Here is a 576,716-nt window from a genome sequence, read left to right on the forward strand (position 1 = left end):
CTTCAGACTTCTTTCCACCATAGTCGATGACGTGCTCCCCGAATCACAGTGCGGCTTTCGCAGAGACCGCTGCACTGCAGACATGATCTTCGTCTTGCGCCAGCTACAAGAAAAATGTAGAGAACAACATCGGAACCTCTACATCGCCTTCATAGATCTAGCTAAAGCTTTCGATACAATCTCCAGGGAGCTCCTATGGGGTGTGCTGGGACGCATTGGTTGCCCCCCAAAATTTGTTGCGGTGTTAAAGGCCTTTCACCATGGTATGCAAGGCCGGGTGGTGTGTGGAAGTGAAAAGTCCGCCCTTTCCCAGTGGCTGTGGGGGTCAAACAGGGATGTGTCCTTGCACCCATCCTGTTCAACATCTACCTTGCTGTCATGATGAAACATGTTTACAACAATACCGACCCAATATGAGACGGTATCTCGATCAATTACCGTCTCGATGGCAGCCTTTTTAACCTAAGAAGATTGAAAGCCAGAACGAAGATCAGTAACACGTCTGTGCTGGACTTGCAGTATGCCGATGCTGCTGCAATGCCGAGTCACACGCCACCAGGACTGCAGCTGTCCCTTGACTAACCGAAGGATGGCTAACCGAAGGGCAAACGATCCTGATCATGAAGGATCCCTCAAAGTCCCATCCAACTAGTGCCCAATAACCTGTCTCTCCACAACATTGAAGCTCATGGCGGGCGTCATTGCGGCTAAGATAAGTGGACACATGGATCAATACATGAGCGAAGCACAGAAGGGCATTGGTAGAGATACCAGAGGAGCCAAACATCAGCTCCTGGTTGACAGAACAGTCGCACAAGACTGCAGGTCCCGACGTACCAACCTGTGCACAGCCTGGATTGATTATAAGAAAGCTTATGACTCAATGCCACATAAATGGATCACTGAATGCTTGGAGTTGTATAAGGTGAACACGACCCTAAGAGCCTTCATTGCGAACTCGATGAGGATGTGGAAAACCACACTTGAAGCCAATGGCAAGCTACTTATCCAAGTGTCCATCAAATGTGGCATATACCAAGAAGATGCACTCTCCCCACTGCTGTTCTGCATAGGAGTGAACCCCCTAAGCCAAGTAATTACCAAGACAGGCTATGGATACCGCCTCAGAAATGGAGCTACGATCAATCCCCTCCACTACATGGATGAGATAAAGCTGTATGCTAAGAGCGAAAGGGACATAATTATAATAATAATAATAATGCTCTTGCGAAGCGGGGGCCCAGTCTCATTCGGCCGGGTCATCGCAGTGCGTAGAGCCGATCAGCTTCACCAGGGTCCGCCAATGACCACCGTCATGGGCCAGGTCCGCTGCATCCTCCAGGGTGAGGCCATGGTGTTTGAGATCCTCTCTGATGACATCGAGCCATCTGGTGTGGGGTCTGCCGCGTGGCCTTTTCCAGCCGGCTGTCGCTGGATCAAATGAGAAGATGGCACGAGTTGGGTGTTCCGGGGGTAATCGGAGGAGATGACCAAGCCAACAGATGTGCCTCTGAGCGGCCAGTCGGGATGCAGGGGGCTGAAGGGTATGTTTTCGGAGGTCTGAGTTGGAAACATGGAGGTGCCAGCTGATGTTCAAAATGGTTCTTAGTGACCTGCTGTCAAAGCCGTCGATCCTCTTGGCCTGGGTCTTGTTTAATGGCCAGGATTCTGCACCATACAGGAGGATGGGAAGAACTGCTGCGTTATAAATGCGCATCTTGGTCTTTTGGGACACTGAGTGCTGGCGCCACAGGGGCCGCCACAGTGACTGCATTGCCGCGGCCGCGAGGGCGCGTCTGCGGTCAATCTCTGGCTTGAGATCGCCGCTGCTGGTAATAGTGGAGCCCAGGTAAATGATGGAGTTGACAAATTGCACTTCGTCTCTGCCAAAGATCAGGGGGGAGGGGTTGGGTCCGTCACCGATATACATAAGTTTGGTTTTCTGCCAGCTTACTTGGAGGCCCAGCTTTGCTGCTTCTGTTTGGTATATGGAGAGGGCACTGCTGAGGTGTTGGAGGGAGTTGCTGAACAGGGTGGTGTCATCAGCGTATTCAAGGTCGGTCAGGTGGAAGTTGCCGAGCGACACGCCTGAGACTTGCTCCCGTACTCGGATCATAAGGTGGTCAATGACACCTTATGATCAGTTAAATAGATCAGGAGCGGCCACGCAGCCCTGTCTGACCCCGCTGTTAATGGGGAACCACTCTGAGTCCTTCCCATTCACATGAACACAGCTCTCTGAGTTGTTGTAGAGTCGCTGGAACAATGTGGTTATTTTGGGTGGCACTCCAAGGTATTTCAGAATGTTCCAAAGGGAGAGGTGGTCGACTGTATCAAAGGCAGCTTTGAGATCTATGAAGGCTATAAAAAGATGTTGGTCCTTCCGAAACTCTCTAACCTTCTCAACAATGAGTCTAACTGCTGAGATGTGATCTATGGTGGACCGGTTGGGCATGAAGCCAGCTTGTTGGGGGCAGCGATGGCTTCGAATGGCGGGAAGGGCGCGGGTGAGAAGGATCCGGGTGAACAGTTTTGCGGGTATGGAGAGCAGTGAGACGCCTCTGTAGTTGTTGCAGAGTTGCTTGTCGCCTTTCCGCTTCCAGAATGGCAGGATGATGCCTCGGGTCCAGTCTGTGGGGGGCTGTTCTGCCACCCAGACATGGTTAATGATCTGGGTGAGCCACTGGGCCATGGAGTCACCACCTTCTTTGAGCAGCTCTGCGGTGATGGCACAGATTCCAGGGGCCCTGTGATTTTTTTAGTGATTTTATTGCTGCTCTGACCTCGTCGATTGTGACTGGGTCAGTTTTGCAGTTGGGGTTGGGGGTGGTAGAGTTGGCAGCAGTGACAAGACGGGGGTCGGTGGGAACTGGAGGGCGATGGAGGAGGTTGCTGAAGTGCTCTTTCCAGAGTTCAAGGCAGTCTATTTCAGTGGTGATGCGATTTCCACTGGCATCCTTCATGAGGGCGGTCTTGATGTGTGGTCCGATGCGGGCTTGGCGCAGCATTTGAAAGACCTGCCTAAGGTCGTTGCGCTGTGCTGCTGATTCCATGCGTTCGGCCTCTTCTCCCCAGTATCGCTCCCTGTCAGTTGCAATTGCCGCATTTCGTGCTGCATTGAGCCTTCGGTACTCTGTGATATCACCGCGCAGGCGAGCAGCACGGCGGCGGTCAATGATGTCGAGGGTCGGTTGTGAGATCCATGGTTGTTTGGGAAGAGATCTTGATCTTCCCAGTACATCCTGGGCAGACTGGTTGACCTTTAATTTGAAAGTCTCCCAGTCTGCGATGTCATCAACGGCCAGAGCGGTGAAGGCGTTGGTGATGGAGCGGCGATATGCGGAGGCAGTGGTGGGGTCGCAGAGTCTGGAAGACATTAAGCGTGGCTGTGGCCTGATAGACGGGTCTGGTCGTATTTTAAGTCTTAGCTGGGCAACCAACAGGCGGTGGTCAGTGTTGCCCAACTGTGCACCTCTTAAGACCCTGCAGTTGGTGACGGAGGATCGCCAGCGGCGGGAGATGATGATATGGTCTATCGCCTTCCGGGTTCTTCCATCAGGGCTATACCAGGTCCAGTGATGCATCTGCTTGCGGGGGAACCATGTGTCGGCGATACAGAGGTTATTTGAATGGCAGAGGAGAAGCAGACGTTTGCCGTTATCATTTGTGGTGTTATCGACAAAGGTGGTGCCAATGGGTTGTGTGGGGGTTTGTTGAGATGGTCCTTCTCTGGAGGAAGAAGAGAAGGTTGCATTGGGGTTGCAAAGGGACATAGACTCCCTGATCCACACAACCAGGATCTACAGCAGCGACATCAGGATGTCATTCGGGCTTGAGATATGTAAGTGGCTACGGCCAAATACCTCCAGCGAGTGAGGCAAGTCCTAAGAAGCCAGCTCAGTGGCAAGAATAAGACCCGGGCAATAAACAGCTATGCCCTGCCAGTGATCAGATACCCTGCAGTAATAATAAGGTGGCCAAAGGAAGACATTTAGACCATGGACCTTAAGACGCGAAAGCTCCTAATCATGCATGGAGAGTTCCATCCCAAATCCAGCACCCAGAGACTGTACGCAAGCCGAAAGGAAGGAGGCCGGGGACTAGTGAGTGTGAGAGCCACTGTCCAGGATGAAACATCCAAGCTCCATGAATACATCAAGGAGAAGGATCCAACAGATGACGTACTCAGATAATGTCTCAGACAATGGGGAACAGAGGATGAGGCGCTGGAAGAGGGACCATCATGGGAGGACAAGCCCCTACACGGGATGTACCACCGGACCATGACTGAATCGCTGATCTCAAGAAGTCCTATCAGTGGCTAAGGAAGGACAGCAGAGAGGCACTCATCCTGGCTGCAGGCCCTGAGCACAAGGGCCATCGAGGCCCAGATATACCATACCAGACAAGACCCAAGGTGTAGGTTGTGCAAAGAGGTACCTGAGATGATCCAACACATAACTGCAGGGTGTAAAATGCTGGCAGGGAAAGCCTACATGGAACGCCATAACCAGGTGGTGGAGAATGACCGAGCGAAGATCCTGTGGGACTTACAGATCCAGACTGACAAGATGGTAATGGCGAACCACCCAGATATCGTGATCATAGATAAAGGGCAGAGGAAAGCCGTTGTAGTGGATGTAGCGGTCCCAAGTGATGGAAACATCAGAAAGAAGGAACACGAGAAACTCGAGAAATACCAAGGGCTCAGAGAGGAGCTGGAGAGAGCCTGGTTGTCGGTTGTCGGCGCACTTGGGGCAGTGACCCCCAAACTGGATGAGTGGTTGCAACAGATCCCGGGAACAACATCGGACATCTCAGTCCAGAAATGTGCAGTGCTGGGAACAGCAAGGATACCGCGCAGAACCCTCAAACTTCCTGGCCTCTGGCAGTGGACCCGAGCTGAATGAGGGACGGACACCAACCAAGGGATGAGACGAGGATTTGTTTTTTTTATTATTTTTTTTTATACCTCCTTGTGGGTCCTGGTCTTTTGTGGCAAGGAGGCTTGTGTGATGATCCGGAGAGTTACTCTCTGGAGCTTGCTCCAGCTAGGGTCTCCCTTGGCGGGCCTGTCTTCCGGGGAGGTTCCAGACTAACAAGGTCCCAACGGTGTGTCAGTACGCCGCTAAGATGGCAGCCCCATCATCCGACTATCCTGCAGAGGGCCAACAACACACTCAGGAGAAATGTATTGTTACGAAACCGACCAGAAGAAACCGGATTGCCCAAACCAAGACAAAATATAGGAACGTCCCCGACCAACGAGTATGGATTAACCTACGCCTGAAGACGCGCATTGCTACATGGAACATCTGAACGCTTCTTCGGGCTCGAGCTCCTTCACTGCTGTCCTTGGAGCTCTCCCGCTACAAAATCACCACGGCAATCACTTATCAGCTGAATCCCAATTAACGATCATCTCCTGTCTGCACGGTTCCTCCACCAACATGGAAAGATGACAGTCATCTTCACTTCCGCCCCCACAGATGTTACCGATGATACAGTGAAGGACACCTTCTTCGACCAACTCCATCAGGTAGTTAGCCAAACCCCACCCCATGACATCGTCATCATCCTCACTGACGCCAATGCAACCTTCTCTTCCTCCTCCAGAGAAGGACCATCTCACCAAACCCCCACACAACCCATTGGCACCACCTTTGTCAACAACATCACAAATGATAACGGCAAACGTCTGCTTCTCCTCTGCCATTGAAATAACCTCTGTATCACTGACACATGGTTCTCCCGCAAGCAGATCCATCACTGGACCTGGTATAGTCCTGATGGAAGAACCCGGAAGGCGATAGACCACATCATCATCTCGCGCCGCTGGCAAATCTGTGTCACCAACTGCAGGGTCTTCAGAGGAGCACAGTTGGGCAACACTGACCACCGCCTGTTGGTTGCCCAGCTACGACTTAAAATACGAGCAGACCCATCTATCAGGCCACAACCACGCTTAATGTCTTCCAGACTCTGTGACCCCACTACTGCCTCTGCATATCGCCACTTCATCACCAATGCCCTCACCGCCCTGGCCGATGATGACATCGCAGACTGGGAGACTTTCAAACTAAAGGTCAGCCAGTCTGCCCAGGATGTATTGGGAAGATCAAGAACTCTTCACAAGCAACCGTGGATATCAAAGCTGACCCTCAACATCATTGACCGCCGACATGCTGCCCGCCTGCGCGGTGATATCACAGAGTACCGGAGGCTGAATGCAGCACGAAATGCGGCAATTGCAACTGACAGGGAGAGATACTGGAGAGAAGAGGCTGAATGCATGAAATCAGCAGCAGAGCGCAACGGCCTTAGACAGGTCTTTCAAATGCTCCGCCAAGCCCGCATCGGACCACGCATGAAGGATGCCAGTGGAAATCGCATCACCACTGAAATACACTGCCTTGAACGCTGGAAAGAGCACTGCGGCAACCTCCTTCATCATCCTCCAGTTCCCATTGACCCCTGTCTTGTTACTGCTGCCAACTCCACCACCCGCAACACCAACTGCAAAACTGAACCAGTCACAATTGACGAGGTCAGAGCAGCAATAAAATCACAAAAAAATCACAAGGCCCCTGGAATCTGTGCCATCACTGCAGAGCTGCTCAAAGAAGGAGGTGACTCCATGGCCCAGTGGCTCACCCACATCGTTAACCATGTGTGGGTGGCAGAACAGCCCCCCACAGACTAGACCCGAGGCATCATCATGCCATTCTGGAAGCGGAAAGGCAACAAGCAACTCTGCAACAACTTCAGAGGCAAAACTGTTCACCCGGATCCTTCTCCCCCGCGCCCTTCCCGCCATTCGAAGCCATCGCTGCCCCCAACAAGCTGGCTTCATGCCCAACCGGTCAACTATAGATCACATCTCTACAGTTAGACTCATTTTTGAGAAGGTCAGAGAGTTTTGGAAGGAACAACATCTCTTTATAGCCTTCATAGATCTCAAAGCTGCCTTTGTTGTTGACCACCTCTCCCTTTGGAACATTCTGAAATACCTTGGAGTGCCACCCAAAATAACCACATTGTTCCAGCGACTCTACAACAACTCAGAGAGCTTTGTTCGTGTGAATGGGAAGGACTCAGAGTGGTTCCCTATTAACAGCGGGGTCAGCGGGGTGTATATATGTTGCCATCAATTCATTCTCTAACGTTTATCAAGGGTCAGGTCGTGGGGGCACCAGCTTTAGCAGAGAACTCCAACTTTTCCTGGGGAACCTGTAGTGTCTCCAACATGTCCTCACCCGTCCCAATGCCCAGAATACCTCACCAGACCAGACTTTCCTCAAAGCTGTAGGCTTCCGTGACTTCACTAAACTCCTGCCATGCCCAAGTTTTTGCCTCAGTGACTGCTAATGCTGTGCTCCGGTACCCGTGAACTGCCTTAGGGGTCCCACAGGCTAAAAATGCCTGATAGGACTCCTTTTTAAGCTGAACAGCATCCCTTTCGTACTTGTGTCCACCAGCGAGTTTAGGGGTTGCCACCATAACAGGCAGACAACCTCACGGCCACAACGAGGACCAGCTGCATCAACGATAGAGGTGCAGAGCATGGTCCACTTGGACTGAATTGACAACCCCCCGCCCCCCACCCCAAACACACACACCCCACCCGGGATGTGGCAAAACTGAGGTCAGAGGTGGGAGTTGAAATTCTTTCTCAGAGTGTAATCTGCCAGACACTTCCAGCAAACCCTCACAATACGTTTGGGTCTGCCGGCATCTTTCCCCACATCGGAGCCAACTCACCACCGCGTGGTGATCAGTTGACAGCTCCGCCCCTCTCGTCACACAAGTGTCCAAAAGATGTGATTGCAAATTCGATGATAGGACCACAAAGTCAATCATCGAACTCTGGCCAAGAGTGTCCTGGTGCCAAGTCCACATATGGACACCCTTTTGTTTGAAAATGGTGTTCGTTATGAGCAATCTGTGACGAGCACATAAGTCCTACCGCAAAACACTGCTCAAGTTCTGATTGGAGGGGGTACCATTCCTCACTATCACGTCTTTCTAGGTCTGACTGTCAATGCCCACATGAGCATTGCAGTCCTCCAGGAGAACCAGGGAGTCCCCAGCGGGAGCTCTCTCCAGTCCACCTTCCAAGGACTCCAAAAAGGCTGAGCTGCTGTTTAGTCCATAGGCACAAACAATATATAAATGTTTTCCACATTGTCATTATGGGATGTCGAATTTTGAGGTGGGAGAAGTAATTTCATTTTGTAATGAGGCTGTAACAACTAAATGTGAAATGAAGCACTGTGAACCCTTTCCGGGTGCACTTTAAATTAAAAGGAAAATGTTGAGCCACCGCTAGCTATGCTACGTTAGCATTCAATTTTGCAGCATACCCTAATTTATGTACAATCTAAAAATATGTGCTTTGGCATTTGCAAAATTATCATGAACATTGCAGAAATGTACTTTCATTTAGGACATACAGTACATGTCGAGGAACTTCTGTCATGTGGTTGTTACTTTCACAGGTTCCACACAATTGAGTCTTACCCCCCCCCCCCCCCCCCGCTCTTTAAAAAAAAAAAAAAAGATAGTTTCTTTGTTTCAATGGGCTGCTAATATTGACCCTATGCTCAATCTCACATGGTCTACGCTCAAAGATTAAACCTTAAGGCAGGGTTGTCCAATACGTCAATCGCGATCGACCCGGAGCCAGCGGACTGGTCCCAAGTCAAGCGCCAACGTTGGAAGGAGGAAATAGGGGCGGAAAAAACTTTGTGTGTCTGTGTTTCGATTCCGTACATGGTCGGTGACGTTCCGGCTGTCGTTCATCTCAGCGTGCGTGCGTGCTTGCGTATGTGCACGTATGCGTGGTTGTCCGTGCATGTGTGCGTACATGGTTGCACGTGCGCGATCAGGTCCGTCCGGAGAGGTTAGTCGCTTCAAAAATCGATCTTCGGTCAAATACTTGCAAGCTGACCCAAGTAGTAAGTAACCTCTGCAGCTCGTGTGTATGTGTGTGTGTGATGTGGCTCTTTGCAGTAACACAGTAAGAAAAATTGTCTCTTTGTCTCTGACTGGTTGGCCACAGGTATCAGGACCAACTGATTTTCCGGTTTTCTTTGTTTGTAGTGCCTTTCCAACTTTGCTCCATGCTTCTTTGCTCATGTTAATTCAATATTAAAGATGCCATATGCACCGTAAAAAGGCAATGAAAGTCTTATTTTGCTACTCTCTACACACTAGTCTTAGACAAAGAACATTACAACAACCTCTCGCAAGACTTTTGAAAGCCTCCACGTGAAATTAAGTCCCAAAACGCACCACACCGTATTCATTTCAAGGGGCTAGACCGTAAGAGTCTATGAATGATATCAATGCAATAAATAATCATGTGCATGTGTCAATCGTCTTGGGAAACAAGATCAAGCATTTGTGCAGGGATGCAAACAAAGCAAAGCGCTCAGCAGCCGGTCGCTCAACACCCATTTTATCAAAGGTTCAGTGTTAATGGAGAGATTCTTTGATGATAACAGCCAAGCAGTCAAACTTTTTGACAGGGATCATCATGCTTTTTTTATTTTTTTGGAGGCAATGTAATTGACAACCCTTGCATAATTTCCTTTGTTTTTGTACACCTTCTCCACAGCACACTTATTTATAGATCTCCTTGGATTTTAGCATAATAATTCACATAATTTTCAGTATGTTGAGGCCTTTGCTTGGCTACATCACAAGGAAATCCATGTATTTTCATGTACCTTGCATAAATGCAATGCATGTGTCATCATTTGAATTTGGATTCTCAACCCTTCTTAAAATCGGAGGTAATTCGCTGATTAGCTCAGCGTTTAGCACTGAGCACATGAGCAATGTACCCAGAAAGGAACCATGGTAGCGCATGAGGAAGTCCGGAATTTGGTATTTTAGAACAGTGCAGGACACGGATGCGGGTAGGTGTGACAGTAGAGTTAAAGGTGGAGGTGGGACTTCATCAGGAGTCAGCTCTAAGCCCCTTCCTAATTAAAATAGTAATGAATAGAGTGACAGAGGAGGTCAGACTGACATCCTCATGGACCATGAGGTTCGCAGATGACACTTGTGATCTGCAATAAAAGCAGGGAGCACAGTTTGAAGTAACGTGTTGATGAACACTTTATGAAGTCATTTTGATTCCATAATCAGAACATTGAAATGACATACAGTATTATGCAACTGCTATCCTTAATATGCACATAAATCCATAAGTTATGATCACCTGAAGCTAAAAACAACATGCACATTTTTTATTTGTTTCAGTTGGCTGAGCTCGTTTGTTTTTAACAAAAAAAAAAGGCACTTAATGTTTCTGCCGCAGTACTCTGACCACTTACATAATGCAAACAAAATAATTTTCATATGCAAAATGACATTTTGGACCGAGCGGAGACAGCCGCTGTCACCACCATGCTTTCTCCACTCATCTTTTGTCCAATTGGTTAGGTCACTGCTTAGTTCAGTGTTCAGTCACCGAAGTTTGGGTTCAAGATCAATAGCCTCAATCAAATAATTTTAGGAGACGCAAGATTCGAGTCGCCGCTCGAATCAGTATGTATGAGTGGAAGCACTTGAAAAACTTTCATCCCTTGATTGTGTCCTATATTCTACAAATTTTATTTGCAAAAACACCTTTTTTGTTTCTTATTTTGATCGACATACAGAATAAAGATACTCTGCTTCTGAAGCTGGCCATGCCAATTTTACACAAACTCGGTGAACAATTGATGCAGTCCCCGGAGAAATCCACAGTTCACCGTATGGATTTTGGGAAAGCCATGAAGTATCAATTATTGTATTATAGTAGTGTATATTCAGAAGACATGAATATCCAACTGTTTAAACAAATATGGTTTGAATGCATACAATACAATGCCAAGCAGGAACATTACTAATTCCCTTCAAACACAGACTCAAATATATGTACCGGTAATTATTTTCTGAAATATGCTGAGATGCTGGTGGCGTTCGGCTGGAAGGGGTGTGGAATACAACTCACTGGCAAACATACATTATGAAAAGTGCAAGCTCTGTCATTTTCTGCAGATAAACGTGTTCTGATGAGTGCTGGAGACAATAGAGGCACATAAATCTCCTTGTCATGCTGAGGCTTGGCTTTTAAATACACCCTTCTCCTCCCCTCACACTGGCACACAAACACGCACAGACACTTATGCGCGCACATATGCACGTACGCACGCATTTGCTAATGCACACACCTTTAGCGTGACTGAAGTAAAAATTGGAGAGCGACACCCGTCAGGTGTGTAGGTTGAATAACATGCACATTCACAAAGCATTGTGCAAAAAAAAACAAAACAAACAAAAAGCAGTAGACACTCAAAAATAGACACAAGACACCATCATATTTGAAACACATCATGCTCAAACCCTTCCTAACCCTGCCGCAATCTTTGGAATGAGCATTTGTCAGGGAGCTAGAATTAATCTACATACAACTAAGATGTTACTTTTTTTTTCTTTTTTTCTGTGGTATGTCCCGCAAAACAATTCAGTCCTGCTGCAGTCATCACAAGTTTATTTTAAAAGCTGAGACTTAATTAAACCCAAACAATGCAGTAGGTGTGCTGCAGGTGCAAGAGGAAGGGGAGGGGAGATCGTGGGTTTCGCGCTTCATTTGCTACATGTCATAATGTCTGCCTTCATGTTGTTTGATTCCTACTTTACTCGATTTTTAAATTTGAATATTCACGTAATAATTTTCAGAAATGTTGAGCTTATTTCATATTTACTTCGCAAAATGGCTACCAATGCTTGCATAGGCATGACAAAATGGGTTCTCATTAATTAGGGCACCTGGTAGCTGATGCATAGTTATTAATTTCTACAGATGGACAAAATTGTTGGTACTCCTCTGTTAATGAAATTAATATATGAATAATCATAAAATAACACAGTTTATGTGTGTAACTGTGGTAGTTGGACTCTCCTTTCCAACTCTGAGACTGGATACTGCTCTGAATTATATTGTTTGCAAAGGCTCATCTTCTGCTGAGCTTCCTTTACAAACAATCTGGGACGCTATCCATCGATTAAACCTGACATGTTGACGCATATGCTTTGATGCAGAAATCGAGAACTCGAATCTGACCCTGACTTGATGCTAACTGGGGCTATTTGTTGAGTTTTTAACTGTTGTTGACTGTGGGTTCCACAGTGAAGCTTGTGATTAATGCATCTGCATCTCATTCAATTTTGATCTAGTCACAAATTCCCATATTTTACCAATTTTGGTTTTGTTTTTTGTTTCCGGGATTTGCATGGAGGCGTAACTGCCCGCCTCTCATTATCATATTGTCTCTAAATATTCTCACGACTGTATTTTTTTCTACGCTTCCTGACGAAATCTGAGACTCTCAGGAGCCTAAATCGATTCGTATTGTGTTGTGATAAACTGCAGAAAGGACAACTTGGTGTTGGGTCTTCTTCCACCTTGTAGAGAAATAAAAGTACCTGTGTCCAAGGAGGGACATCAAGAAAATGGACAGATCCCCTCCTCAACACTGTCCACAGTTTCTCTTCTGAGAACTCTCACCTGCACACATTGATATGAAAGAGGCTGATGTGTGGTATTAAAGAAGAGCATTTCACGTGTTTGAGGATATGTCCAAAAGAAAACATAACAAAAGAACAAAGTCACATTTATCTTCCAAAACATCCCCTCCAAGCAATTCCAAACTCTGCATGACGATACAGCAGTTCACAATCAATATTTATCAAGAGAAAAAGTTTATATAAGTCATATAGTACTCACAAAGATGTTCATGTAGAGGCAGGAGCAGGTCTGTTTTTGGAAGCTAACGGTTGCATTATACATATATAACAGGGCGACCTGCCTCCAGTCAGGTCTCTGTGACGGATTCCCATCACGCAGGCGCAACTAGTTGCTGATTACACTCTCTTTGTCCCTATTAAGCTTGGTACTCACATCTCTCATTATGCACTGGAGAAGATGTCTGGAGAAGGCACCTCTTGCCTCACAGCTAAGGAACTCGGATCGCAACACCTCATCTGCAACAATGTACCCTGGCTGACTTTTTATCTCCTGCTGCTATGCTCTCCCATAGCCCTTGACAGTTGAGGTGAAACACAGTATTTTTAATATATGGTCATAGTGTGGAGGGCAACTGTTTTATTTTACAGCAAATAGTCCCAGTGCTTCGGTCTCACAATGCAGAGGTGCAGAGCTGAGTCCTTCCCGTGTGGAGTTTGCATGCTCTCGCCTTATCCCTGTGGGTGTTCTCTGGGTACTGCGGTTTCCTCCCACATTACAAAAACACGCATGGCAGTTTAATGGAACACTCTAAATTGTCCCTCCGTGTGAGCGCGAATGGTTGTTCGTCAATGTGTGCCCTGCGATTGGCTGGCAACCAATTCAGGGTGTACCCCACCTATTGCCTGAAGACATCTGCGATCGGCTCCAGAACACCCTTGCAACCCTTTTTTTTCAGAAAATGGATGGATGTATCCGCTGCCCTTGTCATAAAAATCGCTTTTATTTTGTAGTCCATTGTTGTAGAATTCTCTTTTTTTAGTTTGTAGTCAATTCTTTTACTGCAGCAATTGCTTTTTTACATTTAGTTTCTCACCAAATAGCTGGAAGCGTCCAATCACTCTCTGTGGACGGATTGTTTGAGGGGTCTTGCCCCACCCCCCACTCATTGCATACTATTTTGTGTGGTTTATAGCATGCACTTAATCTGATTAGTGATTAATTAGTGAAGTTTGACGAGCGTTGTACTGAAGCGTTACACCTTATTGGCTACTAACCTTCCTTCTTCAGAAGAAACAGGGGTGCAAGACAGAAAATGTCAAGCGTTTGGAAACATATCATGCAAACAGCAATGTGCTTCCTGCAAAGGACAACTGGCTTACAACTGCGCATCTACGCTAAAGCAAATATCATTGGCTAATTTTAAACAGTCGACAACACTATTTAGAACAAATTTTAAGCCCACAACAGTTGAGAGGGAGGATGCAAACAACCGCCGGTGTTATTGAATCGCTTTATTGAATGAGCAGTAATATCACAAACCCATTCTTTCTTGGCCGCCCTCTTTACTCACATAGTGGCTAACGTGGGCGAGTTAACCACTAACAGCTGATAAACTGTGAGCAAATGAGGATCACACTCACTTTTATGTCACTCAACAGGCCAGGCCCGCCTTTTAAACGTACACACAATTAAGGTCATAGAGACAACTGAACGTTTGGTGAGCCCCAAACTGACAAAAATACAAAGCCGTACTGTCCCCTCGTGCACATATATGTTGATGTTTTTTTTTTTCATTAAGCTTTAAAAATAAATAGAATCAATATTTGGTCACTGTTTTGCAGATTTCGTCTGAGGTGGTGTATAACTTAACGTCCATGATCACCAAGGGGTTAATGTACAGTAGTTTGATAGGTGGACACGAGGAATGGGATGTTACTCAGTTTTACTGAGATCCATATGGTAAGGTCTGCATGAGAGAATCTGCCCTTATGGACCGTGTTTTTTTCATTTTATGTATTTATTTTTTTTATTTTTCTACCAGGCTGTTTGTGTGCCTGATTTGCATTCAACTTCTCATAATTTTAATTATCTGGCTTCAAGGTACCGCACAGAGATATGGTAAAACGTAAAACCAACAGCACAAATAGTGTATATGAGAAACGAAAGTTTTTTTTGTCTTCATTGTGCATTTATTTTCACGCTGCTGCAGAGTGGGGTGCAGGCAGGACCAGTTGACACAGGCCACAATATGTTTTGCATCCCTGATTTCGCGACACCCATCACAAACTTACATGCAAAATTCAGCTGGTCAGTGGGTTTTTTTAATGTTGTAAAGATGGTAATGTTGTAATTTGACATATACAATAAACAGTAAAACAAATCGGTAATATAGACGGGAGAAAGCATCAAGCAGTAAAACTAAGATCAAATCTGAGTAGTGCTGAGTCAAATGCCAACGGATACAAGTGAGTTTTGAGGTGGGTTTTAAAGATGGGCAGCGAGGGGGCTTGAATGTTCAGTGGGAGGTCATTCCAGAGAGAGGGACCAGCAACGGAAAAGGCTCGATCCCCTCTGAGCCTCCGTTTAGTTCTTGGTACTTCTAATCATGTCTGGTCTGCAGACCTGAGGCGCGGGGCAGGTGTGTAGGGGCGGAGGAGGTCAGAGAGGTAAGGTGGTGCGAGGTCATTTAAAGATTTGAAAACAAATAATATAATCTTGAAAAGAACTCTAAAATGTATAGAGAGCCAGTGAAGGGATGCCAGAGTAGGAGTTATGTGCTCCCTCTTACGAGTACCAGTCAATAGGCGAGCAGCAGCATTCTGCACCAGCTGGAGACGCTAAATGGAGGATTGGCAGACTCCAAAGTAAAGTGCATTGCAGTAATCGAGCCGGGATGTGACGAAGGCATGAATTACTGTCTCACGATGCTCATGAGAAAGGAGAGGGTTTACTTTAGCAAGCTGCCAAAGATGAAAAAAGCTGGATTTAACAATGACAACAAGTTTATTTCAACAAATATTATGACACAGAGTATAACAGCACAGTATAGTATCATAACGTATGTTATTCTATGATAGATTAAGTTGTGCGTGAATGGACATAATAACCTGCCAGTGAAGCTTCATTTTGTGCTTCTGATACTGTATTCATTGATTAAGACTAGCAGCAATCTTGAGACTCAAGTCGTTAGCTTTCGGCTAACTTTGGAATTGACCGCTATCGTAAACAGCCCATGAGTGAGGAGCAATGCATTATGACATCGGCAGAAGCAGCCTGATGTCAAACAGAAATCACAACTGTCCACCGAGTATTTTTGCTCAGCTTCAGTCTGTTTGAACAGTGGACCCTTTTTTTAAATGTACATCTATTACATCTATGGATATAGGCATTAAAAAGGAATTGGGCACTCGGACTTGCTGTGCAAATCCAGCTTTACTGACACAGCACTCGCTTCACTCACTGACAGGAAAGTCGGTAAGGTGGGTTCCTTTTGGGAATTGTTAATGCTTTATTTGCTGCGTCACTGACTTGGTCTCATTAGTTTCATCATTTTCTGTCCCTCCTGCCATAAATGCTCCTCATGTCAGTCAACCACCTCCTTCCCTGCTCATCTGTTTGAAGTTAGTTTCAATGCATTTTGTTTCACTTGAATTTCTGCTCGTGTGTCATTCTTTGTAACGAGGTCCCAGTACTGCAGTGATTTTGTTCCGCTGCTTGAACCTTGTCACTTTTCTTTTGTTTTCCTTTTGAAGAAGAATAAACCCAACGTCTCTCTGTAGTTCTGTTTTAATATTCCTGGTTGCAAATATTGCAAGATTCTCGTGGTCTTTTCACAATGAGGAATTGTAATGTTAGTGATTCAGGTCTGATCATTTGAAGGAGGCCAAGGATTACCCAAACCGCATAGCAAGTTTTTGTTTCCTGCTGGCTTTTTGCAAGGCTGAAAATCAAATAAATGAATCAAATGTTATGAATGGAAATGTGGCTTATTACAAATACCGCTTTAAAAGCAGAAAGTAGTCATACAGAGAATGCATCTATAGATCAATTACAGATCTAGTGAGATAACTGGAAAATGACCCTCCAAATTGTAATAGAAGTAAAATGGGTGGTGGTCAAAGAAGGCCCATCCCATGACTGTGAATACCTCGGAGTTGCAGCCTCTTACTGTTTAGAGCAGTGTTGATACAAGTAATATTTTATAATAACTGCAAAGCTGCAAATTGATTTATGATTGCCGAGTTTTAGGACTGTTTGCCAATGGTGCAAAAAAAAAAAAAAAATCCGCTGTCGTGACAAAGTTGCAATCAATGGCTGTCTGATCCAGATTTGATAAACGGTAAACTGTAGCCTTGTCCTCCTTATGGCCTGAAGCAGGTATCTTAGTGCTGCTTCAGCAACGCGCTGATTTGCATTCATGGCAGAGAGGATTGTGCAATGTCTCCTGTTCCTGTCCATGCAGCTGGATCCAAAGGTCCATGCTCAAGGGTGCCCAAATGAGATTTACTCATTCCTTGATTATACTGTGTCAATTAAATGCTGACATTATGGTACAAATGCAACGTGCAAAATTAGAAGCCAGTAAAAGCCAATAAAATTGTCTTTGGTGGATAAATCAGTAAGCTACAGCAGCAACATGAGCAGGTAACCTTTTGCAGATCATTAGAATATTTGCTATCCCATAAGCTTTTCTGTGGCCTCCCGAATGATTTGCTAATTTTCAATTCCAAGAGAAATTACAGTACATTGGCTGCTGACCTATTGCCTGTAATGTTGCTTATTAGAAATCAGGCGTTTGTTTTTTCTTTTATTCCTACCTTGCATTTCATTAATCCCAACACACATTGGCGCAACCATTTCATCTCTCAAACTATCTCAGCTCAACCAGTCAAGGCAAATGACTGCCTCACAAGGCAAATGGCTGCCTCACAACAAGATATCTTAAGGTAAACCAGCATAACATTTGCCTTGTGTTAATCTGGGCAACTAGGATGCCTCAAATGCACGACACAAAATGTGGCATGTCAAAATGTATGCTTGTTTGTTTTTTTCCGCATAGTGTGACATGCCTTACATGGCCCCACAATTTGGTCCGAGACCCTGACCAATAGTGTCATGGCGCGAAACAGCACTCCTTTACCAGCGCACCGTATTTTCACGACTATGAGGCGCCATTAAAAGTCTTACATTTTCTCCAAAATGGACAGGACTCCTCATGATGCGGAACGTCTTGTGTATGCGCTGAGTTCCAAAACCTGACTGACAGCTGACACGCTGTTTATATAGAGAAAAGGCGGAAGTGACTGTGGACAGGAATGCGGCAAAGAAGTCGGCCAATCAGTGAAGGGTGGGCGTGTATATACACATATATGGAGAGAGAGAGAGAGAAAAGGCAGACGTGAGTGAGTACAGGCATGCGGCGAAGAAGTCCGCCAATGAGTGAAGGGTAGTCGTGTAAGTGGACGCTAAAGGGACGCCCAATGCAGCACCTGTATAGAGTGTGGCTATGTGCATTGTTGCAAAACAACTTCGGTTTTGGTTTCTAAGAACCCCCGAAAATAAATTCTACACAGAGACATGCCTACGAAGCTCAGTTCAAACTTCAAGCCATCGGTTATGCTTTTGGCATGCGTGCCCATCTCACAGCAGCGGTAAAAAACCAAGTCAAGCAAATGAACTCTGAGCTTGCCATTATTCCCGGAGGCTTGACTAAAGAACTCCAAACGGTGAACATCGGCATCAACCAGGCGTTCAAAGTAAAGTTGCGAACGGCATGGGAACAGTGGATGATCGATGGCAAACACAACTTTACAAAGAGTGAGAGGCAGCGCTGGCCGAGTTACGCCACAATTTGCGAATGGATTGTGGCTGCTTGGACGAACGTGTCTGCTTGCACTGTTGTTCGAGTTTTTGGCAAAGCCGGCACATTTCTATGGAGCCACATGGCAATGAGAGTGACTCTGACAACGAGAGGGAACACAGCGTTTTTGATGGATTACCGGTACTTGCACAATTGTTCGATTCTTATACAGAGGATTGATGGATTTCTGGGTGATGATTGATCGAAAGACGTGAGTACATTGTACGATGGCTAAATAAAATACAACGGAACTCCGTTTTGCTTCCGTTGCCTTTTTAAAAACGTGTTTTTAGCTTGTATCTGTATGTCTTGCCATGCTACCGTATGCTTCAAGCTAACGTGTTTTAGTGTGCGCGCATGCATGCCGTATGTTTAAGCTGGCGTATGTTTTACCACGTTAAAAAGGCACCCAATAATACAGTGCGTTTTATATTTGTGTATAATACAGAAATAGCACCCACTAATGAGACTGCGCCCAACCATACGGTGCGCCGAATGGTCGTGAAAACACGCTATTTAGGCTCCCTTTTCTGCTCAAAATATCAGGTGCGCACTCCCCGCCGCGTCATTCACCGGGAGCATAGCGACAGTCATGAACAACAAAAAAAGTGAGCTCACCATTAATTATCACGATCGGAGATATCCTGGATTGTTTATTACCAAGTCCAAGTGGGTATATTTTGTCGGGTTTTTGTGAAGTCAAATTAAGGAAATATTACGCTTGAGGCGTCTTTTTTTTAAACACTCCAAAACTCCTCATTGTTTAAATAACATTTATCTCATTCCTTGTCAGCTATTTTAACTTATAGATGGATAGCCATGAACCAATTGTATCACAGCATTCACTTTTTAAAATGCTCGTTAGCTTTGTTATGCGGCGAAACAGCAGGCCAGATAAAAAAAAGAATAAAAAGGCAATTCAGCCAGGATTCAGGAAGGAGTTTTCCCAGTTTTCTTCATTTTCAGGAGTGACAGTTGACCAGTTTTGAGCAGCCTACGTGTAGCACTGCTCTCCAAGGTGTCCGCCCCCCAGTGACTTCCTCATTCCTCTTTTAAAGGGAGTTGACTTGAGCTTCAGGCCAATCAGGTCCAAGCAAAGAGTGAGCCTTCCCAGGTGGTTACAATCACATCATCTGAAATAATTAGCATTCTACATAGTGCATTCAGTACAACAATTTTGGATGGAAAGAAATGTGCACCTTTCTTCCATCTAAAATCCACAGAAAAACAGAAATGTTAACATATGTCTTTCATCATCATGACATGCTTATTAAAATGATTAGACCCTCAGCAAGCTGTGTCGTGGGCTGAAACGATCAATTGAATCAAGTGTTTGGAGTAGTGAGAGATCTAAAACAAGCAATGTATGGCTTTTGAGGAACCGAAGTTCCCTATCCCCGCCCCAAGGTGTCAGAGAGACAACGTCAAGATTCCAAAAGTGTTACCACGATTCCCTGCTCGTCACATCAGCGGACAAAAAGCCAAATTCACATATTGAGTTGCAGGCATCAAAATACAATTACATTGATACTGAAATCTAGGACTGGCCAGTTTGTCCCTCTTGAGTGGATATTTAAGTTGTTAGTGTACTGTGCACTGGATGACTGGTTATCACATCCGCCTTACAGTTCAGAGTTCACACTTCTTCGTGCGTGGAGGGTGCATGCTCTTTCTGTGCCTGCGTGGGTTTTCTCCGAGGACACGATTTTCCTCCCACATTCCAAAAACAACCACCGCATGATAATTGAGGATTCATACGTAGGTGTGAAAGTGGATGTGAATTGTTGCGTCCCTATTTGAGGCCTGCAAATGGCTGGCGAATTACCAATTCAGGGTGTACCCTTGCGTCCTGGCAAAGTAAGCCGTAAGAGGCGCCAGCACATTTCTTACCCGAAAGAAAATGAGCAGTACTGAGAATGGATGGTTTTATTCAGGGTTTTGATTTTGGTTTTAAAGGCACTCTGTATTTCTGTGTTTTTAGCCCACAAATTTGGTGGCACTATCATCTTTAGTAGGATCAAAATTGTTTCATTTAAGGCACATACAGATATGAGGTTTGTTTTCTTGGAACGCATAACATTGTATTTGCAAAAGCACAAAGAAATCCTGTGATATTGAACAAAAGTGTGCTATTGCTCTACGGTTTGACATTTTGCGGTCAGGACCTTAGAAATCAATTGCAGTCATAGCCTTTCAAATTTTAATTGGAGACCTGTGTCCTAGAAAATACTTCACATGACCGTTTTGTAACATTTGTTTGGGAAGACTCATTGACGTTGAGCGCTGTACATATGCATTTTTACTGCAATGTATCTGTCAAACCTTTTTTCACAGCATCCAGATCACACTTCAAGTGATGAATAACAGGAGTAGCCAGCTGACCCACCCCTTTTCTTCATCACTCGCGAGGCAAAGTAGAGTTCAGAAAAACTCCTAATGCGCCCTCTGACAGGTGCCTCCACCTCAGCTAATGGTGACAGAGGAACTTCCCACACAATCAGCCACTGCATCAGTCTCCCTAGGAGAGTGCCAAGATGGCTGCCTGGGTGGTGGGTTGGGCTTGTTGCAGAGCGTGCAAGGGATTCAGAGAGAATGTGAGTGAAGGAACCTGGAGGCGGCGCAGAAAGCCACTTGACATTTGCCTGGCAAAGCGTGCCAAGGTGTGTGAAACGTGACGTTTACACAGCACTGCTGTCAATTAAGGGGATGACCCCCCCACCACCTTACATCACCACACCATGACAGCTTGTGGTCTTACTGGAAAAAAAAAAAATAAACACCCTTTGTACGCTATCACCATATAAGATGTGATATTATAACAGATTCAAATATATCTTGTGAATTTGTTTTGTATTAAAAATCGATTAACTTTTTTATCTCAATAAACAGTCTCAAATGAATGAGTTCTGGAACTTTGTTCCCTTTTGTCCGACCCAGAAGGACTAAATTATAAGGCAGTATGCATCTGGGGTGTGTTACTTCTGATACATGCTTTATTTTGTATTCTTTCAACGACAGTGACCGTCAACACAAGAATTGAGTTTCTTCAAGTAACAATGTTTCTGCAGCATTACCCGCAGTGCATTGAATCTGCCAGTCTAATTCCTAATTTGATTGTTTCCCCAAAAAGTTGGTGAACTATGAAAGAAATAGGCCATGATTAATAAGACATGTTTTTTTTTCCCAGACACACCAAAATTTGAACACTTCATGCAAAATGACTGATTAAAGCCAGAGGAAAAGAACTTAAAGGTGCAAAATTTGGATTTAATGATCAATGCGCCTGTAAAATAAATCAAATACGGAAAGTAATTTTCAAAATGGTGACGTAGAATGTTTTTGCCATTCGTTAAAAAATAATAATAATAATAATTCACCATCTTAAGTTAAAGGCTGATTCATGTTTCCTACAAGAAACTCATTTAACACACACAAAATGACATTTTCTTAAGAGTAAATACAATCCAATGTTTTCATCAACTTATAATATCAAAGAAGAGTCTCAATATCAAAGAGGAGTATCATTAATGTGTCCGCGTAGCTCATAATTCTCTATTGAATTATGGGTGCACCTTCAATGAATGCCTATTTTGTCATTTTTGCACTGGACTATAAGGCGCAATCTACAATGCATCCACTAGATATAGCATCAGGTAGGTCTTTGTCCGTCTCCGTGCCTTCTCTTCTTCCGTTCACTCGAGAGGTGTTCATGACCTCTCGGAAAAATGCAAATTAACGATTCCTAACAAATTTGTTGAGACTGTGAAAACAATATATAAAGTGTGTGTTAAAAAATAAAACAAAACAAAAAAACACCACATCCCTCCTTTTTTCAGAGCTGCAACAAAAACTTATTTATTAACGCAGTGACACAGTTCACTGACACCAACAGCAAGTAATAACATTATAAGAATGTCTCCAGCAAGGAGCCATTTGGGGTCGACATATTACCGTAATGACCATACACAAGCCGGACTGTATTTTAAGGCGCGCCGTGAGCTGTTAATTAAGAAAATTTAAGACTTTTCATGTGTCTTATAGTGCGGAAAATACAGTACTCACATAACATAACAATGAAAATACAATTCATTCTCTTATAGTCAGTGAATTAACACTCCATCTTACATTAAACAACAAGATGGCGCTTCCGTACATCTCTTTTGGATGACCTTGATCAGGCATGTCCAGCTCCGGGCCTGGGGGGCCACCGTCCTGCCTGTTTTCCAGCTGTCTCGGCGGCAGCACACCTGATTCAGATGATCAGCTCATCAACCAGCTCTGAAGCAGCATTAGAACAATCCTGATTATTTCAATCAGGTGTGTTGCTCCTGGGGGAGCTGGAAAACAGGAAGGACATTGGCCCTTGAGGACCGACTTTGGACACCACTGACCTAGATAGATGATCCAGAAAGCATGGACATCTTTCCTGGAGATGAATGACTCTCCATAAATCTCAACATCATGAGTATGGGAAACTGGAAAAAAAACAGTAAGGTGGCATGGTGGTCGACTGGTTAGCACATCCAGCTCATTGAGCAGATGTGCAGGGTTCATTCCGGCTTCAGCCTTCCTGTATGGAGTTTACATGTTCCCCTCATGCCTGCGTGGGCTTCCTCCGGGTACTCCGGTTTCCTCCCACATTCCAATGCTACACAGCCACCTAACCTCATGGAATCAATTATGAAATTTAAAAAAAAAAAAGACAAGTAATCTCTGGCACAGACACTTCCATAAAACTTTGTGGAAAAAAGTGAAGTATTACATCACCTAGGATAAAATGTTTAAAATGAGATTAGCAGACACAAACATTTTTAAACGATCTATACAGTATATACAAGGCAATGCCAACAACTACAGGCATGAATCATTGGCCTGTCACCCAATGTACAGTATCTGGACACCAGTTGCATGCTTGTACCATTAGACGGTGATACCCCATCCCACCTTATTCTGAAATTATTATTTATATTAAGTATGGTATGGTTAGGAGCCTGGTTGACAAGTGGTTACCGCATCAACCTCACAATGCAGAGGTACTGCGTTCGATTCCAGCTCCTGCCTTCCTGTGGCGTTTGCATGTTCTCACCGTGCCTGTGTGGGTTTTTTTTTTTTTTCCAGGTACTATGGTTTTCTCCCACATTCCAAAAATGTGCATGGCAGACTGATTGAACACTCAAAATTGTCCCAAGGCATGAGTGTGAGCGTGGATGGTTGTTCATCTATGTGTGCCCTGCGATTGGCTGGCAACTGGTTCAGGGTGTCCCCCACCTACTGCCCGCAGACAGCTGGGATCGGCTCCAGCTTGTCCCGCAACTTTGTTTTTGATTTTTTTTTTCTTGTAGTTTGGATTCTATCTTTTGGATTCTATTCTATCTGACTTGCATAATCTTACAAAGTGCTGTCTACACAATTCCCGATACATTGCATTAATGTTTTGTTTTGTTTGCAGTCGTTTTTGTAGCTCAAGTAATTAAAAAAAAATGATTAAAGCTAACATGATGTCCATAAACCATGTCACATGGATTTAAACACTGACAGAGCAGTGCGGTGAAAACAAAGGAAGTCCTGACTGTCTTCTACGGCATTGCTCTGGAATGGTCACCAGCCAATAGCAAAGGTGATAAGAAACAGACAATTTACACTCTCACCCAGGGAAAATTTAGTTTTACATGAAACTAACATGGATGTTTCTGAAATGTCTAATGAAACTCCTAGTATGTGGAAAAAGGGAAAACACACACACACACACACACACACACACACACACACACAAGCATAAGGAAGACATTCAAACTTCACACAGGGTGCCGTGTGAGCATGCAATATGACCTTGTTCTGTGAGGTAGATATTTTAACCACTGCATCATTGTGGTGCAATACCCTTTGCTCTATATTCAATTTAATTTAATTACACACACACACACACACACACACACACTTGGCACCAGGACACCCTAGGCCGTAGTTCGATGATCGACCTTGTGGTCGTGTCATCGGATTTGCGGCCGCATGTTCTGGACACTCGGGTGAAGAGAGGGGCGGAGCTGTCAACTGATCACCACCTGGTGGTGAGTAGGCTCCGATGGTGGGGGAAGATGCCGGTCCGTCCTGGCAGACCCAAACGTATTGTGAGGGTTTGTTGGGAGCGTCTGGCGGAATCCCCTGTCAGAAGGAGTTTCAACTCCCACCTCCGACAGAGCTTTTCCCATGTTCCGGGGGAGACGGGGGACATTGAGTCCGAGTGGACCATGTTCCGTGCCTCTATTGTTGAGGCGGCCAATCTGAGTTGTGGCCGTAAGGTGGTTGGTGCCTGTCGTGGCGGCAACCCTCGTACTCGCTGGTGGACACCAGCAGTAAGGGATGCCGTCAAGCTGAAGAAGGAGTCTTATCGAGCCTTTATGGCCTGTGGGACCCCAGAGGCAGCTGACGGGTACCGACTGGCCAAGCGGAACGCAGCTTCGGTGGTCGCCGAGGCAAAAACCCGAGCATGGGAAGAGTTCGGTGAGGCCATGGAAGCCGACTTCCGGACGGCTTCGAGGAAATTCTGGTCCACCATCCGACGTCTCAGGAGGGGGAAGCAGTGCACCACTAACACTGTGTACAGTGGGGATGGGGCGCTGCTGACTTCGACTCGGGACGTTGTGAACCGGTGGGCAGAGTACTTCGAAGACCTCCTCAACTCCACCAACATGCCTTCCTTGGAGGAAGCAGAGCCTGGGGACTCTGAGGTGGGCTCTCCTATCTCTGTGGTTGAGGTCACCGATGTGGTTAAAAAGCTCCTCGGTGGCAAGGCCCCAGGGGTGGATGAGATCCGCCCAGAGTTCCTCAAGGTTCTGGATGTTGTGGGGCTGTCCTGGTTGACACGCCTCTGCAACATCGCGTGGTCAACGGGGAGAGTGCCTCTGGATTGGCAGACCGGGGTGGTAGTCCCTCTTTTTAAAAAGGGGGACCGGAGGGTGTGTTCCAACTACAGAGGGATCACACTCCTCAGCCTCCCTGGTAAGGTCTATTCAGGGGTGCTGGAGAGGAGGGTCCGTCAGGAAGTCGAGCCTCAGATTGAGGAGGAGCAGTGTGGTTTTCGTCCCGGCCGTGGAACAGTGGACCAGCTCTACACCCTTAGCAGGGTTCTCGAGGGTATGTGGGAATTCGCCCAACCAGTCTACATGTGTTTTGTGGACTTGGAGAAGGCGTTTGACTGTGTCCCTCGGGGAGTTCTGTGGGGGGTGCTTCGTGGGTATGGAGTACCGAACCCCCTGATACGGGCTGTTCGGTCACTATACCACCGATGTCAGAGTTTGGTTCGCATTGCCGGCAGTAAGTCGGAATCGTTTCCAGTGAGGGTAGGACTCCGCCAAGGCTGCCCTTTGTCACCGATTCTGTTCATAACCTTCATGGACAGAATCTCTAGGCGCAGCCGAAGCGTTGAGGGGGTCCGTTTTGGTGGCCTCAGTATTGCATCCCTGCTTTTTGCAGATGATGTGGTGCTGTTGGCTCCTTCAAACAGGGCTCTCCAACTCTCACTGGAGCGTTTCGCAGCCGAGTGTGAAGCGGTTGGGATGAAAATCAGCACCTCCAAATCTGAAACCATGGTCCTCAGTCGGAAAAGGGTGGAGTGCCCCCCCCGGGTCGGGGGGGAGATCTTGCCCCAAGTGGAGGAGTTTAAGTATCTTGGGGTCTTGTTCACGAGTGAGGGCAGGAGGGAGCGAGAGATCGACAGGCGGATCGGTGCAGCGTCTGCTGTGATGCGGACGTTGTATCGGTCTGTCGTGGTGAAGAAGGAGCTGAGCCAAAGGGCGAAGCTCTCAATTTACCGGTCGATCTACGTTCCAACCCTCATCTATGGTCACGAGCTATGGGTCGTGACCGAAAGAACGAGATCCCGGATACAAGCGGCCGAAATGAGTTTTCTCCGCAGGGTGTCCGGGCTCTCCCTTAGAGATAAGGTGAGAAGCTCGGTCATCCGGGAGGGGCTCAGAGTCGAGCCGCTTCTCCTCCACATCGAGAGGAGCCAGATGAGGTGGCTTGGGCATCTGATTCGGATGCCTCCTGAGCGCCTCCCTGGTGAGGTGTTCCGGGCATGTCCCACTGGGAGGAGACCCCGAGGAAGACCCAGGACACGCTGGAGAGACTATGTCACCCAGCTGGCCTGGGAACGTCTCGGGATCCCCCGGGGAGAGCTGGAAGAAGTAGCTAGGGAGAGGGACGTCTGGGCTTCCCTGCTAAAGCTGTTGCCCCCGCGACCCGGCCCCGGATAAGCGGTAGAAGATGGATGGATGGATGGATGGACACACACACACACACACACACACACAGAATCCACTCTTGGTCAGAATCAGTGTTAGCCTTTGCATTACATGGTAGTGAATAATGTGCCTGCAAGGCTCTGATGACTGCTGGCAGCAAAACCAGAAAGTTTGTTTTCACTCGTCTTCAGCTGTCATCTCACATTTATAAATCAATCTGAGAAGCCAGCCGGCATGTAGCCCGTTGCTGTTTCATAACAGGCTCAATGTTTTTAGTCAGGCTGCCTCTCCCTCCCTTAAAACAACCCCTCATTGACTCTCTGCCTTCCTTGCTCCACTCTTCCTCTTTCCTGCTCCCCTCCTCATTTTCCCTTGATAACTCTTCGTTCTGCTCCTGCGCCACGTAACAAATTCTCTGCTCCACGATGATGTGAGAGAACCTGCTATGTATTATGTAGACTAGATGCTGAAATTAGTTTACATTTTAGGGCCATTGGAATGAGAAGAAACACAATGCTTGGGTCATGATGTCAGTCATCTGTCTGAATAAGAAGCAATACCCAGCACAGTGCAAGAGATGCTTCAATGGTGCCCAGGAGTCAACTTTCAAATTCTAGCAAGGTTTGTGGTGCAGCAGACAAAGCAGTGCATGTCTCCCTGAGGATAAAACATCTGAGCGTGTGTGTTTGGTAATGGACTGTGTGTCGTCTGAGGTAAAAACGGAAACCTGCTACAAAACTCAGGCCTTGATGTTAGCCAACAATGCTCTTGAACCAAATTGTCTAACATTCAAACGTGCATCTTTACCAACATAGTTTAACTTTTGTTCTACAGTGCAGTGTAGAAGCTATTGCATATGTAGGCCCAAGTTCCACCCACGTATTCATGATGCTCCATTCACAAATCGCCATTGCGTTTGTGACATCCGAAAATCGTCATGACCGAAAGAACGACATCTCGGATACAAGATGCCGAAATGAGTTTTCTCCTCGGGCTCTCCCTTAGAGATAGGGTGAGAAGCTCGGTCAATTGGGAGGGGCTCAGAGTCGAGCCACTTCTCTTCCTCATCGAGAGGAGCCAGATGTTGGTAGGTCGGACATCTGATTCAGATGCCTCCTGAACGCCTCCCTGGTGAGATGTTCTGGGCATGTCCCACCTGGAGGAGACCCTGAGGATGACCCAGGACACACTGAAGAGACTATGTCACCCAGCTGGCCTGGGAACACCTTGGGATCCCCCGGGGAGAGCTGGAAGAAGTAGCTAGGGAGAGGCAAGTCTGGGCTTCCCTGCTAAAGCTGCTGCCCCTGCGACCCGGCCCCGGATAAGCGGTAGAAGATGGATGGATGGACATCCGAAAATCATTTCATTTGTGTAAAAAAAAAAATATATATATATATATATATATATATACAGTATATATATATATATATTTATCAATGACATCAAAATGCAATTTTTCCAGATCGTTAGCAGGACGGTTATGGGGGAAGCCTATCAAGACTCCAGTTTTTAAACAATCAGCCAACTGAACAGTTTGGCACCGGTTCCTGGTACCCATCCCTAGCATCAACCCAGGAATGATTCATATTGTTGTTTCTATTTTTTTTATTTATGTTATTTTGTATATTTATTTATTTATTTATTTTAAACTTTTCATTACTGTAGCTATTGTGGAGGAGGTCTCTTACTGCGTTTCATTTCTTCATCAAGGCCACTGTGCAGCATCACAGGAAAGCTGTGATGTGAACAAATTATTATCGTATCGTGGATTATCTGGCCAATTCATGTATTTCATCGTATGTATCTGGTTTTTCAATACACACACACTGATGATGTGGAGACCTCGAAACGCCAAGTATTACATTTCCAGTGTGTCAATGTTGTCATGCTAAAATGGAACAGCAGCTGATGTTTGTTATTCAAGGATACTTGAAGTTGATATTTTGGTAGAATTTTAAAGAATGTTTTTCAACCTTCCAGAAATTGCATCACTGTGTAAAATTAATTCCCATGTCTCACTCTGAAATGCGAAAGTGTTTTCCTCCAAATTACTTCAATAGCATGTTTGCCTTCTTGACTCTGCATTTGATTAAGTTCTCAATCAATTTTCAGAGTCACTTAGGCAACATGAAGTTCTGTTTGAATGAAAAAGGCATTATTCTCATTAAATGAATCTAATTTCAAGCCATTAAATTGACTTTATTTTCATTCATTTTTCCTCCTGTTCTCATTTATGCCTCATCACCACATGCTTGGAGAGAATGCAGGAGGTTGATAAGAAAGAGTTCACATCAGTGTAAAAGTAGTCGCCGCACACATTCAGGAGGCCGAAGAAAGCTGCAAAAGTTTGTACGAGAGATCATGTAGGACAGGGGTGGCCAACCAGTCAGAGACGAAGAGCCAATTTTTTTCTGTGTTACTGCAAAGAGCCGCATTATACACTTCCTCGCTCACGCCCCCCCCCCCCACACACACACACTTTTTGGGCCAAAGTTCGACTTTTGAACCGACCTATTTCCCACAAAAGACCCAATACTGCAAGTGCAAACACACACGCAGACACACACACACACACACGTTCGCACGCACGCACTCACGCGGGTGCCCACCAGTGCACTCACGCACATATGCACGCACACTACGATGAGCAACAGTCGAAACGGGCCGAAAATGAACAAAAGCTAAAGATAAGATACAAACAAACAAATATTTTTTTTCCCCACCCATTTCCTCCTCCCACCCCATGTGGTCGACTTGAGACCAGTTCACTGGCTCCCGGTCGATTCTGATCGACACATTAGGCACCGCTGCTTTAAAATCAGAGGTAATTCGCTGACTAGCTTCGCGCTTAGCGCCGTTGTTTGGGCATGAGCGGTTATGCAGTCATCTGATTGGTTGCCCTCTATGTCAATCAAGTAACAGGATTGATGATAGGCTCATGGAGTATGTTCTATGTACTTAGCGCCTTGTTTGAATGGCATCGCCACAGCGAGGCGTTTTTTACGCTTGCCGTGTGAAAGCCCGGGAGCCGCATTCAACCAGCCAAAGAGCCGTATGCGGTACGCGAGCCGCAGGTTGGCCACCCCAGATGTAGGAGTATGAATATAGACCTACTTTTTGTTATCCAATTCGAATAAATGCATGTACTTTTAAAATGGTCACCCTTCAATTTAAACAAATTTGTTTAAATTGAAGGTTTATTTGTAAACCTTTTTGTTGTTGTTGTTTTTTTTGTTTTTTGTTTATTGTTTGTTTTCCTTCAATATAAGAATGTGGATCTGCTATTTGTATATCGATTAGTTATCTTGACTTATCTGTGACTCAGCTTGGGCGAAAAGTATCTCGTTTTTATCAGAATCCGGCTAATTTTGTAATATTTTGTAAGACTTGAAGAAAAGACTTGAAAAGAACCTCTAAGTCCTTTCACTGTTATATATCAGAAAGCACACATATCAGCAGCATGTCACATGAAACACTGAATTTGTTTTAATGGATTTTGTTCGTTTTGCCACTCTCCCAAAAGAATGACCAGCCTAAATAATGGTGATATAACACAACATGAGACGTGGAGCAAATTACAGCATAAGCTATATAAATTAAGATCAAGATAAAAACAGTTCAACTGATGCTCCTTATTTACTCACATTGAAGACTCACCTGTTTCCAGTTAACCTGTTCACCTGTAGAGAGTTCCAAATGGGTGTTTTTTGAGCGTTGCTCAACATTCCCTGGATTTTCTTGCCTTTATCCCAGTATTTTTGGAGCACATTCATCATCATCCTATTTAACATGAAATATTTCATCTTTGTAGTGTATTCACATGAATATACAGTAGTTGGAAAATATTTGTTAATCATATTCTGTTTTTATTTGTTTTCCACAATGTATCAACTTCTTTGGAACTGGGGTTTGTGCTTGTGCAATGTCAAGGCAATTCAGACAGATGGTCGTGATGTCAGACACCACAGACTTGTAGGGGCTTGGCCAACCAGCAGAGATGAATGATGACTGCAGGACCTGCAGTACAGAATCTAATGAATTGGAAGACGATCGTTGGGCATGTGCCTCTGACCTGATACTGGGGCCTCAAGCTGCTGAAGAGCTGGTGCAGGATCGGATCCCGCAGTTGCATCAACATGATCGGCATGCTGCCATAGAAACAAGGGTGGTGAGTGTGAAGGCACTAGATAAGACGATGTCGGAAGAACAGGTTAACTGACTTGCAAGAGGGGTTTAAAAAGACTGTTACAGTAACATGAGATAGGGACAGACTTGGAACAACTTGATGAAGATGATGGGGCAGGGTCAAGAGAGCATCAACAACCTTTACTTGTCCCCCTTCATTGGCAATGTTGCAGTTGTCCCGTATAAATGGCCAAAAAGACACCTTGGTAACATCTTCTTCTCGCGTATGAGGGCAGCTTTGCGGTGTTAAATGCCCAGACGCTGCAGCCATTGGACAGTAGGTTCATTAGGTGCTGTGAGGTTCAAGTTGCCATCTGGTGGTCGATGAATGGGACAGTCATAGAGGAGATTTTCTGAAGTTTGGAGTTCTGGTCCACAGTCGCAGAATGGTGATTCGACGAGACCACATCAGAACATGTTGTCGTTGAAATGGCCTACCCTTTCTTAGGCGGTTGAGTCGTACCCAGACTTTCCGGGGTAGCGTTGAGCCAGGTGAGGGTTCGGTGTTGGGTTGGATCATGAACTGGTTGGGTCTTGCAGTTTTATCCCAGCTACTTCTCCACGCTTCCAGGATGTTAAAGTTGGAATCATGAGGTTCTGCAGCATGATGAGGAAAAGGGTGGCGAGATTTCATCATCATCATCATCATCATCATCATCATCATCATCAATCTTCTTTGAATGGGTACTTCGGCACCACACTGGTGTTGCGTATTCAGCTCTGCTGTAAGCGCAAGAGCACTTGTACGGAGTGTGTGAGTGCTTGCACCCCAGGACGTGCCAGCTAGGCATCTCAGCAGATTGTTTTGAGCTGTTACTTTGGCACGAAGAGCATCTATGTGCTGTTTATATGTGAGCTGTCGTCGAGCTACACTCCTAGGTACGTGGGGGATGGGTTATGTGGGAGTGGAGTCCCATGCAGGTAGACAGTGTGTTGGCGCTTGGATTCCATGTTGTTTAGATGGAAAGGTCTTTGCCAAGCTCAATTTAAGTCTCCACGTTCTCAGGTATTCCGCTATCAATGCCATATCAGCAGTTAGTGATTGTTCCACCGTGCGCCAGCTTTTGTGGGAGTAGCATCGTGCAAGATCGTCAGCATATCCATATTGATGAGACTTGGTTTTGGGCAAATCGCTGATATAGATGTTCAAGAGCATAGGCGAGAGGTATGATCCCTGTGGTACTCCATTTCTCAAGCGGCGGGGTCGGCTGCGTTGTCCGTCGCTGGTCTTGAGCACAAAGCTTCGGTTTGCCAGAATATTGCTCAGGAAGCAAACCATTTGATTGTCCGGAATCATCTGGAGAAGCTTCGGTGTCAGGAATTGATTCCATTCAGTGTCATATGCCGCAGTTAGGTCCACCAAGATAACTCCAGCCTTGTTTCCCTTCTCAAAGCTATCTTCAATAGTACTGGTCAGCTTGATTATTTGCTGGGTGGTAGAGTGTCCATGTCGGAAGCCAGCTTGTTCTTTAGGCATCTGGGGGTCAACCACTGAGTCAAGTCTGGGCAGGAGAAGTCGTTCCAAGATCTTATACGGAACACATAGCAGTAAGATACCATCAGGTCTGCTGATGTTGGGTTCTGCTAGGTGACAGATATTGTTATCAGCTAAGCGCCTGAATTTAGGCCAGTTGGCTTTTCGAAAGTTCCATCTCTTCACAGCTTTGCTTGGTGTTGGCCTGATTGGATTAGCCGGGAGTATGAGTGATGGTCTATGCTGTGACTTGGGAAACGGACTGAGGATCAACCACTCTGGAATACGTCCATTAATGTTGGCAAAAGCCAAGTCCGGGTTAGTTGTTGTGTTCCATCTTCTGGAGTGGAAGCTGTCCGGTTGTTTTGGATCGTAGTGCAGTTGTAAGCCAGCGGCCGAGGCCCAGCTTTCAAGTGTTTCACCATCTGGATTAGTGGTTTGGTAGCCCCATGTGGTGCTATAGGAATTGAAATCTCCATTATATATGCAAGGAGAGGAAAAGGCAGGGATAGAATTGCCTTGCAGTTTTGTGCTTGGTGGTTTGTACACATTGACTACGTGGTGCCTTCAATTCAATTTCCGTTGCCGTCCGTTCCACTTCACCGTCACTTTGTGATGAGTTGATCGGGTTCCAGGTGGCAGAGTTCTTCACAAAAGTGGCTATTCCATGTTTGCTGCTGTTGGTTCAAGCAGCCAGGTTGTAACCAGAGATCTTGAGTTTGGAATGATCCAGTGAGTGGGTTTCTTGCAGCAGGATTGCTGTTGCATTGTGCTTTTCCATAAGGTGTTCTATGATTGCACATTTTGCTTTAGTAAGGCCTTCCACATTTAGCTGCATTATTGTCACTCCGACCCATGCGACAGATGGATTTGCATGCCCTGACAGGGGCACGTGCTCTGCGCCGGTTCTTCTCACAGCTCTCCGGGGCCTTTTACCACCCCGGAGGGGGTTGCTGTCTCTGATTGTTGACATTCGCTCTACAGATTTGTAGATTACCAGGGCTCACCACGTGGAGGTTGTCAACGTGAACCCCACCTTGGTAACGGCCACACTGGATCAAGACATAGGCAATTACCGAAATTGATAAGAACTGAGGAGGCTAGGAAGACAGTTAAAAGGAAGAGGGAGGGCAGAGCAAGGGGGCTTCCAAGCTGATGAGTCGCTTGGTCGACAGGATGATGGTAAGCAGGGCAACGGCAGTCAGAGCAAGACGCTGTGCTAACGGCGCCGTCTCTCCGCCAATGATCTGTTCTAAACTCAAACTAACAAACAAAAGATAATCAAGACATTGATTTGACATTGACAGAACCCCAATCATGACATTGGATATGTTATCAAAGTTTGGATTGTCACAAAAGTTTGATGGAAAAAGTGTACAGTATACAGATAAACCCAAGGTTATGGAAACTTCACCTTCACAAAATCAATTATTTAATTAGGCAGTAAACAAGCTGAGGCTTAAGTTCCCTTTCAGCACTCTGTTCCGCTTCACCCTCTTGGGCGTTGGCCCAATGGCCTTTCACGGTCCAGAAAGGACAAGTTTGGGGTCTTCCCCTTTTCTAAAGTCAAATAATTATCAATATAATTGTCATGTGGTCATCCCATTTCCTCCCGATCATCACCGGTACTTTAACCTGAACCTATGGTACATCCAATCCATGTGGTTTGACCTGCTCTGCCAAATATTGTTTGAGACCCAGAATATTGATCCCATTAATGAACAGTTAAGCAGGAGCTCCAGGCTTTCTGCTGTGCACACACGCTGCTGTGCACAAGTTGGAATCTTTCATAATAACTTTAGTACCCGCACTTTTACTCTTGGGTAATCAATGTGATTATTATTTACACAGTGCTCAGGCCCCAGAGGATGCTGAAACCTGGACAAATTTTCACATAAAACACAATCAGTCCAGCTCACATGGGAATGGTCAGGCACTTTCAGACACACATACACACCACAAAGGTATCCTGTTAATGTCTCTGTCGACTTCGGAGGTAATTACAAGTGCCACGGAGGAAAATGGGGACAAATCCACAATGATGCTGCAGGCAGTGCTGTCACAGGCCTGCAGAGAAAACCAATACATATCTTTCTCTTTTTATTTTATTTTATTTTATTTTTTGCCCTTCAATTAAGGAACAGGTCCAAAGCTTTGACAGAGGGGAAGGATGATTCAGATGTAGTTTGCAACATCATTATGACTGTGCCTGTACAGTTCCTACTGACAATGACATTTTTTGACATGCAGAATTCTGATTTACATGACCAAACAAGGGACAGCAGGCCAACACTGGAGGTGAAGGACAGGATAAAATATTTTTTTCATACGTTTTGGATTTGAAATATCAGGGTTTTGTGTTTTATGTATGCATGCATGCATATGATTTCTCCAAGTTGAGAAAATGCCCTCAGTGCCCGCAGGGTTCAGGAATGCGAGGGTGGAGGTGATTGATGTTCCTGTTTCTGCCACACATCACTCCTGCTTCCCTTGCAGCAATGCCAGCCAGTGTGGCTGACAGAACCAGATCCACTGCTCACTGTGCATTGTCCGCATTCATTCATTCCCCCTCCATCTTTATCTTTGATTCACATCTGTCCCCACCCCCAAAGCAGCCATGTGTGTGTGTATGTATGTATGTCTGTGTAAGTAAATATATAGAGAGATAGCTAGATAGACTATCTTCTCTCTCTCTCTCTCTCTCTCTCTCTCTCTCTCTCTCTCTCTCTCTCTCTCTCTCTCTCTCTCTCTCTCTCTCTCTCTCTCTCTCTCAGTGTACGCTCAGTATACGCTCAGTGGCAGGGTCCTAACAACAGAGCTGACCCACCAAGACTGGAAACTGAAAGGTACTGGAAAAGGCATATGGGATAAGGAGGTTGCACATAACAGCAGTGCACAATGGCTGGTGACCCTGAGAGAGGAGCACAGCAACCTCCCTGAACAGAACCCAGCTGCCATAACAGTGGCAGACATACAGGAAAGAGTCTCAGATATGAAAAACTGGACACCTGGATGTGGTCCACACCTACTGGCTAAAGAAACTCACAGCACTCCATGAGCGCCTAGCAGCACAAATGAACCAGCTGCTGAGGGATGGGACTCACCCAGGATGGCTAACCGAAGGCCGAACGATCCTGATCATGAAGGATCCCTCAAAGGGTGCGGTCCCATCCAACTATCGGCGAATAACCCGTCTCTCCACAACATGGAAGCTCATGTCAGGCATCATTGCGGCTAAGATAAGTGGACACATGGAACAATACATGAGCGAAGCACAGAAGGGCATTGGTAGAGATACCACAGGAGCCAAACATCAGCTCCTGGTTGACAGAACAGTCGCACAAGACTGCAGGTCCTGACGTACCAACCTGTGCACAGCCTGGATTGATTACAAGAAAGCCTATGACTCGATGCCACATACATGATCACTGAATGTTTGGAGTTGTATAAGGTGAACAGGACCCTAAGAGCCTTTGTTGCGAACTCGATGAGGATGTGGAAAACCACACTTGAAGCCAATGGCAAGCCACTTACCCAAGAGTCCATCAAATGTGGCATACACCAAGGTGATGGACTCTCCCCACTGCTGTTCTGCATAGGACTGAACCCCCTAAGCCAAGTAATCACCAAGACAGGCTATGGATACCGCCTCAGAAATGGAGCTACAATCAGTCACCTCCTCTACATGGATGACATAAAGCTGTATGCTAAGAGCGAAAGGGACATAGACTCCCTGATCCACACGACCAGGATCTACAGCAGCGACATCGGGATGTCATTCGGGCTTGAGAAATGTAGTCGGATGGTGACTAAGAGAGGAAAGGTAGTCCGCACTGAAGGGCTCTCACTCCTTGAAGGAACAATAGCAGACATTGAGGACAGTTACAAGTACTTCGGTATACCACAAGCCAATGGCAACCTCGAACTGGCAACAAGGAAAGTGGCTACGGCCAAATACCTCCAGCGAGTGAGGCAAGTCCTAAGAAGCTAGCTCAATGTCAAGAATAAGACCCGGGCAATAAACAGCTATGCCCTGCCAGTGATCAGATACCATGCAGGAATAATAAGGTGGCCAGAGGAAGAGATTCAGACCACGGACGTTAGGACCCGAAAGCTCCTAACCATGCATGGAGGGTTCCATCCCAAATCCAGCACCCTGAGACTGTACGCAAGCCGAAAGGAAGGAGGCCGGGGACTAGTGAGTGTGAGAGCCACTGTCCAGGATGAAACATCCAAGCTCCATGAATACATCAAGGAGAAGGCTCCAACGGATGACTTACTCAGAGAATGTCTCAGACGATGGGGAACAGTAGATGAGCCGCTGGAAGAGGGACCATCATGGGAGGACAAGCCCCTACACGGGATGTACCACCGGACCATAACTGAAGTGGCCGATCTCAAGAAGTAATATCAGTGGCTAGAGAGGGCTGCCCTGAAGGACAGCACAGAGGCACTCATCCTGGCTGCTCAGGAGCAGGCCCTGAGCACCAGAGCCATTGAGGCCCAGATATACCACACCAGACAAGACCCAAGGTGTAGTTTGTGCAAAGAGGCACCTGAGACGATCCAACACATAACTGCAGGGTGTAAGATGCTGGCAGGGAAAGCCTACTTGGAACGCCATAATCAGGTGGCTGGCATAGTCTACCGAAACATCTGTGCGGAGTATGGACTGGAAACCCCAAGGTCAAAATGGGAAACACCTCCGAAGGTGGTGGAGAATGACAGAGCGAAGATCAATTTTTTTATCTGTAGTGTGTGTGCATGATATCTGATTCAGCCTCATATCTTAGTAGATTTGGTTCTAATTCTGCTTTTTGTGTCATCATGTTTGCCTTTTTTTCAGCAAATGAGAGAAAAAAAGTCATACAATAGTCTTCTCGCTGTACCAAAACAACAAATAATTTTCTGCCGTCAAGGTGTGACATTTCTGAATATAATTTTTCTTTTAAACAACACAAAATGTTCAGTGGCATCCATACGGCAGCTACTGTATCTGTGTCGAATTGATATCAACTGCTCATCCACACATGCAGTACAAACTGCCAGGAGGCTGCGACATTTCATACCGAGGTTTGCAATTGGCGACATTTTGTTTGCGTAGTTACTCTGTGGCCCACACAGCTTGTCATCAAATCCCAGGGTGCTGTTTATTTAGCCAAACCTGCCGTGCAACATGGTGTCGGAAATCACATCACGCCCCGTGTCCTTGTCCCAAAGGTTCACGGTTTCCTCAGGTTTGGATCAGTACATACCTGCTTGAATCAGCAGCCCCAGGTATGCCCCGAGCTCCAGTGTGGTCAGTGCACTCCAGCTTGTGATAGCTCTGCATCCTTGTAAATTTGTCATTTGGACAATCTGCTCAATGATGTCGCTGGGGAAAAACAGGTTGAACACGGTGTAGGGGATGCCGATCCTGGCAGTCGTGTGCATGCTGTTGGCCCCAGAGTGGGAATTGGCCAGGGGATATCATGTCTGGCCACCACGTGTGTTGGCGACCACACATTTTTTTGCATTTTCAGACCGCAAGCTGTTGACCTTTTATCCGCCATGCTCCTCCTGATCATACTCTTCATCATTGTCCTCCAATGCCTCCTCGTCCTCTTTTTTGTCCTCTCCTTCCTCCTGAGATACCCCATCATTTTTGTCGTCTCCTGACAGGTAATTCTCATGAGAGCATTGCTCGAATGTCTCTGACGACGAGTCTTTAAAGTACCCCTCTCTTTCATCCAAAATGGATCGTTGTGCAGCCTCCGCTTAAATTTCCCTTGCCAGCACTGTGCTGGTCATAAACTTAGCTGAAAAGGTCATGATACAATACGAGATAATAGTTGGGGAAAAATTCAAATACCACACTTCAAATTCAAACAAGTGCGAGTTATATTTATCTTTGATGTAACCTATCAAAGACATCAAAATTCCCCCGAAATGTAAGTGCTTTGACACAACGGTTTTCGCTTAATATTCTATCATGACCACAAACAAGCTAAGAGAACTAGCTTGTTGTAACCCATGCAGGAGAACATTAAAATTCCAACCAGGAAGGCCAGAGCCGTCATCGAACCCACGACCTCTGCACTGTAAGTTCAACGTGCTAACCACTGGATCACAGGCCGCCTACAGCGGAAATTAAAATGACAAAAAAAATAAGACAAATTACCGAAATGTTCCAACACATACAACACATGTGACACAGAAGCTATGGTGCGGCGTACGAACGTGTAAGAATTACAGGCTAAGCAAGTATGGAACATCCGGCAAACTTACCTGCTTGCATCGATTTGGGTGGGCGAGTGTGGCTTTACGTCTCGCTGACACTACTTGCATTGAGAATGCATCTCAATGCAACGCTGCACATTTGCTCAACCCAGTGAGCATTTTGTGTGTGCTGCTCAGCTTTACCTTTTTTTGTTTCATAGTAGTCTTGCTTGTGAAGTCACAATTGTTTTGTGGTTGAAAAGAAGTATCGTTAAATTGCTGTTTATGGCGACAATTTTTTGCCATGACAGGCAATGTTTTTGTTGTTGTTGTTGTTGACCGTCGTCAGTCTTGTCAAATCCAAATAATTTCCAGGCTAAAGAGAGACTCCTCTATTTCTCAGGGTTCTGCAATTTTAAACAAAGTCATCTTTGCGCTCGGGTCACGATTCACGGGTCTAAATCCGGGTCTAAAAAACGTATCACTTCCTCCTTCTTTGTGTCCAAACAGTCGACCAGTTTGTGTGTTTATTTGAGACCGTACTCGATTAAGTGAAATTGCACATTCTGAAAGGAACAATGAATGATAATACAAAGACCTTGGAGGCCATTGTGCATAAAAATTATATTTTCCAAAAAAAATTCAGGAATGACTGCCACGATTCTCTCCATTGTGTCTTTGCATTATTCAATTTTTGAATGGAGCAAGCTATATTTAGATTTTGACACACATAATCACTAGGCATTTAGCAAATATCATCTGGGTAGCATGATGGCTCTTTAGAGTGATGCACTTGTTTACTTCGCATCACTTGTGGTAGTGAAGTGGCGGAGAGGGGAGAGGCAACCCCCCGCAGAGCCGACACCTGACTAATTCCAAGCAGCCATTCAAATGACAGTCTCCTTTGGTTCTCGTGGTGATAACCACCTGCTGAGCATGCTCACGGAGGAACATGTTTATGCAAATTCGGAAAGACTTTTGAAAAAGGACAGTTGGTGCAAAAGCACGTATATTTAGAAGCATTTATTGGTGGAGAAAAGATGATTTAATCGTAAGTGAACAAGATGCAGCTGTGAACTACCGCATATTATTTTTTGGTTTATTTTATCTTTCACTTCCAAAATTGCATGTCGGTGCATTAGAAAGCCTACGATTTAGTTTCACTACCAAAGAAAGACACTTCATCTTTTCTCGAACACCCTGCTACACTACTTGGAGGGTGAGAATGGGAGTCCTTTTCAGCCCTGGAGTTCCACGGTTCAGACCAGCCCAGATTTGTTCAGCAGGGGCGCCAGCTCTCCTCAATCTCTGACAAGGCACCTACTCCAGACCCACACCTGGCCCCTGACTCCTTACCTGATAAGAGCAGCTGTTTTGGCTGCTTCTGCCACCCTCCACTGCTTTGACAGTTTTTCTTGACATTGTTCATGATTACCTACTTTTTTCATGGTGAATTCATGGAGTCAGGATTTGGGGTGTCACACAAGAGAAAGACATTCACCGGGAAGCTGTAGCTTTCAGGTGCCTGTGTCAAACACAAGGCCCGGGGCCCAGATGCGGCTTGTAATATCATTTTATGTGACCTGCAAAGGCAATTTATGCATGTCAATTTGATGTTACTTGCAAATTGTTTTCATTTTTGACAACACTGAGAAACGAGTAATAACCTATTTTCGCACTATAAAGCGGAGTAGAAGGCGCACTGCAATGAATGGCCTATTTTACAGCTATTTTTATGTACTGTATCTAGCGCAGTGCATTATAAGGAGCATACTACAGGAGTGGCCGCGGCTGTGTTATGCATCCACTAGATGGAGCTACGCTAAAGGGAATAATATAAGATAAGATAAGATATCCTTTATTCGTCCCACACTGGGGAAATTTACAGCCTCCAGCAGCAAGAATGTATGTAGAAAGAAGAAAGAGAAAAAAACAACAAACATCTTTCAATTAAATGCAATATGAACACAAAATGGATAAATCGCAGTACTATTTACAATTTTCCTTCTCATCATTTAATTATTATTATTATTATAATTGTTATTTTTTATTCATCAGCCTGACAGCAATACAACTTTATTTATATGGAGTTTTCACAAGCAATGCAGCTGTAACAAAGCACTTTACAGAACATTTAAAATACTGTGTCCAAGAAATCAGAATATCGATCCATATGTAGCTCCTTCAGGATGGTGCATGAAGCACGACACAAAGTCCATAAAAATACAGGGTTTATTCCTTGGCAACCCTTGAGAACTGGTCACAAACATGGAATTGAAATATGTAAATGAGAACACAAAACATAAAAAACAATAAATGACTGATAAAGGTTCTGAAGACAATAAATTCAACAAACCTCATGTGCTCACATCCACAATAGGTTAAATATCCTTAGAAGTCTTGCTTGTCTCTTTCTCCATTCATTTAGTCAGTCGTTAATTATGCTTTTTCTATTATCTTTGTTTGTGGGTTTCATAATGGCTCTGCAGAGCTCACAAAGTAGTTGTCTCAAACGAGTGTGTGTTGGCAAATGCATATGTGAATGGGTATCGTGCAGAATCCTTTGACATTACAATTGGGTGCTGTTCATGACTGCCAAAAGATGGCATACAAACACGAAAAGGGAAGCAACTCACCTTAAATAAGGCGCACCAGATTATAAAGCGCACTGTCGGCTTTTGGTAACAAATTAGAATTACTTTTCTTGTGGAGAGAAAATAAACAACTTGCCTTCATCTCCAAGTTACATCATTAACCCTTAGATGCATATGTGGGTCAAAAATGACCCGGTGAGGTTTTTTTCTTGAAATATCTTCGGACTGAAAATTTATTATAATTTCATATTCCAGGTATTCCTCAAAAAACATGTTTTTTATATAATGTCATTCACAATTTTAACTTACATTTTATACATTTTAAGAAATTTCAGTTTTTGTATTGCTACCCAAAGTTTCCATAAATGGGTCAAAAGTGACCCGTGTACATTTACTATGGAGTCCAATGGGAACCACTGATTCGAATCGACTTTGGCTGTCAGCAATACATTGACTGCGGACTGGGCAGACTATACTATCAGAAATGAACCCCTCAGGAAAATTATTTTACACTGTAAGAGCTGATACGTCTAAGTATTATCTTCATATAAAATTGTTTGTGTGTCGTTCATGACTATGATTTATCTACAAATTGGCCTTCTGCCTGGAAACAGATCATATGGCAGTCTTTCGCTATGTATGGTACCTGTTCCTGGTCAACTGCAGACAGCAATTCATCCCCAGTGATTGTGTCACTGTCGATGAACAGCTTGTGCCATTCAGGGGAAGGTGCAAGTTTCTACAGTACATGCCAAGCAAGCTTGCCAAGTATGGCCTAAAGATCTTCTGGGTTTGTGATGCAGGCATCCCCTATGCAATAGATGGTATAGTTTACACGGGGAGACAACCAGGGGAAGACGTTCAGAAGAATCTGGGAGAAAATATTGTCCAGCAGCTGTGTGGTAGATTTAGAAACACCGGTCGCAACATCACCATGGATAACTTTTTCACCAGTGTGCCACTAGCGCAGCATCTCCTGGAGAAGGAGCTCACTATTGTGGGGACTCTATGTCAGAACAAGCCAGACATCCCTACTCTGATGAAGCTTTCCAAGTCCAGGGAGGTTTACAGCATAGAGTTTGGATTCAATGACAGCCTTACCATGGTCAGCTATGTCAGAAAGAAAGGAAAATCTGTTGTGCTCCTGAGCACGATGCATCACGACAAAGCAGTGGATGAACATAGTAAAACGAAAAAAAAAGAAGTGATCAAATTTTACAACGAGACAAATGGAGGTGTAGACACCATTGACCAGATGGTTGGCAACTACCCGTGCAAGCGACAAACAGAGGTGGCCCATGGTGCAATGGTACAACATAATTGAGATCGGTACCCTAAATGCCTACACCTTTTTCATGGCTCAGCACCCAGATTTCAAGAGTGGCATCACCAATGCACGACGGCTGTTCCTCAAAGAGCTGTCAAAGGAGCTTATCACACCACACATAAGGTGTCGACTGGAAAGCTGCAACCAACTGCAAATCCCGATTATTGGAGCAATGAAAAGGTGCGGGGTGACAAAAGCCACCACTAAGACACAGGAAAGAAATACACAGGGCCATCCAAAGTGAAAAAGGTGTCAGATCTGCCCAATTAACAAAGATCGCAAAGTCAGCAATAGGTGTGGGAAATGCAATGTACCTGTGTGCAATGATCACTGCCAGAAAGGCAAAACAGGCAATGCATACAGACAGACAGACAGACAGACACACACACAAAATGGATGTTCACATTTTTCTATTGCTATTCTGGGTAATTTTTATTTTTCAAAAATGTTAAAAAATTAAAAATAAAGATATTTCAAACATGAAATCATTCCTGTATGGTCCTAAATATATTACAAAATTTTATACAAGTGATTATTCTTAACCAAAATGACAAAAATGTCATTAAAAAAAGCATTTATTGTATTATGGGTCATTTTTCACCCACCTATGGAAGAGTGTAGGGGCCAGTCACTCATGCATCTAAGGGTTAACTGCATCTCTGCACTATGGAGTTTTCTACAGAATTAGGAGTGTTTTTGTTATGGTCACTACACAACATGTCACTAGAGAAGTGGGACCCCCAGCACGCGTTGCAGTTGCAATTAACACTTGTGTTAATTTACACAAACAGGGAAAGGTTGCAATATAATTATTGTGGTGGTGTTTCTCCTCGGATATTACATTATTCGTACTTGTGGTATTACGTTTTGGTGACTTTTGATGACGCCCATAAGCCTGGTCGACACAGCCCAATTTTAGCGCTGATTCCCCAAGTTGGACAATTGTAAGGATGATCTCATTATTGTAATGGATCCAAAAATAATCTTATCACATACTCCTGCCATGTGTTGTGTACTCAGAATGAGCGCACGGAAGGACATTTTGGCCGCTGACATCTTAAATCGAGGTTAATCAACATGTTGGATTGTTTTGGCCCACCTCTCACCGTGTGCAGTGTGCCCCAAGGACAAACGAGACAGAACCTGTTGACAGTGACGTGTATTCAATCAGAAAGTAGATGGACAAGGCAGCGAGGATGCAGGAGGGGATTCCAAGAGCAAAACAGTCATCACGCAAAAGAAAGTCCCCGCTCACATTATGTCCACTCCATTGACCAGTGCCTTTCCTGTTTTTTTTTTTTAATATCGCCTTTTTCTGTTAAATACAAACCACAAACTATCACATTTAAATTTACAATTACCATTTTTTCATAAATAGCCAATTATTCAGTCAATTAATTGATTTAATTAATCACACCGTCACAAAAAAAAACAAACTAAAATGTATATTCATTTAGTATTCAAAAAATGGAAATGGCTTCATCCCTCCGTGAGCCGTCACCTTACCATGGTGGAGGGGTTTGTGTGTCCCAATGGTCCTAGGAGCTAGATTGTCTGGGGCTTTATGCCCCTGGCAGGGTCACCCATGGCAAATAGGTCAAAGGGGAGAGAACCAGACATAGCACGATTCGAAAGATCCCTTATGATGAGCAAATCAAATGGACTTAAGTTTCCCTTGCCCGGATGCGGGTCACTGGGGCCTCCCTCTGGAGCCAGGGCTGGAGGTGTTGCTCGTTGGCCAGCGCCTGGTGGCCACCTACAACCGTGGGACCCGGCCACGCTCAGCCCGAAGAGACAACGTGGGTCCCCTTTGTCATGAACTCACCACCCATGGAGGGGAGGAAGGGGTCGGGTACATTGTGAACTGGGCGGCAGCCAAAGGTGGGGACCCTGGCGGTCCGATCCTCGGCTACAGAAGCTAGCTCTAGGGACATGGAATGTCACCACTCTTGCAGGGAAGGAGCCCAATCTGGTGTGCGAGGTAGAGAAGTTCTGACTGGATATAGTCGGACTCGCCTCCACACACAGCCTCGGTTCTGGTACCAGTTCTCTCAAGAGGGGTTGGACTCTCTTCCACTGTGGAGTTGCCCATGGTGAGAGGTGCAGTTATGGGCATACTCATTGCCCCCCGGCTCAGTGCCTGAACATTAGGGTTCACACCGGTAGACGAGATGGTTACCTCCCTCTGCCTTCGGCTGGGAGGGACGGGTCCTGACTGTTGTTTCTGCATACGCATCCAACAGCAGCTCAGCGTACCCACTCTTTTTGGAGTCCTTGGAAGGTGTACTGGAGAGTACTCCTGCTGGGGACTTCCTTGTTCTGCTGGGGGACTTCATTGCTCACGTGGGCAATGACAGTGAGACCTGGAAGGGCGTGATTGGGAGGAACCCCGCCCCCCCCCCCCCCCCGGTCAGAACTCGGGTGGTGTTTTATTGTTGAACTTCTGTGCTCGTCACGGATTGTCCATAACGAACACCTTGTTCAAACATAAGGGTGTCCATATGTGCACTTGGCACCGGGACACCCTTGGCCGCAGTTCGAGGATTGACTTTGTGGTTGTGTCATCGGATTTTGCGGCCGCATGTTTTGGACACTCGGGTGAATAGAGGGGCACAGCTGTCAATTGATCACCACCTGGTGGTGAGTCCGCTCCGATGGTGCGTGAAGAGTGGAGGATCATGTTCAGTGGGGACGGCGCGATGCTGACCTCGACTCAAGACATTTTAAGTTGTTGGGCAGAGTACTTCGAAGACCTCCTCAACTCCACCAACATGCCTTCCTTGGAGGAAGCAGAGTGTGGGGACTCTGAGGTGGGCTCTCCTATCTCTGTGGTTGAAGTCACAGATGCAGTTATGCAAGGCCCCAGGGGTGGATGAGAACCGCCCGGAGTTCTTCAAGGCTCTGGATGTTGGGCACTGTCCTGGTTGACACGCCTCTGCAACATCATGTGGTCATCATGGAGAGTGCCTCTGGATTGGCAGACTGGGGTGGTGGTCCATCTTTTCCAACTACAGAGGGATCACACTCCTCAGCCTCCCTAGTAAGGTCTATTCAGGGGTGCTGGAGAGGAGGGTCCCTCAGGAAGTTGAGCCTCAGATTGAAGAGAAGCAGTGTGGTTTTCGTCTCCGCCGTGGAACAGTGGACCAGCTTGACACCCTGAGCAGGGTCCTCGAGGGTATGTGGGAATTCTACCAACCAGTCTACATGTGTTTTGTGGACTTGAAAAAGGCGTTTGACCATGTCCCTTGGGGAGTTCTGTGTGGGGTGCTTCGTGGGTATGGCATACCGAACCCCTTGATATAAGGGCTATTCGGTCCCTATACCACCTATGTCAGAGTTTGGTTTGCATTGCCGGCAGTAAGTCAGAATAGTTTCCAGTGAGGGTAGGACTCCGGCAAGGCCGCCCTTTGTCTACGATTTTGTTCATAACCTTTATGGACAGAATTTCTAGGCGCAGCTGAAGCGCTGAGTGGGTCCGTTGTGGTGGCCTCGGTATTGCATCCCTGCTTTTTGCAGATGATGTGGTACTGTTGGCTCCTTCAAGCAGGGCTCTCCAACTCTGGAGCTTTTCGCAGCCGAGTGTGAAGAGGTTGGGATGAAAATAAGCACCTTCAAATCTGAAACAATGGTCCTCAATCGGATAAGGGTGGAGTGACCTCTCCAGGTCGGGGAGGAGATCTTGCCCCAAGTGGAGGAGTTTAAATATCTGGGGGTCTTGTTCACGAGTGAAGGCAGGAGGGAGCGAGAGATCGACAGGCGGATCAGTGCAGCGTCTGCTGTGATGCAGACTTTGTATCGGTCTGTCATGGTAAAGAACGAGCTGAGCCAAAGGGTGAAGCTCTCAATTTAGTGGTCAATCTACGTTCCAACCCTCATCTATGGTCATGAGCTATGGGCCGTGACCGACAGAACGAGTTCCGGATACAAGCGGCCGAAATGAGTTTTCTCCGCAGGTTGTCCGGGCTCTCCCTTAGAGATGAGGTGAGAAGCTCGGTCATCCGGGAATCTTAGAGTCGAGCCGCTTCTCCTCCACATCGAGAGGAGCCAGATGAGGTGGCTCGGGCATCTGATTAGGATGCCTCCTGAACGCCTCCCTGGTGAGGTGTTCCGGGCATGTCCCACCGGGCGGAGAGCCTGGGGACGACCCAGGGCATGCTGGAGAGACTATGTCACCCAGCTGGCCTGGGAAGGCCTTGGCATCCTCTGGGGAGAGCTGGAAGAAGTGGTTGGGGAGAGGGAAGTCTGGGATTTCCTGCTAAAGCTGCTGCCCCCGTGACCCGACCTCGGATAAGCGGTAGAAGATGGATGGATGGATGTAAATGGCTTCAAATTGACAGTGCAGAAAATGCATCCAAAATACGATTCAGTTTCTATGTTGGTTTGTAACATGCCAGATAATTGTGAGATGTGTTATTTGTCTAAGTAAAAGCACTCCTCACATTTACATAAAGCCTTATATTCCAATTCGAATTAAAACTAATTACCAAATGGCATGAAAATATTCATCACAGGGCACATTTCATTTGAGATTCAAGGAGGGCAGATTCCTGCTGCCAATTCTGATGGTGTATGAGGATGTAAGAAATAAGTAAGTAAGTCTAATTTAAAAAGAAAAAGTGCAAGTCAATGAACTCATTCACACCAGCCAATTCTACACCTCTTTTTTTTTTAGGTCTAGAATTGTCAAAGTTTTGGAAAAATTAAAAAAAAAAGTATCCGGGGATGAACGTGTGTAGTGTGAAAAGACATATAAATATGTCTTTGGGAGTGAATGAGTTAAGACGTGTGCTTCAAGTAACATTTTGGTTTTCAACTCGACTGGATGCAATGGTTGACCAAATCCACGTTTTGGTTCATATCTATTTTGTGCTCATGGTTTTTGGTTTGGCTATTCATTCACTCAAAAAGCCCCCAAAACAAAACAATTAAACTTGTTTTGTTGGGTCAAAAGTGAAAGTATAAAGTGGCTATATTAGTAATTATTAATGTATCGTTATTGAAATTGTGTTTTTTAATTAGTGCCATAGAATACAGTGATCTCTCACTTTTTTCGTGGTCTGTTTATCGTGGCTTCAGTGCATCGCGGATTTTTTCAAACGTTTATTAAAAAAAAAATCATATACATGTAGTATATGATTACTACATATAATATAATATACTACATTACATATTAGTAAACAGCATCAAGTCAAATTGTTAATTAATTCAAAATTTACTTCCACGTGCATGTATATCTTTACATTTGGCCTTATAAATATTATGTACATGTACCTATATGGAGGAGGGGGGTCGCAACTTCACGGATTTTTGTTTATCGCGGATGGTTTTGGTCCCCATTAACCCTGATAAACGAGGGATAACTGCACAGTGAAAGGCATAACACATATATATATATATATATTTTTGGATGCCAAAAGCTACAATAATCCGTCGTATCCACCTGTTGCCTTTTATAAAACAGTCATGGCTCCCTGCAAACATGTCAGTACTTTTTGTATTTTTATTTGGTGTTTTTTCTAAAGAGTTGCATTGCCTGCACAAATGTTTATAAACACTCATTTAATCATTACACTCTGAAATAAAAGCTCCAGTTATTCGGGAAGTCATACACAAAGCGCATTGCCTGAGAAGTTTCATAATTCACCCAGTAGGGGTAATTATTGTGTGTTTTACTATTGTGTACCTGATGACAATCATAAGTGAATAAGTGCAGCTCATGCATACATTCATTTCATCTTGTCATCCATGGTAAATTAGAGAATTCTCATCTTTTTGGCTCTGACTGTCACCACAATAGATTTGAAATGAAATTTACGAGATGTGCTTCAACTACAAATTTTAAGCTTTAATTTTAGTGTAAGTACATACTGTACATCCACATCAAGTCAACATAATAGCATGTGCATATCTAAAACAAAATATATCTACGATATAGTGGCGATTAACATCAAACCACCATGTTTCCCGATCTGTCATCCTGTGTTGGTCATTATTTTGTTTATGTTCCTTTGGACGGGTTGTAACAGGGAAAGTAAATTCCTTGTGCCTTGTACATTGTTGCCTAATCAATCTAAGTTTGATATGCCTCATGCTTTTTAAGGGGGCCAGCTACCTGCATGCGAACATCGCATATCCTCAGCTTCAAGAAAGATTCCGTGAAACACCTCAGTCACAAACAGCAATTTCCAGTGAGTCATTCCTTTTGTGTACCAGGCTCTTGCAATGAAGATATTAAGTTTGTTTACAACCAAGTTATTATTGGTTTTCTTTTGAGCCTGTTTGAGTAAATATTATTGATATTTTGATGGGAAATAGTCGGGAAAATCTGGCCACAGAGTGATTTTGAATTGTAGTGATTTGAACGATTATGGACTTTTTGTTTTTTCCAGCACAATTGTGTTTTTGATAAATTGATTATTTTGAAGTGTTTATCAGTGAGAGAAGTGAGAAACGCTTAAATCGTTCACTGCCAGCCCTCCCAGTTTGACGATAATGGTAAACATATACTGTACAGTAGCTGCCTGTCAACAGCAGTGATTGAGTTGAAATCGGTGAGTGTATGGTTATTATTTTGACAGTTGCTAGGCAGCCAATTATCCATGCATCCATCCATTTTCCGATGCGCTTTATACTCACATGGCTCACGGCGGTGCTGGAGCTTTTCCCAGCTGTCTTCGAGCAGTAGGCGGGGGACAGCCTGAACCGGTTGCCAGCCAATAGATCAGTTTCTTGTGAAGTTTACATACATTAAGTTTGGCCATGCGCGCATCTTGGAGGCAGAAAACACACGCTTGTGAGTCGTAATAGTCTTGTGCCGTGAGTTGTCAGAATGGAACGAGCACACACAGATCTAGTCTTTTATAGAATTCCTGCTGGTCAACACCCTTGTCAGAAAAAAACAGCGAAAGTTATGGTTACAAGTTTGACAACGCGAGTATTGGACTAAGGAGGCAATTAAGAATGCAACAGTGACATCATTAAAATGCGCGCGCATCTTGGAGGCAATGTTTGCAAACATTTAAACTCATCTATCGCAGGGCGGACAGAAAAAACAACCATTCGTGCTCGCTTACACCTCAGGACAATGTCTAGAGTGTTCAATCAGCTTGCCATGCATGTTTTTGGAATGTGGGAGGAATGCAGGACCCGGAGAAAACCCACACAGGCATGGGGAAAACACGCAAACTCCACACAGGGAGGCCGGAGCCGGGATCGAACCCACGACCTCTGCACTGAGAGGTCGACTCGCTAACCACTGGATCACTGGGCCACCGGCAGCCAATTAGATAGCGGTAAATTATTCCAGCACTTAAAGTCGTCTTTTGGATCGTTATCTTTCCAGATCTGCCAGCTACTCAGTTCGCCCTCAGGGGCTAACTGTGGTCCGTGGGCATCGTGTTGGTGACTCCTTGTCTGTAAAAAACATACAAGGTTGAGCAATAATTGTGCAAAATAAAACATTTCAGCAAAATGAATGGAGTAATTTTTTATATTATCTATGCAGGATAAAAGCTCCTGCTCAAGACACAGAGCAAATGACCTGAGAGAGCTGTTGCCATGACAACCCTACAAAAGAATTCAAAGAGCTGAATGGGGAGTATATTTAACAGGAACAGAAAAAGCAATCTAAAATATACACAGAGATTTTTTGTTTCTTTTCCAACGTGGGTTTCCTTGAAAAGTGAAACTACAAAATCTGTGTCCTCACCTTTTCAAATACCCAAAAAGGCATTTAAAATGACGAACATATACAGCACGACAACTTTTCCACAGCACAACATGCACATATGTCAAATGTTATTTTTTGTGAATTGAATTATTGGAAAAGAAAATCCTTGTATGAACTGACCTGCGATTGGCTGTCAACCAATTTGGGGTGTCCTCCGCCTACTGCCCGGAGACAGCTGGGATAGAGACAGCTCCAGCTCCCCCGCGACCCTAGTGAGGATAGAGCGGTTCGGAAGATGAATGAATTAATGAATGTATGAATTGAAAAACCTAGGAGTGGGAAACAATAGTCAACATAGTTGATTTGGCATTAGCTACCACCAAAAGAGAATACTCGTGGAATTAAAACCTCTGTGTGTTTGACTTGTTTTCTGTCTATGTATGTGTATACAGTTTATGTCATGAAACCCTCACTGTGGATGTGATGATATAGTGTTGTCACGAAACCAAAATTTTAGCTCGTGACCATATGTGAGGGTGGGAAAATCGAGAGCTTCCGCCTTTGGCTGCCGCAGACTTTGTATCCAACCCCTTTGGCCCCTCCTATAGGTAATGAGCCACTGGGAAGGAGGACCCATGTTGCCTCTTCCAGCTGAGCCCGGCCCGGGCCCCATGATTGTAGTCCTGGCCAAGAGGCGCACGCCAGCGAGCCCCACCTACAGACCTGGCAATGAGAGGGGGCCCAGTGACGCATGTCAGGGCAACGGAAAACACCATCTAATGTTTTTGTAAGAGTCCGTGTCATCAAGTGTTGACTTACCCACTGAAACGTACAAGTTTCGACAGGCACCTTTTGTAAAAATGGATCGGAGGTACAAGCAGGCGGAGACATGAGAACACATGGGGCAAATTGTGATCATTTGCATCTCGTGAATTGATGCTCAAGGCATGCCTGAATCCATGTGAATTACAAACACATGGCCAATCCACCTAAAGCATTGAGATTCCTTACTCCAGTTGTTTGACGAGTTGACAGCATCAACGCTGGGCAATGCCTTCTGCTGATTGGTGTGGCTTCATGTGATGATTAACTACACGGCATAATGTGCGTTTGCCTTGCATTCCAGTCTTTTTGTTGTTGTTACATTTTTCTCTCCCGCTCCGTAAACCCTTAGTGCCAAATACACTTTTCAGTTTCTTTAAATGAGGAGAAGATGAAAATACAAAATGCAAATACCGCTCAGGTTCCACTTCTTCTTTATGCACTGCACACATCTGCTGTACGCTGGGTGGGTAAAAGCAGTGCGCAATTGCTCACGAGCGCAGCTTTGAGGGAATATTGCTCGTGAACCTGAACAAAAGTCTCTTCCTAGGTTATGTTGACACCATACCAAGTCCTGATTTGAAAATCTTGGACACAAACGTAGCACGCCTTCTGAGTGACGTTAAAAATGAAAAGTTAACTCATAAAAACATGGCCTTAATTAAAATGTTGGGTGAAAATTGAGTGAGCAAGATCATGACCAGGTGTGTCTTCACATCTGAACAATGTGCAAAAAGCACATTGTCGAAGCAATCATTTCAAAATGTGAAAAAGCATTTTCAAGATTTAGAAGCATGATTAAACCATTCTGAAGCTCAATGTACTATTGTTGAGACTCATTCACAGCCCACTGAGATCCGACTCATGGAGCCTGAAGCTCAGCTCACCAACTCTTTTCCCTTGACGCTTTCAATTGATACAGGACCTCACTGTGAGCACACAAATTGTCCAAGAGCAGGAAGAAGATTTTTAAAGCGCCACATTTGTAATTTGTCAACTAAAAGAACACAAAGAACAATTATCAGCTCATCCAACTGAAGCCCAGTGGCTTGACAACTGCTTGCTTGGCCCCGCACGCGATGAAATTGCTTAAGTGACTCAAAAGTTCATGAGCTGAAGGGAAAAAAAAAAAACAGACGTTTCATTTGAAATATTATCCATCCATCCATCCATTTTCTAATCCGCTTACCCATGCGGGCGTGCTGGAGCTTATCCCAGCTGTCTTCGGGCAGTAGGCGGGAGACACCCTGAACTAATTGACATCCAATGGTAGGGCACACATAGAACTATTCACACTCACAACTACACTTTGTGACAATTTAGAACAGGGATCACCAACCTTTTTGAAACTAAGAGCTCCTTCTTGGCTACTGATGAATGCGGAGGGCTACCAGTTTGAATGCATGCACTTGTGGAAAAAAAATTTGATCGAACTACCTTTATATGTTATAATTATATTAAGTTCTGAGAACACTCAATGACACTAGCGTTTTCTCAGATAAATATCAATTGGCCACATGATTTATAATAAATATTTGCCAGTTTTCACATTTTGAAATGATTGCTTCGACAATTTTCCCGGAGAGTCACAGTGTCTGGTCATTGGTGAGCTACTTTGGGAATAGGCCCACGGGCTACTCATGTAGTCCTTGAGGGCTCCCTGGTGCCTGTGGGCACCACACTGGTGACCCCTGATTTAGAGTGGTCCATTAATCTGCCATGCATGTTTTTTGGAATGTGGGAGAAAACCGGAGTACCCGGAGAAAACCCACGCAGGCACGAGCAGAACATGCAAACTCCACACAGTCAGCACGGAACCGGAATCTAACCCTGCGCCTCTGTACGAGGAGGCGGCTATGCTAACCAGTTGAGCACCATGCTGCCCCATTTGAATTATTAATTGATTGTAATTAAAGTAAAACTCATGTCTGTCATGTCTACCAACATTTGTTCAGTCACTGAGGGGATGATGAGTCATCCTAAACTAAATTTAACCTGCAGGCCATGTCCACTAAAGAGTCGTGTATTATTACATACTGTGTATATACAGGTACATATCCAAAATTTGAGCTACAACAAGACGGCCCCAATAACATTTCTGGGTACCTCAAAGACCTTCACTTTCAATTGAAAAGATCCCCCCAGGTTATAACAAATGTCAAGATGTACCTCATCAAATGGACGTCCACTTGAGATGTGCGTGACTGGATTGAACGCCAACCAGCTCACAGCACAAATGACTTTCGGGCGCTGTGCCAAGCATTGTCCCGCGAATTTGATGTTCCAACATCAGCGATGAGCATTTTGGCTGCCTGGACTATTAAAGAGCGTTGCAATGAACAGCCAAACCTCTATTCCAGGCGTGTCCAACCCTTTTTGACCGAGGATCCACTTTTCAAGCAACCGACTCCCGCGATTAACCCGTACAGTGAATGAAGCTGACCTCAGCAGAATCCCCAACACGCCCCGAAGAACATTTGTGGGAGGCTGGCTCTTAGCTATCACTTCCATTGGCTTTTGTTTAAGGTCGGAGTCTCCACTGTTAACATTATTTCAAACTCAAATTGCAAATTGCGAAACTCCATGCCTGGATTCCTCCCATCCAAAAAAAAACAAACATGGCAAAACAAAATGTCAATCTACGTCTCCCGGACAGATACTTAAAAGTAGTATCTTAGTCCCCAACCTGCTTTGCAAAATGCTAAACCAAATGAAAACAACTGCAAATAGACTTTGGTCTGTGCTCCACACAGAGTATGCATTGCTCGCACCCACGCTGAGAAGTGACATGCTGCACAGAATTGGTTCACCCATAGATAGCTTCAATCTGAGAATGCTTCCCCGACCTGCATGCCCACTCAGTGCTCCCTTTGTTCTCCTAGAAAGGATTAAATTCCTAGTTAGGACCAGAAATCCTATCCTTCAATTATGTTGGATAGACATAACTCTCAGAGGGATGTCTCTAAATAGGCTCACTTTTACTGTCTTTATGAGAGACATCATTTGGACTTCCCCCTTCCTTTATTTTTTTCTCCTCTGTCCCAATATGTTTTTGTATTGCTATTTTCTTCCAGCACCCGATACACGCCGACGTAGACTGAAGAGAGAAGGGGAACACACATCCAATTGTTCATTCGAAGCAAAAGTGGTGGGTTGCAGCAACTTTATGCTCTGGAAATTGCCGATATCATGTCTTGAGGGTCCGCCTGGAGAATCAACAAGGAGAAGACGTGTGCTTTGACCAGCAAAAGGAAGAAATGTACATTTTAATTGACAAAAAAATTAATAATATTAATAAATTAAATAGATTATTACACTGTCATCACTACAGTACTAGACCTATGTAAAATACCGGTACCAAAACGGTACCACTAAAAAACGGAATCTGTTAAAAACTCTAAAATAACAGAAGACAGCTAAAGACCTTCAAATTTGTTTTACTTGTTCTAATTTTAAAAATTCATGAGAGGATACACCTTGCGCCGTAATTACGTAACGACCCTTTTAAATGTGTCCAAAGGTGAGATGGATCAACCCTAATATACATGCCCATAGACAGTATTTTCACCTTCCGATAAAAATGTTGCAGGTGGCAAAAGTCAGTATCGTTTTTGTTCTGGCCGGGGCCAAGGCAGAATGACAGACGATCGTGAATTTAACATTGAAGAAATATATATCGCACCGACTGCAGAGTCCAACCCAGTTCAGTCCCAACTTTGTTCATATCAGGCCCTTTGTTGAACGTGGAAAACTAATGACATGTTTTACCCCACAGAATCAACATCCGATGATGCAGGACGTCCCTCTCTTAAGGAAGAGTGCAAATGTGCTCCCCCTGAGCCCTCATCACCCTTTTCGGCCGAAACCAACTCGGGCTGAGACACTGGATCTCTTGTTGAAAGTCAGTCAACATCACTATCCCCCATACATCACATTGTGCCACTTGATGCTTCCTTAGAAGACAACAGGGCATCATCAATGTGTCGACATTTCCCTGTGGATTCTTCATGCTTCTCCCTGAGTGACATTCCAAAGACTCTAATAAACAACGCCAAGTGTTGGCTTCCACCAATAACTGCCTATTGTCGTGCAATTGCGGTTTCATACAAACCCTAACAGTACGAACTTGCCATGACGACCCCAGCCGACACAGACAAATCTGGACTCGATTTGATTCCTTGATACTCTCGTCAAGCAGGTTCACCTGACCGCTAGACACACCTAGCAATTACAGGACACTTCTGTAGCCTTACAGGGCCTCCAAACTCAAATCCAGCCTCTTCGGCTAGCAGTGGTGGCCTTGTTTAACCAGCAGATGGCGTTGGCGAAACAACAGGCAGAGGTTTTGCTACGGTTACAGGCCTTGACATCAGCACTCACCAACCGACCGCAAGACCCGCCTGCTTCCGATGGTTCGGCCGCAATAACCCCAGTGTACAAGCCCCTGTTGACCCTGTAATACCCAATCCGGTTTCTCCTGAGACCTGTCTTTCTGACCCACGGAAATTTGATGACAACTGTGAGACCTGCGCCACGTTCATCATGCAGTGTGAACCTAGTGTGTTCACAACTGACTCTGCCCGCGGAGAGTTGCTCGAACAACCAGTCACTACGTGTTACCTTCCGGAATGGCCTCAACGACGCTGTCAAGGACCATCTGGCCACCCGGGAGGAGCCTGCCTCCCTTGACGAACTGATCAACCTCTCAAGCCCTATCGATGAAAGGCTCCCAGAGAGAAGGCGTGAGCGAGTACTGAGTAGTTCTCTGGTCACTCCTCAGTCACCAAGAACTCACATGACAGACACTCCTCCCCTCTCCACTACCCCTCGGACATACCCCACTACATCTCAGGCCACCGTAGCGGTGGAACCCATGCAGCTCAGATGCACATGTCTCATCCCAACTGAATGAGAAGCACGGTTCCAAGGTGGCCTCTGCCTCTACTGTACCCAGAAGGGACATCTTATCAGAGGCTGCCCCACCAGGCCAAGATGGTTAGACTCACTTGGACCCCGGGAGATCCTGGTGAGCTGCATATCTTGTTCCTGTCATCCTGCCCCACCAGATCAGCTGGTTTAGTGTCACTCTGGCCTGGGCTGACCAGCGACTCATGGTAGGGTGTCTCCTTGATTCGGGGGCTGATGAGTGTTTCCTGGACTCAGAATTTTCTGCTCAGGGTTCTATCCCAGGAGAGACACTAGAGAGGCCCCTGAAGGCTTTCGAGCTGAATAAACATCACCTAGCTAGCATCTCTCAGCGCACCCACCCAATTTAGCTCACCATAGCAGGTAACTACAGGGAGACAGGTCCATTTTTTATCATCCAATCTAATCCCTGTAGTTTTAGGATGCCACTGGTTCATCCAGCATGAACTACACATTGCTTGGTCCTCGACCACTATTCTGGAATGTAGCCATTCCTGTCATACCAAGTGCCTACGGGCCGCGAATAGTCCCTCAATCCACCAGGCCCCCAGTGTCCCTCCTCCTGAGCTCTCATTTGTGCCCCCGAGTACCATGATCTCGGGGAGGTTTTCAGGGCTCAGTCTCTCACCCTGCACCAGCCTTATGACTGTGCTATCGACCTCAGTCACAGGGCTGCCCTCCCTGGCATTCGTCTGTATAGTCTTTCTATCCCAGAGAGGGCTGCTCTGGAGAAGTATATTTCGGAGTCATTGGCAGCAAGGCTCATCCTCACAGGTGCCAGTTGCCTACTTTTTTGTGAAGAAGAAGGATGGTGGCCTCCGACCATGCATTGACGATCACCAACTCAACTACATAACTATCAAGAACAAGTACCCCTTACCTCTTATGAACTCCACTCTCGAGCCCCTCACTCAGGCTATTGTTTTCACCAAGCTGAATCTCAGGAACGCCTACCATCTCGTCTGTATCCGGAATGGGGATGAGTCTAAAACAGCGTTTAAGACTCCTCGTGGTCATCATGAGTACCTGGTAATGCTGTTCGGCCTCACAAACACACTAGCGGTATTCCAGACACTCATGAATGACATCCTCCGCGATATGCTTGATTGGTTTGTTATGGTATACCTTGATAACATTCTCAGCTTATCCAGGTCTCTAGAGGAGCATGTGCAACACGTGCGGAAGGTTCTAAAGCTTTGTAACCGGCTCTTTGTCAAGGCTGAGAAGTGCCGGTTCCATTCTGATTCTATTAAGTACCTTGGTTTCATCCTGGAAGGGGGTAGGACTTGGGCAGATCCTGGTAAGATCCAGACGGTAGTGGACTGTCCAGTTCCCACATTTCGGAAGACACTCCAGAGATTCAGAGGGTTTTCTAACTTCTGCAGGAGGTTTATCCATAACCACAGCAGCGTAGCTCAAACCCTCACCAGATTAACCTCTCAGTCCCAACCGTTTGTTTGGTCCCCTACAGCTCGCTCCACCTTCTGTTTGCTCAAGAAGAGATTCACCAGTGCCCCTGTTCTTCTCCATCCTGACCCCAAAAGACAGTTCATTGTGGAAGTGGATGCTCACTAGGCCCCTGCCGGTCTGCTACAGCCCCTTTCTACATCCGGTCGGCCCTCGTCCTATGTGGTGCACTTTGTGTCCGGACTTCCTCCTTCTCAGGGTAACACTGTGATCCGAATGGTGGTTGACCATTTCAGAAAGGGAGTAAGAGTATGAGATTCACCACTGGTACTCTTGGTACCAGCAACCCATCTTCTCTGCATGAGGTGACAGTTACTTCAGTGCAAAGCCACCTGGACCGCTGTCGCCGTGTCTGGGAGATCGGCCGAACCAACCTCCTCCGTACAATGGAACGTTCAAGTCGAGGTGCTAACCATCGTCGCCGTCCGGCACGGTGTACCAACCTGGGCAGAAAGTCTGTCTGTCCTCCAAGGATATTCCGCTTCAGTCATGTGCCAATAAATTCAATCCCCGTTTTTTTGGACCCTTTGGGATCCAAAAGGTGCTCGGCCCTGCAGCAGGACGTCTGAAGCTCCCTCCCTCCATGAAGATGCACCCTGTTTTTCACGTGTCGCGGGTTGAACTCAGCCCCGTCTCCTCCTGAGATTGTAGCTGGGCACCCGCAGCGGAAGGTCTGTCGACTGAGGAACGTCCGGCGCCGTGGGCGCAGATTCCAGTATCTGGTTGACTGAGAGGGCTACGGCGTGGAGGATCGGACCTGGGTCTCCCCCGCCTCATTCCGGACCCTGACCTGGTCACTGAGTTTTATCGCTCGCATCTCGGCAGACTTGGCAAGTTGCCTGGTGGCTCCCGTAGGGTAGCGGGTACTGTTAGGAAGGAGCCAGCCAGGCGCCCTCCTCAGCCAGGGTGCTCTGCACCTCACACCTGATACTCGTCAGCTCATCACCCACCTGTTGCCAATCTGCTCATTTGGAGTGGTATAAGTTAGCTCCCAAACCATTCCTCAGTGCAAGTTTGTGCCGTCACCACCTGTAGTAAGCTCTGTTGGCATCACTTGCAATTTTTTTGTTTCCTGTGTGGACATTTCCCTGTGGACACCTTGTGCTTCTCCCTGAGTGACATTGCAAAGACTCGAATAAACAACAGCAAGTGTTGGCTTCACCTGACCTGCCTGTTGTTGTGCAATTGGGGTCACATACAAACCCTAACAGGGTCGTTCAGTTCGAGCCATACTCACTGCCAGAAGCATATTGAACACTATGTGTACAACTACATTTGTGAAGGGCAAATGATCAAATCAATACATATTTTTGCGTTATTATAATATTGTCTTGGGCCCGGTGGTCCTTTTGCAAGTGTGCGTAAAAGAGGGTCCTTGACAATGGGCCTCTAATGGAGGCGTAACGTCTGTCCGGAGCGGCCCAGTGTTCTGTGTAAGTGTAATACAGTTAAGTCCCCTTTCCCCTTGTAGCACAAAAAAACCAAACAAACGTAATTCTGCTAAATCCCTTTCCCTCGAAGGATCTTGGCCAGACATAAAAGAGGGTCGGGCATGCACCTCTAATACAGGTGTAATGGTGTCCCGGAGGGTCCTGGTGGTCTGAGGTGGACAGGGGGGCGTAAAAGCGGGCCCGGAACCCTAACGCAGGCGTAAAGTTTGCTTGGTGGTCTTGGGGTGGCTGGGCTTGGCCAAGGGCTTCTAACGCGGGCAAAAAGGTTACCAACAAGGTAAGGTAACACAACATGCATCATTTCCAAAATTGTAATATGCGTAACTTAGGTCCTTCGAAAAAAAACACCCCTAAGGGTTAAACAAACACATGACGGAAGTCCGACAGAGCACAAAAGCAACGCATTCTTGCCGTACATATGCTTCACAAGCATTTGCTCTGGAGCAAATTTAACCCAGTTGCGTTCACACGTGCAAATTTACATCAGTGCTGCTTCGCAAACGAGCATTTGCTCCGGAGCAAATTTTTAAACCACCTCCCTGAGGTGGATCAAATTTGATCAGGTGTAAGCCTTTTTCCGGGGCTATGCCGGAGCTAATTTGCACATGTGAACGCTCTACTGGGGAAGCCCCGGCGTAGCACCAGACCAAATATTGCCGTGTGAACATCCCTATTATCTTTCCAACCCGGTCACAATGAATCACACGTATCACCTTACTTTGTTGATACAAATGATAAATGGGGTTTGAATGTGTATACAAATGCAACAAAATCATTCCAGAAATTCCATTCCAATTGGATACATTGTGTTAATTTTTTCAAGCCCATCTCATTCTTCAAAGAAGCTGAGGGCAAAATGAACGAACCCCTGTTGTGGGTAAAAGACGGACTAGACACCCTTATATTATGCTTGAAAAGCATGCAGAACTAAGCACAAAAGCAACAACCACAAAAATCATGAGCCTGCACATTTGATTAAGATGTTGAAACCACAATATCAAGATTCTGTTCTATCAAACCAGAAAACAGTCTTGTCTTATGAGAAAAAGACAAAAGGTAACAGGGCTGATGAACCCAAAATGTTAACACACCAAATGTTGCATTTTGCCTTTGCTCCCAGAGACCAGTAGTGCTTTACCACTCCATAAAACCTCCCATGGTTCCTTGCCTGTAGATACACATCTCAATATTACACACACACACACTGTAGGTCAAGCATATGGTGACCTGTCTAGGCAATAGGATGAAATTACAGTTCTTGCACAGCCCTTGGCCCTGTGCCTGGTCAAAGCAATTGTCCCTGACATTGTGCATCAGTGCACATTTGTCAGCATCTATACCCACGAGATTGTCTGAGACAAAGAGTCTGAGGAAACTGGGTGAGCCTCACCTGCGTTGAATAACAACTAACAGTGTGATTTTATCCGAGTTTGCTTTTCCCAGCAAGGGGACAAAAGGGAAGCGTGGTAAGTAATCTGAGAAGAGAGCTGTCATTGTATGGAGGAGCCTGCACACTTTGCTGATGATGTATCCTTCTGTCTGACAGCAGATGATTTGACTAAAGTGAGAAGCGTATTCCAAATTCTGAATTGTTATACGCAGCTTAATATTTTGCAGTCAGGGTGACTTTTTAGACGGTGATTTCCCCCCCTCAGATAGTCATATTTAAATTTAGAGAAATATATGTGTGGATTCATAAATGGTGCATATTCAATATAATATGATTGTGAAAAGCCAAATCAAGTGTTAGTTGTAAATGGGTTATTAACCACTGTGATAATTATAAAGAAGAATGAGAATGCCTTTGTCGGGTGACACGATGATCGACTGATAAGCATGCCGGCCTCACAGTGTGGAGGTGCCTCGGTTAGATTCCTTCCTGTGTGGAGTTTGCATTTTCTCTACGTGCCTGCATGGGTTTTCTTCAGGCACTCCGGTTTCTTTCCACATTCCAAATACGCTAACCACCCACCCGGGGCCACCGTTATGTGTGTGTGTATATATATATATATATATATATATATATACTGTATATAAAACACACGCACACTCTCTCTATCTCTCTCTCTCACTCATACACACACACACACACACACATACTGTATAAGGGAATGTAAAACGGACAATAAGGTGAAATATAAAGTGTCCATTCCTCATTTTCTGTGGACTGACAAGAGCTGTAACTCTGCTCAACAGCTTTTTTTCCCCTCAATCAGTTAGCATTTAAAATCAGCGCCAGTCTTGTTCCACTTCTTTAGCTATGCCCAAAAATGCCGATTAGACAACATTTCAAAAGAGCAACCTTTCAAAAAGCTAAAAAAATATGGGTGGGCTTGGAATCCCTGTGAATAAGTAACGGAAGCTGACTTATGGTAAAAAAAATTGTTTCTAATGTGAATGGAATGCGTATGTACACACATTGCTATCCTTTTTTTTTTAATTTTGTTTGACCCTCTGGATTGCATTGTACTTAAAAACACAATATGCCCATCGGGCGCACCACATGGAAACCTTCCAAGGACAATAAACTTCATTCAGCAATTTGTTCGAACAAAACGCTGGAAGTTTTTGATAATAAGATGAATGGGGAGTAAGATTGTCTTGTTTGTAAATGCTTCGTTAAAAAAAAAAAAAAAAAAGACTCTTTCGAGTCAGAGACTGAATGGAGTTCAGAGTGACCTTCTTTTGAGTCCTTGCTGAGGATGCTGGAGGGTGCTCCTTGTGAGGTCTCCGTCGTTTTGCTGGGGAACTTCAATGCTCACGTGGGCAAGACAGTGTGACCTGGAAGTACGTAATTGTGAGGAAGAGCCCCCTCAATCAGAAATTGAGCAGTGTTCTATTGTTGGACTGATGTGTTCATCATGGGTTGTTCCTGTTCAAACATAAGATTAAGATTAAGATTAAGAAAACCTTTATTAGTCTCGCAATGGAGAAATTCCAGATTCACAGCAGCAAAGTTATGAAAGGAAGAAGTAGAACAACAAAAAAATAGGAGCTGCTGGAAAGGCAGCCACTCTCGCGGCGCCATTTTGAAGTCAAAAATAACAAAAATAACACAAGACAACACATAGGACAGAGACAGTCGTGCAATCTTCACCACTTTTCTGCATACACTTTGTTGTCTGAAGCAGTTATAGATGAAAGAGGAGAGGATCAAAGTGTCCTTTCACCAGTGGATCAGAGACATCATGCTGAAAAATGTGCACACGTCTGCTACAAGCAAAGTTTTGAAAGCAAACACGAAGCTGTAGCGTCCATTGACGAAAAGAGATTAGTTCACTTCTCCTGTCCCACATAATCCGCTTCAAACTCCAAGCCGCGACTCCCAGCTCCAAATCCGCATCGGCACTCCGCGCCAACGCTCCTTTCTTCTCATCGTCGGCTCCTCAAGACCTCCATCCATCCATTGGATGGATTTACTTTGTAGTTGTGTCTTTGAACTTATGGCCGTAGGTCTGAGATATTTGGTTCAAGACAGGGAGGGACCTGTTAAATGATCACCACCTGGTGGTGTGTTGGCTCTGATTGCGGAGGTGGGCGGGGGCCCCGGCCCGACCTAGTAGACCAAAGCATATTGTAATGGGCTGCTCGGAATGTCTAGTGAGTCCCCTGTGAGAAGGGGTTTCAACTTCATCCACATCCCAGGGTCGACATGGGACATTGAGTCCCACTAGACCATGTTTCTGCCTCCATTTTCGAGGTGGTCGGTGCTTATCGTCGTGGAAATCCCCAAACGCATCAGTGGACATTCTTGGCCAGAGGTAAAAGATGCCCTCAAGCTGAAGAAGTTATTGCCCTTTTGTCCCGTGTCCTGCAGTCAGGAGACCAAGTTGTGTCCAGATTTAGTGGTTGAAGAGGCAAAACATGGGATGAGTTCACTGTGTGTAGTGGAGATGGGACGCTGTTGACCTCAACTGTAAAACATTTGGGATAATATTTAGAAAAACTGAATTCCATCAACACGCCTTCCTCTGAGGAAACAGTTCCTGAGGATTCAGTGGGGACTTCTATTATGTCTGGGCTTGAAGTCACTGAAATAGTTAAAATGGTCCTTGATAGCTAGGCGCCGGGGATGGATGAGATCTGCCCAGAGTTCCTGAAGGCTCTGGATGTTATGGGACTGTCTTGGTTGACACGTCTCATCTCATCGACATTCGAAACAGTGCTCTGGATTGGCAGACCGTGGTGTTGGTCCCCCTTTTAACAAAGAGGGACAAGAAGGTTTGTTCCAACAACAGGAGGATCACACTTCTCAGCCTCACAGATAATGTCTAGTCAGGGCTGCTGGCGAGAGGGTCCATTGGGAAGTCGGATCTCAGATTCAGATAACGCAATGTGATTTTCATCCTGGATGTGGAACAGAAGACTTGCTCTACATCCTCGGCAGGGTCCTCGAGGGGGATTGTGACTGCTTTTACCATTCATGTTGACAACCATTTGGTTGAAAATAACAAATAACGTGTTACTTTTGGTCTCTCACAACATGCAACATGTCTACTCAAGAAGAAGAAGCAGACAATGAGCATTTGAACTACAGTACTTGGATTGGATATTACTCTTGGCCACTGTCATGATTCCGTTTGACCAACAGGTGGCACTGCAGGGTTCTCACTGCAGCTGCACACCTGTTGCTCATTATGTAATTAGTGATTTAAAATGACTCCCAGCCCGACCACTTATGGTCAGGTCAAGGTGCTGTTGCTCTTTGCTGCTGTCATGTTTGTCATCTTTCGGTCATGTTTCTGTCATTGATAGTTTTGAGCTTCAGTCATGGTTTTTGTTTGATACTTTGGACTTTCTTTGTTTAGGATTTAGGTTTCTGTTTTATCAATACACTTCTTGAAATAAACCCCGCTCCTCCCCCTTGCCTGCTTTTTTGGGGTCCACCACCACCACCACGCTATGTGACAGAATGACCCGACCACCTGGACCCCGCAGGTATAAAGTACTGGTTCCAATTCCACCAGTTGCCTGGCGGAGCACGTCTGCGGCCGAAACCCTTTTCCCCGTCAGGCAGCGCTGGTGATGCGGCTGTCCCATGTTCCCACTTCAGGCAGTGTGGGTGGTGCAGCCGAGCCCCGTCCGCGTCCACATTGAGGCGAGGCTCGTCACGTGTCTGTTCGAGCTGTGCCACGTCCACGCCCACATCAGGCCGAGCCCTTGTTCACGCCCGGCTGTCCCATGTTCCCCGTTACGTCGAGCTCCGACCACGTCAGGCCAAGCCCAGTCAAAGGGTTGCCGCCACTTCTGGTTCCTGTTCTCCGGTTAGGCGAAGGTCGCCGTCAGTTTTGTTCCTGTTCCCTGGCGAGGTGAAGGTCACGGTCGCTTTTGTTCCTGTTCTCCGGCGAGGCGAAGGTCGCCGTCGCTTTTAGTTCCCCTTCCTTGGCGAGGCAAGCCTTTGGACAACATTGGGACGTCTGGGATCAGTCCCTTGAGGGAGGGTTACTGTCATTATTCTTTTTGACCAACAGGCGGCACTGTATGCTTCTCACTGCAGCTGCACAGATGTTGGTCATTATGTAATTAGTGCTTTAAAAGCACTCCCAGCCCAACCACTCATAGTCAGGTCAATGTGTTGTTGCTCTTTGCTGCTGTCATGTTTGTTTGTTTGTTTGTCATGTTTAGGTCATGTTTCTGTTATTGATAGTTTTGAGCTTCAGTCATGGTTTTTGTTTGATACTTCTATAAATACTGTTGACTTGACTTGACTTGACTTTGAGTTTTAAGATAAGATAAGATAAGATATCCTTTATTCGTCCCACAATGGGGAAACTTACAGCCTCCAGCAGCAAGAATGTATGTAGAAAGAAGAAAGGACAAAGAGAAAAAAAAAACAATAACAACAAACATCTTTCAATTAAATACAATCTGAACACAAATGGATAAAAATTATTATTATTATTATGATTGTTATTTTTTATTCATCAGCCTGACAGCAGTCGGTAGGAACGAGCGTCGGTATCTCTCCTTCTTGCAGCGCGGGTGTAACAGTCTCTGGCTGAAGGAGCTACCAAGTGCTGTCAGGGTGGGCTGGAGGGGGTGGGAGGGACTGGCCATCATAGCTTTTAGCTTAGTTAGCATCATTCTGTTGCCCACCTCCTCCAGAGTGTCAAGGGAGCAACCCAGGACAGAACTGGCCTTCCTGAACAGTCGCTCCAGTCTCTTTCTGTCCCGGGCCGAGATGCTGCCTGACCAGCAGACAATGCCATAATGGATGGCCGAGGCCACCACCGAGTTATAGAACGTCTTAAGGAGTGACCCCTGAACCCCAAAAGACCTCAGTTTCCTTAGTAGGAAGAGTCGGCTCTGTCCTTTCCTAATCAGGGTGTCTGTGTTTGTAGACCAGTCCAGTTTGTCGTTGAGAAGAACACCAAGGTACTTGTAGGAGGTCACCCTCTCTATGTCCATACCCTGGATGTTCATCGGTGCTGGTGAGGACTTTTTCCTGCAGAAATCCACAACCAACTCCTTAGTTTTCCTAGGGTTGATCTGGAGGAGATTCTGCTGGCACCAGTCCACAAAGTCCTTTGTCAGTCCCCTGTACTCCCGATCGTCCCCTTCTGTAATGAGGCCAACAATCGCAGAGTCATCAGAGAACTTCTGAAGGTGGCAGTTTGGAGTGTCGTGTCTGAAGTCCGAGGTGTAGAGGATGAACAGGAATGGAGCCAGAACAGTCCCCTGCGGCGCTCCAGTGCTGCAGAGAAGCCGGTCCGACTCACAGCTCTGCAATCTCACGTACTGCGGCCGATTTGTGAGGTAGTCTATGATCCATGCTGTGAGATGGTGGTCCACTCCGGCGTTCTGCAGTTTGCCTCCCAGCAAATTGGGCTGGATGGTGTTGAAGGCACTGGAGAAATCAAAGAACATGATTCTCACAGTGCTCCCAGCCTTCTCCAAGTGTGACAGCACTGAGTGGAGGAGGTAGATAATGGCGTCTTCCACGCCGATGCCAGGCTGATAGACAAACTGCAGCGGGTCCAGTGACGGGCTCACCAGCGGTCGAAGGTGGGCGAGGATGAGTCTCTCCAGCGTCTTCATCAGGTGAGACGTCAGCGCCACCGGTCTGTAGCTGTTCAGCTCCTTAGGGTGGGGGGTCTTGGGCACTGGGACCAGGCACGAAGTTTTCCACAGCTGTGGAGCTCTGCCCAGCTTCAGGCTCAGGTTGAAGATGTGCTGGACAATGTTACACAGCTGGTCAGAGCAGGTCCTGAGGAGCCGGGAACTGATCTTGTCCGGACCTGCTGCCTTCCTCACATTCATCTTCCTCAGTTGGTTCCTTACCTGCTCTGTTGTGACGGACAGGCAGGAACCAGGTGACATACTGGGTTGATGAGAGCTGGTCAAAAGAGGTTTTCTGTGTTTTATCAATACACATCTTGAAATAAACCCCGCTCCTCCCTCTTGCCTGCTTTTTTGGGGTCCACCACCACCACGTTATGTGACAGCCACAATGCAGAGATGGATTATTCTGGTTATGGCAAGTCCTTTAAATTTTTTTCACGTTTGAGGATGGCTGGCAGTCACCAATTCAATAGATTGCCAAATAAAATTTTGGGCAGCCACCCTCCATGTCAATGCGCGGATTGATAGTGCACTACATTTACCATTTTAATCACATAGGATTTCCCATCTGTTGGACTATGATGTTTTGGGTTTTTTGTTTTTTTTTTGGAGGTGGGGGGGGGGGCACTGGCCGACCGGTGAAATTTCCCAACTGAAGCAATGACGTAAGTGCAGTTAAAATAACATTCGACTGACGAAATAACGATTGATAGACTGATGATTACACTTTGGGCTTGAAAAAATGACAGCCTGACGATGACAGACAAGAACCCCGGCCCCTGATGGATCTCGAATGACGGACCGGAAGATTTTGTGAAACGCCCACCTCTGCATGCATGCAGTAGCAACACACTTATAACATTGTAAGGCATCATACACCCCACAGAGGAAAACAATAAACAGACTAGGCTCTCGTGGGGATTCAGAGTTAAACGCTGAGTCACAACTTAAAGAGACGGAGCATGCCTGATTCACTGATGCTAAGCAGGGATAATGCATGTTATCAACTAGTGACAGGCCAATTGCTGAAGCCACCTTTCAACACGGCTGTTACCTGCAATCTGCATTCATGAAGCGAGGCCATGAGCATTGTTGCTCTTAGCATCAAGTCAAAGAGAGTGACTATTTCCAGAGGTAGCTATTGTTCACTTCTATTTAGAGGGTGGTTGAGGCAGTAAACAGGGGTGATAAACTGTTAAGTGGCAAAGCTTTGTGAAGGGGGTGGGGGGCTGGATTCAGAGTAAGAAGGTGAACGTGTGCCAGGAGACATTGTACTTTGTCTCCTGCTTGACAGAGAACCACAAGCACCACTCAGCTCAAAGTCTTTGGAGGAAATGAAGCCAGCTCACACGGAAATTGTTTAGATCCGAGCACAGTGAATTTGTTGAAAGCTGATAGGAGGTAGTTTGTAAGGGATAATCAAACAGTTGCAATTGGTTTTCACTCTGATGACATGGACAGCATTGCACAGGTATAAAAAGCTAAATTTGTGTCAAAATGAATTACAAGAATACCATTTTAAAGGCTTATATCAGGGGTACCAACACTTTTTGGACCAAAGATCGACTTTTTGATCAACCAACCTTGCACGATCGACCTGTTCCCGCGATTGCGCACGAACATGCACACGCACGTCATGATGAGGAATAGCCTGACACGAAGACATGCGACGCACTTTTGCAGCCTGTTAACTATCGTAGCTCACACGTACTGTTTTAAGGTGCTTCCTTCGCCCCTACAGATTCCTATTCTTTGCCCGTGCCCTCGGTGAATTGTACATGAAACAAACTCTGCATGAGAATAATGATAACGATAAAAGATATAGCGCAACAGCTCTGATGACCAGCTGCAATTGCAGACTGCTGAGCGCTAACAACTTCCGGTGACTCAGGTCACGCGCCACCCTAGGTTAAAGATTTACCTGCTTTATTTTAATTTTTAAATCATTTTTGTGAAATCGAGACTGATAAGGTGATTAGGGTGCAGCATACATTAACACAAAATAAATTACTAACATGCACAAAGACACAAAAATGGTTGTTTTGTTTTTTTTCTCCTCTACACTCCTCTCGATTGACTTGGGACCAGTCCACGAACTACCGGTCGATCGCGATCAATTTAATGGGAACCCCTGGCTTATATGATTGTTGTCTTCCAAGATGAAACAGCCATGTATTATAGTAAATTAGAAATAATTCTCCACTGAGATGCTCTATATTCATGCCATATTGTGCTGAAAGCTTAAACCATCAGTGCGGCATCACATCGGTGCGGCAGCATGCCCTGTGAATGAACACCATGAAATGGTTGGTATGCATCTTAGCTTGTTGTGACAACCGTGACAGCTCGTGGCAAAATGGGACAAAACACACACAATGTGGCAGAAAGTGACAAAACCTTAAAAGAAGCGGAGATGCAAGGAAAATACAAATGCTTCTCCTCCCCATAAGGACTACCTCCACATTGTTTTCCACCCTATAAAATAGGTTTGGTGCACCGTGACTGCCATGGCATTTTTCCCCCCAAAATAACATAAACAAGCTACAGTAAAACCTGTGTCAATTGACCGGCAGCTGAGATTGTTTATTCTTGGTAAAAACTTACCAAACTGTTTTCATAATGTCTTCACTTTTATTTTTAAAGACACTGATTATCTTGATTTTAAAGGTTCTGTTTATCTTAATGGTTAAGTGATTTAAGTTCTCATTCAAGTGATGATGTGGATGGTTGTCGGTCTATACTTGCCTTGAGATGGGTGTCCAGTCTCAGGTGTTGTTTGCCTTTCACCCAAAGTTGGCTGGGATAGTTCCAAGCTACCTGTGACCTTGCAGAGGAAAAGCAGCATAGAAAAGGGATGGAAGGTTTAGATGCCTTGTGAACTTCTATCAAGTATCTGTATTCTCATATCAATCTCTCGCAGCAAGGTCAAACTGCATCCTGAACGGATTGTTCTGCACAGTGTTTGATTGTTCCAGTCTGAGAGGGCTTTGTGTCATAAGCCTTCACGAATATTGTCACTATTTTATTCTTTATAGTTTTACATATTTTTTGTCTTTTTGATATCACCCCATGTTAAAAAAAAATTGTAGGTTTCTTTTTTAATCGCTCAAGGCAATAATTTTTCCATTGCACTGTATTCAATCTCAGATCCTGAGGCAATTACAGTTCAATCTATAATTAAAAATCTTCCCCTGGCATTCACAAAAAAATAAGCTGCTGTCGATGGCATTTTGATGTCTGCAGGGCTAACCTTTAGCAACTTCACCCAGAGGGGTGAATTATGAAAGGCATAGATTGTCCTTGACATGTCTTTATTCACACACTCTATGGGGAAGTGCACCTCATTTTAAATGCTACCAAGTTGCACAAAAAGTGTAAAAGTAGCTCTTATAATTGTAGTTTTGGGAAGATATAAGACCCTTTCAACAAACAGGCAATTGTTTCTCTTTGTTATCCCGTAGTAATGATAAACATAGCTACTCCAGTATTTCACTGAGGAAGCAAAGTACAGTACAGTGCACAGCAAACTTCACTGCGCCCTGAACTAGTCCCCAATCACTCGCGGGTCACACATAGAGACAAACAACCATCCACACCCCACATCCAAACCATAACTGAGTGTGAACCAACCCCACGCTGCCTCTTCACTGTTAAGAAGTAACACCAAACCAACAAGTACCAAACCAACTTTCATTGAGGCGGAGAGGACAATGGGTTCCTCCATTAAGAAAGAGACAACTTCCAAAATAGCATAATGTTGAGGAGGGGATCTGTCCATTTCCTTCTGGCCCTCCTTGGACACAGGTTCTTGTATTTCTCTATGAGACATCCTTTTATTTGTTCCGCAATGGGGAAATTTACAGTCAGAGTTCAGAAAGGAAAACACTGGGTAGGGAGAGGGAAAAAAAAACACGCTAGAACTAATTTAAGTCCAGGATAAAAAAAAAAGACCCTAGCACATAAATAAGCATATGATAGTTACAACAAGTCACAAGACATAACATGCAATGAGGGGGATGATGAATGGGAAGGTGGGGATGGGGAGGGGGGTGACCGCGATGCGGCCCGTCCGACCAGCTGCATGGTCCACCAAGTGCTCTGCAGATCATTCCACGCTGCGGGGGGAAAGAATAGGAACGATGAATACGGCAATGTGTTTGCGGGTGTGATTCTCTGGTTGTGTATGTATACATATACACATATATACATAGTGGCGAGCGGGGGGGGGGGGGGGGGGGCAGGAGCAGAGAAAAAAAGTGTCCGACTTCGTCGAGAGCCAAGCAGAAAGCTTGGCTCTAAGGCGGAATAAAGACCCAACACCATGCCATCTTTTTTTCAGTTTATCCCATCGCAATACGAATCGCTTCAGGCTCCTCAGAGTTTCAGATTTTGTCAGGAAGCCATAGAAAAAATCCAGTCACGAGAAGATATAGAGACACCGCGGGGACGGGTGCCCTCTAGCAACTCCGTGTAGAGGAGCTGCTTCGGGAGACGGTCGTCGCTCATCCGCTGCACGTGACCGGCCCACCGCAGTTGGGCCAAGGTGATCATGGCCTCGATACTCGTGAGGCCAGCCCGGGTGAGGATCTCATTATTAGTCAATCTCTCCTCCCAGGAAACGTTGAGGAGAGATCGGAGTCGTCCTTGGTGGAACCTCTCGAGCCTCTTGATGCTGCTCCGATAGAGGGTCCAACATTCGGCGCCATAGAGAAGGGTCGAGAGGACAACAGACTTATACACCATGATCTTCGTGTTGGTGGAAATGGCGTGATTCCTGAAGATCCGACGACCGAGGCGTCCAAAGGCTGTGTGGGCTGCCTGGATACGGTGAGTGAGGTCCTCCGTGAGGCCGGCGTCCTACTGGATAATGCTACCCAGGTAAGGGAACTCCGAGACCTGCTCGATGGGTTCGTCGTCTATGGTGATTTGGCGTGGATGATGGTTCAGGTGGAGGTTCTTTGTCTTTTTGGTGTTGACGGAGAGGCCAAAGGTCCTGTACGCCGTGGCGAAGCCGTCCGCGATGAGCTGGAGGCCCCCGGAGGAGTTGGAGACCGCAGCATTGTCATCAGCGTACTGGAGTTCGCTGACGGTCGTGACCATGGTCCCCCGCTTGCTCCTCAAACGGCTGAGGTTGAAGAGCGACCCTTCAGTTTGATAGCGTAAACTGATTCCGTGCTCCTGGACAGGGGTGACGTGGTGGATGAGCGCAGCGATGTAGAGGCAGAACAACGTCGGCGCCACCGTGCAGCCCTGTTTGACACCGGTACGAACCGGGAATGGGGGAGTCATTTCGCCCTGAGTCAGGACGCAACCCTTCATGCCGTCGTGAAACATCCGGATGAGGGATATGAATTTGGGGGGGCAGCCTTGATGTTCCAGCACTTTCCAGAGTGCTGTTCGGGGCACAGAATCAAACGCTTTGGCCAGATCATAAAAGATGGCGTGGAACTCCCTCCGCTGCTCCCGGCACTTCTCCAGGAGCTGCCTGGCGCAGAACACCATGTCCGCGGTTCCCCTGCCTGGACGGAAGCCTGCCTGGGACTCCGGAAGAACCCGCTCAGCGAGACAGGTGAGTCGGTCGGCCAGTATACGACAGATGAGTTTTCCAGCAGTTGACAGCAGGGAAATTCCACGATAGTTTCCAGAGTAGAGTTTGTCACCCTTCTTGAATATCGTGACGATGACGGAGTCCTTCAGTTCTCCAGGCACCGTCTCCTCGACCCAGCAGTGAATGATGAAGGTGTGGAGGCGGGTGAGGACATGTGCACCGCCAGCTTGTAAAAGTTCTACGGGGATGTCGTCAACTCCAGCAGCTTTGTTCTTCTTCATCCTCCTCAGACAGGATCGAGGAAGCAGTCTGCTGCGCATGTCGGACGGTTCAGGAGCTCCATGAAATGCTCCTTCCATCGCTGGTGAGTATCCTCCTTTTCCTGCAGTATTGTGCCGTCCTTTGCCTTCACAGCCATTGGAAGACTGTGAGCCGGACCGGTGATCTTCCTTGTTGCTTCGAAGAAGGATCTGGTATCGTGACGGTCAGCGAAACTCTGCATTTGGTGGGCAAAGTTGACCCACCATTGATTTTGGATCCTCCGGATCTCTCTCTGTGCTTCACTCTTGGCCGCCCGGTAGACTTGTTCAAGTCTCTTAGAGGAAACACAGTTCTGCCATGCAACGCGAGCCTCTCTCTTTCTTGAAATCAGTGGCTCAATTTCTTCCAGGTTTTCGGCAAACCAATCGGGATTTCTCCTCTTCTGGATACCGAGGACCTCTTCCGCGGATTTGGTGAGCGCAGTTTTCAAGTGCTCCCAGTCTGAGTGGACAGTGGCAGGAAGGGTCAGAGGTTGAGTGTCCAGTTTGTCCGCGAGGAACGTCTGGTACTGTTCAAGGACTTTGGGATTCCTCAGCAGCTCAACATTGAAACGTATCCTCTTGCGGATCTTCTTCCGTCTTTTCACAGGTGCGATCTTCAGGCTAAGTCTTGAGGCTACCAGCCTGTGATCGGACCATCCGTCATCCATGGAGCGGATTGCCCTCGTGACCATGACGTCCGCTCGGTCGCAGATGCGGGTAAGGACGTAATCGATCAGGTGCCAGTGGCCGGATCTTGGATGTTGCCAGGTGGTCTTGTGCTTGTTGGCCATCCGAAACAGTGTGTTGATTATTACCATCTCCGTCTCTGCGCAGAGACCAAGGAGTAGTTCTCCATTTTCGTTGCAGTTGCCAACGCCTTCCTTCCCCAGAATCCCTCCCCAAAGCTGATGGTCCCGGCCCACCCGCGCGTTGAAATCCCCCAGAACCAAGAGCTTATCCCGGGGGTTGACGCGGAGGATCAGGCCACGCAGCGCGGCATAGAAGGACTCCTTCGCCTCCTCAGAGGCGTCCAGGGTAGGTGCATAGGCGCTGATGATCACAAGGGATTGGGATTGACACAGAGGTAGAGTGATGGACATGAGTCATTTAGGGACATTTAGAGTGTAAAAAGTAGAAATAAATCTTGTTCCAATGTGTGCCGCTAACAGTGTGTTTGTTGTGTCCATTACTTCCATGGGTCAAATGCAGAGGTCAAAATCTGTGTGCACGTGAGTGCATGACAAAAAAAGTTGATTTTTCTTTTGTGGAAAAGTTACTATTTTTTTGTCTCCTTGAATTCAGCACACAGTTCGATTTCCCCGCCCAACCCCCCCAAAAATAAATAATAAAAATAAAAATAAATAAATGTGAATGAAATGTACACTTACCTTCATCGATTAGTTTCACTGACCTCTCTTGGTTCCACATCTGTGATTCTGGCAAGAATCCACCTCTCTTCTCTCCGAGGGATTTATCTACAATCTTGTTTCACTTTCAGCATTGAGAGTCTTTGTGGGACTAAGCACACCTTTTCATAAATGACCCGAAATATCTTTTTTCCAACCTCTACTTGCTCACGTCTTAAATAATCTGTGTGTAGTAGGTGGGGGCTTTTAAAATAACATCAGCTCTGCACTGAATCAACTCCTTATGCGGCGCGGTGACTTTGACCTTTTTCGCACTCAATGCGCCATGAAATGAATTGAAGCACCTTCATTTCCTCATCGTCTTTCTTGCATTAAGATGACGCATTCCTTCTATTCTCGAGTGATCTATCATGCATTTGCCCTTTTGGTTTGATATGTGGGCGGCCCGGTAGTCCAGTGGTTAACACGTCGGCTTCACAGTGCAGAGGTACCGGGTTCGATTCCAGCTCCGGCCTCCCTGTGTGGAGTTTGCATGTTCTCCCCGGGCCTGCGTGGGTTTTCTCCGGGTGCTCCGGTTTCCTCCCACATTCCAAAAATATGCATGGCAGGCTGATTGAACACTCTAAATTGTCCATAGGTGTGAGTGTGAGTGCGAATGGTTGTTCGTCTCTGTGTGCCCTGCGATTGGCTGGCAACCGATTCAGGGTGTCCCCCGCCTACTGCCCGGAGACAGCTGGGATAGGCTCCAGCACCCCTCGCGACCCTAGTGAGGATCAAGCGGTTAGGAAGATGAATGAATGAATGAATGAATGTTCAAACAACTTTTCGCCTTCTGTCACTTTCAATGTGTCCCACATTGCTTTTGAGCCAGTGTTCACTTCAGTGTACCCTTCTCAGCTTACGTGAAACTGCTAAGGCTGATGGCGCCACCCTGATGACATATATTGATCGTGTCCGCAAGCCAAGACCATGGAAATGTCTTGATGACAAAGTGAGAGTTCATCAAAGCTGCAACACAAGATCAGATCAGTTCTTATCAATGAAGCCGCTTTTTCCCAATTATAGAAGAGCGGAGAAGCAAGAAAAGCTTGCAATCCTTGACTTTTAATGGGGAAATAATAAGCTGCATAAACTGCACAATCAGCAGAATGTCGCTGCTATAGAGTTACTGGTGCTAATCACTAGCACTTGATGTCGAGATTTGGGTAAGAAAACCCTCCTGATAAATTATACATTTTAAAAGCGGTTTCATACTCTCTGTAAAGCTGCTAGGCCATCATAAAAAAGTCTGTTCTGACAAAGCACCTTTTCAGATTTGAGACATAAAATCATGCAAAGCTCAGAACACACAAAAAGATAATCAACCAGATGTTAAGCCTGATACCCTCATGATGACCAAAGCCAGCAAATATTTATATATGTGTGTTCAGAGTGAAGATGTTTATACACGGCGCACAATATCGCCAATATTCATGACTAGTTGCGCACTGATTGGTCAGGGACTATGTCGCATCATATTATTAAATGGACTCTCATGCACTCAACTCCTGCTGTATAAACTAACAATAAATACTGCAGGTTTCCAAATTGATCAAACAGGACAGTATTTGAAGTGGATCACTTTCTCTGAGGCGCACCATATTAGCAGACTCTCTTGCACTAAAATTGTGTTGCTGAAATTCTGTACGTTTTGCGCATTGTGAGTTTTTCTAAAACACTGTATTCATTAAAAATCAATAAATAAAAATACAAATAAATACAGCCATATCAGCAGTCATATCCCTTTTCTGAGGAATTTTTACTTGCCCAGATGGAAACTTTGGATTATGAGACGACGTCAAAAAGAGCTTTGTGAACTGTGGACTTGTGATTCTGAATTCAACATTGAGATGTGACATTTTTGAAATGTTATTAGTTACTGTGAAGCCCTGGGAAACTGTTATATCTGACTGACAGCAGAACTCCTTTGAATTTGGGATGAACACTGATTATGATGATATTAAAAATAACCATAGTTGCTGATTCCCTGAATTTGTGACCGGGCAGCATGGAATCGCTTCCCACTCAGTGACGGTGTTTATGTGGGTGTGAATGGTTGTTTATCTCTAATGTGCCCTGTGGCTGACTGGACCAGTTCAGGGTGTAGTTTGTCTTAGATGAACCAGGAACCAACCTGGCTAGGCCGACCCCTGATGGACACAGAGCGGCCTTTCATAATAAACACTACTTCACACAAAACATAACACACTAAAATCTTATAATACATTAAATGTAATAATTATATTAAAACTTGAAGGGTGAACATTTATGAGCATGCTGGATGCACAAAGGCATCATACCATGTCCAAAACTGTGAATGAACATCTGTCATCTTCACGCACATGCAAAAGAGGAAACAATCTTAACAAGTTAAGCAAGCGCGAACACCGCAATGCTTCAAGGACTGTTCAAGGTGAATGCAAAAGTGCAAAAGTTGTACTAAAGGGTTGATGCATCGCAATTATGCGGAAAGACACCCGGGTGCTCGAACAGCCTGTACAGATGCAAAAAAAAGCACACAAGCTTAACAAGCTAAACAGGAACAAACACCACAACGCTTCCAGGACTGCTCAAGGTGAATACAAAAGTTGGACTAAAGGGTTGGTGGAAAGGCAATTATGTGGAAAGGCATCCTGGTACTCGACAAGCGTGCACATTAAGGCAGGGAGCTCCTCCTGACCATGAAATGAAATACTGTAGGTTCACAACCTACAAGGTTTCCTGTACCCACACAACAAATGCATGCACCTTATTTCACTCAACTACTTATAAAAGGAGATACGAAAAAGCACAATTTCAGGTGATCACTAATCTGATGAACACCCCTATGCTCTACAACGTATAAATATGCCGACCGGTACATGTCGCTTCAAGTCCCTTCAACCGAGTCCTCCATTAAGCGCCTTCAGCTGGTCCAGAATGCCACTGCTCGCCTCTTGACTGGTACTCGTAAGAGGGAGCACATAACTCCTACTCTGGCATCCTTTCACTGGCTCCCCATACATTTTAGAGTTATTTTCAAGATCCTCGTATTTCTTTTCAAATCTCTGAATAATCTCACGCCACCTTATCTCTCTGAGCTCATCTTACACCTGCGCGCCGCCTCAGGTCTGCGGACCAGACATTATTAGAAGTACCAAGAACTAAACTGAGGCCTTTTCTGTTGCTGGTCCCTCTCTCTGGAATGACCACCCACTGAACATTCGGCAAGCCTCCTCGCTGCCCATCTTCAAATCCCTCCTCAAAACTCACTTGTATTCTTTGGCATTCAACTCAACATGACTTAGATTTGTTCTTGTTTTTTTACTGTTTGGTGCTTTCTACCGTCTTTATTACCGATTTGTTGCTTTACTGTTGTATATGTTAGTTGCTCCATGTACAGCACTTTGTATGCAGCGATGGCTGTTTGAAAGTGCTCTATAAATACAGTTGACTTGACTTGACTTGACTAGTCAGTAAAATACAGTGTTGCTCCAGTGCCATTTTTTTAGTCCTCAATCCCGATTCCAAAACCCAACTTTGCAATATCGGCCGATGCTGATACTGTACTGTTATCACCCTGTTTGTTTTTTCCTTGTAATTTTAAAGCACTAGCATACTCACTTGGATGTAAAAAATTTCATAGTTCATAGTTAAGATAAGATATCCTTTATTTGTTCCGCAATGGGGAAATTACAATCAGAATTCAGAAAAAAAACACGCTTGAACTATCCTCTTCTGAGGATAATTTAAGTCCAGGATAAAAAAAAGACCCTAAATCACCCTTAAATCATCATTGCTGAATTATCTGCAGTAACACAGTCAACCGAAAACGTGTCAAATAGACAGCCCATTTCCAAAACTCTTCATGCTGGTGAGAGTGAAAGAAAGGGTAGATATTCACATGGATGTGCATTTGTATTAAAGAAAGGTTTGGACATCTAAAATATTATATTCTGTGATTTTAATAGACCCCCACTGTGTGACGTTGCATTTATATGCTGAGTACCAGTCTGAGAGCAGGCAATTGAGTGAGCGAGATAACAGAGGCAAAATAGTCACAAAGGTCCGTCATGTGTATATAACAATGGTTACACCTGTGCTGTTTATGGTTGCTCCAATCGGTCAGCTAGCGATATGAAATATTATTTTGTGATGCCTGAAGTGATTCTAATGCGTTGGGGGATGGGTGGAACGAAGCTGTGTGAAAGACAATGAGCAAAATGTCGATTAAATCTTTGACGTGACCACTTTTCACCATCACAACAGGATATGGTTTGATCACTTTATATCAAGTGCCGTTCTTTTTTTCTTTTCTTTTTCATGTTCAGCGGGTCATGAGATTAACCTTTGATTGTAAATTCGAGGCAGACGTGATGCTTCTAAGTTTGCAAACCCATTCAAGTTTTAGAACTCATTGCCGTTCAGCATTAATCTGCTAATTATGTGGCAATACAAAGTTTATATACATTGATGGAATCTCACCCCCTCCGTGAGTCGTCACCTTACCGTGGTGGAGGGGTTTGTGTGTCCCAATGATCCTAGAAGCTAAGTTGTCTGGGGCTTTATGCCCCTGGCAGGGTCACCCATGGCAAACAGGTTCTAGGTGAGGGGCCAGACAAAGCACGGCTCAAAAGACCCCAATGACGACAAAAATAAATGGATCTAGGTTTCCCTTGCCCGGACGCGGGTCACCGGGGCCCCCCTCTGGAGCCAGGCCTGGAGGTGGGGCTCGTTGGCAGGCGCCTGGTGGCCGGGCTTACACCCATGGGGCCCGGCCGGGCACAGCCCGAAGAGGCAACGTGGGTCCCCCTTCCCATGGGCTCACCACCCATGAGAGGGGCCAAAGGGGTCGGGTGCAATGCGAGCTGGGCGGCAGCCAAAGGCGGGGACCCTGGCGGTCCGATCCTCGGCTGCAGAAGCTAGCTCTTGGGACATGGAATGTCACCTCTCTGGCAGGGAAGGAGCCCGAGCTGGTGTGTGAGGCAGAGAATTTCCGACTGGATATAGTCGGACTTGCCTCCACACACAGCCTGGGTTCTGGTACCAGTTCTCTCGAGAGGGGTTGGACTCTCTTCCACTCTGGAGTTGCTCACGGTGAGAGGCGCAGAGCAGGTGTGGGCATACTCATTGCCCCCCGGCTCAGTGCCTGTACATTGGGGTTCACACCGGTAGACGAGAGGGTTGCCTCCCTCCGCCTTCGGGTGGGTGGACGGGTCCTGACTGTTGTTTGTGCATATGCACCAAACAGCAGCTCAGCATACCCACCCTTTTTGGAGTCCTTGGAGGGTGTGCTGGAGAGTACTCCTGCTGGGGACTCCATTGTTCTGCTGGGGGACTTCAATGCTCACGTGGGCAATGACAGTGATACCTGGAGGGGCGTGATTGGGAGGAACGGCCCCCCCGATCAAAACCCGAGTGGTGTTTTGTTATTGGACTTCTGTGCTCGCCACGGATTGGCCATAACGAACACCTTGTTCAAACATAAGGGTGTCCATATGTGCACTTGGCACCAGGACACCCTAGGCCGCAGTTCGATGATCGACTTTGTAGTTGTATCATCGGATTTGCGGCCGCATGTTCTGGACACTCGGGTGAAGAGAGGGGCGGAGCTGTCAACTGATCACCACCTGGTGGTGAGTAGGCTCCGATGGTGGGGGAAGATGCCGGTTCGTCCTGGCAGACCCAAACGTATAGTGAGGGTTTGTTGGGAGCGTCTGGCGGAATCCCCTGTCAGAAGGAGTTTCAACTCCCACCTCCGACAGAGCTTTTCCCATGTTCCGGGGGAGACGGGGGACATTGAGTCCGAGTGGACCATGTTCCGTGCCTCTATTGTTGAGGCGGCCAATCTGAGTTGTGGCCGTAAGGTGGTTGGTGCCTGTCGTGGCGGCAATCCTCGTACTCGTTGGTGGACACCAGCAGTAAGGGATGCCGTCAAGCTGAAGAAGGAGTCCTATCGAGCCTTTATGGCCTGTGGGACCCCAGAGGCAGCTGACGGGTATCGACTGGCCAAGCGGACCGCGGCTTCGGTGGTCGCCGAGGCAAAAACCCGAGCGTGGGAAGAGTTCGGTGAGGCCATGGAAGCCGACTTCCGGACGGCTTCGAGGAAATTCTGGTCCACCATCCGACGTCTCAGGAGGGGGAAGCAGTGCACCACTAACACTGTGTACAGTGGGGATGGGGCGCTGCTGACTTCGACTCGGGACGTTGTGAACCGGTGGGCAGAGTACTTCGAAGACCTCCTCAACTCCACCAACACGCCTTCCTTTGAGGAAGCAGAGCCTGGGGACTCTGAGGTGGGCTCTCCTATCTCTGTGGTTGAAGTCACCGATGTGGTTAAAAAGCTCCTCGGTGGCAAGGCCCCAGGGGTGGATGAGATCCGCCCGGAGTTCCTCAAGGCTCTGGATGTTGTGGGGCTGTCCTGGTTGACACGCCTCTACAACATCGCGTGGTCAACAGGGAGAGTGCCTCTGGATTGGCAGACCGGGGTGGTAGTCCCTCTTTTTAAAAAGGGGGACCGGAGGGTGTGTTCCAACTACAGAGGGATCACACTCCTCAGCCTCCCTGGTAAGGTCTATTCAGGGGTGCTGGAGAGGAGGGTCCGTCAGGAAGTCGAGCCTCAGATTGAGGAGGAGCAGTGTGGTTTTCGTCCCGGCCGTGGAACAGTGGACCAGCTCTACACCCTTAGCAGGGTCCTTGAGGGTATGTGGGAATTCGCCCAACCAGTCTACATGTGTTTTGTGGACTTGGAGAAGGCGTTTGACCGTGTCCCTCGGGGAGTTCTGTGGGGGGTGCTTCGTGGGTATGGCGTACCGAACCCCCTGATACGGGCTGTTCGGTCACTATACCACCGATGTCAGAGTTTGGTTCGCATTGCCGGCAGTAAGTCGGAACCGTTTCCAGTGGGGGTAGGACTCCGCCAAGGCTGCCCTTTGTCGCCGATTCTGTTCATAATCTTTATGGACAGAATTTCTAGGCGCAGCCGAAGCGTTGAGGGAGTCTGTTTTGGGGGCCTCAGTATTACATCCCTGCTTTTTGCAGATGATGTGGTGCTGTTGGCTCCTTCAAACGGGGCTCTACAACTCTCACTGGAGCGTTTCGCAGCCGAGTGTGAAGCGGTTGGGATGAAAATCAGCACCTCCAAATCTGAAACCATGGTCCTCAGTCGGAAAAGGGTGGATTGCCCCCTCCGGGTCGGGGAGGAGATATTACCCCAAGTGGAGGAGTTTAAGTATCTTGGGGTCTTGTTCACGAGTGAGGGCAGGAGGGAGCGAGAGATCGACAGGCGGATCGGTGCAGCGTCTGCTGTGATGCGGACGTTGTATCGGTCTGTCGTGGTAAAGAAGGAGCTGAGCCAAAGGGCGAAGCTCTCAATTTACCGGTCGATCTACGTCCCAACCCTCATCTATGGCCACGAGCTATGGGTCGTGACCGAAAGAACGAGATCCCGGATACAAGCGGCCGAAATGAGTTTTCTCCGCAGGGTGTCCGGGCTCTCCCTTAGAGATAAGGTGAGGAGCTCGGTCATCCGGGAGGGGCTCAGAGTCGAGCCGCTTCTCCTCCACATCGAGAGGAGCCAGATGAGGTGGCTTGGGCATCTGATTCGGATGCCTCCTGAGCGCCTCCCTGGTGAGGTGTTCCGGGCATGTCCCACCGGGAGGAGACCCCGAGGAAGACCCAGGACACGCTGGAGAGACTACGTCACCCAGCTGGCTTGGGAACGCCTCGGAATCCCCCGGGGAGAGCTGGAAGAAGTAGCTAGGGAGAGGGAAGTCTGGGCTTCCCTGCTAAAGCTGTTGCCCCCGCGACCCGGCCCCGGATAAGCGGTAGATGATGGATGGATGGATGGATGGATGGATGGATGGATGGAATCTCACAGAACATTTTCGTTGGTCTTGCACACATTTTCACACACTCACAACGCTTAATACTTAACTTACTTACGCTTAATAGAGTTGAGGATGGGCGATGTGTTGCATACATTATGTTAGCAGTTAGTAGCCTAAGCGCTAGCGCGAAAAGAGAACGAGGGGGTTGGCCCGCCGTGAAGCACGGACCAGGCTGGAAATACACCGCCGGTTCGTGAAAATGAACGTATCTTCCATAAATTCCTGATGGCCACCCCACCCTTGATTGTGGATAAAATTATCTCAGAGTTTTTGGTCTTCAGCACGTGGTCACACAGCAGTGAGTGTGACACAGCAGAGACACAATGTGCTGCATTCTATTCTAGTATTGCTCAATGTTTGTTTGTTTGTTTTGTCAGTACTGGCAGATACTGATACCAGCATTTTAATGCCATATCGGCATCCAATACTAGCTTCGATATCTGTGCAACACTATTAAAAAGGATCCACAAGTATCATGCAAGCACACACATACATTATATATTTGAAAAATAGTATGTCGGTGTAAAGTGCGCACGCCAAGAGTCAGCACAACCATCATTGAGAGTGTAAATAAAATAAAAGGTAGTCTTAATAAAAACACCTGATTTAACCAGAGGATTTTGGAGTACATGACTAGTACATGCACACCATTAACAATTCAAACCTGTAAAACCATACACATACTAGCTATGCATACCAATCAGTCCCTATCTCCCAGCGAATGTTGGAGTCATCTGTTAGTTTCCGCAGTGACACATTACATCACCAGAGTCGATGGCAAAATGACCCAAAAAAAAAACAGATTGCAATTACCTACCAATTATCTTTGCTCCTTTTCAACCTGTTGATGATTTTTTATTTTTTTTATTTTTGGGAATTGGAAGCTCTGGTTCTTGGAATTTAGGTGGTGTGTGTTTTCTGATGAGTACACTTATGTTTCCATTTCATAGAATTGATCTTTACAGAATGTTTTTAAATGTTGCTCGTAATAATGGCAATTACTGGACGAGAAAATAAAAGCCTCCCCTTCTGACGGCTCTTTGCAACTGCTTTTTCAAATGCTATTTTTGGGAAGGGCATATAGCCAAAGAAAAAAATGCTAAGGCACGAAGAAAAATGGGAGTAGTTACTTCTTAATTTAGTGCAAGTTTCATCACAGGAATTCATAGTATTATGCACATAGAAGATGGCATTCTATTAGCCACAAAGATTCTATTCACAACATGATGCTATCTTTGCCAAATACAAGAAAAATAATTGTTATTGTTAATCCAATGCAATCTAAATCAGTTGGTACCTCTCTAAACTGCAAATGAAGGAAGGCATTTGGCCACATTTACATGAACTATGTGTATTTCGTACTGTATCTGTGGCTGTTATTAAATGTCCTTCAAATGTTTCTCTTGATTGGACTTCTATTTTGTGAGACTCCAATGTGGTCAGAGTGTGGTGTCCTGCGTTGATCATTTTTTAGATGATGTGACTTCAGCTGTGACACTCCTTTAAATTCAGAATGCCTAAAAGCAATCCGAGGGGTGGGCCACTGTAATCTTTTAGTGAACTGATGCTGAACTCGTTTATCAGTGAGGGAGGCAGGCACGCTTGCCTATGAGAGATGATGGGGAAGAAAACAGAAATGAATCTTTCACTGTGGAATAGTCGTGCACTTTTAACATTAAAAAAATTGTATATATATATATATATATATATATATATATATATATATATATATTATCGTGCTTAAAGGGTAACTGCTAATTTCTTAGCATCTGTGTCAGACCAGCAGAATAATTTGAGCCACGACAGACATGCTTGTTACACATTATTCCTAAAAGCCTCACTTGGATGTTGAGTTTGAAAGAGAGGGTCGTGGATGTCTGTGGTAACCTGAATAATTACACTCAAAGGTCTCCCAGAGTGATTAATTATATGTGCATAAAGAGATTCCTTATTGTTGAGACAACCCCCCCCCCCCCCCGCCCCATCCCCCAAAAGACAATAGCTGTTTCGGAGAGAAAGACAAGCAAAACACAAAGAGGCCCTTCTCAAATCTTTCTTGACAGATTTGGGCTGTAGGCAAAGACTTGCCGACTAATATCTTTTACTTGCTGGTCAGCTTGTGCTTGGGGATTTCAAGTGAATCAGTGTTTCACTGTGGGCATAATTAACTGGGAGGCTTGACAATATGTTGCATCACAGCACTGTTTTCGGATTACAATTTCTTATACCCATTGCTAGACATCATTTCTTCACTTTCATTTATCCTCATGTGGCAGACTGACCCCTGCGCCAGTTCTGAGAAGATACGACACACGTGTGAGGTGACAGAAAGGCCATTCCCTCATTGGCAATTTCTGCTTGGACTTGTCACAAGTCAGTGTTATGTCGGATGAAGAATATGAGAAAGAAACCATGAGAATTTTATCTCGTTTGAACAAGAATGACTTTGGGGATACAAATGCATGGTCTGTTGAATTAAATTACCTGAAATGCAATCACTTCCCAAAGTACACAACCCTGTAATCAGGAACTGCACACCACAACAATAACCAAATGTCACCGGCATCTTGCAAAGCACGGATTTATAATGATTTGTTCTTGTTCTGTTATTGCCCTACCAAGGATCAGTGCAAGAAGGCTATCATTTTTTATTTTTTATTTTTTTACACATTTAGTGTCTTTGCAGAGCTGATTAAGGGGCTCTTCGTGCTCAGCGTGTTGCAATCATGAGCCACTGTCTGGGTTAAAGTAGTACAGCCTTTAAATATGTTCGTCCTCTTGTACTCGCCTGAAGGTATATCATTTTGGAGTGTGCTTAACAAGTGAATACAATGTTTTTGACACCCTTGTGCTACTTGTCCTCTTCATCAGGGCAGGGTTTCTTCTTTTCTTTTTTTAAAGAAGCTCCAAAAGTGGCGAAAATTGCCTTCTTTGATAAAGATGTCATTCCAACTTCAGAGATGTCATTATTGTCCTCAAAGGAAGAAATTACGTCAAGAGAGGGTCTCTCTCTCTCTCTTTCTCTCTCTCGACCAAGTTACTATTCTCGCATGCATAAAGTAGCTGTGCAAGATCTTTGATTCGGGCCAAGTTGAAATTGCGTATATATATATATATATATATATATATATAAATGCAGTTATTACAATGTGTATGGTCCTTTGTGCCAGTAAAGAGCTATGGGGGATCCAAGTATACATTTGAACTCTGACAGGTTTTATGGTGAAGTAAGCTTGAGTCTGCTCTGACTGACCCTGACTTCATTTAGAAAAAAAAAAAAACAAAGACAAAAAAAAAAACAATCAAAAATGATTGTGGTTAATCATCATTAAAATATGGCAGTATGGTCCTTGATTGGTGAGCACGTCCACCTCACAGTGCAGAGGTGCAGGGTTCAATTCTGATTCCGGCATTTTCTTTGTGGAGTTTGCACGTTCCATCCGTGGCTGCGTGGGTTTTCTCCAGATACTCCGGTTTCCTCCCACATTCCAAAAACATGCAAGGCAGGTTGTGTGGTCACTATAAATTGTCTATGGGCGTGATTGTGAGCACCAAGGGTTGTTTGTCTATGTGTGCCCAGCGATTGGTTTTCAACGACTTCAGGGTGTCCCCCACTAACAGCCGGCTCCACACGCCCCATCACCCTTTTGAGGATAAAGTGAATTAGAAAATGTATTAATCATTAAAACTATGTCGTTTACTGTATTCCTTTTCTATAAATCTTGTTAATTGGACTACTGTTCAATGGGATGATCTTTTATTTCAATTATCCTTTGTATTTTCATTAAATAAAAGGAAAACTGCACAAAAAAAACACTAATTGCAAATTGACCTTTTCTCGGGATTAACAACTCTCATCTGAGCATGTTTTTTTTTTTTTTGGGGGGGGGGGGTCCTCTTCATCTCAGGACTCACCCAGACTTTGTAAATGTACAGTTGACCTTTGAGTAGTAAGATGTCGGTTACTTAAATTCTCTGGAATTGATCTTATCAGTCTCTTTGCTGTTAGTCTCAGTCAACCAACAAAATTAAGAGGCATTTGGCTTCCCAGATCATAAAAAGTGGTGCACAGAGCAGTGGAGCCCTATTCCTCTCCCCACCATCTCCACATAACGTGAAAATAATCTCAAATATTGCACAGGGAGGTATGAGTAGCAGTAAACTGGGAAAAAGTAAGGGTGTTTTTGTGGAGAGGCACAACCGGCGATTAATTGAGACATGACATGTATCAGATTGGAGGCCACTGTTTGATGAAATCCGAAAGATTTGATAGTGTTGGCTTCGCCCACCCACACGCCCGTTGGCGCTGGATTTTACACCACTGTAGATGAATGGCTTTCCACTCATCCATACTCCGTGGCTTTGTGATGCAGGCTATGATTCAGAAACAGAGCCTGGGGAGTGTTGGGGAAAAGAAAATATCCAGGAAAATGCGCAATTGGAATTATAGTGTCAAGTGGGGTTGAATTGCTTGGAAGGACTCAGGATAAGAGAAATTATGGATTGAACCCCCCCCCCCCCCCCCAAAAAAAAAAAAAATCATATAAATTTGGCTGGTTCTTTACTTGTCTGGTGTGATCATGGATATCGTCAGCAACTATTCACTGCAAAAGCTTGACAGCGTTATCGTTTTTGTATTTCATTTTCTCCTGCCATTCGGGGACTTTTAAAAGAGCATTCTGAGATAAATGTTGACGTCCCTGAAATGTCACTGCCTCCCTCATGTTAAGTAACGGGAAAAGCAATGTATGGTGTGAAAATCTGGCATTGAGTTCCTTTACGTATAGGCTTACGTCCTTTGATTCCCCTGGCAAGCCAATGCAAAAGGAAGACCCTTAATTCCTATCATGTAGTCTGAGGGACAGTAGGAGAGGGAAGAGTGCTGGATAGAAATTAAAGAGTGTGAGTAATTAAAAAAGTCAGAGCACGAATGAAAGGACCTTGAAAACGGTAGAGCTGAAAGACCCTCCACCATTTAATTAATAAGTAAAGTCCATAACAAGTGAAACCTGAGTGGAAGACAAGCTCCATGAAAATGTCATTAGCCAAGTATCATCTGGCCGCAGTTGAATTTAATGGAGGAGAAGACAGAAACACATTGACAAGTTCCGTTCAAAGATATAACTAAACGTGGTTTCACAGTTTAGATCTCCTGTGATGTGGATCAATATGTAATTACCTCCGGGAGGCCTTCGCTTGCGATCTCTTAACTCTCTCTTTAACCCCGTTTCATTTCCAGTAGAACGGCTAAGCAGTGATAGAGACAACCGGTTTCCAAATCAGGCAACAGCATTTGTATTTATTCAAGTGGAATCAATTTGAAAGTGTCAAAATTCATGACATTCTTGTAAGATCGATTACAGGTGCATAAAAGCGTCCGCTTGCTGGTGAGGTCAAAGTGTTGCGTCGAGCTTGCCTATCATAGCTGTAAAATATGTTGTTTGTCATGGCTGGTAAACAGGAACAATGAACGCATCCCATTTGACCGTGTGCCCAACTGCCTGATAAGAATCAATCGGTCTAACTTTCACACACAGGAAACTATGTGTGTGTTTTTATGTGTGTGTTTGCATTTGGATGGATACACCACGTACGTGTTGAGTAACCATTCAAAATACAAATATGATATGCGCTCACTCTTACATAAAACACAAGTGCTGGAGAAAAAGCTCTGGAGGGAAAGTGGGCAAAACACCACATTTCAATTAAGACTACTTCAAACACACCGCGCAGCTGTACATGGGTTACCAATGTCGCTCTCCTTTTTTTTTTTCTTTTCCACCAAGCATTTCGTGTGAGAAAATGATCAAACCGGCTCGTGAAACACAGACCACGACTTGGTGTCCAGAACAAACAGCTGCTCTTGTCCGATTGCGTCCTCTCGCTGGTGACTGGAGGCATACTTTGTAGCGTGTCCAATATGACGCCGTCCCCAGTCGAATGAGTGTACTATAATTAATATCCATCAAAGAAAACGTCATTGTCCTCGACATGAGCCGCCATATGTGTTTCGTTGGATAAGACATTTGAGGAAATGCGGCAATGTAGCCTGGAAAATCAAGTGCATCGTTACCGTTTTTCCTGATTAAAAATGGAATGACGGGGGCAATTTTCATTCCCCATCTTTACAATGGGGTGTGCTGATTATGTGTCTGTTCCATTTTTACACAGGTATGAAAATAGAACTGTACAATCAACAACTGTTACATCATTCTGTGTGTATTGATGGTTTTCATTTTTGAGTCGCTCGTACATTTATTTTTTGTTCCCCTTTGGCCTATTTTCAGAGCTAAGTTTCACCGCACACGTTCTGTCAATCAGGTTAAATGGGCACTGTAGCTTTCCATCAGGTTCCAATCGACGTGTTTTAACATTAAAGAAGACATCCATTCCCTGCAAAATTGATGGTGGAGTCAAAAGTCACTGCAAGATGCGGTAGTTGCTGTACGAAACAAATGGAAACATGCCTATAAATAGTAATAAAAAAAATAAAGTTAAATATAATTTGATGAATTCCTAGAAGATGAGGAAATGAATATACTGTATATATATATACAGTATATATATATATATATATATATATATATATATATACAGAGAGAGAGAGAGAGAGAGAGAGAGAGAGAGTCCAAGAGTACAACGGGGGCTGCTAAAATTATCCACGTTGGTGCACACAAAGACATACACAAGCTCAAAGTCTGTGTGGACCTCATGGGGACAATTTCAGCCAAGCAGCCCTTTGGGCCCATCCCACTGCATCCAAATCCTCTGAATGATCCAGTGCCCAGACATTCAACCACTGCCGGCCGCTTTCGTCTCTTTTCAGCCCTTTATGAGGCTTTCCCACACAATTGGTGCACTGAAAAAAAAAAAAAACGAAAATGGAAAAGAAATTGTGTTTAATGCACCATCTGAGTTTGATGATGTGATTTATTTTTACCTACTGTGTGCAAAACAGTCTTTCCTTTTGCTTCTATTCGTTAATCCTTGAAAATGTTTAATTGTGCATGTCATCGTCTTTGAGCGGTCGCTGGTGTTCGGCTTTGATAAAATAAAGTCTGAGGCCGCAAGGGTGCTGACACATTCCCATAAAAAAAAAAGACGTCTCTGTCAGATTTAAGATTGCGACTGAAATATCAAAGAGAGACGCTAACTAGATTGATTTGTACACGCTCCCATTTCTATTTTTTGAATATTCTTTAATTATCTTGACTGTTTAAATAGAGGGCAAATGGTTCCTCCAGTGGCTTGCAAATCCATTATTGCCTGCCTAATTGGCTTGGCAAGCCTCGCCCCCTCTTCCCCTTGCTTGTTCGCTCAAAGATTAAAATCCGGTGATTCTTTAATTTGCAAATGGCAGACAGTGCAATCTAAGTAATGAGCCTTAACAAAAAGTATGTACAGTTGGCGGAATTTGCCGGAAATGTGAGCGTTTCAGGATACTTCTCTGCGTGTTTAGTCATCTGACATGCATGAGATATTGCATGGCGGCTGCCGGCTGTTTTGGAGAAAGCAACCTGTCAGCTTGCATAGATCCACCTTGCGAGCTCACATCCAACCTGTTGTTGTTTTTGCCCAGGAGTGTTTCCATGAAAAGGCAGCTGGTGGCGCTCACTTTAGATTCCGTGGACACTCTTCAGACAAGCGCACATGAACCAGAAGTAGAGCAGCCATTGCACTTTGCGAATGGATTGTGCTGATGAGCTCTCTCAGGATGCCCGCAGTGCAATCCAGCCAGACTTTCTTGCCGCTTCCTCCTGAACCTGTAGGATAATGTGCACTCGCGCAGTTATTCTTATCGAACACCGCTACCATTTATGCAATTAGTCGGCGCGTCCTTTTATAATGATCATCTTTCACGTAATGACGAAAATAGCCCTGAAAGCACAGCTTTCATTGACTCAGCTGATGCTTGGCAGAGAGAAACATTGATAGATAGGTGAGTAAAAGTTCTTGCATCGTGCTCTGAGGTGCACTGATAACCTTAAGAGCCTTCATGCTCAGCATCTGCAGTGTAAATGAGTGCACTTGACTCGGCCACGGTTGGTCGCTTTTGTTCTTCCGTGCGAGGAGCTCCATAAGTCAATCCCATCCACTCTGCGATACAGCCAGGATGCACTTATCGCATTATCAGCAGCTTGTTTCATCTAAGCCCCCACCCCCCATCCGTTAGGTTTGCGCGTCCCACATTTAACGCACAAGCCAAGCCATCGGAAAAACAAAAGGGAAGGGCCTGTCACCCTTCTTCCGCCATCAATCATTCGCTGCCCGGGAGACCGCACGTTCGCTCTGTTGCAGAGACCAGCTGCGAAACTCTGCATCAACCTGTGCTGTGATGGATGTTTTTGCAGGCATCAGCGGCTACAATCAAGTCACCGAAACAGAAGCTGACTAACGGGAATGAATTGTAAAATATCACATTATTTCTGATGGAGACAAAAGATTCACTGATGTGACTTTTGCCCCGGCGGTGCAGTGGAGCATGACACCAGCATGTCTGTATCACAGCCAAAAGTTCTGTGTCCACATCTTGGTGTGGGCACATTTCTGTGTTGAGTTGGAATGTCACCCTGTGCTTGAATTCATATGGATTTTCTCAGAGTACTCCGGTTCATTCGCACAAAACAAAAGCATGCACGCTCAGTTAATTGAAGTCTTGACCACAGGTATAATTTGTGATTTGAAATGGTTGTTTCTATTTTTGCCACGTGTGTGATTCACCAGCTACCAGATAATGCTGTATGATCCCACATCTTAAACAAGTCAGATGGGGTACGCTCAAGCTCATGTGACCTTCGGCAAAGATAGATGGACGGACATTTGCCACAATCTACATCAAACACCATCTTGGATACCTTTCAAAATTCATTGGAACTCTTGCTTACACAGTGTCATGTTGACTGGTAATATGCTGAAAAGTGCAGAAAGGTTAATTTCAAGGTCATCTTCGGGCAGGAAAAAATAGGGATATCGCTTTACATTGGGATTGTGCATTTCAGGTCTTTTGCTGAGACCATACCATATATCATTACACGACCGTGATCTGATGCATTAAAGATATTTGGCTGTGGCTCTCCTGAGAAACTGAAATCAGAAAAGGCTGACAACACATGAAGTATATTTATTATTTTATACCGTAGCTTCACGACACGAAGGAGGCATTGGAAGCCGAGATTTTCTGTCAGGCTGTACAGCTCGCCATCTTTACAAAGAACGCTATTAGTGTCTGTTATTTTCTTCCAACGACTGGACATTAAAAAAAATTAGCACGCTTTGCTGACAGCTCTTGAGGCTAACGAGCCCGAGATGAATCCGACCATGAAGGGGTGGGTTGTGAAACAATGACATGACGCCACTGATGTCGTCACGCAGGCTGACTCCCTTTTCAGTGGGAGGATGGTCACGTGAAACTAGTTAGCAGTATGGCTAAGTCGTGTATCACACCAAACGTATGTTGACTTTCAGTATAACTTATTATTACAGTCAGTGTTTACTTTTGTATCTGTAATTTGCCCTATTTGCTTAATAGAAACAATGTAATTGCCTTGGAAGTGTCAACAAGTGTAAATTAAAAGGATATAAAAGCCTTTCATAATGTCAATGTTGCATAATCATTTAGCTTAAAAGATGATTAAAATATGCTTTAAATTATGTTAATGAGAGTCAATGTTATGGATTACATTATTATTATTATTATTAGTAGTAGTAGTAGTAGTAGTATTATGTCACCCCCACTCAAAAAAAAGTCAAAAGAAAAAAAACTAACTCCAAACTGCTACAGTACAATTTAGTAACTTCTTGAAACTTATTGAAACTAAACAACATCCAACTTACCAGAGATGCTAATGCAGATATATGTCTGTGTATGCTGCGTTGTTCACTCATACATGACTACTGTCCTCTGAAATTGCGCCCCCTCCCAAAATCCAGATTGAAAACAAGCCACTCTGCAAAGCAGTTCTTGTTGAAATATTTTTTTCTTGAAAAGTAGGCCGAGAAAGTGAATTTTAAATCATGCTCTGATATCAGATCAAGCTTCAGCCGCACGTCGAGCTGAACCAATCAGACGCAATAGGAGCTGAACCGAACACAGGACGGATAAACTCAAAATCTACAATCCGATTTACTAAAATAAGAACCAGCAGGTTTTTGGTTTGTGTGTCGTTAATGGGAGGTGTATTATTATTTTTAAGTTCTGCTGATAAATGGAATTGAACGGTGTTTGATCAGCCTGTTATTTTGAAATATTATGAGAGAGAAGTATGTTGACATTCATTTTATTAATACTCTACTTTAGTTAACTTATTCCATCTATTTATTTCTTCATGCCTAATGTGCTGGAGAACTATTCTATTCTAAGCATCGCTTTCTTCAGCTAAATAGATTAAATAAAGTATTGACAATGTTTTGTTTCCCCAAAACAACCATTCTTACGCAGTCTTCTGATTTGAGCTCCATTGTTGTCTAAACGTCCGTTCCACTATCACGTGGTGAAATACTCATGCCACAGTCACAATGTGAATGTGAGTGCCGCGTGTGTTTCTTTTCATCTCTGCCACCCACATTCACAGGGAGACAATGAGCAGATATTTATGAGCAAGCACTCAGGCATTCTGTAAATGTTACACATTATTCGAGTTCATATTTATTTGCGCATGCTAAACAGCTGTCAAAATGAAATACAGCTCACGTGCATGTGTGTGAAAATGTGCACAGCGAGGGCTAAACCAATTTATGGCTTGATTACTGGAGTGACACCAGTGTGGCACAACAGACCACTTCCAGTTTGCCCACCCATCCATCCTCACTTGTCTCATTAGCTTTCATGCATTTCGAGGCCCATTCATTGTTTATGGAGAGTAATTTTTGTGTGATCCAAGTATTTCCAATTTGTCACCATATCTTGTTGACATTATGCTATCACACTCTCAGTGCTTTCTAGTTCCATGTTCATTTGCACGCCTCCTAGCCTAGGTTGGTTGTGGACCTGCTGGAATCGGGCAGAAATGGCTTGCCGTGCCAGATGGCCAAATGGGACCTTCTTAGATCATTGTTATTCTATGCTTGTCCTGCATACAAATTTGGGGAAAAAAATCAGTTCAAATAAAGACACACTTATTTGGAATTGGATTCATGACATTCTTTACAGCGACCACCAATTAAAATACAGTATGCAGCCCATCTTTCTCATCTCCATCCATCCATCCATCCATCATCTACCGCTTATCCGGGGCCGGGTCGCGGGGGCAACAGCTTTAGCAGGGAAGGTGACGACTCACGGAGGGGTCTTTCTCATCTCATGTGTTGAAAAAAAACAAACAAAAAAACCCAATAACAACAACAACATTGTGCCAAACGTGGGAACATTTTAACTTTGAATCCAGATGCCCAAATGTCTCAATGGTTTGTCATTTGAAAATCCGATTGAGTTTTTTACCCTATCTCTAAGGGAGAGCCATACCCTGTGTAGGAAATTGCGGAAATGTTCTTGTTCAGTGCTGGTCAAATTTGGCAAATTTGTCTATGGGAGTATGTAACATTCCTACGCATTTATTTGTAAATGAGGACCAATGCAGCAGCACATCTATACTACACATAGTGACAATGGTGCAATGCCTCACTCCCCGAAGGTGCCGGATGGTGGACCAGAATTTCCATGAAGCCATCTGGAAGACGTTCTCCAGAACCTACCCGAACTCCTCCCAATGCCCGCGGTTTTCCCTCAGCTGCGTTACGCTTGGCATGCCAGTTCTCATCACCTGCCTCCAGAGTCCCACTGTCTAAAAAGGCCTGTTAGGACTCCGTAATTATAATAATAATGATTATTATTATCCATGCATTCTTTGTATGAGTTATCTTCAGTACAGTTGCGGGGTGTGCTGGAGCCTATCAAAGTGAATTTTGGGCAAGAGTCAGAATGCATCCGAAACAGGTCGATAGCTATTTGCAGGGCACAACGAGTGTCAGACCGTCAGTCCGTCACTAATGGCCATTGCCCATTTCAGTAATGGGCAGATGACCGACAGAAACTTTGAAACACTGACGGAACTAAGCGCAGACAGTGATGATTCTTTTTACATGAACCCAAAACGTAAGGACGACTTTTGGCAAATAATGTTTTGCAGCACATGTTGGTGAGTTGGCGCATTAGCCCCATCCACACGACAGAAATGCCTGCATGACTGTGTTGTCTGGCAGTAGTCGGATGGTTTTCGAAATGAGATGTTGTCTGTCACGAACTCTCTACTTCTGCGGTGTTGAGGGCCAGCATCAAGGACTGGAAGCCTGAGCTTCTTCCCCTCGGAGCACAGGGAGGCATGGGTTGACGTGTACAACACCCCCTTCCTTCCTTTCTTGCTCCACTGCCTTGACGGTAATATTCAGCACAGCTGGTGACATCCTCAGGCCAATATCCAGAAGCTGGTCTTCCTTAAGGGGAACATGTCCCCATTGGAGTACCCCACCTACAAGGGGGCAGTTTGGGGAGGAGAAGCAATAATCGTATTTCAAGTAATATACTATATAAGTAAGTAATATAAGTAGTGATATTATGTAATAGATGTGATGCAACTACTTTCAGACAAATCTTTTTCAGACAAACTACATGAATAACTACAGTGCCATCACATTTATAGAAATAAAACATCATGTGGGGTTAAATGATAATTTAGTTACATTTAGCGTGAAACTTCATTGGCATTAATGACTTAACCCCAGACCTAATTATCATACGATGCTTTATGCAGTCGATTTATGATAATAGCGTTGCCGTTTGCATGAACCTATTAGCTTTTATTAAGTCATGCTGCTGCAAATCTTTAAACACACGCACGTAGATATACAATGCTTGCGTGCCGAGTGATACTGGGGCAAGAACCCTGCCGCATCAAGTTCTTTGTTGCGGTATTCCAGAGAGAATTCGGGTCTGCCCGTTGCCACGGGATTGTCCACTCCTAATACGATTACAGTGCCAAAGACTTTAAGATAAATGCACACATCTGCATGGCTAATTTCTGAGAGGTGGCATACAGTAAGCCGCATCCGCTTATTGCCACATGCTAAAAAAAGGCCAGAAGAGTTGACTTATTTCCACACAATACCGACTAAGTGGGAAATCTTTTGGACATGGTGGGCCACCATATGCTTGCTTTAATTTGATTTTCCTCTACGGTTCTTGTTAAGTGCGTTAGCATTTCTTGGACTGCACCGAAAAGGGTAACACCACGGGACAAATAAGCTGCACTTTGGTCGTGCTTCTCAGCATTGCAAGTGAGATTTGATGCAAAAATGGATTCAGCATAATCCTTCAGAAAATGTGTTTCTTTCAAAGCATATCTCTTGTAAGTGTGTGGTAATCCGAGCATTTGGTGTCATCCTTGTTAAGAGAAGAGGAACACAAATGGTTATTTTCTCGACCCAGCGCTGGCTCACTTCTTTGATGTCAAATTGGACGTTAGTGTAGTGGAGCCTAGCGAATGCTCTCCGAGGGTATTGGTGAACCTCACGAGCCTGGCAACCCAGGCTTGTAGCCTATTTGCTGAGTTTGCAACAGATGTAGATGGTGCTATGTGGGTTGGAACCCAGGGATGGCTGAATTGTATGGGACACCAGTGTTATGTTTACTCATCAAAGTTCATGTTCGGCTATGCAGATGGATGATGGAAAATAAAATAAATACACTCCTGTGAGCAAATCATGTTGCGAGAAAGTATGCAGTTGCATAGATCGATATCTGATCTGAATCTGATTCCTCCCACATTTGCAAGAGGCCTTATTGTGAAGAATGTCCAACTTTGCACATTGTGCCACTTGAGAGCAAAAAAAATTAACTGTGGCACTTGAAACGTGTCGTGTAAATCCAGCCTTTGTGGGCAATCAATCGTAAAATAAGGATTTTAGCTATCACACCCACTTGCAAAAGAGGAATAAAAATTGAATAACAATGTGAATTATTGATGACATTATGATGAGTATTTACTGTACCTCAGGTTTTATTTGACGATGGACTGTCCCCAGACTAAAACTGTTCCAGTGTAATTAAAATTATTTAATCATGTATTTTGAATGATTTTAAAGAATAATAAAGATAGATCTAGTTATTCTTATTTTAAATTCATAATGTAATGTGGACACAACTGAAGTTATGTTTCACGAGTTGAAAAAAAAAACTCTTCACTATCTTCATTATGTTTGCATGCAACTGATTCTATGATCCAACAACCATTTTGTGCTTTCCCACCCATTATTTTTTTTTCTTAATATTAAAATGTATTTTTCGATCTATAAAAGGCATTGTGCTTGTATATGTTTAATATTCTTTCTGGGGGTTTATTAATTCTGAAGTTCAAATCAACCCCAGCCCCTGCAATTAGAGACAATAACATCTTAATAAAAATAATAATAATAATAAACCTGAAATACAAGAGTTTGAACTCAGTGAAGTTGGCTCGGGGCGTTACTGGAATGCACGCACACTTGACACCATACTGAAAAGGCCTCAAGTGAGTTTTGCACCCCAACCTCTTTGCTGTGAATTGTTACTGGGCCACCCTCTTCCGTTCTTTCCTGAACCAAATAATTTACAGAATTACTGTCTGCAAAATGAGGCATGCATGGCCTATAAAATATGGACACGCAGCTGGGAAAGAAATTAAGAAGCAAACACTGCGTTAAAGCGAGCTAATTTTAACACCAAAAGACATGCGGACTTTTTTTTTTCTTCATCACTGTACCGCCCCCTATGGGCCGTCTTTGAGACGCCCCCTTCCATAACTTTCTCCCTCCCTTCCACAGTATCTCGCCTCCTCCTCCGATGTACCCCCTTATAGACGATTGCATTAAATCGCTTCTCATTCCCTTGCAATGGCAGCCGTGCGAAGTGGAGGATTTATGCCTTTGGTGCAGCCGCACGACGGTAATTGTTCCATGAAGCGTTTGGCGCTTTAGATGTTGATGAGCACCACCAGTTTGCTCCAACCAAACAAACCAACCAACCGACCAACCAACCACCATCAAGATCCACTAGTTGCAACGTTTTGCCGAAGAGCTTGATGTGTTCCCGCCGCTGGAGGAAGAGGATTTGCGCATTCTTACACGGCCACATGCACTGAATTAGACGCCTTATGCTTGGCGTGCGAGGGGACAAGTGCACACCAAGACACGGGCTGGTGCACGCCGCAGCACCAGTGGCAGCGGACGCGGAGGAAGGGAAGAGAAGAGGGAGGGGGGAGATTCGTGCTTATCCCTGCGTGCACATGAATGAAAGTCACGGCGCTGGTCTCCTCGAACGTGGGATTACTGTGTATTCCCCGAAGCCCCTATCTTCCTTCATCCCCCCACCCCCAAGCGACATCCTTTTTTTGTTTATTTTGTTTTGTCTCCCAACTTTAGCTGTGGCTTTCTTTGAAATGACACCGCCAAATTCATTTGCTGGAAGAAGACTGGAGCCAATATTGGCGCGCCAGCTGACTCGTCAATGAGACTGTGTTATGGAGCTCAACGCAGAGGAGACTTGAATCTTAAAGGATTCTCCTGCAGCCGACACCGGGGTGGACCAAAATCCATGTTTGGACCAACACCGGAGCCCGAAGAAGGGCTTTGGGCGTGATGTATTTTTCATTTTCATTTTTGTTGGTGTTGCGGGATGCGTTGGCGTTTACAGGCATCGGCACGGTAAGCGGATCATCATTAACACGACCAGACATAGGCTGTATAAAAAAAGCCTGCGCTATCCATGGTTCTGAAATGTTTTTGACGTCAGTGAAGTTCATTTTTGTATTGATGTAGGTGTGTGCCATATAAAAAAACAAAACGAGTCTCTGTGCTTTGCCCACGGCAGTTTTACGCATTGCAAATCATACAAATGTTCGCGCATACGCGCGCAGAATGCACAAGGACGTCAAGATGCATTGCATATAAAGTCCTCGTCGACGGGTAGCACATAAAAACCAAGTGCATGTTGCTGGTGTGTTATAGACGGAGCAGATTTGGGCATGTTTGCTGCGTCGGTGCGTAAGCTTTCGTGGTCTCTTAAGGAGGGGTAGTAAGTGTGTGTGTGTGTGTGTGTGTGTGTGTGCGTGCGTTTGAGCGCGGGCGTATTTGCGTGCGCGCGTGTGTGTGTGCGTGTGGCGAAGGCGAAAAAGAGAGGGAAACTATCTAGGCTTCTTAAAGAAAATGCCAGATATATAACATGACTGGAAAATGTACTCCCTTAATAAAATGCAGTGGGATCAAGTGATTTGCCTTTTAATTGACCAATACCAAAGGGCTGGTGACGGTTACTTATCCTCTTTTTGTCGCTAATCACCTCTGGCTATCTGGTCATGGGAGCACTTTTTTTTATGTTGGAGCCCCCAATCCCCCTGATGCCTGGTATGTGGTCTGAGTGATAAATATTTTGGCGATGGGATGGGTGGGCTGCGGTGTTTGTTTGAAAAATCAAATAATATAATGTATTTTTATAGTCAAAAATATCCATGTCTGGATGGATAGATCATCAAACAAGTACTCGTCCGATCCAAAAAAGATCGTTTGGATTCACTTCATTCGAACATGTACATCGGTTGCACATGATTAAAATGTGGTAAATGAGTAATTTTCCCATGTCCCCCCCCCCAAAAAAAACAAATTTTGTAATTTGAACATATTTTAATCATGTACCACCAAAAAAATATAACTTTTTTTTCTCTGACATTTTAGCCTACGTGTTATTGTGTCCTCCTCTCTGCTTGTTTTTGAGAAATGCACAATGTAACACATTTTGACGTTCGATTTTTATATAATGTCTGTGTGTTGAAATTGTGTATCTGTTCTGTGCTTTTTTTTCTGGTACCGTGAAAAAAAAGGAAACAATTAGCTGCCGTTTGTAGGCCTGCTGAGGTTTGCTTATTCAAATGCTGGTCATCGACATGTCTTTTGGCCAACTTGTGCTTTTTAAGCGTGGCAGTCGTACCTGTGTAAAACAGCACCCGTCCTTTCTCTTTCCCTCCCCAGATGACACATCATACTGACACCGCACTTGAGTGAGCTGGGGCACCTTCTCCCAGGAAACATGCATTTCTGGGCCCTGAATATGATCCTTGTGATTGCATCATCTCTGAGGCTGGGCGAGATGTATGACAATTACGGGGAAATCTGCCGCAACCTGTGCACATGCGAGGAGAAGGAAAGCATCCTCACCGTCAGCTGCGAGAACCGCGGAATCATCAGAGTGACGGAGATCAGCCCGGTTCAGTTCTCCACGTACCACCTCCTGCTGACGGGAAACCTGCTGAAAAAACTGTCGGCCAATGATTTCATCAATTACACCGGAGTGACCATCCTGCACTTGGGGAACAATGACATCTCAGAGATAGAAACAGGTGCCTTCAACGGACTCCAGGGATTAAAGAGGTTGCACCTGAATAACAACAAAATTGACATTTTGAGAGATGATACGTTTGCAGGACTGGAGAGTTTGGAATACCTCCAAATCGATTACAATTACATCAGCAACATTGAGCCCAACACCTTGAGCAAACTGCACCAACTGACGGTGATGATTCTGAATGACAACCTGCTGGCTTTCCTGCCCCCCAACATCTTTCGCAATGTCCCCCTTACGCATCTGGACCTGCGAGGGAACCTGTTAAAAATGTTTCCGTACGTTGGCCTCCTAGAGCACATGGACAAGGTTGTGGAATTACAGCTGGAAGAGAATCCTTGGAACTGCTCATGCGAGCTCATTGCTTTGAAGGCCTGGCTGGAGAGTATCGCCTACACGGCGCTGGTGGGAGAAGTGGTGTGCGAGACACCCTTCAGGCTCCATGGGAGGGACCTGGATGAGGTGTCCAAGCAGGAACTATGCCCGAGGAGGCCACAAGAGGACACGGTAAGGCCCGCGCCCCCCAGCAGCACCAACGGATATTACCATACCACGCCCGCCGCTGTCACGGCCTCGGCCACCTCGTCTGCTGTCTTTCGGTCCTCTTCCAGACCAACCAAGGGCAGTCGTCAATTTAACCGTACTAGGTTAAAGCCCACTTCTCGACTCCCAGGCGGTAGCCCTTACAACTATGGCCCCATCATCGCGTTTCAGACCAAATCGCCTGTGCCTTTGGACTGCCCCACGGCCTGCACGTGCAACCTGCAGATATCTGAAATTGGACTGAATGTAAATTGCCAAGAGAGAAAGATCGAAAGTATCTCTGACCTAAAACCCAAGCCATACAATCCGAAAAAAATGTATCTCACTGGAAATTATATCCCCGTGGTACGAAGATCAGATTTTGTCGACGCCATTGGATTGGATTTGCTTCACCTGGGAAACAACAGGATAACTGTGATCCATGACAGGGCTTTTGGGGATTTAACAAATCTGCGTAGGCTGTATTTAAATGGTAATCTCATGGACAGGCTGACGGGGGAAATGTTTTTTGGGTTGCAGAACTTGCAATATCTTTATTTAGAGTACAATAAAATCAAGGAGGTTGATGCGGGCACATTTCGTTACCTGACCAATCTCCAGCTGCTGTTTCTCAATAACAATCTCCTGAAAACATTACCTGTGGGCGTTTTTTCCAGCCTCTCCCTGTCTCGACTTAATCTGCGCAACAACCGGTTCCAAAACCTGCCTGTAAGTGGTGTTTTGGATCAGCTGAAGCTACTGGTGCAGATAGATCTCTTTGAAAACCCCTGGGACTGCTCCTGTGATATCGTGGGTATGAAAATATGGCTTGAGCAGCTCAGTGCAGGCACAGTGGTCAATGAGATCATGTGCGAGACACCCAAACGGCACACAAAAATGGACCTTCGCTCCATCTCGTCGGAGCAGCTGTGCCCCGACCACTCTGACGCGTATGTCTCACCAACCCCCCAGACTGAGGAGCCGTTAGACGACCGGGTCATCCCCACGGATACCCCACACAGGTTCAACTCCTCCAACAGCACTGTCCCCTTGTCCGTCCTCATCCTGAGCCTCTTGCTTGTCTTCATAATGTCAGTTTTTGTGGCCGCGGGTCTCTTTGTTGTGGTGATGAAGAAGCGCAAAAAATCCCAGAGTGACCGCACGAGCACCAACAACTCTGATGTCAGCTCCTTCAACTTGCAGTACAGCCTCTACAGCAACCGCTCAGGCACCAAAGCGAAGCCACCGGCCGGTCACGTCTATGAATACATCCCACATCCGATGGGTCACATGTGCAAAAACCCTATCTACAGATCAAGGGAAGGAAATGCGGTGGAGGATTACCGTGACCTTCACGAGCTCAAGGTGACCTACAGAAGTGCCCCAGATGAGGAGAGGAATCGCAGCATGTTGAGGAGCCCCGCGTACAGCGTTAGCACTATTGAACCAATGGACAACCCCTCCCCGGTCCAGGATGCGGACCATTTCTTTCGGGGCATCCTCGAGTCTGATAAGCAGTCCCCTCATCAGTCCATCTCATCCCTCCCAGTGGGTGCGAGTTTAGAGTACAAGTACACCAGCCCAGTGTCATATACCTACAACCCTAATTTTGATGTCAGGCGTCAGTTCTTGCACCCGGACAGGATCAGAGAAACGGTGCTCTATGGCACCTCACCCAGTACTGTTTATGTGGAACCCAACAGAAACGAATACTTGGAGCTAAAAGCAAAACTGCAATCTGAGCCCGATTACCTCGAAGTTCTCGAGAAACAGACCACCTTCAGCCAGTTCTGAGCCACAGTCATTCATTCCATGGAGCATTTTGTCCCATTTTACCCCATAGGGAAACTTTCTTGGGTGCCTTGGCACAAAGACGAGCAGGGGGAAACTGGATTAGTCCTGCGGGGTGTGCCAACAATGTTCTTACAGGTTCAACTTGGACACTATCAGAATGGGGGATGAACACAATTGCTAACTAACGATGCAATTTTTATTTTTATATAGCAATGATCACAAATTTGAAGTGTATAGATAAGTTCCGCTTCAAATTCAAGAATATAACCGTGCTTATGGTATATTGTCAAAAAAGAGAAAAAAAATGTTGATACAATCACCCCTGGACAAAACAACAATAACAGAAAACAAAACACATTGTACAGCAGATGATAAAACTGTGTAGGATTATTTCCTGCTGTAGTCTGTAAATACCGTAAGTATTTATTGATATAATCTGCCATGTCTTTTCAATATCAAACTTTTGATTCTACATCGACATTACCTGTGTCATCATACATCACCATTTTCAGGAGCAAGAAAAAAAAAAGGCTTTTGTTTCGTAGTTTCATTTCTTGTAGCTTGGCATTGTAAAGTGGCTTTCTAGTTTTGAGGGGAGTGGCACACCCCAAATACAAAAAAATACAGACTGTGCCAATTGCTGAGGAAGAAAAACAAAACATAGTATGTTTGTATGCGTTTAGCACTTTTGAGGAATTAGAAGGCAAGTTCACGAGCTCTCATATAAAAGATTATTATATTAAAAATGAATTGGGGTATCAATTCTTAATATATTGATTTATTGAAACAAAACATCCTCAATGATATTTGAAGTTTTGATTTTGTTGTGTAATGTTGCTATTTTAATCTATGTAACACCTATTTTTATACAAGCTTTGGCAGAATCTCTATCCCCGATCGAGTCTTATGTTTTGGATTGCTTTGCACTTCTTGCACTATATTGACCAAACTATGTTGTTGTCATCAAATAAACATGATGTCGGTTCTCATGACATGTGCAGGTTGTTGGTGATAGTATGACGAACTGGGGGTTGGGCAAGGGTTCACTAGGTTGCCAAAGGGTGACACGTACTTTGAGAGTAACAATTTGTACCAGCCCCAGGTACACAAAACGGTCCCAAAAAATTCCTAAGGACAAAACACAACCACAAAGGTGATAAAAAAAATAAATCCTACTTTGAGGAAATTATTTTTTGCGACAGCCAAGTGTACTGCCACACTAAAGTCCCACACTGGAATATTACTGTTAATGTAAATACTGTACTGCCATTGTCATGGGAGGAACTGGAGTGAGACTCAATATACTGTTCATGATCAAATAATCCAATGAACAAATGTAAAAGGCAGTGATCTGGACTAACCTTTATTTATTTATTTTTACTCAGAGCAGCGTGGCCCCTAATCTGAATTTTTAGCGGTGCAAGGAGAAGATTAAGTAGATATTCATCACACTCTTTTTCCCTATATTACTGATCAACGGGTTGGTTGAAGTCTGGAGTAAAACTTTCATATGACTTTGATGTCAAGCTTGATACTCAAGACCATGGCAAGTTTATTGGCGCAGATGTTAAAGCTTTTTTACAATTTTTTTTTTGCTTGTTTTTATTCTTTTAGTTAAATCCCAATAACAATAAACTGCGTCTGGATTGAGAATTGGCTGCTTTTACAGTGTACATGATTTGAATTCAATGCTTTTGGAAACAAACTACCTCAGTAGTTGACCCACTTAAATATACTCTGGAAGGTTTAGCGAAATGCAGCATACGAATGTGACAAGCTGAAATAATTGGAAACCTTTGGGCTATTTCTTTGAATGTCAGTTTATCTCTGTTTCAATGTGGTCACCTTTGTGTCGCAAATTACTCGCCATCGTTTCATGAAAAAGCCGAAGAGAGCAGAAGGCACCATTTGGGAGATGAGGAGTCCTGGAACTGAGTGCATCTGTGGACATGTCACAGACGTGTAAGCAGGGGCTGTGAATCATAGCCAGGATGTGTGTGTGTGTGCGCGCGTGTGTGTGCGCAATCGTGTACGTATGTGTTTTTGCGTCTCTCTATGCGTATTTTAGCCTTTGAAATAATTGTAGTTGACAGATTCTGATATGGAAGCATTGTTGTCTATGGACAATTTCTTTTTTCTAACATGCCAATCCTTACAAAACTAATGGATGCCGTTCTAAATATTGCAAAGGTGAAAAACTTTTTAGATTTGACAATTCTAAAACCGGGAGAGGATGAAATGTAAAAAGGAAGGAACTTTTGACCTAATCTGCAAGTATGCGCCTGCCTGAAAGTTTATGCTTTATCAATGTTATGAACAAGTGACCTTTCCACAGTTGTTGGGACAATGCAAGTAGTGTGTGAGTATCTTTTTGTGTGTGTGTGTGTGTGTGTGTGTTTGGAGTCGTGCCAGTTAAAATAATGCTTTTAATCAGTCAATGGGCTTTTTAGGTCTTAACATATATGGCGGCACAAAAGCGGGTTATATGATTCCCTTCCATTAATCTCTCAAAAGCTTTGAGTGTGTTTCGACATTCTGTTGTGCTGCTCTCCAATGTAGTGAGTGATTAGAATGGTTTAAGAATAACTACAAAAGAGTAAGACTTTTTTTAATACGAAAAACACTTAATCCCCTTGAAGAAAACATTGCCTGCAGTGAAATATGTGAAAGTCTTACCTCGTGCAAAATAAGAGCTCAGCAATGCAAAGCATGTCTTATGTGCCAATGACGAAAAAGTTAGTTCTTTAAAACAACACCGGAACATCAGAAAACACTTGTTGTGACTCTTGAAGTCACAACAAGTGTTTTGTGTGTGATGTGTGTGATGGAACAACCTTTTTTTTTTTTTTTTACATTATGATGCTTTACTTTTTGGAACCATTTCACACGAGCCGTATTGGCTTGGACGCTTGAACTCGCCAGTCATGTTACAACATTGTGAAAATTCCAGCCTAATTATAACTCAATATTTTTTGGCATGTGCTTGTGTTTATGGTAAACAAATCAGCTTGAAGCTGCACACAGATACAGGGCTAAATTTCCTGCCTCAGATGCATCTGAGTGGTTTGACCTGCTTGGTCCCCATGTTGTAGTGCATCATGCTAGTAGGTTACGTTGTGTGTGTGCGTGTGTGCGTGTGTGTGATGTGCCTAACAAGTGCACATCAAAGTTTCTTTTGCTAACCCACAAGGAATTTGCAGAGTAAGTGTTGATTCAGAACAATTCTGATACCGTGGAGAGCAAATCTTCAATCTGCGGCTTGAAAGTTGGTTTTCTGCGGGCATTAAATAATGACCTAAAATGACACACTGTAAAGCAAATTAACGTTCTGATGAAGTAAGAATTCTTTTAGAAAATTATCTGTGGAACATTGTGGTCATAAAATAACCAAGATAAATATTCTCTTCGTCCCTCTTGGGCATATTTAATAATAAAAGTAATAATGTATTGAATTTTCATTGCTTGTAAAGTGCAAAACGTTTCACCAAACTTTGGGTTTTTACATGGGTTAACATTTAAAGAGTAAATCAACCACTTGTCCTGGATATTTTAAACATACTGCTTTTATAACAAATGTAATTCAACCACAATGGTAATGCAACCATACATGTTTTTGGAACCACACGTTCTAAAAACATGCATGGCAGGTTAATGGAAATTTTGTCGCTAGGTGTGAGTGTGAGCGTGAATGGTTGTTTGTCTTCGTGTGTCCTGTGATCAGCTGGCAACCAGTTCGGGGTTGTCCCCCGCCAATGCCCGAAGACAGCTAGGATAGGCTTCCCCATGCCCGCGGCCCTCATGAAGATAAGCAGCTCAGATAATGGATGGATAATTCAACCACAGAGACAATTCATTTATGATGCAATAACGTGGCATCATCTTTAGTAGACGTCCCCGTTGCGGAACACCATTTTAATTGGACGTCTCCATGAAATGAAGAGACAGAAAAGCGTCACTTCTTTTCCCCAAAATAATTGCATCACCTCCTGCATTATTCCTCTGTTGATGTACTGCTCCCTCAGTGCAATATGGGCTTCATTTGTCATTGAACCATACAAGAATTTTTTTTTTTCACAGAAACAAACCTACAGTGAATGCTTGGATGTTGAATGTTTTTTATTATCCCAAGGAAATTTCGAACACATTCAAAATTGATTATATTAAAAAGAAACTTGATTTTTTATTGAACACATCTTTTACATTTTTGTTTAAATGATCATGAATGTTTTCTGAAGAGGTTCCTCTGACAACTGTAGTTTTTTTTTTTTTTTAATTTGCTGAACCTGCGCTGCTCAACTTTGAAGCGCCCGAGTTTGCTGCCTCGGGCTTTGCAATAGTCAAAATGTATTAGGGGTTAACCACTGCAAATATTTCTTTTATGTATTTGAAGAGGACATGAATGAATAGTTTATCACCTAATTACCAGTAACCTGATGGATTCCTCACACCCCAGGCACTTTTGAACCTTGCCCAATCTGGGAGACTCAACTTAAACCAGTTTGAGGTTGCTGGCTCAGGTTCTGCAATCACAAAGAGCATGACGTCTATGAACAGAACCTCTCCCTTATCATCGTAAATTATATTGGTTTGTGGCCACATGAACAAGTTCTTTTCACACAAGTGCACCATTGATATAATGTGAGCTTCCGCCCAAACAAGTCTGGAGCCTGGCTTGTGGCCCACACATGGCAGCTCATCATAGGTCACGATGACGAACTAACTTGTTCAGGTCTCGAAGAGTTTTCCCTTCTTGAGTCAGGGGCATATAGTCATTGTAGAGAAGTGATTATTTCTTCCTTTTCTCAGACCTCTCTTTACTTTTTGCACGATAAGCTTCCCTTGCAGCTAGATCATTGTTAGTGCGTGCCCTGTCTCATGCCGATTTTGATTTTTCTTCAGTTGAGAGAGGCGTCTAAAATGTAGAAATTGTCACTTCAAATGTTTCAAAGTGTGTAATATCTGGACATTCAAAACTAGCAAACATTGTACAAGTTTGATGGATCATCATAGAGCTTTGAATAGCGGTAAACTTATGGCCCACTGCTCTTATCTGACTAACTGGTTACACCACCTCACTTTGGCAACTAACCCTAAATTAAACTGGTTTCTTTTGAATGTCAAATGATCAAACTCAGAAAGAGTGTCTCATGACTAAACTGAAAATATGTGAGCTGTGTTTTTTGTTACCTGAGCAACTGTGATGTCACTTTCAGTCTAACAGAATGTGCTAAAATGGCCACCCCCGGGCTGGAAAAATAAACGGATGGATTTTAATTTGAAATTCATTCACCCCAAACCCACTATTAATCAGAATGCCGTGTTCAGAATAGTGGGGGCAAAAAGAACACATTTTTGCAAAGAACATTTTTGGGGTTTACGTCATCGTTAAACGAGGAGTTTTATCATCAAATATATTTTTCTCATTTTCTTTTGTACCGCCTGACATTGAAAGTGTAAAAGCTTACATCTGAATGTTTTTTTTTTAAATTCAGTATTTTACTGAGTGCTACAGTACACACCTTTTAGCTTAGTCCTGATACGGTCACTTGCTGATACGGCATCCTATTTACAACTATTGTTTCTTTAGTTCAAAAAGTGTTTATGGTTGTGCTACCTTGACATTTATAACATCAAATATTCTGGAAAAAAAGTTTGGATTTCATTATTTGAACTGCTTTGAAACTATTCATGTAAAAAACAAACAAATTAAATCAAATTAAAATGATGCTAGGGTGTTTTATTTTCACTATCATGATCAAAATAATATTTGAACAGTTTCTAAGTTTGCTCACAGTTGCACCACCTGACATCTTAGGGCCTTTGAAGCCCAAACATTGGTGAATGTAATCACTTGACTTTACCAAAACATGAATGAAAATAAATAGGTTGTGTAGAATAAAAATTTTTGGGACCGATACAGAAAAATCTGCATGCCGTTGACCCATTTGCACCACCATTTATTCTATTTTCTTTAACTTCCAGTCAAGATTTTGGTACATTTCATCTGTGGCATATGGCAGATCCCCCCCCCCCCCCTCCACCACCAACACCACCATAAAAAATCACCCTTATCCTACTTATCTGAATTGAGTTACATATGAGAATCTATATATATATATATATATATATATATATATATATATATATATATATATATATGTAGATATACTGTCTATCTGAGGTTACTTGAACCATTTGGTGTGCATTCAGTCTTAAAAACATGACCATTGTTAATTTACCTCAATGAGATATTAAAGGGCGCTTGTAAAGTCTCCTGGCATCTCAGCCATACTGTATGTATGCATGATAATTAAGTTAATGCCGGCCTCAATGGACACACAGGGGAGGTGGACACATTCCATATGCTTCAGTGTCTGCCCACCAAACGCTTGCCATCCTGATCTGAGCAATTGAGTCCAATGCGATGCGGTTAATTGAGAGGGCAGGGATGGCATCTGACAGGCTCCGATGGCTCTCATGATTGCTTTAATCAAAGTGGTTAATGGAAATCCTTCAGGCATGCAGAAATGTGCAAATGTTCATCAGCACTCAACTGACTTGGAAAGGCGGTGACGGCAGCGCCACACCGCGATTCACAAGTCACAGTGCTAAACGTGCAAAGCGGCTACTTTTAATGTTTTATTTTTAAGTCAAACACACAGCAGTCGACAAGCTATTTGCACTGGCGTTCTTGGCGTTGTTGCTTTTACTCTGTATTGTGGTATGGGAATGACTTATTTTGCAAACAACAGAACAGTTTAAGTCCATGTGAGACTTTTCCCTCACAGTATTCAGGAGGATTTTGTATTAAATGTATTCCAATGTCCTCTCCGTGAGCCGTCACCTTACCGTGGTGGAGGGGTTTGTGTTTCCCAATGATGAAGTTGTCTGGGGCTTTATGCCCCTGGCAGGGTCACCCATGGCAAACAGGTCCCAGGTGAGGGACCAGACAAAGCACGGCACACAAAGCCCCTTATGAAAAATAAAATCGATGGTACTCAGTTTCCCTTGCCCGGACGCGGGTCACCGGGGCCCCCCTCTGGAGCCAGGCCTGGAGGTGGGGCTCGTTGGCGAGTTCCTGGTGGCCGGGCCTACACCCATGGGGCCCGGCCGGGCTCAGCCCGAAGAGGCAACGTGGGTCCCCCTTCTCATGGTCTCACCACCCGTGGGAGGGTTGAAAGGGGTCGGGTGCAATGTGAGCTGGGCGGCAGCCAAAGGCGGGGACCCTGGCGGTCCGATCCTCGGCTGCAGAAGCTAGCTCTTGGGACATGGAATGTCACCTCTCTGGCAGGGAATGAGCCCGAGCTGGTGTGTGAGGCAGAATAAGTTCCGACTGGATATAGTCGGACTTGCCTCCACACACAGCCTGGGTTCTGGTACCAGTCCTCTTGAGAGGTGTTGGACTCTCTTCCACTATGGAGTTGCTCACAGTAAGAGGCGCAGAACAGGTCTGGGCATGCTCATTGCCCCCCGGCTCAGTGCCTGTACATTGGGGTTCACACCGGTAGACGAGAGGGTTGCCTCCCTCCGCCTGCGGGTGGGGGGACGGGTCCTGACTGTTGTTTGTGCATATGCACCAAACAGCAGCTCAGCATACCAACCCTTTTTAGAGTCCTTGGAGGGTGTGCTGGAGAGTACATCTGCTGGGGACTCCCTTGTTCTACTGGGGGACTTCAATGCTCACGTGGGCAATGACAGTGAGAGCTGGAGAGGCGTGATTGGGAGGAACGCCCCCCGGACAGAACTCGACTGGTGTTTTGTTATTGGACTTCTGTGCTCGTCACGGACTGTCCATAATGACCACCTTGTTCAAACATAAGGGTGTCCATATGTGCACTTGGCACCAGGACACCCTACGCCGCAGTTCGATGATCGACCTTGTGGTTGTATCATCGGATTTGCGGCCGCATGTTTTGGACACTCGGGTGAAGAGAGGGGCGGAGCTGTCAACTGATCACCACCTGGTGGTGTGTAGGCTCCGATGGTCGGGGAAGATGCCGGTCCGTCCTGGCAGACCCAAACGTATTGTGAGGGTTTGTTGGGAGCGTCTGGCGGAATCCCCTGTCAGAAGGAGTTTCAACTCCCACCTCCGACAGAGCTTTTCCCATGTTCCGGGGGAGACGGGGAACATTGAGTCCGAGTGGACCATGTTCCGTGCCTCTATTGTTGAGTCGGCCAATCTGAGTTGTGGCCGTAAGGTGGTCGTGGTGGCAACCCTCACACTCGCTGGAACGAGATCCCGTATACAAGCGGCCGAAATTAGTGTCCGGGCTCTCCCTAAGAGATAAGGTGAGAAGCTAGGTTATCCGTGAGGGGGTCAGAGTCGAGCCGCTTCTCCTCCACATCGAGAGGAGCCAGATGAGGTGGCTTGGGCATCTGATTCGGATGTCTCCTGAACACCTCTCTGGTGAGGTGTTCTGGGCATGTCCCACCGGGAGGACACCCCGAGGAAGACCCAGGGCACGCTGGAGAGACTACGTCACCCAGCTGGCCTGGGGAGAGTTGGAAGACGTAGCTAGGGAGAGGGAAGTCTGGGCTTCCCTGCTAAAGCTGTTGCCCCCGCGACCCGGCCCCGGATAAGCGATAGAAGACGGATGGATGGATGGATGGATGGATGGTATTACAATGTCTTACATTGGAATACATAGATATACATGTCTATATATCTAAATAGATAGGTAGGTAGGTAGGTAGGTAGGTAGGTAGGTAGGTAGGTAGGTAGGTAGGTAGGTAGGTAGGTAGGTAGGTAGGTAGGTAGATAGATAGATAGATAGATAGATAGATAGATAGATAGATAGATAGATAGATAGATAGATAGATAGATAGATAGATAGATAGATAGATAGATAGATAGATAGATATGTGTAGAGAGAGAGAGAGAGGCCAAATTATATTATGTCTCATATTGCGGGACCAAAATGTTGTCTTTTCATTCCAAGTGTCATTTGTCAATGGGTTGTCCAATCCTGAACATACAACAGTATCCAGACAGTTCCCCTTGTAAATTTGAAATTCAATTCAAAATTACAGTTTCACAGACTCCCAATCTCACCACTCCAGTTATTTGTCATCTGAGCCTATTGCATGTGTTGGTTGTCTCCTCAAACAATCTGTCCAATTTGATCCCTCACGTCCACAGAACATATTTAAATGTTAGCCCTCAAATCTTGAAAGAAAGCCTCATTTCTACCGCTTCTCACATCATTAGACATCTAAATGTTTGTTTCTTCTGACAACGCTTTCAGTATGACACAGAACAAGACAAAGGAGCATCTCGCCCCAATTGGCCGATGCGGTATGTCATTTCTGCATCAAATGCAAAATATTATACAATGATTGATGGGGACCACTTTTAATTCAACGCTGGTTCAATATGCTCTCAATATGTCTGTTAGATACATTTATGTGTCACGTCACCCGCTCCTTTTTTTTTTTCCTATATACTTCTTGTCAAGCCGGAGCAAAAAGCAGTTCCACACATTTCCATGGTGATGACTTGCTCACGAGCGGCTGCGCGAGAGACTCACGCTGCTCAAGTAGAATGTTGAATTCAATGTGTTGCTTATTATTCGCTTCGCAGGATGATTCCATTTTTGTCAGAAAGGAGATGCGCTTGCTTGTTGAAGCCGGCATACAATTAGTTGCTTTGTTGTTATTGGCAGAACGGGCGGGCCTCTGTCGAGGATTGTGATGGCTTTGCGGATGCCTCATTAAGACCTGTAGGTGGGCGGCTTGCAAGGTGGGTGGGGCCGATGCCACTCAGGCTTTAACAGCCCTTCGATTTACTGTATGATTCCTATCATTCTCTCTCTCTCTCTCTCTCTCTCTCTCTCTCTCTCTCTCTGTGTTGCTCTGTGTGACCGTGCGTGACACCTCACCTGCCCCCATTTTGTTTCTCTTGACGTTCCTTTCCAAGTGTGGCAACAGTTGTGTATCAGGAATTAGAGTCCACGCTGGGGTGAAGACTCGCTGAATAAAACAGCATCAGGCAGGAAACGTGCTATTAGTCACAGGAACGTGAGACGGGAACGTGCTGACAAACTTGGGATGGCGAAAAAACAGACAAATCCAAAAGAGTTACTTGTTTTCAGCTCATGAAGTGCAGTGAGATGTGTGCGGTGCTGCTGCTGCTGGACGACAACTATATATCCATTAGCACAGGAATAAACTTGTATAAAAGTGAGCCGGAAGACAGCAAAGAGGGCCTGATGTGAATTCAACAACAACAACTGTTTACCACTGAATACACAGACAAATTAATTTATCTTATATTTACATCAGGTTCCCGCATTATTTTTTCTTTTTTTTAACTGCACTCTCTTGTCTCTTTCCACTCCTCCTACAGGAGCTGTTATGATTTCATTTTGCTGCGGCATGTTATCAATCAGAGCAATCAACCGATCCCCCTAACAAATTTAGCCATTAAGAACAAATACACGAGGAGTAATATTAAAATTCAAAGGCAAACTGGAACGCAAGACGGTATGCAATTGTTCTAATTTGCCACGCACAGTGAGATAACAGAAGGAATTAGCGGCAAATGAAACCTCAAGAGATTCCGGACTCATCTAACTGTCAAGACGTGATTATAGACTCCACGTGTGGGACGTCGTGGGAGTAGACGCTTATTGAATTATGCCAAAATTAACCCATTAGAGGGGTGGAATTAATCTAACCAACTGGAATGTGACATGTGACCATGCTTTCATTTTTATCACAGGTTATTCGAGGGGACATGATTATTGTTATCATTAGGATGGTTTAGATTTACGATGGGAAATTCAACACATTCCTTTTTTATGATTGTTTCACTTGGTTCAAAAATCACAATCCAATGTCATAGACAGTCGCTCCATAGATGAAAACCAATCCCATGAAAAATGAATGTACATATTGGTGGTCTAACAGAGTTGCGTCATTGCACTTGATGTCGGAAAACATAGCAAAACATATTTGTAATTTGATATTATCTGCCACTGAATCTACAGTTTCAAGATACACTTGGAAGGATTGCAAAACCTTTCGTAGAGGACAATGAGCCAAACATTAATTAAATGTAATGTGACAGTAAAAACCACAATGATAGTTCTGATGAATGTCAGTTAATTATTTGCTTTTTGTGCAGTTTTTTCTTTTGCACTACTGTACATCTCAATGATCATAATTAACCACCGCAACATATCTTTTTGTTCCACATTACCTTCGCTCCTCGTTTTAATACAATCACTCTTGTGACTCTTCTTGTTACTACCCACGCTTCAGAGTCTGATGTTCCCCTATTAACATCCCGTTCAACACAATGACATTTTGACTCCGATATTGAGTGCATATTAAATACGCACTTGGCTTTTCTTTGACAAAAGCAAACAGACAGTGATGACACAAATATCCTGTTTTTTTTTACAATCCCCTTAACAACTATTGTATGCAATCAGCATTACTGTCACTTGCCTGCACCTGTGGCATGAAAGTGACGATGTGGTTTGTCGGTTAAATAAATCATTATCCCTTCAAAATGCCGCCTTGCAGCTGCTATTTGCTCCACTCATCTTAGCACGCTCCCTTATCCCACTTAACGCTTCCACCGCCCTTAACTGAAGCGATTGTATTTTCTTTTCAGTCAGCTGGAAGAAATCAATTATTCATATCAAGATAAAGTAATTGCATGCCACTCTGCCTTAAACATTCATTTGTGTTAAAAAAACTCGCTAGAAACTTTTAAATTAAAACTTGATTTAAAATCAGGATAATGCTGAAGTGTGATGGAAATTGGGGTCCCGGGAGGTTCCGGCTTAATTTGGAAATTCAAATAATCAATTTGTGCCTTTCAGATGACTTATGTTGTGATAATTAAGAAAGGGGTTCTATAATACACAAACTATTTTCAAAGTTATTTTTATAGCTATCAGGTTGTTTTGCAGACACAGCACATCAAGGAAACTCATTATTGCTTTTCGAGGAGAAAATGGTGGTGATGAAAAGCCTTTTCATTTGATGCAACAAAAGAGAAGCTGAGTCTCGAGACTGCGTTGGCGAGAGCGCCTCAACAAGAGTACTGCCAAGAAAAAGTAATGTTTCCTTGAATAGTCATCTTCTTTGTGACCTTTGCAAACTTAGTTAGCATGCCGTTGTTCCAATCGAAGATGTTTTTGTTCACAAAGGATCTGTTGACCTCTTTGCTCCATGAAATTCGCCATTGATCTCGAGTATTGCGAAAAACATTTTTTTTCTTCTTCTTTAATACATCTCGCCCTTTAAGTTGCCGAATGAAATAAATCGGTGGCATTCTGGGTATTCGGGTTGTTAGTTCAAATTTCACAATGTGGAGAAAGCCACACAGAATATAGCCAGTGAAAATAACATATAAGGCCCTACTTTCTTTCGCTTTGCAGCGCAAGTTTAGTGCAAAGCGCAGTCTAACCGGGTGGAGTTTTCTTTATTTTTGGTATTTTGCTCAACTTTGCACAGGTAGAATTGGTTATAATGGGGCCTTTGCACTGCTGTGGGACCGAACAAAACCTTTCCCGGTAGCATCCCTCATTTGGATAGAAATCAGGGCAGCGCGAATGCAGTACGCCTGAGGACGCCATACTTTACATTATTAAACCAGAAATAGGCTTGCTTGTATCTGTACGTCACATCGGCAGGGATCAGCAAGGCGTGGGAAATTGGAGACCGCTTTACACCTCCACAACCTTGCGTCTGTGTGACTCCCCCGTATCTTCCTCTAGTGAGGGGTGTTATTTTTAAGACATTAGTGATGACAATGTGTTTAATGAATTGATTTTGACAATGATTTGGAGGGATTGTCCCACACTGGTGTCATTTAGGAATGGAATCCAGTAATATCCACTTCACACGTCCACGAGCACCAACGTCTGCGCCTCAATCAAATACATCAAAATTGTGCTAAACCACCTGCTCTGTAAACTAGACCTCTTTTTATCCAGTCGAAACTTTAGTCTACTTTTTCTCACTAAACTGCGATAGACGCTGGGTGCTGGCGGAAGTAACTCCCAGTGAGGCGCAGCGCTTCTGCCAAATTCAAAAAAACGCGGAACGACACTATTATTCTGGCACAAAAAATGTCGATGCACCTATTTTTATGCAGAGCACAGACTACTTTCGATGACCAAATTGCTGCATGAGTTGGGGGCGAGGCAACTCGGTGCACAGAGTTGCCTCGACAGGTGCAACACAAGCCCAAACACGCAAGGCTAGACTAGTGCTGCCATGAAAATGAAGTTACACTCAGCGCACGGGTGGAAGTTTACCAACATATGGCCCATGATGTTGTTTCTCTTTTGTAGCTGTAGCAGCTTCCACTTTTCCAGTGTATCTTTGGGATGTCCATTCAATCAAAAAAGCATTTGTGAGATCACAATCAACTGAAGTGCGATGACAGAACCTGGCACACAGTCTCTATCCTGTTTTAGTGGGGTGAGCTCAGGCTTCAAGGTTCTCCCACAAATCATCCAGTCATACCTTGAAGGACATTGTTTTGTTCGTTGAGGCACAGTTGTGCTGGAACCGAAAAGCATCTATCTCTAACTGTTCCCATGAAGATTTGTCCAAAATGCCGTTAGGTAAAATGATTACGATTCAGAACGGAAAACTGCAGTTTGAATAACTCAATTCAGAGATGAGTCCCAAGACTTTTTGTCTGTGTTGCAGACATTAGCGCAAACATATGTGCCACAAAGGGCTCTTTTTTAATATGCAATCCTGACTGATGAGTGACCCTGTCACCCTTTTTAACAACAGCAAGCTAACAGTCCTGCACTCAACTTCTTTGCCTGTGGACAAACTCCTGGCAAAAGGAGGGTGGCTATATTGATCCTTTTGTTGCTTAAGGCTAATTATCCAGTCCGCTGCAAGTTCCCGTTATTGATGTTCTGCTCCTCTTCCCTGCTCATCACACTGATGGCGTATGCTTTAAAACTCGTTTGATTGAACTATAAGGTGGGAATCAGAGGCATGAATGTTCCAAGTAGTTAATTAAATAAGCCTAATTTCTACAAATATAGTAAACATGGTCAATGTGCTCGACGTGATCTGTCCATAATAAACCTACTGCCATATAAAATGGCTGCTTGAGTGACAGCGAGGTGTTCTGTGAATCTTTACACCAGCACAAAGAACAGAACCTCACCTCGGTTTTTGAGACAGTTCATCACTTCTATTGTTAACAGTAGCCCCAATACAATGGAAATTACTGGTATTACACGGCCTGGTTGTTATTAAAACACGAGTACTACCGGAAAACGCTTGGCAGGGTGTTAAAACTGACAGACTTCTTCTCATGTCGCCTCGCCTCTGGCTTGAGTGATTGATTTACTTTTTCCTGCAAGCTATGATAAGCGGCTAACTCATTAAACCAGCTGCCACATCATGCTAAAGAGCATATTGCACACACTATACTCCCCACTCTGTGCCACTACTTAAATGTTCATATACGGTCCCCAAGTATTGGAAGGGCAAAGTTAAATTCCTTTATTTTTGTTGTAGGCCTGTACTGATTTGGGTTTTTGATCAAATGTTGACTATCGCATTAATGTTCAGAATTCCAGCTTTTATTTCATGGCATTTACATCTAGATGCATTGAACAATTCACAGAATAAATAAAATATAAGTGAATATTTAATATTTGTTGGCATAACCCTTACTCTACATCCCATCCATCCATCCATACCTTTTCTAATCCAATTACCTTCAGGAGGGTCTCTGGCGTGCTGGAGCCCATCCCAGCTGTTTATCAGGCAGTAAGCGGGGTACATCCTGAACTGGTTGCTCGCCAATTGCAGGACTGTTACATTGTTTGAAATGCTTTTCCAAGACTCTACTGCAGCCTCGTCCAGTTCTTTTTTTTTTCTTTACATTCAGTCTCCGCCATCAGGAGGTATGTAGGCTCTAATGCAGGGGTAGGTAACTCTGGAACCTCGAGAGCCATATCTTACCTGTTAACGATCCCTCCCGACTCCAACATCAATAGAAGACTAAGGAAAATCTACAGCAGACGAAATCCAATCAGAAGAAGGAAGCATATGCGCATAGGAGAAAAGGACCACTCCGAAAATGAAACAGATGGGACAAAGCAAGAAGAGAACCAATCGGAGGATGACTAAAGTGTTGAACGGAAGCCAGTCACCCATTTCAATCATACGCCCGGGAAGAAAGCAGATGAGAAAGATTTGATGGTGAATGTGCGAGATAATATCCATCGCTGGTAGACAGCGATGGCAGGATATATGGGTCATATCACGCTCCATGATGAAGGAGAAAAAATACTTGAAAAATGTTAAGAATGTGGAAGGGTCATTCATGCGTGGGAAGAACACAATATTTTTTTTAGAGACATCCACAGAGTGTACATCCCAAGATGTTATCCGAGGTAAATAATGCTGCCTTTGCTAATGTTGTGAGCGTGTTCAGAGTCATAGGTGACCTCACCAGGGGAAAGTGTAACAGAGCAAAAGTTAGGTTAGCATGAACCACTTTCCTTCAAATCAACCAAAGTGAATAACTTTGCTTTTTGTGGTTGTGTTATCAACATTCTTGCAACAAGGACCGGGCACTGCACTTTATTTAGATTAATGTTCAAACATGGTTACATTAGAATTAATCAGGGGCAATTATGGATGTTTTAATGACTTTAGTTGAGAACTAATGGCTAAGTTTTAAGGTAGCACAACATTGTCATTTCAAAATGTTTCATTGAAACAACGTTTAATGAAGACGCATTTGTGTTAAATGTGTTTCTTGTATGTTAAAACAGTTTCAAATCGGTGTTATACTTTTCTGTGTAAAGGTTTTTGTGTAAGCTGAAGGAAAACATTAGCTATATTAATTATTAATTGAGTTAACTAAAATTGCTTTGTTTTCATTGACTAAAACTAAAACACAATCAAATGACTAAATTATGACAAAAAGGTTAATTAATTTTAGTCTAAATGTCAAAGTCAAGATGGCGCCCGAGTAGGCAGCCGTCGGCAAGTGCTCTCATGAGCCTAGCTTTTTTTGTTTGTTTGTTTGTTTTTGGTTTGTTTTGTCACTTTGTGTATGTTGTTTCATCGTGTGGACGTTGCTGAATAGTTCCGGGGCGCTTGTGTCTTGCGCCTGTTATGGGCAGCATTTTTCACAGCCCCACTTTGTTCAGCGGAAAGATCGGTGCTGTTGAACGGTCTGCAGCTGGATGGATGTAAGGCTTGAGGAGCCGACGTTGAGAAGAAAGGAGCGTTAGCGCGGAGCGCCGATGCGAATGTGGAACTGGGAGTCGCGGCTTGGAATTGAAGTGGATTTACATGGGACAGGAGATGTGAGCCAATCTCTTTTTTGTCAATGGACGCTACAGCTCCGTGTTTGCGTTCAAAACATAGCTTGTAGCAGACATGTGCACATTTTCAGCATGACATCTCTGATCCACTCGTGAAAGGACACTTTGATCCTCTCCTCTAACTGCTTCAGACAACAAAGTGTATGCAGAAAAGTGGTGAAGATTGCACGACTGTCTGTGTCCTATATGTTGTGTTGTGTTATTTTTGTTATTTTGACTTCAAAATGGCGCCACGTGCGTGGCTGCCTTTCCAGCAGCTCCTATATTTTGTTGTTCTACTTCTTCCTTTCATAACTTTGCTGCTGTGAATCGGGAATTTCTCCATTCCGAGACTAATAAATGTTTTCTTGTCTTATCTTAAAGACAATAACTAAAAAATACAAAAAAAATATTGTAAAAATTAACGTTGCCAATGACAAGTGCGTACAGTAGTCCAACTTGGAGGAGACAAATGCATGGACAAGCCTCTCAACAGCAGGATGAAAGAAAGATGACCAGTGTTTGATGATACTGCGGTGGTGAAAGAACAACGTTTTTCATATATGATTGAAATGCTTATCGAAGCTAAGACGGGGGCCAAACCTGACTTCCTAATTAGTTACTGAAATAGAGAGGTAAATTTTAAGGCTGAGAAAGGAGAAGAAATGAAGGAGTAACCAAGCTAGTGAGGCTTTGCCTATGTGAAAGAAAGGCTTCCGTTTTGTAGCAGTTTAGGGGTAAAAAATTTTTAATCATCAAATCCCTTATCTCCTCCAGGCAGGAGTCTAGTTGAGTGACAGAGGAGGGGATAGTGAAGGTGACGGTGACTTTGGAGTAAAGTTGTGTCACATCGGCATAGCAATGGACCTGTATTCCATGAATGCTGATGATGCGACTGAGGGAAAAAATGTTGATGTTGAACCGGAGGACCGAGCACAGAGCCCTGGGGAACCCCACAGATAACAGTGTGGGGGCCAGATTTAAAGTCCTTCAGCTCTACGAATTCGGTCCTTCCAGGGAGATATGACTCGAGATGAAAAAGGCTCATAAAAGTGGAAGATGACAATTTTTATTTTAATATCATTGTATTATTTATGGCAGCCGGGTGGTCAACTGGTTAGCACATGGGTAGGGAATTCTGGTTACTCAAGAACCATATATCCTGACTGTTTTAGATCCCTCTCAACTCCAACATACCTGATTCAAATAATCAGCTCATAATCAAGCTCTGTACAGGCCTGAAACGATCATGAAAATTGAATCAGGTGTGTTGGAGTAGGGAAAGCCTTGCAATGCAAGAATATATTTTTTAGCTCTATTTTGCATTTTATCTTGTGTGATACAATTCACCTGCAAAGCACAAGCAGTTATCTCCCTCTGTACATTTGTCACAGCATTATTAATCATTAAAGTTAAAGGTGAAGACAAAATACAAATAATGGTGCCTGAAGATATAAGGAACTTTGAAGTTACACCTTTTTTGAAAAAGAGGCTTTGGGCTGTTTAATGCAAATCCTTGTTGAGTTTTATTGTCAAACTAAATGTAAAATAAAGATTATATGTTTAGCATGTAAAACAACTTTCTGTCTTTGCCTTAAGAAGGGCTGCTTAACTTTTTGCTAATAAAGGGTGCAAAACCCTGTAAATGGAGTAAACAAAGTACATTGGTGTTAGGGTGCTTTAACCCTTGAAACAACTGACGTTTGAACACAAATTGTGGAGCTACCCGTGTAGATACATAATTAAACAACACACACAGGCATAATGTCTTTATTCTCTGCAAAAAACTATGACAATTTCTGCATTTTATTGAGAAGTTGTGGTGTCTTCATGTAGTGTGTGTGTCTGTCCCCAGGCGCACACCACAAGGAGCCACACATCGCAATGAATAAATCATGAAGCACACAAACTGTTTACTTCCTTAAATTCTATCAATTAAAGTTATTAAAATCAATGAAGTTATTACTATACCTTTTGAAAAAGGACACTATTATACAATGCTGTTTACATTAATTATACATTTTACAAAATATGTTATTGTTGTTTGGTGGGTGGGGGGGGGGTGACAGATGAATGGCATTTCCATTCAACTACCCTGGGGAAAGATGATTTGAGATCTGGGTGCATTGACTTCCGAGCATGAGCACCGAACTTGACTATTTTTCTATTCTCATATATATATATATATATATATATATATATATATATATATATATATATATATATATATATATTTCTACACGCACCTCTTAGCCAAAAATTCCACATTCTACTGGGCTTAACTGATGAGCCTACCACAGTACACTACCACAATCCTGATCGGTATGCAGTGTGGAGACAAGATGGGAATATCCACATCAAAGATAGGCTTAAGAGATGCTCAGGCAGTGCCGTAAATAACAGTACTTTAATGCATTGCTCCTTTAGCCTGTGTTAGAGATAATCATACTTTGACATATTTGGCGAGATTCATCTCTTGACACGAATCCATCCTGAATAGAGCTTCCATTAAAGCCCGAGTCTTGGCCAATGGCAGACAATGGCGTCCACTCACATGCCCATACTCACTTGTGATTTCTCCTGCTGAGATAAGCGCAACCAGATTATCATACATCGCCTTTAAAAGAGCATCATTTGAATGGCCTCCATTGTCAGGAACAATTCCTTCTCTGTCAATCGAGTAATTTCATGCAAATCTTTGAGCTGAGTCAGTTTGAATTCACAGCACCGAGGTAATTTACTGGGCAATGTGCCTCAATGGTCGTCTATTCAGTTCTGATGACAAACAAGCTGACTGCTGATCCGGAGGCAATGCGCAAGGTGGTGACAAATGTGCTGTAACTTGCACACGGGCATGTAGAGAATCCGGAAAATACCGTGGCCCTATTATGGGTATCTTGCTAATATCTCAATTTTCAATCCTTCAAGTGATATATTTGAAAATAATGGTTTCTTACAAAAATATCGAACAAAAGAATAACTCTTGGCCGTGAAGATAGTTGTACTTAAAACAAAAGGTGACAACCCTTGGTGGCCATTGATTGAGTTCTCCCTCAGTTGCACCCCAACCTCACTCCTTACTGCATGCCACTTTTTTTCCTTCATTCCTCATTTCTTTTCCTAAAATTGATTTAAATGCTGATAAGTGTGTCTATTTTCGTGGTGTATTATGACAGGTTTGCACAAACAGCAGCCCCTACAATAAGAGTGGCATCAGCTGAAATAATCAGAGGGGTTTCTGGAGCGGTGCCAGTTGGTGTCTCAAGCACCTGCCTTTAGGCAAAGCACTGAACCGGCCAATTGCTTGGGGCACTCATTCATGTGCAGCCCTCACTCTGACATCCCTTCCTCTCTGTACACAGCCACTGGATCCTGTTTGTGTTTGCATTTTGAGAAAAGAAAATGCAGCATTTTAGTAATAGTAATAATAATAATAACAATAATAATAATAAGAATAATAAAGCATTCTTTCTTCTTAGCCTGAAAATAACACACTGATGTTGAGGCAGAATCCTGCATGACATTGTACGTGATTCAATCATTTGTGATCTCCCGTAACTCACCAATCTGCCAGCGACTCTTCTCTACTTTGACGATGCTTCCGAGTGGCAACACAACGTCCTCAGCATCAGAGTTTCTCACTGGACAATTAACTGAAAACAATCCATGTTTTCACTCTTTTACATCACTTCCCTCCAAATAGTGTTCTCTAGATCAGTGCGGTCCTGAGTTTGCAGATGATCCATGAAGTGATAAGTTTGAAATGTGAAATGGCCCACACAATGTGATCTCACTCCAGTGGGTATTGAGGACACAGCTGGGTTAATATGAATAAAATTGGTGTGAAAATGGCTGGTGAACCATATGGTGCAATTGTACAATGAGGCACTCCATGGAATACATATCACCAATTTATAACACCGAAACAAGGTGCTGTGGCTAAATGTTGGAGCCATAAGGGATGAAGGAAGATCACAGAATTATGCAACACTGAATTTTTGAGATGCAACATGATTGAAATAAAAGCTTTAAAATCATGGTCATTTTACTCTGGCTTGATTGAAACTACTGTCTGTGTTGTTTCCATGGCGACTCTTGAATCATCTGAAGGAGAACCTTCCGTGTCAAACGCCCCCTGAGATCATACAAATCACAATGCAAATGAAGTAATATACTCTTTCAAGCACCCCAAATTTCAAACTTTAGGCCACATAACTAAGCTTGTTGGTTTTAATTACCATGCTGATCATCCCATCACCCTGAAATTTCCCTTGTCTGAATTTGTGTGGTCATATTAGATGTGCAGGGACAAATAATGGTCCTCCAACCAAAACCCAATAATCGGGTGGAAATAAGTTTACAATAGTCAGACTGCAAAAAATTCAACTTTTACTTCCAATTCCCTCCACAGTTGACAACATTGTCTCTGAAGTGGGTTATTTCTAAAAACACTTCCAATGTGAAATGTTTTCAACATATGCACAGATAAAGTCGAGCAGCACACCAGAATGGAGAGCGTCCAAACTGATAGACACAGAAACAGACTTGATAGAATAGAAGTGTTGTCACACCCACAACAACCCAGGACCGCGACTTGAAGGCTGTGATGTCACCTTTCAGCTCAACCTTGTTCTTGCCTGTTTGTAGGAATGCAGAAGTTGTGGAGAGTTACACATCCACCCAGGTTCTATACCACGTATCCGGCTCAGTGTCACAGGGATCCGAAGCATATCCCAGGCGACAACACTGTAGAATGTAACGTCTGTCAATCTCAGGGCAAATGTAGAGACAGAAAACTATCCTCAGTCACATTCGTGTTATCACTGAGTCAGAATGTAAGCTTGGACAAATAAACCAAAAGATTGTCATTCACTATGTTCTAAGCCTTTTGTAGAGTGTCACATAACATTCATTTGTCCATAATATCGCACATCGGTATGCCCATTTACAGACCCATAATGCAAAGGTCAGTCTGAGAAGGATAACATTGCAGCTATGTGAAGATCTTATCAGCAGTGATGGATGATTGAAAGAGGGGGCATGAAATGAGGAGAGGAGTTTGCACCAGAAGATGTCTGCTTTTTTTCAGGGTTAATAAAGAAAATGAAAAGGACACTTCCACTCTCACGTAACCACCATTTTTCCACTTCTTTTTCTCCTGTGACCAATTGTTGGCTGGACTTCATATTTCCTGATAAATTAATGTTAAATTAATTCATCCCAACTATTTACTGTAGCAATGTCCACTTTATTTTCTTGTCACAATGACTCGCTTGCCAAAGAGGTTAGAAAGTGAACTTCTTGTTTTTCCATCTCGCACAAAATGCTGTAATTACCACCCATTGTGCCAACCTCAATTGTCACCATCACCCTACCTGTCAATGAAAATTTGACAGGTAGCAAACATTCAGTGAGAGGATGAAAAGGCTGCAATAGTAGTCAAACCTTGACAAGCTCGGTCTGTGCATCACTCATTAGCACGATGTGTTGAACTCATTGAGAGAAAGAGTGACATTTAATATGGCACAACATGGCTACCAAGGAGAATGTTCGGTAACGCTGACAAACGTGACTTCTAATGCAGAAAAAAAAAAGCAAAACTATTCTCGCTTCCTTTTGAAAGGATCCATGTCTGTTTCTCCTGGGAAAGCAGCATGAAGTGTCTGTTGTGCCACTGCACAAATATGGGTGTGTCCGTTACATTTTTCTGCAGCCTTGACTGACATGGCAAAGATGGGAGGTTTTTGTTTTGGTGTGTTTACAAGTACTTTATCCATTTATCTATCCATTTTATGATCAGCATAAGGGTTGTGCTGGAGCCGTGAGGGCCAAATAATGTTTCCCTTCTCTGACGGGGCCCGGGGTCAGTTCGAAGAAAAAGTGTGGCGATTGCAGAGGTGTCAAAAGGAAAACATTATTGTTTAGCAAAAGCCACACATAGTGAAATATGAACCCTTTCTGGGATCTTGACAGGAAAAAACCCCACCAGAAAATAATTATTAATGAAATAAATAAAAAACAATGATTTTTTCATTCATTCATTCATTCATCTTCCGAGCCGCTAGATCCTCACTAGGGTCGCGGGGGGTGCTGGAGCCTATCCCAGCTGTCTTCGGGCAGTAGGCGGGGGACACCCTGAATCGGTTGCCAGCCAATCGCAGGGCACAGAGAAACGAACAACCATTCGCACTCACACTCACACCTCGGGACAATTTAGAGTGTTCAATCAGCCTGCCACGCATGTTTTTGGAATGTGGGAGGAAACCGGAGCACCCGGAGAAAACCCACACAGGCCCGGGGAGAACATGCAAACTCCACACAGGGAGGCCAGAGCTGGAATCGAACCCAGTACCTCTGCACTGTGAAGCCAACGTGCTAACCACTGGACTACCGGGCCGCCCCCAATGATTTTTTCTCTGACCTAATCTTTCCGCCATTACTCAGTTTCATTTGACAGGGGTGTGTCCAGGATCTTTTTTTTTTTTTTCAGATCGGGCACAGACTGCAGAAGGGTGGAAATAGAATATTACGTTCTGTGCATGCACAAGTCTCGATCGCGTATATGGCCTGCAGGCCGTAGTTTGGGGACCACCGAATTAGAGTGTTACATCAACCTGCCACTCACGTTTTTGGAATGTGGGCGGAAACAAGAGTCCCCGGAGAAAGCCCATGGCAGGCACGAGGAGAACATGCAAACTCCACACAACAAGGTCAAGGCCAAAATCGAACCCTGCACCTCTGCACTGTGAGGCAGATGTGCTAACCAGTCTACCATCGAGTCGCCAATGACTACTTGGATCTCCAAATTGAGGCACCTCATTAAGGTGGGTATCTTGAATGTTTACATTTTGCTGCACATGGAAATCAGGATTGCTGAGCTTGGGTGGAAATCTGAGTGCCTTCAAAGGGCCTTCCTAGTGTCTGAACTTGCCTCACATATTTGATGGACAAACCTGCGTGCATGCATGCCAACAATTAATCCCAAATTCATTTACTTTTTGGAGAATAATTTGATGGCTTGGTGGTCTACACCTCCAGTTGTCTGCTCATGCCTTTGCCCATGACTCTTCCCTTGCATCAGACAGCCAGTGATGGATGGCTTAATTAAGATGAAAGACAATGAGTGAGTGCTTTTCATTGTGTTTGGTCTCAGTGGTTTGTGACAAAAAAACGGATTACTCTTCTAAAAGTGGTCTCCTTGGGGAAATGTCACATTTAGCATTGAAACACATCTATCTGGATTGGGTTGAAAAAAAAAATCCCCCCACACACATACACACAAAACCATCCCTGGCATTTAGATATGTCTGTGATGATTTAAAAATAGAGATTTTTTGTTCATTTGCTTAAAAAGAAATCAAACTGAACACTCTGTTCCCAATAAGACAGAACGGCAAACATCCGCACCATCATCCTCATTGAAAGACGCACACACGCACACACACACACACACACACACACACACACACACAAACACACACACACTTTGACACAGAGTGGGCACATTCAATTCACAAAAACTTGTCAATGTCATTGCATTACACCACATTATCGATTGTATTATAACGTCTGTCCTTTGAGTATTGTGTCATTCAGTTGTAAGTGCAACTGGAACACCTAGAGAAAGACACATCTTCCCAGTCACATCGGCATGGTCACTGACTGGGAACTAAGCCAAACAAGTGAACCATTTGACTATTTGTGCCAATGTAACAAGTCACATTGCATGGATTTGTTTGCAGTGTTGCGCTTTATTTTGTCCATTTATGCCGCTATGCCCCTTTTCCATGAGCCCCAAACAGCACCACACCACTCCGCTTTGCCCGTCACCACACCATATGGCCTGGGTTGCTTTTCCATGACAACAAGTAAAGTGCGATATCACCTGAATTGTACAAGCCTCCGCAGCACGATTTACACTCGCAGAATGAAAGGCACTCCCATAACATTTCACAAAGGGTGAATCTCGGCCACTGTTTTTGTGGTGATTCAAAATTTGAATTGCCGTCGCATGATTTTACTATGTCGCAATTTACAGGCCATCAAATGCACAGAAGCTTGCATGTACGGACAAAAATAATAATAAAAAATGATTCCTGGGTTTAAGACAATGAGAAAGCATGCTGCCGTCAAGACAAAAATACAGTGTATACAGCAGACATATTTAGTGAATTATTTATGTGATAATGAACCATATTTCCAATGTCTTATGTAACATGGATGAAAAAGTGTGATTTCCGGAATGGCACGCAAAGTTCATTTCCTGGTAAGAAGCTGATGTTGTACTGCTGACCTTGCCTGTTTAGACGTCGAAAGCTAATTCTCCCTCAAGAAGCCATTGGACCTAGCGGGAATTATCAGCCATCGCTTTCGGGCTTTTTGCCATTGGAGTGGTAACAGAACTTTAGCATCAATAAATATCCGAAAATCACCACCAAAATTCATATGCACATTCCGATTCAACCTTTAATATATCGGCTTTGTGGTGGTGACCGGATTGTCCTTGTTTGAGCTCAAATTTGATGTTTAAATATTGTGCAGATCAATCATTTCTATATTTTCACGGGTTGAAATGGAAGAGTCGAAACATGCACATGAATTTTGCTGGCAATTAACCACCATTTCAGACACTAGACAACAGAATATGACAAACCAAGCCAAGAAACAACACATACTGTAATTCAATTTTTGTCTCCCCACTATGATGTCGACAGGCTGAGATGGAAAAAACAAAACAAAACAAAACAAATAAGTCAAGATCCAAAAATGTGCAGGTATATCTCATACCAAAAGCAGCCCAATATAATTTATGATTGGAGAAAATTTACTATAATAAATAGGTGGACAGGACAATCTTTACTGACTTTAATTGGGTGCTTGAATTTGGGCCCATTAAATGTGTCTACCCCGCTTTACTCTGCTGTTCTGTCCACGGGTCTCCACCAACACTCTTCTTTTCACCACTGTATTTTGCTTCCATGCACCATATCTATCAATTTCATCCTCATCACAATTCCCTTTGTATTGAGTCAAAGCTTGTGCTTATTCCCAACTTAAGAAAAATAATTTATTTAGCAGAATCTGCCTTGCACCAGTGCTCTATCCATGGCCTTTCATTTATATATACTGTTTATGTAAAATTAATAAATTGCCTCGTCTCACCCCCCCTCGGGTGGTGTCCGACCCTCATTCAGCTCGGGTCCTCTACCAGAGGCCAGGAAGCTTGAGGGTTCTGCACAGTATCCTTGCTGTTCCCAGCACTGCACACACACACACACACACACACACACACACACACACACACACACATATAAATATATATATATATTTATATATATTTTTCCCCCTGTGTTTTCTGTTTTCGCGAGACACTTACTACCTTCTTCTCTCCAAGATGCCACGTGGGATTACAGTCCTCCACGTCTGATCCCTTGCCAAGAGGGCGAGTGCCGCAATTGTGCCGTTTTTGGATGTCAGTTTCTGACCATTTGTAGCCATTTACAGTATCTCTCTGTCATGTTAGTTGATACTCTTTAGAAACAGGCAAGACATCACTGCTTGTTTTAGAGGAGAAACAGTATTTGTCTTTGACGATATAGATGTGATATATTGTGCATTGTTTTCTTTTTCCCCTCTTCAGGATACATCTGGCAGTCCTGTCACAATTTCGAAGCACATACAGAACTAGAGCCGGGGTATATTATCATAGGATTATGTGAAATGTTTAGAAACCCACGTACAAAGTCATGATATTCTATGCGGTGTCACTTAACGTGCATATTAAAAAAATAAATAAAAATAGCCATTAGCCCTCCCCGTCAAAGATCCACAGAATAGTACACTGCATACAATGGTTTCACATGATGAAACTGATAAATCACTTACACAAAAACAAACGCCCGCAAGAACAATTTCTCTTGGTACTTGCTAACCCCAAAAATGTTGTTAGATGCATTTTTTCCCTCATTTATATTCATGAGGATTCCTTTGGAATACAGGATACAGCTTTGCAGGAGTGCATATTATATTTCTGGTGAGTGCAGAAATTAGTGGCAACAAAGCTTCATGTAGAGACCAAAAAAAAACCAAAAAAACAAAACAGTCTCAGTCCTCCCACATTCATAGGATGATCAGCAAGAGCAGCCATCTGCAGCACTACCGCCACCTCACCCACATATCCTCACACTCTTCTCACTCCAATGTGACACAGTGTAGGTGACAAAGCTCAGGACAACTGAGAATTATGTGTAGTTGCGCCACGTTTACTGATCATTTTTGTCAGATGTGCAGTGACTACTGACAGTGTGACTTCTTGTCTTTGTGTTCTTGGAATAAAAGGCTCCGCACCATGTGTGGCAGTGCACCACACATGATAATATGCTTCGTTTCAGCCACAGGGAGCAGCATTTCTTAGATGACTCTTTTTGACATGCTGCTGGTTGCACTGCCCTTACTTGTCAGAGTCGGGACTGGATAACATGCCGTAGCACTGTGGCAGCGGGGAAAGCGAACCACTCTGTGACTCGCCGGCTGTGACACTTTGGCGCATTTGATTTATTCCAGCTCCTCTCCCTGCCTGCTGTCAGTCAGAAGAAATTCTGATGCCTCACCTACATGGCACACACACACACACACACACACACACACACACACACACACACACACACACACACACACACACACACACACACAGACACTTTACTACTTTTACACATCTCCATTCCCAAGGCTCCTGAGTAGAAATCAAAATAAACCAAGTGTTCATTCATCTCAGCGTTGTATGAGTACTGCATAGTCAATCATCTGTTGGCATAGTATTTTGCTGTATAAATGTGTCTGCTCTGTCGATTAACAATTGCCCCAAAAAATAATTTTGGTATGTTCCTTTCTTTCTTAATAATTATTAGCACACGAAAAGGTTTGCACATCCAAAAATAGATATGAACTTGATTGAACAGGTGAACAGATGTGAAAGCTGATCTATTTATCGGATGTAACCAGGTTTGTGTCTGCTAATGCACTAAATTGCTGCACATTTTGCACGTTATCGGAAGAGGATATGCATTAACACGAGCAGACATAGTCTGAGATATTAAACCTGAGATTAAATGTGCTTTTTTTATGTTGAAATAGCTCATCTGAAAGGCTGTTGGAAACCAGCACGCGAAGTGGTGCCTGAGTAGCACCGGCAAAATAAGAGCGTGTGGGAAAAAAAAATGTTCCACTCATGTAACAGTTTTAAAATGCCAACAAAATGCTCAATGCGGGCGGCCCGGTAATCCAGTGGTTAGCACGTCGCCTTCAAAGTGCGGAGGTACCGGGTTCGATTCCAGCTCCGGCCTCCCTGTGTGGAGTTTGCATGTTCTCCCCGGGCCTGCGTGGGTTTTCTTCGGGTGCTCTGGTTTCCTACCACATTCCAAAAACATGCGTGGCAGGCTGATTGAACACTCTAAATTGTCCCTAGGTGTGAGTGTGAGTGCGAATGGTTGTTCGTTTCTGTGTGCCCTGCGATTGGCTGGCAACCGATTCAGGGTGTCCCGCGCCTACTGCCCGAAGACAGCTGGGATAGGCTCCAGCACCCCCCGCGACCCTAGTGAGGATCAAGCGGCTCGGAAGATGAATGAATGAATGTTCAATGCTGGCGCTTCTGACAGATCGAAGGACTGAAAATGTTGTCAATATTATGTTACCGATAATGAATACTCCTTTTAGCTCTCCATTTTCATCTTTCGGGCCGCAGTTTTTCAGGTGTGCTGTCCAAGCAATGCTATGCAGAAGGGGCACATACCTGAGAATGAGAAAGAGTCAAATAATTCATTGTTGTTATGCGGTTGCTGGCTTCACAAAAATTATCGGAGCAATCAATTTATTTTCTGTAACTCTGTAATATATTTGTTCATGTCTTTTCCTAACACTTTTAACGCCATCACCTCAAACATCATTTTGCGCTTGCGATGCTCTCAGTTTTCCATCGTGAAAACACCCAAATCAATATAAAGGGCAAAATATTTTTGAAATATGGCAGTCTCTCTCACATTTGCACATGTTGCCTACATCACACGCAATCTGTTAGAGTATGTGAACACGCACTGTAGCTAAATGGGATAACAATAAAAGGTCCGTAACCTGAGTAATTCACACGCAACTTGCCTCCCAAAAGTGCCTCCAATCTGTTCAAGCAAACACACAATTTAACACCTGCTATTAGTAAATCAGTGGTTGTCTCAACAGCAGTTGGGCTTTCTAGTAAGTTCTATTGTCATGAGTTTGATCTCTTGGTGACATATCCCACTATTAGGCAAACAAGAGCTTGAAAACTGATTTTTCTAGTTTTTTTTTTGTAACATAAACAAATTGCATTTCCATCTCTGAGAATGAAGCAGTTAGCAGAAATTGGCCTGTTGCCAAGCTATGTTTTTTTTTTTTTCACGTTACAGCTCCTTCGGTTTTTGGGCTATGTAATTCCCGTTGTGACAAAAAGAGACAGTGACTTTTTCTTACAAGGGATCAGCACAGTAAAAGACAAACTAGATGTCAGACAGATTTCTACTTTGGCATCACAGCTGGTGGAATGTCATAGTCTATTGTATTTTAACATTGCCTTTCTACTTCCCACTCTTTTTCTGGCATCCCAGCTACTCTGTGTCAATGTATAACCAAGTAGAAGTGACAATCTATCGACAAAAAAAGTCAAATAATATAACAGTTTGAATGTAGGTACTTTTGAATGAATATCCCAAGATACAATCTTGCTCTCTTTAGCCACTTTTCAATTGTACTGGTTCCACATTGAAAAGGCATTTCTCCGCCCTGAGTGGTCACTGAGGTGGATGCTGACGTGACTGTCATCTGATTGGTTGACAGATGAAGCCTTTTCTTCAGTGATGCAGTAATATACTCCACTGTAGCCTCCAATTTCTGAGTTCTGTACCCAGCGAGTCAGAGCTGCCCATCAGACACTGCCAAGTCATAAAAGTAGTGATGGGTCCAGTGACACCGATGCGTTGATGTATGCGTCGGGCTCACAGAGTAATCCACGTGTCGGTGCATGTGCTGCTTCATTTCATCACGTGATTGACACGTGAACTGCAATGGCGTAGTATAGACACAGTCCAGGCTGCTTAACAGAGTCCAGGCTGCGCCACTCAGTCCAGGGCGCGTCGACTCAGTGCAGGGGGCGTTGACGCAGCAAAAGCCAGCACAATGTTTATAAGGAAGTGCGTCTGGCGACACGATGCCGACTGCCGAAACAAGCCAGACTTCACCCTCGCTCGAATAAAAATATATGTTTGGGCAATACGGAAAACACATTGATTATCAGAAAAAAAGTTGTCCGTCTGACTTTGAGCGTCGTGTCGGCTGTCATATAATAGGCTATTATTATATGAGGAGGTTTTTTTTTTTTTTATGAACGTTTGTACTGTACGTCATACTCCAGTTGATTGAGATGGGGGCTGGCCTCCCAATCTCATCATCTGCATTCATTGGGGCTTGCCTCCCAATCTCTGGTATGACCTCCTCCTCTGATTTGGCTGCCTGGGGCCCTTCACCATGGAACCTGCGTTTTACCTCATCAATCTCAAGTTGTGACAACAGTTGCTGTTTGTGGATGTTGGAACATTGAGCTACTAGTTGTTTCGTGGTCAACCATGACTGTGGGTTTCGAAGTAACCATTTAGCCCGCATGCTCTGCGTGTAACTCCTCTGACTAGGGTTGCTTGAGTAGTAGCATTCTAACAGAGCCATGTTATCGCATCTCGCCCATCTCCGCTTTGTTCCAGTAGCCCATTTTTCATCAAGGTGTTCTGGTTCCCCAGCACCTGACGCAGACCTTGTTTGGCCGGGCGACGTCTGAGCCAGGATGTCAGTCATTTTACTGTCTCTCATCATTGTATGAGGTAGGCATTAGCTTGAAGGATCTTGCCCAAGGACCCAAACTGATGCCTTACCAACTGAGCTATCCAGCCGCAAGAATTTTAACATGATTATTTTTTTTTTCTTGCGAGATGAATGTGGCACGTCACAGCGGATTTTACGTTGCTGTATAAATAAACCGGCAACAAAACAACAAGCGTGCTGCAGAAGTCCACGACCATGTCTGTTTTGCCAGCCATGGCAGCATGAAACACAGAAAATGGATACTTATAGCGTGTATGAATGGAAAGTTTACTTTTAAAAAGTGGGTCCTTGGGCAAGATCCTTCACGCTAATGCCTACCTCATACAATGATGAGAGACAATAAAATGAATGACATGCCGGCTCATACGTCGCCCGGCCAAACAAGGTCTGTGTCAGGTGCTGGGGAACCAGAGCACCTTGATGAAAAATGGGCTACTGGAACAAAGCGGAGATGGACGAGATGCAATAACATGGCTCTGTTGGAATGCTACTACTCAAGCAACCCTAGTCAGAGGGGTTACATGCAGAGAATGTGGGCTGAATCGTTACTTCGAAACCCACAGTCACGGTTGACCACGAAACAACTAGTAACTCAGTGTTCCAACATCCACAAACGGCAACTGCTGTCACAACTTGAGATTGATGAGGTACAACGCAGGTTCCATGGTGAAGGGAGCTAGGCTACCAGATCAGAGGAGGAGGTCATACCAGAGATTGGGAGGCAAGCCCCAATGAATGCAGATGATGAGATTGGGTGGCCAGCCCCAATGAATGAAATGCTGAGCGAGGCAGCAACTGACCTGAAAGCTAAGATCATGTCGAGAATGAAAGCTGGGCAACCGAGAAACCGATTACAACGGCTATGTGAAGTACCACCTGAAAGTCTCATGGAAAGTGTGAATGCAGCACTGAGGGCGATCCCTACTGTAACGGTCACGGAAACCAATGAGCTGATATATGCTTCAGCATCAGTTATCCTTGAGATGTTTGGCTATAAAAGCAACCATGGAAGCCATGATATATGTTACCCACCATGGAAAAGACGGTTGGAGGCTAAGATCAAGGTGGCCCGGAAAAATGTGAGTCAATTAACGGAGGCCTAGAGAGGTGTGATGAAAAGGCCGATACCCGAGAGGTACATCCAGATGACCATACCTGAAGCACTCGAAACTGCCAAACAAAGGCTCCAAGCCTTGTCCAGCCGCCCAAAGCGGCACACGAAAGTGAATGAGGCCAGACAAATAAACAGGCTGTTCGCAACACAACCTGCGAAAGTGTACGCTCAGTGGCAGGGTCCTAACAACAGAGCTGACCTACCAAGACTGGAAACTGATAGGTACTGGAAAGGCATATGGGATAAGGAGGTTGCACATAACAGCAGTGCACAATGGCTGGTGACCCTGAGAGAGGAGCACAGCAACCTCCCTGAACACAACCCAGTTACCATAACAGTGGCAGACATACAGGAAAGAGTCTCAGATATGAAGAACTGGACAGCACCAGGCCCGGACATGGTCCACACCTACTGGCTAAAGAAACTCACAGCACTCCATGAGCGCCTAGCAGCACAAATAAACCAGCTGCTGAGGGATGGGACTCACCCAGAATGGCTAACCGAAGGGCGAACGATCCTGATCATGAAGGATCCCTCAAAGTGTGCGGTCCCATCCAACTATTGGCCAATAACCTGTCTCTCCCCAACATGGAAGCTCATGTCAGGCATAATTGCGGCTAAGATAAGTGGACACATGGATCAATACATGAGCGAAGCACAGAAGGGCATTGGTAGAGATACCAGAGGAGCCAAACATCAGCTCCTGGTTGACAGAACAGTCGCTTAAGACTGCAGGTCCTGATGTACCAACCTGTGCACAGCCTGGATTGATTACAAGAAAGCCTATGACTCAATGCCACATACATGGATCACTGAATGCTTGGAGTTGTATAAGGTGAACAGGACCCTAAGAGCCTTCGTTGTGAACTCGACGAGGATGTGGAAAACCACACTTGAAGCCAATGGCAAGCCACTTACCCAAGTGTCCATCAAATGTGGTATATACCAAGGTGATGCACTCTCCCCACTGCTGTTCTGCATAGGACTGAACCCCCTAAGCCAAGTAATCACCAAGACAGGCTATGGATACCGCCTCCTCTACATGGATGACATAAAGCTGTATGCTAAGAGTGAAAGGGACATAGACTCCCTGATCCACACGACCAGGATCTACAGCAGCGACATCGGGATGTCATTCGGGCTTGTGAAATGTAGTCGGATGATGACTAAGAGAGGTAGTCCGCACTGAAGGCCTCTCACTCCCTGAAGGAACAATAGCAGACATTGAGGACAGTTACAAGTACCTCGGTATACCACAAGCCAATGGCAACCTCGAACTGGCAACAAGGAAAGCGGCTACGGCCAAATACCTCCAGCGAGTGAGGCAAGTCCTAAGAAGCCAGCTCAATGGCAAGAATAAGACCCGGGCAATAAACAGCTATGCCCTGCCAGTGATCAGATACTCTGCAGGAATAATAAGGTGGCCAAAGGAAGAGATTCAGACGTTAAGACCCGAAAGCTCCTGACCATGCATGGAGGGTTCCATCCCAAATCCAGCACCCTGAGACTGTACGCAAGCCGAAAGGAAGGACTAGAGAGTGTGAGAGCCACTGTCCAGGATGAAACATCCAAGCTCCATGAATACATCAAGGAGAGGGCTCCAACGGATGACGTACTCAGAGAATGTTTCAGACAATGGGGAACAGAAGATGAGGTGCTGGAAGAGGGACCATCATGGGAGGACAAGCCCCTACACGGGATGTACCACCGGACCATAACTGAAGTGGCCAATCTCAAGAAGTCCTATCAGTGGCTATAGAGGGCTGGCCTGAAGGACAGTACAGAGGCACTCATCCTGGCTGCTCAGGAGCAGGCCCTGAGCACCAGAGCCATTGAGGCCCAGATATACCACACCAGACAAGATCCAAGGTGTAGGTTGTGCAAAGAGGCACCTGAGACGATCCAACACATAACTGCAGGGTGTAAGATACTGGCAGGGAAAGCCTACATGGAACGCCATAATCAGGTGGCTGGCATAGTCTACCGAAACATCTGTGCGGACTATGGACTGGAAACCCCTAGGTCAAAATGGGAAACATATCCGAAGGTGGTGGAGAATGACAGAGCGAAGATCCTGTGGGACTTCCAGATCCAGACTGACAAGATGGTAATGGCGAACCAACCAGATATCGTGATCATAGATAAAGGGCAGAGGAAAGCCGTTGTAGTGGATGTAGCAGTCCCAAATGATGGAAACATCAGAAAGAAGGAACACGAGAAACTCGAGAAATACCAAGGGCTCATAGAGGAGCTGGAGAGAGCCTGGAAGGTAAAGGTGACAGTGGTGCCTGTGGTGGTCGGAGCACTCGGGGCAGTGACCCCCAAACTAGATGAGTGGTTGCAACAGATCCCGGGAACAACATCGGACATCTCAGTCCAGAAATGTGCAGTGCTGGGAACAGCAAGGATACTGCGCAGAACCCTCAAGCTCCCTGGCCTCTGGTAGAGGACCCGAGCTGAATGAGGGACGGACACCACCCGAGGGGGGGTGAGACAAGGATTTTATATATATATATATATATATATATATATATATATATATATATATATATATATATATATATATATATATATATATAAGATAAGATAAGAAAAACCTTTATTAGTCTCACAATGGAGAAATTCCCAATTCACAGCAGCAAAGTTATGAAAGTAAGAAGTAGAACAACAAAATAAAGGAGCTGCTGGAAAGGCAGCCACTCTCGCGGCGCCATTTTGAAGTCAAAATAACAAAAATAACACAAGACAACACATAGGACACAGACAGTCGTTCAATCTTCACCAATTTTCTGCATACACTTTGTTGTCTGAAGCAGTTCTAGATGAAAGAGGAGAGGATCAAAGTGTCCTTTCTCCAGTGGATCAGAGACGTCATGCTGAAAATGTGCACACGTCTGCTACAAGCTAAGTTTTGAAAGCAAACACAAAGCTGTAGCATCCATTGACGAAAAGAGTTTAGTTCACTTCTCCTGTCCCACGTAATCCGCTTCAAACTCCAAGCCGCGACTCCCAGCTCCAAATCCGCATCCGCTCCTTTCTTCTCATCGTCGGCTCCTCAAGACCTCCATCCATCCAGCCGCAGACCGTTCAACAGCACCGATCTCTCCGCTGAACAAAGTGGGGCTGTGAAAAATGCTGCCCATTACAGGCGCAAGACACAAGCGCCCCGGGACTGTCCAGCAACGACAGTCAAATGGCGCCGACATTCCTCCAGTCAAAAACAGTGCTGGTATACCCATGCTGCCGAGAAGGCGCAACCACCAAGCACAGAGTCCTCCTTGATGAATGTCGTGGCCAAAAAATGCTGAAAAAGGTATATATATATATCAGATCATCAGCAAGCTCTGCGCAAGCCTGACATTGAACCAGTTCATTTGAATCAGGTGTGTTGCAACAGGGAGACTTGGAAAACATGCAGGACAGCGACCCTCCAGGACCTGAGTTTAACACCTATGTTATCTACCAATCAAGTGAAAACATGTAACAACTAAGTAAGTCCATAGTTATTTGGCTATTTCTGAAAACATATCTGTGTACTTCGGCCCCACTGTTATGTGTGACTCATTTAACACCCCAAAACAAGTTTCTTATATCCCTTTCCCACTGAAATTAGCAGGTAGGACTGATCCGTGGCGACACACAACCAATTGGCCAACAGAAGGTGATTCTGCGTCTCCCCGCCCACCCCCCTTCCACCACTTTACGTCTGGTTATGTCACCATGCTGTGATTGCGGAGATAATGGTGCGGCAGATTTCTTTGTGGTAAACAAAGCAACATGGAAGCGAGTGTTCTTTCTTTTATCATGCTTTTTACCGTCCTCAAAATGGTCGAAAAGCAGCAGAGGATCAACCCTTTGCTACAACTGAGACAGCAGCTTCAGGGGCGATCTCCTAGCTTTGTTGTAGGAGACTGCTACATAAGAGGCCGATGGCATGCGATGCTATGACTCATCACGTACCGCCCTATTTCATCACGTAATAACTGGGAAGTCCTGTGTTATGGTTTCACACTGCAAGCGGAGGCGATCTGAAGCGATCACAACCCGCTTCAGATGGCGTGCTGGTGGACACGGATTGGCACGGATCAACACTCCTTTCCCCTGCCCAAAAAAGCGTGTTTACCCGTGATTGTGCGGCAGTGGGAAAGGAGTATTAGAATCCAAGTCTTTTCAAGTTTCTTTCTTCTTAGTATTTCTGCTTGGTGCTTAATTGGAAAGCGCATTTCAGATGGTGAGTCGTAAATTGCTGGCTCTACAAGTGATAATGCAATGAAATCTACGTGGGCAGTCATTGTAAGTTCAAGAATTGTTCTGTGAAGAGGGTGTTTGTGTACGGGTGATGTGTCCACGCACCAGAAAAAATGCTTTATTGTCATTAGGGCTTACTTCTTTGCCACACTCTGGGTTTTGCATCCACTTGCAGAATAAGCAATTGGCCACCACAAATATTCGCCACCGAATGAGGCGGAAGAAGAGATGGCCAACTGCCGGCAGGAACAAGCTGGTGAGATCCAACCATGTCATTCTAACGAACAAACAATATGCGGGGTGGGATGAGGACTGGCACACTGCATGAGACAGATCCTCGCCTAAAATTAGACAATTTCATCACTGCATGAAATATTCTTTCAAAATATGTGTTAAATTCTTGTTATTTTGACAAAAGCATGTCACAGACCCATTATTAACACACCCGGAAACTATTTCAAATTGTGGGGAAAAAAATGCATGTCTCCTTTAAGACTGCATGAACAGATTCCCTTACAAAAAAAAAAAAAAAAAAATCAAACATAGGAAAAAAATATGCTTATGAGCGATCATTTACATTGAGCTGAAGTCTTGAGCTATGTTGACATCCCACAAGATTTGTTCACATTTTATTAAATATGCAGCGCTCTTGCGTAAAGTATTTAATTGATTTTTGTTTGACATCATCGGCCTCAGAGGAGTTTGTCAATCTTGTTTAGCTGTTATAATAATCCACCCATTATTTCACTTGCCTATCCTCACAAGGGTCGGGGGTTGTGCCGGGGCCTATTCTTAAAGAAAAGAGATGCCATCTTCTTCTGTACATACAGTATAGGTGAATGTGTTTCCTTGGAATTGCTTGGAGGCCTTGCATTCTGTCTGTCTGATCCTTGACTTGCAGACCCACTCATAAAAACACGGTACAGCCTGCAATACCCTCTGCCTCACCTCAATCGCATTTACCTTCATAATTCCTTAGCCTCTTTGCCAACACACTGTCTCCCTCCTCCTCTTTTTGCTTCGTCCTCCAGCCATCAGGCTGTGACGCAATTCTGTTGCCATGTCGTCCTCCGGCTTGGAAGAATTCTCTCTCTCTCTCTCTCTCTCTCTCTCTCTCTCTCTCTCTCTCTCTCTCTCTCTCTCTCTCTCTCTCTCTCTCTCTCTCTCTCTCTCTCTCTCTCTCTCTCTCTCTCTCTCTCTCTCTCTCTCTCTCTCTCTCTCTCTCTCTCTCTCTCTCTCTCTCTCTCTCTCTCTCTCTCTCTCTCTCTCTCTCTCTCTCTCTCTCTCTCTCTCTCTCTCTCTCTCTCTCTCTCCCATTCGTGGTGTGTAATATGTGTTATTGCGTGTGTGTGTGTGTGGTGGGGGGTGTTTCCACCTCCTGTTTGAACATTAGATATGCCGTCGCTGCAGATGTGTGCCTCATTTGTTTGTGTGCTGGCATCAGGCTTGATAGCCATGAACCCTCCGTTGAGTTGGCCTGACATTGATGTTCACCTCAGTCATTACCTCAGTTTATTGCATGACCGTATTTTAGAATTTCATCAAGCATGGCAATGCACAACATTCACGCCCTGAACAGAGGCCATGAAGGAGCTTTGGAATGTGGCTGTGTTCGACCTTCCTCAATAGCTTGTAAGTGGGTGGAGGATGGTTAACAATGCAGTGAATGGGGGACACCAACTACAGTATTAGCCTGTGTTTTTATTCTGTCACATTTTCTCTGCAGGAGAAACATTTCTTGGCTTGCTTGCTAATGAACTAATGAATTACATCCAGCCTCACACCAAGCAGCAGTGGGGGGAGTTAGTGTGTGTGTGTCTGTGTGTGTGTGTGTGAGAGAGAGAGAGAGAGAGAGAGAGAGAGAGACAGAGACAGAGAGAGAGAGAGAGAAAAGCATGTGCGATGCGAGAAAGTGGATGTGGGATAGAAAAGAGTGACAGACATGAGGATGCAGTGGAAGTGAGCGTGGGTCTCATTACTCTCTGATCTTGTGAACTCTCCCCGTCAATGATGCTGAGTGGTGCTTTGTTGAGTCTGACGGAACTGAGAGAAGATAGTAGGGACCAAAAAAAACAAAACAAAGCAAAACAAAAAACAAAAAAAAACAATCAGATACCAACAGCCCAGAGCTGAAGTCGAAAACAGCTAATTTACTGTGGAGTTGTCACATTTTTCCCTCTCGGTGCTTGCACCCTCCTTTCCTGGACGAGGAACGGTAGTTAATCCATCGCCCTGGCTTTGAGGATTGGCTTTGAAGGATGAGGCAGACAAGCTTGTGCCAGCATACAAGGAGCTAAAATGTTTGCAGTGTTTGATGGCTCAGTAGGAGAGGCCATCAAAGTGTGAAGCTTACTCGAGGAGGTTTTCTTGTGTTTCTTTGTTATGTTAAATGCACACACTTTTGGTGCTGTGCTGTCATGTTATTCTGCAGAGTAACTTGGGAGCATGCAAAGGAGCGCCCAAACTAACACAAGGTTGTCAAATAACATTACAGAAATCGCCGTCTATCTGTTCGTATGGATGGAGTTTTATTTATTTTGGTATTTTAGTAGCGGAGGTAGAAAGGGGCGTTTGCACCATTGTGATAGGGAATACAGCCCACTCCCGTCAATCGAATTGTGGAAGACTTTCTGGCATCCAGGTATGAGACAGGCGCATGCTAAGTGTGTTACACAGAAACATAAGGGTAAACTACATGATGTCCTCTTACAGATTATGTAGTTGGCCATGCATGTGATGTGGGCAATTGGAGAGCGCCTTGCACCCCCAATTATTTGTCTGTTCATCCGAGCATCATCGAAAGGCTGTTGTTTGCAATTAAGGTTGGGCACGTTACCTCACGTTGTGAACAACTGCATGTGTAAGTAGTCAGTTTAAGAACAATGTTTCTCAATATGCAATTGAAAATAATTTCAGAATTTTATCACCCGCAGTTCATTATATCATCAAAACATTCAGAGAATCTGGAGAAATTTCTGAATATAAGCTGCAAAACCAACGTTGAATGCCCGTGAACTAAATCCTTCAGGTAGCTCTGCATTAAAAAAAAAAGGTTTCAAATGTCGTCAAATTCACAGTTAAAAGTCTAACTCGCAAAGGTAGCATCATATATTAACAACACCCAGGAACCCGGCCATCTTCTCTGGGCCTGATCTCATCTGAGCTGGACTGACGCAAAATGGAAAAGTGTGCCTTGGTCTGATGAGTCCACATTTCAACTTGTTTCGGGAAATCATGAAAATCATGTATCAATGAAAATTACCATTTTATTGTAATAAGCACAAAGTCCAAAAGTTACTCTGGCACAACTTGCATCATTAATGCTGATAGGTGCATATAGGTTTTGGAGCAACATATTCTATAATTCAAGCAATGTGTTTTTCAGGGATGTGCTTGCTTATTTCAGCAAGACATTGCGAAGCCACATTGTGCACGTGTCGCAATAGGGCAGCTTCATAGACAATGAGTGTGACTACTAGATTGGCCTGGCAGCAGTCCAGCCCTGGCTCCCATTGAAAATGCGCATGATGAAGCACAAAATACGACAAGGGTGACCTCGGAGTGTTGAGCACTTGAAGGTGTACATCAAGCATGAATGAGAAAGAATTCCCCCTCCAAATCAAAAGAGTAAGTGTCCTTCGATCCCAAATGCTTTTTTGTGTTTTTGAAAGAGAGGGTGAACATGCCCCGGTCTAAAATTTTCTGGACTGTACTGGAGATATCACATTCAGTGAATATTTGCAAGTCCAACAAATGAACGTTCAAAAAAATAAATAAATAAACTTTGAAGATGAAATATCTTTATATCTAGGTTGTGAAGCATTTGCAAATCATTGTATTCTGTTTTTATTTACATTTTACAAGATGTCCCAACTTAATTGAAAGGAAGGTTTGAATTTGCAGAACATTTCCTGTCCCATCATTATTGTATGATGGTGTATGTATGATATGTATGATATGATAATGTAATAACCACAAAATGGTTGTTACATAACCATTGTAAATAGCACAGCCACCTTATGCTGTGTTTTTTCTATGCTATTGCTAATTTATATTTATTCTACAAATATATTGCCAATGCTACATTTTATATTGCACTTATATTGAACTGTATACAGTTCTTTTCTAAAACTTTTATTTTGTGCAATGAAACAATAAAACACTTTGTCCCCCACAACCCGCCCCCGCAATTTTGCTGCTGTAGACTGAAAATTTCCCTAGTGTGGGGCAAATAAAGGTTCTTATCTTATCTTATCTTATCTTATCTTATCAGGGAAATCAACATTCATGATGATAAATAACTGTTGCCCGTGCTGCTTTTAACTGTTGAATCCACTTAATACCAACATACAGTCACAAACTGAAATCTACAAATTCTGTGGTATAAACAGTACAGAATTAAGATGGAACTACGTAACTGCTTGTCACGTTGCATGGTGGTGGTGGACCCCAAAAAGCAGGCAGGAGAGAGGAGCAGGGTATATTTGAAGATGTGTATTGATAAAACACAGAAAACTAAATCCTAAACAAACAAAGTCCAAAGTAGCAAACAAAAACAGCAACCAAAGCATGACTCAAACAAACATGACAGTCGCAAAAGCAACAATGACCCGACACTGAGTGTGCGGGCAGGAGTCCCTCTATAGGCCTGATTACCTATGACCAACAGGTGTGCAGCTGCCAGGGGAGCTCCACAGCGCCACCCGTTGGTCCCCAAACCGAATCGTGACACTGCTTGGATTGCACAGAGTGAAGTATCTGAATCTTCAATAGGCTGCTCGGGAGAATATACTGACACTGTGACATGTTATATCAGCTTTTGTTCAGACATAAGCTGTGGTTCACTGCCAAACTTGGCCAACTTCGCCAAGCGAAGGAGAAGGATGCTGATCAGAGTGAGGACAAAGTCCTGCATAAGTAGGCCAGAAGCATCTGACAAACTAGATTAGCAGTGCCTAGAAAAGCTACAAAGAAAACCAATGGATGTGTGTGTGTGTGTGTGTGGCGGGGGGGGTGGGGGGGGGTGGGGGTCCTTATGACTTCAGAGGCTGGGTCCTCCTCACGGCCTGTGTGGACCATGGTGAATTTGGACAGGCCGAGCCTTGACTGTCTTCTGTTCCACTGCAAAATGGCGGCCGGTAGAAGAGACACTGAAATGGTGAAGAAGAAAGGTGTAGAAGACGAACGGCGCTATGCAGGCTACAGAAGTGTGCTCAGAAGTCCTCAGGGCCCGTCTCCATGGAAACAAAAGCCAAATTTGAAGGATAGACTTGAAGGCCGCATGAATTTGGACACCTGTGCGTGGTTGAGGCGCACTGAAGGTTACATCATGTGGCTTTCAAATTTGGTCCTTGGAGGATGCAGTCAGCAAATTTCGACAGAGCATGTCTCAGTGTAGAAAAGTCTATTATCAGTCACCGACTTCAGAGAAACCTCCCCCAAGCAAATTACAATAATTTTAATATGTTCAAACTCCATATTTGAAAAGGACACTACCCAACACCTGCAAGAACCTCCATCACACCCCTGACTCAGCCTTGACCCTTCACAAACAAGACATAAAAGGGCTCTTCAAGTAACAAAAGATAAACAATTCATGGGGGGGGGGGTGCTGCAAGTCTCCTTGCTGCCTTAAATTCTGTGCTGATCACCTGATTCCAATTTTTCTTCATACTTTAATGAAGTATTTGAATCGTCTTGTGCTGGACCACCAGGACAGCATCACAGAACCCCTGCTGGACCCCCTGCAAATTTCCTACCATCCAATAAGTTTGTGGATGACAGGAGGCCGCACTTGATTTTGGAACACCGCGACAGAGTAGGAACTTACGCAAGCTTATTCTTGGATTTGTGCTCTGCATTCAACACCATCATCCTGTCTTGTCCAGGGAAACCAAGACAACGAAAGTATTTATATATAAAAAAAAGATGATAATTTAAGAAAGAAGAAGAAAAGAACAAAAAATGGAGCGACACCATTCACAGATCTGTCAAGGGAGCCTTCTCCCTCTCCACGTCTTGCGCTGTCATATTAACTTGTTGGGAGGTGGTGAAGGCCAGTGCAATCAGCATTTTGAGGAGCTACACAGAGTACAGACCCGTGCATGAGCAGGCAACTTTGCTTATCCGCAAAATAACTGGTCAGCATTCAAAGGTACGGTCAGCATTCAATCGTACGAACAGTTACTTCCATTTAGTGCTGCAATCCCAGAACTCCTCTACTTCAAATTGCTCAATTTTTCCTGCAACCTGCTAGTCGCCTTCCAGCTAAATGGCTGTCAGGACACAGCAGCTAAGGTGAAGGGAAACCACTTTATCCACATGCATCATTAGCAAGCATACGTTGTGTGTTTTTGACGTACTTGGCCAATAAAAATAAGAAAACCTTTATTTGTCCCATAATGCAGAAATTTGTAAGGAGGGTTCAGAGTCAAACAATTGTGATTTTCTCCTGGTTTAGTGGCAAGGCATACTACTCAGCTCCAGTCCTAAAGGTGGCAGTAATGGACATTCCAAACTTGTTATAGCAAATGAAAAAGAAGTGGACTGGGGTCACTCACCTGAGAGCTTCTTCTTGGCTTCTGATTAGTGCAAAGGACTTCCAGTGTGGTGGATACTTTTGAAAGACCACATTTGCTCAAATTACTTTTTATTATTAACAATAATAATAATTAGTATATGTTATTATTATTAGGGCTGGGAAGAGGGTGGCTATCTTGGCAAAGTCAACCACAAAAATTGGTCGACACAAACATTACTGTCTCGAAATGATGATAATACCAGGGTAATGTCTTCCATTGTTTGCATTTTCAAATGATCTAAATCTAAAAATGATTTAATGAGACATGAAACAAACAAGTGTAACTATCCTACTTCATCTCTTCAGTCAGCAAATGAAAAGTGCCTTAGACAGTGCCGTGCCCCGAAGCCGTTTCCGATCATCTTTCAATGTGTTGCGACTCAAGCTCTTCCATGATTTTGTTGCCATTATGGATGATTGTCGAAATCGTCGACTTTGCCAATTCGTCGTCTCGGCTGAGCTTCGTCTGGGAGACTCCCTATAGAAAGTGAGAGAATTTCAGCCTTCAAAGACAGCGAGTTTTCAGAGTAGAGTGCGCCGTGCCTTCGGAAGCACAACGTTGTACGAGTCGATCAGTAGTGTTGCTAAGCAACAGAGGGGAATCCCGCACTGTACATTTTGTTCATAAGCAAAGTCGCAGCGGCATTTAGCTTCACACGGTTTGTTGTAATGAAGCGCTTTCCACTATTTTGTGGAAAAATCTGGCCATTATGTTATAAAGGTTTTGGTTGTAAGCAAAATCGACAATTGGAAAATGAATTACGTGACATTGGGACTTTGAAGTGTGAACGTTACGGGAGTGGAAACAGGGTACGTTGAAAAGTGGTTTGACTGTATAGACACATAGCAAAAACATGAATTAAAAAAAACAAAAGACACTTTTTCATGATGATTAAATTGATGTGCCTTTCTTCATATTACCATGCATTAATTTTGAATGGATCATTCACACTGTTTTTGAGATGAAGTTCTTGCTTTCTTGTGCACTGTTGATAAACTATTCCTCAGCAAGAGCAGTGGTGACTCACTTGCTTCAGCTGCAACTTTCCTTAACAAATGTCTTTCTAGTAAACACCTTTCGCTCACATTCTAGGACATCCTTGATTCATCTGACAGCGAGGCCTTGCTTGTCACGGCGGGTGCTGTGTCGAGGTGGCAGCTTCCTCCCTGTCCTCGATGTGTTGTGGAGGTTGGCGGCAAAGGTCTACGAGTCTGAAAGGCACAATGCAATGTTGACAAAGCAGTCGTGTTGAACTAGGCATGAATGTGTTTACTGTCAGTTTTGCTTTGCTGCCCTTGTTTCTCTGAAACAAGTATTAACTTATTGCAGAGAATAGCCAGTTGGCCTCACAGTGCAGAGGTGCAGGGTTCATTTCCGGCTCTGGCCTTTCTGTGTGGAGTTTGCATGTTCTCCCCGTGCCTGCGTTGGTTTTCTCTGAGTACTTCGGTTTCCTCCCACATTCCAAAAATATGAATGGCAGGTTAATGGAACACTCTAAATTGTCTCTAGTTGTGCGTGTTTGCGCGGATGGTTGTTCATCTAATTGTGCCCTCGGACCAGCTCATGGTGTAACTCTCCCCGCTACCTAAAGACAGCTGGGATCGGCTCCAGCATCCCTTCGACCGTCGTGAGGATAAGCGGATCAGATAATGAATGGATGGATGTTTCAGATAAACAAGGAGTGTTATTCGGCTACGTGTACCCTGCGACCAGTTGAGGGTACCCGCTGCCTACTGCACGAAGACAACTATGATAGGCTAAAGCACGCCCGCGACCCTTGTGAGGACAATCGGATTAGTAAATGGATGGATGTTTCAGATAAACAAGGGCAGCATGTTTCATCGACTGACACAAAGAAAAGAAGAAAAAAAATGCAGGACTGAGTCTATTTCTCGATTGGTTGGTGTCAAAAACTGGTTGCACTCCTCGAAACTCCAATTAGATACCGAGACTAAGATGCTCGAGGAACGGGGCATGCGTTTGAAGTCTAACCGCTACAGGATGGAAAAAGTAAATAATGGATTATTATTGTTATTACTATTTCAATCGAGTGCTTCTCAGAAGAGTCAAATACTTCAAGAGCACACAGTCCTCTCCTGTTTTCTCCCAAGCAAAGTGAGGATGCACTTCAGTAGAATGTAATTACTTTAACCTGTAGTTTCCCGCAAGAGGCCAATTTTCTTTTTGTCCTTTAAAAACAAGGAATTATTTGATAGTGGCAATGGTGTGATCGCTTGTGCGGGTTTCATGTTTTATAGCTTCCTCATCCGTCAAATAAATGTTTATCTTAAGGCACTGCTAATAGCAAAAACTGTCTGGTAGAGTGCAAAGAAAAATTGCAACACCACGCTCCCCCCTGCTCTCTGGCTTTTAGAAATTGAGAGAGGGTTTTGAAAACAAACACTGTCTAATGTTCTGCATCTTCACTTTGCTTCTTGCAGTCGTCCCAGCAGCACAAGTCAGACTCCATTAAATCACAACGATTCATCCGCAACTGTGCCCAAGGATATTTACACGAACACGGTCGCAGTTAGCCCACCTCTGGCTCCTCTTCCCCTTTAACACAACTAATCTCCCTGCTCACCTGATGATCCAAGGTAAGATAAACAATGAGAGAAAGCGGAGCAAAAAGTGCATCTGATGGACACGCATAACATGGCGTTATCTTCCGCAGATTAAGCCATTTTGATAGGTGAAGTTCCTCACCATCACTTGTGTGGTGGTCTCTACAGAGCAACGTGGAATAACTAAAGCCGTTCTGCGAGGTAATGTATGTCTTCAAAAACAGGCAAGACAACAATCGCGTTGAATTATTTGAACAATACCACCTAAGTGATGATGGTGGAAGTCATGAAACTGCAATTTATATTGCCAACTATCGGTGTGTTGGAGTTGGGAGAGCTCCAAAACAGGCAGGATATGGCTCTCGAGGAGCCGGAGTTCCCTACCCCTGTTTTACTTGTATGAACCGGGTGAGAGGTGTGATACACACTGCCAGCCAATTGTCAGGCACATATTGACAAACAATGAAGTACGGCTGATGTTTTTATCTTGTTCTTATTGGCCTTTTGTTAATTTCACTTAACCCAATCACATTTTTAATTATTTGTTTTCACCTCGCTAGTGTGTACAGCACATTGATCAACTGTGTTGATTTAAAAGTGTGCCATAAATAAAGTTTCATTGGATTGGATTGGATTGAAGCAACCATTCACACTCGCATTCACACTTCTTGATATTTCTTAAAGTCTTACAATAACATGAAATGATTTTTTCATGGACTGTGGGAGGAAACAACAGCACCCATAGAAACAAACAAAAACAAAAAATCAGCTCCGGAAGAACAGTCAAACGCCATACAGGTAGGCCAGAGCCTGTATTCAAACCCCAACGCGTACTCATCAGTGAAGATACAAAATTTGAATGAAAGTGATGTTATGGGTCCTCTGAAGTTTTGTGGCTACTATGCATTGTCATGAGTGTGCAGAGGGCGGGGCCAACTAGGCAGCTGGCCTGAGTATCCACACAGGTTTCATGCACATTGACCGCACGCCCTTTTTGTTGGTCATCTCAAATACACCAATGGAGCAGTAAGCGGTATTTCACATTTTCATAATCAGTTATGATGTTAAAGGTCAGTATGTGTGTACTCTGCTTAAGCCGTCCATAGACAAGAGGAAGTTTGACCCAAGAATTCAGTCAGCAGAGGAACTGACCTTTTAAGAAGGCCTTGCCCATTTGAAGCAAAGTCTTTCATCAATCCTGGAACAAATGAAATGCTGGAAAGCCAGATGAAAATTTGGTGCATTGTCTGCATGTCAAGCATTTTTCTAAAAAGTGACTGAAAATATGTGGTGCTGTGTTTTCATCTTTGTCTTTCCACTTTAATATTCAATGAAAACCAGACTTGCTTTGAGTTCCAAGGCTGTTGTGTCATAATCTGTGAAATATAATCTGCCAAAATGGAGTCGCAGATAACAAAAATTCTCCCCCCCCTTATTTTACAAAGTATTTATTGCTGTCAGCCTTCAGAAATAATTGAGTTTATACCATCTGTCCGTTTTCTATATCCCTTGGGAGGGTTACTTTCCAGTTACTAGTTACCTTAAAATATACAAATGTGGTCAGGAACTTAATCCAACTATCTTTATAGTTACATAATGTTGACATTTCTTACAAATGGACAAGAGAATTGGTCTGACATTAGTTAGTAGTCTAATAAAAGAGCTAAGATCAGAATTTCTCCATAGTTTTACATATGGAGTCATAATTTCTCAAAACCTTAATCAGTCTAGCTGGGAAACTAGTAAAGTATACAACATGAGACTAGAGCTCACATTGCTATTTCCTCAGAGTAAATGTATAAATAAATAAATAAATAAATAAATAAATAGATAAATACGGCTTAGCGTAAATGTGTTTTGCTTGTCCATTAGGGTTGACAATGTATTTAGAACAGAAGCCCACCAAGATTCTGGAAGCAATTCAATTGTATTAAATGTCCGCTGGAGGAACTGATGGACCTGGAGGGGTTTGGGAGCGATGGGTTTCAAATGGATGAGGCTTCCACAAATTTTCGATCAGGTGACCCTGGCAATAAAGTATGGACTATTGTGATGAGGAGAGAAGAGCTGGAGTTCATCATTGCACTTGTACAAACCATCGGAGACATGCATGGTGTATGCATGGAGTGTGTGTGTGTGTGTGTGCGTGTGTGTGTGTGATTTCAGCAATAATTCTGAGCTACAGGATATCTTCCTCTCCACAGTTTGACCTTGACATTGTTTCTTGACGAAGCCTGCCCACAAGACTGCTCTGTCACTCACTTGTCATCTTTATCTGCAGCCTTATTCTGGAATAACAGATCTTCTCCCAAATCCCGTCACAGCCTTAAACCAGAAGCCCCGAGCTCACAACAGCGAGTAGAGAGGAAACAAAATCATTTCTGACAATGGAAGAAAATGATGGGTACAGGCAGATCGGTGTTAGAGGGGGGTGAAGTGTGAGTAGTAAACTGTCAACCAGTAATCACATGCTCACCATGTCAAACAGTTCAACGCCGTTTGGGGGAGGTGCATTTTCACCTCAGCTCACCCATGACATTTAACAAGGAAAAATGATGGAAATCGATGGAAGGATGGACACTGAGTTTTAAAGGGGAGGTGCATGTGAAATGGATAAAATGTGTATGCTTTGTTGCTTAATAATTCATGTTGCACAAAAGCAACCTTAATCAGGATGCCATGCCGAGACGAGTGGGGACGCATATATATTCTAAATAAAGTTTAAGACTTGTCTTCCCCTTCAAGCAAATATTGCTGTCAATGTTTCATTCAAACCTAACTCCCAGTAGTAAATCAAAATTAATTAAGCTTTATGTGCTCGGACATGTCCGGTCTTATTTTGGTAGATCGGCACCTGTGCGCTCGGTGTAAAAACGGACGTAACTTTATTTTTGTGCCAGCGCAATCTCAGATTATGTATTTGGGGTCATGTGGCGCCGAGGGTTGCCTTAACCCAAGAACTTGGAAACAGAAAGTAGGCTGTGCTCAGTGTAAAAACAGGCACTTCGTCAATTTAGTGACAGTGCAATGGATTAATTCAACATGTTTGTGAGTTTGGTAGATGCGCTACACCTCACTGGGCGTTTTTGCCTCGCCCCCGAGCGCATCTGCAAATTTGGTCACACAAAGTAGACTAAATTTTAGGCTTCTAAAAAAAGGTTTACTTTGCAGCGCACGTGGTCTCACATGATTTTGGTGGCGTATTGGCGCATTAATGACTGATTCAGCGGCGAGCGTGAGGGAGTCGGCGACGACCGCAAGGGAGCCAGTGACCACGAGGGACCCAGTGATGACGGTGAGAGAGCGAGCGACGACAGCGAGGGAACCAACGACGGCCGTGAGGGAGCCATCGACGACCGTGTGGGAGCGGGAAATTCACATCCCAAAAACATGAACTTCCAACCCTTTGAAGATATTGACTATAAGCCATTCGATCCCGAGAACAATTTGGACCCAGACAATAACTTCTTCAACAACAAACAAAGGGTAACAAACTCTGACTATTACCTGGATGAACAATTCAACACTAATATAAAATTGGAAAATGCACTTTCGGTAATACACTTAAACAGTAGAAGTCTCTATAAAAACTTCACAAAAATTAAAGAATACCTGACTAAATTCAATAAATTTAAAATAATTGCCATATCAGAAACTTGGCTTGATGAAGATAAAACAACTGAAATGGAAATAGAAGGTTATGAAATGTTTGCAACTAATAGAGAAAACAAAAAAGGAGGGGGGTTGCAATATATGTAGACAAAGCACTTAAATGCAGTAAAATCGAGAGATTGACAAACACAATAGGAAACCTAATGGAATGTCTAACCATTGAAATACACAATAAAAAGGCATCAAATATCATCATAAGTTGCATCTATAGGACACCAGGAACATGTATTGACACATTCAATAAAAAACTAACAGATATGCTCAGTTACTACAACGATAAGAAAACACAAATAATACTGTATGTGGTGACTTTAACATTGACTTATTAAACCCAAATAGACACAAAAAAACAACTGACTTCATAAATATTATGTACAGCAACAGCTTTTTCCCAGTAATCCTGAAACCTAGCAGAATAACAGTTGACACGGCCACATTAATAGATAACATATTGATAAATAAGATTGATCATAAAATGGAAAGTGGACTTCTCATTAATGACATAAGTGACCACCTGCCTGTTTTTGCAGTTTTTCATAATTATTTCGATAGAAAAGCTAAATCAACAACTTGTATAACAGAAATAAGACTAAGAACCCAACGTTCCATCGATGCCTTTAAGCAAGACCTAGAAAAACAAAACTGGACCGAGGTCTACTCAAACGAAGACCCAAATACAGCGTTTGAAGTATTTCAGTCTACCATAATCTTCTTATATGATAAACATTTTCCATTAACTAAAGTTTCCAAAAAGTATAAAGACCCAAGTAAGCCATGGATAACGAAAGGCATAGAAAACGCATGTAAAAAGAAAAACAATTTATATAAATTGTTTTTAAAATTCAGAACTGAAGAAGCAGAAAAAAGACCTATAAAAATAAATTAGTAAATATTATAAGAACCAGTAAAAGAGATCATTATCATGCACTATTAGAGCAGAATAAAGGTAACACACAAGAAATATGGAAAATACTTAACCAAGTAATCAGAAATAGTCCTAAAAAAATGGATTATCCAGAGTATTTTATCAAAGGCAAAAATACTATTTTGGAAAAAACTGCAGAAATAGCAACTGAATTTAATGAGTATTTTGTCAATATCGGCAGTAACCTAGCAAAACAAATTCCTGATCCAACAGACCTGTTTGAAGTGGATAGATACGTAGAAAAAAACTCCTCCACGATGTTCCTTACTGCAGTAAAACAAGAAGAAGTATCAAATATTATAAAAACTTTTAAAAATAAAAAGTCAACTGATTGCTTTAATATTGATATGACAATAATCAAGCAGATTATAGAATATGTAGTGCGACCTTTCACACACATATGCAACCTGTCATTCAAAACTGGTATCTTTCCATCAAAAATGAAAATTGCTAAAGTTATTCCAATCTATAAAAGTGGAGAAAAACATCTGTTTACAAATTATAGACCAATATCACTACTACCACAATTTTCAAAAATATTAGAAAAACTATTTTCTCGCAGACTTGATAGTTTTATACAAAAGCATGCGCTGTTAAGTGAGAATCAATATGGCTTCAGGGAAAAACGGACCACCTCAATGGCAGTTATGGAGTTTGTGGAAGCAATAGCCACTAATATAGACAACAAAGAATTTACTGTTGGGGTTTTCCTAGATCTAAAAAAAGCTTTTGACACAATAGATCACAGTATATTATTGAAAAAACTAGAAAGATATGGCATTAGAGGTGTAGCTTATAAATGGATAAAAAGTTATTTAGAAAACAGATATCAGTACGTGCAACTCAACAATAAAAAAACGAATCAACTGAAAATCACTCACGGAGTACCTCAGGGGTCAGTGCTTGGTCCAAAACTATTCATCTTATATATAAATGATATCTGCAAGGTCTCAAAACTATTTAAATGTGTCCTATTTGCTGATGATACAACTTTCTACTGTTCTGGAATAAATCTGAAACAGCTCCTGACAACCGTAGAAAACGAATTAAACAAATTAAAAAACTGGTTCGACAGAAATAAATTGTCACTCAACCTGAAAAGATCGAAGTCAATTGTTTTTGGCACAAGACCAATCAAACACCAAGCTAAAATTATGGTAAACTCAATTGAAATAGAAAGAGCGTATGAAACCAAGTTTCTCGGATTAGTAATAGACTCAAAACTATGTTGGAAACCACATATCGATAACGTAAAAAGAAAAATAGCCAAGACCGTAGGGATCCTCTACAAAACCAAGGAAGTGCTAAATAAGAGATCCTTGTACACATTATACACTTCATTATTATTACCATACATGACCTACTGTGTGGAAATATGGGGAAATGCCTGCAAAACAAACACACTCCGTATTCTCAAACTACAAAAAAAAGCAATTCGAATTATTAATAGATCAGAAGTTCATTCATTCAGAGGTTTTTTGAAATTCGAGAAAGCAACTATGAATTAAGAGGTACCAACTTATTCAAAAAACTCAAAACAAGAACAAACATCAAGCAAAGAAGTGTATCTAGCAAAGGTGTTAAAGGTGTTAAAGGTGGAATAATCTCGAAACAGACCTAAAAATGAGTAAATCGCTTGCTGAGTTCAAAAACAAATTCAAAAAAATAGTACAAACAACCTACACCAATCAGAGTTAAAATGATAAATTCTAAACATTAAATATAATGATAAATCAGAACTAAGTTGATAAATAGAGAAAGGTATTGCAATATCCATTATGAATACAAGAGAAAATTGACACAAGAGTGCCAGGGTGAGGATGTATATAATCCCGATACAAACCAAAAGTTGTGAAAATATCATGGTTAAGGGTAAAGTATGAGCCTTAATGGAGACTTCTTATTACTTTTTCTTTTCTGATTGATATAAAAATGATTTAGTAGATATAAACACATAACGGGGTAGGACTAGATAAGTTTTTTTACTTCATCCTACTCCCTTGAACATAATAACTGTGTTGAATGAAGACTGATTTCTTTCTTTTACTTTTTTATCTACCTTATTTTCTGTCAAATTATTACTGTATATGTTTTATGTTCAATAAACAAACCAAACCAAACCAAACCAATTCAGTGCTCCGCGAATGTATGAGGTGCATGTCACTGGATTTCATTCTGACACCAGGTGGGATGTTCGCTCTGAATCATTGAACACATTCTTATCATTATCATCTTAAAAGTATTTTTATAGCACCCCCGTTATGCCTCGAAATAGCGTATATATAAAGCCACTTTCTAAGCAAAAAAATAAAATGATACAGAACTACGATTATAGTAAAATATCTTTCATTACATGGTGTTCACCATCTCAGCATTTTTATAATTAGTAATCATTTTACTATTTTAGAGTAACTTAACAAACATGTTTGTTAAACTGAAACAAAACCACACAAGAACAGGGAGATTGTCCAAACTCCACCCAAAAGTATTTGGAGTCAAAAAAATATCTAAAAAAAAAAACCCACTTGACTGTGTGTGCAGATACGCTAACCTCATTTAACCTCCCAGCAACCAACCAACTGAATACCATTGACGTCAAAGGGCTTAGATTAATTTTTTTTAACCCATAATGTACGTAGGGCTATTGACATTCCACGATTAGGAGGACATGTACAATTGCAATTTTGATTAATCTGACTGTAGAGCGTGAGATTCTTATGCAGCCGTGCACCACAGTAGTGCCAAAGCAGAATTTTCTCACTCATTGCCTTATTTAGAATTCTTTCTCCCACGCATCCTCCAAGGAGGAACAAGCTTATACAATATTTATCTCCCTTGTATATTCCTCAGTTGATCTATTTTTTTTTAACTTGCACAAGACTACAAATTATGTTAGCGAGTGGTTGCCTGCAAGGTGTATTACTCATTCAATTCCAACTGCTTGTCGACAAGAAGTATGGAACTTGAAGCGAAAATTGCTGTCCTTTTCCTTTTTTTGAGACTTTCTTTCAAGATGTGTACAACTGAGAAGAGTGGCCAAATGACATGTGGATGAATGCAGAACGATAAATAAATTGCAGTTCTTAAAAAAACAAAACAAGTGTTTCATTCATTTCAATGTGTTCCTTAGCTTTAGGCAGGACAAAAAAACTATTGTATTAAGATGTGATTTCAAGATTTACTGTACTTTGCATGACATGAAGCTATCAGGTGTACCTTAGTATCACTCAATAATCCTGCTTGATTCGATTAAAATGACTACCGGTAATTTGAATCATTTGTTTTGTAGAGCTTTCTTTAAAAGAAAAAAAACAGGGATAGTTTTGTCTTTATTTTGACCTCTGTAAAAGCCCTCATGCTATCACTCACTCATTTATTGTGTAGCCGTAAGCACCGGTAGCAAACAGATGGGCCGGCAGTGACAGCGACACACTGCTTAGGCAGCTGTGCAAGCATGCAGGAAAGAGGTAATGAATAATCATCTACCAAGAGCGTCCGACTGATTCATATTAATAACGAGCTGTTCTAATTACGTTTTCACAACTTGCTGGGTCTCTCATTTGAGACCGGTATGTTGTGATTTGGATCATAGTTAGCAGCATTTTTCAGTATGCACACATGCCGTTCGATCGAGCGCGAATGAATAATTCATACGTTTCCTTTTTTGAGACTGACCGGGACACATTTTTCCAAGTTCCCAAACTCTGTTTTTTTTTTTTGTTGTTGTTTTTTTTCCCCTAGCATTGCAAACTCAAAGCAAGAATCCCGTCAAATTCAAAGATATTCAGAGAGATTACCCCAGATGGCGGAGATAGCAGCGGTCAAAAGTCAAACTGCAACCCAAACACCTTGTTACGTAGCAACTTAATACGTTTGACTTTTAGGAATTATTTTTAGCTGTGACAGCTAAAATCTCTTTCATTTTGATTATGTGAGATAGGATGTTTCGGGTAGCTGAGGTCACTGGTGAAACTCGTAATATTTTCTCAACCGTGCCTGTTCCAGCTATGAATCTTTCTGATCCGCATTGTTTGTCGAAGCTAGGTTCAAAGGTCATATTAGACCATCGTTCCTTTTTGGTAATTGCTGGAAAAAAAAACAACAACAACAAAACAAAACAAAACAAATTTACAACACACTTGAAATGACTTCGGCCAATAAAATAATGTCAACCACACTGGGAGTCAACGCATTAAAACCTCAACTCATGATGTCATCCAGGGACACTTCCCCATTAATGGTGAGATGAAATTGAATTATTGACCTCCTCCAGTGGCTCATTTAACATTTTGCCCTCTTTTTGTGATTATAAGGCTTTTAGCTGTGTATAACAATTAACGTTGTGGCTGCTTTTGGGAGATGCAGCCGTTGTTCAAAGAAGCACTGTCTGCAGGGGAGCTGCAGGGGTTTCTTTTCTAGGTGACATCACATACTTTTTACAACTGTCATTTAGCTTAAGGACAAGCTTGTACAAATTATAATGATGAGTGAGATGACTGTTTGAGTAGATACACAATTGAAGATCCAAGAAGCAAATTACGCCATAACTTTGGTAAAAAACATACCACTAGAAATTTTGACAACATATTGTCCCTGGTAATTTTTTGTGGACGAATGAAGGTCCTGAGAGGGTGTATTGCTTTTGAGAGGCCCAGAAATGATTCGTCTGTTGAGTGAAATATGCATTGATGAACAGTTTCTGACTGACAGACAACTCATTTTATTTCAGCTGCTCTATTTGGAAAGGGAACAGCTGTTTGTAAACTGACAGATGTTTTGGTTTAACAGTTTTGGCAGCATTGTGCTAGAGATGGAGGACTCTCAGACAAAGGTGTTGAGGCAAAACGAGTGTTGTTGTCCCTTTCCTAAGGAGTGCAGAGGAAACTGGGAGGGGCAGTCAGAAATCAGATTGTTTACTCCAAAAGAGCTGTAACATCTTTAGCGAGCTTAATATGTATAAAAAAATAAATAAAAGACAAACCAACATCAATAAAATTAAAAATTCTCTCGTTGTTCATGCTAGACGACCCAAAATCACGGTGTAATGAACAGAATGTATTTTCCAAAACACTGCACCGGAATCCTTGAAAAACTCAATTGAAAGCACTGACAATGTCCTGAAAAAATAAAAAAAAAACTCACGGTGACAATAAAATACACCACTACGGCAAACAAACAAAAAAGACAGTAATGCAAAGAAAGTCCTGAAAACACCAATGAACCAAAGTAACAAACAAACTTAATAAACCATGATAGCAGAGCTGTGCTGAAAACCTCAATAAAGCAAAGTGACAAACAAACAAAAACCTATAACAGTATCTCAACGATTCAACCGCTAATGTCACGCCGACGACAGTTATTTTAACAGCAAAAGCTAATTACATGATGACAAACAGGTGAGACGCTAGCGGAGAAACCCTCCACTGGCACCTGTTGGTCACAAACAGAACAGAACGCCGTCATCAGGAGCCGACAGGTAAGGCAGCCTTGGTGACACGCCGACCGCGACACAGAGCTATCAGGAAAATCTAAAGGTGGTGGGATTTGCTTCTATATCAACGAAGAATGGTGCACTGATGTCACGAAGCTCGACACACACTGCAGCCCGGACCTGGAGTCGCTATCTTAAAACTGCAAGCCATTCTACTCGCCACGTGAGTTCACCTCCATTTTACTAGTCGGTGTTTACATTGCGCCACAAGCTAACGCTAACACGGCGATACAAACGCTAGCCGAACAAGTAAACAAACTCGAACTGAAATACCCAGAGTCACCCCTGATCATTTTGGGCGATTTTAATAGAGCACATCTTAAACGTGAACTTCCCACATATAAGCAGCACATCGACTGTTTTACCAGAGAAGGCAACATTCTAGACCACTACTATACAACAATCAAAAATGAATACCGATCGGTCACCCGTGCAGCATTGGGTCTTTCTGACCACAATTTAATCCACTTAATACCTACATACAGACAGAAACTCAAAGGTGCTAAACCGGTTGTTAAGAATGAAAAAATGGATAGATAAAGCAAAGCTCGCTCTACAAGAATGCTTAGACTGTACTGATTTGGGCGTCTTTTAAACTTCAACGGGCCCACTGGATGAATACACAGACACTGTAACATCATACATCAGTTTCTGTGAGGACATGTGTGTACCAACGAAGTCCTTTCGCTCCTTCAACAATAACAAGCCATGGTTTACTCCCAAACTCAGGCAACTCAGGAAAGAGAAAGAGGCTGCATTTAGAAGTGGAGATCGGGCACTGTACAAACACGCCCGAAACCAATTGACAAAGGAAATTAACATTGCTAAGAGAAGCTATGCAGAGAGGCTGAATAACCAGTTCTCTGCTAACGACTCTGCATCTGTATGGAATGGCCTGAAAGCAATCACCAACTATAGAATGCTATCCCCCCCCAAACAAACATGAACAAAAAAACATGAACTAAACATGTTTTTCTGCCAATTTGAAAAGGATTTCAAATTGGATTTCCCCCCCACCCCCACCTCTACCAGAAACTACCCTATCCCCCCCACCCCCACCCTCTTTTTCTCCACTACAGATCCACGAACAGGACGTGAGACGGTTCTTCAAGCACCAGAAGATCAAGAAAGCTGTGGGGCCCGACAAAGTGTACCCCTCCTGCCTGAAAGTCTGCGCTGACCAGCTGGCTCCGGTCTTCACACAAATCTTCAACAGATCCCTGGAGCTGTGTGAGGTCCCATCCTGCTTCAAACAGTCTACCATCATCCCAGTTCCCCAAAAATCGGCAACATCAGAACTGAACGACTACAGGCCTGTCGCCCTGACGTTTGTGGTCATGAAGTCCTTTGAACACCTTGTGCTGAACCACCTAAAGAACGTCACCGGACCCCTGCTGGACCCTCTCCAGTTTGCCTACCGGGCAAACGGGTCCGTGGAAGACGCAGTCAACATAGGTCTGCACTATATCCTCGAGCACCTCGACAGCACAGGGACCTATGCAAGAATACTGTTTGTGGATTTCAGCTCTGCATTCAACACCATCATCCCGGAACTCCTCACCCCCAAACTTCTCCACCTCGGTGTGTCCCCTACAATCTGCCAGTGGATCCTCAGCTTCCTGATGGGACGGACACAACAGGTGAGACTGGGAGCAACAACATCATCAAGCACTGGAGCCCCACAGGGATGTGTCCTCTCTCCACTGCTCTTCTCCCTCTACACAAACGATTGTACCTCAACAAATCCAGCTGTCAAACTCATAAAGTTTGCAGATGACACCACGGTCATCGGTCTCTTCAAAGACGGCGACGAGTCTGCGTACCGCCAACAAGTGGAGCAGCTGGAGCTCTGGTGCAGCCGACACAACCTCGGGCTGAACACGCTCAAGACTCACGCACCGCCCACCCACTCTTGAGGACTTGCACACTGCAAGAATCAAGACAAGGGCACAGAAAATCCTCCTGGATCCCCCGCACCCAGCCCACAAACTTTTCCAGCTACTCCCTTCAGGCAGGCGCTACAGATCCATGCACACCAAAACCAGCAGACACTTAAACAGCTTCTTCCCTCCAGCCATTAACTCCCGAAACAGTCACTGCCGTAGTCACTCTTCTTGTACTACAAATACTGCTACTGGTCACTCTAAAATGGTTCAATGATTTTCTGCACCAACTGTACAAACTGTCATCGTATTGTATTCTACCACTGATCACTTTAGCTCTGCTTGATACTTTTGCAGATTTTCTCACTTACATTACAAAATGTCCTTGCATACCTATTTGTCATGTCCTTGTTTACGATGATACTAATGCAGCTTGTTATACCGGACACAAATTCCTTGTGTGTTCCACATACTTGGCCAATAAAGATGATTCTGATTCTGAACCATCACCGTAACCTATGAAACAACCAAATCTAATCTAAAGAAAAACAGAATCACAACAAACATGACCATAGAAATATTTCAGATGTTCTGCCTGCCGATTGCTTCACACACCAAACTCCACTCCACACAAGCACACTACACTTGCCGTGCTGCAATGCCGTGTGCTTCATGAAGGCAGACAGTTAAATGACTCAAGGTAAATCCCATATATAAGTGAAATGATGGAACCCAACCGTGTTCATGAAATTGTGACGTGATGAAAGGGTAAGCTATCTGGCGTCTCTGTTTGCTAGCAGAAAAGCAAGCAGTTAGCTTCCCACTTGTTTTAAAACATATATAACTTGATATAATGGGACTTGTTGATTTACAATGACCCACAAACCTGACACAACATACGTGGGGGAAATCACAGTGAGATGACAAGAATGAAGGAAAAAAAAAAACTGCATTTGAATGTCCCAGGCGAAGCAGATGGGACTGCAGCAGTGACATTGTCAAGGCAGCAAACACCTGTCCACCAGATCAGCAACTCTTTTGACTTTATGATCAAAGTAACTGGGATGCATTCATTTTCATGTTTGTGAAGTTTAGTCAAGACAGCTACACAGAAGTGCAACAGAATACTGTCCCATTTTCATATTGAACAGGGCATTGAGCGCATTCCGTTAAAAAAAAAAAGCCAATTAAGAAAGGCTGACACATCCTTGGTATCAAATGTATTTACACAACACCATATTGTCTAAGAGCGACAGCTTAGAAAATGTAGAAGAGCTACTGGTTGACTGTTGCATGCTTCTGGAGTTGGCATCACAAAATTAAATTACTTTAAAATTTGTAATTTAAAAAAAAAGGTTTGTTATTATCTGGAGGACCGAGAGAAGTGTTTTAAAACAGTACTTGTGAGCTCCGATAGGAAACATACTGCAAAAGTACATCGCATGCCTCCGTGTCTGATCTCCCACTAAGGTAGGCAGTGTTTTTCTTTTCACAAACTCCTCAAATCTTGTGTCTAATTTATTTTACTGTTTCACTCAATTAACGGGCTGTTATGGCTGTTGCTCATCATGGCATGCGTGTGTAAGTTTGTGCATATGTGCGCGTCCGTGGTAATGTGTCAATTGTTGGAGGTTGGTTGATCGTAAAGTAGATCTTCGGTCCAAAGGATTTGGGCACCTTTGGTCTTTTATTACTCTTGTTGCATTTTTGGTTCTTGCCTTGATTTATGTTTTGTCCATTTTTTGGCTCTTGCTTATTTTCTTTGTTATTCAAATCAGTAAATCTTGGTGTGTTTATTAAGTGTCTCCACGGTTTGTTCACCACGCAGTTTGGTCTTTCTTGTGCTTTTGTTACAAGGTATTTTTTTCTATGGATGGTGCAAGCGCTATGTTTTCTTCGCATTATTCCTGGCTGGTTGTCCAGCGTCATTATTTGGACTATATTTTGTAAATAAATCTTTTTCTTCGATTAACTTTCCTTTACGTTTACATTTGTAGGTTCCGATTCTGTCCAGAACCTTCCTTGACACTTGACACAATGTAGCTCAGAGGCTTTTGCATTTGATCTTACAAATAATGAAGCGAAGTGAAGAATTCAAATGAAACAAATTTAATATTTTATTACAAAGTGGAGCATTTTTTCATTCACGATGATCGGTATATCACATGACCACACATGGTGTCATTAAGTTGTTGAGTGTCTTGGACTGGGAGTGCAGCCGTGCTACAAGTATGACACCGCCTGACCATCGCATGCTATCTTCAAAAATGCGATCTGACATTGCAGGTCTTTGAGAAGGTGGGGCAAAAAGAATCCAGGCAGCAGGGAAACAATTTGTGGACATTTGGGACCACGGGGCAAGAGCATGGCTCTGTGGGTTGAAGCTGTGCATGCTCCATGCTCCCAGTGAACGTTCAAATGCGATCTGTGGAAGACAAAAGGGTGAGAGAGCGCTTTTCGGGGAGTGATGGGGATTTCACTTCCCCATCGTTTCACAATGCTGGTGAAAACAAATTAAAAAAAAATGACAATCCAGAATTTCTGTGGCGGTCTAAATAAGGCTGGGTCCTCTGAAGACTAAATTTGTCAGCCACAAGGTGTGCTGCCGATGCGTCTCGACCACGTGCAGTGTCCAAATATGATGCTGACGCACACAGCTTCGTTTCCATGGAGATGAGCCAGTGTGAAGGTTACTTCGACACACTGTTTGATCATCTCATCTAATTTCAGGGCGGCATGGTGGCCGACTGGTTAACACGTGCACCTCACAGTGCAGAGGTGCAGGGTTCAATTCTAGCTTTGGCCTTCCTGTATGGAGATTGTCATCAGTCCCACAAGAAGAGGAACTTACTCAACTGGTTGCGGGGGGAGAAGAAAAGATGCACATTTGGGTATTTTGCAAAACTAGATCTTATTCAAGAGATGTGTTCAATGTCGGTTCGAAGAATGAAATCATGACAAATGAGTGAACGTGTTGTGCCAGGCCCCTGCGACCCCCCTCTTCCCCCTCCCCGGGCCCCAAAAATAAACAAGCTTCTCATGTTCAAAGTTATTCGTGAAATCCAGCCATCCATTTTCTGATCCGCTTATCCTCACAAGGGATGTGGGGCGTGCTGGAGCCTATCCCACCTGTCTTCGAGCAACAAGCGGGGGACACCCTGAACTGGTTGCCAGCCAATCGCAGGGCACACATAGACCAACAGCCATCCGCGCTGACACTCATACCTAGGGACAATGTAGTGTGCCCCATTAACCTGCCATACATGTTTTAGGAATTCACTACATGTACAGTAGTTCAATACATTTTCCATGTTTTGTTCATGTTTTGTGTCGTGTTCTGTGAAGTGCTTTGTTACAGCTGAAGCTGTTGTGTAAGTGCGATATAAAGTTGACTTCATATGGATGAAGAGTGAGTCACCGCTTAATTATTAGTAATCAATTATTTTACTCCTCTAGTGTCATCAATGTTGTTTTTAAGAGCAGCAGCATCTTGTCTACAGACTGATAATTGGCTGTGGCAGCTGAAAAAAAGATACATGTTTAATTCATATGCATTTGAAATAACCAAAAATCCAAAAAGGGAAAAACATGCATTATACAGTCAATTAGAGTTTCGTAAGTAAATAGAAATCAGCTCTAGCCTGTCAAATAGTTTGTGTCCCCAAAACTGTTTTTACCCCTGACCTGTGGATAACTTTCCTGTGGTGAAGGGGCTGCTGTTCTCAGTCTGCAGTTTCATGAAATGGGGGCCCAGCTCTTTGCTCCTGGAGACATGAGAATAGGTAAAAAATAATAATAATATGAACATGCACAACCACACTTGCAACACACATGCACAAACACAATTGCGGCCACATCATCTTTCATTTCCCGGTAAAAAAAATAGTTGACGGGAAACGGGTGTGTATGACATGGCAACAAAACAGTATGGGAATGTTTGATGTGACACGTAAAGGATGGCTGGGCCAAACAGCCATCTTTCACGGCTTGAAATTATTTTTCCATGGGGGTCGGGGCTAAGTAATATTGGTCAGATGTCGCAAGTCATGCAAAAACATGACCCCAACAGTGGATGGGCCCTTGGCACAGTGCCTGTTCCCTCTTGTCGGGATAGGCGGCTCTGCTATCATGCAAAATTACGACAATGTTTGAACCATAAACATAATTCAACACTAGCATCACTAGGTACCTAGCTTGTAGTTGGTTTGGACAATACTGCACATAAAATCACTTAATATGGATCTAACTACTCAAACCCTGTTGTCCAATATCTTATGATACAAGTGATGCTTGAAGTAATTTGTTTTAAAAAAAAAGTACAATTTAAAGTAAACGTAAGAGTCCGAATGCTGGGAGTCTTTGGGTGTTTTAGAGATTGAATGGCGGCGTTGCAGGAGAGAAAAGCAATTAGGCTGTAAATATGTTCTCCGTCACGGCCTTTGCGCACGGCTTGTCACCAAGGAAACAGAAGGTGGATTTTAAGGGTGTTTCTTGAAGGTTGCATGTATTTGGACACCGGCGTGCAGTCAAGTTGCGCCGAAAATTACATCATGTGAGGGGATGGAAAAGGGTGTTTGTGCGGTGGGTTGGATCCTTGATGAAACGGAGAGAGCACTTTTTGTATGTGCTAAAGAAGATGTCTTTGGTGGTGGAGAGACTGTGCCTTACAATCTTCTGAGCAGCTAGGAAGTGTTTCAGCTCCAGATGAAATGCCCTAAAAGGTGGACCCCAAGGTAGCTGTAGCTGGAGACCGCTTCCATTGCTCCAATGTGCGGTGTGACAATGGGGCATCTGTTCTTCCCGAAGTCCACCACCAGCTCCTTCTTTTGTGCAAAGGTGATCCCAACACGAGATGTTGCACCTCTGCATCATGACTGCTTGAGAATTGCGCAGGGCAGTTATACGTCAGTCGTGTGAACAGTAGAGGGTTCAGCACACAGCTTGAGGGTGATGGAGAAGAAGGTATTGTGGATCCTAACAGTCTGTGATCTGTTGAACACGACATCCAGGACCCAGTTCCCTTGTGATGGCCTCAGCCCAGGAATGTTCAGTTTTTGCGCCAGGTTCTGTGGGATGATGGTGTTGAATGCAGAGGAAAAATCTATGAGGAGCAGACAAACATCGGAGTCCCTGCTTTCAAGGTGCTTGAGTGGTTCTTCCTGCAGGCATAGTGGTGAGGGTCCACAGTGATGACCAGCATCTAAAGAGCTTCATGATTATCGATGTGGAGGCTACTCACCAATAGTCATTCAGACCTGTCACTGAGGAGATCTTGAGTTTGGAAATGATGGAGACAGTCTGTGTGCAGGTTGGAACAGACATTTACCCTTGAACAGTGGCCTGATTTACATATAATATCCCATATAGCAAGAGCTAAATTGCATGTTCACTCTCATAGATTTCGCACACTGTTAGTAAAGATTGTGATCGTTTACTGAGTTCACAGATCATTGGATGTCAAGTCAAGTCAAGTCAACAGTATTTATAGAGCACTTTCAAACAGCCATCGCTGCATACAAAGTGCTGTACATGGAGCGATTTAACATGCACAATAAACAGTAAGACAAATCTGTAATAAAGGCGGTAGAAAGCACCAAGCAGTAAAACTAAGAACAAATCTAAGTCATGCTGAGTCGAACGCCAAAGAATACAAGTGAGTTATGAGGAGGGCTTTAAAGATGGGCAGCGAGGAGGCTTGCCGAATGTTCAGTGGGAGGTCATTCCAGAGAGAGGGACCAGCAAAAGAAAGGCTCGATCCCCTCTGAGCCTCAGTTTAGTTCTTGGTACTTCTAACAAAGACTGGTCCACAGACCTGAGGCGCCGGGCAGGTGTGTACGGGCGGATAAGCTCAGAGAGGTAAGGTAGCGCGAGATTATTCAGAGATTTGAAAACAAAGAGGAGGATCTTGAAAATAACTCTAAAATGAATGGGGAGCCAGTGAAGGGATGCTAGAGTAGGAGTTATATGCTCACTCTTACGAGTACCAGTCAAGAGGCGAGCAGCGGCATTCTGGACCAGCTAAAGGCGGACTAGCTGACTCCAAAGTAAAGAGCATTGCAGTAATCGAGCCGGGATGTGACAAAGGCATGAATTACGGTCTCAAAGTGTTCATGTGAGAGGAGAGGTTTTATTTTGGCCAGCTGTCTAAGGTGAAAAAAGCTGGATTTAACAACGGCACCAATTTGCCAATCGAGTTTGAAATCACTGTCCGGTTTAAGGCCCAAGTTTGAGACCGTTGATTTCAGATAAGACAAGAGCCACTGGGACCAAACAATATCACCTCTATCTTCTTTTCGTTGAATTTCAAGAAATTTTGTGCCATCCAGGTTTTGATTTCTTCCAGACAGGATAGGAGTGGCCTTAATGAGAAGGCGTCTGTCTTGCTCAGTGGGACATAGATCTGGCAGTCATCTGCATAGCAGTGGAAGGGAATACCATGTTTCCTTAAGATGGAACCCAATGGGAGCAGATACAGCGAGAACAGCAGAGGCCCCAGAATTGAGCCCTGTGGAACACCACATGACAGGGGAGCAGTGCGTGACGCAGAGCAGCCAAGGCTGACACAAAAGGTCCTGTCAGCTAGATAGGACCTAAACCACTCAAGAGCACTGCCGCCAATGCCCACCAAGTGCTGCAAACGAGACAGCAGAATACTGTGATCCACTGTATCAAATGCTGCAGTTAAGTCCAATAAAACCATACACACGTGGTCTCCAGAGTCATTTGCCAGGAGGATGTCATTAGAAACGCGTAACAGGAATGACTCCGTGCTATGCATCGTCTTGAAACCTGACTGGAAGACCGCCAAGATGTTATGTTCATCCAAGAAAAGTTTCAACTGCGTTTGCACCACTTTTTCCAGAATTTTGGAAATGAAAGGCAGATTGCAAATGGACCTGTAACTTGACAGCACATCTGGATCAAGACCAGGTTTCTTGATCAAGGGTTGGACCACAGCGTGTTTAAACTGTTGGGGAACTACACCAGAAGAAAGGCTGATGATGATGATATCCAAGACCGATGCACCAACACTCGGGAGAACCTCCTGAACGAAGCGTGGGGGAAGAGAGTCGCAAGGGGAGCCAGATGGCTTCGTCTGGCGAACTACATCCTCCAAAAGCGCCAAGGACACAGTATCAAAAGAATTTAGTACAGCTGAACATGGAACATGGACAGAGGGCTCAGATGCGGTATTTGAGACCGGAGTCCTAGCTGTAGAGACCTTATCAATGAAAAACTGAAGGAATCTGTTGCACATCTCGGGTGAAGAATCCGAGCAAGTAGGCAGAGGGGGTTTGAATACAGAATCTATCGTTGTAAATGCGCGTGGGTTGTGACGGTTAGCTAGAATAAGGTCCGACAGATATTCTCTTTTGGCCTCTTTTACTGTGAGCTGGTAGTTACGCCAGCAGTCTTTCCAAATTTGATAAGAGACATGCAATTTGTCTTTTTTCCACTTGCGTTCAGCTTTGCGACACGCCTGCCTAGCTCTGCGTGTAATGTCGTTAAACCATGGCTCGGATTTAGGCTTTGCGAGCACAATTTTTGAAGGAGCCACCAAATCCAGGATGGCACGGCATGACTAGTCGAACCAAGAGGTGAGTTCCTCTGTGTTAGACGAGGGTACGCAAAAGTTATTAAAGGCATCAGAGAAACGACTAGCAGTGCGAGGGTTAAAAATTTGGCGTTTACAACTAGGAGCGCCGGATTTCACAGCAGCATGCGATAAGACTATGTCAAATAAAACTGCCATGTGATCAGAAATCCAATTTTCAAGGACTTCCAGATTTGACACCGGTAGGCCAAGAGCAAGGGCAAGGTCTAAAATGTGTCCTTGTTTATGTGTCAGGCTGGTCACATACTGCACAAAATTAAAAGAGTCGATAAGTCTTAAGAAGTCTTTTGCTAGCGTTTTTTTCCGGACAGCACACATGGATATTAAAATCACCCATTAGGAGGATATGATCATATCTCAGCCTGATTTCCGCAAGAAAGGTTGAAAAGTCGCTTAAAAAGTCTTTGTTGTATTTAGGAGGACGCTAAATGACAGCACATAGCACCGGGAAAACACGACCAACTTCAAAGAAGGTTGCTTCAAAGCTGTTGGCCGATGTGGTGAACGTGCACCGTTTACATTTGAAATTGTTCTTAAAGATGCTTACCGTACCTCCACCACGTCCTGATCTCCTCGGGGTATCGAGGAAACCACAGTCAGGTGGTAACAATTCAATCAAAGCGTTGTACTCACCAGTACCTGCCCAAGTCTCCGTCAGACACAGAAAATCCAAGTCATTGGAAAGGAAATACTCCCTCAGAATATGGGTCTTGTTCGTCAGCGACCGGGCGTTTAACAACGCGATCCGTGTGGAAGTAGCAACGATGTGAACAACATGTCCAATAAATCTATTATGCGTGCCTGATAGTTTTGCAGTTTAGGTCCCTCTCGTTATTACCATGGAATATTTGGTAGAGCACCCCACACACAAAATGAAGTTGGAAGTGAAATTGCAAGTGTTAGTGGAAGACACCAACATTACTGAAATGGAGAAAAATCTTTACCTTTAATACCAGCAATTGCATAAAAGCAATGTATTGTTTATTGCACAAATCCCGAGTTTGTGGTAATAGGATGAGTCTGGCTGTCCTGCATATCATTGGATTTAAAACTTGCATGCAATCTTTCAGTAAATCAAGCCCTTAGGGCAGGGTGTCCGTTTCATTTTTGGCGCGGGCCACATTGTAGTCAGAGTTTCCCTTGGAGGGCCATTATGACCGTGAAACTATTTTCCCTAATTATTTTATCACCTCCTCATATTACATAAGCAGTACACAGTTAATGGATAACTAGTTATGAAATCAAAAGTCAAAGATAGGAGTTTGTTAAATTGTTGTTCAATTAAGTCATAACGTAACAAGAAAATGCTTGCGATATCTCAACATTATTATTTATTACATACGACAATTTGAAAGTTTAGTACATATTTTAGCATTTAGGAAATCACCCGTCAAGTTTTCTGACAACATCACCATTTGTAACCTGGAAATATGTGCCCAACCACCAAAGAGAATCACTTTAAGGGTTGCATTAAAATCTGGATCATATTGTTGTAATGAAATGTGAATTCCATGAAGATCCTTTTGGAATGCAGGTCACTCTTTAACTGTGAAAATAACTTCCATAATGGATATGGAAGTTCTATTGATCGATTCCAGTGAGGTGTGTGTGGTTCAACCGAAATGCTTGTGGTGGACCGCGCATATTCAAGGACAGAAGTGTTTCAAATTTGGAAAAGAATATGCATTTGACCAAGTCAACAAAGGTTGAACAAAGGGTTGAACAACAACTGATGAATAAAAACCTTGGTTTCAAGAGTTCAACTGAACAATAACAAAACTCAAATGGGACCTCCAGAACTTAGGTTGCTTATATCATGGTGGACTAACCTGAATGAACACACGAGAGAGGTATGACAAATAAATAAACCAAAACGACTAACCTTTAACATTAGATGTACATGAAATGCATAATGTGTTAAATAAAGCATCCAAAACAAAATAAATACAACATAGCACCAAATGATGAGTAAATACTAAAATGCACAGAAAGAAATGCCCCAAAACAACCATCAAATAATTATTCCCGCCTCTCCTCCCCCAACACAAGCACACACACAAACACAATTTCAGTTCCGTGTGATGGTTGGTGCCAAGTCTTCAGAGTCCTCAAACCTTTCAGTCTGGTTGTTGCCATTGAGCGGTGGTGGTAGAAATATCCTCCATGAGGCTACTTTGAAGCATATATTTTTATGTTTTAAATGTTTAATAACTCCAATAAAACTAATGTAATCAGAAGTTCATGCTCATGACTGAATGCCAAAACAAGTGAGTGGTGATCATTCACATGCCACATTCGATCAAATAACCAGTGATTAAAAGTCTTGCAGGCATTACGATGTCTGTGGGTATTTGTGATTGGTGCTTCTAAACTGGCTCCATTAGCATGCAGAAATTATGCAGATGAAAAAATAATAATAAAAAAGCTGTTGGTGTCTCTTTTTTTTTCACAGATTATTATGATATACTTTCAACGTTCAGCGGTCGGCATAAAGTAGTCTGGAATTATTACAGCTCTTGGGCAGTCAGTGAGCGTAGATGGGCCAGGTGTGCATGTCAGCATGAGTCAGCCGATTCGGCCGGTGACAGTCATGAACACTCGTCAGCAGCTGAAATAACTCAAAAGATGTAATATAATGTTTCACCTTCACGAAGCGCTGAACTTACTACAGCCTCTGGAACGAGCAAGAGTCCGCAAGTCTTTCCGAGAATGCGTTCCAGGTGAGTCATAAATAAATCATTTCAGGGTCGTTCCACTCAGAGTGCACACATTTCGAGTCAATGGGAGTGTATGCACAGCCAAGAAAAGTGTGTATAGGGCCGGCACGGTGGTCGTCTAGTTAGCATGGCCATCTTTGAGTGCAGAGGTGCAAGGTTCGATTCCGGCTCTGGCCTTTGTCACGTTGTGCACAAAGCGATAGGATAATTGCTTCGCGCACAACAACAAAAATAAGGAAGTGGATCCCCGAAATGCAGACACCAAACAAGCTCTCCGTAGCAAAAGGGTTTAATACAAAAATTCGCACCGACAAAGTAGTAACATAAAGTGCTGGTCAAAACAAGGACCAGAGGGCACAAAAACGAATAACAAAAAGCGCTTGCACAAAAAGGCAAGGGGGGAAAAATAAGAATCGCGAAGGCAAACAAAAAAACAATGTAACCACTACACGCAAGGGAGAGCCAAATCACAAATTAAGAACCATACTAACAAAATACTGAGCACCGAGAGTTCTAAAAGCGAAACACGACGAGGTCTGTAGCAATAGCAGTCAATGAGCAAAGAAGTAGCAAGGCGAAATTCAATACTCCAGCGATAAGTGGATGTCAGAGGGCTCCTTAAATACAGACTGAGACTAATCATAGATTGGCAGCAGTTGTGCACAAAAGTCCGTTGATGCCACCTGCTGGCCAGACTGACACAGAACCGTGACAGCCTTCCAGTGTTGGGTTTGCATGTTTTCCCCATGCCTGCTTGGGTTTTCTCTGGGAAATACGGTTTCCCCCTACATTTTAAAAACATGAATGGCAGGTTTATAGAACACTCTAAATCCCTAGGCGTGATTGTGATCAATGTGCGCAAATGATTGTCTGTCTTTGTGTGGCTTGTGATTGGCTGGCAATCAGGTCAGGTTTTACCCCTCCTACTGCCCGAAGAGATCTGCGATGGTGCAGGCCACCTACGGCCTTTATGAGGATAAGCAAATGAGAAAATGGATGGAAGGATTCCAAGAGGTGAGCATTTTAAAATATTTTACCAGTCCAACATTCATCATGACAATGCTCATGGGCATGCTGGAGCCCACCCCAGCTGTCTTCGGGCAGTAGGCAGGGGACCCCCTGAAGTGGCTGCCAGCCAATTGCAATGCTCTCTAAGAGATCCGAGCAAGCAAACACACAAAACAGGTGTGTTTCTGTCAGTCGTCAGCAAAACCAGCATCCGGTGGTGCTGGAGTGGAGATCCGTCAATACTTGACACTTCAACTGATGGGAGAAAATCCACTTCAGCCAATGCTTTGTCCGTCTGTTTGTTTTTTTTGTTTTCTTTTAATTTCCCATCATTCGTCAGCAAAATTGACGTCTATCAGTCCTGACAGAATGCCCACCTCTGATGCCCACTTCTTTCATACATCAGTGTTATTATTCCACGTTTTATCTTCATGACTTTCACGACTTGCTAGATCTAAATGTAAATTTCTGTCAGTCGTCAGCAAAACCAGCATCCGGTGGTGCTGGAGTAGAGATCCGCCAATACTTGACACTTAAACTGATGGGAGAAAATCCACTCCAGCCAATGCTTCGTCCATCTGTTTGGGCTTTTTTTTCTTTTAATTTCCCATTATTCGTCAGCAAAACTGACGCCTGTCAGTCCTGACAGAATGCCCACCTCCGATGCCCACTTCTTTCATAAATCAGTGTTATTATTCCACATTTTTTCTTCATCACTTTCGCGACTTGCCAGATCTAAATGTACATATTGTTGGACTGTATTCCAATAAAGATGATTATGATCATAGCTAAGGTGAAAAAAAAAACTGATATTGAGATTCTGGGGGACATTTGGGGGATTTTTTTGGCAAAAGCAGATCCAGAATATGGAAAGTTATCCTTCATAATTCGGTGCTCACGATGGAATTCTAATCAGGGTTGCCTGAGTGCAAAATGCAAACTGCACAAGTGAAAGCAGTTGAATACTTATCAGAGCGGCAACCCAATATGGAAAAAGGGGTATAGAGCATAATGGCTGCAAAGCTCAGTAATGTTGACGTTGCATTGTGTGTATGTGTGCACGCGCGGGCTTGCATGTGTGTGAGGGATGAACAACCTCAATCAAATACTCTGCAGAAGGAGATCCCCAATGCCCAAATGCATTAGCATTTAAACAGGAGCTCATTACGATGATTTAATAGGCGGTTTAGTCTTTTATCAAAAGAAACAAACCTTGATGTGTTAGCTTGACAGATAAAAGTCAAAAACAATTATAAGTTGCACATCTTTTGGAAAGAAAGTTTACCATTCTTTCCATTTCTGGAGGAAAGGAATAGTTGGGGGCTGCACCACTGACAACATTACCCACACAAGCAGCTCACTGTGACAGATCCTGAAACCCCAAGCAGAACTTGCTTGATTGACAGATTGAGATTGCCATGCATAAGCAAATACTTCAGAGAATTATGTCCCTATGCTGAGCTGGGAAGAATTCAAAACTTATGTTAATGTCTCACAGGACGTGTTAAATCGCTGGGTGTTTTTGTAAACAGTGGTAAGAAATTGGGGGTTCATGGCGAGTCGATTTAAACATTTGCATGCACCTATTTTATCCAATCAATTCACTCGAAGAACTTTGACGGTATGTCATGTAAATTAGTTCTTTATTTCAGTAATGTAAATTAGTTTCTTTATTTCATTAACGGGCATTTGACGAGCTTTTTAACTTTTATTTTTTCTTTCGGCTTGAAGAAATTCTGATTCCTGGCAGTCAGCTACCAGACTTCATAATCACCCCTGAAAAGGGTTCTGTGTCAGCATACATACCAAAGCCCAGACAAGACTCATTCATCTCCATTTCATTTTTAGAGCTGACATTGAACACATCTCTTCAGGACTCAAGTCACTGGTCTTGCTGCGCTTTTCTGCCAGTGGAAAAACTGGGGGAGCATTCATGGTTTCCCTCGGCTGTGACAAAACACATGAAATTCGTCAAAGACCGAAAGTGATTTCTTCTTCGCAGCTTTTGCCTTTTCGGGGTGACCGTTTTGGATGAACCATCTCCAAATGTTTCCACTAAGGGCACTCCTTTTGCCTAATTCTTTCTGTCCATTTGTTCAAGACTCATTTTCATTCAGACATACGTTTTATGAACTGACGCATCAATTTGCTGACTCCAAACTCCCATATCTATCCAGGCTTGGGAGCATCACTGAGTTGTCCCGAGAGGTGCCCTGTGTCTCGGTGAGAGGCTCCTCCTTCAATGAATTGATAGTGGCGTACTCAGCCACTGTCCTCTTCTTTCCAGGGTCTTCTCACTGTTCAGTATATGCGCTTGCTGAAGCGAATGCATTCTATTTCCTTTCCGTTTAATGGGAACCATTGCTTTGGATCCCAAACGGATTAAATTAAGTTTGTGATCTGAGATTCAACTGTAAATCCAGCCCTAATGTTCTGGAAAAGTGGGGCTTTACAGTATTTCTCTTGAGAAAATGAAACTTACTGAGTGAATGTGTTTCAGTTATTTAAATTGTGCAATGCCACTCCTCTGCTAAATGGAGGAATTTTGAAAGCAGACCGCTTCTAGGGATTTAATGAGGTGGAATGGCAAGCAGGTAAATTGCCATGTTTCCTTACTCCCCCAACTATGGTTGTCATAAGTACCAGAGTGACATCCATTGCTCTAAAATGGGACCCAGCTGATCTGCTTCACATGGTCTTTAATGGGTATTGCTGCCACCCTTCACGAGAGCCTGCTGCAAGACACTTAGAACATAGAATTTAGCCATCTGGTGGCACTTTGCTGGCTCATTTTGGTACAGTCATGCGACAGCAGAGCATATTGTTGATTCGTTAGTACACATGTCCTGCTGAGCCAATTTATCTATGTCTTGTAGAGTGAATTCGTCATTATTATTCTCTAGCTCATACAAGCAGGTTCTGTGTGGATTTATAATAGAGTTTGCATAAGGATAAAATCTGTGAGGGTTCGAGTTCGGGTTTTCTGTGATCATCTGTGAAATTAGGTGAACACCTGCGACAGCTAGTATAATAATAGCTAAAGAAAGAAAGTTTCTGCATCTCAAAAAACAGTTTTTTCTCAATGGGTTTCTTAAGAAGAAAAATTAAGTTAGCTTTCCACACTTCTTAACGTTCTGAAGTTATTATAGTGATGTAGGTAGAATAGTATCCTCCTGATTTAATCATCCGCTGGAGCCAAGTTTGAATAAATGATGGAGTCCAAAATGATTAAAAAACAAATGATTATGAAAATATATAAATGTATATATTAGAGCTGTCAAATGATCAAAATATTTAATCAAATTAAAAATGCAAATGTCATAATTAACTCTAACTCAAAATGAATCGTGATTACTCACAATTTTTTTCTTTCATCATTTCTGAATTTCTTTTTATATTTTTTTGTCCTATTTTTTTCCCGTTTTAATGCTCTCATCAACATGGAATCATGGATCAGTTTCGATGTGCAAAATGCAAATATTTACTGAAAACAATTTCGATCTTCAATTTTACATGAACATTTTTCACTTGGAGCAGTTATTCACACATAATCTCTCACACAATATTACACAATATTACTGTCTATCAACAACAGTGAAAATATTTTGCCACACAACAGCTCTTTTTAGGGAATCAAAACAGAGCAATTTAAATTATAAAATGCACATCTAAGGTAAACTAGTACTCAGCCTATAGTGGATTTAAGCCATGGTTGCATATTTTGTTTTTCTTAAGTTTGCTTTGAACACAGTAGTCAGGCTATGTTGATTCTGTTGGTCCTTCTTGCGCGGGAGTCTCTCTATGGTTTTGTGTAGACATCATTTCGGATGACTACACTTGTTTTGAGGGACAACACAACACTGGAGACGTTTTATTTTCAGTGTGTTCGCTCCGAGTGCCCCGCTGAACTCTCAACGTGCTTCAGCGCACAGTCACTGTCAGATGAACACAGAGAAGCTCAACCCCCTTCATTTATTTGGACACGGAACACTGAAACCTTCCACACAAAATAGTTCCAAACAAGTAACAATCGCGTCAGTGGCATACGTCATACTCAACAGGCTAACTGCTCTTTATTCATCAACCTCGTCTCTTATTTCTCTCCCAAAACAGTGTCTTCTCCCGCTTGGCGTAGCTTCGCTTCTCCGCTACGTACAATCTCTATACACAGCTTGTAATGGAGGCTCTCGCTAGCAATCCGTAGTGGAGTCGTTAAATGCAATGCGAATGATTTCAGCTTGAGTCGAGCTGTGGACAATGTTGACAGGCTTGCATGCCGAAACCATATATTTAGCCATGGCTTCAGCAAATTAGTTCTTCGTCAGGCATGCGGCAAAGAAGTTGGCCAATCAGTGAAGGGTGGGTGTGTATGCATACTATATATACTAATAAAATAGTAAAAATAAAAAAAAAATATATATATAAAAATATAATATATTAAAAAGGGCGGCCCGGTAGTCCAGTGGTTAGCACGTGGGCTTCACAGTGCAGAGGTACCGGGTTCGATTCCAGCTCCGGCCTCCCTGTGTGGAGTTTGCATGTTCTCCCCGGGCCTGCGTGGGTTTTCTCCGGGTGCTCCGGTTTCCTCCCACATTCCAAAAACATGCGTGGCAGGCTGATGGAACACTCTAAATTGTCCCTAGGTGTGAGTGTGAGTGCGACTGGTTGTTCGTCTCTGTGTGCCCTGCGATTGGCTGGCAACCGATTCAGGGTGTCCCCCGCCTACTGCCCGGAGACGGCTGGGACGGGCTCCAGCACCCCCCGCGACCCTAGTGAGGATCAAGCGGTACGGAAGATGAATGAATGAATGAATATATTAAAAAATATAAAAAATATACATAAATATTGTCACACATAAGCTGCTTTAACAGCTCTTTTTTATGGAATCAAAACAGAGCAATATAACAATATAAAGTGCACATCAAAAGATAAACTAGTACTCAGCCGATAGTGGATTTAAGACATGGTTGCATACTTCATTTTTCTCAAGTTTGCTTTGAACACAGCAGTCAGGCAATATTGATTCTGTTGTCCCTTCTTGCGCGGAAGTCTCTCTATGGTTTTTCGGATGACTACACTTGTTTTGAGGCACAACACAACACTGGAGACGTTTTATTTTCAGTATGGTCGCTACGACTGCACCGCTGAACTCTCGACATGCCCAAGCGCACCGTCAGTCAGACGAACACAGAGAAGCTCCACCTGCTTTATTTATATGGACATGGAACACTGTAACCTTCCACACAAAATAGTTCCAAACAAGTAACAATCGCGTCAGTGGCATACATCGTATTTGACAGGCTACCTGCTCTTTATTCTTATTTCTCTCCCGAAAGAGTGTCTTCTCCCGCTTGGTGTACCTTTGCTTTCTCCGCTACGTACAATCTCTATACACAGTTTGGAATGGAGGCTCTCGCTGCCAATCCGTAGTGGAGTCGTTAGAAGCAATGCTGTCGAGCTGTGGACAATGTTGACAGGCTTGCATGCAGTAGCCATACATTTAGATATGGCTTCAGCAAATTTGTTCTTCGTCGTGTCATCCATTTTCTTCGCTTTGAAATGATCCGTAGCTGTCTGTCTTAGACGATGGGGCGGAGTACCATATTTTCACGACTATAAGGCGACATTAAAAGTCTTACATTTTCTCCAAAATGTACAGGAAGCCTTATGACGCGGAGTGTCTTGTGTATGCGCTGAGTTCCAAAACCTGACTGACAGCCGACACACTGTTTATATAGAAAAAAGGGGGAAGTGACTGAGGACAGGCATGCGGCAAAGAAGTTGGCCAATCAGTGAAGGGCGGGTGTGTATATATACATATATGGAGAGAGAGAGAGAAAAGGCAGACGTGAGTGAGGACAGGCATGAGACGAAGAAGTCCGCCAATGAGTGAAGGGTGGGCGTGTAAGTGGACGCTAAAGGGACACCCCAAGCAGCACCTGTATAGAGTGTGGCTATGTGCATTGTTGCAAAACAACTTCGGTTTTGGTTTCTAAGAACCCCCGAAAATAAATTCTACAAAGAGACACGCCTACGAAGCTCAGTTCAAACTTCAAGCCATCGGTTATGCGTTTGGCATGCGTGCCCATCTCACAGCAGCGGTGAAAAACCAAGTCAAGCAAATGAACTCTGAGCTTGCCGTTATTCCCGGAGGCTTGACTAAAGAACTCCAACCGCTGGACATCGGCATCAACCGGGTGTTCAAAGTAAAGTTGCGAACGGCATTGGAACAATGGATGATCGATGGCAAACACAACTTTACAAAGAGTGAGAGGCAGCGCTGGGCGAGTTACGCCACAATTTGCGAATGGATTGTGGCTGCTTGGACGAATGTGTCTGCTTGCACTGTTGTTCGAGTTTTTGGCAAAGCCGGCATCGTTTCTGTGCAGCCACATGACAATGAGAATGACTCTGACAAAGAGAGGGAACGCAGAGTTTTTGATGGATTACTGGTACTTGCACAATTGTTCAATTCTGATACAGAGGATGAGGACTTTGATGGATTTCTGGGTGATGATTGATCGAAAAATATGAGTACATTGTACGATGGCTAAATAAAATACAACGGAACTCCATTTTGCTTCCGTTGCCTCTTTAAAAACATGTTTTTAGCATGTATCTGTATGTCTTGGCATACTACCGTATGCTTCAAGCTAACGTGCTTTTAGCGTGCGCGCATGCATGCCGTATGTTTAAGCTGGCGTATATTTTACCACTTTAAAACTGCGGCCAATAATAAAGTGCATTTTGTCTGTGTGTAAAATACAGAAATAGCACCCATTAATGAGACTGCGCCCAACCATACGGTGCGCCGAATGGTCGTGAAAATACGCCAGAGGCCAGGAAGCTTGCGGGTTCTGCGCAGTATCCTTCCTGTTCCCAGCACTGCACATTTCTGGACTGAGATGTCCGATGTTGTTCCCGGGATCTGTTGCAACCACTCATCTAGTTTGGGGGTCACTTCCCCGAGTGCTCCGACCACCACAGGCACGACTGTCACCTTTACCTTCCAGTCTCTCTCCAGCTCCTCTCTGAACCCTTGGTATTTCTGGAAATTCTCGTGTTCCTTCTATAAGATGTTTCCATCATTTGGGACCGCTACATCCACTACAACAGCTTTCCTCTGCCCTTTATCTATGATCACGATATCTGGTTGGTTCGCCATTACCATCTTGTCAGTCTGGATCTGGAAGTCCCACAGGATCTTCGCTCTTTCATTCTCCACCACCTTCGGAGGTGTTTCCCATTTTGACCTTGGGGTTTCCAGTCCATACTCCGCACAGATGTTTCGGTAGACTATGCCAGCCACCTGGTTATGGCGTTCCATGTAGGCTTTCCCTGCCAGCATCTTACACCCTGCAGTTATGTGTTGGATCGTCTCAGGTGCCTCTTTGCACAATCTACACCTTGGGTCTTGTCTGGTGTGGTATATCTGGGCCTCATGGCTCTGGTGCTCAGGGCCTGTTCCTGAACAGCCAGGATGAGTGCCTCTGTGCTGTCCTTCAGGCCAGTCCTCTCTAGCCACTGATAGGACTCCTTGAGATCGGCCACTTTAGTTAGGGTCCGGTGGTACATCCCGTGTAGGGGCTTGTCCTCCCATGATGGTCCCTCTTCCAGCGCCTCATCTACTGTTCCCCATTGTCTGAGACATTCTCTGAGTACGTCATCTGTTGGAGCCTTCTCCTTGATGTATTCATGGAGCTTGGATGTTTCATCCTGCACAGTGGCTCTCACACTCACTAGTCCCCGGCCTCCTTCCTTTCGGCTTGCGTATAGTCTCAGGGTGCTGGATTTGGGATGGAACCCTCCATGCATGGTTAGGAGCTTTCGGGTCCTAACGTCCGTGTTCTGAATCTCTTCCTTTGGCCACTTTATTATTCTTGCCGGGTATCTGATCACTGGCAGGGCATAGCTGTTGCCCGGGTCTTATTCTTGCCATTGAGCTGGCTTCATAGGACATGCCTCACTCGCTGGAGGTATTTGGCTGTAGCCGCTTTCCTTGTTGCCAGTTCGAGGTTGCTATTGGCTTGTGGTATACCGAGGTACTTGTAACTGTCGTCAATGTCTGCTATTGTTCCTTCAGGGAGTGAGAGCCCTACAGTGCGGACTACCTTTCCTCTCTTAGTCACCATCCGACTACATTTCTCAAGCCCGAATGACATCCCGATGTCGCTGCTGTAGATCCTGGTTGTGTGGTTCAGGGAGTCTATGTCCCTTTCGCTCTTAGCATACAGCTTTATGTCATCCATGTAGAGGAGGTGACTGATTGTAGCTCCATTTCTGAGTCGGTATCCATAGCCTGTCTTGGTGATTACTTGGCTTAGGGGGTTCAGTCCTATGTGGAGCAGCAGTGGGGAGAGTGCATCACCTCTGTATATGCCACATTTGATGGACACTTGGGTAAGTGGCTTGCCATTGGCTTCAAGTGTGGTTTTCCACATCCTCATCGAGTTCGCAACGAAGGCTCTTAGGGTCCTGTTCACCTTATACAACTCCAAACATTCAGTGATCCATGTATGTGGCATCGAGTCATAGGCTTTCTTGAAATCAATCCAGGCTGTGCACAGGTTGGTACGACGGGACCTGCAGTCTTGTGCGACTGTTCTGTCAACCAGGAGCTGATGTTTGGCTCCTCTGGTATCTCTACCAATGCCCTTCTGTGCTTCGCTCATGTATTGATCCATGTGTCCACTTATCTTAGCCGCAATGATGCCTGACATGAGCTTCGATGTTGTGGAGAGACAGGTTATTGGCCGATAGTTGAATGGGCCCGCACCCTTTGAGGGATCCTTCATGATCAGGATCGTTCGCCCTTCGGTTAGCCATCTTGGGTGAGTCCCATCCCTCAGCAGCTGGTTCATTTGTGCTGCTAGGTGCTCATGGAGTGCTGTGAGTTTCTTTAGCCAGTAGGTGTGGACCATGTCCGGGCCTGGTGCTGTCCAGTTCTTCATATCTGAGAGTCTTTCCTGTATGTCTGTCACTGTTATTGTAACTGGGTTCTGTTCAGGGAGGTTGCTGTGCTCTCAGGGTCACCAGCCATTGTGCACTGCTGTTATGTGCAACCTCCTTCTCCCATATGCCTTTCCAGTACCTTTCAGTTTCCAGTCTTGGTGGCTCAGCTCTGTTGTTAGGAGCCACTGAGCGTACACTTTCGCAGGTTGTGTTGCGAACAGCCTGTTTACTCGTCTGGCCTCATTCTCTTTTGTGTACCGCTTTACGCGGCTGGAGCCTTTGTTTGGCAGTTTTGAGTGCTTCAGGTATGGTCATCTGGATATACCTCTCAGGTATCGGCCTATTCATCACACCTCTCTGGGCCTCCGTCAATTGACTCACATCTTTCCGAGCCGCCTTGATCTTTGATCTTGTATATATATATATATATATATATATATTTATATATATATATATATATATATATATATATATATATATATATATATATATATATACACACACACACACACACACACACACACACACACACACACACACACACACACACACACACACAGATGCCCAATAGTTTTAAAATAAATGTATGCAACCAATGTTGGGTCTGGACATCAGCTTCTCTGTGCCTTTTTTTCCTTTTTCATAGAAGGAAAATATTAATCTTGGCATTTCCTCAACACTTTTATCTAGGCCGACTATTAGTGACAGCAAGAGGAGAAAAGAAATGAGGACATTTAATCCTCTAACCAGTTCACAGAATATCAAATTTCATCTTAATGGTGGCTTTGCAAGAACTACTTTCCCATGTCTCCATGCAGGGGTGTCCCATAGTCATGAGCTGGGAGTGGGGGTGTAGAGAGGACAGGGGGACAAGATGTCAAACTCTGGTTGAGGTAAAACAGAATAACAGTGAAAACAGAAGTCAGATTGTTTCATGACCATTTGCAACACCAAAGTTCGTAAAACATTACACTTGGGAGTAAGCTTTTTACAAACAAAATTAGAAAGAAATTAAATGATTTTGAACTTTTTGAATGTTTTTTTTTTTTTTAACTCCAGATAATCTGACGTTATACCAGTCCTGTCCTCAGTCCTCCATCAAAGCAGACAAATATTTGTTTCTGTTTTAGGCAAAACCAGATACACTCGGACGTCAGATTGGACTGAAGATTGATTTTTGCCCATTTTCTGACATTTAACATTAATTAACTACCGGGTTCGATTCCAGCTCCGGCCTCCCTGTGTGGAGTTTGCATGTTGTCCCCGGGCCTGCGTGGGTTTTCTCCGGGTGCTCCGGTTTCCTCCCACATTCCAAAAACATGCATGGCAGGCTGATTGAACACTCTAAATTGTCCCTAGGTGTGAGTGTGAGCGTGGTTGGTTTTTCGTCTCTGTGTACCCTGCGATTGGCTGGCAACTGATTCAGGGTGTCCCCCACTTGCTGCCAAAGACAGCTGAGATAGGCTCCAGCATCCCCCACGACCCTTGTGAGGATGAAGCGGTTTGGAAGATGAATGGATGAATGAATAACTACTGCCCCTTCACCCATTCAGACAAAAAGAGTGCTGGGGCCCAATTTGAAATCAGAAAGTCTGTTAAAGCCCACGAAAACCTCAAAACATGTATAGGATCAATAATTCTGATTTATATAGGTGTCATGACCAGAATAATTGTATGTGACTGAGTGATATCAGCCTCCCAGTTGACAGTTTTTACCATATCATACCATGTGTATAAATCTGCTCAAAATATTTGATCGACAAGGACTGTGGCTGATAATAACAATAACTGTTTCTATGGTTGATACTGAAGTCCAATATCTCGCTGATTTTGAGGTGTGTTTTTTTTCTTTTTATATTACAGTAATCCAAATCCTCCCTTAATGTTCAGGTCACCAATTAGTCATAAATTGGCTACATTACAACATGGAACAGTTTGAAGCGACTTGCGCTGCTTGTTGGGAAAAATGTCTTCCTGCCCTTTGTAGGCTGTTTTGTTCAACATTTTGTTAAGCCAGTGGCGGATGCTGGTCTGTCAAGGAGGGGAAGCTCAATTTCGGCCTACATCATAAAATGTGTCCGTTTATTTATACGTGAATTCTCCTCTCCGTTCCTTTTCAAGAAAATGATCAGTGACACTGTGGTGATATAAGTCAGTCTCCGAACTCAAGCAACTACAATTAACCCATCAGAAATAAAAGATTAATTTGCTGCTAGTCGCTTTCAACAAAGAGAGTGTCACTAAAATTATTAGAAGAAGTCTCCAGTTCAACTCAGAACAGAATGAGAATTGAAAAATGCTCCCACGGACCCCCACACCAAAAGATTGGTGATTGGCTCATTTCGCTGTCAATCAAAAAGAGATTCAGCCTCAGACAGATCATCCAATCATCATACAGGATGATGAGCTTCCTGGCCAGCCTATAAACGCCCACTGTATATAGACTCCCAGAGATGCTGAGGGTCCGACGGGCGGGACAAAACCAGCATTTATCCAGTGACTAATCTTGTTTCAATGCATTGGGAGAACTGACACTGAACTCTCTAGAACCCAGCGTCCGCACTGCAGACGCTCCTCGTCCACACAGTTTAAAGCACGGTGAACCTGCGGGAATAAATGAGAATAGAGTCGCACCGTAACCAGTAATAAGAAGCTGATTCGGAACAAAAGTTGAGCGTGATGTAGCACATATTTAGTCAATGACATGTCCACATAGTTGTTTGTACACACATATATTTGATCACTTATTTTTTGACATTTTAGGGGAAGCTAAGCTTCCCTTGCAGTCTTATAGCAATTGCCTCTGTGTTCAGCATACATAAAATGTTTCATTTACTGTCAGTGTGATTGGTCATCGGGATGGTGGGTGTTCATGATGCATCATACATGGGCAGTTCTAAAAAAGTTCCACATTTTCAAAAGGAATCAAATTGTTTTAATGACTGTAAAAGTCAGAGCAAATGTAAACAATAAATGTTAATTATCCCCCCCCCCCCCCCCCCGCAGAAAGCACAATAAAACAAGTTTTCTTGGTGTGATCATTCGTGATCACAACTTTTACACAGTCAAGTGAGGCTATAGGTCATGAACGGTCTGAATGCATGTAGAAATTGTTGGGCTTAAAACCCTGGAGAACCCACGGGGTCAAATTTGGCCCCTATAAATTTGCTACTCAAAATGCTACCCTTAAATCCCAAAGGGTCAAATTTGGCCCAAATCGTAAATTGGGATTAAAGCATTAAATATTTAAAAAAAACATACATGTTGGTGTTCAGTGAACATATTCAGTCATTTAATGTATAATTCATCATCTTCCAAAGAAGAAAAGGGTTCATGGGTTGCCAAGTCGCCAAGCAACAGTTACATTTAAAGCAGAAACTATTGAAATGATTTAATGCTAGGGGATGTACTGATGCAGTCCTGTTAAACGGGTAACCAGGGAGCTGTTTCAAGAGAGATGATGTTTATTGTTTCTTGTTTTGATGTACATGCTTGTCAGCTTGGGAGCATGCTTCTGGGTTCATTTTTATTTATTTTTTTTCCGCAAAGTAAATGGATCATAAATCTACTTCATGTTCTTCTCCATATTATGCAGTCTTGGGGCTGGAACAGGCTATTGCTAACTGCCTGCAGCTCAAAAGTATATTTATATATTTTAATGACTGTATTGAATTGATTGTGAAGTAAGCTTGTTCACAGTCAGTGTGGTCTGATCACAAGGGGGATCAACAAGGCAGTGAATTCTAAAGTGTAACTTTAACTAGCATAAAAAACACATCTCTGGGTGTTGCCAGGTCAGCCGTTCTGATCAGAGTGTAAATTTTCATGCCCTGAGTCCAATATTGACAAATTTCCTTCTCCGCCAGGATGCTCAGTCTTGATTCCATTTTACAAACTTTGGATGAAAATCTCATGTCAGCCTGTTTGTTTTGTTTTGTTTTTCAGTGTATGGGCTCAAAGGGTAACATTTAACCGTTTCGTGATAATTGTGCTTAACATTTTTAATTCAGGGTTTGTTTTGGGAGTGAGGAACTTGCCGCATCTGCTGTGGAATGACTTGTTTACAGCTGTTGAGCAGTCAACGAAGATAGCATTTAGCAGCCAACACTACGGCAGATCAACAGATTGACTAGCTATGTTCAGATGTTTTTCTGAAGCAACTCCAGTGTAGTCATCTCCACAAAAAAATACACACTCATTAAGGCCACTTCTGTCCTGCCTGGAAGAAATCAAAACCCGGATGGCACAAAATTTCTTGAATTTCAATGAAAAGAAGACAGAGGTGATACTGTTTGGTCCCAGTGGCCCTTGTACATCCCATCCTGTAGACTTGGGCCCCCTGTCTCCTTATATTAAGTCAACAGTCTCAAACCTGGGCCTTTAACTGGACAGTGATTTCAAACTTCACCGGCAAATTGGTGCCGTTGTTAAATCCAGCCTCTTAAACCTTTGACAGCTGGCCAAAGTAAAACCTCTCCTTTCTCATGAACACTTTGAGACAGTAATTCATGACATTGTCACTCAATTACTGCAATTCCCTTTACTTTGGAGTCAGCCAGTCCTCCATTAAGCACCTTCAGCTGGTCCAGAATGCCGCTGCCCGCCTCTTGACTGGTACTTGTAAGAGGAAGCACATAACTCCTACCTCTCTGAGCTCATTCGCCCCTACACACCTGCCCGCCGCCTCAGGTCTGCGGACCAGACATTATTAGAAGTACCAAGAACTAAACTGAGGCTCAGAGGGGATCGAGCCTTTTCTGTTGCTGTTTTTTGAAACTTTAATGAACATGCCCAGAAACCTTCACCAGGGAAAGTCTAGGAGGTATCTTAGTCAGATGCCCGAGGGACCTCATCGGGCTCCTCTTGACGTGGAGGAGAAGCGCCTCCACTCTGAGCCCCTCCCTGATGACCGAGCTAATCACCGTATATCTAAAAGGACACGCTGTGGATGAAACTCATTTCAGCCGCTTGTATCTGGGATCTCGTTCTTTCGGCCACGACCCATAGCTCGTGACCATTGGTGAGGGTTGGGACGTAGATCGACCGGTAAATTGAGAGCTTCGCCCTTTCGCTCAACTCCTTCTTTACCACAACAGACCAATACAACGCCTGCATCACAGCAGACGCTGGACCGATCCGCCTGTCGATCATCCACTCCCTCTTGAACAAGACCCCAAGATACTTGAACTCCTCCACTTGGGGCAATATCTCACTCCCGACCTGAGAGTACTTCGCCCTTTTCCATATAAGGACCATTTTTTCAGATTTGGAGGTGCTGATTTTCATCCCACCCACTTCCCACTCTGCTGCAAATAGCTCCAGTGAGAGTTGGAGAGCCCTGCTTGAAGAAGCCATCAACACCACATCATCTGCACAAGGCAGCGATGCAATACTGAGTTCACCAAACCGGACCCCTCAATGCCTCAGCTGCGCCTCGAAATACTGTCCATAAAGGTTACGAACAGAAATGGTGACAAAGGGGCAAACATGAGAGAGTCCAACTCTCAGTGGAAACAAATCAGAATCTGACAATGTGCGGTGCCCCATACTCCCCCGGGCCCCCCTTCTTAAAAAAAGGGACCACCACCCCAGTCTGCCAATCCAGAGGCACTGTCCCCAGTGACCACCCAATGTTGCAGAGGTATGTCAATGAGGACAGCCACACAGCCGCCTTGAGGAACTCCAAACTGATCTCATCCACCCCTGTTGCTTTGCCACCAAGGGTCTTTTGAAGTACTTTGGTGATTTCAACCCCAGAGATAGGAGAGCTCTCCCCAGACTCTGCTTCTTCCAAGCAAGGTGTGTTGTGGAGTCTATGAGGTCTTCGAAGTGTTCTGCCCACTGACTCACAATGTTCTAAGTCGAGGTCAGCAGCGCCACCATACAGAATATTAACGGTGCACGGCTTCCCTTTCCTGAGATGTCAGATGGTGGACCAGAATTTCCGCAAAGCCGCCCGGAAATTGGCTTCCATGGTCTCGGCAAACTCCTCCCATGCCCCAGTTTGCCTCGGTGGCTGCCAAAGGCACCTTCCGATTGGAGGAAAATGAAGTTATTGATTAGCAAAATTCTCCGCAAAGTTATTCACAACTTAAAACATTCAGAACGCCGGAAAATGTTGAGTCTTCTATGTGTGCTTTTGGAATATTGGAGGGAATCAGAGTGCAAAGAGAAAACACGCACAGGTACAGGAAAAACATGCAAACTCCACTCGAGAAAGCCACGCGACCTTCAAACCCACAATCTCTGTCCTATTTTACCATTCTGGCATCTGTGTAGCCTTCCATTTAAGTTGCTAATGTTATTTTTGTGATTGCAATTAGTCTAGCTATGGCATGAGGGGATGTGGCTGTAGAGCAGGTGTCACCAACATTTTTGAGGGTGAGAGCAACTTCATGTGTACCGATTGTGTGAAGGGCTACCAAATTGATACACGTTTGAAATAACATATTTGTCCAAAATACTTTCAATAATATGAGGATGTGTTATTTTTAATACTTGATGATTTAAATTGTCAGACTTTGATCGTGTTTCGAAATGTCTCACAGTACTGCCAATGTTTGCATTTTTAAATCATAATTTCTACTAGCAAATCGCAATGTCCAGGCACTGGCGGGCTACTCAAGTGGTCTTCACGGGCTACCTGGTGCCCGCGGGCACCATGTTGGTGACCACTGCTGTAGAGGATCAGACAGGTGTGTGTGAGTAAATTGATTGCAGGCGCTGGCGATCGGCAGGGGAGCAAGGTGCGGATAAAACGGAGGAGCCCGACGTTTCGGGAAGCAGGTGTGTCATGAGAGGACCTTCGGGCACCGCAGTGGATATCTCCTGACATTCCGTGCTGCTCCTCGTTATATTCCGCTCGCTAACCCGTGGTACAACGAAGTAGCCAATTGATCGCATCGGAGAAGGATGCACACATGGTGTTGTATTGAATATCTGTGATCAAGTTCTCACACTGCTGTTCTGTTCTCCTCTGCTATGCAGCGACGACACAGAGGGGCTGGCCCGGAGTATAGAAGGAGAGGACCGAGAAACTCATGGAGTGAACGATCTGATTGTGCTTGGTTCATGTAGCGATGCACGGAGCCAGAGACGTGCTGCCATTCGAGCCTAAGAGACTCGACTGGCTCATTTGCCACCAACGCCCAGAGCAACGGCGGGGGAGAGTGCAATTTTTAATTTGACTCTTGATGCCTAGGCCAACTAGGGAGGTCATCGAGGTTTGGGTCTGCTTAGCTCCAGGGTCGCTGTACTTAGTACATTTAACTTGCATTTTGGTCGGTCCGTATTGGGTTCCTGTGTTCGGCGCTGCTCCACTCTGTATAGAGCGCGCATGTCTTTTACGCTTGAAGGGAACTTGCCATGGGGTGACAATACCTTGTTTCCCCACTAGGTGGGCTACAGTATAGTTAGAGTGCCACCTGGCGTGATTTGGCTTGGCTCCCCGTCACTCCTTCAGAAGCCATCTGGTGACTAAAGGGTTAGAGATACAAATGTTTTCATCCTTTTCCTTTTAGTGTCTTAAAGTATCAAATCTGTAAAACTATCCCCGACTCCTATCTGTGTCCTGTGCCTCAAGGACCTATACAAAACCGGTAAACCTCTCTCTCTATTTTAACACATGCCATGAGCGGCTTCTATTCAAGGTGTCACTCGATGCAATAGTTTATCTACAGTATTTTACACCATGATCCATGTGTTAGCAGAACTGACAATTTAACCATCACCAGGTGTGAGGCCCGAGCTAGTGTCCACCCTTGACTGACCACCAATCCATCACAGAACTAACACAGTGATTCAATCATTCACATTCAAACTTACTGCCGAGACATAGTCTTCAATGAAGCGAATGTAGCATACGTGCTTTTGAATTATGGAGGGAAGCTTTGATAATATTCCAGTGCAATGTCACTAACACCTACTGTCCCATTTGTTTATTTACAGTGGAGTACATAACTAAAAAACCTGCCAAAACCAACCATCATGTATGCTTAACATGATAGAAACCCTCATTGAGTTTGGATTTTTATTCTTCTTACCTCAGAAGGCTTACTCTTGGGATTTTGTTCTCAAGTCTGAGACCCTTTGAAGCTATTTTTGACTTTCTCAACCTACTTTCCAAATGATGTTCCCTCTTTTTTTCCCATTTTTTTTAAAACTCACTCCTCCATTTCCAGCCAGAAGTCATCACTCAGGACACAAGCTATGGTCAATTTGTGCTTGTGTTTATTTAATGTTTATTCATATAGAGGATTTAGTTGGGATGGAATAGCAGATTTTGCTATTTAAAGTTCAAGTTACGGATTCAGCTTATTAGTTTTTTTTTCTTGTTCTGAATGCGTAAAATCTGACTCTGATTATTGTAGCCCAATTTAAATAACTATTAATATTTATCGCAAAACCACTTGCAGAGTTTGCAAAACCAAAGGCACAAACATTGCTATGTACCGAGTTTGTGATTTTATAACACACACTTTGGAAAAGTGTTTGTGCACTCCACTGCCTACTACTAAACACAACTCACATTTATAAACAATCAACATTCCTTGCAAAATTATCGATGGCTATAATTTACACGGTTCTGCCAACCAAGTGGTCACACCGTCATTGGAGAAAATTGCGTTAGGTAATGAGTTCATTTTGCAATCACCCATAGCACTATAAATAAGCCACAGGTGAGCTGTCGGAGTGGACTACAATGGAGGCTGCAGGAAAAATGAGAAGAGTGACAATCAGAGGAAGTGGAAGAAGAAGAGTTAGAAGTGATGAAGCAAGAGAAAGGAGAACGACAAGAAAGTGAAGGAGGACAGCGAGTGAACTTCAGATAACACCCAAGGTACAGTCGTCAATTATGTAATCCAGGGGTCCCAACCGCCGGTCCGCGGACCGATACCGGTCCGCAAGGGATTTGGTGCCTTACATCCGTCTGTGTCACGCTTGACACAGGTCAAGCCACGCTTCTCCGTCACGTGACAGATAACGTTAAAAACAAAACGCCAGAGCTCGCAAAATGAGTAAAAAGACTGCTGGAGATCGCAAATGATGTCGGCCTTAAAAGTACGTTCGAGACAATTGGATTAAAGTTATGCCTGAATACTCTGAGATCGCCACAATAGCACTGTTGCTATTTCCGACATCCTGCCTGTGTGAGTCGGGGCTTTTCTGCAGCAACAGCGACTAAAACAAAATTACGAAGTAGATTGGACATAAACCATACACTTGAGGTGTCATTGTCTCCTATTACATCAAGATGGGACCGTCTGGTTGGAGAAAATCAAGCTCGGGGTTGTGGTGAGACGTCATTTTTATGCACTTTCAATTTGCGTTGTATCCTATTTTGAAGGCATGAAACATTACCATGGTGATCGGAGTGTTGCGTCCAGATTAGACGCTCCTTGTGTTTATTATTATATTTCGAAAACACCACAGTTTTCATGCAGCTCATACCATATTATTTTGTTGTATTATTTCCGCCACACCTTAAATGCCGGTCCCTGAAAATATTGTCTGACATAAACCGGTCCGTGGGGCAAAAAAGTTTGGAGACCACTGATGTAATCAACCACTGAATAACCCAGAGCAGGGGTTGGCAACCCAAAATGTTGAAAGAGCCATATTGGACCAAAAAAACAAAAACAAAAGGCAAATATGTCTGGGGCCCCCAAAAATTAAAAGCCTGAAATAAGCCTTACATTGAAGGCAACACAAACTGTATTAATCCAGGGTGGCCCACTTAAAAGTAGCCCGGATTTTTTTTAAAATTAAAATATTTTTTTAATTTTTTTCAAAACATGTATTTAATTACGTGAATGTTACAAGTGACCCAAGTCTTTCCAAAACCTGTTTTTATTACTTACAGGTTACAAGAGATGCTGGAAGTGTTCCAAAACTGCTCCGGTTATACACGTTGGCGCTGAGCCAATTTTTGTTTGTTTTAGATTATACACGAACAGTAGTGCTCCTACCTTCTCCGGGTGCGTACCATACCTCAAGAAAATGGTGTTTTCCTTGCAGCAGAGAATAGTGATTGTGGAAGGCTATGTGCGAACCGGATCAATTAAGAAAACACAAGAGGCCTTCACTCGCGAGTACCCACAAACAAAACCACCGGCTAAACGTTGTGTTCAGAGCCTGGTTAAGAAATGGCGAGACACTGGCTCTCTCGCAAACGTGAAGAAGCAGAGACCTAAATTAGTCCGGACGCCCGAAGTTGTCAGTGATGTTCAGCAGCGAATTTACGAGCAACTAACACCACAAGAAAGAATGTACTCCTTCTTCCAACAAGATGGTGCAACATGTCACACGTCCCACATGTCACTGGCATCCATTCATGAAGTCTTTACGGAAGAGCGAACTGTGAGCAAGGGGTTATGGCCACCACGGTCTCCGGACCTGACCTCATGCGATTTTTATCTATGGGGGAATTTAAAAGAAAAGGTGTACGCAAATAATCCTCATACCCTGAACGAACTCAAACAGAACATCACCAACACTATCCGAAGCATCACCTTAGCAGAGCTGCAGTCAGTATCAGCCAACATCCTGTGCCGTGCTCAAAAATGTATAGATGTCAATGGGGGACACTTCCAGCATCTCTTGTAACCTGTAAGTAATAAAAACAGGTTTTGGAAAGACTTGGGTCACTTGTAACATTCACGTAATTAAATACATGTTTTGAAAAAAATTAAAAAAATATTTTAATTTAAAAAAAAATCCGGGCTACTTTTAAGTGGGCCACCCTGTATATTAGCTATATTTGCTGACGATCAAAATTACTAAATTGGCTACAAATACACAATGAGCCTTCACGATTACTGTAAATGTTTTTTTTTCCCTGCAATGCATCCTGTAGAGAAGGGGTGCCCAACCTTTTTTGACGAAAAATCTACTTTTCCAACCAACCTCCCATAATCAACCTGTTACCGCAAGCGTGCACACGCACACACTTACACATGCATGCAGTAATGAGCAACAGACAAAACGTCTGCTAAGAAGAATGAGGCACAGGACAAACTTTTGTAGCGTTCTATCACAGCTCACGTGTCGTGTTTAAAATGCTTCTCTCAGCCATTCACATTCCCATTCTTTGCCACTACCCTCTGTGAATTGTACATGAATTGCTGTTTTTTTTTTTTTTTTTTTTTTTTTTTCACGACAGCCACCTATCTGGCATCCCATTTTGCTAATAGGAACGTGTGTCACAGGCGATGACACGAATCCTCATTGACAGAAATTTTGACATTTAATATTTATTCTACACATTTAGAAAGCATTGGAAAACATTAAGAATGTTTGTGTCACGTTTGTCCTCCTACAGAAACCATATTAAAACATAAAATATACTTCCCTCCCCCATCTTTTTCCATTTTCAAACATTTTTGAAAAAGCTCCAGGGAGCCGCTAAGGCGGCGCTAAAGAGCCGCATGCGGCTCTGAAGCCGCGGGTTGCCGACCCCCGACCCAGAGGGACGACACAATGTAGACATGGGGTTTTGTTTTTTCCCCTCTGTATTTCTCAGTCAAATTACTGGAGGGGGTGGGAGGTTCCTTGTGTGTGTTTTGACACAGGAAAAAAACCCAACAAATGCAGCACCATTTTGTGTTTGTTTTTGAAAAGTGAAGTGAGACGTATATATTTTCTTTTGCAAAAGTACGGCAACGTTTCTAATTTGTGGAAACTGTTGCAAAACTAACCAATCGTGACAACAATATGCTTCAGGCATCAGAAAAAAAAACTGCAATTATATGCATGTTGATGTACAACAGAGGGATAAAATTACACCCCTGTACCAGACCCTTAGTTTACAATGTCAGAAAATATTAAAATGATACCACCCACATTGACTTTCTGACAAATCTGCTCCAACTGGTTCATTTCCACTGCAATTGTGGCAGCTGCTATCATTAAATATTCATTGGTTGTCAATTAAGTCAGTGGATCATTAAGCAGAATGAACACTATGTATGTGATATCTTCTTAATTACAAGCAAACGATATATGCCCTCTCAGCATGTGGTCTCGACTGCTATTAGTATCTTGATATGATTTCTGCGTCCATCAGAGGAGGAGGTGGGAGCGAGGAGGTTTTGCCATGGGTTACCAGTTCCTGTCATTTGCTAATGTAGGAAAGTTTTTTTGCACCTCACACAAAGTGTTTCCCTTTACGCCAGACTGAGCTTTCATTGTGTTCTCTCTGCTTGGTGGACTGTACTGAACACGTGCACACCGCAGCCTGGAACCTTGACCTCCCCAATCAAGGTCCCCCTGTGTTCCTTTTTCATGCGTCCTCAAAATATCGCTCCCCGCATCCCGTAGCAGCTTGAAACTGACCCACTTTTATCCTGCCTATTCCTCCTCCCCTCCGCCGTCACACTTACTTCTTCCATCCTTCATTTGCTCGGAGCGCATCCTGCCCTCAGCCTGCGGTGAGAAACAGCCTGCCTATGACTGGAATCCCTCATTAAGCTGCCGAATGTGACATGTCAACAAAGACATTCCGCCTCCTTTGAAGGTGTTACTCGCCGTAGCTTCCGATTGTAAGCTGCAGTTTTCCTGGAGAAAACATTCAGAAACAGCACATTACTGCTCACAAGTCTGAGCCATATGCTGTCTTTTCTTTAGTTTAATTAACACTAGTGCGAGCGAGCCTTATTATCCACATGCCTTCCTTTCATTACCGCTCTCTACACTAATCTGTCACATTTGAGAACTAGTAGCAGCAATCGTCATGAAGTAGAGAAATAATTGGCTCCCTTTTGCCACGCCGACCAAAATGTATGGCGATGGGTACAGCATGTAGAATCATTTGCTTCCTTCTCAGAATGGTAGAACAGTGCACAGTTAATTTGAAACTAAATCATGTATATAGTCAAAAGTTGTGACAAATATGTACTGCATCCATTTTTGGGAACTTTACTGGAGGAGGAAAGTAACAGAAAAGGCTCGATCCCCTCTGAGCCTCAGTTTAGTTCTTGGTACTTCTAACAAAGTCTGGTCCACAGACCTGATGCTCCGGGCAGGTGTGTAGGGGCGGATGAGCTCAGAGAGGTAAGGTGGCGCGAGATTATTCAGAGATTTGAAAACAAAGAGGAAGATCTTGAAAATAACTCTAAAATGAATGGGGAGCCAGTGAAGGGATGCCAGAGTAGGAGTTATGTCCTCCCAATTACGAGTACCAGTCAAGAGGCGAGCAGTGGCATTCTGGACCAGCTGAAGGCGCTTACTGGAGGACTGTCTGACTCCAAAGTAAAGGGCATTGCAATAATCGAGCCGGGATGTGACAAAGGCATGAATTACTGTCTCTAAGTGCTCAATGTGGTAGGAGACCGGAGCACCCAGAGAAAACCCTCGCAGGCCCGGGGAGAACATGCAAACTCCACACAGGGAGGCCGGAGCTGGAATCGAACCCGGTACCTCTGCACTGTGAAGCCGACGTGCTAACCAGCTCTAATATATATATATATATATATATATATATATATATATATATATATAAGAGGCTCCGGTTTCCTCCCACATTCCCAAAAAATATGCATGGCAGGCTGATTGAACACTCTAAATTGTCCCTAGGTGTGAGTGTGAGTGCGAATGGTTGTTCGTCTATGTGTGCCCTGCGATTGGCTGGCAACCGATTCAGGGTGTCCCCCGCCTACTGCCCGGAGACAGCTGGGATAGGCTCCAGCACCCCCCGCGACCCTAGTGAGGATCAAGCGGTATGGAAGATATATATAAGAGCTGTCAAACGATTAAAATATTTAATCTAATTAAAAATGCAACTGTCATAATTAACTCAAATGGACTGAAAAATTAATTGTGATTACTCACACATATTTTATCGTTTCTGAATTTCCTTTGACATTTTTTGTCCTATTTCCCCCCCCCCCCCCATTTTAATGCTCTCATCAACATGGAATCATGAATCAGTTTTCTATGTGCCAAATGCAAATATTTATTGAAATAACAATTTTGATTTTCAATTTTACATGAACATTTTTTACTTGGAGCTGTTATTCACACATAATCTCTCACACAATGTTACTGTCCATCAACAACAGTGAAAACAATATTAATTGTTAAATGTCAATTTAACATAAAGTGCACATCTAAGGTAAACTAGTACTCAGCCTATAGTAGATTCAAACCATGGTTGATTACTTCGTTTTTCTCAAGTTTACTTTGAACACAGCAGTCTGTTTCTGTACGTTTGTTGAAGAATAACGAGACACCGGACACCAGTGTTCATTATGTGCCGCTGTATTCAAAACTGCCCGGCGTACAAAAAAGCGCACGCACTTCCCCCGTGCTGCTGGGGCAAACCATTCTGAATGGGGGGGGGGGGGGGTCACTTATCTTGATTGTGTTGGTCCTTGTTGTGCGGAAGTCTCTCTACAGTTTTTGTGTAGACCTCATTTTGAATGACTACACTTGGTTCGATGACAACACTGGAGACGTTTTATTTTCGGTAGGTCGCTACCACTGTCAGACAAACAGAGAAGCGCCACCCACTCTATATGGACGCAGAACACTGTAACCTTCCACACAAAATAGTTCCAAACAAGTAACAATCGTGTCAGTGGCATACATCGTATACCTGTATGATACAGAGAGAGAGAAGAACAGATAACTTTGGTCTTGTCAGTGAAGCAATCGGGCAACTTTTTAAAAGTAAACTTTCCATTCATAAACTCCAAGTATCCGTTTTCGGTGTGTCACGTTGCATGGTGGTGGTGGACCCCAAAAAGCAGGCAGGAGAGAGGAGCAGGGTGTATTTGAAGATGTGTATTGATAAAACACAGAAAACTAAATCCTAAGCAAACAAAGTCCAAAGTAGCAACCAAAACATGACTCAAACAAACATGACAGTAGCAAAAACAACAATGACCCGACACTGAGTGTGTGTCAGGAGTCCTTTTCTAGGCCTGATTACCGATGACCAACAGGTGTGCAGCTGCCAGGGGAGCTCTACAGTGCCACCTGTTGGTCCCTAAACCGAATCGTGACAGTACCCCTCCCTCAAGGGACGGATCCCAGACGTCCCAAAGTGGTCCAAAAGGCTTGCCTCGCCAGGGAACAGGAACTAAAAGCGACGGCAACCCTTGCCTCGCCGGAGAACAAGAACAAAACGCGACGGCGACCTTCGCCTCGCCGAAATGCAGGAACGATAAGCGAGGTGACCTTCACCTCGCCAGGGAACAGGGACAGAAGCGAGGGCAATCCTTTTGGCTGGGCGTGGCCTGACGTGGACGGAGCTCGACGTAGCGGGGGACAAGGAACAGCCGGTCGTGAACAGGGGCTCGGCCTGACGTGGGCGTGGACGTGGACGTGGCACGGCTTGTCGTCGACGTGAATGTGACTTCGCTCCAACAAACATGTAACGAGCCTCGGCTCAACGTAGACGCGGACGCGGCTCGGCCCACCGTAGACGCGGCTTGACGAGACGAAAACAGGACAGCCGCATCACCAGCGCTGCCTGAAAGGGGGAAGGGTGTCGGCCGCAAACGAGCTCCGCCAGGCACATGGTGGAATAGGGACCAATCCATCGTACCTGCGGGGTCCAGGTGGTCGGGTCATTCTGTCACGTTGCATGGTGGTGGTGGACCCCAAAAAGCAGGCAGGAGAGAGGAGCAGGGTGTATTTGAAGATGTGTATTGATAAAACACAGAAAACTAAATCCTAAGCAAACATAGTCCAAAGTAGCAACCAAAACATGACTCAAACAAACATGACAGTAGCAAAAACTACAATGACCCGACACTGAGTGTGCGGGCAGGAGTCCTTTTATAGGCCTGATTACCTATGACCAACAGGTGTGCAGCTGCCAGGGGAGCTCTACAGTGCCACCTGTTGGTAACACGGTGTCTCGTGCTGCCGTGGCTGGCAAAAGAGACATGGGCGTGGACTTTTGCAGCGCACTTGTTGTTTTGTTCTGGTGTATTTATAGAACAACGTAACATCCGCTTGTGACGTAGGCCGCGTTAATCTCGCGAGAAAAAATTGAATCCCGTTAAAATTCATTTAAATTAATGCCAATAAAAACACGCTAAACTGACAGCGCTCACATATATATATATATATATATAATATATATATATATATATATATATATATTGATGAATAAATAACACGAAACAAGAGATGTCCTCCATTTCTGTCCTTTGTTTACTATCTTGTCTTCTGTGCCACTCTTATATACAGGGAATCACAAAGTTACATGTACACAAACACAAATGTAAGTACCGGTAGCTATCGCAAGCGTTGAGGTCGATCACATCATGCAAATTGCGTCACTTGTCAGGACGTGCCTGGAATCAGGAAAAAAATAAAGAGAAAATAAGAGAGGCCCGATGAGTGAGAGAGGAGAAAGCGGAGACTTGGAGGTGACGACAATGTTCTTTCAAGGCCTTTGTGCTCCTGATTCTGCTGGTTGCTCTTCACGCCTGCCTGGCCACAGCGACAGAGTGTGACACGCTGTCGGATGCCGCATGGATCAACAAGATAAGCATATGGCCTCTGAGATAATAGTGGCAAATATGTATGCTGACCCATGTTTGCACACATCACCTTAAATCCTTCTCTCTGGGCTGGTGAACAGCTACAGGTGGCAAGCAAGGTGACACAGCATCTTGCTGTTGATACACGGGCCGACCATATGCCTGCACATTCACGAGAAGCTGTTTTCCCTGTTCTGCATATGTTTGCACCAAAAGTTTGTGCCACAACATCAGCTGTTTATTCTATCATAGTCGGATCTTGTACTCTTTATCCGTGGACATCTGTGATTGTGTCTGTGCTTTGCAATCTTTATTCACCCTCAGAATAAATTTGGGCTTAGTCAAAATCAGTTATTTTTGCTCAGGGATACTGGATACTCCGAAGAAATAAAAAAGGTTGCCAGCAACCTGCTCAGATCTGCAATTAGCAATTCTGTAAATCCTGGGGAACTAGGCTCAAAAATGAAAAATGAGTGGTTTTTGTTGTTGTTTTTTTTCCCCGTTTAAAATCAACACAGAGATACAAACCCTAAAAATAGAAAGATTGGCCTTCGCACCGACTCAAGAACAATTTGCTTTCATCATGAAAATGTTGTTTTGACTTTTCAATTTGAAGGTATCCATCCATCCATCCATCATCTACCGCTTATCCGGGGCCGGGTCGCGGGGGCAACAGCTTTAGCAGGGAAGCCCAGACTTCCCTCTCCCTAGCTACTTCTTCCAGCTCTCCCCGGGGGATCCCGAGTCGTTCCCAGGCAAGCTGGGTGACATAGTCTCTCCAGCGTGTCCTGGGTCTTCCTCGGGGTCTCCTCCCGGTGGGACATGACCGGAACACCTCACCGGGGAGGCGCTCAGGAGGCATCCGAATCAGATGCCCAAGCCACCTCATCTGGCTCCTCTCGATGTGGAGGAGAAGCGGCTCGACTCTGAGCCCCTCCCGGATGACTGAGCTTCTCACCTTCTCTCTAAGGGAGAGCCCGGACACCCTGCGGAGAAAACTCATTTCAGCCGCTTGTATCCGGGATCTCGTTCTTTCGGTCACGACCCATAGCTCGTGACCATAGGTGAGGGTTGGGACGTAGATCGACCGGTAAATTGAGAGCTTCGCCCTTTGGCTCAGCTCCTTCTTCACCACGACAGACCGATACAACGTCCGCATCACAGCAGACGCTGCACCGATCCGCCTGTCGATCTCCCGCTCCCTCCTACCCCCACTCGTGAACAAGACCCCAAGATACTTGAACTCCTCCACTTGGGGTAAGATCTCCTCCCCGACCCGGAGGGGGCACTCCACCCTTTTCCGACTGAGGACCATGGTTTCAGATTTGGAGGTGCTGATTTTCATCCCAACCGCTTCACACTCGGCTGCGAAACGCTCCAGTGAGAGTTGGAGAGCCCCGTTTGAAGGAGCTAACAGCACCACATCATCTGCAAAAAGCAGGGATGTAATACTGAGGCCCCCAAAACGGACCCCCTCAACGCTTCGGCTGCGTCTAGAAATTCTGTCCATAAAGGTTAGGAACAGAATCGGCGACAAAGGGCAGCCTTGGCGGAGTCCTACCCCCACTGGAAACGATTCCGACTTACTGCCGGCAATGCGAACCAAACTCTGACATCGGTGGTATAGTGACCGAACAGCCCGTATCAGGGGGTTCGGTACCCCATACCCACGAAGCACCCCCCACAGAACTCCCCGAGGGACACGGTCAAACGCCTTCTCCAAGTCCACGAAACACATGTAGACTGGTTGGGCGAATTCCCACATACCCTCAAGGACCCTGCTAAGGGTGTAGAGCTGGTCCACTGTTCCACGGCCGGGACGAAAACCACACTGCTCCTCCTCAATCTGAGGCTCGACTTCCTGACGGACCCTCCTCTCCAGCACCCCTGAATAGACCTTACCAGGGAGGCTGAGGAGTGTGATCCCTCTGTAGTTGGAACACACCCTCCGGTCCCCCTTTTTAAAAAGAGGGACTACCACCCCGGTCTGCCAATCCAGAGGCACTCTCCCTGTTGACCACGCGATGTTGCAGAGGCGTGTCAACCAGGACAGCCCCACAACATCCAGAGCCTTGAGGAACTCCGGGCGGATCTCATCCACCCCTGGGGCCTTGCCACCGAGGAGCTTTTTAACCACATCGGTGACTTCAACCACAGAGATAGGAGATAATTAGTTTAAAATCAGGAAGCCCAGTGGTCGAGTGTTTAGTGCATTGACCTCAAAGTGTAGAGGTGGAGTTTGCATGTTCTATCCCGACAGCTGGGATAGTCTCCAGAAAGCCCGTGACCCTTGTGAGGATAAAGCGGTTCAGAAAATGGATGGATGGATGGGTTACAAATCTAAATATTTTCAACAATCATAAACTGGTTTGACCTTTAATATCAGCTACTTGGACTACTGAGAGACCCGATGAAAGGAAAAAAAGCAAGGGCATCTTAGCTCACTCTACATCAGCTCTTGTGATTTGATTTATTTTGAATTGACTTAAAAGTTCCTTCTCTCACAGAGATGCTGCTTTTCCACTGCATAGTGTGAGCTCAGCTGAACTATGTTGTGCAGTTATCAAGTATAGAGGTATGCGTGTACTTCCGAGCAGGTGCGATGGAATGGATGGGTTATTTCCTGTTCAGGCATGCATATGAGTGTGACTGCTTGTCTATGTGGCCTCTCTGACTGAAAACCAGTCTGGTGTGGAATCGAGAATACTGTATTTAGAGTACAGTGATACAAAACAGATTCAAATGTTCGGTCTTGAATTGGCCTTTGGTGAACTTTCAGAGCAAGTGAGACCATCCCTCTGCTAAGGTCTATTTATATACTGTATGGCCTAATTAGGGAGCAAGCATCCACTCGCCAGCCAAACCTGCACACCCACTTACGACAGTGAGCCAGAGGGTGCAAGGGTTATAATTAATCTTTAATGAAGGTGTTTTTCTTAAAAGAGAAATTCCATTCAAGATTAGTCTGAAAGTAAATCACAACATCTTTTGAGCTCGCATTCTGTTGTTTCCAAAATATTATGCTGGAACAAACCAGGAGGCCTCCTTTTGGATAATTATATTTAGTACCGTTGTGCTGTGCTGTAAATATCTCGGCTTCAATTTGAGTGCCTTACATTTCGTTCCCCCTTTAACTATGCTTCATTTCAAGCATGTTTGACTTTTGAAACTTCCAAGCTCATGAAGTTTCCCACAGAACATCATGACACTTTTTTTAGTGGGGGACAGAATGGCTAACATACAGTACAGTACTAAGCAAAAGGCCACCACTACATTCGTCGAGATAGTGAGTAGAATACTGCAGTGCCCAGAGGTGTATAATCTTGCATTAGCACCTGTGTTTATGTTTGTCATTTTGATTTTACCGTGACACAGCAAAGGCATATCTGATCACTCCTATGTATGACACAACATGCTTAGATCACCAGGTGACCATCCAATCCTCTAATCCCCTTCTTCTCACGAGTGTGGCGGGCGTGTTGGAGAATATTCCAGCTGCCTTCGGGCAGTAGGCGAGGGACACCCTGAACTGTTTGTCAGCCAGTCACAGGGCGGGCATAAACAATCATTCATGCTCACATTCACACCAAGGGATGATTTAGAGTGTCCCTTTAACCTGCCATGCATATTTTTAGAATATGGGAGAAAACCATACATCCGGAGTACCCGGAGAACAACCACACAGGCATGGCGAAAACATGCAAAATGCACACAGGAAGGCTAAACCCGGAATCAAACCCATGGCCTCTACGCTGTGACGGGAACATGCTAACCAGTCGCCCACTGTGTCACCCCAGGTGACCAGTTATTACATTTTTATATGACCCCCCCTGACCCCAGTAGTTGCTTTTGGCATTAATCTTTGATTAAAATTTTTGATACAGGGATTTGGTTGAACCACTTGAGTCACTATGATGAATCAACTTAAGTTGGGCTGTATTTTATGCATTCCCACTTGACTCATTGTCAAACCGTGGGCAAGACAAAAGTTGCCCGCCCGAACACTATTTAATCTGAAATACGTACAGTAATTGTTCTTTCTCTTACACCTGCTGGCTCTTATCTTCCTCCTCCTCGACTACCACTTTCTCGAACTCTGTCTCCCCGATTGTCTCCATCCATAGTGACGCTTCAACAAACAGTGCTCACGGAATTGTCTTATATTGGTTTCTTCGCATCATTTGCCAAGAGTGATCAGTATCGATGAGGATACTGAGCATGTATGCATAAACAAACAAACAAACAAAACAAACAAATGTCGTTCAGACATTAGGGTTTTGTGGAACACCCAAATTTCCCCTCTGCTGATCAAAGAAAAAAAAAAACTCTCAATCGTTATATGGATTAGTGAAAAGTGAGTGGGGCAGAGCACAAAAGGCATCAATATTGAACTTTCTTAGAATTGCATTGACAGTATTTTTAACTAAACTTACATTGAGCATCCTGAAATGTGTCAAGTATAATATTCTTAGGTAAGAAAGATGATGCTCCACCCTCATACCTGCACTGTTTAACTAGCTGCTCTCGAGCCACAGACACGATGTACAGGACAAAACTGGGTATTAAGTCACAGTTCTTGAGAGCTTGAGATGAAACGCAACAAGCCATAATAGTGATGTATGTACCAAAACAGAGCCTTCTGACCCGAGTGTGGAGGAATGGAGGAAAACAATGCACTCCAACTGAAATATGAAGTTTTCTTGCCCTTGGACTTGACACTTTGATTATACAGAAAAAGCCAAAGTAATGTCTCAGCAGACTCTACCATGTCATGGGACATCATTGTGTTATTGTGTTGTGAGAGGACAAAACTCTGTCGTTAAATTTGCCCCTGTTGCTTTTTGCAGGTGGATAAACTTCAAAATCCTTGTGTCCTTGGGTAGGTACTAGACAGTTGACCTGCTCATTATCACAACAGCAGAGAGCATTTCTCGGTCTTTAGTTAGGAATTTAGAGCTGGCTGGACCTTCATTAGAGGGATGTTTCTGCAGGTTTTTGAGTTAAAACTAATCACAGACTGAAATGGCACATCAGTTGCAGCCTGCAGGAGTTTGTTGGTATTGATGAAAATACATACCATGTGGTTTTCATGGTCGTGAATACTGAGACATGTTTGAGGATACGTTGTCAGCCAATTACTTCTTATAATTTTTTTAAAATTTGGGACAGGGAACATTAGTTAACCATGCAGATGCTGATGAAGTCAGCTTTGATCCCGGGGCTAAAGCTGTCATTAGAGCAAAGCTGTTATTTATATCTTGCCACTTAAATTATCTTGCCTGATTTGCAACCCTGAATGCATTTTCTAATAGAAAATGTTGCGTGCATTTTTTTTTTCATTGCAATCATCATCAGCTGTCTTTTCGAATGTAATGTTTTTGCAACCAGCAGTTTTTATGGGATAGAGATTGGGTTTAGGAATAGGGTGAGGTTCAATGTTGTTGATTTAAAAATCAAGTTCAACAGGATGTCATTAAAAAAAAAAAAAAAAAATAGTCCATCATGTCATTTAGGTTGGTTGTGTATTTTCGAGCAGTGGTCCCCAAATATTGTGTGCCACAAATCAATTAAAACATGTGTATGTTTGATTGGTCTGTAAAAAATAAACATATATAAAATGTGAGAGTAAAACAAAGATTCTGCTGTCACGACAACCTGTCAAAAGTAATACAAGCACCAGAACAACTTCAAAATTGTGAAGAACAACAATGTTCATATTTGTTTTAAATCAGAAACATAAAAAAGATATTTGGGGTGAGAATAATCAATCTGCCACGTATGTGGTATGACATATAATGACAGAGAGGAGCCACCGTTTCATTAACCAAAACCGTTTCTGTCTATCTATCGAGCTATCCATTTTCTGATTCGCTTATCCTTATAAGGGTCATATGGGTTGCTGTAGCCTATCCCAGCCATCATTGGGCATTAAGCGGGGTCCACCCTGACCTGGTTGCTAGCCAATCGCAGGGTACACAGAGACAAACAACCATACACGCTCACACTCACACCTAGGGACAATTTAGAGTGTTTCATTAACCTGCCACACATGTTTTTGGAATGTGGAAGAAAACCGGACTACCCAGAGAAAACCCACACAGGGACCGGCTAAACATGCAAACTCCATACAGGAAGGCCGGAGCCCAGAAGCGAACCCTGCACCCACCCTCTGCACTGTGGGGCTGACATGCTAACCTGTCGGACCGGGTCTCTCTCTCTCTCTCTCTCTCTCTCTCTATATATATATATATATATATATATATATATCAGTGCTATCAGTCAGACACGTTTTCGGTGTTAATTTAAATCCATTTTAACGTGAGAATTTTTTTATCGCGAAATTAATGCAGCATCACGTCACAGCGGATGTCACGTTGCTCTTTAAATAAACCAGAAACAAAACAACAAGCGCACAGCACAGGTCCACGCTCATGTCTGTTTGGCCAGCCACGGCAGCGTGAGACACTGAAAACGGATACTTAATGAGTTTATGAATGGACAGTTGCCAGATGGTTCCACTGAAAAGACCAAAGTTACCTGTATGTTTTGCAGTCGTAAACTGTGTTGTTTTATATTTATATATATAAACACATACACAGTATATGAAACATCTAAGCTCCATGAATACATCAAGGAGAAGGCTCCAACAGATGACGTACTCAGAGAACGTCTCAGACAATGGGGAACAGAAGATGAGGCGCTGGAAGAGAGACCATAATGGGAGGACAAGCCCTTACACGTGATGTACCACCGGACCATAACTGAAGTGGCCGATCTCAAGAAGTCCTATCAGTGGCTAGAGAGGGCTGGCCTAAAGGAAAGCACAGAGGCACTCATCCTGGCTGCTCAGGAGCAGGCCCTGAGCACTAGAGCCATTGAGGCCCAGATATACCACACCAGACAAGACCCAAGGTGTAGGTTGTGCATAGAGGCACCTGAGACGATCCAACACAGGTGCCTGGCATTGAAAGCCTACATGGAACGCCATAACCAGGTGGCTGGCATAGTCTACCGAAACATCTGTGCGCAGTATGGGCTGGAAACCCCAAGGTGAAAAAGGGAAACACCTCCGAAGGTGGTGGAGAATGACAGAGCGAAGATCCTGTGGGACTTCCAGATCTTCCAGACTGACAAGATGGTAATGGCGAACCAACCAGATATCGTGATCATAGATAAAGGGCAGAGGAAAGCCGTTGTCGTGGATGTAGCGGTCCCAAATGATGGAAACATCAGAAGGAAGGAACACGAGAAACTCGAGAAATACCAAGGGCTCAGAGAGGAGCTGGAGAGAGCCTGGAAGGTAAAGGTGACAGTCATGCCTGTGGTGGTCGGAGCACTCGGGGCAGTGACCCCAAAACTAGATGAGTGGCTGCAACTTATCCCGGGAACAACATCGGACATCTCAGTCCAGAAATGTGCAGTGCTGGGAACAGCAAGGATACTGCGCAGAACCCTCAAGCTTCCTGGCCTCTGGTAGAGGACCCGAGCTGAATGAGGGACGGACACCACCCGAGGGGTGAGATGAAGATTTTATATATATAAAATCTTCATCTCACCCCTCGGGTGGTGTCCGTCCCTCATTCAGCTCGGTTTTCATGGAGTGAGGGACACCAAAACTGAGTGAGGGACGGACACCACCCGAGGGGGGTGAGACGAGGATTTATATTATATATATATATATATATATATATATATATAGAGCTATAATACTCCTATCAACTAAGAAGACGAAGAGAATGACGGAAGTAGGGGTCTGAGCAACTTGGCTTGGATTCTACCCTTGGCCACAATACTGAGTGGGATTCTGGTTAAGATAAGTCATTTTGAACTTTAAATTAAAATCTATAGATGCTTTTAGGGGTTAATACTGCGGCAGGCAGCCACCAAATATACAAAGTATGTAACATCCAATAGATTAGCAAATTAGTGTGTGAACAATGTTCGTACATGTGTGTGTGTAAAGTTGTTTGGTCAGACACTGTATGGTGTAAACACACTGATATTCAAGTGCACTCCATTTATCATTTTTAACCAAATTGGATTTTTCATCTGTTGGACTATAACATCTTAAAAACACATACACACACACACACACACACACACACACACACACACACACACACACACACACACTTTGGTTGCATTTATCACTTTTACAAGGGCAAACGATACTTGAGAGATATTCTGTTTATGCAAAGAGTGCCTTTCTGCATCCACTGCAAAGAGACGCAGTGGGTGGTTGATGTCTACTGAAGGGTGCAGTCGCGAGTGCGGCTCTGTTTATTAAATAAATAAGTAAATATAGAAACATAAGGGGAGAGAGGGCAGAGTTGTCAGAAGTGTAGTCCAGCTCATCTTTATGTATTCAGCCCTGGTTTGACCGAAACCCAAACTGTGGAAAGCTCGAGGAGAACTTTTATATATATAAAAAAATGTTTTAATGTGTGCATGATTCATTCCACCATGATTTTTGAAACCCCACTTGTGTGGATCAATGACTTCTGCAGTAATGGCTATGGGCACGATGCACACACGTGCTTATCACCTGCATGCAACACGGGCAGGCATCAGGCAGAGATCCCTAGATATCATATATATATATATATATATATATATATATATATATATATATATACAATTAAACACAATTAAATTCACTGAATATATGAAACAATTTGGGGAACACTCCTTCAGTACTCAGTAATTCTTAAATGGTCCAAGAAGTGCGGAACCGTTTGGCCAGACTGAGCAGTGGTAGGAGGTGATGCAGAAACAGATGGTTGGCCTGGCTGGGTTCCTTGGTAGAGATTGAATAAATGTTCCAGAAGGACAACCGCAACTACAGCCTTCCACTGGCCACGGCTTAATTGCAGTGAATAAGGGAATTTGAGACTGTGGGAAACACGAGTCTCTAGTCTGTTCAATCTTCAATTCTTAGATTTGTGTGTGGAGGAAAACCCTTGAGTGCCCCATGGAGAGGCTCTAAGGAGACAAACAGCAGAAAATATCCAACTCCAGCTGTGGAAAAACTTGCATCATTTGCAGAAATACTTCAGGCTGAGTAAACTGCAGAAAGTGTTTTTAAATATTAGCCTTTCGTTGGTTAATTCTTGAAATACTTTTTCAAGAAACCTTTTTTTTTTACCTGACTAATAATAAAAATCACAAAGCCAGTCAAGTACAGAATACCCTAGGTATCCCAAAAAATAAACCAATATCAAGTAATTACAACATTGAAGCAAACAATAGTTTTATCTTCATTTTATACATGTGTATAAAAAATATTGCAGATTTCTGCTCTCACGTCAACCAGTCAAAGGTAATTCGAGCACCAGCGCATCTGCAAAATTGTGAAGCACAACAGTGTTCATATTTGACTTAAATCATCAACAGAAATTGGATATTTGGGGTGAGGGTAATACTTTTGCCATGCATGCGGTGCATTTGTGACACGTGTCAATGACATGCCATCATCTTTAGCGGACATCTCCATTAACAACGACATTCAGGAGCCACCGTCTCATTAACCAAAACAATTTCCACTTCCTCCCTCCTTGATGAAATTTCTAGTGGGAAGTGCTTGCCTGTAAAAAGAGGCGCAAGGACATAGTCAATTGCAAAAAAAGGAGTGAGATGAATCCATAGTAAATGCAGTCCACTCGAAGCAATCCTGGTGTATAAACCCCCACCCACCACGCCCCCCAGCAAACGGACTGAGAAGGTCTGTCTGTACTAACAGGGTAGTGACCACCCACTTCTGTTGACGCTTAATATCTCAGGTCTCAGTGCATGAGGCTGTGTCGGTGATTATTCGAGTTGGTTTTATAATTACAGAGAAATACATTTAAAATACATTGAACCAATCAAATGTGTTGTATTTGCATGTAAACTTTATTTTAACAAGTGTCAGGTTTGTCCAATTTGACACTCAGGAATAAAACACAAGGAGGAGACAGGAGACTCAATTCTGGTACCAGGAGGGAACGAGGAGAAGCGTTCAGTTTCAGTTCTCGGCACGTCACCCTAACGATCTCCTCCTTAACCCCCTCATTTATTGGGAAAGCTGCTACATAGGTGTGTCCAACCTATAGGGTGGGAGCTGTTGAACACACACTGAACTTGTTTGACTATGTGTGTGTGTGTGAATGTAAATTACGTACAAAACATTACGTTTCAGCTGGTGTTGAGGGCTCCATTCACTGTCCAACCTTGCTCACTGTTTAGTCTTAACACTTATCTCTTCCCAACCACGTCCTCGGAAAGGTGGTTGCGTCCCTAAACTTCCACACAGTGCACCAAGCATTCTTGATTATAAATGTGAGTATATAATGGATAAATTCATTCATTCATTCATCTTCCGAGCCGCTTGATCCTCACGAGGGTTGCGGGGGGTGCTGGAGCCTATCCCAACTGTCTTCGGGCAGTAGGCGGGGGACACCCTTAATCGGTTGTCAGCCAATCACAGGGCACACGGAAACGAACAACCATTCGCACTCACACTCACACCTAGGGACAATTTAGAGTGTTCAATCAGCCTGCCACGCATATTTTTGGAATGTGGGAGGAAACCGGAGCACCCGGAGAAAACCCACGCAGGCCCGGGGAGAACATGCAAACTCCACACAGGGAGGCCGGAGCCGGAATCGAACCCGGTACCTCTGCACTGTGAAGCCGATGTGCTAACCACTGGACTACCGGGCCGCCCATAATGGATAAATGTGAATACATAATAAAGAATATATCTTTATTAAAAGCAGACACATTCTTCATTGCAGGCATAGTCAATTAATGACTGCAGGCATAAGCGTTCTTTGCAAGCATAATCAATTTATCATGTCAGGCATAAGCTTTCTTCTTTGCGAGCATAATTAATCAATCAATCACTCAATATCAATATAACATTAATAATAACATTAATGATAAGCGAATGTATGATAACTAAAAATAATCAACCTATAAACAAGTCTGCTAAATTCCTCACAAATGAATATTATGATCATCTTCAAAGTGTTATCTAAATTAAAAATATATACGGTATATACTTCAGTAAATGACAGTATTAGTTTTTTATTTTTATAATGGTTTCTCAAGAGCTGCCGTTGCACATTACCGAATATTTAACATCAATTAAAATTCATACAACCAAAGGCATGTTGTAACAACTATTCCTTCAAACGTACGCCTAATTGTTTGAAGCAGTTGTAGATGAAAGAGTCAAGTCAAGTCAAGTCAGCAGTATTTATAGAGCACTTTCAAACAGCCATCGCTGCATACAAAGTGCTGTACATGGAGCGATTTAACATGCACAATAAACAGTAAGACGAAATGGTAATAAAGGCGGTAGAAAGCACCAAGCAGTAAAATCATGCTGAGTCGAACGCCAAAGAATACAAGTGGGTTTTGAGGAGGGCTTTGAAGATGGGCAGCGAGGAGGCTTGCCGAATGTTCAGTAGGAGGTCATTCCAGAGATAGGGACCAGCAACAGAAAAGGCTCGATCCCCTCTGAGCCTCAGTTTAGTTCTTGGTACTTCTAACAAAGACTGGTCCACAGACCTGAGGCGCCGGGCAGGTGTGTAGGGGCGGATGAGCTCAGAGAGGTAAGGTGGCGCAAGATTATTTAGAGATTTGAAAACAAAGAGGAGCATCTTGAAAGTAACTCTAAAAGGAATGGGGAGCCAATGAAGGGATGCCAGAGTAGGAGTTATATGCTCCCTCTTACGAGTACCAGACAAGATGCGAGCAGCGGCATTCTGGACCAGCTGAAGGCGCTTAATGGAGGACTGGCTGACTCCAGGCATTACAGTATTAGAGCCGGGATATGACAAAGGCATGGATTACTGTCTCAAAGTGTTCATGTGAGAGGAAAGGTTTTATTTTGGCCAGCTGTCTAAGGTGAAAGAAGCTGGATTTAACAACAGCACCAATTTGCCGATCGAGTTTGAAATCACTGTCCAGTTTAAGGCCCAAGTTTGAGACCGTTGAGAATCTCGTTGAGAATCAAAAAGAGGATAGAATCATTGTCTCCTCTCACCAGTGGTTCAAGTACGTCACGATCAGAGCGTGCATCAACATCACACGTCTGCTACAAGCCAATTTTGAAAGTAAACATGAAACTGGAGCGTCCATTGACGAACACAGCGATTGGCTGAATTCTCATGTCCCGTTTAGAGCCGCTTCAATTCCGCAAGGCGAGCCCCAGTTCCAAATACACATCTGAGCTCCACGCTGATGCTCCTCTCTCCTCATCCTCAGCTCCCAAACCACCCAAACAGCCAGACCAACGCAGACTGGCCAACAGCGTTACTGCCCATGACAGGCGTAAAAAAACTCAAGGGCCCCGCGGCTATCAAGCGCTGGCAGTTACATCGCGCCTTAAAATCATTGCTAAACACACACATACGAAAGCCCTACAAAACGTTCCGGCAGGGAACATGAACTGTTCAATCAAAATTGGTCAGAAGGGTTAACAGTATTTTACTACTTTCCACAACGTGTGCTAAAAGAAGGTTATGATACAAAACAGTGAACGAAAACAAACGACATTTCAGCAACTCCATCCATCCATTCATTTTCAACACCGCTTATCCTGAACAGGGTCACGGGGAGTTGCTGGAGGCCATCTCAGCTCACTTTGGGCGGAATGCAGATTACACCCTGACCTGGCTGGCAGTCAGTCACATTGACACCCACATGCACACCGACCCTGAGTCAATCCAATCCCACGCTGCCTGCACACAAATCAGTCGAGTGGACCACTGCAACATCACCGACCCCCATAACAAACTGAACTTGAGCAAACTATTTATGTACACAAAATAATGATGAGTTTGAAAAAAAAAACAGCATTTCATGTTCACACAACAGAAAGTAATTATAGTTGACGCAAAAATATCATTTTTTTTATGTTCAAGTGTTTGAAATGACAATATTTTTATTTATTTTTTAACCACACGATAAGGAAGGAGGCACATGCATCCCCCAAACTCTATCCATCCATTTTTTGATCTGCTTGATCCTTTTTTTTTGAAGATAGAAAATAAGTCTTTTCTCATTCGAGATATTTCTTCATTCATCAAATCCCAAACAAATTATTTTATATGTTTTTCTCCATCAAATGCTAACTGTCAGGCACCAAAGTTATTGCCAAACACCTGAGGCACTGTGGTTATTGGAAACCTCGAAAGGGATGGGATCTCCACCACTAACATGCATGGAGCCAAAACAAGGCCGCCACGCAAAGAAAGGCGCACACACACAAACACCGCCCTCCCCATTTTCCCCAAAACAATGGAACAAACAACAAAACAACTCACCCCCCCAAAAAAACAATAGGTCACCTAAAAAGCCGAATCACAATTAGATTCACTATCAGCTCACACATCATCCCAATATGAAAGAGCAAGAGAGAGTGAGAGAGAGTACTGGAGTTTGCTGATTTGTAGAGTTGAGTGTCTTTAAAAGAATTAATCATTTTGGAACTAACCGTCTAACCATAAGATTGACGTATTTTTCTCATGGCAAAAAGCGTAATGTGCACTGTACAGCTAATAAACAGGATGACAAAGTTTTCTTTTTTTCTGCCCCAGCATACAGTAACAGCTGCAGGTTGTGATGCGCACAGATGGGGTTGAATCATCATCTCTTTTTACTGGCCACATGCATCGCATGTTCCAGAGCATCTGGGCCCCATCAAACATGCCACAGTTGTGTCCTTTTTGGATGCAAGCCCACAGATAACGAGGCAAAGCGCTCTAGTTGCTGCACCCCCTTACTATACAGGGATGGCCATTTTCCGCGGATACGCGGAAAATCGCCGTTTTATTTCTTAAATTGATCATTTTTGTGAATCGTCTAAATCCGTTGAGAAAATTTTAGAGGGGGGGGGGGGAGGTTAGGTACCTAATCGTCGAGTTTTTAGGAGCTCTCCCGATCAGTCTTTCCATCTTCCGATTGTAAACAGCCCTGCGATTGGACGTGTCTGATGTCTTACTTGTTGTGATTGGTCGCCCCGTCCAGGCCACGCCCCTTTACGTTTTTTTCATCACTAGCCATTGCAATCCCTGTACTATACAGGGTAGGTAATCGCTTCTCGACTCTCGCAGCTCATTATGACGCCATTTTTCATACCAGTGACAATACTATAATTGCTCGCCCCTGAATAAAATACTTTAAATTACAATGAGCAAAATGATGCAGTTATTCAAAATAATATGTGTTCACAGCAGCAGTAATTATTTCAGGGGCTGAAGAGTAAGTGTAACCTGGTCAAGTATTAAATATTCAATTATGTTTGATTGGATGCAGTCAGGTTTTGAATCAATCATTTTCTGACTCTAACAGGTTTTTTGAACCCATTATTACAAATAGTGTGGTATCAATTTTATCAAAATGTGAATTTATCCATCTGCTGCTAAGCAACACCACTTGCTTTGGTGCAAAGTTCACAAAGTGAATTATCAAAACTTCTTCAAAAATCTTTAGATTATTTTGCATAATTGTTGTGTGTGAATACATCTGAAAAAGTTAAACACCACAGCTTGTGCACTTGACATAATGGTTATCGTGTGCTCCTTTGTCTCACTGTGAGTTATTTAATCATCGTTTTGTTCAGCTCTGACGGACAATTTCGTGCCGCCTCACAATCATGCATCTGTTTCTGTCTGAGAAATCCAAAATCATGAAAGGGTGCAGAACTCACTTGAGGTCTTTAGTTTGTTCAAACTTCAGACTAAATATATGGAGATGTGACCGTTTGCTTCTTTCCTCTACCAGTCATAATTTTATTAATGCATCTTCAGCAGACATTTAAGGATCATTCCTCTTTTTCAAAATAATTTTGCTTTGATCATTTTGAAGTTGTCAAACTCAAAATGGTTGACACATTGAAAGGTGAAAGTGATAACTTGATCCATTGATTGAATTTGTGAAATGAATAATCATTTGCAGAATCCATTGACATTTTCCAAGAAACAAAATGAAGGCTAAAATGAAACAGATTCACCTGTCCATTTTCAAATCCGCTTATCCTCCCGAAGATTGCGGGCATGCCGGAGCCTATCTCAACTTTCTTTGGGCAGTAGGCGGGGTACATGCTGGACTAGTTGCCAGCCAATCATAGAGCACACATAGACATAAAACCATCCGCTCTTACACTCACACCTAGTGACAATTTAGAGTGTTCAATTAACATGCCATGCGTGTTTATGGAATGTCAGAGGAAACCCACGCAGGCCCGGGGAGAACATGTAAACTCCACGCAGGGAGGCCGGAACTGGAATTGAACCCGGTATTTCTGCACAGTGAGGTCAACGCGCCAACCACTGGATCACCGGGCCGCCGCCTGCCATGCATGTTTTTGTAGTGTGGGAGGAAATCAGAGTAACCATAGAAAACCCACGCAGGCCCGGGGGAGAACATGCAAACAGAAATCAAAACAGGTAGGTCGGAGCCAGGACCGAACCCACAACCTCTACACTGTGGGGCCGATGTGCTCACCACTGGGCCACCGGTCAATGGCATTTTAACCAATTAAAATGAACCCACATTGAGATGTTAAAGTCACATTCTTCCCCTCTTGCAGTTAATTTTATGCTGGCATTTAGGCATTTCAACATATCGCTGTCTTTCAGTTAGAGACATGGAAAACGCTTGGAAAGGGTGTCACCCATGAGAATAACCGCATAGCCATGTTGGATAAGCACAACACATCAGCGATGTAAGAGGCAGACTGAAACATGCAAACATGGCTCTCCGTGCCAATACTTCACATTCTGGCATGCGGAGCGTATTTGAATTCTCCTTACAAGCAAATCACCCATTTGAAATCAAGAAGGATTTGCTCCGACTGGACCTAAGAGACCTTGTCATATGCAACCTTGTCATATGCAACTGCAAGAGGAATAAAAACATTTAAATGAACGTCGGCTTGAATAAGAAAGGAACAGTGGTGCAACAATTTCATTAGTGTGTCTTGGTTTCATTTCCTTTCATCAACTTTTACACCTCATCTTCTAAGGTCTGTTTGTAATTTCTGACGTTAAGAAACTTGATGGCTATGAATTTCCGAAGTGGAACTTTTATTCATTTACCGGTATTTATTTTTGTGAGCATGCAGCATATGAGTCCGTGCATAGCAAAGAAAACTAAATGCTTGAACAAAGTGAAGTCATGCTTTTAAAAAGAGCAACAGTGGTATCACACAACCGTATTTATTGCAAATAAGCTTGAACATATTTTATTGATTTTTCGTACAGATTTGTGAGGTCTGTCTTTTATGGAGAAGAACCCAGGCTCACAGTTTGCATCCTCACACACAGTAATAAAAAAAATATATATACTCGGTCAAAAAGAAAAAAATCTTGATGCACTGAGCACTCTTGATTGAGATTAAATACTGGAAATGTCATCATGATTGATGTTTTCCTTGCCTTGGAAGCTGCAGCTTTGAACCCTCCCCGCCAAATCATGGGTCGGGCATCATCTTTGAGTGCCATACAAACAAAATCCCTCTGCCTCTCATCTCCCTAAAAGGCCACTTGAAATTCGCAGCTTTCAGACTTGAAGTTACAAGCCTCCTCTACTTAATACGCAACCCCCTCCCTGCCCCTCTCTCGCGGTGCTTTTATATGGCAGTTTGGGGTTAAGAGTTCACAAAGTCATTAAATGCTTTTCTAATTATTATTGATTGCACGCTAAAGAATCAATGTGAATCTGAAGTGCCCTAGAGAGATGGAGATGGGAGTGAGGAATGATGCCATCAGTCCCTCAAGAAGAGCAACTTACTCAACTGGTATTGGGGAGAAGAAAATATGCACATACACATATGGGTATGTCGCAAAAACTAGATATTACCATTCATTTTTCCGAATCGCTTTATCCTCACCAGGGTCGCGTGGGGTGCTCGAGCATATCCCAGCTGCCTTCGGACAGTATGCGGGGGACACCCTGAAGCGGTTGCCAGCCAATCGCAGGGCACAATTAGATGAACAACCATCCACACCCACACTCATACCTAGGGACAAAAAGTGTTCAATCAGCCAGCCATGCATGTTTTTGGAATGTGGGAGGAAATCGGAGTTAGATCTTACCAATCAAGTCTTATTTAAGGAGCAGTTTCATTCGTTTAAGGGGGAAACCCAACACCAACTCCTATAAATCCAAAACAGGAGAAAAAAGTGTGAAAACCAAAAGTCTTCTCCCAACTATTACTGCTCTGCTTGACTGACTTAACTTCACAGCTATTGATTGATGTGGGTTGTGCTACAGCTTTCGAGATGTGCCAACAAAAGTAACCAACTATCACTCGGCTACTGGAAAACAGTTCACAATATTTACCTTTCACAATATCAAAAAGTAGTTGACATTTTCTGGTTGTGGAAAGGCTGGAGAGGACACAAAGTGCAGGCGGCAAGCTGTTTCAATGGGTAGGCACTCTTTGACCAATTGCGTCGGCAATCAGGCGACACCTGCTCCTCCTTTACTCAATCAAACAAACAAACAAACATATGAAGGAGAGAGAGGACACAGTAGCCCAAAACATACACAACAAATGACTCACAGGGTCATGACACATGGCTCAACAAAAATGTTTTTATTCCCCCAAAAAAGGTCATGGTTTTGGATGTGCAAGAATTCTGTCAGATGCCAGCAATACTTGTGTATGAACACTCAAATTTCTTGTATTCTGAAATGCAATATAAGGTGCAGTGTACATCACTTGGGGATAGCATTCCAGCTCCCATAAGGGCGGCCTCCTCACCCCCATGAGCATTTGCATGAAATATGGTCCTCACCTCCGGCATGAACTGGCATTTTGTTTACCTGGGTACATGATAACTGTTCGTATGAATCCACTTTCCATGACAGTTACAGACTTAAAATGTGGGAAAGAATAAAAAAAAAACAATCCAATGCCACTTCCTCCATATGTAGTTGAGTAGGAGGATGCCACACAAAAGTGGCCAGCAAGCGACAATGTACAGTTGGAATTCTAGCTACTTTCTGAACTCTGTAGCTTCAGAACGTGGGGCAGTGAGCAAGATCAAAACCTCTGTGGTGTTTCAGTACATACACGTCATAAAGTCAATGCCGTCTGCGTTTTGACAGAAAGAGGTTGGACACAGTCTTATTTACATTCAAGAAGACATTGAACCCAGGCGAACTTTTAATCTTAGATCAACCCAGGCACGTTGCCAGGATTTTATCTCTCCCATAGCTAAGGTGGGACATGATTGATATGTGAGGGAATGAAGGTGAAAAAAACATCACTTTTCATGACTTCGCTTACTTGGGAGGTTCTCTCGTTTTATTTTATTTTACTTTATTTATTCATTCATCCTCATTCATCTTCCGTACCGCTTGATCCTCACTAGGGTCGCGGGGGGTGCTGGAGCCCATCCCAGCCGTCTCCGGGCAGTAGGCGGGGGACACCCTGAATCGGTTGCCAGCCAATCGCAGGGCACACAGAGACGAACAACCATCCAAGCTCACACTCACACCTAGGGACAATTTAGAGTGTTCAATCAGCCTGCCATGCATATTTTTGGAATGTGGGAGGAAACCGGAGCACCCGGAGAAAACCCACGCAGTCCCGGGGAGAACATGCAAACTCCACACAGGGAGGCCGGAGCTGGAATCGAACCCGGTACCTCTGCACTGTGAAGCCGACGCGCTAACCACTGGACTACCGGGCCGCCCTTTACTTTATTTATTTTTTTAATAAAAGTTGAGCACACACTTGTGGTGCGTGAAAGAGATGTGTATTCAATTTCAGGTATGAATTTGGCTGAAGGTAGAAATTTGGACCCCAACCATTCAATCACCATGACAGATTTTGTCTCTGTATTCCCTTACAGGTACACTGCACACTCAGTGGAACAGAAATGCTCAAATTGTACTCCTGAAACATTCATTCAATAATCATTCAGGAGTTGGACCGGGCTCATTTTTCCAATGGCCCTCTTCTTCTCATTTACGCACCCTTTTTTTTTTTTTTATTACAAAGCAATCCATTGCTAAAATGGACAGCAATTGAGGTAACTCCAACCAAAGGCGCGCTCGAAATTCCCTCTGATGACCGTGCACTACGTTGAGAGTGGGTTTATTCAGAGAGGTAGCAGATGCTTTAATTTTCAAATGCAGCCCTGACTGGCGCACATTGTCCCTTGCACTTTTGTGAATAGCCGAACGACAAATCTGAGCAACGCGGTAAGTTTCCAAACGGTCGCAGTTAACCAGTGTCCGCTGATAGATTATTTCTGAACACACTCCTAATATGCAAGTATTTGAAAGACTCGCCCTGGCCCTCCTTGCACTCACGAACATGCACGGGGTAGGTACATCCGCAATACAAACATGGAAACGTGAATTGTATTGGAACACATTGTCAAATTGTGAACTTTCGGTTTTTAAACCTGAATAAATAAATTGCTGCGGGGGTGGGGGGAGATGAAAGGGGAGCTGTACTATACTGTATATATATATATATATATATATATATATATATATATAGTGTATGTTTTAAAAATAACCAACATGACAGATATTTGTTTTATTTTCGTATTAATACATCATATCATATTGCACGGCTGCAGACACTGCCGTGTGAACGCAAGTGCGGCTGCACCGGAGTAAACACGCTTCTCTTTCGTCAGCGGCTTTTTACGAGTGAACGCTCCACAAAATTTGCACCGGTGTAACATATATTGCAACAAAATACGTCGGTGCAGCACCGATGCAAATATGTGCTGTGTGAACACCCCTTATGTTCCGTGCCTCCATTGATGACACGACTGGAGCTGAGAGCATCATCATCAGGTGGTCAGTGCCGGTTGTGGTGGCAACCACCGCACCTGTTGGTCAACACCTGCGGTGAGGGATGCCATCAAGCTGAAGAAGGAGCCTTATTCTGTTGTGCCATTGAGGATTATGCAGAATTATTTTTCTCCCATGACATAATATACTGCAATAAGAGTTCCACAATGACATGTTGTTTGACATCATGTTAAAAATATACAAATTCAGACAATTTCTTCCGGGAGTGGATTTCCAGAGGTTGGCTATGGGCTTTTAAGTTTTTTTTGTTTTTTTTTTAACCTTGTTTCTTTGCATTCCTGAACCTCAGTGTGTTCATTTCTGAAAATGAAATGGACGCTCAATTTGTATTTCAGAATCAAATCTTTGCCAACACCTCCTGGAGTGTGACCGAACATCGCCCGGTGAGCTGAGGATGACAAGACGGATATGTAATGCCGGTACAGAGCGTTGACCAAAGAGGAAATTATGTAAAACCATCCTCGTGTCAGGGGGAATGTAGAGGTATGTGAGTTAAAAACATGATGAATCATAACATTAAAAAAAAGGCATGAATGAAAGTGAAGCCCCGAGAGTGAAACTGAGTAAATTCAGCTAGCTTGCCGGTCTTCACTCACGGAGAGGCCGTGGCAACAATGGAACGCGGAGTAATTGGACATTGCTTTCAATTAAAAGATGAATGAATAAATATTTTGTTTCAGAAAAATCTTGATCCGTCTCATTTAAGTATTGAATTGAACCGAACAGTAAATGTTGTGTATTTTTTGCCCGTCTAAGAAAGTTACATAAATAGTGAAAACTCTTTGTGACATACGCGGGTCTTATAAAATAAAATATAAAATAGACACTGTATAAATCTCCATAGTATAAGTCGGAAGCAGAGCTTTTCCCACGTTCCAGTAAATCAGCCAGTTACTGTTTGAACTCATCACATCATTTGATTGTTTTACTCTCTGAACACAACATTTGGTACACCTGCATGAATCTAAATAAAGAATCACTGTATAGCGACAACTGATGAAAGTCAGAATTCTGAGATAAAAGTGAGAATCTTGCCTAACCTTGTTTTTTTTTTTCTTCATTGGCCCTAATCCTCTTCCGTAGAAAACAGCTGTCTTGTCATGCAGGTTAATTTATGCACCTATTTTTCACTCATCAGCCTCACTCGGTTCTCGTCGGTTTTTCTATTTCTTACTTATTTAGTTATGTTGCCAAGGAAGGTTCTATGTTGTGTGTTGATGTGTCATAAAAATAAAGTTAAAAAAAATAAAGATAATTAGTGTGACATTGACGAGATATTAGTGATCTCATTCAACATTGTAGAGGGATTTAAATGCAATCTTCAACCTGACTGAATTTATAGGAATTAATATTTGATTGAGAGTCACAGAAATGTCAGTCGTTATTCCAAGATTCTGCTCCATTTGCTGCTTATCATCATTAATCCACTTTGGCTACACCAGTCTATATTATCTTTATTGTCCCTCAATGAAACTAAATACATTTAGATCATGTACCTTAAATTAGTGTAATGAGACGCATGAGAGAACGAATACATTATATCAGGAACAATAAAGGTCTAAGTGAATCTGGTCTGCTGTGTCACATTTAAAGGTCAATTTACTTGCTACTTAGTCAAGGCCTTGCATTTGACTGTGTATTTCCATTGCATATTTATTCGACCACAGGCTTGCCTTCAAGTTTGAAGTTCATCTTTCTTCTTGCTTAGAATCAAATAATGTCACTTGCAGTATTCTGCATCACCCAGTCACGGTCCAATTAAATGGTGCTGTGTGTGAGACGTCCTTTACCCTCTAACATCTCCTCTTCAATCAAGCATGAGCCCTCCTTTCTGGTCGAATGAGAGGGAGCCCGACTTTCATTTCCCTTGCTTGACTATGCAGCTTTGCCCCACTTGTTCAGTTCTGGCAAATTCTGCTCGTTCCCCTTGAGAGGCCCATCCACTTTGCGATCTAAGACCTTGTAATACACTCCACGGCCCACAATGATAGATCTTGCCACATGCTGAATGGTTATTGTCTGCCGAGCTGATAAAGCCGTGCAGTCCTATTGTCCACGATGTGCTTGACTGCTGCTTTGTATGATAGATAAAACGTGCACTTTTTGGGACAATATTTAAAGCTGTTTCCAGGCAAATTCTTACCTTATAAACAGAGGAAGGATGAAGACATTATTATCCATGGTATGACATTTTGGATCATGTCATAATTGTGTTTGATCAAGAAGCATGTGAGGTGCTGGTTTTACATTAGTTTTAAAATCAGATTAAACAGGAGAAATCATAACAGTTGTAACATCAGTGGTGCAACATGGACCATTGTGTGGACATCACTTCTTGTGATTAGCTTGGGAATGATTTCCATGCCCTAAACTACTATGCCATTGGAATAGATATTTTTTCTAGAGTTTATTTTTAATAATGGTGTATGTCTAAATGTTTTAAATATACTGAACATATTGATTTCTCTCCCGGGAGAGATTATTATAATGTATTTGTACAGACCACATTTTCAATGTGAAAAAAATAAAAATAAAATAAAATACAGTAAGCCCTCATTTATCGCGGGGGTTACGTTCCAAAAGAACCAGTGATAGGTGAAATCTGTGAAGTAGTGAGCTTTATTTTTAGTTATTATACAATACTGACCTATGTATACAATGAAACCAAAGACCAAAACCTGTTTTCAGGCCCAAGCACAAAAAACCAAACATTGTCACCAAATGACTGTAATAGTTTTTGGAAATACTGTACTGTGAAATAATATTGATTGAGCGCATCCTCAGGTGCCTTTGCTGGTGCAGAATGTTTTGTCGACATTGTGGGGTATGTATGTACAAAGACGAGGTACGGAGACTATTCACGTTGGTCAGTGCCGTAGCCAATCAGGATGCAGAACGCAATTCACCATTTAAAAGCTTGGAAAAAGTGCACTAAAAAATCTGTGAAACAGTAAAGCCGTGGAAGGTGAACCACGTTAGAGTGTCGGATCACTGTACACAATAATCTCCTTACTACCAGGGAAAAAAAAATCTTGTCCAATCACATTTATTTTGAAACTCCCCAATCTATGTGAAGTAATTGGATTACTCCAAACGAAATTTTTGAAATTCAACTACATTTTTTAAACACTTGAATACCAGGCTCAAATACACTTAAAACAACTCAAACAGCACTTTAATGTGTTCATAAGAGTCTTAAATAAAATGCCAACAGCAATTCGAGACAAAATGTGTTTGATGAAAAGTATTACTTTTCCTCTTCCCATAAAAAGTGCTTGCACTGAGGAAGCCATGTTCTTACTTTTTCTAACCCCTACAAATTTGGTATCATTGGAAAGCACTGAATGTCATCTTTAGAGTAACAAAATGAGTTAATGCGATGGGATACACTGGGTAAGAGATATTTAGGTTCACAAATGTCCTCTACAGGGGACAAATTTGAACTACTGGTAGTCAGGAGGATATTCAAGTGTCAGAGAGGTAGAAAGATCTGTTTTATAACTGCACATTTTGGACATTGTCCTTTCAACTTTATTTTCAATGGTATTGTCCTGTCAATTTATAGCTGATTGAATACCTTTTATATATTTATGGCAGCATGGAAGTTGACTCACAGTCAGAGGTGAGGGTTCAATTCCAGGCCTGTGTGGAGTTTGCATGTTCTCCCCGTGCCTGAGTGGGTTTTCTCTGGGTCCTCCGGGTTCCACATTCCAAAAAAATGCTTTTTTTGTTGATTGAATGTTTTAAATTGTCCCCAGCTGTGATTGTAATGGTTGTTGATCTACGTGTGCCCTGCCATTAGCTGGCAACCGATTTGGGTTGTACCCGGCCTACTGCTCCAGTGCCCCTGCAAAAAATAAAAAAAATAAACAAAAAAGAGAGGGAAAAAAATGCATGGAGTTTCACTTTTTGAAGATTATTACACAAACACTCCAAGAATGCGTTTTTGAGTATACAACTCATATCCGTCTATGTGAATGTGGCAGCATCCTTGTGATGGTTTGAGCTCAGATCTGCCTTGTGGCACTCTGCTTGTGTACAAGGAATTGAGTTTGTGTGCGAAGCAGCAACAACAGCGTCCTTCCTGCCTCCGCTGGTGCCTGGCAGTCGGGTTGTTCTAAAGGAAGCTTGACAGCCTAAATCACGCTGAAGAGCCAGAAACAGATGTTAATTAGCTCTAATGGGCCTTTTGTTATGCTGCCAAGTAACTCTAAAGACACATCCCTGTATCCTATTTCCTATGAGAGTTGTAGTTTATGTGGAGAGGATTCTTTGTGGCCTACTAAAGCCACATTTCCGAAAAGCAGTTCAGCGAGTAAGGACACTTTTTAGAATGGTAAATCATGATGGTACTTCATTGTTCCTGCCAATGCAGACACATGCATTGTCAATCACTAATGTATACTATCTGTTATCTGTTTTGTTTCCTGTATTGCTGTCTGTGTGTACATGTCAATCTGTGTGTCCTTGTTTTATAATTTTGTTTAGTGCATTGAGACACCTATGTAGTGATTTTGCACTATAAAGTAAAACAATGACCTTCAAAGTTGATCTGGATTCTGGTTTGTAGTAAAACCTCTCCTCTCTCATGAACACTTTGAGACAGTAATTCATGCCTTCGTCACATCCCGGCTCGATTACTGCAATGCCCTTTACTTTGGAGTGAGCCAATCCTCCATTAAGCGCCTCCAGCTTGTCCAGAATGCTGCTGCTCACCTCTTGACTGGTATTCGTAAGAGGGAGCACATAACTCCTACTCTGGCATCCCTTCACTGGCTCCCCATACATTTTAGAGTTATTTTTAAGATCCTATTATTTGTTTTTAAATCTCCAAATGACCTAGCGCCACCTTACCTCTCTGAGCTCATCCACCCCTACACACCTCCCCGGCGCCTCAGGTCTGCGGACGAGACATTATTAGAAGTACCAAGAACTAAATGTAGGCTCAGAGGGGATCGAGCCTTTTCCGTTGCTGGTCCCTCTCTCTGGAATGACCTCCCACTGAATATTCGGCAAGCCTCCTCGCTGCCCATCTTTAAAGCCCTCCTCAAAACTCACTTGTATTCTTTGGCATTTGACTCAGCATGACTTAGATTTGTTCTTGGTTTTACTGTTCGGTTCTTACTACCGTCTTTATTACCGATTTGTTTTGCTGTCTATTGTATATGTTAAATTGCTCCATGTACAGCACTTTGTATGCAGCGATGGCTGTTCGAAAGTTCTCTAGAAATACAATTGAGTTGAGTAGGCAAAATGGGGACCATGGTTTCAGCCACCTAAGACAAAGATTTTCCATTTGTGCATTTTCCATTTTCCATTTGTGCAGTCAATTGGGAATCAGAAAATGTTTTTTTTTTCCTTTTTAATTTTTGGAATGACTACTGATTGTTTGTTTGTTTTTTCTTCCTGTTTTGTTTTGAAAAACAAATCAACAAATGATACACAGATTACAGTGTGGTCAGTTGGAATATCCACATTTGTACTCTGGTGCATTGCCAATGTGATACAAATAGAAATCATTTCCGTTTCTTACTTTCTACTCTCAATAAAAAAACTAAATAATTTTAAAAAAGAATTTAAAAAAACATTTTCACGTCTTTTACCACACTCATAAAGTAGACGGTGTCCTTCTCAGTCCAAAAGTGTGGTTCTGTGCTGCGTCTCCGGGTTTACAGAAAAAAAAACCCCACACAAACACAAGCAAAAAATCTGAAAACACTGTTGCCCCCGTTAGATATTTGATCTTTGCCGTTCACTCATTGTTCTGACTCCTATATATACCGTCTGAAGGTGTTCTGAATATTTTAGTAAATCTGAGTATTTATTCATGTTGTGGGTCATTCATCTTACATCTAATTTGCCAGTGGGGCAGCTTAGCTCAGCTGTGGTGGTCTCGTGACGAATATAAGAGGTGAGTCTGAGCAACTAAGAGCTATTAGTGTTTTGGTTTTTTGTTTTGTTTCGTTTTCTGACAAAATCTAATGTCGTTCTGAGGAAAGAATGACATAGCTAGAACACTTTGGTCAAAAAAGCCACTTCAGAAGGATGACAAGCTGAATGCAGCAAAAAAAAAAGCAGTTATGTTATGACTTTTTTAACTGAAAACCATGAACATCAAGGCTAAAACAGGCAGTGACAAATGTTTTCCATCTCTTCTTGTACACTATTGCTGTTCTTCAGATGGACATCTGTTATTTAGTGAACACACAGGATCACACAGGATTTCTGTTCTGTTCTTCACATTTGAGAAAAATGCTCCTTTTATATGTGCCTCCTTTTAAATCCAAAGGTACACGCACAACTTATTTGCATGCACACATATTCCATGAGATCTCACAGCACTGGAGGTTTGATCTTGCATATCAAGCACACGTGACAATTGCTGCATTGTACCTTGTTCTTTCAGTGCAACTGATTTGTTGAGTCACAAGTCACAAAGAATGTTACTGTGGTGGCATTTACGGCATCTACAAAATATTCTCCTTCGATAGAATTAATGAAATCGCAATGTACAATAATGTAATACATTTTCTTAAATGTTACATTAAAAAAAAAGATAAGTGTGCTTCTTGAGTCTGCAAAAACATATGATGGAGAATGCCACATTACTTCCTCTTCAAAGTAATACTTAATGCAGAGGAAGACACCTTTTGAATTAACATGGAATGAGAAAGGTGGCCATCTTCAAGGACTTGCCCACTCGGATTCTGTTCTTTGAAGGCTACTGCGCTTGAGTGGTGGTGAGAGGAAGGTGATGCAGAGACAATCATCTCCCTAAATTGCACCACTACAGGAAAGATGACCATTGCCAGAGAAGGGGTCAGAGAGCAGGAATGACAGCATGCCGATGAAAAATATAAAAATAAAACAGTCTTTCGAGTACTGAAAAAATCTTTGTTGTCTGACCCCAGTTACCCCTGTCATCTTGAATCCGGATGTTCCTAAAAATAAACAAGTTCCTTGCTTTTACATCCGAAACAAAGACCAAAACTATGCACTGAAAATAATAGTGACTCTGAACTGGGAGCTTGGCACATATACCGGACAATAGTCTTAATAGACCCATCTGAGTTCAACATGACACACACCACACAGGTGGTGGAAGCAACAAATGCGTGGAGTCAACAAGGATAGATATGGTAATAATTTCTTTTTGGAACAAGAGAGACTCATCTTCAGTGAAAATGACAAATCAAGTCACTTTTGACCACTTTTTTATGACAAAGACTTACACAGAATTGTTTTAAACACTACACGTTCAGAACTTCAGAGTGTATTTAAGATTCCAATCATGTGCTTTCATTGGAAAATGTAACTTCTCAGTGTGCGGGCCACTTTAAACGTATCAATTCCATGTTGGTGTTGGTCTTTATCGGCATATTTTTATATTTGACTGAATAAAGTTTGATTACACAAAGACAAATGTTCTGTATCATGTATCTAAATAGCTCAAATTTAAAGGGCATAAGAGAAACAAGAGGAACGACTGAATACTATTGCATGTTGTTTGTAATAGAATAACGTGTACATTGGATCATTGTACAAAAAGATTGCCATTGTGCATATCCCAGATTTTTTCTTTCTTCATTGGCCCTACTCCTCTTCCGTACCTCTATTTGAATGAACAACGAAATGACATTCATTCATTCATCTTCCCAGCCGCTTGTTCCTCACTAGGGTCGCGGGGGGTGCTGGAGCCTATCCCAGCTGTCTTTGGGCAGTAGGGGACACCCTGAATCGGTTGCCAGCCAATCGCAGGGCACACAGAAACGAACAACCATTCGCACTCACACTCACATGTCATCCTCATATACACAGGTGTATCGTATGTTTCATTAGTTCATTGATGGATGGAAATGAGGCGTCCAATGAAAAAAAAGTCCAACGATTTGATCGTTTTCAAGCTACAGTCTATTCTAGTAAGTACAACACTTGAGGTGGGCATTTTGTCAGGACTGACTAGTAATACGTTCTTGATGCTGATTGGCTGTCCCCGGAATGTTGCCATCAAAGAGGAAGAAGTAGAAGAATGACGAAGAAAGGTCTGCCTTTACGAACATCACAGTGACGAACTCTCATATAGCGATGACGGAAGCTTGGTTAAAATAACGTTGACAGAGTGACGGACTGAGAATGACAGATTTGCTTGGCTTCAAATATTGATGGACTCACAGTAAAGGTGACCCAGTTGCTGGCTAAATGACAGATTGGCAACATTTACTTTCGAAAATACAAAGACAAAAATATTTAATGTTCAAAATGACAAACTTTGTGGTTGTTCTTTTATTTGCAAATAGTCACTCATTTTTCGATGTCAGAGTTTGGTCCGCATTGCCGGCAGTAAGTCGGAATCGTTTCCAGTGAGGGCAGGACTCCGCCAAGGCTGCCCTTTGTCACCGATTCTGTTCATAACCTTCATGGACAGAATCTCTAGGCGCAGCCGAAGCGTTGAGGGGGTCCGTTTTGGTGGCCTCAGTATTGCATCCCTGCTTTTTGCAGATGATGTGGTGCTGTTGGCTCCTTCAAACAGGGCTCTCCAACTCTCACTGGAGCGTTTCGCAACCGAGTGTGAAGCGGGTGGGATGAAAATCAGCACCTCCAAATCTGAAACCATGGTCCTCAGTCGGAAAAGGGTGGAGTGCCCCCTCCAGGTCGAGGGGGAGATCTTGCCCCAAGTGGAGGAGTTTAAGTATCTTGGGGTCTTGTTCATGAGTGAGGGCAGGAGGGAGCGAGAGATCGACAGGCGGATCGGTGCAGCGTCTGCTGTGATGCGGACGTTGTATCGGTCTGTCGTGGTGAAGAAGGAGCTGAGCCAAAGGGCGAAGCTCTCAATTTACCGGTCGATCTACGTTCCAACCCTCATCTATGGTCACGAGCTATGGGTCGTGACCGAAAGAACGAGATCCCGGATACAAGCGGCCGAAATGAGTTTTCTCCGCAGGGTGTCCGGGCTCTCCCTTAGAGATAAGGTGAGAAGCTCGGTCATCCGAGTCGAGCCGCTTCTCCTCCACATCGAGAGGAGCCAGATGAGGTGGCTTGGGCATCTGATTCGGATGCCTCCTGAACGCCTCCCTGGTGAGGTGTTCCGGGCATGTCCCACCGGCAGGAGACCCCGAGGAAGACCCAGGACACGCTGGAGAGACTATGTCACCCAGCTGGCCTGGGAGCGCCTCGGGATCCCCCGGGGAGAGCTGGAAGAAGTAGCTAGGGAGAGGGAAGTCTGGGCTTCCCTGCTAAAGCTGTTGCCCCCGCGACCCGGCCCCGGATAAGCGGTAGAAGATGGATGGATGGATGGAACTTCCTCCCAAAAAGCTGGGACATACGTTTAGCACTGTGTTTAACCACCTTTTCTTTTTACATTCAATGACCATTTGGCAATTGTGGATGCTAATAGTTGAAGCTTTGTTAGTGAAATGCTTTCTCATTCGCATTTTCCATTCTTGTTTGACATTTTTTTTTTTAATTGCTCAAGAGTCTATGGTCATCGTTCTCATATTTCAGATGGTGCCACACTTTTTCAATGGGTGACAGGTCTGGACAGCTAGCAGGCCAGTTTAGCATACACAATAGTTTAATACAAAGCCACGCTGTGTGTGACTCACGCAAAATGTGGCTTGGCATAGTCTTGCTAAAAATTATCCAAGTTATGGGCACTCACAGACGCTTGATGCCTTTTGAACATTGACCTGATAAAGAATCTGGAGAGTCCATTTCCAATTTGGCATAGAGACCATGATTTGGACAATAAATATATTCTCTTTGTAGTCTATTCAACTGTTAAAGTGAAAATCTTGCCAACCTACAGAAGAGGATTAGGGCCAATGAAGAAAGAAAAAAGATTCTAATAATAATAATAATAATAATAACAATAATAAATGTTATTTGTGGGTGCCTTTCTAGAAACTCAAGGACACCTTACAACAAGCAGTTAAAATCACGACTACAATGTTAAAAACAACATCAACATAAAAAAACAACATAAAAAAATACAACAAAAATAAATAAATAAATAAAATAATGGCTTTATGGTCCGAGTGAATAGGCTTGTCTAAACAGATGTGTTAATGAGTCTGAATTACGAAGGTCAGCTGGGAGTGAGTTCCAAAGCTGGGGAGCAGAGCGAAGGCTCTATTTCCCATGGTGACGAGGCGAGCAGGGGGGACAGAGAGGAGGACAGAGGAGGAGGAACGAAGAGAGCGGACAGGCGTAGGAATATGGATGAGGTCAGATAGGTATGGAGGGGCTAGGTTATGAATGGATTTAAATGTGAGGAGCAGGATTTTATATTGATCTTTAAAGTCAGAATTCTGACTTTTATCTTTCTTCATTGGCCCTAATCCTATTCCGTACAACTGAATCTGGGATATTGCCAATGATATTCTTTTTGTATTTATTTTTTACACAATGACCCAGTGTACACGTTATTCTATTACAAACAACATGCAATAGTATTCTGCAGTACAATAGTACAATACAGCCCACCTCAAGTATTGTACTTACTAGAATAGACTGTATCTTGAAAACGATCAAATCACTGGACTTTTTTTAAAACGTATGGACAACGCCTCATTTTTATCCATCAATGAACTAATGAAACATACGATACACCTGTGTATAAGAGAATGACACAGTCATTTTGTTGTTTATTCAACTATGAAATGGAATACAGAATGTATTTTTGGTGTTTGAACAAGCCCTTCTGATGACTATGCAAATTAGGCCATATCACAGTTAACGTAGAATGTCATGCCACAAAGTAGGCCATGTCCACAAAACATCACCTTTGTTAATTTACACCAAATTTGTCCCAAGGCTATTTCTATAACGTCTAAGAAATGACCAGCTGTCTAGGTTATCCGTGATAATGTAGTTGTAGATTGCACAGCAAACCAGGGAATGATTAACATGTACAAACACAAACTGATGTAATGATTAATTAGTGCTGCTGGCTGAAAAGTGAATTCGCTAACTGCTCATGAGTGGATTATACTTTGATAAGATCGTCCTCAAGACCTTTTTTTAAAAAAAATATTTTTACTCCTGTTCTGTAACGAGTGCAGACAAGTAAGATTTTTTTTATCTGGGATTTCTGATGAGCATTGCTTAAGGTTTTGTTGATCTTTTAGTACATAGACACACTTTGAAAAGAGGAGTCTGTTGTGTGGAAACGGTGGCCTTCATATTAGTAGCTGTGCAACATCACTGGGGCATTGTAGTCTTGTCAATGAGAGAAGAGAAAAACTGTTCTTACCCCTCACCTAGTTTTCAGATTATTGTTTTGGAACCTGCAGCATTGTGACATTGACACAGATATTGCAATGAGCGAATGGTTCCGGTCCATTTGTGGGTTTTAATTTCCCCTTTGACATCGAATATTGCTTTGGTTGTTAAGATGATAACTAATTGTGCCTTGGCTCAGCAACACAGAGAGCTGACGACATGCTTTTGTCGATTGTATATGTAGAAGAGTCATGTAGTAAAAGGCTTTTATCTCATCAGACAATTTCAATAAAGTCACCACTTGTTTGGAAGGCATCTGTACGGAAAATAAAATGGTCCTCAAAGTTGTACTATATAGAACTGAGTCCTTGCATATTTGTCTCATTTACACGATTATGTGTAACTTTTAAACATTAATCAGAGTTATTCAATTCATTTAAACAAATTATTGTATAGTTTGAAAAAGGAAACCCTGACCTGGTTTGGTTTCCCACCACAACAGTTTATACAATGTCACCAATTAAAAAGAAAAAAAAAAAGCACAATGCAGAGTTGTGTGCTGACATAATATTTCCTTGGCTTGGCATACCATTTTATTAAAATGTAAAAATCATGTCATTTAGAATCAAATAACGTTTTTTTGTTTGTTTGTTTGTTTGTTTTTTCCTGTTTGACCGCTCTTATTTCACTGTGTGGGGATGTGAGGTCAGGGGAACCAGAGGCAGAAGAAAAAGAGTTGTTTTTCCGTTTTATTTCTCTGTTGTGTCCTTTATATTGATTTTCTTTTATTTTATTTTTATTGATGATTTCCATCCATCCATTATCTGAATTGCTTTTTCCTTTCAATGTCTGGCTGTTAATTACTGTATTTAAACAATTGTATATTTGTATGTATTTACAACTCAGTAATTGTAAATACCGAACTCGGGCACCACGGCAGTCGACTGGTTATCTCGTCAGCCCTACAGTGCAGAGGTGCAAAATTTGAATCTGGGTCCGACCTTCCTGTGTGGAGTTTTGATGTTCTCCCCGTGTCTGGGTGGGTTTTCTCCGGGTGCGCCAGTTTCGTCCTACATTCCAAAAACCTGTATGGCAGGTTTATGCAACATTCCAAGTAGGGGTGTCAATTTATCACGTTAATTGTCAATAATTATTTACAGTGATATTTAATGTGTTGTTTTTTAATTGTGTTAAAATAAATTTTAATATCTAACTTTATTGTTTCTGTAGGTGGGTTGCCTTTTGATATCCCTTTTCATGTATTTGCTTCCTGTGTTCGAGTTTTTGAGGGTGTGTCAGTCACAACCTGAAGCGGACATTGATTGGCTTTCATTATGTTTGGACTTGTTGAGCATAAGCTGATTGGCTCCCATTGGAGTTGGGCACGCTAAGTCAGCAGCGGGGAGGAGAGGAGAGGTGAAAATGGAGGAGCATATGAGAGTTCTCGGCACGATGAATGGAACATTTCCTTTTCAAAATACCTTGATGGCATTATTCATAAAAGTAGAGTGGTGTGCCTAATTTGTAAGAAGGAGTTTGCTCACAACCAAAGCAGCTCAGGTTTAGCCTCTCACATTAATGCAAAGCACCCAGTTGCAAGTGCATCCACAGCTAACGTTAGCAAAAAAAAAAGCATGAGCAATATACCAAGCTAAAGCAAAGCTCTTTGCCAAACTAAACTTGAGGAGAACACCCCGGGTAGGAGGCATGAAGTCAGCATAGTTGCTGTGTCCTCAGTAGCCTACCAGAAGTGGTTGATATTTATTTCAGCTCTTTATTTTCTCATGATGAACAGTGTTAGTTCTGAAGTACTGTGATTTAAGGGTCTCTTATTTATTTTTTTATTATCCAAAGCAAGTTCAGTGTTGAGTACTTGTATCGCTCAGAAAAATGTTCTTACTGTTTTTGATATGTCAACCTAAGTTTTTATTTATTATTTGGAGAATTACAAAACAAACAAAACAGTGATATTCACCCTGGTGGTCAAAATCAAAGTAGGATTTGGGACTAGTCTGAACTACAGCAGTAAGTGAATGGCTCGGCCTGCATCTGTTCAAGTCTGTTTACAAAAAATGAAAGACTTTATAATGCCACTTTTTTGCCTTTTGGTCTGCCTCAATAATGTAATGAATAAAAAATGAAAATAGGGGGTTTCTCAGCACTTTTTAGATGGGATTACAATGTAGATAATTAGATTACAAATCATAATTAAGTAATCTCACAATGTTTAATCGCTTGACAGCACTAATTCTAAATTGTTCCTAGGTGTGATTGTGAGTGTGAATGGTTGTCCGTCGTCTATGTGTGCCATGCGATTGGCTGGCAATCAGTTCAGGGCGTACCCTGCCTACTGCCTGAAGACGGCTGGGATAGGCTTCAGCACGCCCCATGACCCTTGGGAAGATAAGCGGATTACAAAATGGATGGATGGATAAATACGAACTCTGTTTGGCTATTAAACGTGCATCCCATGATGCAATCTGATTTAATGTCCCCCGCCTGCCCCGGGTCATCGGGAACAGTTCTGCCGGAGGTGGAAGTTTATAAACATTGAAGAATATGAAATATGGCTTATATAGAGATTTCACACAGCAGGTGTAGTGTAGCTTTATATATTTTGAAACAGGAAAATTGACGAGGGCCTTTCTCTTGGACCACTGGCCTTTGGTTAACTCGTGTAACTTGGTCTTGTTATTTGAGTTCAATCAAAATTAAAATGATGTTATGTTAGAGAAATACTGCAGACTTTGATGAGTCTTGTGGTCCACACATTAGTGATGTTCTGTTGCCTGACTCCACTATTGGAGTTCATTGGCAGGTCAGAGACACGCCTGCAGTCCATAAACTTAGAACAAACAGGCACTTGCTCAAACTGCATGGGCAAATCATAACTCCACTTAGAAAAATCATGGTTTGGAGGCTTGGGAATACAAATTGAGTGATATCACATATTCTGCAGTCAATTGTGTCTTTATTTCCTCAGGGTCTTGGGGGCGGGGTGGAAGTGAACCCAAAGGAGGTGGGGATTGAGGACAAAATTAGATTGGAGCTAATTAGCAGCACAGTCAATACTAAATTGAGTTGATATGCATCCTTTACGACTTAACCAGATATCAGATAAGCAACGGTAAGAAAATGTACCGCAACATGAGCCGATGGATGAAGGTGATACAGAGCTGAGGATGTGACTCCCCACATTATCTGAAATGCGACCGTTGTTGCTGTTTGGCAATGTTCCCGGATCCAAAATTGAGGTGACATGGGAGGAAGGTTGTCAGAATCATCATGGGTATCATTTGTAATGAAGCCAAAGCACATAAGGGCACAATAGGGAGGTCGGGGTCATTGTCAATGTCATTTTCAAGTAAATATGTTTAAAATATCTACACTAGAGAGTATGTTCTCTGTATTACAACCTCCAAGGTATTTATTATTCATTGACCCAACTTTTGTAGTTTTCTTTTTTCTTTCTTTTTTTTTTTGTGAGTGCAACCCTTCTAGCAACAGTTTTCGATATTTATAATTTTCACGATCAATTAAATACATTCCCTTCACATTTTGTGATCATTTTTATGTTTTGTTGAAAAGAAAAGGAATTGCAGTTGTCCAGGGCAACAAGGATAACTAAAGTATTTATAAAAAATGATGAGATTTATTTAAAAAAGAAAAAGAAGATACAAAAAAACCACGGAGGGACATCGTTCACAGATCTGTCAAGGGAGCCTTCTCCCCCTCTGCGTCTTGCACCCTCATTTTATCTTGTTGGGAGGTGGTGAAGGCCAGCGGAATAAGCATTTTGAGCAGCTACACAGAGTACAGACTAGTGCAACTTTGCTTAGCGGCAAAATAACTGGTCAGCATTCAAAGGTACGGTCAAGCATTGAATTGTATGAACAGTTACTTAAATTTCTGTTCATAACCTTTATGGACAGAATTTCTAGGCGCAGCCGAAGCGCTGAGTGGGTCCGTTGTGGTGCCCTCGGTATTGCATCTCTGCTTTTTGCAGATGATGTGGTACTGTTGGCTCCTTCAAGCAGGGCACTCCAACTCTGGATCGGTGCAGCGTCTGCTGTGATGCGGACGTTGTATCAGTCTCTCGTGGTAAAGAAGGAGCTGTGCCAAAGGGCGAAGCTCTCAATTAACCGGTCGATCTACGTTCCAACCCTCATCTATGGTCACGAGCTATGGGTCGTGACCGAAAGAACGAGATCTCGGATACAAGCGGCCGAAATGAGTTTTCTCATCAGGTTGTCCGGGCTCTCCCTTAGAGATAAGGTGAGAAGCTCGGTGTAGAGGAGAAGCGACTCAGATTCGAGCCGCTTCTCCTCCACATCGGGAGGAGCCAGATGAGGTGGCTTGGGCATCTTATTCGGATGCCTCCTGAACGCCTCCCTGGTGAGGTGTTCCGGGCATGTCCCACTGGGAGGAGACCCCGAGGATGACCCAGGACACGCTGGATGTCACCCAGCTGGCCTGGGAACGCCTTGGGATCCCCCTGGGGAGAGCTGGAAGAAGTAGCAAGGGAGAGGGAAGTCTGGTCTTCCCTGCTAAAGCTGCTGCCCCCGCGACATGCCCCGGATAAGCGGTAGAAGATGGATGGATGGATGATTGGCAAGAAGGTTATCACCGCCACAGTGGCCAGACACTAAATCAGGACGTGTTTGTGAATGACCAACCCTCACAAATTAAAACCACACACTTTAACCCTCCACTCTTTCATCTACAGTATAACCACTTCAAACAACAAAGAGTATGCAGAAAAGCGATTGAGATGGAATGAGACAAACACTGAATTATTGTCTGTGTATTATATTAATGTGTTGTATTATTTTGTTAGTGTTATGAATACTTCAAAATGGTGCCGCGAGCATGGCTGTCTTTACAGCAGCTCATATACTTTTTTTTCTTCTTCTTCTCTTCCTATCATAACTTTGCTGCTGTAAACTGGGAATTTCGTCATTGTGAGATGAATAAAGATTTTCTTATTCTTATGTATACTGCATTGATGCATGCTGTCTACTGACAAATTGAAGGGTCAAATTTTCATTCTGCAATGAAATATCGCTGACATTTTACAGGTGCACGTTAGAGTGTGAGATCAATAACTGTCCAAGAGAGAAGGTGCAAGAGCTGAGTTTTAATTTTAAACCGCAAATACAAAGTTTTTTTTTTTTTTGCTTTTGTTGTGGGTCTTCTTTCCATGGACATTTATAGTCTCTGATGGGTCACATAATCTTACATTAACAGTAAAGGGGCTGTAATAAAGATTAAGATACTACAAGACACAGAATGCAGTTAAAATGTGTGTTTGGGTGCAATATTTGCTCTTGTAAAATAGACAATTGTGCATTAAAGAATCTGAATGCTGAAACAAAGAGACATTTATGAGGAAGTGCTATTTATTTGTATAATAATTAAGCCCTGCCAAATTAACCTAGTTTATTGCTTTTGTAGTGAACCCTCCTTGGAAAAATATGGTCTGCACGAAACTGAGCCAAGTGCAAGGCAAAATATTCTAACCTCCGTTCTTTGTAAATTGTCCTAAAGACACTGTAAAGTTCTGAAAATATGTTTCAAATGAGTTCGTGATATCAGTTACCGTCACACCAATTTTCGACACCTCCCAAAAATAAATATTGATTTTATTAACATCATTTGAGGCGTATATATACACACCGACTATAAATATTTCGTGTGCTAGGAATATTGCAGCCATTGATGTATGAGACTGCAACTCACTGACTGTGGGGAGGACAGCCCAGTCGAAAAGTCAACCCAAGTTTTAAGATGAGAAGAAAAAAGAAAGTGCTTGTTACTTTGCTCGGTGGCACATGATACATTCTGCAAAATACGTTTCTGCTCGTTAGCTGACTTTGATTCCGGACCATGCCAAAATCACACACGTAGCACCAATTCCTCCAGCTCTATGGATTTACTATTTGACACTGTCGTCACAATGTGCAGTGAGCACAGTGATGACATCTTTGTCTCCGGTAGTACAGGCTACACTAGTATTGCAATACCAAGCAACTATGATAAACAAGGACATGACGTATAAGTATTGAAAGATTTTCTGTAATGCAAGGGTACCATTGTGCAGTAGTACCACCTAACTAATTGACTAATTGACTGCTATGCATCAATGTGCAGAGTCATTGAGCAGTGAGCTATCTTGTCTTAGGGTGCAACAGTGATTGACTGGTAAGCAGGTCCGCCTCGCAGTGTAGAGGTGCAGGGTTCGATTCTGGCTCCGGCCTTCCTGCATGGCTCCCCTCCAGGTACACCGATTTCCTTGCACGTTCCAAAAATATGCATGGCAGGGGAATGGAACACTCTACAAGTCTACATTGTCCCGAGGCCTGATGTGAGCGTGAATGGTTGTTGGTCTACGTGTACCCTGCGATTGGCTAGAAAACATTTTGGGGTGTCCCCTGTGACAGCTGTGATAGGCTCCAGCAGGCCCGCGACCCTTGTGAGGATTAGCTGATCTGAAAATGGATGGGGGGGATGGATGTTGATGATGTTTTCCTTGACATTTTACAGAACATCCCAACCTCATTCTCTTTGGGGTTTGTCTATTTGCATACAACACCTCACACAATGCAAAAAAAAAACTAACTCTGCAGCAATTTTGCCTGTTTGGCAGATGCAATCCTGGTTCCACCCAATTAATAGATCAGCTTTTGTTTGTGTAGGGGCCCTTTTTGCACATGTAAACCTTTAGTAAACCGGGCCCTTCTTTTCCAAGGTAGACACACTTATATAACAATACCAAAACGAGGCCTCTCTTCAATTTGTGTGTCTGGCACATTGGTTCCTGTTGATGATTTGAGGTGTTTATGGTATGCCCAAAAGTATGCACCAAATGTGTTTTTAATAACAAGCAGATTTAAAAGGCCTGTTTATGAAGAATGTAGCAATTTGCAAACATCAGGAATCCCAATTGTTGTTCTCTTTTAAGCCACACCGTACTGAGGGGATGGCGCATGACCAAGCATGTCAAGTCAATGGCAATGCCCACAGAAGCTAACGATACACAGTTGTGTGCCAGAGTCTCAGGCCATTAGATTTAATGTTTTAGCAACAAAATAATGACTTGGCTAACTATAACTGCAATGCCACTCAGTAGAGCTCAGAGCTCCACTTCGGCAGAACTGTGAACAGAAGAACATTTTTAAAACAAGATCGCTGTAATTGTTCTGCTGTTACACCATGAAAAATAATTCAATATTTATGGATTAACCGGGCTGACTGTATGTGCCCTACGGTTGACTTGCATATATTCGCTGTTATGTGGAATTCTCAATAATCACTACTTTTGAAAAAATAAGAAAAAGTCCACCTTGCTTTGCTGAGTTGCCGAAAAAACTATGCCGCGTTCAAGTTGGTAAAATGCATTACCGTATTTTGCTTTAATATGCCGGTTGTCTTCTCCGTAGGCCAGCCTAACCCTGGTCATGAGAGAACGTAATGCCACATGGCTCCTGTGGAGTAAAAAACTCGTGCAGTTTCATGAAAACACATCTCAGACAGTTTGAAAGAGTTAATACGTATGTTCTCTATCCATTGTCACCACTTTAAATTGATTCATAATGCACAAAAATAACTGCCAACATAAGGCCTATTATGTCGATTTGTGAAAAAAAAAATACATTGACTACATTTGGACACACGGAGTTTCTGTCTGACGATGACGACATTTCCCAAAATTATGTTTCTACAGTTTTTTTAATGCATATTCAGCTTAACAAGAAAGTAAAGGTAGCATTCTGTCTTGTTGCATTTTTATTTTTAAAAAATTGCAATTTTATCTATTCAGCTTTGAAAAGTTGTTTTGCAGATAAGTTTCTTGTTAGTCCTGACTCAGTCCAACCTGTAATGAATCATGCATTGGGTCAAAGAGGAACTGACACCCTTGTAGGGGCACAACATTGTCTTCTGCCATAGTCATCCCATTCCACTGCCACTGCTGTCGCCCAAAGCCCCAAAAGGAAAAAAAAAGTGTTATTTAGTCCTTTAGATGACAAGTTGCCTCCTCACTCCACTGCTTCTGCAGATGGTACTTGTTGAAGCCCTTCTGCTGAGGGCATTGTTCATGCAGTTGGTGATCCGGAACTCATTACCATTCCACCTTCCCTATATGCAATTGTTCCTCCTGCTAATATGAACACGCTGACGCAGTCTTGAAGTGCTGTACAGCTTTGAGCTGACTATCAATAAGGTTGTTCTCTGCCAGAAGTTCAATTCATTTGACATTATTATAGATTTGGGGTAATGCAAAATTGGGCTATTTTCACACTTGAATGCTGTGGATATTTGGAACATGTCACATTATATTTTAACTTATGTCAAGTGTATGTGCAGATCGACGTAGGGTTGAAAGTAATTCCTGGACTTAAAAAGATAATTGATGAATTCATATCCAGCCATTAACAGTTACACCAATTGAAAATCAATCATTTATCACACCCGCCTCACAGTACAGAGGTCCACGGTTCGAATCCAGCTCTCCCCGTGCCTTTGTGGGTTTTGTCCAGGTACTCCGGTTTCCTCCTACATTCCAAAAAACAAGCATCATGGGCTAATGGAAGACTCTGATTTGTCCCCCAGTGTGTCACGTTGCGTGGTGCACCCCAAAAAAGCAGGCAGGAGAGAGGAGCAGGGTGTATTTAAAACAAGAAAACTAAATCCTAAACAAAGTCCAAAGTAACAAACAAAAACCATGGCAGAAACTAAAAACTCTCAATAACAAAACATGACCAAAACAGGACTGAAGCTAAAACATAACAATGAACTAAACATGACTGAAACAAACATGAAAGTAGCAAGAAGCAACAGCAACCAACAAAGCATGACAGTAGCAATAGCAACAATGACCCGACACCAAGTGTTCGGGCAGGAGTCCTTTTATACAATTAATTACCAAATGACCAACAGGTGCGCAGCTGCCGCGCGAGCCCTACAGTGCCACCTGTTGGTCCCTAAACCGAATCATGACACAGTGTGATTGTGAGTGTGAAGGGTTGGTCGACTTGGTGTGCCCTGCGATTGGCTTCTTCACAGTTCAGGGCGTATCCTGCCTACTGCCCAAGGACTGCTGGGATAGGCTCCAGCAACCCTCCAGCAACCCCACAACTCTCGTGAGCATGAGCGGTTCAGATCATGGATGGATGATGGACAATATAATTTATTAGTAATAAGTGGCAGTAGACTAAGCAGGAAGACCAGGCTCTCCTCTCGTACTTTGTTCAGCTTTTCCAGGACCATCCCAAGATGTTACCAGGCCAGTTGAGAAATATAATGTCTTGAGCCCATCCTGGAATCATCCTCACCAGTTGCTCGAGCTGCCGCACCTGGCTTCTCTCGACGTGAAGGAGCAGCTCTACTCTGAGCCCCTACCAGATGAACTTATCATTTAGACTACTCCACTTTGATTTCGTGTGAATGGGAAGGACTCACAGTGGTTACCCATTAACAGCGGGGTCAGACCGGGCTGCGTAGCCCCTCCTGACCTATTTAACTGTGTCATTGACCACCTTATGATCCGAGTCCGGGAGCAAGTCTCAGGCGTGTCATTTGGCAAACTCCACCTGACCGACCTTGAATACGCTGATGAGACCACCCGGGTCAGCAACTCCATCCAACACCTCAGTAGAGCTCTCTGCATATACCAAACAGAAGCAGCTAAGTAAGCTGGCAGAAAACAAAACTTATGTATATCGGTGACGGACCCTACCCTGCTGTTTTTTGGCACAGACAAAGTGCAATTTGTCAATTCTGTCATCTAGCTGGGCTCCACCATTACAAGCAGCAGCGATCTCAAGCCAGAGATCGACCGCAGACGCTTCCTTTCAGCCGCAGCTATGCAGTCACTGTGGCGTCCCCTTTGGCGCCTTCACTCAGTGTCCCAAAAGACCAATATGCGCATCTACAACTCAGCAGTTCTACCCATCCTCTTGTATGGTGCAGAATCCTGGTCTTGAAACAAAACCCTGGCCAAGAGGATCGATGGCTTTGACAGCAGGTCACTCAGAACCATCATGAATATCAGCTGGCACCTCGATGTTACCAACTCAGACCTCTGAAAACATACTCTTCGGCCCCCTGCATCACGACTGGCTGCTCAGAGGCGCATTCGTTGGCTCAGACATCTCCTCCGATTATCCCTGGAACACCCAACCCGTGCCATCTTTTCATTTGATCCAGCGACAGCCGGTTGGAAAAGCCCACACGGTAGACCCAACACCAGATGGCTTGATGTCATTAAGGAGGATCTCAAGCACCAGGGCCTTACCCTAGAGGATGCAGCGGACCTAGCCCACGACTGCGGACATTGGCGGGCCCTGGTGAAGCTGATCGGCTCTACACACAGTGATGTGAGACTGGGAGTCCACATTGTAAGAGTATTCATTATTATTATTATTTACAGAGACATTTTAGTGAGACATTTGGGTTTTGCTTTTCTGAGGATCTTTGACGTTGTTGGTGACAGGGAGGGAAATGCCGTGATCAAGCTCTTTTTTTTTTTTTTTTTTTGCATTCACGCTTCTCTTTATATATATTTTCAAATATCACGTACCCCTTGAAGTGCCTTCGTGTACACCCCCGATGGTGCGTGAACCCCCATTTAAGAACCATTGGTTTCATGCATACATTAACATAAGAAAGTTGGGCAGCTTTACCAGATTCTCCACAGTGGTAAAGATTTGTGCAATTTGAGATGATTAGAACTTGTATGGGATGCTTTTGCAAAGCCAAAATGCTATATTAAACATTTTACTTCCCGAGTCTTGTGAAATAATTTTACCAATTTGAAAAAAGAAGACCAAAAACAGTTATTACTGAAGTCGAAGTTGAATTTAGGAAAAAAAAAAAAGAAAAAAAATCACAAAACTAAAAATAAATTTAGATTTAAGGACAAGGGTATGATGGGTCTATTCATGCTGTCTTGCAGAGATGGAAAATATGATGAATGATGAATATTACCTATCTACCTTGAGAAAGAAATGAAGCAAGATCATCATCAGTGTGCCTTGTTCTTAAACTGCACAGAGAGACTTGAATGCACTGCAGAGGATATCCCAAGCAGATATTTGTAAAAACAAGTTAGTCACTACCTAACATAACAGTGCTAAACCGAGCCAACACTTCTGCTCAATCATCCATACAAGCTAAATAAACAGCAAAGAAAACGTGGAAGCATGGTTGCTATGTGAGTTCCAAGAGTAAAAGTATCGTTCAAAATGATTGTGCAAAAACACTAATAAAGTCCCACAAGAATCTCTGCCAGCCCATCGACATTCCTGGATCGGCTCCAGCTTATTGATGACCACCCACAGTATGATTTTTGGCACCAAAATTAACGGCATAAGTAGGCTGGTCTTCTAGTTTGCTTAATTAGAAATGATGACAATAATCAACCAGCAGATGGCTTATCGGAAAGTGAACTGTGCCATATTGATTACCGGTAGTCATCTATGCCACATGTGATACAGCATAGCACCCTTCAAGCTTGGCTGGGTGACATTCTTACTCCATCAGTTTGCTTTGTCATCAGGACCAAGCTCCAACACAGCTCTTTTTTTATTTGCTCAACCTCACCCAAACAAACTTTGACTGTTCCAAAATGGACTAATTACTAGCCCATCAGGTTGTCTGCAGCCCCAGGACCCAAGTTTACATAAATATGCAGCTCTGATCACTTCACAAAATTCTCCCTGCACAAATTGCCTCCTACCCTCTTAACAGGTAATATTTAAAAATCTGCAGCAGGAAGTCTCCAGAGTCTTGATATGTCTGCCGGCTAGGTCGGCGAATAAAGTAAATGAAACTAATTATTCCAGATTCAGCGCGAAGGCGTATACATAGCTCATTGTCAATGTGGATATATATGCTTGTTTGGGTAATGGGGAACAATGTGTGTGTGTGTGTGTGTGTGTGTGTGTGTGTGTGTGTGTGTGTGTGTGTGTGTGTGTGTGTGTGAGTGTGTGAATCTATATCTGTCTATATGGATAGATGGATAGATAGATAGATAGATAGATAGATAGATAGATAGATAGATAGATAGATAGATAGATAGATAGATAGATAGATAGATAGATAGATAGATAGATAGATAGATAGATAGATAGATAGATAGATAGATAGATAGATAGATAGATAGATAGATAGATAGATAGATAGATAGATAGATAGATAGATAGATAGATAGATAGATAGATAGATATGGCGGCCCGTACAAAGGTCGTAGTAAGTGCTGGGGCCTATCCCACCTCATGTGGTGGCCTGGTGTTCCAGTGGTTCATGGGTCGACCTCAACACCGCAGAGGTGCTGGGTCCAATTCCAGCTCCGGCTTCCTTGTGTGGATTTGCAGGTTCTCCCCGGGCCCGAGTGGGCTTTTTCCGTGTACTCCGGTTTCCTCCTACATTCCAAATACATGCATGGCAGGCTGATTGATCACTCAAAAATGTCCCTAGGTGTGAGTGTGAGCGTGCATGGTTGTTCGTCTCTGTGTGCTCTGTGATTGGCTGGCAACCTACTGCCCAAAGACAGCTGGGATAGGCTCCCGCACCCCCCATGACCCTTGTGAGGATAAGAGGATCGGAAAATGGATGGATACATATGTATGTGTGTGTCTATGTGTGTGCGTGTGTGTGTCCTAACATCTTTCTGAGAAATCAGTGTATTCAAGTTAGGCTCGCTTAGGCTGGCGCTGAACCCCGCACATTCAAGTATGTCCTGCAGCTCAGAAAGAACTCATTCTCTGGGGTTTGTCAGTCTGTCTCCAAAAGAAAACAATATACACGGAAAACAATGTACATTTCTATTTATAACTTCTGAGAAGAATGGCTGTCTGCATTTGCCTTGTATAGAACCATTTTGGAGTTCAAAAGTTGACAAAGTGAAATCCAACTGAGGCCCCACCCCATCCCTCCCTCCCTCCACCCCTCCCAGGCTTTTGTGTTGTTTCCTGTCACACTGCCATTTAAAGGCTTCTTCAGGTGACTCGTGTCAGTTGTGGTAAAAATAAAGACACTGACATTTAAGGAGGATAAAGTTGCCTTTTGGTGCGATGTAAGTGTGCGTGTGAGGGTGAGTGGAGGACGTGACAATTGGAGAGGGGGTGGTTGTCTGTAATAATAACAAGTGACACTTGAGAGCGCAAACAATACTGCTTCAAGAAATCAATGAAGTTTATTGTCAAGGCATTTTGCTGTGACTGCGGACAGCTGAAATGATAACAGACATTTGAATTCAGGTCGTCATGCCGACAGCGCCCAATGCTTGGCGCTTCGGCCTCTGGTGACTCGAAGTGCATGCGAATGTTACACGTTCCCCCTTGTTCACATGGGAGAGCAGAGTGACGCATCAGGCCTTCTGCCAAAGCTTGGAGACAGTGAGGGAGCCACATGCACTTCCGTCCACCACACGAATAACTGGAGGTGTTTTTTCTTTAGCCTTTAAAAAAAACTGTATTCCTCAACCAGCATCATGGGGAAGAATTATATTTTTATTCTATCTAAGCTTGCATCGCAAATGATACCCACTTGCCGCCCCTTACCCCTCCAAAAAAAAAAAAAAAAGCTGCAACAACATGGCTGACTTTTGCTAAATTAGTCATGAACATTTTATTACCACCGTGCCATAAACAATGGGTACAAGCAAGGATGAACAACTCACATTCTCTCTTTAAAATGCATCAATGCCGCCTTGTTGAACGGCACATCTCTCGCATCTCTTGTGTGCACAAGAAACACCAAATTGCACACGCAAACACTGACTCAAGTCGTACATGCTCATTCACTGGATATAAACCGTACATGCTCACATGGCTTGGCATTGCTTTTCATGCTGCTGACACTCTGCATAAACATCTCAGAGGAGGAGGCAGTGTCATGTCATTAACCTGCCAATGTGTGTTTGTGGATCAACTGCATTTGCGAACCTCAGTGGGAATATCAGTGGCAGGTAGGTGTCCACCATAATTTCTGTGCACGTGCTTATGTGTGGAGCAAGGCGTTATGGACCACTTACCAGTAAGGAGCCTGTGGATACAATGCCAACAAATCGCTGAAATTTCAGTGCTGCATCAAGGGTTAGGCCGTGGATGTTGCAGATTAAAACCAAGCACTCCATCTAGAATAAAAAAAACTGTTTGTCTGACCATATGTTAGTTCTCAGGCTTCTCCCCAGTTCATGGAGAATAATATAAGGCGTTAATTGTAGAATGGGAAACCCTCTTTTGTTGGTGCAGATGGGCACGAATATTGAATGTGTTCTCACATGAGCCAGCACTCCAAAGAGTTGTATAGAATTTGGTTGTACTTTTCACGAAGCCATTCTAGCAAGCCAAAAAAAGGGGGGCGGAGACATGCTATATTAACCATTACTAACAAATACAACAAAAAACCATACACTGTATCTCACTCCTGAGCTTTCTACTTGGCAGAGGGAAAACAATTTATGAGGTGTGTCAAAAAAGTGCTGGGATTGCTGTCACGCAAGATAAATAGCTTCACCGTGGCAATGTGGCTGCTCACAAAATCCTCAGCATTCAAGAGTTCCTGGCGAAGAAGAATAAAGTCATGCGAGAGCAATCTCCCTGTGCACGCAATTTGATTCTGTGTGAACATACCTGTCAACTTTTCGGACCGCCAACCTGTATAAACTACCAAAAAAAATAACACTAAAGCATTTTATATGTCAAAATAATGGCAGAAAAAAAACACAACATTTTAAATGATATTTATTGTAGATCTCCATAATACAATGTCTGCTTAATTTCTAATCATCATTCTACTTAGTGGCATTACTGTGTTCAGAGTTGTATTCCTGCATTACTTTTTTCACCAACTCCAAGTGCTGACCCATCGGCTCGAAGTTACAGCATCCATTCATATTTACTTTGGAAATGAAAGCATTCGAGAAGAGTAGCACCATTCTGGGCAAAAGCAAATGGAACTACCTGTTAGGGGGGAAAAAAACGGAAATGTTCAGAATCCATATGACAGGCATGTCCAAAGTCCGGCCCGGGGGCCAAATCCGGCCCGCGGTCGAATTTCATCCGGCCCTCGGCCCCTGTCATAAAATCAGTGCCGTCTGGCCCGCAGGTTGGGCGCAATGGAACACGTGTTGCATTGACTGAGGTCTCGTAGACTGGTGAGTGATGTTTCGTAGAGTACTGCTTCCCTCTAGTGGCTAAATGAGTAATAGCATTCACTAAATGAGTAATAGCATTTAGACACTAGAGGGCATCACTCACGAGTTAACAAGACATCACTCCGTGTTTATATTGACTGATATATCCTTGCAGTTGTGGATATGTGTTCATGTACCTGTTGTTCGAATCAAAGGTTTTGTGACTATTGAAAAGTCATGGTGATACATTTTATGTTTCAAATCGATCAATTTGCACTCAGGAGACTTCTGTTTAAGAAAAAGTCAAGTGAATAAACAGTTGCATGTGATAAACCTGTTTCAAATGAACCAAAAGAAATTCTTAAGATTGCTGAAATTAAAATAAAAATGGAAATGTGAAACAGACTGGCTTACTAAAATTTGTTGAACAATATTGTTGTTCAATGTAAAGAATGTCAGCCAAGGTCGGCCCCCCGACATTTTACCACCTAAAATCTGGCCCCCTTGGCAAAAAGTTTGGACACCCCTGCCGTATGATTTGTGCGATGCGGCCATATATGTAAGATTCACCACAAAATCCATATGAACTATGCCTAAACCGTATGAGTTGACAGGTATGTGTGAACTGATAGGGGTCATTGTTTTGAAGACCTGGACGACATTCAGATGGCTGTTATGACAGACCTGAGGAGGATGCTGAAAGAATCTTTCCAGGTCTGCATAAAGGCATGAGAGAGACTTCTGGGCAGGTGTGCTAAACTATGAGTTGATTACTTTCTAGTGGAAAATATGTAGTTTGTCTTTGCATTCAAAATGTATCTTTTGTGACACCAGTCCTGGAAATTTTATGACACACCTCATTGTGTACAGTGCATGAATGCCATCAGTGAGATTTGAATTTCTACAATACGCTGGCGACCACCTCAGCAAAAAGGGCCACTTCTTGTCCAAAGTCGCACTGTGGTAGGCTATCGCACACAGACGACCTCAGCGAGGAAAAGTGATGTTTTTACAATATTTTTTTGTTGTTGTTCATGTCAAAGCAATGTGATAGATTAACTTTGAAGGATATCTAAAATATAACTGCGGATAGCATGATGTCATGGTTGATCAGTGGTTTCATCAACATCCAAAGTACTGTTACTGTCATATTTCTTAAATTACAAAAGTAAAATATTTTCAAATTACAGCAGCATGAAATACCCTAAAAGTCTCCCAGACACTTCACTCACAATGTCTCTCGCATATAAAAAGCTTTCACTATCATTACAAATCTCAAGCAGCTCATTCGTGGCACTAAAGTAAGTTGCAGTCGTTTTGCAGAAGAAGAATTGAGCAGACCAATTGCAATGTATCATCAAATAAGTTGCATTTGCTCACAAGCTTGTACACAATTTTTCAAGGAAATCAATTTGCTAACACAATTTAGGAATGTTTCATGAAAACAAAATGGTGAGTTTTTTGGTGGATGTAATCCATTATAATGCTATATCTGTAATTGTAAATTGGTAAGGAATACAATGCAACCACATCACAATGAAATGTACTGTCATGTAATGTAATGCTTAAACAACAACAACAACAATGCCCATAAATAATGCACTGTTGCAAAGACCTTTTGCAGGGTCGACCATAAAAGCCTGGCTCAGACATGTGTGTCACAGGCTGACATTAATCGACACCATGAACATTTATTCATTTACTGAACAAGAGTGCAGCCTGAGTCATTGGATTCGCATTTTTGCATGTTTTATTAGTCAGATACAGAGGTGAAGGCGAGCAGGAGCGACGCTGTCGTGGTGTTGATTTACCAATGGCCTCAGCCCACCAAGGAGTCAGGTCAGCCCCTAATTTCTATTGCCCTTCCGAGGCCATTACACATCCTAACCCAATAATGTGATTGACTGGCTTCAGGGAGTGTGGCCTGCGTCAAACAAACTCCTCCAAGGTAGATATGGTGTTTGTGTCGTGGGTGTACGCATGTGTGTGTGTGTGTGTGTTGTGCGTGTGTGTGTGCGTGCGTGTGTGTGTGTGTGTGTGTGTTGTTTGCTAGATGAAATACCAACTGTCAGCTTCAATTGGAACAGGCTCTTGAAAACAGGCTGCATGCTCACAGGAGCATTCAAATTTGGCATTTTCTCAGCTTCCTGTTCTGATTACAGGTTATCATATCATATTCCATTATACATTTCTGATGCATCACATCCTCGTGTATGTCATCAGAAAGTTGTGTGCAGGCACCTGTGTTAATTTTCATTGACTTGAAAACACGATAAGATGACATAACACTTAACTCGGGGGTGTCAAACTCATTTTACATTGTGGGCCACATATGGCCTCGGTCGATGTCAAATGGGCCAGACCATTAAAAATTACACCATACTCTGCTATGAATAACCAAAATAATATGTCTTTCCTTTGTTTTGGTCTACAGAAGCACAAGACCACTAGGAAAATGTTGAAATTTAATGAACATATATTTTACAAAACATTTCATGAAGGACCTAAGATTTCCTTAGACAAATGTGCAATTCACTTTTATCATTCACATATATGCATTGCAACAGAACCCACTGGCTGTACAAAGGCACAAAACTTAAACAAGCAATTGGTATTGAAAAATATAGTAATACACTTTTAAGATTAAATGAGATTTAGAAAGAAAGGAATTTTTAAACCATTTACACGAGCATATAAAATCTAAATGTAATCCGTGCTTACTCCTTACAAAGTAAGGAGAGCGCTATTCAACGTGTAAAGAATCAAGTATTCACATGTCCTTGATAGCATCTGCTGTGTTGGGTCTGTCTCAGTGACAGACTGAGGCTGCTGTTGTCTTCTTCTCTGATCAAAACAATGTTGTCAAAACAGTGTGTCACCCTAGCGGACATTCCATGAATTGCACCCTATTAAAATATTCATTCCGTGTCTTTCATGCATTTTTTCACTTTTAAATTATCCTGCGGGCCTGATCAAACCTCCTTGCGGGCTGGTTACGGCCCGCGGGCCGTATATTTGACACCACTGACTTGAAAGTGAAATTACAAAGTGCAACATATTCAGTAGTCGATAGAATATTTGGTATTGGCCAAGCGTGCGTGATCCAATGTCAAGACTTCAAGCACAGAATTCAACTCCCTGGTGAGATGTCACTCGAGAACATCAAGATGACACTCCATCAATCTTGTTTGATATATATTTTTTCACTTCAGTGAGGCTAGGGGGCATTTGACAATGTTCTACAAAACTGAGCATTTAAACAATAAACGAGCTAAGAATCAATAATATTTGAAAAATACAGGACTGTATACGGAAATAAAGAAATAAGTAAATCAACATACATGCAGTACATGGATTAATATATATATATATATATATATATATATATGACAGCTGGGATAGGCTCCAGCACCCCCCGTGACCCTAGTGAGGATCAAGCAGTTCGGGGCGGCCCGGTATCCAGTGGTTAGCACGTCGGCTTCACAGTGCAGAGGTACCGGGTTCGTTTCCAGCTCTGGCCTCCCTGTGTGGAGTTTGCATGTTCTCCCCGGGCCTGCGTGGGTTTTCTCCGGGTGCTCCGGTTTCCTCCCACATTCAAAAAAAAACCATGCGTGGCAGGCTGATTGAACACTCTAAATTGTCCCTAGGTGTGAGTGTGAGTGCTGATGGTTGTTCGTTTCTGTGTGCCCTGCGATTGGCTGGCAACCGATTCAGGGTGTCCTCCGCCTACTGCCCGAAGACTGCTGGGATAGGCTCCAGCACCCCCCGCAACCCTAGTGAGGATCAAGCGGTTCGGAAGATGAATGAATGAAATATATATATATATATATATATATATATATATATATATATATATATATATATATATATATATATATATATATATATATATATATATATATATATATATAATTATATATAATCTTCTGCTTGGCTCTCGACGAAGGCGGACACTTTTTGCACAGCTCCCCCTGCCCTCCCACCTTTTTTTCCCTGCTTGCCACTTAGTGTTTTGTGCTGTCTTTGTCCAACTTTTTTTTTCCTAGCCTCCTACAGTGTTTTCATCTGAAGAACTAACCATGAAATTAGTTGGCTGGTCTCTCGATGTAATCCACAAAATTTTTTCGACGGAAAGAGCGGGCAGTGGGGGGCCTGCTTGCCCTCCGGGGACACTTGCTGCCGGATACGCCCTTGATCCATGGAGAAAGGGGAGACCGGTGTGCCTGACAGTACTGTCCGCGGAGGATGTGGAAGACATCAACATCATTAGCCTTTTGATAACAGGTATGCTGCTGTTTGGTGTTGGCAGCTTGCTGTTCTATCACAAAATTCAACCGACGGGAGCGGCTCTATTGGAAGTGAAGAAGCTGCCGGTCACTCTGGATGGTTTGGTGCGAATGTCCAACACTCAGACTCAAGCGGTGACTGAGCTCAACCGCAATATTGATGCGGTTTTGGAGCGACTCCGCGTGATTGACAACACCATGGAGAGGTTGGAATCTATGCTGCGGAAAGAGTTTTTGAATTCGGCTGATGGGCGCCAGTGATGAGATACAGGCCACGGACTCAAGGCTGTCTGAAACTATTGGCGGCCGTCTCTCCAAAACAAACAACACTATCTGGCCTTTCCCCTGGATGGAAATACGCATGGAGTCTAGGGCCCCAACCTCCACCCCCCCTCCTTCTCGGCCATGGACTGATAAGCCGGGACTGTCTTCACGATGAGCAGACCTCGACGAAGCAGTTATGACCTGTACACGCATACACATACACGACTGGACAAGCACACGCACATCATCGCTCTTCATCGTCCGATTCTTTTTCCCCCGTGACGTGGTTCGATAATGCGGAGCCGTGCAGCTGGTCATTGTTCGGCCGCGTCTCGGTTAACTCCCCCCCCCCCCCCCCCGCCCCCCCTCCCATTCATCCTCCCCCTTATACATGTTATGTCTTGTGACTTGTTGTAACTGTCATATACTTATTCATGTGCTAGGGGCTTTTTTTTTTATCCTGGACTTAAATTATCCTCGGAAGAGGATAGTTTGAGCGTGTGTTTTTTCCCCCTCTCCCTACCCAGGGTTTTTCCTTTCTGAATTCTGATTGTAATTTCCCCATTGCGGGACAAATAAAGGATATCTTAATATATTCTAATGAAACATGCCAGAAGAGCGCTCCTTATTTGGTGTATAGGTCCAGAGTTGTTTTTGTTTTGGGGTTTTTTTCCCCCTTCTCATTGTGAAAGATTGAAGTCTGTAGGAGTGCAGCAGGACATTGAAATTGTAACTCCGCCATCATTGCACTGGCTGCCAGTGCTCAAGTATTAAAGTAGATAAACGACTGCAGTTCTCTCACAGCTGTTAGTTTGTCCAGTGGTAACCGAATTCTGTCCCATTGAGACATCTCTCCATACCTCCTCCGAGAGGGCAACACTCCGAGTAATTGGGGCAAAGTAATCCATAACAGCCCCCCCCCCCCAAAAAAAAAAGGACTGTTGAAGTGTAAATAAAAATCTAATGGAGTTGTTTGTAAAGAGGATGCAGATTCACAGCAACAGCAACAACAACAACAATCGAGGCTCTACATGCAGTTCATTGTCCCTCGGTGTGAATGTGACTGGTGTCAACCATACCTTGCAATTAGCTCACAATCCAATGTCATCCAATGTCAGCTCAGTTTGTTGAACATAAAATACTGCATCCCGTTGAAATATTCAACACAAGATAAATGGGGAAACTGATTTCAAGGTGAAAAAAAATATGCAGTTCACCCTTATGGCAGTCTCAATCTTGATCTTAATCATCAAAGGGATCAAATGAATGAATACAGAATTGTTGGAAATAACTCTTCCTAGCAACTGAGATCCAAACAAACATTGTCTGCTCAATTCCAACTTTAACTTGTTAACAGTTATAATTTTGAAACCAATGTTCCTTCTCATCAACCACAGAAAAAAAAAACCCACATCATTTTTTTTCAGGTTTCAGAATGAAATTAATGAATTTCAAAATGTCTTTTTTATTTACAGCCTACAGCACGTGTCAAACTCGAGGTCTGGGCGCCAGATCCCGCCAGGCACAATTTGATGACAGCAAATCATATGTGAACTTGACACATGACATGAAAATCTGGCCCAAAATGTTTAATTGTCCTATGTAATAAATACGAATGTTTTGCAATATTTTTGGTTACCTTTTTTACAGTAAAAATAACAATAACCTGAACTAACTTCTATCCTTATACTCGACTTCTAATTTCCAACTAGGAAACTAATAATTTGTTGTGTATTATGTAATGATGCGAAGAGATGATTAAACATTTATTTGGTTTCATAACAGTCCTCTGAGGGAAGCCATCGCTACAAAGTGGGTGGTGACAAAAATGAGTTTGACACTCCTGACCGACACTAACAGGGCGGCGCGGAAGGCGATTTGTTTGCACGTCAACCTCACACTGCAGAGGTGCCGGGTTCGATTCCGGCTCGGGCCTTACAGCGTGAGATGTTCTCTCCATGCCTGCGTGAGTTCTCTCTGGGTACTCCAGTTTTCTCGCACCTTCCGAAAACATGGATGGTTTGTTGATTGAATGCTCTAAATTGTCCCTAGGTGTTATTGTGAGTGCGAATGGTCATTTGTCGATGTGTGCTCTGCAATTGGCTGGCAATCAGTTCAGGGTGTCCCCCGCCTACTGCCTGAAAAGAGCTGGGATAGGCTCCAGCACGGCCACCGCCATCGTGAGGATAAGCGGATTTGAGAATGAATTGATGGATGGACATACAGTTGACACAAAACACAAATAGAAACAAAAAGTCGTGACTTCAGAGAACTTGCACGTAAGTTCAGTACACTGGCCATTCAGCTATTTCACACCGAGCTAAAAACCAATGCACCATTCAATAAAATGCTATTACCATTATTTTATTATTATGATGACCATTATGCAACATAATGAAGTTCCAATGTGACAGTGACAGATAATGAAAGCAGCTGTCCACTAAAAACAAAACATGATGAGATACATTGTGGAACATTGGTGTCTCTTGGGAGCAATTGGAACCTAATTGGAAAGTATTGATTCTTCACCAGCCATTTGTTACTCGCCAGCCACCAATGACGGACGACTCCAGACTCCTGGTGAGGATTCCCCCGCATAGATCTTGATTAGCTGTCTTCGATTAATTGCTCTGACACCAGGGAAACAATTTTGTGTGCACACGTGCATATGCACATGTGCGTGTGTGCATGGTAGTGGCCACTCTAAAATAGGAAGGAGTCAATATGACAATGCATTGTGTCCTTCGCATATTTTTTAGCTGCTGCAGTCTTGCAGCTACAATAAGGACAATTCTAAGGTTGAATACATCACTACTTTATTTTTAGTTGCCACATGATGAGTCATATGGCCCCAGGCAAGTATGAATAGTCATAACCAGATATTAACACCCAACCAACACAAAGTCACCACATTTACTTATTTTCAGTTACAGTACATTTAGTGATGCTATGTCTTATTTGAAGACAAAAACAACAAGTGTTGCCTGAAAGTAAAAGAAAAAAAGGAGGTTATCGCACCTTCACTATTTGAGATGGTTCCCACATCCTTCATCATAACAGGATCTTTAAAATAAATAAAAATGAATAGTAAATACACTCTTGACCCACAGTATTGGCTCCTGCCTTTTTAGGCCTTAATTTCCTGAACTGAACATAATTTTATGACCAACAGCCAGGATGTTATGGCCAAGTCTTGGGTTAGGCAGACACAACAAAAAATGAGAAATGGAAAATCTAAAAGAAGAAAAGTAGTTTATTACCACCCCTCCCAAAATACATAAATAAATGCAAAATTCAACTCACGACGACATTCTTATGCAGGGTAAGCCCAAGCCAAAGTAACAAACAAACACATATACTCAACCTGATATCTAAATGCTATTAAAAAAACAAATACTGTGTTTTCCGGACTATAAGTCACAGTTTTTTTCATAGTTTGGCCGGGGGTGAGTAGTAGGTAGTGATGGGACGATGATACCTCAAGCAGTGTATTGACACACTTCACAAACTGTGTCAGCACTGTATTGACACTGTGTTGGTCACCCAATAGTGACCCCTGCAGTAGTTATAAAATAAATAAATAAATAAATAAATAAATAAATAAATAAATAAATAAATAAAGATATCCTTTATTCGTCCCACACTGGGGAAATTTAAAGCCTCCAGCAGCAAGAATGTATGTAGAAAGAAGAAAGAGAAAAAAACAACAAACATCTTTCAATTAAATATGAATACAATCAATATGTGAATCAATCACATGAATCAATATGAACACAAAATGGATAAATCGCAGTGCTATTTACAATCTTCCTTCACATCATTTAATTATTATTATTATTATGATTGTTATTTTTTATTCATCAGCCTGACAGCAGTCGGTAGGAACGAGCGTCCGTATCTCTCCTTCTTGCAGCGCGGGTGTAACAGTCTCTGGCTGAAGGAGCTACCAAGTGCTGTCAGGGCGGGCTGGAGGGGGTGGGAGGGACTAGCCATCATAGCTTTTAGCTTAGTTAGCATCCTTCTGTTGCCCACCTCCTCCAGAGTGTCAAGGGAGCAACCCAGGACAGAACTGGCCTTCCTGACCAGTCGCTCCAGTCTCTTTCTGTCCCGGGCTGAGATGCTGCCTGACCAGCAGACAATGCCATAATGGATGGAAATCATTGCAGGTAAAGAAATTCCTCGTTTGTGTAAATGCTAAATTGAGTTGTAAAATATAGCAAATTTCAGTTACAATTCAGAGTTACAATTTTTTGATTACACATGACAATCTGACATTTCAGTCCTGATTTTTCACGAATAATTTGGTTTCGCGGGCCACATGAAATGATATGACGGACTGAATCTGGCCCCTGGGCCTTCAGTTTGATACCTGCGGTCTAATCTGTCCAAAATGATTTCTGTTCTTTATAATCCCTGAGCCACACCCACACAGGAGGGCAACTCTGTCGAGGTCTTGTGATGATGTGTGACTCTTCTACAGTCTTTAGTGGTTTGTCCTCGATTTGTATTACAAAGTGCAGATAGATTGGTAGATGCTGAGCCAGGAAGAAAGATCACAATGGCACAACGGCCTAGTTGAAGTCACCTACCTATCTAATTATTGAGAGGGCTAATCTAACATCCTAATGTTAATTTCGGTAGAAGATCTTAAGTGCTGCAATTTGCCTGAGAAATCTTTCAGGTGCTCATTGTTCTGAAGCCATGAGAGGAACGATTTTCATGTCACTCATCACTTTCAGGGCAAGGAGGTAAATGTGTTGCAATACCAATAACAGCGTAGTTAGATGCCTTTTATTTGTATCACAATTGAGAAATTCCCAATGTAAGCAGCAAAATTAGAAAGGTAGAAGTAGAAAAACAACAAGTTAATAAATATAAATGATAAAATATAGATATTGTGGCTGTCAAAAGGAGCACACACGACTGGCTGTGAACACGTTTTTATTCCTCGACTGCCAACAAGTGGATCTGAACAATTACAAATTTGCTCCAAAGACATTCACATAAACATGCCCCCTACTGTATACCTGTTGGGTGAGAAGCATGGTCCTCGTGTCCGCCACAATATAAGCATATTGAAAATGGGTGAGTGGCGAGTTCAGGTTTTCAGGCCTGTCTATTATGTAGCCTGACAGCAGTCGATAGGAACAAGCGGCGTTACCGCTCCTTCTTGCAGCGCGGGCGTATCAGACTCTAGTTGAAATAGATGTCCAGTGCTGTCAACGTAGCCTGCGGGGGATGGGAGGGTCTGTCCATCATACCTTTTAGCTTGGCTAGCATCCTCCGGTTGCCCACCTCCTCCAGAGATTCCAGGGAGCTGCCCAGGACAGAGGTGGCCCTCCTGACCATTCGGTTCAGTCTCTTTCTGTCCCGGGTTGAGATGCTGCCTGACCAGCAGGCTATGCCATAATGAATGGCTGAGCCCACCACAGAGTCATAGAAGGTCTTAAGGAGTGACCCCTGAACTCCAAAAGACCTCAGTAGTAGTAGTATTTAACAGTAGTAACATTACTTCAATGGGTGATAAGCTTTCCAAATATTTATGTGGTAAACTTGATTTTCTTCTGAGATCTGGATTACTCAAGACCAAGTCAGTACCACAAAACTTTTTTCTCTCAGAAACGAAAGTCCTCTGGATTTTCCCGGAATTCCGGGTTTTTCAAAATTTTATGAAAATGTCTTCGGAGAATTGAGGAAAATGTGCCTAAAATTAATCCGGATATGAGTTGACAACATTGAACGAAGACGCGTTTGAGTTTGTTGTTTTGCTTTCACGAGCATAGCCATGTTGAGACACTAACACTCGTACAGTAAAGAGATTTTCGTCTCTTTCTAAACACACTTGCTAAACCCCAGTGGAACAAATAAAATACACTGTGGACAAAACAGTTGTCGTAAAAAATTTGGTAAAAAAAATTTTGACAAAAAGGGAAACACACAGATTGGCAGAAAAAATGTGTCTGTCCGACTTCGAGTGTTGTCTCGGCTAGTTTAGCTGAGCTGTTGTCGTGTGACGTCATCACATCTTCATAAGACGGTACTATTTACGGTCCTTCACGGGCTCTTCCGATTCGGGCACTGGTGGACTCCGGGGTGGATGATTGTTTTTCGACCCTATGATGGCAAACGAACTGGGTTGTCAGGTGGAAGAGTTAAAGGACATTAAAAGGGTTTACGATTTGGATGGACAACTCTTGGCGAAGGTGAAAAGGATCACCTGCTCATTAAAGTTAAAGGTATCAGGCAACAACATTGAATACAGGAGGTTTTACCTAATGAGGTCCCGTTCAGTACCGTTAGTTTTGGGGTTGGCGTGGTTAAAGACCCATAATCCCGTCATCTCCTGGGAACGTCCAGCTATCGTGAATTGGACTCCATTTTGTTATGCTCACTGTTTGCAGTCGGCAGCCGACAACAGATGGCCGGCACGTAACAATCCACCCGAAGCTATATGTTTGGATAATGTCCCGAGTGCATACCATGATCTCGAGTGTTTAGTAAAGACTGTGCTCAGTCCTTGCCGCCGAACCGACCGTATGATTGTACCATCGAATTAATTAACAACGCCCCTCTTCCGAGTTCGCATCTTTATCAGGTTTCTCACGTGGAACGAGAAGCGTTAAGAGAGTACATTGACAGCTCACTCGCGGCTGGCCTTATCATGCCTTCTCGATTCCCTCGAAAGACAAGTCGTGAATGGAAGGGGGATGAATGGAAGACGGCACCTTTGGAGCATTTTGAATACTTGGTTGGTCATGCCATTCGGGTTAACCAACGCGGCAGCCGTATTCCAGAGCCTCATTAATGATGTGTTGAGAGATTTTTATTATGTTTTTTTTTTGTCTATTTGGATGACATTTTGATCTTTTCACGTACTCTTCAAGAGCACCAACACCATGTCCGACTTGTTCTACAGTGACTGTTGGAAAACCGTCTGTTCGTCAAAGCTGAGAAATGCGAGTTTCATGTCGAGTCCATTTCATTCCTGGGTTTTGTTATTGAGAAGGGGCAGCTGAGAGCTGACTCTGCCAAAGTTAAAGCAGTGCTCGAGTGGCCTACGCCTACCACTAGTAAACAGTTGCAATGTTTCTTGGGTTTTGCTAATTTTTACCGCCGTTTTATCCGGAATTAAAGCCAGAGAGCGCTACCTCTGACCTGGTTGACCTCAGTCAAGGCTCCACTGACGCCGACAATGCGTTTTTGGAACTGAAGAAGGCCTTCACTAACCCCCCCCCCCCCCACCCCCCCCCCCGGTTTTGCAACATCCTAACCCATCGTTTCCTTTTGTTGTAGAGGTGGACGCTTCGGATTCTGGGGTGGGGACAGTACTGTCTCAGCGATCCCCAGTTGACCAGAGACTCCACTCTCGCGCCTTCTTCTCACGTTGTCTCAGTCCAGCCGAAGCCAACTATTACATGGGGAATCGGGAACTGCTAGCTGTCGTAATGGCTCTGCAGGAATGGCGACACTGGCTCGAGGGGACTGAGGAACCGTTTACCGTGTACACCAACCACAAGAACCTCGCATACATTCGCTCGGCCAAAAGACTCAACTCACGTCAAGCCCGGTGGGCGCTTTTACTGACACGGTTCAACTTCACTCTTACTTAATGTCCTTGTACCAAGAACATATGACCTGATGCTCTCTCCTGGATCCATTACCCGCAGAGAGAAGCAGCGAACCACAGAACGTTCTTCCCGCCCATCGTATTTTGGGGGCCCTGCAATGGGAGATCGAACGGAGGGTCAAGGAAGCCCAGAGCGGAACCCCAGTCCCGGCTGGCTGTCCCACAGGGCAACTTTTTGTACCCGCACCTCTACACTCTGACGCATTGCAGTGGGGGCACTCATCTAAGGTTGCGTGCCATCCTGGGGTGAACCGGACCTTACAACTCGTCTCCCAGCGGTTTTGGTGGCCTGAGCTGCGGAAGGATCTATGGGATTTCGTCAAGGCCTGCCCCAACTGCGCATGCAGTAAATCATCCCGTCAGCCACCGGCAGGGTTGCTGCGGCCTCAACCCATTCCGCCTCGGCCGTGGTCCCACATCTCCATGGACTTTGTCACAGGCCTGCCTCTTTCTTGGGGCAAGTCCGATATACTCACCGTTGTGGATAGATTCTCTAAATCGGCCCATTTTGTTGCCTTGTCCAAACTGCCGTCCGCACTGGAGACCGCCGAGGTCCTCATCAATCACGTCTTCCGTCTTCATGGGATCCCGGTGGACATTGTGTCTGACCGGGGCCCTCAGTTCGTCTCCCGGGTATGGAAGCGGTTCTGTCGGGCCTTTGGGGCCACTGCGAGCTTGTCTTCTGGATACCACCCGCAGTCCAACGGACAAACTGAACGCGCTAATCAGGATTTGGAATCAGCGCTGCGCTGTGTGTGTCTCCATTGCCCCTCATCTTGGTCGACTCACCTGCCGTGGGTGGAATACGCCCACAACAACCTCTTCTCGTCTCCCACCGTTCGGTCTCCATTTATGTCGGCTTATGGTTATCAGCCTCCTCTGTTTCCTTCCCAGGAGGATCAGGTGGAACTCCCGTCCATACAGCTCCACCTGAAACGGGCCCATCGTGTGTGGAAAGAGACCAGGGCTGCGCTGTTGCGCACGGCCATGATGAACTGGCAGATTGCGGACGGCCGCCGTCGCCCCGCGCCTAGCTATCAGGTGGGGCAGAAAGTGTGGCTGTCGACGAAGGATCTGCGACTGGCAGGGACACCATGCAAGTTGGAGCTGTGTGAGGTCCCATCCTGCTTCAAACAGTCTACCATCATCCCAGTTACCAAGAAATCGGCAACATCGGAACTGAACGACTATAGGCCTGTCGCCCTGACGTCTGTGGTCATGAAGTCCTTTGAACGCCTTGTCCTGAACCACCTAAAGAACGTCACCGGACCCCTGCTGGACCCTCTCCAGTTTGCCTACCGGGCAAACAGGTCTGTGGAAGACACAGTCAACATAGGTCTGCACTACATCCTCGAGCACCTCGACAGCACAGGGACCTACGCAATAATTCTGTTTGTGGATTTCAGCTCTGCATTCAACACCATCATCCCGGAACTCCTCACCCCCAAACTTCTCCACCTCGGTGTGTCCCCTACGATCTGCCAGTGGTGCCTCAGCTTCCTCTCCACTGCTCTTCTCCCTCTACACAAACGATTGCACCTCAACAGATCCAGCTGTCACAGTCATAAAGTTCGCAGACAACACCACGGTCATCAGTCTCATCAAAGACGGCGACGAGTCTGCGTACCGCCAACAAGTGGAGCAGCTGGAGTTCTGGTGCAGCCGACACAACCTTGGGCTGAACACGCTCAAGACTGTAGAGATGATCGCGGACTTCAGGAAAAATGTTTCTCCACAGTTGCCCCTCACACTATGCGACTGCCATGTGTCAACAGTCGAGACCTTCAAGTTCCTGGGAATCACAGTCTCCCAGGACATGAAGTGGGGAGTCAACACCATCTCCATCCTGAAAAGGCCCCAGCAGAGGATGTACTTCCTGAGGCTGCTGAGGAAGCATGGCCTGCCACAGGAGGTGCTACGCCAGTTCTGCATGGCAGTCATCAAATTAATCCTGTGTTCTTCCATCACGGTTTGGTTTGGGGTCAACACAAAAAAGGACAAAATCCGACTTCAACGGACAGTAGGACAGCGGAAAAATCATTGGCACCGCCCTACCCACTCTTGAGGACTTGCACACTGCAAGAATCAAGACAAGGGCACGGAAAATCCTCCTGGATCCCCAGCACCCTGCCCACCACCTTTTCCCGCTACTCTCCTCAGGCAGGCGCAACAGATCCATGGGCACCAAATCCAGTAGACACTTAAACAGCTTCTTCCCTCTTGCCATTAACTCCCTAAACAGTCACTGATGTAGTCACTCTTCTTGTACTACAAATACTGCTACTGGTCCCTCTAAAATGTTTCAATGATTTTCTGCACCAACTGTACAAACTGTCATCATATTGTATTCTACCACTGATCACTTTAGCTCTGCTTGATACTTTGCACATTTTCTCACTTACATTACGAAATGTCCTTGCATACCTATTTGTCATGTCCTTATTTACGATGATACTAATGCAGCGTGTTATACCTGAGACAAATTCCTTGTGTGTTCTACATACTTGGCCAATAAAGATGATTCTGATTCTGATTCTGAGCGGTCTTCGGGGTGCACACCTGATGCCAATCTTTAATAATGAGACTCTGTATTTAAGGAATATTCTGCTGTGCACCTGGGCCGGAGTATTGTTTATAGCATTGCCACTTCCACGCTCGTTGACCTGTTGTTTGTTATCGTTCTCATCGTGTTTCTCGCTCTAGCTTCTCTGTACTATTTTTCTCTGCTCGGCAGACTTTTATTTTACATATTGGATTTTTCTCTTGTATTTTCCTATACGTTGTTTTTCTTTTGCATACTCGGTTCTATTTTGGTTCCCTTGCCTTTTGGATGCAAGCACTTTTTGTTAGCCATTCTTACTATAAGTATTAAACTATTTTGTTTGTCACGGAGATCTTGTTGACGTCTGCGATTATTGGGATCCAAAACCTGATTCGGTTCGCCCGCAAACGTGACAAAAAGGAAGATTAGTCATTGAATGTTGAGTATTTCAATAGCGTTTTGTGTAAACTGATTCATGCGTGATCAGCCAGGTGTGTGTGTGTGTGTGTGTGTGTGTGTGTATTTATTCATTTTTCTGGGATTTTCAGAAAAATCCACTTTCCTCTCTGTTTTCATATGGAGAAAGAGAGAGAGAGTAGCACTTCACACGTCAATTCCTCCTCAGCAGTACCAATTAAATGTCTTATCATAAATACATCGGCTGTGCAGGATAGTTGGCCAGGAGCTAGCTGGAGGCTAATAGCGGTGACACCGTCAGAATGCAACGCAAAACGGTCTCCGAGTGAACTTAAAGCCTGTACAAGTCAAGCCGCCTTCTATGCCACTAACAAGTCTCTTCCCCTCTCACAGAGGCAATGCCGATGAATGTTAATTACTGTATATGTTGTTGTTTTTTTATATAATTAAAGATTTAAGTAAATATGTGTACTGCTGCAGTGTTTGTCTCAAATATGTAAAGTATAAATACTGTTTACATATTTTAAACATGCTGGGACCCACATACACTTTCACATAAAAATCCTGCGGGTGCAAACCTTACTTCACGTTTTTCACTTATCGCGGACGGTTCTGGTATTACATTTGTTGCAGGACTAGCTGTATCAGATCCATATTGTTCTCTTAGCACGTGTAATGGACCGACCTTCAAATCCGCAGTATTAAAACCTGTAGGTTTATGTATACTCTCTCGTGTCGAAACAAAAGACAAACTTTCATCCAAATCATCCCAAAATCAAGGCAATACTTCCTCATCATGCTTTAAAAAAATAATAATAATAATAATAATGAAACCATTCCCCAGCTCCCCGAGGTTGTGGATGATACACCTACAAAATTATTGGAATGTGATGGATATGAACAAGTTCAGAATTCCTTTATTTCATGGTATTTACATCTGCATGTATTAAACAACTCAGGACACGGCATCTATTGTTTGAATCCACCCACCGACTTTTCAAGTGAGCAATAGCAGTGGAACATGTGACTGATGGGTGTTTCTAGTATCGTGTGTGTTATGTTTAGATTGATTGCTTGAACATTAGATAGGGGTTGTTTTGGGCTTTGGGTTTCACCTGCGAAATTTTGCTCTTGCATTTAAGGAAAAAAGAAGACCAAAAAAAGGCTTTCTTTGGGAGAAAAGCAAACCATTTTGAAGCTGACAGGAGAGGGTAAATTGATCAGAGCTATTGCGCAAACATTGGGCATCATCAATATAACAATTTGGAATGTTCTGCAACTCCTGTGTCCTCCCACATTCCAAAAAACATGCATGGTGGGTTGATTGAATGCTCTAAATTGCCTACAGTGTGATTGTTAGCACAAAGGGTTGTTTGTCTATGTGTGCCCTGCAATTGGCTGGCAACTAGTTCAAGTCAAGTCAACAGTATTTATAGAGCACTTTCAAACAGCCATCGCTGCATACAAAGTGCTGTACATGGAGCAATTTAACATGCACAATAAACAGTAAGACAAATCGGTAATAAAGGCGGTAGAAAGCACCAAACAGTAAAACCAAGAACAAAACTAAGTCATGCCGAGTCGAATGCCAAAGAATACAAGTGAGTTTTGAGGAGGGTTTTGAAGATGGGCAGCGAGGAGGCTTGCCGAATGTTCAGTAGGAGGTCATTCCAGAGATAGGGACCAGCAACAGAAAAGGCTCGATCCCCTCTGAGCCTCAGTTTAGTCCTTGGTACTTCTAATAATGTCTGGTCCACAGACCTGAGGCGCTGGGCAGGTGTGTAGGAGCGGATGAGCTCAGAGAGGTAAGGTGGTGCGAGATTATTCAGAGATTTGAAAACAAAGAGGAGCATCTTGAAAATAACTCTGAAATGAATGGGGAGCCAGTGAAGGGATGCCAGGGTAGGAGGTATGTGCTCACTCTTACGAGTACCAGTCAAGAGGCGGCATTCTGGACCAGCTGAAGGCGCTTAATGGAGGACTGGCTGACTCCAAAGTAAAGGGCATTGCAGTAATCGAGCTGGGATGTGACAAAGGCATGAATTACTGTCTCGAAGTGTTAATGTGAGAGGAGAGGTTTTATTTTGGCCAGCTGTCTAAGGTGAAAGAAGCTGGAACAACGGCACCAATTTGCCGATCGAGTTTAAAATCACTGTCTAGTTTAAGGCCCAAGTTTGAGACTGTTGACTTAAGATAAGGAGACAGGGGTCCCAAATCTGCAGGATGGAATGTACAAGGGCCACTGGGACCAAACAATATCACCTCTGTCTTCTTTTCGTTGAATGCCAAGAAATTTTGTGCCATCCAGATTTTGATTTCTTCCAGAGAGGATAGGAGTGGCCTTAATGAGAAGGTGTCTTTCTTGCTCAGTGGGATAGATCTGGCAGTCATCTGCATAGCAGTGTTTCCTTAAGATGGAACCCAATGGGAGCAGATACAGCGAGAACAGCAGAGGCCCCAGAATTGAGCCCTGTGGAACACCACATGACAGGGGAGCAGTGCGTGACTCAGAGCAGCCACGGCTGACACAAAAGGTTCTGTCAGCTAGATAGGACCTAAACCACTCAAGGGCACTGCCGCCAATGCCAAACAAGTGCTGCAAACGAGTCAGCAGAATACTGTGATGCACTATATCAAATTCATTCATCTTCCGAGCCGCTTGATACTCACTAGGGTCGCGGGGGTGCTGGAGCCTATCCCAGCTGTCTTCGGGCAGTAGGCGGGGGACACCCTGAATCGGTTGCCAGCCAATCGCAGACTATATCAAATGCTGCAGTTAAATCCCACTACACCAGAAGAGAGGCTGCTGTTGATGCAATCCAAGACCGATTTGTCTTTCTTCCACTTGCGTTCAGCTTTGCGACACACCTGCCTAGCTGCGCGGGTAATGTCTTTAAACCATGGCTCGGGTTTGGGTTTTGGGAGTACAGTTTTTGAAGGATCCCCCAAATCCAGGATGGCACGGCATGACGAGTTGAACCAAGATGTGAGTTCCTCTGTGTTAGATGAGGGTATACAAAGGTTAAAGGCTATAAAGGGTTAAGGCATCAGAGAAACGACTAGCAGTGTGAGGGTTAAAAATTTGGCATTTACAATTAGGAGTGGCAGATTTCACAGCAGCATGCGATAAGACTACGTCAAATAAAACTGCCATGTGATCAGAAATCCCATTTTCAAGGACTTCCAGATTTGACACCGGTAGACCATGAGCAAGGACAAGGTCTAAAATATGTCCTTGTTCATGTGTCGGGCTGGTGGTTACATACTGCACAAAATTAAGAGTCGATAAGTCTTTTGCTAGCGTTTTTTTCCGGACAGCACACATGGATATTAAAATCCCCCATTAGGAGAATATGATCATATCTCAGCCTCATTTCCGCAAGAAAGGTTGAAAAGTCGCTTAAAAAGTCTCTGTTGTATTTAGGAGGATGGTAAATGACAGCACAAAGCACCGGGAAAACACGACCAACTTCAAAGAAGGTTGCTTCAAAGCTGGTGGCCGATGTGGTGAATATGCACCGTTTGAAATTGTTCTTAAAGATGCACACCGTACCTCCACCACGGCCTGATGTCCTCGGGGTATCGAGGAAACCACAGTCAGGTGGCAACAATTCAAGCAAAGCATTGTACTCATCAGTACCTGCCCAAGTCTCCGTCAGACACCGAAAATCCAAGTCATTGGAAAGGAAATACTCCCTCAGAATATGGGTCTTGTTCGTCAGCGACCGGGCATTTAACAATGCGATCGTTGTGGGAGTAGCAACGGGAGGGATTTCTTCTTCCGATCGCCGAGCCCGGGGGAATTCCCTAAAAAGCTTTCGCTGGATTCCTCCCCGAGAAAGGCGTGGAGGGTAGAAATGCCGTGGCGCATTGGGAGAGCCAACGACTGTTAGCAAGCACGAGGCGACGGGGTCGAGGGCACACCACGCCGGAGCGATCGAAGTGTGTCTCAGATCCCGCTTTAGCTTCATGAGCTGACAGCTACGTTTGCCGCCGCGGCGGCACTTCTGTGAAGGGAGCGAGCGAACGCGGAAGAGATCAGCCGGCAGGTTAGCCAAGAACGGAGGTAGCGTATTTTCACCACTGTCTTTCCAAAACGTGTCTGAATCTCCGACGTGTTGTTGAATCAATAACAACGATCGACGATCATAAACCAACCGAGAAGCTGTTAGGGAGGTAACAAGCATTGCGAAAAGTAAAAAAACCCGAAATGGCAGGAGTGTCGCCATCTTGGTATGAGTTCAAGGTATACCCCGCCTACTGCTCGAAAACGACTGGGATGGGCTCGAGTACGTCCCAACCCACGTGAGGATAAGCGGATTACAGAATGAATGGATGGATGGAATATCTTGAAAAATAAACTACTGGTGTACTGAGCAACAGACAGATTGAACAAGTCGGACGAGGGTATCAACAACAGTCGATGACAACATTGTGAGAACTACAAAGCAACATCAAAAAATACAACAGTGAGTGATATCATTGCCAACCTCCACAGGGCAGGGGTGAAGGTATGAGAATACACCATTCTAAAAAGAAATGGATAAGCCATAACACTAGATGCAAACCATTCGCCCGGCTTCTGGGGAAATAAGGTATATTAGGTCAGCGACCATATCATAGGTAACAGATGCTCAAATTAGACCCGCTGACACTCCTTTCAGGCATACTGTGTAATTGGAACCACAGCATGTCTTCATACAAGTCTTTTTTTCCTGACATGGCACTGTATTAGGCCTCAGCGTCTACTGAAGAGTCAGGCGCGGCTGATCCCTAAATTGTTGCTTTTGACCTCTTGTCGGCCTTGAAATGGCTAAATCCTGAAAAACCTTGAATCTATCTTTGAAAACCAAGTGTAAAATATGTAACTCAAACATGTAAAAATATATTGATATTTGCTTGAGGTCAAGAAATATAGGCTTGCCTGGCTGGTGGGTGCACATGCGGCTGTGGTGGGGGCTGGCCCAGCAACAGGTACTCCGTGCACGCACACACTTGTCTGTAACCCCTGCAATAGTGGCCGGTATGAAGTGCAGGTCCGTTGGGGCTGTCCCTTCTCGCTCAGAACAAATCAGCGGTCTCGGGACAAGATGGATTCTCTGGGTTTTGTGACATCACAAATGCTTCGAGAATTGGGCTTGCAGGCAAGGTGATGGAATTTTGAAATTTTTTTTGGGTAGTCTTCATGGCCATTTTAGTAGCTTCATTTGAGGTGGTGTGTTCAAAATAATAGAAGTGTGTTTAAAAAACGAAAAATAATGTTGTAGTAGTACTATCAATTTTATTTTCATCCATTGGAAACACTGCACATCAGACTCATCGAATCAAACCATGAAGAAATATCTATCACTGTAACATTTGCATTGCTTTACAGAAAATGAAAAAAAAGACATCTGTACTATATCAGTCTGCATGTTTCTGTACACTTACTTTGGCACCATAGTCAGCACAAAATATGGCTGAGAATTCATTGTTGGTCAACCATCCACGATCATGATTTCAGAAAATAAAATCCATTCATACAACAGGCAGGAACAAATCAAATATTAAAACAAAACACACACACAAAATAAACTGTGAACTTTTTATTCACCACATATGGTAATATGGTAAAGAAAAATGTATTACTTTCAAATACAAGTAACCAATAACTATATTACATTTTGGAAATAAAAAACGCTGATCTTAATAAGTTATGTAACATTTACATCAACCTTTGCGTTTCACACGACTGTATAACAGTGGTTCTGATTCAATTAGTGGCACATTAAAGGAATGACCAGACATCTTGAGTTTGAAATATTTCAGAATATGTCAAAATGACAATGCCATTGTGATTGTGACACATGCCACCTCCTTCCACTTCTGTCCTCCGCGTTTACTACGTGTCAGTTTTGACATTGGTTGTACATGTCTTTTAAATGTATGCTACATGTGCTGAGTTTTTCTTTTTCCATCTGGCTCAAACCATACTCCCACTTAAGGAGAATGGTTGTAGTCTGTCAGGCTTTTTCCCCCACCTCTCCCATATTCTCTTCTTTTCACATCTGAGATACCGGGGTGCTGTACAGCCAACCGCCAGGCTTCATGTTCTGACCCCCCTCCTCGGTCATTGTTTTGTTTATCGTCCTCTGGATGGGTTGTAACTGTGAAAATAAATTCCTTGTGTGTGTGTTTTTTTTTCCATCTTGGCCAATATTTTTTTTTATGATTCTGGAATGACAAAAAAAAGTCTCAATGTAAACCCGGTTTCGGCTTATCTTGCTACCCCCACAGCTCAACCGCAGATAAGTAGAAGAAAATAGTTTGATGGATGACTAGATATTAATCATGGCATCACTAATACTATTGCTTCATGCTTTGCATCACAGTCACCTCGGAAAGCTTGCTAAGAAATGCTTGAATACGAATCATGCAAGTACAGTATGTCCTGACATTTGCTTAAAAAGTGTCGGACAAAACTGTAACTGCACTTAACAGCTTTCCTTATTGGTTTGGGGAAAAAAGGGGGAGTAAAACACAGTGTATACAGTAGCTATCTGCATATTATCTGATTTATAGTTCTTTCTACAAAGACTATTTCTCCAGAGATGCAGTAAAGGCTAAAATTACATTTTTACACACTCAGCAATATAATAGAAAGGATACTGGGCAATCCTATTGGGAAGATTCCCACTGATGTAAAGTCAAAATTGGCCCACTGGCCTACGAGAGGAGAGGCAGTCTGCTGCTGAAGCCAGATGGAAGGAAAAAAAAAAGAGTATTTGAGCTCCTCTGAAAGTTACTGGATTCATCCCCGTCACAGCTAATCGTATTCCCCGTGTTGAAAGTATCATTAAAGAGCCAAAATAACAAAGTGGCAAAAAGTGAAACATAGTGCAGACGAGTGATTTGAGAGCACAGCGGTGGGTGGATTAAGGAGGAATGTTCATTTGCGACATATTGGAGTTCAAAGAAGCTTATCCAAGAAGAAAATAAGTTAAAAAGAGCTGTACAGAGAATACAGGCTGGATTGGACTGTATGGAGTTGGTTTGAATTACAAAACCCAATCTTTTCAAACATTGACATTTTAAAGGGGCAAATAATGCTACAGATTACTAAACATCCATCCTTTGGTGGACTTTTCTCATTGTGCCACTTGGACATGAAATTCTGCTGGGCCGCACACCTTTTAGTCTATCCTCTTGAGTGTTCATTTAGTTCTTCATAGCACACTTTGAAAAGGCTGACACGTGACCACAACACAATACAGAACCACAATATTGTCAAGAAGTGGAGGTCTCCTGTAAGCAAATAATAGTGATTGCAGATATTGAGCACATCAAATGGGCTTTCACTCATATAGCACTTTTCCACCTTTGGTACTCAAAGTGCTCTACACCGTTTCCTGATTTACTGACTGATGACGCAGCCTCAGTAGCAACCGAGGGGGTTCACTATCTTGCTCAAGGACACTTCCACAAGGTTGCAATGGCCGGGAATTGAACCCACAACCTCTGGGTTGGTAGACAATGTCACTACCACTGAGATATGCCACCCCTTGCTTTACCGAGATAAGTGTTGTGTCATTCCCCACTGTTTCTTTCAAAAGATCAAATATTTTAAAAGATCTGTTCTTTTCTCGGCCAGTGGTTAGTGCGTCAACAGGGGTGTTGACACGGCAACTTTTACTCCAGTGCAGCACCGAGGCTGCCCCCGTAGACCGTTCACACGTACAAAGTTACACCGGTGTAGCCCCTGAAAACAGCTTAAATTGGGCAAATTTAACCCTGCTCAGGAGGTGGCTACAGGTATATTGCAACAAAATACATCGGTGCAGCACCGATGCAAATGTTTGCCGTGTGAACACCTCTAACTCGATTCAGGCTCCGGCCTCCCTGTGAGGTGTTTGCATGTTCTCCCCGGGCCTGTGTGGGTTTTCTCCGGATACTCGGGTTTCCTCCCATATTCTAAAAAAAACATGAGTGGCTGGTTCATGGAAGACTCTAAATTGTCCGCAGGTGTGATTGTGAGCGTGAATGTTTGTCCGTCTATGTGTGCCCTGCAATTGGCGAGCAACCGTTTCAGGGTGTCCCCTGCCTACTGCCTGAAGACAGCTGGGGTAGACTCCAGCAACCCCTGCTACCCTTAGCAGGATAAAGCGGATCGGAAAATGGATGGATGGATGGATTATTCTTTTCTCAGTTCACCTCAGCTCAGCCCAGCGATGGCGGCCTTTTTACTGTCTCATCTTTATTGAATATGGGGATGACAAAACAAAAGAGTACCATGAATCTTTTACATTTGATTGAGCTTTGGGTTGTTAAAAGAACATGTGTTTTTACTGCTGGACATAAGTATCCGTCACTTTTGTTAGACTTGCGAGTCTGGTCTGTTTTATGCTTCTGCTTGCATCCATATTTCTCGGATAAACAGACACTAAACACAAACTAAATTGTGTCTGTTTATGACCTGTTAGATTCTGGTACATTTCACCTTCAGGTTTGTATCCCCAAGGTTTGCCCTCTTCATTTGTTTTCAATTTTAAACTTGACATTTACACAGCAGTATTTTTCAAGACTGAGCCCTTCACCTTTTTTTTCAATGCAAAAGACATTGTTTCCCCCATATCAAGGCATTTGTGGCCAATGATCTTAGATGCTAGGCTTGTGGATGAAACATTGAAACCAATAAACCAGGATGAACTGTATGTTCAGTTGTGTGGGAGCTCGCTAAGCTCTTTGACCATACTCACACAAGAGAGAGAAAGCCTAGATGCCACCTTTTTGCCTTCGGGCTGTTACAACATAAAACCTAGCAAAGCGTATATCCAAGGCAAAGCCAGCACATGCGAGTGATTTGAAATGATTCTAGATGCCAGCTGTGATTTATAGCTTGATGTTGCGCTTGATCCAGTCCACAAATCCACCGTTCTACTTTGCACGTGTCCAATCATGGCAATAGATTGTGTCCTTCTGCAAAGTGCCAAGCACCCTCAGTGAGGCTCCGATGCACTCATGTGGCCGTCCATCATTCTTGATATCTTCCTTCGAGGCCGCCTCTCCCCTCTCTACTTGATAAATCTGCAGCCATTCAAAGAATCATTTGAACGCTGTTGGCCATGCCTCGCATTCTCTTGACCTCTGTTGTGTCGGGACCTTTGTTCAGTGTGCTTTTAAGTTTTTGGTCATCAGATCTTGGAAGAGCAAGCCGAAGTCAAAAGTAGACTGCGGAAGCACTGCACTGAGAAGCCTTTGTTGGTAACAGCGATGAGGTTTAAATGATCCAGTACACAGCGTTTGCAATCTCCTTAATCAGATTTGTTCCCCGTCCGTATATTGAGAAGTAATGAAGCCTACCGTAGCTGAACTTAATTTTTGGACCACTCATATAACTGCAGAAGTTTTACAGAGTGACCCAATTACAGTATTCAGTTCAAATATACTGCCATGATCGACCATGATGCACTGATCATTCGGCAAGCCCCCTCGCTGCCCCCTCTTTAAAACTCGCCTCAAAACTCACTTGTATTCTTCGGCATTTGACTCAGCATGACTCAGATTTGATCTTAGTTTTACTATTTGGTGACTACTACCATCTTTGTTACTGATTATTGCTTTCTTGTTGTATATAAGGTATGTTAGATGCTCAATGTACAGCACTTTGTGTGCAGCAATGGCTGTTTGAAAGTGGTCTATAAATACAGTTGAGTTGAGTTGATAAGTGATCTCCGATTTATTATTTTGTGAAAATATTGCAAACTAACTTAAAATGAAATGAGTAGCTGAACTAAAGTGTCTTCTTTACATTCAATGCCAAGTCATTTCTGTCTAGTGATCAATAAAACTGTGAGATTATCAACTGTGAGACATCTGCTGTCAGAAAGCAATGTATGTTATCCAATCACAATTAACTCAGTTACATCAGTCATTTTTACGATCTCTTTCTGTCCAAATTCCTTTCCTGTACGCGCACACTCTCATGCACACACACACGCGCACACACACATACACACACACACACACACACATTGTTACCTAATAAGCAGGTCACAGCAACTTGATCATTTTCTGATGGTGAGCGACAAGTAACAATCATGCAATACCTGTGGATAAGGACTTAATTGACAATTTCATCAGTGCTTCAAAAGTTGAACGAAAAAAAATCATAAGAAATGTGTAATATTTGCCCATTCCTCACCCCTCGTTACATTTCTGTCTGCTTACGTTTGGTTTTGTTCCCTCATGTGCCCTTGTTGTTGCCACCTGTTCTCATCATCCGTGTCCCTTGTGTTGAACCAATCAGCTCCCTCAACCCTTCGTGTCTTGTCCAGGTGTTGCTCGTTGTCTCGTCACTTTGCTTGTATTTAGTCCCTTGAGTTCTGTCAGTCTTTGTTGGGTCATTGTGAGTTGTGAGTGTCTGTGTGCTCCACTACTGTCACAGGTTTCTTTTTTTACTTTGTCTCCTTTCCAGGACTTTGTTTAAGCACTTGTAGTTAGTAGCGATAGGTCCATGAGGCCTCTTGAGGCATGGCGACACATTGACACACTGTGTTGATACTGTGCTGAAACTTTGTCGCTGACCACTGCCACCTGCTGGACCTTCAAAATCCCTGCAGCCAACCCACTTGACAGACTGAACAAACTGATTTGATGATTATGTGTATGTAGCCGGGTCTTTGGAAAGACTGGACTGGACACAAAATAATTTTTAGGTGGGCTTTATTCCCGACTGAACAATGAAGAATTGTTCAGCATTAAGATGAAAGACTGAGATCTTAACTGAATTTTAAAAGAGGTCGAACAGGGATCTAAGAGATCAAAGGAAATTATTTAACAGATTACAGACAATTACACCCCAATAGACAACAGCAGTGGCTTGCTTAAGAGGAAAACAGAAATAAAAATACATTATTTACAAGCCACAATACTTCTTAGTGCAGAACAAATAATCATTACAACCCAATGTTTTGAGATGCAGCCACACTTACTCGATATGTTCCGGTGTGTTGGGTGTGTACAAAGCACGTGGTCAAACACAAATGATCTCCCCTCTAAATAACAGATAACACAGTTCATAGAGTTTACAGAAAAAAACATATTTACATCTTATAACATTGCGAACACTTACGCTGTACAGCTGTTCACACGACTCACTAGTGGTAGATTTCAAACTCCAACCCAAACCACTCCAGATATTGTGCTCTACAAATACCATTCAACTAATTAATCATCTGTCCAAAATTAACACCTAACATGCGTCATGGTAAACTAGTTACCAATTACCTGAATATCGCCAGGGTTACGAGGACGATCATGGGTGTATCAAGTTGGGACAAGCAGTGGGCACAGTTCAGCGACTACCCTCCTTTACGTGCATGTCACCCTTTCTGGTCTGATTCTCACACGCTGCATATGTTCCCGCGTGTTTTGATCTAGTGTGGCTCTTAAAGTGACAGTGCTACATTTGTTAAACAAGGAAGCCTTCACTACAAGCATCTAAGTAAGGTTCACCTGGTTACATGTATACAATGCACTACCTCACTCTACCCACAATAGCCACAAGCGCCATTGTTTATGTTGTTGTTTATGCTGTTTATATTGTTTATATTGTCTATACTGTTTACATGTCTTTTTTATACAGTGTAGGTGCTATCCTTCCTTAGCTGTGTGTGTTTAATGCACAGCATGTTTGCATGCATATATGCACTGAGGACTGAGAGGAAGAAATTTCATCTATGTTGCATGTCATACATAAAGCATATTTGACAATAAAGATGACATTGACCCCTGACAATATCATTCACATCCATGCATTCATATTGTATCATTCAATGTGTTTCAATAATGTGAAAATCATGTGAATGAGGATGCTTGTGTTTTGATTTAGAAAAATAAGATGCATTTTATTTAAAATGCATTCCAGCATTTTAAATTTCAGTCTGTTGCGTTTATGCATGGTATTTCCCCTGTTGTGGAGAACACACACACACACACACACACACACACACAATGGAATAAGACATGTCAAAAATCCGAGAGGCACTTGGTGAGACAAGGAGATTTTAATAAATACCTTATTCTCCAAAAGGAGATCAAAATGGCTCTACACGGCGGACAATTTGTATTTGTCCGGAAGCTGCTCCATAATATGCACTACTGTAGCAACGTCACTCCAGTGAAGCGCGTCTCGGCAGTCGATAGTCTGCTGCTTTGTGCTGTGCACGCGTTAGCGCAAGCACGTACTCGCGGTGCCGACCCAACACACGCCACATATTAAGCTTTGAACTACGACAACAGCTAAGCTAGCCTAGCCAATGTAATGATGGTCAGCAGACAAGGTTTTATGTGACTTTTAATAACAACGTGGCAGAGTCATCAAACATGCGGTGTGCTCACTCGCAGTCACTTTCTGGAACTCCCCCTCATAGGCGGGACCTCTCAATCAACTGGAGTATGACATACAGTACAAACGTTCATAAAACACTTCTCATATAATAATAGCCTATTTTATGACAGCCGACATGACGCTCGAACTTAGACGGACACATTTTTTCTGATAATCAGTGTGTTTTCCGTATTGCCCAAACATATATTTTTATTCGAGCAAATGTGAGGTCTGGCTTGTTTTGGCAGTCGGCATCGTGTCGCCAGACGCACTTCCTTAGATACACTGTGCGGGCTTTTGCTACGTCAACGCCCCCTGCACTGAGTCGATGCCCCCTGGACACAGCCTGGACTGTGCCAAGCAGCCTGGACTGTGTCGACGCAGCTGATGCAGTCTAAACTGTGCCGGTGCAGTTCACGTGTCAATCACGTGACATAATGAAGCAGCACATGCAACGACACATGGTTTGCTCTGTGAGCCCGGCGCATGCGTCAACGCATCAGTGTCGCTGGACCCATCACTAGTAGTTGTTTCAATTTCATTTTTCCAGTGTACTCCTGTTTGTATTTTTGTTTAATATATCTTGGTCAGTTCCACCCTGCTCCGCTTTGCCTCACTGCATTTTGGGGTCCTCTACTCCACCATCACGTAAAATGTAACACTCCACTCATTCCCTTGCAATTATGAGAAAGTTTACTTTGTAGGCGAACTATTTCAGTTAATTTCACTAATTTTAAAATTGACTCGTTCAGGGGTGGCACGGTGGCCGCCTGCTTAGTAGAACGTGACACTGGAGTGGATATTTACTCCTGCCCCATCCCAGCCAAAAAGAAAAAAAAATCCTACCCCATCAGAGTCCTGTTATGTCCCACGCTCAGTGAAAACAACCCCCACTCCCATTCTGCTCTCGTTCAGAATGACTCCCACTCCTGTAACGCTCCAATTTCAGAGGTCGGCCACAATGAAAGGGTTTGCGCATCAGCCCGAGAGTTTTTTCCTGGAAAATCTTGCTTCCGTCTGCTCACGTGAATATTTTATCCTGTAGTGTCCCAATCCTGTTATGAAAGGGACAGTTGACTCCCATCCAATGGGAATAAAGGCGGATTCCCGAAAAAAAACCCAACTTCTTAAGGTTAGCTCATCCGTCTCGCGGAAATGTTGTGGGTCCGAATCAGCGCTCCTGGCTTCCTCTGTGGAGTTTGCACATTCTACCCCTGCACGCATGAGGTTTTCTCGGGCTACTTTCCTCTCACACTCCCAAAACATGCATGGTAGATAAATTGTACACTCAGGGGTGTCAAACACATTTTTATCGCTGGCCACATCGTATTTATTGTTTCCTTCGAAGGGCCGTGATGAATGTGAACCTGAACAAATGTATACTATGTCAAATTATATTTTTTTCCTCAATACTACTTAAATCAGGGTTGCCCATTACATCGATCGCAGACTGGTCCCAAGTCGATCGCGGGGGGAGTAGAGGAAAAAAACCCAAACATTTGTGTATCTCTGTGCATACGATACTTTTTGTGCTAATGTACCGGTACACTGCACCTAAAATCATCCTATGAGTCTCACTTTCCCAAAAAGGATTTAAAACATAAAATAAAGCTTTTAGCCTATGGTGGTCCGTGACCTGCGCAGTTGATGCTCAGAAGACTACAATTGCAGTTTACGATCAGAACTATTGCGCTATTTCGTTTACTGTTATTATTATTCTCATTCAAAGTTCTTTTTCGTCTGCATTTCACTGATTGCACTGGCAAAGAATGGTAATCTGGAGGGCCGAGAGAAGCGGTACGCATGAGCTACGAGTTAATAGGCTGCAAAAGTGTGTCACATGCATCCACATCAGGTCTCCCACTAAGGTCGGTAGGAAAGCCTTTTCACGAAAGCATCAAGTCTACTTGACTTTATTTTTGTATTTATCTCATCATAGGGGCCGTTATAGCTGTTGATCATCATGGCATGCTTGTGCAAGTGCGTGCAAATGTGCGTGTCCACTGTAACGGACCGACCGCGGGAGTTTGGTTGATCTAAAAGTAGATCTTAGTTCAAAAAAGTTTGGGCACCCCTGATTTAAATGATAGTTGAACACATTTTAATCATGTGCAACCCAATGTACATGTGCAACTGGGAAGTTAAATTCCTTTTGTGTTTTACATACCTGGCCAATAAATCTGATCCTCATTACGATTAAGTATTTGCAATGGAACCAAAATCATTTTATTTTTTTAATGTAGTAAAAACACGAATATAATCTAAGTACCCCTTGTAATTATTTACTACGAGTCCGCAATCAACAGAATGGGTGTTTTGTCTCAATTTTTGGTCCCAACACATCAATGATCGAGACAAAAGCTGAGCAGCTTTCCTTTAGTGGTTGCCTGGCTGACAAAGATGTCATTACTCAAGATAGTCGCATAGCATCTGATGGGAGTGATTAAAACGGAATAAATGCAACAAGACTATAAGCACTGCTCCCCAGAGAAAAACGGCAGATGTCACAGTCACTGATGTCATATTGTTTTCCATTTGGATGAATTAAATGCCAGAGGCAAAGCTTTGGAATTTGTCGAATGTGGCTGTGGTCCGCCAAAGTCCAAAAGTCTTCAGTATAATCCGCTGTTGTTGCTGTCCCCCCGTACCCCCTCCCCACACACATTTAAAACCCCATCAACTAAGGATTGAGCTTAAGTGATGCTTTCAGATCTGAAATCAAATCCTCAATACACACGGTGGTGAATTTCATGTTGATCCTGTGATTTAAAACAAAGAAGATTAGACATACTCTAGGTATTTCCTGAAGTTAACACATCCATCATTTGATAAGCTCGTCATTACACCTCGGTCAACAAATCTAAAACTAACATTTGCCACAACTAGCAAGGTGTTTTTGCTAGTAATGGAACACAACTCTGTGTGTGCATGTGTGTTTCTGCGCGTGTGAGATTTATGCCAGGCCTGTCTTGATTGTATTAAGAACGTCATTATGATTTTTCTTATTACTAGATATATCATGGGTGCAGGTCACTGTTAGAGAGGTTATTGAGGGACTTGGTGACCCCAATCATGGCGGTGGCAATGAGGTGGTCTTAGAAAAGGAAATAAGAAACATATGGTGCTGTTATGGGAGGAGAATGGAACAGGAATCAGCAATAACCAGACCATTGTGCCAGCCTTCTGTACTGTAGACACTTGTGTTATGTTTAGTGTATTACAAAAGTGATGAGACTTACGTCACTGTCACAGGTTTATATTTGGGGCTTCGCCAAGTGACAGGAGAAACAAAAAATGTTGGGTCTTTGGTCACACGCACCGGGGGCCTCTCCATGTCAAATTCCTGGGCTGAATTTTGAGCCCAGTACGTCCTTGCACAGTGTACACAGAGTATGTAATTCAGACATGGGACAGATTGTATGTAGTTTATTACAGCAGCTGTACCCACCATCTCAGTAGATCAGTATGTGTCCGATGAACACCTTTTACAATGTATAATGGGCAATTTGTCTTTGACAGTGCTCAGAGCAGTTCTTTGATTCCTGGGCTCATTTTAGTGTGTCTGTCTGTGTGTATGCATTGCCTGTTTTGCTTTTCTGGCAGTGATCATTGGACACAGGTACATTGTATTTCCCACACCTATTGCTGACTTGGCGATCTTTGGTACTTGGGCAGATCTGACACATTTTTCTCTTTGGTTGGCCCTGTGTATTTTTTTCCTTTGTCTTAGTGGTGGCTTTTGTCACCCCGCACCTTTTCATTGCTTCAATAATCGGGATTTGCAGTTGGGTGCAGCTTTCTAGTCGACTCCTCATGTGTGGTGTGACAAGCTCCTTTGACAGCTCTTTGAGGAACAGCCGTGCATTGGTGATGCCACTCTTGAAATCTGGGTGCTGAGCCATGAAAAAGGTGTAGGCATTTAGGGTGGCGATGTCAATTAGGTTGTACCATTGCACCATGGGCCACCTCTGTGTTTGCCTCTTGCACGTGTAGTTGCCAACCATCTGGTCAATGGTGTCTACACCTCCATTTGTCTCGTTGTAAAATTTGATCACTTCTGTTGTTTTCTTTTTGCTATGTTCATCCACTTCTTTGTTGTGGTGCATCGTGCTCAGGAGCACAACAGCTTTTCCTTTCTTTCTGACATAGCTGACAATGGTAAGGCTGTCGTTGAATCCAAACTCTGTGCTGTAAACCTCCATGGACTTGGAAAGCTTCATCAGAGTAGGGATGTCTGGCTTGTTCTGACATAGAGTCCCCACAATAGTGAGTTCCTTCTCCAGGAGATGCTACGCGAGTGGCACACTGGTGAAAAAGTTATCCATGGTGATGCTGCGACCGGTGTTTCTAAATCTACCACACAGCTGCTGGACAATATTTTCTCCCAGATTCTTCTGAACGTCTTCCCTTGGTTGTCTCCCCGTGTAAACTATACCATCTATTGCATAGGGGATGCGTGCATCACAAACCCAGAAGATCTTTAGGCCATACTTGGCAGGCTTGCTTGGCATGTACTGTAGAAACTTGCACCTACCCCTGAATGGCACAAGCTGTTCATCCACAGTGACACAATCACTGGGGATGAATTGCTGTCTGCAGTTGACCAGGAACGGGTACCATACATAGCGAAAGACTACCATATGATCTGTTTCTAGGCGGAAGGCCAATTTGTAGATAAATCATAGTCATGAACGACACACAAACAGTTTTATATGAAGATAATACTTAGACGTATCAGCTCTAACTGTATAAAATAATTTTCCTGAGGGGTTCATTTCTGATAGTATAGTCTGTGTGGTCCGCAGTCACTGTATTGCTGACAGCCAAAGTCGATTTGAATCAGTGGTTCCCATTGGACTCCATAGAAAATGTACACGGGTCACTTTTGACCCATATATGTAAACTTTGGGTAGCAATACAAAAACTGAAATTTCTTAACCCTTAGATGCATATGTGGGTCAAAAATGACCCGGTGAGGTTTTTTTCTTGAAATATCTTCGGACTGAAAATTTATTATAATTTCATATTCCAGGTATTCCTCAAAAAACATGTTTCTTATATAATGTCATTCACAATTTTCACTTACATTTTATACATTTTAAGAAATTTCAGTTTTTGTATTGCTACCCAAAGTTTCCATAAATGGGTCAAAAGTGACCCGTGTACATTTTCTATGGAGTCCAATGGAAACCACTGATTCGAATCGACTTTGGCTGTCAGGAATACATTGACTGCGGACTGGGCAGACTATACTATCAGAAATGAACCCCTCAGGAAAATTATTTTACACTGTAAGAGCTGATACGTCTAAGTATTGTTTGTGTGTCGTTCATGACTATGATTTATCTACAAATTGGCCTTCCGCCTGGAAACAGATCATATGGCAGTCTTTCGCTATGTATGGTACCTGTTCCTGGTCAACTGCAGACAGCAATTCATCCCCAGTGATTGTGTCACTGTCGATGAACTGCTTGTGCCATTCAGGGGAAGGTGCAAGTTTCTACAGTACATGCCAAGCAAGCTTGCCCAGTATGGCCTAAAGATCTTCTGGGTATGTGATGCACGCATCCCCTATGCAATAGAAAGTATAGTTTACACAGGGAGACAACCAGGGGAAGATGTTCAGAAGAATCTGGGAGAAAATATTGTCCAGCAGCTGTGTGGTAGATTTAGAAACACCGGTCGCAACATCACCATGGATAACTTTTTCACCAGTGTGCCACTCGCGCAGCATCTCCTGGAAAAGGAGCTCACTATTGTGGGGACTCTATGTCAGAACAAGCCAGACATCCCTACTCTGATGAAGCTTTCCAAGTCCAGGGAGGTTTACAGCACAGAGTTTGGATTCAATGACAGCCTTACCATGGTCAGCTATGTCAGAAAGAAAGGAAAAGCTGTTGTGCTCCTGAGCACGATGCACCACGACAAAGCAGTGGATGAACATAGCAAAAAGAAAAAAACAGAAGTGATCAAATTTTACAACGAGACAAATGGAGGTGTAGACACCATTGACCAGATGGTTGGCAACTACCCATGCAAGCGACCAACACAGAGGTGGCCCATGGTGCAATGGTACAACATAATTGACATCGGCACCCTAAATGTCTACACCTTTTTCATGGCTCAGCACCCAGATTTCAAGAGTGGCATCACCAATGCACGACTGTTCCTCAAAGAGCTGTCAAAGGAGCTTGTCACACCACACATGAGGAGTCGACTAGAAAGCTGCACCCAACTGCAAATCCCGATTATTGAAGCAATGAAAAGGTGCGGGGTGACAAAAGCCACCACTAAGACACAGGAAAGAAATACACAGGGCCAACCAAAGTGAAAAAGGTGTCAGATCTGCCCAAGTAACAACGATCGCAAAGTCAGCAATAGGTGTGGGAAATGCAATGTACCTGTGTGCAATGATCACTGACAGAAAGGCAAAACAGGCAATGCATACAGACAGACAGACAGACAGACAGACAGACAGACAGACAGACAGACACAAAATGGATGTTCACATTTTTCTATTGCTGTTCTGGGTAATTTTTTTTTTTCAAAAATGTTAAAAAATTAAAAATAAAGATATTTCAAACATGAAATCATTCCTGTATGGTCCTAAATATATTACAAAATTTTATACAAGTGATTATTCTTAGCCAAAAGGACAAAAATGTCATTAAAAAAAGCATTGATTGTATTATGGGTCATTTTTCACCCACCTATGGAAGAGTGTAGGGGCCAGTCACTCATGCATCTAAGGGTTAAAATGTATAAAATGTAAGTTAAAATTGTGAATGACATTATATAAAAAACATGTTTTTTGAGGAATACCTGGAATATGAAATTATAATAAATTTTCAGTCCAAAGATATTTCAAGAAAAAAACCTCACCGGGTCATTTTTGACCCACATATGCATCTAAGGGTTAAAGGGGAAGTCAAGCTAAAAAATGTACTTCACAATATGTTCAAACACGACATTGTGATTGTTGCTTTTGTGGAATATGAATTAAGCAGCAAAATTGATGCATTTGTATTCATCTCAAGGGGGCGACCATTTTGTCAATTGCTGTTGACTGAAAATGACATCACAGTGTCTACGGGTTCAGGTAATGACCAGAGGCGTAAGTAACATCATGGTGATCGGCCCTGATTCAAATTTTTCAATCACAAAACTTATGCACACACGCTCATGTGTGTGGATGTGCGCACATGCGCATGCACGCACACACACAGCCGCTAGAGGGAACTTTCACCACGTCTTTTTGCAGGGCGTCCAATTTTTATATTGTGATTTGGATGTTGAACATTAACGATATCAAGAAAAATATTCAAATACATTGTTTCACAACCTTTCCAGATATCAGGATATAACATGCAGAAAACTGAAACCTAACGCTTCTCCTCGTTTCCCCCTCGCGAGATTCATACCAGAATCGAGTGTCCTGTCTTTATTGTAAAAATCAAATTGAGAACTCTGACAGCAGTCGTCGAATAATGCAAAATACCCCCATGAGATTGTTAAAAACTTGTGTTTTTGTATTTGGTATGTGCCTCTGCACCAAAATAATCTATGAACATTTTTTTCAATCAACCATTTTCTAATCTGTTTATCCTCACAAGGGCCACAGGCATATTGGAGCATATCTCAGGTCTCTTCGGGCAGTAGGCGGGGTAAAACCTGAACTGGTTGCCTGCAGCCAATCGCAGGGTACACACAGACAAACAACCATCCACACTCACTAACACCACTAGGGACAATTTAGAGTGTTCCATTAACCTGCCACTTCATGTTTTTGGAATGCGGGAGGAAATCGGAGTACCCAGCGAAAACTCACCCAGGCATGGCGGGGGAACATGCAAACTCCACACAGCAATTGAGCCGGAATTGAACCGTTTGCAATGTGAGGCCGACATGCTAACCAGTAGACCACTGTGCCGCCCCAATGCCAAGCTATAAGGGGAATTTTATGGCTATAGTTTGGGCAAGTGCGATGATTAATTTTACCGTATTAATTTTTGGACATGCAATTGTCATATTCATCATGTTTCTTAAAAAGGTGCTCCAAAGGGCATTTGCTCAAAATATAATGTGCATATGTTGGCTATTTTAAAACAATACATTTTCATTCTTGCTCTTAACTTGTATAAAAGTGGGCTGTGATGAAGCGACAATAGGAAAATGAGAGACCCGGGATGACAACAGTTGAGAAGCAGTGGTCGACTTGAGATCCTTAGGATTAGGTACAGAATTTTAACACTCACTTTACAGAGTCCTCACTGTCCCGGCTCCTCCATTCTTTGTGGAGCTGGTGTCATTTCATTGTCCTATTAGGTCACTGCCGCCTTCTGACAGCCTTTTACTTAGCTACTGTCCCTTACACAAGATTAAAAACTGAAAGGCAACACAGCCTTGCAGAATGTTGCTCCCCTTGTGGGAATGACTTAACTTTGAGCTAAGATCTGCCAATTTGACAACCAAAAGCAACAAAAAAAATATTTGTTTAAGCAGGCATTCAAGCAAGACTTGATTGTTGACTAATTGTTTTTACTCGTTTTTTTCCCCCATAAATTATCTGTTTACTGGTTTGTTTGTGTGTGTGTGTGTGTGCGCGTTTTACTACCCCCCCCCCCCCCCCCCTTTGTTGCCCTTAGGCGGCTTAGGAAGGAGTTGAGAGGAGAAGCGTGCATCTGGGAGCTATTGTTATCAGCTTCCCGTCTTAGGTTGTATACACTGCAGGTCAATTCTGATAGATTAGAATTTTTTTTCCCTCACAATGTGAATGGTGCAATTCCAGTGGTTTCAAATCCGTTTCCTTTTGTATGTGGCTTTAAAGTGGATGTTGGGTGCATCTGCAATATGGATGCTCAGGTCATGCTCATCTGATCGATATTTCATCACTAACCATATATATGGGCTACGAGTGTGGCATAGAGTGCTAGAGAGACTACTCACAAATGTCCGTGCGTGTGCAAAGTTGTGAAGACGAACAATGTTAATTTTATATTGGACTTTATTTTAATCCCACATGAAACATCAAGCACAAAGTCAATATTTGTAGTGATAGTAATTTTGTATCCACACAAGTTCATTTGTTGTGTGCAGCAATGGCCTGACGGCATTTCTCAGAGATGTCTCCATGAAATGAGATCGATGAGCATCACCACATTTCCCCCGAAATATTTCTACCTACTCCCGCCTCACTCAATCTGAGAAGAGCCCCTACACGTGGGACCATATTTACTTTCGTAAACCACCGCACCAAGTCATGTTGTGTTTTGTGTGCATGTGTGTCACTTCACGGATGCTTTCCGTTCACATCAGAGGCCATTTTTGTTTTTGAAATATCAAGTACTTAAAGAGACTAGATTTAACTAAAAATCCAAATTGGGCACCATGTCGTGCAGTGTAAACGTTGTATTAATAAACACTGCCATCTCAACAGATGTATTTCTGTTTTGCTGTTGACTCTGTGTTCTGTTTCGCTCCCTCATTGGATTTAGTTGGATGTTATTTGTTCTACTCATTTCGCCTAAAATTATGGCTTCTTCCTGGTAATCCTCACGTTCTAGTCTTTCCTTGTTCAGCGTTACAGCATTTCTTCCTATCTGTAATGTCTCCATCCCTGTCACTTTGATCAGCTGGTGCTCATCCATGCTATTAACGGCACATTTTCATCTTATTTCGTTTTTCTTCTGCACCTTTTCCTGCTGGTTAGTCACATATTGTGTTGCCAGTATTCTTAATTTGGACATTGTGTGTGCAACCTATGCATTACCTCAGTGTTTGAACATACTTACATACAGTGTCAAATGGATCATGCTCCATTGATTAAGGGCCTTGGGATAATGCCCATGCTCAAACAAGAGTGGCTTCTGATGCCCACTAGTACTGCCATTGGTTCTTGTCATTTACCCCTTGTGGGTTTCCTTTTGTCCATATGCAACAGCCTTGGATGATTCCTGCCACAAAAGGCTTCAAATGAGTGATAGTATGAGCTTCTTCATGCTCAAATACCTCCTACTAATATCTGAAATAATGCCTCACTGCTGAGCTTTGCCACGTTTATTCCACAAACTAAAAAGCTTGCCTCAGGCTTGTTTGATACAGAGGAAATTGTGCAATCTTCTACTAATGACATGAGTTCCCTGAAGGGTTTTTTTTTCTCTTGAATGTGCCTCTTTCTGCTTGGCTCTCGATGAAGGCGGATGCTTTTTTGCACTGCTCCTGCCCTCACCCCACCCTTTCTGTGCTCGCCACTTAGTCTTTGTGCTGTCTTTGTCTAACTTTTTTCCTAGCCTCCTACCGTATTTTTCATCCGAAGAATTAACCATGGAATTAGTTGGCTGGTCTCTCGATGTAATCGACAAAATTTTTTCGACGAAAAGAACAGGCAGTGGGGAGCCTGCTTGGCCTCCGGGGACACTTGCTGCCGGATACGCCCTGGATCCATGGAGAAAGTGGAGACCGGTGTGCTTGGCAGTACTGTCCGTGGAGGATGTGGAAGACATCTACATTATTGGCCTTTTGATAACAGGTATGCTGCTGTTTGGTGTTGGCAGCTTTCTGTTCTATCGCAAAATTCAACCGAGAGGAGCGGCTTTATTGGAAGTGAAGAAACTGCCGGTCATTCTGGATGGCTTGGCGCGAATGTCCAAAACTCAGACTCAAGCGGTGACTGAGCTCCAATTGTTGCAACCAATTGTTGAGCAATATTGTTGCAGTTTTGGAGCGACTCCGCGCGATCGACAACAACATGGAGAAGTTGGAATCAGCGCTGCGGAAAGAGTTTTCTGACTCGGGCTGATCGGCGCCAGTGAAGAGATACAGACCACGGACTCAAGGCTGTCTGAAATTGTTGGCGGCCGTCCCTCCAAAACAAACAACGGTATCTGGCCTTTCCCCTGGATGTAAGTACGCATGGAATCTAGGGCCCCCACCATCACCCCCCTCCTTCTCGGCCATGGACAGATAAGCCAGGACTGTCTTCATGATGAGCAGACCTCGACGAAGCAGCTATGTCCTGTACACGCATACACATACACAACTGGACAACAAGACGTGCATACACATCCTTGTTATCACTGTCTTCATCGCTCCGATTCTTTTTCCCCCGTGACGATGGAATCCCTGCAGCTGGTCAGGCGGCCGCATCGCGGTCACCCCCCTCCTCCGCCCAACCCCCACTCCCGCCTTCCCATTCATCCTCCCCCTTATTATATGTTATGTCTTGTGACTTGTTGTAAATGTCATATGCTTATTTATGTCTTTTTTTATCCTGGACTTAAATTATCCTCAGAAGAGGATCGTTCGAGTGTGTTTTTTTTTTCCCTCTCCCTACCCAGCACTTTCATTTCTGAATTCTGATTGTAATTTCCCCATTGCGGGACAAATAAAGGATATCTTATCTTATCTTAATATCTGCTGCTTGCTTTCTATTTGTTGCCACACTGCCATTATTTTCCATTTAGGGCATTCAAGAGGCTGAATCGCCTCAAGTGGACATTTGTTGGAAAGCATCACAACACATTGAGCTGCATTACTTCATTTACCAAATGATCAAATTTAATCAAAAATAATTTCATAAAGCAGCTCGAGAGTCAATGTTATTTATCTGTTTACCATTTGCATTAGCTCCATATGTGATTGATACACTCAGTCTACTGTACTGCTGCGACAAGGTGTATAAATGGTGTAGTGGCACTTCAGTTAGTGAGACCGTTATCTTGCCAAATGGTATTGCATAACTCCGAACACCCTCAAGCTATATGCGTTCTTTGCACTGTCAAAAGGAGGCTAATTTACTTGTGTATGTGCCTTTAAGGGTGTTCCTTTACTGTCGCACAGCAGATTGCCCCACTAGAAAGTGTACAGTAGAACCTCAAACTATTGGATTTCTGTCCTACACAAAGTGCCACTTTTTACTATAGATATCATCTAAGTGTTAGTTGCATAATTGGATAGAGTTATTTACTAGCGCGGTGGTGCAACCAACAGAGAGACTGGCACACGTAGTAATGGGTTGTGCCATTGTTGTCACAAATATACAGTACAGACAAGATCCGGCGAACAGACGGTACTAGAGACATTTTGGCAGAAGCAAGGCTTCCATTAAAGCTCATGGAAAACATAACATTTTGCTTCCCCAGGCCGTTGGCACATAGTTCGAAAAGTACAACTCGTGATCGACCTATTCTTTTTCAATGGCCTATTACTTATCGTATAAACATCAACTGGACACTGTAGATGTATATTGAACTGATTGGAAAAGGATAGTTTATTTATTTATTTTACCCGCTCAGTAACTTTGGATCAACTTTAAAACTTTTCTTGCAGAATTAAGCTTTTTCATATTGACAATAACTTTGTACTGAATTGGACATGTCAGGCAATGAAAAGGGTAAATAAAAATCATATTAAAGCTGAATTGTGTGTTTTTAGGTAGAAATTTGTATTTTCAGTTCAATGGAAAATTAGCTTGAAAGAACGACCCGACCCCTCTCTCCTGTTTATCCGCTTAATCGATATTCCACTGTCCTGTGAATTGAACCTTGGTAAATAAGAAAGAAAAAAATGTACATATGGGACAGTGGGTGACTGGTGGGAAGCAGTGAAATGAGACACGATGGATGCAAGTGGTTTTGACAGTTGAAAAGTTAACCTTTAGAGCCCCATTTTCATGTTAAGCACAGTCAAACTGCATTTTCTTACTTTTGGTATTTTCTAAGATAAGCACAGGAAGCAGGGGGGCATTTGAGGGAGGGAACGCAGACATTTGCCATACAACTTTGATTCCCATCATTCTCGTTAAATTCACCGCAGAGAGGCCTGCGGCCTTCATGGGATGTTGATGTGGGAGATCAGTGCCCGCAAGAACATTTAAAAGGAACTGTAGGGTCTCCACATGCAGATGATGTAAAGTTGTCTGCGGTGAAGTACACACTTGGAGACCTTTTAAGACGATACTTACAGTAATTTGTTCAATGAAATGATTTTTACAATGGTTCAGAGGGACGGTCCCACGTTCTCACATTTATGCGTGAAATACAATGACATCTACCTCACACTTTCGTGAAGCTCAAAATCTGACCTCAATCAAGTCGACCAAAATAGTGTTACACCACCTGCGCCACAACTTAGACCTTCTTTTAGCTGGTCTCAATTCTTCACCAAGTTGTCAGGTTCACCAGAGGTGTGTAATAAAAAACGCCCTTGGTCCGATGTAACACCAAGCGAGACACATCTCCCTATCTGCGAAATTACTACTATCGACAAAATGAATCAAATTTTGATCACAAATATGTTTTATCGTTGCTGAAAGAAACATCCAATTTCAAAACGTGTGGCACTTGATGTGTTTGTGTGTGTGTGTGTGTGTGTATCCACAGAATATCCTTCAACTTGTCTCTGCACATCAACGAAAAAAGATCGCAGAACATTATTTCCCATATTTCATGAGATTGCTGTTATTATGCATTAACTCCTTCATAAATGCAGGCTTCCTCTCGCGTGCTCACTGGGAATTTCTTGAAACTCACTTCAAGCAAACAAGTTACTTCGGAAGGCTTTGGTTTATTCCAGAATGGAGCTCAGTAGCAGTCTTCCACCTCCTCTGGTCAATGCAAGCCTCATTCCTGTGCTTTGTCTGACATGAGGGTTTTCTAATCTGTTATTCTTGTCTATGCACTGCCGTGCCACAAAGCCCTTAGCCAGGATTAATAAATGATTAAACATTACACACTGAATAACACTAGCAGTAATGCAGATCACTGTAGATTGAGTTTGATGTCTGAACTAAATCTTTATCTATGGATTAAACGAGACTGGCTGAATAAATACAGCACATGATGGCAATTCATCCTCAGGGAGAACAGAACAAAACCATGTAAATTATTGCTTTTACTGATTTCCTACAGCTTTGGAGGGATGTGACTTGTTGTTAAAAATTAGCAGGTTGGCACTGGATTCGACTCGACTTTCAATCACGTATAACATAAAATTACAAAGTAATTTGTACCCTTTTCCCAGTATACAAACAATGCTGACACTATTATCTCAAAATTATTGATTAGTTGATTAGTTGCCCGGTGGTCGACTAGTTAGCACATCTGCTAATGCTAACATTTGGTCAAGATTTGTGCATCAGCAAAAGGGCCCCTCACTTTTTTTGTAAGTATAAGATGGGGAAAAAAAAGGGTGAATGTATTGTGGCCCATCAAACATGGGGACCTTTGACAGATATCTCTCACAATTTGTATACAGTATACATTTCTGCAAACAAAATAATAATAATTATAATGACAATAGTATCAAGACAAATTTCTCAATAGCAATTAAAAAAGTATGCTAAAATCTTGGAGCAGTTTGCAACAATTGCTTTAGTTTTCTCCCCTTCAAACATGACATTGTTTGCATTGGGCACATGACATTGTGGTGTGCCTGACTCCAACATCTGGAGTTTTATTCTGTTTTGTATAGAGCTGTCACACGATTAAAATATTTAATTTAATTAAAAATGCAACTGTCATAATTAACTCAAATTCACTAAATACTAATCGTGATTACTCACACATTTTTTATCGTTTCTGAATTTCCTTTTATATTTTGTGTACTATTTTTCCCCCGTTTTAATGCTCTCATCAACATGGAATCATGAATCCGTTCGCTATGAAATAACCATTTCGATTTTCAATTTTACATGAACATTTTTCACTTGGAGCAGTTATTGTCACGTTGTTCCCGAAGCGATAGACAGATCGCTTCGTGCACAACAAAAATAAGGAAGTGGATCCCCGAGATAGCAGACACGAAACGAGATTTTGTCAAAGAACAAAAAAAGAGTCTTTAATACGAAACACAAAATACCCGACAGGAAGAATAACAAAAAGCGCTGGTCAAATAAGGACCAGGGGAAAAATAAGGGAACAACAGAAAACGCTCGCGGAAAACAAAAGCGAGGAAGATCTGAATAGACTATGGGAATAATTTACATACGATCAATAACTTGTACGACAAGACAATTGCCAAAAGGCTAGGAAGCAACGAGTAATATTAATATAGGGTTTTTTCGCGAAAGAACAATGGCGCGGCGTGGAATTCTCCGGCAGTGAGTAAACTGCCAGAGTCTCCTAATAAAGGAAGAATAATCATCCCGAATGAATAACAGGTGTGCAGTCGGCGGGGAGAAAGCCCGCCCCCTGCAGGTAGACACGGGACGTGACAGTTATTGACACATAATCTCAATAATATTACTGTCCATCAACAACAGTGAAAATAATGTTTTGTCACACAAGAGCTGCTTTAACAGCTCTTTTTATGGAATCAAAACAGAGCAATATAACATTATAAAGTGCACATCGAAGGTAAAGTAGAACTCAACCTGGATTTAAGCCATGGTTGCATACTTCGTTTTTCTCAAGTTTGCTTTGAACACAGCTGTCAGGCTATGTTGATTCTGTTGGTCCTTCTTGCGCGGAAGTTTTGTGTAGTCATCATTTCGGATGACTACACTTGGTTCGATGACAACACTGGAGATGTTTTATTTTCGCTAGGTCGCTACCACTGTAGCACACTGTCACTGTCAGACGAACACAGAGAAGCTCCACCCGCTCTATTTATATGGACATGGAACGCTGTAACCTTCCACACAAAATAGTTCCAAACAAGTAGCAATTGCGTCAGTGGCATACATCGTATACCTGTATGATACAGGTAACTTTGGTCTTGTCGGCCACAATAATAAGCACTTAAGTCTTAATTGGCTTCCAGATATTTGTGAATCTGATAACGGGCTCAAAGACTGTGACAAAATGTAGACTGTCCATTATTTCTAATAAACAGCTAAATTGTGATTGTTGAGAATTGTTATTGCAAATCCTACAAAGGCCAGACTGTTGACTGGGTCAACAGTCAGTAACATTAAGCAACAGTAAGCTTGCTTGGTTGTTTCCTTTTTTACAACCTGCCATTTAAAAAAAAGAATGTCATGAGTGCAGTTTTGAGTGTCTTTGACAGTAAATTTAAAAGGATAGAGGTGTCCAATTTCCTTGTCTACAGAGCAATGGCTTAGTATGACAAATAGCAGCATAGTAAACTCTTAAGTCTTTTGGTCGCACTGCCCACTCCAAAGATTAACCTTCTTTGCTTGACTTTCGATTATTTCCGTGGTTGCCTTAGAGGAGCGTGAGCAGAAAGCAGAAAATCTCGAAATTACCGAAATTACACCCACACCTTGACTGCAATTAAAAAAAAAAAAAAGTGACACACCTAATAAAAAGTGACAGAAAGCAAAAGCAAATAGGAGGAGAGACAGTACCTGCCATGACCCACAACAGCTAAGCTCATCAATTACAACGCCTATTTTGACAGCTGTATCACTTCTATTCGTGATGGAGGGGGGATTTAGTGTGAACTGACATTTGTAACACATAATATAGTGTCACAGGTAAGACATCAACTTTCTCTCCCATCAAATTATTATGTTGTTTTTTTCCTTCCCTTAATGTGGCTCAATGTATTTGTATAGTCCATGTAATAAGCTAATTGCTCATCTAATTATAATTTACTACAAAAAACATTATGCATAGTGGGATTGCCCTGAGTGTCGTGATTCCCGAACACTGCTCCGTGGCACATTAGGGTGCCATGAAAGATCATCAGGTGTGCCTTGGAAAATTATCCAATTTCACTTAATTGGCATGAAAATATATTTCAAGACCATATCAATGCATATTTGTTCATCTACCATACCAGTAATAAAAAGTGACAGACAGAACCACTAAATGCTCTTACACTAGATACGATCCACTTGGTGTTCTTCAGACAAAAGAATACAATAGCTTTGTTTCAATAGCTAAACAGGCCCTAATTTCACAATGGGTAAGCACATTTGTGAGTAAATTAAGACGATATATGTCACTATACATAAATACATTCTTGTGACATTGTTGTAATGTAAACAATGTGCTAAAGTTGGCTTAAGGTTGTGAAACATTGCAATAGTGAACCCCCATCCTTTGTGGAAATCATGTACTCCATCTTCATTGTACCTGCACAGGAGTTCTTCACATCAGTTAATAATCAGTGACGCCAGTCACCTGTTCCAAAAACTGGTAGACTGCTCCCAAATCGACCGTGAGGGATGTCTATATATATATATAATTTCAATTAAAAAACAGCCCATGCTATTTATGTTTAGTGAAATCCATTAAGGACTGACATTTCAAAAAACAAAACAAACCTTGACTCACTCTCTGCGGTGAATTTAACGAGAATGATGGGAATCAAAGTTGTATGGCAAATGTCTGCGTTCCCTCCCTCAAATGCCCCCTGCTTCCTGTGCTTACTTAAAAGAAAAGGTTCAGTTGAAAAAAGGCTGTCGATATTTTATTTGAAATAAAAGCTTTACTTCCCAACATCCATCCATCCATTTTCTGATCCACTTTATCCTCACAAGGGTCGCGGGCATGCTGGAGCATATCCTGGCTATCTTCGGGCAGTAGACGGGGGACACCCTCAACTGGTTGCCAGCCAATCACAGTACTCTCAAATATTACTATGAAAAAGGCACTTCCAATAAAGTACGTACTGGCAATGTTGTATGTCAACTTTCCACAAGCCATCCATCCATCCAGCCACAGACTGTCCAACTGCACCGCCATTGCCGCTGAACAAAGGGGTCTGTGAAAAATTCTGCCCATTTCAGGCGCAAAAAACACAAGCACCCCGGGGCTGTCCAGCAATGACAGTCAAACGGTGCCGACATTCTTCCCAATCAAAATAAGTGCTGGTACACGGGTGCTGCCGAGAAGGTGAAACCTCCAAGCTCAGATTCTTCTGTTTTGACGAATGCGGTGGGCAAAAAAAATGCTGGAAACCAATCCATATCAGGTCCACACGACATAACAAAACACCTTGTCACAAAACAAAACACACAAAAAAAACAGCAACAACAATAACAAAAAAAGCAAAGCTTTTGAAGAACACTTGTCGGCGCCTGCCTACTCGGGCGCCATTTTTTGCCTTGATTTTTATCCTATCTCAAGTACTCACTGCTTCTGGCGTTCTCGTTGCCTTTTGAACACAAGGTTTTGTTCCTGTCAAATGACACGTTATGAGCTTCCTACCCATTTCAAACCTATAACTTTACTGTGTACGTATGCTATGTCTGTGTTCTTTTTCCAAGTGTTTTCCACATTTATGGCGACAGATTCTCACATTCAGCTTTGTTTCCTCTTTCCAACCCTTTTTACACCAAGTACTACTTGCTAACTATGGAACTTGTATACTGTCCCGCTAAGCCTCAACGTCTCTCTTAAGTAATTAAAATTTGAACTAATATTTGAAAGTCGCTGTACTGCCTCTGAAAACGCTAATCTTCTCCAGTGTATTTCCTCCAAGCATGTCAAGCTAATTGTGCACCGCATTCGCTTCTCCATTTGTTGAAGTAAGGCTGCACTTTTTCTTAAGTTTCTTGTGTTCCACGAGCTTTGGAGCACTTTGCAATGAATGGCTGTTTTTGTATTTGCCACGGTACATGTACGTATCATCTATTATAATAAGATAGACATCAGGCACACTCTGCAGCTGAGACTGCGAGGCCGCAGCCACAAACAAGCTCCTGTCTGAGCAGCTGGGTGACTAAATAAGAGGATGGTGCTGCAGGTGAGAGATAAAGACAATATAACCATGGAAGCAGAAAACCCTGACTTCCATCTGTTGTCATAAGGAATGCGGAGGCCCCGGCTAACAAGATGGATGAGCTTGCCTGAGTCGATGCTGCAGGGAGCTTTCCTTGTGACTGAACTGAAGAAAACAATGGCGTGAATGGAAGTATCCTTGTTATTTTTGTTCTTTGTTATTGGAATGATTTGGGAGAACCTATACATTGTAAATATCAAGTGCAAATATAACATGCTATCAAAGGCCCTCACGATTGTAACTGTCATCATCAGATATATTGTGGAATTGCAAGAAATTTTCCCCTTAATCTTATCAAAAATTCCTTTCCAAGTGATGTCTTTTTTTTTTTTTTTAGAGGACTAGGCTCTAGGTACTGGATCTACTAGGCTGAGTCCAATCGGCTCAGGGGCCTATGCCTGTTGATGACGTCATGCTATGGCAACTCCAACCAGAGAAATTACACTACACCACAGTGAAGCACAATGAAGATCCACTCAAATTCTCTTAGCAGCGTTTGTTAGTTCAATGAACATTGACACTATTAACATTTTTACAGTTAGGAGAGAGATTAACAACCAGACTATTTTTCTCTGTCTGTCTCTCTCACAATCTCTCCCTCCATCCATACATCATTAGACCAATTATCAGTTGTACCTCAACTATCAAACACTACATGTTGTAGCACAAATAAATACATACCGTACATCAATATATGAAAAGGTACATTGTCTTAATAAAAGTGGGAATGTCAATATCAACTTTTAAAAAACCCTTGTTAAAGAATACAAGATATACAGAAACAATAGCCAGAGGGAGACAAACAGAGCTAAGAAAAAAAACATGCACACAAATACAGAATCTTCTGTCCTTTTACATTTGGATATTATTCATTAGTTTTAAGATATTGTTTGACTCATTTACAAACATGCCCTTTAGCTAAAAATGTAAGATTAAGAAATTCCAATGTTTTTTTTTTGTTCATTTATAGATGACGAGTCACTGAAACCAAATATTGAATAATATCTTCTAAACAAAGAGAAAGTTGTGGCTCTAATATATATATGTACACATACACATCTAACCAAAATGCAACCAAAAATGGGTGTCCAAAAATAAATGAAACACATCCTCAGGAGATCCTCGACAAAGAGGAAACTGTATCATTTTTTGTGTGTGTTTTTTTTAAACCGCTGTACCAATTTGATTGATCCTTCTTTTACTTTCTTTGTGTTCAAATGTCCGATAAAAAAAGCAACTTTATTATTTTTATTTATTTATTTTTATAATGTATATGACCTCCAAGATGAGAGCACCATGGAAGTGAGAGTCATCCTGAATGGGACCGGGACGGGACCTGAGTCGTTTTCAACAGTAAAGGGATAGGACAGGATTTATTTTTTCCTTAACCATGGTTTGGGATGGGACGGGATTATTTGTGTGGGAGTGGAATGGGTTTGTCACCCTCTAATGAGGACACATAAAATTAGAGTCATTGAAACCATCCCAATAAAGAATTAGTATGGGAAAAGCCAATATTTTTCATTGAAGCAGGTGTTGTGGGCAGCTAGAGTAACGAGCCGTACGTGACTATTTTTGGACTGGTGAGCGATGCAGCTGACTCCATTCTGTCTAAAGAGTGTCATTTCAAGAGTTCAATTCCAGCTGCATCGTGCCTGTGTGGGTTTTCTCGGGGTACTCTGGTTTCCTCCCACATTCCAAAAACATGCATGGCACGTTATTGGAACACTCTAATTTTTTTTATTTTTATTTTTTTTTTCCAAGATGGCGCCCGAGTAGGCAGCCTTCGGCAAGTGCTCTTCAAGAGCCTTGCTTTTTTGTTCTTTTTTGGTGTTTTTGTCTTTTGTTTTGTCACATGTTGTTTGTCGTTTCATTGTGCGGACCTGATATGGACTGTTTTCAGCGTTTTTTGGCCACGACATTCGTCAAAGGAGAAGCATCTGTGCTTGGTGGCTGCGCCTTCTCGGCAGGCGCCTGTACCAGCACAGATTTTGGTTGGGAGGAATGTTGGCGCCATTGACTGTCGATGCTGGACAGACCTGGGGCGCTTGTGTTTTTTGCCCCTGTAATGGGCAGCATTTTTCACAACCCCGTTTTGTTCAGTGGCTATGTCGACGCTGTTGGACAGTCGGCGTTGGTGCGGCTGAATGGATGGCTGCTGAAGTTGAGGATGAGGAGAGAGGAGCGTTGGCCCAGGGCGCTGATGCGTATTTGGAACCGTGAGTTGCCGCTTAGAATTGAAATGGATTTCCATGGGCAGGAGATTTGAACCAATCTCTTTTCGTCAATGGATGCTACAGCTTCTTGTTGACGTTGAAACTTAGCTTGTAGCTGACGTGTGCACATTTTGAGCATGACGTCTCTGATCCACTGGTTAAAGGAAACTTTGATTCTCTCCTCTTTCATCTCAATCTGCTTCGAACAAAAAAGCGTGTGATGGAAAAGTGGTTATGCCTGCATGACTGTCTGTGTTTTATGTTATGTGTTGTGTTTATTGTTTCACTGGATGTTAACTGTTTTGTTAAGCGCTTTGTTACAGCTGCCGCTGTTGTGAAAGCGCTATATAAATCAGCATGTATTGTATTGTATTGTATTGTATAATTGTCCCTCGGTATGATTGTGAGCGTGAATGTTTGTTTGTCTATGTGTGCTCTGCGATTGGCGGACAACCAGTTCATGGTGTCCTCCGCCAACTGCCCGAAGACAGCTGGGAAAGGCTCCAGCATGTCCGCGACACCTGTGCTGATAAGCAAATTAAGAAATGGATGGATGTTCTTACTATGGGTTTTGATAATTACATGAATGCATTTGGAATTGAGGAGGATTTGTTACGGTTATTGGTGTGTCTGGCCTGATTTTATGGTTGGCACGATGGTCAGTTTTTCCATTTTTATAATAGCTGGCTAATATTGTAAAAATAAATAAGTAAATAAATCATTGATCGAGTCAAAGTGTTTTACTTAAAGAGTTTTAACATGAGCAATGCTTTGGTGATGTCAGTATCCTCCACTGAGCCAAGCATCAACCCTTACCATCAAGTCTAGTGTGGCCAAAGAACAATATTTAACCACAGCCTGCATGTCTCTCTGATATTCCTTTTAATGGGACAAAGGCAGCCTGTCCTTTAACTCCACGCCGTGGGTGAGGACATTTAATCTTTACCCATGTCTCGTCTAATCAGCCAGCGAAGTTGCAGCATGCTGCGCTATTTGTACATGACGCTGACAACAGAGCCCACTTGGCTGATTGTCTGCTCCATCTGCCGCAGGCGAGTGTGGCCAGATTGAAGACACTTCCTGTGACTTTCCCACATGCCCATGCTTTATCAGGGTGACTCGGTCCACCACCAAATTACTCTTTGCTTTGGTGTTTAAGAAGGCTTTTTTTATTTGTTTGTTTCCCCACTCTGCTCCAGGCAATCCAAAGACTCTATACTGCAACACATTTGCTGTAAAACTGGGGAAAAAAATACCCTGTTATATTCAGTATGTTATTATCCAGTATATAATGGTTAAAACAATGTCCGATAGAGCAAAAAAAAAAAACTTTTATTGTAAACAGTGTTGCATCATGGGAAGAGGAGATAAAAGAGAGGGGAGACGATTCTCGTGGTCAGTATAGTTTTCTTGACTGCACAGGAAGAATTTTTCCGTCAGCCATCACTGGACAACTTCAACTCGACAACTGGCCCCTGGATCTATCCTGCCAGTTGGGTAAGTCACTATTTTCTCCACCTAACAATGTCATGCGGATATTACATATAGTGCCTTCTGCGGTGGTCAGATAGAAGTGTCAAATTTCTAACCATGTTAAAATATCTATAAGCGCAAACTGCCAGCTGTATGATATACAGAAAAAAGCTGAATAACTTTACGGTGCAATTGTTTCACTGTAGTTTGGGTTTGAGCAGTATAAATGTTATGATCATGAGTAACATTGATAAAATCATGGACATTTGTGCATGGGAATATGAGTACAGTGATCCTTCGCTATTTCGCAGTTCGTTTATCGCGACTTAATTGCATTGCAGATTTTTAAAACATATTCATTAATAAATAATAATACATAGAGTACATTACTGTATATGTTGCTCTATGTGACACGCTGTTGTTTTGCCGCTTCTCGCGGAACGTTTGCGGACTTACAAAAAAATGATACCTGTATATGTTTATTGGTTGCTACTTTGCGGATTTTCTTTTATCGCGGGTAGTTTTGGTCCCCATTAACCACGATAAATGAGGGACTACTGTATAGGCAACTTCTATTTGATTCTACCCTATGCCACAATGGAGCAGATTCAGCCTGCCAGTTGCCCAACCCTGACCCACTGAGTGACTTAGAAAAGTTAAAGGAAATCTTTCAGCCCACAATACATTATTTCTTGGCCATTGTGTTATGGTTAATCTTTATTGTGTGCCGGAGATGTCCACCTGCTCCTTCCTGATTGGCAGTAGAGGTGGGCCGATCACACGTTTCTGTCATCCAAGTCAGGATTTGGATTGGATTGGATAAATCTTTCTTGTCAAATTTGGTTTTAAGTATCGGCCAATACAGACTCCTGATCCAATAACAATAAGAAAAAGGGAGCGTGCATCTATTTATTCTCAAATTAATTTATAATTATGCATAGATATACTGTATGTGTGTATTTTATCGGATATGTATTTTTGCTAGTTGAATGATAACTTTAAACACAATACATATCAAAGCGCCAGCCGCTTTATAAAAATGTGTATTTCATGTAATTGCATGCGGGCGCAAATGGTTGAATGGCCCATATACTGTAAGTGTTACCATGGATGAGTGCTTCCTCTTTTTGATACATTTGATTTACAGTAACTATTGGTAATGGGTGATATTTACAGGCCTGTGCAGGTTAATATGAAGAGAACACTCACCTTCGTAGTTGTGGGTTAGTGTGTAACATCTCTCATTTAGAAACAACACTATTGATTTATGGCCTTGTTAAATGCAACCTGTGGGGGACAAGCTTGCGTGTCACCAAAATAATTTACACTCACTAAACTTCACTAAACCTGCGATTGGCTGGCAACCGGTTCAAGGGTGTCCCCCGCCAAGGGCCCGACGACGGCTGGGATAGGCTACAGCACCCCCCACGACCCTAATGTGGATTAAGCGGTTCGGAAAATGAATGAATGAATGAATGAATAAACTTCTATTTGAAGTTATCTCATTTGGACTGTCACAATTGCTAACCTGTCTGTCACGCTCTAAGTGTCACACATACTACATCACATTTCTTTTGTAGCTTTATGATCTTTAGGGTGTTCAGAAAATAATGGAAACCCATCTTTTTCACTCTGTACTGGATCAGCTGAAAATCATGTGATTGGCCCAGATTTCCAATCCCGTGATTGGATCAGGACATCCCAAACTGGAAGCCCATGTCCTTGACTTAAACGAGCAATCAGTTCAGTCCAAAATTGGTTTTAGGGGTGCCACCACTTGCACTGGTTAACCATCATAGCTTTAAAATGATTTTGTTACCCTCAGAGCTGGCCGGCTGTGTTGAGTCATGTGGTGTGTGTCAGGCAGTCTCAACACCGCTGTGTTTGTACTGCTGTCTGTTGTTTTGTTCATCGTGTTAGTTCACTTCCATAGCCATCATCAATTCATTCCTTGCGCCACTTAATTTATCCGTGTGTACGAGGACTTCTGCCATAATGATCTTTAATTTATTCATTTGTCATTTCATTCATGTGTTGGACTAAGGAAGTCGATTTCGAGAGCATTACTCCACTAAGAAGTAAAGTGTTGTCAAACGTTGTTGTAATCAAGGTGTTTGAGCATATTGGGTCGTCGTTATGTTTTGCCCCCGTTCCCTTCATAAGTGGTCACTCATGTGTTTCGAAACAGTCAAAAATATTATTACTGTCCCGGTTTTACTCGAACACCTATGTTAGACACTTTCTCTGTTGCCATCACATGGAAGGGTCCTAACAGCAAATATATTGCAGTGTAAAGAAAATTTGGCAAATGCTTGTTGTCGTCTTTTTTCTTCTACTTCTTGGTTCATTGGCGGGTTATTGCACTTTGGTGCATATCAACACCTACTGTATAGGAAGTGCAAAGTGTTTCGAAATGTAGTCGATGGAACCCTGATTGTATTCATTACCATGAAGAAACACATGAGACAGGTGGGTCATGTTTCTGTCAGTCATTAGACATCTTTTTTTTATTAAGTTTTCTATCCAATGTTCCCTCTAAACTGCGCAATGGCCGTACACTCTCATCTCAAAAGAAAACCTATCCATGGCAGTTTAACGCACTGCAAATGAAATAAATATATAACTTTTTTCCCTGCATCATTTTCCTTTGTAATTCAGTGAATTACATGTGTCCAGCCAATCACATGATACGATGCAATGATGCTATGCAGCCAATCATGGCATTGACAGTACTTGTGCATGTGCACTTCTCATGCACGCTCCATAGCGATACCAGTGCGTCTGAGAAAAGTGACGCTAATGCTAACCCCTTATTGTGGCGAAACGAGTGGGCAGTGAATGCGATACGTCAACTCCCCAAACCAAAATAAAAATGAACAGCGGTTCTTTTAGGTTGGAATGGCTGTCAGAGTATGTGCATTTTTTTTCTTGTTTCATTGGGACAGTGCACATTAATCAACAAATGAAATTGAAAAACAAGCAGTGCACCTGGGTGAGATTGTTTCTTTTTCGAGTGAGAAAGGTCTGCTCTGCAAAACCTGCTGTGAAGCTAAAGTTGTCAGCAAATTTTCCAATGGAAAATATAGAATAAATGGAAGCTGGACAAGCTCAAGCGACACCACCTGCAGAAATGTCATTTGAATGCTGTTGGAATTATTTGAAGACTCAAGTCCACAACCATTGGAGAAGTGAGCAGGACAGACTGTGAAAAATAAGGGAACATTTAAGTCCCATGTGTGCATCTAGTCACATTTATTAAGATTTTTTATTTATTTATGGATATTAATTATTACCCGACACACTTGCCCGGCGCCTCAGGTCTGCGAACCAGATATGATTAGAAGGACCAAAAACTAAACTGAGGCTCAGAGGGGATCGAGCCTTTTCTGTTGCTGGTCCCTCTCTCTGGAGTGACCTCCCACTGAACATTGGGCAAGGCACCTAGCTGCCCATCTTGAAAACCTGCCTCAAAACTTGTATTCTTTGGCATTTGACTCAGCATGACTCAGATTTGATCTTAAGGGATGTTCACACGGCAAGATTTGGTCCGGTGCTGCGCTGGGGCTGCCCCAGTAGAGCGTTCACACGTGCAAATTAGCTCTGGCGTAGCCCCGGAAAAGAGCTTATACCGGACCAAATTTGACCCACCTCAGGGAGGTGGGTCAAATATTTGCTCCGGAGCAAATGCTCGTTTGCGAAGCAGCACCGGTGTAAATATGCACGTGTGAACGCAACTGGGTTAAATTTGCTCCAGAGCAAATGCTTGTGAAGAGTACGTATGGCGAGAATGCGTTGCTTTCGTGCTCTGTCGGACTTCCGTAATGTGTTGATTCATAACGACACAAGACTTGGCTAGTAAGATCTTCCCTTTTGTAGGAGACTGGACTGTCTCAGAGTTGTTTATTCCTTTGTTGTTTGTTTGTGAATCTGAAGGGGCAAGAGAAGCACTTTAAAGTGGTACACGTGAGCTATGATAGTAAATGTGCTACAAAAGTGCTTCCCGTGATTCTGCGTCAGATCTCGACAAAGGTAGGCAAATTTCCTTTTCACAAACTGACAAAGTCTTGCGCCTACTTTATTTTATTCATCTTAGTGACCATTATGGCTATTGCTCATCAGGGCATGCGTGTCTGAGTATATGCGAATGCGTGCATGTGCGGTCACGGGTTGATCGCGGGAGGTTGGTTGATCAAAAAGTAGATCTTTGGTCAAAAAAGGGTGGGCACCCCTGACCTGCAGTAAATTAAATAAACACGCAGGCTAGCACAACTTTATTTTTTATTTTTCCTGATCATTCCAGACACAATGCTAGTTTATATGTGATTTCACTCTAGCAAAAGAGTGTGTAAAGCCAAGTCTATCTATCTATCTATCTATCTATCTATCTATCTATCTATCTATCTATCTATCTATCTATCTATCTATCTATCTATCTATCTATCTATCTATCTATCTATCTATCTATCTATCTATCTATCTATCTATCTATCTATCTATCTATCTCTCTCTCTCGCTGTCATTGACCTCTTAAATGGAGCAAAGGCATGCATGTAAGTAATCTCTAAACACAATTGCCTGATTATGCTAATATGGCCTTCGCATGCACATACAAATTTGAGTCTTTCCGTCAGATAAACATTGTTTGAACTTCCTCTGAGCCCTGTGTGCCATTTCATTAACTGTGTCAAGGGCAAATTCCTCTCATAATAATGTGGTGGATGATAATCAAACTGCACAGCACAGAAGAGCACATCAATTAGACATTTATGTGCAAAGACTTGACTGCCACAAACACAAATTGGTTGGAAGAAAATTCACCCACTGGTAGATGCCAGCCACTCACCAGATAAAAATAGTCAAAAGACAGAGGAAACAGAGTCGAAACCGAGGTATACCAAATGCCAAAATCTACAAACATTCCACAAGGTCGCTGACTGACAGTTAAGAAACAGTCAAGAGCTGGCTGCAAAATGACATCAGAGAATTTTTTCGAGTTGTTCTTTTCAACATTATTAACAGTGTATCCAACCAATGGATGCAAATTCCAGCATAAACTTCCCATCTCTCACACTGCATCGATATTAGGGGTGCAATACCATCTGTATCTGAACTGAATCATTCGATACAGCGGTCTTGCTGCGTTGCACAGTGTACTGAACAATAGTTTTTTTGTTGTTTTTTTTTCTCTGATCAATGGGGCTGTGAGAGTTGCTAAAGCCATCTATCACCCTGTTGCCCGTAACACTAATTGTTTTCAGACATTTGTTCAAAAAAAAACCTTGAACATCATGGGTAAAAAGGCTCACACCTGTTGAAAATGAGCCAAAATAATTGCTGGATAGTTGCAGCACTTTATGGATTTGAATGTCAAGCCATATATTATGATCAACTTGGTCTAAAACGTTTTTTTAAGGCATTGTTATTTAGGTGTATGTCATTTAAGACTTTAATAAGTGGAGTCTCAGGTTAGGCTTTGTTAGAAGTGGCTTTACGACTGCAGTTGTTAAGGTCAGGGGATACTACACTCATTGAAGATAATTATTAAGTATGAGCAATACATTTGGTGCTAAGCAGTCAGGAACATTTTAGGGAAATTGTGAAGGTAGCATATCACGACAGCATGCTGTGAATATTAACTTTAAAACTATTTGTGTTGTCTAAATGGTTAAAATGTCCAAGATTAACTGGAGAACAACATGGAACAAGTGACAATGCGATTTTTCTTTTCCGGGAACGGAGTCATTTACTTTTTGTATCATCTGTAATATTTATTTTTCCGTGAAAAAGGCTGCGAAGTCATTGCATGACTTATTGGAGAAGTGAACTAATCTCTTTTCGTCAATGGATGCTACAGCTTTGTGTTTGCTTTCAAAACTTAGCTTGTAGCAGACGTGTGCACATTTTCAGCATGACGTCTCTGATCCACTGGAGAAAGGACACTTTGATCCTCTCCTCTTTCATCTAGAACTGCTTCAGACAACAAAGTGTATGCAGAAAATTGGTGAAGATTGAACGACTGTCTGTGTCCTATGTGTTGTCTTGTGTTATTTTTGTTATTTTGACTTCAAAATGGCGCCGCGAGAGTGGCTGCCTTTCCAGCAGCTCCTATATTTTGTTGTTCTACTTCTTACTTTCATAACTTTGCTGCTGTGAATTGGGAATTTCTCCATTGTGAGACTAATAAAGGTTTTCTTATCTCTTATTGTAAAGCGGCTTAAAAGGGACTGCTGATGTGGGCTTTGTGAGTCCGTCTACAATAGAAAACAACATTGTTTTTTATTGATAGATAACCCCTGAGAAGAATGGCTGTCTTGCATTTTCAGTTCCTGGTTGTTAATGTACAGACTTGTCTCTGTACATGTAATGAATCTGGAGTTTCATTTTTTTTTTTTTACCAGCGCGGTCATTTCTCCATAGTTACTTTTTCCTGACTGACAAAACTTTGGTCTTAATTGGGGCAATGGCATCCATTACAGTCAAAACTTCAAAAAGAAATGCTGAAACATTTTACAAGTTCATCAACAGAAGCTGAGGGCAGCCTCAGTGACACAGTAAAAGCTTCATGGAATAATGGACTGGTGTTTTCATCAATATAACACTTTCTGAATACCTCTGCTCCACCTTTGTTCAAATTAACATGGTCTGTTTCTTTAAATAAAATGCAGTAATGATCGAACAGGGCGATATCAGTCACCTTCTTACCTTACCTTACCTATCCCTTGACCTCGGTTGTGGTCGTTGGGGCGCCCGTGAAGACCCTTTCACCGTTTCTTTCCAACCGTCTGTTTTCTGCCTCTCTCTGGGACTTTGCGAAATCCAGGTTGGTCCACTCTCTGATGTTGTCCTACCACCTCTTTTTCTGCCTTCCTCGTTTGCGAGATCCTTGTACAGTTCCTTGTAGCACCGTCTTTGCAAGGCCTGATGATCTCGTAACATGGCCGTACCACCGTAACTTCCGTCTTTTTACGATGGTGAGTAGGTTGTCATGGTGCCCGATAGCTTGTTGTATCCTACTTTGAACTTCCTCGTTTGTTACATGATCGGTGTAAGGGATGTTTAATATCTTCCTGTAGCATCTCATCTCCATTGCAAGGATCTTTCTTTGGAGATCTGCTGTTAGTGTCCAGGTTTCACATGCATATAGGAAGATTGACATGACAAGGGAGCGTAGAAGGTGGATCTTTGAGCGCAGAGCTATGTTCTTATCTTTCCAGATGGTTTGGAGTTTTGTTATTGCTGTTGATGTTTGAGCAATTCTTGCCAACATCTCTGGCCTCGAGCCCTCGTCTGAGATAATAGAGCCTAAGTATTTGAATGACTGCACAGTTTCTAGTTTTTTCCCCACTGACTTGGATATCAAGATTGTTGTTGGTCATCAGCTTTGTTTTTTCGGTAGATATTTCCATGCCATATGAGGCAGCTGCTTCGTCCAGGTGTTCTACTAGTCGCTGTAACTCATCTTCTGTTCCTGCCAGTCCATCTATGTCATCAGCAAATCTGAGGTTGGTGATGTTTCTCCCTCCGATGGAGATTGTGCCTTCATGATGTTCAAGGGCATCTTCCATGATCCTCTCTAGATACAAATTGAAGAGGGTGGGTGAGAGTAGGCAACCCTGACGCACACCGACTGTAGTTTTAAACCAATTGACAATACTTCCATTCAGGAGGACAGCACTTGAGGCCTTTCCATACAGGTTTTCGATGATTCGGACGAGGTTGGCATCGATGTTATACTTGCGCATGGTGGTCCATAGGGCTGCGTGCCATACCCTGTCAAAGGCCTTCTTGAAATCTATAAATACGTGGTATAGGTCTTTTTGGTGCTGTAGGTGTTTTTCGCAGATTATTCTTAAGTTAAAAATCTGTTCTGTGGTGCTGCGTCCTGCTCTGAATCCAGCCTGTTCCTCAGCTATGATGTTCTCAGCTATGGGCTTCAGTCTGTGCAGAATGATCTTCAGCAGGACTTTGCTTGGGTGACTGATCAAGCTGATAGTGCGATAATTTTCACACTGCTGTAGATTTCCTTTTTTCGGCAAGGTGATTATTAATGATTGAGTCCAGGGTGTTGGCCAGACTCCGGTACTCCATATATGGTTGCAAATTTTTGTGAGGGCTGTTATCATTGCCTCTCCTCCTGCTTGGACTAGTTCCGCAGGGATATTGTCTGCTCCGGCAGACTTTCCTTTTTTAAGTTCCTTGACAGCTAGTTCCACTTCTTTGCGCAGTATGGGGCTTGAGTCTTCTTCTGGTGGTGTTAGTGGACATTTGAGTACTGATGGGTCCCCATTTAGTTTGTAATTGTACAGGTCTTTGCAGTATTCTGTCCATCTGTCCAGGACATCATTTTCTTCTGTGAGGCATATTCCGGTCTTGCTTTGTATGCTGCTAGGTCTTCCTTTTTTCTCGGTGGTCAAGTCTTTCACCACTTGGAATGCTTTCCTTGTGTTGTTCTTATCTAGGCTTTCCTGTATTTCGCTGCACTGTTGTTCTATCCAGGGTTCTTTTGCTTTCTTCATTTCCTTCCGGACTCTGTTGTTGGCCTCCCGATACTTCTTTGCTCCCTCTAAATCCCTTTTTTCTTTCTTTAGGTCGCGTCTTTTATCACACAACTGTAAAATTTCGTTGGTGACCCATGGTTTTTTAGGATGTTGGTGTTTGCCCAATATCTTGTCAGCCGTCCCTGCAATTGCAGAGTTAAAGATGTTGATGGCTTCTTCAATGTCCGTGTTCTCATCCAGGACTGTCAGGGCTGCAAAACTCCCTCCAATAATTGCTTGGAACTCTTCCCTGACTTTGGGGTCTTTTAGTTTGTCGAGGTTGAATCTCAGTCTTGTGAATCTGGGCTTGTTGATTCTTTTCAGTCTTGTTTTGAATGTCATCATTACTAGATCGTGGTCACTTCCTATGTCTGCCCCGGGGAAACTGCGGGTGCGGGCGATGTTTATTCCTGAGCGGAAGCGCTTAGGAACCATGATGTAATCAATCTGGTTATGAGTGTGACCATCAGGGCTGTGCCAGGTTTCTCTCCTAGAGGCTTTATGAGCACCGAAGGTGTTGGTCAGTGCTAAACTGTTGGTAGCAGCAAATTCCAGAAGCCGCAGTCCTCTCTCATTTGTTACAAGGTTGCAAGATGGTCCATATGTTCCCCTCCAATTTTTATAAGCATCTCTACCAACTTTGGCATTCCAATCGCCCTGTATTATTATTATGTCTTTCTTGTGCACTTCGTCTATAATTCCCTGGAGTTGGATGTAGAATTCTTCTACGTCCTCCTCACTATATGTTGATGTTGGAGCGTAGGCTTGTACCACAGTGATGTTGAAGGGTGCTGCCTTTAGGCGGATTGTAATTAGCCTGCTGGAGATTGGGCGACAGCCTAAGACTGTGCCCACAATGTTTTTGTGTACCAAGAAGCCGACTCCTTCTTCATGAGTGTCTTGTCTTCCGATATAATACAGCTTGTGTCCTTCCTGCATTTCCCCGATGTTTTTCCATCTCACTTCGCACAGGCCTAGAAGGTTCCAGTGATACCTGTCCATCTCATGGACTAGTTCTTCCAGTTTCCCATCTTGGTGTAATGTTCTTACATTCCATGTGCCAATTGTTATGTTTTCTCTGGATCGTAGCTTGCTTCTGTTGTTGTCATTACCAGTCGCATACTTATCGTCTCCGCCCTGATATGTAACGGTAGACGCGGTCCTTGTTAACCCGGGCGTCGACCGAGCCGGTATGGGATCTTTGGTTGTAGTCTTCATCATGGCGATTCTTGGGCAGTTAGACCTGGCGGTGCCCATCTCCTCTCCAGGCCGTTGGCCACAGCCGATCCCCCGGTACTTGGTGGCTCGCCCTGACCCAGGACACATGACCGTTGGGTTCTACATGGAGCCCTTCCGCTCTGGCCGTTGACTTCCAAAAAAGTTCCTCCGCCCAGTGATGCAGTGTCAACATCACTCCCCTCACATGGTTCAGCCGGCCTGTTGAAGCCGTTGCCTGGGGTATGGCGCTTGGAGCCACATGTGAGAGATTTAGGAGATAGGTGAGGCCCAGTGATGCCTGCCCACCTTTCCGGGTGCAACAGCCAGACATCAAAGGTACTACCTCTACCCAGAGCCCCCTATACTCCTATCAGGTATATATTAAAACCTTTGGAAATAATTCGATTCAATATGTGCCTCTTGTTATACGGTTAGAAGACTGTCACAGAAATTGGCAAAGACATTTTTAAAATGGTTGTATTTCGGAAGTCTACAAATAGTTAAAAATATATGTATGTATGTATGTATGTATGTATGTATGTATATACTGCTTGCATGGATGAACGTAGGCAAAATGTCCTTGCCTATTTGGATAGATAGATAGACACACAGATAGACATAGATATTCGACTTGAAATGCCTACCCACTTAAAATTTCAGTTTGGACAACAGATAAAGGTGCAAATTCATAAAGTGCAGTATTGTGAAAAAGTCATTGTTTTAGTGCGGCCCGGATGAAGTGCTGCGCTTGGGGCTTTTTCCTCCTAGTTAATGTGTTCACACGCAGCCATTGCTTCAGCAGATTTTGCACAGTCACTGGGGTGTCAAGCACAATTGTACAGTGGCCAAAACTCTATGCACACAACAGATTGTGGGCCGAAAAGGACAAATGTTTATCAAATAGGCTGTAACTAAAAGTTTTTTTTTAAATGTATAAATGTGAATAGAAACAGATAGAAGACAACATTAACACAATCATTAAAAAATGAAATTAGGGCTACAACTATTTTTTCAAGTATCATTATTGTTATTGTTATTATTATTGTTATTGTTTATGTTTTCAAATTAAAAAAATTCCAATCCCTTTTATTAAAACAAATGGGACATTTCAAACTCACATCTCTGATGCAGGGTTGTGTCGGGGCCTTCTGTCAGTGTGACACACCTGGAACACCTCACCAGGGAGGCATCCAGGTGTAATCTTAATCAGATGCCCGAACCACCTCATTTTGCTACTCAGTGTGGAAGAGTAGCGGCTTGACTCTTGAGTCTCTTGGATGACTGAGCTCCTCACCTTATTTCTAAGAGAACACCTTGCATAGATAACTGTCACGATTCGGTTTAGGGACCACCAGGTGCCACTGCAGGGCTCCCCCGGCAGCTGCACACCTGTTGGTCATGGTTAATTAGGGCTTTAAAAGGACTCCCAGCCCGAACACTCAGTCTCGGGTCATTGTTGCTCTTGGCTTCTGTCATGTTTGTTGTTTCAGTCATGTTTAGTTCATTGTTATGTTTTAGCTTCACTCCTATTTTGGTCATGTTTTTGTTATTGAGAGTTTTTAGTTTATGCCATGGTGTTTGTTTGTTACTTGTGATGGGTCCATGATGCCTCATGAGGCATGTCGACACAATGACACACTGTGTTGATACTGTGCTGATACTGTGTCACATGTCTTTTTTATACAGTGTAGCTGCTATCCTTTCTTAGCTGTGTGTGTTTAATACACAGCATGTTTTCATGCATATATGCACTGAGGATTGAGAGGAATAAATTTCATATGCTGCATGTCATACATAAAGCATATTTGACAATAAAGATGACATTGACCCTTGCCAATATCATTCACATCCATGCATTCATATTGTATCATTCAATGTGTTTCAATAATGTGAAAATCATGTGAAATAGGATGCTTGTGGGCTTTGTCTTCACAAATTTTGTTGCGTTTAATGCATGCTATTTCCCCTGTTGAGGAGAACGCACACACACAAAGGAATAAGACATGTCAAAAATCCGAGAGGCACGTGGTGAGACAAGGAGATTTTAATAAATACCTTATTCTCCAAAAGGAGATCAAAATGGCTCTACACGGCGGACAATTTGTATTTGTCCGGAAGCTGCTCCATAATATGCACGTACTGTAGCAACGTCACTCGAGTGAAGCGCGTCTCAGCAGTCGATAGTCTGGAGCACGTACTCGCGGCGCCGACCCAACCCACGCCAGATATTAAGCTTTGAACTACGACAACAGCTAAGCTAGCCTAGCCAATGTAATGATGGTCAGCAGACAAGGTTTACGTTTTATGTGACTTTTAATAACAACGTGGCAGAGTCATCAAACATGCAGTGTGCTCACTCGCAGTCACTTTCTGGAACTCCCCCTTATAGGCGGGACCTCTCAATCAACTGGAGTATGATGTACAGTACAAGCGTTCATAAAGCCCTTCTCATATAATAATAGCCTATTATATGACAGCCGACATGACGCTCGAAGTCAGACGGACACATTTTTTCTGATAATTAGTGTGTTTTCCGTGTTGCCCAAACATATATTTTTATTCGAGCGAGGGTGAGGTCTGGCTTGTTTCGGCATCGTGTCGCCAGACGTACTTCCTTAGATACACTGTGCGGGCTTTTGCTGCGTCAACGCCCCCTGCACTGAGTTGACGCCCCCTGGACTAAGTGGCGCAGCCTGGACTGTGTCGACGCAGCCGATGCAGTCTAAACTGCACCGGTGCAGTTCACGTGTCAATCACGTGACGTAATGAAGCAGCACATGCACAGACACGTGGTTTGGTCTGTGAGCCCGGTGCATGCGTCAACGCATCGGTGTCGCTGTACCCATCACTATTTGTTTTCTATTCTATCACTATTTTGTTTCGATTCGTTTTGTTTTGATTACTTTGTTTTGGAGTTAGTTTTCTGTGTTTTATCAATACACTTCTTCAAATACACCCTGCTCCTCTCTCCTGCCTGCTTTTTCGGGTCCACCACCACCATGCACACGTGACAATAACTAATTTCAGCCGCTTGTATCTGGGATATTGTTCTTTTGGTCACGACCTACAGCTCATGACCACATGTGAGGGTCGGTACGTAGATTAACTGGTAAATCCAGAGATTTGCCTTTTGGCTCAGCTTCTTCATCACAACAGACTGATACATAATCCTCATCACAGCAGACACAGCACCAATCTGTCTGTCGATCTTATGCTCGATCCTGCCCTCCCTAATGAGCAAGATCACAAGATATTTCAAAAAGATTTAGCAAGGTCTCATCCCCGAGAGAGCATGCCACCCATTTCCATACGAGGACCATGGTCTCAGATTTAGAGATGGTGATTTTCATCCCACCACTTCACATTCGGCTACAAACTGATCCACTGAGAGTTGTACAGTACAGTACCACATCATCTGCGAGATGCAATGCTGAGACCACCAAACCGGACCCCCTCAACACCTCAGCCGTGCTTAGAAATTCTGTCCCTAAATGAATCGGTGACAAAGGGCAGCCGTGGCGGATTCCAACCCTTCACTGGAAAATAATCCGACACACCGCCATCAAAGAGGACCAAATTCTGACATTGCTGATACAATGAACAAACATTTCGTATTCGGTGGTATTGGTTAACCCGTACTCCCGCAGCACCACCTCACAGAACTCTCCGAGGGACATGTTTTGAAACTTTCTCCAAGTCCATAAAATATGTAAACGGGTTGGGTGAGCTCCCATTTATGATCGATTCATGTGTTCTTTCGTGTATACAACAGCATACTGTTTCTTGGTAACATCCTCATGGTCATACCCCCATTGTATTGCAGTATTTTTATACTTCTGTTTATGTTGGTAACAAATCTTTTTCACCGGGCTGTACGATGGTTCTTCACACGATGTTGCACATGATGCTTTTATCCTTGACATTGTGATATGTCCTGTTCGGAACCGAAACCAGAGTTTGGTTTCTGCTTGTTGCTGGGTAGTGGCCTCGACATTGATCGTTTTTTCCTCAGTAATCACAATCACAAGGTGGTACAGTGGTCCAACAGTTTGTCACAAGACATTTTCATCCTTCAGTTTACAAAACATTTTGGTGAATTTGGTCCGAAGACTACCAGGCACAAAATCTGAACAATAATCTCACTTCACAGCAAAACAAACTGGCGTTTCTTGCTTTATTTTCCTGAAGAAAACATCATCCGTGTATGACATGTTCACCGACATTTTCTTTGCCTGGGTTTCATCCCTATTCGTGTCTATGTTGGAAGAATCAATCTAGTATTCCAGTTGTTTCTTGATTGTCTTTACAGATAGAACGTCAGTGATACATAGGGAAGCAATTGCTACACTTTGAGGCAGGCAACCTGCCATATACAGGTTTTCTGAGTTACATTTGTGACCTCCCTCAACCTCACTGTTGCCTCTATGTAAAACAAAATGGAAGCTACACCATTCTCCAAGTCGTGGCTTGCAATCACAATGAGCTGAAATCACCTTTGCCTCATTATCTGTAATAATCCAAGGTGTCAAACTCGGAACAAACAATTTATGAGAATGCATCACTCTCCCCTTAATAACAAAGTGCCCAATCGGATTATGATGTTAAACACAAATGTCATGATCCCCGTCCACAAACAAACCGGTCATAGCTTTCACTTATAATTCTACAAATCCCTCAATGTGTAACATGGGCTGAGATGTAAAATCAGATAATTTACCAAGTGTGCGTATGAAATGCTGAGAAAATATCATGATCTTTATTCCACTCAGTCGTGTACATATCCCCCCCCCTACCCCCCTGATAACAACAATTTTCTCCTTGGAACAACTAACAGCCTTCTTGTCAAATGACTCAATCGTTTTACATAGGACGAAATTCTGCAAACTTTTCACTGATTACTCCCGAATATTACATTTGAAATGCTAAGAGCTATTGTGAACATGTGACTTTGTGTGAACAAAACTTCTCCAAATGGCCGACAGATGGGATTGTTTTTAGCAAAAAAATCGAACAATGTCACAGCAAAACAAATGATTCACAATTTACCTCACCATTGTCATTATTCCATTGACAGCAGATGTTGTGAGCGGTGTCTTTCAGACTAATGCCAAGCCCCAGCATGAGTCAGCGGACACTCGGCCATGTGGCACTCACCGCCGGAGCACAGAACCAGTGAATGAAATGTGCAATATAAAAGTTTCCTCTTCTAGAGGAGCGAGTCCTTAGTACAGCCTCCTGAGCGCAAAGGAAGAAAGACGCTCAAGTCTCTGGGAGTTGAATTCACACCTTAATAAGACAAGGAAGTATTTAAGCGGCACTCAAAAGCAATGCACTTGCACTGTGGAGGTCACTTTCAGCACCCTAATAAATGTCGCCTCAAAGTGAAGTGTGTGATAAAAACATACGGTAGCTTTAAGTGGTCTGTCAGAAGCCAATGCAGCTTAGAGGTCACTTGCAGGGGAAGTAAGTCAGGCAAATAAGATGACAAAGTCTGCCGACACATTCAACTGTTTAGTCCCACTAAACACTGAATTTTCAAGTGGAATATGAGTTGTCACAACGCTTTCTTTTATTCTCTTCGGTAACGGTCCAAACTGATGACAAATGGCTGGCTTTCTATCAGAGTTTCTTTTCAGACGCTTCTACATATGTCATATAGTGCACTATGAACTACTCAACTCTATACCGTTTTAGAATCCCTATTCAAAAGGCTGTCAATATTTTTTATCTGGCCTTTTGGTGAGGAACCAATTTGATTCTTTTCTGCCATCAATTGTGCCTGAGGCTCATGATAACACAAAAATACATTCTACCAAGTACAACTGTTGAGTCTACAATTTTGCAAGTTTGCTTTGTTGGATGCTACCCAAAAAGCAGACGGTCCAGAAATTAAGTTAAGCCCTTGGATTTGAGGAATCAGAATTTTACCCTCCACATCATCAATAGTCACTTGTATTACATTGCGTTGTGATTACGTAATAATATTGGTAGAAAACAATCTAGATCAAGAGCTCTACAGAACAGATGAGTGCAATCAGCATTATTGCACATTAAGCACACATCACAAAAAACATATGGTTAAAAAATTGATTCATGATTATTATTATTATTATTATTGCAAAATAGAGTCAAATCAAATGCTGATATGTTCAATTTAATTTACACTGAAAAGCTCATGTGAAATAAGCGTTTGTTATATTTTAATAGAAAGTTCAAATGATTAAAAAGTCAAAATCATATTCAGAATTTAAAAGAAGCGAACCTAAAATAAGTAACTTCCTCTGTGCAACAAAATCATGCGTGTCACAAAGGCTGTCGTTGGGTCAAACACCCTCTTATCAGGATGCAGGTTTGATGACCGCTCTCTCGCCATCGCTCCTCTCTTCGTTCATAAAGAGCAGCACTTCAAAAAGCCTCTTTTTGCATTTCAGGTCACTACAGTAGTTTCTTTTTCCTGTCAATTCATCTTGCTTGATCGCCAACCTACCAAAGAAGTCATCAATGAAAACAACTCACTTTTATTCGTCCAAAGTTTGAGGACATTTGCAGTCAACTCATTAAAAAAACTGAAAAAGAGAGTCATCTTCAACGTGTATCACATGTTCCATTTATCACGTATCAGGTGGCCAGGATCATCATTAGTGAGGTATTTAATGTCCCAACCAGACCAATGAAAAGGACCTGCTCCAAGATGTAAATTATAACTGTAATAAAGTTTTGTGCTGTCGTCAGGCAGTGGTTCTAGTTACAAGCCATTAGTGGCAACGCAGGGTGTAAAAGCACGGTGTCTCATGCTATAAAGTAAGGAACCATGTCATACAGTGGGAGTTCAGCTTTACTTGCACACATGGGGCTCATTGTTCATAAACTATTTTTTTTTACATGATGACTTGACAATTGCCACTCTATTGCATCATTAGTTTTATTTTGTCTGGAGAGGTAGTGCCGGTTCTCGGGGTCCTGTATGACCTTCAGATGACTTCTACGTGGTCCTTTAAACCAATAATTCACAAACTTTTACCGCCTAAGACCCAAATTATAATTATAATGATTAGCGGTCTCTCCTGAGGCCGCACACTTACAATCATTTGTTGGAAGACCTCAGAATGTACACAAGAATTATAAAGAACACCATAAGTACCTAACCTGTGACTTGAAGCACAACACATGCTTTTTATATATATGTATATATATTTTAATCCTCAAACAGTTCATTTCATTCGTGTGGTTGTTGTTTTCAGCGAATATATTCTGGGCTCAGTCATTGAAAGTGCAATTCTTTCGTGGAAAAAAAAAAAAAAACGGATTCACACACACGTGCACACATATTGAAGAGAGACTGTGTGTGTCTGTGCGTGTGTGTGTCTGTGTGCGTGTGTGTGTGTGTGTGTGTGTGTGCGTGTGTGTGTTTGAATCAATACTATAATCCTCATTCTTCCAAAGCCAATGGGAAGGTTTATTACACCCAGAGGGCATGTGGGTGTTTAACACTTTCACTTTTCCTGGTGATAAAGTTCAACACACACACACACACACTTTTTCAACTCTTCTTGCACACCTCAAACCAAAAGCAGCAAAGCCATTAGTATGACCCCTGACAAGATTTTTTTCAGCACTAAGTAACTTGAAAATGCAGAGGAGTGATAACTATATACATAAATACAAAAATAAACAGAGGTGTGAAAGGTTTCCAGAGCAATGCCCTAAAATCTTATTGTGGCAAGAGGAAAGGACATGTTGCACCTTTTTTTAAATTTTCTCCAGTGCATTACTGTGTACAAGTGGGTAGGATAAATAAGGGACCACATTATCAGACTTTAAAACATGCCTCACCATTTGCAGAAGGGGGTATAGACATCACAATGGCAAGTAGGTTTGAAAATTCCTGCTGCAGGTAATTTGGAGGATGGACTCATGCTAAAAGAAAGCAGCACATTGTATCAGCATCAACGTTTCACTTTGACAGCAATGTGCCTCGATTTGACCCACTAATCATTCAGCATTGCTCCTTTCCTTGTATCTCTCTCTCTCTCTCTCTCTCTCTCTCTCTCTCTCTCTCTCTCTCTCTCTCTCTCTCTCTCTCTCTCTCTCTCTCTCTCTCTCTCTCTCTCTCTCTCTCTCTCTCTCTCTCTCTCTCTCTCTCTCTCTCTCTCTCTCTCTCTCTCTCTCTCTCTCTCTCTCTCTCTCTCTCTCTCTCTCTCTCTCTCTCTCTCTCTCTCTCTCTCTCTCTCTCTCTCTCTCTCTCTCTCTCTCTCTCGTTCTTTCTGCCCCCAACAGCTAACATCCATATCCAAAGTAGTAAAACAGCTTTGTCCGGTATATGATCGCAAAGCCACGACTCTGTGAATATCATGCTGTTCTGATAATAGAACTATGATGCGTGCCTGATTATTTCCGCTATCTCGTCCATCTTCCCGGGGAGAGCTTTTACATTCCCCATGACGACTGTGTGATGTACACAGAAAGATTACAAGCTTTCCTTCAAGCATGACATTTAACTGCATCTTAACGTTCCCATCGCTTGACATCGCAGGATGTCAGGTGTCTCAAGGAGGACCGGCGCAGTCTGGAGCACTACCAGTGAAGTTCTACTACATTTTTTAGATGCACAAGGAGCGTCACTTAGCCTGGCTGCACTCTCGAGGGTGGTTTAACTTGAGTAAAACATACTTTGATTGCCAGCCTTAGCTGCAGCATGTTTGCACACATGATGAAAACGACAGGGATAAACTAATATGTGTAGAATTTCAGAAGCTCTGTGCATGAATAGGTGCCTCTTTTTGAAAAATTACTACAGACATATTCATACTCATTTCACAGCACACAGAAATTGCTAATTTGACCGATCACCCCAATATTGGAATTAGCCAATAAGCAATGAAATATTACTTTTGGAACTGTGCACGCAATTTGATTCTGTGTGAACATACCTGTCAACTTTTCGGAGCGCCAACCTGTATAAACTACCAAAAAAATCCTTCTAAAGAACAAACAATCCTTATAACATACCAAAGCATTTTATGTCAAAATAACGGCACAGAAAAAAACCCAAGAAATGTTCAATGATATTTATTGTAGATCTCCATAATACAATGCCTGGTTAATGTCTAATCATCATTCTACTTAGTGGCATTACTGTGTTCAGTGTTGTATTCCAGAAATGAAAGCATTCGAGTAGACGAGCACCGTTCTGGGCAAAAGCAAATGGAACTACCTATCGGGGGGGGGGGGGGGGGGGGAGACGGAAATTTTCAGAATCCGTATGATTTGTGCGATACGGCCATATACGTAAGATTCACCACAAAATCCGTATGAACTATGGCTAAACCGTATGAGTTGACAGGTATGTCTCTCACTTGGAATAACCTGAGGGCTGGAAACATAGGCATATTATTTTTGCTTTGTTGTTCCAACGGAAAAAAAAAATGGAGCTCACTTCTTTTTTTTTACACTGAACAAGACTCCGGGACATAGCTAGAAAATCGGGCAGTGACCAATGGTGGTTTCTTGGCTGTGGAGTGAGAAATTATTTGGTGAAAATTCCTATGTAAAAATGTTTACCCCACTTTTGATTCACGCTGGTTTTCTGTCTGTCCTTCAACCTGACCAATAAATCTCTTGTCTACCAATGAAAGATTAACGCCTCATTGACTTTTCGTCTGTGACATATAGTATAAATAAGTATCTTTGTGACCAACATCTAGATTACTTCCTGAATGATTACTTGGGCATTAAATAAAACAAACACTGTCTGTCGTCTAAATCCATTCAATTGGCTAGACCAGTTACTAAGTGCTCGGATCTCTGCGGCGGAGGCTATCAAATGGAGGGCAAGGTTTGCGCTGAACTCAGGTCTTTAGATTGCTCGGCTGAGGTGTGGTCAGATTTTTAACTGGATTGACACCCCCGTAGCTGTGTTGACAATCGAATTGAACCTCCTCATTGCTGTCTTAAGCAAGAACCATCGATATTTAACAGGTTCCGCACAAATTTTAGGTGCTCAAACCCTTCAAATGGTCAGGGTTCCCTGTATTGCCAGTACAAACCTTGAGGTTTTTACATTATCCAAGGGATGAATCACTAGTTAATCACAAGACTGCCACATGGAGCCAAAAAAACAATTCTGCTCACATTTATATTTGAAATTCAGAGTCTTTGATGATCATAACATGCTTTTGAGATGGTGGGAGGAAGCAGAAGTATCTGCATGCAAACATAAACAGACATACAAACAACACTGATTGTATTGTCATAAATTAACAGTAAACCCAGAATCAGGTCAACTATTTTAATTTTGAGTTAAACAAGAACATTGGTAGTACAGAATCTGGCTTTTTAGAGTTGAGTTTCACCCAGTTGCCCTATACTAACCACTGAAATGTCACCATTGACCCATGATTCGCAGGTGACGAGTTCAAGGTTTGTGTGGGCTGCCTTCCACTTTAAGTCAGTTGGGATAATGTCTTGTGGTATTGCAAAAATGTATAATAGGAATAGTGGTAAACCTGTGGCGTATCCTCCATTATCAACCCATCCATTTTCTTCCATTTATCCAGAGTTGGGTCCCGGAGGCAGGAGCTTGAGCAGGGAAACCCAAACTTCTCTCCCCGGCCACAATGTTCATCTTTTCCGGTAGAATCCTAAAGGGTTCCCAGGTCTGCCGTGAGATAAGTCGTTTCTCTATCTGCATTTTCGTTGTTGACTATGTCCCTGTGATCTTGTGAAATGTCATCAGTCACAGCACAAGTACTGTTGAAATTGAAAATATGTCTAAACCAAGAACACACTGAATACCCAGAATTCCTTTCAGCTTGCTGAAACCAAGGAGTCGAGGTAGAGCTAACAAGTACACAGCCATTTCAATTCACTTACTTACTTTGAACGCTCTTGCGTTATGCTTCTATGGAGACCACACTGAGCGCACTTAGTGTTCTTCATACCGTATTTTCACCATCATAAGGCACACTTAAGTCTTAAATTTTCTCCAGAATGGACGGAGCACCTAATAATGTGGGCCATCTTGTGTATGTACCGAGTTCCAAAATCTGTGACTTAAATGAGTGCTGCGCTTGACTGATTGATGTTGTACCGACACACTACTTATACAAAAGAAAGGCATACGAAACGGAGGACAGCATAAGGACATTAAGGTGGGAAGCCTGGGTGTTAAAGAGGATCCTAAAGGCACACCCCCAGTTGGTGTGAAAAGTGCCGGCATGCATTGTGCTAAACAACATCAGGTTGGCTAATGACCACCCAAAATGGCGCCTGTGAAGTTTAAACTGCAGTTTTAAACTGCAAACTATTAGTTACATGGATTATCATGGGAATCGAGCAGCAACGACAGAATTCAAGATCAGCTCATACATGGTGCTTTGTGCTTTCGTTTTATGAAACTGCGCCATCTATCCATCCGGGCAAGGATGACTGTGGGACAGCAACATCTGGCTGATTAAATTGGCCTTCTTCTTCACCTACTGCACTAAAAAATTCTGCATTGCATTAAACAAAGACACTTTCTTGGAGAGTTTAATCCTTTATTCTCCCACTCTGCTGGCCTCACTCGGCTTCCATTACCGGCTGACTCACTCAGCCGATCCCCACATTCCTCACGTATGCGCTTGGGCTACAGCAAGTGATGAGGGCCAAGCATACGTTGCATTTTAAAATACTACAAAAAAATTGACAAGCACATCCAGCCCTACCACAGCACCAACAGGAAAGAGCTGCCGCACACTGTCGACATCCCGGTGAACCTCACTGTAGAGAAGAAAGAGATCAGCATGGTGTTTTACTTTCTGTCTTTCTTTCATTGGGACAGTGTACATTAATCAACATGAGAATAAACTATGTAAATGTGCCTGACTTAGCATAAATGCTAGTTTTCAGCCGTCATCCAAAGGCAGGTTTCTAAAATAGCACAGTAAGACACATTAAACTTTAAGACCACAATGACAGAAATAAAAACCAAATAGGTAATGAAATAAACAATACAAACAGTTGCAGAAACATTAGCATTATGCACAACGGGGTGTGAGAAATCTGCTTTTACTTTTGTGCTTGGTTGCCGGGGTAATGGACAGAAACTGCCCAGATGTTGCCTAAAAGAAAAGTTTCCAGCCGAAGTCATTCTTAAGTTCAATCAGAAGGGCTAGATGGATGAGGAGAAAATGAAAGAGTGGCTGAGTGAGGTGTACATAAAGAGACTGTATGCTTATTTATTTATTTTTTTCCACACCTTACTGTTGATCTGTGACTCCATGTTCAGCTATCTCAGAGCTGCTGTGAAAAACAAAGTGCAGCAAATGAACTTGGAGCATACCATCATTCAAAGTGACAAAGGAACTCCAACCGCTCGACATCGGTGTAAACAGGGTGTTCAAAGTAAGGTTGAACCCTGAACCGATTGGATATCACAGAGGCACTACCGTTGTGAGTACTTGCGATACAAATGTTTGGAAGGTATAAGTTTAGGTTATGGGACACGTCTACTTAGAACAGGGGTGCCCATTACGTCGATCCTGATCGAAGACAGGTCCCAAGTAGATCCGAGGAGTGTCAAGGAGAAAAAAACCCCAACCATTTGTGTATCTTTGTAGATGTTAGTAATATTTTTTTGGTTTGTTAATGCACGCTGTACGCTAATCATCCTATCAGTCTCATTTTCAAAAAATAAATACATAAATAAAATAAAGCAGGTCAATCTTGAATTTACGGTGCCGCGTGATTACGTCACCGGAAGTTGTTAGCGCTCAGCAGTCTCCAATTGCAATATGAGCTTTCGGGTCTTAACGTCCGTGGTCTGAATCTCTTCCTTTGGCCATCTTATTATTCCTGCAGGGTATCTGATCACTGGCAGGGCATAGCTGTTTATTGCCTGGGTCTTATCATTGCCATTGAGATGGCTTCTAAGGACTAGCCTCACTTTCTTGGAGGTATTTGGCCGTAGCCGCTTTCTTTGTTGCTAGTTCGAGGTTGTAATGTGTGTATATATACTGTATGTATATATATATATATATATATATTTGAGCATTGCATTGTGTAATGTGGACAGTGACCATTAGGTCCACAAGGATTGCATGTTGATTTGGTTTAATTGTGGTCGTCGATATGGGTCGATTTGGGTGGCGCATCGACTGTATCTCTGACAGTGATTTGAAATCTGTTTTTCCATTGGAAACAACAGCAAGCCAAGTTGCTAAGCACAATGATTTTTTCATTGCATGCAATCTTCTTCTTCTTTAACTTCAGCTTGTGCATTTTGATGAATCACTGCAACAAAGACAACACGACAAATCATTATTTCAGATATCCTAAGATGTGTATCCTTTGAGAATGGTTTGGCCTTTGCTTGGTCTCAAGCCACAGTTAACAAAAACAGGCTGTGAAACTAATTGTTTGCATTTCAATTAAATGGGTAGTTTATAATCTTTGCCTGAAGCAGAGCATTCAATTACAGCAGTGGGGTTTGATATCATTGGCAACATACATACACTTGTCTTCTGTGTTGCTAATATAGAGCTGCATTTCCAGACATCGTTGTTCTCTGGCTGCTGGAGGGCTATTGAGCAGCAGTTGATGTAAAAACATGTTCTCCAATTTTATGAAGAAACCAACAGTGTTTTTGCCATGTTAAAGAAGTAGGCTGGAAATGATCATTGTTCATATTTTTAATTGACATAAATAAAATGACATTTTGCACTCACGCAATAGAATTTGAAATTTAAAAAAAACCCAAACTGGTATACTCTACTGTTATAATAGCAAATAATTTGTGAATGTGAAATTTTTACATGCAAATCATTGAAAATATTTTCGTTACAAAGTTAGAGGAATAAACTTGTCACGTTGAGCCCGAGGCGATGAGAAATCGCCTCGTGCACAACAGAAAAAAAACGAGGTGGATCCCCGGAAAAGCAGACAACGAAAAGATCTTGTGAGAAACAAAGGGGTTTTAATAAAGAACAAAAGGAGCCCGAACAGGGAAAACGGTAACAGAAAACGCTGGTCAAATAAGGACCAGGAAAAAATAAGGAAGACAACCGAAAACGCTCGCGAAACGATAAAGGGCGAGGAACTACCGAGATAGGAGAACCGATGATAACAATTTGATCACAATATGAAGTACGCGAAGATTGAGGCCGTAAGGCAATAGAGCAGCGAGAAATTGTCAAACGACGAGAATAGCAAATAGAGCGCAATGGCACGGTAAGGAATTCTCCGGCAGTGAGGTGACTGCCGGAGTTGCCTAATAAAGGCAGGTAATCAGCCCGAAATAACGGGCAGGTGTGCCGAACAGGCGGAGGGAAAAACCCGCCACCTGCTGGCGAGCACGCGACGTGACAAAACTACACAAAGGTAATTAATCATTCAGAATCTGCTTACTTCGTAATTAACACACATTTATCACAGTGTGAAAAAACAAAAACAAAAAAAAACATTTATTGCTGTTGCTAGTCGTAATGGGATTAGGAGAGGTAATAGTTTTAGATCCCTTGGTTGTACTTTCTTAGCGCGACCACAGTGCCCTATCATGGCGTTTGTGGTGACAAACACAGAGAGCAAAGAAAAAACACAAAAGCTGTAATGTGGCAGTTACAGTAGTAGAAGTGCTTTGGAGTAGTCGTAGCCCCACCATGCCCACAGTGGGCTTTTTTTGGCTACTAAGTGCCCCCATTACAGCCTATGTATCTAACCATGCCTATACGTCCAGTTTGTCCCAATTTTTGGATAACCCCCATGTTCCCCCCATGTTGTATTGGTGTTTTTTTCAGCTTTTGTCCATTTATCCGTCCCTCTGTTCATCAAATAAACTAATATATGGGCATTTGGTGGCAGCCCGGTGTGCCAATGGTTAGCGTGTCGACCTCACAGTGCAGAGGTGCAGGGTTCAATTCCGTTCTCCCTGTGTGGAGTTTGCATGTTCCCCCTGGGCCTGTGTGGGTTTTCTCCGGGTACTCCAGTTTCCTCCCACACTCTAAATTGTCCCGAGGTGTGAATGTGGATGGTTGTTCGTCTCTGTGTGCCCTGAGATTGGCTGGCAATGGGTTCAGGGTGTCCCCCCGCCTACTGCCCGAAAATGGCTGGGATAGGCTCCAGCACAGCAACAACCGCTGCATATTCGGGGGGCATGGATACATGCATCCGTATCCTTAAATGTAGCGGTGGTCATGGCAAAAACACCTTTTAATCAACAGTGCCATGAATTGGTAATGGCGTTTATGAACAGGGTTGCCAATTTGATGGGCTCTATGAGTACTTGGCACCAGCAGTGGTAAATTAACCTGAAGCTGAACTGATATAGGTTAATCAAGCACAAATCACAAACTAAACAACAAAGTTTTCTCTGCAGCGTGTCCCTAAACATTTTAGGCAAATCAATTACTCAGTTTCAACTTAATTCTTGCTTCTCTTCTTTTGGACAAAAACATTGTATTTTGTGAAATCCTCATGAATAAGCCACAGCAACTGTTGTGTGAGTCATGTAATTCTGATAAATTAGGGGGGGGGGGGATTGGCAAAACGTTTCGTTTCCGTCCTTCACAGTTGTGTAATGAAAACAGAAAGGTGACTTTCCCTCTCTGCTTGCTACTTAATTCCATGTCAAGGGCTCCTATAATTAACTCAACATATTATGTTATTGTCTGGCCATGTGTGCCTTCAAAGCACTGTCCAATTACATATTTTTGTCTGGACCCATACATTATCTCTACTCCTCTATCATGTTGCTGTGGGATTATTGGGATCACTGTCTGTCAGAAGCAATCTGTGGCTACGGAAGAAGAATGACCATCTCGACTCTGTTTTTCTGCTTGGTTAATCTGACGGCACCTTCTACAGAGATCCAATTATATTTCTCCTTCAAAGAATACGTAGCGACTGGAGCATAACTAAGATGTGAGGTATCCGTGGGTGGAGGAAGTTTGCCTTTGGTAGGTTGAACAAAATCTTCAATCCTGCATTTAATCATACAATCAGTATGATGCTGTTTCACCAGCCCGTGCAGACTAGGAGAATGTTTGGGGTGCAATCCCTTCTCTGAGTTTATAGGTGATTTTGTATCTCAGTTTTATTCAAACTGACAACATGATGACAAGAAAACTTTAAATTTGGCATCAAGTCAATTTATTTGGATGGTTGAGATCCCATGGTGGAAGAGTCTAGCGGTGCCTTGATAAATACAAATATTTTTGTGAACAGAAATGTATGTATGTATCTAAAAAGTGTTGTTAAAAAGGACAATGTCGTTGAGAGTGACTACTGGTTGAACTTCAATTCATATAAAACAATCACAATGATACAACAATCTTTTAATTGTTCACAATACAAAATGTTGCTTTTTACTTGTTCCTGCTTGTACTTCGAGTGAGTTAGGCGAGTGATACGGTATGTATTTTATTTCATGAAACACTTAGTTTGGATGGTATTATAAAGAGTGATTATTCAGCCATGTTGTTTGTGTGCTAAGGTGTGAGGGTAATTATTAATCTTGATTTTTGCTCATGTACTACTATCAAATAATTCATTATTGTGAAAGATATTGTCATATTCGGTGTGCCTCAATGTAATGTTACCTCCTGGAAACATAACCAAGACGAATTATCTGCACCACAAAATCAAGTTGAGCAAAATCTTTGCCCTTGATTTGGGGCTGGCCAGTGGGCTGGCCATAGAGCAGCTAGTGGATAGCTCCTTCCAACGATCAGTTTAACGATTTCTGCCCCAGAATGCATCACATGAGGCAAAATAGGTTGGTGAGGACATTGCCAAGTGAAAAATATAGTTCACTATTTTTACATTTTTATCGATGCGGAAATTGACTGAACTCTCCTGGGTAAATTATCAGGGCTAAAATAGTCACTCTGTTGCAATAATTAGGTGCACTGAGAAAAGACAAAGGTATAAGATGGTGCGGATAAAGACATCATGAGGATAAGATGTGGTCCCCAACCACTTCATGGTTTGAGTGCATACAAGTCTCAAATGTGTCATAACTCTGGAGAAATTTGGGATTGCCTTCTGGCGTAATCTCAGAGACTCATGTCAAATACAATTTCTTGTGTTTTGAATTTGATATGTCTGTAAAACTCCAAAATAAAGTGTTCATGTTGACATGTTAACACAATGGCGGAACTATTACATGTTGACGCCATGTAACCATTCCAAATGCTCACGTTGACTGTATTAGTCTGCTCAACCCCCCCCCCCCCCCAAAAAAAAAAAAAAAACTAAATAAAGGATAAGATGACTAGACTAGCTCAAGTTTGTTTAGGATTCCCCAGGAGCATTAAAAAATATTGGGCAGTGTAGTGTCTCCCATTTAACACATTTTTTGTTTTTGTTTTTTCTGAACACAGCCACATCCCTATATGAGGTGCACACACTTTTGCAACCACATTTTCTCTGTTGTTTCTTTTTAGCTTCCTTCATGTTGAGATCTTTTTTTTTTCAATTGAGGTGTACAAGTTAAAGGCAAAAAAAAGGATAACAATGAGTGTTATTGGCGTTATTTTGTTGCACAGGCTTTTTAGATACACTGTATGTTTGAAGGGAGCATATTATGTAGAGCACAGGTGTCAAATTCAAGGTGCTGGGGCCACATCTGGCCTGCCACTTCATTTTATGTGGCTCGCGAAAGCAAATAGTGTGTCAACTTGCATGATCAAGGCTAAAATCCGTAACAAAATGTCAAATTGTCATGTGTAATAAATGACTTTGAGAGTTTGCAATAATTTTGTTACCCCGTTTAAACTCACGAGAACAATAATTGAACAAACGTTTAAGATATCTCTTATTTGTCCCGCAATGGGGAGATTTACAGTCAGAGTTTAGAAAGGAAACCACAAGGTAGGGAGAGGGAAAAAAACACCCTCGAACTATCCTCTTCTGAGAATAATTTAAGTCGAGGATAAAAAAAGACCCTAGCACATAAATAAGCATATGATAGTCTGCCATGCGCTCCGCAGATCGTTCCACGTCGCGGGGGAAAAAGAGTAGGAGCGATGAAGACGGTGATCATAAGAATGTGTATGCGTGTAATTGTCTGGTTGTGTATGCGTGTACAGGCCACAGCTGCTTTGTCAAGGTCTGTTCATGAAGACAGTCCCGGCTTATAAGTCCATGGCCGAGAAGGAGGGGGGGTGATGATGGGGGCACTAGCTTCCATGCATACTTCCATCCAGGGGAAAGGGCCCAGATAGCGTTGATTTCCATCTTGCAAAGACGCTCCAAAACCGCATCCATATTGCGGTTGAGCTCAGTCACCGCTTCAGTCTGAGTGTTGGACATTCGCGCTAAACTGTCCAAAATGACCGGCAGCTTCTTCACTTCCAATAAAGCCACTCCCGTCGGTTGAATTTTGCGATAGAACAGGAAGCTGCTAACACAAAACACCCCTGACGTAGAATAAATCTGCTTCTTGCTGGTATATTATATGCACACGCGTGTGCCATATGTGACCTCTGCAAGAGTGAGTAGCCTGTAATTAGAACTACAACAGTCCCCCCTAAATCCCCCCTAATAATTTAGGTATGAGCAGACAGTGGTGCATGCTTTACACTTTATTCAGCAGTTGAGAGTGTGCCCTACTTTTACAGTCATGCTGTGAGGGGTGACAAACAGAAGTCTGGGAAAGGGTCGTGGAAATCATAGAGAAGGAAAGCTCAGGAATGGAAAGCAAGAGATGTCGAGATGGTGCTTGTTGCATACTGAGTGTATCGTGAGGAACAAGTGTCACATACAAAGTGTCACAACTTAGATCAGGCTGCAAAGCATGGAGCTTCTAAAGCTCCAAAGGTGCTGACTTACCCACTAGTGTGTTTATACCCTCTCATCCACAATTTTATAGGAGGGGGGTAGAAAATCCTCTTAGGATTCAAGACTCTTATAGAAACTTTTCCAATTTTTTCACAGCTAAGGAGATTCACAACATAATTTTATTGGCCTGCTATTGTGCCGTGATGGGCATCACATTCAACACACCACTGGCAAAACACATTTTTGTCGCAGGCCACATTGTAGTTCCGTACCACTCCCATTTTGACTATGTTAAAACTGATTGTGCCTCAATCTGAGTCCCCCCCACCCCCCTCCTGGATAATCCCGCTTCCGTTTGCTCCTGTGAACTTCATATCCCGTAGTGCCCCAATTAAAGGTAAAGTTGACTCGAGATTCCCATGACCTGTGTGATTCACTGCTTTTGTCAGAGTTGTCCACGTGAGTCTGCGGGTAAAAGCTCGCAGCCACTCTCCGCCACTGAGGTCACGGGGTGGGTGGGTCTTGGATCGGCGAGGTTGGGCCCATCCCCTTGAGATGCTCCTCTTTCCGGCCAGCTAGTGGAAATTCAGAGTCACCAACCACGTTGGAAAGTGATCAAAAAAGCTAATTTAAAACCCTCGTTATAATCATTATCTTTTAATCTTTTTAACTAATTCACTCCCAAAGACGTTTTTAAACGTCTTTTCAGACTTGGTCTAAAATTGGCTGGTTCTGAATGAGTTAATAGCACCCATGTCACTATTATGGTGGATTCGATTGAGGGCCACACGCAGACAAGTCCAAGGCAGTTTCCAATTGCCCATGTCACATAAACTTCATCATCCACAAGGGGGGAGCTTTCATGCACGGACCTCTGTGAGTCTATTTATGTTCCGCAATGTCAAACACAGCGTACTTGTGTATAGGCCCTAATTTTTATTCGTATGCCCATTTCCACGTGTGCAAAGTGGAGCAAGTGAAACAAAATACCAAAAGAAAGAAAACTCCACCCATGCACACAGTTAGACTGCACTCCGCATTAGACTAGCGCTCAGCAATAAAAATGGGGACCAAGATGTGGATTTGGACTCTGGGAACTACAAGGAACAAGCTTTAAACGGGAAATTGTGCACCCACACCTGCTACTTATCAGCAATCACTTCTTGCATATAAGAGCTCTGCCGATCTGCAAGCGGGTGCCTGATCGTTCACGTGTAATGAGTGGTATCTAGGCCATTGCTTGTGCACACGCTTGCCATTTTTGTACTTTTGTGTATACCCAATTGTTCTTGTTTGTCTTTTTCCAGTGCCTGCCTCCCTGCTAAGCCTGGCTCCACGGACTACTTGACGCTGCCCCTGTCCTTGCCCCATTTCATTCGCTTTTGGATCCTCTGCCGCCAATACCTTTGCTATTCCAAACAGAAACCACCCTAAACTCCTGTTAAGCTACTGTTATCGTTTGCCCTTAACTGTCTTTAACTCTTTTGTTTGAAAATAATTGCTTTTAAATGTTGTACTTCCAACTCTGTGAAGTACATTGAGTTACCTTGTGTATTAAATTACATTCCAAAAATAACCCGCAATGGGCAATTTTTTTTTTCATAAAGCATTACTGTATCCTCCCAAGACACACACACAAAAAAGTTCCCACTCTTCTAAATCATTTCCCTTTTTCTTTTCAATTCTGGAGCAAACAATTGTCGAACCAGATCACAGTGATACAATATGTGGATATGTCAGCCCATCCGCCATACTGTATCTGGCTTTTAAAATTAGCCATAAATTCAACGACCAATATCATAAAATTGAGCTACACTGACATCATGCAATCAAAAGCAATAATCCCGTAATTATTTTTGCTTCATGATACATCCCCAGACAGGAAGCAAAGGAGGCATCTTCACAATTTGCTTCACCTTTCCATATCGGGTCTTTGTATTTGTAATGTAAATGTCGATGATGATCCTTGCTTGGGGTTGTCACAAAAGGCGCCATTCAAGATGGGATCGGCAGTGGTACCCAAAGATATGAGGTGAGAGGCAAGGACGGAAGTACTTGAAAAGGGTGAGGGCGGATGGGGACACAGGACGATTATTCACTGAATAAGGACGGAAGAACTACAACGGAAGGGTCACCACATCGCGGACGGGGGACAGAGGATAGACTGTTAGCATAGGGCATAGGTGTCAAACTCCGGTCCTGGAGGGCCGCTGTCCTGCATGTTTTCCAAGTCTCCCTGTTACAACACACTTGATTCAAATGATCAGATCATCAGCAAGCTCTGCGCAAGCCTGACATTGAACCTGTTCATTTGAACGTAGGGTAAAGTGCCCATCTCTGACTATTGTTATTACTTTAAGAATAGGGGCATAACATTTCACAATAAAGTATACATAATACAAACAAATTAATCATAAAAAATTAAAAGTGCAAGTCAAAGTTCAGGGAAGTCCATTGAACAAAAAGTGACAGTTGGAAGAGGTGATGTGAACAAGAAAAGAGAATAACTTTGATCATCACTTGAGTGTTCTCGATGTGGTATGTATTAGGTGCTATGTTTTGCCATTCCACCCATCGGAAATTATAAATATGAATAAGGAGTGTTCTGATACACTTACTATCTATGTATCTATCTATTCTACGATAAAGACGAGCACCTCACAGCTTGATTCGATCCAGTCAGGTAAGATGGACCTAGGTCTCGGCTCAGGGCAGAAGGGAGTGATTCGGACGGTCTCTTTCCACGGAGCAGGATGTGGTGGCGGCGTCCTCCCGTTTCAGGTCTGCACTTTTAAATTATGTTTTAATATTTAAATGATGGAGCACAGCACAATTGCTGCAAGGCTGTTAAATTGTTTTGATGTATCCACCTGCTTATCTGGGCATGATAGCCGATAGATACGATAGATACCACTGCCTCTTACCCATTGTGATGCAGTTTTGTAAATACAGTTTTTAGTTTAATACATTAAAATATGGCACATTTGAATCCAATTACACTGTGAAGACTTGTGTAACACTGAACCTGCCCTTTATGGCTCCTCAGTGTTCACTCAACACTATGTAATTGCACCAAGGCTGACTCTTCATTTATTCCCACTCAATAATAAGGACCAGAATTGATCTCAGAGGCAGACTCAGCCACGTTTACTTCCTAAAATGATGTCTAATTTTTAACAGTGTGTCACGCCAGGACTAAACACATGCCAAACTCGTTTGAGGTCATGACCTTCCAGGCAATACTATTCCACCCCAGACCAATAGTTGTCTAGAAGGACTATTACAAAGTGTGTGTGTGTGTGTGTGTGTGTGTGTGTGTGTGTGTGTGTGTGTGTGTGTGTGTGTGTGTGTGTGCATTTAAAAATTGTCCACAACAGTTCCTGGTTAGTCAGATCTGCACGAAACTTTAAAATCCAGTGAACAACGCTCACCCACGTACAGGTATTATACGCCCCAATAAAGTATTTTTTCCCTCTCTACTTGTGTACAATACAATCCACGTATTTGCTGGTAAATCCTGGTTCAAAACAACAATGTTCTTTTTCCATACGATGACAAAGGTCTTTCAGAGCATTTTAAAGTTATGTTTTCCAAAATCATGTTCTTAGCCTGTATGCTCTTTTTACTAATTTTATTAAGCCTGCAAATGGAGGCTGGGGGGGATTTACGCCTTTTGTAAAGCGTTACAGAATCATCCTAAGATACACACACATACTTGGTTCTCACCTTCAAAATGCGTATTACATTTAAGAAATGTAACATTTTTTAATACAAAATGAATAAATACCGAGATGCGCTCTGTTAGGGTTGCTACCTTTCAGATCTGGAAATAAGGGAAAACCACACAGGCGAAAGAAATTTGAGGGTTTGACTCCCCTGACCCTGAAATGCATAGAATTACATGCATTTTTTTTTAAATGTGAAAAACCAAACTGCTTTGATTTAATTGACATGATTCAACATGTCATATTAGCCTCTGGACCACTTGGTGGTCAGTAAAGAAGGAGAAGACAAGAAAGCATTTCGATGTACTTAGTGTTATTGTCTTTTTGAGTCGCCTGAACTTGAGCATTGCCTATAGTCGAATAAAAACTGCTGTCAATGAAAAAAAAAGATTTGTACTTTGACACTTTTAACAGTTAGGAAGCACTTAATAGCCTGAACTTGAGCATGTAGACTTGGCCAATTGTATTGTACACATATAGATTGCTGTAAATTAAACAAAGCTTGTCTGGTGACATGTTTACTGAAAGAAGACAAAACTTAAATTACATATCTTATAAAGTGCTGAAAATGTACCAACTGGGGACACCTTTATTTTAAGAGGAAAAATAAAATGAAACACTTATGAACTTGTATGTCTCAATGTTCAAAACAATTCTAACCGTGCAACACTTGTAACTCTTTTTCATTAAGATTAACACTACAATAATTTCTGATTTTAAATTTCCCATGAAGATAGCACAATGTCTTTGTATGCCAGTAATAATGTAACAGAACTCAATTTTTTTTTGTCCTAAGTGCCAAACAACATAAAAAAAATATAAGCAACCGTGTTTCAGAGTTTAGATTTTTTTTTTCTTGTTCAGAAGAGATCAATCTAGCCCAGCGTTGGGCAAACCTTTTGGCTCGAGTGCCGCATTGATTTCTAAATTTGACAGGTGGACCGGGTCAGCACAAGATACGGTGCATATAAAAAAAAAATGTATAAGTTGACAGTCCATACCAAACATCAACAGAACAAAAGTATTAAAGTATTACCATACTTTATTTTTTTATTATTTGTTTTATTTTATTTTTTTAATGAGAACAGTGAAACAACTGTGATGAACGTCCAAGTATGTTAGCAACATACAGTACATGTGTGACAACACAAGCAACAAAGTGCAACAATATATTGCCCATAAACTGCAGCATACAGTACAGGTATATGACAAAATCTAACAATATTAGGACTATTTTCTCCCAAATGAGACACGTAAAAGACCTGGTGGCTTTCTTTCCACTCACTGTCTCGAACTTGACCTCCCCTCGATCAGCACACAAGACAGCGTTGCTCAGCTGATGTCGTGCATCGAACTTTTGAAGAATACAATCATTTACATCGAACCTTAATTGTGTACTGTGCCAACCATCGGCGGGCTGGATTAAAAAGACCAGCGGGCCGAATTCGGCCCGCGGGCCGTAATTTGCCCAGGTTTGCTCTCGACGGATGTGACAAAGAATCTGGTAAATTTTCGAAATAAAACATATTTCAGTTTCTGAAATGAATAAAATGGAAGTAATGTAAGTTATATATTCTTTCTGTACGGCCCAGTACCAAATGACCCACGGGACAGGTACCGGTCCGCGGCCCGGGGCTTGGGGAACCCTGCTGTCACAGATGTAACTAAGCGTGTCTGGGAACACGTTTGCTATAATAAATATTTTTAAAAAATCAAACACTTGTGTGAACCCAAATGAATAGATGAAAAAATGGAAAAAGTGCAAAACAATCTTGCAGTGCATCGCAAAGGGGTTGTGCTGCCTGCATGCACGCGGACAGACAGAGGATTTGGCACGGAGCAGAAGAGAACACACCAGATGTAGCGCTCGCGGGTCCGCAGGAGGTCCTTCGTACCTCTTGCCAATATCAAATTAATTAAGTAGTCAAGAAGTGGCTCTTGCTTTCAAAAAGGCTGGTGATCTCTTCTCAAGGTCCTAATAAACTATTATAAAATGTGACAAATGTTCATCATTTTTTAGGAGGCTTGTAGGACACTGGAGACAAATGTATATCATTTTGGGGTGTAACATTTTGAATATTGCAGTATTTTATGGTGGGTGCTTCCTTGCCAATTGCTTCATCACTCCACAAAGCCCTACTGATAATTGTATTGTTTAGCTGTTATAGTAGTGTAGTTGTAGGAAAGTTATAAATTGTCATTTTCCATGCCATTTCGGATTTGAATCAATGATGGAAGTTAATCTTTCGGATTCAGAGTTATGTATGTACTTTGTTAATAATAATCATGAATAATAATCATCATCATAATAATAGGGCAGCCCGGTAGTCCAGTGGTTAGCACGTCGGCTTCACATAAACACAGTGCAGAGGAACCAGGTTCGATTCCAGCTCCGGCCTCCCTGCGTGGAGTTTGCATGTTCTCCCCGGGCCTGCGTTGGTTTTCTCCGGGCACTCCGGTTTGCTCCCACATTCCAAAAACATGCATTGCAGGTTGATTGGATGCTCTAAATTGTCCCTAGGTGTGAATGTGAGCGTGGATGGTTGTTCGTCTCTGTGTGCCCTGCGATTGGCTGGCAACTGATTCAGGGTGTCCCCCGCCTACTGCCCGAAGACGGTTGGGATAGGTTCCAGCACGCCCTAGTGAGGATTAAGCGGTTCGGAAAATGGATGGATGGATCGTAATAATAATTAATAATCATGTGTTTCAGATAAAGGATGGATGGATAATAACGATAAAAATATATTGAGTGGCAGCCCGGTAGTCCAGTGGTTGGCACGTCGACTTCACAGTGCAGAGGTACCGGGTTCAATTCCATTTCCGGCCTCCCTGTGTGGAGTTTGCATGTTCTCCCCGGGCCTGCGTTGGTTTTCTCCGGGTACTTTGGTTTCCTCCCACATTTCAAAAAAACATGCATTGCAGGCTGATTGAACGCTCAAAATTGTCCCTAGGTGTGAGTTTGAGCGCGATGGTTGTTCGTCGCTGTGTGCCCTGCGATTGGCTGGCAACCAGTTCAGGGTGTCCCCCACCTACTGCCCGAAGACAGCTGGGATAGGCTCCAGCACCCCCCGCGACCCTAGTGAGGATAAGAGTGGTTTGGAAAATGAATGAACGATTCAGGGTGTCCCCAGCCTACTGCCCGAAGACGGCTGAGATAGGCTCCAGCACCCCCCGCGACCCGAGTGAGGATCAAGTGGTTAGGAAAATGGATGGATGGATGGATGGATGAATAAATTGAGTTATACCACACAGCTTAAATTAGATGAACTGCCTACAAATAGGAGATTTATGCATCATTTCTTTGTATCGTTCAAGCCCCCAGTTAGACAACACACAGTCCTGAATCAAATATACCTACAATACAATGATGTCAAACCCCCAAGTAAAAAAAAAGAATTGGAAAAAAGAAGATGCCACAGTGCCAATGCGTCATGCAAAATATAGAATAACAGGCTAACTCTGCATGTGTGGGACTATCACCCTTTCCCTGCAAATTAACATGCAAACATTCTTCCAATGCAAAGTGTCCACTGCAGTGGCTGAAAAAGCTCAAATTCACGAGTAGGTGTTGAATGGGAGGAAATGGGGTGTTGCAGCCATTTGTCACAAGGCCATTTAACATGGACAAGACATGCACTCACAGCTCTCAAGAGATGAATGAGAGAGTGGCAATATCATGAGCAGGATCGTGGCATTAGATTTGCTCTGCAAGTTGTAGCAAAAACAGAAATTGTTTGGCAGCAATTTCCTGTTTGCTTACGTGATAGAGGGTTGCCTTTGTGAAGGGCATTGTCATATACAGTATATGCCACGTCATTGATCCACTCAGGCCAATGTATACAGTACATACATGCAGGAGGGAAGAAATGAATAATGAATTAAAATTAATTAAACTTTGCTTGGCTGTAATCTTCAAAAAGGTCATTGAACATTGAATCATATATTTCCTACAGTGCATCTAAAATGGTACTCTGTGATGTCACCGCGCAGGCGAGCAGCACGGCGGCGGTCAACGATGTCGAGGGTCGGTTGTGGTGTTTGAGATCCTCCCAAAACCCAAAAAATGGGTTTTGGCAAAAGGATATTGATACAGCCTCCCTTTGCAGATTGGAATTGTATCTTGTTGCCATTTTTATCAAAGCTACACAAATGTGAAAACACGGACAGTCTTATTGTTCTTCTACTTCAGCTTCTGCCTTTAAGGTCCAGCATAATGAGTCATGTTTCCAACTCGCTTGATTTTTGTTTGATACCAGATGGCCTTGCTGGCACAAACCTTCCTCAGTGGCTCTGTGTTAGGAGATTGGGCGGAAGCCAAACTACATATCGTAGAGACATAAGAAACAGACAGAAGTACCATTGCACTTATAATGCCCTAAAAATACTGGTGAATAAAAGAATTATCAGCTTAGTTTGTGGGATGGGTATAGTCTTGGTACTAAACGTACTAAACTGACTCTCTGGAGCGGAATTATTTCAGGACCAGATTTTTGATCAACTTCACACTTAACGGTTCTCTTAACAGCCTTGAAGAAATAAGCAGATTAATCTTCAATTTATTTAGACTATATGAATGTTATTATGTACATAATACCTCTATAAAATGAATATCCCCGTGTATGAAGTATTTTCACAATTCCAGCATCATGCACAAAAGGCATGTAGGCAAGGCATGTATGACTGGCTCCTCCGGTCATACACTACATGGACACAGGAAGGAATCCTTTTTGTGCCAGTGTAGTGGAGTGCGATCTTAGTATGATATGATCCGAAGCATTGTACAAAAATGTCCATCATCCCAAGTAACTCTGTCATTTTTATTAGACATGACCCCAAAAACAAGATCTGTTTAAATAACTTGTATTCTCTCTACAGTAAACCCCCACCATTGCAAAATGCATTGGAATAAAGAATAATTTAGACCCTGAAAAAATATTTGCCAAAACACACCGATGAACATGAAATATACAATGTAATGTTTATATGTTGACAATATCTCCTTCTCTAACATACATGAAAAACAGATGCATGGACATCGCCTGTATGTTTTGTGATGATTCTGTATTAAAGATGAAGTTTAGTTTTGTTTCGTAGTTTTGTTTCCTCAGGTGGTTTTTGTCTTCCTTGTTTGGTTTTGTTTCTCACCTGTTCTGGTCATCCGGGTCCCTTGTGTCAACCAATCAGTTTCCTTAACCCTTTGTGTATTGTCCAGGTGTCCCTTGTTGTCTCGGTGGTTTGTTTGTACTTAGTTCCCAGGATTCTGTCAGTCTTTGTCGGATCGTTGTGTTACTGTCATGGGTCTTTGTTTCTGCTACGTTGTTTTCTTTCACTGTCGTGCGTTCTTGTTTGTTGCATTGGGTTTTTCAGGACTTTGTTTGTGTCATAGATTTAGTTTGTTCAGTATGCCTAAGTGTTTTTGTTAAAACAATGGGTTCAGTACACCCTGCTTCTCCTGCCTCCCTGCTGTCCACGACCACCACGGACTATTTACAATTCTGGTTTTCGCAAAAACGATTGTCTCAGTCCACTTAGGATCCGTGCAAAGGGCCTACATATATATATATATATAAAAAAAAAAATCCTCATCTCACCCCTCGGGTGGTGTCCGTCCCTCATTCAGCTCGGGTCCTCTACCAGAGGCCAGGAAGCTTGAGGGTTCTGCGCAGTATCCTTGCTGTTCCCAGCACTGCACATTTCTGGACTGAGATGTCCGATGTTGTTCCCGGGATCTGTTGCAACCACTCATCTAGTTTGGGGGTCACTGCCCCGAGTGCTCCGACCACCACAGGCCACGACTGTCACCTTTACCTTCCAGGCTCTCTCCAGCTCCTCTCTGAGCCCTTGGTATTTCTCGAGTTTCTCATGTTCCTTCTTCCTGATGTTTCCATCACTTGGGACCGCTACATCCACTACAACGGCTTTCCGCTGCCCTTTATCTATGATCACGATATCTGGTTGGTTCGCCATTACCATCTTGTCAGTCTGGATCTGGAAGTCCCACAGGATCTTCGCTCTGTCATTCTCCACCACCTTCGGAGGTGTTTCCCATTTTGACCTTGGGGTTTCCAGTCCATACTCCGCACAGATGTTTCGGTAGACTATGCCAGCCACCTGGTTATGGCGTTCCATGTAGGCTTTCCCTGCCAGCATCTTACACCCTGCAGTTATGTGTTGGATCGTCTCAGGTGCCTCTTTGCACAACCTACACCTTGGGTCTTGTCTGGTGTGGTATATCTGGGCCTCGATGGCTCTGGTGCTCAAGGCCTGCTCCTGAGCAGCCAGGATGAGTGCCTCTGTGCTGTCCTTCAGGCCAGCCCTCTCTAGCCACTGATAGGACTTCTTGAGATCAGCCACTTCAGTTATGGTCCGGTGGTACATCCCGTGTACGGGCTTGTCCTCCCATGATGGTCCCTCTTCCAGCGCCTCATCTTCTGTTCCCCATTGTCTGAGACATTCTCTGAGTACGTCATCCGTTGGAGCCTTCTCCTTGATGTATTCATGGAGCTTGGATGTTTCATCCTGGACAGTGGCTCTCACACTCACTACAATCAATACATGAGCGAAGCACAGAAGGGCATTGGTAGAGATACTAGAGGAGCCAAACATCAGCTCCTGGTTGACAGAACAGTCGCACAAGACTGCAGGTCCCGACGTACCAACCTGTGCACAGCTTGGATTGATTACAAGAAAGCCTATGACTCGATGCCACATACATGGATCACTGAATGCTTGGAGTTGTATAAGGTGAACAGGACCCTAAGAGCCTTCGTTGCGAACTCGATGAGGATGTGGAAAACCACATTTGAAGCCAATGGCAGGCCACTTACCCAAGTGTCCATCAAATGTGGCATATACCAAGGTGATGCACTCTCCCCACTGCTGTTCTGCATAGGACTGAACCCCCTAAGCCAAGTAATCACCAAGACAGGCTATGGATACCGCCTCAGAAATGTAGCTACAATCAGTCACCTCCTCTACATGGATGACATAAAGCTGTATGCTAAGAGCGAAAGGGACATAGATTCCCTGATCCACACAACCAGGATCTACAGCAGCGACATCGGGATGTCATTCGGGCTTGAGAAATGTAGTCGGATGGTGACTCAGAGAGGAAAGGTAGTCCGCACTGAAGGGTCTCACTCCCTGAAGGAACAATAGCAGACATTGAGGACAGCTACAAGTACCTTGGTATACCACAAGCCAATGGCAACCTCGAACTGGCAACAAGGAAAGCGGCTACGGCCAAATACCTCCAGCGAGTGAGGCAAGTCCTAAGAAGCCAGCTCAATGGCAAGAATAAGACCCGGGCAATAAACAGCTATGCCCTGCCAGTGATCAGATACCCTGCAGGAATTATAAAGTGGCCAAAGGAAGAGATTCAGACCACGGACGTTAAGACCCGAAAACTCCTAACCATGCATGGAGGGTTCCATCCCAAATCCAGCACCCTGAGACTGTACGCAAGCCGAAAGGAAGGAGGCCGGGGACTAGTGAGTGTGAGAGCCACTGTCCAGGATGAAACATCCAAGCTCCATGAATACATCAAGGAGAAGGCTCCAACGAATGACGTACTCAGAGAATGTGCCAGACAATGGGGAACAGAAGATGAGGCGCTGGAAGAGGGACCATCATGGGAGGACAAGCCCCTACACGGGATGTACCACCGGACCATAACTGAAGTGGCTGATCTCAAGAAGTCCTATAAGTGGCTAGAGAGGGCTGGCCTGAAGGACAGCACAGAGGCACTCATCCTGGCTGCTCAGGAACAGGCCTTGAGCACCAGAGCCATCGAGGCCCAGATATACCACACCAGACAAGACCCAAGGTGTAGGTTGTGCAAAGAGGCACCTGAGACGATCCAACACATAACTACAGGGTGTAAGATGCTGGCAGGGAAAGCCTACATGGAACGCCATAACCAGGTGGCTGGCATAGTCTACCGAAACATCTGTGCGGAGTATGGACTGGAAACCCCAAGGTCAAAATGGGAAACACCTCCGAAGGTGGTGGAGAATGACAGAGCGAAGATCCTGTGGGACTTCCAGATCCAGACTGACAAGATGGTAATGGCGAACCAACCAGATATCGTGATCATAGATAAAGGGCAGAGGAAAGCCGTTGTAGTGGATGTCGCGGTCCCAAGTGATGAAAACATCAGGAAGAAGGAACATGAGAAACTCGAGAAATACCAAGGGCTCAGAGAGGAGCTGGAGAGAGCCTGGAAGGTAAAGGTGACAGTCGTGCCTGTGGTGGTCGGAGCACTCGGGGCAGTGACCCCCAAACTAGATGAGTGGTTGCAACAGATCCCGGGAACAACATCGGACATCTCAGTCCAGAAATGTGCAGTGCTGGGAACAGCAAGGATACTGCGCAGAACCCTCAAGCTTCCTGGCCTCTGGTAGAGGACCCGAGCTGAATGAGGGACGGACACCACCCGAGGGGTGAGATGAGGATTTTTTTTTTTATATATATGTCTCAGTCCACTTAGGATCAGTCCACTTATATATATATATATATATATATATATATATATATATATATATATATATATATATATATATACAGGTATATATATATATATCAAAAAGAAAAAAAATACACAAATGCTTTTATATTGAGATTGGGTGGTCGAGGGCATGGTGCCAGAATTTCCACCTCCCAGCCCAAGTCTTTCCACTGCCATGAGACAAGGCAAAAAAAAAATAAGAATAGCTTTTGTGACTCACATTACACTATGTCAGCACAGAACAACGCCAGGCTGCGTTTGCTGTGATGACTTATTTCACAGATTTGATCAGTGATGCCAATTATGACATCAATTTTGAATGAAATCGACCAATTTGGATACATTAAATCAGATGGGTGGAAAGTCTAGTTTTTATTGAGATATTTTGGGGTGCAGGTTCGGCATTGGTGGAACAGTGGCGACTGCTCCCCTATGCGAGTCCCACATACAGTACTCGGGCTTCAAAGCCGCACCGGGACCGCGTCACCAGAGTGGGAGTCAAGGCCTCCAAGTCAGTGACTTACAAGGGTCAGAGGTGTCAGGTTTTACTTTCATAGACGAATGCGTCCCAAACTCACATCTTTACAATGGACGAGCTCTGTTGCCATGCGAATGTAACAACCGAGCATTTCACTCTCTATGCATGACTAATCAGTTTCCACTCAATGCAACGTTTAGGCTAATGTCAAACTGTTGTCATCACCTACTCCAGCCCAGGGCACATCTCCAATCAGGGAATGATCTACTCACCGACTATTGCTGACTTTTCACCCATCTTTCCATCACCTGAACATTATTCTGGCGAGGTAGGGGCTTTTGGCTGATTCCTGTTGAAATGTGCATTGGTTTGTGAGCCCCAACCTACCGCATATTCGGACGATCGCACCAAGGTGGCCTATGTCATAAACTCATTTCAGAGAAGTGCAGGGAGGGCTTCCAATACCCTGCAGGAGTAAAAGTCAGAAAGACTGGAATTTTTTTTTGTTCCTTTCTGAAGAGACGTGTAGCGTCTGATCAGCCCTTCATCCATCAGTCTTCAGTCAAACGGCTAATGTTATTACATCAGGGCTCTCCGTCATCTGCAGACTATGCCATCGAGTTCAGGATTTTAGCCTCTGCAAGCGAATGGATGAGCCGAGCCTGAGTGTCTATATTAAATAAAGATGTTTGCCAATTTCATCCCTTGTCTGATTTTGGGTCCAAATCCGACTCAAAAGGTTTGGTGATTCTTGGTTTGATTGGTCATGCCTGGAGAGGGACAGGGGAATATCAGAATATCGTCAAAGTCCAACATCAATAAGCAGTATCGAACTAGACCATCCTGATCCCCAGGTATATTCTTTTTTTTTTTTTTGTAATTTGGGACATTATTTATTACTTTAGTGGATGCATCAGATTGCAACTTTTTGCTTGCTAGCATGTTTTTGTTTGTTTGTTTGTTTGTTTTTGTCGCTTCCTCAAAGGCACATCTGTAGTTCATGGGAGGCAACCTAGAATCTCATTCATCCCATCTAAAGTTCCAATGTAAATAGGCACACTTGGTCCCATGACAATATTACCAAGTTATTGCAGCACAAATAAATTGGATGAGTGGTATTTAAACAAACATGACCCCCACAAAGAATCATCTGCGTTGTGTGCCAGACATCGTATGATCTAGGTGGGATTAATGGACCTACAAGTGTTCTTATTGATTTTTAAATGACACAAATAGGAAGAAATCTCCATGTTTGTGCTGAAATGCTATCATGGCACCATTAGAGCCACAGCAGGATAATAACCTCCCCTCCTACAAAGTGTGCTTTCAGTGCAGCATCCACTCATCTTGGACCTTCCTCACTCAGTCATGCAGCTCCCACTGGCTCCACTATGGCAGCAGAACCAACCATTTGATCTCTGCATTGATTTGCCGTCTTCATATAATGACCCCGAGAAACCAACTCGGTGCAAGCAACTCTACTAAGAAGCTTTGTGAGCTACAGCCTGTGTTGATCCAGTTGAAACGGTCATTGGAACACACACAATTTATCATTTATTTTAGGCACTGTTCTTTTTCTGACTCCATGTGCAGTTTAGGGTGCAGGACACTGAGATGTGATTGCAAAACTGTAACATCTTACAGGCTTCAGAAGAAAAAGTGGCATATTGAATTCAACTCTGCAGTTTGTCAAACTTGTTAATTTGCACTACTGGTTTGAACTATGAAAGGTGTTTTGTTTAACTATTGATCCATGTTGTGTGGCATTCACAAAAGCTATGATGACAGTCAAGCAGAATATTGTAACACCATCCAACGTTAGTTACATGGAGCACAAGAATGTACATCCCTGAAAGCTGTCAAAGTATTTTCAGTCACCACAGATCTGTTATAAAATCCTCGTCTCACCCCCCCTCGGGTGGTGTCCGTCCCTCATTCAGCTCGGGTCCTCTACCAGAAGCCAGGAAGCTTGAGGGTGTGCGCATGTGCTAGATAAATAAAGCTGATTTGCCCTGTCTAATTACATGTTAAGCATCTGTGTAAAATAAGTGCAGATTTCTTGCTAAGATACCACATGTGCAAATTGTCGTCAATTGTCATAATGTTCAGATACTGAAAGCATTTTTTATGATATCAATCACACTTTCAAAATAAATTCATTTGTAAAAAAAAAAAACATTTTCCAGGATTTTGATTTTAAAACTCACTTGTCCATCAATTTGTAGAGTATGTGTATAACTTAAGGTATAGTCATACAATTATATTGATTATATTGACACAGTCATAGCCACCCTCTGAAAGAAACTATGATGTGTCCCGTGACAAACCGTTTGACACCCCTGATTGAGATTTTAAGAGCAGAATTTCTCAAAGGGAACACAATGCACTAAGATGCTACATGATACTTTAGCTTCTATTTCAATCAACCCACGAGTACACATGGTGAGGTTTTCGTCATACCGTCTGAAAGCACCACATGGCCATTGCTTTGAAAGCAACAGGCCTCCTAACTGCCGGTGCCTCCAAGGCCATACGTTACCGTGCAGACAAGATGTGGAAATTTTGCAGCTCAAGAGTGCTCTGATCATAAAATGCCACCCGCCACTTAGGCTAGAGTGGCTCACACTGACATTTATCAGACATCTTGCTGCTCTGTGGCTGATCAATAGGATCTTCTGATTTTATGGCATCCAAAACTGAATGACCAGTAATGAATATTGGTCATAAATAGATTTATATTTCAACTCTAGACAATTGAAATTGCAGATTATAATAACACCACATTATCACCACAATACCTGGCACTACCTGTATATACCCACCAATGCAGGTTTGTACCCCACTGTTAATGAACAACAAAAAATAATAATGATGTAATAATATTTAAAATAAAAATGAGAAGAAAAAAAAGGAATGACAATTAACCAACCAATTCAGAGCTGTAAATAACCTTTCAAGATTTTTTTTTGCCATGTTTCCAAATCTGGTTTCATTTTTCTCAAGCACAAAAGGTTTTCATAACAATGATACAACAACAACAATATAACATGTAAAACAGTCATATATTTCACAATATTTATAAAATATGGGTTGAGTTAAGCAATTAGTTGATTTTTTTAACTTTTATTGGTCAGAATCCTAAATATAAAATGTAAATAGCTAAAAAATATGATGTGCGACAAAAACAGACATATATATTTTTTAAGTAGTGTCAAAAATACATTTAAGGGCACAGAAAGCGATCTCTGATTAGAATTTGCTGATGACAAGAGTAATTTGACCCTTGGGACAGTTTCAATCAAGGTTTGTCATCAAAGCAACCAGCACAGGTGACTTAAAACATGTAATCAGTCAAGTGGCCTATTTCAAGTGTGACAAGTACTCACTGTGAGGTTTGGTAACATGGCTTGTACCTCAATGATCACGGACTACAGAATGCAAAGGAGAGAGTTTGCTCAAAAGATTAGAAAGAATTCTAGACCAGCATTTAAAGATAAAGGCTTTGAGACTATCTCCCGAGTAGCTTGATATTCCTGTGGACACAGTTGCACATATTCCGAAATTTAAGACTGGTGCCAATCTCCCTGGACATGGCCACCGGAGGAACATATGTAACACATTTTAGAGATGGATAATACAATCGGTCACAAAAATGCCCTGGACAGCCTCCAAAGAAATTAAAGGTGAACTCCAAGGTCAAGGGAGATCAGTGTCAGATCACACCATCCGTCATCGTTTAAGCCAAAGTGGATGTCATCGGAGAGGACCGAGGAGGACAACAACGCTGTTGAAAGTATGTCATCAAAAAAATGCATGATGACAAGCCACAACACTTCTGAGACAAAGTCCTATGACCAGACAAGAAAATACTGGTACTACCCGAAACATAGTTAAAAACATGCAAGAATGGTGAAGTGCAAAACTGCTGGGACTGTTGTCAGTTGCTATGGTCCTTTCGCGTGTGACAATTTTTTTGTGTCATATTGGATAGGGCAGGCGGCCCGGTAGTCCAGTGGTTAGCACTTCGGCTTCACAGTGCAGAGGTTCAATTCCAGCTCCGGCCTCCCTGTGTGGAGTTTGCATGTTCTCCCCGGGCCTGCGTGGGTTTTCTCCGGGTGCTCCGGTTTCCTCCCACATTCCAAAGACATGCGTGGCAGGCTGGTTGAACACTCTAAATTGTCCCTAGGTGTGAGTGTGAATGGTTGTTCGTTTCTGTGTGCCGTGCGATAGGCTGGCAAACGTTTCAGGGTGTCCCCTGCCTACTGCCCGAAGACAGCTGGGATAGGCTCCAGCACCCCCCGCGACCCTAGTCAGGATCAAGCGGCTCGGAAGATGAATGAATGAATGAATGGATAGGGCATGGCCTTTAATCTCGGGTTGCTCAGTGACACTGTGTCAGTGTGAAGTTTTCTTCCATGACTTCTGCATCCAGACCTGCTCTCTAGTGTTACTTAGTAATGGACAGAGGGGTCAAATGTGGTGTTTGAAACAGGAGAGGACATTGTTTCAATCAAGTTTTGTCATCAAAGCAACCAGCACAGGTGACTTCAAACGTGTAATCAGTCAAGTGGCCTATTTCAAGTGTGACAAGTAGTCACTGTGAGGTTTGGTAAAATGGCTTGTACCTGAATGATCACGGACTACAGAATGCAAAGGATAGATAAGGCTGTAGAATTATTGATAAGGCTGTAGAAACCTTATCAATGAAAAATTGAAGGAATCTGTTGCATATCTCGGGTGAAGATTCTGAGCAAGTAGGCCGAGGGGGTTTGAGTACAGAATGAATGGTTTTGAATAGTGCGCGTGGGTTGTGAAGGTTCGCCTGAATAAAGTCCTGCAAATATTCTCTTTTGGCCTCTTTAACTGTGATATGGTAGTTACGCCAGCAGTCTTTCCAAATTTTTTGACAAGAGACCTGCAAATTGTCTTTTTTCCACTGACATTCGACTTAAGACACACCTGCCTAGCTGTTCGAGTTTTACAAAGGTTATTAAATGCATCAAGAACCGATGAGCAGTGAGAGGGTTAAAAATATGGCGGTTGCAAGCAGGAGCGGCAGATTTTACAGCAGCACGTGATAAGATCATGTCAAATAAAACTGCCATTTGATCAGAAATCCCATTCTCAAAGACTTCCAAGTTTGACACTGGTACACCATGAGCAAGGACTATGTCTAAAATATGTACTTGTTGATGTGTTAATTAAAAGAGTCGATAAGTCTTAAGAAGTCCTTTGCTAGTGTTTTTTCCAGACAGCACACATGGAGAAGCAGTCCACACTCAGGGAGCACTGCTCTGCAGACATGGGCAACTCCTGGGTGGGATCATGGAAGCTATTCAGAACCTTTCCACCACCGTAAACACGACGGCCATCCAGCCAATCTACTGTGCTTTGCTAAAGACATCACCACCTGCTCCAAACAATCCCTTCACCTCCGATCAGGGAGTGATCACCTCACAAGTTTGCGGACTGTCTGAGGAACCTGAGTATCTCAAGAATTTAATTTCCCTAGGAATTCACAATCACATCAGAGAAAGGGGCCTGAGCAACAAACTTGTCTGCCCTTCCTTCACTTGTGCCACCACTGCTCAACTGCACACAATAAGACCGCGATAAATTTATGTTTGTGTAAATTTATGTTGAAATTACAATTTTGTCTCACTTGTTTTAAAATAATGATCAAATACTGGTAATAGTCATCCATAGCATGTAAATTAAAAGTCAAATCAGTCAGGTAACAACAACGTTATCCATATATTATTTAAAACGCTAAGCATCACGAGGGTCTCGGAGATGCTGGAGCCTGTCCCAGCTGTGTGTGGCCAGTAGGCGGGGTGTATCCTGAACTGGTTGCCAGCCAATCAGGCCACACATAAATGAACATTCATGCTCACAATGATACCTTGGGACAATTTAAAGCAGGGGTGGCCAACCAGTCAGAGACAAATAGCCATTTTGTTTGACTGTGTTACTGCAAAGAGGCACATCATATACCTCACCGCATCTCTTCCTCATACACACATGCACATTTCCCCCCCCCCCCCGCCCCCCCCCCCCCCCGTCATTTCCTCGACTTGGGACCAGTCCGCTGGCTACTTGGTCGATCGCGATCACCGTACTGGACAGCCCTGCCATAAATTCAGAAGTAATTTACTGATCAGCTTAGCGCCTTAGTGCTTAGCGCCATTGTTTGAGCATGAGTGGTGACCTAAAGGTCAAAATTCTGTTGTCATCTGACTGGTTGCTGTGTGTGTCAATCAAGTACAGTAATGGAATTGATGATAGGCTGACATCGTAAGTTCTGCTGGACTTAGCGCTATTGTTTGAATGGCATCATCACCGCCGAGACGTTTTTGACGCTTGTCATGTGAAAGCCCGGGAGCAGCATTGAACCACCCAAAGAACCGCATGCGGCTCGCGAGACACGGGTTGGCCACCCCTGATTTAGAGTGTTCAATTGAACTACCATGCTTGTTATTTGATTGTAGGAAGAAACTGAAGTATCCAGAAAAAGCCCCCACAGGCACGCGGAGAACATGAAACCTCAACATAGGATGGCCAGAGCCAATAATCGAACCCTGGACCTCTGTAATATTAGCAGGACATACTAAAAATAATTATAATTACTGTATATACCTGTGTGTGTGTGTGTGTGTGTGTGTGTGTGTGTATATATATATATATAGTGTCCGTCCGTCCCTCATTCAGCTCGGGTCCTCTACCAGAGGCCAGGAAGCTTGAGGGTTCTGCGCAGTATCCTTGCTGTTCCCAGCACTGCACATTTCTGGACTGAGATGTCCGATGTTGTTCCCGGGATCTGTTGCAACCACTCATCTAGTTTGGGGGTCACTGCCCCGAGTGCTCCGACCACCACAGGCATGACTGTCACCTTTACCTTCCAGGCTCTCTCCAGCTCCTCTCTGAGCCCTTGGTATTTCTCGAGTTTCTCGTGTTCCTTCCTTCTGATGTTTCCATCATTTGGGACCGCTACATCCACTACAACGGCTTTCCTCTGCCCTTTATCTATGATCACGATATCTGGTTGGTTCGCCATTACCATCTTGTCAGTCTGGATCTGGAAGTCCCACAGGATCTTCGCTCTGTCATTCTCCACCACCTTCGGAGGTGTTTCCCATTTTGACCTTGGGGTTTCCAGTCCATACTCCGCACAGATGTTTCGGTAGACTATGCCAGCCACCTGGTTATGGCGTTCCATGTAGGCTTTCCCTGCCAGCATCTTACACCCTGCAGTTATGTTTTGGATCGTCTCAGGTGCCTCTTTGCACAACCTACACCTTGGATCTTGTCGGGTGTGGTATATCTGGGCCTCAATGGCTCTGGTGCTCAGGCCCTCCTGAGCTGCCAGGATGAGTGCCTCTGTGCTGTCCTTCAGGCCAGCCCTCTCTAGCCACTGATAGGACTTCTTGAGATCGGCCACTTCAGTTATGGTCCGGTGGTACATCCCATGTAGGGGCTTGTCCTCCCATGATGGTCCCCTCTTCTAGCGCTATATACCCTATATATAAAAAAAAAATCCTCATCTCACCCCTCGGGTGGTGTCCGTCCCTCATTCAGCTCGGGTCCTCTAACAGAGGCCAGGAAGCTTGAGGGTTCTGTGCAGTATCCTTGCTGTTCCCAGCACTGCACATTTCTGGACTGAGATGTCCGATGTTGTTCCCGGGATCTGTTGCAACCACTCATCTAGTTTGGGGGTCACTGCCCCGAGTGCTCCGACCACCACAGGCACGACTGTCACCTTTACCTTCCAGGCTCTCTCCAGCTCCTCTCTGAGTCCTTGGTATTTCTCGAGTTTCTCATGTTCCTTCTTCCTGATGTTCCCATCACTTGGGACCGCTACATCCACTACAACGGCTTTCCTCTGCCCTTTATCTATGATCACGATATCTGGTTGGTTCGCCATTACCATCTTGTCAGTCTGGATCTGGAAGTCCCACAGGATCTTCGCTCTGTCATTCTCCACCACCTTCGGAGGTGTTTCCCATTTTGACCTTGGGGTTTCCAGTCCATACTCCGCACAGATGTTTCGGTAGACTATGCCAGCCACCTGGTTATGGCGTTCCATGTAGGCTTTCCCTGCCAGCATCTTACACCCTGTAGTTATGTGTTGGATCGTCTCAGGTGCCTCTTTGCACAACCTACACCTTGGGTCTTGTCTGGTGTGGTATATCTGGGCCTCGATGGCTCTGGTGCTCAAGGCCCTACCACCCAATATATTCTCTCTGTTCGAATTCTGCAAAATGTTCATCCATTGGTTATTCCTGGAATGAAACACCATCTGACACTCTCCTATTTTCAAAGGCAAGCCATCCATCCCCAAAGCTTTGTGGCTTCCCAAAGACAGGAAATGAGACATCCTCCCCCCGCCAGCACCAATTATTTGACCTGCCCTTTCATGATGGGATCGTCTGACACAGCTAGTTGGTGACGCATTGTTCAAACATATCAGATCTTATTTCCATGTCAGCTCGTCTGGTGTGATATTTTTTAAGCAGATGAAAACATGGCCTTTGCAGTACAATCAGTGGGGTACACACATTTCACACCGTTTCATCACGTTGTCCACTTAGATTACTCCTGCTGTTCAATAGATGACACCCTATTGAAGCATTCAGAACATTCAAGTTGTTTTATTACATCACATTGCATAATACTGCTGGAAAAGAAGCAATATTATTTTACAAGTCTCTCCATAAATCTAAAGGGCAATAAGCCTTTTAAATAATTTGTGGATCCCGGGACGCATAAGAATTAGGAATTTAAACAATGAATAAGTGGTAAATGAGTTTCCACTTGTTCAGTGAAAATGAAAATATATGTTCAAAATGAAAAACGTTCAAACTGCATTGACATAAATTCTGTCAATGCAGTTTGAACGTTTTTCCTGTGCCTGTGTAGGTTTTCTCTGGGTGTTCCGGTTTCCTCCCACTGACCTAAAACAGGCATGGCAGGTTAATAGAACACTCTTTTGTCCCTGGGTGTGACACACTCATGTTGAAACAGAATAGGGCATGCACACTGTTTCCACAAAGTAGGAAGCGTAAAACTGTCCTTGGTGTCTTGGTGAAATGAAGAATTAAAATCCAGTGTGAATTTTGCAAGCAAGGCTGTCAGTTACCTGTATCTGACTTTTTGGTCGTCACAGGATACTTTTGCAATCATGTTGACAACAATTTTGACAAGAATACAATACAACTCTCTGCTTTATTGGGTAGTTGGGGGAATAAAAGTCAAATTCATACCCACGCTCATGTTCTTAAATCTATACTGTGTGTGTGTGTGTGTGTGTGTGTGTGTGTGTGTGTGTGTGTGTGTGTGTGTGTGTGTGTGTGTGTGTGTGTGTATATAAGATAAGATATCCTTTATTCGTCTCACACTGGGGAAATTTAAAGTAAGTATATATATATATATATATATATATATATATATATAATATAGAATATATATATTGGAGAATTGGAGAATGACAGAGCGAAGATCCTGTGGGACTTCCAGATCCAGACTGACAAGATGTAATGGCGAACCAACCAGATATTGTGATCATAGATAAAGGGCAGAGGAAAGCCGTTGTAATGGATGTAGTGGTCCCAAGTGATGGAAACATCAGGAAGAAGGAACACGAGAAACTTGAGAAATACCAAGGGCTCAGAGAGGAGCTGGAGAGAGCCTGGAAGGTAAAGGTGACAGTCGTGCCTGTGGTGGTCGGAGCACTCAGGGCAGTGACCCCCAAACTCGATGAGTGGTTGCAACAGATCCCGGGAACAACATCGGACATCTCAGTCCAGAAATGTGCAGTGCTGGGAACAGCAAAGATACTGCTCAGAACCCTCAAGCTTCCTGGCCTCTGGTAGAGGACCCGAGCTGAATGAGAGACAGACACCACCCGAGGGGTGAGACGAGGATTTTTTTATTTTTATTTTTTATATATATATGTACACACACACACATACATACATACATATCGTGGTTCATATCTCAGGTTTGGGTATGCCTTGAAATATTACATCTTGTTCAAAGTGAACGGGTAATGTACACAGCATTAGTTCTTATGACTGTATTATTGTTTCAGTGAACTTTGTTTATTTATTTTTATATATGCCAGTGGCATATAGTGGCGTCCAACAAATGAATGCTCTTTAGTTGGATGGTAAAAGGTACCACTAATCCGTGTATCCATCTTTTGACATTCATAAAACAGAATAAGTCATGGTTCAAATATTTCAACTTTGTATTCAAGTATGCAAGTCTAGATTTCATCGCTGATAAGTAGATTTGTGACGAAAGTGCGACACATTATTTCAATGTGTATACTGTTTGTTTTAGTTAAGTCGTTTATCATTAGGGTGGCGCAGTGGTGAACTGGTTAACATGTCCAACAATGGAGAGGTTGAGGGTTCAGCCTCCTGCCTTCCTGAGTCCCCCGTGCCTGTGCGGGCTTTCTCCCACAACCCAAAACTATGCATATGGGGATAATTAATTTGGCACGATTGGGATTGTGAAAGGCTGTCCGTCGATGTGTGCCCTGAGATTATCTGCCGAGCAGTTCAGGGTGTACCCCACCTACTGCACGCAGACAGCTGGGAAAGGTTCCAGCATGCCCCACGATCCTTGTGAAGATAAGGAGTTTGGAAAACTGATATATGGATGAAGTGGTTTTTTTTCATTTATTTAATTTTTAATGCAAAATGCTGTATGTGCCTTGGCTCCACGGGTTGCAACGCATTGATCTGATATTTACTCTCCTTAATAAAAGCTAAAATTATTAAATATGGCTTTTTTGATGCGCATACAATAGATATGTGTCAGAATTCATACCTAATAGGAAAAGATGAGTGATAATGTGAATTATTACTTTCTACCCGATGATGATTATGTGTGAATGTATTATGTCTCAAAAAATACTGGCTGTTCTTATTGATTTTATTCATTAAATGTTAGGGTATTGTTGGTAGGTTACCAGAAATGATAATAAAAGCAGTCATGAGCATCACAAGAGTGTGGTGATTCCTTCAGCTCTTTCAGAGCAGCTTTAATGTCATGTAGAGATGCACACTTGAATACCCAACAAGGAGTAGAAGCCAAACTCGATTTGCAGCATCGTACAAGGCTTGAGAGACAAGTCATTATGCAGTTCAGAACAAACTGTATCGTCAATTAACATTCATCATGCTCAATCTACCTCAAACTCTGTGTCGTCCTACCAGAGCGAGGAATGCAAAGCAGCCCAGATCTGCTGCTGCCACTGCTCACAGCTGTGTTTGAAGACAGAGGTTAATGGGAGCAGAGCGATATGTCACTGTATTGCCATGTGTTAAGCAGACCTGTAGCTGTAAAGTTCAGCACAATCAATGTTTACCCAGTGATACGTTAGCAATGTGTTAAAGTGAGGGACTCCCTCTGAGGTCACACAGCATCTTTGCTGAACATTGTCTGTCCCTGGTCTGAGGTCACACCAATGAGCAGATAGCATATAATGGCCTCCAATACAATGAGGAATGGTGAATCGCGTGTGCACCCAGATCGTTACACTTACCCAACTGATTCTCGTCGTATTGAAGGAGGTGGAAACTAAGGAAAGAGTACCGTAATCACTTCGGGCAGCATTTTGTGTACTAGTACGAGATCTTAAATTAATCAGGTCAAGTCAAGCTTTATTTTCAAATATGCTCTCTGTGCAACATACAGCAAAGATTAAATTAATTTCCTCTCTCATCCACAGTGCACAGTGCAAACATGCAGCTAAATATATAAGGGCAGCAAACTGAACTGTATAAAATACATAAAGACATCAATATATAAATATGAACAAATCAATCAAATAGCGGACAGCAGGGCACTTGTGATTAATGCAGATTAAAGCTAATCATTAATCATAATAATAATAATACATTTTATTTATAAGCGCATTTCAAGACACCCAAGGACACTTTACAATAACAAAAAACACAAAACAATACGGGTTGAGCAGCGGCAGCCAAAACGCGCCAACGTTCACTCAACCCGAAGGTCAGAAAGAAACCACAGGGGAGGGAGAGAGGGAGAAAAAAAACCCACGCTTGAACTACCCTCATATTGTTATTAATCATGATATTTATCAGTCAGACTGCTTATGCACAAAAACAATCCTACTTACCTAAAACACAACTAGTTTGCCCGATGAGAGCAGGGTGTCTCGCTCAGGCCTTTTTATTTATTTATTTATTTATTTATTTATTTTTAATTCAGTGCCAAAGCAGAACATTGTTGAATAATATGTTTATATCCAACGTTGTTATCCACTCATCCATCATCTGAACTGCTTATCCTCACAAGGGTTGCTGACTACACAAAGGAATGCCGGAGACCGGATTCAAACCGACAACCTCTGCACTGTGAGTTTGTGCTAACAAGTTGGCCACTGTGCTGCCTCAATACTGTTAATACCTCAAAATACTAACGTATACCTGTGGTGGTCAGAAAGAAAAATATGTATTGTTAATCGAGAAAAACTGCATCCAAACCTGTTTTGATTTCACTGGTTGTATGAAAGCAAGCTTACAAAAGCCAAAGGGACCTTTTCTTCCAAGAAGCCACGGCAGACATGCTTCCTCCTTCTTGGCCCCTGAAAGCTGAGCCGTGAAGGTGAGTCTGAATCGCTGGTGACTGCCTCAGGCATAGACTTCAGGTCTATGAAAAAGCTATCATGTCTTAATCCAGAGTATGACTCAAAAGTGTCCGTTAAAAACAATGAATGAATATTTACAGATTCGAGTCACGTCACACACAAACACATCTCACGTCCATGTAACGTGTAAGAAGCACATGCACAATTCGAAAACAAAACACGAAAGTGTTTGTGTGTGTATATGAAATTATTTGGATCGCTATTGAGAATTCAACTGTCAGGTAGTCAATGAAGCCCACCTAGGCAGTTTATCAACACCTTTGTCTTTGTTACTTTTTTGCTTGCCTCACATCGCATGCCAGCGAGGACTCCCGACGAATGTTGCAATAACAAGCAACGATGGCAAACAAATGCATGACATATCAGCATAGAAAGTCTATCTGTAATGTAAGGGTAGCATTGAGCAGGGCAGCTGGGACACAATGCACAATGACAGCTGTGCAACAAGGTGGAGAGCCATTAAGCAGAAGTAAATTGGTGCGGTACTTACAATGCTATCACAGTTACAATACACCCTGATTCATATAGCGCTGTCACAACAGGAGAATTGTCTCTGCCCTTGTCTTGGTTGATGTAGTTTGCAAGTCCTCCAAACTGGCTATGGGGGTATGTGTATATATATATATATATATATATATATATATATATATATATATATTGCGCGGGCCTAAATGTCCTTTGTAGTACGTTTTTTGTTAGTTTTGTTTTTTGGTGGCAGTGGCACAGACTATGATGAAGGAACACATTCCATGACTCCTGTGTAGAACTGTCTCAGCACCTTCCTCAGCAGCCTGAGGAAGGTGCTGAGGAAAATACATCCTCTACTGCAGGGGTCCCCAACCGCCGGTCCACGGACTGATACCGGTCCGCAGGGCATTTGGTAACGGGCCGCACAGAAAAAACTCGCCTTATTTCCTTTTTATTTATTTCGGAATACGAAAGATGCTTTATTTTGAAAAATTACTGTATTCTCCGTCACATCCGTCTGTCACGCTTGACTCACGTCAAGCCACGCTTCTCGGTCACGTGACTGATGACGCTCAAAAACAAAACCCTGAAGCTCGCAAAATTAGCATAAAAGCTGCTTGGATATCTTTTCAAATCAAGGACACGATCTAGATTGTATCACTCTACATCTCAATGATACAATATCTTGGAGAGTCTCTTGGAAGAGCTCCTCTAGGCTGTTTCATCGAGACAGTGATCAGGCAGCGTCAAATCCGAGTTAAATTAATCTTAACTTTCTTTTGTGACAGTAATTTCAGCACACCTCTGAGCGACTGGCTTGCTCTCTTGCATGTTGTTTCATGTATCAAGGATCCAAACGGACACAACCGGTGGAGTCTTCTATGTCGTCACCATTATTTTTTTTAATGATGATCTATATTCTGTGAAGTATCATTCCATTCAATTCTGGTCAGATTTAAAAATGTAAAGTCAGGAAAATAGAATCACTATTGTGACTGTATGAGGTAATTCATTAATTAAATCAACAAACCAATGAGAAAATTAAAACAATGCTGCCATTCTTTATTCACCTCTATGCCAGCGTTCATGCAGTGTCAAGTCTAAACCAAGTCACATCTAGAAAGGGAAGCATTATGCAGTTTCTTTGCTGCTGAAATTCAGGCAATGAGTTCACTGTAAAACTTGTCACTGTAAAAATTACAGTATTTTACTGGGAGCAGTTATTCAGTAAAGCACTGTAATTTGTGACTGCATCTCTAATTTATGATAAATATTGTAAGTGTAGATGCGTTTAATTACCGGTACTGTATTTTTGATTATTGAGTCAGAGCTCCAGACTGCCCCTAAATGGTCGCATTATGCTCCTAAAATTTAATATAGGCCAAGTACATTTTTCTTCCACTTGCGCTTATGTGACCTGTAAACGCTGTCTATTTCAAAATTTGTATTATGATTTTTTTTTAAGTTGCCACTGTTAACACTGATAAAATAGTGGTGAACAGAGCACAGCTAGTTTACAAAAGAGGCAGCGATATGTCAGTCATTTGAAATCACTGTACGTTTGCAACATCAACAGTGAGCAGCAAACACAATGCTACAACGATGTTTAGAGCCTACTGAAACCAAAGCAAGTAGCAATCACTTCAGCACATAATATGTTGTTCTGTGTGCGACAGGGGAGCAAACAAGCCAATGAAGAAGCAGAGAACATTGGTAGAACAAATTTACACATTTAATTTTGATAAGGAGGGAGGCAATAAAGGAATCGACAGATCGGAAGCTTGTATCCCACTGAGTGGCAAAGGTTTGCGACCGTAGCTAATGGTCATTTTTGTCAGGGTTCATTCAAGGTCACAAATGGTCACACATTCCAAAGACATCCGCAAAGTTTAAACTGTAGCATTTTTTTCAGCAAGTAACATTAAGAATGTTGATTTGTTTTGTTTTTTTCTTGTGTAATTTCTACATTTGTTGACAGATTCAAACTGTTCCAAATTTTAAAATATTCATCTTATCCCTCCTGCAATTTTTTTCTTCCATATTTGAAAATGAAAGCCAAAATGTGGGCGGCCGGCTTGTCCAGTGGTCAGCGCATCAACCTTACAGTGCGGAGGTGCAGGCTTTGATTCTGGCTCCGGCCTCCCTGTGTGGAGTTTGTGGGCCTGTGTGGGTTTTCTCTGAGTACTCACACACTCCAAAATCATGCATGACAGCCTGATTGAACACTCTAAATTGTCCTGAGGTGTGAGTGTGAGTGCGGATGGTTGTTTGTCTGTATGTGTCCTGCAATTGGTTGGCAACCGGTTTAGGGTGTCCTCCACCTACTACCCGAAGACAGCTGGGTTAGGCTCCAGCACCCCCCGCTACCCTTATGAGGATAAAATGGATCGTAAAATGGATGAAGCCAAAATGTATCCATACATTTTCAACACCGCTGATCCTGAACAGGGTCGCGGGGGTGCTGGAGCCTATCCAAGCTGACTGACTCAGTGTGAGTCACACCCTTAACTGGTTGCCAGTCAGTCACAGGGCACATACTGTCTCGAGACGAAGAACCATTCACACCCGCATTCACACAGTCACTGAGTTGGAACCAATACCATGCTGCCGGCACACAACTCAGGTGAGGGTACCACTATACCATCAGCAAAATAAAAGCCGAAAACGTCTTTTTTTCCCCCTTATTTTCCACATTTGTTGACCGACACAGAATACAAACTTTAAATTGTTGAGCACATTCTGACTACATAACGGCCCCAAAAATCATAACAAAAGCGCACATTTAGATTTGTGTGGTCATTACCTCTACGTTCCACATTTTTGACTGTTTCAAACTATTTCAACTGGAAACTCTATGATAATGCGATATAATTCCACATGAACCCACATCATTCACTTAACAACATTCTTTTCAATATCATTTCATTTTATTCTACATCATCCAATGTCACATCATTTTATATGATTCCACATCATGTTTTTCAAGTTCATTCCATATTTCCATTCTATTTACTCAGCATTCACACACAATTTACTCAGAGATTCTCCTGATGTCGAGAAGCTTGTTGCCTCCTCCCAACATTTAAATGGTCTGTCACTTATATAATGCTTTTCTACCTCAGGTACTCAAAGCGCTTTACACTGTCACCCCATTCGCCTATTGATGATGCAGCTTCAGGAGCAACCGGGGTTTCACTATCTCGCTCGAGGACACTTCAAAATGGTCGCAATGGCTGGGAAATGAACCAACAACCTCTGGGTTGGGAGAAAACTACCCTACCACTGAGACATGACCCCGCCCCCCCCCGCCCCCCACCACCACCTATGGGAGGAATTGATTTCCGTTTTTAAAACTCAGACATAGACTTGTCCTCTGTCAGGTTTTTTTTTCACCAGCTCGGTAAAACTACGGCCAGTTATGGTCATTGATTATCATGCGGATTGCTAAGTGTGTGTCTGCATGTGTGAGATGAAACCACAGTGTTCTGATGTGTAATTCAATTCAATTCAATTGTATTTATAGAGCACTTTCGAACAGCCATCGCTGCATACAAAGTGCTGTACATGGAGCAATTTAACATATACAATAAACAGTAAAACAAATTGGTAACAAAGACGGTAAAAAGCACCGAACAGTAAAACCAAGAACAAATCTAAGTCATGCTGAGTCGAATGCCAAAGAATACAAGTGAGTTTTGAGGAGGGCTTTAAAGATGGGCAGCGAGGAGGCTTGCCGAATGTTCAGTGGGAGGTCATTCCAGAGAGAGGGACCAGCAACAGAAAAGGCTCGCTCCCCCCTGAGCCTCAGTTTAGTTCTTGGTACTTCTAATAATGTCTGAATTGTGAAACAACAAGAAAGTGTTCTGAGCTTAGGGAATGCACTTATTTGCTGATTTACTATCCCAAACTAAATCATGCCACACTCATACTGTCAATTTTCCACATCACAACAAATATACAAATTAACCCAATGAAATTGGCTGATAATGTACCGATTCTTGGTCATATTAATGGTAAGATAAAGATATTCCACCTGCCTGTACTGTGACACTCCCTTTGACCAAAGCGGAAGGCACTAGATTTAATCTCCACACAACACCGTTAAGTAGAGAACTTTTTTTTTTTAAACGAGAGTGTGAGAGTATTTTTATTTTTTTCTCCATGGGGCATTGCTTTTTTTTTAATGTTAGAATATTGGTTTTGGTATTAGTATTAACAAAATATGGTATACTAATGTGACAGAATGTTTGCATTCAGTTTTACAGCAAAGGCTGAAAGTGTAGTCCAGTCATTGTCAGCAGGCTATCAATTATCCCATCTCTCTTTTCTTCTCACCCACTTCGTTCGTATTTTCTACCATCAGCGACATATAGCTACAGTGGCCAGAGAGCAATGCCGTTTTCCTTTAAAACTTTTTTTTGGGTGGCTCAATGATCTAAAATAAGCAGCACTTCAAAATGTTTCTTGATATTATTTTTGCAACTTAGTTGGTAGGTGTGTGAGGCTCGGACGTCGCTTGTACATTGTTTTCAATTGTCCAATCACATCTAGAGCTGGCTCATGAAATTGAATAATTTCCAACCAGACAATGAAGTTCCGTGATTGTTGTGAATTATTGATTTCAAGGGTGGGAGCTAAAAACATCAGATCGGGGGGTTTTAGCTATCAAGAGCTGGAAATATAGCTGGCCAGTTCTTGTAAAGTCCCTGAATGCATGAATTCCATATATTCATCTATTCAGAGAGCAGGGGTTAAAACTGGCAACAGCGGAGCAGTGGGTAATTTTCTAGGAAATTTCTTGGAGCACGGAAATCATGTAATGATCGGCATGATGGTGTTAATTGGTGCTTTTCCATCGACAAAAGCACCACTTTATGTGTTTGGAACATGATCAGCTCTTCATACATGATCGGAGATAATACTGCCCTTCAAATCTGAGATTTTGCAGTGCAGCAATGTGTTGAGCATATTGTTGACCAGCATTTGTCCTCGGCACAAAGCAGCCAACACAAGTGAAAACATTGTAGCCTATGACGCCTGCAACCTTCTCATGGATCATTTTTACCTATGAGTATGATAGGATATGACAAAAATTATGCAAAATTTTTCAAGACACCACCCTCACGCGATCAACCTTTTACCGCACGTGCATGCTTCCACATGCGCGGGGACCCATGCACATCCGTTCCATACGCACACACCCATGCCATGATGAGCAACAGCCATAATGACTCCTAACATGAACGAAACAGTAAAATAAACTAGATACGACATTTTTGGGGAACGAGAAACAGTTTCCCACTAGTTAGCATATCTATCTCACAGTGCAGAGGTGCAGGGTTTCATTCTGGCTGTGGCCCTCCTGTGTGGAGTTTGCATCTTCTCCCCCCGTGCCTGCGTTGGTTTTCTCTGGGTACTGCGGTTTCCTCCCACATTCCAAAAACATGCAGGGCAATTTGACACTCTAAATTATCCATGGGTGTGAGTGTGTGTGTGAGAGCAGATGGTTGTTTGTCGATGTGTGCCATGCGATTGGCTGGCAACTAGTTCAGGGTGTCCCCGCCTACTGCCCAAAGACTGCTGGGGTAGACTCCAGCACCCCCGCACCTCTTGTGAGGATAAAGTGGAAAATGGATGGATAGTTGAAAGTGAAACTAAAAGCTTCAGGTGCAGTTTACACAAACACAATAACACTCACACAGACACACAAATATATATATGTATTTGTATTTTCATTTCCCATTAACAGACTTGGGACCAGGCCGTGGGCTAACAATCGAATGGTTGGGCACCTCTGATGTAGAATGTGGTTCTGGTTAGGTGGAGTCAATACCATAGTACATGGGTCACCGACCTTTATGAAATTGAGAGGTACTTCTTGGGTACTGATTAATGTGAAGGGTTACCAGTTTGAAACACCGTTTAACTCACAGTACTTTTAATCATATGATATTGTGTTAGTATTAATCATGAATTATACTCATTATGTGGAAAAAAACGATGATGTTGATCAATACAAATAAACAACACAATTTCTATGCATCTCTCCCACATTTACAAATGAGCACTTCAACAACATGCCTGGAAAATCACAATGTCCCATCATTAGTGAGTTATTTTTAGAACAGGCATGCAGGGTACTTGTGTTGTCGTTGTGGGCTACCTGGTGCCCGTAGGGTATTTAGCATATTTGAGGATGAATATCATTGTGACTAAAGTATGAATTATAGTTACCTTTATCTCCCTTAATTCAACCACAATTAATATTGATCAATATAAAAACTTTAGGTGAAATATACCTCATATTCACCAGAGATGCTCATGCAGATACAGCAGACCTCCTGAGTCATTCATTTGCTGCTTACTGTCCTGCAAGAGAACTGCTCCACTTGTACATACGGCTGTAAAGGTGCTCCAAAATCAATTTCTGGGTTCAAACAAGCCAGCCAGCAATGATGTTGGCTGATCTATGGCCTCATAAAGTCCAGTTGTTCATGAAACGTGCGCCTTGATAATTATTTTTTAATCATGATGTTGTTCTCCCCTGTAAAGCAATCTTTGGCATGTAATTTATGATTAAACAATCAGAAGGAGAACCATTGTTGAACCAGAGGATGGAAAAATGCCTATGTCACAAGGCCAGTGAGCACATTTTTTGAGTGAATCAGAAATTTCACTGGTTAAAATATTAAACAGATATTTCAAATGTGTGTGTGGGGGGGGGGGGGGGTAGTGGGGAGGGATTCTGCAGGCCTTGGGAAAATTGCACTTGCATGTCAACACAGAGAAGCTGAAATCTGATTGTAAAACACCGTTTTCTCTAATTCTGATTGAAACACACACACACACAAATAACTGAAAGTTGTGGAGCCAGGACATTCATTCATTCATTCATCTTCCGAGCCGCTTGATCCTCACTAGGGTCGCGGGGGTGCTGGAGCCCATCCCAGCTGTCTTCGGGCAGTAGGTGGGAGACACCCTGAATCGGTTGCCAGCCAATCGCAGGGCACACAGAAACGAACAACCATTCGCACTCACACTCACACCTAGGGACAATTTAGAGTGTTCAATCAGCCTGCCACACATGTTTTTGGAATGTGGGAGAAAACCCACGCAGGCCCGGGGAGAACATGCAAACCCCACACAGGGAGGCCGGAGCTGGAATCGAACCCGGTACCTCTGCACTGTGAAGCCGACGTGCTAACCACTGGCCTACCGGGCCGCCGGAGCCAGGACACACGCTATGAAATAAAGACAATAGACTCTTGGAAATTAATTGTTACCATTTCATGTCAGTTTTGCAACTTCATGTAGGTCAGTGATTGTGTTTGTGTCAGCAGAGAAGACCCTGACGACACACCGCTCGCACATTACATGATTTACCATTGCAGAACAATTATACACGACTTGCCTTGTATTCCGATACAAATGTTGCTTGGATTGACAGCAAAATAAGTCTTTCATATATGCTGGAGCCAGACACTCTACTTTCACAAGGTCCACATTTTCTTTGTGCTTCTTTTCGCTCACGATAAAGTAATGATCATAACTAATTCAATCTGTGCTCAAGGCCACTTATGCACAAACCCACTTGAGGCCACTTATGCCAATGTTACAGACAGATGCCAACTAAAGCAGATCTAAACGAATGTGTTGCATACACTCAGACATAAATTACACATTACCATGGAAGTTTGGCCGAAGTGTGACTTTGCAAGGACATGCCGGGAGAAAAGTGCTGTTCTTAACTGTTTTTTGTAACATGGGATAGGCTCCAACATGGCCTCAACAATGGTGAGGATAACCGGATTAGAAAATGGATGGATGGATGGACAGCCAATCACCGATTTTGCATAACATTTCGGGACACTCTATCAGATCGGTGTAAAGTAAAATCTATATATCTAGTGGCCAGTGGAGTGAGGGCACTCCCCCGCCACTGATGAAATTCAACTGCAATTGGCTAGTGTTAATGAGAAGCCGTGCATAGATTGTGAAACCAATCCAGACAGGAATGCAGCAACATTATTCTGCAATAACTGTAATAAATCACATCAAAGATGGAATGTGTACTTATTGCAGCGAGAGATGGTGGTCATCATCACAACAGGATGTTGTGCAAAGCGCTCCAGGGGGTTTAGGATGAGAGTTGTTTGAAAAGAAAAGAACCCTTTAGTTAGATTAAAGCATCTCACTCCCCAGTGGTACAGAAGCAGCATTAAATTTAATTACAATTCTTGCAGCCACGCTTGGATGATTTCCTTGAAGTCAAAATAAATAAATGTTAAGAAACAAGGCAAAAAGGCTGCTTACCAAGGCTATTTGCAGGTACATCCCCTCACATTCCGCTCGCTGACATTTTCAATAAATAATTTTTCCCAACCCTTTGAAGTGGGGTTGGGGGAAGTACTTCCTATACCCACCACAAAGAGGACACCATGTCGCTCTCAGGGGAGTCTCACATTAAAAATGACAGAACAAAAGCGCAGCCACATTCATATTCTGCAGGCTGCTTGGATTTATCTCATCACACTGAGAAAAGTAATCCTTCAAGGGGCACAATTAGAGCGAGGGAAATAGTTAGTTGAAAGTTTTCATAGAGAATGCATGATTATTACAGGGTCCAAACTTTTAGGCACCCTGCTGATAAGTTTTGAGAGGAGTCAAAATGTGTCACAAAGGCCTCATAGTGAACAAAATAATTGTGTTAAAAATTCATTCATTCATTCATTCATCTTCCGAGCCGCTTGATCCTCACTAGGGTCCCGGGGGGTGCTGGAGTCTATACCAGCTGTCTTCGGGCAGTAGGCGGGGGACACCCTGAATCGGTTGCCAGCCAATCGCAGGGCACACAGAAATGAACAACCATTCGCACTCACTAATGTCACTTTTATAGTTGATTGATTTATGTATTGCCTACGTTTGTGGGCTGCCTGCAGCACTTTTTTGTTTTGTTTTGCTTTATTCAGCGATGAAAGGTTGAAGACAGTTCAGCAAAATTATATGTCAAGTGCATTTTTGTGTGATTTGTGGTTGCAATTTTGAAAAGAAAGTGGACAATACTCACTTTACTAAAAAACTAAATCAAGAAAAAAATAAAAATAAAAATAAAATCAATCTATCTCAGTTGTCAAACAACAGAATTATGAGGAATGTACTCAAAAGGCCCTAACAGTGAATATCCCAGATGTGTCAGATTGGCATAATATTATCATGTTATTTTCTTTCATGAATATAATAAAGTCACATTTATTTAAAATCATTAATACTGGTAATGTTCGTGGCAAGTATGTTTTACATCACACTGGCAAGCGAGTTTGACTTATGAACATGAAATAATCACTAGAGAAATGCAGTATTTTCCTGAAAAGAGTGCACTTGTTTTTATTCTTAAATAAAAGCTTTGTGTGTGTGTATGTGTGTATGTGTGTATGTGTGTATGTGTGTATGTGTCTGTGTGTGTGTGCGTGTGTGTGTGCGTGTGTGTGTGTGAGAGAGGAGAGAGAGCTCTTTGCAGTTAAAGCTTTGAAATAGTCACATAGGATGTGTATAGTCGCTCCTTTGTGCTTGGAAATGTGAGTGGACTCTGAAACGAAAATCCAAAAAAGACAGTCTTTTTGTTTGCTGAAAAAACAAAAGTTAGCAAACAGTTGTGGCGCACCTGGGAGCTGTCTTCCTTGTCTCACCACTTTATGTTCTCCCATGAATCCCTTATGTTGTCTCCAGAGCATAATCAAGAGAGCCTTCTGGGCGTTTCGGAATGATTTATTAGACCTTGCAAAGCTCTGTGGCAGTACGTGATGCAGTGTTTTGATACCACTAAACAAGTCCAAGGTCGTCTATTGGCGGTACAGCTTGCGTGCAGGATTCTATCTAAGGTTTCCTTTAAATCGTTGTCGAGAAATGGTAAATCAATACCGGAGCAGGGGTATGATTAAATATTCTGTTGTTGACTAATGGCATGTAGGCGAGTGCTTCTCATGGTCTCAAAGTCTCACAGTCATACTCCTGGCAGCTTTGAGCATCAAACATACACATTTCAAGCAGCGCATGTATTATCTACAATCATGGCACCAGCCGGGAACGGGGCTAAAGGTGCGGCAGATCTGGCTGCATATAAAGTGCTCCATCCATCTCCAATTAAAAGATGGCATCGATTCGGGCCCATTGGTATGCATGGGAAAGTGGCACGCGAGTGAGAGGTCTTCCTGCATGTTTTTTTTTCTCTCTCAGGAGAAAACAATTCCCCACTCGAGCAAACCAAGAGGCTTGGTGCGCACCCACCTTAGTACAAATGAATACAATTGTAAATATGCTTGCCATTCTAAGGGTGGGAACGACAGAGAAATGGAGATGAAGGGCAAACAATGTGGGAAACAAAGATCATGCCAATGCTACCGAATCCAACCCACCTCCCTCTCAGAAGAGGTAACATGCATTGCCGCTTATGAACAAATGATCCCAAGAGCTGGAATATCATCTAGCTATTAATTCAGGACGCGCTGCATTTGCAAAGTCATGTAATGAATTTTTTCCATATTTACCACTGGTGGCAAAACATTTCATAAAATATGACTAAGTTGTCTCAATTCGGGCATCTATGAAATATACTGTACTCTCTGGTCTAATTTGCCCAGGATAATGATCATTTCCTACAAGCAATTAGACCGGTGATGCTATTAAACGGCCACTTTACATCACCGTCAGCGCTTGAGTCAGTCACAGGTCTCCATCTGTGTGTGCGTGTTTGTATAGTGATTCCCTTCATCGCGCCCAATCATAATGTACATTTATTAGTGTCAAGTAATGGCAACGAGTATTTAATGGATATGTGCTTCTAAATCATGAATTATTCAAGGGCCCACGATAGTGCTAATACTTCGGCCGCAACATTACATGGGATGGGATGAATATGGAAGAAACAGCAGCATAATTAATCATATTTTCAGGGATTATTATTGTATGGTCTAAGTATGGCGACGTGGCTTGCTGTGTTAATCAATACCCGTCACTGGCTTATCTTTTGATTAAATGACATGCAAGCCTACATATGCCTATGTTTCCACTTAACAATTTCATGGGTGACATACAATATATGTAGTCATAGCTCACCTTTATTTTACGTTTGTCAGACACTGCCGCAGAGACTGTGTTTAAGTGGCAAGCTAAAGGAACGATAAAGCATCAAACACATATTTCACAGTAATGACCCACCTGCTCAGTGCCGCATTGAACCCGAGCAAAGTGTTGCACCTGACTTTCATTGCCTTGCTCACATCAGCATCAGTAGCTTTGAGGGAAAGCGGAATGGCTGCTCCCCGCGTCCACTCTGCATGTCACAGCCTGCTGCCTGCATTGTGTGGGCCAACTTGCTGAGTGAGAACCTGAGGCGAATCCAAGGGATATCAATCGTATTAAATTGAGGCAGTGCTGTGGGGTTGTGGTTGCTCAACCCAACTCATTACTTTGATATTTACCCCCCACTCAACAATCCAGTCCACATCCAGAATGATCTTTGAAAACCCGTCAATATTGTAGCTGCCGTTTACAGTTCAGCATAAGATCATTCACTTGAATACATTATATGAAGGTGACTTGTGTCACAGATGTACCTCATTTATCTATAAATGATCGCATCGTAGAAAAAGTAAAAGTAAAGTAAACCTAGGTTGAATCTATCCACTCGGGTCGAAGGTGTGCTGGAGACAAGCCCAGGTGACTTTAGATGGGAGGCGAGGTACACCCTGAATTGGTCGCTCTCTTGAAAAAAAAACTCATTCCTCTCGACTTGCAAAGTTATGGCGACCAACTGCTTTGTTCCTTTAACCAAACTTTGCATGACGACAGCCTTATTAATGAAAATAACACGCAGGAGCAGAAAAGTCACATGGGCGAAGAATCGCGAGGAAAGCAGGGATGCCACCAGGCAACAATCACTCCAATGTCACAGAGGGCCCGAGAGAATTGGATTTTTATCTGCTCCAGTTCTAGACATCCAACCACCCATCCATTATCCGATCCGCCGAAAAAGCTTTGGCTGAAGGCTTATCTATACAGTCGTGCACAGTTTGCGTGCAATCCACAAGCGTTATTTTGAAAATGTGTTGTAGTTTCACTCCAAGTCAGAGGGTGTTGCTATGGCTGGTATTGGCCAGGACACCACCAGGTGGAGTTTCCTCCGCATTTTGCGTTCGCCAATTCCGGTCGCCGTTTTTACTTTGCAGTGCAAGTACCAAAGAGACAAGTGGAGATGAATAGATGATGCATTTAACTGTACTGCAACATTGTTCAAGAAGGTGGCGGCATTGGCGATATGTGCATGTGTAGGCTTCTTTTCACGCACACATACCACCGACGACGCCACCAAGCCAACTTGCTTCGCAGCAGCAGCAACAAGCTACGTTGTGTGTAGCTTGTTGTAACTCAATACAGGGTAACTCAAAGGGATACAACAGTGCTTCAGAGCAAGCCAGTTCACATGGCATATACAGGTGCAGTATTTAAGGTGAAACCAGGCAGAGCTTACTAAAACTACTGTAAGAAATTTGAATATTTTTGACTTGAGGGGTGTTGTTAATAATAGTCTCTGGTAGCCATTACACAGTTTATTTAGACATTGTTCAGCTTGAGAAAAGCATTTCTTTCCGGTGTGGTTCGTTCTCTGTTGCGGCGACCTGTTGAGAGGTCAGCAGTTACGCTGAAGACGCGCTTGGCAAAGTCTTATGCTGCTGGCATTGCCAGAAGGTCCAAGGCCAGAGGTTTCAGAAAACCAATCACGAAAGAAGAAGCACACGGCTTTCAATGCACAGCAACAATTTCTGTCGTGAGCGCCTTCGTGCTGTAACGTGTTGCAGAGGGAATGTAGAGTTGCCGCACGACACAACGCATTGCTCACGAAATACAATGCGGCCGTTGTCACCCCTGTGGACACCAGAGAAGATTGCTCTAAGACTGCAAGGGAAGCTCAGCTTCCCCTAAAATGAAAAAAATAAGTGTTAAAATACAGTAAATATTCCCATCCCCAGAATTCTATGGAAAGGAATATCCTTCACGCGGAATAAAAACCTATGCATTAACATTTTGACTACGATATTACATATTACCGGAACTCGCGTAATCGGAAATTCCACTACCCGTAGCCCGGATGGGTAACGCTCACCCGATGCGACGGAAAATACACAACTCTGAAACAAGTTTTCACTTCGCGTTTTTCGATCATCAGATTCTAAACGACGACGTCTAAGTGAGTTTTTATTGCTGTGCATTTTACTTTATTCACTTACATCCTGGAGAACGCGGCACTAGCTTAAAAGCAGCACCCACTCGACATGACCGAAGAAACGTGTTGGCTTCGCCGTTTTCATTCTTCAGATTCGAAACGAAGACATGTAAGTGACTTTTTATTGGCGTGCGTTTTACTGCAATTGTGAAACATTTTAAGGTTATTCACTTACGTCCTGTAGTGTAGTATGTATGTATGTATGACAGGGTCACAGATAATTTTCTTGAAAAGGAACGGAGAGTAGAATTCACGTAGAAATAAACAGACACATTTTATGTTGTTGGCCAAAATTGAGCTTCCCCTCCTTGACAGACCAGCATCCGCCACTGGTGTACACGGTATTATAAAGAGGCCTTAAGGATTTCTCAGAGAGGGATGTGTTTACCATTTATGTAATATAACATGTTGGCCGGCAGTTTGTTGGCTGCATATTGCTGCAATGAATAAAGTAAAAATTTAACCATGGAAACAGTAGTCCGTTGTTCTTCGCTGCCTTGTCGGACAACTGTCACCTCTTCCACATTCCCTTTTAACACCGTGGACCATGTCTATTGACAGCAAATGTGTGAAACTGTAATGGCTTGTATCCGCAGCAACTTGGAAAGGAGAATCAGACTTGGAGGAATACACTTCATGCATCTAGGGCTTCTTCTCAAAATATATTGATGATGACTATCACGATCTCCATGTACTTGAAGTCCTGGCTGAAAGCAGAGGTGAGCAATATCCTGAAAGCGAGAAGTGCTGCCTTCGCAGCACACAAAGTATCAGCACTTAGGGCAGCAAGAAGACAACTTTGAGGACACAAATAATAACCTCTCTTACATCAGACTCACACCATCACAACCCTGCAAATTATCCGTAGCAGATGTAGAGACCCTGCAAAGGATTAGCCCCCCTGCAGAGCTGCAGGACCTGACAATATCCCAGCTGATTGATGTGCTAACAGACATTTTCAGTACCTCACTCCTACGAGCACACAGCTTGGCGAAATACTGCCTCCATCATCGCCGTACCCAAGAACTTCACAATAACAGTTCTGAATGACCATTGACCCGAAGCTTTCCCTCTGATTGACATGAAATGCATTGAGAAGCTAATGATGACGCAGTTCAAAACTAAATTGACGTCATATTGGACACTCACCTGTTCACCTACAAAAACAACTCCACTGATTATGCCATCTCATCAGTGGTGCACACAGTCCTCACCCACTTGCAAAGCAGGAACTCTGCCTGCTCCTCCTGGATTTCTCCAATCCAAAACACCAACTCCTCAGTCACCCTCAGCACTGGCTCCACCCAGGATTACAGGCCCCGACTGTGCAGAAAATTTGACCAATGACCGCACTGCCAAATTTCCAAGCTCTCATCTAAGTTCAGTTTGTGGACGACACATGAGTCTGAGTTGAAGGAACTTTCATTCATAGTATGCATTGCTGCATTGCGGTTTTTCATATAGTCACACAATACTTGCTGTTGTTACAGTGCGGTTTTCATGGTTATAGATGATGTCGGTGGAGGATTGGAATGCGTGACTGCAAATAATAATGTTTTTCTCAGTGTAAATGAGAGACAGTTTGCATTCCAGTGTGATTGAGGAAGAGTGGGTTCCATGGTGCCACGAGCAAAGGGGAGACATCGGCCGGACCCCTGGGCCGGAGATCACAATCGGCACTCAAAAAGGCCCCACAGCAAGATGACCGCTTCCAACAACAAAAGATGGCCAAATATGGAAGTCACATCAAAGGAAGATTCATCATAGGAGGACAATTCACAGACCACCTCAACACACCCACCCACACAAAAAGAGATACACCCTTTTTGGGGAATTATATGCAAGGGAAAGGCTTTTTTTGTCACTATGCCTCGCTACCCTCGTGGTAAGGAGAAGTTGATGACCCAGAGCTCTGTTTAGAATAATTGGATTGATCTATGCTGTACTATTAGTTAGAGATTAAATAATTTTCTGTGTTACTGACTCTATAGATGTGTGCATGTGGTCATTCCTGAGCCCATCAACAAGCAGCCCGGAAGTCCGCCAAGGCATTCGATTATTGGTCAAGTAGTGTGGTGGAAATTCCACCTTCAGAGTACAGATGAGGTGTAGAGCAGCTGGTGGACTATGAAAACCAAAGGGATGGTCATGGACTCAAAGAAGAATGGATACCCTCTGCCCCTCGCTACCCAGGAAGTGGTCTCCAGCTACAGGTATCTTGAGGTCAGTCCGGTGCCAAAACACACCAGAATAATGGTGTGGCACAGCGACAGCTCACTCTTCAAAGAACCGTAAAGGTTGCTCGCAAGATTGTGCGGAACAGCAGCAGATGCAGGAAGAAGGCTCTCAGCATCATAAAGGACCCAGCATATTTCCTCGCTTCAGGCAGGAGGTTAGGGAGCATCCAGAGCAGTATCAACAGATTGAAGAAAAGCTTCTTTCCGCTAGCTGTTCTTAGCAGTGCTCTGTACCGTGATATCATCATCTCAGCCCCAACCACCCACGACATTCACCCCTTGAACACTCGATTGTTTTTGACCTCATTTACAATGCAAACGTATTCCATTTTCATTCCGCTGGATCCACACCTTACATTAACCTCTTTATCGTATGTTGTAAATATTTGTGTTGTTGTTCCATTTTTATTTACACAAGTGTCTGCTCATTTGAGGTGTATGTCCTCCCACAGTTCAACCAACCACCAAATAGTGTAGCCCAGGACGCAGAATGTTCGAGGTTTAGTGTTAATCAATTAAATAGTCGATGACTGGTATACATTATTTTATGTCAGTAGGTTTGCGCGCATTCCACGCACGTTTTTGGAATGGGGGAGGAAACCGGAGTACCCGGAGAAAACCCACGCAGGCACAGGGAGAACATGCAAAACTGCACACAGAAGGCCGGAGCCATAATCCAACCCTGCACCTCTGTCGACCACCAGGCCACCCAAACATGAATCTAAACATCCATATTAATGAAACATGAGTAACAATCTCTGTGCTGCAAAAGTGCATTTCCTCTTCCAGGCCCTGTGCACTCTAGGCATGACACCTTCATTTATTATTTAAATCTCTCACATACATAACGGCAGCATTTGTGAAGGTTTAATGGCCGTTAATGTACTTTGTCCGGTTTAATACAAAAGGTCACCGGATTAGAGAGACTGTCTCCTGTAATATAAGAATGTTTACATGGGCACATTAGTATCCAGGCAGCAGATATCGTGGGACGTTGCAGCAGTGAAAGTTAACAGGGCAAATTTGACAGGAGAACTCTCAAGGGTATGAAGAATTAAACTTTCAGCCCGTGACATATTCTCACAGACAAGACAAGTGATAAACAAGTTAACATTCATCCAAGCTGACAGATGCTCTATTTAAATGGCAGTGTATCAAAGTGTGAGTACACCTGTCATGATATGTCAAAAGGAAGCCCATGATTAATTTAGAGTGCCTCGGTACTTTGTACCAAACTTATTTTTCCAACTTAAATGCAACCAACATGTCAACATTCTTTTAAGCACATATTAAATGTTTGAAGAGCTACTCTTAAACTATCGTTGATGTTACAGACAGTTTGTCTTGCCCACCTGACTGCTCAGAATACCTGAGAACAATTGCAAAAGCGAAACACTAGAGCCATCACACAGAACTAAAAAGAAGTTTGAAAATCAACTGTTTGGATGGTGGAGGTTTGGTTAGTTACAGTTACAGACTGTTTTGTGGAAACAGAAATGTGACTTGATTTCAATGTTCTCATCACAGCGATGACAAACGGCTTTTTGTTTATGTCATGTGTGACAGTTGAAATAATAGAGACCAGACAGGGGCTATTTCTAGCTTTATACAGTGAGACTCAATAGATTGATGAAAACTGAGACATCTTTTGCATGTTTGCCAATATTTATCCGAGCTGGAGCTATACTTTCACAGGAAATGATATTTTGACAAGCTTGCAATTCCTGCCCATTGCTTTCAGCCAGTTTTCTACTGTTTATCTTCATTAGTGTTACGGGTAAGGCCTTACCTATACCAGCTGATTTTGCCCTCGATCGGGAACCAGTCAATGGCAAGACACATACTTTATGAAAGCACTGGAGATCTATTTTTACTTTTGACAATACAAATGTTGCTGCATACTGAAATGAACAAATTTGCATCATATGTCTTTAAGACATATCATAACACACATCTCGTCTGTGGGTTTGGCTACGTTAGATGTTGATTCTTACTTGAAACAATGTCATTGATGGTGTGGTGGTACACTCGCCTGACTTGCGTGCGGGCAGTGTTGGATCGCATCCCACAGTGTTACTGTGGTTGTCTGTCTCTGTTCAGGGTGGAGTCTGCCTTCTGCCCAAAGTGGAATAGGCTCCAGCACCCCCCCCCCCCCCGGTGCCCCTGCTCAGGAAAAAGCTGTGTTGAAAAAGGAAGGATGGATGTTGCAACAAATGTAACTTCAGAGCCTTGCAATTTTATTGACCATTTACCTTTTCACAGCAAGCCAAAAGGAAATGAAATATTTGCTCACCTTAAATGTGCACTTGTCATTTCCTAACGATTACAGGATATGCCAACACTTGTCCATAGCTGCTGGACTCACGGATAAAACCAGTTTTTCTCGCTTTAAGGCCCTTCCGGCAATGCCACCCACTGTCAGAAACATATTAAGGTTGATTGGGGAAGAGAAAGCCTGTGGTTCAGAGCCATTAGCCACATACACACAAGTGATGGCATAAAGCACTTCTTATCTAATGTAATTTTTTAATTCTAGCCACTGGGCCTTGGCTCTTGTTTACCCCCTGAGCATAGAGGGAGTCGAGAGGAAAGGAGGAAGTGAAAATATCAAGGGAACACTAAAACAATTACTCTATTGTCATAACCATATGAAAAATGCACCATATCAGTTTTAATGCAGTGTCAGTTACGGTGCTATATCAGTATTTGATACATACACAAGACATTCTGCATTATTGGACGTACATGGGAAAATGTATGCTAACATAAAAAAAGAAAAAAAAACAGTAACGTGCTTGCACGTGAGCCTACGTTTTTAAAAAGGCAATAGGAGCAAAACTGAGTTCGGTGGTACTTAAATACGCTCACAGTATTTTTTATTTTTTTTATTTTTTCACGATGCTACCTTACAGTATAAAGCTGTGTTCGCCACCTTTCATCCATCGCTCTCATGCAGCTCGCAACTTCACTTTGAACGCTCTGTTTACACCGATGTCCATTGGTTCCTTCATCAAGCCTCCCGGAATTTTTTCAAGCTGCGCGTTCATTTGCTACATTTTTTTTTGTTCGTTTGTTTTTTTTCACAGGGGCCGTGAGATGAGCACGCATGGAGTAACAAATCAGCAGGGACTGTAAAGCGTGGAAAAGACCTTTCCCGGTCTCTTCACGTACACCTCACTCAGCCAATTGCTCATTTCTTCCTCATCCATCCAGACCTTTTGATACGCCTTAACGGTGACTTTGGCTGGAATTGTTTTTTTCTCTTTGGCAGCCTTTTTCAGCAGTGCTGTTGGTGATGTGGTTGGGCTGGATGTGTTTGTTGGCACTATTTTTATGTTAGCAGGAGCGGAAGGTGGACAACATTGCCTTGTAGTCCGCCGGGCGTTGCCGAACCATGGTAGTCCTTGCCCGGATGGATAGTTGGTGCCATTTCATAAAACAAAAGCACCAAAATGGACCCCCATGAAAATATTTGATTTTCATTTCTTCTGTAAGCATTTTTTACCTCTGACACATGGTGGACTGTAAAGATGGTTCTCCCGGCTGTTCTTTGACTGTGAATCCATTGCTCCACCTCACCTTGTTCCCACGGAAACTCAGCTTCGTCTTCTTGACTTGGCGATGGTCGTTCTCTTGCTTCCTCCACTTCCGAAGCATGGATTTGTCTTGAATTCTCTTGCGCCTGCATAATTGATGCCTTTAAGTTTGAACTATGCGTGTCTCTTCAAAGGTGACATTTACAAGTTGTTTTGCCCACTGCACGTACCAGGATTATATCCGCCTACTGATGGATGTGCCTTTAGCGTCCTCTTTCACGCCCACCCTTCCAATTCAACGTCAGCATGCCATCCTCAGTTACGTCCGCCTTTGCTCAATACAAACACGGTGTCTGCATAACATCAGATAGTCAAGCGGAGCGCTCATCAAAGTCACACTGCAACACACACAGATTTTGGAACGCTGTGCACAGATTAGGCACCCCGCATTATTAGGCGCCTCGCCCATTTTGGAGAAAATGTAAGACTTTGAAGTGCACCCTACAGGGAAAATATTGTAGTAAAAGGCTGTCGACTGACAATGAGGCAAGAGTCACCAACCTTTGAAGCTACATTCTGTGTGCTGAGTAATGTGAAGTGCTACCACTTTGATGCAGACTGCTGAAAACGATTTGCTAAATAAACTTCATGCTATTGTTAATGCCAAATGTTAATGATTTCTGTGAAGACACTGATCAACTTAATGATTTCTAAAATATTTGGAAAATGACAAATACCAGATGTAACACATTTTGAGGAATCTTTGCCAGAGTTTATTTACATTTTCAAATGATTACCTCAACAACATTCCTAGAAAATAATCTCCCATCACTGGAGAGCTATTTTTAGAACAGGCCCGCAGGATACTCATGTGGTCCTTGGGAACTACCTGGTGCCCGCAGGCACCACAGTGGTGACCTCTGGTCTAGAGAAAGACGTGATATACAATGCGTGTGCACATTGGGACCAGAAGGAGAATATGCTGGCACGTTTTGTCGGACGCTTCTCCATCCAAATGTTGTCTTTTTTGGTGTGGCCAAAAGTCGAACCTGGGCAGGTTTTCACTTTTATCAGTGCAGTTCGCATTCGCTGGCCAGGACCACTATCCCCTTTTTTGTGCCAGCTAGCTGGCTATCTCCCTCAGCTACCGAGCTAGCTTTCTTTCATCAGTGTCTAATCAAATGGCTGAGGCAAATGTCTCTCTGCCATGTTGTGTTAGTCCTGTCCTGCCTTGGACTCTTCCTGATGTTCCACTTTTTCCCATGCATCTATCTTGCATGCCAATGTCCACCTTCAGCAGTGGACATAATGGGTGCCCCAGGACAACATTATTTAAATACGTGATTTTCACCATGCACAGTTATACATGAGACACTTAGATTGACTATAATCATAGGCAGTGCTAAATTGGGTGTTTGCTGTAAGAGACTTAACAACTGTTGGCAGAAATGTTTTGCATGATTTAATTCAGGTATGCACATGCATAATCGGGCACCAACAGATGCAGATACTGATGTAAGGGAGGGGCCAGCCACGCAGCCTCCTCAGCCAGGGTGCTCTACAACTCACACCTGAGACTCGTCAGCTCATCACCCACCTGTTGCCTATCTGCTGGTTTGGACTGGTACAAATTGACTCACAAACCATTCCTCAGTGCAAGGTCATGCCGTCACCACGCCAGTGGACTCTGTTGCCAGCGCCTGCAGCTTCTTGTTCCTTTTGTGGACATTTCCTTGTAGACTCCTCGTGCTTCTCCCTGAGTGACTTTGTGAAGACTCTTCAATAATCTACGCCAAGTGTTGGCGTCAACGATACCTGCCTGTTGTCGTGCTATTGGGGTCACATCCAAACCCTAACAACTGATCCACCAACCAGGTGTCTGTCTACCAAACACACTTCCTTTTGGATCGGCATACAATGAGCACATGCAACGTGATTATTTTAAACCTGAGAGAACAATTGCGCTGGCTGAGTTTGTGTCTCAAATTGCATAATCTGAATGATTATTGTTGGCAGATTGTGCATGCAAAATTAGAAGTGTGGGGAGAACTTTTCCACTCGTGTAAACATTTTTGAAATGCCAACAAAAATGTATGCAACATTTCTTGTTGTGGATACCATTCATTCAGGTCATTTTATCGTCAAGGCAAAGAAAATTTCATAACTGGACTGCTCTGTTAACCGAGGAGGCCTCAATAGTTCGTGCCGCTGGGAGGAGCAGCGCACTTGTTATATAGTCATATTTGTATTATTTAATAAATTAACCTGCATAAAACTGCAGGAGTAGCTTTTACACCCTTGCTTAGGGTAAAATTTCATGGCTATTGCATAGCCATTAAATTGCCAATTGCAGCAGGAAAAATTGTTGTCTATAACATAATTAATTTTATATATTTAAACATGTTTAAAAACGATTTTATCCACAGCTATCCAGCAACTATCCACCATGTTCATTAAACACGTCACTAGATAATTATCAAATGTGTGTAAACGTTGGACTTGACTGCACAATGATGTACATACACAACTTCGGAGAATGGGATCCGGCTATAGCATTAATCCTAATGGAATGAAGCCATGTCTCTTCCAGTCACTACGATGAAATAAGTCTATCGAGTGAGATCCCACTGATTGTGTGAAGGATGCAGTGCCGGATGGACTTTTGATGGCACAAAAGACATTTTGGAGAAGTAATAGACCCAGATGTATCGCACCATGTCTGCCATGGCATTCACTTGCTACAGGCACATGGACAATGCTGTAATTATAATGTCCTCCTACCTTATCCGCATGATGGTCACAGCGCTGCTTTTCTCCAGTGTCTCAGCAGCTGAATATATGAGTGCAGGCTCCGCTCGTGTTCTGAACATAATGCCCACAACGCCTACACCTGCGCTCACTGGAGATCATGAAGGGTTGAAAGAAGACAGTTTCCAGTTCCTTGGTCATGCAGTTAAGCTCATGTCCCACTTCTTGCTCGTTAAAAATACTCGGCACGGTGTTTGTTTTAATAACACCTGTGCGGCATTTCTCCTCTCCAACTGTAAATCACACCTTGTCCCTGCAATGTTTACTGCACACACATGCATGCCTGTTCTTGTGCAGTTGCGCACACAGAGGCTAGACAAAAAATGCCAGTGTGCACTTCAAAGATTGGATTTGGCTGTTTGCCGATCCTTTGCACACAGATTTTTTTCTTTCTGAAAAAGGTGGAATAAAGACCTGACACAATGTCTTTTTTTTCTATTTATTCTAACATCACAGTGCCGACAGCTCAAAAGTGTAACCTCGTATCGGTGCGTGTACTGCTTTAAGAAAGAATCACGTGACCAATACAGGAACTGAATCGTTTGAATGTGCTGTGCCAAAGTGTGTCTGTAAGGACACAAACTGTATCAACATGTCGTGGGTTTGTTGGCTGGAGTTTTCGTTCTAAAGAAGTTTTCTTCAGTGTGGAATAATTTTGATCTTGGTAAATCTTTTTCTCCTTTGAGCATTGTTCACTGTTATATACATTTGTTTTTTCATGGCGGCGCATTGCACCGACTTTATCAGTTTATCAAGTGAATGACCTGTTATACATGTGATAGTCAGTTAAAGAGCCTTACAGTTGCTTTATTCATTTTGTCTTATAATTGTGAGATCCTCCATAATTGTAGTCCAATGCTGCTTGTCAGAAGCAAACACACCCAGAAACCAAGACCCTTTACAATATTGGAGATGGAACCAGAAAACATATCCACATCTGTATCAACTTTGACTTAAAACTCTCTGCTCACTATCGTCATCTGAACCATGTGAAAGAGTATTTTCCGAGGCTGGGGAGCTGGTGTCTAAGAGCAGAAATCACCTTGGCGCAAAGACACGGCAAAAACTTTTATTCCTCAATAAAAAATCATAAACTAATAAAATAATAAATTCATAAACTGGAGACTTTTTTTGTCTTTTATTTCACATGATTTAACAAAAAAATTATACATAAGATGATTTTATAGCTACTGCGGGGCTCACTATTGGGTAACCAACACAGTGTCAATTCAGTGCTGACACAGTTTGTGAAGTGGGTCAATACACTCCTTGAGGTATCATCGTCCCATCCCTACCCGGCACGACCACTCAGTGCCGGGTCAATCTTTGTTTTGTCTATGCTGTCATGCTTTTGGTCATGTTTCTGTTATTGAGAGTTTTTAGCTTCTGCTATGGTTTTTGTTTGCTACATAGGATTTGTTTTCTTTTTGGGACTTTGTTTTGGATTTAGTTTTCTCTGTTTTATCAATACAATTCTTCAAGCACAACCTGCTCCTGTCTCCTGCCTGCTTTTGGGGTCCACCACCACCTCGCAACGTGACAGATACAAAACAGAGTCTGGTGGTAGAGCAACAGCCACCAGAAGTATGATCCCCGATGGGCAACCAAGGGATCACCACTTTGCGTCAGTCGGCATTGAAAAGCGATCCATCAGGTAACGTGACCTTGAGTCCATCCAGACTACAAAGATTGGAGGCATTGGCTTTGATCAGTATGTCTCATCCAGTAGATTCAGTGTGCGGTCTTTTTGGAAAACAAATATAGGTTCAAACGTCATTCCTACTCACTATTCAGGAAGGGGTGCAGACATTAGTGAGGCCACCAATGTTTCTTGGAAAGCCCGACGATGCACCGAGACTGGTGGGTCAAAAGGGCAAGTGTAGGCAGCAAGCTGAGTGTAGTGTATCTAGCCCCTGTACCAGAGGTTGTTTGTCTTAGTATGTTTGTTGGACAGGCAAATGATGGTGGGTGGGGCATTCCAGTGCCAAATGATTTATGTCACCCCAAATGAAGGAGCCTCCCTCTCTCAGCCCTCTCAATTTTATTGTTTTTGTTCTTGATTGTAAAGTGTCCTTGAGTGTTTTGAAAGGCGCTTAATAATAAAATCTATTATGATTATTCACCTCGACGATGTGCCTCGCTCTTGCCTAGGAGGCGGGCCATCTGTGCTAGGGTGGAGACAGCCAGGGTGCAGCCTGAGACAAAAACAGGCTGCACCCTGTAAATTAGATTTCTCAGCCTTTTTTATCTCTTCACATGTATGACAGGAGGCCCGCTTCACCTCTTGTTTGTAAATGCAATAAATCGTAATGTTTTCCCTGGTTTTGGTATGGGATTGTTGCACAAAAAACAGGAAATGAATGTGCCAGTTTGCATCTTCTGAGGTGAGAAGAGTGGAAGCGTTAGTCATCGCATTTTGCACATCTGCTTGTATTTTACGCATCCAAACTGCGCTTTCCTGGGAAATCAGTGGCCACATATTAAAAATAGCCATCAAGTCACTAATTCCCCTTTCCCACTGAAATTAGCGGGTAGTAGTGACCCGTGGCGACACGCAGTCCGATGCCCATTGACAAACAGAAGGCGATTATGCAACCCCCCCTTTCCACCACTTTGCGTCTGGTTACGTCACCACGCTGTGATTGCGTAGATGATAGTGCGACAGATTTTTTGGTGGTAAACAAAGCAACATGGAAGCGAGTTTTCTTTCTTTTATCATGCTTTTTACCGCCCTCAAAATGGTCCAAAAGCAGCGGAGGATCAACTCTTTTCTATTCCTGAAACAACAGCTTCAGGGGCGATCTCCTAGCTTTGTTGAGGGGTACTGCTATATACGAGGCCAATGGCGCGCAATGTTATGACTCATCACATACCGCCCTATGTCATCACATAATTACCAGAAAGTCCCGTGTTAGGCTTTCATACTGCAAGCGGAGGCGATCTGAGGCGATTACGAAAAGCTTCCGATGGCGTGCTGGTGGACACGGATCTGCACGGATCGACACTCCTTTCCCCTGCCCAAAAAAGCAGGCAGTTTCCACTTTTGAAATAGTATTTTTGTCTTCATTTTCTTCAATTATTTCTTTTTTAATTGATTGATTGTCATTGGACCTTCTCAATGTCTTGGAAGCGACTTTCCCCAGTAGGTCCATTATTTCTTTCGGGAAATCTTTACTCAGCAAACCAAGTGCCCACATTCGTCTATAATAGTAAATTTTAGGCTACTCTAGCAACACTCGCCAAGTTACTTCCATCTCATTTGCTATAAAGATGGTCATATCCCCAATGCTAGCGCTCTCATCATCCGGTTTAATTTGCATGCCCTTTTCCAATTTTACCAATTGTTGATGAACCGCTTTGGGCAAGCTATGGGAATGTTTAACACATTGTGGTTCTGGTCGAGAGCCCAAATGATGATCAAAATGATTTTACCTTATCACCTGAGGGCTTGTGACCCCAGCAGGAGCCCTTGCAGAGTTCACATTCTGTGTCGCTTTTTAATGGACGCTGTGTATCATTTAATCTATTTAAGGTTTTAATTCCTCCCAGTTGTGTCTGCAATACTGATGAAGAAAGATACATTTTTCATGCGTTCGGTGGGCTCAGACCCCCTGCTCGCAGGTTGGCCACTCACTGCCTGTTCTCCTGCCTGTTCTATGTGAAGTTGGCCACACACAACATACAGTGGGGCCATGATTGCAGTGTCCTCCCTCACCCAAAGACAGTGGAGGAGGCTCCAGCGCTAACCTCTTTTCACATGTTTTCTTGTCGATTATTTTTCTTTTGAATGAGGACAGCACTGGTTTAAGCTGGCCATGAAATCCAATATCGCTCAAATTGAATCCCAAATAGCTTTTTCCTCTTTTTTTTCAAACTTATGCCGAATCTCATTTTGGCTTTACTCTTCCTTTGAATGCTTTCATTCTCAATACTCACATCCAAAAACTTTCATTCGACAAATTCATTCAAACATTGTCTTCTTATTTTCCATTTCCAAATATTCGGTTCCCTTCACTTGGCAACAACTTCCTTTCCTGTAAATTAACAGCATTTTTTTTCTTTTCTTGTCCACGTCATTTATCCTTCTTACCTTCAAGCCATCCAGCATTCCTCAATATGAATTCCATGCCCAACCTAACTCAATCTTAATAGTTTCTGGGCTTTCAGGCCCTCCAGCCAAGTTAAAATCCATCACGTTTCTTTCATATTCACCGTCGATTTCACTCTTTCACCATTTTACTCATGCCCAATACAGTGCATACTTGGTGCCTCAATAACTGTGCCAATTCAGTTACCTAACTCAGTGGCACATTTTAAACGGTATATTGTTTTGAATATACCTGTCACCTCCTTTTCTTTATTTACATATACACAACAACAAAAACTCATTATCACTTCGTTATTCACAACCTATAAAAATTCAATCACGATACTTGCTTGAACACTTTCAGGAACAGAGCAGTTTGATTAATTCGGTTTCCACCCTTTGGCGATCCTTTACACCAGGGGTCAGGAACCTATGGCTCACGAGCCAGATTTTGCACTTTTGATGATTGCATCTGGCTCGCAGATAAAACTACATATTCTCACTTGTTTAATCCATCCATTGATTTTTGTTTTTGTTGTTTACTGCTCATGTGCTGTTTAGGGCTGCAGGAGCAATTTTCATTGGATGATACTGGCTTACTTAGGCCGTTAATGGGGAAACAGGTAAACACCCTCTTTTGAATCAGCCCGCTCGGTCATTAGCTCAAAGCTAATCCTTCGACGCATAAGATGGCGAAAACAAAAAAAAATGACAAGTATGGCACACTTCAGAACGAATGGACCAAAGCATTCGCCTTTGTGGCGAGGACAGGTTCTGCGGTGTGTCTAATTTGCAATGACAAAATACCATCGATGAAACGATTAATTGTAAAGCGGCACAGCCTGCAGTAACTCTGCATATGGGCTCGGCAAGATGACTATAATTCCGCTAGCTTTGCTGGATTGTGAGCAATCGTGAGTAATGGAAAATCATTTACATGAATGGTGAGTATTATAACAACATTATTTAAACAAAATACATTCAGAGGCCTATTATACTAACATTTTAGACAGAAATAAATTGTCACTTAACCTGAAAAAGTCAAAGTTAATTGTTTTTGGACTAGACCAAACAAACACCAAGCTAAAATTATGGTAAACTCAAATGAGATAGAAAGAGCGTATGAAACCAAGTTTCTCAGATTAGTAATCGTTTCAAAACGTATTTTCACGACTATAAGGCGCCATTAAAAGTCTTACATTTTCTCCAAAATGGACAGGACGCCTTATGGTGCGGAGCGTCTTTTGTATGCGCTGAGTTCCAAAATCTGACTGACAGCCGACACGCTGTTTATATAGAGAAAAGGCGGAAGTGACTGTGGCCAGGCATGCGGGAAAGAAGTCGGCCAATAGGGAAGGGTGGGCGTGTATATATATACATATATGGAGAGGGAGAGAGAAAGAGAGAGAGAGAGAGAGAGAGAGAGGGAGAAGGCAGATGTGAGAGAGGACAGGCATGCTGGGGAGCAGTCCGCCAATGGGTGAAGGGTGGGCGTGTAAGTGGACGCTAAAGGGACCCCGAAAGCAGGTACCAACACCTGTATAGAGTGTGGCAATGTGCATTGTTGCAAAACAACTCCGGTTTTGGTTTCTAAGAACCCCCGAAAATAAATTCGACAAAGAGACTGTCAGAGATTTTCTCGGACAAAGTTAAAGAAACGACTCGGCACACAGGAAAATTGTCTTCAATATCGGCGGGAGCGGACCTCTGAGAGCGAATGACGGTTGTTGCTCCGCGATCACACTCAAAGTCCCGTCTCCGCGAGTTCCACATTTTATTGTAACATATGCAAAATACAAGAAAAACACTGCCCCCAATATTTGCATGCCGCACCCCCCGGTCGGGCCCCTCAGTAGTGATTGGTTACCTGTTTTTCAACCTCGAACTACCAGTACATTGGCGCCTTTTCTGGCTGGTCTACATCGAATTAGCATGCTGTAGACTTTGCGGATGGTCAATGTCGTCTGGGCGCGACGAGTGTTCTCAACTCGTCTTTTGTTGCTCAACCGCTGTTCCCGAATTATTCATTCCCCTTTTGTGACCGAGTTTCGCCTTCTCCCCTGTGGTCGCCCACCTGTATTGACGTGCTAATTGTGGACTTCAACAGCCCTCCAGCCAGGTGGCCGGCACCTTTGTGTGTAGGCATTTGGGGGTGCTGGATATGCACCCAAACGCTTCGATGTGCCCAAATAAATGAAACTTTAAACATGATACATTTTTGCTCATAGATTCTTCTAACAGAGACACGCCTACGAAGCTCAGTTCAAACTTCAAGCCATCGGTTAAGCTTTTGGCATGCGTGCCCGTGCCCATCTCACACCAGCGGTGAAAAACCAAGTCAAGCAAATGAACTCTGAGCTTGCCGTTATTCCCGGAGGCTTGACTAAAGAACTCCAACCGCTGGACATCGGCATCAACCGGGCGTTCAAAGTAAAGTTGCAAACGGCATGGGAACAATGGATGATCGATGGCAAACACAACTTTACATAGAGTGAGAGGCAGCGCTGGGCGAGTTACGCCACAATTTGCAAATGGATTGTGGCTGCTTGGATGAACGTGTCTGCTTGCACTGTTGTTTGAGTTTTTGGCAAAGCCGGCATCATTTCTGTGGAGCCACATGGCAATGAGAGTGACTCTGACAACGAGAGGGAACGCGGCGTTTTTGATGGATTACGGTACTTGCACAATTGTTCAATTCTTTCTACACACACACACGCACTGCCACCATGTTTCGCTCTGTTTTTTACTTTCAAATGTGGGAAAGCTTTACACGAGAGAAATGTTGACTTTGCTGTTGCTGCTCCTTCTTTCCGCTCGGCAATGCGTAGCAACTCACACTTTAGCATGTGATGCGTTCAATGACAACTGGGATGTGCAGTCCTCTGCTTCTGATACAGAGGATGAGGACTTTGATGGATTTCTGGGTGATGATTGATCAAAAAACGTGAGAACATTGTACGATGGCTAAATAAAATACAACGGAACTTAGTTTTGCTCCTGTTGCCTTTTTCATCCTTGCCTTCCTCCTTCTCCGAGCCGACCGCGACACGGAGCTATCAGGGAAATCGAAAGGTGGTGGGATTTGCTTCTATATCAACGAAGAATGGTGCACTGATGTCACGAAGCTCGACGCACACTGCAGCCTGGACCTGGAATCGCTGTCTTTAAACTGCAAGCCATTCTACTCGCCACGTGAGTTCACCTCCTTTTTACTAGTCGGTGTACATTGCGCCACAAGCTAACGCTAACACGGTGGTACAAACGCTGGCCGAACAAGTAAACAAACTCCAACTAAAATACCCAGAGTCACCCCTGATCATTTTGGGCGATTTTAATAGAGCACATCATAAACGTGAACTTCCCAGATATAAGCAGCACATCGACTGTTTTACCAGAGAAGGCAACATTCTCGACCACTGCTATACAACAATCAAAAATTCATACCGATCGGTCACCCGTGCAGCATTGGGTCTTTCTGACCACAATGTAAGCCATTTAATACCTATATACAGACAGAAACTCAAATGTGCTAAACCGGTTGTTAAGACTGTGAAAAAATGGACAGATGAAGCAAAGCTAGCTCTACAAGAATGCTTAGAATGCACTGATTGGGGTTTTTTTAAATTTTCAACAGGCACACTGGATGAATACACAGACACTGTAACATCATACATCAGTTTCTGTGAGGTCGTGTGTACCAACGAAGTCGTTCCGCTGCTTCAACAATAACAAGCCATGGTTTACTCCCAAACTCAAGCAACTCAGGAAAGAGAAAGAGGCCGCATTTAGAAGTGGAGATCGGGTACTGTACAAACACGCCTGAAACCAATTGACAAAGGAAATTAACATCGCTAAGAGAAGCTTTACAGAGAATCTGAAAAACCGGTTCTCTGCTAACGACTCTGTATCTGTGTGGAATGGCCTGAAAGCAATCACTAACTATAGAATGCCTCCCCCCCCCCCAAACAGTGAACAATAAGGGTCTTGCTAATGAACTAAACATGTTTTTCTGCCGATTTGAAAAGGACACCCCCATTTCCCACACACACCCACCTCTACCAGAAACCACTCTACCTACCCCCCACCCTCTTTTTCTCCACTACAGATCCACGAACAGGACGTGAGACGGCTCTTCAAGCAGCAAATGATCAAGAAAGCTCGGGGCCCAACAAAGTGTCCCCCTCCTGCCTGAAAGTCTGCGCTGACCAGCTGGCTCCGGTCTTCACACAAATCTTCAACAGATCCCTGGAGCTGTGTGAGGTCCCATCCTGCTTCAAACAGTCTACCATCATCCCAGTTCCCAAGAAATCGGCAACATCGGAACTGAACGACTATAGGCCTGTCGCCCTGACGTCTGTGGTCATGAAGTCCTTTGAACGCCTTGTGCTGAACCACCTAAAGAACGTCACTGGACCCCTGCTGGACCCTCTCCAGTTTGCCTACCGGGCAAACAGGTCTGTGGAAGACGCAGTCAACATAGGTCTGCACTACATCCTCAAGCACCTCGACAGCACAGGGACCTACGCAAGGATTCTGTTTGTGGATTTCAGCTCTGCGTTCAACACCGTCATCCCGGAACTCCTCACCCCCAAACTACTCCACCTCGGTGTGTCCCCTACGATCTGCCAGTGGATCCTCAGCTTCCTGACGGGACGGACACAACAGGTGAGACTGGGAGCAACAACATCATCAATACGCACCACCAGCACTGGAGCCCCACAGGGATGTGTCCTCTCGCCACAGCTCTTCTCTCTCTACACAAACGATTGCACCAGATCCAGCTGTCAAACTCATAAAGTTCGCAGACGACACCACGGTCATCGGTCTCATCAAAGACGGCGACGAGTCTGCGTACCGCCAACAAGTGTGGTAGCTGGAGCTCTGGTGCAGCCGACACAACCTCGGGCTGAACACGCTCAAGACTGTAGAGATGATCGTGGACTTCAGGAAAGATTCTTCTCCTCAGTTGCCCCTCACACTATCCAACTGCCCTGTGTCAACCGTCAAGAACTTCCAAGTTCCTGGGAATCACAGTCTCCCAGGACATGAAGTGGGAAGTCAACACCATCTCCATCCTGAAAAGGGCCCGGCAGCGGATGTACTTCCTGAGGCTGCTGAGGAAGCATGGCCTGCCACAGGAGGTGCTACGACAGTTCTACACGGCAGTCATCGAATCAATCCTGTGTTCTTCCATCACAGTTTGGTTTGGGGCCGCCACAAAAAAGGACAAAATCCGACTTCAACGGACAGTTAGGACAGCAGAAAAAATCGTTGGCACCGCCCTACCTACTCTTGAGGACTTGCACACTGCAAGAACCAAGACAAGGGCACGGAAAATCCTCCTGGATCCCCCGCACCCTGCCCACCACCTTTTTCAGCCACTCCCCTCAGGCAGACGCTACAGATCCATGTGCACCAAATCCAGTAGACACTTAAACAGCTTCTTCCCTCTAGCCATTAACTCCTTAAACAGTCACTGACATAGTCACTCTTCTTGCACCACAAAATGGTACTACAAAACTACTGGTTATTCTAAAATGGTTCAATGATTTTGTTGTTTACGATGATACTAGTGCAGCGTGTTATACCGGAGACAAATTCCTTGTGTGTTCTACATACTTGGCCAATAAAGATGATTCTGATTCTGATTAAATACGTGTTTTTAGCTTGTATCTGTATGTCTTGGCATGCTACCGTATGCTTCAAGCTAACGTGTTTTTAGCGTGCGCGCATGCATGCCGTATGTTTATGAGCTGGCGTATGTTTTACCACTTTAAAACTGCGGCCAATAATACAGTGCGGGTTGTCTATGTGTAAAATACAGAAATGGCACCCATTAATGAGACTGCGCCCAACCGTATGGTGCGTCGAATGGTCGTGAAAATACGGTATGTTGGAAGCCACATATCGATAACGTAAAAAGAAAAATAGCCAAAACCGTAGGGATCCTCTACAAAACCAAGGAAGTTCTAAAAAAGACATCTTTGTACACATTATATTCTTAATTATTATTTCCATATATGACCTACTGTGTGGAAATATGGGGAAATGCCTGCAAAACAAACACACTCCCTATTCTCAAACTACAAAAAAAAGCAATTCGAATTATTAATAGATCAAAATATACGGAACCCACAAATCCACTATTTATCAAATTAAATACGATGACATTTTATGACAGAGCACACAATGACCTGCTCTGCCAAAACATTCAGAGGTTTTTTCGAAATTCGACAAAGCAGCTATGATTTAAGAGGTGTACCTACTTATTCAAAAACCTCAAAACAAGAACAAACATCAAGCAAAGAAGTGTATCTATCGAAGGTGTTAATCTGTGGAATAATTTCAAAACGGACCTGAAAATGAGTAAATCGCTTGCTGAGTTCAAAATCAAATTAAAAAAAATAGTACAATTGACCTACATCAATCAGACTTAAAATGATAAATTCTGAACATTAAATTGTAATGATAATTCAGAACTAAGTTGATAAATAGAGAAAGGTATTGAAATAGTCATTATGAATCCAAGAGAAAATTGATACAAGAGTGCCAGGGTGTGGATGATTGCTAGTTATTCCAATCTATAAAAGACATATGTTTACAAACTATAGACCAATATCACTACTACCATAATTTTCAAAAATATTAAAAAACTATTTTCTCGCAGACTTGATAGCTTTATACAAAAGCATGCGCTGTTAAGTGAGAATCAATATGGCTTCAAGGAAAAACGGACCACCTCAATGTTATGGAGTTTGTGGAAGCAATAGCCACTAATATAGACAACAAAGAATTTACTGTTGGGGTTTTCCTGGATCTAAAAAAATCTTTTGACACAATAGAGCACAGTATATTATTGAAAAAAAAACTAGAAAGATATGGCATTAGAGGTGTAGCTTATGAATGGATAATTGGATAAATGGATAGTTATTTAGAAAACAGATATCAGTACGTGCAGCTCAACAATAAAAAAAACGAATCAACTGAAAATCACTCACGGAGTTCCTCAGGGGTCAGTGCTTGGTCCAAAACTATTCATCTTATATATAAATGATATCTGCAAGGTCTGAAAACAATTTAAATGTGTCCTATTTGCTGATGATACAACTTTCTACTGTTCTGAAATAAATCTGAAACGGCTCCTGACAACTGTAGAAAACGAATTAAACAAATTAAAAAACTGGTTTGACAGAAATAAATTGCCACTTAACCTGTCGGTGCTGAACAGACCTGGGGCGCTTGTGTTTTTTGCACCTGTAATGGGCAGCATTTTTCACAACCCCGTTTTGTTTAGCGGAGATGTCGGCGTTGGTGCGGCTGGATGGATGGCTGCTGAAGTTGAGGATGAGGAGAGAGGAGCGTTGGCGCAGAGCGCCGATGCGTATTTGGAACTGAGAGTCGCCGCTTGGAATTGAAATGGATTTCCATGGGACAGGAGAAGTGAACCAATCTGTTTTTTCGTCAATGGATGCTACAGCTTCTTGTTGACTTTGAAACTTAGCTTGTAGCCGACGTGTGCACATTTTGAGCATTACGTCTCTGATCCAGTGGTTAAAGGACACTTTGATTCTCTCCTCTTTCATCTCAAACTGCTTCAAACAACAAAGCGTGTGACGGAAAAGTGGTGAGGACTGCACGACTGTCCGTGTTTTATGTTATGTGTTGTGTTTATTTATTTTACTTTGTGTGAACTGTTTTGTTAAGCGCTTTGTTACAGCTGCCGCTGTTGTGAAAACGCTATATAAATCAGCATGTATTGTATTGTATTGTACTGAAAAGTATGAGCCTTAATGGAGACTTTTTTCTTCTTTCTTTTTTTCTTTTCTGATTATATCTAATACATAATTTTATATCAAACACATAACGGGGTAGGACTAGATAAGTTTTTTACTTCTTCCTACTCCCTTGAACATAATAACTGTGTTGAATGAAGACTGATTACTTTCTTTTTACGATTTATTTACCTTATTTTCTGTCAAATTATTACTGTATATGTTTTATGTTCAATAAACAAACAAACAGACACAAGTACATGCATACGTAAAGGTAAAATGTTAATGAGAGACAGAGATTCAAGCCACATATAAAACACAGAACATATAACATATAAAACAAAGAAGGCACAATCCGATGTGATCCGATGTAGTCATAAAAAATGGTCTGTGGGGAGACAGAACAGTCCACCCTGCTGTTCTCAGCCTGATCTTTCCTCTGCTGCCGGCAACATAAATATTCGAGACAACAGTTCCTTTTTATGTTTAACATGTTCTCTGGCTAATCCTCACAAAGGTGGGTGTAATTAGAAAGCAATAAAGGAAATAGTAAATAACACAAAGCAGTAAATTCCTAAACAGCACATTGTTTGCTGTTTCTGGTCGACAGCTTGCAAAATGTTTTTACCGGTACATGCACTACGCCATTGTTTTCCTTTGTGACCTCCTTGTTGTCTAGTGTGTGTCAATTTTCCGGTAGTAAATTTCACACGTTACATCTCGTTGGAATCATCAATGATGTACCAGTGTGTTGAAAATGCAGGCATAAAAGTGAAATATATCAATATAGAGGTGTATTTCCCCACTCTTGAGCATTTTCCAAGCTAAACTACTTTATTACTACCAATCTGGTATACCCATATACCCATCTGGTATACCCAGGCGCAACCACCAAGCACAGAGTCTCCTCCTTGGATGAATGTCGTAGCCAAACAATGCTGAAAAAAGTCCACATCAGGTCCACACTAGGGATGTGAATCTCAGCACTGAGGACGATTCGATACACATCACGATCCACTGCCAGCGATGCGATACTTAAACGATACATGGAATTTTCTGGCGATACGATGCGATACGTTTCACCGTCGTCACGATGCGATACGATTCGATACACATTAAGTTCAAATCAATGCGATCCGATACGATACAATGCAATTTGTTGCGATATTGTGCAATTAAACATGATGCAAATAAGCAAAGAAAAAAAGCTTTTAAAAAGATGGAATTCAGTATGGTATTACAAAAAGGATACCACTTTATTCCTTATAAAGAGTAGAACTTGTAAAACAACTTATTTAAGCCCTTTCACAATTGGGTTTTGTGCAAAGAAAATGTAAACAATTTGGCACCTGAGACTCACAGCTGTTGCTATAGTGTAAACACAAACAGACTATTCTCACTGAGTGTCTTATATGAAATATAATAATAATAGTGTATATATATTTATATGAATCTCTAGCGCAAGATGTCCACCCATCCACTGTAAGTGCAACTCTGCGCACTGTTCAGCGACACAGTAATCTCACTTCTCACTTTGTTGTACACATCGGGAATAAGTTTGTAAGTGAACACAGACCTGTCTGGTATTTTATACCTGGGTTCCAAAACGTGCACGAGCTGTCTGAACCCCTCGTTGTCCACCACGCTAAGGCTGGAGGTCTTTGCATATGAAATAAGCAGTGGCATTAGTTATAGCCATTGCGCGGTCACAGTGAGTTGCAAGGGGACTCCCAAAATAAGAGGCAATTTTTTTCTGATCCTGACCTGGTTTACCAAGAGTTTCTCCGGTGTCCGACGAGGAACTGGGCGGGGAAGCGGGAGGGAAACTTGTCGGTGATCTGGTGCCATCGGTTTAAGTGGGTCTGCATATTTGTGGTGCTGCCGTTGTATGGCTTCTTAGTGCGACATTCCTTGCAAATTACGGAGGTTTTATCAAGCTTTCCGTCTTTCTTTTCGAAGCCGTAGTATTTCCAAACATAAGATTTGAATGTTGCGGCTGCATTAAATATAGTAGTTTCCTTGCTGCTGCGTGCGCTAACTTCCATAATGTTTCGCTCGTTGTGTACTGGACTGTATGTGACGCACGGCTACCGTCCGTATTCAACACAAAACGCAAAGCAATGATGGTGCATTCAATGCGCCTAGGAAAGGGCATATATGTGACGTTTAACATGAATAAAACGGCGATTGAATCGGATTTTACCGATACCCATCAATTCATCGTGATGAATCGCGATTTCACCCGTCAATCGCGTCGTACCCAGTGAATGAGCCGATGCACTTGGATCGCGGACGTGCGCATCGATGTATCGATTAATATCGATTATTTTCCACACCCTTAGTCCACACGACATAACAACAAACACAAAGTGACAAAACAAACACAAAAATAACCAAAAAAAAGCAAGGCTCATGAGAGCACTTGCCGACGGCTGCCTACTCGGGCGCCATCTTGACTTCAAAGAGTCAATTATAAGGTGCACCTTCAATGTATAAGATAAGATAAGATAAGATATCCTTTATTTGTCCCACAATGGGGAAATTTACAGCCTCCAGCAGCAAGAATGTATGTAGAAAGAAGAGGAAAAAAAAAACAACAACAAACATCTTTCAATTAAATACAATATGAACACAAATGGATAAATCACAGTACTATTTACAATATTATATTAAATATTAAAATATTAAAATAGTATGGCCTATTTTAAAACTGTTTTCATATATAGTGCACACTACATTATAAGGCACGTAGAATAGAGGCTACAACAGTGGCTGCGGTTACGCTATGTATCCACTAGATGGTGCTACGCTAAAGGGAATACAATACAATACAATACAATACAGCTTTATTTATAGAGAGCAAAGCAGTGCAGAACTGGTCACAAACTCGGACATGAAACATATCAATACAAATGTCATTACAAAACAATAAATGAAAGACAGAAGTTATGAAGACAATTGATTCAACAAAAAGGCACACAAAGCTCGTGAGCTGACATCTACAAGGGGCTAAATATCCTTCGAAGTCTTGCTTGTCTCCTTCTTCCTTTGTTTAGTCAGTAGTGGACGATGCTTTATGGTATTACTGTATCTTCATTTCATAATGGCTGCGCAGAGCTCACAAAGTAATTGTCTGTTTGAGTGTGTGTTGGTGAACACATGTGTCAATGAGTGTCGGGCAGAACCCTTTTAGGTTACAATTGGTTCCTGCCTCCAATCACCAATAGATGACATCAGAACACGAACAGGGAAACAATTCATTGGGGACTCGAAAGAAATATCAACGTGTGTGTGTGTGTGTGTGTGTGTGTGTCTATCGCAGCTGTCTTTGGGCAGTAGTTTCAAACTGCTTCAAACAACAAAGCGTGTGACAGAAAAGTGGTTAGGACTGCACGACTGTCCGTGTTTTATGTTATGTGTCGTGGTTATTATTTTACTTTATGTTAACTGTTTTGTTAAGTGCTTTGTTACAGCTGCTGCTGTTGTGAAAGCGCTATATAAATCAGCATGTATTGTATTGTAATCTCGCCACACTTGTAAAATCAAAGAATCCCTCCTTTGTCGATGGTATTTCAACACAGCAGATCTCACTTACAGAGGAGATGATCGGAAAACCCCAACAATGGAGGCAGACTTACTTTATTTAATTTTTAGGGTCATAGAGTAAAATCTCACAGACAAAAAATGTATTTAACTTTACAAATGGTTGACTTAGTATGTCACATTTAACTATTTCCAACCCATATCTTATCCTCGGTTAATTCTGTCAAGTCTGTGCATGATTACAACTCTGGCACACACTTACTGCCAGACACGGTTTGACAGAGCCATCACTTTAGCTCCATTACTCTCTGTCTACTCCTTGAACCAATAATGCCACTGCATCCATTGAGCGTGATCTTAATGGAAAATGATATGCTTGTTGGCAGCTGAGTGTAGCGGTACTGCACTGACCCATATCATGTGAAAAGGAAATGGTGGAGGGAAGGAGGAGCAGCAAAAGAAGCTTCTCCTTTTACAGCTATTCAACCCGATGACAATGCTATTCTTTGGCAGAATTTGTATGGATGATTGGATCTGTGAAAACATGATGTTGTATGACATTATAAAGGATTCATAAGAGCTGCAATGACAATCGCTCATCGACAAAGATGGACAGGAAATTAAACTCCTTATTTGAAGCATAACACCATGACGAGTGCAGCAATAAATGGTCAGCAGCAAATACATGTCAAGTTTCATGACCTAAAGTTTCAAGTAAGCTAAGGTTGCATTAGGGTTTGATTTCCTGACAAACCCAACGGCTTGTAGAACAGCAGGTGCAAATTGCCATTGATGAAATGTCACTGTTTCTGCTCCTCTTTTCATAATTCATTTCACTGTTTTGACCTGCTATCATGTTCAATTATTTTATGTAGCCGATGAAGCCATCTCACCTATGTGCACACTTTGAAGGGCAAGCTAGGCCAAGTTATACTGTTCCATGTCATGTACAGTGAATTAGTGGTTTTGTGTCCAAATGTTTCCAAAGAAATTGTTTCTGTATATTTGTGAATAATCCTTGGGGGTTTAAAGACGTTACATTGATTGAACTGTGAAAATGGACAACAGTGCTTATGAAAGCTATTTCAGGAATAAGCAGGCTTTTGGGAACCTTCTGGCGCTTTGCTGCTTGTTGACGACTCAGTCGTACTCAGCAAAAACTGTGGTAATTGTGTTAAGGGTGAAGGACAATCGGGACGGAGATTTTAGGGTAAAGGCATAACAAATGTGACACCTCATTTATCAATTATACAAACTTTCTATGTTGCTTTTGCTCTTTCGGGTACCCATCACAAATGACTTCAGGTAGCGGTGGGGTATACACTGGGCTGGCCAGCTGTCATGGCACACAGGCAAACTGTACTGTTTGGTGCAGTGAGTGACGAGGTTGATATTGCTGCCCTGTTCGTTGGCATCAAAGTCTGAAAATAATGAAAAACCCTCATTCATGGGCTGAAGTAGTTGCCACGACAAATAGAATATGAATGTTTGAATCATTAAACATGAATAATTGACAAGCTTCATGCAAATTATGTAAATTGAGTTTGTATTGTTCAATTCAAATTATAACATTAAAAAATCTGAATCTGAATTCTACAATTTGAATTTAAATGTATTAGTTTGGAACTGAAGTCCAATAAACTGCATTTAAAAAAAGGGAAATATATTCCAGTTTCTTTTACCTGTATTTGATCCTCACAAATTCAATTCTGAATATTTCACGTTGGCTTTTCCAAATACAAATTTAGTTGATCTCAAAACACATTCAGTTTGACTGACAGACATCTGGGTACAGTCGGAAGAGCAATTGATCACAGAGACGCAGATTTTCTCTCTGACAAATCAAGACCTTAATTTTTGAGCATGTGACACGGGGACTCTCCGGAAAGTCAAATCTGCTAAGCGGCTCTTAACCTGTGCAGCACATTCCCTGAACCCTGTGGTATAAGTCACTGGGTCAGGGAGAAGTAACCCTCTGGGGCGAAGGCCAGATACTGTTGCAGATGTAAGCAGAAGTTCCACCTCCGTATCCTTGATCGTCTTGTCACACATCTAATAGATGTTGTGTTCGTGAATGGCGTGATGAAAGAAGTCGTACAGAGAGTGGACATTAGGTTTACATTTTGCAGCCCATCAGTGTCTTTTACACTTATGTGAATGTTGACCCCCCCAAAAAAAAAAAGCGCTCGAGTAACGTTATAAAATAAATCAATGTCATAATTTAATATGCGGCCCGGTAGTCCAGTGGTTAGCACGTCAGCTTCACAGCGCAGAGGTACCGGGTTCGATTCCAGCTCCGGCCTCCCTGTGTGGAGTTTGCATGTTCTCTACGGGCCTGCGTGGGTTTTCTCCGGGTGCTCCGGTTTCCTCCCACATTCCAAAAATATGCATGGCAGGCTGATTGAACACTCTAAATTGTCCCTAGGTGTGAGTGTGAGTGCGAATGGTTGTTCGTCTCTGTGTGCCCTGCGATTGGCTGGCAACCGATTCAGGTTGTCCCCCGCCTACTGCCAAGTTTTCCAAGTCTCCCTGTTGCAACACACCTGATTCAAATGAACAGGTTCAATGTCAGGCTTCCGCAGAGCTTGCTGATGATCTGATGACTAACCAGTAATATTGTGTGAGAGATTATGTGTGAACAACTGTGAAAAATGTTCATGTAAAATTGAAATTGTTATTTCAGAAAATATTTGCATTTTGCAGATAGAAAACAGAGTCATGATTCCATGTTAATGAGAGCATTAAAATGGGGAAAAAATAGGACAAAAAAATATAAAAGGAAATTCAGAAACGAAAAATAAAGCGTGAGTAATCACGATACATTATTAGTTCATTTGAGTTAATTAGGACAGTTGCGTTTTTAATTAGATTAATTTTTTTAATCGTTCGACATATATATATATATTGATATATATATAAGATAAGATAAGATATCCTTTATTCGTCCCACAATGGGGAAATTTACAGCCTCCAGCAGCAAGAATGTATGTAGAAAGAAGAAAGAGAAAAAAAACAACAAACATCTTTCAATTAAAGATGTTTGTTGTTGTTATATAGTCAGTCAGTCATCCAGTCATCCAGTCATCTTCCGAGCCGCTTGATCCTCACTAGGGTCGCGGGGGGTGCTGGAGCCTATCCCAGCTGTCTTCGGGCAGTAGGCGGGGGACACCCTGAATCGGTTGCCAGCCAATCGCAGGGCACACAGAGACGAACAACCATTCAAACTCACACTCACACCTAGGGACAATTTAGAGTGTTCAATCAGCCTGCCACGCATGTTTTTGGAATGTGGGAGGAAACCGGAGCACCTGGAGAAAACCCACGCAGACCCGAGGAGAACATGCAAACTCCACACAGGGAGGCCGGAGCTCGAATCGAACCCGGTACCTCTGCACTGTGAAGCCGACGTGCTAACCACTGGACTACCGGGCCGCCCGTTGTTATATATATATATATATATATATATATATATATATATATATATATATATATATATATATATATATATATATATATATAAATTTTAAAAATCCTCATCTCACCCCTCGGGTGGTGTCTATCCCTCATTCAGCTCGGGTCCTCTACCAGAGGCCAGGAAGCTTGAGGGTTCTGCGCAGTATCCTTGCTGTTCCCAGCACTGCACATTTCTGGACTGAGATGTCCGATGTTGTTCCCGGGATCTGTTGCAGCCACTCATCTAGTTTGGGGGTCACTGCCCCAAGTGCTCCGACCACCACAGCACGACTGTCACCTTTACCTTCCAGGCTCTCTCCAGCTCCTCTCTGAGCCCTTGGTATTTCTCGAGTTTCTCATGTTCCTTCTTCCTGATGTTTCCATCACTTGGGACCGCTACATCCACTACAACGGCTTTCCTCTGCCCTTTATCTATGATCACGATATCTGGTTGGTTCGCCATTACCATCTTGTCAGTCTGGATCTGGAAGTCCCACAGGATCTTCGCTCTGTCATTCTCCACCACCTTCGGAGGTGTTTCCCATTTTGACCTTGGGGTTTCCAGTCCATACTCCGCACAGATGTTTCGGTAGACTATGCCAGCCACCTGGTTATGGCGTTCCATGTAGGCTTTCCCTGCCAGCATCTTACACCCTGCAGTTATGTGTTGGATCGTCTCAGGTGCCTCTTTGCACAACCTACACCTTGGGTCTTGTCTGGTGTGGTATATCTGGGCCTCGATTGCTCTGGTGCTCAAGGCCTGCTCCTGAGCAGCCATGATGAGTGCCTCTGTGCTGTCCTTCAGGCCAGCCCTCTCTAGCCACTGATAGGACTTCTTGAGATCAGCCACTTCAGTTATGGTCCGGTGGTACATCCCGTGTAGGGGCTTGTCCTCCCATGATGGTCCCTCTTCCAGCACCTCATCTTCTGTTCCCCATTGTCTGAGACATTCTCTGAGTACGTCATCCGTTGGAGCCTTCTCCTTGATGTATTCATGGAGCTTGGATGTTTCATCCTGGACAGTGGCTCTCACACTCACTAGTCCCCGGCCTCCTTCCTTTCGGCTTGCGTACAGTCTCAGGGTGCTGGATTTGGGATGGAACCCTCCATGCATGGTTAGGAGCTTTCGGGTCTTAACGTCCGTGGTCTGAATCTCTTCCTTTGGCCACCTTATTATTCCTGCAGGGTATCTGATCACTGGCAGGGCATAGCTGTTTATTGCCCGGGTCTTATTCTTGCCATTGAGCTGGCTTCTTAGGACTTGCCTCACTCGCTGGAGGTATTTGGCCGTAGCCGCTTTCCTTGTTGCCAGTTTGAGGTTGCCATTGGCTTGTGGTATACCAAGGTACTTGTAGCTGTCCTCAATGTCTGCTATTGTTCCTTCAGGGAGTGAGACCCCTTCAGTGCAGACTACCTTTCCTCTCTTAGTCACCATCCGACTACATTTCTCAAGCCCGAATGACATCCCGATGTCGCTGCTGTAGATCCTGGTTGTGTGGATCAGGGAATCTATGTCCCTTTCGCTCTTAGCATACAGCTTTATGTCATCCATGTAGAGGAGGTGACTGATTGTAGCTCCATTTCTGAGGCAGTATCCATAGCCTGTCTTGGTGATTACTTGGCTTAGTGGGTTCAGTCCTATGCAGAACAGCAGTGGGGAGAGTACATCACCTTGGTATATGCCACATTTGATGGACACTTGGGTAAGTGGCTTGCCATTGGCTTCAAGTGTGGTTTTCCACATCCTCATCGAGTTCGCAACGAAAGCTCTTAGGGTCCTGTTCACCTTATACAACTCCAAGCATTCAGTGATCCATGTATCTGGCATCGAGTCATAGGCTTTCTTGTAATCAATCCAAGCTGTGCACAGGTTGGTACGTCGGGACCTGCAGTCTTGTGCGACTGTTCTGTCAACCAGGAGCTGAAGTTTGGCTCCTCTGGTATCTCTACCAATGCCCTTCTGCGCTTCGTTCATGTATTGATCCATGTGTCCACTTATCTTAGCCGCAATGATGCCTGACATGAGCTTCCATGTTGTGGAGAGACAGGTTATTGGCCGATAGTTGGATGGGGCTGCACCCTTCGAGGGATCCTTCATGATCAGGATCGTTCGCCCTTCGGTTAGCCATTCTGGGTGAGTCCCATCCCTCAGCAGCTGGTTCATTTGTACTGCTAGGCGCTCATGGAGTGCTGTGAGTTTCTTTAGCCAGTAGGTGTGGACCATGTCCGGGCCTGGTGCTGTCCAGTTCTTCATATCTGAGACTCTTTCCTGTATGTCTGCCACTGTTATGGTAACTGGGTTCTGTTCAGGGAGGTTGCTGTGCTCCTCTCTCAGGGTCACCAGCCATTGTGCACTGCTGTTATGTGCAACCTCCTTCTCCCATATGCCTTTCCAGTACCTTTCAGTTTCCAGTCTTGGTGGGTCAGCTCTGTTGTTAGGACCCTGCCACTGAGCGTACACTTTCACAGGTTGTGTTGCGAACAGCCTGTTTATTCGTCTGGCCTCATTCTCTTTCGTGTACCGCTTTAGGCGACTGGACAAGGCTTGGAGCCTTTGTTTGGCAGTTTCGAGTTTTTCAGGTATGGTCATCTGGATGTACCTCTCGGTTATCGGCCTTTTCATCACACCTCTCTGGGCCTCCGTCAATTGACTCACATCTTTCCGGGCCACCTTGATCTTAGCCTCCAACCGTCTTTTCCATGGTGGGTAACGTATCTCATGGCTTCCATGGTTGCTCTTATATCCCAGAGTCTCCAGGATCACTGATGCTGAAGCGTATATCAGCTCATTGGTTTCTGTGATCGTTACGGTAGGGATCGTCCTACTTTCTATGAGACTTTCAGATGGGACTTCACATAGCCGTTGTAATCGGTTTTTAGGTTGCCCAGCTTTCATTCTAGCCATGATCTTAGCTTTCAGGTCAGTTGCTGCCTCGCTCAGCATTTCATTCATTGGGGCTGGCCACCCAATCTCATCATCTGCATTCATTGGGGCTTGCCTCCCAATCTCTTGTTTGACCTCCTCCTCTGATCTGGCAGCCTGGGGCCCTTCACCATGGAACCTGCGTTGTACCTCATCAATCTCAAGTTGTGACAGCAGTTGCCGTTTGTGGATGTTGGAACACTGAGCTACTAGTTGTTTCGTGGTCAACCGTGACTGTGGGTTTCGAAGTAACCATTTAGCCCACATTCTTTGCATGTAACCCCTCTGACTAGGGTTGCTTGAGTAGTAGCATTCCAACAGAGCCATGTTATCGCATCTCGCCCATCTCTGCTTTGTTCCAGTAGCCCATTTTTCATCAAGGTGCTCTGGTTCCCCAGCACCTGACGCAGACCTTGTTTGGCCGGGCGACGTCTGAGCCGGCATGTCATTCGTTTTATTGTCTCTCATCATTGTATGAGGTAGGCATTAGCGTGAAGGAACTTGCCCAAGGACCCACACTGGATGGTGTTATGTGCTCATTTTTGCCCCAAGCGGGATTCGAACCACCGTCTCCCATATGCCAAACCGATGCCTTACCAACTGAGCTATCTAGCCGCTATATATATATATATATATATATATATATTGATATAGATATATAGAAAAATGAAAAAAAGAACCTTACTATCAAACCAAATCAAACCTCCGCATGCCTACTTATCCAGTCCATCAAGCAGAGTTTCCACTTCACTTGAATTCATTCCAGCAATTGGGTCTACCAGCGTAAGAACAGAGAGCTACTTGGAATTAGTTTTGAATAAAAAATTACTTGCAAGTGCTGTTTGTAGACTTCAAGCCCAGACAAGAGTGCTGCTCAGACTTCACAGCTTGACGATCTATTTTTCCATTTTCAGTGAAGGCATGTAAAGTCACAATCATCTATAGCTTTCGGAAGCACTCTCCCGAACAAATGTCACACGTTGTTTCAAATCCACCTTATCAAATGTTAAAACAGTGAGGCCATAGATTCTTACTGATGCAACTACAAAGCGACATTTGAAAACCATAAACAACACAGTTGAACTGCCGGCAAGCATTTGAAAAAAAAAAATCTGAATTTTTTCAACACATTTTCAGATTACTGATTTATATTGGGTCTGAAAATGTGCACATTCTGTTGACACTTAACCCTCATATTATGTTGAAAAAAAATCACATTGATTATGTTGTGGGTCATTTTGACCCGCACTGTAAAAATCCACACAAAATAGTCAAAAAACAGGTTACACTGGTAACAACTTTGTTTAAATAAAAAAAAGTATAAGAAAGAAAGAACAAAAAGGAGGATAATTTATTAAATGTGTAAGTAAGCCGTTTGAGTTACTCGACACAACTTTGAGGACTCGGTTGTAACAGATCAATGTGGCTTCAAAAGATAAATGATGTTCCCCATGTGAGCACTCAGCTAACCAAGCAGATAACATTAATCTGTTCACTTGCCCTCTATCAATCAGTCAATTAACTCAAAGAACCGCCATACCTGTCTCGTTAATGGTGTCCCTTGTGTTATTCTCTTAATGATCTGCATGAATTTTAAAAAGTTGTAACGTGAATCTGCTTGCTTAAAAGCACGAAGAAATGGAAAATCCTGTACTGCAGGACTTTTTTGCCAATGCACAAATACTGTACTTATATCAAGCGAAAATATACTGTAACTAGTTTCAATTACTACAACTTGCAACCTTGTAATTGGCGAAATGTAATAAGACGGTTTTCTCTTGCATTTTTTTTTTTTTTGCCATGAAAACCAACTCATTGTTATTTGGGTTTTTTTTCCGTTTTAACATTTTAAAGTATCATATAGAGGTAGATTTTTTTTAAACCGGACCAAGACTGAAGAACAGTTTTCTTTAGTGGGTGTATCATGACTAAAGAAGAGACAGACATTGACATTTAATAGATAAATAGTTACGGCATATTTGTCTTGCAAATGACCAAAGCACACTCTTCATAAAAATTGACATTGATGCTTAATTATATGATGGGCACTTTGTAGCTGCAATAAATATGAAAGGAAGAGCTATATAACATGGACAAAGCCCACACTTGTCCATCAGGCTTAGAACCGCAAACAGCTTTCACAACGGACTGTGTTTTTTATTCGGTAGTTGGAACAGTTAGGAAGCAGACTGAACGAATGAAAGTACTCTTCTGCTGTTATTGTGTAATTAAATACTGACAGATGGAGTGCATTTACCACAGGCTTCAGCACCTGAGGTTTATCCGGCAGAATTTCTGCATGAACATTTCCCCACTCAAAACTGAACTCTTCACCAATCTACAGAATCGCTTCGGAATGCGCTCAGAGATCCCAGGATCATGTGCAAATCAGTGTCAAAGAGTAATTGAGATATCTTTTATTTGTCCCGCAATGGGGAAATTTACGGTCAGAGTTCAGAAAGGAAAACACTGGGTAGGGAGAGGGAAAAAAACCCACGCCCGAACTATCCTCTTCTGAGGATAATTTAAGTCCAGGATAAAAAAAAGACCCAAGCACATAAATAAGCATATGACAGTTACAACAAGTCACAAGACATAACATGTAATGAGGCGGATGGGAAGGGGGAGGATCGACCGCGACGCGGCCCGTCCGACCAGCTGCACGGCCCACCGAGCGCTCTGCAGATCATTCCACGTCGCGGGGGGAAAAGAATCGGACCGATGAAGACGGTGATGATAAGGATGTGTATGCGCGTGTGATTGTCTGGTTGTGTATGCGTGAACAGGCCGCAGCTGCTTCGTCAAGATCTGCTCATGAAGACAGTCCTGGTTTATCAGTCCATGGCCGAGAAGGAGCGACTGATGGTGGGGGCACTAGCTTCCGTGCATACCTTCCATCCAGGGGAAAGGGGTCCAAATAGCGTTGCTTGTTTTGGAGGGACGGCCACCAACAATTTCAGGTGGCCTTGAGTCCGTGGCTGAATACCTTCACTGGCGCCGAACAGCCAAATCCTCAATTCCTTTTCGAATTCCAACTTCTCCCTGTTGTTGTCGATCGTACGGAGACGCTCCACAACCGCAATTGCGGTTCAGCTCAGTCAACGCATGAGTCTGAGTGTTGGACATTAGCGCTAGACCATCGAGAATGACCGGCAGCTTCTTCACTTCCAATAAGGCTGCTCCCGTCGGTTGGATTTTGCGATAGAACAGGAAACTGCTAACACCAAACTGCGGCATACCTGAAGGTCGATAATGTAGATGTCTAAACGACAATTTTTATTTTTTTAATGTGACCTGAAAAAAAATGTATCAATAAGCAAATTTCTGGCATCAGGCGAAACCTCCTAAGTATAAATTTGGTGAATTACAAATTAATGTGTGTGTGCGCGTGTATGGGATTTTTACAAATTACTGACCAATCAAATGTTTTGAAAATGGCTTGATGTATTTTATGCCGCAATGCCAATGGTGGGACAAACATGTTGTTTTATTGGAAAAATAATGATTATGGAAGTATGAGAAATAAAAAGGTAAAAATAAGAGCAGTGTGCTTTAAAACATTCAAAATTAGACGATACACTCTGACTCATTAGAATAAGAATTAAGAAAAAATATAATATTTTTCAGTAAAAGTAGTGGCCAAAACAAATGTAAATACCTCAATGGGTGCTGTTAAATCTAAATGTGGGAAAACAGTGAGAGACCAGTGATGTCCATAGTCCTACAGGAATATAAACATAAATACAAATGTACCAAATAGGGCTGATAGATTATTTTGCAAATGCAATTCAGCGATTTTCAATTTGCAAAGGCTGAGATTTTACCGATCATTACTGTAAAGATGACGGAGCGGAGGTTTGGGGGGTTGGAGAGGGGGTGGGGGGGTGAGCATTCATTTCCAGACTAGTCATCAGATAAAAAGTTACTTCTGCAATTAAGTATCAATTACTATTTTTGTAATTTTATATCTAGTCATGTATGCGCCAAGTCACATTTCCAGCCTAGCAGAATAAACAAATGGAGGGAAGAGAGAGGGCACAAATTATATATCTGTTCGCATCTTACAAAGTTCTTGCTCCTCTATTCACATTGTTACTGCCTCCTACCACATTGATGTGTGTCAAGCAAGAGATATCTCATCTTGAATGCCCAGTAACACACTCGCATGCACATATCATACATACTACAGTAACAGTACATATCAATCTGACAGGGGGGCAGTGTCTCTGTTGCATACATGCATCACACCACACATGGCAGTGTCACATTTCGAGCTCCAACTGAGGAAAATGGACCTTGCTCTTTAATTTACAGCAGGAGACAAGGGAAAGCTTGTTGATGCTTTTGAAATTAAATAGATAGGCTTTGGTATCAACCACTTGGATGCTTGTCGACTTCTTCATGAATCAAGATCATTCTCAAGGAATGGAATCAATCACAACTGGACTGCTCTGTTAGCCCCAGAAGACAGTTCGTATTTCATCCTCGTAGTCTTCGTCAGTTCATGCTTCAAGGAGAGGGTAGGACTGCACCAGAGTAAATTGCTCTGGAAAACCAAACTATATACTGTACGCCTCAAGGTCCTGGCACTCTCTACCACGAATGCCATCATTCTTTTGAAATGCAAAATTAGAGTCGTAAAGATGCCTTGCATTGAGGCCTGTCTGTCAACAAGTTGTTGGGTGGCAACTCACTCCACAGGAATGATACATCTAAAATATGGAATGACAAGATTGTGCATCTGCCACTCTGATTTCACATCCACCTTGCCAATCTCCCTTCCCTTTGCAAATGACCAGCTGGGGTAACCACAGATTTTGAGGGCCTCCCTCATGAACCAAGGCTCTTAATGTTTATCTGTTGGCCTGTGGGCTGGTTGGCAGATTATCAACTCTGTTCTAGGGTTCTGTAATGCCCAGTTTGTGTTCCAGTGGGTGGTGATGAGCATTGTTTGAGTGTGTGGGTTTGTCCCCAACGTGGACATCACAGTGGTCTTTCTTGTGCTTAAATTACAAGCTATTTAGTTTTTTCCTTGCCTTGTGCAAGTGCTTTTTGTTTTCTTCACATTATTCCCGCCTTGTTGTCCAGCGTCATTATTTGTACTTTGTCAGCCCTGCACCTGTTTTTTGTCATCAATATTTTTGTTCAATCAACTTTCATGAGAGTACATTTATTTGTAGGGTTTGATTCTGTCCGTAACCTTCCGGACTCATGACAGTGATTGTACTGGCAATGTTACCCAATAGTAGTAGTCAATGAGTTGAAACTGCTTACAATGGATGTGAGAGATACCCATTCTTGGTGTATTTTTTCCAGACCATAAATTCGAGGGATGGCCTCCTGTGGATAAACCTCGTAATATGCTGTCGTGTATGATGGCTCCCATCTTCTGTAGCGTTTACAAATACTCAGTCATTTTTTTTGTCTTGTACCCAGCGGTTGGATCTCTTTCTGGTCTCTCATATAGTATGCGGTGACATCGTTGAGAAGTGTAAGCACTGTTTTGTTTGTCTATTGTGGTAAGGATTACTGTGCATCTTTCTTTATCTGCTGGCAAGGTTGTTATGTTTTCGTCTTTGTTCAGCATTGTCACCAATTGGATCCATTTGACGCAATGCTTCCGCTGATCTTCAGTCTATTGGAAGAACATTCTGAGAACTGGAAAAGATGGGTTTTGACTTTAAAAGTAAAATGGCCTGCTGTATCCAATAAACATGCATGAGTCAGCAGGCTGCAAGTTTGAATTTAAGTGGGTAAATACATGATGAGTGAGGCTCAATTTTTCATGTTCATTGCATGTGATGACTTGTATTTCAAATTGTTGTTGCCATGAAGATGAAACATGTACAAAAGATAATTGATTTGTGTTCAGATATAAATATAATGCTCAATACAAATACGAATGTGTGTCTTTACATTTCCGAGGTATAAAAACATAAACTTGTCAAATCCAAACTTCAGTGCACACGACCGAGCTCATCATCTCTGAGCTTTTGGTTGGGGATCTTCTACCTCTGCGTTTAACCTGTAGTGAACACAACAAGCTGTGTCCATGGCACACTTTGATTTTTTTTTTCTTCCAAACACACATTTTTCACATAAAAACCTCATATAGAGGTCTTATGTTGTGAAGCAGGATAATTGCATTTGCCACTGAAGTACAGTTTTTATTGCCCTTGGCAAACTCAGCTCTATAAAAAAAACAACAACAACAACACACCAGTGATATTCTGAGAGACATATGCTTCTGTAGTTATTCCCTTGTGGAAGCTGTACTGGTACAGGAACATGAGCCCTCATCTACTGACTCTGCATATGCATCGATTTGTCAATGTGTTGGACATATTCTATAAACAAATTTTAAACAGATAAGACCTTTCGGTTTGCGTACCGTCTCAGGGTGCTGGATTTGGGATGGAACCCTCCATGCATGGTTAGGAACTTTCGGGTCTTAACGTCCGTGGTCTGAATCTCTTCCTTTGGCCACCTTATAAGATAAGATAAGATATCCTTTATTTGTCCCACTATGGGGAAATTTACAGCCTCCAGCAGCAAGAATGTAGGTAGAAAGAAGAAAGAAGAAAAAAAAAACAAACACTGTTCAATTAAGTGCATTATAAACACAAAATGGATAAATCGCAGTGCTATTTACAATTGTCTTTCACATCATTTAATTATTATTATTATTATTTTAAAATTTTTTTTATTCAGCAGCCTGACAGCAGTCGGTAGGAACGAGCGTCGGTATCTCTCCTTCTTGCAGCGTGGATGTAACAGTCTCTGGCTGAAGGAGCTATCAAGTGCTGTCAGGACGGGCTGGAGGGGGTGGGGGGGACTGGCCATCATAGCTTTTAGCTTAGTTAGCATCCTTCTGTTGCCCACCTCCTCCAGAGTGTCAAGGGAGCAACCCAGGACAGAACTGGCCTTCCTGACCAGTCGCTCCAGTCTCTTTCTGTCCCGGGCTGAGATGCTGCCTGACCAGCAGACAATGCCATAATGGATGGCCGAGGCCACCACCGAGATATAGAAAGTCTTAAGGAGCGACCCCTGAACCCCAAAAGACCTCAGTTTCCTGAGTAGGAAGAGTCGGCTCTGTCCTTTCCTAATCAGGGTGTCCGTGTTTGTATACCAGTCCAGTTTGTTGTTCAGAAGAACACCTAGGTACTTGTAGGAGGTCACCTTATCTATGTCCATACCCTGGATGTTCATCGGTGCTGGTGAGGACTGTTTCCTGCAGAAATCCACAACCAACTCCTTAGTTTTTCTAGGGTTGATCTGGAGGAGATTCTGCTGGCACCAGTCCACAAAGTCCTTTGTCAGTCCCCTGTACTCCCTATCGTCCCCCTCTGTAATGAGGCCAACAATCGCAGAGTCATCGGAGAACTTCTGAAAGTGGCAAATTGGAGTGGCGTGTCTGAAGTCCGAGGTGTAGAGGATGAACAGGAATGGAGCCAGAACAGTCGCCTGCGGCGCTCCAGTGCTGCAGAGAAGCCTGTCCGACTCACAGCTCTGCAACCAAAGAGCATGATTCTCACAGTGCTCCCAGCCTTCTCCAAGTGTGACAGCACTGAGTGGAGGAGGTAGATAATGGGACGCCATTATCTACCTCCTCCACTCCACTTTCACGCCGATGGCAGGCTGATAGGTAATCTGCAGCGGGTCCAGTGCCGGGCTCACCAGCGGTCGAAGGTGGGTGAGGACGAGTCTCTCCAGCGTCTTCATCAGGTGAGACGTCAGCGCCACCGGTCTGTAGCTGTTCAGCTCCTTAGGGTGGGGGGTCTTGGGCACTGGGACCAGGCACGAAGTTTTCCACAGCTGTGGAGCTCTGCCCAGCTTCAGGCTCAGGTTGAACATGTGCTGGACAATGTCACACAGCTGGTCAGAGCAGGTCCTGAGGAGCCGGGAACTGATCTTGTCCGGACCTGCTGCCTTCCTCACATTCATCTTCCTCAGTTGGTTCCTCACCTGCTCTGTTGTGACGGACAGGCAGGAACCAGGTGACAGACTGGGTTGATGAGAGCTGGTCTAAAGTAGAGGGGGAGGAGAAGAAGTCCTCAGTGAGAGTGGTTGCAGTTGGTGGTTGGGGGAAGGGACAGACGACTGGTCGAAACGGTTGAAAAAACGGTAAAGTCCATCTGCCCAGTCCTTATCCTTCTCAGTTAATGTCTTTGGGCTGTCATGGCCTTAGATGGTTTTCAGGCCCCTCCAGACACCAGTGACATTGCTGGCCTGTAACTGGTCCTCCAATTTCATCCTGTATATCTTCTCCCCCCCCCCCCCCCCCTGATCTTTCTTCTCAGCCAAATCTGCATGGTCTTCAGCTCCTCTCTGTTTCTCGACAGAAAAGCTCTCTTCTTCTCCTTCAGGAGGGCCTGTATGTCGGGATTAATCCATGGTTTGTTGTTGGAAAAACACCGCAGAGTTCTGGTGGGTACGGTGTTCTCCTCACAAAAGTTTATGTAGTCCGTGATGGTGTCAGTGAGTGCATCAATGAACCTTGCTGGAGAATTCCCACCTGGTTGTCTCGAAGCAGTCCCGCAGAGCATCTTCAGCTTCCGATGACTATTTCTTGACCATTCTGGTCACAGTTGGCTGCCTGTGCACCAGGGGTTTGTACACAGGCTCGAGAAATACCAAGTTGTCGTCTGCTCTTCCAAGAGTGCCTCCTTGGCATTGGCATAAAACAAGTCCAAAATATTATTGTCTCTAGTGGCACAGGTTACATACTGCGTGAAGGTTGAAAGGGAGGACGACAGAGAGACATGGTTGAAGTCCCCAGAGATGATCAGCAGGGCGTTGGGGGGCTGTGTTTGCAGCCTGCTCACGACAGTCAACAGGGCATCACACGCTGCATCACCATTAGCCGACGGGGGGGATGTACACTGTCACAGCTATGACGTGTGAGAATTCCCTCGGGAGATAATGGGGCCTGAGGCTAATGGCTAGCAGCTCAATGTCCTGGCTACAGACTTTGTCTTTGATCGTGATATGCCCGGGATTGCACCATTTGTCGTTCACAAAAACAGCCAGACCCCAGCCTTTTCTCTTTCCACTCCCTTCATTCCTGTCCGCACGTATGAGTTGGACGCCTTCCAACTCGGCATGTGTGTCCGGAGTGATCGCTGTTAGCCACAACTCCGTGAGTAGCATTAGGCTAGCCTCACGGTACTCCCTTTGATGTCGCTTTAGCGCCGCCAGCTCATCCATCGTGTTAGGGAGCGATCTTACATTCCCCATGATGACGGACGGGAGGACATGTCTGTACTTTCTCCTCCTTGTGCGGCGGTACTTCCCGGCTTGACACCCTCGTGGCCTCCTCTTCAACTCGCATAGGATATCCGGTTTGTCACCGGCCAGTAGCCCACTGTTAGCCTTACTGTAAACAATGGAGTTGCGTGTGCTATCTGGATCTCCGTTCACAGGATACGTAAAAAGATTAAAGCAAATAAAGGAGATGAGCAGATATGAAGCTGCCCCTGTCCCCCCGTAGGTTTGGGGTGCAAAACCACGCAAAACAAAATGGGAAGAAGAAATAAATAAAGTAAAAGGACGAAAAGAAACTCAAACAGGGATATGAGCTGCTGAGAGCCACTCAGGGTATTATTATTCCTGCAGGGTATCTAATCACTGGCAGGGCATAGCTGTTTATTGCCCGGGTCTTATTCTTGCCATTGAGCTGGCTTCTGAGGACTTGCTTCACTCACTGGAGGTATTTGGCCTAGCCCCTTTCCTTGTTGCCAGTTCGAGGTTGCCATTGGCCTGTGGTATACCGAGGTACTTGTAGCTATCCATAGCCTGTCTTGGTGATTACTTGGCTTTGGGGGTTCAGTCCTATGCAGAACAGCAGTGAGGAGTGTGCATCACCTTGGTATATGCCACATTTGATGGACACTTGGGCAAGTGGCTTCCCATTGGCTTCAAGTGTGGTTTTCCACATCCTCATCAAGTTCGCAACGAAGGCTCTTAGGGTCCTGTTCATCTTATACAACTCCAAGCATTCAGTGATCCATGTATGTGGCATCGAGTCATAGGCTTTCTTGTAATCAACCAGGCTGTGCACAGGTTGGTATGTCGGAACCTGCAGTCTTGTGTGACTGTTCTGTCAACCAGGAGCTGATGTTTGGCTCCTCTGGTATCTCTACCAATGCCCTTCTGTGCATGTATTGATCCATGTGTCCACTTATCTTAGCCGCAATGATGCCTGACATGAGCTTCCATGTTGTGGAGAGACAGGTTATTGGCCGATATTTGGATGGGACTGCACCCTTTGAGGGATCCTTCATGATCAGGATCGTTCGCCCTTCGGTTAGCCATCCTGGATGAGTCCCATCCCTCAGCAGCTGGTTCATTTGTGCTGCTAGGCGCTCATGGAGTGCTGTGAGTTTTTTTAGCCAGTAGGTGTGGACCATGTCTGGGCCTGGTGCTGTCCAGTTCTTCATATGAGACTTTTCCTGTATGTCTGCCACTGTTATGGTAAATGGGTTCTGTTCAGGGAGGTTGCTGTGCTCCTCTCTCAGGGTCACCAGCCATTGTGCACTGCTGTTATGTGTGACTTCCTTCTCCCATATGCCTTTCTAGTACTTTTCAGTTTCCAGTCTTGGTGGGTGTGCTCTGTTGTTAGGACCCTGCCACAGAGCGTACACTTTCACAGGTTGTGTTGCGAACAGCCTGTTTATCCGTTTGGTCTCATTCTCTTTCGTGTACCGCTTTAGGCGGCTGGTCAAGGCTTGGAGCCTTTGTTTGGCAGTTTCGAGTGCTTCAGGAATGGTCATCTGGATGTACCTCTCGGGTATCGGCCTTTTCATCACACCTCTCTGGGCCTCCGTCAGTTGACTCACATATTTCCGAGCTGCCTTGATCTTAGCCTCCAACGGTCTTTTCTGTGGGGGGGTAACGTATCTCATGGCTCCCATGGTTTCTCTTATAGACAAGTATGTCTAGGATCACTGATGCTGAAGCGTATATCAGCTCATTGGTTTCCGTGATCGTTTCGGTAGGGATCGCCCTCAGTGCTGCATTCACACTTTCCATGAGACTTTCAGGTAGCCGTTGCAATCGGTTTCAAAGTTGCCCAGACCTCATTCTCGCCATGATCTTAGCTTTCAGGTCAGTTGCTGCCTCCCAATCTCATCATCTGCATTCATTGGTGCTTGCCTCCCAATCGCTGGTATAACCTCCTTCAATACCTCATCAATATCAAGTTGTGATTACAATTGCCGTTTGTGGATGTTGGAACACTCAGCTACCAGTTGTTTCGTGGTCACCCGTGACTGTGGGTTTTGAAGTAACCATTCAACCCACATTCTCTGCATGTAACCACTCTGACTAGGGTTGCTTGAGTAGTCGCATTCCAACAGAGCCATATTATCGCATCTCGCCCATTTCCGCTTGGTTCCAGTAGCCTATTTTTGATCAAGGTGCTCTGGTTCCCCAGTACCTGACCGGGCGATGTCTGAGCCGGCATGTCATTCGTTTTATTGTCTCTCATCATGGTATCAGAATCAGAATCAGAATCATCTTTATTGGCCAAGTATGTAGAACACACAAGGAATTTGTCTCTGGTATAACACACTGCACTAGTATCATCGTAAACAACAAAATCATTGAACCATTTTAGAGTATACCAGTAGTTTTGTAGTACCATTTTGTGGTGCAAGAAGAGTGACTATGTCAGTGACTGTTTAAGGAGTTAATGGCTAGAGGGAAGAAACTGTTTAAGTGTCTACTGGATTTGGTGCGCATGGATCTGTAGCGTCTGCCTGAGGGGAGTGGCTGAAAAAGGTGGTGGGCAGGGTGCGGGGGATCCAGGAGGATTTTCCGTGCCCTTGTCTTGATTCTTGCAGTGTGCAAGTCCTCAAGAGTGGGTAGGGCGGTGCCAACGATTTTTTCTGCCGTCCTAACTGTCCGTTGAAGTCGGATTTTGTCCTTTTTTTTTTTTTTTGAGGTATGAGGTAGGCATTAGCGTGAGGGGTCTTGCCCAAGGACCCACACTGGATGGTGTTATGTGCTCATATTGCCACAAGCGGGGTTCGAGCCCCCCCAGTCTGCCATACGCCTGAGCTGTCTACGGGCTGTAGGCATGAAACACCCTTAACCAGTTGCCAGCCAATCGCAGGGCACACAGAGAAAAAATAGCCATTCACGCTCACACTTACACTTAGGAACAATTTAGAGTGTTCAATCAGCCTGCCATGCATATTTTTTGAATGTGGGAGGAAACCGGAGGACCCGGAGAAAACCCACGCAAGCATGGGGAGAACAAGCAATCTCCACACAGGAAGGCCGGAGCTGGAATTGAACCCGGTAAGAACTCTGCACTGTGAAGGCAGCGTGCTCACCACTCGACGGCCGGACTGGCCTATACTTTTTTTTCCTTCAAGATGGCGCCCGATTAGGCAGCCTTCGGCCAGTGCTCTTCAAGAGCCTTGCTTTTTTGTTCTTTTTTGCTGTTTTTGTCTTTAGTTTTGTCACATGTTGTTTCATTGTGTGGACCTGATATGGACCGTTTTCAGCGCTTCTTGGCCACGACATTCGTCAAAGGAGCAGTATCTGTGCTTGGTGGTTGCGCCTTCTCGGCAGCACGCCTGTACCAGCACAGATTTTGATTGGGAGGAATGTCGGCGCCATTGACTGTCGGTGCTGGACAGACCTGGGGCGCCTGTGTTTTTTGCGCCAGTAATGGGCAGCATTTTTCACAACCCCGATTTGTTCAGTGGCTATGTCAGCGCTGTTGGACAGTCGGCGTTGGTGCGGCTGGATGGATGGCTGCTGCAGTTGAGGGTGAGGAGAGAGGAGCGTTGGCGAAGAGCGCCGACTCGTATTTGGAACCGTTAGTTGCCGCTTGGAATTGAAATGGATTTCCATGGGACAGGAGAAGTGAACCAATCTCTTTTTTCGTCAATGGATGCTACAGCTTCTTGTTGACTTTGAAACTTAGCTTATAGCCGACGTGTGCACATTTTGAGCATGACGTCTCTGATCCACTGGTTAAAGGACACTTTGATTCTCTCCTCTTTCATCTCAAACTGCTTCAAACAACAAAGCTTGTGATGGAAAAGTGGTTAGAACTGCATGACTGTCCGTGTTTTATGTTATGTGTTGTGTTTATTATTTTACTTTATGTTAACTGTTTTGTTAAGCACTTTGTTACAGCTGCCGCTGTTGAGAAAGCGCTATATAAATCAGCATGTATTGTATTGTATTGTACTGTACACACACGTATATATATATATATATATACATACACACAGGTATATATTTGACAAGTTTATGTTTTTATACTTCGAAAATGTAGAGACACACATTTGTATTCATATTCATCATTATGATTATATGTGAACAATATTCAATTATTTTTTGTCCATGTTGCATCTTCATAGCAAGAACAATTTTAAGTACAGGTCATCACATGCAATGAGCATGAAAAATGAAGCCTCACTCATCAAGCATCGTCCCACTTAAATTCAAACTTACAGCCTGCTGACGCATGAATGTTTATTGCATGCAGCTCACCATTGTACTTTTTTTTTGAGCCAAGATGCACATTTTTTAGAAACACTAATAACATTTCAAATAATAATAACTTAAATCCAGGATTTGCTCATGAATTTACCATTGTCCTAAATAACTTTTGAAAGCCACTTCACCCACCACTTTCATCCTCTTGCCGTTCAAATGTTTGTATGTGCTTCTGTGAATCTCGTGCGGCGAGTATCCACTGATCAACATCAACTATACTGTTCAGATTACATGCATTTTTTTTATACGGTGTAACTGCTATCCTTTCTTAGCTGTGTGTGTTTACTGCACAGCATGTTTGCGTGCACATATGCACTGAGGATTGAGAGGAAGAAATTTCATCTATGCTGCATGTCATACATAAAGCATATTTGACAATAAAGATGACCTTGACCCTTGACAATATCATTCACATCCATGCATTCATATTGTATCATTCAATGTGCTTCAATAATGTGAAAATCATGTGAATGAGGATGCTTGTGGGCTTTGTCTTCACAAATTTTGATTTAGAAAAATAAGATGCATTTTATGCATTTTATTTAAAATGCATTCCAGCATTTTAAATTTCAGTCTGTTGCGTTTATGCATGGTATTTCCCCTGCTGTGGAGAACACACACAGACAATGGAATAAGACATGTCAAAAATACGAGAGGCACTTGGTGAGACAAGGAGATTTTAATAAATACCTTATTCTCCAAAAGGAGATCCAAATGGCTCTACACGGCGGACAATTTGGATTTGTCCGGAAGCTGCTCCATAATATGCACGTACCGTAGCAACGTCACTCGAGTGAAGCGCGTCTCAGCAGTCGATAGTCTGCTGCTCTCTGCTGTGCGTGCGTGAGCGAGTGCACGTATTCGCGGCGCCGACCCAACCCACGCCACATATTAAGCTTTGAACTACGACAACAGCTAAGCTAGCCTAGCCGATGTAATGATGGTCAGCAGGCAAGGCTTAGGTTTTATGTGATTTTTAATAACAACGTGGCAAAGTCATCAAACATGCGGTGTGCTCACTCGCAGTCACTTTCTGGAACTCCCCCTTATAGGTGGGACCCCTTAATCAACTGGAGTATGACGTACAGTACAAATGTTCATAAAGCACTTCTCATATAATAATAGGCTATTATATGACAGCCAACATTACACTCGAAGTTAGACAGACACATTTTTTCTGATAATCAGTGTGTTTTCCATATTGCCCAAACATATATTTTTATTCGAGCGTGGGTGATGTCTGGCTTATTTCGGCAGTCGGCATCGTGTCGCCAGACGCACTTCCTTAGATACACTGTGTGTGTGTATTTGGCGTTCGACTCAGCATGACTTCGATTTGTTCTTGATTTTACTGCTTGATGCTTTCTATCGCCTTTATTACCATTTCGTCTTACTGTTTATTGTGTATGTTAAATCGCTCCATGTACAGCACTTTGTATGCAGCGATGGCTGTTTGAAAGTGCTCTCTAAATACTGTTGACTTGACTTGACTTGACTGTGCGGGCTTTGCTGCGTCAACGCCCCCTGCACTGAGTCGATGCCCCCTGGACTAAGTTGCGCAGCCTGGACTGTGCCAAGCAGCCTGGACTGTGTCGACGCAGCCGATGCGGTCTAAACTGCGCCAGTGCAGTTCACGTGTCAATCACGTGACGTAATGAAGCAGTACATGCACCGATACGTGGTTTGCGCCGTGAGCCCGGCGCATTCGTGAATGCATCGGTGTCGCTGGACACATCTCTAGGGAAAGCATCTGCCGTTTGAGAAGTTGCTCTTAAGAAAACTGAAGGATTAATTTAAAAGACATTATTAAAATTGGGTTGATGGTTTCAAACTATAAATCTAGAAGAATGTTCATTCTACCTAGATCTATGTTCAATATGCCTTTTCCTGTAACCCTGCATTATAGTAAAAATAGCATAACTTTGAGTATTTTGAATAATTATTTCACCACTTGCAATCCTTAACCTGTGGGTTTCATAATTTAGACATTAGGAGCTGAATGAAGTGAATTTTTTTAGACCGATTCCTGATAGTTGTCTGAATGTAATTGTAGTGTCACTTATTTAATCCCTTATTGCTTAACTAAAATAAATATGAATTTTAATTAGTTGGCTCCTTAACACTTACAGTATAACAGAGATCATTAAAAGCAATACATATATATATACAAAGCAGTGACTAAGCCTTTATTTTGTGATGGTATATCAGTTATCGCACAAATATACACAGACACTTCTGTTTGCTGACATAGTGTTGGATGTTTCATTCCCAGTTATCAACATGTTGAGAACATGTCGACGATTTTACGAAAGTTTTAAAAAGGTAGAAACATTTTAAATTGAAAGAAACGTGTGTCAAATAAAATGCATTAAGATAAGATATCCTTTATTTGTCCTACACTGGGGAAATTTACAGTCTACAAAAGCAAGACTGTGGGTAGAAAGAAGAAAAACAAAGTGTTTGCATTCACAAAATAAATTTTACAGTTTCAATGTACACCATTCAAATAAGTACAATGTAAATATAGAAAGAGATAGGTGGCTGTGCTATTTACAATTGTTTTTCACATCTTAACGTTAACAATATGAGAATACTTTACCAACATGACTACATAGCACATTGATTCTAATGCACGTAATTTTTGACCCACTTATGAAAGTGTAACTCATGCATCTCAGGATTCATTATCTTTTTAAATTGTTGATCATTAAAATGTACATGACTAGTTGAACAACTTTGAAAATTGAACTCAGACAAGAGTGAGATCCGGTAGGTCTAATTGCATGTCTTTGGAACACACAACTCAGGGGAAAGGTAAGAAGAGAAAAACCCAGTGGCCCTTTTAAGTCTCCATTCCACAGTGCAGTTCAGGAGGACTGAGGCTAGAGGTTCCAAATAGAAAGAAAATACTTTTGCCCCCAAGGTGAAATCCACTTAATAGATTGTTGTGCTGAAGAATAATTTATTGTGAGGATGTGGAATTGTGTGTGCGGGGTAGGTTTTGCAGAGGATGCTTTGCAATTATCTATATTAATTGACAATGGATAGCTCATGCACCATTTTTTTGCAGGACACACACATGAGAACATAAGAGCACTGGTTCTTCTGCTGTCGCATGATCATATTTCCAGCCAGATTAAAAAAAAAAAACTAATCTTCTCACTCAGTTGTGATGGACATTCAGACAGCCAGATAATATTTGATCAAGTTGGGAAAATGAGGAGACCTGTCCTCTGGAACAAACCACTGCAGAATGCATGGTGGTCATTGAAATATTTTGGCCAAACATGCCCCAGAAGTGCATTTTTGGTTTCGGTCCAAAATACTTTTGTGGCTTTAGTTTAAAACAAAAAAACAAAAAAACACTGCCAAAATGGGAAGTTGCCATGACTCAATCAAAAAACTTGAAAGCAAGGGTTTACTGTGGGCTCACTACCGTGAAACCCCAGTTTGTTTTACAGGTGGTTGCTATGGGTAGCGCTGCATCACGGTGACAGGGCTGCCCGCAATGCATCTTAGGTGGTCGTATATATGCCAATGGTATGCTGAACTGAGCAAGTGGAGCCCTCTGAAGCCCAAAGGAACCAGAAAAGTCATACTATTTCGATATATCTGGGCCCTCTGCAGAAAGGCTCTCGAATGTCATCACTCAATGTGGACAAGTTTCTGCATTTTTAGTGACGACAGATCCGCTGTTTTCCGTGTATCATTGTGATCGCATTTTCCATCGCACCGCTAACGATGACACGAAACAAGTGGACACGCACGCCTCAGTCAGCATTTACTGAATTTGTGGTTGTGTAAGACCATTTTTAATATCCTAATGTCCATATTTATGATGTATTTCTGTAAGCTTCTGCCATAGTTCAAGTAAATTGGTCAACTTACAGACAGGTCCCTTGTGATGTTAGTCTGACCTGCCATCATAGCTCATTTTTTTCAGTCACTCCCAATGCTAATTTCATGGATTTTATCAACTACAATATCTCTGAACCTATGATATGTTCGACCCTGGAATGGAGGATCAAGATGGCAAACAGTGTGCCGGTGTCTGCGGCGAGCCTCTTGATATTTGGGCTTTATTTTGTGTTTATAGTAAGTGGTGCTTTATTGGCGGACACTTGACGAGTGTATGATCACTTTACTTTATTGGACATGCAATACCATGTTGGAGGTCCGGGTGCATTCAAGCATGGTAGGGGGAAGGCATTGCTGTCATTCCTGGCTGACATCCTGTCTGCGCTCTTCCGTGTCCACGCAATCCCCTCAGAGCAGAAGCGGCGCCGCGACAAATGCAGTGGCCATCTAGAAAAGCTAAACAATCAAACGAAAAAATACCTAGTAGTGAGCGCAGCTGATTTTTCACGCTCCCACTGCAAATTGGTTCTCTGATGATTTTGATCAGCTTGTTGTTCTCTCTTCAAACACAGAGGAACTCTGCTCTTGGTTTCACTCATCTTGCCTTACTATATTGGATTCCATGGTGCCATTAAAAATTATGTGGCCACTAACCCAAACCATGGTTTACTGACGGAATGCATGCAGTTTAACAAGAATGTCGCAAAGCTGAACGCAGGTGGAAAGAAGACTGACTGCAGGTCTTTTATCAAATCCTAATAAATTGCTGTTGCTACCAAGGCAAAGTGAAAGAATAAAAAACTGATGTATTATTCAGGAAACTTGGCGTAGTCTAGTCCGCATACTCTATTCACTATTGATTCTGTGCTTAAACCCCATCAGCTTATTTGTACAGACTCACCCCCTGAAATGTGGCATGGATTTTTACAGTTTTTCATTGATAAGATTCCTACAGCTTGTAAGGAGCGACGGCCCGGCGAAGTGAAGTGAAGTACTCGAAGAGCGGTGGTACACTGTTTTATTTCAGCAAACGTACGATCATTTATATACCAGCAAAGCGGACGTTAGTGTAAACAAACGTCCAGCCCACCCGGGGGCTGTGATTGGTTGGTAGCGAGCGGCAGCGGGGGCCGCCGTTTGGTTGATCAGTCTCGCGGCGCGAAATTCAAATGTCGGAGTTCTCAGAGGGCATTTGTGGTTGCTACAAATACTCCCCTGTTAGAAAGTCCTTGGCAGGTTGAGTCCGAATTAGGATAGTGATGAAAGTTCATGGTTGGGCGTGCAGGCGGTCGGGCGGACGGCGCATCCGGCTCGAGTGATGGTCAGCGGCGCGGGTTCGTCGTCGTCGTGGTAGGCCGGTTTCAGGCGGTCGATTGAGACCCAATCCTGTCGACCATGGATGTTGAGGCGGTAGGCCTTGTCGTTACGTTGCTCCACGGCGTACGGGCCGCGGTATGGTCTAGTTAGAGGCGGGCGGTGGGCGTCGTTCCTTACGAAAACGTGAGTACAGGTTAACAGCGACTTCGGTACTCGTCTGCTGCGCTGGTCTTGGTAGGTCTGGAGTACGGGCCGGTACTTTCCGACGGTGCGTCGGAGATCGGCGAGATAGGCCGTGGAGTCGGCGGCGTCTTGGCTGGACGGGAAGAACTCCCCGGGAACGGCGATGGTTTCACCGAATACCATCTCGGCTGAGGAGACACCGAGACCTTCTTTCGGAGTTGTCCGCATTCCGAGAAGTACCCAGGGCAATTGGGCACTCCAGTCTGGTCCGGTGCAGCGGGCCATGAGCGCTGCCTTCAACGTGCGGTGAGTGCGCTCGGCCATTCCGTTGGCGGCGGGGTTGAAAGCAGTCGTATGATGCACAGTCGTTCCCATGAGCTGACCAAGGGCGGTCCAGAGCTGTGACGTGAATGAAGAACCTCCGTCGGAGGTGATATCGTCAGGGACTCCGAATCTGCTGACCCAGCCTTGGAGAAGGGCGGCGGCGCAGTCTTGTGCAGTGGCTCCTTTCATTGGGATCGCCTCAGGCCATCGAGTCGACCGCTCGGTGGACGTGAAGAGATACTGGTAGCCGTCTGAAGGTGGCAGCGGTCCAACTATGTCGACGTGAAGATGGCCGAAGCGACGTCGGGGTTGTGGAAACTGGCCGATACCGGATTCTGTATGTTGACCGATCTTACTGGCTTGGCATTGGAGGCAGTTGCGAGCCCAGGCTCGTACGTCTTTGTTGATTCCATGCCATACAAACTTCTCGGTCATCAGTTTGGCGGTTGATCTTCCAGTCGGGTGTGACAAACCATGGATGATATCGAACATTTGACGTGGGAGCGTTTTCGGGATGATTGGCCGAGGGCGTTGCCTGCTCACATCGCAGAGTAAGGTGCGTCCGTCGTTGCCAAACGGTACGTCTTCCCATCTCAGGCCTGTGACGGACTGACGATAGTCAGCGGTGCCCTTCTGATCAGCCACTTGGGCGTCGGCGATGGCTCCGTAGTCGACGCCAAGATGGACGGCGTTGATTTCCACTCGTGAGAGGGCGTCGGCTACTGGATTCTTTTCACCAGGGACGTACTCTATCTCGCATCCGAATTCTGCGATGGCGGAGAGATGACGCTGCTGACGGGCGGACCACGGGTCCCCAGCTTTGGTGAAGGCGTGTACGAGGGGGCGGTGGTCGGTACGGATCTTGAACGGCGTTCCTTCCAGCAGGTGGCGGAAATGTCGCACACCCAGGTATATGGCGAGAAGTTCGCGGTCGAACGTACTGTATCGGGTTTCAGTTTGGCGTAACTTCTGACTGAAGAATCCCAGAGGCTGCGGGATACCGTTGATGACCTGCTCCACCACACCTCCTACAGCAACGTTACTTGCGTCGGTCGTCAGTTGAAGCGGAGCCGGCGGCTTCGGGAATGTCAATGTCGCGGCCTTGGCGAGGGCGGCTTTCGTAGCTTCGAACGATTTGCTCTGGGCGGGGGTCAATTTCAGGTGTTTCGGGTTGCCGCTGAGCGCATCGTATAGCGGGGCCATGACGTGGGCGAGGCGAGGCAGGAAACGATGGTAATAGTTCACCATCCCAGTGAACTCTTGGAGAGTCTTGATCGTTTTCGGCGTAGGGAACTTGTGGATGGCGTTGACTTTAGCGGGCAGGGGGCGGACTCCGGAAACGTCGATCTCGTAACCGAGGAACTCTACTTTCAACGCGCGAACTGAGGACGGGATGGACTGTAGCCATAGTTCGCGCATGAGGTCGACTTTGCGAGGCTGGCCAGCCAGTAGACGGATCGGCGCCGGGTAGTCGGGCGAGTGACTGCATCTCGTTCCACAAACTGAGAGCTGTGCGGTCGCCTAGATCCTGACTGGGCATGGCGAGCAGTCGTTTGGCGCGGGCGCTGACGGTAAGAGTATACTCTTTCAGCAGGTGATCTTTCAACGAGTCGTACGTGATTTCGTCGTCTTGTTGGTCCAACCATGCCGAAACGTGCTGGAAAACGCCGTCGGGGACGGCTTCTAAGACGTAGTCCGCTTTTGTTCTCGGATCTGTGACTTTCCGGAGGCGGAATTGTACTTCGGCCCGGCGAAACCAGGAAACGGGTTCCTGAGTGCTGAAAGGCGGCAGTTTCACCGAGACGGCGTGGATTGTGAGGTTGTTGTCGGACGGCGAAGGGTCACCAGTTGTAAGGAGCGACGGCCCGGCGAAGTGAAGTGAAGTACTCGAAGAGCGGTGGTACACTGTTTTATTTCAGCAAATGTACGATAATTTATATACCAGCAAAGCGGACGTTAGTGTAAACAAACGTCCAGCCCACCCGGGGGCTGTGATTGGTTGGTAGCGAGCGGCAGCGGGGGCCGCCGATTGGCTGATCAGTCACGCGGCGCGAAATTCAAATGTCGGAGTTCTCAGAGGGCATTTGTGGTTGCTACAAGCTAGGGCTCTCGTTTCAAACGCCACATTTGAACCCTCTGTCCATGTTCCTTGTTCCACAGTGTTGGATTCCTTTGAGGCAGTTTCCTTGATATTTTATAGGATGTGATTGACAATTTAAACTATCGGGCTCCCCTGTAGACTCTTTTACTCTTCTTTTTTTAAAGGCGGTTCTCCAGAGCATTGGCGAATCAGTTTGGGCTCTTGTCAACAGCAATTTGTCTTCTAGTGTAGTCGCTCAACATTTTAAACCTGCTGTAGTGCAAACCTTGTTTAAGAAACCTGACCTTTATCAAGTTGCGCTGTCTAATTTTAGAACCATTTGAAAGCCACCTTTTATTTTATATAAAAAACGTTTTACACATGCAGTAAAAAATCTTATTCTGGACAAACATAATGTCGAGATTTTCCAGTCAGGTTTCAAGATGATGCAAAGCACAGTCAGCCATGTTACGAATTTTGTACACTGTCTTCCAGGCAAATGACAATGGGCACAATATGTGTCTTGTTTTGTTGGATCTATCTCAGGGGTGCGCAATCCCAGTCCTGGAGGGCCGCTATCCTGCATGTTTCCATCTCTCCCTGTTGCAACACACCGGGTTGAAATGATCAAATCATCAGCAAGCTCAGTGGAAGCCTGATATTGAACCTGTTTATTTGAACATGTGTTGTTTTTTTAAAGGTTTTTAAGAATTACAATGTTTTCCCATGTTTTGGTTATTGGCATTGGTTTCTTTGTTCGGTTTCGGACTTGAATTTTCATTGTGATGGATCCCTATTTGCCATGTTTGCAATCATCACTGTCCTCTGTGTGCGGGGCTAACCTTCCACTTTGATAGCATGGTTTGAAAATTTGAAAATCCTGGTTGAGTCTTGCTTTTTTTGCCCCTTTTACTGGTTGTCCACCCCTAACCAGTTAAGACAGTTTAAATCAACCGAGGACTGATGGACTAATTTCAGTGAGCACACTCCTCTGTTGCTGACGGCGGCTCTGCCTCCTGAAAACAAAAACACAGGATAAATGATGTCACTCTTTAAATGTCATTGTGTGGTAGTAAAGTCCGTACAATCCCTAGTGGACCTGTCTTTGCATACATTACTTTTACCTGCATGTTAGTTTTGACCTAAAGAGTGGCCTACACCTTCCCATCTGGCTTACGTCCCAAGCATCGTAGAATTAGCCAGGCTTAATTATTGGCAAAGCTCGACTGTTTGCAATTGTCAGATACAATTAGGCAGCTCATCCTGATAGAGCTGCCAAAGCATCAGAAGTCATCAGAAGAGACAAAAGAATTTAAATCCTCTCTTGCCCACACACCGACTCTCAGTGGTAATTACGAAAGCAGTTTCAGGCCTCTATTCACCCTGACATAGTATGCTTCACAGTGTACCACCAACATTGTGTATTGTGGGAATAGGGCGCTGCTTACTTCAGCTTGGCATGTCAAGATTCGATGAAGACCATCTCAATTTCATCTATAGCTGGCGTTGAAATTGTTGAATTGTTGAAAAACCTCATTGGTGGAAGGAACTGAGGGGTGGATGATATCTGCCCCTGGTTCCTAAATGCTCAGTATGGTCGTGAGGAAGTCCTGGTTGACTTGCCTCTGCAATATCACATGAGCATTGTGGGGAGTGATACTAAGATTGGATTGTTGTGGTCCCTCCTTGCAACAGTCTTATACGGACTGTTCAGTCCTCGTATGACTGTTCTCAAAATTTTGTCCACATTGCCCGCAGTAAGTCAGATTTTTTTTTTCCAGCTAGGCTTAGATTTTACCAAGCATGTCCTTCATCTCCCATTGTTCATCATTTTACTCATTACCTTAATGAACAGAATTTTTACATGCAGCCGAGTCGTTGACGGTGTCCTCTTTAGTTGTCTCAGCATGACGTCTCTTTTCGTCATTTTTGCTTGCACACCTTAACAGTCTTATGTCCACAAAAAGTTTAGTTTTGTTTTGTTATTTTATTTCATTTTTTTTCTGACGGATCCCCATGTATGGATGGTAAGAAGCCGAGTTTGTTCTGCTAAACCTCCAAAAATAATTGTTGCCAAACATCCATGGCTGGCTGAAACTTCAGCGTAACTAAATATTCAAAAACTTAGACCATATATAAATCAAGAAACGATCAGCACAATATTTTTGACGTGATTTTCACTCATATGAGCTCACGTTTGATGTCAATAAATCCAATATGTTGTGCAGAGCGAATTCATTTTTTCACAGGTTGGAGTGGACAAAAATACTTGGATATGAATTTTGGTGGTGAATGGACACCGTTGCAAGCATTAGATGACAACAGAATGTGACAAACCAGGCAATATTACAATGTTTGCCTCCTTGCTATGATGTTGGCAGGCTGAGCTCAAAGAACTGGCCAGCTCCCAAAGGGGGCAAGCCAATTATGGTAAAGGTCATCACAAAAAAAAAAAAAAAAAACACTACATGAAAAATCACTACAGATTAATTTAGGGTTGTGAATTTTAGTGCTAACATACAGACCTACAGTATTCCATAAACGCTTATCTTCAGTCCCTCCAAGTATCCCTTTTATGCTATGTATTCCTAGATTGCTTTACATTACCTGAACTGGTGGTGAAAGGGTAACACGGTCTTAACACAGATGCAATTTAGTGGTGTTTGTTGTCTACGATGCAAGACATTAATGAAGGAAAACACAATACCCAGTCCTGGTATGATTCTCATTTCCTGCACCAAGGGGACTTGACCTGCCAACCTCTTGTGCTGAACTGACACCTAATAATAATACCTCGACGTATCAAAACTGGTAACACTTATAAACTAATTTTCCATTCTGTCATACAACTGCACTCATGTACTCCTGATCAGCGCCTCATTAGGAACACTCAGGTAGCCTGCTTAGAGTCCAATTTGGCAGATATTTCCCTCGACGCCTGGATCCTTTAGATGTGTGTGAGGTCAATACTGTACGTACATACGCTCACAGTAAGAATAACGGCCTCTGCTTTCACCAGTATGTCTCCTTCGGATATTCCACAGGGAAAAGGTCTTGTTTATGAGTTTTATGGTGATTACTTTCTTTCATTTTCAGTGCCCTTGGTCATACAGAGAACCCCACTACCCCCCAAATCCCTAGTTCTCTATTTGCACATGTGTGATGTGACGTGTAAAATAAAATTGGTTTTGCGAATGATAAGATCACAGACATGACTATGCATTTAAAATCCACATGGTCCTTGTTACAAAGGCAAATATCTGTGAAGCTTGATCTGTGGGAAAAGCTTTTTAGTCTAGCCTAGAAGGTACCTTTTGGATCGTTGGCACGCGATATTTTTTTTGTCCAGTATACTAAAGTTTCTCCGTGCTAATGTGGTTGGTTACTTATGACCTTTGAGAACGAAATGAATGGTTACAAGTGGGCAGGTTTGGGTGAAAAGAATAAAGAAAACGGGTCTCAAACACACAGCCCGGTGGCCATTCCATTTTGTTGAACACACCTCACTCCCTCATGTCTTGAATGCACAGAGAAAGTTGCAATGCACAATAAATCAGATGCCATAGCTCAACTAAACATGCTATGGAATATGCAAAGTATGAGAGAGCGGGCCGCTCACCAATCTGCTTCACGTTCTGAACCGTTAATCAGGGGTGGAGCTAGGTGGTGGCTAGGGGAAGCCATTTCCACCCCTTGTCACTGTCTGGCCACCTCCTCATCTAGGGAAAGATTTTGATACCTGTGAGTTTCATTCCATTTTCATATTGATGTGGTCTTTTTATACCCCATGATACTCTGCATAAATACTTGTGTTGTGACTGGCTGTTCCTTGATGAATGAATGCTGGTGCAGGTTCTGTGGGCCTTTATTTTTGTGTTATATAAGACTGATATCTTCCAGTATGTGAACTCGGATTACTCAGTGACATGTTGACAGTATGTCAATCTTTCTACCCGTCAGATTGTCAGCTGTCTTCTGTGTCTTCTGTCCCCAGCCCTGCTCTCTGTTGTTACTTTATATTTTCATAGATAAATACCTTTACTGTTCAAATTTCCATGCTTCTGGGTCCAAATTATGCTCCACATGTGACAACTTTTTTGGGTAATACTTTATGGTGCTGGAAACACTCATTCTCTATTCTCCAGCGGCAACTCAAATAAATTGAGCGAGAGACAGATTTTTATCGGGAATTCGTGGCTTGTCATTATGATACAGTAATGATATTTTGACTCATTGTTCCCTGAATTTGAAGTAAGGTATATTCAAGTTGGTGACCTCGCTTTCCTACATTAGTATTTTTAAAGTCTGTGCAGCAGGATGCACTGCTTGCAATCAGTTCCGAAACATATGCTGGAAGACTTAATGAGCAATGTTATTACAAAGTATGTCTTAAAATAGAAAATATATTACTATGACATGATGAGTCAAATTAAAAGGCTATCAAAAGATAAGATTTTTGTAATTGATTTATACAGCATAGTATAACAGAGCAATGCCTTGATGCCATAAACTTAGGGGCAGTGATCAACATGGGACACAAAAAGTGTTTGGTCATTTGACTGTGTGGCAATGTGGCAAGGGTTGTACAAGAAAACAAAACCAACCAAAAGTAACACAACCACAAAACAGACCTGGGGTTGCTTTGATAACACCAAAGAAGCTATTATTTATCATTTAAGACAGTCAACCATGTAGATTATATTGACAATTTCTCTTCAGTAAAAGTTAAATGTAAAGATCAATCATGAAAAAAGCTGCATACGAGAAGGAAATTAGATGTTTCTTTTAAGAATTAAAATGGTAACTACAATTAATAGTTGATGTTAATGTATCCACAATATTTCTTTCACCGGTGTGATTGATTGTCTCTTTATGTGCCCTGCGACTGACTGGCGGCCAGTTCAGGGTGGCTCCAGCACCCCCCACCCCCTTGTTCAGGATAAGCGGTGTTGGAAATGGATGAATGTGTACTTTCTTCACCTCAAATGAGCAACACCGCATAGGCCATAGGAAATGCATTCATTTTACTTGACTGTAACAACCTGGGATTAACGGATGGGTATGATGTCATGAAGGATTTTGGGATAGATATGTCGCCCCTGATTTGTTTGTGTGCGCCTGTTAGGTAGTTCCGCCGGTCCGGCACTGGAAGTAGCACAGGTGGTGATAATTGGCGTGGTAGAGAGGAAATGTTTGTTAGCCACCGGCCGCTCGTGCAAGTAGAGGTGTGTGCTCTCTCGCCGTTACGACTTCGTGTTGTTGACTGGTTTTCCACGCACCAAGTCGGGTGTGACGACTGGTCAAGTCGGACCCGTTTAGAGAAAGAAAAAAAAACTCTTTCTTAATCATTCGATCTGACGATTGAGGACCGAGCTGAATACGTCGGATCGCAATTCCCTGTCACTGAGGACATCGTGGGAGGAAAGAACGCTGTACTCGGTGAGGACAGAGTGGGACTATTTTTTTCTTTTACTTTTTGCACTCTCGAGTCGGGTTGTCTCCACAAGTCCTGCTTCCCTCCACAATGTGGAAGCGGCCCCTGTAAACAGACGGTAACCGTGGAGGGGGCTGAGTACACCACTCCACCCAGGTTTCACTGGAGGAAGAAATCTCCGAGCCACGTCCCGCTGGTTATGTCACTATGACATTTCGGTTTGTTTTTCTACGGGGTTTAATTATAGGTGGGGATTAATTTTCGGTCGTAGTTGATGCCCTTTATTGTTAACTAGCCGGTCGCGCATTCTAGTGGGCTAGCGTGTAAGCAGGAGAACTAAAGCGCCGTGCACCATTGACCAGGCGTTATAGATCTTTAATTCCGATGGCTGTGTTTGTTTCAGTATGAGACTAGCTGGTGTTGACCTTCAAAATCAGTTGGGTATCCAAACACGTCTGGAAAATGGTGCAGCGACAGTGTAGAACGCACACCTGTCCCAGCGTGTTCAGGTTTGCTTCTCCTTTGTCTGTCCTCAAAGAAGTCTCTGTTTGCATTCATAATAGGCAGCGTGTGGTGTAAACTACCGATTCAGCCTTCACATTTTTGTGGAGCAAAAGGCGTCAGGCCTGAAAGTTTCCTCTGACTTCTCAGAATCCGTTGTGAACCCAGCAGAGCTGCTGACATGTTTGAGTGCACCTACTGTTTGAGCGAGCCCTTCCCTTTAATCTGCCCCTTGACCTTTTGTGCTCCCAAGGCCAAGTTGACTGATGAACAGGTTCATCTGCACAACTCCAAGCAAATCCTTCAGACTCCTTTTCAGGTTCATTTTTCTCAGCCGCAATACCAATGCACTTTAACTTAGCATCTTGTGTTGCGATGTATGGATAAGATGATGGAGAACATAATGTCTGTACCCTGGAGTTAAACATTCAATTCCACAATTTGACCCCCTGGCTCTGCAAAGTTTCCCATTACTTCTGCGCCACTTGGATGGATACACATAGTTTTAATTAAACACATTCCAAAGCCAATTTCAAGCTTGGGCTGAATGAATATCTGGCATAAATACTCATAAACCATATATTGTTTATGTGCAATGGACAAGGAGGAACTAAAAGTGAGCAGCAACACTGACTGAAATGACTGAGTTTCTGAATCTTGAATAAACTCAAATATGTTCCTAAATCCGATGCAAAGTTGTGAAATGTATATAGTGTACTGCTGCATGGATGATTTGTGATTAGCTAGTGCTAAAATGATGATGGATTCCTGTCACAAAATGTCATGTATCTCCCTGGTAAGACCCTCGGCCATTTGAACGAGCTCAAAGTCATCGAAGTGAAAATGTTAGCCTGCACAGTTTTGCAATGTCCCATAATCCCCAGAGACAAGAACACAAATGTCAGCCATCACAGTAGCCAATCAGAATCCTTCCTGATGTGGCCAAGTGATAACACAAGAAACATTGTATACGTTTTTGTCAGTGTGATTGTAGGATTGTGGGTGGACAGCGGGTCTGATGTGGCAAGTGACAACCCAGAAATTGCTGATAGAACTTAACCGATGTCTTTTGGCATTGATTATCTTGCATGTGGTGACACATACTGATCGGTAACAAAGCCCTCGTGGAGCTTTTCAAGCTTAGCTTTTGTGTGTCCCTCCTTCCTTGTATGGCCATTTCAGTGTGCACTGACATTAAAAACGGATATACAGTATTGAAGAGCAAAAATGTAAGTTTAATATCTACAGATGAATTAACATTCTACGACTCTTATCACCTGAAAAAAAAATGTCGAGGGGAAGAGAACTTTGCCAGGGGAGGGGCTCTCAAAAAGAGTCGTGTTATACACTTGAGCTGTTATTTGGATATCAAGAGCCGTCCTTGGATAATGCCAGTTTTCAACAAGAAAGACAAAAAAAAAATCACAACACTTATGTAGTCTGGTTACAAAACTTATTCTACATTATTACACCGACATTAAATGTTCTTCTACAAAAAGACGCTACATTTGAATAATTAACATACACTTTTAAATAGCTGTTTGGGGCCGAAAAAGAATGACTTTCCAAGGTCACAAACACAACAGCGATTTGTGATTGGATGATCAAGAACGTCGAAGAGGCCTTCACATGACACAGCTTCTGCCTTCAGCCATAGATGGATATCATTCATTTTCAGATCACAGCAATTTGAAATGGGTGCCGTCAACGATGGTTAGAGAAGAATTATAACATGAATCCATCCGCTCGTCCGTGCCAAGAACATTCATACCTGTATATCAAAGGTAGTCCCTACATAGAAGTAATTTCTCTGCAACAATGACCCCTCTCAGTGTCCATCTTTCAAACTCATCTTAAAACCCATTTAATTCTTTGGCTTTTTCATTCAGCGTGAGTCTTGATTTTGTGTGTGTGTGATTTCTACTGCCGTTGTTAGCCATTTATTGTTTGTTGTATAAATTATTTTTGCTCCACCTACAGCTCCTTGAATACAGTGGTGGTTGTTGTGCACTAGAAATACCGTTGAGTTGACTCGAAACATACGTAAACGGGGCATTCGTAACTTGAATGCCCAGCATTTGCAAACAAAAAATTGATTAATTTTATGAACAGTTTTGGTCTTGAGAAAACTCTTCCAGTCGTTACTGATTTGATGGCTCATTTTCTATCTCCATGCATCAATCAGATTTGATCAAGGGGAATTTGTTTGAAGTTGCCCATCGAAGCCGATGATGACGTCCTCTTCTGGATTACCCTTATTGCCGTACCACACTGTCAGTCATTAACTTAAAATAAAATGCAAGACAGAGTGGGATCATTGAATATTTTTTCTTCCTTCTTTTTGTGCCATCAGATATAATCAGTGCAATGCACACACCAGTGATGCCAATCAGACAGACAGAGCACAGCCATCGTTTGAAGTGGGGTCCTTGCAGAGAAGTATCTACAGGGTCAGGGAAAATGATCTGACACGTTTATAGGTTAATAAAAGGTGAATAAAGTATTATTTTTGTATAATGCCAATTTACTTAGTTTCTTTATAATGGTATTGTTTTCCCTTTCAGTTGCTGCCACAAGTTGGACTGGTGAGAATCCAGTCCAGTGTATTCAGTCCAGTGTGTTCAGTCCAGTGTGAGGTCAGCCAACCGGCTGACCTCACACCGCCAAAACTTCACTTCATCTTTAAAACATAATGAAACTGAATGGAATTATATGTACTTTCTGAAAATAAAAACACTTGATTTTTTCCTTTATTTGCCTTTTATTTAACCTACAAATGTGTCTAACATGAGAAAGCATTATCAGTCTTACTTGGACTGCGATGCTTAGACACAATCAGCAGAAATTATTTTCCCTCCCTGCAACCAACATGAGTGGAATCCACTTATTTTAAACAAAAGTAGTACCGTTTTTCCACTCGATAAGGTGCACCTAAAAGCATTCAGTTTTCTCAAAAGCCGACACTCCGTCTTATAATCCGACGCGCCTTATGTATAGATATGTGCTTTGTTACAGCTGCAGCAGCTGTGAAAGCTCTCTATAAACAAAACTGTACTGTATTGCATTCCCTTTAGCGTAGCTCCGTCTCGTGAATGCATAACGCATACGCAGCCACAATGGGAGCTTCTATTTGATTATGCAGCCCGCCCTATGCATGAAAACAGTCTTAAAATAGCCCTTTCATTGAAGCTTGTATGCCATAGTGCCTTATAGTGCAGAAAATACGGTCATTAAACACATTTTCCACAGAAGTTAATTTTCTTTTCACATCTTACATTTGGATAAAGAAAGAAACCTGAAGAAGCCTTTGAGACAAGAAGTTAACATTTCATGTTTGCCTCAATGCCTCGAACACATCTGTTCCTTTGTTCAAAGTAAATATGGGCTTTGATTTGTGCAGATGTAATTGGACATTTTGGGGGCAGAAAAGAACTGTTCCAATGTTTTGCACTGACCTGTCACAGGCAGTTGAACGTTATATACTGACATAGATTAAATAGAAATCCAGTTTCCTGAGCTTTTACCCCTTTTGTGTCATTACAAAGGAAATCAATACATCATAGCCAGACATTCCTGTGTCATAAACCAAACCTGACACCTGCTGCCACTTTCCATTCACACCAATGTAACTCCAGAGGAAAAAAACCCCCCGCAAAAATCTTTTCCCCCCTTCACACTCAGAACAAGGGCCCTTGGGGACATATAGCTTGTTTTAAGACAATTGCTTCAAATGCTCTCTCAAATGTCACCCAATCAACTTGCTTTTTCGCCTTTTTCCAGCATTTGCAGACAAAAAAAAAGAACAAAAGCAAAAATCCCCTCTCGGGGTGTGTGTGTGTGTTTGTGAGACGCAAAAAAACCAGCGGCAACTTGAGTTTTAAGTTGCCACTGCCAGTGAATGGTTTAATTAAAGAATGCAAATTTCATGTTTCTGGTCCAAGGCTGACATATGCGCGAGCCCCAGAGGTCTGCCGGGAAGGCACAAACCAAAGCATGCTTGCAAAGAGACAACCAAAGGCGCAAATGGCTCTCTCATCCCCTTTGTTCTCAAAGATTGAGATAAGGGAGTCTGCTGTGCAAATGACCTCACAGGGGTAGGACTCGGGAATCTGATTTTAAAGAATGTGCATGTCAACATGTTTGCCAATATGCAAAACAATATAAGTGGGTCAGAACTTTTTGAAGTTTGTTGGAATAGAACTGTGGTGGTGGGGGTTTTAATTTGAACGCGAGTTTGGATGGAAACACTCAAATAGAAAAGCATGGCCTGCCACAGGAGGTGCTACGACAGTTCTACACGGCAGTCAATCAATCCTGTGTTCTTCCATCACGGTTTGGTTTGGGGCTGCCACAGAAAAGGACAAAATCCGACTTCAACGGACAGTTAGGACGGCGGAAAAAATCATTGGCACCGCCCTACCCACTCTTGAGGACTTGAACACTGCAAGAATCAAGACAAGGCCACAGAAATTCCTCAAGGATCCCCCGCACCCTGCCCACCACCTTTTCCAGCTACTCCCCTCAGCAGGCGCTACAGATCCATGCGCACCAAATCCAGTAGTCACTTAAACAGCTTCTTCCCTCTCGCCATTAACTCCCTAAACAGTGACTGACGTAGTCAATCTTCTTGTACTACAAATACTGCCACTGGTCACTCTAAAATGGTTCAATGATTTTCTGCACCAACTGTACAACGGTCATAGTATTGTATTCTACCACTGTTCACTTTAGCTCTGCTTGATACTTTGCACATTGTCCCACAGTTGTTACTGGGTGGTACCACCGCACTACGGTTCACTTACATTACGAAATGTCCTTGCATACCTATTTGTCATGTCCGTGTTTACGATTATACTAATGCAGCGAGACAAATTCCTTGTGTGTTCTACATACTTGGCCAATAAAGATGATTCTGATCATCTTGATGATAGAAAGATGATAGAAGATTTAGATTGAAGCTGCATTGGCATGTACCGTATTTTCACGACTATTCGACGCATCGTACTAATGGCCGCAGTCTCATTAATGCGTGATATTTCTGTATTTTACACATACACAGGACGCATCGTACGAATAGCCGCAGTTTTACAGTGGTAAAACATACGCCAGCTTATACATACGGCATGCATGCGCGCACTCTAACACGTTAGCTTGAAGCATACGGTAGCATGCCAAAACATACAAATAAGATAAAAACACGTTTTTAAAAAGGCAACGAAAGCAGAACTGAGTTCGGGTGTATTTTATTTAGCCATCGTACAATGTTCTCACGTTTTTCGATCAATCATCACCTAGAAATCCATCAAAGTCCTCATCCTCTGTATCAGAAGCAGAGGACTGCACATCTCAGTTGTCATTGAATGCATCACATGCTAGTGTGAGTTGCTACGCATTGCCGAGCGGAAAGAAGGAGTAGCAACAGCAAAGTCAACATTTCTCTCGTGTGAAGCTTTCCCACATTTGAAAGTAAAGAACAGAGCGAAACATGGTGGCAGCGCGTGTGTGTGTAGAAAGAATAGAACAATTGTGCAAGTACCGTAATCCATCAAAAACGCCGCGTTCCCTCTCGTTGTTGCGTATTGTGGCGTAACTCGCCAAGCGCTGCCTCTCACTCTTTGTAAAGTTGTGTTTGCCACCGATCATCCATTGTTCCCATGCCGTTTGCAACTTTACTTTGAACGCCCGGTTGATGCCAATGTCCAGCGGTTGGAGTTCTTTAGTCAAGCCTCCGGGAATAACGGCAAGCTCAGAGTTCATTTGCGTGACTTTTTTTTTTCACCGCTGCTGTGAGATGGGCACGCATGCCAAAAGCATAACCGGTGGCTTTAAGTTTGAACTGAGCTTCGTAGGCGTGCGTGTCTTTTTTTTCAGGGGTTCTTAGAAACCAAAACCGGAGTTGTTTTGCAACAAAGCACATTGCCACACTCTATACAAAGTGTTGGTACTGGCTGGAGGCGTCCACTTACACGCCCACCCTTCACCATTGGCGGACTAGCTTGTCTGTCCTCTCTCTCCCTCTCTCTCCCTCTCCATATATGTATGTATACACGCCCACCCTTCCCTGATTGGCCGACTTCTTTCACAGTCACTTCCGCCTTTTCTCTATATAAACAGCGTGTTGGCAGTCAGTCAGATTTTGGAACTCAGCGCATATAAAGGACGCTCCGCACCATAAGGCGTACTGTCCATTTTGGAGAAAATTTAAGACTTTTAATGGCGCCTTATAGTCGTGAAAATACGGTAAATGTGAAGAAGCACACACAATTGCAAAGTAAAGACTCGTGTTGTATTAAAATGGTGACTTAAATTTCAGACTGGATGAGAATTCAGTTATGTTAAATGCTTTGTAAAAGCTGTGATTTTGTGATCAACTTTTTTTTTCTGGCTCTTAGAGCAAACATGTAATGGACCAAAGAGATTCACTGTCAATTCCACTGTTACGCTGCAAGACTGTGGCCCTTAAAATTCCACAGAACCAATTAATGAGCTATTCGGTTTTACACAGTGACATGCAGTCAGGGCCTTGTAGGCATTCTCTGCTGACCCAAAACTTCTATCAGAAGCACTGCCCTACATTTACAACTTAGATGAAGTGTAGTTCTCCCCCCCCCCCCTCCCTCATCAGTCCATTATTTTTCTTTCACAGATTTGCCTTGGCTGAGCAACTTGCAGTCATTTGTGGGTTCATTTATTTTGCCCAATAAGATTGCAGCTTCAATGTGTTAAGATATTTAGAGGATGGACTCCTAGGCCAAATCAAGCTTTGCATTTTGGTTGACCGTTTAACCATCGAATCCTAAATGTATTATTTGTACAATTTATCGAAAAACACGTCAGACTAGTCCAAAAGAATGCATAAAGAGCGAGCACATAACTGGCCTCGCTTCATTGCCTCATAGTACATCTTACGAGTTCATTTTAAGATAATTGTGTTTGCTTCCAAAATGAAATGGTGTTGCCCAATCTTACCTTTCTGAGCTCTTCCACCGTGATGCGACTGGCCGGTGACTGAGGTCTGCGGACCAGACGCTACTAGAGGTACCGAGAACTATGCGAAGCCTCAGGGGGGATCATGTCTTTTATGTTGCCAGTCCTTCCCTTGGGAATGACCTGCCATTAAATGTTAGCAAAGCCACCACTCTCTCCATTTTTAAAACTTGTTTAAAGACTTTGGCTTTTGATTTGAGGTTGTTTGATTGCTTCCTTGTGTCTGCTGTATTTGTGTTAGTATTTACTCTTTTATTCCCCGTGATGGATAAATACCTGTACGTAACGAAAAACCCGATGGCTGCCTCCGCATGACGTATATTGATGGCTGTTGCATTTGTTTTTATTTTGTTTTGTTTTTTGGGTGCCATAGTGTGCGCAAGGGTCTGACGCAGCCTCTGACTTAGTATCAGGCTTGTTTGCATTGTAAATCATTTACAATCTGTCCAGCCGGTGGCAGCGGGTGTAAGGGATATGCTAGAATCATGCTGCAGAAGTAGTTGAAGGACGGACGAATGGGGAGAGTTGTGTAGTAGTGTGGAGTTCGTAGAGAGTGCTTTCGAACGAGTAGCCATGGAGGCTTTTTGGGAAGGAAAAGCAATCCTGCAGCATGACAAGGGAGATGGAGTTGCTGAAAGCAACATGCTTCGTCCGTGGAAAGAAGCGTCCTTTAAAAAAAAAATTCTGTATATATATATATATATATATATATATATATATATGGCTCACGCATAGCTTGCGTGTGCGTAAATTCCAGGGTGGAGGCTGGAGGATATACAATGCACCTACACGCGCACATCCCAGCTGTCTTCAGGTATTAGGCAGGGTACACCCTAACTGGTTGCAAGCCAACAGTAGTGTATCGGAATACATTTTAATGGTAACAAAAGACACTTTGTAGATGATTCGTCAGCGATGCTTTTAGACCATCATTGTCAAGTGACAACCGGAATGGGGGGTACATTATCCAATCTTTGCGCAAGTGGCATTCATTTGCAGTTTGGATACAGAGGGATGAACATGGCTTCTGGAGGGAGTCTCGGTGTCTCCTAAAGTCTCCAATAACGCCACAAAATGTTGCTATAGTTGTTGCTTATCACTTTAGGTTTTTTTGTTTGTTTTTTTTTAACAGCTCCAAGAGTGGTCCAAAAATTACCCATCTTTGCAACAAAGTCTTTCAGTTTGGGGTTGGTTCGTCACATGACCTTGCTCCACCCCTTGTCATCATGGTAAGGAAAGCCATGCTTTCACCCCTAAGACCAAGAGACTCTTTATCAAGACACCTCTGTTGGAAATTGTGGGAGGCAGGGCGGGGGCATGTTTCCTTTAACATGATGTTTCCATCTAAATCAACCAATGGCAACTGTCAGCCACATCAATCAAATCCAACTTCCACGTATTCAAATCACAGACTGTGAAAGATCTAAAATAACCTCAGCAGGCATCACCTGCTGTCAGTCACCAAACTTTCCACATCAGGTGCCCGTCATCCCCTCTGGGGGACAGTGTGGGGAGGCAGCTATGTGTCAGCAATGCACTAGAAGGAGGGCTGGGCGATAATCCAATATTAATATGTATCGCATGATTGAATGATTGATAGCTGCGGAAAATGCATTCCATAAAATGTTGGAAAGAAAAAAAAATCTGAAAGGAAAACCTAACCATGACATAGTGCAGCACATAACCGATTCCAAACATGAAGTTGCCAAACCAACAAAGAAGTGGAAGCTAAACCAACACAGTATTGTGCATACTCATCTGGAACGAGTGTGGCATAACGTTGTTCAAACATGACCAGTTTACTCAGTACAACACTTGTGCATACTAACCCAACTGAACAACTGCAAATGGAGACGTGGAGTACAAGTCAAATAGTTCCTTGCCTTTGATGTGCTGTGTTAACCATGTTTAAACCTCGACACCACACTAAAGTCACGATCAGGCAAGTAAAATCTGAATGAAAAAAAGAGCCTGCTAAAAAAACAACTTAGTCCTCAGACAGCTGGTCACTGGTAATGCATGCACTGCAAGAGAGTACTGTATTCATTCACAACACTTGAAGTGTATGAACTTTGAATGAAGGTTAATGTAACTATCAGCACTATTTTACAACGCAATGCTGGAAGAGCAATTTTGCACTTTACATTTTACTGTACACAAAAACAGTTCATAGTTTTTTTTTTTTGGTTTTTTTTTTTTTTTTACTATGTTAAGAAAATAATTATCGAGATTGACTGATAGGAAACACTTGATATGTTAAACGTTAAATGTGACATTTTTCAGCCCTGTAGCCCAGGCCTACAAAGCAAATTATGTTTAAAAAGGCATTTGTTTCATCTTTCAATTGATCACTTTATTTGTCTTTTTAGCTATTGCATTGATCTCTTAATTATTATTTGTTCAAATAAAATGACCTAAATTCACCCCTTTGGGTCCACATTTTCATTCATAAAAAATATTATACATTGACGGAATCCCCTGTCAGAAGGAGTTTCAACTCCCACCTCCGACAGAGCTTTTCCCATGTTCCGGGGGAGGCGGGGGACATTGAGCCCGAGTGGACCATGTTCCGTGCCTCTATTGTTGAGGCGGCCAATCTGAGTTGTGGCCGTAAGGTGGTTGGTGCCTGTCGTGGCGGCAACCCCCGTACTCGCTGGTGGACACCAGTAGTAAGGGATGCCGTCAAGCTGAAGAAGGAGTCCTATCGAGCCTTTATGGCCTGTGGGACCCCAGCGGCAGCTGATGGGTATCGACTGGCCAAGCGGAACGCAGCTTCGGTGGTTGCCGAGGCAAAAACCCGAGCGTGGGAAGAGTTTGGTGAGGACATGGAAGCCGACTTCCGGACGGCTTCGAGGAAATTCTGGTCCACCCTCCGACGTCTCAGGAGGGGGAAGCAGTGCACCACTAACACTGTGTACAGTGGGGATGGGGCGCTGCTGACTTCGACTCGGGACGTTGTGAACCGGTGGGCAGAGTACTTCGAAGACCTCCTCAACTCCACCAACACGTCTTCCTTGGAGGAAGCAGAGCCTGGGGACTCTAAGGTGGGCTCTCCTATCTCTGTGGCTGAAGTCACCGATGTGGTTAAAAAGCTCCTCGGTGGCAAGGCCCCAGGGGTGGATGAGATCCGCCCGGAGTTCCTCAAGGCTCTGGATGTTGTGGGGCTGTCCTGGTTGACACGCCTCTGCAACATCGTGTGGTCAACAGGGAGAGTGCCTCTGGATTGGCAGAACGGGGTAGTAGTCCCTCTTTTTAAAAAAGGGGACCGGAGGGTGTGTTCCAACTACAGAGGAATCACACTCCTCAGCCTCCCTGGTAAGGTCTATTCAGGGGTGCTGGAGAGGAGGGTCCGTCAGGAAGTCGAGCCTCAGATTGAGGAGGAGCAGTGTGGTTTTCGTCCCGGCCGTGGAACAGTGGACCAGCTCTACACCCTTAGCAGGGTCCTCGAGGGTATGTGGGAATTCGCCCAACCAGTCTACATGTGTTTTGTGGACTTGGAGAAGGCGTTTGACCGTGTCCCTCGGGGAGTTCTGTGGGGGGTGCTTCGAGGGTATGGGGTACCGAACCCCCTGATACGGGCTGTTCGGTCACTATACCACCGATGTCAGAGTTTGGTTTGCATTGCCGGCAGTAAGTCGGAATCGTTTCCAGTGGGGGTAGGACTCCGCCAAGGCTGCCCTTTGTCGCCGATTCTGTTCATAACCTTTATGGACAGAATTTCTAGGCGCAGCCAAAGCGTTGAGGGGGTCCGTTTTGGGGGCCTCAGTATTACATCCCTGCTTTTTGCAGATGATGTGGTACTGTTGGCTCCTTCAAACAGGGCTCTCCAACTCTCACTGGAGCGTTTCGCAGTCGAGTGTGAAGCGGTTGGGATGAAGATCAGCACCTCCAAATCTGAAACCATGGTCCTCAGTCGGAAAAGGGTGGAGTGCCCCCTCCGGGTCGGGGAGGAGATCTTGCCCCATGTGGGGGAGTTCAAGTATCTTGGGGTCTTGTTCACGAGTGGGGGCAGGAGGGAGCGTTAGATCGACAGGCGGATCGGTGCAGCGTCTGCTGTGATGCGGACGCTGTATCGGTCTGTCGTGGTGAAGAAGGAGCTGAGCCAAAGGGCGAAGCTCTCAATTTACCGGTCGATCTACGTTCCAACCCTCATCTATGGTCACGAGCTATGGGTCGTGACCGAAAGAACGAGATCCCGGTTACAAGCGGCCGAAATGAGTTTTCTCCGCAGGGTGTCCGGGCTCTCCCTTAGAGATAAGGTGAGGAGCTCTGTCATCCGGGAGGGGCTCAGAGTCGAGCCGCTTCTCCTCCACATCGAGAGGAGCCAGATGAGGTGGCTTGGGCATCTGATTCGGATGCCTCCTGAGCGCCTCCCCGGTGAGGTGTTCCGGTCATGTCCCACCGGGAGGAGACCCCGAGGAAGACCCAGGACACGCTGGAGAGACTATGTCACCCAGCTTGCCTGAGAACGACTCGGGATCCCCCGGGGAGAGCTGGAAGAAGTAGCTAGAGAGAGGGAAGTCTGGGCTTCCCTGCTAAAGCTGTTGCCCCCGCGACCCGGCCCCGGATAAGCGGTAGATGATGGATGAATGGATGGATATTATACAGTATATCATTGATAGACTAATATAAAATACATGGTGATATACTGTACTTTTTTTCTCATATCGCCCAGCCCTACACCAAAGTCTGTCAGCTGGACGGGGCGGCATTGTGCATTCGAAAATTTACCTGATCCTCTGTGAACTGCATAGATTTAGAAATGTTACTGCGATCAAGCTGTTTTGAATTTTGCTTAATCATGTCCTACCCCTGGGGCTAATTTAAATGCTGCCACCTCCACACCAAATTTCCCCACCCATAACATGGAAAATCTCTTGGATTACATTCTATTGGAAAATGTAGTGCCTATTAGTGAATGAATTCATATAACTGAATTTCAGTGACACTTGTGGGGTTATTTTCCCTTTCTTAAAAAAAAAAAAAAAAAAAAAAAGGATACGCAAAATGAATATTGTCTTCGTCTTTAAGAATGGCACTTCAATGCACTTGTTCATAAATTGCTTCTTTGCTGTCTTAAGGATTTGTCCAGCTCCGTGACACTTCAATGTCAGGTAAAGATGTAAACCTTTAGGTTCTAGGCTATTTTGTCTCCATCCGCGATGCAGATGGAAGCAAAGGTGGTTGAAAACACACACAAAATAAAGCAAAACTCATTTTGTCACAAATGTTTCAATGTGTGCCTAATTTAATGGCCCACATAGAATTTTTTTAAGGTGGCAAGATTGCAAGAAACGTGACATTGTTAATTTTTTTTTAAAGAAACTTTTGACATTGTCCATCACTCGGTCTTGCTCGATTCTAAACGAACTCATGGGGAAATATGATGACTATACTAGCCTGGCCTACACCTGCTGCTGGGGGCTGGTTGAAATGTTTAAACATTTGCCACTCAGAATTTTTAAAATATGACCTGTTTCTGTTGTCACGGCATTTTCCAAAGTTGAATAAACTTCTTGGATTGCATGGCCCATTACACCGAAACCCAGAGTTGCAAACTCAAAATGACCCAATACTTGCTCAAATCAGTCCTGTTGGCATGACAGACAGGGGACCCAATGTAATGATCTGTGAAGACAACACACTGCGGATTTATGAGCCTTGACCTTCCCTGTGTAAATGCACATGTAGGCGTGCACTCTTGAACACATCAAGCCACTAATGACTCTTGAATCCATAGTTTGGTTTTGTCGACCCACCCAGCTGTGCAATAAGCTTCAGACCTGTGTAGCTACGTGTTTGCGCACAAGCCAGACATCTTTCAGTGGCAGGCAAATCCAGCTCCATGTCTTTAATCCCTGCCTGCTTAATTATAAAACTCTCAAACTGTCATGGACTCCATACTCGTATCCCAAGAGTTTCTGTTAATATTTAAAGCGTCCTCACCCACCGCAACCACCACCCTTACCCCTGGACCCCAAGCACAATGGGCAAGAAGAAGCCTTAAAGAAGTATGAGTAAAAACGGTGACATGAGCCTGTTAGCTGAATTTAAAAAAAAAAAAAAAACTTGGATGCAGGTCAGTGCTTTAAAAATGTCCATGCAATTATGAAATTGTACACATCCAAGGGGCGACAAGCACTTTGGCCTTAATCAGTTGCGTGTACTTTGTGCACTCAAACACCAATTTTCTGGAGCAAGATAAATGTAACCTCACCATAGGCCATGACATGGGATGGAGGACTGGAACCTGGTGCGAAAAAGGGAGAGGGAAATGTGGTTAGAGCCAGGGAAGTGAGAATAACTGCGTAGAAGTGGTACTGTAGTTGCAAATGCAAGAGCAGGCAGCGGATATTAAGGTCTGTGAGCGATAAGAGAAGTATGTATGGGAATGGGAGGTGAAGTGGCAACACCAACAAAACAAACTGTGAGCACAGACATCCATTCGAATACTAAAAAGTGTACTTTCCGGACTGCACAAATGAATACTTATCATCATCCAGCAGCACACCAAACGTAAATATATTCTCTCAGCAAACACAAAAGTTACCTGTGTCAAGATCCCACGAGGAGAGATGCCACAAGTATGACCCTAGGTGTGACCTTATTTGCTTCCTTCATTCCTTTTTCAGACTATAAGGTTCCCACCACGGGTTTTTCTTGAGTCAGGTAGATATAGTGACCTTTATTCAAGTCAGTATGGAGACTATCGTCATTGACCTCCATCTTCAACTGTCCTTTTCTTCATTGCCAGGTAGTTTTACTGAGGTGATGCTGAATACACAGAGGCTTTACAAACTTCCTTGAGTTATATAAGAGTTGATTTTTTTGGTTTAAATCACATTTAATAGACATTTACCACTACCTGGAGGTTGTATATCAATCAGGCAGAGCTTATTATTCCATGGTAAAAAAATATACAATTGTCGCAGATTATTATGGAAAATTGTTAATTGTGAGCGTGAATGGTTGTTTGTCTGTGTGCCCGTGATTGGCTGGCAACCAGTTCAGGGTGCACCCCGCATGCTCCCCTAAGACAGCTCCGGCATGCCCACAACCAAATAAGCAGATCAGATAATAGATGGATGTATGCATGTACTGTATTCTGTCTTTATTAATGTTGTACATCCCAACTTGAATGAAACTGTCGTTTGTGAGTTGATGCTAATGACTTTATACCTTCCGAGATGGATGTAACTTCTTCCGTCTATAAGAAAGCGACATGGCAATGAATCATCACTTTCCAAACCACAAATACTAAACTCGCTGCAAGCATTCTCGCCAGGTCACCTCACGTCTGCTGCACAATAGTCATCAGCACAGGTGGAAAGGACTAAGTACACAATGCTTGTTGAAGACATTTGTGACATCCAATCACAGGATAGCAAATTTCCCTGGTACTCATGGCCATTCGAGCCACACCGCACAAGTCCACGGGTGTGTCCCCATTTGAGATGATGACTGGACGACGAATCACATTTTCTTCGCACCTCCTCTACCAGCCAGGAGAAGCAAACCTAGCCACGGCCTATGCGTCCTCCCATTACATGGATGATTTGTAGGCTCACCTCAGAGCTACATTCAAATTTTCCTAGCAGCGGCTAGGAAAAAATGCAAGTGGTCAGAGTACGTACTATGAGAAGAAAGCTGCACAAACCAAATTCCAAGTTGTCAAGTGAGTAAAGTACTACTTGTTCATGGAGCCAAGTGCTAATATTCTGTGAGCCCAAAAAGCTCTCTCCCACAATTTCCAAATCCGGTGGGCAGGATCGTATGAATTGTTGACAAAATACCACCTCTCTCCTCCCAATTATAAATGAACAAAGGCCACAAGGGTGACATCCAAAAGTGGGTCCACAAAATCTAATTAAAGGTCACTGCGGTCCCGAGTGTTCTGGCACAGGACCGACTAAACACCAAGGCCGCAATCCCACTTACATCAACAAAGGGGGTGTACACCTTAAATGATAACCTTTAGACAACCCCAGACCCATCGAGTGGCATGTCAACCCAACCAAATGACGACCAAGTGAAGAATCAAGTCATAGTTCTCAAGAGATGAAAAATCTGACATACCCGGTAATTAAAATGGTAATGGAGTGCACGATCAGTTTAACTACATCATACGGTGGCTGGCCAAACACATACACTTAAATGCTTGCTTGTCATGCTGCTGTTTGCGTGCAGTATGTTAACTCAGAGAATAGAAATATATTTTGATTTAAAGTTTAAAATAGCTTACCTTAACCAGAATCCCGCTCCGCACTGTGGCCAAGGGTAAAATTCAATTCAAGTATTTTATATATATGTATGTATGTATATATACAGTATATACTGTATATCCATTTTTTTTAATGGGCAAATGATTTATGAGGAATTACAGTACCTGTCCAAGCTGTCAAATATTTAAAAAAAAAAAACAAATGTCTTCTGTGTCACCATCGAGCAGAAGTCTCCACAGATTAGGACTATGTAAACAGTGTTGGGAGGTAGAATATAATGCATGCACTGAAATAGTGCAGACGTGACAACATGTTCATGCTGGGTTTGAGAAAGTATAAGGCGTTTTTTCAAGACAGTTTTCAGTCAATGTTAAAATATGTGTGCAGCACGGGATTATAATATCTTCATACTTAACACTGCATACATTTTTGTATTTGCACCTCCACCATTCATTCATTTATTTTCCGAACCGCTTTTATCCTCACTAGGGTGGCGGGGGTGCTGGAGCCTATCCCAGCTGTCTTTGGGCAGTAGGCGGGGGACACCCTGAACTGGTTGCCAGCCAATCGCAGGGCACACAGAGACGAACAACCATTCGCGCTCACACTCACACCTAGGGACAATTTTGAGTGTTCAAACAGCCTGCCATGCATGTCTTTGGAATGTGGGAGGAAACCGTAGTGCCCGGAGAATACCCACGCAGGCCCGGGGAGAACATGCAAACTCCACACAGGGAGGCCGGAATCGAACCCACGACCTCTGCACTGTGAGGTCAACGCGCTAACCACTGGACCACAGGGCCGCCGCACCTCCACCAATGATTTCCAATTTCTTCTTATTGTTGTTTGTCATGGCTGACAAAGTAAACCAAAATGATCGTGCATACTGCATACATCTGTGATTAATTACCGTATTTTCACGACTATTCGACGCATCGTACTAATGGCCGCAGTCTCATTAATGGGTGACATTTCTGTATTTTACACATACACAGGACGCATCGTACTAATGGCCGCAGTTTTACAGTGGTAAAACATACGCCAGCTTAAACATACGGCATGCATGCGCGCACTCTAACACGTTAGCTTGCAGCATACGGTAGCATGCCAAGACATACAGATAAGATAAAAACACGTTTTTAAAAAGGCAACGAAAGCAGAACTGAGTTCGGGTGTATTTTATTTAGCCATCATACAATGTTCTCACGTTTATCGATCAATCATCACCCAGAAATCCATCAAAGTCCTCATCCTCTGTATCAGAAGCAGAGGACTGCACATCTCAGTTGTCATTGAATGCATCACATGCTAGTGTGAGTTGCTACGCATTGCCGAGCGGAAAGAAGGAGCAGCAACAGCAAAGTCAACATTTCTCTCGTGTGAAGCTTTCCCACATTTGAAAGTAAAGAACAGAGCGAAACATGGTGGCAGCGCGTGTGTGTGTAGAAAGAATTGAACAATTGTGCAAGTACCGTAATCCATCAAAAACGCCGCGTTCCCTCTCGTTGTTGCGTATTGTGGCGTAACTCGCCAAGTGCTGCCTCTCACTCTTTGTAAAGTTGTGTTTGCCACCGATCATCCATTGTTCCCATGCCGTTTGCAACTTTACTTTGAATGCCCGGTTGATGCCAATGTCCAGCGGTTGGAGTTCTTTAGTCAACCCTCCGGGAATAACGGCAAGCTCAGAGTTCATTTGCTTCACTTGTTTTTTTCACCGCTGCTGTGAGATGGGCACGCATGCCAAAAGCATAACCGGTGGCTTTAAGTTTGAACTGAGCTTCGTAGGCGTGTCTTTTTGTCGAATTTATTTTCAGGGGTTCTTAGAAACCAAAACCGGAGTTGTTTTGCAACAATGCACATTGCCACACTCTATACAAGTGTTGGTACTGGCTTGAGGCGTCCACTTACACGCCCACCCTTCACCATTGGCGGACTAGCTTGCCCTCGCTTGTCCTCTCTCTCTCTCTCTCTCTCTCTCTCTCTCTCTCTCTCCCTCTCCATATATGTATATATACACGCCCACCCTTCCCTGATTGGCCGACTTCGTTCCCGCATGCCTGGCCACAGTCACTTCCGCCTTTACTCTATATAAACAGCGTGTCGGCTGTCAGTCAGATTTTGGAACTCAGCGCATATAAAGTACGCTCCGCACCATAAGGCGTCCTGTCCATTTTGGAGAAAATTTAAGACTTTTAATGGCGCCTTATAGTCGGGAAAATACGGTAATTAATGACTCAACCAAAAAAATATATTTTTTGAAAATAATAAACCAAAAAAAAAAGATTATAGGGTTGTTTCGATCTTTATATATTGTACTGATTACAATAACACAAGGGGAAATTCACTTAACAGCTGCACATTTTGGCTACACACCATGCAAAGAAACAGACGACTCATCTGCAAGCAAGGGAAGATATAATGGCTTGCAAACAGTGACAGCAACTCTGAGCTGCCTCTATGGTGTTTTGGTATCTTGCTCAAAGACACCTCAGAGATACACACTGCTTCTAAATAGTCACATTTTGTCACTAAACATATTGCTATTATTATATTTATATGCCGACAAAGATGGAGGTGGCTGAATAGAGCAGAAAGAGAGAGGGATGCGATCACCGCAATTGCCTCCTGTGTGAAAAGCAGAGATGGTTCATGTGGGTCATCGGGTAAGTTTGCACATCTCACATAATTCTTGCAGACAATAAACAATGGCCAAGAGGACGATTGTATTAGGGCTTACTTTCTCTCCATTAAGTCTGTTGTGCGAGACGAGACAAATCGCGATTATTCTGGCTGGTTTTGGGGCGTATTCTACCTTTTGTGCTTGAGTCATTTTTTAGACTCCTGGGCGTGTGTGCTGCCATTTCGCCCCGTCTGGGTCACCCACACTGTGCATAACCTGCACATTTGTGTGCAATCGCCAAAGAGACGTGACTAGATGAAGTCTGAGGGTGGCCCCGATTTCCAGATCTTGGAATTTCCATGAGACATGCGAATTCCAATTGAAAATGTCACACTTCCATCCATCCATCCATCCATCCATCCATCTTCTACCGCTTATCCGGGGCCGGGTCGCGGGGGCAACAGCTTTAGCAGGGAAGCCCAGACTTCCCTCTCCCTAGCTACTTCTTCCAGCTCTCCCCGGGGGATCCCGAGGCGTTCCCAGGCCAGCTGGGTGACATAGTCTCTCCAGCGTGTCCTGGGTCTTCCTCGGGGTCTCCTCCCGGTGGGACATGCCCGGAACACCTCACCAGGGAGGCGTTCAGGAGGCATCCGAATCAGATGCCCAAGCCACCTCATCTGGCTCCTCTCGATGTGGAGGAGAAGCGGCTCGACTCGGAGCCCCTCCCGGATGACCGAGCTTCTCACCTTATCTCTAAGGGAGAGCCCGGACACCCTGCGGAGAAAACTCATTTCGGCCGCTTGTATCCGGGATCTCGTTCTTTCGGTCACGACCCATAGCTCGTGACCATAGATGAGGGTTGGAACGTAGATCGACCGGTAAATTGAGAGCTTCGCCCTTTGGCTCAGCTCCTTCTTCACCACGACAGACCGATACAACGTCCGCATCACAGCAGACGCTGCACCGATCCGCCTGTCGATCTCTCGCTCCCTCCTGCCCTCACTCGTGAACAAGACCCCAAGATACTTAAACTCCTCCACTTAGGGCAAGATCTCCCCCCCGACCTGGAGGGGGCACTCCACCCTTTTCCGACTGAGGACCATGGTTTCAGATTTGGAGGTGCTGATTTTCATCCCAACCGCTTCACACTCGGCTGCGAAACGCTCCAGTGAGAGTTGTAGAGCCCCGTTTGAAGGAGCCAACAGCACCACATCATCTGCAAAAAGCAGGGATGTAATACTGAGGCCCCCAAAACGGACTCCCTCAACGCTTCGGCTGCGCCTAGAAATTCTGTCCATAAAGGTTATGAACAGAATCGGTGACAAAGGGCAGCCTTGGCGGAGTCCTACCCTCACTGGAAACGATTCCGACTTACTGCCGGCAATGCGGACCAAACTCTGACATCGGTGGTATAGTGACCGAACAGCCCGTATCAGGGGGTTCGGTACTCCATACCCACGAAGCACCCCCCACAGAACTCCCCGAGGGACACGGTCAAACGCCTTCTCCAAGTCCACAAAACACATGTAGACTGGTTGGGCGAATTCCCACATACCCTCGGGAACCCTGCTAAGGGTGTAGAGCTGGTCCACTGTTCCACGGCCGGGACGAAAACCACACTGCTCCTCCACAATCTGAGGCTCGACTTCCTGACGGACCCTCCTCTCCAGCACCCCTGAATAGACCTTACCAGGAAGGCTGAGGAGTGTGATCCCTCTGTAGTTGGAACACACCCTCCGGTCCCCCTTTTTAAAAAGAGGGACTACCACCCCGGTCTGCCAATCCAGAGGCACTCTCCCCGTTGACCACGCGATGTTGCAGAGGTGTGTCAACCAGGACAGCCCCACAACATCCAGAACCTTGAGGAACTCTGGGCGGATCTCATCCACCCCTGGGGCCTTGCCACAGAGGAGCTTTTTAACAACATCGGTGACTTCAACCACAGAGATAGGAGAGCCCACCTCAGAGTCCCCAGGCTCTGCTTCCTCCAAGGAAGGCGTGTTGGTGGAGTTGAGGAGGTCTTCGAAGTACCCTGCCCACCGGTTCACAACGTCCCGAGTCGAAGTCAGCAACGCCCCATCCCCACTGTACACAGTGTTCGTGGTGCACTGCTTCCCCCTCCTGAGACGTCGGATGGTGGACCAGAATTTTCTCGAAGCCGTCCGGAAGTCGGCTTCCATGGCCTCACCGAACTCTTCCCATTTTTGCCTCGGCGACCACCGAAGCTGCGTTCCGCTTGGCCAGTCGGTACCCGTCAGCTGCCTCTGGGGTCCCACAGGCCATAAAGGCTCGATAGGACTCCTTCTTCAGCTTGATGGCATCCCTTACTGCTGGTGTGCACCAGCGAGTACGAGGGTTGCCGCCACGACAGGCACCAACCATCTTACGGCCACAACTCAGATTGGCCGCCTCAACAATAGAGGCACGGAACATGGTCCACTCGGACTCAATGTCCCCCGTCTCCCCCGGAACATGGGAAAAGCTCTGTCGGAGGTTGGAATTGAAACTCCTTCTGACAGGGGATTCCGCCAGACGCTCCCAACAAACCCTCACAATACGTTTGGGTCTGCCAGGACGGACCGGCATCTTCCCCCACCATCGGAGCCTACTCACCACCAGGTGGTGATCAGTTGACAGCTCCGCCCCTCTCTTCACCCGAGTGTCCAGAACATGCGGCCGCAAATCCGATGACACGACCACAAGGTCGATCATCGAACTACGGCCTAGGGTGTCCTGGTGCCAAGTGCACATGTGGACACCCTTATGTTTGAACAAGGTGTTCGTTATGGACAGTCCGTGACGAGCACAGAAGTCCAATAACAAAACACCACTCGAGTTCTGATCGGGGGGGCCGTTCCTCCCAATCACGCCCCTCCAGGTCTCACTGTCATTGCCCACGTGAGCATTGAAGTCCCCCAGTAGAACAAGGGAGTCACCAGCAGGAACATGGGAAAAAGCTCTGTCGGAGGTGGGAATTGAAACTCCTTCTGACAGGGGATTCCGCCAGACGCTCCCAACAAACCCTCACAATACGTTTGGGTCTGCCAGGACGGACCGGCATCTTCCCCCACCATCGGAGCCTACTCACCACCAGGTGGTGATCAGTTGACAGCTCCGCCCCTCTCTTCACCCGAGTGTCCAGAACATGCGGCCGCAAATCCGATGACACGACCACAAGGTCGATCATCGAACTACGGCCTAGGGTGTCCTGGTGCCAAGTGCACATGTGGACACCCTTATGTTTGAACAAGGTGTTCGTTATGGACAGTCCGTGACGAGCACAGAAGTCCAATAACAAAACACCACTCGAGTTCTGATCGGGGGGGCCGTTCCTCCCAATCACGCCCCTCCAGGTCTCACTGTCATTGCCCACGTGAGCATTGAAGTCCCCCAGTAGAACAAGGGAGTCACCAGCAGGAACATGGGAAAAAGCTCTGTCGGAGGTGGGAATTGAAACTCCTTCTGACAGGGGATTCCGCCAGACGCTCCCAACAAACCCTCACAATACGTTTGGGTCTGCCAGGACGGACCGGCATCTTCCCCCACCATCGGAGCCTACTCACCACCAGGTGGTGATCAGTTGACAGCTCCGCCCCTCTCTTCACCCGAGTGTCCAGAACATGCGGCCGCAAATCCGATGACACGACCACAAGGTCGATCATCGAACTACGGCCTAGGGTGTCCTGGTGCCAAGTGCACATGTGGACACCCTTATGTTTGAACAAGGTGTTCGTTATGGACAGTCCGTGACGAGCACAGAAGTCCAATAACAAAACACCACTCGAGTTCTGATCGGGGGGGCCGTTCCTCCCAATCACGCCCCTCCAGGTCTCACTGTCATTGCCCACGTGAGCATTGAAGTCCCCCAGTAGAACAAGGGAGTCCCCAGCAGGAGTACTCTCCAGCACACCCTCCAAGGACTCCAAAAAGGGTGGGTATGCTGAGCTGCTGTTTGGTGCATATGCACAAACAACAGTCAGGACCCGTCCCCCCACCCGCAGGCGGAGGGATGCAACCCTCTCGTCCACCGGTGTGAACCCCAATGTACAGGCACTGAGCCGGGGGGCAATAAGTATGCCCACACCTGCTCTGCGCCTCTCACCGTGAGCAACTCCAGAGTGAAAGAGAGTCCAACCCCTCTCGAGAGGACTGGTACCAGAACCTAGGCTGTGTGTGGAGGCAAGTCCGACTATATCCAGTCGGAACTTTTCTGCCTCACACACCAGTTCGGGCTCCTTCCCTGCCAGAGAGGTGACATTCCATGTCCCAAGAGCTAGCTTCTGTAGCCGAGGATCGGACCGCCAGGGTCCCCGCCTTTGGCTGCCGCCCAGCTCGCATTGCACCCGACCCCTTTGACCCCTCCCACGGGTGGTGAGACCATGAGAAGGGGGACCCACGTTGCCTCTTCGGGCTGAGCCCGGCCGGGCCCCATGGGTGTAGGCCCGGCCACCAGGCGCTCGCCAACGAGCCCCACCTCCAGGCCTGGCTCCAGAGGGGGGCCCCGGTAACCCGCGTCCGGGCAAGGGAAACTGGATACCATCGATTTTATTTGTCATTAAGGGGCTTTGTGAGTCGTGCTTTGTCTGGTCCCTCACCTAGGACCTGTTTGCCATGGGTGACCCTGCCAGGGGCATAAAGCCCCAGACAACTTAGCTCCTAGGATCATTGGGACACACAAACCCCTCCACCACGGTAAGGTGACGGCTCACGGAGAGGATGTCACACTTTAAAAGTAAAATTAACATGCGTGTAGTGGATCTGGAAGTGGTACTTATCATCACCAGTGACGTGTGTGTGGCACATCTAACAGGCAACTTTGAAGTAGCAGGTATATTTGCAGTTTCTATTTCATAAATAAAGTAATTTAATCTGAGTCAAGTGGTCCTTGACTGAATGCATGTATGTAGAAAAACCGAGTGACCAAGCAATGTGGCATTTGCGTATGCGGCACTTACAATATATGGATTTCACGACCAGCAATAAAAGCAAATGAATAACTAACTCACTTTCGGCACCATTATAATGACTGCAGTTTTTGTGAGCACCGATTTCAGACAAACTGCAAGCCGCCAGCTCGAGTTAGCAGCTGCACTGTCACACGGCCATCGCCAGCGGAGCAGGGAGTCAGTTAATTGGAGCCAAACATGCAGTCTGTTTCAGCCATCTCGTTACCTCTGCGTCCCGCGTCCTAGACGCACAATTTTCCCGCGGGACGCACAGTTCCAAATAATGTGCGTTTTTGGGACGCAAATTTCTCATTCAAAACAACAACAACAAAAAACTACGACACACACACACACACACACACGCCGTGCAGCAGACGTGTTTATGATTCGTCAATTAAGGATGATTAGACAATTAAGGATGGAAGAGACCTGCTTTTGTTCTTATGAGCCGTCTCTCTCTCTCTCTCTCAGCCACTCGCACACGCGCATTCACACGCCACGCACACGCAACGTAAACAACACTTCGACACCGATTCAATATTAACCCACGTGATAAGACAGAAAGAAGATGCACAGCCAATCAACATGGCTTTGCATCTTCTCAACCCCCCCTCCTCACACCACATATCCTGTATATGTTGCTCTATGTTACTCACTGTTGTTTTGCTGACTGACACTGCTCCTCGCAGACCGTTTGCAGGCCTTTTTGCGGACTTCAAACAATAATTCTAATAATTTTTTTAATGAATATGTTTTAAAAATCGCTAATCGCTATGAAAAATATTCTGAAACAGTATTGGTTATTCTATAATTTACTGGTTGTAGCATGGTAAATTTAGGAATAAAACATTTGTCACAACGTGTAGTAATGCTAATGTTAACTGTTGGTAGAACTAATGATGACGTGTTAGATTATTTCGTCAAATTGATAGTAGATTACACATGCATCGTTCTGGGAAGAGGATGTCAAGCCGCATCAATACTTACCTTTATTAATAATTACCAGTAAATTAATCTTTGCAGTGTAAGATTGGAAAAAATACTCAGATTTTTATGGTATGTTGTATTCATGATGCCATATGAGTACAACATATTTTAATCTATTTATTTTACATACATACATTTCACGTATGCGTGCGAGCCGAAGCAGGTTTTGTGATCCACAATAATCGCAGACGTCAACAAGATATCTGTGAAAAACAAAATAGTTTAATATTTACAATAAGAATGGCTAACAAAAAGCGCTTGCATCCATAAGTCAAGGGAACAGAAATAGAACCGAGTATGCGAAAGAAAAACAACCTAACATAAAACACGCGAGAAAAATACAATGTTTAAAATAAAGGTCTGCCGAGCAGAGAAAATTAGCACAGAGAAACTAGAGCGAGAAACATGACGAGAACGATAGCAAACAACAGGTCAACAAGCGTGGAAGTGGCATATAAGCAATACTCCGACACAGGTGCACAGCAGAAGAGTGCTTAAATACAGAGTCTCATAATTACACATTGGCAGCAGGTGTGCACCCCGAATACCACTCATGCCACCTTGATATTTTTGATTATGAATATCAGTCAAAATAGAAAAATTGGTTCCCTTCATTTAAGTGTCGCTCAGCCCAGAATGCGTGCATTCCATGAAGATAATTGACATGGGAGATTTTATTGCAAGGCAGTGTACCTTTCCTGAGTGTAAGCACATGAGAGAATATGTGACTTTTTAACCCTGTCATGCACTCTGTAACCTGATAACTTTATAAGACGTACACTGTCGTAACTGCTGTCCCAGAAAGAGTTAAACAAATGGCGATCGAGAAAAAAATATGTACTTTTTATGGATGAGTCACGAATACATGCTCAGAATTCTAACACAGCATCAACACAGCTTTTGAGCAGTGAAACAAAAATTTATTCAACCAACGGTGCATTTTAACCCGAGCAAAGATAAACAACAGGAAACATCATAAAAAGGGCTGACGCAAAAATAAAAACAAAGATAACCTGTGGTGGATAGGTGGAGTGCAATGAGAGTCACAAAACTTGCATGCTAAAATAGGAATTTAAAACCGTTTTTTTCTGCATTTGTTAGTGTTTGTCGCGGCCTCTTGGATTTACTAATGAAGACAAAGAGAGATTCAAATGGAGGTTGAAAATCATTTATCACTCAAAGAGCAGCATAATGAGTCCGACTGACTCCCACACCGGCCTTGTGTGTGTGCGCACACGTGTGTGTGTGCGTGTTTGTGTGTCACTGACTCCAGTACTGCAGTACCAGAACTGGCCTGATTCCAATTCAATGCAGTGGACCCTCCCCTACCCCACTATTCTTTTATTAGCGGCTCTAAAGGTCACTTTATACTTACATGGGCGGTGAATGCATGGAAGTCACTGTGGTACTGCCGTGCACAGTTTGCCTTAATACTCACATGCAGTCCACTGTGATGTTTTGAAAGTGTACAATGAACAGTTTCACTCCAAGTCAGAGGTGTTGCTACGTCTAGTCTTGGCTTGGACACCGCAGGGTAGATGTTCTCATTAGTCAGGTGATGCAATGTGGCCTTGACACCCATGTGAACCTGTGAGTACAAAGAGGCTTTAACCCTGAGTTAGTGGTGCTGTAATTCATTGCCCCGTGGGCTCCCCATGTATGATCTCGCCCACTTTTTCTTGACTTCAGTGACTTTTGTCAAATTCCCTGGTTGTGTGACAAAGTTAAGTGTTTATTTTTACCTAGATGTACTGCGAGACGAGAGTAGTCTCCAGCAGTAAAAAGTAAAAACTCAATTTTTACTTGTTTTTAAAATCTAGGATAATCACAGAGAGAACAGTCGACTGTTGTACTTTTGGACTGTCTTCATATCACTTGATCATTAGCAGCCCAATCATATCAATCTGTCCCGAACTTAAAGCAGTCTATCGGTCTTTAATTCATAGCTCCCACAGATGTATGGTCCCTACCCAGGTACTGGCCACAAGGTCAGCAGTGCTGACCGCACCCCACTGATGCTGCTACTTACTGTACCAACTTACTGTTGCATCAAACAATGTTGTCTTACCTTAAGACCATAAAGTCATAATCCGCCCTTCAATCGTCAACCAAGTTATGTAAATATGGTGCCTTCTTGTGTCAAAGTATTTTAACACCTAAGCTTGCATTATTTTCGTTGTGATTGTGTCAGGATCTTTGCGTCCTTGATCTTGTGAGTTGCTTTGGCCTTTACTTGGTAAAACAGGGCTGAGCTTCATTTTCTGCATCTACGCTTGAGTGCTTCAGCATTCTGACCAGTCGTGAGCCCAGCAGACTCGGATGACACAATCCACCACCAAGCACTGCATGGCAGACACGAGCAGTTCCTTAGACACGAGCAGTTCCTTCGAGAGATTACAGAGTATTTAAAACCTTTACCACACAGTCTACTCAATTGTCGTCCAACTGACGCATAATGCTCCACCGTGGACTTGATCACCTACTCCAACCCAGCCCCAAACCTCCAATCAGGGAGTGAGCTCCTCACAGAGTACTGCTGTGTCTTTTCACTGGGAACCCAACATTCCATCACATGAATATTATGCTGGGGAAGTAAGAGCTTGTGGTGAATTTTGAACTGTTCCTTGGTGTTTGAGCAACAACATAGCACATACTGGTCTGATCATGGCAAGTTGGCCTACATCGTTAACTTGCTTCGGGAAAGAGCGGGGAGATGGTAGCTATTATGTACTCCCATATTCATATGTTTTTAGTTATCATACTGACTATGTGCAAAGAAAGAACTGCTTACTGTTCAGAATCACTTCCCCCATAGCAGGGGAAATAGCTGAGAAAGAGAAGTAAGGTTTACCCAGATTTGTCCAAAATGCTGATTGATGACTGGTATACAACCTCAACTGTTGAGATAACCTAAGCACTTGCACCTTTCATCTTCGTGGAATGCAAACTCTAACTGCTGAGGCTGGTTTCACATGTACCCAGATTATTCATATATTCATACAAGTCTTTGTGTTTCCAACCACAGTACCACCCCCAATCCCTATGTTGGAAACACCCATGTAACTAGGGGCTCCTGAAGCAAATAAAAGGGATATCTGTGGAAGAATCAGTTGGGCAACATTGATAGAACCAACTCGACTGTTTCTCTGAGGTTTCCCCCTGGCACTAGTGTCAAGAGTCATCCTTTCTCCCTTTGTTTTTTTGTTATTAAACTTTTTATTGAATTTTTTCAAACAGGTAGAAAAAGGAAAAACATGGTCACGTGTGTAAATACATAAAACAACATCAGTTCCGGGCATCAAAATAGAACATAAATCACATAGACATCCCAGCGAAACGGGTTACAACTACTCTCACATATATAATGTGCTGAACAATGTGATATACGAGTAGAAAAATAATGAAATAAAATAAAATAATAATAATAAGCAAAAATAAACCAACTTGAGTGGAATGGGGCCAATAGGGTAACTTAACTATCTGTTCAAGCACTTCCTTAGGTTTCCGTAAATTTTATCCAGGTATCCCATATGTCTCAAATTTCTCTCGTTCTCCCTTTGTTTTATGAATGTCTAATTGATGAACCTGACATGGACCAATTCCTTATGGGATTCAACGTTAGAAAAACTTGAATCATTTGCTGCTTTTCTGAGATGTGTAGAGTCATTAATCAGTCTTCAGGCAATTGGCTAATGTCATTACGTCAGGGCTCTTGGTCAACTGTAGATGATGCCATCAAGTTCAGGATTTTAACCCCTGGAAGTGTATGGAATAAGGCTGGACAAAAAGAGCTTTCTTTTGCGGACTTCCCAAGGAGCTTCAAGATCAGCTGCCTACTCAGTATGAGCCTGAGACTCTCGAGCAGGCAATCTAATTACAGATTCAGCTTGATAAGCGAATCAAAGAATGTCACCAGAGTGGCAAACCAACCCGCCCTTCCTCTTCATGCGCAGCTGTTCCTCGACTGGTCGCCCCAACTTTTCAGAAGCCCCGAGTTACCTGCTGCTGCCGGGGAAAAACCCACCAGTCTCTGGTGGAACGCACATGGCGGGTTGTCCAGGGTCTATGCATCTGTTATGGAAGGTCCGGGCACTTTATCAATAAGTACTCACTTCATCCCAAGAGTCCTCTTGCTACCACAGAACGCAGCCTTATGCTGAGTGACACTACGACGTCGACTGAATCATCTCATCTCCTACTGCAACAACTCGGTCTCCCTTCAAGTGATGGTGATTCAGGCACAGACGACAATTCTACTTCTAGACAGGTTGTTGCAAATGGTAAATTCTTTGTGTGCCTTTTAGACTCGCCCAGAACAGTCAGTGCCATTGATGGAAGACTCCCAGAGATTGTTACATACAAGACTGTTTCTCTTTACCTCACCATTTCGGGTAACCATCAGCAGCACATCAGGGTTTGGAGCTTGGTTTTGTGGACTCTTGTGAGTGCGTGCTAGTGATGGCGAGATGAAGCGGCTTCACACAAGTTTAGCCCATTGGTTTCGAGAGAAGATTCATTGTTTGTTTGTTTGTTTGTTTATTATTTATTGAACATATAAAATATACAATACTGCAACAAGTTGGCAAAAAGTGAAAGTAAGCAAGATATAAAAAGGAAAAGAAAATAGTCATCATCACAAATGATATGTTCAAATGAGTAGGAAGATGTCACGTTCCGTGCCTGCCTGCAGGGGGCGGGCTTTCTTTTCCCCGACTGCACACCTGTTGTTAATTTCGGGCTGATCACCTGCCTTTATTAAGCGACTCCGGCAGTCATCTCACTGCCGGAGAATTCCATGCCGTGCCATATTGCTCCCGCGCTCGATCTCGCTATTGTCAATTGACCAGTTGCCTTTTTGCCTTACGGCCGTTATTCGCGTTTTTGCTCCTAGATTTTGTATTGCTCTTATTTCCGCCAAATTCAGGTCCTCCTCGCGTCGTGTTGTTTTCCGCGAGCGTTTTCTGTTAGAGTACCCTTCTTGTTATTTCCTGGTCCTTATTTGACCAGCGTTTTGTGTTACCGTTTTTCCCTGTCGGGCTCTTTCTGTTCTTTTTGTCATTAAAGACACTTTTTCGTTGACAAGATTTTTTCGTTGTCTGTTCTCCGGGGATCCAACCTTTATTTCATTTGTTCTGCACGAAGCGATAGCTATCGCTTCGGACAGAACGTGACAGAATTCTCCGGCCTCCATGGATCCCGCAGATGTCGAAAAAATATTGTCCGCTCTTGCACGACAAGAGCAACAGATGAGTCAGCAGGGCCAAGCCATTTCGGAACTCCGAGGCGCGGTCTCCATGCTGGCTCATCGGCTCGACGATTACGAGCCTCGTCTAACACGGGTGGAGGAACGGAGACCCCATTCCTCCGGGGCCCATCCAGCCACCCCGGAAGCGTTCCCCTCTCATACCATTATGTCGAGGGAACCATCGCTTCCACACCCCCCTCGTTATGGGGGTGAGCATGGGCAGTGTGGTCACTTCCTTCACCAGTGCTCACTCGTATTCGACCAACAGCCGTCTGCCTACGCTAATGATGCTGCCAAAGTGGCCTATATCATGAGTTTGTTAACAGGTCCGGCGGCGTCATGGGCGATTGCGACCAGCGAATCCAAGCCGAGTCTCCGATCATCGTTCCCTGAATTCGTGACAGCCTTTCGCCGGGTGTTCCACCATCCCGTGCGGGGCCGAGAGGCAGAGGGTCGGCTACTTGCCCTCCACCAGGGAAGACGATCGGTCGCCGACTACTCGATCGAGTTCCGGATTCTGGCAGCACAGAGCGGATACGATGATCGAGCATTGTGTGGACTGTTTCGACGCGGCCTGAACTCTCAGCTCAAGGACGAGCTGGCGACCCGCGACCACAGCACCGACCTGGAGGAGCTGATTGACCTCGCTCTCCTCATGGACAATCGCTTGAGGGAGCGGGGCCGGGAGCGTGGGGGAGATCGTTTCCCGTATCGACGCTCTCCACATCGTGAGGAACATCGGGGAGTATTCCGGGAGACAGCACCCGCGGCGGAACCTATGCAGCTGGGTGGCAAGGACGTTGGCGGAGAGGAAGGAAGTCGCCGTGCCAGCCGTCGTACGACTAGAGACAACACCCAAACCTCTCCTCACGCCACAACCAGTCTTCCGGGATCATCTTTTCACGTCTATCCCGAGTACTGTGAGTCACGATCCCGCGCGTTAACCCCCGAGCCTAGACAAGCCGACGCGCGACCGGGACACCCCAACAGACTGGAACTTGAGGGGGAGATATTTGGTGATTCCCGGTCGAGGCGGGTTCGGGCCCTGGTAGACTCAGGAGCAGACGATTGTCTGATGGACACCGAGCTCGCATCCGAGTTGGGTTGTTTCTTGGAGCTTATTGATAGAAAGCGGGTTCGCGATCTCGATGGGCGTCTCCTGGCGGTCGTTACACACAGAACGGAGCCATTGAAACTGCAACTATCGGGTAACCATGTCGAGCATCGGCGTTTTCTTGTAATGCGGTCCCGCAACGCTCCTATTATCCTTGGGTTACCCTGGCTCAGGGTACACAACCCCGTAATTTCCTGGGCGCGCCCAGCAATAGATAGTTGGAGTCCGTACTGTTATCAGCACTGTTTACAGTCAGCCGTCGGGGGGTATAAACGCGTCACACCCCCCGAGGATATCTGCCTTGACGGAGTGCCGGATTGCTATCGGGACCTCAAGGGGGTTTTTAGCGAGGACCGCGCGCGCTCCTTACCTCCACACCGCCCCTATGATTGCGCAATAGACCTGCAGGCGGGCGCTCCGTTGCCGACCTCGAGGCTGTATCAGGTGTCTCGGCCTGAACGCGAGGCGTTGACGGAGTACATTAACAGCTCGCTCGCCGCAGGTCTCATTAGACCTTCGCGTTCACCGTTAGGGGCGGGGTTTTTTTTCGTGGGAAAGAAGGACAAGTCCCTGCGACCCTGCGTCGACTATCGTGGGTTAAACGAGATAACCATAAAGAATAAATACCCACTACCTTTGTTAGATTCCGCCTTCGCCCCATTGCAATCCGCCACTGTTTTCTCCAAGTTAGATTTGCGCAGCGCTTATCACTTGGTCCGTATCAGAGAGGGAGATGAATGGAAGACCGCTTTCAAGACCCCTCTAGGCCATTTCGAGTACTTAGTGATGCCTTTCGGTCTCACTAACGCTCCTGCCGTCTTCCAAAACCTCATAAATGACGTGCTAAGAGACATGATTAACATCTTCTGTTTTGTCTACTTGGACGATATATTGATTTTCTCCCGGTCGTTACAGGAGCACAAGCAACATGTTAGGCGGGTGCTACAGCGCCTATTAGAAAACCGGCTCTTCGTCAAGGCAGAGAAGTGTGAATTCCATGTTCCCGTCATCTCCTTTCTGGGGTTTATCATTGAGCGGGGTAGGTTACGAGCAGACCCCGTCAAGACACAGGCAGTCACGAACTGGCCGGTTCCCACGAATCGCAAAGAACTGCAGCGTTTCCTGGGGTTTGCCAATTTCTATAGACGGTTTATCCGGGCCTATAGCCAGAAGGCGCTCCCCTTGACCCGCCTGACGTCTATTAAGACCCCGTTCAAGTGGGATTCCACCGCGGACGCTGCGTTCGCAGACTTAAAGGCGGCGTTTACCAGTCCCCCTGTACTTCAACATCCTGACCCTGATCTTCCCTTTATTGTAGAGGTGGACGCCTCGGATTCAGGGGTGGGGGCGGTGCTGTCTCAACGCTCGCCCATCGACCAGAAGCTGCCCCCCTGCGCCTTCTTCTCTCGTCGACTCACAGCGGCCGAATCCAACTACGACGTGGGCAACCGCGAACTGTTAGCTGTTGTCTCCGCCTTGCAGGAGTGGCGGCACTGGCTCGAGGGGGCAAAGGAACCTTTTACTGTCTACACCGACCACAAGAACCTTGCTTACCTCCGTACCGCCAAGAGACTAAACCCCCGTCAGGCCCGGTGGGCCTTGTTTCTCACCAGGTTCAACTTTATTCTCACCTACTCCCCCGGGTCGAAGAACACCAAGCCCGACGCCCTCTCCCGTCTCCACGACCCCACGGGAGGGGACCGGCCCCCGGAAACCATCCTCCCGGCTCAGTGCATCGTGGGGGTCGTCCAGTGGGAGGTTGAGCAGCGGATCCAGACTGCCCTGGAGGGGGTTCAGGTGCCGGCGGGGTGTCCGGCGGGGAGACTGTTCGTGCCTCCGTCCCTGCGCTCGGAGGTCCTGCAGTGGGGACATGGGTCCAAGGTGGCATGCCATCCGGGGGTGAACCGGATGGTGCAACTCGTCGCCCAGCGGTTCTGGTGGCCGGAGCTCCGGAGCAACGTGACGGAGTTCGTCAGGGCCTGCACCTCCTGCGCATGCGGCAAGTCTTCCCGTCAACCTCCGGTGGGATTGCTCCAACCGTTGCCCGTTCCGCCACGCCCCTGGTCCCACATCGCTCTGGACTTCGTTACGGGCCTTCCCCCCTCCCGGGGCCGTACGGTCGTGCTCACGATCGTGGACCGCTTCTCCAAGGCGGCTCATTTTGTGCCCTTGTCCAGGTTACCGTCGGCGCTGGAGACCGCCGACCTCCTGGTCGAACACGTTTTCCGCCTCCACGGCATTCCGACGGACATTGTGTCTGATCGGGGGCCCCAGTTCGTGTCTCGCGTCTGGAAGCGGTTCTGCCGGTCCCTCGGAGCCACTGCCAGCCTGACCTCCGGCTACCACCCCCAGTCTAACGGACAGGCGGAGCGCGCCAACCAGGATCTGGGGGCGGCCCTCCGCTGTGTGTGCCTCCACCGTCCCGCATCATGGGTCGACCACTTACCATGGGTGGAGTATGCGCACAACACCCTCGTCTCCTCCGCAACCGGCCGGTCACCGTTCATGTCTGCCTACGGCTACCAGCCGCCGCTGTTCCCGTCACAGGAGGGGCAGGTGGAGGTCCCTTCCGTCCAGCATCATCTCAAACGGGCCCATCGTGTGTGGAGGGAGGCCCGGGCGGCATTGTCCCGCACGGCGTCCCGGAATCGTCAAATCGCGGATCGTCGTCGGCGCCCGGCCCCCTCCTATCTGGTGGGGCAGAAGGTATGGCTGGCTACTCGAGACCTTCGCCTGGCCGGCTCCTCTGCGAAACTGGGTCCTCGATTCACTGGTCCCTTCGAGGTTGAGGCCGTCATCAACCCGGCTGCTGTCAGGCTCCGTCTACCTCCTACCATGAAGGTCCATCCCGTCTTCCACGTCTCCCTTCTCAAACCCGTCTCTTCCAGTGACTTGGCTCCTCCTCCCACGCCGCCGCCCCCTCCGCGGGTCGTCGACGGTGACCCGGTGTACACGGTTCGTGCCATCCTGGACTCTCGGCGCAGGGGCAAGGGCTTCCAATACCTGGTCGATTGGGAGGGCTACGGGCCTGAGGAGCGGCAGTGGGTGCCTCGCTCCTGGATCCTTGACCCGTCCCTTCTGCGCGACTTCCACACCGCTCACCCTTCCAAACCGGGAGGTCCGCCGGGAGGCGTCCGTTGAGGGGGGGGTACTGTCACGTTCCGTGCCTGCCTGCAGGGGGCGGGCTTTCTTTTCCCCGACTGCACACCTGTTGTTAATTTCGGGCTGATCACCTGCCTTTATTAAGCGACTCCGGCAGTCATCTCACTGCCGGAGAATTCCATGCCGTGCCATATTGCTCCCGCGCTCGATCTCGCTATTGTCAATTGACCAGTTGCCTTTTTGCCTTACGGCCGTTATTCGCGTTTTTGCTCCTAGATTTTGTATTGCTCTTATTTCCGCCAAATTCAGGTCCTCCTCGCGTCGTGTTGTTTTCCGCGAGCGTTTTCTGTTAGAGTACCCTTCTTGTTATTTCCTGGTCCTTATTTGACCAGCGTTTTGTGTTACCGTTTTTCCCTGTCGGGCTCTTTCTGTTCTTTTTGTCATTAAAGACACTTTTTCGTTGACAAGATTTTTTCGTTGTCTGTTCTCCGGGGATCCAACCTTTATTTCATTTGTTCTGCACGAAGCGATAGCTATCGCTTCGGACAGAACGTGACAGAAGAAGTAAAAAATGTATCCAGTCTGTCATGATGTCGAAAGACAAATATTAAAAAATGTTTCTTTGTGGATTTTGGATGGAAGAAAGGTGCACATTTCTTTCCATCCAAAACTGTTGTACTTTTTAGAACACTAATTGTTTCAGATGAGGTAATTGCAACCACCTGGGAAGGGCCAATTGTTGCTTGGAACTGATTGGCCTGAAGCTCAAGTGAACTCCCTTAAAAAGATGAATGAGGAAGTCAACTGGCGGACAACTTGGAGAGCAGCGCTACACGTGGGCTGCTCAAAACTGGTTAACTGTCACTCCTGAAAATAAAGAAAAGTGGAAAATCTCCTTCCAGAATCATGGCTGAATTGCCTTTTTATTCTTTTTCACCTGGCCTGCTGTTTTGCCGCACAACACAGTCCTACCCCTTGTTGGCCATGTATTAAGAATACCTTTATTAGTCTCGCAGTGGAGAAATTCCCAATTCACAGCAGGAAAGTTATGAAAGGAAGAAGTAGAACAAAATATAGGAGCTGCTGGAAAGGCAGCCACTCTCGCCGCGCAATCTTGAAGTCAAAATAACACAACACAACACATCAGACACAAACAGCCTTGCAATCTTAATCACTTTTCCTGCATACACTTTGTTGTTTGAAGCAGTTACAGATGAAAGAGGAGATGATCAAAGTGTCCTTTCACCAGTGGATCAGAGACGTCATGCTGAAAATGTGCACACGTCTGCTAAAAGTTTTGCAAGCAAACATGAAGCTGTCGCGTCTATTGACGCAAAGAGATTGGCTCTCATCTCCTGTCCCACGTAATCCGCTTCAACTCCAAGCCGCGACTCCCAGTTCCACATCCGCATCGGCGCTCTGCGCGGACGCTCCTTTCTTCTCATCGTTGGCTCCTCAAGTCTTGCATCCATCCAGCCGCAGAACGTCCAGCAGCACCGATCCCTCCGCTGAACAAAGCGGCCCTGGGGATTCCTGATGTGCACACCCCTCCACCCCCTGTGGTATTGTATCAAGTTGTACAGTTGAGGCATCATCATAGCGTCAGATGTCGGAGATACTTTGAAGGTTTAGAACTGTATGTAGCTTCTTGTACCATTCATGCTCAGTGACTGGCCAACAGCTCTATTGTGTCCCGACTCCATTACATTGATAGCCATTTTCTACCTCCTCCACTCAGTGCTGTCACACTTGGAGAAACCTGGGAGCACTGCGAGAATCATGTTCTTTGATTTCTCCAGTGCCTTCAACACCATCCAGCCCAACTTACTGGGAGGCAAACTGCAGAACGCCGGAGTGGACCACCGTCTTACAACATGGATCATAGACTACCTCACAAACCGTCCGCAGTATGTGAGGTTGCAGAGATGTGAGTCAGACAGGCTTCTCTGCAGCACTGGAGCGCCGCAGGGGACTGCTCTGGCTCCATTCCTATTCATCCTTCTACACCTCGGACTTCAGACACGCCCCTCCAAACTGCCACCTTCATAAGTTCTTCCATGACTCTGCGATTGTTGGCTTCATTACAGAGGGGGACGATTGGGACTACAAGGGACTGACGAAGTACTTTGTGGACTTTGTCTCCTCTAGGTCAACCTTAGGAAAACTAAGAAGTTGGTTGTGGATTTCTGCAGGAAACAGTCCTCACCAGCACCGATGAACATCCAGGGTATGGACATAGATAAGGTGACCTCCTACAAGTACCTAGGTGTTCTTCTGAACAACAAACTGGACTGGTATACAAACACGGACACCCTGATTAGGAAAGGACAGAGCCGACTCTTCCTACTCAGGAAACTGAGGTCTTTTGGGGTTCAGGGGTCGCTCCTTAAGACTTTCTATAATTCGGTGGTGGCCTCGGCCATCCATTATGGCATTGTCTGCTCGCCAGGCAGCATCTCGGCCCGGGACAGAAAGAGACTGGAGTGACTGGTCAGGAAGGCCAGTTCTTTCCTGGGCTGCTCCCTCGACACTCTGGAGGAGGTGGGCAACAGGAGGATGCTAACTAAGCTAAAAGCTATGATGGACAGTCCCTCCCAGCCCCTCCAGCCCGCCCTGACAGCACTAGGTAGCTCCTCAGCCAGACACTTTTACACCCGCTCTGCAAGTAGAGATACCGCCGCTCGTTCCTACCGACTGCTGTCAGGCTGCTGAATAAAATTTTTTTTATAATAATAATAATAATTAAATGATGTGAAAAACAATTGTAAAAAGCACTGCGGCTTATCCATTTTGTATTTATATTGCACTTAATTGAACTGTGTTTGTTTTTTTCTTCTTTCTACCCACAATCTCGCTGCTGTAGACTGTAAAGTTCCCCAGTGTGGGACAAATAAAGGATATCTTAATCTTAATCTTAATTTATATCACATTAATTGGTGAAAAAAGGATCAGCACCAACGGCCATTTTTCTTTATCTGTAAGGAAAATTTTTCCAGATGCTGATGTCTCTTGTAGTTGAAGAGCCAATCACAAACTACACAGTCATTATAATAATGAGCCAAGCGTATTTGACGCAATGCACGCAGTGCTTGCCAACTCTCAAATTGCACCGTCTTCTCAGCATTCCGTTATGAGCACGCAATTCTGATTCAATCGGGGTGCCTTATTTTGAAGATTTCTCGACCAGGTCTGCCGTTGTATTTTTTATTTTTTACACACTTTACAAGGAAGCCGCTGAAACTGTCCGCTAGGTAAGAGTTGCCCCCCCCCCCAAAAAAAAGATCATTGTCTAATAAAAAAAAATACATCTCAAACTTATTACAACTTATAAGGCAACATGAATGTTATAGCCCTACCAATCACCATGTTTTTCTCCAATTTGAAAACCTAAGATACACTGTCAGCGCATCTAGCAGAAAAGTCAGAACCGAAAGCCTGTACAAGTCAAGAGGGAGCCTTCTTCTCAAGACTACCAACACAAGCTGCTTGGCTTCTCTCAGAAGGCAATGTTGATTTGGGTTCATTATTGTTTTATAAGGTTTTATTTTTAGATTTAAGTAAATATGTGGCCTGTTGTAAAGTGTAAATACTGTTCACATTTTAAACATGCATGTACCCACATGCACAAATATTCCTGCTGGGAGGGGAAAACCCCTATCGTGGGGAGTTTCTGGTTCCCATTCACAGCGAAAAAAAATGAGGGATTACTATAGATAGAAATGGTCACCTTTGTACATACCTCACCTTTCCGTCCTGTCAAATATGATGCTGAGGTGTCCCAGGTTTTTAGCTCACTCTTCGACACTCATCGCTCCCAAAACAGAAATGTGTTAGCCAAGTCAGGTGGATGTTGTAAGATTAAAATGGCACATACAGAGGACAGATTTGAATTAAAATCACCAAATATCAGAAAGATGCAAAAATCCAACTTGCCGTATGCTCTCGGTAGCAGGTATCAACGAGCAGCCTTAATAAGGAGCCTGCAATATTCCACAGATGGATCTTTACTGAGGAATGCCACTCTATGCAGCCTTGTTTTACAAATATACAAAAATACTACGACAGCAAATGTGATTTAATATTTTTCATGGCAGGTTTTCTATTCCTGTCACGGTTTTGCATTTGAAATCATGCACATTGAAGTTTTTTAGAAGTCTTTTAGAGTTCTTTTTAAGATCCTATTACCGTTAGTTGTTTTCAAATCTTAAATGACCTCACGGTACCTTATCTCTCTGAGCTCATCCGCCCCTACACACCTGCCCGGCGCCTCAGGTCTGCGGAACAGACATTATTGGAAGTACCAAGAACTAAACGGAGGCCCAGAGGAGATCGAGCCTTTTCCCTGGCTCGTCATTCTCTCTGGAATGACCTCCCACTGAACATTTGGTAGGCCCCCTCACTGCCCATCTTTAAAACCTGCCTCAAAACTCACATGTATTCATTTGCATTTGACTCAGCATGACTCAGATATAATCTTAGTTTTACTGTTTGGTGCCTTCTACCATCTTTGTAACTGATTTATTGCTTTATATGCAGCGATGGCTGTCTGAAAGTGCCCTATAAATACAGTTAAAGGTGGTAATCGTGCAGCGTACCTTTAGGCAATGCCCCAAATTTGAATTAAGAGCCTTTTCATGGAGCTGCTGTGACTAAGTATTATAGTGGCAAGAGAAAGAAGGAAAGGAAATCGCTCAGAACCAAAATGTGTCCACGCCGTCTGCTTGTCGCTGTAGCTGTCTCTCACTTTGTGGACGAGTGACAAAAAGCCTGTGGGGAAAGTGATTCTGAGGCTCCGACTTTGCCAACGGGCAAGTAATCCCTGCAACAAAGCTCAGTTGACCTGAGGGTGCCTGTCTGCAGAATTCACAACTCACACATTCACAAAGCGTCCTAAATCCCTGAATGCACAAGTCACGTCCTGCAGAATTTCACACAGACATAGAAACACAAGGGGACCAGACGGATACACAAAGATGTGGCTTTTCCATATATGGTGTCTCAAAGAGCCATGGTGTGGTAAAAAAAAAGTCCATAATTGAGTCTTTATTTGAATACAGCAACTTCAATTTTTATTAATTTCACTCCCAAGACATATACATCTTTTCTGACTTCACTTGTTGAAACCCAGGTACTCATTTCGATCTTCAAAACTCGAGTTAATAAAAAAGGTCTGAAAATGGCTTGTACTGAATGAGTTAATAATAGTAGTACGAAATAAATGTTCGAAATAAAACAAATCCCAAAATAAACAGGCTGCTTAGGTTTATGAGGTGAAAATAAAAGTTCTGTCAAATAAAATATAGTCGACAAGTGGACTCAGCCGTGGTGTTGAGTCCAAAGTAGTTAATGGGTCTACCAATGCCAATACTTATTGATACAAGAGTATCAATTGGCTTTTGAGTCCACTCATGAAGTATTGATACAAATTAATAAATGGAAACAAAGTTCTTTTGTCACTTCTACAGTTGTCTGAGTACCTAATACATTGAGGCTGTATGATAAATGTGAATTTGCTGCTGTTCCTCAATACCAATCTTGTGTTATAATCGTAAAAATATATTAAAATTTATGTTTTTGTATTGTTTTTTTTTTTAGGTTAACTCACAACTGTCTTGATTATTTCTTATTTTAAGTCTTATTTGTTTTTTTCTGTCAGGACATTTGTTCTGATGAATATACCTGGTCAGCAAAGGTATGGTTCATTTGAAAAAGTAAAACGTAATTTTAGATCCATTCATATATAATTGAACTCATATACCCATCCATTTCCACATTAGGGTCGCGGACATGGAGCCTATCCAATAACAATCTTTGGCCAAAGGCGGGGTAGACCCTGAACCAGTTGCAACCAAGTTGCGGGGCACAATTAGGCAAACAAATCCACATTCAAAACAATACAATACAATACAATACAATTTCGAGTCTTCAATGAGCCGACCATCTATGACTGATTTTGGGACGTGGCAGGAAAGTATCTGGAGAACACTCAAGCAGAAATGAGGAGAACATGCAAACTGCACACAGGAAAGTCAGAAATCGGATTTAAGGACACGAACTTTGCAGTGGGAGACAAATGTATAACATGTCAAAAAGGATGCTGCCTGGTTTACTTCATATTTATGATTTATATATTTTTTATTAATGCATAAATTCTTAAGCATTGTTTTGAATGTCATCATAGTTAGTCTGAAGTTCAACTAAAGTTCAAGTGTGCGTTTATTCTTTTACACTTCATTCATAATGCAATTTGATATTATACATACAGTATATTATGAAAAACAAAAACAAAATACAAATAACAGACATACCTCTCCACCCTGACCTTGTGGTTCAGATATCACTGGATCAACACCTCCATCAGTTGTAGATGAAAGATACCGGATGAACATCCACAATTTGTTACGGGTTCCGAGGCTTTGGAATCTTGGAGAGCAAAAATATTTCTGTGACGGTGTCACCTGAAAATCACAGTTAATGTGGAGAAGGAGTGAAGACGCTAACCAGTTACTTTGCATTCCAAATTTCCTCTGAAAGGAAGGGAAGTGAGTTTCTTCACTCAAGTCGTAACCTTGGCACAGAAACGCCCTTTATTTTCCCACCCAAATTTATCAAAATCCATCCATCCATATTCCGATCCGCTTGATCCTTACTAGGGTCGCGGGGGGTGCTGGAGCCGTCTTTGGGCAGTAGGCGGGGGACACCCTGAATCGGTTGCTAGCCAATCGCAGGGCACACAGAGACGAACAACCATCCACGCCCACACTCACACCGAGGGACAATTTAGAGTGCCCAATCAGCCTGCCATGCATGTTTTTGGAATGTGGGAGGAAACAGGAGCATCCGGAGAAAAACCACGCAGGCGAACATGCAAACTCCACACAGGGAGGCCGGAGCTGGAATCGAACCCGGTACCTCTCTGCCCATCTTTAAAGCCCTCCTCAAAACCCACTTGTATTCTTTGGCGTTCGACTCAGCATGATTTTACTGCTTGGTGCTTTCTACCGCCTTTATTACCATTTCGTCTTACTGTTTATTGTGTATGTTAAATTGCTCCATGTACAGCACTTTGTATGCAGCTATGGCTGTTTGAAAGTGCTCTATAAATACTGTTGACTTGACTTCACTTGACTTACCTCTGCACAGTGAAGCATACGTGTTAACCACTGGACTACCAGGCCGCCAAACTTATCAAAATGAATTGGAAAATGTATTCATTTCATTTGTCAAGAAAATGAATTCTGAGCACAAAATAAGCTCCTTTGAGCATCTATTTGTGACCAGATATTTATGAGAGTCAACAGTCTTTGTGTGTAGTGTTTTATTTGATTTCAATGTTAAAAAAAAACATGGTGGATGACTGGTTTGCACGTCCACTTCAGAGGGCAGAGGTAATGGGTTTTATTCTGGGCCCTGGTCTTGCTGTGTGGCGTTTGCATGTTCTTTCTGTGTTGTTTTTTTTTTTTTTCCGGGTACTCCTGTATCCTCCCACACTCCAAAAGCATGCATTGTAGAACAGTGGAATATTGTAAATATTTTCTTGGTTTGATTGTGAGTGGTTGTTTGTCTATGTGTGCCCTGCGATTGGTTGGCAACTGGTTCAGGGTGTACCACGCCTACTGCCCAAGTCCAGCGAGGAGAGCCTCCAGCTTGCCCACAACCCTTGTGAGGATAAGCGGCTTGAATAATGGATTGGTGCATGAATAAGGGCAGAAAGGGCAGACATTTTTTTTCCAACAGAGACTAGCAGAGAGCTTGAAATGAACTGAGGACACAGTATCATATAAGAGCTTCACCAATCTGTCCTTCCTGACAGACGAGCCTGATGTTTTTCTTGTACGTATGGGGCCATTGGCACTGTCGTAGCACTTCCCTCCACATTGAAGTTACAAGTTGAAATTAGGTTTGTGTGTATTTTCTGCCACTCCATACTGCCACCTTCAGAAGTTCTCCGATGACTCTGCGATTGTTGGCCTCATTACAGAAGGGGACGATCGGGAGTACAAGGGACTGACAAAGGACTTTGTGGACTGTGCCAGCAGAATCTCCTCCAGATCAACCCTAGGATAACTAAGGAGTTGGTTGTGAATTTCTGCAGGAAACAGTCCTCACCAGCACCGGTGAACATCCAGGGTATGGACATAGAGAGGGTGACCTCCTACAAGTACCGAGGTGTTCTTCTGAACAACAAACTGGACTGGTCTACGAACACAGATACCCTGATTAGGAAAGGACAGAGCTGATTCTTCCTACTCCGGAAACTGAGGTCTTTTGGGGTTCTAGACTTTCTATAACTCGGTGGTGGCCTCGGCCATTCATTATGGCATTGTCTGCTGGTCAGGCAGCATCTCGGCCCTGGACAGAAAGAGACTGGAGCGCCTGGTCAGGAAGGCCAGTTCTGTCCTGGGCTGCTCCCTCGACACTCTGGAGGAGGTGGGCAACAGGAGGATGCTAACCAAGCTAAAAGCTATGATGGACAGTCCCTGCCACACCCTCCAGCCTGCCCTGGCAGCACTAGGTAGCTCCTTCAGCCAGAGACTGTTACACCCGGGCTGCAAGAAGGAGAGATACCGCCGCTCATTCCTACCGACTGCTGTCAGGCTGCTAAAAAAAAACCTAAAATAATAATAATAATAATAATAATTAAATGTTGTGAGAAACAATTGTAAATAGCACTGCAACTTATCCATTTTGTATTTATATTGCACTTAATTGAATGGTGTTTGTTTTTTTTTCTTCTTTCTTCTTCCTACCCACAATCTTGCTGCTGTAGACTGTAAATTTCCCCAGTGTGGGACAAATAAAGGACCTCTTAATTTTTCTCAACAGTTGGATGGGCACATCATAAGTTTCATAGGTTTGCTGTCGGCACTATAGTGGGTCTTGTGGGTGGCAAACTCTGCTTCCAGAGAGGAGTGGACCAGTCTTGATCAGCTCATCAGCCTTGCGGAAAGGCTTGTTTGTTATCTCCTGGACCGCCAGAGTGAAAGCAGTTGGTTCCAGAGTCCTGTTCAGTACATTTCAACACCTTCTTTCAAGGAACAAACTCATCTTTGATGGGGGTCATTTCAGGGGCTCGCAGCCAAGTGTCTGAAGGCCAGGCCCATGCCCATGGAGCCCAGCCGAACACAATCTGAAAAGGCAATGTGGGCCCCCCTTCCCATGGCTTCACCACCTATGGAATAATCCATAGAGATTGGGTACAGTGTGAGCTAGGCAGTGTCCAAAAGCAGGGATGTTGGCGTTCCATGTCCCTGGCTACAGATGCTGGCACTAGGAACATGAAACGTCACTTCTCTGGCAGGGAAGGAGCCTGAACTGGTGTGTGAAGTCAGGGAAGTTCAAAGTAGATGGAGTTGGACTCGTCTCAGCACACTGGGCTCTGGTTCCAGTCCTTTTGAGATGGGGTGGCATCTCTTCTACTCTAGATTTGTCCGCGATGATGAGGTGTGGGCATATTTACTGCCCAGCGGCTTGGCGCCTGCATGTTGGGGTTAACATCGGTGGACGAGAGGGTATAATCCCTCTGCCTTTTTGTGGGTGGATAGGTCCTGACTATTGTTTGTACCTATGCACCAAACAGCAGGTCACAGCATTTGCAGCCCAGTGTGAAGTGGTCCAAATGAAAATCAGCACCTCCAAATCTGAGGTTGTCCTGAGTCTGAAATGGGTGGAGAACTGGGGATGAGATCTTGCCCCAAATGGGTGTCGTTTTTGAGTATCTTGTGGTCTTGTTCACAACTGATGGGAGGATGGAGAGAGAACCGAAAAGCTGATTGGTGCAGCACTTGTGGTGAAGAAGGAGCTAACATAAAAGCTAAAGGTCTCGACTTTACCAGTCGTTCTACATTCCATCCCTCACCTGTGGTCAAGAGAATGTTGGTCGAGATCAAAAGAAAATATAAGATCCCCAAAGGGTTTCCTCCATACGTTGTCTGGCTTTACGTCAGAGATAGGGTGAGAAAGTCATTCATCCATCAGGGGCTCAGAGTAGAACCGCAACCTAGAGGAGCCAGATGCGGTGGCTCATTTATCTGATCAACATTACTCCTGGATGCCTCCCTGGTGAAGTGCTTCAGGCACATCCCACCAGGATGAGACCATGGGGTTGACCCAGGACACGGCATAGAGATGATGCCATTTATATTTTTGTCCTAGCCGATTTCTCCAGAGTAGGCTGAAATTCTCACATCGGAGTTGAAATGTCCATAGTACGTCATGCATATGCACAAGTATAAGCAGATGCGGATGAATAAAGTAACAAAGTAAACACACACACACACACACACACACACACACATGGCACGGCACGAGACCGAGACAGACAACTTTCTTAAACGGCTGGATTGAATTGTTCACAACTGTTTAAGTGTCATCCAAGATAGGATTTAATTGGCAACGCAACCACCATCGGTCACCAGACTGACTGGCGTTGTGAAAACTTTTCTTGATGGAGGATGAGGGCACCTCCTCTTGTACGCTTGACGCACACTTCCACCTGCATATAAACACAGTGAACACGCACGAGTCATGCGGCACATCGTGATATTTCATCTTCGGTCTGAAGTCGTGTATTGGGGGATTACACACACAAGACAGGTTAGGCATTTTTCTGTTAGTCGTTTGTGAAATGGGTGTCTGTAGGAACTTCACCCTGTTCGGGATGATTAAAGGGATGGATGAACACCCACGTCTGAAAAAAACAAAAAAAACACTCATCCTCTGGCCCCAAACTGGGCCTGCGGCCAAGACGGACAGAAATACTGCTCCGTCAATGTGAATGTCAATCTTTGACTATTAGTGGCTATTACTGACAGTATTGTGAAAATTAGCAGCTATTTGTCTCTCCTTTGGGAACCTTTGGGATTCTTGGAGTACAGACGAATCTAAGGACCCAACCGAATGAAAAGGTGTGCAGATCTTCTCCAGTATTCAGTTTTCTGCAGTCCAAAATCAAAGCTGGATATGTGTAACTAATAAAATTTAACATCAAAAACTGTATTACATACATGTTGGTGCAGGCTTGCCCTTATCTTCAAATTTCTCTCTCAATTGTTTCACCACTCTTTTGCTGTTTGTGTCCATCCAAAAAGGCATTGTATAACACAAGGTCATCATTATTGCCTTCCTCTTTGCACTTTGTTTCCAATGGGCGTGACGATCAATGTAGAGAATGGGTACTGATTTCTCACTGAGTGGTGAATGTTACGCACGAATGGTTTAGTTGAGTATTGTTAGAAGAATCTATGAGCAAAAATGTATCATGTTTAAAGTTTCAGGGGAATGAATAATTCGGGAACAGCGGTTGAGCAACAAAAGACGAGTTGAGAACACTCGTCGCGCTCAGACGACATTGACCATCCGCAAAGTCTACAGCATGCTAATTCGATGTAGACCAGCCAGAAATGGCGCCAATGTACTGGTGGTTCGAGGTTGAAAAACAGATAACCAATCACTACTGAGGGGCCCGACCGGGGGTGCGGCATGCAAATATTGGGGGCAGTGTTTTTCTTGTATTTTGCATATGTTACAATAAAATGTGGAACTCGCGGAGACGGGACTTTGAGTGTGATCGCGGAGCAACAACCGTCGATCGCTCTCAGAGGTCCGCTCACGCCGATATTGAAGACAATTTTCCTCTGTGCCGAGTCGTTTCTTTAACTTTGTCCGAGAAAATCTCTGACAAGTATACAGAATTCTAACCATGGTAACCGTTGTTATATGGTCTATAACATTGTTGAATCAAAAAGAAACTCTGGGACACATCTTCAGACTATTTACAAATACGGCTGTTTTTCAAACACTTGCCACAGTTAGTGAAGCACTGAATTTGCAAGGACATTTTGAACAAGAAAAACTGTGATAAGTTAAACTGCTTTTGAATGTGTGTACAAGCTTTTCAGAAACCTGTCTAAGCCTAACATTTGCTTCAAGGCCTTCAATGCTGAAAATTCTGGCACATGCCACACAATCAAGAAACAGCTTCTTTTTTTTTTTTAACCAATCAGAATTTCAATTGGCTCATCGTGGCATGTTTCCATCCTTTGTTTGGCTTCGATAAATAGTCTTTGTACACCTCTCTTAATGATTAAGCTAATTATGTGCACCAAGGGCTGTTTACAGGAGAGGATGATGTCATATGTGAATAAAAAAATGTTTTCAAGGACCGTTTTTCCCACAAAAACGGGCATAATGAGTACCGGCCACCCAACGTCTCAGCGGGCTAGTGTTTTTCAAGAAATAACGTTTTGGGGCACTTTTAGAGCAGCATGTACAGAATGAGCACTCCATCTTTCTTAGACAGACACGAGCAAAGAAAAAAAAAAGAAGTGCGTGCTTGTCTCTCTGGTAAGTATGATGCATTTGATTTAAAGTTGGGATGTTTTTGTCATGTTATTAGACAATGTTTGGAGCTGAAGCATTGGAAGGCAAAGTTAACAGTTTTTTGCTTTAGTAGTAATGGTATACAGTACACCCTCATATTCTGTGTCTCGTCTTTAATTTCAATCATGGTTACAGGCCACATATTTAAACAAGAGTGTTGACATTAAAAGGTGAATGGATGTTCAGATACAAGCAGGAATGAGAATCCAAAGAAGACCATCTCTGTTGGCTATCAACGTTGTCCTTCACTTCTCTGCAAATGTCATTCAAAATTCCTCTGACGGTACACAATTAGGTTTCGATTATGCAAATGAAAACAGTGGAAATCCAGGCCTACTCTGCTCTCACATAGGCGTCTAAGCCATAAAAGCAATAAGTGCGCACGGTAAATAAATCCCAAGTAGATTTGCTCCAACTGTCGGGTCATGTGATTCTTTATGGATGTTGTCTTGTGTAATGCAATAAAAGACAGAAACAAGCAACACACAGCATGTAGAGGTCCAGCATTTCCCTTTTGAATTGCCTGACGTGTCTGACCTCGTGTACACAGAGTGAAGATATTAAACTGAGGCAGGTTAAAGCTTGTTGCTCTGCTCACATTGTTGAAATGGGGGAGTTTCGCCATTGTGTGGATAAAGCGGGTAGCTGGGGACACCGAGCAAAAATCCCACAGCTCTGCTGGTATATTTAAATACAATGATTTTATCAGCTGTGGTCTCTCATAATTACCCCTAAAAATTGTGTTGTAGCTTCCCTGTTTTCTTGCTCATCTCTGAGCCCAGTAGAGGTCTGCTCCACTGGTTGCCATGCAACTGACCTCTCTGCAGCCTTCACATACATCTCTCTTGTTCCCAATTTCTCTACTGCTCCCGCTGTCCTTCTCCTTTTCTTGCAACCACCATCTCTTTGCAGAAGCCTGCTAAAGAGTAGCATATTTTTTGCATTTCTAGGCTCAATGTATTGCTATCCATCCATCCATTTTCTATCACACGTGTCCTCAGTTCAGTCATGCGTAGCCTGGGGCCTGTCCCAGCTGGCTTTGGGCAAGACACGGGGCCACCCTGAACGATGCGAAGACCAACCGCATGTGACATTACAAGTGCACCTTAGAAATGTAGTAAATCGTGACATTAAAAAAATGACATCAAAACAATGAAAACTACAACACAATAATAGACAAAATTAGATAATGGCGCAACTATAAATGGGGGGGTCATGACTGACTAATGGTGGCTTTTCTGTTCCCAGAATATAAATGCTGATATTTTATTTAAAATAAAGGAAACGTCTGCGATGAAAAACTTTTATGATCGATTTAGATCTTTGTTGAATTAACACAACACTGTATTCAACATTTTTATTACATTTTGTGTTCCCAAAGCAAAACTTATTTTTCAATGAAAAATTGTCATACGATTATACAATTACATGCAACTCTTTCTTTAGTATTGTATAAATCACATTAAAATCTCTGTTTACACATACAGTATCAATGGGAGCAATTGTTGTTTTTATTGCAAACATGTTTGACATCATAGTTTTGATGATATAAGATAAATATTGAAGCCAAAATGTATTCACAATTATGATTATCAAAAACATCCCCTTTACTTACAGATTTCAAGTCACTAAGGGCAAATTCAAAACATAAAATGGCACAAATACTGACCCACTTCCGAAAAAGTCGCTAATCTCTATTCAATGCTATATTTCGATAAAAAGGTGGTTTGACATTTTTCTTTGGAACATACTGTACCTCCCTCATGTAACATATAAGGGGCTTAGGTTTTGGACAGTTGTGATACTGGTTTGGTTGCCGTATGCATGTCTGATGTTGCTCACTGTGGACCAGGGAATGCTCAAGAAGTTTATGTGACTGCTCAGATGGGATGGAAAATTTGAGAGGAATGTAAATTTAATTGGTGTGGTGCGGGGCTGCTGACATGTATGCTCTGCTGAAATTGAATTAGCCCACAATTTGGCAATCTTGACATAATTTGGCTCTGAGTGAAAATTAATTGGCCAACCCTTTCCTATACTTCATCAGATTAACCCGAATGAAACAGGACCAAGTAGAAATAATTAGAAACATGATTAATTTTATATCATAGTGTACATACATTCAAAGTGTGTGTAATCCTCAATATTCATCAGTTTTTTTTTCCATTGTATCTTGTCATTTCAAATAATGCACCACGAATCAATGCGAAATACTTTCGGTACAATGTGTGCTGCCGTCAAGAGTTAATTGGCAAACGAATGTCAATTACTAATTCAAATGACTAAATAAGCAACAGTAAAGGTACTAAATGTCAAGAACTCTAAACTATTTGAAGAAAAATACCAGGGTAACATCATGTTGATATTAACAAATAAAATTACCTCAGGACAAATATTGCTAGTGCTAGCTCCCAATAATTTCTGTATGGGTCCCATTCCATCAACTAGGTAATTAGCGGCTACCAATTAGCATGCTAAAACAAAAAATTGAATGAGCTCACCAGTTCCCTTATTGTTTTTTCCAGTCGTAGGGTAACAAAAATGACACGTCTGTGGTAGAGGCACCTATCAGTTGACAGTTCCCGAGGGCCGATGTCCTGCCTGTTTTCCGCTCTCTCTGTAACACACCTGATTCAAAGGTTCAGCTGATCAGCAAGCTCTGAAAAAGCAAGATAACACCCCTGATAATTTGAATCACATGTGTTGCAGCAGGGACATTGGCCCCTTGAGGACCGAATTTGGACACTCCTGGCTTAGTCCATAATTTTCTATTAGTTTCCTGCCAATTGTCAGCAAAATACATCAGTACTGATGCAATGCCCACCTCTGGTAGTTTGTATCAAGGTCACACTCTTCCCATCTTGTCATTGTTTTTCAAACAATAAACGAAACTCTTGCAAACCTGATCACATTCAATCTCCTGTGAAATTAGGCCAGAACTTCAAATTGCAGTTTGTGCAAACTCTTTAAATTATTTCCATCACCATACATTGTCCCTCGTGTGACTTTAATTGCTGGAGAGAGCTAAGGAGTTGAGCACCATGTGTCTGCCAATTACATTTCTCTTTCTCTGCATTGAGACATCTCTGCATAAATCACCTGACAATGTCAACCGGCAGCTTGGTTTGTACCTGCAGCCTTGTTGTTGCCATAAAACAGATGTCAGACGTAATTGTGAAACAATCATTAAAAAAAAAAAAAGCTACTTAAATACAGTACATGAAGACTATTCTTTCTTCGCATTTCATGCATGCAAATCACATTCTCTGCTTGGGAAGTAGCAGGAAAGGGATGAGAAAAGGGACCAGTGGAGTAAGATTTAGAGCAATTACATTGCCTGATGTGCTTTGGCCCATATTATGATGTTGGTGGATGATAAGACAGCGAAACACACGCGCGCGCACACACACACACACACAGCGAAACACATACACACATGCCCGCATGCACCTATCCGAGAGAACACAGACCTCACACAGAGAGCAGGCCAAGCTAAGATGAATAGGGATATGTAAGCCTCCTCCTACACCGAAAAATAGATGAGTTGCTTTCCTCTCCATCAAATTACATGCACACATTTTGATGGTTGTGAAACATGGATGACATAAGTTCTGAATATGATTCGTTGTACAACCAATCATACAGCCCAATCCAGATCGTTACACCAGACTGAGGGGGGAAAAAAATCAAGGTTAACATGCATTTCCTTAATGGTCTTCAGTTTAAAGCACAAAGACTTCAAAAGCTAGGAAACATGATCTTGGATGTCTAATTGAATACTTAGCATGAGCATAGTGAGCATGATTGAATAATCAGAAAAAAGACTGCTGTTGCCAAAGAACCTTTTGAAGTCCCCTGATTGCAATGTGTCACGAGAGAATGCCCTCCACACCGATAGGAACCATGCCAATTATTAAAAAGTGAATTCAAAAACACACGTTCCATCACAGTAGCCTGCAGATGACACATCACTGGTCACTGGTGATCTTCTGAATCCATAATGCAAGTTCATTTCAAAAAGTGTGCCATATTTTCAAAATTGATCTCTATCGACTTTTCATGTCTCATGAAAACTCCACAACGCGGAAACTATGGTCACCCTCAGACTTGACTTAAGAATTGACTCTTGTTAAGAAATGTTGTCTGGTTGAGAGGGAAGAGATTTCATCCGTGCTGTACGTTGCACATTCAGCACATTTGACAATAAAGTTGTACTTGACTTGACTCAAGCGGGAATGGGAGAAGACGCCACTGTATTTCTGAATGCAACTGCTGTTTTCTGGTGAAATATACATTAACTTTTTTATCCACGTCGAAATCAGGGGTGCCCAACCTTTTTTGAGCGAAGATCTACTTTTCAATCAACCAACCTCCCGAGATCGACCCATTACTGCACATGCGCTCATATGCACGCATTTACACACGCATGCCACAATGAGCAACAGCCCTAACGGCCCCTAAGATGAACGAAACCGAAAAATAAAGTAGACACAAGAGTTTTTTGAAAAGGAAATCACCACCTACCTTCGTCAAAACCTGACACGGAGGCATGGGATGCACTTTTACGATTGTAGCTCATACGTACCGTTTTAAAGTGTTTCTCTTGGTTCTCCAGATTCCCATTCTTTGCCAGTGCCATCGTTGAAATGCAGATGAAACAAACTCTGAATGAGAATATTAATAACAATAAAAGATACAGTGCAGTAGCTCTGATAATGAGCTCCAATTGCAGACTGCTGAGCGCGAACAACTTCCAGTGATGCAGCTCGCGGGCCACCGTTGGCTAAAAGTGGCCTGCTTTTTTATTTTATTGTATTTATTTTTTCAACGCTTTCTGTGAAAGTGAGACTGATATGATGCTCAGAGTGCTGTTATATTTTAACCAATGTACATGCACACACACACATATATACATTCACTCACACACAACTGCATGTCATTTTTCACACAAACAGACATAGTCCACAAATGCCCAGCCATATGAAAGAGAACCAATCGGTTATCATATTGGACATCATTTCATCGACATCACATACCGAGGCATGTAACGTAGCATTTAAACCCACTAAATGCACTTTTAGCTTACAGACAAAACATTGCTGGAGTTTCATATTTGCTGATAAACATATGTAGTCATACAAGAAATAAGGTGGAACTATTTGAAATATGACACATAAAAGAAGTAACATGGGGGACCTGTTACAGTTAATCTATTCACTTGGACGATGTATCCCACTTCCACTGTACTTTGCAAAGTCCCTGTGATACTGCTGGTCAATGCTGCCATCCAGCGTCCTCAGACAGAGTAAAATAATACAATGGCAACAATGCAGAAAGTGACTCTCATATGGAAGGAAATATTTCAACAAGTCAGAGGTTTTGTGAATATCACTCATGTAATATGAATTCAGTATCCAAGTATTCACGCTCCTTTTAACTGCACAGGTTCATTTTTCCTGTTGGTCACGATTGTATGTTGCGCCTCCTTTAGCAATATGGGTATAACTGTAGGTTATTAACCAAGGATCACCAGTCAGTGGGGTTTGACTCTTTTTGACCCTGGAACACCCTTTGGTGTCAGAGAAGTGCTGCGGTCCTCCCTGTAGCTGTCCATCTCCTTGAGCAGACCCCCAGACTTTGCCTCTACTTCTCTGTCAAAACCAGAAGCTTCTTCTTTTTGCTTCCTCAGCAGTAGATTCAGTATTTCCCCATAGCTTTGCCCCAGACATTTCTACATCACACACATGCTGTGTTGTTGATGTTCTGATGAAACCCAAGCAGCCAACCTCGGGGTAAATGGTAGATTGTAGTAGCTGTATACTTGCCTTCAGGAGCCTGGTTAGAGTACTGTGCACTTTTGCGCTCGAAGGCAGCCTACATTTTCTCCTCCCTGGGGATAGGGAATGCCATAGGCGTTTCTAAGTAGCCACAGCAAAATGTAACCCTTGCTGAAACCATCCCTCTTGCTGACCTTGTACTGGCAGTGTGGTGCTGAACACTGCTCTTCCAAGGCTCACTCACAGTAATAAATTTGATGAATTATTTAGTTTAAGATCCTATTTCTGCATCTTGTCATTTTAATACGGTGCGGATGACAAATACGGCAAGACATCCCAGAATCATTTCTCCACTGTTTGGCAGTATTTCGATCTTCCTATAAGATTTTGGATGTACTGAATCATGAACATCCTTCTACACTCCCAAATCAAGTATATACAGTAAGAATTGATTTATCATGGGGGCTACATTTCAGAAATCGTAACGATCCTTCGGTCCAAGAGATGAGATCAGCATGCGTAAAGTGTGTTTATAGAATATAAACAAGTAAATACAATCACCAGATACACCAACTTCCTTACTCACCATTCTCCAAGCCTCCTCCTTTTTGGCTCTGTAGTATCAGTAAGCTCAGTATTGTGAGCTTGGACCAGAATTTCCCCAAAGCTGTCCGGAGGTCAACTTCCATTACCTCATCAAACTCGGCGACCAATGAAGCTGAGTTTCACCTGGCCAGCTGGTACCCGTCAGCTGCCTTTAGAGTCCCGCAGGGCCTAACTGCCTGATAGGACTCCTTCAGCTTGTCGGCATCCCTCACTGCCGGTGTCAACCAGCTAGTTCGGGGGTTACCACCGCGACAGGCACCGACCACCTGAAAGCCACAACTCCAATCAACCACCTCAACAGCAGAGGTGCGGAACATGGTCCACTCAGACTCAATGTCCCCCACCTCCCCCGGGATGTGGGAAAAGCTCTGACATTAAACTCCTTCTCAACCTCACAGTGCAGAGATCCTGGGTTTAAATCCGGCCCGTTGCCTTCCTGTGTGGAGCTTGCATGTGTCATGTTGCGTGATGTTGGAGGACCCAAAAAGCAGGCAGAAGGGAGACGCAGGGTGGACTAAACAAAATGTATTCACGGATGGAATGCACACCGTTGCTGATTTTTTGAAAACAAATTAATAAATTAGAAGATACAAGCCCATGTAATTTTCCTGATCAAACAAAAAAAAAAGGGGGAAAAATGGGCAATCCTGGAGGATCCCTTAAAACCCTTTCTCAGTTTTGCAAATTGGGTGACATTATAGCAGTCATGAGCCAAGAAAATATGCCTTGCATGTTCCACTCCTTAAGAGCAAATGTTATGAAGGGTGCCTTCTTAATACATGTTCTACTCCTTCCATAGACAGTCAATCAGATATTACTTTTTAATCATTCTTTGCCATTCTTCCTAGCAGAAGCTTTGTGTTTTGGGTTTTGGGTCCTAGACCCATGACCTTTTACTGAGGTGAAGTCTTCTGTCACTGGGTAGCACATTTAGGTCTGGAATGCCTTGATCGTATCAAAATTCAAATTTCATCACACCTTGCTCATACATACTCAAGATAACCTGTGAATGGATTTTCCTCCATGCTTCTTTATTGTGTCTTTAAACAAAGAGTTGACATGATTTGCCAAAAAGCTCCACTTTTTTATCATCTACTCAAAAGGATATTCTCCCAGAAGCGTTATGGCTTGTCACTCTGAATTTTGATGAATTGCAGCCTCTTTCATGTTGTTTTGGGGACTCCTGGGAGAGTTCTTTATTTGATGGGTACCAACAATTTTGTTTTTGTATAAAATAAATCCCATTTCTAATTATGTTGGCACACTGCATAAAATGTAAATTAATACATGTAGACATCAAAATAAGAATGAGTAAAAAAAAACACACAAACACAAAAAAACTTCTCAATTGAATAAAGCTCATGATTTGTAAATCATTGGGTTCTGTTTTTATTTATATTTTACACAACAAAAATAAGTCCAAGCTGTCGCCAAGTGCTCTCATGAGCCTTGCTTTATTTATTTATTTTTGTGTTTCTTTTGTCACCTTGTGTTTGTTGTTGTGTCGTGTGGACCGGATGTGGAGTCATCAAGGAGGAGACTCGGTGCTTGGTGGTTGCACCTTCTTGGCAGCATGGGTATACCTGCACTGTTTTTGATTTGGAGGAATGTCATTGCCATTTGACTGACTGCCATTGCTGGGCAGCTCTGGGGCGCTTGTGGTTTTATTTATTTATTTATTTGTTTATTTATTTATTTATTTTTCGGCTGTGATCGACATTATTTTACACAACCCCGCTTTGTTCAGCGGAGAGATCGGTGCTGTTGGATGGTCTGCGGCTGGATGGATGCAAGGCTTGAGGAGCCGATGATGAGAAGAAAGGAGAGTCAGCGCAGAGCGCCGATGCGGATGTGGAACTGGGAGTCACGGCTTGGAGCTGAAGTGGATTATGTGGGACAGGAGATGTGAGCCAATCTCTTTTCGTCAATGGACGCTACAGCTTTGTGTTTGCTTTCAAAATTTAGCTTGTAGCAGACGTGTGCACATTTTCAGCATGACACCTCTGGCAGGACAGGACACTTTGATCATCTCCTCTTTCATCTATAACTGCTTCAAACAACAAAGTGCATGCAGGAAAAGTGATTAAGATTGCACGACTGTCTGTGTCTTATGCGTTGTGTTGTGTTATTTTGACTTCAAGATGGCGCCGCGAGAGTGGCTACCTTCCCAGCAGCTCCTATATTTTGTTCTTCTACTACTTCGTTTCATAACTTTGCTGTGGGAATTTCTCCATTGCAAGACTAATAAAGGATTTCATATCTTATCTTATCTTAACAACCCAAACGTCATTGGAATGACAATGTCATGCCAAGGACAATCATCATACCCTGAATGGCTGCAACACAGTAAGCCGATGGCCGTCAGCAGTCAGTGAGTGTCGTCTACTCAATATGTCTCACACCAGTGGCACGAGCCAGCCGTCATTGTGTTAAGAACTGTTCGACTATGGCAGAATCAATCTGGCTGTTTTCCAGCTCATCAGTGCACAGGACAAGAAGCAGAATTGAAGTGAGAAAACAAACGGCAAAACTGAGAAAGCATACAAAAGAAGGCACACAAAGGAGCTTTTGCTAATTTTACACTTTATTTATTTAACACTTTATTGATTGATGACACACTACCTGTTGGAAAGAAAGAGAAGACCAATTCATTAGCATGCTTCAGGAGAGACCACTTTTTTGTTGCATTACAGTGCAATGCTACATCAACAGAGTGAATGCAATGACAGGAGATTGAAACTCAACTTGTTATATCAGGTGAGATTTTTTTCTTCCCCCTTCAAGCTATGTAACTGAAACTGAGTGGAATTGTTTTTTTGATCTTGTTTGCTCGTGCTTGGTCAATATCATTTTATTCATCTTTCTATCCAAGTTTAACATTAGATTGGAATAGGGAAGAAGGCTCAAAGCCTCAAATGTACTTTTGTCTTCCATGAAAAGAAAAAAAAAGAGGCACGCGGCACTGGATTTCCTGACCCGGCTGTATTTTTTTTAAACAGCAAACAAAAGAAAGGATACCACTTCCATTGTTACAAAGGGTAAAGGACAAAATTTTTTTTTTCAAATCCAGTACAAAGATGTCTCACTTTTCAATTTATTTCTGAATCCCTTATTCCTGAAACCCTCAGATGGGTCCCATGAGAGCTCTGCCAGGAGCACTGAGGAGCCCTGTTTTGATGGAGCTGACCCAAGCTCCAGTACTCCACGAATAGTATCCACCATGGAGTGGTGGGTGTAATCCTCACAAGTTGGAGGGAAATGCTCATAACACAGCTATTACAGTAGATAACATATAACTTAATTAGACAGCCAGTGTGTCTAGTGGTATGAAAACTAATACTTCAAAAGACATTCTGCATCAGTGGCAGAGATCCAAACAGCATTCTTTAAAGTTTTTTTTTTTTTTTGGAATCTTAGCCACAAGCGGCATTTTTGACAAAGTGAATCTGTTAATTTGAAAAGTTCTGTGGCAAGCTCACCCGGTCCTTCTATCTTTAATGCTCGCGATATCATATTAAACGGAACTTCCAGAAGACTGCATATTCTCGGTTGAACTATTTAATGAATGCCAGGAAGGAGCCTTTTTCTGTGAGATTTTTGTATTCCTTCAGCCACACCCACGCAGGAGGACAACTCTGTGAGTGGGTCCCGGCCCAGTTGGTCAATGCATAAATAGGCATGGCAGCACCTCTGAGGAGGTGCTCAACCTCCGATCGTGTCCCAGACAGTCAGTACAAAATCCAGACAGCGACTTCCAATTTGGTCATGGTCACCTCGCCGTCTCCCCAGGCTGGGGGCAAGAGGGGACAGGAGAGGAGAGAGAATAGAAGCAGCAGTCAAACAGGCCAACATGTAGTTCAACTAAATGCAAGAGTATATTAAGTTTTGAGTCGTGTTTTAAACATTTCTACTGAGGAAGCGACTCTAATATCTATGGGTAGGGCATTCTAAGGTGATAATGCTCTAGGACAGGTGTCTCAAACTCAATTTACCTTGGGGCCGCTGGAAGCAGAGTTTGGCTGAGGCTGGGCCGCAGCCTCTGCAACATGCATGCATGCACAATTTAAATGAAGAAAGTTTTTAAAAAATACAATCCTCTAAAATGTCCTTACCGGTATTTATTTTTCTTAACCCTCTCCGTGAGCCGTCACCTTACCGTGGTGGAGGGGTTTGTGTGTCCCAATGATCCTAGGAGCTAAGTTGTCTGGGGCTTTATGCCCCTGGCAGGGTCACCCATGGCAAACAGGTCCTAGGTGAGGGACCAGACAAAGCACGGCTCACAAAGCCCCTTAATGACAAATAAAATCGATGGTATCCAGTTTCCCTTGCCCGGACGCGGGTCACCGGGGCCCCCATCTGGAGCCAGGCCTGGAGGTGGGGCTCGTTGGCGAGCGCCTGGTGGCCGGGCCTACACCCATGGGGCCCGGCCGGGCTCAGCCCGAAGAGGCAACGTGGGTCCCCCTTCTCATGGTCTCACCACCCGTGGGAGGGGTCAAAGGGGTCGGGTGCAATGCGAGCTGGGCGGCAGCCAAAGGCGGGGACCCTGGCGGTCCGATCCTCGGCTGCAGAAGCTAGCTCTTGGGACATGGAATGTCACCTCTCTGGCAGGGAAGGAGCCCGAACTGGTGTGTGAGGCAGAGAAGTTCCGACTGGATATAGTCGGACTTACCTCCACACACAGCCTAGGTTCTGGTACCAGTCCTCTCGAGAGGGGTTGGACTCTCTTTCACTCTGGAGTTGCTCACGGTGAGAGGCGCAGAGCAGGTGTGGGCATACTTATTGCCCCCCGGCTCAGTGCCTGTACATTGGGGTTCACACCGGTGGACGAGAGGGTTGCATCCCTCCGCCTGCGGGTGGGGGGACGGGTCCTGACTGTTGTTTGTGCATATGCACCAAACAGCAGCTCAGCATACCCACCCTTTTTGGAGTCCTTGGAGGGTGTGCTGGAAAGTACTCCTGCTGGGGACTCCCTTGTTCTACTGGGGGACTTCAATGCTCACGTGGGCAATGACAGTGAGACCTGGAGGGGCGTGATTGGGAGGAACGGCCCCCCCGATCAGAACTCGAGTGGTGTTTTGTTATTGGACTTCTGTGCTCGTCACGGACTGTCCATAACGAACACCTTGTTCAAACATAAGGGTGTCCACGTGTGCACTTGGCACCAGGACACCCTAGGCCGTAGTTCGATGATCGACCTTGTGGTCGTGTCATCGGATTTGCGGCCGCATGTTCTGGACACTCGGGTGAAGAGAGGGGCGGAGCTGTCAACTGATCACCATCTGGTGGTGAGTAGGCTCCGATGGTGGGGGAAGATGCCGGTCCGTCCTGGCAGACCCAAACGTATTGTGAGGGTTTGTTGGGAGCGTCTGGCGGAATCCCCTGTCAGAAGGAGTTTCAACTCCCACCTCCGACAGAGCTTTTCCCATGTTCCGGGGGAGACGGGGGACATTGAGTCCGAGTGGACCATGTTCCGTGCCTCTATTGTTGAGGCGGCCAATCTGAGTTGTGGCCGTAAGGTGGTTGGTGCCTGTCGTGGCGGCAACCCTCGTACTCGCTGGTGGACACCAGCAGTAAGGGATGCCGTCAAGCTGAAGAAGGAGTCCTATCGAGCCTTTATGGCCTGTGGGACCCCAGAGGCAGCTGACGGGTACCGACTGGCCAAGCGGAACGCAGCTTCGGTGGTCGCCGAGGCAAAAACCCGAGCATGGGAAGAGTTCGGCGAGGCCATGGAAGCCGACTTCCGGACGGCTTCGAGGAAATTCTGGTCCACCATCCGACGTCTCAGGAGGGGGAAGCAGTGCACCACGAACACTGTGTACAGTGGGGATGGGGCGCTGCTGACTTCGACTCGGGACGTTGTGAACCGGTGGGCAGAGTACTTCGAAGACCTCCTCAACTCCACCAACATGCCTTCCTTGGAGGAAGCAGAGCCTGGGGACTCTGAGGTGGGCTCTCCTATCTCTGTGGTTGAAGTCACCGATGTGGTTAAAAAGCTCCTCGGTGGCAAGGCCCCAGGGGTGGATGAGATCCGCCCAGAGTTCCTCAAGGTTCTGGATGTTGTGGGGCTGTCCTGGTTGACACGCCTCTGCAACATCGCGTGGTCAACAGGGAGAGTGCCTCTGGATTGGCAGAACGGGGTAGTAGTCCCTCTTTTTAAAAAAGGGGACCGGAGGGTGTGTTCCAACTACAGAGGAATCACACTCCTCAGCCTCCCTGGTAAGGTCTATTCAGGGGTGCTGGAGAGGAGGGTCCGTCAGGAAGTCGAGCCTCAGATTGAGGAGGAGCAGTGTGGTTTTCGTCCCGGCCGTGGAACAGTGGACCAGCTCTACACCCTTAGCAGGGTTCTCGAGGGTATGTGGGAATTCGCCCAACCAGTCTACATGTGTTTTGTGGACTTGGAGAAGGCGTTTGACCGTGTCCCTCGGGGAGTTCTGTGGGGGGTTCTTCGTGGGTATGGAGTACCGAACCCCCTGATACGGGCTGTTCGGTCACTATACCACCGATGTCAGAGTTTGGTCCGCATTGCCGGCAGTAAGTCGGAATCGTTTCCAGTGAGGGTAGGACTGCGCCAAGGCTGCCCTTTGTCACCGATTCTGTTCATAACCTTCATGGACAGAATCTCTAGGCGCAGCCGAAGCGTTGAGGGGGTCCGTTTTGGTGGCCTCAGTATTGCATCCCTGCTTTTTGCAGATGATGTGGTGCTGTTGGCTCCTTCAAACAGGGCTCTCCAACTCTCACTGGAGCGTTTCGCAGCCGAGTGTGAAGCGGTTGGGATGAAAATCAGCACCTCCAAATCTGAAACCATGGTCCTCAGTCGGAAAAGGGTGGAGTGCCCCCTCCAGGTCGGGGGGGAGATCTTGCCCCAAGTGGAGGAGTTTAAGTATCTTGGGGTCTTGTTCACGAGTGAGGGCAGGAGGGAGCGAGAGATCGACAGGCGGATCGGTGCAGCGTCTGCTGTGATGCGGACGTTGTATCGGTCTGTTGTGGTGAAGAAGGAGCTGAGCCAAAGGGCGAAGCTCTCAATTTACCGGTCGATCTACGTTCCAACCCTCATCTATGGTCACGAGCTATGGGTCGTGACCGAAAGAACGAGATCCCGGATACAAGCGGCCGAAATGAGTTTTCTCCGCAGGGTGTCCGGGCTCTCCCTTAGAGATAAGGTGAGAAGCTCGGTCATCCGGGAGGGGCTCCGAGTCGAGCCGCTTCTCCTCCACATCGAGAGGAGCCAGATGAGGTGGCTTGGGCATCTGATTCGGATGCCTCCTGAACGCCTCCCTGGTGAGGTGTTCCGGGCATGTCCCACCGGGAGGAGACCCCGAGGAAGACCCAGGACACGCTGGAGAGACTATGTCACCCAGCTGGCCTGGGAACGCCTCGGGATCCCCCGGGGAGAGCTGGAAGAAGTAGCTAGGGAGAGGGAAGTCTGGGCTTCCCTGCTAAAGCTGTTGCCCCCGCGACCCGGCCCCGGATAAGCGGTAGAAGATGGATGGATGGATGGATGGATTTTTCTTAACACAAAATAAGATGAACAAGGACCCTGGTTCAAACAAGTTGTGTGTAATGTTTCTCAGGTGCACAACTTTGGTATTCAATGTGAATGGAACATTATTGGCTGTGTATTAAAGGCAAATATTTTCTGACCTAAAATATTTGGCTTTCCCATACCGTTAATCATAAATGTTGCATGCCAGGCCAGAAATGCGCTCTGCCATAGTATTGGCAGAAAAAAAACTATTGTGGCGAAACTGACCTTTCTTTTCCCAACAGACTCTACTTGCAGCCTCCAATATGAAGTTTTTGACAAATTCACCTTCTGTGAATGGCTCTCCTGCACTCGCACTCATCTCATTGACCATGGTGCTTACTTCGACTGCTCCATTATATTTTTCGGTTGCTTTTTGAAACCCGTTTTGCTCTCTCATCTCCCTGGTATTTTGCATAATCCTCATAATGTCGAGTTGTGTAATGGCTCAGCTTCAGAAAACAGGCGTGCTGTGATTGGTTGTTGGCTGAACCTTGAGCACCTGTAATGTCATTTTCAGTTGACAGAACGTGGCAAAATGGCCACCCTCTGAGATGGCTAAAAAGAGGTGGATTTTGCTGGGCTTGTGGAGGTACATTTGAACATATTAATGAAAAGAAGTGTTTCTGCGTTAACATCCCCTTAAATCATTCAGTACCAGCCAATTCTAGACCAAGTCTGGAAAGACGTTTAAAAACGTCTTTGGGAGCGAATTAGTTAAAAGCATGCCATTGGCCAGTCAACGAAGACGATCATTGAAAAAAAATAGATGGAAAGTGTTGATCCTGTTCCTGGTGGGTGGCATGCAGAACACAGATACAATTTGGGAAGTTTTATTTACAATTTCTACCAATCTTTCAACATTGCTGGGCATTGGGGGAAAAAAAAGAAAGTCCACCGTGAATTACATGCAGACTAATTTCAAAATCAAAGTCAGAAATTCTTTACTCATCCGGGAATAAAACACAGATAGATGTGAAAGTCGATATCAAAAGGACGCTAACATTATTGCATCATATAGATAGATAGATAGATAGATAGATAGATAGATAGATAGATAGATAGATAGATAGATAGATAGATAGATAGATAGATAGATAGATAGATACTGTATTGATATGTACATACTGTATATATAGATATAGAGAGAGATATAAAGAGAGAGATATATAGATAGATATCTCACGTGTAATATTTTGCTTTGAAATTAAGTGAAGGAACTATTTGTTTCCCCATCTCAAATGCACTTTACTAAAACTTATGTGTTACTTTGTGCTTCATGGTGGAAAAAAACACAAAAAAATAGTGTGTGTGTGTGTGTGTTTCAATTTATTTATATTTATATATATATATATATATATATATATATATATATATATTCATCCTTAATGAAACTGTGTTTTCATTAAGCATTGCAAAACCTAAAGTACCTCACCTATTGGTTACCAAAAATCTATCCTCATAAAAATAAATAAATCTTCATCTTTCTATGTCCTTGAGTTTTCCCCTTAAGTATTCATGATATGGTCCACGTACTGCGATATCTTACACCTCTGCCACATCGTTTCTTTTCTTCCACAAGCAAAAGACCAAAGGCTGACAACACCATTTCAAACTTCTCAAGAGACAGCCTGAGCCTGTGGTCGCAAGAGTGAAAATGAAGCTGACATGCTTTGTTTACACTTTTGATATTCCGCAATCCGAGAACTTCCAGTTACCTTTTCTGGAATGAGGAACACTGACTACCTCAGCCTGCGCAGACAGCACCTGGTGTCAGATTAAATTGTTGTGGTGTATCGGCCGACACCTAAACCTGTCTGACATGCCAACAGTCGGCTGACCCTCTGCTTGACATGTTGCAAGGATTTTTTTTTCTTGATGCCGTGACCCCAATTCCTCCCAACTCATGTCTTCGTGACATGGGGAGGATGAAAAAAAACACGAGTGAGTGACTGATGACTGCCCACATGGTCACCGTGGAAATATGAAACAAGACATAAGTACCTGTTAAGTGTGTTAACTTTATTTTCTGACCACTCTGATTTATTCAAGATCATCACTTGATATTATTAACCTCACACTGTGGCGACTTAGCTCAGCATTCAGAGATCAGACGATTGGCGGCAGAATGCAGTTATTCTTTGTGCTTTGGTTTGGAAATACTTGCCCACACTGTTCATGGAGATATTCTGATGATAAACGGCTGCAGCAGACAGCTATAACAAGACTTAATCTTCCGCTGGTAATATTACATGCTGCCTGTCACAGTTCAAGAACTGATGAAATACTGACGCAGGCTAGTAATCTCATATCTGATGAAAAACAGAGTGTTTTCGTGTCTGAAAGTCTAATTTCAATCTTCTCTCACTCTTGTTTGTTCAATACATGCAAAGCTGTTTGGTTATTGAAAAAAATCCATATTACTTGTGCCCTCATTTCACATGTGAATCGATGTGCAACCGTACTATAAATCATTATTTCATATTTACTCACAATCAATCATCCTTTTCAGTCAGTGTCAGCCGATACTTCCAAAATCAAAAATGGAAATGGAGGCATTCCACTGTCACTCAGTATTGATCACAGCTCAAACCTTTCCAAAAATTCTTTAATTCATTATTTCTTAACCATCATCTTTAGAAAAAAAACATTCATAAAACAAACAACCATTTGTAAACATGCCTCAAAATGAATACATCTGAATTATGAATCATCTTCCCTAATGATCCATAATGGGGAAGATAGTTTACAAAATAAGGGTTATTGAAAAGTTTTGCTCTGAAAGGACACTTTGCCCTCTGTAATCGTGTCAACAAAAATGTGTTGTAATCATTTGGTGAACCTATCAGGAGTTGACCACCTTTTTGGGGATGTTTTTTTTTTTTTTTTATGACGGAAAATATGCGGGTGGTGACAGAAATCATGTTACAATACAATACAATACATGCTGATTTATATAGCGCTTTCACAACATGTTGTTTAGAGAGAGACTTTTCCAGCCCGTCAGTGGAGATTTAGATTGAAAACAACTCAAGGAGGCACAGGTCAATTTAGGGGAAAACAAAGAAGCTCAACAGCTTGGGAAAAAGTTTTCAGGGGGAACACACAACAGGTTAAACTCAGGGGGAAGTAGCACCTCTATCATCAGGAGTGCTGCTTGGCTGTGAACCTTTTGAGAAAAATGGAGTAAGCACTGCAGTTCGAAAGGGTACTGGACTCTTGTGGGCTAAGACTTGATTTTATATATCATTCTTGATTTCTGTCACCAATCTTTTCTGTAATCTGAACCATCATAAAATATCAACATGTGCATGAAAGAACCAAGCAATTAAAATATTGTAATTCAATAATTGTCTCCTCACCTCACAGTCAAATCAAAAGATGAAACCTGTGGTGAAACTCGTGTAAATAAATTACCTGAAAATTGGATTAAAAAAGAAAGAGAAAAAATTAAACCAAGCCTTACTCACTGCGAAGATGAAATGTATCAATGCAGTCAGCTACTTAGGCGGCCTCTCTTTGAAGCAGAAGATTTTGGAGGAAAACTTTAGAAAGGGCGGCCCGGTAATCCAGTGGTTAGCACGTCGGCTTCACAGTGCAGAGGTACCGGGTTCGATTCCAGCTCCGGCCTCCCTGTGTGGAGTTTGCATGTTCTCCCCGGGCCTGCGTGGGTTTTCTCCGGGTGCTCCGGTTTCCTCCCACATTCCAAAAACATGCGTGGCAGGCTGATTGAACACTCTAAAATTGTCCCTAGGTGTGAGCGTGGTTGGTTGTCTGTCTCTGTGTGCCCTGCGATTGGCTGGCAACCGATTCAGGGTGTCCCCTGCCTACTGCCTGGAGACAGCTGGGATAGGCTCCAGCACCCCCCGCGACCCTTGTGAGGATCAAGCGGTTCAGAAGATGAATGAATGAATGAACTTTAGAAAGTAATTTAAATCTAATCAAACACCTTTGAGATGAACTACAAGGTAGAATAGTGATTGTGACTCACGCCCTCTCTAAGGTCCAACATCACCATGGCAAAACCAGGAAGCACCTTTGAGAAGGGATTATTTAAATGCACCTGCCTTTTTGATAGATACCTGATAGATACACAAATCAGGACACATACTGTATGCACTACCTCCTGCGGGCATACAAGCCAGAGCTGAATGCGCCTGCAAGCACATTGGCCAAATATATTCGACCAATATGTCAGTTCGTTGAAGGCTTATGCTCCAAATATACAGCATTTGTGCATTGTGATTAAGTGAGCCCAATTCAGTGAGAGTGTTTTTCGAGAGGTATTCCAAGCAGTAAAAATGTAGCGATCCAAACGTGTCCGTCAGATGTGCTTGTTGGGGATCATGTCAGGTTCAAATGAAGGAAAACAGCTGTGGCCTCCTTCCCAGGCCAAAGGCTAAAACTGACTTGGAGGCATGTGACTCATGATTAGCAACATTGAGTGCTTCTTTTCTCCCTTTCTACCAGCTTGTCAAAAAGACACAGTAAAGGCTTTTACTTTATTCAGCACCCGTTGCCTCAAAACAACAACAAGAATTTTGTTCTTTCTGCCGTGTGTCACTGGTGATAAATTATCCTGCCAGTTTCCTTGTGCTGTATTTGTCAGTCAGCCCTCAATGGACCGACTTGATATCCACCACAGATTGATATAATAATAATAATAATACATCACATTTGTAAGCGCCTTTCACAACACTCAAGGACACTGTACAGCCAAGACCAATAATAAAACACAGATAAAATAATAAATAAAAAAGAAAGATTTAAGGCGGGTAGGCAAGTCTGAATAGGTGGGTTTTGAGCTGGGTTTTGAATAAGGAAAGAGAGTCAATATTACGAATGTTGGGAGGAAGTGAGTTCCAGAGTTTGGGGGCAGAGCGACTGAAGGCTCTGCACCCCATTGTACTGAGACGGGCAGAGGGTAGAAAAAGGTGGAGGGAGGATGAGGACCTGAGTGAGCGAGAGGGAATGGAGATTTGAAGAAGATCTGACAGATAGGGGGGCGCAAGGTTATGGATGGCTTTGAATGTATAGAGAAGTATTTTGAAGTTGATTCTAAGTTTGACAGGAAGCCAGTGGAGCTGTCGGAGGATGGGGGTGATATGATGGAAGGAGGGGGTTCTCGTGATGATCCGGGCTGCTGAATTCTGAACAAGTTGAAGTTTATGGAGGAATTTTTGATGGACACCGAAGAGGAGTGAGTTGCAGTAGTCAATACGGGAAGTGACGAGACTGTGAACAAGGATAGCGGTGGTGTGCGGAGTGAGTGAGGGACGGAGGCGGTTTATATTGCGAAGGTGGAAATGAGCGGACCGGGTAATGTTATTGATGTGGGAGTGAAAGGATAGTGAACTGTCAAGGATGACACCCAGACTCTTCACCTGGGGGGAAGGAGATATAGTGGCATTATCAATTGTGAGGGAGAAACTGTCGGCTTTGTTTAGAGTGGATTTGGTACCGACGAGTAGGAGTTCAGTTTTATTGCTGTTTAGCTTGAGGAAATTGTGGGTGAACCAAGATTTGATTTCTGAGAGACAGTGAGAGAGGGACGAGGGTGGGAGAGAAGCGTCGGGTTTGCTGGAGAGATAGAGCTGGGTGTCATCCGCAAAGCAGTGAAAGTGTAAGCCAAATTTGCGGAAAATGTTTCCGAGTGGAAGGAGGTAGACAATGAAGAGGAGCGGACCGAGGACAGAACCCTGGGGAACACCAGAAGAAACGGGGAGGGATTGTGAAGTAAAAGAATCAACTTGAATGAACTGAGAGCGGCCAGTGAGATATGAGTGGAACCAATGTAGAGGGGTGTTGGTGATGCCTATGGTAGAGAGTCGATTGAGGAGGATGGGGTGAGAGATTGTGTCGAAGGCTGCACTCAGGTCAAGGAGGATGAGGATGGAGATAAGGCCAGAGTCTGCTGCCATGAGAAGATCGTTTGTGATTTTTATGAGGGCTGTTTCAGTACTGTGACGGGGACGGAAGCCGGACTGGAATTGTTCATAAAGACTATTGTCGGTGAGGTGGGAGTGGATCTGAGAGGCGACAGTTTTCTCCAGAATTTTCGAGATGAAGGGAAGATGGGAAATGGGGCGTAGGTTATTGAAGTCATTGGGATCTGAACCAGTTTTTTTCAGGATTGGTGTGACAGCTGCAGTTTTGAAGAGTACAGGAACAATTCCAGTCGACAGAGAGGAATGGATAATGGCTGAGATGAAGGGAAGCAGAGAGGGTAGGCAGGATTTGACCAGAACTGTGGGGAGGGGATCAAGCTGACAGGAGGAAGTCTTGGATTTAATGATGAGGTCTGAAATTAATGAGAGATGGGGGAGTTCAAAAGAAGAGAACAGTTTGCAAGGGGTGAGAGGTTCAGATGAGGGGAAAGGTACAGAGGAGCCCAGATGCTGGTGGATTCTGTTGATTTTTTCATTGAAAAAGAGGAGAAGTGCATTGCAGGTGTCACGAGAGTAAAAGTGAGGTGGTAGGGAGTCAGGAGGTTGAGTGATTCTGTTCCAAAGGGAAAAGAGAGTCTTAGTATTTCCAGCATTGGAGCAGATGAGTCCGGAGTAGTAGTGTGATTTTGCTTGAGAGATGGAATCCTTGTAGAGGGATAGCTGAGCTGCATAGATGTCCTTGTGAGCAGTGAGGCCGGTTTTCCTATAAAGTCTCTCAAGCTGCCGGGTTTGGGATTTCAAGGAACGTAGATGAGGGGTGAACCAAGGGGCAGACCGAGTAAAAAGGACAGAGCGGGACTTGACAGGGGCGAGCGTATTGAGGATGCTGGTGAGACCAGAGTTGTATTGGAAAACCAAATCATCAGGAGTGGAGTCAATGTCCGGAGTCAGGGTGGTCAGCCATGCAGTGAGAGAGTCAATGTTAATGTCTTTAATATTACGGTAAACAATGGTCCGGGGTGATTTGGCAGTTGAGAGCTGGAGTGTAATGTTGAATGAGATAAGGAAGTGGTCCGTTATTGGAAGTTCGTCAGCAGTACAGTTGGAGGGGGAAATACCAGAGCAGCAGATCAGATCCAGGGTGTGACCTTTGATGTGTGTGGGAAAATCTACAAATTGATCAAAACCAAGACTGTTAATTGAAGAAGTGAAGTCAATGGTGAGAGGAAGAGCAGTGTTGTCCATATGTATATTAAAATCTCCCAGGATTATTACATTTGGTGACAGAGAGGAGAGATGGGTGAGGACAGTAGACACTTCATTTAAAAAGTCGCGGTGGGGTTTGGGGGAGCGGTACACTGTGGCAATAATCGTGGGGATGGGTCCGGATATTTGACAGGCAAGGCATTCAAAGGAGGAAAGTGGCGGGAGTGAAACCGAAAGTACTTTCCACTTCTCGCGGTATACTATCGCGAGACCTCCTCCGCGACCAGAATCGCGGGGCTTGGAAATGTAAACAAATCCCGGGGGAGTGGAATCGTTCAACTGTGAGAAGTCCCCGGGAGTTTGCCAGGTTTCATTCAAGCAGAGAATGTCAAGCTTACGGTCCGTGAGGATATCTTGAATGAGATTACCCTTCCCAGTAAGCGAACGGATGTTAAGTAGCCCGAAGTTGACGGCGGCAGTCTCGCTGCTGCGGGGGCCGTTAGCCGACCTAGCCAAGCCGGCTAACGCACGATGGTCGATGGATCGGCCGGCGTTTCTGGATGGCCGACGGGAGGAAGACCAGAAGGAGACGATGGTGTTGGATCGGTTGAGGCAGAAGCCCCGACGAGACCCACGATGAATATATTTCCGGGAAGGAAAGCGAACGATGTCCGGGAGCCGGTGTAGCGCAGGAGGAGGGTCCAGCCATTGGAAGCGGAGCCGAAGGAGCTCGGCCAACGAGTACTGGAGCAGACCCTTGACAGGTCGATGGAGGAGCGACAGGTTGACAGGTAGGACGCTGAGACGCCGGGACGAAACAGTCGAAGATAGTTGAGAGTGCGAGACAGGCCTGAATGGGGGCTGGGTGGAATGACTGTGAGATGATGATCGTGATTCCATGCGAAACAGTAAAACAATCGAGCGTAAAAACACCGTAAAACACAAAAGTTTGTGGGAGAGCAGCGGCAGCCAAAAACGCGCCAGCGTTCACTCTACCCGGAAGTCCAATGGTTGATGGTTCTGCAAAGCATACAACTTGGTTTATTGTAAAATTGTGTAGGTGTCATTTTAAGAGTGCTCTTAGCTGACATCTCTATTTCTTTATGCCGGCTTGTAGGGTCCACTGCCATATATATACAGTATACTATATATATATATATATATATATATATATATATATATATATATATATATATATATATATATATATATATATACAGTGCCGTTCAAAATAATAGCAGTGCAATGTGACTAACCAGAATATCCCTGGTTTTTAGTGTATTTTTCATTGTTACATGCCAGACAAGTTACCAGTAGGTGCAATAGATTCTCAGAAGACAAACAAGACCCAGCATTCATAATAGGCACGCTCCATAGGCTGTGCAATTGGATAAATAGTTCAAAGAGGCGTGTTCAAAAAAATAGCAGTGGCTGCTGTTGATTGTACAAACTCAAAACTATTTTGTACTTCCAAAAAAAAGGTAGGATTTAGCAATCCTAATATTTAGTTGCATGACCACAGTTTGTTATAACTGCTTCACATCTGTGTGGCATAGAGTCAACCAACTTGTGGCACCTTTCAGTTGTTATTTCACTCCATGATTGCTTAACAATATTCCACTATTCATTTAAATTTCTTGATTTTGCTTCACAAACAGCATTTTTTATATCACCCCACAAGTTCTCGTTTGGATTGAGATCTGGGGATTGGGCTGGCCACTCCATTACATGAATTTTACTGGTTTGGAACCAAGACTTTGCTCGTCTACTAGTGTGTTTGGGGTTATTGTCTTTATGAAACACCCATTTTAAGGGCATGTCGTCTTCAGCATAAAGCAACATAACCTCTTCAAGTATCTTGACATACACAAACTGATCCATGATCCCTGGTATGCGATAAATGGGCCCCACCAGAGTATAAAAAACATGCCCAGACCATGATACTTGCACCACCATGCTTCACTGTATTCAGTGTGTACTGAGGTTTGAATTCAGAGTTTGGGGGTTGTCTCACACACGATCTGTGGCCCCTGGACCCAAAAAGGACAATTTTACTTTCATCAGTCCACAAAATGTTCCTCCATTTTTCTTTAGGCCAGTTGATGTGTTCTTTGATGAATTGTAACCTCTTCTGCACATGCCTTTTTTTTTGGAACAGAGGGACTTTGCGTGGGATTCTTGAAAATACATTTGCTTCACACAGACGTCTTCGAACTGTCACAGCACTTACAGGTAACTGCAGACTGTAGTGATGGGTCCAGCGACACCAATGCATTGACGCATGCGCCGGGCTCACAGAGCAAACCACATGTCGGTGCATGTGCTGCTTCATTATGTCACGTGATCGACACGTGAACTGCACCGGCGCAGTTTAGAGTGCACCGGCTGCGTCGACACAGTCCAGGCTGCTTGGCACAGCCCAGGCTCCACCACTTAGTCCAGGGGGCGTCGACTCACTGCAGGGGGCGTTGACGCAGCAAAAGCCCGCACAGTGTATCTAAGGAAGTACGTCTGGCGACACAATGCCGACTACTGAAACAAGCCAGACCTCACCCTCGAATAAAAATATATGTTTGGGCAATACGGAAAACACACTGATTATCAGAAAAAAATGTGTCCGTCTGACTTCGAGCGTCATGTCGGCTGTCATATAATAGGCTATTATTATATGAGAAGTGCTTTATGAACGTTTGTACTGTACGTCATACTCCAGTTGATTGAAAGGTCCCGCCTATGAGGGGGAGTTCCAGAAAGTGACTGCGAGTGAGCACACCGCATGTTTGATGACTCTGCCACGTTGTTATTAAAAGTCACATAAAACGTAAACCTTGTCTGCTGACCACATTACATCGGCTAGGCTACGTTAGCTGTTGTCGTAGTTCAAAGCTTAATATGTGGTGTGGGTTGGGTCGGCGCCGCGAGTACATGCACGCGCTCATGTGCACACAGCAGAGAGCAGCAGACTATCGACTGCTGAGACGCACTTCACTCTGCTACAGTACGTGCATATTATGGAGCAGCTTCCGGACAAACACAAATTGTCCGCCGTGGAGAGCCACTGTGATCTCCTTTTGGAGAATATATTTATTAAAATCTCCTTGTCTCACCAAGTGCCTCTCGAATTTTTGACATGTCTTATTCCATTGTGTGTGTGTTCTCCACAGCAGGGGAAATAACATACATTAAACGCAACAGACTGAAATTTAAAACACTGGAGCATCTTATTTTTATAAATCAAAATTTGTGAAGACAAAGCCCACAAGCATCCTCATTCACATGATTTTCACATTGAAACACATTGAATGATACAATATGAATGCATGGATGTGAATGATATTGTCAAGGGTCAATGTCATCTTTATTGTCAAATATGCTTTATGTATGACATGCAGCATAGATGAAATTTCTTTCTCTCATCTTCATCCTCAGTGCATATATGAATGCAAACATGCTGTGCATTAAACACACACAGCTAAGAAAGTACAGCAGGTACACTGTATAAAAAAACATGTAATCTGAACAGTATAGACAATATAAAAAATATAAACAGCATAAACAACAACATAAACAATGGCGCTTGTGGCTATTGTGGGAAGAGTGAGGTAGTGCATTGTATACACTTCATCATCAAATCAGTCTGTTCAGTCTGTCAAGTGGATTGGCTGCAGGGATTTTGAAGGTCCAGCAGGTGGCAGTGGTCAGCGGCACAGTATCAGCACAGTATCAACACAGTGTGTCATTGTGTCGACACGCCTCATGATGCCATGGACCTCATGGACCCATCACTAGCAGACTGTTTTTGATCATCCTGGAGCTGATCATTGGCTGAGCCTTTGCCATTCTATTTATTCCCCTGTCCATTTTAACAGTTGTCATCCATTTTCTTCTATGTGTCTCTGGTTTTCTACCCATTTTAAGGCAATGGAGATCGTTTTAGCTGAACAGCCAACCATTTTTTATCGGTTCTTCCCTCTCCGATCAACTTTTTAAGAATGTCGTTCTTCAAAGCAGTGTCTTAAACGACCCATTTTCCTCAAATGCATGTTCAACCTGTGCTGGCTTCATCATCCTTAAATAGATGCCACCTGATTCACACCTGTTTTTGCTTTTTTTCTTACTCAGATATTGGTTGCCACACTGCTATTTTTTTGAACACACCCCTTTGAACGATTTGCCCAATTGCACAGCCTTCGGAGCATGCCTATTATGAATGCTGGGTCAGGTTTGTTTTCTGAGAATCGACTGCACTTACTGGTAACTTGTCTGGTAACAATAAGATATATACTAAAAACCAGGGATATTGTGGTTGGTCACATTGCAATGCTATTATTTTGGACAGCACTGTGTGTGTGTATATATATATATATATATATATATATATATATAAATCCTCATCTCACCCCTCGGGTGGTGTCCGTCCCTCATTCAGCTCGGGTCCTCTACCAGAGGCCAGGAAGCTTGAGGGTTCTGCGCAGTATCCTTGCTGTTCCCAGCACTGCACATTTCTGGACTGAGATGTCCGATGTTGTTCCCGGGATCTGTTGCAACCACTCATCTAGTTTGGGGGTCACTGCCCCGAGTGCTCCGACCACCACAGGCACGACTGTCACCTTTACCTTCCAGGCTTTCTCCAGCTCCTCTCTGAGCCCTTGGTATTTCTCGAGTTTCTCGTGTTCCTTCTTTCTGATGTTTCCATCACTTAGGACCGCTACATCCACTACAACGGCTTTCCTCTGCCCTTTATCTATGATCACGATATCTGGTTGGTTCGCCATTACCATCTTGTCAGTCTGGATCTGGAAGTCCCACAGGATCTTCGCTCTGTCATTCTCAACCACCTTCGGAGGTGTTTCCCATTTTGACCTTGGGATTTCCAGTCCATACTCCGCACAGATGTTTCGGTAGACTATGCCAGCCACCTGGTTATGGCGTTCCATGTAGGCTTTCCCTGCCAGTACTTGTAGCTGTCCTCAATATCTGCTATTGTTCCTTCAGGGAGTGAGACCCCTTCAGTGCGGACTACCTTTCCTCTCTTAGTCACCATCCGACTACATTTCTCAAGCCCGAATGACATCCCGATGTCGCTGCTGTAGATCCTGGTTGTGTGGATCAGGGAATCTATGTCCCTTTCGCTCTTAGCATACAGCTTTATGTCATCCATGTAGAGGAGGTGACTGATTGTAGCTCCATTTCTGAGGCGGTATCCATAGCCTGTCTTGGTGATTACTTGGCTTAGGGGGTTCAGTCCTATGCAGAACAGCAGTGGGGAGAGTGCATCACCTTGGTATATGCCACATTTTATGGACACTTAGGTAAGTGGCTTGCCATTGGCTTCAAGTGTGGTTTTCCACATCCTCATCGAGTTCGCAACGAAAGCTCTTAGGGTCCTGTTCACCTTATACAACTCCAAGCATTCAGTGATCCATGTATGTGGCATCGAGTCATAGGCTTTCTTGAAATCAATCCAAACTGTGCACAGGTTGGTACGTCGGGACCTGCAGTCTTGTGTGACTGTTCTGTCAACCAGGAGCTGATGTTTGGCTCCTCTGGTATCTCTACCAATGCCCTTCTGCGCTTCGTTCATGTATTGATCCATATGTCCACTTATCTTAGCCGCAATGATGCCTGATTATATATATATATATATATATATATATATATATATTATACACACCAAGATGGTAACGGCATGGATGGCTGGTGGCTACATTGGTTACATGCTCCCTATCGTCTTTGTTTTTGTCATTTTGTCATTTTCGTTCATTTTGGGTGGCCCTACGCTGCTTACTTACTCGAGAGAAGACTTGCTAAGCATTAGGGAGTCCACGCTCTGACTTTCACCAGCACATGCAAACCCACAAGGTTGTTCTGAGTTAATAGCTAGCAGCTAGAAACTCCGTCGGAAGAGCCAGAAGCGAACCGGCGTGCTCGTCAAACCCCGCTTTCATCGATCCAATTTGCTAATCTACGTTATCTGCCAAACAGGATGGATCAACTTCTTCTTCTCACAATGATTAACAAAACCTTTGTACGTTCTGCTTCACCACCACCCGGATGCTGCGCAGAGTGATGGTTGCCGCACTACAGAGATGGCTGTATTCATGGCACTTGTTCCCTATGCTCAGAAAATTCAACTCAAGATGCCTCTTTTCGCTCTTATATATCCTCAGTATTTGTTCCTACACAGCCGCTTTTATGCTCACTGTTCTGTAAAGCACTTTTGTTACAACTGCAGCTGTTGTCAAAGGGCAAGATAAGTAAAGTTGTATTATCAGAAGGTGTTGGTACCTCTAATCATCCAGTGCAGCAATAAGGTTTTTAAATCACTATCAACAAAGTCAGTGTGGGCTGTCCAAGCCCGCCCACTCTGTCTCTGATATGTGCGGCCAGCTCCGATATGGCCTCTAATTGACATGCAAGCGTGGCAGTGCATCAAACTGACAGGCCATTGCCTGTGCTGACCATGAAATGGAGTAATTCATGATAATCACTTATGGTATTATTGTTTTTATTTAAATCAAAGTGGCCATTTGAAATCGGGTGACAAGTTGCTTTATTTCCATGCTAGCCAACATCTGTCAGCAGAAAGTAGTCAAGAGCAGGGCGACCTATACGATGGGCCAAGGAGAGACATGGCTCCCTCAAACAAACGCTGTAAGATAAGATAAGATAAGATAAGATAAGATAAGATAAGATATCCTTTATTCGTCCCACAATGGGGAAATTTACAGCCTCCAGCAGCAAGAATGTATGTAGAAAGAAGAAAGGAGAAAGAGAAAAAAAAAACAACAAACATCTTTCAATTAAATACAATATGAACACAAATGGATAAATCACAGTACTATTTACAATTTTCCTTCACATCATTTAATTATTATTATTATTATGATACCACCCAAATGAAATCATCGCAATCTTCCTCAACACAGTTTCGTCCCTATCTTGCTGTACATATGCCGGCTGTCAAAAAATGGAACTTATGTAAATGTTCTGGACTTAAAAATTATGTCTTCACAATAAAATAAAATAAAATAAAATAAAATAAAATAAAATAAAATAAAATACCCCCCCCCCCCACCCAAAAAAAAAGACTTGCTTTCTGGTGGGTTTTAGCAGCTTTGACTTCAGAAACTCAGTAACCTGATGAGGTCAACATGGGAGCAATGCAAGTAGAATGCTCTTGTTTTTTTAGTTGTAAAGTATTATTTACCTATGAAAGTTGAAGAATTGAGCAAAACAGAACAGTTGGGATGGACCGAGCAGGGGAGTATAATTTGCATCAATCATTTCAGTGATTCGGACTTGGAAGATGGATTGTTTTTGTCAGAGTTTGTAATGAATGGTTTACTTTTAACAGAATGGATGGCGATCTCACTCCACAGCCCTGGCTTCTTTCCTGCTTAAATTGTGGTGCTGACTTCATCATCCGTGCAGTACCTCTGGGTTGGCTGTCAAGCACCACCGTCCATCCTTCTGTAGACATCATTGTCGCGGTAAGAGGCCGATGGACTTCCTCAGTTTCGCTCAGATAACTGTCATCACCGTACAGGTATAAAAATGCTTCACTGTCACTTAATGTCCGCTTGCTAGGCTAGTCGTCTGTCCCCAGCCTTGGCTCACCATGTGCTGCATGATTGTGGCAGTTTTGCAAAGTCCCCTGGCAGACAATCCTGAAAGCAGTCGTGTTGCTCTTGACCAAAGTAATCAATATATAATAGAAGTGAAGTCCACCAGTAGCCATACAACTAGGAATTTACCAAAGGTGGGCTAGTTACAAAATTTTGCCGGTCCGTCATTTGTCAGCGACCTGGGCACCTGCCCGTTATAATCGGTCTGTTATTATCTAAAGAATTTGAAATTGTCACTCTGTGAGTCCATCATGTTATTTTAACTACGCTTCCATCATCGCTTTAGTAAACTTCACAAGTGCGCCAGACCATCAGTCATTAAAAAAAAAAGTCATCTTCTCACCGATGAAAAATCTAATTTAATTAAAATGGTGAATGGAGGTTTGATATCCCCTTTCAACTTTTTTTTCTTTTTGTAAACAACTTTTCCAGTTCGAAATGGTCATTTCTGTTGACTTGGTGTATGTTTGTATTCAATAATTAAATTTACCGTATTTTAACGACCATAAGGCACCATATTAAGAATACCTTTATTAGTCTCGCAATGGAGAAATTCCAGATTCACAGCAGCAAAGTTATGAAAGGAAGAAGTAGAACAACAAAAAAATAGGAGCTGCTGGAAAGGCAGCCACTCTCGCGGCGCCATTTTGAAGTCAAAATAACAAAAAATAACACAAGACAACACATAGGACAGAGACAGTCGTGCAATCTTCACCACTTTTCTGCATACACTTTGTTGTCTGAAGCTGTTATAGATGAAAGAGGAGAGGATCAAAGTGTCCTTTCACCAGTGGATCAGAGACATCATGCTGAAAAATGTGCACACGTCTGCTACAAGCAAAGTTTTGAAAGCAAACACGAAGCTGTAGCGTCCATTGACGAAAAGAGATTAGTTCACTTCTCCTGTCCCATATAATCCGCTTCAAACTCCAAGTCGCGACTCCCAGCTCCAAATCCGCATCGGCACTCCGCGCCAACGCTCCTTTCTTCTCATCGTCGGCTCCTCAAGACCTCCATCCATCCAGCCGCAGACCGTTCAACAGCACCGATCTCTCCGCTGAACAAAGCGGGGCTGTGAAAAATGCTGCCCATTACAGGCGCAAGACACAAGCGCCCCGGGACTGTCCAGCAACGACAGTCAAATGGCGCCGACATTCCTCCAGTCAAAAACAGTGCTGGTATACCCATGCTGCCGAGAAGGCGCAACCACCAAGCACAGAGTCTCCTCCTTGATGAATGTCGTGGCCAAAAAATGCTGAAAAAGGTCCACATCAAGTCCACACAACGTAACAACAAACACAAAGTGACAAAAGAAACACAAGAACAACAAAAAAAAAGCAAGGCTCATGAGAGCACTTGCTGACGGCTGCCTACTCGGGCGCCATCTTGACTTAAATAATATATTATTATTATTATTATTATTATTATTATTATTAAATTCTTAAATTTTCTCCAAAATGGACAGGACTCCTTATGATGCGGAACGTCTTTTGTATGCGCTGAGTTCCAAAATCTTACTGACAGCCGACACGCTGTTTATATAGAGAAAAGGCGGAAGTGACTGTGAACAGGCATTCGGGAAAGAAGTCGGCCAATCAGGGAAGGGTGGGCGTGTATATATACATATATGGAGAGAGAGAGAGAGAGAGAGAGAGAGAGGAAAGGCATGCTGGGGAGCAGCCAATAGGTGAAGGGTGGGTGTGTAAGTAGACGCTAAAGGGACGCCACAAGCAGGTACCAACACCTGTATAGAGTGTGGCAATGTGCAGGTTGCAAAACAACTCCGGTTTTGGTTTCTAAGAACCCCCGAAAATAAATTCGGCAAAGAGACACGCCTACGAAGCTCAGTTCAAACTTCAAGCCATCGGTTATGCTTTTGGCATGCGTGCCCATCTCACAGAAGCGGTGAAAAACCAAGTCAAGCAAATGAACTCTGAGCTTGCCGTTATTCCCGGAGGCTTGACTAAAGAACTCCAACCGCTGGACATCGGCATCAACCGGGCGTCAACAATGGATGATCAATGGCAAACACAACTTTACAAAGAGTGAGAGGCAGCGCAAATGGATTGTGGCTGCTTGGATGAACGTGTCTGCTTGCACTGTTGTTCGAGTTTTTGGCAAAGCCGGCATCATTTCTGTGGAGCCACATGGCAATGAGAGTGACTCTGACAACGAGAGGGAACGCGGCGTTTTTGATGGATTACGGTACTTGCACAATTGTTCAATTCTTTGTACACACACACGCGCTGCCACCATGTTTCGCTCTGTTCTTTACTTACAAATGTGGGAAAGCTTCACACGAGAGAAATGTTGACTTTGCTGTTGCTGCTCCTTCTTTCCGCTCGGCAATGCGTAGCAACTCACACTTTAGCATGTGATGCGTTCAATGACAACTGGGATGTGCAGTCCTCTGCTTCTGATACAGAGGATGAGGACTTTGATGGATTTCTGGGTGATGATTGATCAAAAAACGTGTGAACATTATACGTTGGCTAAATAAAATACACTCGAACTCAGTTCTGCTTTCGTTGCCTTTTTAAAAACATGTTTTTAGCTTGTATCTGTATGTATTGGCATTCTACCGTATGCTTCAAGCTAACATATTTTTAGCGTGCGCGCATGCATGCTGTATGTTTATAAGCTGGCCTATGTTTTACCACTTTAAAACCGCGGCCAATCATACAGGGTGTTTTGTCTATGTGTAAAATACAGAAATAGCACCCATTAATGAGACTGCCCAACCGTACGGTGCGGCGAATGGTCGTGAAAATACGGTAGTTCACTTAGATTTGAAAAAGTAAATAAATAAATATTTCTTTGTAAGAAATGAGAAGAGTTCATTCTTTGTTTAAAGATAATAAAATATAAGATAAAGGACCAGTCCTCTTGAGAGCCATTTCACCTGACTGTGGTGGTGCAGCTAGACATGATCAGAATCAGAATCATCTTTATTGGCCAAGTATGTGGAATACACAAGGAATTTGTCTCCGGTATAACACGCTGCATTAGTATCATCGTAAACAAGGACATGACAAATAGGTATGCAAGGACATTTCGTAATGTAAGTGAGACAATGTGCAAAGTATCAAGCAGAGCTAAAGTGATCAGTGGTAGAATACAATATGATGACAGTTTGTACAGTTGGTGCAGAAAATCATTGAACCATTTTAGAGTGACCAGTAGCAGTATTTGTAGTACAAGAGAGTGACTACGTCAGTGACTGTTGAGGGAGTTAATGGCTAGAGGGAAGAAGCTGTTTAAGAGTCTGCTGGATTTGGTGTGCATGGATCTGTAGCGTCTGCCTGAGGGGAGTAGCTGAAAAGGGAGTGGGCAGGGTGCAGGGGATCCAGGAGGATTTCCCACGCCCTTGTCTTGATTCTTGCAGTGTGCAAGTCCTCAAGAGTGGGTAGGGCAGTGCCAATGATTTTTTCCGCCGTCCTAACTGTTCGTTGAAGTCGGATTTTGTCCTTTTTGGTGGCGGCCTCAAACCAAACCGTGATGGAACAACACATGATTGACTCGATGACTGCCGTGTAGAACTGTCGTAGCACATCCTGTGGCAGGCCATGCTTCCTCAGCAGTCTCAGGAAGTACAGCCTCTGCTGGGCACTTTTCAGGATGAAGATGGTGTTGATTTCCCACTTCATGTCCTGGGAGACTGTGATTCCCAGGAACTTGAAGGTCTCAACGGTTGACACAGTGCAGTTGGATAGTTTGAGGGGCAACTGTGGAGAAGAATGTTTCCTGAAGTCCACGATCATCTCTACAGTCTTGAGCATGTTCAGCCCGAGGTTGTGTCGGCTGCACTAGAGCTCCAGCTGCTCCACTTATTGGCGGTACGCAGACTCGTCGCCGTCTTTGATGAAACCGATGACCGTGGTGTCGTCTGCGAACTTTATGAGTTTGACAGCTGGATCTGTTGAGGTGAAATCGTTTGTGTAGAGGGAGAAGAGCAGTGGAGAGAGGACACATCCCTGTGGGGCTCCAGCGCTGGTGGTGCGTGTTGATAATGTTGTTGCTCCCAGTCTCACCTGTTGTGTCCGTCCCGTCAGGAAGCTGAGGATCCACTAGCAGATCGTAGGGGACACACCGAGGTGGAGAAGTTTGGGGGTGAGGAGTTCCGGGATGATGGTGTTGAATGCAGAGCTGAAATCCACAAACAGAATTCTTGCGTAGGTCCCTGTGCTGTCGAGGTGCTCGAGGATGTAGTGCAGACCTATGTTGACTGCGTCTTCCACAGACCTGTTTGCCCGGTAGGCAAACTGGAGAGGTTCCAGCAGGGATCCGGTGACGTTCTTTAGGTGGTTCAGCACAAGGCGTTCAAAGGACTTCATGACCGCAGACGTCAGGGCGACAGGCCTATAGTCGTTCAGTTCCGATGTTGCCGATTTCTTGGGAACTGGGATGATGGTAGACTGTTTGAAGCAGGATGGCACCTCACACTGCTCCAGGGATCTGTTGAAGATTTGTGTGAAGACCGGAGCCAGCTGGTCAGCGCAGACTTTCAGGCAGGAGGGGGACACTTTGTCGGGCCCCGCAGCTTTCTTGATCTTCTGCTGCTTGATGAGCCGTCTCACGTCCTGTTCGTGGATCTGTAGTGGAGAAAAAGAGGGTGGGGGGGGGGGGGGGTAGATAGAGTAGTTTCTAGTAGAGGTGGGTGTGTGTGGGAAATGGGAGTGTCCTTTTCAAATCGGCAGAAAAACATGTTTAGTTAATTAGCAAGACCCTTATTGTTCACTGTTTGGGGGGGGGGGGTGGCATTCTATAGTTAGTGATTGCTTTCAGGCCATTCCACACAGATACAGAGTCGTTAGCAGAGAACCGGTTTTTCAGCTTCTCTGTAAAGCTTCTCTTAGCGATGTTAATTTCCTTTGTCAATTGGTTTCGGGCGTGTTTGTACAGTGCCCGATCTCCACTTCTAAATGTGGCCTCTTTCTCTTAACTTCCTGAGTTGCCTGAGTTTGGGACTAAACCATGGCTTGTTATTGTTGAAGGAGCGGAAGGACTTCGTTGGTACACACGTCCTCACAGAAACCGATGTATGATGTAACAGTGTTTGTGTATTCATCCAGTGTGCCCGTTGAAAATTTAAAAACGCCCCAATCAGTGCAGTCTAAGCATTATTGTAGAGCTAGCTTTGCTTCATAAGTCCATTTTTTCACAGTCTTAACAACCGGTTTAGCACATTTGAGGTTCTGTCTGTATGTAGGTATTAAATGGCTTAAATTGTGGTCAGAAAGACCCAATGCTGCACGGGTGACCGATCGGTATGAATTTTTGATTGTTGTATAGTAGTGGTCTAGAAATTTGCCTTCTCTGGTAAAACAGTCGATGTGATGCTTATATCTGGGAAGTTCACGTTTAAGACGTGCTCTATTAAAATCGCCCAAAATGATCAGGGGTGACTCTGGGTATTTTAGTTCGAGTTTGTTTACTTGTTCGGCTAGTGTTTGTATCACCGTGTTAGCGTTAGCTTGTGGCGCAATGTACACCGACTAGTAAAAAGGAGGTGAACTCACGTGGCGAGTAGAATGGCTTGCAGTTTAAAGACAGAGATTCCAGGTCCAGGCTGCAGTGTGCGTCGAGCTTCGTGACATCAGTGCACCATTCTTCGTTGATATAGAAGCAAATCCCACCACCTTTCGATTTCCCTGATAGCTCCGTGTCGCGGTCGGCTCGGAGATGGCGGAAGCCGGGTAGGTGTAGCGCGGAATCCAGGTGACGGTTACTGAGCCAGGTTTCAGTGAAGCAGAGCGCAGCAGAATGTGCAAAGGTTTTGTTGGACTTTGTGAGGAGAATAAGTTCATCCATCTTGTTTGGCAGCGATCGTAGATTAGCAAGATGGATCGATGTGAGCGGGGTTCGAAATCCGCGCTGCCGCAGCTTGACAAGCACGCCGGCTCACTTCCCCCTCCTCCGGCGGCTTTTCCATGCTCCGTACAGCGCAGCGCAGTGGAGAGAGGACACATCCCTGTGGGGCTCCAGCGCTGGTGGTGCGTGTTGATAATGTTGTTGCTCCCAGTCTCACCTGTTGTGTCCGTCCCGTCAGGAAGCTGAGGATCCACTAGCAGATCGTAGGGGACACACCGAGGTGGAGAAGTTTGGGGGTGAGGAGTTCCGGGATGATGGTGTTGAATGCAGAGCTGAAATCCACAAACAGAATTCTTGCGTAGGTCCCTGTGCTGTCGAGGTGCTCGAGGATGTAGTGCAGACCTATGTTGACTGCGTCTTCCACAGACCTGTTTGCCCGGTAGGCAAACTGGAGAGGTTCCAGCAGGGATCCGGTGACGTTCTTTAGGTGGTTCAGCACAAGGCGTTCAAAGGACTTCATGACCGCAGACGTCAGGGCGACAGGCCTATAGTCGTTCAGTTCCGATGTTGCCGATTTCTTGGGAACTGGGATGATGGTAGACTGTTTGAAGCAGGATGGCACCTCACACTGCTCCAGGGATCTGTTGAAGATTTGTGTGAAGACCGGAGCCAGCTGGTCAGCGCAGACTTTCAGGCAGGAGGGGGACACTTTGTCGGGCCCCGCAGCTTTCTTGATCTTCTCCTGCTTGATGAGCCGTCTCACGTCCTGTTCGTGGATCTGTAGTGGAGAAAAAGAGGGTTGGGGGGGGGGGGTAGATAGAGTAGTTTCTAGTAGAGGTGGGTGTGTGTGGGAAATGGGAGTGTCCTTTTCAAATCGGCAGAAAAACATGTTTAGTTAATTAGCAAGACCCTTATTGTTCACTGTTTGGGGGGGGGGGGATGGCATTCTATAGTTAGTGATTGCTTTCAGGCCATTCCACACAGATACAGAGTCGTTAGCAGAGAACCGGTTTTTCAGCTTCTCTGTAAAGCTTCTCTTAGCGATGTTAATTTCCTTTGTCAATTGGTTTCGGGCGTGTTTGTACAGTGCCCGATCTCCACTTCTAAATGTGGCCTCTTTCTCTTAACTTCCTGAGTTGCCTGAGTTTGGGACTAAACCATGGCTTGTTATTGTTGAAGGAGCGGAAGGACTTCGTTGGTACACACGTCCTCACAGAAACCGATGTATGATGTAACAGTGTTTGTGTATTCATCCAGTGTGCCCGTTGAAAATTTAAAAACGCCCCAATCAGTGCAGTCTAAGCATTATTGTAGAGCTAGCTTTGCTTCATAAGTCCATTTTTTCACAGTCTTAACAACCGGTTTAGCACATTTGAGGTTCTGTCTGTAGGTAGGTATTAAATGGCTTAAATTGTGGTCAGAAAGACCCAATGCTGCACGGGTGACCGATCGGTATGAATTTTTGATTGTTGTATAGTAGTGGTCTAGAATGTTGCCTTCTCTGGTAAAACAGTCGATGTGCTGCTTATATCTGGGAAGTTCACGTTTAAGACGTGCTCTATTAAAATCGCCCAAAATGATCAGGGGTGACTCTGGGTATTTTAGTTCGAGTTTGTTTACTTGTTCGGCTAGTGTTTGTATCACCGTGTTAGCGTTAGCTTGTGGCGCAATGTACACCGACTAGTAAAAAGGAGGTGAACTCACGTGGCGAGTAGAATGGCTTGCAGTTTAAAGACAGAGATTCCAGGTCCAGGCTGCAGTGTGCGTCGAGCTTCGTGACATCAGTGCACCATTCTTCGTTGATATAGAAGCAAATCCCACCACCTTTCGATTTCCCTGATAGCTCCGTGTCGCGGTCGGCTCGGAGATGGCGGAAGCCGGGTAGGTGTAGCGCGGAATCCAGGTGACGGTCACTGAGCCAGGTTTCAGTGAAGCAGAGCGCAGCAGAATGTGCAAAGGTTTTGTTGGACTTTGTGAGGAGAATAAGTTCATCCATCTTGTTTGGCAGCGATCGTAGATTAGCAAGATGGATCGATGTGAGCGAGGTTCGAAATCCGCGCTGCCGCAGCTTGACAAGCACGCCGGCTCACTTCCCCCTCCTCCGGCGGCGTTTCCATGCTCCGTACAGCGCAGCCGCTCCGCTCGCGATTAGCTCCGAAAAACCTTGTGGATTTTCGTGTGCTGGTGAACAAAGACCGAGCGTAGACTCCCAAATGCGCAGCAACTTTTCCTTCGTGTAAGTAAGCCGCTCAGGGTGGCAGGAAAATGACAAAAACAGGGATAATACTAGGGAGCGTGTGACCGAGGCTGCCATACCTGTCGGCGCCTGATGACTCACATGATCTTGCAAAAAAAAAACAACAGAGCAACATTTGTGGCATCGGTGGATTCATCCAGTTGCAGAGAAAAACTGGCTACTTTTTATTGTCTCCAAAACCTTTTGAATGTCAGAATCCTTATCCGGGATGTGGGTACTCACACAGTCGTTTGACGGTGTGATGGTCACTCAGGAGCTATTTTGCAAAATGTTCTCTCCAATCATCTCTACAGTGGCAGGTTGAAACAGTTATTCTGCTACGGTGAAATGCCATAAAGTAGCTGGCTTTCAAAGCACTTTAAGAGAGACTTTTTTTAAACAATTAAGTGTGGGTATTTGTTTTCTATATTTCAGGTTTCAAAGGTTTCAGTGCTTCTTTGGATAACGTTATTCCACACTCAACATAGTCAGCTCTGCCTAGTTTTATTCATTCACGAATGAAGTTGGGAAAATTATTTTGTTGTGGTTTCTTGAGTGTCATTTTCTTGCTCCCAGTCACAACTGAGTCATCTTGATTTCTATTTTCCTAATACTTAATACTTATCAATGAACAAAAGCCGGGACAGGCTCCAGCACGCTCACGACCTTCGTGAGGATAAGTGGTTGAGGAAAATGGATGGAGGAATTTCCATTGTTTCGTCTCCCACAAGCACCAAGTCCCGCCTAAAATCACCGGTGGCGGACTTCTTCCGAGCTGGAATGTTGTGTTCTCGACCAAACCAACTACCACACGTATGGCAGGTTAGTCAGCTAACAATGAACCGGCCCCTCGAAGGAGTAATGCAGGCATTTTTAACATTGCTTATCCTGAATAGTGTCGCGGTGGGTGCTGGAGCTTATGCCACCTGTCTTCGGGCAGAATCGGTTGCCAGCCAATCGCAGGGCACACAGAGACGAATAATCATTCACGCCCACACTCACACCAAAGGACAATTTAGAGTGTTCAATCAGCCTGCCATGCATGTTGTTGGAATGTGGGAGGAAACCGGAGTACCCAGAGAAAACCCACGCAGGCACGGGCAGAACATGCAAACTCCACACAAGAGCTGGAATTGAACCCGGTACCTCTGCATTGTGAAATCGACGTGCAAACCACTGGACTACCGGGCCGCCCGGTCACATATAGAGATGAACTATCATTCAGTCCCACATCCACACCATCACTGAGTTGGAACCGATCAACATCAGGCGTGATCATTCAAAATAAAGCCACATCTTCACCGAGTAACCTCATGAAGTAATAGACAAGGCACTGAAAGATTCGGTCAACAAATGTTTTTTTTTTTTAAATCCAGTCTTTCTCACCATATTTGAATGAATAGATTCTTGGCATTCGGTGCAGTTTGAAGACATCTCTTTCTGTAACTATTCCTAATAGACCTGATTTTCGTGGCCAAACATTTTCCCAGACCAAATTTTCCATTTCTTAACAAACCCCATCTGTCTTCTTTCAATCTTTCAATCACACCAAATAGTTATTTTAAGATGTGTCAAGGAAATTGTAATTTTAGTTCAACTCCATAAGAGGCTGAATATATAATATATATAAATAAACAATGCACGGATTTTAGAATCAGTTGCTGCAGAATTTATTGGAATCAGGCGGTTAATTTGTTACAGTAATATTTACCCGCCTGTGTCATATTGATAAAACAATAAGGCTGGTGGGAAAAACTGTCAATGCAGAAATTCTTTAATCATGTTTTTTTTTTTTTTTTTTTTTTAATTTCTTGACCATTGAGTGCTTTGAGATTTTGATGTTTTTTCTCGCGGAATCTTTGAACACGCCATAGTCACAATAGATCACGGGGAGACTCCAAGCTCACTAACTGTAAATACATGAGTTACAATTACTAAACTGTCAAATAAATGCCACCGTAATTGATTACTGTGTAATTGTTTATGGTGAGTGGAAACCATGAGTATAAGGGCTTATGCAAAAGGCATTTATGAGGTTTTATAATGCAGTCCGTGTGGTGCCATAACAGTAGTGCTGGAAGGAGCCTCCCTGAGGACTGTAATCACCACATTTGTTGGGTGCAAAGACTCTAAGAAACTGTTAATAACCCTGTAAACAAGCGTGTGCGGCCCGCATACTGCAGACTGTCGAGAAACAGATGAAAGAGGGATGGAGAGACTCTGTGGAAGAATATTGCTCCGTACTTTGGTGTTCCCTGAGGCAAGATGCAATATTTATTGCACTCTTGTCTGGTAGCCAATTACTGCAGTTGGAAAGCAGAGGATCATTTCAATGCATACATTCGACGGCCAAGGTTGATTGACATAAACAAACATGAATGCATACACACACACACACACACACACACACATGCACGCACATTCGCACGCACGCACGCACGCACACACACACACACACACACACAGGAACAGTGGGGCGTCATCAGGATTTGAGGTCGGCCCAGTCAGTCCAAATTGCATCAACAACGGACTTAACGAAACCTCTCACCCGTAGGTGCTGCACACCTGACATACAGCCAAATACAAATAAATGAATGAATAAATAAATAAAGGGCGGCCCGGTAGTCCAGTGGTTAGCACGTCGGCTTCACAGTGCAGAGGTACCGGGTTCGATTCCAGCTCCGGCCTCCCTGTGTGGAGTTTGCATGTTCTCCCCGGGCCTGCGTGGGTTTTCTCCGGGTGCTCCGGTTTCCTCCCACATTCCAAAAATATGCATGGCAGGCTGATTGAACACTCTAAATTGTCCCTAGGTGTGAGTGTGTGTGCGAATGGTTGTTCGTCTCTGTGTGCCCTGCGATTGGCTGGCAACCGATTCAGGGTGTCCCCCGCCTACTGCCCGGAGACAGCTGGGATAGGCTCCAGCACCCCCCGCGACCCTAGTGAGGATCAAGCGGTTAGGAAGATGAATGAATGAATGAATGAAAATAAATAAATAAATAAATAAATACATAAATAAATAATTTATTTACAAAACACTGTTGTATTCCTTTCAGTCCCACAGACCTCGCTGACATGTGTCCTATATTGTTCTTATTCATCATTCAATACGCCGTATATGTGTGTGTTGTTTTTTGTTTTATTGTATTTCTTTATTTGGCTGCATGTCGACTTGTGCAACACCTGTGTATGACGTCAAAATGCCGTTCTCAACGCAGATAGGCCGTCCCCAATGAGGGAAGTACTTAGGCCATCTGAGCCGGGCTGAGATGGTGGCAGAAAAAGTGAGGGACCTTCCGTCAGACGTTCAAGGTCTTCCCACAGGTGCTTGATGGTGTTATCGTCAGGGCCCTCAGGTTCATCCACACCACATTTACCCAATTATATAGTCATCAACTTTGCTTTGAATTTACAGAAAAGTGCCCTCGCCTAGCACATCCCAGAAAATCTGAAGCATGAAATTGCCGAGCATCATCCATAATTGAATGTTAATAGTGTCAATTATCTGGATTTAAATTTTGCCCAAATTTTACCATCTTGTACATGTCAAAAACTGAATTTGATAATCATAATTTCATGTCATTAAATTCACTTTATTTGTTTCATGCCATGGTCTCTCTAAGTTTACCAGAGTTGAGTCCTAGTGTCAGCACCTGATCATCAGTGATTTAATTTCCTGTTCTGGGGCAGCCAATGAACCCTTTTGCATCTACTGTACCGTTGTTGTTATCTGAGATTGACTGAGCGTGAGACATTGCAGCAGTGCCACTCGAAGCAGATGGTCTTCTTGGGGCTCATTAACTCATTCCCACACTTTTATTAGCTTTCTAATGGATCTGGTTACAGTGTATGAGCGAGCTGATTACCTCCAATTGGCTATGGAGACGACAAGTGTGTGCTCAGACTGTTGCAAGTGTTCACACAGTTGCGTAGGCTTGTGGTCGCCCCAGAGGTCTCTCTCAATGAAGGAGGGAGGCAAGCTGAGAAAGCAGGAAACGAAAGCAGGGCAGCTAAACACTTCCCTCAGACTTGTATCTCCCAGGAGACAAAAACAATTGGACTGCCACTCTCCTCATGGAACATTTTGCTCATATTCATCTAATAGTCCTATCTTGTACTCAATACAGCTCTAGCATTGTGCAAAACAAATTGAAAGTCCATTTATAACAAGGGTATAATCATGGTACGGCTGCATTTTCCTCCTATAGGTAAAGTGATTCAGCAACATGTTATGTACGATGTAACTTAGATTGAAACAATGTTTCTTTTCACAAAATGCTTTTTTGTATTTTGCAGCTTGAAAATAAAATATTGTAAACCTGAGTCTCAAAATGACATAAGCACAATGATTGGATGTGTTCACTGTTAACCATAAAAGTATTGACAACGGAGGACATTACCATGCATTTTAATTTATTACACTGTTCATCACAAACCTTTCCTTTTTTAAAGCTAGGGTTGCCTGAATATGTCAATTGCTTAGCACATACACCTCACAGTGCGGAGGTCCTGGGTTCCATTCTGTCTGCAACCTTCCTGTCTTCTCCCCATACCAGCATGGGTTTTCTCTGGGTACTCTGGTTTCCTCCCACATTCCCAAAACATGCATGGCAGGTTGATGAAAAACTGTAACTTGTCCCTGGGGTGAGGGTGAGCGTGAATGGTTGTTCGTCTGTCTGTGCCCTGTGACTGGCAACCAGTTCGGCCTACTGTCTGAAAATAGATAGACAGATGTGCACACGCAATAGCTTGCTGTCGTGGGTAGAGGACAGTGTATTAACTTTTAAATAAGCAATGCTACAATACATTAAATACCACAGATTGTGGTATTTATTGTTACAAAAGGTTGCTGGTCCATCATTCGTCATCCGTCAGCTTCCTGGGCCTCTCTCAACTCTTGAGTGAAGAAGGGACTTTATATCAGGTGAGGAAGACTTCGGAATAGCTTTCGGTTTGCTTTTCTTTCCAAACAAGCTATGAAGACAAACACACCTCTCTGTCTCTGCCTGCAGCAGAGTTGTGTGCAGCAGAGGAGGCGTCTCTGTCTGTGTGCTTGTCACCCTAAGTGCATTGCTACTGGAAAAAAAAAAATATTAACATTGTAAAATACAAAAACCAAGCTACTCCTGTCCTATTTGGCAATATAATTGCACATTAGGATTATTTTGTCGTTTTGTGATCTTAAAATGTTCTGAAAATTATAAAACTGATCTTTTTCACCCCATACTGGTACCAGTTCCACCCCACTTTCCGATTATGGGATCAGATTGGGATATTCCTAATGTACAATCAATGCAGTCCTCTCTAAGAAACCCTGAGAACCAACGCACGAGACAGGTAGGGCTTGTATCTGTCAATCGTCAGTGACGGATTGAGGTCTGTCGTTATTTGACCCGGTTCGTGATGATTACGTTCGCAGACGAAAAGCCACTGTGCTTACACTGTAGTTGGCCATTTTTTTTAGTTCTTTTGTCAGTCATCTGCAAAATGGGCGTCCATTAGTGACGGATCGATGAGTACTAAATGGTTTTGTCTTAGTTTTGGAGACCCTCCAATACAATAAATCCTGTCTTGTTATGACCTTGGGTGTTTTATTGGGGAGTCGGGTACCTGGGCAGTGGGAGTCACCACCCTCTCCTGGTTGCCAGGTCATTTCCTCCATTGCCGGTCCCTTCTAGCACACCTGAAGATCATTTGACCTGAGTGGAGGCAGCCTCGGTTTAAGGGAGGCTGGTGGCAGAAGTTTCTCCCCTCGCTCCGTGCTGTGCGGCAGCACATTTTTTTTTACTGCTGTTCGTTTTTGCATATTCTCATTGCAACAGTACATATCAAATTACACACATCTGAAATAAATATCCTCTTATTGTGAGCGCTATGTGGACTCTTCTCTTTGGTTGGCTACGGTTGAGCTCGATGGCCATGAGAGTATGTGCCATGTAAACAGTGAAACTTTTTTGCCACGTTAATCAGAATTTTAATTGGAAAAAGCTTCAACAGTAACTCCATTTACACATTATTAGCCCTCTGGTGCCAAATGCAGCCGTATTGCACAAGGGCCTACTGTGCATGTCAGACCTTTAACAAGAATATATCCGCGACCAAACCAGTATGTGAATGTGAGAGACTCCACAGATAAACAAATTAATAACTGCATACAAGTCGCTGATAGTGTAGTGGTACACTCGCATGGCCTGTGAGCGGGCAGCGTGGGATCGTTTCCCACTCAATGATGGTGTGAATGGTTGTTTGTCTCTATATGTGCCCTGCGACTGCATGGCCATGACTTCAGGGTGGAGTCTGTCTTCCGCCCCAAGTCCACCGGAAGTCAGCTGGGAAGGGCTCCAGCACCCCATGTTCAAGATAAGCAGTGGTGAAAATGGATGGATGGATATGTCGTCAAACTATTATCTTATTAAAAAACCAAAAACTCTTAAATTGTCGTTTATACTATGGGCAATAACAGTCCGCTGCAAGTGGTAATGTTCCCATCGAAAGCTAAGGCATTGAAAATTCTGAAACGATTCTTCATGCGACTGACTTCTTTGTCAATGTCGAAACATGTACTATTAATGCAGAACACACATCATACATTGGTTGGGAAGGAGTGGAGGGGGGGGGGCGACGCCAATAAACACAGAACGCGGTTACCCTTTGCCTGTACATCGCAGTCAGCATACTGCATACAGGTGATATGTGGCCCCTCAGTTCCCAGAGTGCATTGTGCGGTGCAAATACATTTACAGTTGTACTTCTACTTATGAACGTCTCTTCATCGAAAAAGTTCAAGTTACGAAACACCTCAACAGGAAAATATTGCCTCTAGTCACAAATTAAATTTAAAGATGTGAAAGGTAAAAATACAGTATGGGTTGCTACTCGCAGCACAAAGTTTCCTGAACGCAACATACTGATAGCTGTTCTGCCATTGGCTATTCCCCGAGCATCATCCTGGCTAACAGGGACCTCTACCGCTTGTGTCTGTGTGTCCAAAGATAGACGTGTGTTTATGCAAGGTCCTCGTCTTTCACCTGTCGGGCCATGAGGTGTTGCGCTAATTTGATGTAAATGTGAATCCCCAGAAAAAGTGTTCACCAGTCGAGCGATCGCTCACTCTGTTGATGTTTGTGTTGGATATTCTCGAAGGATTGTTAACAGCCGACAAAAGCAGACGTCTTTTGCTCATTTCTATACAAAAAACACTTCTGAGGGAGAACATGAACTAAAGAGGCCAAAAAAAAAAAAAAGGATGAGGACGCAGTTACAAGTTAAATGTGCATCGTTTTCTTCCTTCTTAGTTTTTTACATGTTGCACAATTTATTGTGCAAGAATCTAATTTGTAACATGTATTCGTTCCATATTTTGAAGCAATTTTATGCTTTAGAATACATATATTTTTGGGGGGCTTGGAACGGATTAGGGCATTTTACATGGAAAATGTGTCTCTACTTACAAAATTTTCTAGTGCAGCTGTGTACATACATCTACTGATGCCTAGTCTGGACACATCATCAGTGATGTTCCTGGATTCACTGGACGTTTCGGGTCTTTCAACTATCAGACTCCCTCCTCCAGGTGACCCAGCCGGGGTTGATCAAGTCCCGGCTTGTGTCCAGACAGCTAGCTAGCTACCATGACTCCATGGATCTCCTCTTTTGAGCCACAGCCATCGTGAGGCTCTTTCTGCCGCTTCAGTGGTATTGCGGATGGCTCTCCTTTTCCTCTCTCCATCGATGCCTAAACTACAGTAGGCTCTGGCCAAGGAACGGGCTGCAAATCCTCTGCAACCAACCTCCACAGGGAAACACCTTGCTCTCCAACCAGCCAGCTGGCAGTCGCTGACCAGTCCTGCGTACTTGGAGAGCTTCCTCTCAAAGGCTTCTTCCAAGCGATCTTCCCACGGCACTGTCAGCTCCAGCAGCACTGCTTGTTTGGTGGACTCCGATACGAGGACAATGTCAGGTCGTAGGGTGGTAACTGCAATATGGCTGGGGAACTTCAGCTTTTTTTCAAGATCGACCAACAACTGCCAGTCTCTTGCAGATGTCAGTATGCCTGCAGATGATGTTCTGCTGGCCGCGGTAGGCTTGTCCCCAGCTCTGACAAAGGCGATGGTTTTATTGGAGGGGCGGAACTGTTTAGCCCATGCCAGCCCTGCGGTAATGGCTTCCGCGATAGTCTTAAGGACTTGATCATGCCTCCACCTGTACCGTCCATCTCCAAGTGCCCTTGTGCAGCCACTGAGGATGTGTTCCAGGGTTCCACGCTTGGAGCACAGTGGGCACGCCGGTGTCTCTGCTATGCCCCATGTGTGCAGATTTGACGGGCTTGGGAGCACATCATAAACTGCCTGGATGAGGAATTTAATGCGTTGAGGCTCTGCTTTCCAAAGCTCTGCCCAGGTCACTTTCCTCTCAACTGCGTTCTCCCATCTTGTCCAAGCACCCTGTTGTTTCATTCCCACAGCCTTGCAGGTTCTTGTGTCCTCCACTGCTGCTCTCACCTCGTCCTGGACAAGACATCGCCCCTCCTTCCCCTTGGTGTTCAGCTGGGGAGATGGAAAGGATCCTAGCCCAGCTCGACCTCGTGTGACCACTCCAGTCAAGCACCTGTGCCGGAGCCTTGCATCTGCCTCTTCAACCGCTTCCTCTGCCCTCCATTTCCTGCCAGTCCTCACTTGGATCCCAGCCTTAGCCACCTTCGGATCTCTTGAGTCCCTGTATTGAACCACTTCTCTGGCTCTGGTGACCTTAAATTCCTCCTCCAAGGATTTGAAGGGCAGTTGCAGTTTGTTGCTGTTTCCGTAGAGAGCGATGCTGCTCAGGCTCTTTGGAAGTCCTAGCCATCTCCGGAGGTGGCTGCTGACCTTCCTCTCTAAGGTCTCAACTGTCGAGATGGGGACGGAGTAGACCAGGAGGGGCCACAGGCTCCTGGGAAGAATGCCGTGCTGGTATACCCAGGCTTTAAACTTCCCCGGTAGGCCTGACTTGTCCACTGCTTTCAGCCAGCCATCCAACTCCGTGCATGTCGACTGGATAGATTTTGTGTCTCTCAGAGAGCAGTCGAAAACCTTCCCTAGGCTCTTGACCGGCTTCTCTGAGATTGATGGAATGGCTGTGCCTGAGATGGTGAACCGGAACTTGTTTTCCACCTTCCCTTTCCTTAGCACCATAGATCTTGATTTGGCGGGTTTGAAACGCATCCGGGCCCACGCCACCAGCTTTTCAAGACCCTTCAGAATCCACCGGCAGCCTGGGACTGATTCTGTCGTGACTATGAGGTCATCCATGAATGCCCTGATGGGTGGTTGCCGTTGTCCGGAGTTCGTGCGGGGCCCTCTGCACTCTGGCTCAGCAGATTTTGTGAGCATGTTCATGGCTAGCGAGAACAGTGTCACAGAGACAGTACACCCTGTGATGATGCCGATCTCCACCTTGTGCCAACTGGATGTCATTGCTCCTGAAGAGATCCTCATCCTGAAATTGCTGTAATAATCAGCGATGAGATCTCTGCATCTGCTGGGTACATGATGCTTTGTCAGAGTGAGCTGGACGAGCTTGTGTGGAATGGAGCCGAATGCATTTGCCAGGTCAAGCCACAGCACTGATAGGTTACCTTTGTTCTCTCTGGCCTCCCGAATAAGCTGTGTGACCACACCGGTATGTTCCAAACATCCTGAAATTCCTGAGATGCCACCTTTCTGGACGGATGTATCGATGTAGGAGTTCTTTGCCAGGTAGGTACACAGCCGCTTGGAAACAGCACTGAAGAAAACCTTTGCCTCAACACACAGCAGGGAGATGATGCGGAACTGGTCTAGCTGAGTGGAGTTTTCCTCCTTCGGGATCCATACCCCTTCAGCCATTCTCCATTGTTCAGGGATCCTTCCCCTTCTCCAGAAGACTCGCAGGATTGTCCACAGACGCAGCAGGAGTTTGGGACAGTTCTTGTACACTTTGTATGAAGTGCCACTCGGTCCTGGAGCAGAGCTCGCCCTTGCTCTGCAGACAACCTCCCTGACTTCCTTTAGCTGCAGCTCCGACATGTCGAACTGCTCTTCAGGTTCATGGGGGTCTATGAGGATGTTGCATTCTCCCAGCTCCTGCTCTCTTGCGGGGTCGCTGTACGTCTGCTTCAGATGTTGGTTTATGATTTCCTGCGAGGAGACCAGCTTGCCACTCCGCTTCTGCCCCAGCAAATCCTTCGTGAACTTGAAGGGGTTAGCGATGAAAGCAGCACGCTTCCGTGCCCTCTCGCGTCGCCGCCTCCGGTGCCACTCTGCACAGCGGAGAACTCTAATCTTTTTCCGTAGGATGCACATTAGCTGGGCCAGGCCAGTGCGTTCCTCTTGTCCTGCCGCCTTGTACTGGGACTTCAGCGTTTTCATCTCCTGCCTGATGTTGTGGATCCTTACCGCTCTTTGATTCTTTGCGTATGTTGTTCCCGGGCTTTTCTTCTCCTCCTCGCCAAACCTTTCTGCTGCAAAGCTGACAATGACTGCTGTCATAGCTTGTAGCTTCCTGTCGGCGTGTCCCTTCGCCATAGCCTCCAGAATTTGGTCGACATCGTCGTCGAATTGCTTCCAGAGAGAGGTCATGCTAGCTGCAGGCCATTTGATCCGCCTCGTTTCAGACTTGATGCTCGAGGGATTAGTTTGCAACACGTGGAGGTTCTGGGCACTGTGGGGTGACTCCGGGCCTGGCACCTCCTGCGTCTCACCAGGTGTAACACCTGTGCGTTGTGTTGTTTCTGCTCCCAACGGGCACTTCATCCTCGCTCGGTGGATCTTCAAGCCATGGATGTTCTTGCAGACTTTGCCGCATGTACACGTTTTACTCAAAGTCGATTGTCCGTTGCCTGGGTCTGTAGCCGTTGTGTCCGTCCGACTGGGGTGCTCATCCTCCCCCCCTCTCGGGCACCCCTGGGGGTATTTTTCCATTGAGTTCATCGTAGCTTGGTTGGGTCCCTCCTCTCAGAGGATGCAGATTGGGTTGCTGACCCGTTCTGCCCCGGTTGCCGTCTCTCCGGGCTGTCACTGACTCTCCAGTCGTCACCACGCTCTTCATGGTTGTCATCCAGTCTTTCCTGGCTGTCACTGATCTCTCAGGGTATTCGCTGTGTACATACATCTACTGATGCCTAGTCTGGACACATCATCAGTGATGTTCCTGGATTCACTGGACGTTTCGGGTCTTTCAACTATCAGACGCCCTCCTCCAGGTGACCCAGCCGGGGTTGATCAAGTCCCGGCTTGTGTCCAGACAGCTAGCTAGCTACCATGACTCCATGGATCTCCTCTTTTGAGCCACAGCCATCGTGAGGCTCTTTCTGCCGCTTCAGTGGTATTGCGGATGGCTCTCCTTTTCCTCTCTCCATCGATGCCTAAACTACAGTAGGCTCTGGCCAAGGAACGGGCTGCAAATCCTCTGCAACCAACCTCCACAGGGAAACACCTTGCTCTCCAACCAGCCAGCTGGCAGTCGCTGACCAGTCCTGCGTACTTGGAGAGCTTCCTCTCAAAGGCTTCTTCCAAGCGATCTTCCCACGGCACTGTCAGCTCCAGCAGCATTGCTTGTTTGGTGGACTCCGCAGAAATTTCTTCCAGAACCAATTAATTTCGGAAGTAGAGATACCACTGTAATTCATTTAAGTACTTCTAAATAATGAAGTTATAGAGAGGTTAATCATTGTTAAGTGCATTTGTATTACCGGTTGTTGAATGTGCGTCATATTTGAAGCTTTATTTATGTCATCTTTTTTAAACAAGGCACAACCTTGTGTGGTTGTTTAGCGTACATGACGTTAATCATTTGCTGTAATTAATTAATGGCACCTTAAGGTTAATGCCTGCACCTCCTGTTGTCCTCATTTTCTGTACACACCCTGTGACCTCCGGGTCAAAATGACCTGTCTTCACTAAACCCCACCAAGTAAGCAGCTTAATTGAATTTTAAACATCAAATTTTCTTTTCATATTGCTTGAAGAAACAACTTGTTCTTCATCACAATATGTGTGATATAGTTCTGCCTCTTCGCATGCATTTCTATATCTTAAGAAAAGGAAAAATGTGCAAAAAGGAGTCTTGGATGCATTTTTATTCATTCCAATGACTAAAGTTTCCATTTCTTTTTACTCCAGTGATCTATTTAAGACAAAACAAAACATTCCAATACAAGACAAAAATATGAAAATAAAAAACATAAGCCATTCAATAAATTAGCACATGTAGTGCAGTATGCAAGTGCACAGCCTTTACAAATATATTTCTTAGACCTGCAGCACACGGTATGTGTTTTGCAGTCCTTCTTTTGAGGGCAGAACTGACATCGCTTCCTCTTACTTGCCCGAGCTGGGGAAGTGGCAGTGGTAGCTGGATCCTCGGGTTTCTCAGGAGCTCCTGCACTCTGAAGAGCTTTTACAACTGCTGCTGAGGCTTCTGTGCTTCCTTCTTTCAATGAGTGGAGTTAAAAGTTCCTTTCCTAGCTGCTCCAGGAACACCCTCCTCTTGTTCTTCTTATGAGATAGCAGGTTCGGGTTGATCTCTCCATATCAGCTGTGAAGATTATTAGCCCTAAGTCGGCCTGCATGTCAGTCTCATTCATCTTTTTCCAGCTGTCTCCATATGTGCGAAAACCCTCCATATTTGTCATCTCCAGGATTATTTTTTATATTGCTGGTGTGATCAACAGGTCGAATGTAGAGACAATGTCATGGGCACGAGAAACAGCATACCTTGTGGGTCCTGGAGTCATCTTTATGACGTCTTGTACTGCATGCCTGCCGTGTTGGTTGTATGCTGCTGAGGACCATGTTATTTGGCCATTTTTGAAAAGAAAGTCTCTCTGTCAGCTTCAGGGTTTTCTATTTATTCTGAAGATGAATGGATTATAGTTCTCCCCATCTTCTTCTGAAACATCCTCCACTTGCTCTTTTGAATCAATTGTCTTGCTGGACATCAGAAAAAAAATCAGCCCTAGAGCCTCTTCGATGTCATAACACACACTCATGAGGTCAGCACAGAGAGAATTTGTAGTCCTGTCATCTGTAGCACCTTTACAACCCCTTGAAATCCACAAAAAAAGAGCTCTGCCGTCTGCGAGAACGCCACCTATCTGCTACTAATTGACCTGACACACAACCAAAACATTGATACATGCTGTGGTGTGTAAATAACTTTGTGACCTTGATTTCAACTCTATTTGCCTAATGGGTCATTTTGACCCAAAGACCACCTTTGTACTTTTTTTGGTGCAGCTTCCATGTAAATGTGAATAAAAACAAGATTTCAATTTTTTTCTACAGTTGGGGCCAATCGAGGAAAAGTCAAGTTAAAAAGAATATCATTTAGGGGATTTTTTTGGCCGTTTTTAACACAGTGGTGGGTCATTTTTACCCAAAGACAACAGGAGGGTTAAGTTCAAGCACCTCTTGGAGCATCACAACTGTTTTATATTTACTTGAAAAGGTTTAACAGACTGAAAAACCTTTTATAACCCTTTAATATATGAAGGAGCTACAATTGAATAATTTGTTTTCGTTCCACATTATTGGTTGGTGTCTTGATTCGAATACACACAAACACACAAAGAATTCCAGTTGGACTTCTTTTCAGCAAACTGTTTATTTTCTATTCCAATGAAATATTACAGGGTAAAGACAAGATGTTATACCATCATTAACTTAACTAAAAGAAGGCACAAACAAAAGTGAATAAGGGTAAAATGAAAAATGTAATTAATAACAGAGGTCAATGAGAAATGGGTGAATGAAGGGTGAATAGTAAAGGTAGACGTATGAAGCATACAAAACCCAGATTCGTCTTTCAAATGTAATATGCGTCAACTTTCAGCCTGGTATATTGCAAAGGACCTTACTGTTGCAAAAGGTCGGTCTCGCTTAGCTCACGATAATGATCAACAGTCGTGATGAGGAGCGGGTTGGAGGAAGGTCAAAGAAAAAGCAATGGTATAAAAAATGGCAACAAAAAAAGTTGAGACTTTGTGGTCTTCTGGCTCAGAGTTACAATATCTCTGAATAGATCTTATCAAGTTGCCTTTATTGAGTGTGTGTGTGTGTTGGGGGGGGGGGCCCACAGTTTTCGACCTTGTGAGCGCGACTGTTTGGGCTTCTGAGCACGTGTCAGAGGGGCCAATAGGGCAAAAAAAATCTAAATGGTCACAGACAACAGTTCTGATCAGTGTTGGCAACAGCGGGAGAACGAAAGAAAATGTTTCAGCGGCATCTTGGAAAAATGGGAGCCTAGTCAAGCGAGTAAAAACTTGAGCTTTCAGGAAGAGAGTTCACAGGACAGAGGTGCAGAAGCGAGTTGCCGAAGAGTGTGAGGCAGATTGACGGAGTCGCGTCTTTTATCGCAGACTGTGTGCAAGTTCATAGCAATGGCCTTCAAATTATGTTTTTCTAAGGTCAACTCACCTTTTCTTTTGTCTGATTATTGCGTGCAAATTTATTTGAAGTAATAGTCAAATTTACCTGCTTATTGTAAATGGCATTGTAACTTCCACACTTGCCCTTCATATGATGGCTTCTACGCTCACGTATATTGGTGGCTTTCAGATATTGTGGTCGAACCAAATGGTCAAATGCTGACCTATTTCAAGGGACATTATATCTTCCCTTGATAAATCAAACACCATATTTCACTGCTTACAATATTACTGAAATGCAGAGATAAAATACACAATTTGACTGAGATTTGTGCTGTCGTTTATGTTGTGTGTTGTGAAAGAGTGGTGAAAAATAACCATCTTCGGGACATGACAATACACCCATGTAATTAAGAGCCCGTTATACCGCTAACATCCATCCATCCATTTGCTTATCCGCTTTTCCTCACGAGGGTCATGGGTGTGCTGGAGCCTATCCCAGCTGTTTTCGAGCAGTAGGCGGGATGCCAGCCAATCGCAGGGCATACAGAGACAAACAACCATCCGCTCTCACACCTCGGAACAATTTAGACTCTAAATTTTAGAGTGTTCCATTAACCTGCACACGCATGTTTTTGGAATGTGGGAGGAAATCTGAGTACCCAAAGAGAACCCACACTAAGGCATGCAACACAGAAAGGCCGGAGTTGGAATTGAACCCTGAACCTCTGTTTGTGAGGTCTCCACGCTAACCATTCGACCACCTGGCCGCTCGCTCATTGTACAATCATGGATAAAACAAGAACCATGGTAATATTCAGAAAGTCGGGTTTTAGGCAACTTAGCTGGTTCGTGGGCATGAGTATGAGGGTGTTTCTCTCCTCGCTCACCACCAGAGGTTTCACCTACTCCACGCACTGTTCCCTTTGGGTTCACTCAAAGGTCACATTGAGGGTGAGTTCTCCAATAAATTACGCACGGCTTGGCGCCGTTTGGACGGCCGATATGTTGAATCCCAGGAGTAATGTACATTAAAACAAGGGGTTCCTGAAATGTCTCCCTATGGGCAGTTTATTTATTTTATCAGCATCTGTCCTAGATTGGAATGTGGCAATATCAAGAGAGGCCAGGGTCTTTCATTGTGTGTTCTTGTGGTATAAATCAAAAGAGGGGGTCAAAAAAGCGTCAGCAATAGTCTGCTGAAGACATGCTCACCTAATTACCAGCATGTGTTTATTGGAAAGGTAAAAAAAAAGTTCAATTCGCTGAAAGGGAGAAAAGTGTCATGTTTTTTGCTCCCCTTGGGAGAACTGGGATACCGTCGCTTCCAGTCTCTGAATGAGAGTGATTATTTCCCGAGCCAGCCTGTAGCTTGTGTTTGAATCAGAATGCGGTAGAGCCAAAGGAATTTGCATGCTTTGTTGGCTCATATTTGTTGCAGTTGCGTGTAAAATAGTTCAATCCAGGTCGACCTATACTTTTTGTTTTTCTACTTTCTTCCTTTCATAACTTTGCTGCTGCAAATTGGGAAGTTTTTTTATTCATATTCTTATTCTTAATTCCTCGTTTCAATCTGCAGTGCGGTGAGGAAAAGTGAAGTGATGTTTTCAAGTGTTGTGATTGTAATGTGCAACAAAGGGGGATACATGATAACTATGGCTGAAAAAGCTTGATTAGATGCGTTGAATTTTTGGAGTATTTTTTTCCTGTTTGGTGAGCTCTTTCTGTTTTCCTTAACCAAGGGTTTTTGTACATGTACATAAAACACGAAGCAGTTAGGTTAAGTGTGATTTTCACTGGAATGTTTTCTTCTGTTTTTATCTTGTTGTTGTTGTTTTATTTTTTTCTTAGCACAGGAATTTAGATTTAGTGAATGTATTTTGGTTTAATTTAGTTCACGTAGGGTTTAGCTAGCACTTAGGTCAACGTTAAATATGTTCCGTGTATTATTTTGGCCTTGGCTTACCCTCAATAACTACTATTTTTTTCTTGTGTAAATTGTTATATTATATATAGGACTATTGTTATTTTTCCTCTGTATTGGTATTGATTAAACCACTTTGTATGATCACTGTACAACATTGTCAGTTTTTTTTTCATTGCTCCTACCAAAACCAACCGTTTGTTGAAATCTTTGTATTCAACACACACACAAAACAAAAGCATTTAAAAAGTAAATAAAATAAAAACTATACTGAACAACAGAACATTCTGCAGTGCATATGTCAGTAAGGCACATATTCCATGTATTTGCACAGTCACAAATATTTAAATCGACAAAGTAAGCAGGAGGCAAGAAGAATGCTGGCATTGCTGTGAGTTCAGTGCAGTGATGGATTGTGGGAAGAAGTTGGCTCTGAATTTGCTCGTTCACGTCCTATTGGACTGGTAGCATCTCCCAGAAGGCAGCAGATCAAAGGCGTTTATGTTTTAACCACACTCTGGAGTCTCTTCCATTCTGGCTTAGTGCTATCCGAGAAGGACACTGTTATGTGCTATGTTAGAATGCTTATTCTATTTGCATTGCATTTAAACATTTTTATTACCCTGCTATAGAGAGGCGGGAACTTGTATGGTCTGATGCATTTTTCTACCTACCAGGCAGACTATATATATCTGATTACTGGCCGATACTTCCCTGTTACAATGCAATAAGATACAATACATGCTGATTTATATAGCGCTTTCACAACAGCGCCAGCTGTAACAAAGAACTTAACAAAACAGTTAACAAAGTAAAATAATAAACACAACACATAATATAAAACATGGACAGTCGTGCAGTCCTAACCACTTTTCCATCACACGCTTTGTTGTTTGAAGCAGTTTGAGATGAAAGAGGAGAGAATCAAAGTGTCCTTTAACCAGTGGATCAGAGACGTCATGCTCAAAATGTGCACACGTCGGCTACAAGCTAAGTTTCAAAGTCAACAAAAAGCTGTAGCATCCATTGACGAAAAAAGAGATCGGTTCACTTCTCCTGTCCCATGGAAATCCATTTCAATTCCAAGCGGCGACTCTCGGTTCCAAATACGCATTGGCGCTCTGCGCCAACGCTCCTCTCTCCTCATCCTCAACTTCAGCAGCCATTCATCCCACCGCACCACCGCCGACTGTCCAACAGCGCTGACATAGCCACTGAACAAATCGGGGTTGTGAAAAATGCTGCCCATTACAGGCGCAAAAAACATAAGCGGCCCAGGTCAGTCCAGCACCGACAGTCAATGGTGCGGACATTCCCCCCAATCAAAATATGTGCCGGCACAGGCGTGCTGCCGAAAAGGCGGAACCACCAAGCACAGATACTTCTCCTTTGACGAATGTCGTGGCCAAAAAACGCTGAAAACAGTCCATATCGGGTCCACACGATGAAACAACAAACGTGACAAAACAAAAGACAAAAACAACAAAAAAGAACAAAAAAGCAAGGCTCTTGAAGAGCACTTGCCGAAGGCTGCCTACTCGGGCGCCATCTTGGAAATGTCATCTGTTGTCAAACTTGGATGAAAAAAATGAAATTTTCACCAGGAAGGACATCCATTGTAAAATCTGTGGCAAATAATCATACGAGTGAGTCACTCTCGTAAATCAGCGACGCCTTATGGCATGGGTCGGGCACCTATGGCTCTTTTGAAGATTGCATCTGGCTCGCAAATAAAACAAGATATTGTTGCTTGTTGAATCTTCACTGCTCGTGTTCTGTTTAGGGCTGCAGTTTGCTGCAGGGGCAATTTTAATTGGATGATACTGGCCGTAGTACGGAGCCCCTAAGGGGACATGGAAGGAAAAAAAAAACTTTGCGAGATCTCGCAAAGTAATGCGAGATCTCGCAAAGAAAGATTGCGAGATCTCGCAATACTTTATTTATTTTTTCTTTGCGAGATCTCGCAATACTTTATTTATTTATTTTTTCTTTGCGAGATCTCGCAATACTTTATTTATTTATTTTTAATGGTCGTTGACTTGCTTCCGGGTCATCGTACGTGTAAACGCAGACAACAGTTATGGAGCGTGTTCAACCGTTTGTGAGTTTAATAGAATTTTACTTTGAAATTGGCTTGAAATACAAAGACATTAAATCTGTTCTTGATGTTAAGTACGGTTTCCAAATAAGTGAAAGACATTTGAAGCGAGTGCTGAACCAAAGAGGACTATTTCGTCGGAAAACGTTCAAGGACTTGGCAGTCCTGGTTGACTTCATTCGCAACCAATTGCAGCATTCCGGACAACTACACGGTTACAGGTGGATGTACAGTAAGTGTAGAGAATATGGACTTCTTGTCAGGAAAGAGGACGTTCGTCTGGTCCTGAAAGAGTTGGATCCGAGAGGAGTGTCGTTAAGGCAAGCAAGACGTCTGAGACGGCGAAACTACTTCTCCAAAGGGCCAAATTTTATATGGCACATGGACTCCTATGACAAACTGAAACCATTTGGAATTTGTATCAATGGGGCTATTGATGGTTTTTCAAGGAAAATAAAGTGGCTCAATGCCTACATAACAAGTAGTGACCCGAAGTTGATTACTACATCGACGTTGTGCACCGTTTCGGGGGTTGTCCTCGAATCGTTCGAGCTGATCTTGGGACTGAAAATGGTCACGTTAAAGCAGTGGTCACCAACATGGTGCCCGCGGGCACCAGGTAGCCCGTGAAGACCACTTGAGTAGCCCGCCAGTGCCTGGACATTGTGATTTGCTAGTAGAAATTATGATTTAAAAATGCAAACATTGGCAGTACTGTGAGACATTTCGAAACACGATCAAAGTCTGACAATTTAAATTATCAAGTATTAAAAATAACCCATCCTCATATTATTGAAGGTATTTTGGACAAATATGTTATTTCAGACGTGTATCAATTTGGTAGCCCTTCACACAATCGGTACACATGATGTTGCTCTCACCCTCAAAAATGTTGGTGACACCTGCGTTAAAGGCTTTCAGCGTTTCCTCGTGCCAATACCGCCAGGCAGAACTCTTGACAGTTACTTGGATGGAGCCAGCACCGCCAATCAAAGAATTGAATATTGGTGGCGGTTTCTTCGCAGCCAGTGCATGGAGTTCTGGTTATCCCTCTTCACAGACCTCAGACACATTGGCTTCTTTGATGGTGGATTTCTGGACAAAAACATCCTACAATTTTGTTGCATGGGACTTATTCAGGTGAGTTCATACATTCTGATAGACTAATTAATTAAATGTGTATTTTTGTATGTGAGAGTGAGTTGATGGGAAAGTGGACAGGAACACCCAAGAAGAAAATGGTGTGTGGTGAAGGTGAAGGAAAAGTTGGGGAGATGTGGTACACATAAGAGGGGAGGAGTGAGACAAAAAAGCATCTTCACGCTAAAAGTTCTTGCTCATAAAAGCCGATATGAATGTGCAACTCTTATTTAATCTATCTGTATATTATTTTCAACAGGATGAGTTGGATGACGCGGCCCTAGTTTGGAACAGCCATCTCATCAGGCCCTCAAAGAACATGAATGTCCCCAGTGGTCGGCCCAACGTGATGTATACGTTACCTGAACTTTATGGTACAAGGGACTTCCTCTCCCCGGTTGACAATGAACAAGTTCAACTGTGCAAAAGCCAGTGTGTCTTTCGTTTGACCATGCCTTGTGATCCAGATGTATTTGCATTGTGTGGTTTTTTAATGGCGCAGTCCGATCTAATGCCACCAAAAGATCCATTTCAGGCTGTGAACTTGTATTTACACCTCAGAGAGGCCCTCACCGCTACTCTTTAAGATAAGATATGAAAACCTTTATTAGACTCGCAATGGAGAAATTCCCAATTCACAGCAGCAAATTTATGAAAGGAAGAATATAAAATATACAAAATATAGGAGCTGCTGGAAAGGCAGCCACTCTCACGGCGCCATTTTGAAGTCAAAATAACAAAACACATAGGACAGACAGCCGTGCAATCTTCACCAATTTTCTGCATACACTTTATAAATTACAGCAATCTATGTATTGCTTGGTGTTTGGACCAAACTATATTACGGCTCCTCAACTGGTGTGAGATGTAACATTTACTGAAGCCTGAATTTGACCATTGTAATTTCTTTTATCACTTCACCTTCAAAGGATAATTGAAACACTTTTGATGACAAATAATATATACCCATCATAATTAAAAGCATTGTTTATCTGCTGTTTTTCTACCTGTACAGTATAAGGACAACATATTTGATCTACAATATAAAATGTTTGTCTGTCAAAGCATTATTGGTGTAAATAAACATTCTTTCTTGGTTCCTGACTTTATTCACAAATACTTAACCAACGTGGATGCTGGGGAGTATTCCTACACAATTGTACATCATCCCAATTGAATTTTCACCTGCATGTAAATGATGACTGCGTAATTGTCACTCCTCACTTTCGTCAGCAGGTGGTTTCTTGTGTTTAAAAAAACTGTTAAGAATGATTTGGAACAAATTTTATTCACATTGACAAAATCTTACAAACATTAATCTCAACATTTTAAATGGAATGTACAACTTCAGACCTTTGGGTAAAACTGAAAACTCCCATCTTGCCTGAAACCATCATGAGAATAAGTGGTGCAAAAAATGGAAGGAATGGAGAACTAACACAGAATCGATTGCATTTTAATAATGCACAATACACAAATGGAAAACAATTGCAGACTGCCCTTCACGTGGTTAACTATGCCAAATGTTTTACATCTCAAAAGTGCAAATGAACAACAGAGCCAATAAAATTTTCAAATCTTGCCATTCTCTCATCAAGGTTTTGGAGCACACTTGGAGATCCACCCAGTACACCTTTTTTCCTCGATCTTATTTTGTCTGTCAATCTTTGGAGGAGCATTTCATTATCACCCCTGGACATTTTTTGTTGACAAAAGCAAAGGACAGCTATTCGATCACCATAGGAAGTGATATATTTGCCCATTTGCTCTTCAGTCATCAGAGAAATTACCTCCATGTCAACCTGCAAAGATAAATTGTGAGAATGAATACTTGAAATTTTGACTTAATTAATAATAATTTTTAACAAATGTAACATGAGTGATGGTACAGAGCAGTCATCATTATTTGTATTCAATATTACATAATATAATAATAATAATACATCAGGAAGCAGCAGCACATTTAATAACTGTGATGTCTTTTTAAAATTGTGTTACATAGTCATTATTGTAAGAACTAAGAACATCAACAGTACAGGTAGAGTACATAGAAATGCTAGCTTCACTTTCCCTGAAATGCTAGCTTCACTTTCCCCGCCAAGTTAGTTTCTCACTGTATTTGGAGGTCTGCATGACCAATTACTACTACGATGACTACTACTAGGATTAATAATAATAATAAAATTTATGTAATGCTTTTCTTACTTCTCAAAAGAATCAAACGGTTTGCACTACAGTAGCGTATTTACAAAACAGAAAATTAACAGTAGAGAAAGTGAGCGTGTCGAAGCCAGTGTCCATTTTGCTATTGCTACGCTTATTATGTTAGTGTATGGGTGTATGCCCACCTTGTCGCTTTTCATGCGCGTAATGTCCACCTGAGCAACATTTCTTGATCGCAAGAAGTTTTCCAAGTCCTCCTCCATTATTCTCTCCTCCTCCGAGGTCGTGTGTAGTCGCTCAAATTAGCCGCGCACGACAGTCAACATTCGCCAAGCTGACCCGGAAGTAGATCAACGCGCAGGAAAAGAACACACTCCATAACTTATGTCTGCGTTTACACGTACGATGACCCGGAAGCACGTACGATGACCCGGAAGCAAGTCAACGACCATTAAAAATAAATAAATAAAGTATTGCGAGATCTCGCATTACTTTGCGAGATCTCGCAAAGTTTTTTTTTTCCTTCCATGTCCCCTTAGTCCGTACCCGGGTGAGTCCCATCTCTCAGCAACTGGTTCCTTTGTGCTGCTAGGCAGTCATGGAGTGCTGTGAGTTTCTTTAGCCAGTTTCTGTGGAGCATGCACGGTCCTGGTGCTGTCCAGCTTTTCATAACCGAGAGTGGCTGCCTTTCCAGCAGCTCCTATATTTTGTTCTTCTGCTTATTCCTTTCAAAACTTTGCTGCTGTGAATTGGGAGTTTCTCCATTGCGAGACAAATTAAGGTTTTCTTAACTCATCTTATCTTATCTTTATTGCATGTCTGTCACTGTTATGGTAATGGTATGGTATGGGTTCTGTTCAGGGAGGTTGCTGTGCTCCTCTCTCAGAGTCACCAGCCATGGTGCACTGCTGTTATGTGCGACCTCCTTCTCCCATATGCCTTTCCAGTACCTTTCATTTTCCAGTCTTGGTGGGTCTGCTCTGTTGTTAGGACCCTGTCACCGTGCCTACACTTTTGCAGGTTGTGTTGTGAACAGACTGTTTATTTGTCTGGCCTCATTCTCTTTCCTTTACCTCTTTTGGTGACTTGACAAGGCTTGGAGCCTTTGTTTGGCAGTTTTGAGTGCTACAGGTACGGTCATCTCGATGTACCTCTCGGGTATCGACCTTTTCATCACACCTCTCTGGGCCTCCGTCAATTGACTCACATCTTTCCGAGCGGACTCACATCTTTCCGAGCTGCCTTGATCTTAGCCTCCAACCGTCTTTTCCATAATGGGTAACGTATCTCATGGGCTCTTATCACCAAGCATGTCTAGGATCACTGATGCTGAAGCGTATATCAGCTCATTGGTTTCCGTGATTGTTACGGTAGGGATCACCCTCAGTGCTGCATTCACACTTTCCATGAGACTTTCAGGTGATGTTGGAACACTGAGCTACTACTAGTTCATGGTCAACCGTGACTGTGGGTTTCGAAGTAACCATTCAGCCTACATTCTCTGCATGTAACCCCTCTTACTAGGTTTGCTTGAGTCGTAGCATTCCAACAGAGCCATAGCATTCTACCAGAGCCATGTTATTGCATGTCGCCCATCTCCGCTTTGTTCCAGTAGCCCAATTTTCATCAAGGTGCTCTGGTTCCCCAGCACCTGACGCAGATCTTGCTTGGCCGGGCGACGTCTGAGCTGGAATGTCATTCCTTTTATTGTCTCTCATCATTGTATGAGGTCAGTGTTAGCGTGAAGCATGTTGCCCTGGTATCCACACTGGATGGTGTTATGTGCTCATATTGCCCCAAGCGGGATTCGAATCAACCGTCTCCCAAACCAGTGCCTTACCAACAGAGTTATCCAGCCGTGTGTGTGTGTGTGTGTGTGTGTGTGTGTGTGTGTGTGTGTGTGTGTGTGTGTGTGCATGTGTGTGTGTTGCTTTCTTAGTCAAAAAGGTTCCCGACACCTGCCTTATGGGATGAGCTGAAAGTCACGATAACAGAGTTGGAGGAGACCTGCAACACATGGCTCTTTTGCTTCTCGAACTTGCCAGTGTCATCTTGAAATGTATTTTAGTCAACAAAGGTTAAAAAACATACTTTGAATCAGCTTTTTTAATTAATAGTGTAGTGACTCATTCATTTAAGAAGTGTTTAGAATAAATGTAATAATTTTGACAAAACAAGACTGTGCTTAGAAAATAGAATGAACTTTCTTATCAAACAAGCATTTGCCACATGACTGTGACCCACCCATTAGCTTTCTTTCAAGCAATATCCAAAAACAAATATCTGCACTACTGGGTTTCTTTGCTTTGCTTTTGTGTGGGAACATCAACATGTCTAAAATGCTACGTTTCCCTCCTTATTTTGTATACTCACCAACCTCAAAATCCAGCATATTCACAATTTAAAAGGACTAACAAACAGATGATCATAAATTAAATTTAACCCTACGCTAGCTCGCAGCCCATTCGTGCCAGGCGTTATGTGGAAAACTTTCACCTTACTCTGACATTTATCACAGCAATAGTTGATAACCTTATATGTATAACAAAGTGAGTTGTGTATGTTTTATTGTAATGTGTTGCAGTTGAATGGTTGTGACAGTCTTGTCTCGTCATCAAACGCTTAGTCTTGTGATCATAAATGGTTTGGCCAATGACCGGTTGGATGATTTTGTCATCACGGGAACATGCACATCTCAGATCAGTCTACATGTAGCTTCGATGTCACGTCTGACGGTTTGCTGTCAAAAGTCTCAAACAGAATGCATTCTAAATGGCTTTTCAAAAGCTGTATTTTTCATAGTGCGTGATCTATTAAATTAAAGGTAAGGGTTCGCTTGATTTTTTTCCCAAAAAACACCTCTGGCTGGACAGAATTAAATCGTTTGCCCAACTACTGCTTCTTGGACAGTGTGCCACCATGACGGGGATGTCCAGAGAGGGTGAGCACAACGCGACCTCCTCACCGACCGGTGAACGCGGTGCTCCTGGCTGTCTGTCCGACGGTGGCAAATGGAGCTTCTTGGCTGCCTGGACAGAGGGGGTCCACGACACGGATCCCCACGTCTGGCTTGTAAGAAGCTGATCTTATTCTGCTAACCTTTCTATTTGGGCATCAGAAGCTAATTCTGCCTCGACAAGCCACGGGAGGTCCTGTGAGCTAACAGCCACGGCCGCCTGGAGCTGTTAAAAAACATGAGCGTCATGAAATGGCATGACCAATCTCCACCAAAATTCATATGCATATTTCTACTATTGTCCAATTCAACCTGCATCAAAAAAAGATCAGTACAATATCTTTCATTTTGTGTAGATGATAGTGACTTTTCATCACCTTGAGATGCTTACTTGCTTATTCCAGTCCTTCGTAGCCGAAGACGACGTTGCGCTCCCCCATCCTTCGATCCCCGCGCTGTTGACGCCGCTGATGCGCACGTTGGTGCGCCCTCAGACCCGCCAGAGTAGCGCAGCCGCGCCCGCAAAGGTCGGAGCGATAGTGATCGTCCATAACCGGTCCGGCATGTCGCTTCTCCCTGCGCTGCAGGGCCGCCAGGTTGTATGAGGCGTCGTGATGCACTGCGCCCTCCAGGGTGCGTCGTCGCCACTCCACCCGATCCGATGCCGCTTCCTCCATGTTGGTCGGATCGATGGCGAACTTCTTGAGAGTGACCTTTATGCTGTCTTTAAAACGCTTCAGCTGCCCGCCGCTGCTCCTCTCCCCCGTACTTAATTCACCGTACAGCACCTTCTTCGGGAGTCTGTCCGGTGGCATGCAAACAATGTGGCCGAGCCATCTCAATTGACGCTAGAGGAGGAGAGTCGTTAGCGGAGGGACTTGCAGTCTGCTTCTGACGTCCGTGTGCGGAATTCTGTCCCACCAGTGAATGCCCAGGATCTTCATTAGGCAGTTCATGTAGAAGCGCTCCAGTTGCTTAAGATGTTTAGCATAGGACACCCATGCTTCTGAACCATAGAGTAGGATAGACACACACACAGCGTTAAAGACCTTAGTTTTTGTGGTAAGAGTTAAGTTCTTGTTGAGGAAGCATCGCTTAGACAGCCGTCCAAATGCTGCAGCTGACGACCCGATCCGCCTTTGGATCTCGGGTGTGAGGTCGAGCTTCATGTTGACAGATGAGCCAAGGTAGACGAAGTCGCCAGTGTTCTTCAGAGCATTTTCCCCGGAGTGGAAGATAAAGGGGTCAGCGTCGGTGGTCTGCTGCAAAATCTCTGTCTTTGTTGCATTTAGGACGAGGCCAGCGCGGGTATACGTGTCCGTGAGGACGTCAAGGGACAGCTGCAGTCCTGGTGGCGTGTGACTCAGCATTGCAGCGTCATCGGCATACTGCAAGTCCAGCACAGACGTGTCACTGATCTTCGTTCTGGCTTTCAATCTTCTTAGGTTAAAAAGGCTGCCATCGAGACGGTAATTGATCGAGATACCGTCTGGTATTGGGTCGGTATTGTTGTAAACATGTTTCATCATGACAGCAAGGTAGATGTTGAACAGGATGGGTGCAAGGACACATCCCTGTTTTACCCCCACAGCCACTGGGAAAGGGTCGGACTTTTCACTTCCACACACCACCCGGCCTTGCATACCATGGTGAAGGGCCTTTAACACCGCAACAAATTTTGGGGGGCAACCAATGCGTCCCAGCACACCCCATAGGAGCTCCCTGCAGATTGTATCGAAAGCCTTAGCTAGATCTATGAAGGCGATGTAGAGGTTCCAATGTTGTTCTCTACATTTTTCTTGTAGCTGGCGCAAGACGAAGATCATGTCTGCAGTGCAGCGGTCTCTGCGAAAGCCGCACTGTGATTCGGGGAGCACGTCATCGACTATGGTGGAAAGAAGTCTGAAGAGCATAATGCGGGCAAGGACTTTCCCTGCCGTTGCCAGTAGAGAAATGCCCCTGCTATTTCCGCATGCTGCTTTGTCGCCTTTCCGCTTGTATATATAGATGATGTTAGAATCTTTCCAAGCTTGTGGCACGTCTTCCCCCTCCCAACATTCCCGCAGGAAACCGTGGATATCGTCCAGGAGGGCTTGCCCGCCAAACTTCAATAGCTCGGCAGGAATCCCGTCTGGACCAGAGGCTTTGTTGTTCTTCAGGCCATGGAGAGCAGATTTTGTTTCTTCCAGCGTTGGTGGTGTGCTTAGTTCTTCTCTCTGCGGGAGGGGAGGGATATCGTCGAGAATCGTGGGATCAGATGGGTTGATCCTGTTTAAGAGTTCCCGAGAGTACTCAGCCCACCTTGCGAGTATAGAAGGGCGGTCAGTGAGTAGTTGATCGCCGTTGGCTGATCGCACGGGGCTTACAGAACCCTTTATTGGGCCGCAGACAGCTTTCAGACCGTCATAGAATTGGTGAAGCTGATTTTGGTCGGCGTGCTGTTGTAGCTGATTTGCGTAGGAGGTCCACCAGGTGTTCTCCAGCGTTCTTAATTGTCGCTGGGCCTCTGCGCGTTGCGTGCGGAAATTATTCCATGCCTGCAGGGAACCCGAACGCAATGCATGGTCGTGTGCTTCGTTTTTCTTCTTTAAGAGATTCTTGATGGAAGTGTTGTTCTCGCAGAACCAGTCGCGATGTTTGCGACTAGTTACGCCAAGAACCTCTCGTGCTGTTGTGAGGATCCCTTTGCTGGTGTTCTCCCATCTTTCGGAGAGGCTCTGGTCTTCGTTTGATGCTGGGTCACTGCTGTCGTCTCGTTGTTGGAGCCATTGAGCAGGGTGCATCCAGGTGGTCTTGTGCATGTCACGGAGCTGGAACATGGTGTTTGTTATTGCTAGCTCATGCTCCGTGCATAAAGTTAGTAGGCGTTCTCCGTTTGGGTTGCATGAACCGATACCGTGTTTGCCGATGACTCTGTTCCAGGTCATCCAGTCTCTGCCAACTCTGGCGTTGAAATCCCCGAGTAGGAGGATGGAGTCCCTCGAGTCGATGTTACTCAGCTGTTGGCTCAGCAGTAGATAAAAAGCGTCCTTGGAAGCCTCGTCGGATGTGAGGGTCGGGGCGTATACACTAAGAAGGTTTAGCCACCTCCAGGCTCCGACAGAGAGCCTTCCTCATGGAAGCGGGTCTCACTCAGAGCCGCGATGTCAATGTTATACCGGCGCAGTTCTTCTGCTACCAGTGCGGTTTTTCTGGAGGGTCGATCTTCGTTGTCCAGGAGCGTACGTACGTTCCAGGTTGCTACCTTGAGAGAGGTATGTGAACTTTTCCTGTTGTTGCAGACGCTAAAAAGGGGACTCCCGACGGGTGCGGCTACCCGTCCCGGGTTTAGTCTTGGGGCAGACATTTTTCTAGGTCACATTTTGTAGACCCTTCCTCGGAGTGAGGGAGGCAGTGCGCACCCTGAAAAGGGCTGCCTCGTCACTCGGATGCTCACCGGAGAGCGCCGCTGCCCCATTTTTCCAGCAACTCAACGACGCCGACCCGAGCCGCCCACGTGCAGGGGGTGTGCTGAAGGCTTCCAGTCTGTCATAACCTGCCCCCGTCGCCCACCTTCCCCGTCGCCGCAGGACTTTGTCAATGTTGTGATGAAGCGGGGTGAAGGGGGGGGGGGTGCAAATGGTGTTCGATGATGTTTTACGTGGAAGGGGCCTGAACAATGCCCAGTCCACGACTTGACCTCACTACCCTTGAGTCAGCGGCAAGGAAGAGTCCAAGACGGCTGAGGGCTGTGTGGTTGCAGTGAGCTGCCGGGTCTGCAGTCTGTCGCAGTCCGCTTCAGGAGGCCAGCCCACCTGGCCCGTTGATTTTCTGTTAGGGTTTTCTCCCTTAGCCTTTCACATTTAGTGTACCGACAAGGCAGCGGGACCAGTTTGACCCATAGCTGGGGAAGGGATTGGTGAATAATCAGGACGTATCCACATCCGTGGGCCCAGCACTCAACACCTCTGGGGCTCCCTCCTGCTCCGAGATCCCTAGCTGATCAGCTGGCATGTTGCCATTACCGTGGTGCACCTCTGGGAGGTTACGCTAGGGTCTTGTCGGGGGAGAGGCTATAGTCTTGCGCATCACCTCGACCTGTGTGATTGTCACACCGCACCTTGAGATACGCATCGTTCAGGCCCCTGTTTGTGCAAATGTGATTTTGATGAGTGAGGCACCTAATGACAAGTTCTGCATTTTCATTAGGTGCCCAGAGACTGGTAGTGTTTCAAGGCAGGTTCAGGTTAGGACATTTAGTTCACTGGCTGTCTGCCCATTAAAGTAGCAGCATTTTAAAAGATGGCTGTAGTGTTTTGAAATCTGGTTTTAGTCCAGAATAAATCTGGTCCCGCTGGGTCAATCTTGTAGCCATGACTTAATCAGTAATGTCACAAAACCACCCGGACGCACAGATGTGGCCATAGCTGGCCCAGCTTTATTTGTGAGTTTACAGATGGGTGCTTTTTGCTGCCGTCTTTCAGCTGAGGTTTCAGAATATGTGTCACTGTCATCCTTGCTTTCAGAAGTCCTCAGAAGTTTCTTTGTCCCCAGTTATTGTTTATCTTCAAAATATTTGCAAAGAGGAGTTGTGTGTTTTTTGATCTTTGATGTATTTGGCGAGGGAGATGCTTTGAATGAGTGTGCTGCAATGCACTTGACATTTTTTTCTCAACTTGTCAGTTGATTTTATAGCTTATTTTCTCTGGCAATTGAGAAGCCTGTATTATTCAGTGTGCCCCCCCTTTTGATTGCAGTAGCTACAGTTCATGTTTGGTTTTTATTTGATATGATTGATTGGATTTGACCTTGTGTCTACAAACTCAATTCTGAAACAACTGTTGTCCTCGTACTTGCAGTACAACATTGTGTGTGTGTGTGTGTGTGTGTGTGTGCGCATAGGCGATTTTACAGGATGGCAAGGGTGGCATTAGTCACCTTTACCAATGAATCTATCAATACTCAATTCAAATTTTATAAGAAAAGTTTCTTATATTGTCTCCATCGTATGTTAAAAAAAAAAAAAGGTTCAGAAATTGGGCCCCATGTCCGATACATATCTCATTTTACTACAGTTCATTGATAAAATGAGTAAAATCCTCAAATTTTAGGCATGTTAAAAATCGCAAGATGACAGAAGCATCCTTATAATAGCTCAGATTGATTCCTGTCCACCCACCTGGGTCACTGCGTGCTCACACTCACACCTACGGTACATTGTCAAGTGTTCCGTTAACCTCCCATTCATGTTTAGGGAATGTGGAAGGAAACCGGAGTACCCGTTATGCAAGCACGGGGAGAACATGCAAACTCCACAGAGGAAGGCCGGAGCCAGGATCGAAACTTGCACCTCCGCCCACCATGCCACCTCATAAAGCTCATTTAAACATAATGTCAAGAAATGTTTGATATTTATACAGTATATATATATATATATATATATATATATATATATATATATATATGTATATATATATATATATACACACACACACACACACACACACACACATCGTTTTGTTTTGTTTTTTTACTCCCTTTCAATTTTTTAGCTGCACAGACTACACAACAGTTTTTCAGTCAATGCATAATTAGCCTTGGCCAAGTGCTTATAATTGTAAGATTCAGTGAATTGCATTTGATAGGGATTCATTATTGAAGCGAGCGATGCAATATTTAAATCCTGATAGCAATAAATAATTCAAGACAAGATGATCAATTATGTATATATTTGTCAGAACTAAATGCAGTGTTTCTTTAGCCTTTGTCCACATGGAGCATGGATAAAGACGCTCTAATTAAGAGGCCAACACGATTTTGTTTGAATTGAGGCTTTAAACGTCAATCAGGGCACATTGAGTCGATGGAAACTCATTTAGCTGTATAAATTCCAGCAGTTTCACCAAAACACCCTTCGAGTCTTACGCTTCCACAGCTCCTGCAGCTGCCTCCATTCTGAAGGCCCCACATTGTGCACACAACGTGTGCCACGGCAATTTAGAACTTCATTATTGCGCTATCACTGAGATTAATTATGCAGAAAATTCCCATTTTCTTCCCCTCAATCATCAGGAAGATGTAAGGCAGCAAATAAATGGCACAGGTGTGTTCCCTTCCAGCCACATGTTTGAAACACTGGTGAAGTGTGAACTTAACCGAGGTTTTTCTAAAACTTACATGACCCATTTGGCCAACCCATGCTACGTCATTCACTGGAACATAATACAGTCTGATTGAATATACTGTATGTGACTTGGCCTTTGATAAAACTGCAGTAGCACATTTTTACTTTGTCGCCACTTTGTCCATCAGACCAAGGAGACATTCCACAGTACGTTTCTATGGCTCCAGAGTCCTTGGGCTGCTTGATTGACAGCACTATCCGACACACCAGCTCGGCCATGTAGGCCCATGCTATCAAGATTCTGGTCTAGTGGTCGAAGCCAACTATGTCCTTGAGTTATCAAAGTGTTTTACACGCTCCACCTCAACTCATTATGCCTTGTCCACAATGGAAAAAATTGTAAAAACTGACTTTACTGGACTGTATCAGTAGAACTAACTTCAATTCCTTAATTTAATAATTAATTTGGGGCAACCACAACACTCAGATCCACATAATTTTGCCCGCATAAAGTATCTGTGATGCAAACGATAGAGGGTTTCACACATCGCTCGCCTTCACCTTTTGGCTCGAAGTGTTTGTGAACAAGTTAAGTTGTCATCTATTCAGCAACATGACAGAATCAGGTTCCTGGGAATGCAATTCAAAAGGCTCCCAAAGAAATGAGGAGAAGGCCTCATAAGCTGTCCTCCAGCATCCCTCGGGGTGTCACAGGTCAACAGTGCAGTCATGTCAACTGGAGCAGCTTGTTACCCAGCACATCTTGATGTCTGCAAATTTTAAATCAAGATAAGAAAACTGAAATACAATTAAGTGCAATCCAGCAGTCATTTTATAAGGTTATTGTTTCAGAAATAACACGAGAATAACAAATGCAGAATCATGAGGGTGAATGGAAGCAAACCAGGCATATCCATTCCTCTGAGACAATGACAGAGATGAAGATAAACACCATTCCATTTTTGCAGCAGAACTCTTCAAGCTTTGTGGTGACGAATGCCCATCTCTATGCGAGGAAAAAAAACAAAAACAAAATGTGCCCCACTGGGACTGTCCGTGTGTGGTCTTTCATGAGTTCTTTGTGTGTGTGTGTGTGTGATTACAAGTGTGCACATTTGTGTTTGTGTGAAAAGCTAGGCAGTCAAGGAGACGCCTTATAAAACATTAAAACAGCCCGGAAAGAATATAAAAGCGTGTTTGCAAATGTGAACTTCCGAGTGATCGACCAAAAAGTGGGTACTCATCCCATGAGCTGTGCAGTTGACACTGCTGACCCTCAACACCAACCGCAATTTCCTAAAGGCATCTCGGAAGCAATCTGGAGATGTTCCAACACTCTTGTCTCTTTGTTCATTCTCTCAGTATTCCTATAGATCAGACCAGTTTACAAGGCTTTGTCTGCATTTGCTGTAGCCTTTGCCAGGGATTATTGGATTTAGAAAGGCTCGTTTGTGTTTCCTTGATTTGAAGCCACATTAGGCTCACTTTATTGATATTATCATTGAAGTGAAATTAATGAAGTAACATTAGATTCCATTTGTGGCTAAAAACCAAATACTGCATAGTCGACAAGATACAGTACCAGAGGTGGATGGTAACATGCTACATTTACATTACACATTACATTTTGTTACAGTGACTCGGATCACTTTTTGCATAGATTGTACTTAGTAGCTTTAATGCAACATACTTATACGAGTATTTATGTGAAGAAGAAAAAGCACTTTTAATCCCTCCAATTATCACTCCATAAGTGCTTGTTGTGCTTGTAGTCATCTACTTGGTTTGGCTCATCGGAGAGACTTCTTTATTGTTTGACTTTGACTTCATTTCACCAATCAAATGGCATGAGGCAGTTAAATGAGTGCACACGATGGTTTCACAGACCTGTCAAGGTGACTGGTAAATGGATGACCGATTGAGCTGATTGTTTCTTTTTCCAGTCCGTGGGCCCGCTGGATGGGTGGAGCCTCCTGTGCACACCTGCTTGGGATTTCAATCAGCTGGGTACTTAGGTGCTAGAGAAGTTGCTGGAATAATGTTGCTGTTCGTCTCCATGCTTTGTTTGATGCTTGTTATTATTTCCAGCTATGCATTATTTAATCGAACATTGTCAAATAGTGTTACGGACTCGGATAAACCGAGTTGGGGGGGGGGGGGGGGTCCAAAAAACGTAGACGGAAACAAGGTCTCCGCAGTAAAGACAATTTAATGTCTTAATCGCACCGAAAATAAGGCGAGAACATGAAGCGCTGCTCCACAATGAGGACCAGGAGATAAATCCAAACGAATAACAAAAGGTGCTTGCAAAAAAGAGCAAGAAAGGAAAGTAAAGCCCGCAAACTATGAACGATAGTGATGGGTCCAGCGACACCGATGCATTGACACATGCGCCGGGCTCACAGAGCAAACCACGTGTCAATGCATGTGCTGCTTCATTATGTCACGTGATTGACACGTGAACTGCGTTGACACAGTCCAGGCTGCTAATTGACACATCGACTGTGTTGACACAGTCCAGGCTGCTAATTGACACATCGGCTGCGTTGACACAGTCCAGGCTGCTAATTGACACGTGAACTGCACCGGTGCAGTTTAGACCGCATCGGCTGCTTGGCACAGTACAGGCTGCGCCACTTAGTCCAGGGGGCGTCGACTCAGTGCAGAGGGCGTTGACGCAGCAAAAGCCCGCCGCACAGTGTTTATAAGGAAGTGGGTTTGGCGACACAATGCCACTTGCCGAAACAAGCCAGACCTCACTCACGCTCGCTTGTCGAAGTTCGTGTCAGTGCAGACTTCGTGTTCGTGCCTTGCCTTCCTTGCCGATTATGGAGCAGAGACGCAAATCATCCGCCGTGTGGGACCGTTTTGATGTCCCGGAGAATAAGGTATTATTTATTTATTTATTCAAATCGCCTTCTGTCGCCGAGAGCCTCTCGGCGAGAGGCACTCGCCGAGTGCCTCTCAGATTATTGACATGTGTTGTACCATTCTAATCCGAATACATTTCAAGGTAACTCTTAGTTACTTCTTATTCACATTTCATTACAGGCGAAATGTCGAATTTGCCGGGTCGAATTGTCATACACCAACAGAAGCACCTCCACCATGCTGAGGCATTATCGGGCCAAGCATGAGAATGAAGTTCGCGATACACCCAGTTATACGCCAGGTATACAAACGTTCACTCATCTTTTCACGGTTGCTATGTTGATGATTTAATTGACAATCAGTAATTATTATTGGTTGACTCTCCACTCCATGTTTGACAATCAAGGTTCCAGGAAGCAGCTGTACTGGAAGGACCAACACACTTCTTTCCCAAACCTCTCCCACCTCGCAAAGGAGTTCCTTTGGACGCCAGCCTCATCCGTCCCTTGTGAGCGTGTGTTCTCCACAGCAGGAGAAATCGCTTGTAAAAGACGCAACAGGCTGAAGTTTAAAACATTGGAGCATCTTATTTTTCTCTAAAAATTTGTGAAATAAACGCCCACAAGCATCCTCATTCAAATGATCTTCACATTATTTGAACACATTGAATGTTGCAAAATGAATGCATGGATGTGAATGATATTGTATACACTTCATCATCAAATCGATGAATGACCTTATGAAAATGTATTGGAACAGTTGTAGATGCAAAACCGTGCTGGCGGCTACATAATAGATAATAAAAGAAAAATATCCCAAACCATAGGGATCCTCCCAAAAACTAAGGATGTGCTGAATAAGAGATCCTTGTACACATACTTTTATTACTTCCATATTTGACCTATTGTGTGGGAATATGGGGAAATGCCAGTAAAACACTGTTTTAAAACTACAATACAAAGCAATCGGAACAATCACTAGTTCCAAATGGACGGAACCCACAAATCCACTGTTTATCAAATTAAACAATGAAATCTCATGACCTGATTGACTTCAAAATCGCCCAATTAATGTACAAAGCACACAATAATAACCTTTGCCAAAAGATCCAGAAGCTTTTTAAAATTCGAGAAAGTTGTCATAATTTAGGGGGTACTAATCTATACAAAAAAATCCAAAATACGAACGAACATCACACAAAGGAGTGTATCTGTAATAGGTGTAAATCTGTGGAATGATTCTGAAACGGACCAGTAAAATGAGGAACTCTCTTGCTGAGATTAAAAATGAATTCGAGAGTAGTACAAGACAACTACACAAATCAGAATTAAGATGATAAATTCGATGCACTCATGAAATGTAGCAATACATCAGAAATACATTGATGAGATTATTTAATATATTAATGAAATGTAGCATCCATTATGAATATGAGAAAATTGACATATACATGTGCTCTAAAGAGTATGTACTGTATATACAAACCTAATGTAAAAATGTATTAGTACAGCATACATAAGGGTAAAAGCATTTGTTGATATTTAGACTTTCTTTCCTATTTAGAAAAATGATCAATTCATATATAAGAAGGGGTAGGACTCGGGGTAGGTTTTTTGCTTCTTTCTACTCCTTTGAACACATATTTGTGATGATGACTATTTTCTTTTCCTTTTTTTATATCTTACCTTCACCTCTTGTCAATTTATTACCGAATTGTATATTTTATATGTTCAATATACAAAACAATTTATCAGTCAGTTCAGTCTGTTAAGTGGGTTGGCTGCAGGGATCTTGAAGGTCCAGCAGGTGGCAGTGGTCAGTGACACAGTATCAGCACAGTATCAACACAGTGTGTCAGTGTGTCGACACGCCTCATGAGGCCTCATGGACCCATCACTAATGAACGAAAAACAATGTAACCCTTAGTACAGGCACAAAAGCCAGATCATCAAAAATAAAACGGTACTTACACAAAACTTGGTACCGAGAACTATACGGGAAATCACGACGAGGTCAAAAGCCACTAAGTCAAGGACCAGTGAGGATAGCAATGCCAATAAACAATACTCCCACAACAAGTGTAGGACATTGGAGTCCTTAAAAAGTGCCTCTATTGATTAACGATTGCCAGCAGGTGTGCAAGGAAGACCCCTCATGCCACCTGGTGGTCAGACCGCAAAACCGGAACGTGACAAATAGAAGTAATTCTTCTCTTCTAATTGTGTTATCCTTGTCGAATTTAGCTTATTTGGTCTCCGGTATGCTTTCAAACCAGCTCGGTTTAGATTTTTTTTTGTCCCTTCTTGTATAGTCAGGTCTTCTTTGTGTTTATTATATTCACGTGTTTTTCTCCCAATCGGGCCAAGTTGTTTTCTGAGCTTTTTGTTGTGCTTTTGTTCCATTAATTTCCATTTCGTGTCCTTCATCTTATTTGCCATTCAGCTTCCACTGTACTCCACTTGTATATTTTGTGTTTTCATGTCAGTCTTATGCTGTTGTAGTTATTTGTTTTTGCATTCATCCTTGTTGACGTGTTTGTGATCTCTTGGTTTGGTTTGGTTTGGTTTGTTTATTGAACATAAAACATATACAGTAATAATTTGACAGAAAATAAGGTAGATAAAAAAGTAAAAGAAAGAAATCTCTTAGTTTAATAAAGTACTGTATTTGCTCTTAAGTTTTTTTTTGGCTCTGCTTTGGGTTTTGAAATTGTGGGCACACGATCGTGACTCGGGTTTACAGTTCAGACTACGAAAATAAAGGCCTTTATCCTGCATTGCTTGTCTCTGCTCAAACATGGACATTTCAGCCCACTTCTGACTTGGAGGGATGGGGACACATCAGAGTAAATTTTGTTTCTTTTTGTTGCTTTCACCTTGCTTCGGCCAACATTAGCCCTATTTTATGGTCCTAAGTAAGTGTCAAACTGGCATCTAGCGAGTGAGGGTTATCTTGTAGCCTCTGTCTCACTGTCACACATACACTACAGCATCACATTTTAGTTACCGTTTCACGAGGAGGGCCGTTCTGACTGAAACCATATGAAGGAGTCGAGAATAACTGTTGATTCAACTTTTGCTGAAGTGACTATCGTGAGGGGTTTGGTCATAAGAAAATGCTTAGAATATATCTCTTGTTTATTACATATGAGACTTTAAAATTTTGGTTGACATTTTAGACAGGATCATGGCAGTTGACATGTTTGAGCTGCTTTCACAGGCCACGTAAAATCATGTGGCGGGCCAGATCTGGCCCCAGGGCCTTGAGTTTGTCACCTGTGACATACACGATCAGTAAATAGGGTCAGCAAAACGGTATGTCATTTGAAAGGGATTTCTCACTCTTTCTCTTTCTCTCTCTCTCCAGTAAAACAGGTCTGCAGTAAAGCATTTTGTCATAACAACTCAATGATGAGTAATTCTACAGGTTCCTCTGTCCTAACCCTTCTGTCGTCTTGCCATGTTAATTTTTTTCGTAGTTATTATTATAAACTGTAAAAACTGGAAGATGCAGATAAAAAGAAAATCAACCACAGGGGCTAATAATTGTAAGTGCACAGTCTGCTAGCATCAAGACGAAAGGCTAGATAAACTTTTTGCATTTGTTGAAAGATCGTTCCTTTTGTCCCTGTAGTGACTGCACATTTTACTGAATATTAACAACTCGTGGACAGACTGCCAGAGAAAGGCGAACAGGTTGTGTGTCTCATATGTTTTGCAAATGAGTCCTTACTGCCCTGACAAGGCTTGGCTATGGAGACCTTCTCAACAGAGCAAACATGGCAACAAATACAACATCTCTCTCAAGGGACTATGCTACACCACAACTTGGACAGGCAAAGTGTATCGGTTGGGGAACGTCAAGTGAAAACAGTTTGTGGCAAGAACCATTATATTTTCTAGTGAAGGAATGTCGTGTCATATCTGTAGCATAACATGGACATCTCCCACACATTGATCATTAAAATGAAGCCTGGACAAAGTTAAGGCAGCTGGATAACGAGGATGATAAGTATCAGGTTCGGCTCATGAGGAAATGAGTACCACAGCCCCCGGAGACTGAAACAACAAAACAAACAGGACAGATCATGCAGAAACAGTTTGGCTTGAGCCAACGGCGTTTCTATTCAACTGGCAGATGAAGGAGCTTGTTTACCTGCAGGTTGAGTAGAAGCACCTATGGCAGCATTATTTACTTTCTGGACCTGGATTTTCCACTTTCGCTCAAATGTCAGCAGTTGTCTTTGACTAAAATAAGACTAAAATGCTCAGACTTTTAGTTGACCAAAACTTGACCGACTTGAAAGAATACCAAAATGACGAAAACTAATCAAAACTAAAATCAGAACTTGACACCCAAGAATCAAAATTTTGACTGGATCTTACCAAATACGGGCACTCGCCATACAATGATTAATTGTTAGCTAGCATGCTAACCTGGAGAGTGACCACTCTGTGTTCACAAACTGATGACTCTCAAAAAGGGATTGTCCATTTCAAGCAGAACTTTTGAAAGAATACGTATCCTGAAGTAGAGGACCGTGTGGCTCTCTCGGAAACACACCACCAAGACGTGTGTGGATGATGACAATAATGAGGGAAGCCATTCTCATGCGCTTTGTTTACGGTTGACCTTTAGGCCCGCGAGTGAGCTCACGACCGCTCCTTTGTTTGCTGCTCTCGTGTCCGTTCGCCTGACAGTCTTCTCTCGACTCTTCTCGCTCGCATGTTTTGCCTGCCTTTTGAAAACATGGTTTTGTGAGTGCAGCTTGGTTTGCGAGCTCCTCTGTTTGAATTTAAAATTATTGTTGTGACTTCTTATTTCGGCCACTGTGTCACGCTCGTGGAAATGCATTCAGACGATTCATTCTTTTGATTTATGTTTGTGTTAATGTGGCGAACGCAGTGGATAGAAAAACTTAGCTTCAGGCACAGATAGTGCAGCGAAATGAAAAAGAAGTCCTATCTACTGCTCATTCATTCACTTTCTGACATGTACATTTTTTTGCTAGGTTGCTTTTCAAAAGAACAGAAAGTCTCCAGAGAGTCACATGATGAAGAGCATTAAACCTGTAAACAATCATGATAATAATAATTGAAGAAATTCTGAAATGTACTATTTAGCATTTCTGCTTTAATTGTATATTCTTGCCTTTATTTTGATGCCCTTAGGTTGTAATCACAAAGCCTGGTAAAGTGTTTCAGTTTTGCAAAAAAACAAAACAAAAACACATGGTGCCACTCTGACTAAATGTATCACTTTAAGACAGGAGATGTTGTCCTTTTTGTGGACTCACCGCTGTCCTCGCTCCATCAAACGCTTTGAGTCTGTAAATTGGAGCTGCGCCAGTACATGACACCACTGCCTTTGCGTGCTTCTTGATCGAGATTGGCTTGCCTGTGCAGCAAAAGCTGTTGCTGGCTGTGCAGGCCTCTCTTTACAGTGTCACTTTTGGGAATAAGGCAGATTGGTTGTTCTCCCTTTTAACTGCACGAGAATGCAAGTTGTCCAAGTTTTTGTTCGGTTCTCTATTGCGTGAGCCTAAAATATGCCTGTGGAACGATACCTGCAGTTTCAAAACACATCAATGAAACCTTTTGTCATGCCATGGAATCCGAAAACTCGTGTTTAAGTTTACAAAACTCAGTCACACTGATCAATTTTCATTTAGCAAAGAATTGAAGCTGGCAGCTGAGGAGAGCAATAAATCTGGCACGGCTCGCTGGGTAATTGAGGCGTTTCAAACATCTGTGTCATCTTCAAAGACCTTCAACAGAAAGGCATCGGGAGAGGAAAAATCTAATGTGAGCTTTTTTTAATCATGTAAAAGCCTGTGAGGAGCTGTCCTTTGTGCTAAAACAGCGAGCGGTTGACTCATTTTCTTGGACATGCTGTTCTGTCTGCTTTTGCTGCACAGTCTTAAAAGAGAAGCCATCAAGTTGCCATTTCTTTTTTTTTTCCCCCCATGGTCAGACTGCTCTGACACCAAGTGTTATTTTGAGTTGTGCATCTGTGCCTTTTATCACTGAGGCGTTTCTCCTTACGCAGACAAATCGGGACTCCCCTCAGACCAATTATTTCACCGCTCTTATTGGCAGCGCAGCTTCACCATTCGCGTGGGGTTACGCATGAAGCTAACGCACCACGTAACGTCCTCTCTCTTTCTGTCTGTGCGCACGCATCAAAGTGTGCATTTAAAGGCACTGCGCCAGCATCGTTTTCCAAAGTCTTCACAATAAGAGCTCTGTCTCCAGAGGGAGCCTGTCCAGTTCCAGCAGCAAGGCCAAATAAGTGGGACAGCAGTGGTGTGAGGAGGTAAATAAAAAATGAGCAAAGGGAGATGTCGCGGGAGGCATGGTGAGTGTGCATTCGCGCCTGATGAAATTGGCCATGGGAAGACAGACGCTGTTTTATTGGGAGGTGATTCTGTCCCAAATTGAACCAACTTCAGATGTGCGTTGGCCTAAATTGAGTGCCCGGTGGCGACAGCCACCGACCCAATAGTGTGCGATTTCAACTGGTGTGCTTCTAAATTTGGGTGTGTTCACCCAGTCCAAGTAAAAATCAAATAGAAAACACTTATATACCCACAGAGAACACACGGAACAACCTATTTCATCCACAAACATGTTGGAAGTGAATGTTTTTTTCTGCTTAGCAAAGACACCGTGAGAAACGTAGTCGCCTTCCTTTGTTCAACTTGGACTCCCTAAAACTCTGAGGCAGCACAATAAAGCAAAGTGCAGTGTCTTTATGCACCCACGGGGTATTTGCAGGGATGGATGTGTTGGTGAGCCCATGTATTAATGTTGTGCCATAAAGTTTACATCGTGGTTTCTTGCGTTTAACAGGCTCTGTGCTGTGCCAGACAGTAAAGATAACAGCCACAGTCCATCATTTGAGCAAAGATGTGTTTAAAGAGGAGGCAGGAAACTACAAATAACATTCATCCCAAACGAGAATCGACTTTCTTATTGCCATTCTATATTTTCTTTATCTCTGTTTGTTCTGTATCTGTTCCTTGCAGGCCCTCTTTTTACCTCAAGCCCGCTCAATTTCACTTTTTTCCCTTCCAAACTCAGCTTTTCATTCCTTTTCCCCTCCCGCGCAATCCATTCTATTCTCCCACCCACTGAAGAGGGCCTTCAACCAGAGTGAAAGGGAAAATGTGTTCAGTGATAAACAGGACTGTTCCCGTTTCTGCGCGGTCGAATAAAGAAGTGCAGGCTCAAGTGAACAGTTTGCACACACACGGTAGTTTCAATCGGAGAATCTTAGTTGCTCGTCAGGTAGTGCAGATGCTTTCAAAATAACCAGCGCTGATCATGGCAATGCATGTGGCAAGTATTTTTTGGGCCAAAATATCCATTGGTTGAATTGAACTGAATAGAATTTTGAATTTGACTTGTATTTGCTCTCCCGTAGGAGAAACTAGTGCTATCTATATCAATCTTTTTTTTTTTTGCGGTTTTGTGAAAGGTAGGATTCCCACGCCCCCTTTTTAGACAGTTGCATGTACAAAATATATAAACAGTATTTGCTGGATGCGCTTACTGTGTAGATGACATTTTTAAATTGGAGATGGGTAGCACTATGATGTTCATCTTGTCTTCTTTTTTTTTTTCAATCAAACAATGGTCTTTTTTTCGGGTAGAAAAAAACTCTTTAACAAGTTGACAGTTTCAGCTGCAAGTGTCACGGCTTCCTTGTGACGTGTTACCCTAGATTACCTATTTTATCCTATGAAATTGGTGGACCAGACTGGAAATCTCATGTTTTTAGCACCAGTATCTGAGCTAAGCTTATTGTTCAGCGTATTGTGCTTGATACGAAGAAACTCAGTAGCACAAATGAATCGATCAGTGTCCACTGCATCCCCCCCAACCCAGCCCAGTAAAAGCCCTGCAATAACACATTACAGTGCAATAGTAAGGATGAAAGTAATTTGCTCGAAGAAAAGCTTTCCCCGAGTCTGCTTAACGCTGCAACTGTGCCAGTTTACTGTCCACAATAAAAAGGAAAAAAAAAAAAACCACATAAACGAGAGGGTGGCGAAACTCTTTCACTAATTGGCGCAGATGCAGGTTGCTATTTCAAATCACAATAATTGCAGCAAGGTAAAACTGGAAATAATTCACAAGGCCTTTGAAAATGTTACCAATAATAATCTACACTTTTTTGTTCCAGACCATTGTGATTAGGACGTGGGAAAATCATGACACTTTTGAAATATGCTTCAATTGCATCCAGAGGCATCATGAGACATGAAAGCAATTGTGATGTGCTTCAGATTTGGATTGCAAAATAAACACGTGGACAGAAGGACGGTGGTGGCCTCGGTCATCTATTATGGCATTGTCTGCTGGTCAGGCAGCATCTCGGCCCGGGACAGAAAGAGACTGGAGCGACTGGTCAGGAAGGCCAGTTCTGTCCTGGGTTGCTCCCTTGACACTCTGGAGGAGGTGGGCAACAGAAGGATGCTAACTAAGCTAAAAGCTATGATGGCCAGTCCCTCCCACCCCCTCCAGCCCGCCCTGACAGCACTTGGTAGCTCCTTCAGCCAGAGACTGTTACACCCGCGCTGCAAGAAGGAGAGATACCGACGCTCGTTCCTACCGACTGCTGTCAGGCTGATGAATAAAAAATAACAATCATAATAATAATAATAATTAAATGATGTGAAGGAAAATTGTAAATAGTACTGCGATTTATCCATTTGTGTTCATATTGTATTTAATTGAAAGATGTTTGTTGTTTTTTTTTTTTCTCTTCTTCTTTCTACATACATTCTTGCTGCTGGAGGCTGTAAATTTCCCCATTGTGGGACAAATAAAGGATATCTTATCTTATCTTAAGGGCAGTCAAGTTCCCCGGTCAGCCTCTGGTCTAATGCCAAGGCATAGAGACTCAACAATTCCACATTCAAAGCGCGTAACTTTGGTCAACTAGGAGGCTTCTGATGTTGCTTCAATAAAAAATAAAAGTTTGATTGTTTGTTCTGTTGCCGTTGCTGATTGTCTCTGATAAAAAAAAATCGTCGGGAAAATCATACTTTCCTGCATTTTGATGAGACTGGATGAACCAATTATTCCCATCTGTCTGTCAACACAATTGAACCTGCAATTCCACAAGCATGGCTCCCAATCAGTTTTTTGGGGAAGGCTCTCTGTCTGGCAGGCATGTTTGTTTTCAAGAAAACAGAATGGGAATGTGTTAAATGTTTGACAAAGTCTGATTATGTCTGCAGAACTCCAAATGAATAACGCCTCGAATCCTGACACAATGTGAATGTATTGAATGCAATGTATGAGGGGCAGGGAAAAAAAAAGCAGGACAATTACATTTTAAACTACTCCTTATATCATTTCTTTTTTTTCACAGTTGTCGTTGTTGTATAATAATCGGAAGCAAAGAGCTTTGATTGAATTTCTTGCTTTGGAATGAGAACCATCCCTTAACATTTTTTAAAAGATTGAAAATGGCAATGGAGAAGCTGCTATTGCGCAGTCAGAAACTGGGCGTACAATAATAACCTCTGTGACCTCTGTGACAAGTATTGCGGGTCATCTTCAGTGCCTAAACTTGAGAACAGTGCTCGGATTAAGGAACTGATCAGTGAAGATCGCAAAATCCCCATTGATGAGACGCCCACTCAGTTTAGAATGCTGTAAACGGCTGACTTCTGACTGGCCAGTGCTCTTTTGTTTTTGGTTTTTTTCCCCTCATTTTTGTTCCAAGTCATCCTCCCCCTCTCCTTGTGCTCCGGTCATGGCAGTCGGCCAACAAGCATTGAGGACTGGGCTCAACAGTGTGAAAATCTGGTCCTCCCGGCTGGTGTGTTTTTTGGAGTGGTGGGGGATATTTAATCATTCATGTTTGTCTTGAAAAGCACTTTATTATCCTCATTTATGCTTTTTAAGGAAAAAAAGAGACCTGGCATCAGTTACAAAAAAAAGGCAAGCTGCTCATTTCCTCATTCTTATACTGAGTGACCAAAATTATCGTTCCGATATTTTCAAAGGTTGAAGTGGGCATAAGTCAGTAGGGTTCTTTGGCAGCTGACCATACTTTTTTAAAATTATGTTGGGTTTTTTTGCGGCCTGGAGCATATCCAAAAATAAATAATAAATAAAATCATAACATTGGTTGTTGGTGTTGAAAAGTTGGGTGCAACTCCTACAATAATTACTACTAATAAATTCACTTAGTAGAGCTTCTATACATATGCTAGGTGACAACAACAACAACAGATGCAATTAAAATAGCAATATTTGGCATTATAAATACATTTAATTCCTTTTCGAAAGCTAAAACATTTTCCTCCACTTTCTGCCGTTTGTGTCAAGGTCTGATTTTGAACATATTAATTATTAAGATCACACTGCATTACTGCCTGGTTTTGGTTTTGAATGTGAAGAACTGCTTAGGGCAGGGGTGAATCTCTTCTAATACCGTACAAGGGTGTTTGTGTGAAAGCCCCCCGCCCCCCCCCCAAAATTATATAAATCTACAACTATTTGCCGCACAACATTGAACAGAAACTTTAAAATAGTTCATTTAAGTTGGAGAATGCCAACTTGGCCCATGGCTCCTTTGATTTTTCTCTATGCGGTCCTCGGAGGAGAACGTTTGGAGACCACTGGCATAAGTTGAGATGTCTGCATAAATTTTGGTCACGAAAATGGAGCATCTTGAGGTCATGGGTCCTTTACATACAGTATCTTGAATATACAGTAACTTCAGGTACACCCCGAGAGTTCAAGTGTCCCACACCACTCTTCCTTCTCATAACAGACCAAAGTAGGATGAACAAATTAAATCCTATGCAAGGTGGCCACTTCATTATTGCACTGTTTTGATCTCAACTGCTCGGAACAAACCAAATTTAGCACCTTTACTTTTCAAAAGCTGCCAGCATGCATAGTAATGCTGAAGTCGAATTGCTTGTGCTTGGCAGCCGTTCAAACCAATATTTTCAATGACTTACAGTAAGTAGGTATTGTTCTCGAAATCTGTGGTCAAAGTTAAACAAAGTTGCAACAGGCAAGATGAATTTAAGAGAGGAATAGACACAGGCCACAACATGAACGGCATTAACGGTGCTTTTTGTTGTGGAATTTCTGCAATGGTGAAAGTATTTCAGGAGTGAAGTTGCGAGGGGAAAAAGTGGCTTACGCATGCCGGTGGATCACACAAGTCTCACTTGAGGGAGATCAAACTTCAGCTTATAAGCTACAGGATAGAATTTATATAGTCACAACAATCGCACTCTTGCTGGTAAAGCTATGGCCAGCATCTTCGACATCAGTATCGTCCAAATTGTGTGCGCCCTTATGAGCCTTGAGGCGGCCAGCCTCCATGTTGCTAAATACTGGAGTCCTCTTCCCATATAGCCCATCTTTCTTTTACCAATGTTTCTCTCTCTCTCTCTCTCTCTCTCTCTCTCTCTCTCTCTCTCTCTCTCTCTCTCTCTCTCTCTCTCTCTCTCTCTCTCTCTCTGTCTAGCATCATCCATCTAAAGAGTGTTCTTTTCAACCTACGGCGCTGCGTGATTTGTCGCTCCGCATCAGAAACGAGGCCCAAATTGCTAATTTTGTGTGACATTTAACCCGCAACTTCCCCCCGCACCCACCACCCTTCAACTTGAAATGTCAAAGTGTGTGTTTACAGAGCTGTGCTTATAGATATGAGGGCTAATGTGATCTGGTGCGGACAGTTTTGTGTGTGTGTGTGTGTGTGTGTGTGTGTGTGTGCGCTCACACACACACACACACTTCTTTCTTTTGTTCCTATTGTAAATGATGGGTGTTTCGTACTTCCTAAGCACATACTGTGATTTAAGGGTTGACGGCAACGAAAGTTTGTAAAAACATTTGAGTTTTGCATGTGTTCCGGGGGCCCATTTGTCCATGTGGAAGAGTGACAACGATAGGAAGCGACGTAGGACGCATGGAAGGGGTTGGCGAATGCCAGCTTTAATTCAAGCTGCACCCTGGAGCTGAAGAATACTAAGTGTGGTGATGGCACGTCAGCTGCAGGTGCTTGAAGCAAAATAAATAAATAAATGAATAAATAAAGTCCAATCTAATTTATTATTTTTTTCACAAGACACAGGGAGATAATGGAGGCTGATGTTTGGAGGTACTCGTTTTTATCCCCAACAATACCCTGCAGACATTACATCACCCGGATCTCTTGTTCACTTCTGAATATCTGTTGAGATGCATCAAATAATTTTGCATCAAATAATTTTGGACACTGACTAATTTTCAACAGGGGCAGCACTGACCTTTTGTTCAGGATGTTGCACAAGTTGCCATGGTAGCGTGGCGGTTTGTATACTCGCCCGCTGGAGGACGAGGACATGCGATTCCTGCATGGCAGAGTGGCACATGGCTGCAAGTGAGCACCCTGACAGGGAATGTCAGAAATGTCAGCACGATAACGCTACGAAGGATGACTAGAAACTCATAGAATGCAAATGTATTAAAAGTTTTGTCTGCTCCTCTACAATAGTTAATGCAATGCTAATGTGAGCTAATTAATGTGGGCAGCAGTGGCGGCTGGTGGAGTTTCGTCGGGGGCGCTGTATGGTACTTGTAGTAGTCTCGTGTGTTGTTGTGGAGAGGGAATTAAACTGCAGCTCTTGTATCCTTTGTGCTATTATATATTGAGCTATTATATATTTTAATGAGAATTATAACATTTTGATTGGTTATTTCTGATTGTGTTTTTATACAGCTCTGGTTGTTGCAGTGGAAAGTGGGGATGAGTTTGAGTATTACATGATGTTCGAATTAAGAAAGGCTTTTTTCAATTTATTTTTTAAGGCCAAAGTAAACACAAAGTCACTCCAGCTGAGGACCGACCAGAGGCCAAGAGATTCATCACCATTCACTGATTAAACCATCTGCTCTAACCAACATGCCATCCCATCACAGTACACAAAATCCAACCGACACCCTTCTTAAGACCTAAAAGGTTGCCACACATCCCGTAAAATACTAAATCTTCCTTTAATTGGGAATGTAATTCCGTATTTTTCGAACTGTCCCATGCATCTGTCACATACAAACGTGAACGCTGAATTTAACAATAATGAACAAAATAAAAGTCAGGAAATATGAAAGACAGCAACGTGGTATTGGCGGGAGGGACGCGAGACCTCCTGCGGGCCCGCGAGCATGGCCTACGTCTGGTGCGTTCTTTCCTGCTCGATGCCAAATCATCTGTCTGTCTGTCTGTCTGCCTGCACGGAAGGCAGCCCAGCCCCTTTGCGCTGCCGCTGCCTGATTGTTTTGCACTTTTGCCATTTTTTTTCCATCTTCTCATTCGGGTTCACACAAGTCTTACATTTTTGAATAGTTATCATTACTATCATCGTAAAAGTGTCCCCAGAGAGGCGTTGTTACAGCTGTGACGGCACTCTACAGCATATGCATGTAATACGCTATACTCAAGTTCAGCCTTGTTCAGTTTATTCAGACTCGAACATGGAGACATACAAGTTCACAAATGTTTCATTTTTTTGTCCCCAGTTGTTACACTTGCAGCAGTTCATTCAGTGAAATTGTCCCCAGACAGGCTTTGTTTAATTTACGGCACTTTATATATTTACAATACAGTAGGCCATATCTACATGCTCAAGCTCAGGCTGTTAAGTGTTTCATAACTGTTAAAAGGACCAATCTTTGTTTAATTTACAGCACATTTTAATAGCTTATAGGCAATGCTCTGCTTCAAATGATTTCAGGCTGTAAAACAAAAAAAACAAAAAAATGTTCATCGCTAAGAAAGCATTTTAAGTACGTCTAAACACTTTCTTGACTTCTTCTTCCTGACTTACCACCAAGTGGCCCAGAGGCTAATATGACATGTAAAATAATGTCAATTAAATCAAAACATTTTGGTTATTTTCAGATAAATTCCATGCATTTCAGGGTGATTGGGAGCCAAACCCTCAAATTACTTTCGCCCGCACGATTTTGCCGATACGCCGTGAAGAGTGTCCCTCATTTCCGGATCTGAAAGGTGGCACCCCTAGTTGAGAAATCTGTTTGTTATTAATTCACCACACTTGTTCTTATCAAAACGGCCATGGTTCCACGTTCTCTTCTTGAAATAGACTGAATTTAGTGATCCCTCGCTATTCCGCAGTTCGTTTATCGCGGCTTCAGTGCATCACGGATTTTTTCAAACATATTCATAAAAAAATAAAACGTCCGCAAAAGGTCCGCGAGAAGCAGCGAAAGTCAGCAACATATACAGTACTGTACTACATGTATATGTTTACTATATTTTGTTATTCATAAACTAACCTATACATGTTTAGATCTATTAGTATACAGCATTAAGTCATGTTAATTACTTCAAAATTTACTTCTACATGCATGTATAGCATTAAATGTGGCCTTATAAATATTATGTACATGTACCTAGATGGGGAGGCCCTACTTCGTGGATTTTCGTTAATGGGGTGGTTTTGGTCCCCATTAACCGCGATAAACGAGGGATTACTGTAGTGACTTTAATGTGTGGAATATGAAGGCAAAACTCGACACACTGTGGAAGCCGAGCCAAACCACATCCGATATGGCCACCATGTAGACGACCATATGGCAGCCATATTTGATGTGGTAAGTTGCGGTCCGATGCATGAGTAACTTGGAGCCGGACAGAAAATCACGTTGGCTTTCATGTTGACTTCATTTCAACGTTATTGGCTGTGAGCAGTGGCATACATGTGGCTTGCACGAGGACTGGCTGCGCATGTCACACTATGAGCAAGAGTTGATCGCTGAAGTTGTGTGTCCACGTCGCAAGTCCGTCATCATTTTGAACACAAGAGATAAATGAGTTTATTTAAATCAGTCAGGAGCCATATACTATTGACCCTGCTGATCTATAAACATATGTGCATAGATTTTAAATATTTTCATGCTAATATTTTATCTGCATGATTTAATTTTTGTCCCTGTCAATGTAGCTCAGCTGGGCGGGAGGGCGAAGCCCTTGCACCCTTTATTGACAAGCCGTCACAGGTGGTCAGGTTTGATGCTTCCATTTTTCTGTTGCTGCCTTGTCATATTGGATATAATTAAACAGAATGTGCAGGGAATTCAAACTCGCATGCTCCGCGAACTTGTTCTGCTTTGCATTCAATTCCATTTCAAAATAGAACTGACATTTTTCACTTTCAAATCAACATTTTTGACTGAGATGAATTGTAATCGACCAACTCAAATAGCGCCAGAAGTTTCAAGAGATAAAGAATTTGCATGTTATATGAGGAAAAAAAGAACAACCCATGAGAGCAAACATCGGCACAAATCACCAATTATACAACACCAAAATAATCCAGGAATACTGGACCTCAACTACCATGTCAGAATTTGATACAATTGATTAAAAAAAATATGGTTCAACAGTTGAAACCATTAACTAGCTGCCTTGCTTCAATACCATCTGACTTTTTCAAAAATTCTGCAAACAGTATTTATTCAGAGTTACAGCAAATAACCAACTGCTCACTTCAGACAGACGCGTTGCCAAAACCCCCTGAGAGTAGCTGCTGTTAAGCCACAGAGTAAAAATAAATAAATAAATAGAGAAAGCACCGGATACTTGACTGTGACTCAACTGTCATCATTTGGCAAATTTCCTTTTTCCCACCGCCACAGTGAATCTCTTACCTTCGAGAAGACGTGGCACGTTCTCGGCATGTCTCCATTCCACAAAAACAACAAACATATCAAATTCAAAAGGTACGCAGGGCTGCATTGAGTTTTGGTGGATGAACCGATTAGTGTTTATGAAGCGTTTCTGATAAGTGGCGTTGTATGACAAGCTTGGATCCATGGCGAAGTTTTTCATGCGGTGGAGCTGTTAGCGGTGGTTTGTTATGTGTGCATTCAATGCAGTGTACAAAGTGCGACTCAACGAGCCACAAAGCTTGTATTGTCTTTACGGGCATTTGTTTTTTTCCACACACTGTGCTTGCTTCTGCAAGTAAAAGCCGCTTGCCACGTTCAGTCTCCTAGTTCCGCCCATCACAGTGTGTATTGGCCGAGGTAAGCTTACTCTGGATTCCACTGTAAATAGTGATGAAGGTCAATTAGAAGTAACACGCGACTACTCAAAACACTTTTTAACCAAACAGGGTTTCATCGCTGGAAAATAATAAAAAAGTAGAAATCAACCCACTGTATCAGAAATACCAGTTTACATTGAAGGGTGGTGAGTGAGCAATATCGCGCAGGAGTATTTTCTATCACAGCAAGCAGCAATTGCTACTTAGTGCTGATCATATATAAGGTCTGTGGTATATACAGTTTACACACCTTTGACCTGTTCCTTCTTTGGATTTAGCTTCAACTAAAACTGTTCAATGGGAAGCTGTCCTGGATCGTGCAAGCACTGCCACACTCATGCATATTAAAAAAACAAAAAAACCCACAAATCTCCGATATAGTGCATAATTCCAATATCTCCGTGAACACCGGTAGCACTCTCCTTCCACAGCGTTTTGGCACAGGATGGTCCTTGTTGAATTATCAGCTGAGGATTTGCCTTTGCCCCAATTTACTGTTTAAGAAGAACAATGACCAAATAAAAGAAAGAATTGGAAAACTGGAGGGAGATAACGTTCACATGGCTGGTGTAATCAGTCTCTGAGGTGGGTCAGTGCATTCTCCATGCAAACATAGGGGAGAATAATAGAATGAGGCACACTAACATAATACAATGAGAGTAGGAGTGGATGTGCCAGTTATCAGTGTGTGAGTGGGTTTAGAATCTGCAGGATGAATGGTGATTCTTTTTTTTTTTAGCACCATGAGCATGCACCACAAGGAAATGACATTGTCTGGGTTGCCATGACACCAAAGAGATGCCCTCATCCACTTCTGCAGTCGTCCCTCTCTTCATCCATTTATCACATTTGTCTTTTTGCTGTTCTTGATCTTGGCTCCTGAGCACTCCCTAGAGGTGTGCCAGGAACCTTGCATGCTTGCTACCGATCCAAAATGCCTTCCTCTGCCAATGAGAATTACTTCATTACTCTCAGCTTGTAAAACAAAATAATGGGACGGAGAAGGCAGAAAAAAACGGATGGAGGATAGTCTTTATCCAAATGGCAGGGGTCCTTCAAGTAGTATTGACCGGTCTACAATATTACCGCACATGTCATGAAGCCCTTACTGAATCCAAGGCAGCCAAACCTCAGAAAAATGTGTCGGAATGTAGCCCACATTTGATACCACATGATTCATCACACAGAAGTGGCATGAATCAAAGTTGGACAGCAGAGGCAAACAAAGTGAGAGCAGTGGATATCATGTCAGTCAGCATAAGATGACTTGGTTTATCGTAGTTTTGCAAATACTTTTTTTTTTTTAGATATTTTAGTTTGTCAATGTTTAGCAGTGCTCCTTCAGAGAGTCTCTCTCTCTCACACACACACACACACACACACACACACACACACACACACACACAAGAATGACAGCTTCAGAAGGGTAGGAGTTGCGGGCTTTGCAGCCATGTGTGAAGCCAGGAGGCATTGCTGACATTTTTGGTATAAAGGTCTTGATGAAACCTTACTGTTTGCACGCACACACACAAAAACAAATATATATATATATATATATATATATATATATATATATATATATATATATATATATATATATATACAGTAATCCCTCGTTTATCGCGTGGGTTACATTCCAAAAAGAACCGGTGATAGGTGAAATCCGTGAAGTAGTGAGCATTATTTTTTTATAGTTATTATACAATACTGAACTATGTATACAATGAAACCAAAGAGGAAAACCTATTTTCAGTCCCAAGCACAAAAAAACCCAAACATTTTCAACAAATAACTATAATAGTTTTTGGAAATACTGTACTGTAAAATAATATTTTTAATAGTCAGTACGAGTTTGGACTGTTCACGTCGGTCAGTGCCTTAACCAATCAGGATGCAGAACGCAATTCGCTGTTTAAAAGCATTTAAAAGCGTTTAAAAGCAAAGCAAAAACGGCACTAAAAAAATCTGTGAAAAAGCGAAGCCGCGGAAAGTGAACCGCGTTAGAGCGAGGGATCATAGTATATAAAAACGGGCATGCAAATATTAGCTTTGGCAAAGCACTTGCATGTTGTTGATCAAGAGGGCCCTACATTGACTCTAGCACTTTCACCTCTTGACTGGCCACACTAAAGTCGTCGAGGCCACCAGGTGGCAGATTGTGAAGGATACTGGACCTACAGTGGCTCATTTCAAGGTCTTGTTGGGGAAACAGAGCAATATCATAAAGTTTGATACGTATCTGGTGTTCTATGTGTCTCGCCCTGTACACTCCTGACTCATGTCGTCCATTTAAACAACAAATACCAAATCCATTTGAATTGATTACTAATTGTACTTTTGCTGAAAGACACACCATAAAAAACAAACAAACAAACAAACATTTAACATCCAAATTTAAAAGGAGGGTGAGTACAGTGCACTTTTATCGTGCTCCACTGCATGTTGTCCAAAACACTTTGCAAAGCCTCAAATTCACTTTTTTGAAACTGCATCGAGTATACATACATATTTGGGCAACACAGCATCAACTTTAACCACCAGGATCCCAGGCTGCAATCTGTGGAATGGGAGAACCTAGGGTGTAAAAATCCATCTGCTTTCTGAAGTTCTTTTCCTTTTGGACTAATTTCAACATATCCGTGTGGAGTTCTCCATGTTCTCCTCATGATTGTCTGAATGTTCTCCGGATACTCCGGTTTCCTCCCACATGTATGGCAGGTTAATGCAACACACTCAATTGTCCCTAGGTGTGATTGTCAGCGCGAATGATTGTTCGCCTCAGTGTCCCCTGCAAATGGCTGGAGACCAGTTTGGAGGTGTACTCCACCGACTATCCGAAGACAGATGGGATAGGCTCCAGCACGCCTGCGACCGTCGTGGGGATAACATGGATTATAAAATGGATGGATGGATAGTTGGATAACAATACAGTAATGAACCATTTTTACAATTTCATAAGCACCATGGATGAAATGGAGTGAAAATGATGTGGTGTGTGGCATGCAAACCTCGGCGCCGGCGCTCATTCATTCTGAATGGGGAGGTCATATTTGATTTGGCCGCCTCTCTGAGTCGACGGCTCGTCGCCCTCACTTTGCCGCGTTCGAAGCACTCCGGGGGGCCACCCTAAGCTGCCATCCTCGGGGCGGGAACCATGGTTGGTCTGGGCGGAGGAACGGCAAGCCTCTACTCTGCTGTTGAAGACCTCTCATTTAAGTGATTCAGACCCCCGGTGAGTGAGCATATTATGCACTCGTGAATAATTTAACCATCCATCCATCCATTTTCCAATCCGCTTATCCTCACAAGGGTCGCAAAGTTCATTAGTACATTGGAAATTGTCAATATGCCTGAGTGTTGATGTCAAACAATATTATGTTTATTGTATATAATGTATTTTCAATACTTTGGGCAACGGTCAGCGGAGGGCTCGTCGAACACCAGCAAATGTGCGTGTGCGTCGGAGGTCTTTGCCACGTCACTATCGGCCTCATCTGGGTGTCAACACGGCCCCAGATGGACGGTGCTTCCGAACCATCTCAGAAAAGTTCTTTCATTGTAACTCATTGGCCCCCTAAAAGTCTAAAAACACAAACATCTGGGGCCAAGCAGGGCTGTCTCGATGTGCAGCCGGGCTAATGTAAAAGCGCCTATGAAACGGACTCATAATGAACTTGAGCTTCAAAGGCAGAAAGCCATCCCAAGGAAAGAGTGACGAAATATTTCATGATTCAGATCAGCACTCGTGATTCCAAACTCAGGTTAGAGGATAATAATTTGTGATCTACCTTCTCTGATCAACAGCCACAGTGGTGCCGTTGAGGGAGTCATTTGATCATCTCATCTATTAGAGCTGCTTTTTGGCAGGTGGTGGCAGAGGCGGCCTGGTAACTTCCGAGTTGTGGCCACCACAATGTGAGAGAGCAAAGTTGCATAAGAAAGGACAAACTAATGTAGTGTGGAGTTTTCGCTGAATGGTTCGGTGTATCGGCGTTACAGGCATGCATCGCTAATCAAGTAGCTGCATTTGGAGAGGCTCTGTTCCGTGCTCGGCAGGCATCAGGAAAATATGAGCTGCGTGCACAACTCAGCAACAGCTTCAGGAGCCATTAGCTAATACATGGGAAAGATGTTTACAGCAACTCCATCCATTCCAATCCCCATCTGCAGTATTCTCTAGCAAACGCTAGTAGCTTGCCGTGACTGCTTCTCATCAGATTTCAGATCAGATTGGCGCAGCAGGCTCTGAGGAGAGGCGTTGTCAGACAACTGAATCGGTTCTGCAGTCATTTGAGCCAGAGCACGAGCCATGACAACGTCAGACAAGGATTACGTCAACAAACCATGATGACCCAGGTTGACGGAAAGGACTACTTAAAACTCTGACAGAGTGTTATGAGGAAACACAGCAAGCAAAGAAACAAGTGTGAATGTATGAATAGGGAAGGGACCAGGGGAGCAGGATTTCAGTATGAAGTCAACAAAATGCAGCTTAACCTCCCGAAATATTTTGTCCTGAGTCATGCTAAATCATTTCGATGGCTAATTTTGTTTTACTGATCGATTCTGTTCCTCTTCAACTTTGAATGTTTACCTCACAGTAAGTTATTATTCTCCGTCCATCCACTGCCACTGACTTGTTAATGGCATTGCCAGAAACCCCAAGAGCACAGGCTTCCATCAAGGCTTCGATATTTGTGTAAAATTGATGAGCATAATTATCATCTAAAATTCTAATAACCAAGGCTGCATTGACACAGCAGGTTATTCTGTGATTCTGATTCAATGCTTATATCGGATTTTGTTTCAGTGCTCCAGTGTTTTAAGCTAATTAACTGTCAAGCGACCGAAAGCTAATATAACTGTACTTTATTTCAGAAAATAATACACTTGGCAGAGATCTAATCCAGATCAGAGAACATATCCACAAATAATCAGGATTTAGTCAGATCATTACATAATATTAGATGTTATTTTCATTTCAAGCTTTATTTTAGCGACATTCTTTCTTCCTGCTGTTGGCTCATTTTGACCATGCAGTGCAAATGCAACTTGAAAGGAGGCTGGGTTTCATCCAGAATAACAAATTACACCCTGATCAGAATATTTGTGTTTAAGATAGTGTGTAAGCATCTGAACATTTATTAAATTTCAGTCACAACAAAAAAATGGTTGACCACTTCTGACTCTGCAGACACAAAGCATTGTTTTTTTAAAGAGATAAGATGTGCATCCCCCTATTTTTGATCATTCAAATGACATTTTTTAATGCCTCAAAATAATAACTGCAGCCATCAATCAAAGTCTCTGTATTGTCGCACAGAACCAAAAATTATTCAACAATAGAAGCTGATAGATATGAAATGAGACCAAGGCTATGGATCACCACAGTCTTGCAATGTCTCATTATATTTACAGTTTTAGGTTTTAAAAAGTGTCAATGCACAAGATAAACTAGTGTCTAAACCAAGGGTTTCAAACGTGTTTTCGTTGGCGGCTGTATCACGGGTATGGTTGATCATGGGGGCGGGGGAGAGGGGCGACCTGTTGATCATGATCACATAAACCACAAAAAAATATCTCTTCAGATATTGAGTTTGAATGCTTTTCAACTGCCGTCTCCCTGTTCCAAACATGTCGCGACCCACTTTGATAGAAGTGAAGAACAATAAAGGAAATTAAGTACAGTATTATTCAAAATAGACTTTGAAAACACGTGTCATATTTTTAAACATAACTTCACATTTAAATGGTGAAAAAGTGCTTTCCAAAACCTCTTTATGAAACTGAGTGGTGTGTCATATCTGTCTTTATTTTTGTTCCAGCTCTAGCTGGAGTGAAGGCCGTTTCCCTCCTGTAGGTGCACATGTCCCTTGTTCCGAGCATTTAACTCATTTACACTAGGGATGTGAATCTCAGCACTGAGGACGATTCGATACACATCTCGATCCACTGCTAGCGATGCTATACTTAAACGATACATGGAATTTTCTGGCGATACGATGCGATACGTTTCACCGTCGTCACGATGTGATACGATTCGATGCACATTAAGTTCAAATCAATGCGATCCGATACGATACAATGCAATTTGTTGCGATATTGTGCAATTAAACATGATGCAAATAGGCAAAGAAAAAAGCTTTTAAAAAGATGGAATTCAGTATGGTATTACAAAAAGGATACCACTTTATTCCTTATAAACAGTAGAACTTGTAAAACAACTTATTTAAGCCCTTTCACAATTGGGTTTTGTGCAAAGAAATTGTAAACAATTTGGCACCTGAGACTCACAGCTGTTGCTATAGTCTAAACACAAACAGACTATTCTCACTGAGTGTCTTATATGAAATATATATTTATGAATCTATAGCGCAAGATGTCCACCCATCCACTGTAAGTGCAACTCTTTGCACACTGTTCAGCGACACAGTAATCTCACTTCTCACAGACACACTTGTTGTACAGATCGGGAATATGTTTGTAAGTGAACACGGACCTGTCTGGTATTTTATACCTGGGTTCCAAAACGTGCATGAGCTGTCCGAAACCCTCGTTGTCCACCACGCTAAGGCTGGAGGTCTTTGCATATGAAATAAGCAGTGGCCTTAGTTATAGCCATTGCGCGGTCACAGTGAGTTGCAAAGGACTCCCAAAATAAGGGGAATTTTTTATGATCCTGACCTGGTTTACCAAGAGTTTCTCCCGTGTCCGACGAGGAACTGGGCGGGGAAGCGGGGGAGCGGGAGGGAAACTTGTCGGTGATCTGGTGCCATCGTTTTAAGTGGGTCTGCATATTTGTGGTGCTGCCGTTGTATGGCTTCTTAGTGCGACATTCCTTGCAAATTACGGAGGTTTTATCAAGCTTTCCGTCTTTCGTTTCGAAGCCGTAGTATTTCCAAACATAAGATTTGAATGTTGCGGCTGCATTAAATATAGTAGTTTCCTTGCTGCTGCTTGCGCTAACTTCCATAATGTTTCGCTAGTTGTGTACTGGACTGTATGTGACGCACGGCTACCGTGCGTATTCAACACAAAACGCAAAGCAATGATGGTGCATTCAATGCACCTAGGAAAGGGCAGATATGTGACGTTTAACATGAATAAAACGGCGCTTGAATCGGATTTTACCGATACCCATCAATGCATCGTGATAAATCGCCCGTCAATCGCGTCGTACCCAGTGAATGAGCCGATGCACTCGGATCGCGCACGTGCGCATCGATGTATCGATTAATATCGATTATTTTCCACACCCTTTGACGTTTAAATACGTCAATTAGTGCATAGCCGCTCCCTCCCCATGACGTATTAATACGTCAATCACGTGTTTTCGTGGGCGAGGGTGCAAGAGAGTCTGATGCAACTTCTCACCACAGGATTAGGCTTGACGACAATGTTAAATAGCAAAAAAATGGCCAACGGGTGGCAGTGGTGCAAAAATCAACCAGGATCACGCAGCAGAAATAGTAGAAACGGCGTACAGTGAAGGAGGGGCGTATGTGGGTAGTGGATTGGAACATTAGCAACTAGCAACGATGGAGAAAAGGAAATAACTAAGTAAAAAAGTTTTTTTCGATATAAAAGCATCCTCGAAACAAAAAAACAAAGGAGATGGTGTTTGTGTGGAAGATAAAATAATGCTTCGGTCATAATCGAAAGCGGCACCCGTCAAACGAACGTCGGCCTGCACAAACATGGCGTGCTACACGCGGCCCATATAGCTCACGCCGAGTTTCGAGTTCATCTGATGAAGATGAACATGCTCCGCGTCAGCGACCATCGCTTGGCAGAGCATTTTGTGTCTCCCGATGCTACACATCGCCCACAAATCGTCTCCCCGGCGACTTCCAGCGATGACGGCAAAGAGGCTGCATTGCTTCGCATGGCCGATGCCGGGGACACGTCAGCGATTCGTTGGAATCGTCTCGTAATGACGACGGCGAAAACGATGAATTGGAGAGCGATTTGGATCCTGATATGTCGGACGAATACGTGCCTTCGGACATAACGAAAAGCAGCTGAGAGTCCTCGCCAGAGCCACTGAAACCAGGAGGTAACTGCTGACTAGCTTGCAAGTTCCCATTCAAAATTTCATCACTTCTTATGCCTCCTCAGTCACTTTTAAGTACCGCTACATTCCCCGCTATACTATAAAGTTGCCAGTAACACTAATCATTTATGTACGGTTGATGCGTCTCGTAGATGTAGATGAAAGTATGCGCCGTAAATGTGCTGACTTGCATGTCGCCATAGGTTTCACAAAAAACAGAACAAAAAAAAAACTGGACACATTTGGTCCGCTCAGCTCTACTAAAACCACTAGTGTTAAATTCATATTCAATTTCATTTCAAATTGGATGCTGAGCAACGTGGAATGAATGGTGTAAATACCAGTGTGTGAGCATGTATGTGTGTGTGTGAGAGATGTTGAAATGTAAGTGGAAAGCAACAATGAAAAAATAGAAAAATAAAAGTGTGGTAATTGTACATACTTCTATAAATTACAGATTGTCCAACCAGAAGCCAAAAGATGACGACTCCTCGCTTTCGTGGTGGAAAGAAAGGTAAATAAAATTATTGTACCTCACTCTGCAGCAAGATATATTTGCAACTTTTTATGTTTCTATAATTTATAGGTCGTGCATCTGGACGTGGTGGGATGAATCGATGTGGTGACAAACTGGATAGAAGCCAAAACCCATCTTCTCCACAGCTGCACTTTTGTTCATAGTTCAATAGTTTTGTTGATTGCAAATAAATTATTTTGCTACAAAAACATTATTTGTAATCTTCTTTTGTAGGAGGAACACATTGAGATATTTGAGCTGTCACAAAAGCAAAAAATTGTGCAAAACTTGAAATGATTCTTGAAATGCATGCTTTTACAAAAACCTCATTTTCTCTGGATCTGCAGAAAATCGGCCTTTGCCATAAAACTTAGCAGTTTTCTAATGCTGATTGCCAACGAACAGAGAAAGATAAAAACAAACTTCTTTTTATGCTGAAAGAATAGTCTCACCTTTCTTTTGACAGGTTGCATGTATATATAGCCATAGAACAGAAAATTCTGTGGGCCTTGCAAATCAGTCAAAATTCAGTAAAATGTGAGGGATTGAGGGGGTTGCTGCAGTGAAAATGGGTGGTATTCAATGAGTTAAGGACTGCTAATTGCCTACTCTTTTAGATTAAACTAAAAGAATTACTGTCTTTGTTTCTCGTTCCGTAAGTATTTGGTATTATTTAGTCTTGTTTTTGTTTTTCGTGTAAATTGGACTCTTGTCATTTAATTTGTCTTCTCTGTGTTACTTTACCTTGCCTTTTGCAAGCGCTTTTTGTTTATGCCTTGTTTTTTTATTTCCTGGATCCTTGTGACAGGTGATTTATGTTTGTATTTTGTTGGTGTGTTTTTCTGTCAATAAATCTTGTTATCACAGTTTGTCTGAGGAGGCATTTCTTGGATCCTAAAATATTGTTTGGTTCAGTTCCGAACCAAATAGGATGAACATAACTCGATGTACCGTATTTTTGCTGCTCATCAGAAAAGGTATGTCATTGCCATTCGATGCTACAGGATGACAGCAAAGCACTTTTTTTGGTGAGACAAAGGCTATGGCATAACAAAATGAATCTCTTCTCCTCACTTCAACGTTGTTCCTTATCCCCAAGGTAGGACAGGTTGGCAATATTGCAGCAATGTTTTTATATATGACTTTGGCTTGAGCACAAAAGCGATCATTAGGTCTATATCTCAATGAATATTTCTTGAGAATCAAAAAAAGATATCCCCGAAAAGCCAGTGAACAGGCGGATTGCATTTATGTCTGGGTTCACTGTATCGGAATATTATCTTATCTCATATTTTAGGAAAGTCCCTCACCTAATCTGTTCCATATGAGATACCATACATTAACCGTTCAACCTCAATAACATTTCCGACACGTCTGTCAAAAGAATGCTATTTCCCAAATCAAAAGGTAAATCCAATCCATTTGCACGTTCATAATCAGGACTACCACATATTAGACTTAATATTTATGTGACAAAAGGTTCGAGGCCATAAATGTAAAACAATCCTATGGGAAACAGCAGATATGGGGTAACTGAGCATGGCTCCTTGTGCTCATGACCACAGACAGCGTTTGCGACAATAGTGTACAAATTAGGGGAAAAAAACGTTCAAAACCTTGAGACATTAAATGTAAGTGTTGTTGTAAATTGACAACCCCCCATCATTGTTTTCTAATTGTCTGTGATACCTATAATGAGCTCACAACCCGGCACTTATCTTCATCGTCATCAGCCATCTTCGGACTGTAGGCAGGGTACACCCTGATCTGGTTGCCAGATGATCGCAAACACACATACAGTAGACGAAGCACCATCCACGCTCACAATCATATTCAGATTTTGTGGTATGTGTTCTATTATCATGGATTTTTTTTTCGGAATGTGGGAGTATACTGGAGTGCACGGAGAAAACAGGCACGGGCAGAGCATGAAAACTCCACACAGGAAGCCCGGAACCGAGATATGAACTGTAGACCTCTGTACTGTAAGGTGCATATGCTAACCAGTTGCCCACTGCGCCACCCTGGTCTAATAAAGAAATTGTAATCAGGCCTCGGCCTTCTTTTTTGCAGCACTGTGTTCACAAAACATGTTATACTAACGGCAAATCTCTGAGACAGCCATGAACAAATGACAGTTTCTGGATAAAACACAGTACAGTACGGCCATCTCGTTACCTCTACGTCCCGTGTCCTAGTCGCACAATTTTCCCGTGGGACGCACAGTTCCAAATAATGTGCGTTTTTGGGACGCAAGGAAATTTCTCAGTCAAAACAAACAAAAAAACAACTACGGCAGGCCTGATGATTTCACGGTAACGATCGTTACCTGTAGCGTGTCATTTCCTTAGCGTAATTTTAACGGTACCGAAAAATCGTTTAACCATAAAATTCACCTCACACGGGTTTTCTGTACGCGATCAAATCTCCCCTGTGTGATCAACGCGATTTCACTGTGCCTGTAATTGTGTTTGTGGTGTGGTGTGTGAGTGTGTTTCTTCTAATTTACTTTCGTTTTGTTTTGTTTTCAGTGTTAGGGGCGACGGAACAGTTATGTTATTAACGTTATGTGCGCATGCGGGTTGCGATTTTAGTCCGCAAACTGAGGAATCGCGCGGATGAAAGTTTGGGATGACAGCGAAAAAAAACTCAAAGGTCTTCTAATTACAAAATTTAAGAAATGGGAATGCCAGTTATTTTTCGTATGAATTATCCGAAGGGCGTATCACTAAACTCATCTGGGATGTATACACAGAACACGAGAGCGAGATACAACGGGAGGCACGATTACGAGGCAAGTTGGTCATTAGATCTACAGGCTGATCGCTCTGAAAAACATTCTGAAACAGTCTTGGTTATTAATTTACTGGTTGTAGCATTGTAACTTTAGGAATAAAACATTCGTCACAAGGTGTAGAATGCTAATGTTAACTGTTGGTATAACAAATGAAGACGTGTGTTAGATTATTCCGTCAAATTGATCGTAGATTACACATGCATCGTCTTGGGAAGAGGATGTCAAGCCACATCAATACTACCTGTATTAATGTTTTAAGATATCCTTTATTTGTCCCACACTGGGGAAATTTACAATTTGCAGTGTGAGATTGGAAAAAATACTCAGATTTTGTGGTATGCTGTATTCATGATGCCATATGAGAACACATATTTTAATCCATTTATTTTGTCGAATAAAGCTGGACTACAAAGATGCTGATGTAATGTTCAATGTTAATGCATAGTTTTCAAACAATTACCCTTGAAACATTATCCTTTAGAGTTTCAAAATTCTTGATTATGAATATTAGTCAGAATAGAAAAATGGGTACCCATGATGAACGTTTACGGATTAGTTCCCGTGGTTTCCCATTGGATAATCCGACGGAACCGAAAAACGGTTACCATGAATTTCCAAAATCCTCGGGCCTGCTATTGAATTACTATTATTTTTTGCAGCATTTGTTTATAATTGTATGTATATGTTGTTGATTGTGTTATTATTTTATGCAATTGAATAACTAGACCATTTCAGAATCCGAAATGTGGGACTCTCTAAATGCATAATGGGACTCATACTTTTCTGGTCAGCGAGTCCCTGGGACTCACTGTGGGTAAACTGTAAAATTATCATTGCAGTATATGCACTGTTAAAATGATAAGAATTCAAAGCCAATTGCAGTTTTACATTGTAATAAACAGAAATTATCATTATTATGAATAGTATGATTATTCTTATTATTATTTCATTTATTTTATGTTGCATCGAGAGCACACAGTAGATCTTTTTTTTCCATATGCAGCATTCGTTCATTGCACAGGTTTTGCCCCCTGGGCTAAAATCACTCTCGTCAAGCAAAAATAAGCATTTTTGCAGCATGTTTTTGAGAGATTAGACCAATGTGAAGTGTCGCTTTGCAGACAAATGGGGCCCACAGAAAGCAAGTGAAGAACACGGGTGTTTTCGTTCAAACATTCATGAATCAGCTGCACCACTTTATCAGATCATTCCATTCGAGCAACATAGCTTTGGGCGGCGGGTGCACTATAAAACGTTGTCTATAGCAAAACTTAAATATTGTGATGGTTTACCTGGTGCAGTTTCCTTAGAGAAGGAATGTGTGTCTGTTATGGACGAAGGTGAATGCCATATGTAAACTAGTATAAAAAAAAGTTTACAGTGTTTGATTTGGACTCCTGCCCGGCATAATGTGGTGAGAGTTTCTCTATCCCACTGCTATCTGAGTCTGTCACAGAGCTTTCCTCCACAAATCTAACAATGAAGAGCAGTTACCAGCCAAATGCCCAATGCCGCTACAGTCAGACTGATCCACGGGCTCAGCCATCATTCACTTCTTCATATTTTAATTTGATGTCTCGACAGAGTATTCCAAAACAGGGTTTTTTTTTTTTGTTTTGCTTTTTTGGGGGGTCTTTATTTATTTATTTATTATCCTCGATCAGGGTGATGAAGCCCTGACAAAAATCCCAAGCGAGAAATAGCAAACACCAGCATGCAACTTCAGATTATACAGGAACATTCAGTCTCTGATGGCGATTCAAATCAAGCATAAAAAGCTCAACACATTAAAACCTCAGCACCTTCACCCAGTGTCGGTCATGGCGCCGGTGATCTTCAGCTTTGAAATTTGAATTTTAGCAGCAGGCTTCCCATTTGGGATCCCCATCTCTGCCCTGAATGGGGTCCATATATATACAGTACATACAACTGCTAGGTTTTGAAGCATGAAAAACTGTAGAAGCTTTGTACTGCTTCATACTGTTGCCATACTGACAAGCAGACTTGTTAGTCCTGCTGTTGTTCAGCAGGTCATGGTTTGAAACTACATTTAGCGTGATTGCAGTGTGTCAACAAATTAACAGAGTACATTGTGCCAAATTAACACCCTGATGAGTATGTGATACAGACATGAGTCAGTAAAGTACTGTGTGCTCACACAGACCTTTAGAACACACAGGCAGTATCATTTAACAACATCCATACATTAGCTCGATCAGAAATGATTTCCCCCCCCACTCCCCATTTCTATTCTTTTCAAATTGCAATTGCAAACTACACACCACAACAAGAATTTTGTTTAATACAGTATGGAAAATGTGTCAAAAACATGTAATCGCTATAGCAGTAGACGTCTTTTTTTAAGACATCTCCTGAGCACTCATGATTTGCTTGTGCAGGTGAAGCTAATGATGTGCTGAGTGACTCTTTTGCACTGCCCTCCAACTGTCTGCCGTCCCGTACACGGTGTAGTCTGCTTTTTATGCACACTCATGTGCTTACTGCTCACTCATTATCGTGAAATGGAAGCAAATGGATGGATAAAAGAATTGTATGCCGGGACCTTAATGTTTGACCTCCCCCGAATACTGATATCATTCCAATTTCCTGCCATGACTGGAATGATACGGTTATGACTTATAGCTGAGAGGTATGATGCCACGTTGCTCTTTAGATCCTAAATGTCATGGTTCTATCATTTAGTCTTCCTTGGCATTTGAGTACACCTACGTCAAAATTTGTGAGAATCCTTGAGCACACACAGCTACTCATATTCTTATACCAGCATCACAATGACCATAATTTGGCGATCAAAAAGAGGATACGCTGCCTGGACGATTGGCGGGAGGGAAGGAGTAGGTGTTCCCAATGTATGACATTTAACTTGAATTTGTTTAGAACTGGGCTAAACATTGATCTACTGGTCAACTTAACTGCTTGGGAGTCGCGAGGTTCTGGGTTTGAATCTCGGCCCAGGCTCTCCCGTGTGGAGTTTGCGTGTTCTTCACGCATTTGTGTGGCTTTACATTGAGTACTCATCCTTCTGTCCACATGAAATCATGCATGTTAATTGACTACTTTGTGAGTGTGACTGAGTGGTGTTCATCTATGCTTCATGTGCCATGCAATTGCTAATGAGTGCCTAAGGTGCACTCTGTCTCTCATCCTTGTCTAGCTCACCCACGACCATCATGATGACAAGCGAAAAGGAAAAATATTGTTGTGGTTAATTTTGCTTCTATCAGATTTCAACAGGGTTGAAGACCCAAATACGGGGAAGCATGGAGGCAGGATGTGTTTTATATACAGTACATAAATATATATTCAAGTTCAAGTACAACTTTATTGACAAATGTGCTGTAGGTGGCTCTGCGCTGACGCTCCTTTCTTCTCGTCGGCTCCTAAGACATTCATCCATCCAGCCGCAGATTGTACATCAGCACCGGCCTTTTCGCTGAACAAAGCGGGGCTGTGAAAATGCTGCCTATTTCAGGCGCAAGACACAAGCTGCCCAGCAACGAGAGTCAAATGGCGCCGACATTCTTCCCAATCAAAACAGTCATGGCACAACAAAGTGCAATGGACATCAGATATGGAGGAACAACTTGGTGAAATGTGTCAACAGCGTGAATGTTTATACGTTTCATGACAATTCTATGAGGAAAAAACATTACGCTGTAGCAGGTACAGTCTATGTTCATGATGGCTCCACCCTTTGGATCAACACCCTTTGTTTTTGTGTTACTTTTTTTCTGCTAAAAATTGTCCTCAAACTAGTGCCACTGTCTAAATACGATCTGAGACCCCTGTTTGTCTGCCATGTTTGTCTAGGCATAATTCATGTTTAATGTCAAGAGGTCCTGCGAGATTTTCTGTTTGACATGAGAATATCCGTAAATGAACTGGTTTGTGTGTGATGTTCTGACCTTGCGTGCGGCTGCACACCACACACGGTACGTTTAAAAACTGTTGTGACCGTGATTATTTGTTTTTTCCTCGTCACCTGCGGGGTCTCTCAGAGTTTGGAAATCGGACGACAAATTTAAAATCTTGCTGTCTGAACTCGGCTTAAGGTAATGCAATCTTGGACAATGAGAAAATATGTGCCAGCTTCTTTTTTGTAATTCCCAAAAACAACAAGTCTGAGGGTCATCTCCGTAACCTAAAACTACACTCTTCAAATTCTCTTCTATGGTTGCTCCCCATCCTCTTCCTCCTCATACTACTCATACTCGCACAAATCACTAAGTATCCAAGTCAACACCAGTGACTGACCATTACACATTCATTCAAGTCTGCTGCTCCGTGTGCAATTATCATCACCGGTTGTTGAAGTGGAGTTGAATATTCCATCAACAATTCAAATACAGTGAAACTCCTCTACAACATAATTTTGTTTGCAGCAAGAAATCTTTCACAACGGGGTTTTTCACTGTAGCAAATTTGATCTCAGATGTAATCACACACACACACACACACAAACATATGTGTACATGCACACACAAAAAGTCCTCCATTAAGCGCCTTCAGCTGGTCCAGAATGCCGCTGCTCGCCTCTTGACTGGTACTCATAAGAGGGAGCACATAACTCCTACTCTGGCATCCCTTCACTGGTTCCCCATTCATTTTAGAGTTATTTTCAAGATCCTCCTCTTTGTTTTCAAATCTCTGAATAATCTTGCGCCACCTTACCTCTCTGAGCTCATCCGCCCCTTCACACCTGCCCGGCGCCTCAGGTCTGTGGACCAGACATAATTAGAAGTACCAAGAACTAAACTGAGGCTCAGAGGGGATCGAGCCTTTTCTGTTGCTGGTCCATCTCTCTGGAATGACCTCCCACTGAACATTCGGCAAGCCTCCTCGCTGCCCATCTTCAAAACCCTCCTCAAAAGTCACTTGTATTCTTTGGCATTCGACTCAGCATGACATTTGTTCTTGGTTTTACTGTTTGGTGCTTTCTACAGCCTTTATTACCGATTTGTCTTACTGTTTATTGTGCATGTTGAATTGCTCCATGTACAGCACTTTGTATGCAGCGATGGCTGTTTGAAAGTGCTCTATAAATACTGTTGACTTGACTTAGCTGCTTGACATCCACAGGTCCGTTGTGTAGCCATTTTAGCAATGCGACATTCTTGCTGCATTTGAAATGAACAATAACAAATACTTCCTTGACTACTGCGCATGTGTAAACCAGTGTGATGGTTGCTGTTGCCGTTTCCAAACGAAGCAGTAGAGGTCGCTGTTGGATTAGACTTTGTTGTAGTGAATCTCGTCGTGAGGCAAGAGCAGAGAAAAAGATTTTGTAGAACACAACGAGGGGGGGGGGGGTTCGTTGTATGGGGGCAGGAAAGTGGTAATGGTGTTAATGCATGATGATTTTTTCACACTAGGGCGTATTTTCGCCCATGTAGGTTTCGATGTAGAGGAGTTTCACTGTACTGTACATTGCTGTGCTGTAATATCAAACCCCTTATACCAGCCACACAACCACTGCACTTCACTTGGGATGATCACAGTTGGCCTCACCCTGAACTAAGAGCTCGCCCACACCTGAGTGCCTCTTTACTTGCCTTGCCCCTGATTAGTACATACTACATGTATGTACTACTAGTAGTACATACATAGAAAGTACATACATCTTCATGTGTCTTTTATAGTAATAATAATACATCACATTTGTAAGCGCCTTTCACAACACTCAAGGACACTATACAGCCAAGACCAGTAGTAAAACAGATAAAATAATAAATAAAGAAAGAAAGATTCAAGGCGGGTAGGCAAGTCTGAATAGGTGGGTTTTGAGTTGGGTTTTGAATAAAGAAAAAGAGTCAATATTACGAATGTTGGGAGGAAGTGAGTTCCAGAGTTTGGGGGCAGAGCGACTGAAGGCTCTGCACCCCATTATACTGAAACGGGCAGTGGGTAGAAAAAGGTGGAGGGAGGATAAGAAAAGATAAGAAAATCTTTATTAGTCTCACAATGGAGAAATTCCCAATTCACAGCAGCAAAGTTATGAAAGTAAGAAGTAGAACAACAAAATATAGGAGCTGCTGGAAAGGCAGCCACTCTCGCGGCGCCATTTTGAAGTCAAAATAACAAAAAAAACATAAGACAACACATAGGACACAGACAATCGTTCAATCAAAAAGCGGACCGAGGACAGAACCCTGGGGAACACCAGAAGAAACGGGGAGGGATTGTGAAGTAAAAGAATCAAGTTGAATGAACTGAGAGCGGCCAGTGAAATATGAGTGGAACCAACGTAGAGGGGTGTTGGTGATGCCTATTGTAGAGAGTCTATTGAGGAGGATGGGGTGAGAGATTGTGTCGAAGGCTGCACTCAGGTCAAGGAGGATGAGGATGGAGATAAGGCCAGAGTCTGCTGCCATGAGAAGATTGTTTGTGATTTTTATGAGGGCTGTTTCAGTACTGTGACGGGGACGGAAGCCGGACTGGAATTGTTCATAAAGACTATTGTCGGTGAGGTGGGATTGGAGCTGAGAGGCGACAGTTTTCTCCAGAATTTTCGAGATGAAGGGAAGATGGGAAATGGGGCATAGGTTATTGAAGTCATTGGGATCTGAGCCAGGTTTTTTTCAGGATTGAGGTGACAGCTGCAGTTTTGAAGAGCACAGGAACAATTCCAGTCGACAGAGAGGAATGGATAATGGCTGAAATGAAGGGAAGCAGAGAGGGTAGGCAGGATTTGACCAGAACTGTGGGGAGGGGATCGAGCTGACAGGAGGAAGTCTTGGATTTAATGATGAGGTCTGAAATTAATGAGAGATGGGGGAGTTCAAAAGAAGAGAACGGTTTGCAAGGGGTGAGAAGGTCAGAAGAGGGGAAAGGTACAGAGGAGCCCAGATGCTGGTGGCTTCTGTTGATTTTTTTTCGTTGAAAAAGAGGAGAAGTGCGTTGCAGGTGTCACGAGAGTAAAAGGGAGATGGTAGGGAGTCAGGAGGTTGAGTGATTCTGTTCCAAAGGGAAAAGAGAGTCTTAGTATTTCCAGCATTGGAGCAGATGAGTCCGGAGTAGTACTGTGATTTTGCTTGAGAGATGGAATCCTTGTAGAGGGATAGTTTAGCTGCATAGATGTCCTTGTGAGCAGTGAGGCAGGTTTTCCTATAAAGTCTCTCAAGCTGCCGGGTTTGGGATTTCAAGGAACGTAGATGAGGGGTGAACCAAGGGGCAGACCGAGTAAAAAGGACAGAGCGGGACTTGACAGGGGCGAGCGTATTGAGGATGCTGGTGAGACCAGAGTTATATCGGAAAACCAAATCATCAGGAGTGGAGTCAATGTCCGGAGTCAGGGTGGTCAGCCATGCAGTGAGAGAGTCAATGTTAATGCCTTTAATATTACGGTAAACAATGGTCCGGGGTGATTTAGCAGTTGAGAGCTGGAGTGTAATGTTGAATGAGATAAGGAAGTGTTCCGTTACTGGAAGTTCGTCAGCAGTACAGTTGGAGGGGGAAATACCAGAGCAGCAAATCAGATCCAGGGTGTGACCTTTGATGTGTGTGGGAAAATCTACAAATTGATCAAAACCAAAACTGTTAAATGAAGAAGTGAAGTCAATGGTGAGAGGAAGAGCAGTGTTGTCCATATGTATATTAAAATCTCCCAGGATTATTACATTTGGTGACAGAGAGGAGAGATGGGTGAGGACAGTAGACACTTCATTTAAAAAGTTGCGGTGAGGTTTGGGGGAGCGGTACACTGTGGCAATAATCGTGGGAATGGGTCAGGATATTTGACAGGCAAGGCATTCAAAGGAGGAAAGTGGCGGGAGAGAAACCGGAAGTACTTCCCACTTCTCGCGGTATACTATCACGAGACCTCCTCCACGACCAGAATCACAGGACTTGGAAATGTAAACAAATCCCGGGGGAGTGGAATCGTTCAACTGTGAGAAGTCCCCGGGAGTTTGCCAGGTTTCATTTAAGCAAAGAATGTCAAGCTTATGGTCCGTGAGGATATCTTGAATGAGATTACCCTTCCCAGTAAGCGAACGGATGTTAAGTAGCCCGATGTTGACGGCAGTCTCGCTGCTGCGGGGGCCGTTAGCCGACCTAGCCAAGCCGGCTAATGCACGATGGTCGATGGATCGGCCGGCGTTTCTGGATGGCTGACGAGAGGAAGACCAGAAGGAGGTGATGGTGTTGGATCGGTTGAGGCAGAAGCCCCGACGAGACCCACGATGAATATATTTCCGGGAAGGAAAGCGAACGATGTCCGGGAGCCGGTGTAGAGCAGGAGAAGGGCCCAGCCATTGGAAGCGGAGCCGAAGGAGCTCGGCCACCGAGTACTGGAGCAGACCCTTGACAGGTCGATGGAGGAGCGACAGGTTGACAGGTAGGACGCTGAGACGCTGGGACGAAACAGTCGAAGATAGTTGAGAGTGCGAGGCAGGCGTGAATGGGGGCTGGGTGGAATGACTGTGAGATGATGATAGTGATTCCATGCGAAACAGTAAAACAATCAAGCGTAAAAACACCGTAAAAACACCGTAAAACACAAACGTTTGTGGGAGAGCAGCGGCAGCCAAAACGCCCCAGCGTTCACTCTACCCGGAAGTCCCAGAATGCAACAGCACAGGTTTTACCATTTGTGCGGCTGAGAAACCGTGTCCACTTCCAAAATAAATAGGTGAACGCTTTACACAGGTTTTAGGTGTGTGTGTGTGCGCGTACAAGAAGGCTGTCACTTAAATAAAGTCAATGCTTCTGGCCTCAACGTGCACTTCACGATGTTTAATTCCCCATTTCTATAACATGCAGCATACAAAGCGAGCAAGGTAAAAAGATGGAGAAGAGGATGAGGAAGAGGCAGCATCAGATGGACACAAAGACCAAGGAAAGGCAGGAGGGAATATAGAGATGTGAAGCTTTGGAGGAGCCATATGAGCCACTCAACAGTGCCATCTAATGGCCGCCTCTACTTACGTGTCCCCTCAACCTTATTTCTCCCTCGATGTCTCATCTTCCCTGTTACCCTTCATCACAAACACAATGTCCTGTGTCTTTATCAAATCCATGACACATGCTTACATGACGCATATTACATTCATGTATGGCAGTTCATGAATGTCCTGTTTCGTCACCCTGTCCTTGTGCCGTGTACCACAATGATTCACTGTTAGCAAGTTGTTAAGCTAGGTTCAACGAAACATTTCCCTCTCACCAATTTAATTTTCCTTCCCTCCTCATTTACCTCTACTTTTGGCTTCCCCTTCTCACCCGTCTCACTCACTCTACACTTCTCTCTATGTCTTCTGGCTCCTTAATGCCGTCACAGCGCCACCACCCCAAACTGGAAACAGCAGTGATGGATTACTAATGCTTGAAATGCACTGGGGGCTGTGGCAGCTGCCAGTGGGAGGACTGGGAGTGACTAAGTGTGAATGTGTGTGTCGAGGGTGTAACACGGTCAAAAAAACCTAGTGCGGCGAAATCATCATGCACTTACATTAATGAGATGTTACATGACAGGATATTTTGACCTTCACAGTGAGCATAATGTGACAGGCTTGCTATTTGATACAGTTCTCATTAGTCTAGCTTCCAAAACCTTCATAAGGCCTGGAGAAAGCCGGGGCCTTTCGATCGTGCAACACAGAAAATAGGACTTCAATGGAATCAAAATCTGACATTGCTCAATTTATTTTTATTTTTTCGTCTTGAGTTCACATTGGTAAATTTTTGCTGTATATGACCATAGCAGCACACGTGAATGGACTGAACACCAGAAACATTTTGCCATCGTTGCTCCTTGCTGTTACCATGGCTACATTTCATTTCAGCATTTGTGCTAGTCATAATTACCACACTCAATAGTGGGATTATTGTTGTCACTGGCCATTTAATGTGTGGCATGCCGCATTTTCAAGAGTATTAAAAAAAATCGATTTCACATTTTTTTCAAACTATTCTTTTCGTTTTTGATGGTGTTTCTGAAACAGAATAAAATGTGCTGTAGTTGGGGTGTGATGTTGAATAGTAAGCATTTCAAATGCTGTAAGCATAAAGTAGATGGGTTAACATAGAAAACTAGAGTGCAATGTTGGGAGAAATTCATGTATTGGCTAAGAGGATGAATGAAAAACTGGAATGATTTGCAAACTATATTGAATGACAGAATGTATCATGGTTTGAATTGAAAAGAATGTCGAAAGTGGACAAAACAAAATGATGGCTTTTGGAATTTTGAAAAAAAATGGATATGTGTTTTGGTATGTATGATATTTTGGAGTGTTGAAAATCCTTTCTAAGGTGAATTGGATGAGCGAAATGTTTCAAATTTCAAATTGCAAGAATGTAAATGTGTAATGTTAAATGTGCCATTGGGAAGGAATGGGGATTTTTGGGGGGTTGAAAAAAATGGAAGCACACGTGATTTTTCTGGCATATGTTGAAGTTGGAATTTGTGAGGAATACCATGATGAATAAAGGTGTAGAATATAGCATGTAAAGGTGTCCGCCTTCACATAAACAAGAGTGAATGCTCTGAATCTTGGAAGTCATTTAATATAATTTAAATCCATTCAAGTTAAATCCGTTTTTGCTGAAATGCAAAAAAATAATAAAAAGTGGAGCACCACACGCAGCAATGTGACGGATGGAGTGAGCACATTTCTAACACAGTCAAGAGGTTCTGGGTTTGAATCTCAGTTCTGCCCTTTCTGTGTAGCATCTGCATGATCTTCGTGGTTTTGCCCCTACTTTCCAAAAACATGAGTGTTCCCTGAATTGAAAATGTAAGTTGTCCATAAGTATTAATGTGAGTGTGAATTATTGTTGATTTACATGCCCTGCTATTGGGTATCAATCAGTCCAGCATATTAAGTACCTAAAATATGACACTGATACGCGCTCAAAAACAGGTGTATAATTCAATGTCTGTACACGCTTTGATCTCTTGTCAGTTCCATCACATAATTTCAAGAGCCTTTGATAGTCTTCCATTAAAAGGCAATACTTCGGGGCTAATAAAACAAATAATCGCATACAGATGTTAGTGTATTCAGACATGTGGACAAACAAAATGCTTGTTTGCCATGAACCTAACATTCATGTCAAGAAATTGACAAGCACCGGAAAAACAGACAAAATACACAGCATGGCCAGAGGCGAAGTTTGAGCCCCAAACCTTGGCGCTCTCTGATGTGCTAGCCACTGCATGGGTTGCCCACAGTAATAGTATCTCATGTTTTTTATCTATTGAAAACATTAAAAAAAACCTTGATATTCAAAATCAATTTCTCAAGAGTGCCATGGCAAAAATAGTAGCAGGAGTTAGTACATTTCCCCAGAGCAGCTATAACGACACAAGTAAAACAACAATTGTCAATCATATAAAGTTTGGGCAAAATATTTTCAATCAAATGAGCATGCATTAAAAGAAATCCAGAGAGTCTACCAATGAATGGGACTCCTTTTCAGTCCTGCAGTTCCATGGCTTGGACTGGCCCACCTTAGTCCACATTTTCATGAAGGCACCGTGCTAACTATTTCACCCTCATTAGTGTATCAATCTGAAATGACTTTCCATTCTTTTAATGATATTCATATTGCATTTGATCAAATATTATGAACAACACTCAGAAATGCTGACGTTTTCCCAGAGATGGACTGATACCAAGTGGAAATGTGTGCTCTTGTCTAACAAATCCAGATTCTAAATGTTTTGAGACTATGGACTTTATGCACTCTGGGGAAAAGAGGAAAAGGACCACCCAGATTGTTCTAAGCACAAAGTTCAAAAGCCAGCTTCTACAATGGTATGAGAGTGTGTTAGTGCCCATGGCCTGAATGACTTGCACATCTGTAAAGCTGCCATCCATGCTGAAAGGTACATAGAGGTTTTGGAGCAACACATAGTGTCATACAAACAATGTCTTTTTCAGAAACCTCCTTCCTTATTTCAGCAATACAATGACAAGACGTTCTCTGAAAAGCTATTTTCTGTTTAATAAATAAAGCTGTGACATATATGTGTGCATTTTTGTCGACACATCTTGACACGTAGGTCATGTATTGAATATTCACTATGTTGGATACTGACAACAATTCAATGTATGCCACTATAATGCCATTCTAATGTCATTCATAACTAAGGTGCACAGAAGTAACAGGTTTGGGGTTTGCGACTGCTTTGCTCCAATGACAACACTGATGACAGGGTAGAAAAAAAATACAGTAAGTCCTTTGGACTCGTGAATAATTGAAATACAAAAGCAGGTCACCTCTGGGCCTTACGTTCTGGAGAGTGAAGATTTTCATTAATGTGGTGCTGCAGCCAAAGCCACATCAAAACTAGCTCTTGCTTTTAAAGCGTGCAGCCGCATGCATATAGTCTAACTGTGCAGTTTAGTGTGGCACGGGCGGAAGCTGTAAACGTATACAAACAATATTTTTAATATTTCAATATTTTTGTCACACGTTTGTTTTTAAAAATCAGTACAAAGCTATTCTCGTGATCAAGAACTGTTGTCATCATGAAATTCTCACATATATTGTATATTATACAAAGCTTTTTTTGTCAATGCTAATTTGGCTGCCTGTCAAAATGAAAGGCATCAAAACCTGACCACAAGTTGTGTGTCTCCTCTCATTTTGATAACACTCAGCTGAGTTGAGATCTCTATTGTTTACTGCCTACTGCGCCGTCCAGTTGACGACCAAATGATATGTCACCAATAATAGTGTTCTATGCCATGATTGGAGCAGCATGCTGACAAGGCTGTCATGGACTGTTGCAGTGAACAGTGGAGCCCCTAGTTCTGTATTGCTTATCAGTGAGGACGCGATCTATTTTTTATTTATTTTTTGTTTTGTGCGGAACAGGTGTTTCAGCAAAAGGTTACAAAAATTACATCATGGAAGGAAGTAAGATATACTGCTAGCAGTCTACAGTAAATTGAAACACATTTTTTCAGAGTTACTGTAGATTTGACTTTGATATAGGTTTGCCAGCTGCAGTACAACACAGTGCTTGGTCTGTCTGCCAAAATTAAGATTAAGATATTAAGATATCCTTTATTTGTCCCGCAATGGGGAAATGTACAGTCAGAGTTCAGAAAGGAAACCACAAGGTAGGGAGAAGGAAAAATAACCACGCTCGAACTATTCTCTTTTGAGGATAATTTAAATCCAGGATTAAAAAAAAAAGATCCTCGCACATAAATAAGCATATTACAGTTACAACAAGTCACAAGACATAACATGTAATGAGGCGGAGAATGAATGGGGAAGGGGGTCACCGCGACGCAGCCCGTCCGACCAGCTGCACAGTCCGCCGTGCGCTCCGCAGATCATTCCACGTCGGCATTTGTTATGAGTCTGTTGACTGGTCAGCCGGCTTCTTGGGCACTGGCAGTGAGCGACACACAACCCGGGCTCCGGTCTTCCTTCCCTGATTTCGTTGCCGACTTTCGTTGGCTGTTCCACCACCTTGTTCGGGGAAGGGAGGCCAAAGGACGGCTGTTAGATTTCAGGCTAGGAATTCAATCTGTTGACGACTATTCCATTACGTTTTGTGTTTTGGGCACCGAAAGCGGTTATGGTGACCGCGCCCTATGCGGGCTGTTTCGCCGCGGTTTGAGCTCCTCCCTTAGAGATATGTACTTGCCGTCTGCGATGACAGCACTAATTTGGAGGAGCTCATCAGTCTCGCCATCAGACTGGACAACCGTATGCGGGAAGGAAATTGGCAACACGGAGTCGGACTGTTCGGATGAAAGTAAATCCAGAACAAAGTCATGAAAACAAAAAGAATCCAAAGTAACAAACAAAAACCATGGCAGAAGCAAAAACCAGAAACAGTGACAGCAATGAACAAACAATGACCCGACACCGAGTGGTCATGCCGGGAGTCCTTTTAAAGCAATAATGACATAACGACCAACAGGTGTGCAGCTGCAGGGAGAGCCCTACAGTGCCACACGTTGGTAACAAACCGAAACATGACAGATGAGCAACACTCGGAACGGGCAGACAATGGACGAAAGCTAAAGACACAAACAAACAAATCTTTTTTTCCCAACCCATTTCCTTTGGACCAGCTCGCTGGCTCCCGGTCAATTACAATTGAAATCAGAGGTAATTCGCTGACTTGCTTAGCGCCGTTTTTTGCGCATGAGCTGTGATCCAGTCATCTGATTGGTTGTCCTCTATCTCAATCAAGTAACAGGATTGATGATAGGCTGATGTGGTATGTTCTGTGTATTTAGTGCCTTTGTTTGAATGGCATCGTCACTGCCAAGGCGTTTTCGACGCTTGTCGTGTGAAAGCACGGGAGCCGCATTGAAGCAGCCAAAGAGCCGCATGCGGCTCGCGAGCCGCGGGTTGGCACCCGCTGCTCCATGGAATTAAGAAGACCCGAACCACAACCCATCACCCCCAAGGCAACCTGCAGTGTGAGAGTTTCAACCGAACCCTACATGATCTTCTACAGCATAGGTGTCAAACTCAGGTCCTGGAGGGCTGCTGTTCTGCATGTTTTCCAATTCTCCCTGTTGCAACACACCTGATTCAAATGAACAGGTTCAATGTCAGGCTTGCACAGAGCTTGCTGATGATCTCATCATTTGAATCACGTGTGTTGCAACAGGGAGACTTGGAAAACATGCAGGACAGCGGCCCTCCAGGACCGGAGTTTGACACATATGTTCTATAGTATACCCCTTCCTGACTGCCGCAAAACCACATGTAAACACGCATTTTTGGGCAGTGGGAAAGGCTCACTGGCCAGTGTCGATCCGTGTCTACCAGCACGCCATGGGAGACGGGTTGTGATTGCCTCCGCTCCGTGTCACTTGCAGTTTGAAAGTCTGACACAGGAGCTGCCCGGTAATTACGTCATGACATAGGGTGGTACGTGATGCGTCATAACATCGCGTCCCATTGCCCTCGTGTATAACACGCAGATAAATACGATACAATAAAGCTCTGAGATCGCCCTTAAACAGTTGGTACAATCCGCCATATCCGCACAATATCAGTCAACATATCGCAGCATTGGAGAGACGACGACATTCACCAGCTTCTTTTCATCCGTGGGGAAAAGGAGGTACAGAGCCAAGTATCTGGGACCGTGCGATAAAAGAAAGAACACTCGCTTCCATGTTGCTTCTTTTAACACCAAGAAATCTATCGCACTATCATCTACGCAATCACAGCATGGTGACGTAACCACACTCAAAGGGTTCGGGGGGGGGGGGGGAGGCAGAATCGCCTTCTGTTGATCAGTAGGAAAGGGACAATATGCCAATTGCTTGCCTGTCGCCACGAATCACTACTATCCACTAGTTTGTAGTGGGACAGGAGAAGTGAACTAATCTCCTTTCGTCAATGGACGCTACAGCTTTGTGTTTGCTTTCAAAACTTAGCTTGTAGCAGACGTGTGCACATTTTCAGCATGACGTCTCTGACCACTGGTGAAAGGAGACTTTGATCCTCTCCTCTTTCATCTCTAACTGCTTCAGACAACAAAGTGTATGCAGAAAAGTGGTGAAGATTGCACGACCGTCTGTGTCCAATGTGTTGTGTTGTGTTATTTTTGTTATTTTGACTTCGAAATGGTGCCGCTAGAGTGTCTGCCTTTCCAGCAGATCCTATATTTTGTTGTTCTACTTCTTCCTTTCATTACTTTGGTGCTGTGAATTGGGAATTTCTCCATTGCGAGACTAATAAAGGTTTTCTTATCTTTTCTTATCTTATCCTCACCTTCCAGTGATTGCCTTGCTTGACCAAGAGCAATAAGTCAAGGATGATACAGTCGACTGGCTTGCTGTACACCAGGAATGACTCAGAGATGCACATGCCAGGGCAAGAGAGATGACTGAGAGCAAAGCAGCTGAGAGAATGGCCCAACAGCAGGAGAAAGTCTACTGTCCAACTGTTGATGTGGGTGAGCTTGTGTACCTATGTTTCAGGCCTCTCGGAAGAAATAAGATACAGGATACAAAGTAGACACCCCAGATGGAGGACTGACAAAGAGCGTCCAAAGTCCGTCCATGTGTGGGACCAGCGCCGGAACAGAGAAGTCCTCGCCAAGCACCTGTTAAGGAACCTGTCCCATCTCCATCATCAGAAAGTGAGGCGAATGATATTGAGTTTGTATTGGTTGAGGAATTCAATCAACCACTTGCTGAAGAGGAGGTTTCCCCAAGAGCCAGATGATGGTGTTCCTGACACTGGTTCTGAGGAGGAAGCAGAGTCCGCACTGAGGACAGAAACAAATAAACCGCAGTAGCAAAATTTGGAAATAGACTTGTGACAAAGCCTTCAGGCCACATCGGATGCAAACATAACCGAGGAGAGCCCAAGACCTATGCCTGCACCGAGGAGGGACAGAAAAGTGACTGTTCGTGTAGGTCAGGGGTGTCCAAAGTCGGTCCTCAAGGGCCGCTGTCCTGCCTGTTTTCCAGCTTTCCCAGGAGCAACACACAATGATGCAAATAATCAGGATCATTCTAATGCTGCTTCAGAGCTGGCGGATGAGCTGATCATCTGATTCAGGTGATAGTGGCCCTCCAGGAGCGGAGCTGGACATGCCTGGTGTAGGTGTACCCAGTTGTGCCTTACACAAAAGGAAAACTGCAGGGAAACACAAGAATCCATTCATTCTCGCTGTGTCAGCGTGCAATGCCATCTCGTTAAATCCAAACGGAATTAGCCATTTGGTTGCCTTTTCTAAGTGACCCATCAGACAAAATACGTAGGCCAGTGGTCCTCAACTAGAAATGCTGTCGGTCCACTTTTTTTTTTTTATAAGACCAAGGTCCGGTCCCATGCACGGTGGTCATGGGGAGCAGGGCTATATGTCCATTTAGTATGGTCTAGCCAAGCTTATACAAATCAACACTCCTCACAACCAACCAATAATGGGGTGCATGAAAATAACAATTATTCACTTTGCCAGGACACAGCAAATAATGAGAGGTATTGTGTTGAGGCAGAGGAACTATTTTATTTTGTTAAGTTGTGCCTGCTTAATAATAGAAATAGCCCTTTTAGGGAAATAAGACATTTTTTACTTTAACTTTGTTAAACAGTAGTTGTCTTTTTTCCCATTAATTTAACAAAAGCAAAACAAAATACTCATCTTACCAAAATAAATACTAAGAATGAAAACAAAAATATTATTTTCATTTGTACAATTCCCCTTTTCACATCCCCTCTGAAATCATTGAAAAATATATCAGAAGAGGAGTTAAGAACCATTTTAAATACTGACACAAGGGAGCACAGGAATGTGCAGTGCTGTTCTTCCACTACAGGTGAATGCAATGTCTGAGGCATGCAAATATTATTTGAGGACGCCATTGGGATGTTCATTTAACATGTTGTAGTGTTCTGCTGTTAAAAGCTGCAAAGATCCCCGGGTAGACGGGAGCAAAACTGCACACAGTCGAAACGTCCCGCGATTTGCCTTGTCTAATTGTCTGTGTGTGGCTCTCCTGTGCTGAAGCTGTGAGCACACTGTGGAGTCGCGCATGCGTCTGTTTCCTGACACAATCATCCATTTGAAATGCGTGACGCTGATGTATGGGCACACCTTAAGTTGAGAGGAGACAATCAGCGCATCGTTATCGCCGACATGCCCCCGTCTCCATTTCGTCAAGTCAAGTCAAGTCAAGTCAACAGTATTTATAGAGCACTTTCAAACAGCCATCGCTGCATACAAAGTGCTGTACATGGAGCGATTTAACATATACAATAAACAGTAAGACGAATCAGTAATAAGTAATAAGTAATAAGGCGGTAGAAAGCACCAAGCAGTAAAACCAATAGCAAATCTAAGTCATGCTGAGTCAAACGCCAAAGAATACAAGTGAGTTTTGAGGAGGGCTTTAAAGATGGGCAGCGAGGAGGCTTGCCGAATGTTCAGTGGGAGGTCATTCCAGAGAGATGGACCAGCAACAGAAAAGGCTCGATCCCCTCTGAGCCTCAGTTTAGTTCTTGGTAC

General features: G+C 43.6%; 2 protein-coding genes across 2 annotated transcripts; both read left to right on the forward strand.

Annotated features, from left to right (window-relative positions):
* The first annotated feature begins 45,777 nt into the window (after positions 1-45,777).
* LOC127592531 (uncharacterized) lies at positions 45,778-474,863 on the forward strand. The gene is made up of 2 exons (XM_052053360.1): positions 45,778-45,884; positions 474,053-474,863. Exon 2 carries the CDS (start codon positions 474,136-474,138, stop codon positions 474,832-474,834), a length of 699 nt encoding a protein of 232 aa, XP_051909320.1. The 5' UTR covers positions 45,778-45,884; positions 474,053-474,135; the 3' UTR covers positions 474,835-474,863.
* LOC127592079 (SLIT and NTRK-like protein 5) lies at positions 95,743-101,595 on the forward strand. The gene is made up of 2 exons (XM_052052520.1): positions 95,743-96,597; positions 97,918-101,595. Exon 2 carries the CDS (start codon positions 97,976-97,978, stop codon positions 100,601-100,603), a length of 2,628 nt encoding a protein of 875 aa, XP_051908480.1. The 5' UTR covers positions 95,743-96,597; positions 97,918-97,975; the 3' UTR covers positions 100,604-101,595.
* Positions 474,864-576,716: the final 101,853 nt, after the last annotated feature.

The sequence above is a fragment of the Hippocampus zosterae genome, chromosome 2 (assembly GCF_025434085.1).
Source record: "Hippocampus zosterae strain Florida chromosome 2, ASM2543408v3, whole genome shotgun sequence".
Taxonomy (NCBI): Eukaryota; Metazoa; Chordata; class Actinopteri; order Syngnathiformes; family Syngnathidae; genus Hippocampus; species Hippocampus zosterae.

Coding starts and splice junctions, on each gene's coding strand:
- LOC127592079 (XM_052052520.1), top strand. CDS start 97,976: ATGCATTTCTGGGCCCTGAATATGATCCTTGTGATTGCATCATCTCTG.
- LOC127592531 (XM_052053360.1), top strand. CDS start 474,136: ATGAAAATCAGCACCTCCAAATCTGAAACCATGGTCCTCAGTCGGAAA.